Source organism: Falco cherrug, chromosome 4 (genome assembly GCF_023634085.1).
Source record: "Falco cherrug isolate bFalChe1 chromosome 4, bFalChe1.pri, whole genome shotgun sequence".
Classification (NCBI taxonomy): Eukaryota; Metazoa; Chordata; class Aves; order Falconiformes; family Falconidae; genus Falco; species Falco cherrug.
This window is the reverse complement of record NC_073700.1, coordinates 55,902,384-56,476,105: the sequence shown is the minus strand read 5'-3', so window position 1 is coordinate 56,476,105 and position 573,722 is coordinate 55,902,384. Positions and strand designations below refer to the sequence as shown.

At 46.1% G+C, this 573,722-nt stretch overlaps 10 protein-coding genes and 3 long non-coding RNA genes across 21 annotated transcripts; 6 read left to right on the top strand and 7 right to left on the bottom strand.

The window, feature by feature from the left end:
- Positions 1–104,860: 104,860 nt before the first annotated feature.
- Positions 104,861–108,229, bottom strand: LOC114016725 (uncharacterized). The gene is made up of 3 exons (XR_003561375.2): positions 108,105–108,229; positions 106,857–106,901; positions 104,861–105,035 (listed from the first exon to the last, which is right to left on the bottom strand). It is a non-coding gene; the product is annotated as an uncharacterized LOC114016725 (long non-coding RNA).
- Positions 108,230–113,998: 5,769 nt separating this feature from the next.
- On the top strand, positions 113,999–125,678 carry XIRP1 (xin actin binding repeat containing 1). The gene is made up of 3 exons (XM_027809970.2): positions 113,999–114,159; positions 115,486–115,539; positions 117,196–125,678. The coding sequence occupies exon 3, from the start codon at positions 117,196–117,198 to the stop codon at positions 124,888–124,890; it is 7,695 nt and encodes a 2,564-aa protein (XP_027665771.2). The 5' UTR covers positions 113,999–114,159; positions 115,486–115,539; the 3' UTR covers positions 124,891–125,678.
- Positions 125,679–143,111: 17,433 nt separating this feature from the next.
- Positions 143,112–150,778, bottom strand: LOC102049251 (solute carrier family 22 member 13). Of its 2 annotated transcripts, XM_005442302.3 has the most exons (10): positions 150,334–150,775; positions 149,161–149,264; positions 148,654–148,808; positions 147,906–148,074; positions 147,425–147,545; positions 146,711–146,805; positions 146,179–146,393; positions 145,576–145,684; positions 145,213–145,423; positions 143,112–144,690 (listed from the first exon to the last, which is right to left on the bottom strand). In XM_005442302.3, the coding sequence occupies exons 1-10, from the start codon at positions 150,700–150,702 to the stop codon at positions 144,595–144,597; spliced, it is 1,644 nt and encodes a 547-aa protein (XP_005442359.1). In that variant the 5' UTR covers positions 150,703–150,775; the 3' UTR covers positions 143,112–144,594. The 2 variants fall into 2 exon arrangements, with proteins under 2 accessions (XP_005442359.1, XP_027665659.2); XM_027809858.2 differs by lacking the exon at positions 143,112–144,690 and having other exon boundaries at positions 145,271–145,419; positions 150,334–150,778.
- A 3,722-nt stretch (positions 150,779–154,500) lies between these two features.
- OXSR1 (oxidative stress responsive kinase 1) lies at positions 154,501–248,082 on the bottom strand. Its single transcript, XM_055708349.1, has 18 exons — positions 247,805–248,082; positions 227,854–227,966; positions 217,515–217,623; positions 204,678–204,819; positions 189,491–189,546; positions 179,817–179,926; positions 176,263–176,364; positions 173,499–173,632; positions 171,300–171,348; positions 168,918–168,983; positions 168,552–168,674; positions 164,407–164,442; positions 163,103–163,258; positions 160,508–160,581; positions 159,510–159,562; positions 159,032–159,100; positions 158,073–158,137; positions 154,501–157,134 (listed from the first exon to the last, which is right to left on the bottom strand). Exons 1-18 carry the CDS (start codon positions 247,872–247,874, stop codon positions 157,060–157,062), a joined length of 1,602 nt encoding a protein of 533 aa, XP_055564324.1. The 5' UTR covers positions 247,875–248,082; the 3' UTR covers positions 154,501–157,059.
- A 264-nt stretch (positions 248,083–248,346) lies between these two features.
- LOC106631380 (uncharacterized) lies at positions 248,347–255,252 on the top strand. Of its 3 annotated transcripts, none has more exons than XR_003561302.2 (4): positions 248,347–249,045; positions 249,613–250,947; positions 251,749–251,827; positions 252,451–255,252. It is a non-coding gene; the product is annotated as an uncharacterized LOC106631380 (long non-coding RNA). The 3 variants fall into 3 exon arrangements; XR_001335034.3 differs by having other exon boundaries at positions 248,438–249,045; positions 249,613–249,670; XR_008731931.1 differs by lacking the exon at positions 249,613–250,947 and having other exon boundaries at positions 248,449–249,045.
- Positions 255,253–257,950: 2,698 nt separating this feature from the next.
- Positions 257,951–272,804, bottom strand: MYD88 (MYD88 innate immune signal transduction adaptor). Its single transcript, XM_055708350.1, has 5 exons — positions 272,035–272,804; positions 267,202–267,333; positions 264,729–264,909; positions 263,607–263,698; positions 257,951–261,595 (listed from the first exon to the last, which is right to left on the bottom strand). The coding sequence occupies exons 1-5, from the start codon at positions 272,384–272,386 to the stop codon at positions 261,441–261,443; spliced, it is 912 nt and encodes a 303-aa protein (XP_055564325.1). The 5' UTR covers positions 272,387–272,804; the 3' UTR covers positions 257,951–261,440.
- LOC129735926 (uncharacterized) lies at positions 272,058–274,814 on the top strand. Its single transcript, XR_008731932.1, has 3 exons — positions 272,058–272,194; positions 273,868–274,089; positions 274,670–274,814. It is a non-coding gene; the product is annotated as an uncharacterized LOC129735926 (long non-coding RNA).
- LOC102050175 (cryptochrome DASH-like) lies at positions 273,201–294,645 on the bottom strand. Its single transcript, XM_005442391.3, has 14 exons — positions 294,498–294,645; positions 294,206–294,378; positions 292,493–292,586; positions 291,124–291,254; positions 289,546–289,694; positions 289,086–289,174; positions 287,889–287,962; positions 286,070–286,159; positions 284,108–284,187; positions 282,684–282,743; positions 281,461–281,618; positions 276,898–277,017; positions 275,703–275,879; positions 273,201–273,904 (listed from the first exon to the last, which is right to left on the bottom strand). Exons 1-14 carry the CDS (start codon positions 294,561–294,563, stop codon positions 273,797–273,799), a joined length of 1,569 nt encoding a protein of 522 aa, XP_005442448.1. The 5' UTR covers positions 294,564–294,645; the 3' UTR covers positions 273,201–273,796.
- Positions 294,646–307,865: 13,220 nt separating this feature from the next.
- Positions 307,866–390,220, top strand: LOC102050351 (mitogen-activated protein kinase kinase kinase 3-like). 3 transcript variants are annotated; one of them, XM_055708346.1, is made up of 17 exons: positions 307,866–308,016; positions 330,026–330,105; positions 345,564–345,673; positions 355,482–355,522; positions 356,545–356,644; positions 363,154–363,267; positions 364,777–364,888; positions 372,574–372,707; positions 375,484–375,557; positions 377,605–377,672; positions 379,628–379,720; positions 380,735–380,929; positions 381,811–381,959; positions 382,551–382,682; positions 385,322–385,451; positions 386,082–386,259; positions 387,479–390,220. In XM_055708346.1, exons 2-17 carry the CDS (start codon positions 330,102–330,104, stop codon positions 387,705–387,707), a joined length of 1,863 nt encoding a protein of 620 aa, XP_055564321.1. In that variant the 5' UTR covers positions 307,866–308,016; positions 330,026–330,101; the 3' UTR covers positions 387,708–390,220. The 3 variants fall into 3 exon arrangements, with proteins under 3 accessions (XP_055564321.1, XP_055564320.1, XP_055564322.1); XM_055708345.1 differs by having other exon boundaries at positions 355,479–355,522; XM_055708347.1 differs by lacking the exon at positions 330,026–330,105 and having other exon boundaries at positions 355,479–355,522.
- Positions 390,221–390,980: 760 nt separating this feature from the next.
- ACAA1 (acetyl-CoA acyltransferase 1) lies at positions 390,981–403,700 on the top strand. Its single transcript, XM_055708519.1, has 12 exons — positions 390,981–391,215; positions 391,926–392,019; positions 392,314–392,371; positions 393,186–393,265; positions 393,724–393,766; positions 395,923–396,021; positions 396,439–396,519; positions 398,419–398,609; positions 398,710–398,889; positions 399,753–399,808; positions 400,616–400,761; positions 401,731–403,700. The coding sequence occupies exons 1-12, from the start codon at positions 391,006–391,008 to the stop codon at positions 401,804–401,806; spliced, it is 1,314 nt and encodes a 437-aa protein (XP_055564494.1). The 5' UTR covers positions 390,981–391,005; the 3' UTR covers positions 401,807–403,700.
- A 175-nt stretch (positions 403,701–403,875) lies between these two features.
- Positions 403,876–444,302, bottom strand: DLEC1 (DLEC1 cilia and flagella associated protein). Its single transcript, XM_055707626.1, has 38 exons — positions 444,270–444,302; positions 443,261–443,401; positions 441,455–441,611; positions 440,811–440,921; positions 439,537–439,730; positions 439,058–439,278; positions 438,738–438,819; positions 438,266–438,353; positions 437,288–437,461; positions 436,359–436,495; positions 435,352–435,444; positions 434,084–434,174; positions 433,003–433,165; positions 431,066–431,258; positions 429,680–429,738; positions 428,971–429,145; positions 427,091–427,184; positions 426,729–426,859; positions 426,259–426,417; positions 424,271–424,410; positions 423,894–424,047; positions 422,308–422,418; positions 420,730–420,860; positions 419,505–419,690; positions 418,992–419,059; positions 417,646–417,797; positions 417,035–417,138; positions 416,020–416,090; positions 414,924–415,141; positions 413,788–413,922; positions 411,770–411,892; positions 410,894–410,988; positions 410,718–410,802; positions 409,970–410,170; positions 408,931–409,092; positions 407,813–407,966; positions 407,098–407,218; positions 403,876–403,999 (listed from the first exon to the last, which is right to left on the bottom strand). The coding sequence occupies exons 1-38, from the start codon at positions 444,300–444,302 to the stop codon at positions 403,876–403,878; spliced, it is 5,031 nt and encodes a 1,676-aa protein (XP_055563601.1).
- A 16,305-nt stretch (positions 444,303–460,607) lies between these two features.
- Positions 460,608–517,004, top strand: PLCD1 (phospholipase C delta 1). Of its 2 annotated transcripts, none has more exons than XM_027809848.2 (15): positions 460,608–460,904; positions 474,782–474,946; positions 485,816–486,044; positions 490,926–491,055; positions 494,906–495,134; positions 496,252–496,453; positions 498,431–498,575; positions 499,624–499,773; positions 506,533–506,700; positions 508,516–508,672; positions 508,988–509,104; positions 510,973–511,151; positions 511,678–511,810; positions 514,915–515,064; positions 515,439–517,004. In XM_027809848.2, the coding sequence occupies exons 1-15, from the start codon at positions 460,871–460,873 to the stop codon at positions 515,528–515,530; spliced, it is 2,280 nt and encodes a 759-aa protein (XP_027665649.1). In that variant the 5' UTR covers positions 460,608–460,870; the 3' UTR covers positions 515,531–517,004. The 2 variants fall into 2 exon arrangements, with proteins under 2 accessions (XP_027665649.1, XP_005442360.1); XM_005442303.4 differs by lacking the exon at positions 460,608–460,904 and adding an exon at positions 469,738–470,020.
- A 1,993-nt stretch (positions 517,005–518,997) lies between these two features.
- Positions 518,998–556,621, bottom strand: VILL (villin like). 3 transcript variants are annotated; one of them, XM_027809860.2, is made up of 21 exons: positions 546,618–547,105; positions 545,301–545,343; positions 543,538–543,619; positions 541,936–542,010; positions 539,676–539,872; positions 537,732–537,840; positions 537,311–537,421; positions 535,171–535,370; positions 535,005–535,083; positions 533,534–533,632; positions 531,137–531,290; positions 530,023–530,123; positions 529,207–529,344; positions 528,532–528,690; positions 527,455–527,634; positions 526,569–526,714; positions 525,714–525,858; positions 524,865–525,053; positions 522,565–522,633; positions 521,436–521,672; positions 518,998–520,223 (listed from the first exon to the last, which is right to left on the bottom strand). In XM_027809860.2, the coding sequence occupies exons 2-21, from the start codon at positions 545,327–545,329 to the stop codon at positions 520,110–520,112; spliced, it is 2,613 nt and encodes an 870-aa protein (XP_027665661.1). In that variant the 5' UTR covers positions 545,330–545,343; positions 546,618–547,105; the 3' UTR covers positions 518,998–520,109. The 3 variants fall into 3 exon arrangements, with proteins under 3 accessions (XP_027665661.1, XP_055564631.1, XP_055564630.1); XM_055708656.1 differs by lacking the exons at positions 545,301–545,343; positions 546,618–547,105 and adding an exon at positions 556,335–556,621; XM_055708655.1 differs by lacking the exon at positions 545,301–545,343.
- Between the last annotated feature and the right edge of the window lie 17,101 nt (positions 556,622–573,722).

Sequence of the window (573,722 nt, the reverse complement as noted above, 5' to 3'; positions counted from 1 at the left end):
TCATCTTTTAGGTATGCTTTGAATCCATGTGTAACCTAAGTAGCGAGATGAAAGTTGGTTTTATCTTGCGGTGTGATCCCAACAGTTCTGGTATAATTTAGTAGTGTGTGGTCTCAAAAATTTTGTGTTTGAATTGGAAAAATTAGATGTCCCAATTAAGAAGAAAAATGGAACTGTCAGGTGTATACTGCCGTTGTTACTGTCGGTTCATTTTCTCCTGTAAGAGAAAAGAAAGCTCTCGGCAGGGAAGGCTGAATGGGTTACCCCTTTTATAATGCAGGATAAATCCATCTTGTACTGATTTTATATTTTACTCCACTGCTATCAATAGCCTCCCAAGGAAGTGGCCATGAGGTTTTATTACCAATAGGCACAGTTCCAATTGGTGGTATATTTACCATAACAGGTTGTCCTGGTTGTAATGTTATCGCAGTAAGGACAGAGGTCCCTTTACCCACTCAGAATATCTCTGATCTGTCTCTTTAAATTCAATTGAGATGAACAATAAAGCTTTTTTTGTTCCATCAGGACCAGTTTGGAATAGAGTACAGTAAGTACCCTGTTCAGCAAAACCCCATTCTGCTATAATAGAGTTGTGGAAGGTGTACAGATCCCAACAACGGATATGTTTTTATTTCCTGTATTAGAGTTTTGACTGTTTTTTCATGTTCTGTGTTCCATTTCCATGGTTTTTCTTTTTCTAAGTGTGAGTATAGTGGATGAGCAATGACAGAAAATTCACATGTATGTTTTCTCCAATATCCTAAAGTACTCAAAAGCTATTGTAATTCTTTCCTAAATCAGCTCATATGCAATTGTTCTACTTTTTCAAGGTATCTGGAGGAATCATTGCACTACCTGCTATCCACCAGACACCCAAAACCTACTTCTCTGCTTGGTCCCTGACATTTTTCAGATGGGATCTCAGCTTCTCCTTCATGTAACGTTTGCCACACTGCTGTTGCTGCTTCTCCTAGCTTTTCAGGGAAATCTTCTCCAGATAGAATGTCACCTATTTATTGATACAGCTTCACCTTCTGAGAAAGTAAGACTGTAAAAGTTCAGCAAGCCCAGCATGAGCAGTCTGTGGGTGAGTGCTGATACCCTTGTGGGGATCTGTTAAAAGTATATTGCATACCTTGCCAAGTAAAGGCAAACTTCTTTTTATCCTCCTCTTGTAAGGGGAACATAAAGAACATAGCTTTTACATCATGTGCAGTTGCTTGTGGAGTGGCTGTTTGGGTGGAAATACTAAGTACTGCAGCTGTTAGTGGGACTGTATTGGTGTTTAGGTGCTGGTAATCCATTACAAAATGCCATCTCCCATCCAGTTTTTGGTTTGGCCAAACTGGTGAATTAGATGGGGAGTGGGTTCTGCAGATGATTTGTCATTTTTCCAAATCAACTATGATTTCAGGAATTCCCTTTCGTGCCGCAGCAGGAACTGGGTATTGTGGTCCATGATTACTTTTTGAATCAGGGCGCACAGGTGCTGGGCAGCGTGTGCACACCATGGGCTCCTGGTGTGCACCTTGTTGGGGTCACTGTTTGAGGCGAAGGACCATACGCTGCCATCCAGCAAGCACCAGGTTTGGCCATTCAACACATCAAAACCTAAAATGTTTTCTTTGTCATCTTTAATTGCCAAGGGAATAGACGACATGCTTTTCTCGCCTGGGAGCCATAAATTAACCTTGGCAGGTTGACAAATAACACTTCCCCTGTTTATTCCAGTGATTTTAACTCTTTGCTGTCTGGGTCCATATACCCAGCTACTCAGCATCCTGCTGTGTTAATATTGAAATCTGTGCAGCTGTATCTATTAAAAATTTTACCAATTGTTGCCGAGGGCCAATTGGAATTAGAATGTATGGACTGTTATAATCAATCCATTGATAAGGTTCCCTTTGCTGGACAGACAAGCCCAATGGTCGTCCAGGCACTATTCACTTTTTGATCTGGAATTTGGGGGAATAGAGGGACTATCACCCCCTCTCGGAGTCGGTGGTGCTGTCTAAGTGTTTGGAGTGTTTTCCTTCCGATTGCTGTTATCATGTCTCTGCACTGCATGAATTAGATCTTGGATAATGCTGGCAGATTTCCTCTGAATTACCACTCTTGGAATGCCTAATGCCCATGCTTGATTGTATAATTGTCTCCACCTCTGAGTCCTGGGTTGATGATCAAAGGGTCCCGGTCCCTGAGAACTGTTTCAGGATGATGGTATAACTTGCCTGACATTATGACTTACATTTTTGGTTTTGCTGGATAGATCCCATCCCATTTTTCATCCATGACTTAAAATATGCATTAATGTTGCCCAGGTGGGGACTTCTCTGGAGTGTTCTCTACACACTAGGGCTTTCCCATCTCTCAGGGCCAACAGGGCACAGAAGTCCCTGTCTCTTCTAATTTCATCTCATTTTGCAATGAGATAAGGTTTGAGCACAGCAGGGGCTCCCTTAATTAATGGTTTTAGCATATCATGATTTACAGTTGCCAATATAGGGGCATCAATAGCACGGCATTCATGTATTGCCTGTATACAGGCAGCTTTTGCAATAGCTGCAGAGAGCTCATTCAAAGATTTAATGGGTATTAACAGGGGTTTCCCTCTTTCCAATACATCGATTCTACCAGCCCAGTATGCCACCCTACTTGTAATTGAGTGGGCATCATTTGGGGGTTTAGGACCAGCCTATAAAAAGACATCCCAAAATCCGTTGGCTTTGTCACCGTTTAGTAAGATTCTGTCTCCTGTTTAAACATACTTACTATAAATATTCAGTCTCTCCTGGCTTATGGCCATAGCACTAGTGTAAATTAGTCATCTGAATTGTAGCAAATGGGGCTGTTTTTCAGGTACAGTCTCCTATTCTACCCCAAGATCCAGTAATTTCTTCTGGTTTTATAATGGGTCTGGCTTCATATTGTGAGGGGTTTGAGGGAATTAAAAAAATATTTTCCTTGGGATGTTGTTGTCAGGATCACCCCAAATATCACCGTGCTAGACCTCTCGGGGCAGTATTAATTTCTTACGTCACATGAAGTTAGGCAGGTGTGGGGCTCACATGAGCATCATCTCAATCCTTTCTTCTAGCTTTTGTGTGTTTCCCTTTCTTTCTGTAACACACTCTGCAGCTGCTCAGTTTCCAAACACAGCACTAATTCAGCTGCCTTTCTGCCTTCTTTTAGGTGCTGTTGCCTTTTATTGCTATTCTTGTTATCCTGACAAGCAGCTTCTAGGTCTAACATTTTCAAAATACTTCCTTTTCCTTTTCCATGGCCCCTGGCCACCTTTAACTTCTGCAGCTTTCCCATCATGCCAATTATCATGAGTCCATTCTTGAGAGACTTTAGGACTTGGATTTATTCCTTGTTTTTGTAAGTAATCAGTGCTATCACTTGCCATCCCGCCAACTATGCCAATTTGTCAGGAACAAGTGGTTTAGGATAAGTCACTTAAAGAAGCACCATCAAAGGTTTGAGCGAGAAAGTTTTACTAGGGATTTGTGGGAATGCAACTTCACAAAGTTCAATGGCAAGGTTTGCTCTGTTACTTGCTACGTAGATAAATCGCACAAAGAAGAATTACATTAAAATTAAGATGGAATGGTTTAAAAAGAGGCTAAAAACATAAGAATCAGGGAGACCCTCCTGTTGCGTCACGAGGTTCAGAATGGACCCCCTTGCTTTCTAAACTCTGAATAGAGCTTAGGTGCGGCTAGATCCAATCTTAATCTCAGACTGGGACAATGGTTTATATCTAAAAACATACAAGGAATATTCCCCTTTTATGATGATCATAGGATTTTAGCAACACTTAATCATCAACTAATTTATCATTTGCAAAGTGAATCAAATAGGACTTACTTAAATTGTAGATGTGACTTAACCATGGATGCAAAGTCCCAGTACTTAGACTATACTTATTCCGTTACTAAATCATTTCACACACACATAGACACAGGCACAAAGGAATAGGAGTACAGAGGTATATGGACAAAGGTATGGCCGTTAAAGGTTCCCCTCCAGTTCAGTGAAATACTCACACTGCATGCCTTTGCCTTTCTGAGCAGGCGCAGGGTCGAGCCTCGAGAAGCAGGAACATCGGCCCAGGGCCCGTCGTCAGCTCTTGGCCGCGCTTCCTCCAGTATCACAGAGCTGGGAGGCTGCGAGCTCTGGGAGGCATCCCACCCACAGGGAGATGCTGCCCACAGCCTGCTGTCATCCAGGAGAGCTCAAAGCGCCTCACTCGGGACCCCTGTTTATAGGTTCAGAGATGATTGGCTACAGTTATCAGAAACTTTCCATCCTGGGCACGATCCGAGCTGGTAATTGGTGGAATATTTCTCCAAATCCCATGGATGGTGGTATCGTACCACTTGGAGTCATAAGAAGGAGTGCTCTCAGGCTTGTGAGGGATGTTACGGTCCAGATAAGGAATGCTCCAAGGCTAGCAGGTGGTGGTAGTGTGCAGATAAGGGATGTTTCTGGTACATCCAGTGCAGTTTGCCACCTCTGCCATGCAAGAGTTGCTGGTAGGGTCAAGGGATGCTTAACTGCCCAACTCATCAAGCAGAGGTTAAGATGTAACGGAGCTTTCTGAGATCTTAGAGCAGCCCAGGGGAGGGGGCGAGATGCACCACCACACAAGGCCTTGTGCTGGGTACTAAGAGATCTGAGAGAAACTTTTTACTGTGTTCAGAAACTATCTAACCTTGATAATGAATGCTTGAACCCAGATTGTGCCACTAAGTTATATATGTTATTATATACCAGCAACATAGCAGTAAATAACAGATTTCCTTCCCTTCTTTCCTGCTATTAAGCTGAAACTCTAAATCTTTCACTTTTTGTTGTCCTTCTCGAAAAGAAGGGAAACTCATGTTTTTAAACAGCTCATTTGCAGGGCAGTGCTAAACAAGATGAAACAGTCCCTTCCAAAGCAGTCCAAGTAAGATTTCATATATGCTCAGCAAAATGCTCCCCGTTACTTACTCAGCCCTCATTTCCTACAGGATCAGTAGGAGACCCAGCCCATCCCTAGCCACTAGTGACCTGACTAACGCTGGTGTCTCACAGCATCCTTCAGATCAGCGAATACATTTGCACCCAAAGAGATTAGCTCCAATGCAGAACCTCACTACAAATACCCTGATCTTATGCAAGTAAACTCTGGAGATTACCCTTGGTATCCTCACCCTGCTTTGTATCCCATTTTCTGCTTTCTTCTAAGCTTAAAACTACTATCCTCAAAAATTTTCCTGTGGATGAAGTTCTATTGAAGCCAGAATAGTGGCTGCCTGGGCAACTCTTTTTTTTTTTTTTTTTTTTTTCTTTTTTTTTTTTTTTTCTTCCTTAGGCACCTCATAACCCTCTCACCAATAGCCTAGTATGATGTCCAACATACAGGCTTAGCTGTCCTGGGAGACCTGGCGTTTATATTACACGGTTGAAAACAGACTAGGAGTGAAAATGTAGGAGGAAATTCAGTCTGCACAGAGAAAAGTTTAGAGGAGTGAAAAAAATCAGTGAAAAAAGAGCACTAAGGAAAGAACCAGACCAGTTCTAGAAGGCAGCAGAAATCAACTGCTTGTTTGACAAAAGTACCAAGAGTCAGAAAAAATGCAGAAAGAGTTTTGCAGTGATCAGAAGTTAAAAATAGTAACAATAACAGACTGGTGGCTTGCAGAAAAAGGGAATGAGAAGATGAATGAAACTGTATAGATGAAAGAGGTGGGAGCAGCAGGTGCTTCTGGAAAGGACGCAGTCTGGGATGAACAGGCTAACGTCCAGAAAGGAAAATCCCATTGCAGGAGAAACACAAGATTTTCTCTTGACCGTTGTTCCCAGTACAGGGTATTGTGGCATTTCCACACAGACAGATGGGATTCTGGGATTTCACATCACTTGCATCGTTGGACTTCCCTGGTGGAGTAGGCGATAGAGGATAAGTTCCCTTGGTAGCTCTCCATGCCCTGCCAGCAGACCTTTTTTCAGCTTGTCTTTTTTGATGCCTCCAAGAGTAATCAGTCAAATTACTGGCCCAAATTCTCATTCCAAGACCTGTCTGGACATATGATCTGACATGAGGGCAGGTACAATTCCATCGCATGGACCTGGCAAAGCTACAGTAACACCACCTGATCCCGGTCCCTACCATCTCCTGAAGTAAAACACGAGGATGCCGCAAATGCCAATAGGTCTTTCTCATTCAGTGGTCAAGGGCTGAAAACAGACAAGGACAATGTTTTTTCCAGTCTGAAAGGACCCCTGGGAGCAGTATATTTTTTCTTTATTAGTAGGGCTTATATAGGTAGATCAAGCAGCACATCCCTGTGACCCGCAGACCTCATGCAGATGGGGACCGTGAAACATACTGGGCTGGGTGGCTGCCAGTGGCCCATGGGACATTATGTGGAAAAGGGGCAAATGCATGAAATCTGAGAGGGAACTGGAGACAGCTGTGATCTGTGACTTAAGTGCTTAAGGTCTGACAAATCTGGGGCATTAGTGGCTCTCACAACATCCTCACCAACACTTCTATTCATTTGTAAGTAATTTTGGTAACAACAGGAAGAAGGGGAAATCCTCAATGAAATAATCAATGGAAACCACGATGGGGACATCTTTATAGGCTGCAAGATCCATGGAAACCACAAGCAATTAATTTGCAACAAAAAACACCTTTAAACAACCTATTTTTAGTCATTCTAGAAAAGCATAACACAGCAGGAGCTCCGCTTTTCATGAAGTTTTGTGTGCCAGTCCAAGGGAACCCATTTTGTACTTTATAGCCCTTATGTTCAATTTTTAATTATTAGCTTTTCCCCTTGTAAATTTAAATCTGCTCCTGTTACATTTAGGGAACAATAGTGAAACCCTCCTGTAGCTAATTTAATGCCTTTAAATTCCCATGGAAGGTAGCCAAAGATCTTGTATCCTAATGGATAGTAAAATGCCTACCTTATTTTAAGGGAGGAAAGTTCAAATCCTGCTACAGCTGTATTTATTAAAAGAGGCTGTTGGTTAACTTTTTGTTGTTTTCAATCAAGATGACTAAAAGAATAAGCCTTGCTCATTATGCTAAAATGACAGTGAAATATGTAGCAGCTTGTCCAAAGTATTTTGCATCCCCTAAAGGTAAGCTAGGAAAACAGTAGCTTGATCCCATAGAAATGCACATACCTTCAGATAAAATGCAGGAGAGTTGTCACTGTAATCACCGTATTAAGCAAGAGGAAGATAAAAGGTTGTTAGACTGACCACGCTGAAGCACCACACTGAACAGAGGAATGTTTGTGAAGTCCAGTGGAAAATCTTCCCTCTAGCTCAGGGCCTTAATATTTTACTCTTCATTCCACTGGAATAAGATGGAAAATCTTCTGCTAACTGCGCTGGGAGGGCACAGATCTGCAAGTCCATCTCACCTTCCTTTCAAAAGGCGACACAAATCCAATGGCTGCGACCTGATCAGGAGATATCCAGCAAACGCACGGCTCAGCATATCCATGGCCAGTCTAGACCCCACTCCCTTCTACAGCTGCCAGACTCTGATGTCAAAAGGACAGCTCACCCAGCAAAGGCAGGTTGGAAGGTGCAACCTCCATGACACATTTCATGTTTCATGACACTGACCTCAATTACCTGAGCACTTCTTGTCACTTTTAGTGCAGGCGTTTTAAAGTGACTTTCCACTCTCTTGCTTTGATGGAGTAGCCTGTATGGTCTCCAAGAACCCCAAGTCTCTTACTCCGTACCTGCTTCAGATCCATAAACCTGCTAGCGTTGCTTGAATGTACCATGATTTCTGTCCTTACACTGATCAACTTTCCCGAAGCTTGCATTTACACCTATACAATCTTCCACATTATTTTCAGTAATCTGGTCCTGCAGGTGACCAAATGGTTGTGCTGACGCCGTTGGTACAAGAAAACATTCATTTAAACCCAACACAAGCCTGGGTTCCCTTCTTCCTTCCAGATTCATTGCTAAGTATCCTATTCAGTTTTGGGGGGTATGATGCAAAGTACATATGAACGGGGGGGGAGGGCGGGGGGTGGCACGACCAGTTGTAATACCACCAAAAGTGTCTTTTTAATGAACAGAAAAGTTCATGGAGCATTTATGCTGATCAGCTTTCGTTCAACAATTTCAAGTGACAGTGTGTAGTTGGAAAAGCATCACACTCTCCATAACTCCAATACTTTTGCTAGAGGCACCAGGTGACCTGGGAAGCAGCAGTGGCATGAACATAGAGCCCTTCTGTTTTTTCTTCTGTGCCACTCAACTTAGGGACATGGAAGTGAAGTTCATGTACCTACCATGCATTATGCAGGTTTCTTTACATATACGGACTGAAATGGCTCCAGGACCTGATCCATCCAGACTGATCAGTATATAGCAGGGTTTAAGGTGAGTCCAGGACTCGGGACTACACTCAGATGTCTTGACTGAAGGAAGTCTCTCTAGGAAGTACTGAGAGCTTGGACAAGCCCACTCTTACAGCTGAGTACCTGAGCTTTTGATGTTTTCCAGACTTAAGAGGGTTTGGTCCTGTTCGTGTTTATTCTTCCTTCATCATAGTTGATATATTGAGCCAGAAATGTGTTACTAAGCCAGTATCATAATGATGCTGTGCAGTTCCTGGAGGAGCAGCTTTCAGTAAATGAAGATGTTTGAGTTTAGGTGTCAATGTGAGTGGGGTATTCAAGTCAGAGGAGATCTAAAGCTCAGTAGAGTGAACTATGGATCTCCAAGGCAGCACAAGCAAGTTCTGCTGCAGATGGGGTAAGGAAGGCCCTTGGAGGGGATACCAGCACAAGAAAGTGAAACACACATTAAGGAGTGTGCTGCACTTCTGGTGAACAACCTTCCACACTAGAAGGTGCACTTCTTAACTCAAATATCTACTGTTTTGGTCAAGAAGACCTCACTGCCTAATCCACATTATCCTGTACATTTGATAAACACAAATCAGTTAAATCACAGCTGTGTCTGGGGTGGAATATATCAGCTGTTTAATAGGTCACAACTCAGTTCATAAAAATGAAAATAATTTTATATTCATTTGATGTTCATGTGCATCTTCAGGTTGTGTCTGGGTTCATGTGGGCAGCCGGAGTGGTCTGAGTGCACGTGCATTTCTCAGGAATCAGAGACTTGCTGATAACATGTTATTCAATGCCTGGGTTTTTTTTTTTATTGTCTGTTACCTTCTCAGTTTCTGGTTACACTCTTAAGAATTTTGCACACTCAGTTTCTGGAGGGGGATAAAAAAAGAAAAGAAAAGAAAAAAAAAAGCCCTCTAGCAAATAATTTGATAAGTAATTCCTAGGCAAAGCTCACAAACACCACTTCACTGATCAGTTACCAGGACTATTCAGTATGAATATTGCCTTTATTAAGATCTTGTCATTTTTTAGTACTTGGGTGGCCATGTGAAAATCTACTTTGACAGCTTCCTCTGCAAGTTACATTTCAGTCTGGGGAAAGAAAAAAAAAAGTATATGTCTATTTATATGGACATAGAAACACCAATTTAAACCTGGATCCCTGAATCTATTGCATATAAGCATGGACATATCAATTCTGCACTTATTACAGGTAGACCCAAAGGAGATGCGTGCACGAGCGTGGGACCAGATCTGTGTGCAAGACCCTTCATTAGGCCATCAGCAATGCTGGAATGAACAAACAAGCTGCCTCACCAAACACTCTCAGAGCCCAAGGAAGGATTTCCTTGGTTGGTCAGGTTTTTTTAACTATTTTGGTCTAATTGAAAGCAACACCATGCCCTACTCACTTGTTTCCCTTGACCAACAGTGGTCCAAAGCCACCAGATGAGAAGTGTCTGCTCTCCAAACACCAGGTGTGACTCAGACTGCTGGAAAACACTGCAGTTCCCAAATTTAGACCAGTTGCAATACGAGGTTTTACCCACAACAGAGGTTACTCCTTGTCCTTTGTTGAGATTAACTTAATTTCTGATGATTTTTAATCAGAGATATTCCACTCATTTGTGTATACATAAAACTTAGTGGAAAACCCTTGCCCAAAAGTGATCCAAAAAGCAATTTATAATAACTTGGGTGCTATGAAAGTGGCTGATGATAGCTTTTATTTGATGGTAAGTACAGTATATGGTTTTCTTTCCTGACCTTGCACACATCGTGGTAACGTGCAGCTACTACACCAGCTCATTAGCCCGTTGTCAAAATCTCTGAGATAATTTAAGGGTGAATTTGGGGGGTGGGGGTGGGGGGGTGGGGGTGGGAGCAAGGAGGGAAGAGAAGCTTTGCATGTGAAAGGGAAAATAGGGGGAGGAGAGCGAAATCACCAGGGTGAAGTACAACATGTTCAGCAGACTCCCGTCCCTTGGCTGCCTGCCCGATGACTTTCCCGAGCGGAGCTCTCCTAGCAACCAGTCCCCAGCCATTTGAATTTTTATGTATCGCTATGTCGGCGGTGATGTCACAGTTTCCATAGCTACTATCAGTTGGAGGAACGATGACACTTCTGCTGTTCAGTAACTGAGAAAAAAAACTGGCCTGGCTGAAATATTTCAGGCAACTCTCAGAGACGCGCTATCAAGCCTGCACGACATGGTGCATGCGGCCGCGCTTTTTTGCTGATGGAGCCGTTCTTCACGCGTGCCGAGCCACTTTCGGCTGGCCACCGGAGGCAGGCACATCATCTGTGCCACAGCAGCTGCTGCAATGTTCATCCTCCCCTAAGTGCTGCATTGTAGAAATTAAGTATTGTTATTAATTAAACTCCCCATCCCACAGGCTGCCCAGCCCTGTCTGGTTAGAGCACACTTGTGAGAAGAGAACAGGCAATCCATTTGTCATGCAGTGACAACTTCTGGCATCAGGAATGAAGTGTTTCAATAGAGAAGGCTTTGATCCTATTCATAACAGAGTATTTAAATAATTGCTAACCAGGCAAAGACTTCAGGCGTTATCCCAGGGAGTGTTTCATTATTGCAAAAGGTTAAACTGAACCTTTGGTGCACAAGCCAAAAACACAGGAGGGCTCAAGAAATTTGGTCAAGGGATTAAGTTTGAAGGCACAGCTCTGCTAACGTAAAGTAGACCAGAGGTCAGGAGATGGTTTGCACACAATGTCCCCTAAGAATGAGCATGGAACATGGCATGGAGCAAATGCCATAGCACTTGCAACTGCACCACCGCTAGTTTGGATTGCAGCAACTTCGAGGCTCAAGTCAGCGAGCTTCTGACAGTACTTTGATTTTTGCAAAAGCACAAAATGCTGAATGCTCCCCACACAGACAATATTGTTCTCTGCCACGTTACCAGGCCGTGCTCACCATACTGGGGGCTTCTTACATGTTCAGTGCTCAGAGGATAAGTCTCACAGACGTTGATAGCAAAGCTTCAAAGGATAGTGTGCTACCTATTCACTCAGCCAAACCACATCTTTCCAACTAGGGTTATTCTTAGCACAGTTTATCACAAAATCCTCAAGAAATAATCCCAGGGAAAAAATCCTGAAAATAAATAGTCCTGAGGAAGAACATTTTGGCTGGTGTTGGACAAGGTGTGGCTCTTGCATGAGATTTTGAAGGGATGAAGTGAGTTAGGGACCTTCTCCGTGGTTTGTGTTTGTAACTCTTGGGGATATGCCTGCAAGGGGAGTGAGTTGTTCAGCACAAGCTGTTCACTAGCCCCACTATGCAAATCCCTTCCACCAAGTGTGGGGGGGTCCTCCCTGCTGCAGAATTGCCCCAGCTGTGAGCTCTGCATGCTGTGACCACCTCTGCAGGTCTTTCTCATGGTTCTTCATGCTGCTGAGACCAACAGTCAATTCTCTGAGATTAAGATAGGCATAAATTAAATTTAATCATCTACATCTAAGTGTCTACATGTGATCTGGCACCTAAATTCCCCTTGTTGTGAAAGAAGAGCCAGTTAATGCAGCTGAGAAGCTAGAGTGCTGTTCAGCTCCCCCAGGGTAGATACCTGCCTTTTGTCAGTTAAGCCATCTCTGAACTCATCTGATGTGAGGTGAGATACAGCTTCCAGATGCAGGCATCCCATGCCATTTCATCCCATTCAGGTGGGATACTGTCAGGCATTTCAAACAGCACCAGAAACTTCTGCCCTAGTTAACCACATGCTTGTAGACATCTTCATGCAACCTCTGAGTTGATTTCCACTCCTGCCTTCTCTGATAGCTGGGGCCAGATTCAATTGCCCATCTACAGGCAGGCAGCGTGTCCTTTCAGGTGCTCTGCATATCCTCTCTGGTCTCCAGCTGCTGCTTCAAAACATCAAAGGTCTCCTGTAAATCCTTGGTCCTCTTCCTCCCATCCCTTGTGGTTTTCCCTATGATGTTCTCATACTCTAGAGCTTTCCAAATGGTACAACTTATTTATTTTAAGCAACTTCTTTCTACCGTTTACTGCACAGTTTCCAAGATTGTGTTCTGCCCTGCAGGCTTATCAGTTCAAAGAGCCCACAATGTGCTGGAATATGTGCTGGATACCTCATATGCATTTTGCAGTGGCCTACGTCCAGCCATCTCCTTCCAGGTTCTCCAGAGCTGACCCACCCATAAACTGCTGAAACGGAAACTTATGCAAACGTTGGCCTTTTTTGCATACGTTTATTGTACAATGACACATCACAGTACACGTACCCATAGGCCTGAGTATTCACTCACAGCTCAGGTTCTTTACACCAATAGGTACATCTGAACATGAAGGACTGGGGCTGCCCACCTAAATTTGAGTTTCTCTTTCCTGACCTGCTGAGATAACAATCACCCTATGTTCCTGCTTGAGCCAGCAGCCATCCCCAGAAGGCAGTGCAAATCTTAGCTGGACTGAATCACCTTCTGGAAGCTCTTCTGCAAATCCTGCAGTTGTGCCTGCTGCATGATTAACCACTGATGCTTTCAAGCACAGTCACATTTGCCCTGGTTCACCTGGTGCCCTTGCCTGCCCAGATTCTTGGGGCAGCCATGCAGCTCTGGGGAGAACAACATAGGAGAACCCAGGTTCAGAACAGACCAGAGGGATGTCTTCCTGAAAGGTATAGTCCACCTGTGATACTCCGTGCCACAGGAAGGAGTAGATGCTAAAATGTACATGAGCATCCAGGAGACATCAGATAAATTCATGGAAGAGAAATCCCATGAAGGTTCATAAATATAAAGAAGCCACATCCCTCTCAGAGAAGTGGCTGGGGCTTCAGCGAGCATTCGGAGAAATACATGTGTTAATCCTGTTTTAAACTCTTCTCTAGGCAAGCCACTCACGGCAACAGTGGGGAAGAGGATATGGGGCTTTGTCTGACTCAGCATGGCTGTTCTTATGTTCTTACTATCAAAGAGCCATATTTTCATCATGTTATTTTACGTGGCAGTGAGAATCCCCCACCTGCTGAGCCCTGGGCAAAGGGGTTCAAGTTCTGCCTCAAAATGAGCTCTGTAAGGTGGTCCAGATGCATGGTATAATATCGTCTTAGCCCTGTTAGACAGCCTCTGGGCTCTTCCTGACTGTTGCTTCTTATTACAGATGATTTTAAAGTAGAAATTGCCCTCTTGGATTGCACAGAGAAGGCTTTTTTTGCAGACTGAAGCTCCCTACCTCTAGGTCATGTTGGTTCCCAGCAGCCCAGCCAGCCAGCAGCAGTCTCACCTGGTCCTTCCCCTCCACAGGAGATCTCAAGAGAGATTTCCAGAATACAACTTTCCAGCATAGCCTTTGGTCCCTGCTTCAATGCTTGCCATCCAGGCTTTGCTGTGCTGCCTGAGCAGCCACGGTGATGCTGCTCCATCTATGTAGCTGACCCAGCAGGATGTCCCCAGGTGTCCTACAGCCCTGTCTCCTACCTGCCAGCCAGCTGAGCCAGGCACCCAGCCTCCCTCTGCCACCCTAGAGACAGACAGACATGATCCAGACACAACTCAGAGGAGAAGGAAGATGCTTCCTTCACCCACTAGTATCGAAGGTGCTGTAACAGCCATGATGGACCAGGTGACTCGCCTTGAGTCATTTCATCCCCATAACACTGTCCCTCTCTGAGCACTGAGCTGGGAAATCAAGACATGAGTTCTCACAGCGCTGCCCTTGCTTGCTTTATTTGAGATCCCTGGCAGGCCAAGCCAGCATTTAGGTGGGTGATCTTCACACGATCAGACAACTGCACTCTTGGCAAGGGCACTGTGATTTCACGACCTACAGAAACCACAAATCCATGTATCATTCCCCCGAATGCTGGGACAATGCCTACACTCACCCCTGAGCCTTTCAGACAGGCACTGGTGGTTTATTTTCCAGAAGATAATTAGATTTGCTAGCGACCATGTGTCTGCTTCCAAGTTATGTTGGATATGCTATTTTCAGGCGTAATTCAGAGTAACCTCCAGCAGCAGCTCAGAGTTTTGAGTTTGGGTGTGTTGTTTTTTTTGTTTTGGCAAGTGTTTTGCAACAGCGCTGTAAAGTTTTTAATGTGCCATCATTTCATTTCAGTGGTAACACAGATGCCTGTTGAAAGGTAACGTTGCACATTACAATCTTTCAGGCACCAGCACAAGACCCCTTTCTCAGAGAGGTAAGTCCTTGGCAGAATTAGTCCCTGAAACAACACCCTACAAAAATGTGTGGGAGCGTTTCTCTCGGGCCCGATGCCTGCCTAGGAAAGGCTGGGCTTGTTAACAGTGTGAACATTCACATCTGCGCACACACAGGCAATTTGCTCGAGGAATCTCTGTAATTGCACACTTCATGCTAATATCTGCACATGGAAACGACTCGCTGCATATTCACTTTGGTCATTTGCAGAGGTCCTTATGGGGAACATATGTAGAACTGTGATTGCTTTTGTGATCTGGATACGTGACCAGCAGACGCAATCACCAAATAGTCCGAGGCTCATTCAGGAGGAATTAACCATTGACGGAGAACGTGAATGACAAAAAACCTAAGTGAGCATATACACCTTCATCCTTTAGCACTCAGCCCAGCCTGGCTTAGGGAGTGGGAAGAAAACCTTCCTCTGGCCTGGTTCCCTACAAAGGGCCATCAAATGGTCCCTGCACCTTCCTCCAAAGCCTGATATGGTGGTTTTCTCCCACCACCACCCATCTCCTCTGCACACACAGGAACAGCAACAAAGAGAGCTGTGGACAGCAGAAACAACTGGAGAAAACTCATCCTGGACCTGTTGACTGCTACAAAGAAGCCACCCAAGTTAGCTAGTGATGTACTAGTCCCCCTGTTATGGTCTGTTTGCTGATGCCAACTCCCTGGCAATGGCACAGCATGGCCAGCTAGCCTTCAGACCCAGCTCCTTACCTCTGCTCATCCCTGCCTCCCTGCTTCTCCACTGCCTTTCCACACAGCTGTGTTATGCTCACAGTTCTTGGTCTCCTCCATCAGTGCACAGCGAAGGACCATATCCAGAGCCCCTCAGGCATCTTTTTTCCTCTGGGACAGCACTGCCCCTTGGCTCAGCCCAGGTTGAGGACACACGTCTTGCAAAGTGGGACATCCCTTCTGGGCAAGCCAGTGGCCAGGCCCTGCTCATCCCTCCCACCCCTGGCCCTCCCTGAGTCACTCCGGCTGTCCCACCCTGCGGCTAAACCCATCCATCTGCTGGGAAACAGGATTCCCCACAGTGCCGTGGCATCCCAAGGCCTCCCAGGGGGCTGAGTGTCAGAAGGGAGCAGAAGCGTGCCTGCAGGGCAGCACGGAGCTGGTACCGGCAGCACTGCGACCAGTGTTTCTGAGCAATTCAGTCACCCCCTGAATGAAACGCTGTTCGCTCACAGGCCCTGGCTCCCATTGTCACCGGGTGATGAATGGGGCATCAGCGTGCCGCAATACTCTATTTGTTTTAGAGGTCAGTGTCAGACTGACGGGTATTCTTCATAAACCAAATCAGGGAGTTCGTGCTTACGTGACCAGATTGGCAAGAGCATGCGAAGCCCCCAGTAACTCCCATTGTCCCGAATGGGAACAGAGCTCTTTTGAAGACCTTACCCATAAATTATCTGCCACTCTCCACTCCCCCTGCTCTCTGCCAGCTCCCTACTCATGCTGTAATTCAAATATCAACTCAGAGGCGATGGGCTTGTGCTGTCGTCAAAGGTTTGCTCCTATCTGGGACCACAGTTTGGCTCCTGCGGGAGCAGCACAGTATCTGACACTGACCGCCAGCCCTGGCACGAAGGTATCGTAAGCTGATGTAGTGGTGCATCTCCCCTTCTCACCTGGGCCACTCTGTGATCTCAGAATCTTCTTCAGACCTTGGCTTTTGTGTAATAAGTTGGGCTGTGAAGTGTCCCTCTTTGACCATACCAGCAACGCTTGCACAGCTCAGGTGGGGAACAACCCTGGCCATACCAGGAACTCTTGGTGCCTGGCCAGGGTGGGGAAGAAGAATGGGAATAATCAGTCATTCCCTGACAACCTTGGAACATCCCTTACCTGAACCATAGCCTGAGTAGGATGGTACCATTGTTATTGGAAATTTGAAAAATTACCAACCTGGATTGTGGCCAGAATGGAAATTTACAGATGATAAAACGAGTCATCTTGTAAGCCTATAAAGAGCAATCCTAAGCGAGACCCTTTGGGGTCTCCTGGACCACAGCAGGCTGTGCCCAGCACCTCCCTCTGAGTGGGACGCCACTCAGAGCTCACAAACACTCAAGCTTGTGAAGTTCAGAGGACCATCATCAAAAGCTGACAATGATGCCTCGGCTGAAACCCCAACTCCTCGAGGCTCAACCCTTTGCCCATTGAGAAATGCCAAAGCATTTGACATGAGTATTTCACTGAACTCGAGCGGAATTTTTAACATGTATACCTTTGTACATTTATATACATATATCTTTATATATTTATCTCTTTGTGCCTGTGTGGCTCTGTGTGTGAATAGATTTAGATACCCTATCTATAATTAAGTTACTGCTGTGGTTGTAGTAAAACCTATTGATTCACTTTGTAAATATTAAATTAGTTGCTGATTAAGTGCTGCTAAAATCTTGTGATCCACCTTAAAAGATCCACTTTAAACTGTGAATAAACCTTAAACATCCTTTAGACAGAAACGTTGACCAAATCTGAGACTAGGATTGGACCTTGCCACACCTTAGCTCTACCAGGAGTCTGGAAAGAAGGGGGTCTACTCCAAACCTCGTGACTCAATGGCAGGGTCTCCCTTACCCCTTTGCATCTTTGGTCTCTGTGTAGATCATTCTAGCTCGATTCTAATTCAATTTTCCTTTGTATTTTTCATCCATGAAATAAGAAATAGAGTGAACCCTGCCACTGGCCTTCGTGAAGTCGCACTCCCACAAATTAATCTTAAAACTATTTTCACTAATTCTTTTGAATGTGATTCTTTAAGCAAACTAAAGACTCATTCATGACACCTGGGTGGTGATTTTTTTTTTTTTTTTTTCTTCCCCTCCTGCCTTTTAACATCACCCAGTCCAATCTGGCAGCCCACAGGGGGATGCACAGCGCAGGAAGCAGTTGCTGGGAAGTCAGCATCAAACAGGACAGGACATCATCGTTCTGCCTCGCTTTAAAAGTAAGGCTGTTTAGATGTTTCTTGTTTATTTTGCTGGTGATTTTGAGATCCCCACAACAGACAACAGCCATGCTCAGGTGTTTTTAAATCCTCACCCCTCCCTGGAAACAGGGAGCTAGACCTGGATGTTGAGCTCCTCCTGCCTAGCCCAACTTTGAAGAACCCAGATGCTGAAGTGCCTGTCCTTTCCCCAAGCTTATGGCTGCATCTGGATGCTAAGGGAGACACAGGCTGGGGACGTCAGAAAGCAGAGGGGACAATGTTTCAGGAACAGTCCAGCTTTCCTCTCTATTAGGCCTTAAGGTAACAAACCAGCCACACAAAATGGAAGCAAACATTAATGCTTTTGAAAACGGAGCTGAGGCACAGTTTTCCAGTAGCCAGCCCCACATTTCTTTGTTTCATTTTAGGATGCTGTGATGCCAATTCCATTCCCAAACGCCCACGATGCCTGGGCAGGAATGCCTACAGATGGAGAAGACTCCAGTAGGCTTCAATCTGATTGCAGTACCTATTTCTTAGCATTGACCACACTTGCCACTTGTCATGACTCTGGTGTACAGAGAGTCACGAGCCCTTGCAACTATCCAGGGCAGAGTAGATGAACCTCTCTTGGCTGGTCTGCACGTCCCATCCTTGGCGAGGAAACCACCTTGGATGACACCAGGACACCCACTGTTCCAGAGCAGGTCACATTGCAGCTCCCCCATTCAGCTCAGCGTGCCAAAGTTGCTGGAGTTTTCTGCTCTGTTTGGACAGTCACATTGCAGCCATGTTTCTTATTAAGAAGTCGGGAATTCATGACCTTTTCCAGTGCAGAGAACTGAAGATTACTTACCAAAATAGTCTACAAACTCCACAACTGCTGCATGAAGATGGCTGAGGGAGGGGAACAGCAAGACACCTCTCGGTGAAAACAGAAACGGTCCAGCCTGATAAGATCTGTGGTTGAGGCTCTGTGTGTGCGTGTGTGCGCGCACGTGTGTGTGTGTGTGTGTGTATGTGTTGCACAACAGATACTCAGTGTGAGGACCCTTAAAAGTTCGGTTTGGTTTTTTTCTTTTCTCACTGCATGGCTTTTGCTGCTTGCTTCATATGAGTCTTTCTGTCCAAACAACCTGGCCTGGTGGAAGTGTGATTAGATACTGCACCCACCCCAGGGAAAATGTCTGCATGAGAAGAACAGGTTGTGGTGGGCAGGGGAGGGTGTATGCTAATCCTTCCACTGCTGGTCACCTCTCAGAGGCCTCCAAGGCTAGCAGAAGGCATGGAGCTATCAAATCCATTTCACAATCAAGTCCTTTCTCCTCTGCCTGGCTTTCAGATCTTGTTCAGAAGCAGTAAAACGTAGAAGAAAGAGAAAAGGCAAGTAGGGCCTGATCATGGATTTTGCCAATACAAGAATTAGGGGTCATAAATAGAAGCAGCAGGAGATCTGTTCAAAACAAGCAGGAGAAAATCTTTCGCCCTGTGCAGAGTTGGGCTGCAGATCTTGTCACTGTGGTTGCTAGACCTTTTTAGGGGTGCAAGAAGAAATTCGAGAATTTCGTGAGAGAAGAATTTATAAATTTCAAAGTATCACACATCATCACTATGATCCTAGAAACCAATCCAGCTCAGAAAGCCTCTGGGTTGCATTTGGGGTTACTGGGAAAACCTTGCAGAGAACTGACATTCATGATTGCTCCATTTTCATGTTCTTTCTTAGAATTGCATCTCTGGCCACCGCCAGAAACACAGGACTAGACGGACCTGTAATTGCCCTTATGTTCTTGTCTCATCCAAAAGGTACTCTAAAGCTTGTATGCTGACAGTTTACTTTAGGGCTCTGACAATACATCTCAAATATACATACAGAGATTTTTTTCTGTCCAGGGAAGAGGGCAGCCCAGACATGGACATCTACCACTGGAGACATCTAAAGCTGTGTCAGATGAATCCTGCCATTCCTGTACACTCTCCGTCCTGCACTTGATGAACCCCCCTGCAGAGTCCTACGATTTAAAAGTTCCCTTGGCTTATGCACTTTGCTGAAAAGGGCTTTTTAGTTTGCCCCGGAGGGCTTCATATTTGCTCATAAGGAATGGTATGAGGGAGCCTAGCAAAACTTGGCCTTCTGCAGGACCTGTGCATGACCCTGCAGGAGCTCTAGGCTGGTCAGCCTGACACGTGACCCAAGCAACATCATGGAAGCAGGAGGGTTGAGAGCACCCAGGAAGGAGGTAAAAGCTGGAGGCACAATTAACATCAAGGTGTGGGATTAAAAGATTCTTGAAAGCGACATCTGTCAGTTCAAGAGTGAAGTCATGAAGCTGGAAGGCATGAGTAGCTGTTGCCTTAAAATGCTTAGATTCCAGAAGCTGTATGGCTCAGTCACCAGTGATAGCACCCAAATCCATGCAGTCAGCATAGCCCATATTAAACTAGGGAAGCAGCTGATGACACATTACAGCAATTTATTTAAACTGGGGAAGTCTTATTCCCCAGGAGTACTTCCAAAAGATGGGACACGTCCTTGGGTCCATGCTCCTGGTGACTTCAGCAAGAACACAAGAAAAAATGAAACCCAAATCATTTCAGGTAGCATGTGCTGACAACATTAAATGAAGAGGTGGAAAAGGGAGAGCACCAGATAATTACACGGGCCAGCAAAGAGCACATGGCTGACTGTGGCTCACACGAAAAACCCCGTTCCTTGCAGGGTCAGTACACGCTGTGCTGGCTGGTCAGGGATGTTTCTCTGGAAAGGATGCAGGTGATCACATCTTCCCCAAATGATGTGGAGACAGTATGAATTCCCAGTGCAATGTAACACTCAGAAGGCAAACATTAACTCTGGGTGTGTAAAAAGGGGAAAGATCAGGCAGCGTGTATGACAGTGAACACTGCCCTACCTGCACAGTGGCAGGACCCGTCTTACAGAGCCTTTACAGAGGCTGTTTCTATACTGAAAGCAAGAGCACAGGGAAAAGCTCCAGTGACAAGAAGTCTGGAAAAGCCTCAGAAATCTCCATCCCTTCAATTTATCCAAGCCAGTAAAAAGTGACTTGAGTCTAGGCTGTTCCTTCTGTGTGGGGGCCGAGACTGCTGAAGGTGAACAGCAGAGAAAGGGCTACCAGCAGCCAGACGTTAGCTGGATGCATCCAGCAGCACTTGTCTAAGTTGCAGGCCCTTATATTGCCAATAGGTACCCAGCTGAGGCAGCTGACGGGCTCTGGGCTGGGGGTCTCTCACCCTAAAGCAAACAGATTAAATAGGGCAGATGGATCCCACCACCAAATGCCTTTTTCTCTCCTTTGAATGTGAAAGGACTCCCAGGCAACCCACTCAGCTGTGGATATCTGCACTGTAAATACCGACATTTAGGTAAGATTAATCCAATTCAGGCTACAAATGATGTACGCATCTTCTGATGGCAAAGATAACGAACCATTGCAACAATGTATCTATATATACAGTGGATTCTCCATCACCCAGTGACTTTAAATGAAGACTGAGCATGTTCTAACAGAAAAAGCTGTTCAACAGACTTTTAAAAGTTGACATTAAACAGCTATGGATCAGAGGCCTCTGCTCTGTGTTGTTGGGGGGGAACTGGTAACAACCATCTTTTCCCGCCTTAAAAAGATTTTGAATCAATGTCACAAAAGACTACTAAATATTTCAACAGTTCAAGACCTACAGACCGTCATGTTTGGTATTCAAATACATCTTGCACAGGGCCACTTGAAAAAATGTTTTTTTCAGCCTCTCACACTGTCCTTTTGCCTTTCTAAATAAATAAGTAAGGTGAGCAAGAGAGAAGACTAGTCTGCATAACTATGGCTTGGAACTTTGCTATAGTTGAAATTATTTGTGCCTTGTTGTCAAAGGTGAAGCAAAGAGAGAAGTGGTAGTCTTGGAAAAGCCCCCATGAAAATAGCATTTGGTTTCACCAACTTTTTCCCGTTGTGCTTTGTTTTCAAAAGTTGTCCGGTTTGAAAGAGGGAAGCTGTTTGGCCACAAAACGCAACTGTCATCTATCGCAGCCTGAAGACTTAGAGCTAAAAATGTCAGTGGGAAGAGGGGGAGGGGAAAGGAGGGCACAGCCTTTTCTCTGTTGAAAAATAGCCTGTTTAAATTTTCCTCCAAAGCCACAGGGGAAGGTGCCAGCCATGTAGATTGAAGCTATCTTCATCCCACTGGCCAGCACTGTGCAGAAATGGTCCTTGTACAGACAAATGACTTTTCTCATTTCTGGAGTGCTCGTGTTGCAGCTATCACTTCCACACTGCACCTGGATGGGAACTGTCTGATAACCCTCTTTGTTTGCAAAGTGTCCATTAATTGCAACTCAGAGTTTCAAGGAAGTATCTGAATAAACATGTCCTCTCTTCCAGCATGGCTTGTCCTACAGGTGGCCCTTCAGGATCTCCTGTTGCAACTGCTCCACTTTGCTGGTGGCTCAATGCCCACTGGAGACACGACTGGGATCTGCCACATGCTGTGCAGGAAGGAGAAGAGAGGAGCTGAAACACACTCCAGCATTGACAACAAAATTGTCCTTTCCTCTCAAGTTTATTTGTAGTTTTCTGGGGTCAAAACCCCAACATATTCAGATAAAGCAAAACTCAGAGGACCTTTTACTGTAGCATCAACTCCTGGCTTACAGATAATACCATAACGTGTAAGAAACGCGCTTGGCTGACCACATTTTTTGTTGCAAACATAACAACAACATGATGGTAAGGAGTGACCACAGTGGGATCCAAAGCAAAGTAATACTGCAGTGAACAGTCCTGGATACAGTTATCTTTTGAGTCACCCTTCCTGTCAATATTTATAGAGAAATAAAAGGCTCTGGCTGGAAATGAAGAAGGTTTTTTTACTGGAACAACGGGCACATTTTGGCTGCTAAAATCATCCACAAAGCATTTAAAAAATGATCCCATGCTGTGAATCTATCATTGGGCACAGAGACTTAGAAACAAATCCTCAACTCCTCAACACTTGAAACATGGGAAGATGGATGGAAAGGTTTTTTCCACATTAGTGGAAAAAGCTCACTCCAGAGGAACAGCCCATCCTGCACCACCTTTGCTCTCAGTTTCCTCATCCATCACTGCCTGGTTTCCATAGTGTGCCTTTCCAATGGCCAGGGATGGAGGTTTCAGAGAAGGCTAACAGGTGTGGCCTGAAAACTGGCTAAAAACTTGAATATATTTCTTTCCCTTGTGCCAGAGTTTTCAGGTAGCACTGAACAAGGAAGAGCTAGCAATGAAGATACCTGGCTGTGACCACACATCTTCTCTGTGCTGGTTACATGCTTTGGGTGGCAGGTTCTTCTAAGGTGGTTTCTCAAAGTCTTTCAGGACAATTTCACTTTGTCTGATGACATAGACAATTTGCATTCAGGAGGTACACCCAGAAACAAGGATATAAGAAAATGAAAGATGAATATTCTACGTCATGTGAGATACACAGAAGAAGTGAGCCAGAATACAGACAGCTCCTCCAAAGATATTACATGGAGGATGTAGCTCTCGTACCAGCTAGGCAGGAGGGGAGGAAAATACAGAGTTCTTGCTATTTCTGTCTTCACCTGTGCTAGCAAATTAAGCAGTATCAGGAAATATTTCCTGCTAGTGGAACTGGATGAGTTACCCTTTTAGATCTTTAGCACAATCCCTGGCTGGTTTATGCTTGTGTCAACAAGCACTGTCCCAAACAATTCCTGGAAAGACCCATTCCCAGCAGGCAGCTTGCTACTCCCTTCAATTTGAATGCTGACCGAGTTCAGTAAAATGAAAATGGGATGTTCCATGCTAGTAGACTTTACTAGGCACATTAGATTTGAATAGTATAAACAAAACTGCTAAGTTCTTTTGGTTTCTTGCCCAAAGCCATCCTCTTGTGTTAGAAGCAACAGTGAAGAAAGCTAAAGATCCAGGTGCTTCTGGAGCCTCTAGCATCAAGGGAATCCCCTCCAGCAGCTGTGCGTGGGTTACGTCCTCAGCATCATCTTAGAGTCAGGCAGAAATAGAACAGGACAGAGTATCTGCCCCCAAGCACTGTTGTGGGACACTGAGTAGTTCAGCTTCCAGATTAAGACAGTCACATTTGGGTGCCCACACATACATGTCCACCTGGAAGCAAGATTCACAACATAGTCAATGCAGATTTAGTCAATAATGTCAGCAACGTCTGGGACCTTTTAAGGTCATCAAACATGGACAGCGATGGGCTCAATGAAATTGCCCATACGTAGATGTCCAGGGGCACAGACACGCTGTTGCCTCCCGAGGTGTCTGGGGAAGCTGCTCAGTGTTGGATTGCAAAGAGATCCAATGCACTGGAAGGCTCTTAGTACTCATGAGCTTGGGAAGTTGTATCTCTAAAAGTGCAGGCATGGATTTAAACTCTTCTAGTTACCAGCTTGATTCTTTTTGTGCTTAAATATCGTCATAAAAAAAAAAAAAAACAAAAAAAAACCCCTAACATAATTTGGTGTTTTGCTTACTCATGAATAAATCTATACGGGTATAACGAGTACTGCATAAGGGAATGCTACTGCCAAAGCAAGAGCATTTTAATTACAGCAGCATATCAGGAAAACAGAATAAAACAAACAAAAAAAAAATCACGCCATGTTCACCAGCTTTGGAAGCAAGAGACAGCAGCTGCTCTCTGCTCTCATAACCAGAGAGGGAATGCATCACGGCTGTCGACCTGGATTTGCAGTTCTGCGTAATGGCATCTAATTCAACTCTTCTTCTCTCCTCTCCCACTGACTGAGTTAAAGCTCACCCTGTTCCTACACAGTTAGAACATCTTGGCTTTATCCAGCAGTTCTTCAAGCCACCCAAAACCCTCCCACTACTACAGTGAGCTTTAATATGTTGGGTTTTTTTTTTAGAGGAACAAAGCTCTCCACAGAGCAGCAGCAGCATGGCATCTGCAAGCAACCACTGTCTTACCCCTCCAGCTCATTTTTCAGCCGTAGTATGTTTCTTGGCAAAATCAATTCAGCAAATGTCCAGATTTATAGAGTTCAGCCACATGGCAACGTTTTTCAGGGCCACATGAACAGCCATTATTTAAAGCCTTTTACTGTGTTCGTAGAGAGGAACAAAGTGCACTTTTTCCATTAAAGATTTAAAGCCTTTTTGTGGCAAAGCACATGTCACCCTGAAGGACACCTTGGGTTTTGCATATAGACCCATCCTGTGCAACTGCCACTGCAGGATCAACGGGCTGATGCTTGGGAACACTTCTGATCCTATCATTAGGTTGGAGGATAAGATCTTTCTCAGGGGATTATGAAATGCCTCCCACATTGGCATCTAAAGGCATTTTATTCTGCACAGGGTAGAGCTAAACAAAGACACCAGGAATATACTGGGGACAAGAAACAATTCACCCATGTTAATGCAGCGTTCTTCCCAAGGACTTAGAGGCCAGAAGCCAGGCAGATCAAGTGGAGGCAGGTACTTTTGTGCACGTGTAGTTAGGAGGCATGAAAGTGTTGTCACATCTTTAACTGTTAGTTACACCTTCTGTTGAAGGGCACTGCTCCCCACACCTAAGACCTGGGCCACATCACGTGTACGTCTTTAACAGCATCCCCTGGGTTACCCTGGCTGAATGATCTTTACCTCAGTCAGCCCAAGGCAAATGGGTGGAAATGCAGCTGGGCTTACCCTGCCCAGGAAGGGAGGACCATGGCATGACCTCCTACTCTTTGCTTTGTTGGGGCTAAACCCAGAGCTTGAGCCTTGTGGGACAGTTTATCTGCAGACTCGGCCTCAGGCAGGCCTTCAGCTTACCTGGGCTTGAAGAGATGGTCAAGGTGTGGTCTGGGGGAGGATCCAGGGCTGTGCAGAGACAGCAACCCCCTTAGGAGCAGGGCTGACTTAGCCTGGGGGAAAAGAAACAGCTGAAGAGGGATTTGGACAAGAACAAGTCCTGATCATCCTTGCCTTGTTTAGCTACCTCCTGTCTGTGCACAAGCATCCCTGTGGCTCTCTTCATTTCAGGGGAAGTCGTTGGTAAAGGGAAAATCTCTCCTGCAGTTTGCTTCCTCCCAAGACCTACTCAGAAGTAACCCCCACACACACACTCCACTCTTTATGCTTTCCACCTCCCATTTCATAACATATCCTATGACAACTTGATAGGAGGGGGGGGTTGGTTTTGTTGAGCTTTTTCCTTGGAGGCAGCTCTATCTCTATTTAGCTGCGTCCCCTGGGCTTTACTGCACAAAGTGCTAATGGTGTGCTTCCCACAAGGAGCTTGTTCCCAGCTCTGCACGGTAAGCACAGTGGGGCAGCAGGAGGAAGAACATAGCAGGTGTCGGGACAGCACCTTGACTGAGCATCCCCCTCCCCACCCCACACTGGGGCGGGAGGGAGGAGGGGGGAGCACTGCCTCGCTATAAACAGACTCCCTGCCATGAAAATAGGCCGCTACCAAGTGATGCCAGTAGGAGTGCTTTAGTGATTTAAATGATGTACACAGCAGAGAACAGCTTGATTAATTCATATGAATTGTAACTACTTAGGGCTCCATTCATCTGGAATGATCTGTAGTCCTATCTGCCACAGAAGTTACAAAAGGTCCCCAGCTTCAGTTGCAGGTGATGTATTAGTCACCCCCTCCCGAAGCCAGCCCATCCACAGGGAGATGCTTTGTTGCTACAGGCATCTACTTCGGAGCAACTGAGACCAAGACAAGGACAAGGGATCTGCTCCTCAGCAGGCGGCAGGGCAGGATGGGGAACCCCAACAGGCACCTCCCCAGGGAAGGGGGTGCAGGCTGGGGATGGCTAACCCCGGGGCGGGAAGCAGCTGACTCCTTCCAGAGAGGCTTTTTTTGGAAACACTGCTGTCTTTATCTGAAAAAATCAGCCGCTGGCACGTACATAATGTGTGAGGACATCTGGCTGAGACTGAACGCCGGGGCCAGCCGTCGCTTTGTCACGGTGGCTCATGGGGTCATTGGGTTTGGTCTCACTGCTCCTGCAAGTGATGGAAGAGCTTGGCCACAGACTCCAAGCTAGACACATGGACACAAGACCGGGCTGTTTGGTGACAGCTGCTCTGGGTGAAGGAGCCAGAGTCACCCACAGACCCTCACCTCTATCCAGAAACTGCTTGAGCATTTGGTTAAGAGAAGGAGACAGAGTATTCATCTTCCTTAAACCAACCCCCATCTCTTAGGAGCAGCAAAAGGAGCAGTGGGCACATCCTGATCGGCTGCTGGTCCCAGCATGTGCCTTGTGTCACCTGCAGCATGAGGAAGAAGGGGCTCTCTTGCTGGTAGCATGGGTGGAAATAAAGCCAAGCCCTAGGGAAGGCCGGTGCTGTGGTGAAACCCAGAGATGGCAGACCTGCTCCCTGCCATGCTGTCCAGCGTAATTCAAGGCTCATGCAGACAGGGTGAAGCTGTCCCACATCAGACCTGCTGCCAGATTTGTAGCTCCCAGCACCCAGCAGGTGCTGGTCACAACCTCTCCCCAAGGAGGCACTAGTGGCAATCCAGAATGCTGCATCACAATGCCGCTGTGTGGGCTCTGCCAGCTTCCAGGGCACAGAAAGAGGGGCGTGAGGTGCTCTGAATTGGATCTGGGTCCGCTAAGCTGGTGACTGATGGACCAGGAAAAAAAAAAATCTCATACTGGACACAGACATCCTGGCTTCCTCGAGGATGCGGCACTCATTGACTGGCACCACTTTTCTCCTGCAGGTCCTTGGGTACTAGGGTCAAACATCTGCTTTCCTTGCAGACTCCTTTAAGGAATCCTTGAGACACGATCCTCATCAAACTCTCCCAACAGGCTACTACCCTCTGCACCCAGTGGGCTCCGCATCTGATGGGCAAGGGCCCTTCATCACCTTCCTTCAGCTGCAGGTCAGCATGGAGCCAGGCTACAAGGAAGCATGAACCCCCTTCATCCTCTTTAATGCAAAGACAGGGGCTTGGCCCAAGCTAGCTTTGTTTGAACAAGGCTGGATGCCTTTGCACTGGAGCAGATGAGAAGCGCTTACACAGCCCATGAATGTCACTGGCTTGAGAGACAATAGAGATGTGGCTTTAAAAGGCTGCCAAGCCCCGGGCATTTAAATGCTCCCTTGACATTTAAACTACCAATGTTGTACTTGAGCTGGGACTTTACCGAGTTTATAGCACCCAGACAGTAGCTGTGCCTCAGTCATGAGTAGAGATAGCCAGGAGCAGAAGACAACTCCTGGAGGTACATGAATGTTTCCCAGGTCATGCTAATGGAGTAGAGTGCCTCTAAAGATGCCCTGCTGAGTTAGCTGATCCAGGTCCTAGCAGCAGGACAATGCTCCTCACAAAACATCTGCCTTCATGCCATGCTCTCCCGAGACCACACAGTACCATGCTGCTGCATCAGACCTCTGCCCATGCCCATGGTGGTCAGTTAAACATCAGCTTGGCTGCCTCCACGCTACACTGTGGTTAGTCTGGAGGAGACCCACCTCCCAGTTCTAGGTATTTACATGTCAGCTCCCACCATCGAGCCAGTCGCTCCCAGCTCACTTTGTACTCAATGGAGAAAAAGTTCACAGTTGGGAGGACATGACTCAGCCACCGTATTTCAGACATCTGTGTTTGTTAGGATGAATGAGCCGTGCTCTGACTGCATTGGGGGATGCACTCCTCTGGAATCAGCATAACGAGACATTTAACAATGTCATCTCACCCCTCCTAGCCCAGCTCTCCTGTCACCACACCAGCTGCATAAGAACCATGCATGTTCTCAGGCAAAAAAAAACCCAACAACCTTCCCTGGTGTGTTTTAATACCAGCCAAGTAAAACCATGTGGTAATGCCCTCAAGCTGTTGTGCTTGCTACCTAAGGAATACGCATGAGGGCCTGGAAGCTGTTTTCCTCCCAAACCTTTGAACCCCATGCACACATGTGGTCAAATCCTGCTGCAAAGCTCAGCACCCCTGCATGTGCCTGAAACACCCTTCCAAGCTGACATGCCTGTTGAAAGCCACCATGAGACCTGGGTCTGCAACAGCTGTGGAGGTAATTGAACAGTACAGAGCAGAAGAGCTGAAGTTTTTTTAGGTCTTTTTTTGGTGACAAAGAATGGCTCCCTACTGACCATTGCCTTCCTGACTGATGGCTCTTCCCTTCTCCTTAGCCCCCCAAATACACAGCTCCCTCCCTCGCTGTCAGGGCAGGCTCAGAGTGCCCTGGCCTGCAGCTCATCACAGACCTGTGCTCCTTGCTTGGGTCCGTCACAGCACCAGGTTACCCAACCTGCTGCCTGTGGCAGCTTTAGGAAGCCTTCAGCCTAGGTGATGGTGGCCTTGGTGGAGGGAAATGAGAGATGCCTGGTCCTGGAGGAGGGTCTGCTGTCAGATCTTTTGCTACCCTAACAGTCATTGCTGCAGCAGCTCTCTCCTGAGCTAGTCACCAATGGGCTTTTGCTGGAGGGAGTCTCTGGAGACTGGAACAACACTCACCATCCCACAGCACTGAGTCACCAGCGGGATTCCCAGCCAGGGCTATCCAGGGGGCATGAGGTTTTCCTCCCCCAGGGCTGCCAAACATGTGTCAGCTTCTTGGAGACTCTCAGGCATGGAGCTTTCCTGGGAATTTCCCAGGAAGCCTGGCCAGGCTGGGTGACCCAGCTCCTCCAGACAACACTGACAGCAGAAGAGACTCTGCAGCTCCGTCTGCACAGCAGTGAACATCAGGTTGCTCCCTAAACAAATATCACTTGTCCTCATTGCTACAGGGACCCGGAGAGCATCAGTGCTGCTATCAAAGAGGAAGGAGACAGCACAGCAATGGAAGCTTTTACCTCAAACTCATCTCACCTCTGCAAGAATTAAACAAAAGCCTTGTGTTCCATAGCTGGCACAGCTCATGTCTGAGCTACACCTCTGAGAGATGCTACCTGGATGTACTCCAGGGCACAGCTCCAGCCTTGTGGTGCCTCTGGCCAGGTGGCACGAGGAAGATGCTCTGGCCCTTCGGTGTTGCAAAGACTTGCCTGGTGCTGGACAAGATGATTCATCACCAGGAACTTTGTGGATGAATGGGGAAGTGGAAATGGAGATATGTCAGCAATTAGCTTGCTTTCTCACTGTAAAAAGAGGCCAGTGGGTAGCCTGAATGAGCATTTCTTGGAGGTTTGGACCTAGATGGTCTCAGATGGGGAAGAAGGTGGAAGGCAGGAGGTCTTACTGAGCTGATAAATTGAGGACTTATGCTAATATTGTCTGGATCTGGAGCATCCAGACCAGTGACCCTGTGAAACTCAGGGCTGAGGGATCTCTCCCCAGCATGCTTGGGGCTACCAGCACCAAATATAGCACTCAGAAAAGCTCCCCTGTGTCCATGTTCTTATATTTTGGCATACACCAGAAAATTCCCCACCAGGGAACATAGTAGGGTTTTTTAAAGCATGAAAAATTATACTGTTGTTCCAACAGTCATGACTTAAGACTGCAACTCTTCCCCTGTGGGCCCTGTGGCAAGCTGCCCTCATGGCTGCCTTGCTGTCTACAAAGCTTTGTCATAGAAAGTGAGCCCTCATGAGCAAAGAGGTGGTTTTGATGCTCTTGTGGCCAAGCTAAATGCAGCAGCTGCCAAAGCCCTTGGCATGCACAGCTGGACCCACTGCAGGTGAGCCTGCTCTCCAGCAAGCCCAGCAGGCTCTTCTAGAAAACAAGCAGCCAAAGTGAGGGATGTGGCAGAAGACTCAGCACGGAAGCAAACTGCACCAGCGCATGAGGAATGAGAGAAGACATTCACCTGACAACACAGTTCTTACTGTATTGATGAGCTCTTCTAACAAAGCACTGCCTCAGCACACCAAATCACAGCAGAAGAATAAAAGGATTTTTTAAAAAGCCTACAGATTCATCTCTCTTTTCTAGTAACAGTCCCTGGACAGGATCATGCACAAACAAGAGCACCATGGCTTTTTTGTCCCCCTTGTCCTCTCTGCTCCAACGTTACCTGCCCCCCTTACCTGCTCACAGCATAGGGCATCAGGTACCTCTCCCTTGCTAGGAGAGAGCCACAACCCCAACAACCAACCTGACAACACTTTCCCACACCCCACAGCAACACCTATCACAATTCATCACTTAAGCCTACCCATTTCCAGAGTCCTCGCTAATTAGCCCTTAATAGGGCTGACCATTAGTTCCCGTCCTCACTCTTCCATCTCCCTGCTTGCCCTTTCTGTTTCCCTGTGCTGTGGCCACCTTGCCTGCTCAAACCAGGAGTTTTGCAAGGGCTGCTGACAGTCATACTTGTGTAGCACTCACCAGCATAGGGTTCAGGCGCTTCTTCTGCAAAAATACAAGTTAGTAATAATTTCCAAGCTACTGTCTTGTTATCATGTTTATAGCAGGCAAATAAACTTAAGAGAAAAGCACAAATAGGCTTTAAAGTGTTTACAAGCTTCTCTGGGCATCCACCACTCTGGCTCCTGTGTGTTGTCTCCTCCAGCTCAGGGCAGGACTGTAGGCAGGCTCTTCACCAGCCAAGGTGACGTTTCCCTAAAGAGCAGAACAGTGACACTAAACTAGGGTTGTGCAGGAAAGCATTGCTGCAATAAGACCTTTCAAATACACACACACACACACACACACCATGTCCCAGGACCTCCTGAGAGAACCTTCTATGTTATGTGGGGACCTGCAAGACTGAGAAGGCATCACACATGGCTGGTCCTGCTGGCCTGGCTCCCACCCAGGACTCAGGGCTGCCTTCCCTCCCTCTCAGCACTCTGATCAAAAGACAAGAGTCCTGATACAGTGTTTTGTTAGTAGAAAGGAAATATGCCTCCAGAAAACTTCCAAAAAGCTTAAGGATTTAAGATGCTAGAGAAACCATAATTCATAGGCAACAAATGCTGGCAGATTGTGTGCCAGAAGTGCCATCTAGCAAGAGAGTGATGGAGCAACTGCTCCCATTCCTCATCGCCAGCATGCAAGGGCTGTTGTGTAGCCTAATTGAAAATGTAAGTGTAGAGGAGTCTGCTCCTCTGCCCTTATTATCTGAGGGTCTGTACAACCTTCTCGAGAGCAGGTTCATTAAATTTAATAGGTCTCAAGTGCTCCCAAAATCTATAAATGATGAATCCTTAAGTGGGGGGGCGGGGGAGAGGGGATCCTTTAAATGCATTATTCACTGGAGCTGTAAACTACAAAACACAAATTGTGGGTGGGTTATTTAATCTCATTCAGCTGTTTGGTAGAAGAAGGAGACATCACTGAAAGAGTCATGCTCACAAACTTGCCTGTTTTTCCCAACTGTATCAGATGGTGTGAGAAAAACATATATATCACTTCTGTCTCCCAACCTTGTGTGTGCTTTATCAGGAACAGCACAAACCAACACCGAGCTTCCCCTATCTGTTTCCCAGCATTCTTGTGGTGTGCCCTGAGATAGTTCTTTGCACTCCCTGCAGATGCTGCAAACCTGAGAGCCCCCCAGGAGCTTGGCAGCCCTCATTAAAAGCTCAGGCTCAAAGTGTGAACTCTTGCCAAGGTTAAGAACAACATCATGAATAGCAGTGGTCAGAGCTGAGCAGGTAGAAAATGCTCAGCTACCCACAGCCTGGCGATTAGACCAGCACATGATATATGCAAACCCGATGCAACCAGGGGTTTTACTTTCCTTTAGTGGTTGAAGCATAAATGAGGTTGTTACAGGCTGTAAGCTTTGCTGTAGCTTTAGCCTCCTTCAAGGACAACGGAGGAGTGCTTTAGGTCACACGGTGGAGGAGTTAATGTAGGCTGCTCAGTAGAGTTGGCTCAAAAGAATCCTTTTCCCTGCTTCATATGGGAAAATGAGTATTTGTTTTACTCTGTTTCCCATTATTTGGGGGGAAAAAAATACGCCCTCTTTTAATTTACAAAAAAATGTTTACAACTCTGCGTTGTGGGAATAGAAAATGTACACAGAAAACTGATAGAAAATAGCAAGGCTGTTGAATGTGTTATCACCTGGACTTTGATCCGTCTTTTCCACATCTGGGCCAGCACAAGGGACCCGAGTACCTTCTGATCAGCTTCAAGGGGGCTTTTCACTTTGCTTGACATGGGTGCAAGGGAACTTATGCAGCTGGAACACACAATGGGAGAACAAACAGGAAGACCAGGGACACCTTGATTTGGAAAAAGACAGCTGTCCCCAGCCTCTCACTGGGACACTTCACTGGCATGTGCAGTCCTGGCTTTTATTGACTTGGAAGCAAGAGCTTGATGTGTCCTTGAGAGTCTCTCCTGTGTCACCATAACATTGCAGCTTACTGTTTGGAGCACGAGATTGCTGCAAAGGCTAAATTCAAAACACGGGGAAAAGGAAAAACAGGGGAAATTGCCTTATTCTGAGACCTTTAAAAGAAGTAGATACTAAAATACAAAGCGCTGTAGGGGAGCTGACAGTGTCACCTTGGCAGAGCAGGGTGGGCAGGGAGAGCTCTGCCTTTGGGAAGTTAGGTACCAGCTGCAGTGACTCTTCTCACTGTTCACAGCACCAGGAACCACGTGGGGCTGTTGCCTACGGTCCTGGTGCCACAGTGCTGGGCACAGCACAGATGGAAAACAAATGGAAAGATCATTTTTTCTGCAAAGACCTCCCAGTCTAAACGCCCGGAGACACAACAGGGAAGAAATTCCTTGGCTGGCTGTAATCCTGTGTATAGGATCTGGCCACACAAATACACTCCATGTGGCAATTCTGTTTATGAAAATGATGGATGTCACATCCTCCTCTTTGCAACACACCAGAAACAAAGCTCAGGTGGTTTTCTGTGCTGGGAAATCTGTGCCAGCTGCCCTAGCGAGGGCTGTACCTGAGCAGATGGGTTCCTGCTATCTCTCACTGTCAGTTAGATGAGGAGCAGTGTTCCGACTGAAGTGTATCTGCAAGAGGACTTTGCAGCTTGTCCCCAAAGACCTCTGCCACATCTTTGTAGCTTTGTCAGGGTGGAACATCATTGTTTCTTCCAGAAGGACATTTAACTTCTCTATGTACACAGTTGTACTATATACTTGCTTAATGAGCGCCGACTTCAGCTTCCCAAGCCCACAAGTGCATTGAACCCAGGGAGCTGGCAGAGATGCAAAATCCTGCCATGGTAGGAAGCAGTCTCCACTTTACCAAAGCAAGGATGGAAAGGCTTCTCAGGCACCCAGACACTGCTGTGCACTCCCAGGGCCTGGGGACCCTGCTACTAGCCCCTGCTTTGAGACCACAGCACCGACAGCTTCCACAGAAGGAGGAAAAACCTCTCGGGCTTTCACCCTCTCGCTTTCAGTTCCTTTAAAATTCTGTGGAAAGGGGATTTCCAAAGAATTGCTCATTCTTATGTGTTATCATATATTGCATCCAGCACGCAACACTACCTTGTTTTGGCCAGTGTTGGAACCGGCGGTTCTTTTCCTTGTGTTTCTTCCAAATTAGCATTCTAACATCCCTCCACTGGGAAGAGCTGAATCTGTTAGTCAGGCAAGGATATGTATATCCAGCAATCCTGTCTTTAGTAAGCATCTTTACCCTGGTGCAGCTGCTTGGAACATCACCAGTAATATGTCCCTGTCTATTTGGATCACAAGGGAACGTGATCTTTCATGTCGAAGATTTACATATGGCATTTTCACTGGAGCAGCATAATGAAACTCCACCCCAAGTCTCAACGCTTCCAGGAAGTTCAGATACAAATTTTGCAACTTGGGACCTATTTTTATTTGGCTTGGGTTTTAAACCCCTTTTTCTTTTCCCTTTGATGATTTTCCCTGCCGCTGTGGACAAATGAAAAGCAATCAGAGGCAGTACCGTGCAGCCTGGGTTTGCTCTCCAGCACCCTGGTCCAGCTGTGCACCCTGTCCGCGCCCCAGTTACGTGCTGGGAGGAGACTGGAGGTGGCATGTCCCCTTCTCCAGGCCACAACAGTGAGGTGCAATGTGTTCTCCCATCTGGGTGATCAGGGGACCACAACTGCCCTTACCCTGCACTCTAGACACCACCACTATGGAGGAAACCACTGTTGTGGAGGACACCACTCCACACAGGAGAGCAGAAGGGAAATTATGGCACTTGGAAGAGAAAAACGCCCTTTACCCTGACAGGCAAGCACAGGTCTGAGCACATTTACAAAACAAGCAAGACATATCTGAAACCCCTGGGCTCAAGCTATGACAGCAGCTTCATCTCCAGAGCTCTCCGGAGAGGGAGAGCCTGGGTGTGCTGATGGTGTGACACTACTTCACAAGGGTTGGGTCACAATCGGACCATGTGTGTTCAAGCACATCTCACCCACAGTTATCCCTGGCTCAGTTTCACCTGGGGCTCTGAAAGTGCCTTCAGGCTCAGATGCAGGTGTGTGGACAACCAGCAGACCTGGGCCTGCCTCAACCTGCTTCCTCACCCACTTTGCACCTCCTGGCACAAGAGCAGCCGTCATCAGGAAAGCAGCTAATATGCCACAGATGAAAACAAACAGAGGAGTGTCCTCTCTCATCTCCTCCTCTCCCGGGGGAACCTTAAAGACTAGGACTGTCCACAAAGGCATTAAGAAAGGGATCTGGTCCCTCGTTGTCTGGTAGAGAGCAACTCCAGGAGAAAGAGGAGTGGAGAGTCCAGGTGTCCAACCCTTGTTTGGGCTTGGCCATTTCCCTGTAGCCTGGAGGCCAGTAAGACTACATGACCCACAGAGCTGGTGTCCACAGGTGTCTATTCTCAAGTGACAGGATGGTAAAAATTATTCACAGTGATTTGTCAACAGTCTGTGAAGTCTCAAACACGCCCACACCTTGGAGGCCTGACGGCTTCATGCAATTCTCCACCATTGACAGAACCACTCGGAAGAGCTCAATAACCATGATGAACCAATTTAGGGGTCTGCCTGGGCTGTGTGTCTGTACAGCTATAGAGCAAGTGTCATAAAATGTCATAAACGCACCCAAAAAGTAAAACCATCTCTCTAAACGCATGCACACACACCCACAAAAGCTTTTTTCCCTAAACACTATATCTGCAGATCATCAGCATTTGGCTTACAGCATGATTCCTATTATCAGAATCTCACTTGTAAAGTAATTTGTCTGACCATCAGGTTTATGTGGAAAATAAAAACACGAGTTGGGGAAATGAGAGGGAGGAGGCAAAGTGTTTTTCAAGTGATCTCAGTGGTTGATTTTTTCCCAGCCTTGGAAATAGGTACTGCTGGGGAGAAACTTTAAAGAGCACATGAAAACCTTAATGAAGGTTGGAATGGTGTCTAGTATCTAGCCCAATAATTCTCCTCGCAGTAATTTCTTTAAGCCTCATACTTAGAGTTCAGTAGGTCATAAATTTTGCCTGCTCTGTAGTTAACTGGATCCACGAGATGTAAATGTATTACTCATCCACTGGTTAATTTGTATGTTCATTGCTTTCCAACCTCTCCACAAATTGATTTTTAGATTCGTTATTTAGCCAGGAAGGTATTTCCTGGCTCGTCCCCCAGAAGGTCACAGAACAACGTGACGCGTCTGACTGCCATGGGGAAGCAGAAAGTCAAGCAGAGGGCTGGAGAACAAGTTTTCCCTTCTCAAGCTCAGTCAAAAGTCAATCAAAATGCAAGCTGCACTTGGCAGATGCCTGTTCAGAGCTATGCTCCAGGCAGGGAAGCAGAGCAATGGGGTGATGGGCCATGGAGACCAGAAGAAGGGCAGAAAAAAAGCTGAGCAGCATGGGCCTGGGCTGAGAGGGTATAAGCTCACATCTCCAGGTGGTCTCTTTCTTCTCACTTTTATCTCTCCATATTGTCTGGATTCATTTACCAGCTTGAACCCCACAGGCTGGTGGCCTCTGTCCTCTGCTGGCTTTTTAGCCCATTTGGAGGATGCTGTCCAGGGCTGTCAGTGTCTTTGCTGGCATCCTGCTATCTCCACAATTTGTTCAAGGTCAATGACTACTTCCCAGCTGAGACAAGTGGTGAAAAGTCCAGAAGGAACTAGACCATCTTGATCTGAGCCCTCTGACTGTTCCACTTAGCACGATATCTAGGTGGTGCATAGCTCTCCATGCACATTAGGAAGCTGACTTGGGTTGCTGCTTGACCCTGAAATGTGATGTCTGCATGTCAGTGGTTATCTCAGCCAGGCCTGGGACCATGGTGTGCCTGCTCAGTGAACCCCGGGGCCGGCTCTGGGGCTGCCAGCTTCCCATGCTTTTCCACAAAAAGCTGTCAGCACTTGGAAATACATGACTCCAACAACTTGGAAGCAAGGCTGGAGTTTGGCTCTGTTCCAGGTCTAACATCCCCGGGTCTTAACGGTGCTTTGTGAAGATTAACCTTCACCTGCAAGCAGGAGTTCTTAGAAAAAAAGGTGCAAAGAGATGGCCCAGAGCATCATCAGACTTGATAAACTGAGTCACTAGGAGAGGACACCTCTGAGTTGCACCAGACACAAAGCTGCATGGTAGACCTCTGGAAAGCTCTCCTCTCTGTCCCTGCATGCCACATCGTATGCTCCTATTACAGAAGTTGCTCACCTCCTTGGAGGGGCAAGTTTCCCTTTCCCATGGGTGCTCATTATACCCTTTGCTCTCCCATCTTTAGGGCATTACATCTGTGGCTGCACAGCCATGGCTTGGTCTCTGCTTTTGCTTTATTTTTTCAGCTGATTACATTTTGACAGTGATTTTGCAGCCTTTATGTACTGGCTCCCACTGTTTGTATTCTAGGAAACATTTACTGCCTGTCTGGCTTGCCAGCACTAGGATTGCTCACCATCCCTTGGGAACAATGAGAAATGATGTGTCAGAATTTACCCGCTTCCCAGCACTCCCTGTTTACTACAAGGACCCCATGGGCAAGAGAACAAATAGATTACTACAATTTATATCTCTCTAGGTAATGTCCTGCAGTTCCTTATCTTCCCAACTGGGATATAGTTCACTCTGCTGGGCCTCTTTCAGCTCAGGAATTCTGTCATAGTGGCATCCGTGGTGGTGAAAAATTGCCTGTCTGACAGCAACAGCGTTATGGGAAAATCGAGATTTACCCCCCGCCTTCTCCTCTCTCAGATGTGCTTATTATAATGCGGTGGAAATCAGAGCTTGGCGGGAAAAGGTTTCTGAGTCCCATTAAAACTTTTTGTGATTTCCAAAGGTTGCCCATTCCTCAGTGAGACAAAGCCCAGAGCTTCCTTTTTGTAAATGGAAGTGAAATGATCCTCTTGGCCAAGCCCTAGCATGGTGGCAGTGCTTCTGCCGTGCCCTGGGAGCCTGGGGCTCAGGTCCCCATTGCTGGGGTGTCCAGGCCAGATGGCCAATGGACCAGGGGGCCTTTTGGAACTCTCCTGAAGTGGTTCTGCTTCTTAAACTCTCTACCAGAGGTGCTCCATTTTGTATTCAAGTGTCTGTTTGAAACCGAGACTTGATCCTGGGATTTCCACATCCCTTGGCACTGGCCTTTTGGAAGACGATAACTGGCCAAGGGTATGTAGACCTGAAGATCCTCCTGCCTTTCCCTAAAATAATTTCCAAGGCTGAATAAATTTACACTTGGACACAATGATCTTAAAGGTCTTTTGCAACCTAAATGATTCTATGATTCTAAATTCCATGAAAAGGGGGGTGGGGGGGTGGGGATGGGGGGGGTGGGGTGTTTGACACATCAACTGAAAACATTTCTGCTGAAAATACATTTGTCTGAAAAATTCCCAACCAGTTCTAGCAACAGTTTAGCACAGAAGTGCAGCATGTATTGGCTTATTAGTGAAGAAGTCCCCATCTCTTTCATCTTTTACCTGCTGTTATCACTTTCCAAAATCGACTAAATCAACAATCACTGTCAGCGTCCCCTTCACCTCTCAAGACACCTTCAGGATCACCCAGCAACTATCTCACCATGTCCTACCCTAGTCCTCCATGGTGGTGGTCTCAGGAGCCAGGTGGTCTCAGCTATTTGCATCTCAGTCCCCTGTCGGGTCTTTGACTTTTGCTGCCTCCAGCATAACTGAAGCTGGGAGTCCCATTACTAAGGACTTTTGAATTAACTCACCGTGATCTGCCTTCTCAGGGCCCTGCCTTGCCAAGGCAGGTGGTTTGAAGGAAACGGTGAGGAGGGAGGTGGCTGTTTGTGTTTGCAGAAACCTCTGCTGCTTGTTTAGCCTGTGAAGCCCACAAAGAAATGTGACTGGGATGGCTCAGATTTCCATTCATGCTCAGCCTGCCCTCAGTGTACAGTGCTTATGATGTACCACCAATACCATCCATGCCTCCCAGCCTGCCCAACACACCACATTCATCCCCACATGCACCTGAAAAAGGCATGAGCATCCTCATCTGAAGCCTCCCAATGCAATCAGTTGGCTTGAAATCCACTTTTAACATTTCCCTTTAACCTCCCCTGCTCAGGCGGGGACGCATGCCAGACCGACAGTGCTGGCGGGGGGAGCCCCGCGTCCCACTGAGGGGCAGCGATGCTGGGAGGAAGCAGCATGAAAGGCTTCCAGAGTGCTTGCCTGCCTCTCTCCCAGAAGACCTATCTCCTCTGCCAAGCTTATTCACTCTGCCCGATCAATCCCCATCCCATTCTCAGCAAGGAGGTCTTATTAATACCGGCTGAATGGAGTGGGAGGTTTGTGGTCTAGAAGATTTTCCCGTAGGAACAGGAGCTAGACCACCAAGCCTTTCAAACTGGCCACCCAGATGGCAATAACCTTTGGCCAGCGTTGGCACGGGCTGGGCTTGACGCCGGACACAGTGCTGCTGAATAGATGGGTTGAAGCCATCTGAGGGTGAGGATGGGGGAGGATGCAAGGAGACTGTAGGGAATTGTTTAAGAGAGCTCTGAGAAATATTGGTCGAGTGCTTCCATTTAATTATTCACTCTGCTTAATTTGCTCTTGGACAAGATGAATCGTTCATTGACTGCGCAGTCTGGAAGCAAGTCCTTCCTGTCTAAACAGACTCAGCATTAAATGAGAAAATAAATGGAGGCCGAGCAAAGAAAATTCCTCCTCTCAGATTGATCACGTCAGGGCAGAATTCTTGTAGGGAAGCCAGAGCTGATAGAAATATAAACACAAATTCTACCACTTGCCAGAATAAGTTTCTACAGTTTTCCCTTTATTCCAGCTATAATTTTTTCAGGCAATTTAGTGTTTGCAGACAGTGCTGCACTGACACTGTTGTCAATGCCACCGTGGCTGGTATTGACTGGGGGCTCTGGGTGGGTGAGTAGCACAGCAGAGCTGGTCTGACAATGCAGCCGTTGCCCAGGGTGTCAGGAGACACGGTGGGATTCAGCTCTACTCACTTCAAACACCTGGAAGGTAGGTTTCAGCCTTCAGCTCCACCTGTCTTCTATAGTATTTGTAATCTCTCTTCACAGAGAAGTAGACACCACTATGGGGCAACTTGTCTGACACATCCACCTCAGGTGTCTGTCAGAGGACAGGAGGAATCACCTTCCCCAGGTAGCACAGCTCATCTCGGTGACCCCAGCTGCAACCATACAGCTGCAAACATCTGGTCCAGTCAGCCCTGCACTGGAGCTCCACTCCCAGATCAGGCACTGGCCACCCACTGGCAGGACATGGGCAAGTTGATTCCACTTTCTGTTCTGTCCCATGCAGGTATGAAATGTTTCAGGGCATTTACAAAATACCTAAAGGTATTTATGGGCTCTCCAGCCCAGCAGGATCCCCATCTGCATTTGGCTTCAAAGCAGTAATTATATAAATAACGGATGGGTGGATTTACACAGGAGTAAAACAGCAGCATCTCTAGCTCTTGATTTTTAACCACTGACTGCCAACAAAGACTTTTAGGCAAACTAGAATTATTCATTTACTAACCTCAACCCTTGAACTGAATGACTGGCAACCGTAACTCCAGTCTGAAATCATTCAACCCTCATTTTCAGGTTTTTAAAATAAACAGGGCCAACCTTCACACAATAAAGATGTGAAAATTCTTCCAACACAAATGTCTGAGCCTAGCGCATGCTACATTAATTTTATTTTCCTTCTTTCATCCTGATTAAACTGTCCACTAGTAATTCTTTGCCTCCGGCCAAATGCAAACACAACTCTGCCACTAATAGGAATTGAGTACGTCTGCATAAAAATACAATTAAAGTAACAGTACACTTCACATTTCATGCCACTCGAATTCTCAAGTAGGTCTGTTATTACAGGATTTCTCATGCATTGTTAGAATTTTTTTGCATTACACTCTGAGCAACAGATTTTCTTCTCTGGTCAATCAGCATTAAATGTAATGCCATGCATTATCTTGGCTTGAAATAATAATAATAAAGGAATCCTGCCCCAGATGTTTAACATGTTTTTCCCTTCTCTGAGAAAGATTTAGAGATGTGAAAGACTTTCTCATGTGGCATCAGAAGGAACCCGTGGGCTTTTAAATTTTTTGGCAAACCCCAGAATCACCCAGACAATTACATGCTAAGGAAAGTCTCCTGAGGTGAGTGGAGGCTGACATTCCAGTCGCTGCTCTGAGCAAGACAGGGACAAGGTTTGACCCCAGCATCCATAGCTGGAGAGGAGACTGCCTTCAGCACTGACCCAGTTACTGCGTCCCAGGAAGGGGAAGGGACGTTTGCTTTCCTCCAGCTGTAATTCCTACTCTGCTCCCCAAGTCAGCCGGACTTGTGAGCCAAAGCTTTGGCTTAGAAAATGGCCATTTCCTAATGAAAAAATACATTTCAGAAAATTCCCACCATCCTACCAGAGACATCTGAATCAGGGCAGGCAACACCAGCTCCCCCAACCCAAGGGTCATCTGTCCTTTAAAGAAAACGTCATCATCCAGCAGGGAGGAGAGTTAGCCCTTCAGGGCTCTTCTTCCCGAGTCAGTTGGGAAAATTCAGTAATTTCCAGTGCCTTTCAACGCATAACCGTTTGCACCCTACCCAAGTTGCTGCTGCTTGGACCAGGGACACCCCCACAATCCACTTTGCAGCAGGGATGAGTCAATGTATTGTGGACGATTTTCTCTCTCAGGTCCTTCAGCCAAGATGAAGCAGCATTTACTGAGGTTTGATCAGGTCTCTCTTCTAAGAGACCTTCAGATGTGACACCAAATAGCTGTGAAGGACAGAAACAGAACTGGAAAACCAAGGAAAAGCTGGCTGAATGAGTTAAGTTGTATGAAACCCTTGGATCACATGCATGAGGTTAAAGGTCAGAACCTCTGCAAAGTGTGCTATCAACCCAGTGTGGGAAACATCTAAACACTTTTGGAAAACTACAGATTTATCTGCATTGGCTGCATTTTAAAAAAAGCGCTAACGCAGCAGCCCATCTCACAATTCCCTCTAAACAACCTCTGAACCTCGTTCTATAGCCGATTAATTCAATCACTTCTTTTATATCTGCTGGAATCCAACTTGAGCAAAAAAGCTCAGCAGCCCTTTTTATCGCCTGCCAGAGCTCCAGCAGTCATCAGAGAAGGTTCCAATAGGTCATAATTTAGTCAATATTTTACTTTGCAAAACACATGAAAACCCTTTGACATCAAAAGCAGTAGATTTACAGATGCTGGGCATTTACAGATAGCGTTCTGCCAAAGTATGAGCGTGCATGCTAGTTCAGATTAAACTTCTATTATTTCCTCAGAATGAAAATTGGCACTCATCCATCAGCTCCCCAAATTCAGTTCAATATCCATCAACTCCTACAGATTGCAACCATCTTTCCCCTCTGGTTTGCCTATACCTGAGCTGCGGTGGTCAGATCCGCAACACCCACGGCCGTTTCTTGTGTGTAGCTGCTTCACAAATGCATTTGTTTGCAAGTTCATATGTCACAGGCTAATCTGGCAGGGTATCTAATCATTTAATAGGATAAAAAGGGAAAGCTTTTTTCATTTGGGTCTCTTTCACCTCTTGGCAACACTCAAGACAATCGCTTGGAAAGCCTCAGGAAAACTCAAATTCCCTGCAGGTAAATGGCTGTGTTTACAAAGCAGGAAGACCTTTTAGGACACAAACCTGTCGACATGTGAATGAGGAAGCCTTGAAGCCGGTGTGGTGGGCAGCTTGAGCTGGGCAGGATGAATCCCACCCACATGCATGCTTGACGTGCCCCACGAGCATCGCAGAGCCCTTAGAACGCCCCTCCAGGGCTCATCATTGCTGCGGTGGCAGCAAGGAGATACTGCATGGCTCAGCACCGAGCTGTGTGGCTGTGCCCAGGCTCACTGCGTGTGCTGCCAGTGGTGGAGCCCCAGCAGCCCCTCCACAGAAGCTGGTATGCATGTTCTGCCCTCACCTCCCCCAGGACAGACCACCGAGCTGGCGCTCGCAGCACTGACTCAGCGGTGGGGAAGGCTCAAGGGATGAGGACAATGGGGCTGTGTTTTTCACCACAGCAGGAGCTTCTGCCCGGTGCATTTTTCAGAATGACAGTAAATAAGGGTTGGGAGGGATATGGATGGTCCATCTAGTGCGTCCCTTTAGTTACTGCTGGTTTCCATTCAGGCATGCAGTCAAAGAGGTTTAATTTTATGGTGTCTGCGTGGGGGGCAGAAAAACTTTCCGTTTCCCCTTCTTCATTGATATTTTGTCCATGAACCAAATGGTTTCATTAATAAGTAGGTTTTGCTGAAGATGCAGCCACCAGTAAATTGCTCTGCCACAATATGGGACTAGTGTGGATGGATCTGAATTTGCAAGACTCCTGTCTTGTGTTTCAAAATCTGCATTAACTCCCCAAGTGACTCTTGGCCCATCACAAGCTGCAACCTTCTTATCTTATTGGAGTGGATAGGAAGAGAGTACCCATCTCTTTAGACCCTTTCTGAAGACATTTACTTTGGGTTCTACCTGTAATATTTCTCTTTAGCCTTTAATTTTATTACATTACATTTCTTTTGGGAGGGAAAAGCCCCTTTTATTCCTCACTTAGCCCAGTGTCACTGGGCTTCTTCCCTGCAAGGAGGACCGGAGAAGTTCCAGGTCCCTGCCTTGCTTTTCACAGTCTCACCTACTGGCTTTGTTTGGGAAATTATCTCAGCAGGTGCAGCATAGACAGTGGCAGCTCAGCACCACTCCTTGATCACCTGGGTGTTTACTGATGCTCCTTTGACCCCCCTCTTCTTTCCTATGTGGAAGCAGTGTAGGTGAGACCCCACCAGCCCGCAAGCAGCACCCCAAAGCACTCTTTTGGGTGCCTGCTCCTGGCATCAAATAAGAAAGGCACCCAAAAGAGAAGGTACAGAAACTTGTTCCACCAGCTACAACGATGCCAAAAAAATCATGCTTCACCTGCAGGCGCTATCCCCAGCCAAATCCCCTCTGCCATCACTGCAGTGAGAGCAAAGGAGATGCTGCTTTCCAGACATGGGCTGCACCGGGAGGTACAGATCTGCCCTTGAAGAGACATTTGCCTCAGCTTTGCCTTGTGGTTTGCAAGAGCTTGTGCAATGTTGCTGACATATGGTGCTACAAGATTTTCTTTTGCTCCTAGTGTGCTCTCAAGGTCCTTCAGCCTCACCAAGCAGGATGCCTCTGACCTGTCCCAAACTCCACATGTCCTTTCCCTACACATCCTTTCCCTCAATTGCTGCCCAGGTCCCACCTGGCCTACCAGAATGGCCCCTCCATCCTTTGAAAACCTCCAGTCCTTTAACAGGCAGTTCAAAGTGTAAGGATTCTTTAAAATCCGTGATGGGAGCATGTCAGAAGTGCCGGCGCAAGCAGCGGAGCAGATGTGCCGCGGGGAGTGGGAGGCAGGCAGCGGGGTGGGGGGCCCTGGCAGCAGAGCGGCACGGAGGGGATGGCAGCTGCAAGACAGACGGCCGCTCCGCAGCCTGGCGCTGAGGAGAGGGGAGCCCCTTCCAGCTTGTCCGCGCTGCCACTGCACGCACACATCCTCGTTAATAACAGCCAGCGGATGTGATGGATAGCACTCAGGGATGAATTACGGCCAACCGCCTGATGCTGCCCTGCAAAAGCCGTATTTAGCCAAAAGCCAGGCAGGTTTGTTGGGGTTTTTTTTCCCCTCCATCCTGCCAGGTTTGGAAATCCAAGGAGCATCTTCAATTTGCTTGCTAAGATGGAGTTTACTTGAATTGCCTCCTGTTTCCTGTGGGGTGATGGTGTACTCTGGGTAGCAAAGAGGGATGCAGCTGGTGCTCAGGGAGCACTGTTTGTGCTACAAAACAGCAAGTAGCTTCTCCCAAATGGTTGTGTTGCTGTTACTGAGGTGTTTTGTCTTTCAGTAAACAAAAACATTGCTCGACTTGGAAAATACAAGGATTCAAACCAAATTCAGATATTGCAGTTTCCAGATCTTTGCATCTCAGATTGTTGAGCTTCAGCTGGGTGGCTGGAGACCAGGAAAAAAAAAAAAAAAAAAAGGGAAAAGCAACCAACTAAAACCACACAGACACACACACCAACGGGGAGAAACTGGCATGAGAAAAGAAAATAAAAGCCATGTTAAAGAACTCCTTGGTTTCACCCAGGATTGCTATACCATGGGTGAGCAACAGCCTAAGATTTTTTTTTTCAACAGGCAATTTTTTAAGTTCAAAGAGTTTCACAGAGGAAATGGATGTGACATCAACATCACGTCAAATTGAAAAGTTTCATTGAAACAGCTTTAAAAGTTTATTTGTTTCATTGAAACATCACTGGAAACATGCAGAGTTATTTCTGACATGATATTATCCCGGATTCAAGTAACTACAGCCATGCTATAAATAAATAAATAAATAAATAAATAAATACAGCCAGTGCATCAGAGCTCCCCTAAAATATAAATTTTTACAGGAAACGGGTCGGATTTTTCAGTGGTGCAAATGAACCTCTCCCCACTGAAGCAAGCCAGACGGTACTGGTTTACCTTAGCTGAACACCTGGTTTTAATTTCAATATATTTCATGTATCTCAGTGGCAAACACTGAAAATAGCTGCCTGCCTTTAACGAGTGGTCGCCACTGACCTGAGTGAAGGAGAAGCAGCTGACGGGTGCTGCAGAGCTGGCCAGTACCACCTGATGGGGCAGGCACAGTCAGACCAGCCTCACAGTCCGATGCAGCTCTCGGCATCTGCTGGGGTGTCCTGGCCTGCTGGGGCTTGGGTAGGAGCCCTGGGCAGTTTTATAATAGCAAATGCATGTGAGCGGCATTAGATATTACGTGATATAAATCACTTTCCTAACAAAACTGATTTAATTGCTGCTCAGTCTCAGCGCTTTCTCTCTGTTCATATTTCTACAGCCCTTCACCAAGGTACTATGACAACCTTAGCACCTCCGAAGACTGTGAAGCATGAAATGGTAGAGATCAGGACACGAAGTGCAGAGCTGGAAACACTTGCCCCGTGTGAGGGCACCTACAGAGCATTCAAAGCTTCAGTGTGACCCTTTGGGGAAGGAAACAGTCTATTCTGCAGGTTGGGAAACTGAGGCAGCAGTGTGTTGTCTTGCATATTCATCCACCAGAAACCATTTCTTCCAAGTCCCAGTGGCTCTCTGTCACTGCTGAACAAAGTTATTCCTTGCGATGCCATCCCTGCTGCGAGCCAGACCTTGAGGGAGAGGCCAGGCGGTCATGATTACATGGGGTTTGATTTCATGGGAACATAGGATAAAAACATACTGAGATGTGTATTTGATCCCTTCATTTGGATCTGATTTCTAAACCTTCAGAGTCATATTTCCAAGCTTTTCCCACAGACAGCAAGGCTGTGAATTTTCTTCAAATATTTATTACACAAATCAAGCAAACTGATAGTCCTCCAAAATCTAAAGACTCCAGGAGCTGGGGATTAAAAGAAGAGAGGAACACTCCCTTCCTACTGCTGTCCCAAAGCCCACGTTATAACCGCCCCATCTGACAAAACAAGGACCCCTGCACCCTGCGACACACACTCCCACCCCCCCATCAAGGGGATGGGGACAATGCTGGGTTTTGAACTACCCCTAAAGCCAAACGGCAGCTTTGGAACACTCACTTGGTGCAGGCAGAGGCTGCCAAAGGTGACAGGTTTAGCGACAGCACACACTGGATCATCCCCTTCTTTTTCCACAGGGATACCTTTGCGGACCCACACATCTGCACACACACACACCCGCTGGCAGTGCTACGCAGAGAGCGATCTAAAATTAGCTGGGTGGATTTAATGTCACACAGCTTCCCTCTGCTTTCGAGTGCTCAGCCTCCTGCTATTTTTAAACCAAAGGGAACTGGTAAACAAAGGTTTGGTGCGCTCTGCTCTGACAGAAATAGGCACTGCAGCTATTTTTATCCTGCAGACTACACAATGTGTGTCCAAGTTACAACCAGCAGCAATAAATATAACCCAAAGAGGGTCAAGAAGCCACTGTAAGCAGGGAGCAGTAACGAAACTGCTCTGCTCTCTGAATGTCAGTTCTAGCCCTTTGAGGCTCATCACACAAAAGCCTTATAGAAAGCAGGTGAGGTTCTATGGCATGCTTTGCACATCTTTTTTTTTTTTTTTTTTTTCCTTCCGGGTTTTGTACTTTAGCTTAAACTAAGTGGTGTACTGGAAATATCAAGGCATCTTGACCACAGACTGGATGCACAAGGGTTAATTCAGCTCTGCCCAGCACTGGAACTCCTGGCTGAGATGCTAGGCATAAAGAAAGAGGTTTTACCTTTCAGGTGACTTTCAGGAGAGGCTCTGAGGTTGAGGAGAGGAATGGTGTTTGCAGAACATGTTTAGGGTTGATGTTGTTTGTTCTGTTAACCCTGGGGTGGTTGCCCTGGTTGGACAACATCAAAGCCACTGCTGAGCAGGATGATGTGCAAAGTGTGCACTTGCCTGGTGAGTCACATATGGTCACCTGGGTGCCCATGTCAGGGGTGGGTGCTGGATTCACCCTCTGGAGGGAGTACACACTGATTACCTGGCCAGGGCTTCACATCCTGGAAACCTGCCCTCCTTTCTCAATCCCTGCAAGGTATTAGTGTCATGCCAGGGTCAGGCCCATCCCTGGCCCTCAGTAGGGCTTTATGGAGCATTGCAAAGGGGATGGGCCAGGCAGTGCCATGAACGGAGGGTCTCACCAATCCCAGTGCCTAACCTTTCTCCATCCCACAGGGGATTTGGTGTGAGAGGCCAGGCAGCAAGGAAGTCTTCTCTCTACACTACTCTGTCTCCTATTGCTCCCCAGGACTGCTCTTTAGAAAATGCCAGGACCTCCTCATCCTCAGAGCCAGGCACTTCAGGCTTCACTTTTGCTCAGGGACCCAGCAGAGAAGGAAAAGCAAGATCCCCCATGGTTTCCATACTTAGTATCTTCCTTCTTCAGGGTACCATCACTTTTGGCTTTAATCTCCCAGTCTGTGAAACCCCCAGAGCTGGGCAATGTACACCCGGGGGCTGGGTCATTTCACAGGGGAACACGTCTCACCTCCTTCTGCTGGATCTTGCTTCCCCCTTCTCCACTGGAGATGCAAACCTCTGCTCCACTTTGGCTACCCTGCTGCAAGGTTCAGGGACAAGCACTGGCAACAAAGGTTGCACTCCTTACCTCTGGAGGAGTTCAGGCAGTGTTGCCCAGTGTCTGCTGCTATAGAGGTGCCCCAAAATACCCTGCCTGGCTTCCCCCACCTGCTGCAGGCAGGTTGAGGTCTCCTTGCAGACAGTGTTGTCTCTCTGGGATATCTCAAAAGCGTTGTGGGTCTACATGGGTGAACTGCTCACTGAGGGTGGGACCTCGGGCACTCCACCCACAAGTGAGCTTTGGAAAGGAAAGTCCTGATTTCTTGAAGCTAAATCTTCCGGGGGGTGGTGGGGGGGGGGTGTTGTTTTCAGCAGAAGCTGGATGGGGCTGCTCGTGCTCCTGCTTGGCCCTGCAGGTTGCATTGCACCCAAGACATGGCACAACTGCTAGCATTTGCAGCCCTAAGGCTTTGGACTCCCCCTTTGCACTCCCAAGAGACATTTGCACCCCTACCTTGGCTGAAGTGAGTGATCTTCAGAGTTAAGGCACCCAAACCCTACTAAACATGTAATGCTGATAGCAGGAGGAGTCAACAGATACACGACCAGAGTCCGGAGATGCACCCCCTAATGACAAGCAAGCTGGCATAGAACAGCTGTGACAGCCAGCCATAGTGAAGAAGATAGCAGGGGGAATATCCAGATCTCTCCTATAAAAACAAAAGTTAAAGGGACAGTTGTGGGTCCTAAAAGCTCTCCCAGGCTTAGCAGGCACATCCTGCAATACCTGGAGTAGCTCTACACCCAACACCATGATGCCACACCGCTGCAAGCCAAGGGATGCCCACCTTGGCTTGGACCTACCTCTGGAGCCAGAAGGCATGCCTGCTGCCCGCAGCCAGCAAGCCCACAAGACAGCAGGGGTGGCTTCTCCCTTTCCCAGCCCTTTCCTCCCACTCAAGGGACCAACCCTGTGCCTTCCACAGCTGAGCAGGCAGTGATGAAGGGGTTGTCTCTGTCTCTGGCAGAGGCTGGGAGAGCAGTGCCCCTCAGCTGGTGCACTGGGCACAGCTCAGAGCTTGGGAAAGGAGAGACCTGGGTTCATGGACCAGCCCTGGCTTCTCCCTTGGCTCTCATTTATTACTTATACAGGCACAGTGGGGCCCTTTTATTTTTATGCAGCAAATCATCCAGAAGAAAGGAAGGAGGGGGAAAAAAACCTTTAGTAACAACTGTAAAAAAAAAGAGAATGAGGGGAGGCAAGCATGCAACCAACAGACAGACAAAGGTTGCAAAACACCGACAGTTCAGCTGGAAAGGAGGACTGCAGAGACGGTGAGGCTTTAAAAAATGCCCTGGTGCAGGGCTGGTCTGCAGCTGGCTGTCTGAGCAAAGAGGGTCTCCTTGTGGGGCCCAGCATCAGTGGCCACAGAGACAGGTGAACGTTTCAGCTAAGCTTGTGTGGCCTTTCACAAGGAGAACTGAGCTTGCTGAGCCTTGCTGAAGGTATGTAGGGGGTAGGCGGCATGACCTGCCAAGGGTGGTTGGGTTAGCACCACTGTGTTTGGAGTGGCTTGGCTTGCTCCAGCAGGCTCAAGGTATGGGTGTGGGAGCCTGTGCATGCCCATGGGATGCCAAAGAAATATATTCAGCTCTATCTGCAGGAGAAGAAGCTCACCCATCTGCAGCAGGCTCCTTGCACACAGCTACACATCTTGTTCTCCCTCCCCTCTAGAGTTTCAGCAAAGTCAATGCCCTGAGAAGGGCTTGCTGCGTTGGCTTTTACAACATCCACCGCCTTGGGACTGCGGGTCGGGGTCCACAACTGCCAGCAACAGTCATTACCCTCTTTCTTGCTCCTCGCCAGCTTTATTTTATATTTTTTATTCATCAGTGTAAAAGCTTCCCTAACTAGTCATTAACCTCAACCACAGGACAGAACCGTTAAACATTATTGTGGCTGTAACACGGTACATTACTTGCCTCGAAGTTGAAAGTGTTTCCTCCAGCAAGCGAGAAAAAAAGAAACTGGTATTAAGGTCAGGATTCTCCTGCACATCTATCTAAACCAACATCTGGCACCGCAGACCTGTTGCAAGGAGTGTGTTTGCATGGAACGAGGACGTTATATGATGAGTGCATCTTGATTAAACACACAAGTGGGAAAACCCACCTTCAGTTTCATCTCAGAGGAGAACAACCCAGGCTCTGAGATCCCACACTCAGCTGTCCCCATGCCAGCACAGCCCACTGCCAAGAGGGTGATACATCCATGTGTCAGGACGGTCCTTAAACTGCTCAAGACCTTCTCCATGCTCACAGCCATTGCTGACCACCCTTGCCAAGGTCCTGGAAACAGCAGCTTCTACAGGAATCAATCCTGTGAACAGGACCTGGAGAGGTCCACCATGCCACGTGCTGATTGTAGATACCAGCTGAAGGAGGGAAGGCTGTTGTGGACTTTCAGTAGGCATGGCTTTTGCTGCCCACCAGTGCTGCAAAACCCATAGACTGGATCTTCACAGTGCCTCCAGCAGCTCCAGGAGAGGTTTTCAGTCCTTGCCCACTTTTTTTCCTGCATGCACGCATATGCAGAGAGCAAAACTCCTTGATAGCACCTACAATGGTGTTTGCAGCGTGGACACTGTTACAGTACTGCTGGACCAGAGATGAGGAGCGAGCGGATGGTCATTGCAACCATTCCTTCATGCAGTGCTCTGTGAGAGCTGCTGCTGCAATCATCTGCCAGGGAATGTCCTATATTGTCTGGGGAGCCTTCCTGAGAGGAAGACAAACCTCCTGTGTCTTGGTGCAGGAGAGAACTTGGCACGTGACCTCCTGAAATGAAATCTTTGTGGCTGCAGCCCCTGGCTGATGGGGAGCTGTTGCGATGGGTCATGCCCGTTTCCATCCATCAGAGGACCCAATGAGACATGACTGATTTAACCAGAGCTGACAAAGGCTGAAGACCACTTCCCCATCTGGGGAAAGCCACCAGGCTAGGGGGGAAAGGCTGCCCTTTCATACATGATTTTGCCAGCACAGGGGTCCTACAGCTGCAGCACCCACCTTGCAAGCTTGGTACGAGCTTCCCTTCCACCTCGCTGACTCCAAAGGCACATCCTAAATTAAAAGTGGCATGACATGAATAGTTTCCCCTCCACGAAACCAGGCTGACCTCCCACCGCAGGCTGGGGATCCCCTGATGTTCGTTGTTACACATCGACGCCCGACGGGGAAGCACAGCCCTGCAGTTGACAGGTTTTAATGAAGACCTTTGATGTTCAAAGGAAGCGATGGCTGTTTGGTAAGGTCGGTTGAGTTAGAAGAAAGAGGGAGGCTGAAGCCAGCCAAGCTAAGCCCATTACAGTAGCAGGGCCCCATCTGGAGCACTTAACTGCTGTCTGGTTTGAGCCAGGCAGGTTGGGGGGGTCGGTTTCATGCCGAACGCCGTCTGCCTCTCTGAGTTACCGTCCCCATCACTCACCTGGTGCCAGCATCATTACCTGCAGGTCAGAGCCCAAGGTCCACTCTCACTCCTTGTACCCTGGGGCTGAACTCACACTTGCTTTATAGCAGAAATGGAAATGTCAGTATTTAACCAGGAGGGCTCTTAGCAAAGAAGAAATCTCTTTAAGATGTACCTGGGACATTAGTGACCCCAAAGATTCAACCTCTCAGCTGGGCTCATTGCCATAGTGAGGGAAGCACTTACCCTTCTGCAGCCCCAAAATGTGTCTCTGGGCAGCAAAATGGAGCAACACCACCCATCCCAGTGTTTGAGCACCCTTCATATGGGTGTCTGGGTCAGTGTCCATACTCCCACAGATATTTAAATCTCTTATGTACACTGGAGCATCTTCAGTGATTTTTTGCCCAGCTGTTCAGGAGTTTTCCTAGAGATGAGAAGGAAGAGGAAAAATGCCTTTAAACAACAGGGAATTTTGCCTTTGCTTCCTTAGAGCATGAAGAGCAAGTCCATGCAGAAGTTTGAATTAATAGGTGCAGAAACAGCCAGCTGGATATTTCAGAAATTGGTCATTTTGTCTGCCATCGATATTTTTTCAACAACAAAGGAAAGGTAACAAATGACACACCAGCATTTTTTGTCCAGCTCTGGTGGTGATGTATTTCAAATTTCTCCCCTGATAGTGTGTCTTTGTGACCAGTTGCACCCCCATGCCCTTCCTAAGTGCTTTTTTTCCCCCCTGAGATACAAAAGCAGCTGATTAAGGCTGTGAGAAGAGTCTTAGAAGACCAGCTCATTTTCAATGTGATGGCCCAAGATGCAGGCATTGCACACCAGCAGAATAGGTTCTTCCCAGAAACAGCAAAAGCTGCAAACAGAGAATTTTTTCCAGACAAAGGAGAGGAGCTGAGACAAGTTTGAGCAGGACTCCAAGCGTGACCTGGTCAAGCCAGTGATTGTAGGTTTGTATTTCCATAGCAGGAAGGAGGGCAGATGAAGATTTCTAAGGTACTCACCTCTGTTGTGTCCTAAAGGTGATGCTAAGACTTTCTGCCCAAGTCCACCACATGAGCAGATTCATTGCCCACCCACCCGACCTTACCAGATCCCTGGTTTGAAATGGTACAGGCAAGACTCAGCCCCAGCAGACAGCAAAGGACCATGACTTTCTCTTTTGAACTGTACCTTCCCCCAGTGACCAATTAATTTTCTCACTCAGAAGGAGATTAAAATATCCCCATTACACCTGGTGTGATTCATGCAGGGTTAGAGCACCCATTTCCACGCAGATGTGTTTTGCCTGTTGCAGGTTATGGAGGACAGTGGTCACTGCTCAACCCAGCCTTGCAGAGGAACCAGGTTAGGTTTTCTTCTGAGTCAAAACCTATGGTCCAGAGATTGATTGCATTTGGGGGAATGACATGGACCTCTCAGCCACCTCTCCTGCCTGGTCACACACCCACAGCTCCAGGGCAAGGGCTGAATGCTGCACAGAGCCACTCCTACTGCCAGCCTCATGAGGTGGAAGCACTGATGACAATTTGGCTTGTAATTTCTGCTGTGGGAGGTCATGTCAGGGTAACCCTACATTAAAGCTATCTCCAAGACCTTTCTGGAGGTTTCATTACAGCATTAGGAAGTGTTGTAGTCTAGTTCCCTAGGGGAATGAGGCTTTTCTGTCTGTAGTATTTGCCTTTGCACCTCTTTGTCCTGATTTTCCAAAAACTTTCAAACCCATAGAACAATTTTGGCCTTTTGACTCCAAGTCCTCAAAGACAATAAGTTGCTACCTGCTTGTGAACGCAGGTGGGCAGGGAGAGGAGTAAGGCTCCATCTCTGCACCTGCAGCACAAGCCCAGAGGCACCAGAAAACAGCAGAGAAGCCTCCTGGGTGAGAGACACAAATGCTCTGGAGACATTTCAGTCAGAGCTGATACCTCATGAGATGTGCGATGCTCCCTCCATAAGGCAAAAAGCCATGGGAAAGCTCCATGAGAGCCAAAGCTCATATAAATGGCTTGTTTGCTACAGAGTGAACCTGGCTGGTTGTTCATGGTGATTTGGGTCCAAGTCCTGCAAACTGGTCCCGCAGGCTGGTGGAACAGCTCTGCCCTCCTCCCTGCACATGCTGGTAGCCAAATGATTCATGTCGCAAGAGGGGAAATGCAAGAGCAAAGCATAAATGAATCACCCTCTGCTGCAGGTCATTTAATTCATTCTCCCTTCAGGAGGCAAGCGTTTTTGCACACTCTAATTAGATAGTTCATCCTAATGGCAGCTATATGATGTTTTTTTCTTCCTTCTTTACATCTTTCAGCAAAATAGCATAAAACCTGATGGATACTTAAAATAAAAAAGAACCAGTGTTACCTTGGAACAAACCCCATGTACCATATGGCTGAGACAGGACAGTTGCAAAATCCCACAACACATTCGTTACATGCGTTGTCTACACTGTACTGCTCTCTCCGCTCACTGCCTCTTCTGCCCTAGTTCCCAGACTTTGGGGTATAATTATAGAATAAGAGCAACTGAAGCTGATTTAAAAAAGATGGTTTTTTTCCATGGAAAAAAAAAAATCTGAACAAAATAACAGACAAAAAAAAAGTTTTTCTTGGCAACGTGTTAATTTCTTCTTTTTGAGAGAAAGAAAGAGAGAGAGAGAAAATAAGAACAGAAAATGTTCCATCTTCCTCCTCCTCCTGCCCACCTGTATGTGGAAGAAAGCAGGGAGGAAAGAAAAGGGAAAACCCCTATGTTTTTAAGCTTGTTGTTTTCAAAAGTACTAAAACATTTCTATCAAAGCTGACATTTTCTAAGGAAATTCTCATTTCACCTGTAAAGCCCCCCTGACTTCAGGAAAGTACCACTGCTTGTCAGAACAAAAAGAAAAGAAAAATCAAAGCCTCTTTATCAACTTTCCTCGCCAAAGCTATTGCAAGGTGGCAATGAAAACACAGTCACTTCTGGGTGAGGAGCTTGGGAGCCTTCGGATGCAGATTGTGCCTGGGAGGTGAGGAGTATTTTCCCTATGGGTAAGATCTGCTCAGACATTAGCATCATGGTAAGACTTCTGCATCGGTGCTGGCAGGGCTCCATCTTCATGGTTTCAACCATGAGAATTGTGCTGGATAAAGCACATGGGGATTCGGGGCAGAGCCAGGGTCCTCTTGACTTCTTGCACCTCAGTCTGGGAGGATGCAGAGCCAGCAGGGTCCTTCCAGAAGTACACATGGGCTGCAGAGGCTCTCCTGCCAAAAGACACCAAGCAACACCAGGGTGCAGAGCCAGTGGGAGGCAGGTATGGCCCCACAGGTATGAAAAACCACCTCAATTTTCCTGATAAAGGGTATCTGAGTAGCACTGTACGATGCACACAAGGTCTTCACACCCCTTCAGGGAGAGTTCAATGCTGCAAAAGAGATCAGTCACCTTGGGCTCAGGTCTGTTCACCACTAATGGTGGAAGCTACCCCAACACACACAGCATCCAAGGAAAGCCATGGGCTGTGGTGCCCAGCTTTTTCTTCGTGATCTCCACCCTTCCCATTCCAGATGAAGACTGAGGCCTTTTGCTGGCATCACCTCTCATGTAGGACATCTCAGCTCACCCTTGGGCTGCGTTTACATCACTACAAAAGTGATGACTTTATTGCAGGGGGAAATGAAGAATACAGAGAACTAGAGGCCAAATCTTTCATGAGTGAGCCATGCCTTTGCATAAGAGGATGTAGCCTTTCCCCAGACCCTCAGCTGGGAAACAGCAGAATGTCCATGCCTAAACCCACCACCACCAAACCCTGCTGCTGGGAAGCCCCGCTATATTCATCCAGGTGGGACAAGAGCCTTCAGTGAAAACAAGGCTTCTTGCAAATGCTTCACCCACAGCTCCACACTCGGAAGCACAATCTCGCTTGCAGAGCCCTCATCTATCTGCCTCGAGCCCTGCCCTGCCTATGATAGATTATTTTCATTAACATTTCCCTGCTGTGGCTACCACTGCGGCTGCTGTGCCAGCGAGGCAGCATGAGCGCTTGCACGGGGGCAGATGACAAATGATGAAATGTTGGTGGTCAGGCCATATAAAAGCTTGGGTTTGGGCTGCCCAGCGCTGTCCTGTGTGTGCTTGTGTCGAACTAACATCAGCCTGTCTGCAGAGGAGTCTCAGATGGGAGAGGGAGGTGTTATTCTGTTCCAACTTGGACTCCCTCCTGCCTCCCTCCTTCCCTGATTGACCCCATGCCTCTTCTTCACCTTGGGGATGTGTTTGCAAATCCCCTGTGCAAGATTAACTCCCTGCTATCTATACATGCCTTGCATTTCTAATGTCATTCTGCCCTACGCAGACGGAGGATGCGCTGCTGGCTGTGGGTCGCTTGCAGGGATCGGGAGGCATGAAGCGCTTTACAGCATTTACGTGGGCTTATTCTCAGGCATTTTGCATCACCGATTCATCCCAGTCCAAATTATCCTCTTAGGAAAACAAATAAGTCAAAATATTGCATCAAAATATACTCTTTTTTTGGTTTTGGTTTTGGTTTTTTTCTCAAGGAACTGCCAAGGAAAGCCTGTATTTATTCAGGAAAAGTTTTTGGCTGAAACATTTAGAAATCAAAACAATCTTATCAAGAAGGTCCAGAGAATGTAGTTAAGTGTACAGGAAATCAGGCAGAGCCTGGGAGGCTAGAAAAGCCCCCTAAGCCACATCCACACGTTAGAGGATGCGTAAAGGAAATGCAACAACAAAAAAACAGCCTCTTTTACAGCACCTTCTTAAATTGCTTAGCACCCATGCCTGACATTTCACACCTGAACTTCAGCCCTTCAGTCAAAGGAGAGGTTAAAGCCTTTCAGTGGGATTACAGCTCCTAAATGGCTGATTATCTCCAGCAGGTATCAAAGGGCTCTGCTGAGATGGGAGCTGGCACCGGGCCCAGGGGGATGACACACCGCTGTGCTTTGATCAAGACCTCTGCAAAAATCTCAGCCTCCCATGGGACAGGTTCCCAAAAAGCCATCTCTTCACAGCTGGGCATCTTGCAGGTGACATGTCTGGTGTCCTCAATAGTGCTGTGCACATGCTGCTTGCTCCCAAACCACGAGCTCCAGAAATCCCGGCACAAAGGCAAGGATCCCACAGCTCGAAGCAAAATCATACGGGAAGGTGCCACAGCCATCTGAAGGTGCCTGGATGGACCATGCTGATCGCAGGAGTGATCCGTGCTCCAGCCATGGTAAATATGCCCTGCTGACAGTACTGGCCTCCCAGCTTCCCAGGAAAGCCATCCCAAAATTTATAAGGCTGAAGCTCTTCTCTGGGAAACTTTGGGTCCCGTTTTGTTTCTGAAACTGCAAAAAATGGCATTGGTTCATGTGAACACCCAGACTTTTTCCATTTCTCTGCTACATCAGTGTCTTGGCAGCATAGCAAAGAGCCCCTGAATCCCCCTGGAAAAGCAGAAGGGGAGAGAGGAGAGGAGAGGAGAGGAGAGGAGAGGAGAGGAGAGGAGAGGAGAGGAGAGGAGAGGAGAGGAGAGGAGAGGAGAGGAGAGGAGAGGAGAGGAGAGGAGAGGAGAGGAGAGGAGAGGAGAGGAGAGGAGAGGAGAGGAGAGGAGAGGAGGGGAGAGGAGGGGAGAGGAGAGGAGAGGAGAGGAGAGGAGAGGAGAGGAGAGGAGAGGAGAGGAGAGGCGAGGCGAGGAGAGGAGAGGAGGGGAGAGGAGGGGAGAGGAGAGGAGGGGAGAGGAGGGGAGAGGAGGGGAGAGGAGGGGAGAGGAGGGGAGAGGAGAGGAGAGGAGAGGAGAGGAGAGGAGAGGAGAGGAGAGGAGAGGAGAGGAGAGGAGAGGAGAGGAGAGGAGAGGAGAGGAGAGGAGAGGAGAGGAGAGGAGAGGAGAGGAGAGGAGAGGAGAGGAGAGGAGAGGAGAGGAGAGGAGAGGAGAGGAGAGGAGAGGAGAGCATGGTGGCAGGGCAGGAGGGTCTGATATTTTTCCATGATCCAGAAAACTTATTCCCTATGACCTTGTTAGGAGGCTGGAAGCTGCTGTTTAGTCAGAGCTGTCAGACAGTGGTGCTGGCAGGAGATGGATGAGCCGCGGTGCAGCTCTGCAGAAGGCGTCATGGAGACAGGCTGTTTTAAGGAACAGCAACGGTGGGAAAAAGCAGCAGGAGAAGGCTGAGGCAGGACCAAAATGCCAGTGAGCACCAGGCTGTAAGAAGGGGGCTGTCTGGCATAGCTATATACAAGAGACAGAGGCAAGGGGCTCCTCAAATAGCCATTGAGACAGCAGAGCTCTGGGGTATCTTCAGGCTGAGCTGACAGAGGAGGGTTGTGAGGGTCATGGACTCGCCTTTTGTGCCCTATGAGCTTGATCCGATCTCCTGCAAGGTGTTGATGGGCCCTTGGTTGTAGCCCTCAGTCACTTGCTCAGGCTGTCTGATGAGAAGTGAGATGTGTCCTCCAGCATCTCCCAGTGCGAGCCCACCACACTGCCTGCTGCCAAACCTTTGTCCCAAGCACCAACATCACCATGCTGCGTGCCCCACAAGACAAGGACGCTGAAAGTTTTGCTTTCCTTTTTACTGTGTAGCTTTAATCCTGAATTTGCTTTGACATTCTCTGCCCTCATAATGCCAAGGATGTGATTTCGCCCTGCCCTGTCACAGAGAATGGATTTGGGTACAATCCTGCCACGTACTCTGATGCAAAGCACAAATCAGGAGATTGCTTTATTGCTGCCCTGTAATCACTCTCAAGACACCTGACCCTGCCATTCTCAGCTCTGCAGTGATGCTCTTGCCACACCACTGGTCTTTGCAGGACATCTGTAGTCCTATACGTGTCCTGATGCAAGCCCAAAAGAGTTGGTGTTCAGGGGCAGCATTACCACGCTACATTGTCATTGCAGTGCCTGGACAGTTTTGTGTGACCGTTTTTGAAATGGAAGCTTGGATTTGTTTATATCAGATATTCACAGTTTGGGTAAAAACTTAATGATGCTTTGCCCCCCTCAATACCCCCAGTCTGGTCAGAAGAAGACCTAACTTCAGCATGGATGCTTTCTAGGGGGAGAGAGGGTGCTAATAGAAGTGTGCTTTGGGAAATAAGAAAAATGTTTGTGTCTTTTGTATTCAGGGCACACATGACCCCTTCCCACCCTTTGGTCCTCCTGCTGCAGAGAGAGCCCTCAGCCCATGTCTCTGGCAGCCTGCAAAGCTGAAGCTAAGGTCCTGTACAAGGTCCTGTGCAGGCACATTGGTGGTGCAACCATCCTATCTAAGTGATATAGATTTCTGGTTAACACCTCCACTGGGATTTGGGAGAGCTGGATTTGCTCCTGCTGTGCCAAAGGTTTCCAGTCACTTAACCCCTCAGCTTCTGGTCTGTAACATAGGGGGACTGGTGTGCTGTGTGAGATGCTCCATAGGTGGAAAGCTGTGTGAGATGCTCAGGCAGCAGCACCATGGGAGCCACAGAAGCACCCAGAGAAGTCGGCATAAAAAGACAGCACATGTCCAAGACCTTGGTCCTACAGTGGGCTTGTAGGGTAAAATTTCAGCCCCAAACAGCTCGAGGCGATCTAGCCTTAGCTTGAGATCTTTGATCCCTGCAGCACGGTCTGTTTGCACTTTCTGTTTGGCCTCTCTCTAACCCAAAAGCAGAGCTCCCACCAGATGTCCTTTTAGCTGGGAAGCTGTATTTCTAAGAGGGTGGGTATGTGACTCCCTTGGTTTTACAGTCAGGAGGGGAATGGACAGGATTTTGCTGAACAAGGAGACTATGTCTATACCAGTAAATAAAAGAGGCCAAGAGCAGTTCTGTGGCCAGATGGTGTGACACAGGCCTATAAACCAAAGTCCCTTCTCCTCCCTTCCAAAACCTAAGCAGGGTGGCCTCGGCCATGCTGACAGCTGGGACTGGTCCTTGCCCCACACCAGCCCTTGAAGAGCCCCCAGGCGCTATCTGAGAGAAGATGCAGCTGTGCCAAGGAGCGTGATGACAATTTAATGGTATGGACCATTGTGAATTGGTGCACGGCTGGTGCCTGGGTTAGTGCAGTATTATGAATGTTGCCTTAGAGATTTTGGGCTCCCCGTTGATGCCTGTCCTCTCATGACACAGAAGTCTCAAAGGGGGCACACCCGAGTGTGAACTAAGCTTCACAGTCCCACCTTGATGCTCAGGACTTTTCAGGTCTGCATGCAGTTCCCATGTCACAGAGCAGCAGGATGCAAACCTTTTATCCTGACACAGTGCAATGGAAAGGGATGGTGTCTCCCCACTAGCTTTGCATCCCGCTCCCAGCAGGCATCTCCCACCATGCCAAGCCTATGGAGCCGGGGGCTACCAGTCCCAGCAAGGAGCTGGACCAAGGCTGGCAATCACTTCCATAAACCACTCAGCAGCTTCCCTGCCTCCTGGCTCAGGGTACAGACCTCTGCGCTGCAGCGCTGTGTCTCTGCTGCTTTGTATCTTCTTTGCTCTCCTTTCTGATTCCTTCATCCTGCTCAGGACATCCAGCACAGTGTTTGGAGGGGTTATCCAGGATACCCTGGATGCACAGTCTGTGTACAAATTGCCTGAATCTGCAAACTTAGGCAAAACGCGCCTCATCTCTCAGGGTCATTGCACATGCACTTTGCTGTTATCTCCATTCATTCAGTGACCGTTTTCTCCAGGTGAACCCTGGGTGGACATGTCCAGGAAAACCCCAATGGAGGGAAAGCCAAATAGAGACAGACCTCTCTTGGAGTGCTTTGCAACCCATTTGCACAGCTTGCAGAGGCACACGCTGCAGCATAGCAAAGAACCAGGGACCTTGATGTCTCTCTTCGATCAGATACAGACAGTAGCCTGCCTGGTTACAGAGAGCACTTTCTTTGATTAAAAGCTAATAAATATTCATCCCTCTCCTCCCCTGCCGTCCCTCCCAAATCCCCAGAGACAAAACTTAGACAAGCAAAACTGGTTCATTTGTGATGTATTCCAGCGCATTGCTCCATAACACTTGGAACCATTCCAGGTAACAATGTGCGGCTGCAAGGGCTATGGATCATCAAGAAAAGAGCCAATACTTTGCATTCACTTAAAACAAGACTTAGGTCATAAAGGACATGCTCATTATTAATGGTGGGTGTTGGGAAGTAAAGTATAAAGTCTACACAGATCCTTATCCCTAGCTAATTCTTCAATAAATTGGCAAAGATGCATCACTGCCTGCAGAGCAGGAGACAGAGAGAAATTAGATGTTAAGGACAGCTTAGTTTCCTAGGAATACAGATGTACCCTCAGTTGATGAAAACTACAGTGAGGAGCAAGGGAAGCAGATATATCAGTGGTGAAAGTTGCCTCCTTTTAAGGCAAGTAAAACTAAAGTCTCACCAGGAAAGAACAGAGAGATCACAGCCAGTGTAACACCACAGGGACTGCTGTAGAGCGTGTTTCACCAAACCAATCTACTCTCACCCAAGGGAAGATCAAAGGAGCCAAGGACCTATTCAGCAGAGAAATGCTGCTGGAGAAATCCAGTCCTGGTGTTTGGAGAAATATGGAATAGATGTGCCATCTCAACACAGACTTAAACCACAGCCATGCAGGGAAAGTCCCTCTGAGGGTACCAGACTGCAGGTGGTGAAGAGCCTCCCATCTCTGGATGGAAGTCTATCCCATAGCCACCTCTGCAGCTACCGTAACGCTGTGTTTTCCCACCTTTTGGCTTACAGTCTGAGTATAGAGCAATTATTTCTTGGGGAAGGACTGCCTTCAGCCTGTATTGGTAGGGGGTTCAGAGGTAATCTTACAATCCCAACAGTAATAGTAATTAATAGTAAAATAGTAAGACCAAGATAATAATCTATAATAATAATGATAATTAATCATTATTATTGCTCAAGCCACATCTAAGCACCTGCATCCTCCTGCATCCTGGGAACCTGGTGCTGGGACACCAGGCTCAGTCACTGCTCTGGGTGAGCAGCAGCATGTTATCCGTGTGCTTCTGCAAGCCACCAGCCCCACTGCCCTTCACAGCAGTGAGCTGGCTGCATCACTGGCAGGACCCACAGTCCTCAGCAGCCCAGAGACAAAATCTCCATCCCGTGATCTCCATGCTGTTTAAGCGCACAGGACCCTGTGTCTGCTTCCCAGCCCCACAGAAACGAAGCACTCATACCTTTCCTTGGATACTAAAGCCTAAAGTTAGAGGCTGACAACAGAAGTGGGTAGAAGATGAAGCACTGCAATTTTTCAGCTTTTCTAATGGCATCCTCCAGCTTTGCGGGGGCTGTTGGACAAACAAGAAGCAAGCAGCTTAATGGCTGCGTTTCAGCTGGCATGACTGCTGCAAAGCTCATGTCACAGGTCGGTTTCTGTGCTGAGCTGAGATTTGCTTGGCACAGCACTGCGGTGGGTCCCAAGGGAGCCCACGGCTGCTCTCTGATCCTTCAGCTGGGTCCCAGCCAGACCCTGCAGAGCCAACAGCTGCCCCTGCCATGGGGGGAGCATGGCCAAGCAGGATACCCTGGCCATGCTTCATCTTAACACTAGCTAGCTGATCAAGGCAATGGAGCAGGAAGAAAAGCAGTGGGAAACTGAGGATCCCCACTCGGAGGGGAAAATCCTTTCCTTAGGACCATATCTGAACACCCAGGTGGCATCAGAGAGCACAAAGGCATTCACACACGTGGCAAAATGCTCTGACCCTCAGTTTGCAGAGGGCCAGGGCCTGGGGTAAGAGCAGGAAGTTTTCCTTTAAAAAAGGAAAGAAAACCGTGCCCTTTTAGGCAGCTTCCCACAGAAATGAGGTGGTTGCAGTGATACCTGCATGAAGACACCCTTTCTCCAGCACCTTCATGTCCCCTTTGCCCATATGAGCTGAAAGAGGTCTCCAGCACAGCAACAGCTCTGTGCTTTTCATGAAGGTAGGCATCTGGGTGGAGTAAAACCTGTCTGTGCCTCTTACATGTTTCCCACAAGGGAGGAAGCTGCAGTTGAATCTCAAAGCTCAGGGGATGCACACCAGGGGGAGACCCAGCATCCCACGGTGCCTGCTGTGAGCTGCAGGCAGCAGGGAGCGAGTCTTCCCTCGTTCTTGTATTCTCATGAAAGTGTCAAAGTGTTGGGTGCCTTGGGAGATAGATGACACCAACCCCTAAACACACACACACCCCGGGTGATCCATCCTCCACAGAAATGCATAGCCACACCATCAGTTTGGGTTTTTTTTAAAAGGCAGGGGAAAAAAACCCAAACCTGTCATTTTTTGCTGCTGTCGGCATTCACTTTTTTAAACCCTTTTTAACATTTACTTCCCTCTCCTTTGTGGGCTCAGAGTCAGATTTCAGCATTTTTAGACCTCTGGTAGCTTCAGCCCGTGTCTATAGGGATGTCCTACAGCATGAACCTCTGGTGGCTTGGAGATGCTCTGCATGTTGCAGGCACCGCTTAGGGCTGGGGCAGATATTCTGCACCAGGCAGAGTCGGGTACACTGGGAAATCTGTGATCTCCATTTCCTCTGTGTACCTCAAGTTTACAGGTTTGCAAACTCCCTTACTCGTTCGCAGGACTCTCCTTGGTGAGGCAGAAGAAAACCTTGCAAGAAAAACATAAAGGCCCCTATAGGGCTGCCAGACAAGGTACAGTTAAACCTCATGCTTGACTTTATCTTCAAGGTCCTCTTGCCATGGCAGTTTAGCAGGACATAACGAGGACAATCCTTCAGTATATCTGTCTGGGCAAAAGTAGAGTTGAGGAAAAAAACAGCTGTATCATCTCCCAACTAACACTGTTTTCATGGAGTCTCTATGTATAGATATGTAGGCATGTATGTATATGTGCATATACGTCATGTCATGTTCCAGTCTGTTAGGCAGGTCAGGTTTCTTCACATGAGTAATTTGCAGTTTTTGTTGACAGAAAATATTGTGCTCAAACACAGGCTAGAACGTGTAGCTTTTCATAGGGAAAAAAATTAATCTTGGATGCGGAGAATTTGCTGAAATATTCCTTAATGTTCCCAGATGAATTTTTGTATTTGTTTGTTGTTTCACAAGGCCCTAGCGATGATCCTTTTGTGCTGTGTGTTCAGAAAGGTTAGGCTTCACAAATAGCATGGTTTAATGCATGATCTTTAATTAACTTGTTTGGGATTTATACCAGCACCAGAATCTGACCTACAGCAGCTATATGCAAATATACTCCTACAAATACTGTGCAAAAAGTGACCTGCTTCCCCTAATGCCCAGATAATTAAGAAATGAGGACTTATGCCACCAGAGACACCTCCCACTTGGAGCACATCTTCAGAGACGTTCAGTCAAGGAGTCAGTCCAACGCAGCCTCCAAAGGGAAGACCGATCATTAAAAAATGACATTTCTGTGCTGTGTGATGAATGACAATTGAGCTGGAAGCTCTCATCAAGACTGAGGACTCATCCCACCAGAGCACTGATGTCAAGGGAAACAATCCCTTTGATTTAGAGTTTGGGCCAGGCTTCAAACGCAGGGAACAAGGGCAAGAGCTTAGCTTCTAGGGAGTCCTGGGCTCTGTCGCAGCAAGTCCTCCAAATCCTTCCATAAAGACATATCATGGCTTAACTCCTTTTTGCTGCTCCAGAAGCAGGTATGTTCCAGTCCATCACAAGCCCTACAACTCCAGCAGCAACAAATTCAAAATCTGAGAACCGCAAACCACTGTCCTGCACTGGAACCAAGATGGGCATTGCGGGTCAGGGCCTCCTGCTCAAAATCCGCATGTGTCCCACACCAGGCCTGATGGATCCAGAAGGGTAGGGGTTTGATATAGATCCCAGCTGGGAAACACAGTCGTTCCCTAAGCCCAGATTGTTTGGGAGATGAGGACAAGTTTACCCTTCAGAAAGGAAAAAGCTGGACCACAGTTGTGTGGATGTTTCCCTTCAGTGGTGAGCTGGGTTTCCTACAACTGATGAGTAGGGAACCAGGGTGGGATATGTTGCCCACATGGGACTCCTGCAAAATGGGTCCCTGCAAAGAGCATCTCCTTTCTTCTGCTTTGGTGTCTATTTTAGATAAGTCAGCACAAGGAGTCACACCCTGGGCCAGACCTCCACATAAAGAGAGCTGAGGAGACCAATTCCAATGCAGAGCTTGCACCTGCCTTCTAGATGACTGCACCTGGACATCCCACCCCAAGCGCAGGCTGTGCAGGCTCGGGCTCTGAGCTCTGGAGGTCCTTGTCCTGTTTTGGAGGCCTGTCAAGATTCACCACCAAAATGAAGAACCGGTTGATTCTCGTATTTTACCGCAGCTAGGGCCCACCGAATTTGCTTTCATCCCAGCAATTCTTCTTCAGGAGCCTGCATACTGCACAGTGCCAGCAAGCAACCAGCACATCAAACAGCGCTCAACTGCCACCAGACACTCTGAATGCTGAGGTGCTATAAGCAGCCCCCGTCTCATGTCCTACACAGAACTGTTCCATTCACCCAAAGAGGAAAGGGCATAAAAGCTCTTACAAGAAGGAAGGCAAAATCCAGCTGTAATAATTCTGGAATACCTGAATTATCTGGAATCTGGAATGCAAAAAAACCTGAAACTGATGCAACCAGGTTATTTAAGACATTCTTAACCAGTTATTTGACTTCTGCTTCCCCTCCATTGCAGCTGGAGGTGCCGGATCCCATCACATTTGACAGCACACAGAGCAGGTCTGCGCTGTCCAAGCAAATCTATTGTCAAATATATTCCAGACCCCCTTGGAGATTCCTCTAGTGCTTAACACAGCCAAAGAGCACTACATTTAAGAGTTTTGCATTTTCTGAATAGCAGGGCAGCAGGAAAAAAAGTAAATAAATGCCCATAGACACCAAGACTCTTGGTTACTTTGAAATGGAAAGCTTTCCCTCTTTGCACAATCTCCCAGGTATGGCATGTAGCCTAATTATATAATTACACAATAGATCTGAATTGCTTCAAAGGATCTGTTGTGTTCCAGCAGGTACATAATAAGCTTATAGTATCAACTAATTGCACTGTTATATGAGGGTCCAGAATGACTTTTAAAACCAGACCTTCTAGGCTATCAAACACATATTGTTTTGTTTGGGGGTTTTTTTGGTTTTGTTTTTTTTTTAATACCACATTATGAAAGTAACCTGTGCTTTCTCCAGCCTTTCTAGAAGGTATATAAGTGTTAATACTATGCAGAAAGTGCTGGGCTTAATGCTGAGTTGATGTACATCATCTCTACTGACTTCAGCGGATCATTTTAGACGCCAGCAAAATCTAAATAGCACACGTTAGTTAATGCCTCGGAGGCCACGTTAACTAAGACTGTGGGGACACAATCAAATGGGATTTACCATGGTGTAAGCAGCTACTGCTGACTGCTGTCCATCTTGCGTCATGCTGATTTCAGCTCACATGTTCAGCCTCAGTGGTGGAAACGATGTAGGAGCACACAGCAATGGGCTTTGCTGAAGGGGACATCTGGTCTGTCTCAGCAGCTCAGTTGTATCCAGTTGTGCCTTCAGCCCCTCTACCCACAAGAGAGATGGAGATAAAGGTGGGTTTTAGCACAGTGAGCCTCACCCAGTGTGGATCCTTGCTGCAAGCCTCTTTCATGGATGAGTCTTTTGTGGGCTCTGGGTCTCACAGTCAAGAAAAAAATCAGTTTCTACTTACAAACCAGCATCAGGGCCAGGCTCCCTCAAAACATGGGCACCACTTCATCATGTCACATCAAGAATGGATGGCCAGGATGCAGCAGTCATGTGGAAGGCCCTGGGAAGAGGCATAGTACTAGAGACAATGAGGGACAACCTCCCTAGCAAATTCCTGCCTGGCTATCTGCATCTAGAAAGTGCCCTGTCCAGCAGATACCTAGGCATTATGCTCAAAGGAGCCCACTAGAAGTCCTCCCTGTGCCTGTGCTGCTTTCCTTCCCTGTGATCTGACCATTCAATGCACATCCATCACAAAACCCAGACAACCTCCCATTAGCCCTTACCCCTCCACACCCCACAGGGGATTTGCCCACTATGGCAGGGGAAAGCTGAGCTGTCTGTCTTGGCAGTAAAGGAAGATGAAATCAGGAATTGTCCCACCAACCTCTTCAGAGTGGCTGTGATGTGAAGCCAGTGGGGTGGGGAGGACCCTCTAACCCAGAGTGTGCAGCGCGTGTGCATTGTGTTACCATCAGTTCACCCTTCAGAGAGCATCTGGGATTCCCCAGCTGCAACAGGACATCTGTGGAGCTATAACTTTGTAAACGCAGCTCAGCCTTTCAGGAAGAGATTTCTAATTTTATCCAGGCCATTCATCCACCCTTAATTTGCAATGAAAAAAATAAGCTGTTGCAGGGTTATTATTAACTACTGGCCAAGATAGAACGAACTCCAGGCTTGGCTGACTCTCTCTTTGGTAGAGAGCAAGTGCACAGACAGAAGACACATTGCTGGTTTGCTTCCCAAGCATTTCTGCTCTGGAGTGAGGATGTTTGATAGCTGGAGTAGCAGGAGAACCTTTATTTCACTGGTGTAGCTGCACTGTACAGGCTCCACCTCAGCCAGATGGGCTTGGAGAACTGCAGTGCTTAGGCTGGCTTCCCCTCCACCCGCTCATAACTGCAGCACCTCTCTGTGTCAGGCCCTTGCTCTGCTCAAATGAGTGGGAAAAGTCCTTCAACCTCACTCAGACTCTGAGACCAGACCTCAGGTGGAGGGAGGTGTGTTTCGCCATCAGCTTGTGAAGTTCACACATCTCCACCGCCTTGAGCAGAGTGGTACCTCTGAACGCTCACCGAGAACACAATTTTTTGCAATAGCCATACTCAGACCACTCAACCAGGCACAAGAGATGATCCCGGGCCTTGGTATGAGGCCAAGGAAGCAATGCGTTAGCCTGTCCCAGCACTGATTCCCAGCGCAGAGATGTAAAATGCCCTAAGCTGGAGATCCAGAGCCAGCCAGGGGAAGAGGAGCTCCAGCTAGACCAGCTAGACCCTTGCATGTGAACCAGCCTGTCTGTGACGTGTTTGCCAGAGGTGATTAGTGGCAGGTCTTCAGCTATGAGAAGTCTTTTTAATACAACAGGTAAAGTAACAAACTATAGCAGGAAGAAATGGCAAGAAATCCATGTCCTTATTAGTTGTGCTGGTAGCCTGAGGAATCAAAAACCTGTTCTTAACCAGAAACGTTGCAAAGGTTGTTGCCTTTTCCCTAAAGTCTCCTAAAAAAATAGTTACTCTTATGCCTGTCATTGCAGGATTTGCCACTTGCTTCATACTGCTTTTCTCCAAATTCACCCTGGGAAAAATATTCTTGCTAACCCAGCAGGCATCCCATTGCTCCACCTGTGTTTGCTTGCACCAGAGAGGATCCATGCCACACCAGAGAACCCTTCACCACGGCCATAAATCAGCTTGCACCCAACATCTACCAAAGAACCTCATCCCAGAATTTCCTACCAATGCCCCACCAAATGAGAGGGGAGAGAGGAGACAAACCAGGTCCCAGAAGAACATGCCCTGGACACATGAGGGTGTAAAGCTGTAAGGCACGGGGCGTTCCATGGTAACTCCGTGTATAAACAGGACCAAACAGCTTGAGGTAGCTGCTTTCCTTGCAAGGCTGATGAACAAAGTATCTCTGTAGCTTGGCCAACACAGCAAGCTCCAGCCAAATGTAAATAGCCTGCAGGGCTTTCTGGCACTTTGCACTCTGTTTTGCATACAGCTGGTAATGTTTTAAAGGCCAGGCCCAGCCAAGGGTACTGCTTCCAAGAACAGAGCAGGAAACACTTTGTGTACAAAAAAGGGTCTCAGGAGAAATCAGTGAAATCTTAAGACCTTTTGTGTTTCTTTCTCCCTCCCCAAATCGGTGTGTTTCATTTTTACACTACAAGATTTCCAGAGCTACAGGTAAGCTGCCCAGATGCAACTGCCGTGCTTTGTGCTTGGAATTTTTTTGTGTGTTTTGTGCTCTGGCTCCCGCAGACACATCAGCACCGGCTGTGTGCAGGCACGTCCCGCTGAGCACGCCTGCGATGCCTCTCACGGAGGGTTTGCTGAAACCGGTTGGTGTGTGTGCAAAGCGTGAGAGATGGCATCGAGAGATGGTACCAAAGCACCTGGTGACACCCTTCAAAACCTCCACAGCACCAACACCAAGGAAATACCATGGTATTTCCAGTTCTCTGGATATCATTCAACCTTTTGGAAGACGTTAGCAGGACCTAGGGTGGGTTGTCGTTTTGGAGGGAGGCAGGCTCGACCTGCAGTACTGCTAAGCCCCAGTGGTCCAGAGGCTTGTCCTGGCTGGTGGGGTGGGATTTCCCAAGAGGAAATAGGAGGCTGAGGAATTGGGACTCCGCTTTTTTTTTTGATTTATCACCTTCACACCACCTTGTAGGGTATGACAAAGAGCAATGTGGCTCTCCTGCAGCCTCTCCCGCCCCTGTCTGCTGTAGGGCTGGGGGGGGGGGGGAGGGGAGGCAGATGGATTGGGCAGAGCCACACTGAGCGTGCAAGGCTGAAACAGGCAGTCACATAGGATTAATACTGCAGCAGAAATTTTGTTATCCTTTTCTATGATGTGTTTAAAATCACAGTGTAACCGCACAGGCATTTTGCCCACCTGGCCCTCTCCTTTCAACCTCATTGTGTTTGAATGTGTTTGTACATCAGGACCATCGTGTCCTAGAGGGAGACTGTCCTTCTGTTATCTGTCCCAGTCACTTGATTATTCAGGGCTGAAAGATGGGCTCTGTCTGAGTTAACAGCAGCCATCGAAGCTGACAGCAGAAGGGAATATGTGTCAATAACTCAGGAAAAGGAAGCAGAGATGACTTGGAAAGGAGTTATCGCTACACCCTCATGAAGTGAGATAGAAAGCTCTGTTTATCATAATTTAGTGTCCTTTACTTCATGTCTTACAGATGTCTGTCTTTCCACAGGTAATTCATATTGCAAAGGCAAATCACTGCCCTCCGGAGAGGGCTGGAGCACAGTGGAAGGATCAGGGATCAGGCTGCCCAGCAGCCTCTGGGGACAGATGGGGGGTGCGTGCTGCTGTCGGATGCTACAAAGGGCTCTGCTTTCATGTCTTTGTATTGTGGCTGCACATCACGGGCCAGCCAGGGAACTGAGAAATGGTGAAAAAACAGAGTTGGGATCTATAATGAAAATCATTTGACCTCTCTGGCTGGGGACACCATCTAAATCTTATTGCTGGCTTTAAAGATGACAGAATTGGGTCCTCTCCACTCAGGGCTTATTCACCTCCCCTCTGACCAGCTCTGGCATGTGTTTTAGACCTTCCATGGGAGGCAGAAACTCTGGTGCTGTCCAGATACCAAGGAACCAAACTGTCCTTGGCCACAGGGACATGATGCTATGCAAACATGCAGCTGTCCAGTCTGCAAGTTGAAACACAACTGGCTTTATACGCACTTCTTTTCAACCTTGTTTCAAACTGGAAAGGTTTTGGGACCTCATGGGTAAGCACCTATCCTCCTCACCCCAAATCTTTCTTTTCCAGACCAGACAAGGAACAAATTCCCACTCCTCTGCTTGCTTCCTATCGGGTTTACAAAGCCTAAACTGAGATCAGCATTCACAGGACGAGCCCCATCTCTAAAATGCCCCTACGTCTTTCCTTGAGAGAGAGGGAGTGATAGAGAGAGGTGGCAGCACAGATCTCCAGAGGACATCCTGCAAGAATAGAAAGAAAACACCTTCTTATCCCAAATTTCAAAATGTCCTTCTCTAGTCCCAACAAGTGATTGGCACACACACAAATGTGTCTGTGTATGTTCTGGTACCGAGAAAGTTCTGAACCTGTTAGCCAGATGCAGGGGAGGATACTTCATAGATAGCTACAGTACATGAACAAAGGCAGAGGAGAAATTAATTTCCTGGAATCAATTTGTCCTTAAAAATGTTTCAACCCAAAAGGGTTGATTCCTGCAATCAAACATGGTTGTTGGGAAGACCAAAGTGTGTGCAAAGAGGTGATGGGTTTATTCTAGGAAAATGGGAGCTGTTAATAGAGGCAATTAAAAAAAAAAAATCAATCAAGAGATACTAATCCACAGGGAAAGCGGAGAGAGTGGTGCTCATAAAACTGCCACTTGTCAATACCTACCTTCTTGTCACACATGAAAAGTCAAATTGTGGCATTGCAACCACAATGGGGGGAAAGTTGAACATCTCAGACATGCAAGTTTGAATCGAGAAGCAAGCCCCCTACTTACCAGAGCAGGTTCCTATGGGCTGCACTAGTTATGGTTCAATATCTGAGCAGTCTGCTGAGCAGGTCGCGTCCTGAACTGCTGAGAGGTTGGGCTGATCATCACCAAGGACCTGCAGAGCCACTTGGCTTGGAGGCAGCCAACATATAGGAGGGGCTGGCCCTCACCATTGCCAAAAAGGACTTTAGCCTGGATGTCTCTAGGGAGCTCAAGTGGAGGCACTGCTGCAAAACATGAGCTGCAATATCAGAATCCGGACCTTTGCTAGTCTGGGGGAATGGAGGCAGGCCTTGCAAGACAAGCAAACACAAACAGCTAACAAAGCAAGATAAATATGGGACATAAATATGTGATGGAGCAGGAGGCGGTACCATAAACTTATTTTATTGCCACTTGTCTGCAAAGGCCAACATAACTCACTCCCTTCGCCTCTATCTGTCATTCATGAATAATGAGATTGTCCAAACACATGCCAATAAAAACCTCCTTACGCCCTGCACCGAGATGTGTGGATGCCATCCTGGGTAAGGAAATAAAGGAACAGGGATTTTTAATAATGATCAATCCCCTGCTCTCCATATCCTGAATATCTGATGCAGCTTTTACTGATTACTAGCACAGTCTGATCTTTTATGCTAGTTCCCACACAGCTGCTCTCTGACTTAGCCCCTATCTGTCTTAAAAGGTGTTCAGGAGCTCCTTCAGCCGTGATACGGGTAGGGCTGAACCCAGCTCCTCCAGGCAGGGGTCCACCGTGTTTCATAAGCAGCTCACAGCAAGTGCAGCCCGTGCTCTGGGCTGCGCAGGTCTGTACAAAGGCAGTCAGCACGCTGCTGTTACCCAAGCAAGCATCCTGCAGGCTGAATTAGTCTGTCCTGCCTCTTGGCAGGGTTCATGTGGGTTTTGACTTGTCTCGGCTTGCAGCAAGCCATATTTGCAGAGCTAGGTGGTGCCCAGAGGCACGAACAAGGGCTTGACCTGTGCCTACAGCGGCAGCAGGGAATCTGCCTCGGGGTTTTAGAGACGCGTATTGAATAGCTAGCACCTAGTGCCTCGGGTACTGGCAGACGAGAGGTTAATATCTACTACCTTTTTGCTGAACTTCAGCTTCTTCTCACCTGTCCCAGAAAACCTTGAATTTGGGTGATGTCCCTCTCCCCCCCTGCCCTGGCCAGCCACATCCCCACAGCCCTTTCCAGCCCCTGTGTAAGCCAACATCCATCAGGAAACATGACAGGGGAGGTATGTGTGGGACTGACCGTGCCAGAACCAGAGGGGAGGGAGCTGGGTCGGGCTTGTGGATACGTAAAGCCATGGAGAGAGGTTTCTGCTGCCTGCGGTGGGGCTGCGCTCCCCGGCCCATCACATGGATGTGTGGGCATGCCAGAGCCCACATCAACGCAGCCTCTGCCTCCCCAAGGGAAAGCCACTTCAGAGACGGGGTGGCCGAGTCCTGCCAAGCAGCCCTCCTAGGAGGCAGCTGGGGTCATGCACTCCCTGCCTCCCCCTCTCTGCCAAAGGACAGAGCCAGAAAAAAAGACAGTGAAACAGGGAACATGGGTCAGCAGAGAGAGCCAGAGCCTTTTTCCAGAGCCCACAAGGAAAAAAGTGCCGTAACCCCGTGCACAGGACATTGCTGGGCAGTAGGGTGCGTGCTGGGGGATGCATGGGCAGAGACCTGGTCCCAAGATCTAATCATCTTTCCTCCTGTTACAGGCCAGCATGTCTGTGTTCACAGGGAAAAAGGAAAACAGACAGTTCTTGGTGCCTTCCCATTACCGGGTGACAGCAGCATTTCCCCAGCTTGTAGGGGCTGCATCACCTGATCCCATTGCTGCGCTGCTCCATCTGGGCTGAGAGCTGGAAGCTGTAAATTAAGGTGTCCCGTGGAAGTCATAAGGGGATAAAGCATCCACAGTAAAATTTCTCTGACACGTAGTCACAGCTGAGATATCACTTGATAAATGGCAGCAAAATCCCCAGTGCAAGGCGATGGATTGTCTGTGGCTGCGAGCAGACTGAACTCTGTTGTGGCTGTCAGGGCTTCGGGTCACTTGCCACTTCAGGAGGTGTCTGTGAGGATACATCCAGCCCAGACCCCACTCCACTCTCAGCAGCACAGGGAGCCTTCTCTTGCAGTTGCCTCCAGCTAAGGAGAGCTGACTTTATCATTAAGCCATCAAGCACAGAGGCATGAGTTTTAGTCCCACCTTGGGCACTTTGCTTTTCCCCGCTTCCCTGTCCATGTAGGCAAAAAAGAAATAGGTAGTTGTCTCGTCTATCTAGGGTGATTTCTCCAAAGCAGAGCCTACAAACAGTGCCAGTCGCAATGGGGACATCAAAATGGTTTAATGTCTCTAGATAGGTGTATAACATATCACAGTGAGTGTTAAAAAACTGGAGATATGGGGACCATGACATCTACACCAGATGCCAGGACATGGGGCACTCACCTTATCAGAATATGTGCCCTAGAACTGTTGGTGTGCCAACATCAGCCCCGAGCTCTGTCGCTTCCCAGTCCCTCAGGATGCGCTGGTTCCCAGGGATGAACTCAAGAGATGCGGGAAAAAGCTTACGTCCCAATTAAAGCCAAGCACCCCAAGGGTTATTTTCAGCATGGTGGGAATGTCCTCCACCTCCTGGGACAATCTCCAGCCAAATCAGGATGTACAGCCACCCTGGAATAAATACTCATCTTCATTTATGGCATGATCATAAATGTTGCAGCAGGAGCTGTACAGAGAAAATAGTCCCAGATATGGCTTGGAAAAAATAGTAAAGGCAGGGCTTTCCATTTCTCTTTGGTTTCCCCAGTTTCCAGGAATTTCAAGAGCTGAGGTGTCTCTAACATATCCCTGTACTCTGCATGCTGAATATCAGCCCTACTAATTATTTGGGCTGCAAGAACTGAGTTTTTCTGGGATGGGACTTCCCAGAACTAAATCACCCTAAAGAATTGCATCTCAAGTCCAAAACCACATGCAGTATCTCAAAAATAAAATACAGGTGCCTGGATTTATCAAGTGGAGTAGATATAAGATTGCGCTTACTTTGTTATCTACCTTGAAATTTTTCAAATAAAATATAAATTGTGGGTTTAGTCAAAGATTTCTAGGGGAATTGTTGGGATTTTAGCAAAGGTTCCTGCTTTCGAGATTTTGTCAGCTCTGTACTGAACAAGACTCACTGGTGGTTCTTGTTGGCGAAGGTAAACAAAACATCACAGAGTCCATTGCTCATGGCACATAGTTTGGTTGGGCATCTCAGCCCTCAGAGTGGGGGAAGGAGCAAGATACAACCCTCCAAAAGCTACCACAGCCCCAAACCTGTCCAGACCTGAGCCCCGAATGTGTGATTTCAAGTAAGCCTTGTCACAGGTAGACTTGTGTTTGCAATGCTGCATAATGATCCATTTCTTTCCCCTCCAGCTTCACGTGCCACACAGAACTCCGTGGCCTCACCCTTAATCCTCCATCTGGGGGACACCAGTGTGTGACACCACCTGGACAGGGAGGTCTCACTAGCAGCCTGCTCTCACCTAGGTGCCATACTGTGTCCCTGACCTCGCCATGTCACCAACACACCCATGTTGCTCTTATCAGACCCAGTGCAGAATTGTCTCATACACTGGGGAGGAGGATTCCTGAGAGTGAGTCCCATTTTTCAGCTCAAGACTTTAGTGCTTAGCAGATGTGTTTGATGAAATAGAGGAACTTATACAAAAACAGTTGCTTCTCACTTAAAACAAAAACAACAAAAAAAGTATGTTTTAACCTCATTTCTGCTTGGAAAAGACATGCTGTGGATCATGCATAACTCAAGCATGCTGGAAAAGCAGTCTGGTCTGCACCAAGGCAGAAAAATATACATTACAACTGAGGGGTTTCCACCTGTATGTCCCTTTCTGCAAGGCCCACCCCCAGAACAGATCACTGTGTTATACGATACAGCCACACAGCACTCAGAGTTGACATGCTATGGAGATGCTCTAGAGACAGCTTGCACATAACAAAAGGCTGTAATAAACACTACTGCGAGACAATTCCTTTCATTTCAGTAAGATCCTTCTCAAAAGAAAGTGAAAAAAATCCAGAGATGAAGGAAGAAATACCCAGACTAAGATGACATTTGGATCAGGAATTTCAGATTCTGTTTTGCAGGAGCTCTTGGCTGCATTTAGCTTCACCTGTAGATGCACCACCCAACATGGCACGTGTCTTTCTGACTGTGCAGCCACCTGGAGAGGGATGAGTTGAAGACTCAGCTGCCCACACAGAGAGTTTCGTTGTCAGAGCAGCCAAAGCGCACAGCAGGGAAAGGAACAGTGCATGCATTTGCTGCACTGGGTGTGCATCCCTACAAGAGACATAACCAGCTCACCCCAAGAGATTCCTTTTGATGACATTTGGATGAGGTCCTATTTTAGGTTCTAGGCTGCATTGTGTGATGCCCAGACGCACAGATGTGCGACCTTTTGAAGAGCATGGAAGTCACTATCTGAGTGCCGTGAGCTGCTAAGCAGTATGTAGGGGCTACAATAAGTTACCAAGCCTCCTCAGTTCTCTTCTTCCCCTCTTCTCGCAGGTTGGGACAAACTTCGTGGAGGACTGAACTGACCGTGTACCTCCACCCTTTAGTCTTCAACTCTCACTATGCCCTTCCCTGCTTAAGGTACCAACCAACAGTGAGAGTACATAATTTAAGCTGGGGCAGGGGTGACATTTCCTAAGCATTCGGACTTTTTGAGATTTGGTATGGATGACAAACTTCATCAGGATGAAGACCTGGGCTTTCTTGTCCACAACCCTAAAAAAGCGTAGGTGGCTTAAAGAGCTACCTTGCTAAGCTCCTTATTTTCTAAGCTAGTCTGAGGGCTGCAACTCTTACACATACCTCAGCTGATGGACAACACCCTCTGGAACCAAAACTAGTTTCTACTGCAGCTGCAGTAAGAGCTGTAGAACCAGGAGTATAGGACTCACATCTCTGGCAGAGGCGACACAGATGTGGAATTGTTAGCAGGCACCAAGAAGGGGTTACAGCACCTCAAGTCCTCAAATAGTCCCCACTGGTGTGACAGACACCTCCTTGGAGAACACCAGTCTGCTTAGGGTGCCAAGATGGGTGAACATCTAAAACAGGGATCGGCTCAGGCACTCAGGCTGGTCTCAGCTGTGCTCTGTAGCAGCCAATCCTGGAGAACTGCATCCCTTTGACAGACATTGAGTTGGACCTGTAATCCAAAAGCTGTCACTGCTACAGAAACTGCTACATGGGGAAACAAGTCACACGGCTGTTACCCTTTAGCACTTTGGCTTTATCTTCACAGTGACTTGCCTTCCTGCTAACGTAGATGAGATCAACGCTGACAAGGAGCATGATGGAGTCTAACAATGTCAGACAGTTGGTGAGCTGCTCTGATGTTTAAACCACCTAGTCTGATTTTTTTTTTTTTGGGGGGGGGGGGGGGGGGCGGGAGGTGGTTTGGGTTGATGCAGAGGATAGGGACAACCCAAAGCAGATGGGAATAAGGGAGACCTGGCAATTTCCAAGAACCTTTACCTATACCTGTATTTTTCCCATGTGTTTATACACATTTAAAGGCTGCAGCCAAAGTGGGAAATTCCTAGAAATGCCGCTTGCCTTCTTAATACCTTGCAAATGCAATTTCTGTCTTCATAATATTTTTGCCTGCCCAGGGTCACTTCAGCAACTGGAGTTCATGAACCTGCACTCAGATATCCCACTGTGGATGCAGGCCTGAGCCCTTGCAATGGCAAAGAAATTGCCCTGTAAGAGTTAAGCCATGCAGACTGGATACCAAAGTTTTTCCTTTGGAACATTAAAAGTGTCCTGAGCTCCTTGATGGGATCTGTCTATCCTACATTAGGTCAAACCCTCCAATGAAGTCAAGGAGTTTCTGTCTTCAGAAGGGGTGACTGTAGTAACCAGCCTTGAAGACACAGTTGCCATTGCCCAGCTGGTGGAAGAGGTTATCAGAGGCAGTCATCTCCAAAGTGTCCATTCAGCAGGGTGTCTCTGAGCTGGGCATCTGAAAAGGCTTCAGTGCTTTCCTTGGTCTTCAGCCACTAAAGAGAAGATCCAGGTTGGTACTACTGTACTGCATTTAGAATTATTTTGATGACTGGCTGCAGTCGGTTTCTAAATAACTGCCCATGAAAGATGTGGCCCTGATCACATCTTGGAGTTATTTCAGTGTTGGCCAGTGGAAGGAGGATTAGAACTGGCCTTGGAAGCACTACTTATCCCTCTTCAGTGTTACTGTGCCAGGTAGCCTTGGTAAACTCACCCAAGACTTCTTCTGCCCCATCTCATTCATAAGATGAAGACTGCACTACTCTGATTTTCCAAGACATGTCCTCTTTCAGTGCTAGGCATTATTACTGTTGATATTTTTCCTCTGTTGTCAGGTAAAACTCTAAAAGGCTACATCTTGGGGAAAGAAGGGACAGTCTGAGGACCCTGTTCTGCTTGGGTTTATAACCTCTTGCATACTCAACAATTGGTGTAATTTAAATAAAAGAGGGGGTTAGAGGAGAATTCCAGCCTAATTACACATTACAATGGTGCTGTGCTGCTTCTGGGAGACCAGCCAGGCATCTGGAAAGAGGTTCAGCTCCCAGCAGGGGGGAGCTGACAGGACAAAGGAGAGAAGGCTGGGGAGCAAGCAGGACAGAAGATACAGCCAGAGGAGGGTGGCCCAGCTTCAACCAGGAAACAGCACCAGGCACCATGGCCAACCTCAGAGATAAATCTGGGTCATAGTGGCTTGACTTGAGGTGCCTTGGGCAGTTCATAGCTGAGCACTTGTCATGGGCCACCTCAGAGGCCTTTTCAAGGAGCCATCCCAACACTGTGCCAAAGAGCTCTGCTCCCTTTGGGCCACTTGGGCCACCTTGCCTGCACCTCATTCACTTCCAAAATGCTGTTAAAATTATCTCCCAGCTTCTCCCCCTTGGACAGATCACCACCCCTTCATGCAGGGATTCCCAGGGCAGAGGTAGGACTACAGGACCACCTTTCTCACATTTCCCCTTACATCCACGAGGCTTCCCTGGCTGAGAGTGGCATCTGGGAATAGTTAGTAGACGCTGAACTCATGTCCCTTGCAGACAAGGGGTGGTCTTCTCTTCCTTGGCATACAAAGCAGCAGAAGAGGGTGCGCTGGCAGCTGCTGCTTGAAAACACTGCTTAAGTGACTGTGAAGAGCCAGATAGACTTCAGCCCTGAAGACTCAAGTGCCCTGTCTAGCCACGGCGTGGGGATGCAGTGAGTGACTGCAGATTCTGTGTGCAGGCTGTCTAAGCATTCTCCAGCCTTGGTTTGGAGGACTCCATCCAGGCTGAATCTCCAGACCCATTCAGACTTGCCAACAAACCGCTGGAACGAGCATGGGGATCTGCTCAGAGAGGAGCCAACCCATTTCACCAGCCTTCAGATGGTAACAATCCTTCCGAGCCCACGAGCCTGCGAGCAGGAGAGGGGAAAGGCTCCAGATTTCATTCTTAATCCTCCAAGTTATTCATCCAGCCCCTGTTCCCCAGCATTAGGAAGGGCAACGTTCCCTTATAAGGCCAAGAAAGAGTGGAGAATATCTGCAGTGCATCCTCACATCTGCGCTCAGCCGAGCCTGGCCAGCGTGTCCCTGTGAATGCAGAGGTCGTAGCTGCCAAGAGCTGCGGAGCAAAATGCCTCCGCCCCGCTGTGAAAAGGCAGGCAAGGGGGATAAACAGATACGGGTGGAAACATTGCAAAAGGGATCGCATTAAGCAATGCTGCTTATGGGTTTATGGTAACTGATCTGGGATGTTTTCCCGTGTAAGTCTGGAGCCCGGTGGGAAAAGGCAATTTGCAAATGTGAAAACAACAGTAAGAAAATGCTGCAAGGCCAAGTCCTGGACAAGGAACTAAAATAAGGCATGTAGACCCCCAAAGGACCCAGAAGAAAACCGGTCCTGCTAAATAAGACAAATAAGTGTGTGTTCACCTGATGAAATTCTCCAGCATCTTCTTGCCTGATATGAAGGTCAAGGTTTTAAACTCAGGGCTTAGAAGAAAGGAGGGTTCAGACAGGCTCTTCAGGGAAAAAGCAACAAGACCATTGGGAAGATCCTGCCGACATTAGGGCTATAAAGAGGGAGATGTTGCTATATTTCTCTGCTGATGGAGAAATTAATGCTGTTTTGGAGTTCTAAATACCAATACTTGTGCCACCTCCTGCACAAGAGCATGACCTGTCTGAAAGGTTGCCCTGGCATTGTTTGCTTAATGATAAAGTTCTTAACCACATTGATTTCTTCCACATAGATGTCCTACAGATGTTCAACAGATGGGTTTAATTTTTGCAGGACCCTTGCATGCACATGAAGGAGAACTAAGCATGTTTAAAAGTGTAATCCCCAAGTCTGAGAGGCCTCTGGGCTATTCAAAAGTCATTCCATAGCCCTGAAGACGTGGCATGTATTGCACCCATCTAGTGAAACCCAGAGCGGTGTGGCAACATCCAAATCAGCCCCAAGCATTGCCTGGGGTCACACCACCCCGGACCAGAACAGTGTCAGGGTGCATGCTGGTAATGAAAATGTGCTTGATTATGACCTGCTGGTCACAAAAAAGGGTCTTACCAGGACACACGATGTCCTGCTCTGTCCTCCTGCTACCTTGGCCTTGGCTCTGCAGCCAAAATCCCCAAGGTGATGGTGCAGGGAGGAGCCCATTAGGCACCAGGACAACAAGCTGAGCTTGAAGACACCTTAGGCTTCCTTCCTGCATCCCACCTCTAGCCCTGTCAGAGGATGCTTCAGGCCCAAGGACCAGGCTAGGATCAGAGGTTGCCAAAGTTGGGCTGGGACTGAAGAATGGGAAGGAGGAGGCAGGCACAACCTCATCCTGATTGCCCCAAATTTCTTTCTTCTGATGAACATTTGGATTTGACCTGGGATGAGACAGTGGAGAAGAATGATCTATGTGAATCACTTGTAGCTAGCCAAAATGGAAGCACACAGTTTCAGAGCCTGGCAGTGCTGCTCACAAGCCCCCTCACCAACTCCAGACCCAAGAAGTTATGGATGCTCTGGAAATCAGAGCCTTTCAGCGTCAAGCTCCATATTTAAGGACCTGAACAGAGGCACTCTGATTTTCAAAGATGCCAAGCACCTCTAGTTTCTTTCTCCCCTGATGGCTTTTGTTGCTTCTTTAAAACTATACTTTAAAACACTTTAAAAAAAAAATCCTTTAACATGCAACTAGCATTTGAGGAGCATCCTGTTCCAGAACACAGCTTTACACACCAGAAAATGGTCTGATTTTCAGGAAAGACCTTTCCTCCGTACAGCACTTTCTGCAAGACAGGCATTTTAAAAACATCTTGATTCAATAGTCCTTTTTTTTTAAAAAAAAAAAAAATACCAGGCAGTAACCCATCCAATGTCACCCAGCACTCACAAAAAAAAACCACTGTCTCTGCATCCTAGAGACTACACAGCCCTAGGAAAACCTAAAGCCCTCCTGTCATGATGAAAAATACCCCAGTGCTTTGATTTTCTCCTGAAGATTGTATGAGGAGACATTGCTGGCAGCATACTCTGTGCCTTTCTCCAGGTCAGCCCTGCTCTTGCTATAAACATTTTGCCCCTTTCTACCACATCTGTGGCAAAAACATCCCTGTCCAAACACACGGATGAAAAACTGCTTTCCCCATGTTGAAACAGAGGTGATGGGACAAAGATGCACAGGAAAAGCTGGGTGCTGGCTAATTGGGCTCTATTTATGAGTAGGTAATTAGGTGCAGCTGCAGTACTCCCTGCAGTACTCTCATAGCTGCAACGAGAGACAAAACATGTTCCCATGGCACGGATGTCCCTTAACTGTGCTCCTCTGGGGACCACGTGTCTGGGAACAGTCTTACAGCACCCCTTAAAGGGAATGGAGGAAGGAAAGCAGACTCTGACACAGCAGGCTACATCCAGGTCCCAAGAGTGAGCCAACAAGGGAAGGGAATATCAAGACTGCCTGTATGCTATCACTGCTGTGCAGCTTGGACACCCAGGCTGTTGTTCAGACACCACGTACGGAGCACTTGGCTCTAGCAGTGAATTAAAAGTACCTTTTACTGCCGGTGTCATGATGTTTCTGTGCACTGCAGGTCAGCCTGGAGGTCAAGGGTTTTGTGGTCTCCATCTCCAGAGCATGGCTGGGGTACAGCAAACAGCAGGTAACAACCTTCTGATGGAAAGAACGCTGGGGAGGAAATTACCTTTATTACATGGACACAGACAGGGTGGTTTCCCAACCTCTGGCAGCTTTCTTACCTTTTCTGCCTCCTCTTTGGTGGTGGGGAGACCCGATGTTTGATGTGCTCCCTGCACCCCCTCTGCTGCTGCACCTACTGGGGCAGCGAGTACAAACCCTGTCCCCTTCTCCCTTCACAGGCTCCCACCTCCTGTTTTTAAACCAAATTGCCCCTGGATCCATGAATTCTGTTATAGTTAGAGAAGATGCCAGCAATGCCATTTTGGCATGTCTGTGTTTCTCACATTGAATGATCAAAGCCAACAGCATATCTCAAAGCCAAGGTCCTTTGAGATACCCTCCAAAAATCTACCAGATCCTGAAGTGGAGACACCCCCTATGTTGTACACGTAGTAAATAAGATTTAATTACTCCTTGGGAGGCTCTGGAAATCTCGAAAGGATGAAGCTCCCTTGGGCTGACCCCCTTGCAAACACATATGGAGACAAGTTCCCTGCTTTCCAGACCTTCACTCAACCTTCTGCAGCTGATGGGGTGAAGAGGAGAGAAATGCCTGGAATTAGGAAATGCTCCCCAAAAGTAAGGTGGAAGCGCCCTCTTGTGTCCTCGGAGCAGGCCAAGTGGGTTTCTTCTCTGAAAAGAGCTGGGTGCATCCTCCCCTTCAGACCTTTTGCACAAGTCGGGAACACCATCGCAGCCTAAAGGGCAGAAGATGGAACAGGGAGTTGCATGTGACACCGTAGTCCTGGCAGAAGCTCCATCTCTTGCTGTAAATGCAGTGGGAAAGACCATGCAGAGGTAGCAGGGAAACTGGTGCTCTCCTACCATCAGGAAAGCCAGCCCAGAGCCCACCACACTTCACCCAGGTGTCCTCAGGCAGAGCTGTGGGGAGGAGAATGCCAGATGGAGGAGAGTAGTGAAGGGATTTGGGGAAAAAAAACTGCACAGAAAGTTAAAATTAACTGGAAGTTTAAAAAAATTAAAATGCATACTTTTGCCCTCTGAATCTTTTCCAGAATGGAATGTCGTTGAGAGACTGGCTTAAGACATCTTCCAAGAGAGCTCTTACTCCCTGAACAAGCCAAGGTGCTTCAGTGCTTCCCACTGCCCAGATGTTTTCCTTCTATTTGGCATAGTGCTCTGCTGAGGATGAGGACAGTAGGGAAGTGTATGGTACTGATGGGACTCATCCATGGATAAGGGCTGGGACCAAGGGGCCTCATTCCCGGACACACAGACCTTTGCAGGCAGGACCCTTGAGCCACAACAGAGATGCCATCTCTCAGGGTCTGTCCCCTTTGCTCACTCAGCTGTGGGTGAGGTGCACCAGGGACAGCTGGTGGTGGATGCAGATCTCCATGCACAGGCAGCAGCAAACTCTGAGCAGGTGCTCCAGGACGATCCCCACAGGAATACATCTCTCTGGAATAGACATATTTGGAAATAATAATTCAACAGCCCCCAAACCCCACCATCTTCAATGGGCTGACTTCTTTGGGTGGACAAACTCCCCCAGCGCATGTGTGGGGTACCCTTGGCCATCTCACAGAAGACCCTCTGAAGTCAGGGGAGCAGTGAACCTCAGTCCTTCAGGGTAAAGGGATTACAACAACCTATATGGAGGAAAAATACTGATTATGGAAAATACATAACAAATACTATTTTTAGAGTATTTACCTTTGAAGATGTGAAGATGAGACAGAGAACAGAGTTATAAACAAAGAAATGAAACTCAGAAATGCAAAGAGGTCACAAGCAAGGAGAGGGAAGACCACAGCAGGGGGTTGAGCCTCTGCAGCTGAAGGTTTATTCACACAGCATCTGTCCATGGGTAATCCTGAGTTTGCCGTACAGACAGCAAAAGTATTTGGTTGAGCAGGCAGCAGCATCACAAAACCTACCTCCCCTCTCCAGCACCATGTGAGATCTGGGCTCGCTGACTCCTCTCCATCAACATCCTGCAATTCCAACAGGGTTTTGTCTTGTCAGAGACACCTTAAGCTCCTGAGGGTACATGCCGTACTGCCCCTGCCGACACACTCTTCCATATGTCCCCCCATTGCTACAGACAGGTGACCTCTCTCCTGGTGGGGACGTCCCGGGGGCTCCGTGCGTTTGACAGCTGTGGGATGCATACAGGCAGCCTCTGAATCCTTTAATACACCATTTCTCATGGCCAGAGATCACTTTCTGTACTTTGAGTCAATGGTGGCACCATGAACTGAGAGGTTTCAGGCTGCACAAATATTTCTCTTTACAGGAAAAGAAAGGCTGGACAAGATCTCTTGTTTTTACCTTTTCTGCCTTTCAGGGACTAGCAGAAGCACACCACTGTTAATAATAACAATACTACTACTACTAAATAGATCTCACTCAGATCCCACTTTGGTATGCAAATGTTCCCTCCTTATTTGCATCTTTCCAGAGGATCACAGGGATAGGAAGCCAGATCTATTTCTTAACAGTAGCATCAAGCTGGCAATGTAAAGACCTTCAAGATAAATACGTAGGGCTCAGGAATACAGCTCCTCGGTGAGGACGTGCAGGACTAGAGTACAATAGAACTGATACCCAGCCAGTTCACCTATAGCCTGCAAGCCCTTGCAGCCTGCTGCAATAAACCAGCACATTTCTGCACCTTTCAACCTACAGTTCATTCTGGTATCTGATCTTGAAGGTCAAACCAGGCCTGGTGGGGGGAAAAAGAAAAAAAAAAAAAAAAAAGCTCTTTTTAAGGCTAACAAGAGCAGTTTAGAGTCCTGAGACATGCAAGACTGATGCAATTCTATCCCATTCCCAATCTCCTGGCCCAAACCCCCTTCCCTGCTCCTAACCACACATCAGGAGGGAACTCAGCCCAGGGATGGAGAGGAGGCGATGACAGCTGCCAAGCACCCCAGCCAGCTGGAGAGAGGCTGAAGATGGAGCAGGGCTGTCTGGGCTGGACCCTGGGGAGGTGCTCCACCACCTCCCTGGCACCCTGGGTCCTTATGCAGCCGTTATGCTCCAGATACGATACAGGCCAGACCCCCAGCTGAGAGCGGTGGAGCAACACACATTTTCCTCCGCTGAGAATCCAGGGGCGAGTGAAGCCAGGCTTGCTGCTTGCATACAGCGTGGCTTTCAGCAGCAGTGCAGTGATGCAGGACTTGAGTTGCTTCTTGGCCCCTCGCCCATTCTGCTGAGCCCGCCATGGAGAGCATCTCCCCCTCACCTAGATTTACGCTCGCTCACATTCCCAAGACAGATCTTAACAGATTTCCCACGTATCTGTGGCAAAGCACGGTGCTGGCAGGCAGCAGTGCCGTTCAACAAGCTCCCCCAGAGCTGCTCTGCTGTAGTCCCTTTCCTCTGAACCAACACTTTCAGGTACAAAAGTTCACAGTGTCAAGTGCCTCTAGCGCAGGCATGGAGAAAAAAGACACCCTAATGGTCACCAAACCTTTGCACATCTTTCAAACAACCCCAAGACGTAGTGCAAACTGTGGGCAAGGGTGTATTTGCCAGGGAAAAGAGAGCAGAGATGCTGAGGGGCTGCTGTTGCCTTTCCCCTTTTGCTTTTCCCCTTTCTTTAGCATCAATCAGGACAGTGTGTATTCTCCAGCTCATTAAAAAAGGGGGGGAAAGCAGAAGGTTTTGCCCTGTATTATGGCTGTACCCAGCTCTGATGTATGGCCACAGAGTACAACAGCACAGAACACACACACTGCAGTAGTCTGCACACACACACACACACACAAACACACACACAGAGCCCCATGGTGTCTTAGAGGCAGCCAGGAAATATTTCTTCCTCACAATAAATGTATTTTTGCTGGTTTTAATTTTCAGAGCTTCCCAGGGGGGGGAAGAAAAGATATTTTTCAATGAGACACTGAATCCTGAATAATCTGTGGTTTTGCATTTTGCTGGGTGGAAAGAGGGTAGAAGAAACATCCACCTCTGAACATTTTCATAAAACCATCTCAGGCAACCACCCTCTTCAGCAGGGAAAAGCCTGTGAACAAAATAGCATCATCAGCCCCAAAGAATGCTTTAGTGCTGTATGGTCAGAATAAGATGGTTTATACAGTAAAGCCTGAAAAGACCATCTTTCCTTGAGAAATGGCAGCACTTGGGACAAGCAGAACACTCAGGGTGAGGAAAGTCACACAGCTTTTAGCTGCATGGGCTTATTCATATTCCAAAATTAAACGTACCTCTAGTTGTCCCGTCTTTTTTCCTTGCTTGCTTTCCTGCTTTCCTGTTTTCTTTCCATCTTTCATCCCACTCCAGCATTCATTTCTCACTGCCACATAAATGGGCAGTTTCTCTTCTGTGGTAGGTGAAATGAAGAGCTGGGGGATGTGGCTTGCACCCATAGAAAGACGTGGAGGAAATCAGGGGGATTTTGGGGACAGTCCTTTGCTTTTTAGAGCATCTCGGGAAAGCTGGGACATTGCTCCACAGGTACGGCTGTGGCAATGTATCCTGCTCTGGGGGACAAGCCCACGTCCACCTCCTCAGCGTCAGCATGGGAGCTCCATGGTGCAGTCAGTCACATCACTGGGTCCAGCAAGGGTGGATTCAGCTCAGGATTCTCCCAGATGGAGACAACCCTGCGGATGGGCACAGAATCCACCTGGGAACAGGGCAAAGCAGTTTTAAGCAGCAGGATTTTGGGAATAGGAGTCACGTCCTAAAGGGGGGAGCTCACAGCCCGGGGGTTAAGATGCACCACAAGAAGCTGTGAGCATTGAGAGGAGCCTATCTAGGTGCAGCATCTGGCCACGGTGGAGATGAGCCCAGGATGTTTTCATGCAGAGGGGGATGCTGTGATGTGTTACCGGGAGGCTGTCATTGGGTATCGCTCAAGGACTGCTCTGCACCTCGGGGAGGTGGTGGGCTGTGTCTGAGCAATACCCCAAACCAGGACACACAGCCCCACTGCTGTCCCTCAGCTCTGTTCCCTGTGTGTCACAAGGCAGTCAACCCCGGGCAGCAGTTTGGGGCACTTTCTACTCACAAACACCATCACGTCCTACAGGCTATGCCAAATCAGACCCTGAAACTCTAAACAAAGGCTGTCAGAAGCCTCCTCTCCTTTTGAGTATGTTGGGACAAGTGTTCCACCTTCTCACACTCCAGGGCAAACTTCACCCTCACATACCCTGCGGTGGTGGGGAAGCTAACCTATGGCAATGCTGATGTCCTGAGGGACATCCTAACTCAACTCCAAGATTTGCTGCATTTCATGCCAAGGTCTCTGAGAAAGCTGAGGCCAAGAGGGAGCTGGAGTTGGTCTTGGATGTCCCTACACCCTGAACCCTACAACATTGGCTATCTCGGCTACTCAACCTCCACCTGAACTTGAGACTGTGGAGTCTGAAAAACTTCAACTTTTCAATCTTTTTCTTTCCTTAAGAAAGCCAGAAGCCATCCTAATTCTTGAAGTGGAAGTTACCAGACATCCTGCCATGATATTTCAGCCATCACAAACCTCAGCCACTCCAGAGGTCTCCCAAGAAAAGCCAGTCTCCCAGGCTTTCCACCTTGAATGAAAAAAATCAGAAAAAAGACTTGGCATTCTGCAGCAGGGAGCATGCAAAGGGAGCGTGCATCCACAGAGCCTCTGGCAGCAGTTTTCCCATGCTTGCCCCCATGAACCTGTTTGTGTTTCAGTGCACTGGGATGAAAATCGGAGCTCCACGGTCCCCTGGCGCACTGGCATCCCGGGGCGAGTGCACATGTGAACTCCCTTCCCAGCATGTGCCGATGCCGCAGAAGCTCATTAAAATGGACCGAGTGATGTGCCGGCTGTAAATGCAAAGACAGGTCTTTTCCAATAAGCCCCATTAGTTCCACATGTGCATTTGATAGATAATTTTTTGGTTATTTAACATGAAACCAATAATTATGGAAATGACTGCAAGGATCCAGATACTTTACACAAGAAAAAGACAGAGACTAGAGTGAAAGCAATACCAGAGACTCTGCAGGGATTTTTTCCTCTCCGAAGGCACCCACCTTCGGAGCCCTACCCAGCAGACCAAAGGAAGGAAATCGGCTCTGCCAGCATCAGCTCCCTGGAGCCGTACAGTGCCTTCAGCTACAGGATTAAATATTTACTATGCAACCACATACACAACCCTGAGGCTGCACAGGCAAACAGCTCTCCTTACCCCAAAAAGATGGGGAGAACATGCTGGAGAGAGTGCAAACTCTGGCTCTTTACTGCTTGTAACTAGTTTGCTGGAAATTCCTTGACAGTGGATCAAATCTGGAGAAGACACATAACACAACCAGTATTTTTTGGAAAAAAAAAAACCCAAACATTTATGCATCAGTCTGTTTGTAACAAATAGCAGATCTCTGTTCACACCCAAATTGATTTATTGCCTCTCGTGCACCATCCACCATCCCCGCACACAGCCATCTGACAAGCAGGGCACTAATGTGCGTGCAGCAACGCAACACAGGCTACGCACATAGAGGGGAAAAAAGAGGAGCGTGCACGTTTTTAGTGGGACTAGAGCTATCAAAACATTATACAACTGCAAAAAAAAAAAAAAAGAAGGGGAAAAAAAAATAAATAGAGGTGGTTACGTAAACTGCTGTCCCTGTCTGGTCAGCACAAATCTCATGTGGGCTTAGGTCAGTCAGTTTGACACAGCTAGAAATAATTGTCTGTGTTAACCATTAGTAGCTCCCAGTTCAAAGTCCCCTGCTGGCTGCCTCTGTCCCCTGCCCGTGCCCCCCCTGCCTGGCTCACATGCTGCCTGCCTGCTGCCTGCTGGCCAGAGGAGATGCAGGCAGCACTGCCCACCCCTGCCCGCGTTCATGCTGGAGATCTCAGCGCCCTGGCAGTGGATGAGACACCAAACTGCAACTTCCAGCCTGGATACCCCTGGATGTTCTGGCCCGGCTGGCCAAACCAAGTGCCCCTGGTGTCCCCACAGGGTGTCTGACCATAGCAAACATGAACAAACAGCAGACCTTATCGTTCCTAGTGTGGTGGTCAGGAGATGACCTGGGCATGCAATAAAGCTTCATAGTGCTTGGAATAAAACTCCAGCCCCTACCCTGGAGAAGGTCCACGTTGCAATCACAGGACAAGGAAGGGTGGATGGCTCTAACAGGTAAAGTTGTGATCCAACAGAGAAGCATGCCACTTTGCTGCCTAAGCCCATGGAAGTATCTGGAGGACTTTCTAGCTCCCTTCTCATTTTCTGCAGGGAAATTCCCATTGCTTGAGGGAAAAGAGTGTGAACTGGCTGTTTATCACAATAAGAACGCAGGAAGCCTGGCTACTTAAAACCTCTCAGCTATCTTCTTTCCCAAGGTAAGACCCCACAGAGGTGTCATCAGGATGGAGGCACATGTAACGTGGTTGCTCCCACCTTTCTGCAGGAAACAGCAGGAAACACGCTGGCTGCTCTTTCTACCTTGGCATACTAGGCCACCACATTTTATTTAGAGCTAAGGATATCTGGAAAGGCCCTTCCAGGAGCTCAGTCGGTGCTTTGCTGTTTGCTCCCCTTGGAGAACAGAGGCAGGGCAGCCAAAAGAAAATCTGTGTCCCAAACAGGACAACAGTTGCTTGGGCTGGTGACTGGAAAGAGCATTTGGGAGCCAAAGAGCTCCCTTGCAGCACCTCTTCACCCCATCTATTCCACCCAGGGAAACTGCTGAAGCTCAAAAATCACATTCCATCGAAACTCCCAGTTTCTACAAGAGACTTCTCCCAACTTTTCACAAGGCAAGACGCAAACCCCAAGAATCTTCAAGAGAAATTATTTCCCTTCCTTGGTTGTGGGAAGAAAAGGTGTTTTGGGGAGTGATGCATCCAGTCCCTCCACCTTCTAACTAGTCCCCCACTGCCAGGACGGGTACCTGGAGGCAAGGCAACCTGATTCAGCCACCTTTCTAAGCAAACCCGTAGAACTACTTACAGCAGCATGCAAACAATGCAACAAGAGGAGAACCGGGGAATAGGACTTTAGGGATTTTGTCCTGGACAGCAGGGACTGAGGTGGGCAGATGGGGCAGCTCAGCAGTGTGCAGGTGTGTGTAACAATAACCCATTTCTCTCTTTCAGGACTGGGACTTACCTCTTCTTCCTAGCTCACAGAAACTGCTTGGCATGAACAATTTGTTCCCATCTTCCCACAGATGCTCGCCAACAGAGCAGACCCGGTGCACTAATAGTGAAGACCATAACCACTGTGAGCTGAGCAAGGCCCCTAGCAGAGACAGTAGCTGAAGAACCAGCCTAAGGCACTGTAATGCTGACAAAAAACAGCTTCAAAACACACTTTATCTAGCGAGTGTGCCTTAGAGCTATGCAGAGGATTGGTTCATGCAGCCTTTTAATGGAGAGAGGAGCTGGATAGCTGGGTAGTCCCCAGAATAATTCACGGGGCTTTTAGCAGCCTCTCTTACTTGCTGTTGGATGGACTGTAATCTCCGTTGTTTCATTCTGTCAGCCAAACCCTTCTCCTCTAAATTAAATAACTAACAAGGATGCATCCCAGTTTCAGAGCCTTGTTTTGCCCCTGCGACTGAAAGCCTTCTAGCCTCCATCAGATTTGTCTCTTGATAGACTAGCAGGTACTGAAGTCACTGGTATTTTCCCATTACCATGCAGAGCATCCTGCACAGTCCTCCCAGAACTGAATCTTCCTCAATGGGGAACATCCAGCAGGTCAGGGAGACCCTGGGAGCACAGAAGGGTGAAGGGTTCAAGTCTGGCCCAAATCTGAGCATGCACAAAGCCGGGATTGTGCTCTAGGCTGGTTCTTAGGAACTGCTGCAATTAACACGACTGATAGCACCAGAAGAGTCTACCATATGAAATGAGACTCACTGTACCCACAGGACAGAGAATTAAAATCATTAATGTTTCTCGGTTGGTCTAGATGATGAAGTAAAAGCTCGATGAAAAGGGTTTGTCTCAGGAAGAGCTGAATAAGAACACACAGAGAAACGCAAGTTAGTATTTCATAAAATAACAACAGGAACATTCTGTTTATCCAGATCTCTGCTTTGCCCTAACTCACTCGCTCCTCACCTCAAAGGTTTCTTGCTCAGCTTAGGCATTTCTGGGTAAATGATTTCCCAGCTGTTGATGTCGAACACAGCCCTTCTTGTTCATTATAAAGCAACACACTGTCATCTGCTCTTACTCGTGCACTGGCTTTGTCGCTTGGTCAACTTTCCAGCATGCACAGAATAAATCCCCACAAAGAACTTCACAGAAACCCAGTTGTTGTTAGGTGCAAAAGCAGCTCTGCGTGGCCGTGATGCATTTTGAGAGGGCTAAGAGGTTAACTTTGCCCAAATCTGGCTTTAATTAGGCTTAGATGTTGCCTAAATTGAGTTGCTGACACCCCTGGGAGATGCTGTCTCCTGCAGCTTATACAAAACCTCCCCAGCAAAGCCACAAGCAGAGGGGACCACAGGCTGAGCTGAAAAAAACTTGCGGGTTTGGAGGATGAGTATGTGACCTGTGCCAGAAGCATGCATTTAAATATCCCCATGCAGGGGACGTCATTTCTGCTCCACTTGAGCCAAGGTGGGGGGATGGATTCTGGCGGATTTCCACCTATATCAGAATCCAGCTTTGGGTCTAGATGGCTATTGGTGTCCCAGCTGGGATCTGACCTTTCCCAGTGTTGTTATGGGGAAGCATGGGACCTCAACAACTGGTGACAGGCTGGCAGGAGCAGGGAGGAGGCTCTCTCTCCTCTGCTCTTCAGTGCCAGCTCTCCGATTCACAGCATCCCCATTTGCACATCAGCATTTAATATTTAATTGCAGCTTTGCCAAGGGACTTTGCCTCCTGCCTTGTAAAGAAGGTGGAGAAGAAGCAGTCAGAAGCGTGGCACTGAGGAGCCCCAAGGAGACTATCAAATGGCAGATTTTGGGTGGAGGAAAGCGCTCTAACATGTAAGTGATTTTACACAAAAACCCTCCCGGATCACAGAAGATGGAATGAATTAATATTAGAGAAATCCTGTAAACCCTTAGCAACTGGGGGGTGCTGTGCTGATTGTGGGAACTGTTGAGGGTGGGCTGAGAAGTGTACTTCCATCGACTGCCTGCACTGTATTTAAGGAAAAGGGGGGATACAAATGGAAAATCAGGGATCGCTTCCCTCCTAACAGGCTCGTTCTGCCGCAGAGTAAATCCCTTGAGGGCTCTTCACCTGGAATTGTTTAGTGTTCGACACCACTGCAAAAATGGGAAACAACCCCTGGATTGTGGGAGGTGGGAGCCTGTGATCTAGCAAATCCATCGCTTCTCTAACATCATGGGAAATGACCTGGAAGACACACACAAAAAAAAAACCAAAAAAACAAAAAAACAAACCACACACACACAAAAAAAGAAATTTCTAAAGCAAATAGTGAGAAATATATCTCCTTCTCTCTGGTCTTGATTTCAGATGTCTTTAAGGCATGCCAGGGGAGGCAGAGATTCACAAGCTACTGAATGACACCCCTATTTTCCAGAAAATCTGCCCTTCTGGAGTACATTTGGAAGTGGACACCCAAACACGGGTGGACAATGGCTCTGTGCACAACCTGATCTTCAGGCCAGTGCAACAGAAACTGCTCATGAAACACACTTTGCCAGCAACGTGGCTCTTCAAACAAGTATTTTCAAAATCTAAATACAAGTATCTAATAATCCCATAGTTCAAATGTCTGTGTCAGTAATTAAAAAGCAATTACATATAACTTGTAGGTCCCTAGAGCTCTGTCTAAATTCAGAAGATGAACCTCAGATGACCTAATGTACTTCCAAGTGGCAGATCAGTCATTGCAAACCCAGTGCCTGAGACTTCTGCTGTGCACCTCTGAAGCCTGGAAAACAAGAACATTTTTGGCAGAAGAGGCCAAGAAGTGCTTAATTCTCCAGTTTAGAGCTGGTTCAGGTCTGTGCAAAAATGCAAACAGAAGAAAATTTAAACCAGTGATACATACACAAAATTTCCATGAAATAATTTTTGAATTATTTAAAGCTAATTGTTTTTCAGGTCCTTTCCCTCTCCCTGTCACAGAGATGAACAGGGTGATCTAAGAGAATGAGAAAAGTGGTAGGCATAGGTGGAAAAGACCCATTCCCTGCATCAGGAGTAATTTAATTTAAATTGTCTCTTCTTTAATTCTATTTTATTTCAAAAGTGAATTTATGTGATGAGATTCGCAGTGAAGACAGCATTTGTTCCGCAGTCTTTTACTTATACACCGATCCCATGAGTGGAGATGGATGCACTAACTGTTGGCCTCTTTTCCCTGGATCTTCACATCCAGCACCATAACCTTTGCTCTCTCCTTTCGATGCCAGCAGACAGAGAACATGGAAAAAGCTGAGAAGCTGAGGCCAACTCAGTCCTTTCCTTTTCTGTGCCATTCTCCAAGAAGCAGCACAGAGCACAGACCAGTCCTTCTGAGAAAAGCTGTGTCCGTCTCTGAACTGGTTGCTAGGTGGGTGGTTAATCTATGGTTGCAGTACATCTTAGATCTGGGGGGTTTCCAGGGCAGATGCTCCCTCTTCCACCTCCATAACAAACAAGCCTTCACTTATTAAAGAAAATAAGGTCTTTCCCAAGCACAGCATCCCAACATGTCAGGTCTCAGGTCTCAAGCTAGAGGCAAGCACTTTTCTGCCATAAGTGCTCTTAACTATTATATATTACCAACGCAATATTAAGTCTTGGAAGACAGGTCCTGATTTAAAAGCCAGACACACTCAACAAACTTCCCCACATACAATGACACAGAGGAATTTGCCCTCAACCCCAACGACCGGAGCATTCCCAAATGGATAATTAGAGCTTTTAATCTTGATAGTCTGTAAGGTGCCACAAGGGAAACCAGCAAATGCTGGAGAGATGAGCTGATGAGGAGACAAGAAGGATATCTCATCCCCTTCTGGTTTCTTTCAACTGTCTCTAACCAAAAGGCTCCAGGGAGAGTCAAATTTCAACCCAAGCCCTTCAAGGGCTAATTTCTTTTCTGGTTACAACCCATAACTGAGATCAGACCACAACATTGCCAAGAATGAGAGAAATAAGGTTAGCAACAGAACCCAAAGTACATCGCCTTCAACGTAAGAGTGCCAGAGCAGCTGTCAAGACTGTCTCTTGAACTTCCCCCCAGGACAGTTTAGTTCCCAATATCCCAAACTTGGTCAGTTTTCACTGTAAACAATCATGTATCTGACAGGGTCTTTGGAGAAAGATGAAAGTGCACTTCCCACAGCAAGGAAGAGAAGGAAGGTGGTTTCTTCTGCAAAGGTGTCACTCATCACTGGTGTTATATTAAGTCAGGTACTGACTTGATAAATCCCTTTACATTAGGTTAAAGCTGAATAAATGAACAATGCATTAACTTTCTGGAAAGCCTGACTTCAGCTGCAAGCCACGTATGAGCAAAGTGCAATAATACACAACCTACAGCCAGTATAGCCCCCCAGCGCATCCTCCACCAGTGGGAAGATGAGGTGCTCCAGGGACACATCTGCACGGAGCTTGGGAGGAGCAGGCTTATGCTGGATTGAGCAGCACTGCACTGAAATAATCCATTAGACCTCAAACCAGTCCTCTTTGGGGGATTTTTCACACCACTCTTCAAGATTGCTTGTGAAGTCTATTGGGATTGATATTTTCCAGAGGGTAGGGGAAGGCAGAGAGCCTGTCTACTATATGGAAAGATACATTTAAGCTAAAAGGGAATTAAAGTGTCATTTCCTGTGATCCCTGCAGGTACCAGAGCATCCTGGACTGTGAAGGCAGCTCTAAGGAAGAACATCCCAAGGTGAGATCCAAAGACTCAGACCAGGTGGGACAGAACATGTTCTAACAACATAACACTCCAGTTCTGGGCAATTAGAGACAAGCAAAAGCCTAGCTTTTTTTTTTTTGCAGGGGGGGTGTTTGCAATATCTGGTGCTGTTCTGAGGACATCTCAGAGCAGGTCAGATCCAATTCCCTTTTAGTATGTGCAGATGGACTGACACATATAAGGTGCTCCAGGATGGAATGGAAGCTTCATGTACAACATTCAGATTGCAGTGAATAAATTGTAGGGGCATAGACTAATGGAAGGCCATCAAGAGGTGTAGGACCTGGCAGAGGATTTAGTACTGGTTAGAAAGCAAGGGAAGCATCCAGCCTGAGGCAAAGGCACACTGAGTCATTAAGGTACTCAGACAGACACGATGGGTGACAGATATGACACTGAGACACATCTGCCCTCCTACACCAGCAACTGGAGGTTTTTGAGGTTACTCTTGTGTCTCAAATGACACTAAGTACCTACCAGAGATGGTAGGTCCCGACTGTCATTTCTGTTGTTCTACCCTAGGGTGCAGAAATTGCTTTCTTGGCACTTTTGACTAACTTAAACATCAAGTTCACAAGTGGATTTTGCTCACAGGTGCATTTACACATTTGCATTTCAGCATCTTAAACTGAATTCCCTCCAAACGAGAAGCTATGGCTACTCGTCTCACATCATGGCAAAGGTGCACCTTCCACCTATCAGTGGCCGTCATTTCATATTTTGTTTGCAAATTCATTGGCATAAGGCACAGTTCTCGGCTCTGTGTTTGTGTGTTGGGTGCTGCTTTATTATAAGGGCCTCTTACAACCTGCAATAACAATGATGAAGTCAGACACTGGAAGCCAGATACTCTGGACTTCATCCCATTTCTCTGCAGAAGACAGGGTTGATTCCCACAGACTAGAAAAAGCTGAACGGCACCTCATTAAATATAAGCAGAATCTGAAAATATTTATTCCTAGTCCAGGTTTTTAAGGTGAAACTGGAGGTTTCCTATGGAATGATAGTGGCAGGGGTTTTCCTGACTGTTTGAAAACACAATTTCCTAGGTGAAGAGGATGGAGGTGGGGATAAAACAATGATCCAAGAGGGACAACAACCAGTGGTCATACTTTTTCTACTCTAAGGTTTCCTTGCACGACCATAGACAAATCGGGAGGATGCACAGGAAGCAAGACAGAAACTTCTTCCACAGTTCAAAAAAGGTTAGAGTTTAGATTATGTCCCTGACATTTACTCCAGAGAACATAGAGAAGAAAGTGATGGGACACTCTTTCATCCCAAAAAGTTAGAAGGTCAACAGATATGATGCTTGGAGTAGAAGAGAAGGAAATAAAATTTCAGATGCTTTTTTATTGAAGTCAGATATGAACCTATTTTGATGTTTGTGTTATTTTTAGCTTATGGAGAGAAGATATCTGTCACAGACTAATGTCAGTCCAATGGGGAAAAACTATGCCTTATCTCAAAGCCATATCAGTGATATGTGCTCGAGCAAGTCCATGGCGGATCTTCCCATCCCTAACATCAGTGCCCCAACAAAGAATGTCAAAGGACTTCTGAGCAGCTTTGACATTTCCAAAGCCACTCCACGGTGTAAGAGTTTACATTTTGCTCCTCTGAAGACACCATCTCCCAATGGCATTTTGAGGAAAAGGGAGGCTGATGCCACAATCACAACAACAATCCAAGCCCCGAGCATGGAAACCAAACCCCATAAAGACCCATCCTTCCCTTCCTCTCTTCAGAGCATCCAGAGGACGGCACAATGGAGTCCTGCCACCATCAAGTGGAAGGAGTCTCTTGCAAAGGTTAGTAGCTGCTCTTCTTCAAAAGCTCCTGGAAATTAATTTTCTTCATGTGTCCAGAGTCATCCTTGTAAGTGCTTGGGCTTCATGGCGGTGCTTCGTCATCCACTGGTGCATGGGAGCTGCCTAGGCTGTAGAAGGCTAACCCCTCCATGGTTAGGGAAGGAGGAGCAGGTCTGCAGGGGAGCTGTGTTGTGACATGAGAACTACCATCAGGATAGAGCTTTCGCCAAGATGTGAGGGTCAGTGACAAAGCCTACTGCAGAAAACCCCTTGGTACATCACCTCCCTGCAGCATGGAGGCCACTTCTCTTTCTGTATTATTAAAAGCTGGCAAACACATCACCAGGTCCTCAACAGCGTGTTGGGTCAGTGTCTAGCAGAAAAAGAGTACCACGTGCCATGACAGGCCTGATTCTGCTGGGAAATCCAAACACACCAAAGAGGCTGGAAATGACTGTTAGTGCCAGTTCAAGCCAGCAGCTAAACAGTGTCTGAGGCCCAGCAACACCTACGAGCAAACACAAATTCATAATGTCATCTGTGGCTCAAGCTTCCTTCCAGCCCCGTTACTGTAGAGACTCAGCCACAACACTTCTTTTTGCCCCAGTCCTCTCAATCCAGACACCCATCCCTCTCTATGGGCTCCCACGTAGTTTATCTCTAGTCTCATCCAGCTCTGGGTTATTTAATGGTATCAGCGGCACAGGTCATATGTCCAACAAGGTGTTCCTTGTGACGATCCTTTTTCTGGAGGGAAGGAGTTGGTAGGAATGGGCAGCCTAGAATAGAGAGAGACATACATCAAGGAAACAAGAGTCCCACAAAGCTGTTTGTAGAGGAATGAAGGCAGGTTAATTAACATTGGTAATACACAGCTGTGGGCTGGCTTCAGGGGCGGTGGGCTGGCTGACGTGGATCATGTGCAGCTGTGGCTGGTTCCTGCTGAGTAGTTAAGATCTAAGGGGTATGAAAGAGGAGCCCTGGATGAAGAGAGACCTGTAAGAAGAGAGAGAAGAGGGAGAGCGTCCTGGAGGTTGGCGCAACAAGGAGATGGATGCAGCAGAAGCAAGAAGCAGGGTGGACTGACCTGAAGAGTATGAAGAAACAGCACAAACAGTAGATGAACTGTTGAAACCTTGTGGGGGCTTGGTGACTGTGCCAGGGCAAGGTGCGGGAACAACTTATTGAAGTTAACCTGGGATGGGGTGGGAAAAGCCTTGTTGCAGCTCGATAGTTTTGATAGTGCTGCAACAGTTGTTATCATGTGGAATATCAGCTATGGATGAGATCCTGTCTGAAATGGTCATGTCCATCTCTCTCTATGATACGATCCCAGTGATTACTGCTCCACAGGTGGGATTGGTCCCTTCACTGGGAGTACAGCAAAGGGCAACACCAATCACTACTGGGTTTGAGACACTAAAACCATTGCAGGAGCTGGTAAAGAAAATGGATGGCTAATCCTGACTTTTGAAGATCAGTGATGCTGGCTTCAAAAACAAGGATGGGCAGAGAAAATACCACTTAGGTCTCAAAACAGGGAGTGGGGGCAAAAAGCTAGGAAGCACTGTCCTTGGAGAGAACAGAGCAAAGCCAAAGCTGGGTCAGGTCTACAGGAAAAAAGTCCAAACCACATGCAACTTGTGGATGCAATGTCAGGGCCTCCTCTCCCTCTGGAAAGCCTTTGGTGCAGTCGTCTTTGCCATGCTGGGGCTTTGTGCAGTTCTTCCCCTCTGTTTATGGGCATTTACCTGTTTCCCTGCTGTTGTTCCCCCACAGGACGGGAAGCCATCCCATGACAGGCAGGCCGTCATCTCCCCGTTGCCGGATACAGCCGATGACTCAACTGCAGGCAGAAGCTGTGAGTTGGATTTATTTTGGTTACCGGTCATCATTGCGACTTTACTGCCAGCTCTGTAGTTGCAACTGAGAAGGTCCTCGCAACTACTTGGTCGTTGCGCAAAGCTGTATTTCCCACATAATCCCCTAGCAGGGCTGAGCAGGCGATCCTGGCCACGAAGCGTGTGGGTACTGCCAGGACTAGCCATGCAGGAGTGTGGCCAGGGACAGCGGGAGCAGAGAACAGACAACCCCACGACTGCAGCTTTCCAGCCCTGCACAGAGCTGGCAAATCCTCACACAGCTGGGATCCAGGCCAGCGATGAGTCCGCTCTCCCTAAGTTGCTATCCCAGCATTTAAAAATAGTTGGGACTAAGTACCAAGGCAGAAGTGTGTCCGTGTTTAGTTTGGGATGAGTAATACCCCCCTGCTCCTCAGCTTTGAGGACAGGAAAAGGGAGAGGTTCATCGTACCTACCTAAGGGTGGCTGTGGGGCTCCTCCTTGAATCTGGCAGCGGTGCTGTATCAGTCAGTCATCTTGGCTTAAGATAGGGCATGTAAGTGATCCCTAATGCTATGATATCATCGGGACTAAAGCAGGTCAGGGATATTTCAAGGCAAGAGGCATCTGTGAAAAGCGAGAGATCCAAGCTGAAGCTTTGCATGGGAAAGGGTTGAATTTTACCAAACTTTGCTGTTTAAGGCAGAAAGCAACAGCTCTCCAAAAGCCCCATAATGACTGGATTTGAGACCAGTGGACCACCCTGCCTCCTTTGGGCCTGGATCAGGAATCCAAGGACCTCATATCCCATCTTTCTAGGATTTGTTCTCTTTCCTTTCTGTTTCTTCTTTGTCTTCCACACAAGAAGGGGGGCGGGGGGGTGGGGTGGGGAGGGGAACAAAACCTCACATGCTGCCTGAACTTGGGACACTGTATTTAATTACCCAAGTGCATGGGAAAATAAGTCTCTTACATGAGCACACAAATGAAGGAGCTGAAGTTTCCATAGCATTGCCGGGATTCTTTTTTTAATGTCAAAACATGTGAAGTCATTGTGCTATCTCGCTAAACATGATCACAGTATTAGCTGCAGTGCGCCTTTCACAGTGTGAGGAACATCCTTTCCTCTGGGTGGTAGATGATGAATCACGGTCTATCTTAGAGCCTTACACCACCCTTCAGCCCCTAACTCAAAGGTCTTGTAATAGCAAAGACTTCACATAGTCTCTGGCCCTTCTTCTTTGGTAGGGATAGGCTTTGCATGGTGTGAAGTCCTTCTGGGGAGGCAACTGCAGCCAGGGAGCTGGGAATATGACAGCTACCTCTGATGTAGATGCTGAATTTGCTCAGAGATGGGAGTTGTAATGCTTCCTAAAATAGTACAAGAGCCAGCTGTCCCATGTCTCTTCTGGGACAAGAAATGTCCGGGATTATACCTGTGCTGTGCTGGGTCATTCCCATGGGCCGAGAAAGACATCAGTGCTCCATGAGCACCAGCAGTGACCAGGGAAGGTCTTCTACAGGAACACCCTCACTACCTCCCAGGGACTGCCCCAGCTTTTTCCTAGGGCTGAGGAGGGGGCTGATCGCATGACCTATGATGGGGAAGGCAGTGTCAAGTGGTTTGAAACAACAAAATGATATAGGGTTAAGCAGAGAGCATGGTTCTCAGGTCTGGGATGCCATGATATGGAGGACAACATCTTGGCAATGTTCAAGACAGCTCTGCTGACTGGCATTTGGCTTATCGGCAAACACATCCCTACAACAGTTCAAAGCTGAATCAAAGCACCAGTTGCTGTACCTCTTTCCAGACACAGCATAGTCACCTCTGAGACACCGTTGGAGTCCTAAGCATGGCTTAAAGGGCTGCCACACTGCTTAGAAAAGCCCATTCCCAGGTAGCCAAACCAGCTGGGCTACATCCCTGGCCACACTGATGATACCAGGTAATCCAGAGGACTGTGCCACCAAAGACATCACCAAGTCACTAATTAAAGAGGTCCAACCAGCTATAGTTTGCAGTAATAAGGTTAAACTGAGTACTGGAAAATTTAGACAATAGAACAAAATACTTCCTAGGAAGGAAGATGGCAAATGAAGAAACTATTTTCCCCAAGGGGAAATGACTGAAAGTTTGAGTCCTTTAATATTAAAAAGGAGAAGGCACCAGCTAATTTGCTGCAGGTAGAGTCTTCAGAGTACTCAGTGTTTAAAAATTAACAACGTCTAGATGAATTTTGGCAATCGGCGAGAGGAAAATCACAGCCAAGAAAGAAATAAGGGGCATGCATGCAGGCATGCCGTTCCCCCAGCTCGCACACATACGTATGCTTGTGCATATATGTATTAATATAGCTCCATTATTCAGTGCTTTCAGCTGAAGGGCACGCGAGGATGTTACTTCGGTGCAGTGCAAAGATGAAACGGGAGCCTGACATGACTGCAAATTACAGAGCATCCAGACAGCCTCCAAAATGCATTTGATTCCCTCCTCCCCCTCCGCTTTCTATTCTGTATTCGTTTCGACCTCTACCCACAGGGAATTTTCAAAGCAAGGAGGGGAGGCGAAGGAGAGCGCAGAAAACAGTGGGCTCCCCCATCCTGCGTGCAGGCGACCCGGGCTTCGTTGCAACGCGTGCTTGGCAGGGAATGTTTTTCCCCTGCTCGCTGTAGCACCCGCACTTTCTCCTGCAAGGGGGTGCGGTGCCATCTAGCGACAACGAAACCGTCCCACTTCGGTCCCCAAATCGGTCTCTGCAGGGATGCTGCTGCCCATCACCCACGAGGCACCGTGTCTCAGCTGACCTGGGGCTTTGCAGCCAGCATCCCCCCTCCTGCAGCACCGTATTCAGCAGATGGATTTGGGAGAACATCACTAGTGAACTGGAAAGATCTGAAAGGCAGGAGGAAAATGCTGACTTAAGATAAAAGGCTCTGCTTGTGCTGCAGACAGCTCTGAGTTCAAGGCAGCTCTGGCACTTGCAAAGATAGAGGCTCCTGCAGTCAAAATAATCCTTGAAAGCTTATTTCCATTTCAGCAGTTGCTTTTCAGGAGCATTACAAGCAGGAGTTGAATGTCAGGACTCCTGTAAGTAGCCAATCTGCCCAGCTCTAAGCCCTTTGTGCCTCTGCCACTCAGCCAGGAGGGAAACTTGGGGTGTTTAAGCATGAGATCCATCTCATGAAAGCACCCCACATCACAGAAAGAAAAGGCAGAAACAGGTGCCATCCATCCCCTTTCACCTCTCCCAGCCCCTGTGACAGCCAGTCGGGGATGCTGGGATCCCAGGCACCTTTTTGGGGGGGCTGCCATGGCATCATGCAGCGGTTCCCAGGCAGTCGGAGGGCAAGGGAGTGATCAGCCTCTGCTCATGCCTGGCTGAGCTCTGCCAGCCGCTGGGCTAGCAGCAGCGATCACAGCACACAGGCTAGTCCCATCTAGTTGGCTTTTTCTGCTCTCACTCAATCTAACCTAAAGAGCCTTTCCTCCGCTGAGCCCCTGCTACCCTCTTCTCCTGGCCCCCAGCAAGAGCCACCCCATCTCAGTCAAGGGCTTCAGGCTGCCCTCTACTACAGACCCACACACCCCCAGGATGCTGGTCTCCCCCTCCCACATCTCTGTGCCTCTCAGAAAGGCCCAGTGCTCCAGTGATTTTGTTCATATATATATACATATTTCCTGCTTTCTGACTAGTTGCTGTCTTCCAGACAGGAGAAAAACCCTTCCCCAGGAGCTATGCAAAGCTGTCAGGTAGCTCAGATATCACAGGCATGCAAGACACTGCTCACAGGAGCAGTCTGCAACTGGCACTGAGAGGGGGATACATGTGGAAATCACAGCCCGTAGCAGACCAGGTCCTCTGCCTAGGGATGGAGAGAAAGACAGCAGGAGCGTGAACAGCCAGCTGTGCATGCAGACAGACCACCACCCCAGTATATGTATGCTGTATGTTGCAGCTAGACAGACAGGCAGGTAAATATATACTGCAGATTAAGAGAGGGCTCACATAAAAATATGCATGCACCTTGTGTGCTCCTGCAGGGTACACGTGTGTCCTTGTGATACACACATGCATGTCTGTCATGAGCTGCTGACTGAGCCCATACGTTCTGCCCTTCACCTCCTGCCTTTATGTCCCTCCACCCGTATGGAATAAATAAGGTATCTCTGTCCTCAGCCTGCTGCTCTGTTTGCTGACACCCCCACCACCCAGTTGATGCTACCTGAGCGGGTGTGTGTTTGCTGCCAGCCCCAGGCATCCCCAGCCCTCTGACTCACATCCTGGCTGGTGGCCAAAGACCTGTCTGTCACCTTCCTAACAGCATCCCTCGCTTTCCTGCTCCACATCACAGGATACACTCAGCACAGACCACTTTGGTCTGAGCCTCTCCCAGACGCCTAGTGCTGCCTCGTTCACAACCATCACTCACAGCAAACAGAATTCTTAGCACGCAGCAGTAGCAAGGGTGGCTGTATTCCCTGCTGTCCTGGTTGGTTAAATTTCAGCCCATTCTTATTTAGCTTTTTTCTCTGAGCCTCATTTATTGAAGGAAGAAACAAAGAACACAGAGACCACTTGATAAGGAGGGGTGATGACCCTCCTAGGCACTGGGCTTAACACAGACAGCAAGGGGCTGGTCAGTCGTAGCCTTGCAGGATGTTTAAAGAACCTGGGCTATGATGGGGAGGAGCTGGGCCCTTCCAGGAGCCTCCATGACAGCAGATGGTCATCTACAGCTGGATGGGGTGGGATGTTGGTGAGAAAACTTTGTCGCATGCTTAACTGCAGCCCGGATGATGTGTAGCATCCTCTGCAGGGACTGATACCTGCAGACCCATAGGGAAAAGAGATAGGGAAAAGAGCACCCCCTCCAAACACCCCTGTAAAACCCCAGCAAAGGTATTCAGGAGGAAGGAATGGAAAAACTTAGGCATCTCAAACTGGAAAATCAGCAGCAGTGAGTTGCTTGGCCCTTTGGAGCAAGGAGCGTGGAGCCCCTTTGGGGACTGGGGTTGTGCTTCACCTACTCAGCACAACGTTGCTGAGATCTTTATGTGACCAACAAGCTCAGCTGAAATGGAGATGTCCCTGTGCTGCACACTGCACAAACACATTGCAGAGAGGCTGAAAGACCTTGGGAAAGGACCCCTACCCTGTATTTCTGACAGTGCATTGGGGCACAGGAAGGCTATGACAGCTTCTGTGCTGGCAGATAAAATAGATAATTTTTTTGCCCTGAGCCCATCTGGTCCAGGACATCACATCTGTGCATCTCTCTCTTCCATCGCTGTGGTCCCATGTTTGGCATTAGGTGCTGTTGGTCATGGGCATGGCCTGGAAGGATACCAGCAGGGTGGGACCGAGCACGGGTCTCTTGCAGCCCTTGCCCTGTGTTTTGTGATCCTAAGCACCTCTGAGTGAGTGTTTTATCTCAGGTGATGGTGGCTTCTGCTATTGGCATAGCCAGCCCACATCTTTCATCGCCATGTCATGATTTACTCATGCATACGCTCTCTAAAGGTTGCAGAAAAGTAAATCAAGAGGACAGCTGGGCCTGATTCAAACATTACTGGGTACATCAGCCATATCTCTAACCCAGCCTGGTAAAGGCAGACTCTTAAAATAAGCCACACAGAGCCATTGGTTATGTTTGTATTTGTAAGTCAGCATGGCCAGGCCAGGGTCCCCAGTTCTGGCGCACAGCTGTAACCCCCCATTAATACCCTGACAGTAGCACCCATCACCCAGCTGAGCTTTGAGGCCATTGAGAGCCTTCTGGGGCCGAGTACTTTATTATTATCCCTCTCCAAACACCTACCAGAGCTGCTACCCGCAGCACCACATTGCTAACAGCGGGACTGCAAGGATGGGGGTGATTCCCAGCTGACTATAAAGCAGATAGCTCTATCATCCTTCTTGGCATACATGCTTCCCCTCACTTTCCAAAAATTATTGTTTTCTTTCTTGATTCTAAAATATTGCAACTGATGAGGAAATAGGGAACCAGAAGCTGTAGCTAATAGCTGTCACCTTCCCAGCTTTTCCCTTAAAACTTTGGTGGTGGTTGGAGGCAAGGGAAGCCTGGCCGTGCAGACCACAGCCTGAGGACATGACAGTGAGTCAGGGAAATGCCTCTTCCCCATTGCACCGCTGCCTGGAAGCATCCCTTGTCCCGTACTGGATTACACCAGGGGTATTTTGAATGAATAAGTTCTGAAAATAAGCCAGGCCCCCAGACTTTCCCACCCTCTGTTTAGGATTGCTAAAAGTCATGATTGACTCAGCCTGGTGGAAGAGCAATTTCACTCTTCCCTAAAAATAGACCAAGTAGTTCATCCTCTCAACATAGCCCAGTGCTCGGCGATAAAACCAGCTGCCAGAGACCACTGGGAGGCAGTGAACAGGACCCAGGGTGTGGGGAGTGGAGCAGGGCTCCTCGCAGGATACACTAAGGGCTGCCGTAGATTTTCCACTGGGGCTGTCTACAGCGTGACACAGCTGCTGGGACTACCACAACCTCCCTGTAAGTAATTTTGGGGTAGATTAGAGCGGGGTGAAGCATTGCATGACTATGAATCTCAGACTGATGCTAAAATGCAGGGGCACATGAGGATGCTTAGCACCTCATGCTATGAATGCAATGTTACAGCTCATGGAAAGCCATGGATTTTTTTTGGTTGGCCCAGAGCTTGATAAATCCCACCTTCTTCTGCAGAAGGTGCTGTCTCTGTGTTCCACAGATGGTGGCTTTGACCTGGTTCAGCACTGTCATCCAGAGCGCTTGGGGTATGTTTAAGGCAGAAGCAGAGCATTGTACACGTGTGCTTTCCCCCTGTCCTGAAAAACTGGCTTGACTAGCTTTGAGGCTTAAATTCATGGGGCCAGGCCTCAGTGTCTGCTCTCTCCTGAAAACAAAACCTGTTGTTTACCATGACTCTGATCACCATGACCAGCAATAGGGCAAAGAACCCCCAGGGAACTCAGTTGAGGCGCATGGATGCTAACTGCGAAGGGGATCTCTTCCAGATCAAAACGGTGTTCAGGACTGATAGGCAGTTAAGCAACAGGCAGTAAAAGATGGACAATTCAGAGGGAAATGAGCTTTGCTTTATCTTACATGCCTAGGGAACAGGAGGAAGAGTAGGATTAGTTAAGAAGGGAATTTCTTTCCCTCCCTCTTCTTTCCTGGTTTCCAAGAAGGGCTGAGAAATGTGTTTGTGACCCCAAGCCAAGTAAAGGGCTTCAGCAGCCTGCTGGGTTAGCAGCATTAATATGGCCACATCACTCCCTATTTGTGCTCACGTATGGAAGTTAACTCCAAAAACACCTGCACCACTCTTAAAAGAACCAAAAATCTACCCCTGTGCGTGCATGTGTGTGTCTCATACCTGATTTGGCAAAGCCTTTGATCTCTAAGGTCTGTGTCCCGGCCAGAAGAAGAGAGCTTGGACTCCAGGTCCAGGTCGCAGTGCTGTCCTTCAGTCACTGTGTGAAGGGTCCGACCCCAGCAGCCTGAACTCAAAGCCATACATTTCTGCTCATGCATTTGGTGGTGGTGAACATTTCCTTCTGAGATGCACAACCTGCTGATTGCTGCAAGAATAACAGAAATTCCTTAACTTTCACCAGTTCCCTCCCGGTTTCCAGTTTTCACCAAAGCATTGCTGAAAAATATCTGAAGTAGCTTCAGATTTTTATTAGAAAACAGGGATTTAGGGAAAGAGAGATGGAGTTGATACCTCAGGTACAGATAGCACTTGATGAGAAGCAGCAAAATATGAACCCATGTCCTTGTACAGGCAAACTGGTAGATAATCCACTAGTAGCAATTCAGTGATCCAACATGGGTGGACATTCACAGGAACATCCCACAAAGGCTGCTTTCAACCTTTAAATAGATGCAGTATTTGCAGGATACAAAAACTTCTTTTGGGGGGGAAACCAGGTGAGGATGCCCTATCCCTGTTGCTAGGAGGATGAAAATCCTTCTTTGGCACCAGCAAAAGTCTGGGTCTGAACGTGGTAGCAAGAATCTCTGCACTGAGTACTGTACAACCTGATATTTTACTCTTTTAAAACCAATCATTTCTCTCCTCCCCCTTATTCTTACTGGCAATTTGCCTTATTCAGAAACAAATGGAAATGTCAGGGAAACTCAATAGCTACAAGTGGGTTGGGGTTTTCTCTATAAAGGATACTGCTAAATTTTTTTGGCTGTGACTGTTTCTTCCAAAACAGTATTAAGTTTTCTTGGCTGTCAGTGATAAAGAGCCGACAGCAGCATGGAAACACCATAATAAGAATAGAAAGCAAAGGCAGGGTCTCAACAGCTCCTCGGAGCCGCGTGGTATCCATGCAATGCCCCTGCGTAAACACCATGGCACGGCAAAGAAATGCTTAAAGATGCACGCCACAGCCCTGCTGCCAGCTGTGCTCTGCATCCCAGGAGAGATGGGCAACCAATGATGCTCACAGGGCTCATGGCTGCACAGATGTTCCCAAGGTATCTCTATGCGGTGGTTAGAGAGGGCTTCCCTTAAAAGGTCTGGTATTCGCGGCATGCCAAGAAGCCCTCTCCCCAGGAAGAGGTTATTCCAGTGGGGAGCTTGGTGCTGCTTGCCCTGGGGAAGGGGATATTAGAGGGAGGGAAGCTGCTATCACGGATTGTCATCCTGCACTCAGTCTGCAAGGGCTAGGATGCTGCTCCGTGGGGGAAGGTAGAGCGCACAGAGGACATGAAGCCTGGCAGAGGGCTTAGGGATAAAAATAGTCCTGCTGCCGGCCAGCGGGCAAGGAGAGGGGAAATAGAGAAACAGGGAAATAAAACCAGCTCTCGTTGGGTGACCAGCAGGGGTGTTCATCACCTTTTCAGCAAAACCCTCCTGTAGAAATAACATAAAGAGCTATTGGAGGGTATGAGAACGGTGCTGGCTTGAGCTGGGCTCGATAGGGGATGGCCAGCATGTCCGAGGGCAGTGCTGGACCCCCAGATCCCAGCCATACACAGCCTGGGGGGGATTGATTAAATGTCCGCTCTGCCACTATTAACTCTTTGCAAATAGCAGAGGAACGTGGCAATGCTGAGCGGGCAGTCGGGGCTGCATCCGCCTTCTCTAGGCACTTGGCATCCCAAAGGCTGGGCAGCCGAGCCGGGGGGCGTTCAAGGCCCTCCCTAAGGAGCGAGAACCCCACAGCAGCTGGCCCACGCGGGAAGGCCACGTCCCCAACCAGCAATGCCACTCGCAGCTGTCTCTCGGCAGAGCTTCTTCGCATTTTTTGGTACCAGGAATAGAGTCCTCCACATTCCTGGATTTTTGCAAAGCCCAGAAATAGCCCCAAGCTGCCCTGGGGCGGTTACTCAGCCCTGCCTGAGGCTATATTTTCCCAGCTCTTCTCAGGAGCTGTTTAAGTTACCTGGAGTTTGTGATGTTCCTTCTGCAAAGGAAAGTCCAGCTGACACTGAGGAGCCAAAAACATTTGTAGACGTGACTAAAGATCGTGAACCTTCAGTTTAGATGTGCTGGAAATTGTCTGGAGATCTGATTTTGAAGCTCAAGTGCAGGAAACAAGGTGCTCTTCAGAAGCTGTTTTTTTCCTTCACCTCCTCCCACCCCCTCAGATTTGCAAATGCAACTTTATACATGTGCCAAATGTTAATTGTTTGATTATAATTTAGTAGGCAATTCCTTATTTCCTCTTCAACACAGCTGCTCTTTAGTTAGATTATTTTATTTTACTTATTTGTTTATCACCTTCCTTTGGTTCTAGGGCTTTTCGTTTCAGCCCATTTCCCACCCCTGAATTCATATATCAGCTCTATGAGCCAGAGCTGCTCAAGTGATTGCAACATATGGCTTGCAGACAGCGCAAAATCTTTCTTAAACCCTTTCAAAAGAGAATGATTTATATTTTTAGATGTATGTTAGTTATTAGACTCATGATCTATACCAGAGATGCCCCCCATCTCCAAACCAGGGATCTATTGCATGAGATGCTGTACAAACTTATTTGAAAGGACAAGGTCTACTCCTAAAAGTTTGGAATCAGAAAAAAAAAGTGTTGCAAAGTATATTTGTTAGTTACCTAACTGTAATCAGGGGTGTTCTTACATCTGAGTTGGTTAGGCAGGCATGTGAAAATCTCAGTTCTCACTTTTAAAGGTCGATTCCTATCCCATGGAGTTATAACAAATAGGTGACTTGGACCAAAACAGTTAAAAAACAGATGATGCCTTTTAAAAAAAAATGTTTACAATTGTTCCTCTCTCACATAATTGGCCAATCCATGGCAAAAAAGAAAAAGCTTGAATATCAAATTGTCACTGTCCTTTGTAGAACTGAAACTGAGAGAACACACTGCAGTTTGCAAACAGAGCAAAGTGTGATCCGGGGGTCAGGAGGGAGTGTACCCATAAGGATAAGCAGCATGTTTTAGAGCATCACTAGTCCTCACTCTTTACTAGACGCTGCCTAAAATCCCGTCAGTGTTCCCTGCTGCAGCCTTGTCCCACCTTCTTCCCCCTTCCTTCGGAAAAAAATAGCACATGACATTTAAACATGCGCTAAAGCCTCAAGAGCAGGTCATGAGGCCAATGAGAAATAGCTAGAGATGCTCTCCCCTCCCCAAACCCTCACCCTCCCAGGACTACCCTTCCCCACATACCCTTCACTGTAGCATCCCAGGACCACTCACCCTTTCAGCAGCATCCAAACTGGGGCAGCAAGGGGCCTGCCCCGCTCCCCACACCACCTTCAGTATGCGTCTGTCCGGCAGAGCTTCCCCATGGAACAGGGCCACCAGCGCAGGGGTTGGGGGCAGAGATTTAAACCTTCCCCTGCTGACCGAGCACCCCAATGGGCTGCCAGGCTCCCGGATTAAGCGGCAGCACTGGTTTCCCAGCCAGCTTTTATGGATGTTTACCCACCCGTGCAAATTCCCCCAGCCCAGCCGTGGAGCGGTGCCAGTATTTAGGAGCCCCTTTTGTCAGAGGACCAGTTCTCCAGGGGGCAAAGCTGGGAGGAGGATGGGGTAGGTGTGATTCAGCGCATGCAGCTCCCACATCTAGGGAGAGAGGCGCTTAGAAATGGGGTCCCCACCTGCAGCTACAGGCTTCCAGCTTCAGGAGGGGGACAGTGAGTTGTTGAGGTTTCACCGACATGCCTGCCAGGGGCAAGCAGTTGGGAAGGGGGACACGTGTCCAGCCACACAGCCTGAGTCAGAGGACTGAACTGGTAGTGACCATCCAATTGGGAGTAACCCACAACCCATCTCAGACAGGAGGAATAGGAGAAATGGCCCCAAATTCTCAGGAAACAGCCAGCCCAGAGCACCACAAACCCAGGAGCATTTTTGTGTCGGTTCACCTCTCTCCATCCCCTTGGAAAATAGAGTCCCTTCAACAATGTGAAGAAATCACTGTTTTCCTGCCCTGATTTCTGTGGTGTTAAGAAACTCCAGGACACAGCTCCCTTTGCTCCCACCAGCCTTTGAGTATTGGGGTTTGGCTCCTGCACTGTGGGATGTGCCGAATATCTCACAGCACGTGAGCCGTGGAACAGCCAAAGGTTGAGACCGTAACACATCTCTGCTACGTGGCGTGGGACACGCCAGGTCCAGCAGCCACTGTGGCAAACCCAGAGCTGATCTGCAGAGGAGCAATGTCAGGCATCACTGAGCAGGTGATGGAGGATGCTGGATTCAGCCAGCTGGGGTGGGATGCTCTCCCGAGCATCACTCCCTTCAGTGAGCGATGGAGAGGGACGGGACCCTGGCACAGCTGGCACCACTGTGCTGTCCCTTTCCCTCCAGCTCGTGCAAGCCCTGTACGAGCCCCAGGCTGATCTCAGGCCCCATTACACAAGCCCCAGCTCACAGACCCGCCGTGGGGCGCACACGGGGACACAAAGGGCTTTGCTTAGCAGCTGTGTTTGCTCAGGGTGGCTGATTTTGGGAGCAAAGCCGATGACATGTGGTTGGCCAGGCGACCCGGGAGACTGGTGCTGAGCTTGCAGCTTCCTTTTTTAATAGGTGACTCAGGCGCTTGGTAGCTCACTGGGTTTGGTGATGGGAGCCGGGCTGCGAAGGAGTGCCAGCGGCAGAGGTGGTGGACACAGCAGGTGGGTAGCATTGTTTCTCTATAGGATAGTGGTTTAAATAGAAAGCAGAGCAAGCCAGAGCTGCTGTGTTACTGGTGAGATGGGGTTTTCTCAGAGGAAGGAAGGAGAAGGGTTTTGTTAGTGATTTGTTTTCCACTCGTTGGGAGTGGGCTGTCAGATGTAACATGATTATGGTTCAAGAGACCTGTAATATTATCTTCAGCAGGAGACAAAGCAATTGAGTGATTTATGGGTTATAGCTGAAGAGGAAGTCAGTGAATTTTTAGATTCGTATTTAAGTCTTTTTCCCCTGTTGCCTTGCCTATTCCCCCCGTGGCTAGAAAGATCAGTGTGTACAAATAAATACAAGGAATAATTTTCCCCCCTCCAAGTTTCCAGCTCCCATAGCCCTCCCTGCCTGCCTGGGGTGCAGCTTATGGGGCAGAAAGGCTGTAAACTGAGCCTGAGCCACACATACCTGGGCAAGGGAAGAACTCAAGAAACCCCAACAGCTGCTCCCTACAAGCACTTCTGACATTGCAGCCCCTCACATGAAATGTGCAGATTCATCTGGCGCCAGACACTGGCACGAAGGACATTTTGCCGACAAACCCCAGCGGGGAGGAACATTCCCCATATCCTTCCCTGAGATAGCAGCACCGTCGGCCACGGTGCCAGCCGCTGGGTGGGACGGGAGGAGGGGGTCCTCAGGAGCTCTTCTATTTTAGCTCCCAGGGGATGATTTAATGCTTGAAGTATCAGGTTTTAAATCCCTGGGGCCGCAGTTAGTGCTAGTCAATCGGCGCCACTCGGGATGCATCACTCAGCACTGGAACGGATGCCAAACGTGCCAGCGGAGACTTTTTGCTCGGCAAGACAGAAACATGGACCCAGCACAGGTCTCAGACTGGACTTCCATGCACTCTGTCTCATCCACAATAAATGACACCCTAAGCCCAGTCTGCATAACACCCTTTGGCTTTGCCTTAGCATCCCCAGCTGGGAAGTTCCCCCATCCCTCCCATGGGATGCTGTGCAGCGACACCATGCTCACAACTCTTGAGATGCCCTAGGTGCCCCTTGGACACCGTTAGCTGCACACACGTGACAGCTCGGCTCTCTCGTTAGTGGAATGAACTGTTGTTCTTTCACTCTTATCTATAATTAGCAATTTTGAGGGTGGCAGCAGCCTGTTTTGTCAGGCAGAGCTGCGTGGAGCGACCAGACTTGCCGCAAGCGCAGAGCCAGCCGCCCGCCCGGCGGGTTTGAGCAGCCCCTATCTAAGGCAGGCAGTTTTGTGAGAAGCGATAAGCAGAGGGCTGTGCACAGCCTGTGCACTGCAAAAATGTCAAAAAGGAGAAGAGAAAAAACAAAGAAAACAAAGGCAGTGATAAGGGGAAGGCTTCAACAAATGCCTTGTATCTAATTATATCCATCATTAAAACAGAAGCCCTGTGGCCTTTCATCCATCCAAGCTAATGGATAAAGGACTAGGCAGCACTGAGGCTGTGCTATTTTCCACTGCATGGACTGGAAACCTTCCTTCAGCTGCATTACTCATTCTTGGTTGAAGAGGTACATTGCTCTTCTTTGTGCAGCATCTCAACCCAGGCCCATGGGCCAATACAAATTATATCAGTTCATATCCATGGCCTGGGGTGGGAGCAGACCATTAAATGTTACCAGCCCAGCTCTAGGACATGGGGATGCTTTCGCTAAGCACTTAGCACCAAAATGGTTAAGCACAGCAAGTGTCAGCCTAGGCAGGGTCCCTGCCTTGCCGTGAAGTGCTCCCATCTCCTAGAGGTATTTTTTAAGAGAGTTTTTTCAGCCATGGCTGTGCCCTTGCCAAGGGCTTGTGTTCATTTTCTGAACCAGAAAGGCTGCAAATCTGTGCTTGTTTTTCTTTCTACTTTAAAGCTAGCAAGGCTGACTTTCCCCAGCTCTCCCCATTGCTCTTACTGGGAGTCTTAGCCAAACCTCATTACCTTGCAAGGAAGAAAGCTTCTGTTTTCCAGACTGATTGGACCCCTTATGCCTTTCCAGTAGGTAATTCAGCAATGCCGGAGAAAAGAAAGAGATTCCCAGGCAAGATTTTTCAAAGCCCTCTTCAAAGCTTTCTGCAGCTAATTCAGCACATGCTTCAATGCTCTTCTTACAGGGTACGGTCATAATAAGGAAAGACCATGAAATCCAAGGTACTTTCACTGACAATTGCTTCATTTTCAGTTTTTACAGAGTAGACTCCTTCAGCCACATGCCTTGAGCATCCAAATGAAGGGAGAAGCCCATTGCAGCAGATAGAGGGGCTTGTCTTAGCAGATATTGGCACCAGCTCCTGTAAAAGCTGTGTCTCTGGTGCCTTGACCCTCTCCTTCCCATTTCCAGGGTGCTGTTCATCTCAAAAAGCCAGGGATCTGGTCAAAGTCTGGGGCCTCTTGACCACAGCAGAGAAAAACTGATGCCATGAGAGGGTGGCTGTAACCTCGCAAGCCTGTCTTAAGCTGCACCAAATCTGCCCCAGCAGTGCCACTGTCTCCGCTGTTCCTTTTGACTCAGTGTTTAAGCTGTGGACAGCAGAAATCAGGGAGAGAGGTCCCATATTTACATGGTGACATAGCAAAAAAAGCATTAAGGAAATACCTTCTTCTGTTTCCTCCCCTGGTGTCCCAGTGACCTCTGGCAGAACTGGGCAGCTAAATCTGTATTGCATCCCACTGCTTCTTCATGTGCCCAGCCTCTGTGCTGCATCAAAATGCCTGTGTATCTGCAGAAGCAGCTGGAACCAAGGACGAAAGGAACCTTGGGGTTTGGCGCCTTCCAGCAGCATGCTGACCAGTGTCTGAGAAGCTTACTGGGGTCCCTCTTCTCTTATCTTCATGGCTTTTTGGTGCACATTTGTTCCTGTAGGAACTGGCATTTAATTTGAAGCACCAGATCCTGGAATCCTGTTAGTATATAATATTAGTTGTTGTCACTTTAAAATAAAAACAGAATAGATCTCCTTCAGTATTTTAGAGAAAAACTTGAGAATCTGAACTCAAAAAGCAGAAAACAAAGAAAAAGAATCATTAAGTTTGTTATTTACAAAATCTCGTGATTTGGGGACTGAGATTTGAAGGCAAAGAACACTAGAATTGCTGCAGTGCTTCTAACGTGCACATATTAAAAAGTACATCAGCCCTTTCCTGGCTGTGCAATAGCTGGATTTGTGGAGAGAGAGCCCATTGTTCAAACAGAAAGCATTGCAAATACCTCACTAAATCCAAATGCAGCAGTGCAATTTTGCAAATAAAAGGAGAACTTTCTCGTGTTTTTACAGCAGTAACAGAGAAATTACAGCCCTGACTAACCTGGAGGACTAAGATGCGTCATATAGGTGTAAAGCTCTATATATGTCTCTAATGGGAGGTGGAGATGGCCATTCTGCTCACACCTAGCAGAGTAACGCAAAAAGAAATTTCTGAGCTAGAACTTGAAGTTGTTACTTTCTTTTCAACACCAGTCTTTCTCTGGGGGTGGACATAGCTTTCATCCTCAGAGGGAGGGGAAACCCCCACTATTTAGGGGGATGAGGACCAAGGGGGATGCAGTACAGCAGGGGGGAAAGAGGAAGTATGGCTTGAGCATCATCTGAAAGTGCATGACCACTCCAACGACCCAGCTGCTCCTCCATGTACCCCTCAGGAGGTCTGGCTAATAGATCACCTCCTCCCAGAGTAGCCATTTCCTAATGAACCCGATAAGGGCATCCTCAGCTGCAGTCACCTCCATGGGAGGCATCTGAACAAAGGTAGGAAAATCTTGAATATCTCAGCAATGGCATGCTGGGCACCAGTGGGCACCCCATGGGAGCTCGTGCAGCTCAGAGTATCAGATCTTTAAACTAAGAGCAGGGCTCAGCCCCCTGGCTCTGCCAAAGACTCACTGCTACATCCCTGGGCAGGTCTTGTAGCCTCTTCACCTCTGTTTCCTGAAACAGATTCCCAGGAGAGAGGTAAGTAAATGCATTTATGTGCTGATAAGAGAGCAGTGCGGGCTGCAGAGAAAAAAAAAAAAAAAGGAGGAATTGGTTCAAGTTGAACATGCATAGCGTCCTTCACATCCTGTGACTGACTCACATTTGGTGATGGCCTTGCGCAGGGATGCAGGAATGGGCGCAGGCTCTGTGCCCCATCAGCAGAATGATGGCATCAGGTCACTGCCTGATGTGTCACTCTTATCCAGGCTTAACGTCCATTTCAGTCTTGAAAGAGGTGGAAATGTCCATCTTTTCTCCCTGAACCAAAAGGGCACAGTGTTAAATTTTGGGGGTCCAGGGCAGTGGCAGCCATGGGGATCAGTGTGCAGGTGGCGGAGGCGGCTGGCAGAGCCCTCGGTAAGCGATGTTCACGCTCCAGGCTGGCTGTGCCCTCGCATGTCTGGCACGTAGCTCACTGCACACATCTGTCCCTGTTTCAGATGAGAGGACACGGTCATTTTTAGACATATCGGACAACACCAGCCACATACTTCACCAAGGACGAGGGAGGTCTGCTGCACCCTCCGTGAAGGAGCTGTCGGCTCTCTATCTCTCCCAGACAGCTGCTGCTGCTGCTCACGCCAGCAGCCCCGCACAGCCGGTAAGCACTGCGCACCCCGTCCTCCCCCTCACAAATCACCAGCGGCATCCCAACAATGTCCCGGCCCAGCAAGTGGTTGAGAGGGTGAGAGAAAACACGGCTGGGTTCGTAAATCTGGAGAAACACAGCGTTTGGTTTTCCAAAACTGACCAGCTTTCTTTTGTCATTGGCAAGTATTGTATAAATGTTATCAGGGGTGCTGATAGGTATTATGATGTATAAGCTGTGTATACATACGCACCCATATATATACACGCTACATTCACACATACACACACGACAAACACACGCACATCTACATCCACTAGCCAATAGAGTTTATTCATACATAAGATTTCTACTTTATTTGCACACATATATTTGCACACTCATATCCATGGAGGAAATATTCAGCGCACAGCACCACAAACATCTCCATGCAGTACCCATTCCCACACACGTATGTATGTCCATAGGTGTCACACTCAGGCATAACTTTACAGTGCAGCCTCCCTGTGTTCCTCTGCTTATGGCCCTTGGTTTGGGATCAAGGGATCTGATCTCCCACTCCAGGCTGATCACGGGGTCATAGGATAATTCGGGTTATAATGATTATGAGGCACTGAGCTTTGTTTTTCCCATTTTCCCAGCTTCACTGGTGATCCAGGAGTACCATGGGATGTCATTTCACATCTGGACATTTCATGCCCCCTCCCACTCTCAACCTTTTGCAGGGTCCCTGTCCAGAGGATGCAGCCTCCTGGGTGTGCATCAGAGCTCTGTACTGGAGGAGTCCAGGCTAAAGCAGTCAGAGTTGAAACTAAATGAGTGGAGACTGTCACTGGAAAATTACAATTGGAGAGAAGCCCAATTAAAAAAAAAAAAAAAGTAATTTCAAAACAATGAATTACAGAGTCTTTAATGCAATTACAAATGTAGAACAGTTTTCTTTTTAAAATATTGAAGTATAAACAAAAATCAGGCATAATAGGCAAAAACATAGGCAAATCTCAAAATCTCACTTTGGAGAAATCAATGCTTGTTCTGTTCCGTTCCCCACCCCGCTCGCCCCCCCAGCCCTAAACAAAAGTGTCTGGCATTTTGTTTGTTGACTGATACTTTTGGAAACAAAGTTTCCTGACCTGGAATAAGATTGTTTTTCCCAGCTGTACAGAGCTGCGGATGAACCAAAAAAAAAAAAAAAAAAAAAAGAAAAATCTCACCTGTAATGGTTTTCAGGCCTCTGTGGCTGATTCATATATATATATATATATATACACACATACACACAAAGATAACATGTCTTTCTATACAGTTTGATGTCAGTTTTCCTTGTGTCTTTTGCAGAGTACTGTGAAGGACAACTCCATTCACTTTCCCAACCGACAGAAAAAAAGCAAGGTAGGAAACGTTAAAGATAAGCACTGTTATCTAACCAAATATTTGTGGACTGTAGTGGAGTGTGATTTAAATACCCACAGAAGGCAGCGAGCAGTGCTTTCAGACTGAATATAGCTATCAGCTGCTCGGTTGCCCTTCCCCACGTTCAGAAGTTCTTCACAGATCCCCAAAAAAACACCCCTTATTTTAAAAAGTGCATTCGAAGTATGTTGGCTCATGCCAAAGATTTGCATTTTACACTTGCTGCAAAATATGCTGATTTTGGTATTCTGGGGTGGGTTGTTTGTTGTGGTTTTTTTTTACTAATGCTCAGTACTTATTTTTAGCTGGAACAATCTGCGTGTAACAGAGTGAAATAACACCGCGCACCATTGCTTTGAGCAACAACTAATAATATTCCCAGCATAACTCTACAGACGTAACTCCACAGGCATGCCAAGGGTCAGCAGATCTGTTTACCGAAAGGAAAGCCACCAGGATTACAGCCTCTCATAGATAACGGTTACAGGTCTCAGCTACTTTCCCTTTGGATAAATGCCAGGCTGGTGCAGGTTGCAGGTATTCAGTTCGGTGACCAGGCTTCCCAAGCTAAGGAGAAAAAAGGGCATAAAGCGAGGCTCAAAGGTAGGGGAAACAACCACAGCCCACCCCATCCCACCTGCACCCTCTGGTTTTTTTGGTACCAACACTGCTGTGAATTGGAGCAGAGCTCAGGCTGACTCAGTCTAACCAGGTCTAACTTTTGCTGGCCCCCCAGCTATGCGTGTCACCCCAACCTCTGGTTCCCCAGCTGTGCTTTTTCCTCCTAACAGAGCACTGAATTTGGCCTGCTAATTCCAGCAGTTTGTAAACCTTAGTTAGCCTCAGGTCTGCACAAGTCTGCAAGTCCAAAGAGCTTTATTTAAGTCTCTGATTGTATCACTGTGCACCTGTTCTTATGCAAATGATGGTGTAGGGTACACTTGAGAGTCCAACAGAAGGCATCATTAATCCTTCAAACATCCAACAAATCCAAACATCCTTCCCCATGCCCTCACTTCTGCATTGTGGGCAGCCCTTGATGCTACCCAAAGCCCATCGTGCTAGCTCACTACCCAAAAATAGGCTGTCCTCATCAGCTCACTTTGACACTTTGGTTCCCTCTCTCTGTTTTCTTCTTAAGACCTCTTCACAAATAGCTCCCTGGCTTTCTCCTACACCCATCTCCTATGTTCCCAGACTCTCTGCAGGTCCTCACACTGCCCTGGACACTTGGGAGCAGGAGGGAGAAATTAACCTTTAGCGTGCTACCCTAAACCAGCCGCCTTCACGTTATTCTTGCGGTCACTCTCGCTGACACAGTCCACACTGGGCATCTCTGTCACACCGTAGCTGGCCTGAGTCCTGGGGACTGTAGACTAACCACCGTACGTGCCTGGATTAGGGACCTTGCTTTAGAGTGCATTGCTGTGGAACCAGAGCTAACACCAAGCCTGGAGCGTGTGCCGTGGTGTGATGCTTTGGAGTGCTGTGTGCTACTGAACCAGAGGTACAGAGCTTAGTAAGTGCATGGATTTCCCTTGTTGGCTGGCTTTTTCCTTTGCCGTTTTCACAATTAACGGCCGTGGGGTTGGGGAGTAAGAGATGATGCTGACATTTAAAACTGTTTCCCTAAAGATGTCAGAAGCACAGAAATCATCCAAAGTTGCCATCAAGACAATGGAAGATGACTTACCTCCCCCTCCTGCCCTTGGCTCAGTCCAGGTAACCCCTCAAGGGAGCCAGGATCTCAATGCACTCCCTGTGCCTCCTCCAAAGCAAGCCTTCTCCAAGTTCTACCAGCAGCGTCAAGTGAATGAGCTAAAGAGGCTCTACAGACACATGCATCCTGAGCTCAGGAAGAATTTGGAAGAAGCTGTGACTGAGGACCTGGCAGAAATGCTTAATACTGAAGATCCCAGTGCACAGGCATCTGTGAACCTGGACAAAGTTCTTCCAGGAGAGGTTCAGTCCATGCGCTGGATTTTTGAGAACTGGGCACTTGACACCATTGGGGACCATCAAGCCACAAAGAAGCTGACAGAAGAAGAGATCATTCCCGGTGGGGACGTGAAAAGTACTTCCTTGAGGTTTGAAAACCAGTCAATCAATGGGGACAGCCTGTCAACATCAACCAAGGTACCAGATACAGACCTTGCCAGAGGAGACGTGCATACTGCCCGGTGGCTGTTTGAAACCCAACCACTAGACTCATTAAACAAACTGTATTTGGATGAAACCGAAGTGCAGGAGGCGGTTCTCAGGGAGCCTGTCCAGGGAGGTGATGTGAAAGGGGCCAGACAGCTCTTTGAAGCACAGTCCTTGGATGCTATAGGACGCTGCTGCTCAGTGGAGGAGAAGAGCATCCTACAACTCAAGTCAGAAATCCAGGAGTTAAAAGGCGATGTTAAGAAGACTGTCAGGCTCTTCCAAACAGAGCCCCTCTGTGCTATCAGAGACAAAACTGGGAACATCCATGAAATCAAGTCTGTCTGCCGAGAAGAAATTCAAAGCAATGCAGTCAGAACGGCTCGCTGGCTGTTTGAGACTCAGCCCCTGGATACCATCAACAAGGACACTTCCAAAGTGCAAATAATCCGTGGGATCTCATTGGAAGAGATTGGAAGGCCAGATGTCAGTGGAGCAAGGTGGATATTTGAAACTCAGCCCCTAGATGCCATCAGAGAAATCACCGTGGAAGAACAGGATTTCAAGGCTTCAACGGATTTTGTCACAGGGGCAGATGTCAGTAAGCAGCGAATGCTCTTTGAGACCCAGACTCTTGATTCTCTGAAAGGAGAAGCTTCAGAAAGCGTTGTAGCCAAAGAACAAGTCATTGGCGGTGATGTGAAATCTACACTCTGGCTATTCGAAACCCAGCCCATGGAGACCCTGAAAGACAATTTTGAGGTGGGACGTTTAAAGAAAGTAGAGCTTTCAGCAGAGGAAAAAGGAGATGTGAAGCAAAGAAAACATGTCTTTGAGACCTGTCCCCTTGGCAGCATCTCCAAGGCATTTGAGGAAGAAATGCCAGCCACCAGCATGGAAGAGGTAGTGAAAGGGGATGTGAAGTCTTTCAAGACCCTGTTTGAGACTCTCCCCTTAGACAGCATTAAACAGGCTGACACTGAGCCCGTCACCAAAGAAGAGGAAAGGATTCCAGCTGGCAACGTCAAAGCCAACCAAATCCTGTTTGAGACAACACCTCTGTATGCCATCAAGGATAGCTTTGGCAACTTCCACGAAGTCACCTCTGTGAGCAGAGAGCAAATCATGAGTGGTGATGTCAAGAACTACAAATGGATGTTTGAAACAAGGCCCCTGGACCAGTTTGATGAAAGCACCAAGAAAGTGGATATAATACGGGGGATCACAAAACAAGAGGTGGTGGCTGGTGACGTCAGAACAGCCAAGTGGCTCTTTGAAACTCAGCCCATGGACGTCATTCATCACCAAGCCATGCAAGGTGAGGAGCATCCCTCGGTGAAGCGGGAGATCTCCCAGCGGGGGGATGTGAAGACCTGCAGGTGGCTTTTTGAGACCCAGCCCATGCACACCCTGTATGAGAAGGCTGAAAAGAAGCAGGAGGAGGATGGCAGTGTGCCCCAAGCTGATGTGAAGTCATACACATGGATGTTTGAGACTCAGCCTCTGGACTCCCTGAAAGGCCAGGAGGAGCAGTATTTACAAGTCAGTAAGGCATACAGTCAGGAGGAATTACAGGGAGTTGATGTCAAAACTGTCCGGCACCTCTTTGAGACTGAACCCCTGGGCAGTGGTGTTGTCGGTGAAGCCGACCGAAAAAAAACCATACGGTACTCCAGTCGTGTGGAGATACAGTCTGGGGAAGTGTCCAGAGTGAAGGAGTTCTTTGAAGCGAAGCCCTTGGATACAGCCACCAAACCAACATCCCAGAAGGATGATGGGACAATTGAAGCTGGATCCGTGCACAAGTTCACTTGGCTCTTTGAGAATTACCCTATGGACTCCTTGAAGGACAACTCTGAGGGCATCCAGGAAATCCCTCCAGAGAAGGATGTCAAGAGGGGAGATGTTGGAGGCAAAAGGTTTGTATTTGAGACCTATTCCCTTGACCAAATCCATGACAAAGTGGATGAGACAGAGCTCCAGAAGATCCAGAAAGACACCATGAGCAAAGCCAATGTCAAGTCCTGCACAATGCTCTTTGAAAGCCAACCCTTATATGCTATCCAGGACAAAGAGGGGGGATACCATGAGGTCACCTCAGTGCAGAAAGAAGAAATCATGAAAGGTGATGTGAAAGGCGCCCGGTGGTTGTTTGAAACCAAGCCCCTGGATCAGATCAAAAAGGAAGAAGAGGTGTTTGTGATTAGGGCTGTCACCCAAGAGGACATCAAGGAAGGAGATGTCCAGGCTGCCAGGTGGAGGTTTGAGACAGAGCCTCTTGACTCCTTCTCAGGGGGAAAGATGTCTGTACCCAGAACAGTAGATGATGTGCAGAAGGGAGATGTTCAGTCCAACAAGCAGCTCTTTGAGTCCCAGCAAGTGGGCCAGAAGAAGTACGTGAGGATGGTCAGTGTCAGTGATGTTCAGCGGGGTGATGTGAGGACATCCACTTGGCTTTTTGAAAACCAGCCTGTGGACTCCCTCTACGGGGATGCGGAGAGAGGCCCACCTATCAGTACAGTGCAGAGAGAGGACAGCCAGAAAGGGGACGTAAAACGCTGCACCTGGTTGTTTGAAACCCAGCCAATGGACACCCTTAAGGACCGAGAAGTGATGGCCAGTACTGGGGCCCAAGAAGCCATCCCTCGTGCAGATGTGAAAAGTACAACATGGCTCTTTGAGAGCACACCCTTGGATAAATTTAGTGCTTCTGAAGGTGGTATAGAAACAGAACTGAAAGAAAGGACCATGAAGGAGACTTTAGAGACACTCTGTGCTTGCCAGGCTATTCAGCATGATGGAATCCTCATCGAAACCAATGATATGGAGAGTGTGAAGATGGTGAAGTACCAGCTCAGCAGCCCAGGGGCTCCAGAGGTCCTGAAAGAGGAGATTGTGGGAGGCCATCTGCAAAGGATCATGCTGCAGCTCCTGCACAGAACCAATGTGGAAGCACAGAGTGTGCTGGTGGAGGAGGACAGAGAGGGCAAGATCAAAGTAAGCCCATTGCAGCTACTGGACCAGAGCGAAGCTGTTAAAGGCAAAGAGGACTTAAGCGGTGATGTAACTAAGGCTTTACAAAGTCTCCTCAGTCAAGACGCTTCCATCAAAAAGGGGATGGTCTTACAAGAGACAAAGTCGGGATCAGTGAAGATGACTCTCTACTCCCTCCTGTTCCATTCTGTCCAGCAGAAAGTAGTCAAGGGGGATGTGAAGTCAACGATAGGGAACCTGTTGGCTTCTTCTCAGGAGCAGAAAGCAGCAGCGACCGTTAAGCGTGAGGACAATGAGAAGGGGAATGTCCAGCTTTTTGCGAGCTGCATTGAGAAGGGAGATCTAGACTATCTGAAGAATCTCCAGCAGGAATCGGAGATACAATCCCTCATCTCTTCCCAAGCAGAGCAGGGGGCAGATGAGAGTGCCCCACGGGTTGTGCAGGGGGCTAAGATACATATCTTACCAAACAAAGAACAAATAGAGAAAGCAGTTGCAGAGGGTGAGCCGGGGGCTGTGGAGGGAGCAGAAAAGGTGTTCACATATGAAAGCATGGGCAAAGAGGGTGTGTTAGAGAGAGAGGCTGTGCCTGCAGCGGGTGTGACAGGAACCACTGTGCAGTGTCTTGGGAAGCCCCTGCCCACAGTGAAGGGAAAGGAAGAAATTCTGTCGGGGGGGCTTAAAGTGACTACCAAGTCAATCCAGAGGGTTGCAGATGTCAGCAAGAAGGCAGAGAAAGAAGCAGCTACCACTGACGGTTTGAAGGAACCCAAAGCTACGATGCAAGGCAAATTTCCAACCCAAGTGACAGCTCAGAGGGGAGAAGTGTCTGGGAAACAGCAGAACATGATGACTGGGGAAGCCAGCCAGATGCAGCCAGAAGAAAAGGCCCTCGGGAGTGATCTTCAGGCTGCAATGCAAAGCCTCAGGCTAGCAACAGCAGAAGCAAAAAACATTCAACACCATGTCCAGAGCAAGCTACAGAAGAACAGAGAGGAGGTCTACACGGCCTATAGGCAGCAGGCAGCCAGCACGCAGGGGACAGTGACCCTTCAGTCAACTGTACGGCAGCAAGACTCAGCATCCACCACGCAGGAGAGCAGCAGCACTGCCGTCAGGACCACCACCACTAGAGTCCAGGAGGCATCCAAGACCCACACGAGCGTGTCTCAGAAGAGCATAGCATCACACAAAAAGGTCAGTGCTTCAGAGGAAGTACAGGGAGGACAACTATTGAGCCAGGAAAGCCAAGTTGTGCCTAGTAGAGATGTTAGCATTAAGGATGGCCTTTATACTGCCACACCTGTGAAAACCTATATAAACCCTTTTGTTGAGTCTGATTACAAAGAGCAATCAGTGCAAGAAGAAAGAGATGTTATTATCAGAGGGGATGTACAGACAGCTATCAGAGCACTGCAAAGTGCCGCCACAGAACAGCGCCTGGTAGAAAAGGAGGATGTTGTCCGAGGTAATTTAAAAGCCACACTTCAGTCACTGGAAAAGTCTAACGTTAATGTCTCCAGAGGGGATTTTAAAGCCGCTATGATATACAGAAATGCAGGGCAGTCCTATTCTGTGTGTAAAAAGAAAAATGAGACTCAAGTCGTTAGTAACCAGACTGCTGTAGTGGCTTCAGGGTCGCAGGCTGATAATGACTTTCCTCCTCCTCCCTCAGTTGCTGTGATGAAAGCAGAGCATTGCCCGCCCTCAACCAAAGCAACCAATGAAGGTGCCCTTCCACTACCAACCAGCAAAGATGAAGCCCCAGGATGTTCTGCACCATTCCAGACCCCTCTTCTTTCCCCTCCTTCTTTGTCCTGCAAACCCAGTGATCAGAGTCCTGCAGAGAAGCCCAGGACTCCTCCAAAACCAGAAATTACTGCCCCACCCAGGAAAAAACCTATTCCCCCTCCCAAACCTGAGCACCTCTTACATGAGGCACATTCTGCCTCTGCAAATAACAGCACAACCAGACCAGCCAAACCCATCCCTCCACCCCTGCCTCCAAAACCTGCAGGCCTGAGGGATATCAGCAAGCCAAAGCCTCCTCCCACAGAGCTGGAATTAAGCTGTATGGAAGTTCATGAACAATCAGGCCTTGGGGAGGTTCAGGCAAAATGCTGCACTTTGGAGACACCTGTGAACACGCCTGTCACCGCCCAGGGTGTGAGCCCTGAGACCAAGATGCCAAAAAACATTGCCAAAACCCCTCTTCAAATTGCAGAGGAAAGGTACAAGGCCAGCAAAGGAGGACAAGGAAAAGTGGAATCAGACAGTGCTAAGACTTCAAAACCAATGACAAACGGAGTGGTTAGTTTCGAAGTCAAGCAGGGAATGATGAGTGGGAAAGCAGCAGCTCCAAGGAGATGCCCAGGTGAAGTAGTTCAGAGGCATACAGATCTGTGCCAAGACAAGAATGGGTGCTCTTCAGTATCACATCCAACCTGTCCTGGTAGAGCACAGACACTCAATGTGCCAGGACAGACTCAGCCAAGCACCTCCCTTGTGGGTCACACCACTCATCCAAAGAGAGAAGGTGACATTGCACAGCATGCCCCATCCAAGGTGGAAAGGGAAAGTGTGTCTAATTCTTATGAATCATGGGATAGTCAAAGAGTCCTGCAGCAGGTAAATGAAAGGAGGCAAATGTGTCAATCAATGTCTTGCCATCAGCAGTCGATGAACTCCTTTGAGCAGCAACAGCAGGAGAATAGTGGGCAACTGAAATGTCCTGATGGGGAGGCAGAGACACCTGCCCAGGAGAAGCCAGGTGTTGTTATGAGGGAAAAAACCAAGAGAGAAACAGAAGATGAGCGTCGGAAGAGGCTGTCAGTACACAAAGAGGAGATCATGAAAGGCAATGTCAAGGAGGCTATGGAGATCTTTGAGAACATCAGGAGACAGAAGGAGCTGCAAGAGATCCTGACTCGGGTGAGGGAGTTTGAGGAGGAGACAAGCAAAGTGGACGTAAAAGCTCTGAAGAGCTTCTTTGAGAAGGTCCCTGACTGGGTCGTTCATCAGAAGGCCCACCAGGCCAAGCAACAGAACAGGGCTGAGACACTGGCAAAGGAAGATGCTGACAGTGTCCCCTCGGTGGAGCTGGTGTTCGGGGACCTGGAACGGGCCAGTGCTGAGATTATCCACCTGAAGGAGCAGACACTTGCCCGGCTCCTGGACATCGAGGAGGCCATCAAGAAAGCTCTTTATTCTGTCTCTAGTCTCAAGTCCGAGTCGGACATCGCTGGGCTCTCAGGGTTGTTCAAGGAGTCTCTGGGGAGTACCCAAAGCTCTGTGAGCAGCAGCAATATCCGTAAAATCAGCATTGTCTCAAGCAAAGCCAAGCAGGAGGGAATGACATTGGAAACAGGGGAAGCAGCATCTGTGGAAGGTGCAAAGGTGGCAGAAAAGACTGAGGTAACCAAGGCAGAGCTAGAGGTCCCCCACCTCGTTCAGTCTCGCGTCAGCTCTCCCTCCTCACCTTCCTACATCTCCATCGAGTCTGCTGCCAGGAAACCAACAGAATCACCCAGGACAGCACATTCCCCCTGGGACATCCCTTCACCAGACTGTCTTGACACTCCAGGAAAGAGAGATGCTTTTGCTCAGGGCAGCTTTAGCTCCTTCAACCATCCATCAGCAGGGTCTACTGGGCATGACATGACCCCCTTTGAGAAGTCACCAGAGCCTGTCCAAACAAAAGCTGGGCTGAGCTCAGTGAAACAGCACACCCTTGGCAACACCAACCATTCCATCAGTGAGAAAGAGAGGTGCCCTCCAGACACCTCCAAAGGCAGCTGCCACTGTGGGATGAAAGGAGGATTTTCAGATTACTGCTCCCTGAACGTCCCCAGCCCGCAAAATCCGCGGAGGCAGAAAAGCATCTTGGAGCTTCAGACAGGGCCCGATGGCTCCAAGCTCTATGGAGCCACTCGGACTGTTATGGAGCAGTATGAGGAAATGGACCAGTTTGGAAACAAAATCATCACTTCATCCACCACAGTCACCAAGCAGTCTGAGACACAAACATCTTCCACGTGCGATGTGGTCTCTCATCCCCAATATGAGGTATCAGCCTCACCCGTGTTTCGGAGGTACCTGAAGAGCCCAAGTGAAGACTTCCACACCAACGGCAGTTTTCAGGAGCCAGGAGTTGTCTTTGTCACCTTTGGCAACTCCAAGCCAAAGAAATAGGAGATTCTGGAAAGCAAGAGAGAAGTGTCTAAGACAAAAAAGAAAGTCCACAATTAAAAAAAAAAAAAAAATCTCCTGGTTTATCCACATTACACACAGGGATTCATCTGCACCCTAAGGACTTCTCAGGGTCGTCATCTTGGAGTTTGCATACAGACAGGACAAACGCAGTCTGCCTTGACACTGGAGGAGAACAACCCTCACCTGGCCAACCCAACAGACTTGGTGCTACACCACAACCCAGAGCCCTGACACTGTTAGAAGCACAAGGGAAAAAATCCATCCATGGGCACCTTAGGGTAGTTTCTTCCCCCTGGAGTGTTGGGGTGGGAGGGGGGATGGGTGGTGTTTTATTGGGCTTCTCTGAAATAATGCAGAAGAAAGGATGAGTAGGATCAATAAGAACCAAACGACCTGGGCATCGGCAAACACACACCTTTATGCCATCTTCTTTTTCTAAGAAGGGCATCCTAAACACACATATATACTTACGTTCATATTGATGGGTGGGTTGGGTAGGTTTTCTCTTAGCCATTAAGAAAAGAATAGGAGAAAAGAAAATCAAATTGTTGTCACTATTGGGGTTGGGGGAGGTATTTATCAGTTTGTTTTTCAGTTCCTGGGATGTACTCAATGCTACTGGAAACTGTCAAGCCAAGACCTACAGCTATCATCAGTGCTGTTCCCCCAAAGAAAGTTGTTATGAAAGATTCTCTACTTGAGTCAGAATAGTTACTGCTTTCCTTCCTTTATTTTTAGAATTGTAATTTATTATTCAATATATACAAAACCCTTATTTTAGATTTTCCATGCTTTCATACATGTTTACTGTTAAAATTCATTTTGAGACTTTGTAAAGCAATTTTCTTTTTATTATGACTTTGTTTTGTACATTCTCAACTCAAGATTTTAGATATTTTGTGGGGTTTTCTTTTTTTTTTTTAACTTCTATTGCTGCATTCTGAAGGTAAATATTACCTCTAAAAATACTTTGGTCTGGTTGAGTTTCTTTTGTTGAGCGCTTGTTTCCTTTCAAAGTAGCTAGAAATGATCTCTCAGTAACGAGTTGAATCACATATTAAGAGCACTCTAAATCACTGCAGGGATTTAGTCTACATCTTCTTTACAATGTGGGTGGGTTTTCAGCCCTGAATCAAGCAGCATCCATACTCTTGCCTGAAAACTGAGTTAAGTCCAAGGTGATATACACCACTCAATCCAGGACCCTGTGTAGGTGTGCAGAGACTGGGTGGGATGTACACACCAAGAAAGGTCTGAACACACCTGTACCCATTTCCTCCAGGTGAGGAGGCAGCTGTGGTGGTGTGCCTCCATAAGCCTCAACTCACATCACAGGCTGGCCCAGCTTGGGAGTGAGGCAAGCAAGCAAGGAGCTTACTCCAGGTGTGGGAGAACGCCAGGAGCCTACAGAGTGACTGGATGGTTTCTCAGGGAGCTGTTTCCTACAGCCTGGCTCGGGCTTAGACTCAGACTTAGACTACCAGCCCCTGCGATAGACCTTCTAGCTAATCTACAGCAAGTCGCCTCATCTCTCAGTGCATCTGTTTACCTTTCTGCAGAATGGGACAGTAACCTTATTTTAAAAACCATCAGTAATATGTTATGGTCAATATTTGCTTTTTTCCCCCCGAGGTAAAATTGCCCACGCTGATGAATGAAGAGTGGGACACTGGAGAGGAAGGGACTGTTTCAGAGCCGACCACTCCACATCCCTAGCTCATAGCCAGGTTTTTATATATCAGGTATCATCTCACATCATGCAACACCTTATTCAAGGTGCTGTAGACCAAGTAGTAGTTCTGCTTCCTCCACAAAAAGCAGATACATACTCAGATCTCATTGGTTTACCTCTAGGACCCCATGAACTTGAAAGTTAGATACACAGAAAGAGTAAGAACATCTGTTGCAATTTAATTTACAGCAGTCAGGAAATAACACAACACAAACAAACTAGCAAGCAGCAAAAAGCTGCACTATTGGTCAGACTCTACCCTCCATGCTGTTTCTCCATCCTCCAGAGGCCAGACCACACTGCTCCTTGTCTGTTTCATCCAGGTTCTTTCTTTCCCCCACTCCTCAGCGCTATTTAACCACTTTGCTGTAGGAGCTCAGCTGCACATCGTCAAAGCAAGGCCACAGCTGCATATTATCAATGTCAGTCAACCCACTCTTTTCATTCCCCTACAAACATCATTTTCAGTTCCACCAAAGAATACACCAAAGGTCAAAGTAGAACAGCAGATACACTCAATTTATGACTATCTGCTTTCAGGGAATCAGGAAAAAAAACTGCTTAGACCTTCCCAGTTGTTTTAGAAAGGCCAGTAGCAGAAAGAAGAGACAGTTAGTAATCGGGAGCTCCTCTTCAACATTTTTCCAACACCGTTTTCTTATCCTTGTTTGTTTATCATCTTAGCTTGTTTCAGGATGCCTGTAACACAAGTTTGTTTCATTTCTAAGGACAGCTGCAGAGCAGTTTTAGCAAGCTACAAACAGGTTGTCTGGGCAATGAAAACTATTCCACAGGAACTCAAACCCAAATATCCTGCACTGCCAATGCTTAAAAATACTGATTTTATTGCCTGTGTTTCTGGTTTTACAGAATTTCTAAATGTTTCAATGAGCCATTTATGAGGCTAAGATCATTTAAGATGTGTTTCTTTCATGGTATTTCCATCAGCCAGGAACTGAAATACCATGAGGGGACAGATGCTGCATTATTTCAGCACCATACATGGCACGCTGAAGCACTGAAAGAGCTGGAGAAAAAAAACAAACGCCAAGATTTGAAACTCAAATACAAGCTGAAGGATCAGCTCATATTCTCTGTGCTTCAGACCTTGTAATAATAAACCAGCAGAAGACATACAAACTTTCAAATCCCAAGTGAGTTGTCATAGTTTTTCTGTGATCTTTGGATACAAGACATGACATTGTTCATCTTTGCTCTCGTGGTCACTGCATTCTCACACAGTGCTGGGTAGGTATTTTCAAGATCAAACTGGTTGGGAGAATTACCTGGACCAGTGGACAGAGGACAGATGGCCTTGTCTTAACTGTACCTCCGTGAGTGGCCAAAGGACAAATTCAGCTACAGATCTGGTTCTCTTGCAGCAGTCGGTGTCAAATATGCCACATTTGAAGTGCCTACATCAAGTATCACCCTTCCCAGCTCCATTTCAGCCACCAGTCTCCCTGAGGATACACAGTCTCAGGTCAGAAAGCTTTGTGCTCACCATCTTCTCCATCTGTCAATAACACAGGCGTCTTCAGGCTGACCCCTCCTGCTACGAAGATTTTAATTCACCTAGGGAAAAAAGGCAGTAACTGACAAGCCATAAGCCAGCTGCAACTTTCAGCGGGGCAGTAATCAGCAGCTAATTCCCGACACACTCCGAAGCTGCTTGTCACAGAAGACTTAAGATAATTTCCTTGCCCACAGTGCCATTTGATTGCTGCTAATCACCTCTCTATCTTCCAGACCACTCGGAAGGCTTATTCCTGGGGCTGATAAAAATACCTCTGAAGAGCAAGAGTATTTGCCATGCGTCAGACAGTGAGCACTTTAAATAAATCCCCTAGTGAAAGAGACATACATCCCCTATAAAAGACTATCCCACTTTTAGCTCCATTCACATTAGCACATTCACTCCCAGCTAAGAGCAGAGAGATCTTGCTGGTTTGCCAAACAGTTCTGCTTCATTCCTTGGTCATGATTAAAGGAAAGCATTTTTTTTTCCTTATGCAACAGAAATACATCGACAGTTACTCTCTTCTCTGCCAGGACACACATCTTTGTGCTGTATGAGAGCTTGTCGCTCTCAGAGAACACGCCTGTCAGAGTACTTAGATGTAACTGTGATCTGTACTGCCAGATGCAGCAAAGTTGATCTATTGGCTGAGATTTATTATCGCCAGGACTGGCACTTTGCTCCGTCATCACAGACAATGCTGTGTTTGTGCAGCTGCCCACCACCACTCACTGTTCTTTGCCAAACCGCCCGCTCATTTCCCCTAGTGAAATGGCATCCCCTGCAAAGGTGCACAGCTTCGGTTTCTCTTGGAGACACCTGCTAACATGGCATCACTTTCCATCTGGTTTCTGTTACCATTTTACACCTGAAAGATCTATCTTATTATGGCACAAAAGCGTATTTCTGCTTCACCTTCACCAGCACTGCCCTCCCATTGACAGTTCCATAGTCACATTGGTGAAATCTGTCTTGCCTAACTGATTCTGACCAGCTACATGGGCTTGTTCTAGGCCAGATGCATCACCTTCTAGATTCCCTTAACTGGATCTCCACTGAGTATACTGGGAGTTCAGACACCCTTACATACGTAGACGCTTACAGAACTATGGTCTTCCCTCTGCAGAGGGCTGGAACAGCAGAGGTATGATGAGATCACTGCTGACTGAAAGAAAGACGGGGTTTTTTTGTATACTTCCCTCTAGAGAGAGGGAAGAAAACTGAAGATGTCAAACTCTTCCTCTTTAAAGTGTTGGCATACAAAACCAAAAATGACTGGACCTTAATGGTACGTTTAGCCAAAATGAAGGTAATGAAAGAATACTTGGTCCCCAAGGTTTCTGTTGCAAATAAAAGAGGACTCTTGTTCCCTTGTCAACTCAGCTCTTTAGATACAGAAACACCTTTCCTGTTTCATAGGATCACAGAATGGTTTGGGTTGGAAAGGACCTTAAAGATCACAGAGTTCCACCCCCCTACCACAGGCAGGGACACCTGCCACTAGACCAGGTTGCTCCAAGCCCCATCCAACCTGGCCCTGGACACTTCCATTGAGGGGGATTCCACAGCTTCTCTGAGCAACCTCTGGTTGTTTCCTCTGGTCAAAGCTAAAATCTGGTCATCAGCCTGCTCCACACAAGAGCAGAAAGTAAACTTGGCTCTCCTGTGAGCTAACAACACTGCAAACCAGGGTGAGCACATATTAAACAAAAAGCTGGAGGGATCAGAGAGCATCAGCAAAACTCTATCAAATCAAACTGTGGCAGATTACCCCCAACAAAAAAGGCAAAGATGTCCTTATGTGAGGGAGCACTCAGAGCACTGACCTGGTCAGTCTGAGCCAGCTGTGGTCCTTCCGAGGTTTTGCACAGGCTTGACTTGCAGATGGACTCACCAGGTGAGCTGAGCCCCTGCTTCGCACCACAGTGAGAAAGAGTGCACAGTGATATCCACCTTGCCACCAGCATCCTCTGGATTGCTTGACCATGTAGACAACCTGGAGCTGTTTCTGCAGCTAGGCTGACATCCCAGCTTCTTTATTCCCTTTCTCTGTCTACTAATAAAATAGCTGGTGTTGGCAATGCTTTCCAGAGAGAGCCCCTGTGCTCTTCACATAAAGTGCTGTTTGAGGAAGCAGGTCATGGCACAAAACACAGTCCACAAAGTAAACATTTGGAGTAAACTGCCAGATTTATGGAGCTGTGGAAGCTTTAATGCTGAAATGTGCTGCATTTTGAGGGTTTGGACTATGTGGTCTGTGTGAGCAGCCATATAATATCAGTGATTTCAGGAGTTGCTCAGCCAGAGTTTTTTAGTCAGAGCCTCTGAACAATGTTTCTTACCTCCTTCAAGACTTTGAAATAATTTAACTGAGTGAACGATTTGCTCTTGATCAAATTAATAGTTTCTCTCACTGGGGGCCAAGAGTGTCTTGTCTTTCTGTCCTGACTGAAAGTTAATGCTGACCTATCCAAGATGACAAGTAAATTGAGTCAGGCATGAATCCAAACTCTTACAGCAGACCTGAGAAAGAACATCAACACTAGTCCAACACAAGCAGAAGATTCAGCAAATTAGCTTGCAGATCCATTTCCAAGTGGTCATGAATAGATATTTAACTTCGGTTTCTTCTTCTTCAGACTATGTTGAAAGAAATGTGTGCCTCCTGCCTGCAGCCTGTCTACTCCATGGAGAGTATAGTCGCTGACCAAATCTGTGTGCACCGCTCATGTTTCTGCTGCAAGGTCTGCAGAAGGAAGCTGAGGTGAGTGGTAGGACCCAGTTGCATTTGTTTTTAAAGGATGTCCAAGTAGTTTCTATCACAATAGTCCAAGGGTAATTCCAACAGGGCAGGCTTCAGGAAATCAGGAGGGTACACAGTTTCCCTGGTACATTCTGCCTCTCCATTGCTAGAGTCTGAAGACTGCTCACCTCAAGCTTGTAGATACCTGTAGATCAGGAACCTGCATGGTGATGCAAGGGTGTTACAGCACTCTCAAAACTATCAAGCTGCAACAAGGTCTTTTACAGTCACATACCAAGTTAACTTCAATAAGTAGTTAGCACACCTTGCCCCAGATGGCCACCAATCCCCCACAAAGTCTCAAAGGTCCATATACATTTCATGCCAGTCCCTCTGCTACCTTTTCCTCATCTCTCCTCATCCAGGTCTCTCTTCCTTTGCTATTCTCTATTCCATGGCTATTTAACCACTTAACAGAACCAGCCACAGCTGCACTTTATCTACATCAGCCAAACTGCCACCCCTGAAGCCAGCCCACAGCTGTATATTATCAATATTAATTAACCTAGCTTCATTCCTCTACACAAGGGTGAGCTGAAAATACAAGAAAAATGTACAGTTTTAGAATGCTGATATGGAATTTAATTGGATGAGTAGTTTGGGTGCTTTGCATGTTCATGGAGTCAGGTAGGTTGGAAGGTACTTCTGGAAGTCTCCACCCAGCCTCCTGCACGTCCAAGTAGGACAGGTAGCTCAGGAATGTGTCCAGGAGAGGTGTGAATGGCTCCAAGGATGGAGATTCCACAACCTTTCGGTTGGGGCCCCTCTTTCAAGATCTGACCACCATTGAAAAGTTGGGGGGGTTATATCTCATCACAATTTCCCATGTTACAACTTGTTCCCATTGCCCCCCATCCTGTCACCATCCACCTCCCGCAGCACTCCAGCTGTCTTCTCTATAACCTCCCATAAAATAGACACACACAGAAATTAGTTCATCCCTCTTAACCTTCTCGTTACGAGACCCAGCTAACCCTGCTCTCAGCCTTTCCCCAGATGACACGCGTGCCAGGCCCCTGACCACCCCGGTGGCCCTTTGCTGGACTCCTTCCAGTGTGTGAATGGGTTTCTTGCACTGATGAGATCAAAATGATACACCCCAGCCCTTTTCTACAAGGCTATTTGCCATCCTCTTGCCCCCCTCACACCCCATCCCAGATGTGCAGACCCTTTCTGCCATCATACAGCTGTGTCACGGGAGCCCCGTGCAGTTCACCCACATGGCCCATGCTGTGCATTTGCAGGAAGGGATGAAGAGCTGGTATGAAGCCTGACCCATAAATGAGAAAAGGGTTACACGTAACCTGGGCTACAACTCCCAGAGTTATAGCAAGGAAATGTTTAATTTTTCATGTGTTTTGGGTTTTGAAAAAGAAATCAAACATATCCTCAGAAAACTGACACTTTTCAAAGGTTTCATTCTTCAAACTCCCTCCCTTCCCCAAATTTCCACTGAAAAACAGTTTTGCTGAAAACCTGTCCATCAGTGCTACAGCTTCCCTCCCACACAGCCGCTAACAGCTATGCCAATGTGTGTTTTCCAGCTTGCAAAACTATGCTGCCCTCCATGGGGTGTTTTACTGCCAAGTCCACTATAAGCAGATGGCTGGAGCTCAAAACAGAAGTGAGACAGAAAAGCTGGAGCATGGGCTAGGAGATCCTCAGGTTCAGCGAGTGGTGATGGTAGGCAGAGCACTACACCCCCAGGACTGGTATAACAGCACCCAAAAGAAGACTGAAACAAGAGAGACATCCCTCAACACACGGTGCGGCTTGCAGCTGGCTGATCACAGGCAAGAGTTGAACAGCAGGTCCGTCCTCTTAGGGAACAAGTTCAGAACAAGCTGGCCACCTCCAGAAACTGCCTTGTTGGCTGTAGATGGGAAGGCTGGAAAGGGAGCATGCTCCTGGAAAAAGCCCACACTGAGCCTGCAAACCCACCCGGCTGCGGGCAGCAGGGCCAGCAGGGTGGTGCTCAGGGGTCAGGAGGGAAAATCAGGGGTGGAGGCAGCAGTGCAGAAGGGAAGCTTCTTACCTGGTGTCACCCATACCAAGCAAAGAGAGCAAACATGTTCCTGGCCCAAGACTGGAGAACAGAGAGACAGGGAAAAGACTGGGGATGGGGACATTCCAGAAGGGAGGAGAGGAGGCAAGGTGTCCCAGCGAGTGGCTGCAATCCAGCAGGGAACAGTCCAGTTGAAGAGAGAACCTGCCTCTGCCTCCTCCCCTCTAGTCCTGGAGTCTGTGAAGTCCCTGGCTCGTGGCTCCCTTGTGCACCATGCCACACCTCAAAGCACTAAACCCACCAACTGGATGTACTTAGGGGGCTCCATCCTCTCTGCTGCGGAGCTCCCAGGAAAGGAAAACAAGGCCTGTAGGTCTTTAAGCACACCCAGGGAAGAAGGTACAATGCCTGCCGTGAAAGATAACAAGCCTCAACTGACCATAGCCACCCCAGCTACTGCAGGAGACAAGCAACATCTTGGAGAGAGAATGAACAGCCCACAGTCCAACCGTGTGCCAGGAGAGACCAAAACCAGGAACACTGTGAGTAAAGAGCAAAAACGGGGAGCTGAGACTATTGATGCCCCTGAAAATGAAGCTGAAGAAGCTCATCGCCTCTCTGGTGTGTCAGGGACCCCTTATGTATCTTCTGGCTCCCTGGAGCCAAGAGGGCTGAGTGCCTTACCTGAGATCACCAAGCTGGTGAATGAGAAGTCAAAGGCAAACACCAATGAGTTCACTGGGAAACAGATACCAGTAACTTCAGGGGGAAATATGCAGCCATCCAGCATAAGTCCTTTGCCTGGAATTGAGAGCAAAGGGACAGAATTTGAAAAGACAGAAGTGAAACCAGCAAGCACGTCAGGGTTTCTGGAAAAGCCCGGCCCTGAGCATGCATTTGAGGAAAACAAAGCAGAAAAGAGCAGAGTGTCTTCACCTGGTTTGCCACATAAGACAGATGACCACAGTGTGTCCTGTTTACAAGAAACAGAACCTCAGGGCACATGTGGCCCACAGATAACTAACCCTCATGAGGATATCTTGAGACATGATGTAAAATCACCTGGCAAGGATTTTCCAGTATCAGCAGACACACCTCTGAAAGGAGCATGTGCCACTTGGCCCTCACATGATGAAGTCAACAACTCCAAGTCAAAGGATCCCAAAGAATTTGTTAGTGAAAACATCCTTCACATTTCTGAGCAATCATCCAAGACATTAGACTCTTCCAAACCAAATATATCCTTGGAAAAATCCAGAGGTCATCCAGTGGGTGAAGAAAAAATAGATCTGAAACTCCCAGGCAAAAGCACTGTGCATACATCAAGGCCTGGTACCCACAGCAAAGAGACCAGAAGCAGTGAAGCCTGCAGAGAGATGTTAGGTAAAGGTTTGAGGCTTGGAAAAAAACCCTTCACCACACTTTTTGGTTCTGAAGACAAAAGCAGCACTCCCAAGAAAGAAACAACAACCCAAAGGAAACCCACTAAGCCCCAGTCAGCCCTTGTCACTTTGTTTGGTTACTCCTCAGAGAAGAAGCAGAGTCAACTAGAAAAACCTGCACAATCATCAGCACAAACAAATATTGACAACAGGCCAGAAAAGCCCCAGGGCAACCTCAGGTCCTCCAGCCAAGTAAAACAAAAGGCCTCCAAGAATGATCAGCAGCCACGGCCAGGAAGGATGGAGGTCTTCTCTAGACATATCCAGGAGAGCTCTGGAAGCTTCTCAGACTCTACTGAGGGCAAGGAGACTGGTATCCTGTTGTTAGCTCCCGGCACAAGCATTTCATGTGAAGATAAACAGGAGAGAACTAAACTTGACATTGATGATCAACCAGCTTTCAATAGTCAGGTTCGGCAGCAGTGGGGCAGCTGTTGGCCCTCTCTCATCCCAGAACAGGAAAATCAGGAAGAAGCTTCAATAACCTCCGAAGGTGGAACAAACCCTCTACATCCTCCTTCAGAGCTTATGCCTCCAGCTGATAACAGCAAAAATCTCACCAGGGAAGGAAATAATCATGATGCTCATCTGCTAGAAATTCAGAACCTATTGAGTCCAGATGTCCAGGACACAGCGTGTGAGGATGGGATAATTTTTTTACCAGGCAATTCAGAAAAGTTACCAAAGGAAGCCAAGCTTCAGTTAGACAACGTGGATTTTCTGGAGGACAGTAACTTGTTCTTATCAGGAGGACAAGATTTTCCCAGCATAGCAAGTAAAACCCCAAATTCAAACTTGCAAAGTTCAGAGGCAGAAACTCTGCCTTGCTTTGGTCTAAATCCATCAGAATTATGCCAGGACATCCCACCAGAAACAAATGCCCCACTAGTGCTGTGGGACACCTCCAGTCTATCGCTTCTTGCTGGACAGGATGAGATTGAGATTAGAGACCCAAAAGGGATTCAGAGCTGTGTGCTGCTGCAGCAGCTGGATCCACAGCGCCAGGCTCCAAATGCTGCAGAAGGAACATTTGGATCAGGTCTCGGTGAGGAAGGCTCAACAAACAAGCATCTCTCTACACAGGAAGACAATTTTCCCCCAGTGTGCATGCCCACCAGCCATGCTTCTGAAACCTTCAGTCAGGGTGTCTTTGATCCTTTCCATGTTGATGCAACCAAAATGGGCCAGGAAGCTCCTGAAAAAATGAATGGGAGGGGAGAAACATCAGGAGCTGAAGAAGATTACGAAAGTCTCTCTTCTGCAGACCTGAATGTGCTAAGTGATGGCCTCTCAGATCAGGAGTTCTTTATATAGATGAAAAAAAAAGAAAAAAAAAAAAGAAAAAAAAAAAAGATTAAAAAAAACACCCACCCCTGCAGCACAAATTAGCTTATGTGGGACAAAAATTGATTCATGAGATCAGTTTAGGAATCCTCCACTCCTCTGGCACTAGACAAATTCTGTTGTGCACAGGCTGATTTATTAATGGTTTAAGGAGCTAGAGTTAAGATCTCTATCCTGGTCATAGTGGGTCAGTGCTCAGTTCCTGAAAAAGAACATTGCCAGAACTGGCTTCACTGTGAGGAGCCACCAAGGAGAGACCAACCAGCACCTCATTCTCTGCACCCAGGGCTCTTCTGCAGAGGGCATCTTCTGCACCACCTCCTGCCCAGGTCCCTCAGAGCATGTCTGTGTGGCCACTGTCTGCATGGCAGAGGGGAGACAAACCTCTGAAGAGGTCCAACCAGCAAGCAGCTGTGAGCAACAAGCTAGTCAAGAACTAGAAACTCAAATGAGAAGAGAATGCTGTTATCAGGAAGGAACTGAAGCCTTGGCCACAAGTGCACAAGTAAAATGCAATGGGCAAAGGTAAAGCTGAGGGCAGCAGGGTGAAGATTTGTCTCCAGGTTAGGTTTAGGTGTCTGCAATGTTCGTGTTTTAATGTAAACCAGATGCTGAAGGCCACAGCGGAGTCAAAGGAGAATTAGCAAGGGCAGTCTGGGGACTGATTCAGCCCACCCTAAAACAGACAGCAGCTCTCTGGACTCTTACTAACCCTGTTGATCCATCTCCATGAACTACAGTGCAACCTTAGGTATCTATTTCCTATGTAGGCAACTACATTTAGACATCCAGACATAGATCCAACCCAAAATGTCATGCACCTTTTCACCATATAGCTTGCCTACAGTTAATAATTTTGATATCTCACTCCCCTCATTATATTTTTCCTTCAGTAGACTGCAAAACTGATTCACATAGGAGGTCACTGTCATTAGCCTCATTGTATGATGATGAGCAAAGTTAAGTGAAATGACCTTGCCAAGGTTACCTGGTCAGAAGGGCAGAGGAGGAAGGTCTCTTAAAGTCTTGGGACACTGTTACATCTGCTCTCTCCGTGTGGTTGCACTCTGACCCTCCCTAACTGCCCTTTGCTGTCATAACATAAATGTTACAGGAGTTAACAGTTATACTAACAATAAACAAGCTCACCAGAAACCTCAGAGGGACAAAGCAAGAACGTGTCTTCTGAGAAGTATTGTGGAGCATATCGCTTCACCTGTTTCAATCAGCTGTCAAAAAAAAACCAACAACCAACAAAACAAAAACCCACAGGTAAAGATGTTAAAATAATTATTTTTATTTTTTTTATAAATAAACAAAAAGCAACTTTCCTGCCTCCCCAGTGCTGAAATAACCCTGGGTCTGTCAGATCTGAAGGAGGAATAAAGCTGCTCAATGACTGCATCTGCTGCAAAGCAGTGTGTCGGTGCCCTGCGCAGGGAGACTGTTCAATTAACCTGAATCAGGGAAAACAGAGATGTCCTTGAAAGCTACAGAAGCCGTTAGATGCTGCGGTCAGTCTCACCTTGGGATGGGGCAAAACGCTTGGGACAGAGGTGCTACCATTTCACAGCCCTGCCTGAAACCTGGTCAATCTGTGTTTAGAGATGGAGAAATGAGGCCTAAAGGCTTGCAGGGATCAAGCGCCTCTCACTGTAGCAATAGGAAGGGGCTGACCTGTTAGCTGTGCCAAAGACGCTCTGAGTGACACCCCAGACCAAGTTGTCACTAGCACATGACACCCATAAACCTGACCTCTCCCTGCCAGCACTAAGAGGAAGGAGGACAATGCAGGAGCTGGTGGGTACGAATCCGTTCTGGCTGCGGTTCACCCCAACATATAGATGTCCAAATGGGTGTCCAACCACAGTCACACCTGATGCCCAGATGTGAAATTTCTTATTTCTTTTTCCATGCATTAGTGCATCACTGCCCTACTGCCCACACCAGCCTTCCTCCCCAGGCAATGGTTCCTCTTTCTGAACTACTCTCTTGGATGCTCCCTCTCCCTTCCCATGGCCCTTGACATTGGTACATGGATGGACAGGCTTTGCAGCTGTCCACCCCAGGTCTTCCCTGAGACCTGCTGATTTCCTATGCCCTCTGAAGGCTTTGCAAGCTTTAGTAATCCACCAGGACAAAAATGCTGAACAGAGAAATAAGCTCAGAAACTCTAGTTCCAGAAAACAGGTTTGCAGGGCTGACCTCATCTTTGTCCCTCAGGTATCTCCACCGTGCAGGGCTGACCCACTCAGCCCCAACTGACGAAGACAGACATAAGAACAATACCTTTCTATGAGAAATGTCTTCTTTGGGTGACAGAGTTTAAAAGGGACTGAAGCTTCCCCAGGGCTTCAAGAAAGCCCGTCTAATGATGTTAGGAAGAACAGCTTCAAGAAGTCCCATCTGCATTAGTGCATGAGACTACAGTCATGTCTGGGTCACCCCCAAGGAGTTTTTATAGTCAAAATCTGACACAAAGCTGGGTAAGCTTGAAGGCTTCAGCTTGTTGCACGCTGATGGAAAAGGCACCTACTCCTTGTTCAGCAGGACAGGGTCAAAACACCTCTGCCACAGCAGATCTCCTTGGCCAAGTCACCCCACACCATGGCCAGATATGAATTTAGGGTAAAAGGAATCTCTGGATGTTGCTTAGCTCAACCTCCTGTTCAAGGCATGTCTCTGAATAATAGCAAGTCCTCTCATCCAAGGATGTGGATCCAGAGCCCAGTGATATGTTTGGCTGTGTGGTGCTTGCATATGATACACGCAGATCACTTGTGCAAATTTACACAACTCTAACATTTACTCCCCTCTTCCTTTACTCCCAATAACATTTAGCAGTATGACCTCTCTCTCTCCCACACCAGCTTAGGGGGTGATGCTCTAAGATCCTGTCTTCCACCCCTCTGGCTGCCACAAATGCCATACCCACTCATGAAGCACCAACCCAGACGTGTGATCCTTCAGTAACCTCACTGCAGGCTCAGACCTGCTATCTGCGTTCAGAGCAAAGGGCAAAGGATTTGAGAGGAGGCACGAAGTGAGCAGGTTTGTGTCTAGTAACCTGTCCTTATTGCTCTTGTGAAAGCAGTCAGAAGACTCTGCCAAGTTACACGTGGATTTTCATACACCGAGGGCAATCCGGCTTTCCAGATTCCAGGAATAAAGATACAAACCACTCAGGGAGTCTGTCCAGGAAGCAGCTCAGACGTGCAGCAGACATCAGGTCAATCTGCTTTTCAAGTGACATCAGAACCTCGGGCAAAGCCAAGCTGGTGTCATTTCTTATCCCCAAATGCCATGTGCTCTGTACGTCTGTGTGCATAACATGCTGTTTGTCTTAAGGTTACTCTCTAAGCCAAATCTATTTTAGGATTCTCCTCAAGACACTATAGTTTAGATCTAGTTTTATGACTAAACAGGTTATCTACATGGTGAAAATGAAAAGCGACAGCTTGGGACACAAGCTGTCAAGACCAAGTCTACTGACTACCAGCCATATTTCCTGGTGCAGAGGAGATGTGCTTTTCTGCTTCTCTTTCCTGTAGTCTCCGGGACGGGCTATGTATCCAATAACCCATTAATGAGAGCAGCACATTCACCCTGTTTGCTTCACCACGCTTAGCAGGACCAGCCCTCATTTCAAGAGTCACAGCTTCATGCTTCAGACAAAAACCTCGCCCTGCAGCACAGTTGCCCTCAGGAGGCCTGGGGACGTACGCAGGGCTGGGACAAGACAAGCTGTCCCCACGCTATCCTCAAGAGTGGCAATGCTCTGGCACCTTTGTTCAGGCCCCAAGAATGTGGAGGGAATGGCTGGTGACAAAGCACACCCTGGAGGACCACAGTGTATCATTGTGATGGATGAACATGCTAGTAAAAGTGGATGGGGGGCTGCTCTGCATCCTGCTGGCTGAGACTCATGGCACTGGCATGCCAGATGACATGGGGTATGGCCACCCCACGGATAAGGTGGGTACCTGGAGCTCTCAATTTAAGAAAGAAAAAGAAAAAAAAAAAAAAAAAGGGTGCAAATTTAAGGCAAAGAGAAATATGTCAGAAACCAGGATGGAAAAAGTATCACCGTCCTCTTTCCTTCTTGTCTTCAGCAGCAGGAGACTGAAAATTTTGTCCAAGACAGACAACAGAGAGGATGGAGTAGACTTGGAGAAGGACATCTGCAGATGCTCAGTAAGCAAGTGATGAATGGGCAGGCATATACTAAAGGTCTAGTCTGATCCAATCTTTCTTGAAGCAGACCAATGAGGCATTGCTGTCTGGAAACCGGTCTTTCAGATGATCAACAAAATATTCATGGTCAGAGGGCGAGGAGATCTGTGTCACTCTGCACTTGGAAAAGATGCACTTGGAACTGTTCCTGAAACCCAGTCTGTTATGCCTGGCTGCACGAGTCCCCCCGACGTGTTTCCCAGTCCTTTGCAAACTGGTACCCGTGGAACCATCCCTGTCATGTTTTACAGCAATAAAGAATCGCCAGTAGAGTGGTAGTACTGGGCAAGCGAGCACCGGGCTGTGTCCCTGCTGCACTAATCGCTTGGGTCGTCAGCCTCCTCGCTGGTCCAAGCCTCGACGTTTGATCAGGATGTCACTGAAACCCTGTCACACACGTATTTAGCTTTTATTTCTATGTGGTGTTGAATTTGAGTTTCTACATGAATAATATAAATTATACTCTGAGTTTGATAAGAGACACTTGTAATGCAATATGTGAATAATAACTGGTGTTGACGGTTGTTTTTTTTTTTCTTACTGTTCACAGTTGGCCTTTGCAACTGCTATTGGCTGCAGAGTGTTTTCTACACAGAAATTGTAAGTCTGTAATTTAACATGCAGATGGAAACGTGTTTTGCTTCCATCAGCCACAAACAATGCAGAAACAGAGCAGGATGACTGAGTTAAATTAGGACTTTTTTTATTTCCAAGTCTTCAGATGAACAACCTGTATTTTTCTCTACTAGAAACTGTGGAAGTTTCCTGAATTGTGTGGTGTATGGTGCAATTCAATGACAGTTAAACTGAGTGGACATCCGGACAGCTTTCTGCAGTCATGGTCAGCTTTTAACAATGACCTTGGTGGGTTGCTGCCAGCTCAGCCACAACATTTTAGTGTCATCTAGCACTATGCCAAAGAAAGAGAAGGGTGGCCTTTCCTACACTGCTTGATTGCAAGCAAGGAATGTGTTTGGTGGCCTTTCATGAAGCGATCTCCTCAAACAACAGCACTACTTTTGGTCAAAGAAGAAGGTTGGTCACTCAAGTTTGCAGCATCCTTTTGTTTCTGGTTGCTTTGTGTGGTAGTAAATGCAGTTTTGAAGGGTGGGATGTCTCAAGTCTGGACTAGTCATGACTGGAGGTGATATTCATTTTGTGCTTTAGCTTTGGTGCACAAAATCTCCAGAGTCATATGGGACCTGGCCATGGCTGGAGATGGGCCATGGCATTTGCAGGATCTAGGCTTTTGCACTGAAGGGCAACAAGGCTGATGAAGGGTCTGGAGCACAAGCCTTGTGAGGAACGGCTGAGGCAACTGGGGTCCTTCAGCCTGGAGCAAAGGAGGCTCAGAGGAGACCTTTTCACTCTCTACAGCTACCTGAAAGGAGGCTGTTGGAAGGTGGCTGTGGGTCTCTTTTCCCAGGTAACACTGATAGGATAAGAGGAAATGTCCTCAAGCTGCACCAGGGGAGGTTTAGATTGGATATTAGGAAAAATTTCTTCATTGAAAGGGTTGTCAAGCACTGGAACAGGCTGCCCAGGGAGGTGGTGGAGTCACCAGCCCTGGAGGTATTTAAAAGGTGTGTAGATGTGGCACTTAGCAACATGGTTTAGCGGTGGACTTGGCAGTGCTGGGTTAAGAGTTGGACTCGATGATCTTAAGGGTCTTTTCCAACCTAAATGATTCTGTGACTCATTGCACAGAGTCATGAGAGCAGCATTAATGCTGCTTCTCCTCACCTCCTCAGCCATTCCCTGCTGGGTCCATTTCTGCAAGGTTTGCTCTTGTCATGGATCTGGAGCCTTCTTAGCATGGCGTCAGGAGGAAGGAGAGGACGACACCCTCTAGCCAAAGGGCAAGGTCCAAGATCCTGACACCTCTGCCCCACAGCCAGAAGTTAGAGTTGCAACATGGTTTGTTGGTGTCACTGGCACCGAGGATGCACTGAGTGTCTGAGTGTTCCCTGGGGGGGTCCTCTGGCAACAGGAGCTGCTTCACCCCCATAGCTCCTCACCTTACCTCCGGCAACAGGGTCAGGCCAGGCTCTGCTGCCCCTCCACACCTTAGGTCCCTCTGGCCCTGCCTGACCAGCTTCCTCAGCAGTGCCGAGGTTCTGGTACGTGGACATGGGTCTGTCCAAAGGGGAAAGGGAGGTCAAGAGGTTCTGACCTGACACAGGCAGGCGTGAGTGAGGGTGTAAGCACAGGAGCAGGGCCTCGTTTCCACATCTGGTGTAGAAGGGCCTGAAGAAGGTATGGACATTTATCAATATGCCTCAGCAAACCCTTGGCAGTGTCCCTGCCCCCTTCAGCACCTTCCCACAACTGGCCCTTCAGTCACAGCTTGGTAAGCCACTCCATTAAGGTCTTGCATCTGCTCTTCCCAGACAAACCTTGCTACCCCATTTTGTTCTCACATTCTCTTCAGCCTTTTGGCCCCCTCTCCTTGGCTATGAGGTCATCTTCTTTCCCTTAGTTATCCCTTCAGGTCACCCAAGGCACTTTTTACCCTTTGCCTATAGCCTCAGCATGATGAGAGCCCAAAACATCCCCTTGCACGCATGCAAGTGTGTTTGCATTCTCACATGCTACTCCACCACACCTGGCCCCACTCTGCTGTGAGGTCTATTTATTACAGTGCAAGACCAGGCGCAGACCAGGTAGCAGTGACACTAAGGCACAGCAAAACCCTTGGGTATCCTCCCATTTCTGCTGAGCTGGGTAAAACATCCCAAGTCAAGCTTGGGAGGCTTAGATTGAATAGTAGGAGAAATTTCTTCACTGAAAAGATAGTCAAGCACTGGAACAGGCTGCCCAGGGAGGTGGTGGAATCACCATCCCTGGAGGTATCTGAAAAACATGTAGGTGTAGTGCTAGCGACATGGTTTGCTCATGGACTTGGCAGTGCTGGGTTAATGGTTGGACTTGATGAACTCAAAGGTCTTTTCCAACCTAAATGATTCTATGATTCTATGATTCTAAGCTATTCAGGTGCTCTTCAGCCAGATGGGCTCCATCCAGTGGTCTTCAAACTAACCAGATGCAGTGGTCTAGGGAAGAGCAGATGAAATGGATTTTCAGCCTACTGGAGGCATGAAAGAGGTGGAAGCAGAAGGACATCAGATGTGCTAAGACACCTTTATTTATTAAGTGAGCTGAAACAGAGAGTCTCAGAGCAGAATTCCCAAAAGAAGCCATGGTTCGCTCAATAACTGTGCATTTTGCTCCAAGCTCTTCCCTCAGCCCTTACCCTCAATGCCTTATTTTCCATAAAAGCCCGAAGGAGAAGCCCCCAGCCTCTGCCAAGGAAAGAATGCCCTCGGGCAAAGGACAGGGCTCCTCTACACTCAGGGTCACTGAAGAGGAGCAAATCCTTTGAAAAGTAGTGCCAGAGGGAAGCTGGCACCACAGGCAGCCCCTCCTGGTGCGGCATGTCACTGATCTTATCCAAAACTCTGTTTTATCAAACTGCGTACCCGTGGGGTACTTGGATCCATGGAAAACATGCAGGCATGACAATGGGGAGAAGAAATAAAGTCTATTTTAAAAGCTTCTGGACACTAGCAGAAAATAGTGTTTGAGCTGTATACAGACCAAGCTAGATCGTCACCACTGCACAGCTTCTGGGCTTCATCTGTACCAAGCCAGTGGTAAAAGAAAGTCCCCTTGAGGGACAGGAGATAAGAGGAGGGGAAGCACAGGAAAAGCACGGGTTTTCTTCATAGCATAAGGCAAGGGTAGTCCTAAACTGTTTAAAGACAGGAATGGATACAGCAAGAAGGAATAGACTAGAATTTAGAACAGAGTGGGAAGACCTGATAGTTTCCAGAAAGATTTGTACTTTCATCTAAGAGACCAGCTGCCACAATGTCTCTCAGCTTCCTGGAACATACATTAATGTGGTTCTACACCACAGCCTGACAGCACTATTTTCCATGCACAAAGCATCATGACATGCTTTAATTCAAAGCCACCAGCACCAAGGCAAAAATTCTGCTGCCTGTTAGACATTTAGACATCCTTGCTCATTGCCTGCTGTTTCTTCCATGGCATCTTTTTTTTTCCTCAACTGAGTGTCTCAAGTTAAAAAAAAAAAAAAAAAAAAGGAGTGTTTTTAAGAGAGGGTGAGAAGATCATGCTAGACAGTCAAGAGAAATCACTCCTTTTTGCAAGTATGAGAGTCTTTTCACTGCAGCATCTGCCCTGGCTTTCTCTTTAGTGAGCACAGCACTCTGCTGCAAGTCTATTCAATGCTCTAGCAGTTGTCTCACTTGGACAAAGTTTACAGCCTCACGTTCCTGAAGACAAGACAGGAAAAAGGAAGAGAAAATGTTGCCTCCATCCTGGTTTCTGATATCTTCCTTTTTTCCCTTAAATGAAAAGCATCAGGTTTTCTCCGGTGAGAGCACTGCTGAACACCCCGGACAGCATGCAGTGCCTGAGGACAAGCTATAGAGGGAGATACAGGAAGGCAAAAAAGAAAACCAAAAATTGGCAGTGACCGCTTGAGAGGTGGTGGTGTCCTGCCAGGGGAGACCCTGCCCATCCTCAGTGCTGGCACAGCTATAGGTCGCCTTTAGCTACAGCTGCTTGCACGCCCCGCTAGAAGTGAGTTGTCTTTGTGCACTCATTGTCTTGGCCACCATCTTTTCCTGTCATGTGTCCTTTTCCAGAGCTGCTGTTGGCATTTCCACAGACCTAATGAAAGGGAAACGAGATTAAAAGCAAAGACAGACCCGTTACGAGCTGATGGCAGCCTTCTCTGAGACACGCGGCCTTCAGCCACCTGGCTTCCCATTCACCACTCACTCTCTGGGCCCCTGTGGGCACCCTGCTCCCAGCAGGACAGCAAAACTGTTGGAGTGCAATTCCACCCAGTCCCGCAGGGAACGGAGTCTAGGAGCTACGAGAGGCTGAAAGCCAGAGGACATGGCTACGAGGCACTGGTCCTTCCCTCGTGAGGGCAGAGGGTGCAAGCCAAGCGCCAGCTGTTCCTCTAGTCCTTCCATCCCACAGACAGGAATGAAGGGATGACCATCATGTGCAGGGTTACGGGGCCTCCTCCCCTCCCTCCGCAGTGGGGCATCCTGCTCCCTGCCCTCCCACCACTGTAAGCTCTGGGAGAAACCCCCAGCCCCAACCACGCAATGCCAACAGCCTCCGCAGCGCTGGCACCCCGTGTCCCTGCGCAAGGGCAGCATGGGCACCGCGGGCACCCACCTCAGCTGCAGGGTGGCCATGCCCCGTGTCGTCCGGCAGGTCGGTGCCACAGGTCTCGGGCAGCAGGACGCAGAGCAGTGCCCCCACCGCGGCAGCACTCCCGAAGATGGCCATGGGGATGGCCCGGTGGAACTGGCCCAGGAGTCGGATCAATGGGGCCATGATTGCCGCCACCCGCGCTGACATTGAGCACAGCCCCAAGCCAGTCTGCCTGGGGAAGCAAGGGGCAGTGGGACATGCGGGCAGGGCTCAGCCCCACCAGGATGCCATGGAGCAAGGTCGGCCATGGGAACAACTGGGCTTTTGCCCCACCACTGCCACCAGCCATGGTCGAGGGAAGCCCTGATCGTGGGGAGAATTCACCTGGCAACTGTGGGGAAGAGCTCTGCGGAGTAGACGTAGGAGGTGGAGAAGGAAGCTGAAGTGGTAAACTTGCCAATGATGGCCAGGGCGGTGGTCACCACAGGTTGTTCTGAGGGGAGGAGGAGAGACCACTGCTGTGGGACAAGGGCCCAGCACCACTCAGGGGGGCTGGGGTTGCACAGGGACCACTATGTTGCCTGCGGGGAGCCATAGTCTCCAACCATGCCTGAACGTGGACCGAGGAGCAGGTCTGCCTGGGGGCCATCTTCAGCGCATTTTCCCTCCATCATCCCACCTCCCCACACAGCAATTTTCCTGGAGGCCAGCTCTGCTTATAGGCGGCCCACTGGGCTCAGCTCTACCCTCTCCTTTCATAAGCAGCAAGCAAAAGTTTGCTGATCCAAATGGACCCTGGCGAGTTAGCCAAGTCCCTTGTGGCCATGGCACCAGGGTCAGCCAGTGAGACACTGCTCTCAGGTCACCCTGAGAGATGTGAGCTGGCCTGGTTGGGAGGACAGGACCTGCACCAGCAAGGGAAGAGTTGGGGCTCTGTAACTCCCTGTCCCAGAAGTTGCCCTCTCAGGATGGGAAGAGGTCATTCACCTTCAGGGATGCCAGTGATGATCAGACACACCAGGCCACTCAGCAGCAGGAGAACAGCCTGGGTTTTCTTCCTGCCAAACCACTGCAGCGTGAAGATACAACCAACACGTGCTGGGATTTCCACTGCTCCAAACGCAAGCTGCGTCAGGTATATGTCCAGACCAAAATTTGTCACGTTCAGACTCAAACCGTAGTAGGCAAGGCTGTTTGCAAACCTGAAAGCCAGGCAGGTTGGCACTGAGCATAGCTGTGAGCCATGAGCAAATACAATATTGATCTCCAATGACAACATTTTGACCAAGTCACAGAATTTCCAAGGGGACATAAAACGGGAAGAACACCACAGGACTGCCAAAGCTGGAAAGGCTCTAACCTTTCCCACAAACCACGTAACATCTTGAATAGCCAGGAACAGAAACACCCACCAATAACAACCAAAAAACACAAGGTGAATTTATGGTTATGACTAACCATCAATCCCTTGTTTTCTTCAACTAGAAGTCTGAGAAGATGGGGCCAGGGGATGTCTTACCAGGCATATGACATGACTGAAGTCACCTTCCGGAGCTGCTTCTTCCGGCAGAGATCCAGAATACCTCCAGACTTGGTCTGCTTCTCAGGCTTCAACTTCAAAAGGCAGAAAGCCAAGGAGTCAAACCAGGCGAGGGAGACCAGTGGCTAACTCCTTTTCCATCTGCAGTCAATGCAAAGCCTCTGTGGGACAGTCCTGTGACACTAAACTGCTCTGGGAGGGAGGGCAGCCCAGTGGAGCTGGGCTCCTGCATCTGTCCTCTGGGTGCCCAGTGCACTACTTTGGTGACTGAGAGGTTCCTTGGGATGAACAAATCCCTAGTGTAGGGACTTTGGGGTGGGCAAGGAGATAACTCACCTTCAGGCATCTATGCATGGAAAACCACAGACTAAACAGAGACCTCCTGCTCATCATCAACAGTCCTGCAATCCTCACAGAAGAAAAGCCAGGGAAGCATTTGGGTTCTTCCCATATCCCATGGTAGACTCCAGAAAGCTCTAGGGTGAGTGTTAGCAGAAGCTGTGGCTCTTCCCTGACCTTGTCCCTGTACAGCACAGCTGAAACTGGAGTCACCCACAGTCCATCCCCAAATCATCCCCAATGGGCATGGAAATATGTTTTTCAGGTGACCTCAGCTCCAATAGCTGCTACAAACCCAAGCACAGAGGAAAGTCTCTGAAGACAACAGGCAGTTCCCCATGCCGTTACAGGTACCTGCTCAAGGAGTGCTGGTGGGATGGACCGCTTGTTGGTGGCTGCTGCCTTCTGAAGGACCTTCTTAGCTTCTTCTATTCTGCCTTTTGTCACCAGCCACCGAGCTGATTCTGGTAGCACCCTGTCAAGAAGATGAAACCAGGAGATGCTGCTGTGACCCGCTGAGTTTCCCCACAGCCCGTCTCCCTGTAACCATGTCCAGAAAGCAAGGGGCATCATATGTGATGGATGGCTCTAAACACCTCCCCAGGTCAGGTTTTCCAGGTCTATGTTTCATGCCCCAAAGGCCACATTCGAAGCCCTGAAGCAAAGCAGCTGCTGCTCTCAGTGGTCCAGTACCCCAGGGTGATGTGCTGAAGCCTCTCCAGTATCTGCACACTGGGAAAGACCCAACCTGCCCCAGAGCTGCTGTCTCCTCACTGCCACCCCTCACTCTTGTTGCTGCTGTGTCTGCAAGAAGCTCTGCCCACATCCCATTTACCGGATGAAGAAGAAAAAGCCAAATATAGGAGCAGATCCTGCAATTTCCAGCAGCCTCCAGTTGCGAATACCGTAACTCAAGCCTGCCAAAACCATCTGTCCGATGGCGAAAGCGCAGTGAGAAATCAGCACCGCCTTTGGCCGGGAGGAGACACCAACCCATTCTGTAGCTGAAAGGAAGAATGCAGGTTCAGAGTCATCCATGCAAATTATTTTCCCTGATGCAAACAGGGTGTTTCCCCAGGAGAAGAGCTGTCCTAGAGGTGAGGAGAGATCAGCAATCAGAGCTCTGGCATCAGTCACACATTGAAGTCATCAGTGATTCCTGAGATGCATCACCTCTCCTTATCATCATGGTGTCCCAATCCTCTGCAAGAGGACATGAAGCTCAGGTATGTCACTTCTTTGCTCTCAGCATCCACAGAGCCCCTCACTGGGACAGAGCTGGGGCCCAAAACAGTATTTCCCAGAGCCACTGGGCTCTCTCCCTGCGCTGAGCTTCTGAGCTGGAAGGAAGACTGTCCTCTTGCCCCTCTCTGAGTACTGGCATGGGAGAGATGCTCCCCATGGCTCTCACTCAGAGGAGATGCCAAAGTGCCAAAGCACCAAACGACAGTGCAGAGCAAGGCCTGTCCTCACCGTGGTGTTTTTCAAGTTGTATGTGATGATTTTTATTTCTTTACAGACCTTTCCTATTACATTCTGGGAGGCCACAACTATCTGTCTCAGGACCAGGGCGTCCTACTCACCTAAGGCCAGTAGCGTCATGGTGATCCCTGACACCGAAGCCCCCACAACACATCTGAAGGCCATGTACACATAGAAATGGGGCACAAAGGCAATTCCTACACCAAACAAGCCCTGAAGGAACACGGAGATCAGAATGACTGGCCGTCGGCCGATCCTGGGGAGGAAGAGGGAAGACACGGTCAGTACCTGGATAGACCCCATGGAGATGGAGAAGAGCCCAGTGGGCTGCAGGGATTGTATCGCCCTCTCTTGAGGGTGCTAAGGCTCAGGCTAGACTCTGGGTTGACATGTGAAGCACCCTGTGCACACACTGTGCTCTCCTTCCTTCCACTCACTGTGTGGCCATGACCTCACAGGACCTGAGGACTTTGGTCAGGGTCCCTGTTAGTGAGGAGGGGTGACAAAATGCAGGGGGTGCAGTGCCCAGGCAGGCTCGGAGCAACGTGCCGCTCTGTGCACCGCCGGCTCTGCACACACCCTGGACAGGTGGTTGTGTGTTCTCTCACCTGTCACTTAGTGGCCCAAAGATCATGGCTCCTATGAACAGCCCTGCCATGTAGATGGACTGGGAGATGTCATTCAGGTCCTTCCTATCACACACCAGGTCAAACTGGAGGAAGGAAACACAAATGCTTCTGTTCTTGACAGGTTCTTGTTCTTGTTTTGTTCTTGACAGGTGCTTTCTGATCCCACCTCCAAGGATGTGAGACTCTATGGTATGCACGTAGCACACCTCTGTGGCACAAGCCCATGGAGCACATAGTAGTGTCCCTCTCCCAAGCAGTGGGACCTGCAGGACCACCCCAGCCCAGAACCCCACTCCTTGTTGGCAATTTTTGCTTCTAGTGGGACATAGGACGGAAGTCCCAGCAGCTTGCTTCTTCCTAGACTGCCTGCCCTCGCAGAGGAAAAAGGATGAGTGCAACGCTGATTCCTGGGCCAAGCAGTTTCTCTTAAAGAGATGTTCTGCAACTGCCAGGGTCCAGAGGTCAGCTACAGAAAAAGTCATATAGGGAAGATCATGTACAGGAAATAGAGAGGTCACAAAGCACTGAAAGAACTTTAGCACTGCTCGCCGGAGCACTATTTATTGCTGAAGCTCCTGTTGTCCATTAGATGTGTGGCTTTGCAAGATTTCCCCTCCTCGTCAAACCTGGTACCTCCGCACAGAGCAAGGAGCAGTGAGGGACTCGGGCTGTTTGCAACAACCTTGAGCTGGCGTCACGACACTGAGACCCCACGGCAGCACCCCACAGCTGCTTGCCCTGACACGTGTGGGAGCAGGAGCCAAGTGCCGAGCTCTGCCTCCTTCCCGTGGCCAGGGTCTCCCAAGCACAAACCTGTGCACAGGGACAAATGGGAAAGTCACCCCCTGACTGCAGAGGGGCAGCTGGGGCAGGGAGACCCAAAAGGTCCCAACCAGGAGTGATTAATCTCTCCACTGGGTCCACCTATGGTCCCGCTGACATCTGTATCACAGCCTGGTTGCTTGCAACCTCCCGGGGACCACATCTGGGGGCTGAGTGGTAAAGCCAAGGTCCCCAAAAGACACCTGATGCAAATCTCAGCCCAGCTCAGCTGTGCCATGGCTGGCAACAGCTCTGACTGAACTACAGGACAGGGTGGCCATTTGGGTCTCCCCTTCCACGTCCCCAGTGCGTCAAAAGGCAGTTACAGACCTCGGTCAGCAGGGACGGCGGTGCTGAGGGGTACACCCAGCCACTGCTGCATTTCTCCGTGGTGTTCAGGCCATACGCCACGATGGAGCCCAGGTCCCAGTCCACGGGCGAGTACATGGAGCACTGCTCATACGCCCCATTAGCATCCCGGGGCAAGGTGAGGTTCAGCTGCTCTTCCTCGGTCAGGTTGGGGCCGATGGCAAGGATCCAGCTGGTGTCGCAGTGATAAGGCATGTGTGGAACCATAAAAAGTTGGCAAAACTGGTGAAAAGCCACACTGAGGCAGGGGAACAAGGTGAGCAGCACCAGCCATTTCTGAAACAGCCCAAATTCACCAACTGCTTTCAAAATGTCCCCAGCGCCTGACATTGGCAGCTGCGTCTGGAACAGGACAGTGCTGGGACAGACTTCCCAGAGGACTAGAATTAATGTTTAAACCTAAGATAAGCTCTGCAGACGTAGGCAGCCACCACAGACATGTAGTCTGGACAGACTTAATGCCTGATGTTTTACCTAAGCACACCATGTAATACATTAATCATCTCTGCCACCCACGAACATACGGCGCTGGCTGGAGCAGAAGGCTCCTGTTTCAGGCAACATGGGTCACCTCCTCGGCCAGGGCCGGTGGCATTGACAGGGGAAAAAACTCTTCTCCAAAGCAACTGCGAGCGCTGCGTGGGCTGAACCGCTGAGACGGTCACCAGTGGTTCCACTCAGGAACGCAAGGTTCAGAGGGGCTGAAAGCCCAGTGCGATGCAGAGCTGGGAAAACGCCAGGGGAATAAAGAGAGTGATTCTAACGGATGGGCAGAGATGGAGACGAGGAAGGGCAGCCAGCTGGCTGTGGTCCCATGCGATGGGAGACTCCATTTCCTTCATTTTCCGCAGCTTCCCTGTGCAGCCACGAGCAAGCCGCACATGGGATGTCCACCCTTCCCACCGATTCTGGGCCACCCCGTCGGCTGACGGGGGCTATGTGTAGGGAAGACTTGGGGAAGGCATACAGGGATGGCAGAAATCTGACACAGGGCAATGCCGCTTGAGGCAGGTTTGGCAAATCTCAGCTCAGACGCCTTCATGCCTTAAAATGATCATTGAGAACATGAAACCAACTCTGTTCAGCCCATTCCTGATGTAGGAACAGCATTTGCCTGGTGCCCCTTTTGGGATGTCCATGAGGCAAAGCCCTCAGAGGTGCCCAAAGCAACTTGGATGCTCCTTCTCGTGCCCACACAACTGTGGGAAGAGCATCGTATAAGCATGATGGAAACCAGACCATGGCTGACCCGTTTGGGTTGACCAGGGCACCTGCACAGGTCAAACCTGGAGGAACTCCAGGTCCCCAGGCAGCCAGAGGAGAGGTGCTGCTCTCAGGATAAGCCCAGCTCAGCAGCCACAAGCAGGGAATACCAAAGACAGAGATAAACAGGCAGATGCTGAACCAGGCAGAGGTGCTAGACAACACAAATTGGGTCTGTTCAAGTCATGGTTTAAAATGGGGAAGCCTGGGAGAGTCAGTCAGACACCAGTCATGGGTCTCATGGATCTGGAGAAGCAGGAGCCAGAAGACAGAACAAAATACTGCCAGAATTTACAACAGTTGAAATGAGATCAGTTCTGGACTGGCACTGGAGAGCCTGAGCTGAGAGCCGTGTTATAGGAGACTGGAGGACACTGAGGGCCCAGACCAAGGGACAGAGCAGGAACCCACTGCAGGTTTCCAACAACAGGTGAGGAGGCAGCAGTAGTTGACTGGAGCCAAGTCACATCTCCAGGCTGAGATGATCTCCTCCGGACCTGAGCAGGGCCATGTGTCCACAACGCACCTTTTCATGGCTTTAAGTAAAGGTCAAGCAGAATCAATCTGCTGCAATTTGGGATGATCTTGTGCACCAAAGCCCAAGTACAGAAAGAGCATCACCCCCAGGCCCGTTGGCAGCAGTATCTCCAGATACAGGCCTCCCCAGGGCTGGAAACAGTACTTAAGCCCAAGATAAGCCCTGCGGCTCTAGGCAGTCATGAGTATGCAAATTTGAAGGAAAAGCAATGCTCAGCACTGAGATTTGTACTCACACTGCATTACCATTAAGGGAAACAGGAATTTCAGGAGGTGCACACCATCCAGGTGAGGTTGCTTTCCATTTGGGAAGTCATCAGTTGGAAGGAGAGACTTTGAGAAGGGGATGGGGATGTGGCAGGTAGAGCAGGGAAGCCCACAGGCACGGGCAGGATGAGACACCTTGTGGTGTGCACCCCACAAGGGGAAGGTAACTGGGGTGGACTTGTCAGCCACAGGAAGACTATGAGGCACTGGAGTAAGGCAGCATGAAAAAGCTTTAGGAGCGTCCATGAAGGGATTTCCTACGGAGACACGGATGGGAGCCAAAACTGGTGCATGATTCCCTAGGCGTTTTGAAGCAGGGTTTGGCCAAATACTGGAAAGATTGCAAAGAAAGTTTGCTTAGATGCAGAGGATGATATTCAGGAACCCAGAATGTCCCTTACCATTCCATGTCTTAAACACGGAAGTTACATTCACCCAAGCTAGTTCTCTGGCTCTGCAAGTAAAGAACACCTTAAGAGAAATAAAGCGCCAGAAAATGTCAAAATAAGCCCAAGAGCCTTGGAAGGGAGAGTGAAAGCAGCTGAGAAAGCACCATCATCCAAGACCAGTGCTTTTTTTGTTTGCTTGGTTTGGTGCATGTGTGTTTGTTTTTAAGCAAGAACACGCATGATTTTAAGCCAACACAGATGGGCGCACCCCAAGCTAAAGGCCTGGGGAACATGGTTGAAACCGGACCATCCCCATCCCCTCCCAAGATACATCCTTGCCCTTGACAGTCCCTGAAACTTTAAACTTCTCCCCACACTCTGAGCAGCATGAGACCTTCTGCCTCACTTAATGGAGACACCATGACCTCACTCAAACAACCCCCCCACTAACTCTGGGTAAATCTCATCAACAAAGCTGTCAAGAGTTTGATTGAACATGGCACCTTGCAAACAGAGGCCATATATTAGCCAAAAGGACCTCCTGTGAGAAACACGAGGGTTTTTTACTTCTCAGGTAAAATTTCCCTTCATTTCTTAAAATTTGCTTCCTTTGTGGGGAAAGGCAAGAACTATCAAAGACTGTGAAACAAAACCCTAGCATTTCTCCAGTGCAGTGCTTCAGAGAGTTGGCTTTCCAACAGGGAGTCTGGTAGTCCGCTTGCAACCAGACACTTCTCTTTTCAGGACATTAGGTGACACTAAAAGGTTGAGGCCACGGCTGCTGTTAAAGGATGACCATGACCAGGGAAAGCTGTCCAGATGCCCACTGGCTTTAACGGACATCAAACTGCAGCACTCACCATGACAAATCTACTGCCACAACCACAGCAGTGGCTCAGCGCCAGGTCCCAGAAGTATTTTCAGTCTTGTGGCAAGAGGTTTACTGACAGTCTGCCAACTGTCTTGTCACCTGCACCTGCTTGGGACAAGACCTTTCCACTTCAAGTACCTCTCCTTGCTCTTGCAGCCCAAAGCATGACCACTGGCACACGAGTACGCTGCAGAAGGGGACACCAGTGCTTACAGAGAGGAACAGCCCAACTCCAGCTAGGAGCTGTCAGGATAAGAGACAAGGACATGTGGGCTCAGCCTCCCACCACGTATCTGCACATCTTCTTGAAGTCCTGGCTCCACCACAAATGTAAGGGACAGACCTCCAAGGCACCTCCGGATCAGATCTGCCCCAAAGCCTCAAATTCAGAAAGAACAAGTATTGTGGAGGCAGAGAAGAGGGAGAGTGCAGTTCATGCTCCTAACGCTTCTCAAGGTATAAATCATCCCACTTCAATACCAGCCTGTGTCGCCCCGAGGTGTTCCCGGACAGGGGAAGCTCATTCCCAGCTGCACAGGGCATGCAGAGCTTAAAGCAAACCTTTCAGCTGGAGACAAAACCCCTTGGGGTACAATCCTAAGTGCCATCCTGGCTCCATTTCTGCCCACAACTCCTGCAGAGCATCCCCACCCCCTCCCCAATGAGTCTGTCCTGGGGGTTGTCAAACCTCCCACCACCCCAAGAAGAAATGCCCCAGGGGCTGCAGACCAAACTCAAGACAAACCCCTTCAAGATATACCATCCAACCCAGTAACACGTAAACCACACAGCAAACACATGGCAATGGACAATTTGTTCTTTATTGATTAAAAATTAGAGACATGCAGTAAAATACAAAGTCCAAAAAAAGGAAAAAAGCCTGAATATTTTACATCTTTCATTATAATCTACAATACACCAAAGTTGTGAAGAGGATCCGTTTTCATTAACAAAGCATTGTCCTTAAAAGTAGGAACTAACTTAAAATTACCACCTGCTTCCAGGTTCAGATCAGAAATTTGCACAAAAACCAAATTCTTAATGACACTGGAAAACAATTATGAACAGCATTGGCACTTACTGGAACAACATCAGAAAAGACAGCTGTCTAGCACTGTAATAGCCCAAGTAAATATTTTGGATCCCTACCCAAAAGGTCTGGAGATCTATAGAGCAAAACCCATCAGTTTCTTCTTCGCTTATTTTCTCCATTAAAGAACTAAGGAGCCTTGGGTTAGTGTGAGCTCAAGCCCTCGAAGTCCTGGCTTTGGGAAGGTGGGGAATAACTTAATAAATAGATGCTGCATTGTTCCATTTGAGCAGTTAAGAGTCCTACCTTTCTCAGCACCAGTACACAAACGAACAAGGAGCTCCCCATGGCATGCAGGCAGAAGGGAAAATAATACTGTACCAAGACTACCCTGTCTCCCTGTCCTAAGGGTTTCCAAATACATCCATAGCGAGCGCAGGGTGACATGAAAATCAAGCTGCCAGCCTGCTCTTCCCAAGTCGAGAAACTCAATGGGGGACACCGTAGAGAGTGCTTTGTATCAGACAACAGCAGAAAGGGCCAGAGGTGCCACACACACATGCCCATTTGGCCAAACCCAGCCACCACCGACTCCCTGGGATCAGGCACCTGCTTCCTGGGCTCTGCTTGGCACCCTGGGATGCTCTTGCTCCCAAACCCTCTTCCTCCTGTCCCTCCCCTTCACACTCACCAGCCATGGGGCTGCAAATAGCCCATGGGGACATACCCAATATGCACCTACAGGCTAAAAGCAACAAGGGCGGTACAAAGAGAACATGCATGATTCAGGAAGCTTCCACAGCTGCTCACAGAGAATATATAAATACAGATTGTTCATCTGAAGACTTGGAAATAAAAAAAGCCCTAATTTAACTCAGTCATCCTGCTCTGTTTCTGCATTGTTTGTGGCTGATGGAAGCAAAACACGTTTCCATCTGCATGTTAAATTACAGACTTACAATTTCTGTGTAGAAAACACTCTGCAGCCAATAGCAGTTACAAAGGCCAACTGTGAACAGTAAGAAAAAAAAACGTCAACACCAGTTATTATTCACATATTGCATTACAAGTGTCTCTTATCAAACTCAGAGTATAATTTATATTATTCATGTAGAAACTCAAATTCAACACCACATAGAAATAAAAGCTAAATACGTGTGTGACAGGGTTTCAGTGACATCCTGATCAAACGTCGAGGCTTGGACCAGCGAGGAGGCTGACGACCCAAGCGATTAGTGCAGCAGGGACACAGCCCGGTGCTCGCTTGCCCAGTACTACCACTCTACTGGCGATTCTTTATTGCTGTAAAACATGACAGGGATGGTTCCACGGGTACCAGTTTGCAAAGGACTGGGAAACACGTCGGGGGGACTCGTGCAGCCAGGCATAACAGACTGGGTTTCAGGAACAGTTCCAAGTGCATCTTTTCCAAGTGCAGAGCGACACAGATCTCCTCTCCCTCTGACCATGAATATTTTGTTGATCATTGAAAGACCGGTTTCCAGACAGCAATGCCTCATTGGTCTGCTTCAAGAACAGACTACATCTAAGATGCAGAAAAAAAGATGTTTTGAGGAAGGACTGCTTAACATAAATAAAGGTTCAGCCCTCATGCCATGCCTGGCACTCATGTGGAGAGAACCAAAATGGTAAAAAAAAAAAAAATTAAGGCAGTTTACAAAGGGAAGCTGACTTCTAACACCTCAAAGTCAAGAAACTTCTCAAAAACACAAACACAAGGGAAGGCAGCTCTCCCTCCCACGGGTTAAGACTTGGCTTGCTTTCTCAGGTGCAAGCACTCAAACCAGCGGTTTTAAAAAACACAGCCGAAGAGAAGCAGATTCCTCAGCACTCCAGGTGACCCAAACAACATGTACATTGGTGTTTCAGATAGAAGGAGAAGCAGGTAAAGAACAAAAAATATCCGTTCGGTATTAAAACTTGTGCAAAAATAGCAAGTGAGAAAATGAAACCACATGTAAGCAAACATTTAGGCAAGATCATCAGAGCAGTGGAACCCCCTGCTTCGTACTCAGTAGTATTTTTCTTTAAAGTAAGGCAATAATAAAATGAACATGCAGGCAATGACGTGTTTGATCTGCATGTTTGAGATGACAGATACAAAAACATGAGAGTTGTTTACAAAAGGTGTAAACGCCATCGGTAATTTCAGGAAGGTTTGTGATCCTATTAAGGAAAATGTTAAAGCTTCTAGGAAGGGGGCTGTAGTTCAATTCTTTGGCAGTAGTGGTTTTTTTTTAGGCTAACAGAAGCATTACAAATATGCACATGTGGGTTCTCAGTTGGGAAACATCTCCTGGGACCACTGTTTAGCTGATGCTGAGCTGTGCAAATCCTATAAGTTTGCCATCGTCGGGAATATCTGAGCCTTCAACACCAGATGCCTGAAACACAAGGAACAGAGATCCAAATAGCAACACACATGCTCTATCCTCTGATACACGCCGTACACTTTATCGTGATACATAGCATCGGATATAGTCTGGGGAGGCAGCAGTCATAGGACAGCTTTGCACTGTATTCACTGTATTCAGCAGATCGCACTACTTAAAAATAAAGCACTCAATTTTAACTGGTGGGTTTTTTTTGCCTTTTTTTTTTTTTTTTGAGGCTAGGAGGGGCTGGGACTGAAGTTTGGCCAATGTCTGCTCTGACTGAGGCTATGTGCACTAACCGGGGCAAACCAAGTGAAAACTTACAGAAAGAGTCAAAAATAACAGAACTTACTGCTTCACTACCAATGAACTGGTAACGCTTTTGGCTTTGCCACTATAACTACCTTCTGCATTTCACCACCTCTGAAAGAAACATCCGCTGTTCTTTCTCTTCTCCTAGCCTATCTTCTCTTAGTTTTGGCTCTCTTCTTTTGACCCCTGCTCTACCCACGCTCCCCCCTTCATTTCCTCCTCAGAGACAATGTACTTGAACCCTTGGGCCCTCCTCAGTCTCCTCCTCCAAGAAAGCAGTCCATGGTATTTCTTAACCCACTTACCTGCCTTGAAGTACATATGCCCTTTATGGGCAAGTGTACATTCCAAACCCAGAAAACACCCTTTGGTAGCATTTTGAGATGTTTATTTATCAGGGTAAGGGAATGTTTGTATTAGCACATCACCTCGCAGTTATGTAACCCAGGTGCTGCTCAGAGGACACAAGCACAGAGCCTGCATTGCCTGCTGACAAACAGTAGGAAGCTTCAGGAAAGGAGGAGGGATTTAGACTGCCTACATTAGATGCCTACAGTAGACATCACAGCCATCTCTATGCAATGCCTTCTCTTTGCAAGTGACAACTTGTTCAATTAGGGAACAGGAATAAATACCAGTTTGAAAGTGACGGATCTGTTTGCCTGGGGCTCTTCCACAATTTTCTGCAAATTGGCTGCAACTGAAATCACATACACACACACAAAGAAAATGGGCAAATATTAGGACAGGCTAAAGAAAACATCCCAACCTCATTAGGCCTCTTTCTATTACTCAGTAAACTGAGAACTTTTAAAAATGATAACGAAGTTTAGGTCTCAATTAGACTCAATCTACTTAAATCTAAAACTTTAAACTGTGAAGATGCTATGATTTGTTACTGTGCTTCTTTTTCAGCGGGAGTTATTTTTTCCTCAATGTGGTGGTATTAGTAGTAATAAACTGCCCAACTGCACCTGGAAATCCAGTTAATTTTGCACTAGCAGCCTTCCCAGATGTTGCTGCCTGTGTAAAGTGAACAAGTTTCCTTGCTGTAGTCAAAATATACAAGCAGTGCTGACAGCTTAAAAGTCTCACCTGCTATGTAAAAAGACATATTTATTTAACAAATCATGGCTAGAGGTAGCTGTTCATACCCGCTCAACACATGTTGCTGTACTAGTGCACGTGCACTTCACACTTCCTTCCCTAGTCCTACTTAAAACAAAAAAGCCTGGCTGATTGCAGTCCCAGACCTCTTTTGCGCAGGACCTGTGAGCAGTACAGGCTGGTGCAGTAATTTGGCAATGCATGTATGTCAGATAATGATTTAGCTAATGCATTGATTTGCCTTCATTTTGCATTACAAGGAACATTTGCTTCATAACGTTTCCAACTAGATCATATTCTTGTGAACTGGGGGTTGCCTATATGTACTGGCACAGAACTGTCACCAGAATTAACAGCAGTTTTGTAGAGCCACTGGGGTAGAGAACCAAGGCCACAGCAAACTCTGCTAGTACCCACTAATTAGGCCATTTTAAACATGCCAAAAATTACGGAAATGGTTAGAGCAGAAAATACAGTAGGTAATTACCTATTACCAGATCTCTGCCATCAACAAGACCGGCTGAAATGAGTTCTTGAGACACACCGTCAGCAGTATCTGTTGGTGAGAAACCCAAAAGCCAGTCACCACGTAACAGAAATTGTCCAGTTGATGAAGGCATCACAGAAACCTAAGAGCAGCTTGTACAAACCAAACAGCAGCAGCGTTGTTTACACAGAACAGATATTAGAGCTGCCTGACTGCACCTGGTGTACACCCTGAGCTATGCCGTCACACTGAGGTGAAATTCATCAAAGGGCTACACTTTGGGCTTATCCTTGAACAGTTCCACAAGAAGGGTCTTCTCAACAGCAGTGCTCCGAGCCCAACCATAAGGCAAGCCCTTTTGGAAGGCACTGTGGGCAGACACTCATACAGGGTTTCCACCCATACAGCTGCACAACAACACAAACCCTCCCCCTGCACCAAAGCTACCTGCATACACCGAAATTTCCCACCAGCTCACCTCTCCCTGGGGTAAATTCAAATCGAATATCGTTGAGCTCTTTTTTTGAATTCCTGTGGAAAGAAGAGAGTTTTATATAGAAGAGACCATTTCATTGAAACGATTGGTCCTCAAAAGAAAGCGCTATCACTGAATAATCAGTCTGGGAAGAGAAGCCAATTCATTGCACCCTTCCCCCTCAAAGGGCAGAAACTAATCACTTGTGCGTGCATCTGGAAGCAGGGCTCTCCGCACTGCCTGACTCTTGACCTGACAGAGCCCAAGTGGGCTGAAGTCCAGGATAAGTGAGCGTCACCTCTTTGGTATAAGGCCACGTTGTTCCACTGTCTCAGCAACTCCTATGGGTCAGCAGAAAAGTCCCTGGAGCACACCTCTGAGAGGAAGGAAGCCCTCACTGACTGCAGATACACACACATTATGCAACTGCCCAGGAGCGACTGGGAGGTGATGCTCAGAAGTCCCAGTCCAATGCCTATCAACAACCAGGATGCCTACAGGTTGTTGGCAGGTTCCCTAAATGAGAAATGTCAATATAGGTAACAATGGTACAACGTGCTTAGAATCCTTTTTTTGCCTAAGAACACAGGCCAGAATCCATGCCTTGAATTGGGTAAAAGCTCTTCACTCCCAGAACTGGCTGAAGTCGTGCCTGAATAATAAGACTGTCCAGCACAAGGCCAGAACCCCTGGATCTTCAATGCCCTGTAGGGAATCCAGCTTATTACTCCTTCCCACTGTTAAAGAGTTTGGGAACATTTATACAAATATTAAAACCTCTTTCAGTACACAGCGCTTGCCAAACTGAAGAAGTGGATGAGAAACATCCTTTTCTGGGTCCCAATTTCAGAAAAGTGGATGAAATCCAAGTTGGCAAACAACCAATAACCACCACCTTTTTAACTAAAAGGCAGATGGCAAGATGCACTGCAGAAGTCTTCTTCCAGTGTCCCTCTCTACAAAGGCTCACTTTGACAGCAAGGTCAGTTTTGTGTCCTTACCTTAACCTTAGTACAAGGCTGATGGGGACTTTCGTATCTTCCTGTACCGGCGCGGCAGCAGGAGCAGGTGGGGCCTGCAATAGGATTACACCATTTTAAAGCAGATCAACACTTCCTCTGGTTTTAAAACTAGAGATAACCTTGATCAGCTATAAATACAAACAACGTTTAACTTGTCTTTTTCACTGTAGCGTCATGATTCCAGCGATGACAGACTAACGAAACATTCACGCTTAAATAGTAACCCAGGATGTTCTCTCTGCAATTGCCTTGAAAAGAGTAAAAGCTATCCAACTTTGAGAAATGCCAAAATGGCAGGAGACTTCAGAAGACATGCTAAATATAAAAAGACTGCTTGCTTTGCATCTAAAATTAAGGTTTTTATGCACTCACGACAGCTTCAAGACCTCCTGTGTTTTAATCCCTGCCCCAAACAACTGATTTTAAAACCTGATAAAATTGTGAAGAGTACCTAGAAAATAATTCAACTGGCAGATTAGCATATACTCTCCGTTACTTTTCTGTGAAATCAAAGGCTTTTAAGAGCATTTAGCACCAATTTTATAGCTGCTTATTTTAGTTTTAAATGACTTCTGAGTAATTACTGGATTACTGGAACATGTAATCAAAGCCTTTTATATCAGCCAACAGCAGCTTTTCAATAGGAAACATCCAGGAGGTGTCCATCTTTACAGCACTTGTGATACTTTCAGTAAAGGGCTAATCGTTAATCAATCTCCACCAAAAAAACCCACCAAACAAAACAGAGAAGGGTCAGCTCTTCCACTGCACAAGTCATCTGTACTGCCCATGCTGAGGCAGGGGTTTTAAATCTGCAGTAACAAGACAGACACAATGCTAGGCTGATAATTTAAGTCTAGAGGTCTTGACCAAGTTTTTTCATCTAGATCACCTGCTTTTTCATGAGAGAAAAAAAAATAAACCCTTTGTTTAAGACTTTAAGTATTTTACTCCATCTGTTGGTGCTCTTGCGCCAGCAATGCAGCTCAGGGCTTCTGATCACAATCTCGTTTCTGTTGAAGCTGAAAGCTTTACCAGGTCAGTGAAAACAAACAAGGGTTCATAGAGAAACCCAGAGGTCTGCAAAACAGTAACCAACAAGCTACAAAGAATAACACACTGATACAGAGCACTGTAAAGAACATCATATTGACAAAAAAAGAGCTATGAAGAACACACTGATACAGGTATGAAGTTCACCTTAGGACAAGCTACCAAACAAATAAGCTATTGGGCACTAGTGGCACGGAGCAAGATACTCTGCTAGTGCAAATCAAAACACTTTCACTAAGACCAACACTGCTACTTCATTTTACCGAATGGAGAGTCCTGGCCTTCAGTGCTGCTGGTGTTTCAACTGCTGCATAAAATTCAGGGATTAAACACTCGCCCTTTTTCAAGGGATTTGAAGGGGTTTGATTTAAGCATTAAACTACTTTCAATATAGCCAAGAATATGTCAGACCCCAACTCCACTATTTTTTTTAAATGACTAACGCCCTGTCTCTAACTGTTTTGTAAACAAGAACATGAGCTGACTGCAGTGAAGTGATATATGTATCTTTCTATATTCCTTAAAATAAAAATAATGAAACATTTCTAGGAAGGAGTAAGCCCTAAGAGTTGTTCTTCTGACCAACACTGCCAAGTCTCTTCCCCTTCGGTCTGCCAAAGGGTGATGGTAGCCTGCCCCACCTCCAACAGCAACAGCCTCTCCTTACCAACAAATATGAACATTGGTGTCTTTTATATGAAAGCAGTGCCATCATTCAGGAGTCTGGCAAACTCTGCAGTACTTCACTCCAGCAAACCACAAGACATGTTCCAAGTGTCTCAGTAATGATTTGGGTTGGCCATTTTTCTCTTTTTAACACAAGTCAGAGCTCCTTTTGACTTCGCTATGCCTGCCTATCTGACCTATATCCTACACTTTGGGGTGAAGTAGCTAAGAATTAGAGTTATCAAGCTTTCACTTCCCCTGTACTTCCCCCCTAAAGGTCCATTCTTCCCTCTCTGCTTGAAATGGAAGTGTTTGAAAGCACCACAAGGTTCAGAGCTTCCCAAAGATGGAGTTTCTCCACAATTTTTGACTGCTACAAGGACAGTTTTAACCTAGACCTCCTGTCTCTTTTCTGATGTCTGGAGAATGTGTATGTTCTAGTTTCTTCCTCTCGCTTTTCTCTCCCCTCTTATCCCATAGATGCCAGTGATGCCGAGACACACAACCTGAGCCTGTTTGTGCTGCACCTTAAATACCAGGAACAAGCAGCTTCCGCTGAAATGATACTCTCCTTTTTTATTACCTTTAGCCTTGCTTCAAAAGCCAGAGTACACTCCCTAAACAGCATAAGAAGTCACTGCTCACACACAGAATAAGAATGGAAGACTGCCACACGCCACTGACTGTCTTCCTTTTGCAAGCCACCAGGCCAGCTATAACTTCTGCAGAAGCAGCAGCACTAAATCAACTCCGGACAAGCAACTTTCATGGCTTCACATCACTTTAGCATGTCTGGAATAGAATAGCTAAGTGCAAAGCTGAAGGCCGATGTGAAGGGTTTCCATCTGATCTTACCTGGGCTGCTGCTGGGGCTGCTGGAGGAGCCTGACTAGGTGGAGGTACAGCAGTTTGAGGTTGTGCAGGTACTTGTCCTGCAGCCTGAGGTAGTTGAGTAGATGCCTGTGCTGCAGCATTGAGTGAAGGACCTGGAGGCTCAGCTGATGGGAATAGCTGCAAGAAAAAAGGTGGTTTAATGAGAAAAGGAACTCAAGTGTTCTGACTCAAGCACCAGATTTCCAAGAAGTGCTCATTTAATGTACAAATTGCTTCTCTAAGTGCATCACCAAGGGCATTCTCCAGGACACTAAACCTGATCCCAAGCTGGCATTCAAGGAGTTTAATGTATCCTTATGTCCAGGGACCCCTTCTTCCCTGAGACTTGCAAGTTTTACTCACTGGTGAAGGAGAATAAAAAGCTAAGATACTGTGTTATTCAGAACAGAGAAACCGATTTTGGCATGATAGCCAAAGAACTGTAAACTTGATGACAGTTCTTCAGAGTGCCCTGCAAGTTACTCCGCTAAGTTGTAGGAAATATAAATCGCCTTGAGTATTGAAATTCCGGGCAGCAGACCTCCAAATCACAATATATATCAAAGGATGTATCACAATGGGGAAGTTAATTCCAAAGGGATTCTGGTTCTCAGCTTTTTCTTTGAATTTAGAGTTTATTTTTCTTAAGATCCCCCTTTATAATCAAACCTTGGAAACAGATGAAGGAAGAACAGGACAGTCTAACCAAAGACTGATTTCTAGGAGTCAGCTTTGTTTATCTTTCCACACAGAGAAAAGAAAGACATAGCACAGTCTCTGAAAGATAAGCAGCATCTATCACTGAAAGATACTATATACTAATATTCCTAATGTAAGAAACACAGGACAGAACTGAAGGCAGATCATAAGTTGCAGCTGAAGTTTTGTTTGCTATCAAATACTACTACAGAAGTATTTCACAGTTCTGAGCACAGGTTCCAAACCAGTGAATTAGACTATGCAAAACCGACATTTTAAAGTTGTGTTTTGTTGAGGTTGTTTTGCTTAGATTATTCTTATGACCAATACATCATCTTACAACACATAGACTTTTGCCATAGCAAGTAAAGTTGAAAAGATACACACCAAAGTTACCTCAGGAAGACCTCTTGGCATTACACAACCAATGATTCCTTTCATAGGGAGGTTTTCAAGCAGACTCAGCTAGATACTAGCTTCTGCTTCACACAGGTTTGTTTCCAAAGGCTAATAAAAACATGTTCCTTGAAAATACAGCCATAGCTAAGAGTCATCATTTTGGCAAGCCATTTGCAATTATAACTTACCTCGGAATTCTGTACAGGTTCTTTCACTCTGGGAGACTGAAAAACAGAAAAAAAGTGTCATTGCCTAGACAAAAGTGAAACTGACTGACTAGAAGGACTTGTCAGAACCCTACTGAACACATGAAATCTACATAATTGCTTTCAAGTTCCACATATGTATTAAGATGCACAATAAAAGGAACACCACACAACTTATTGGCAACTTTATCATATCATACCACCCAGAAACATACAGTCCTGTTCTAGAACTTGCAGTTGATATTTACACACTGGCATACCATGCCCTATGTTGCTACTGTTGTTAACTATTAGCAAAATCCAGTACTCTTGATAACCACTCAGACTGGACCAAATTACTTGTGCACCAAGATGGCAAAATCCATTTTAGGCTACCCAAGTCCTGCAGAAAAAAAGATAAGCCATGCAAATCTGCCCTGCAGAATTCCACTAGGAAACAAATCCCCTTCGTCTACTTTGGGAGCTATTTCACAAACTTGTTTAAACCATACAAAACCTGGGGGGTGGGGGGAGAAACCAGCCTTAACTGTGCTACTTTACAGAAAGAAATCTCTCATCTTCTCTCCTTGTCCTTGGACTCTGCATCATATTATGCTCTCTGTGAAAGAAAGCAGAAAACCAACAGGTGTACACAAGTTCAGCACTGAAACAGATTAGTGGAACGGAGGGGAAAGTGCAGTCACAGAAACGCAACCGATCTTTGCTTATCAGTAAAACAAAGGCAACTGTGTTCGCTATTTCACGTCAGCAGGAAGAGACTGCCAAGTACTCCTGGAAAGCCCTGCATTTAAGATAGCCTGCAGCTTTGACTTCTAGCATGTCCCATTACCACGTGGAGACAAGACAGGTGGGATGGCTCAGTCCATGCTGGAATTAACAAAATAGATGTTCCTTCTCCACATAACAGTCTAAAAGACAGGTTGTGATTAGGACAGAACAAGTTCAACAGAAGAACATCTCATCATGCCACCGTATCTTGTGCCAGTTCATGCACTAACCAATGCCACTACCTTAACGAATGCCAATCAGAGCAGTTTGTAACATATGAACACAGGAAAAGGTTAGAAAGTCTTATTCTCAGAACAGCAACTTGCAAAAAGCCCTCTGGACAGGAGGAGAGGGAACAGCTCCTCCCCAATGACTATGTCTATGTGCAGGCTGTCAGGAAAAAAAGTCATGCAGCTGGAAAGGTAAAGCCTGAAATCCATCTCAATATGCTGAGCCTTCACTTGACAGTTAGCAGGCAAGATGAAAAACGTGGCATTGCTCCCAGAGATAAACAGCCATGCTCCACATCTGCAGCACCGTTCCTTCAGGCACAAAACTCATATATGAGAGTACCCAGATGCCTCAAGGAATAACTCAAAAAGGAACTTGTCTGAAAGATCACAGTGTGTTAGACACTGCACAGACAAGTACAGAAACAGTAGCCCTGCCCCACAGCTAACAACTAACCCTGATAAATGACGAACAGAAGTAAACTAAGGAAAAATATGAACAGACGGAAAGGAAACTGGACTAATCATAAAAGACATTTACCTAATTAAGGCACAAATAGGATGACTGTGGGGATGTGCTGAAATGTATTAGTTCTAACTTATTTTTGCTTGTGTAATCAGAGGTGATGTGAGTAACCAGTGAAATGTGACCACACGGCATGCCACTGCACAGATTTATTGAGTAACAGAAGGTGAATGATTTAAGAGCCCACATGGCACAATTGCTTTAGTTTGAATTCAAGGTTGTAAATGCAGAGAAGAAAGAAGCTCAGTAAGTCTTTATATCCAAAAGACAGTGACTTGCTGGTCAACGTTACATTCAATGAATTGAGCAGATATTTCTGGCTCTGTTTATAACAAATATTTGACTGCTTTCAGGTGCAGTCCTAGCAAGAGACTTTTAAAATACGTATTTGTACACATTAAATTCACCCTATTTTTTGCCTGCAAAGTGGAGACAAGCAAAAAGTACAAACACTTTTCCTTTATGTAGATGCTTTTGTGCATGTTAATACTTAAGTATTTTAGCAAATCAAGTCAATCTGTGAGGTATCCTTTTACTTTAAGGCTGACAGCAACGAAACGCAGTTACAGATGGTATCACAGAATAGTTTGGGTTGGAAAGGACCTTTAAAGATCATTTATTCCACCCCAAGTGCAATGGGCAGGAATAAAAGGTGACACCTAGTTAACACAAGTTATTCCATCCTACAGCTTAGTTAAAACTGCAGAGCGATTACAGACAGGTGGAATTTATACCCTGTGTTTGAAATATGGCCAAAACCACATGATAAACACTAGTCCTCAATAACACCATCGTATTTGTGCCAAACACTGGCAGTCTGGATACAAGTCATAAGACTGCTTGAAAAAGGATCAAATGCCAGAGATGCACAGGCATCCCTATCCCTTCATCTTCAGGTAGGAGAAAGCGACTCCAAAGGTGTGCAAAGAAAAGACACCGAGGGCAGGATTCAAGTACCCAGGCAGACATGTAGTGAGGTCTAAGGTGCCATGGTGCCCTTCCTGACCTCCAGAAAGGTACAGGTCTCCCAGAGGTCTGTGGTTTATCTATACTGGTGCTTCCAAAATGGCAGTATACATCTGCCTTTAGGTAACTGAACTGAGACCTACTGCTCCAACACCCATCCTAAAGGTTTCTTGAAGGGGAGACCTAGAAGTAGAGGTCAAGCACAACCCAAATTAGAGCAATCAGAACAGAGAGCAGTACAAGGAAATGTGCCAAAGTTTGAAGAAAAAAACCAAACTGGCTTGAAAAGGAGCTTGTAAACATGCGTGTCAATCTGCTTTTTTCTGCATTAAGAGGAAAGAAACAAGTCAGTACCGTTCAAAACACAGTAAACAGTATTAAGTCATAGTACCCTGAGCTTAAGACAAGACAGAACAAGTTCTAAGTAATCTCTGAAACGGAGTTAAGGTTTTTCTACAATACTGCTTCCTAAAATTTGATCACATTTTAACCTACAAAAGGAATTTAGAAGATTCCCGCTCATAAAGCATCAGGAATTTCAGTAGTAGCCACTTGGTACCAAGAGATCCTCCTTGACTGTGCAATACAAAGCTGGGTACAATCAGGTCTTTAAAAAGTCACAATAGCTGTTGCCATGAAGTATGGAATTCCTGGATCAATAGTGGCCTTTAAAAACCCAAGCATTTCAAAGGATGCAAAATCTGGCTTTCAATATTTAAGTGTCCATACAGAACACCAGTAGAAGGAAGACCAATGAAAGAGAAATGTGAAAAGTTGTAAAGGGATAAATGCTTCAAACCAATACTGCTTCCCCCCCCCCCCCCTTTTTCAAATTGAAAAACTTCCCCTAAAAATCCTTTACTGTCTCACCAACTGAATTACAGAATTAAGTGAACTATGCATCTTAATCAAGCTGTAAAAAAAGGGAAATAGGCAAGCCATTACAGTCAAAATCCACACTGCCAATTACAATAAATTTCTGGACTGTGTTTCCCCAGTAATCTTTTAGTCTTCTATTATGCATTTCCTGTGCTACTGGGAGTTTGTCTGGGCTTGGGAGTTTTTGTGGAGAGAGGGAGATGGTGGTTTTTGGAGCATTTTCAAGTGCTAGACCAATCACAGGGATGCCATAGCATCATCTACTAGGACTAACTGATGTCAGTGTAACCAAGGGGACAGAACTAGTCCCTGAGTGTTTCGGGTATCTGCCATAAGCACAGGCCCTATTGATTTCAGCTCCATCCTGGAGAGGCCAGCAGGACAAAACCTCTCCTGACACTTCCATAAGAACATCTCAAACAGTCAGCACCCTTAAAAGCAAAGAGAATATCGTAGCTCAAGTGAATTAGTATGCTGAGCTGGAAGCAGACTGTCTGAATTCATGTTCCTAATTTGGTTCAACATCCCTGAATGAGACCAGTTGAGCCCCAGAACGATGACAGAAAAAACCCCAGATCAATACAATTCCATCAACCTTCAGCCTGCTTTCTCTCTGGTTTGTCTATGAACTTGAGGGGAGGGATAACAACTTACTGTGTATCATACTTAAAACAAGGCCACAGGCTTCCCAGGGATATTTAATGTATCACAGTTAGAAAACAAAACAGAGACAGAGCTACTGGAATTTGAGGACCCACCCTGAGCTGTGAAATTGCTGCTCTGCCTTCCTCACTTTCTTCATCTAGTTCATCGTCACTCCACTCCCAGCCACCATCTTCAGTCTTATGAAGACGTCCACTGGAACCTGGGACTCTCCGGACCTACTCAGCACAAAGAGAGAAAACTTGTAAGTCAAGCAGACAATTTCTATAGTTATCTTTTTTAGGAGACAGAGCACAAGAGCATCTTCAGGTCGCACCACCTGCCGGGATACACGAATACTTTATTGAAATGTCTAGTTCTATCTAGAGAATGCCATACCACAGTAATTATCGTTAAAAATGTGAACACAAGCATAACATACTAGTATGACTAACCGCAAGAACACAGGAGGTTTTCAGTACCTTTTTGGATCTTTCAGTGATTGTTGGTGCTCTCTGCAACATCTTCTCTTGTAGAAACTCTTTATTCTGCACAAAAAACCAACACCAAACATTTGCATTGCTGAAAATGCCCTTTGATTCCTTCAGCGTCTCTGATAAGAAACTGTTATGCTATTTCTAACAGAAAGTGTTTTAAATGTTCATCCCCACTCTCCCAAAGATATTAACCACTTTCTTCCTTTGGACGTATATGATGCTTCATCATGGACATATCTGGAGTATATGATGCTTCATCCTAAATACCTTTTCAGTTAGCTAGTGCCACTTTCCGCATGCAAAGTGATGTGGAACTAACAACTAAAATTCTACCAGATTTATTGAAGAATGTACTTCAGCATCTGATACACTGCTGAGACATTTGGCATTCTTCCATTCGCAGACATTATGCCACCTGGATCTAGCCCCTTTGCTTTATCTTACATCTAAATTTATGCCTGTCCTACAGTCAAAGGCAAACCTCAGATGTGAGGCAGGCCAGGACACAGGAACCCCTCTATGCTGGAGTAACAAGACCAAGGAATGGGGGCAGCAGGATTTCAAGCAGCTGAAAAAACATACAGCACACGATGTTCAGAGAGGAAGTAAATACAGTGATCCCAAGAGATTACGTATTGGGAATCTGCTGTGATGCTTTACTGTATTAAATCTCCTCTTCAGCAAGCTCTGGACCGGCTAACGTGGGCTCCTGAGTGTACAATTTTCCAACCACTGGCTGCAGAGCCAAACTGCTGGTTGCAGGGGATGCATGCCAGGCAAGCACCCCAGCAAGAGCATGGGATCTGGCTGGGTATTTCACACAGGTGAGGTTGGATAGCCCTGCCATCTCTGCCCACAAAGTGCTCCCAGAACTCCCCCATGATGGTTTCTTGCATGCAGGATGGAAAGCCTCAAGACATACACTGTCAGCTCCTGATAAGTGGCTTGCAGCATTATCAAAACATACTTTTACATAACATACTCTATTTAAATATATAGATCAATACAGAAGTGCAGAAGTTGGATTCTTCCATCGTCAAGTTACAGCTGTCAGTTTGGCAGTGGCTGATGTATGAAAGTCATTTAACACTGAGTGTTAACTGACACACATTTTCGCTTCGGCTGCTGGTTTAAGTATTGCCTCATCTATAGTAATGTTAACTTTCTATCACCACATATGCTAATATGTTACTCTGAAGCAGCTTAATGAAAGCATGAAAGATTTTACACACAACGAAGTAGGTAACATGAACTGGAACTTGCAAAACCAAACAGAGAAAGGTCAGCAATGTGTAAACCATCTTGTTACTTTGGACACCAAGTGTGTATCCAAGTATGCACAGATGCACACCGTTCAGTTACCTAAAATCCCATCATGGACAATGAAAACCTAGTTAATACTGTCAAGAGCCTGGACATCAATTAAACTTGCCCTAAAGCAAACTCCTACATTTCATAAACTGGATCACTCTAGACTCCCTTGGTTGCACTTATTAAGATTTCTATCAACTTTAACAGGACATTCAGCTCCTGTGCAGATACCTAGATGTGGCCACTTCCATTTAAGCACCTTAACCCAAAAGCTGAAAACTACTTTGATTAATTGGCGATGGTGTTGTGCTATCCTAGGTATCAGGTATCTTTTCAACAGTTTAATCTCTGTTCTGCTATAAAACCCAGTATTTTGATCACAAATATACCATAAAAAAATAAACAAACAGGAAATATCTCCTCATTCCCATGGAAATAAAATTCTCCCTTGTATTATTTCTGTCTGTCTCCCACAGTAAGACCTTGCACATTGCATATGCACTAATCTCCAGGCAGTAATTACATAAACACTCACTGGCAGTTCACTTTCTAGAAATTCTAGAAAGTTCAAGGCTAGAAATGGGAGTCTCCTACTATTTTTCATCACAGGATCTTCATTGTCCAGAATGCAACACAGGGTGAAATAGTTTTAGGTAGCCCTCTGCACAGTGGGCCTCATTCACTGCTTTGCATACAGACTCATTACAGAGTTTACACTAAAATATAAGTTACATTTACTGCTACAGAGGCCTTTACAGTTGGACAGGCAGCCACAATGGCACCATTACAAGCAAAGAAAAAAAAAAAACCAAAAGCCACTGAAAGACATTTAAATGCTCAAGAATTTCTAGATAATTTGTCTTAATAGCAGCATACACAAGGAGGTACAGGAGAGGAGTTTCAGTCTGTTCGTTCACAATGACCCGTTCAACTCAGCTATGCTGGCCTTAAGTGAAACAGCCCACAACTGCCAATAAAGCTGTTACGACACCTATCATACTTCTGGAAAAGGCCTCTCCACAGCTTCTGCACAAAGTTTAGGAAGTGTTTTCTTACCTTCGCTTTTGTGAAAAATTTGTGTCTTAAGAGTTCTGCTGCTGTTGGTCTGTCAATAAAAACAGATGTAGAAAAGAATTACAAATGCTCCTTTTCAACACAACAGTCATCCAGGTTGCTGCTGCTTGTTGTAACATGGCATCTCGTAAGTGCATCAGCTTCTCCTGCACAATTCCCCCAAAAATCAGTCAATGTATTCCCAATAAATTTTACACCAGAAGTCTTTTAAACACTCAGTGTATCCTGATCAAAGTTTATTCTGTTCAAAAGCAGTGAATAACTGGGAGGCAGGGGGTGGGGGGAGAAATTGCTCCTATTTTGATACAGAACTTGAGTCTCTTAGAGATAGTTTGATAGATCACACAAATAATTTGCTCAAAAGTGAAATGAAGGATCATCACCAGCAGCAGGAGTGCAGTACTCACCATGTCCAAGTAACAGCGTTATTTCAGAGATACCTGATTATATGTGCATAATTAGTTCTATTAAGCACAGGCAGGATGATCAATCTTTGTCTAATAAAAAATGATCAAGTACAAACTATTTTTCCCCTTTAAGTATGGCTTTAGGATAAATACGGGGGGGGAAAAAAAAAAAAGACATCCCTTGGTCAGTTTAGAAGGAACTTTCTGACAACTCAGATCAACACGAGAAAGTACCAGCTTACAGCATTTCTCACACTGTAAACTGTGCTTAAATAGTAATAGAGTTTAATTATTGCCTTGCAAAGGCCATTCATCACAGGGTTTATTTCACCTCAGACTGTTCTAACAAAAAAATCATCTACCTTATAGCAAGGGAGCCCCAAAAATAATTAAAAAACAATCACACTAAATTCTCCTCTTTGCAAACCCACACAATATGCATGAGCATATCTGATTCTGCTAGTTGCTCTTTACCAGCTGACCTCCTGCTCCCATAGTCAGGATGATGACAAAGCCTGTTAGTGGTGCTTGAGAAGAAAGCAGGAGTATGCCACGATTCAAAGCTATTATGTTTAATTCTGATCAGCACACATTCTAACCTGCAGGGACAGGATATGCTTTAGAACCGATGAAAAACATCCTGCTGGGAAAAAAACCCCTGCTATCAGCATTTATCAAGCACTCCACTGGATTCATTAAGCATTTCAAGTGTAGAGCTTGTTAGAAGAAAGAGATCCCATCTCACAAAGCGTGAGAAGCCTTTGTTCCTGGATCTGTCACAAAAGGGAACTGAAAAATGTCTTTATTATTATTTTATGAAGGGACTTTCCAGAAGTAGTTTGCTTAGTTTGCTTACTGAGGAAAAAAAGAAAACTAACAGCTACAAAAACTGATCTGTGGGAAGGTGTCTCTCTTTACCTTTGTCTTTTAAGGAACATTAATTTTAACACATGATGAACATTCCTTCAGTTTCACAAACTGGCAAATACTATGACTGTCCTCCACAGATACAGGTCTGAGCCATCCTATGTGACGGGCTGTGGGTTTTAAACAGTGCCATCGACAGCTGGACCCTCATGCAGCTTTGAGCAATGACATAACATGCTATCCTAGGAACCACAACATATGCAACACCCCCTTCCTTGGCAGTATCTCTAACACCACTGACTATTTAAGCTACTGTCACAAGGAAGACTGAAAGTGTCATCAGGTCACTCTAAACAACCTGTATTGACGAAAACGTGTTGGTAAAGTTTACCAGTGGTTTTCCTGATTTCCCCCGCCCCGCCCCCCCCCAGCCAAATATTACTTACAATTAAGCAAGTCAAAACTACACTGAAAGCCTTCTTTGCACTGGCAAAACGTTAAAAAGTCTATTTATGAAGCTTCACAAGTCAACACATATTGCCCAACATGTGATTTCTGATTTATAAACACAGAGCAGTTTTGCCTGGGTACAAAGCTTGAACTGCTGTCACCTGCTGGAGGTGGCAGAGGGGGAGAATGACACTACACACACAGTGGACTGGGATGCACTCTCATTAACCCAAATGGAAGATGTGTGCCCCGGGGCCAGGCACAACGCCAGACATTTATCCACAAAATTAAGGACAGCCAAGAGAATTTGCTGACACACAGCAAGATTGCTGTGTCCTTTGTGACTGAAACACTGGAGGGTAAGACAGTGTACCAGCTTTAAAAAAAAATAGGGAATACAGTGAGTTTTGTGGGTTTGTTTCAGGTTTGTTGTGTTGGGGGTGCTACCTGATCTTACCTTTTCTCAGGGTCCTTTTGTAGGCACGATGAAATCATCTTCCTAAATGATTTCCCATACTTCTTCAGCATCTCCTTATCTTGCACACCAGTTTCCAAAGATGGAGGATCATTTTGTAGCGTCAGCATTAAAACCTGAAAGAATTATGTCTATTGGCAGTGAGATTTTTCTTGGCCTTTGTTAGAAACAGATCTTGGGAACACTGTATTTTGGACAAGCATTTTCATCAAGCATCTGAGTCAACAAGGACCGTTTCATCACAACAGCTCTCTGACGGTAGCCAGAGCTCAGAGTAAAGTTTTTTTTACAATTTAGGTAGTCTCCTCACATTCATCAGAGAGCAAAAACTCACCTACCTTTTCCTCAAGGTGATTATAGGGTCTCTCCTCTCCATTTCCCCCATTCACTAACTTTGTAGAAACAATTTTCAAAACATTTACACCTCTGCAAATTCTGACTGTCAGCTGAGAGGTTCAAGACCCATACAACAGGGTACAGAGAGTTACCTCCGCCTCCTTTCCTTGAGAAGCCAGGCTAATTTATACCCAATCATTTATGCTATTGTTTTCAATCACATCTCCTGGCCCACAGTGCAGCACAAACACAAGGCTGGGATGTGCTTTCAGGCATGCTTGGTGTGATTAAAGGTGTAAGCACAGCAGAACTTCTACCAGCCTTCCTCATTTGAGACGAGCAGTTCTGCGAGGCATTTGATTCAAAGGCTCTGTTTAGATCTCCCTGCAGATATTTCTTAGCTAGAAATCAAATTAATGTAAAAGAAAGGCAACAAAAAAAAAAAAATATGTGAAGGTTCACTTCCATGTACCAATCCAAGAGCAGGTGAAGACATTTCTCACACAAGCACCTATCAAGCCAAACTGATTATTTCCTTCACATCACTCAGATATTCTGAAAGGGAGAAAATTACTCATTTCCATTTTCACTTGTCACCTACATACAGATGAATATCTATTTTTAGAAAAGGAAGCAGCACATTGCACATTTAAATAGCTTTCAACAGCTATATTGCTTAGGGCAGCAAGAGCCCATCAATCTAGCTGAAATTATACAGTCCATGACAAAATTCCATGCTTTTTTCCTCCACTCTCCTTGGAGGGCCACTTAATGCATGTGTCATTTTGCTGTTTAATAAAATTAATCTGCAGTGAAATACAATTACATTCAATAAATAAAAGGCAGAAGTCCTCTTGCAGGCTGCACAACTGGAACTCACACCTCATAGAACTGGAAACGCATAATTCCATCTACTATACAACAACACATGATACTAAATAGGTGATCTTTGCACTGAAAGCTACAACCCACGCATTCAAAACACAATAAACAGAAGTACAGCTTACAGAAGCTGCTGCAAAATGCTACCAATAATTACAGCACAGAAGGAAGTATCCATGAAAACAGCACAGCTAAAGCAGCAAAACATTTTCCTGAACGCCTTGCTGCTCTGCTACAATCACTGATATGGTATGAACTTTAATGGCATTTCCAAATCACTCAGCTAAGCAACAGTCCCTGCACAGAGGTGACAAAAATCTTAATATTAATTCTGTTCCACAAGAGTTAAACCAGTGCAAAAGTCCTGGCATTTAAAGCATCACATGGATGTGCTTGTTCTAATGTGTTAGGAGCTACTGGATTCCAGAATGTTATTGTAATTGCAGAGTGGGAGGGGATGCACCCAGGTCCTAAAGAGGTGACACCCAACTTGCATAGCACTCCAACAGTTAAAAGACTCGGAGAAGGAAAGCTTGCCCCATAGTATGCCTAAAATTGAGGGACCTAGCACCCACAGGCCTGTATCTCAGGTAACTAGTCTAACCATAAGCTATGAGATTACTAAAAGGGCTCTCCACCCCTCCTCGACCCGAGGGAGCATGAAACCCAGAAGCAGAAGCAAAGCAGCCTTCAGGAGGGTGTGCCAAAGGGGCTCAAAGTTTTGTGACTGAGACAGAACCCCATCAGATCTCACAAAGGGGCTAAGAAAGAAGATCTCAAAGCTCAGTAAGACAGGATGCTTCAGACCTCAACTGATGGGGTCAACTCTTAAGATGTAGACTCCCTGAAAGAGCAGCATGTTGGAAAGTAGCTCCTGGTTCAAGAGTCAGGCAGTAGGGAAAGTTAGCAAAACTATAAGGGGATGTACAGTTCAAGATATTCAAAAAAGATTTCTGAAGTATCAGTGTTTATACAAGAACACTTCCTCCACCTCAGCTTCAATAAAATATTAGCGTTGCTGATACCGCGCCATTTCATACTGATGTGGTACTTTCCACTGGTCCAGTAATTGACAGAACTGCGTTGGCATTAAACAAAGTAAGATTCTTTTGGATTAACTGATAACAGGGCTTCTGAGAGGTATCAAGAAGGATTGTCAGTGTAGGAGAAGGAATGGCTCACCATCCCAGTGTTACTGGATGCCAGATAACTTGTTTGGAACCGCTATTTCTAGTCCTAAAAACATCTGCTGCCTTCAGAGGCTCCGGGACTAAAACACACAGCGTTCCCCTCAAGAATGGTGACCCTGGTGAGACTCATAATCTAAATAAGAACTGCCGTTTCAGACAATGCTGATTAAGTGGCGTATTTTTAAAAAGTGCCTTCAGACAAATCCAAGAACATCGTGATCCACAAGTGCAAGTTGAGAGGACAAACTCTGCAACAAAGCATGCTGGCCAAATTCTTGGAAACTTCCACAAAACACACTGATCCTTTATCTTGCACAAGTATCTGGAGACCTGCTCACCTTCATCGGTGGGTATTTGTGGTAGGGAGCTGCCCCTGTAGCCAGTTCGATAGCAGTGATCCCAAAACTCCAGATGTCTGCCTTGAAATCATATCCTCTGACCTGAAAAATATTCAAGAATGTTAGCATGTGCCTCTTGCTATGCAATACTACAATCCCTTTCTTTAGCCTATTACACAACCTTTCGCCCTTTCCTTCCTCTCCTCTCGAATTTGGAAAGACCAGCACTATAATGTCAAAGAGATGGAAAGAACACCTTCCCCCTCCTCTCCCCCCAGCTCCTTATACCTTCAAGGAGGTGTTTTAGAAGTCAGCCTGCTGAAGATATGGTTATGGACTGTGCAGCTAGGACTGCTCTGCCATAAACCTCTCCATGTGTAGAACATAAAGGGGCACTGGGTTAAACCAGGCTCCGACTTCTACACAAAGATACAGAAAGTCATTAAAGAGCATAATGAAGCTCTCATAGTTAATAGATGGATTGTTATCCCCTGGGGACATACAGACCTCACTACACTTTTAGTCAACCGCTTAATCAATTTGACTGCAAACATGCTTAATCCTGAAACTTCAGTACATACCAGCTCAGTCAAAAGCCCCTCATTCCTGTTTGCAGACTATTATTTCCCTCCACTAATTAACAGTAGCTTCTGCACTTGACATTAAACACAGGCTTGTTCAGAAAAATTTATAGCCTTTACTTCCCCTCATGCACAGGAAAAAATAGTTCATATGCCAAAGCAGTAACTTCCTCGTTGTTATTATTAGGTAATATTTTGGCACTTGCTTTCTCTGCTGCAGGGGAGAGACATTATGTACTAACTTCAAGAGCAGCTACAAAAATCAAAGCGTTTTGGCTGCTTAGAATGGTTTGTGTCTCTTCTCACTAGACTATGGAAAAATGAATATTCAATCAGAGCAAAGCTAATAGGGGTATTGTGTTCAGCTAACCTAACAAGCTTTAGAAAGGCACTCATTGTGATGAAGCCAAAAATGTTCCGCAAACTACCTTTAAGATGATCTTGAATTTTGGCAAACAAACAAAAGCCACTCTTGTACCATTTTTCATATACTATAATTGAACTCAAATTTATTGTAGTAACAGGAGTTTATATCTTGCACTAATTTCTTCAACTTTGTAAGCATCATTTTCATAAGCCGTAAAGGTCTGAAAGGTTTCTTGAAGTGCCTCAGTTTATGGATGCCACGATTATGAACAGATTAAGTCATTTAACTAAAAAAGCATAGATATCTAGTACAATTTAAAAGGACACAGTGTAAGAAAAAAATATGCTGTAAGGGTGGGGGTTTTTTTCCCCCCTCTCACACTATTTTTAGATTTTGAGAATAATTTGGGAGTATTTCTTAGCTTTATCTTTCGGTTAGTCTTGCAGCACATCTATACACTTGTACAACTCCCCATTCCCCATTGGGATTTTAACTGTTTAGTGGGTTTTAAATTGTATCATATAATTCTGCTTTCAAATTAAAGCTATGAAGTTCAAAACAGTTTACAGCAGTTCATCTTGACATCTGTCCAATACATATTAGTCACCACCCTGCCATTAGTTTATATCAGCATCTATTTTTCTCATCAACTTTTGCCATAAATCTGTCAAGTGAACATACATTAAAAGACAATGCCAGGCTATCATGTTTTAACATGCTAAAGGAACTCAATGATGCTGAACCAGATGGAATTAAGTCAATAATATCTACATATCGAAGGCTAATCTACAGCAATCCCTTCATCCTTTTCCCAGGGTTAGATTTAGCGGCTCAGAGTGACACCTGCTGGGAGACAGCAAGATGATACACATGGATAGTGAGAGATTTCACATGCACTTCCAAAGTACCACCTTACCATCTAATATTTGTAACAAGTTATATGCGCACAGCCTTCATGGAAGTACCTGACTCCCTAAAAAACCTCCCTTCTTCAGAAATACATGTATTTCATCAAGAACCCTCCCTTTGTCACTAAAACCTTCACTTCTCCTTTTTAGCACCTTTCTTAAGATCTTTTTTTCCCCTGTTGTCCTGCAGACTGCAGCAACCCTAACCACGATGAGCCTGGAGAAGCACTATTAGGTCCTGGCCATCCTGCTGTGCCCTGTGCACCAGGACAGGACATAAAGGGCAGAAAAGCAAGGGGCAACTCTAATCTGGTTTCCAAAACACTGAATACTCTATTTTTATTTATTTTTAAGTCAACATCAAAAATTCCAAAATAACATGACTGTGAGGCAGTTCAGAAGCAAGTTCACAAAGACAGCTCCTGACTTGGGGAGCGCGTCATGTACGGTGTGAGACTTGCACTCTGAAGAGGTTGCAGGAGTGCTGCAATGCACCAGCCCCTCAGTGCCGCCACGGGGAGCCACTGAAAAGGCCAAACATCAAAAAAGCCTTTCATCAATAGTATAAGCTATCTCAAAATTATCTCAATCCCTCAAGAAGTTTTAGCTATACGAAAAAATGCATTGAAGTTCTACCACTGGTTTAGCTGCATTTCATTTGAGATATACACGTATGCAGGGGTCTTATTCAAGTTCCTCCTAAGCTTCAAAATATTTAATTGTGAACAGCAAAGATAAAAGAAACAAGGTGGGTTTACTAATATAAAACAGTATTTTCCCATGTTTTTTTCCTAAAAAGATTTTTTTGAAGGAAAAATGTAAAAACATTTCTAGTTAGTTGTATTTCTGCTTGGCACACCTATCAAAACTCAAACCCTGAGCCCAGCCCTCTGTCAAACTGTTTTTAAGAGGATTAGGGATAATTTTCAGAATGCTTATGGCACTGGACATCAATACAATAGACAGGGCATTTGCAATCACTGTCAGGACTGTGGCATAATTCTGTTTGTGGATCTTGATCAGAAGTGTGCAATGATATTTTTACATTAAACAAAGTTTCCTTGTGGCCTTCACCAGAAGTCACAGAGACAAGCTTCTATAGTTTAGTCTAGAAGTAGTGGAGGACAAAAAGTGACATACCTCCACATGGCAAGAAGTAAATCTCTTAGCTAGCCATAAGAGCAGAGGAGGAAAGGGGAAAGGCAAGCAATTCTCAGCATTTACAACCTGGATACTCACAAGCCAAGAGAAAACTAAAAACCTGAATCAAGTCAACTGCACATTATTTTACCGTAACAACTCCCCACTCTGACATCTTGCGATTAGCTGCTCCAGATTCTCACATTTGCAAGTGCAGAAGAGCATGTTACCAAGCTGTATATGTGCATATTTACCACATGTGAAACTATTTATATTCTACCTCATATTTATGCAAGAGGGAGGGGCAGGTTAATCTTTATGCAACAGCTGAGCTGTCTCATCTTAGGCAGAGGCCTGAAGAGAAGCAACAGGGCAAAAGCCTCCTGAACACTTAATATGCTCCAGTACAAGCCTGGTTACAATAGGCAAATCAAAGAAAATCCTGTGGTTTTAAGAAAGCCTTACAGGATGCCAAATTATCATCTTAATTTGAAGTCAATACAACCATTGATGACAACAGGGAACTCCAGGTGCAGATCAGCAAAGAGGACAATTCACCTGTTCCATAACTTCTGGTGCCATCCAGCAAGGTGTGCCCACAAAAGTTTTCCTGACTTTATTTCTGGTAATGTCACCACCAGTGGCCAGAAACGCACTAACGCCAAAGTCTGAAAAGAAAACAAACAAAAGATTTCATTAAGAACATATCCCAAGCAAACTGAAGGGCTGTCCCCTCTTTCCCCTCATATTCCCAGCCACCTATGAAATACTAAACCATGGAGTTACGCATGAGCAGTTGCCTAATAAACGAGTAACGAGCAACAGTTAGCTAAGAGTGCGGGTACACGAACAGTCTGTAGTCCACCATTTAATTACCGGGGATAGCAGAGCTTTCAGTGCTGGCTGGCAGAGAGGAAAATTCCACTTTCCATTACAGCCCACTGGTCACATTACAGCGTGCCTGCACTCCCCCAGCAGACCTGCTACTGTACAAACCTGCCTCCCACAGCCAGTCCTTTATTTCCGTTTTATACATACATAACAAGTAATAACTTCAATTAGAATCCTGCTAATATTTGCAGCAACAAAGTTGGGTAAATAAAAATTTACTAGGCCTTATAACATTTAACTGTCCTAAGTGCATCCTGCAGACTGGAGCTATCAGCCCCTTATTCTAGAATGTTTTATTACCAGAATATGCTTTGCTTGGTAATCTTCTATCACTGAGACGTTCAGTGCTTTAACAGGAACTTGGACAGGTTCCCGATGATACAGCAGTGTTACCAAACCGAGCAGCATGCGCCGCTAACCAGCCCAGCCACCCCAGAGGAAGCATTGCAGGCGGGTGTTCGCACCCTGCACAGCGTCACCCCCACCTGAAGCATCTTTCACAGTCTGAAGGGTGCCCCATGCACTCACTGGTTAATTGTATTATAAAGTAAATCGTTCTTTTATGTGAAAACTATGCTTTCAAAGGTAACATTGATGTTTTACACAATTAAGAATGACATGGAAAACAGGATCTGTGAACAGCACCAGTAGTGTGCAGGTATAGCAATGGGACACAGCCTGTTGTTCAGAGAAGAGCATTACAAAAGATTTGGCAACCAAGTCATTCAAGAGACGATAGGAGACTTTCCTTGTAGAAAAAATAGTCTCATGAGGAAACTGTAAACACAAAACTGTTTAAGTATTTCTTCCTAATTTGCTCCAAACTACACTGCTTATGTGTTGCCAAATTTTAGACCTGAAATGGGTCATACTCTATAATGCAGTTTTATGCACACACACCCCCACACACTCGTTTTTAAACACAGTACTAGCAGTCAAAATCAATTTAAAAAATGGCATTCAAGATAACAGGCTTGGAGGATAAGCCTCTGAAATTCAAGAGCTATTTGACATAAAAAAGAACATTATTGACCACAACTGGTTTGAAAAATCTTGAAACTCAGTTGACATGGTTAACTGTAAACTTACTCAGGAGCCACCGAGTTACTCCATATTCTTTTATGTTATTCCATGGCTTAAAGATGTTACCCTAACTGAGGTATCAACTGCAACAAAAGACCCCTCCTTACAATTTGCAAGCACTGGCATTCACGTGAGGACAGTCCCAAGCTTCCCTCTGCATCACTCCAGCAGCAGTGCAATGAGCACCTTCTCAGCAGTCTTTCAATATTTGAGAAACACCAGTGAAATCATCACTCAAAAGAATAAGATGCTGAAAGATTCCAGATCACTTAGGTTAGAGGCTTCCAAGGGCAGGAACTAAAATACTAGACTCTGATAACTGAAAGTTGACATTAAAGAAAGTTGCATAGAAATCACAGGGCTAAAACAAGCACTAGCAAACGCCTATCGTTAGGGTTCATCATCTTCCAGATGCACTTTCCTGTTCCCAGAGGCATCTTGTCTTCCTGCTAACCTTGAAGTTTTAGCATGTCTAGACTGATCACTATCCTCATCAGCACTACAATCTGTATTTTTCTGGAAACCCATGTTCTGCAACAGTGATTTTGCTCTGAAATCTTCCATGTGTGTATCCACTATCCTTTTTTTTCTCTGAAAAGTGAATGAGTCCCTAAAAAGTTCAGAGTGAAGTTACTTGCACCTAACCCCTCGTTACAGGAAGTCTCGTAAGATCTATTGTTCTAAACACAAAAGCAATTAGAAGTTCTTTTAAATAAGATAATACTAATAGAAACTTCTCCAAGTGCCATCAGCATATTCTTGTGATGTGCTGTATTTGAACTTGCGTATATCTTACCTCAAGTTTCCATGCAGTCATTTTGAGGGTAAAGGAAATGCCATTCAAAGAAAAATCATTCCAGCTGTAAAAGCAAGTCCTTTACACAGCACACACAGCATTTACCACATTTCACACCAAACACTGCTTTATAAATTCCAGTTGGAAACTGTGCCCCTACATCTGCCATCTGAGGTCAACAGAAAGCTTAAATGGAATTAAATTTTATTCTGTTACCTGGCTGATTTATTCAATGTTTTCCCAATCAATTTCCCTGATTTCCAGTGGGTTAAAACAGGCACAACCAGACTGCGCTATTCTGCTGTTAGGAACGACTTTGAAACCATCTTCTCAAATGTCATCTTACTAACTTTATCCAAGTCCCAGCTATGAAGATAAGAAAGTGCCTGCTCTTAAGAAATATCAGTAAAACAATAAAATAAAATCCTAAGCACAAGTTAGGGTTCAATTCTTATTCCTGAGCAGCCGGCACAATCTGCATCTCATTCCCTCTGCCACTGTTAACTACCATCAGAAGGGCTAAACCAGAACTAGGTTATTGCAAATGAATTTAACTCTAAAAAACAGGGAAGTCATGAAATTCAAGAGGTATGATAGCTCAGAAGTGGTTTGCACTTTTATTTGGCAGCTTGCACTTTATATTGGCTCACTATGGTGATAGCTAGAGAGGACTGTGTCACCAGAAACAGGAAGGAATTGGGAATGTTTGGACCCACTTGCAACACCAGTAACCACCACTGCTGGGAATCCAAGGACTGTCAGATATTCTAAAGGAGCTCCAAAATTGCAGACTTTCAGAAGTCTGCTAGCTAGCAAATAAGAGTCTCCAGAATGTCTGGATGTAAATGGTAGGATTTTCTTTTTTAATCATTTTGCTGAAACAATGTAGAAAAGATTCATCTGCTGGACCTGTTACAGTGATATAAACCAAAGACTTCTTTAAAAAAAGATAAAAACAAAAAAAAAATATATGTATGTATATCCAGACTCTCACATGACAACAAAACCAGTCCAGAATAGAAAAGACAATTCTGCTGATGCAGGCTCTGCAGAAAATAAAGCCAATTCTGTCTTTTTCAGTAGAAACATTGTGTGTTGCAAACCACGTACCCTACGAAACACTCTACAGTGGCAAGGACGTTGCAGGCTAGTGTTGAAAAAAGCATGGTATTAGGCAACAGTTGCCACTATTACGGTATCCAAGTTGTCAAACTCAAACTATTCTGGCCACTCAGGAAATGCAAACACCGAAAGGAAAATTGCCTCTTACTATTCTGTGTTGCAGAAACAAAGACCCAGTCTGAACAACTCACCAGCACAAGAATGCTGTGGCAGGACCACATCACAACAGGCACCATTGCTGCTGCGTACCTCTGGAAGATACATTTCTACCGTATGGTAAGTTAGATTGTCTTATCCAAATCAAGACGACAGCGGTTAAAAATCATCTCCCCTTGGCCATCTCATATTGTAACATCACATTAACCCCAAAAAGCCTAAGTACCTGCTACTACAAGGTAAGTACAAAGGAAAGAAGACTGTACACTAACTAGGAGAGAGGACCAAAGCCTACTGACATCAGAAAGGTTCCTTTTGTGGGTTTGGATCAGATCCTAAAGCAGAACGCAACTTCTGTGGGAGAAGAACAACAGAATAAACCACTCTCGACTTCAAATCACTTTGAGTTATTTTTAAACTTGAGTAGCTGAGATATTATCCCTCCTCAAGCAAAAATAAAAGTATTTCAGAAGACAGCACTAAGTTTTCTTCCACTGGTCACCTTCCTTTTTGTTCAGTTATTCACCGTCAGAAAATATCTGCAGTTGTATTTCGTGTTTTTCTGCAAAGCTTACAGTTTTTAGAGCACTGAAGATGAATAAAGCCTGGCAAGAAGAGGAAGGCAGTGGTAAATAGCAATTTTGTGCTGAGAATGCAGTGGGTGGTAAGACACCAGAGAAAAAGAAGATTGGTGATGAACAAGAATCAAAAAATTCTTTCCTTTTAAAGATTATATGGTTATACAGTGGTACTGGACCTATAAATACACACTTGTTCTCCCAAATTCTCATTTGGAAAGGTAGATCTGTACAGTCACATGTATTTCTAATGAATTTGCATGAAGAACAATTCCACTGCATCACAGTTTAAGCCTTTTTGCAATAATGGCAAGGCACATAAAAGATGTATGAAATCCCTCTGCTGAGTAAATGTAAAGATCACACTGGAAACAGCGGCCCAACAGCACATTAATAAAGATAGGCTAATACTGCATAAAGTAACTGAACGATGACAAAGCCCAGGCTGGGTGAAGCCACCATCCTTGGAGAAGTTCACAAATGGTTTCAACAACCAAATAGTGCAACACCTCTTCAGGAAACACAGATATTACAAGTGACAAAGAAAAAGTTACTTCACTTCATGCTGCTGCAGCAGAGGCACCAAAACACTCCACCAAGCCTAGAGAAAAAGACTTTTGCCCCTTTTTCAAAATGGAGAAGAGGCTCAGAGGTGTCTGTGATACATTACTGGCTGCTCAAGTGAGCCCTGCAATTGGCACTCCTCTCCCCAAGTTAGATTCGTGCCTTGCACCTTGTTACAGCAATTTAATCTCCCAAAGTTAGACTTTCCTAAAGGAAAGTGGGGAAACAACACTGCCTACATCATAGCTCAATGTTTATGTAGAGCGCTATTTTAGTACAATGAATTAAGAGCAGTCAGGAACACAGAGAACCGGTGACAAGCTGGCATGGATTTGTGGAAAGTTACACAAATTCAGTTACACAAGTTTCGCCTGGCCTGAACTATCCCCATTTTATAAATAGATAAAGCAAGAGGGGTTAGGCAATTTGCCCAGTATCAATTAGCAAGTTCTGAACAACTTCATGAAATCTCAATCTACTTCAATGGCTTGACAACACAGCTTGCCCAGGACATGGCAGGCACACTGAGTGCCTCTTGGAGTATGTCCTAATAACCCTGACTGGTTTAAAAAACCTGAAGATACCCTGTTATTGTCCCTACAACAGAAAAATCCAAGACATGGAGAGATGTGTACCTTTCAGCCTTCAGTAGACCCTTGCTTCTTCACATTCAATCACAGAGGGGTGGGTAACAGAGAGGTGGGTGATATTTAATATCCCAGTGGATAAAACGGGGCGGGGGGGGGGGGGGCGGCGCGGAGATTTAATCTGCGCTTGGTCTCAGTAGGATGTTAACATCATGCCAGGGTTGGAGCACAGTTCATACCAAGCAAGTCTCATGCACCCTGGGAGAGCTTCTCCTCAACCTCTCCCTCCCCCTCTCAGTCTATCAAGACTCTCACTTCATTTCACAGTAAATTACAGGGCCAGCACAGTTAAATAAACTGCAGAATAGTAAGCCTTGCTTACTATGAGAAGTCACCTCATGGTTTATGCAGCAATGTTGGTGCCAATGCAGTTTATGTTGACAAAGTACATTTTACCTGTGCAGCTTTTAGACTTCAGGGAGCCAATAAATGCCAGAGCAAAGAGGTTTTATGCTCCAATTAAAAAAAAAAAAATTGCCACGGAGGGGTTGGCACACAAAAGAACACTGCTATCTCAATTTACATTGCAACCACCGTCAGCAGGACCCAGAACAATGATATCTGGGAAAGAGTCCTGCTCTCTCCAGAAGACAGATTAATTCAATGTGCAGGAAAACACTTCAGACTGAGAAAGCAAAACTCTCTGAATTTTAACAGGCTCCAAAAACTTGGTGCCAAGCCACAAGCCCAAGCCCTTGGAGGAAAAAAAAAAAAAAAGAAAAAAAAAAGAGAGAGAAAATAAGATAGAAGCAAACAGCCCCAATTTAGGTCTCACTGGTCAGCTAGATCTGTTAAAGGCAATTTTATGCCTTGGTTCAGTGGATGCATGTTTTGAAAGCAAGAGGAGCTACACCGTTAAAAATAGACCGACCCATGAGTAAAAATGCAGAGTCCCAGGCCCTGGGGAGGAGTTTGAAGCTGGGCCTTCATGCAGGCCATTAGAAGAATTTTTGTAATTCCTACTTCCAGCAAATGCCCCTAAACTCACGGATTTCTCCTCTGCCCCTTTACCTGTGCCTACCCTCAGCCCTCGGTGCTCTTACCTCCCATGCTCAGCCACCAATTCAGAGTTACGAACAGAACCTGAGAAACATCAGACACACCCTCATCAAGTCACTTTTTATGTTCAGCCTGAACAGAATTGCACAACCTGAATTAAAGAGAGGCTTGAGTGTTCACTACTTAGAACTGTATAATCCTGCAGCAAAATTACTGCCATGAATTCTATACAGCAGAAGTTTCCCAAGCAATTAAATTCACTGACATGCTGTGGAGGTACAGACCAGCAGTGGGGTTTCCTCCACCACAAGGTTGAGCATTTTTTTCTACATCTACTTTGTAGATTTGGGGGGTTTTCCTCAGAGGATTTCCAGTTTAAGATTTACATTCCTCACATTTACATTTAAGTTTTACATTTCTTCTGAGACAAGAAACATTAATCATGTGAAGCAGTAGGAAACACACAGGAATACAGTTGCAGAGGCCAAACATTTAATAAAAGCCTCCTTAACTATTCACTGGTAGTTTTGGTAGAGGGATGGCAAAAGGGAAAGGCGTTATTTTAAAAGAATTGAAGTTATTCTTTCCTGCTACATTATTTGCATTTTTTATGTACACCAAACCAGGTCCTTCAAGGAAGGTGCACCATGCACTCGAACCCTCAGGCTTCATTCCACAGCTGATCAATTTTTTTTTATTTTTTTTTTTTCCTCCCCTCTGGTATAACTCCAACTACACTTATACAACTTTGTTTCATGGGAACACAGTGATATCATCCAGCTGATAACTGAAGCACTCAACGATCAATGGAATTATTCATAATATGCATTAATATTATTGTCAAAGGCAAGTGCTTTGATGTCACTAAAACAAAACTCACTTTATTGGGATTGGTTTGCTTCCAGCATTTTTTTCCTCCTCAAAAGATTCACAAGAAATTTTGCTTTTCATCCTGGGTCAGGAGGAAAGGAAGCTTAAGTGTCAGAAATTCCCACAGAAACAAAATCCCATACTATGACCAGGTCAGGCTCTTCTCTAGCATTCAGTCATTCATTTATTTTTGTTCCTTTCAAGCCATCAGTTGCCTTCACAGAAGCTAAAGTGCTTCCTGCCACTGCGGTGAACTTGCTGACCTTGGTTGAGTTTAGTTGCTTGGCTGGGTCTCATGAAAGGTTACAGTATTAGTCCTTTTGCATGTTCAAAGAAAGAATTTGTAAAGAGGATACTTTGCAAATCTTGCAACCTTGCTTTCGCAGGATATGCAGAGAGCTGGATTTCATCTTTCATCATTTAAATGTTGCACTAACAACCCACTAGTAGACAGTTCAGTCCGGGGGAACATGTACAAATCACAGAAAAAATAAATCCTCTCTAACGAGTACAAGGCTAGTAAAACTTAAAACGATTTAACAATTAAAAATTACTCAGCAGGAAAAAAATACATGAACAGGTACCTGTTACCAGTGAGCCTTAATTAAAAAAAAAAAAAAAAAGCCAAGCCTTGGGACCCTTGTGGAAGAGAAACACAAGCAACCTTCTGCTAGGCTGGCAGAAACACTTGGAATAACAGTGCATTGCTCTAATGCAACAGCTATTTGCAGCCCCTCCCAGAACTTAATCTAAAGCTCTGTACAATTAGAGATCCAAACTGTTACATCTTGGCCCCATTATGGAAAAAACTGTAGGATTTCACTGTATGAAGTTTGCTCCTTTGAGCATTTTAGAAGCCACTCCCTACCTTCCATCAGCTGCCACATGGAATGAATTATTTACACCTCATTAGAAATACAACAGCAGATATTAAGAGCACAGGGAGACTTAAAAGGGAAAATAAAGCAACTTCAGGTTTTAAACAGAAGTCCTGTATTTTATTTAAGTCCTGTAAAAGGGCTTACTGCCTTCTGCAGAGGGAGAAGAGCTACCTACAGAAAACTGTGCACTGCAATGTGTTCTGCTTCCTAGGGGAAAATCTACACTTTCCATTCCAAGATGCAAATCCAGGCATAGATGTACCAGAGAAGCCCGTACCTGTCAGCACTACGCAATGCAACACAGAATTAATTCTGCCTGACGCAACAGTCATTGCCACACAGCTGCAGAGCCCTGTCCCTTAAGCCCCAGCACACCAACTTGACCCATTGCCTCTGCCAGCAGGTCAGGGCACTAAAAAAGAAAAGACGTTATCACAAACAGATATGGCTCTTTCCAATTAAACATGGGACTAGAAAAGTTAAACGTGTACAAGGATGTTTGCTAAGGTAGCAGGACCAGAAGCGAGCTCTGCCCTCCAGCTAGAGGTGGCCCAAGGACTGGAAAGGCACTACAGGATTCATGGGAAAAGCACAGTCCTGAGGGACAGGACAGTCAGAGAGGAATCATACGTGGGATAGGGAAATGGCACACTGACTAGGAAGAAGAAAAAGAAGTCTCGCAGGTTCTATAATGTACTCTCCAAAAATCTTGTCTTACTTCATAGTCTACAATAATCATAATAATTCTTGGTTTCTGGAAAGAAGAGTGAATTCTGTAGAAACATGTATGAAGTAAAAGACCAGAAGAGAATAGGGGAGAGACGACCCTCCAAGAAAACCCTACACAACACCCTTTCCCGCAGACGCAATACATCCACACCAAGGACCATTTCCTACATACCTGTGTTGATGCAGTTCATGACAGTAACAGACACCTCCTCCAGGCACATCTGTATTAGCTAAAGCAACTGCCTTAAAAAGCCTGTCCCACCCTGTCCCTCAGCTTGCACGACTGCTTCCAAGACTTTCAGTTCACCCCATTCTAGGCTAGGTTAGGGCAGTTAAGCAGGCACTCCGCCACTTGGTTCAACTGAAATGGACTGGGGAGCATGCGCATGAGCATTTGACTGGCAGATACTTCATTAAGGCAAAGACGCAAGCGACTTACAGCATCAGACATATCAGTTTCCTTCTGATGAATCTATCCACTGTTCACCACAGTCCTTTTGAAAACCACCTTACGCACCGGTAATAAACCAGTTAGGTCTGTGCAGCCCACTCCCACACCTATGAACGGGCTGTTTTAAAAATCTGACTAGCATATGCCAAGAATTTTATGTCACCTATTGATTCTGAGGACTTAACAGTCACAGGATTTATTCATACTGATTGCCAGTATTCCAAAGAACAGTATTTTAAGATAAGATGTAATAAATTCTGAGTTGTTTGGGGTTTTTTGTTTTGTTTTGGTCTGTGGTTTCTTTATTGTTGGGGTTTTTGTTGTTGTTTTTGTTTTGTTTGTTTGTTTTAAGAACTGTGGGGCTTCTTGAAGTTAACATTTTTATGTAGGTTTCTTGATCATTAAACTATCTCTCTGGATACACAGTTACACCTAATGTTTAATCAAAGCTGCCAAGAAAGTTACCTGCAATTTGCACTGAGCCATCTTCTCCAAGAAGAATATTTCCTGCTTTCACATCCCTGCAGAAAGATAAAGCAACAATAAGTGGAAGTCATTAAATCTTTCCTGCAATAACAAAAATACATTAAAATGTTATTGTTTCTTATATTTTTGTTTCTTGCATTAGCAAGTCTTGCTTCCAATCATGCAGGAACAGTAGGGACTTAACACCAGTTGTAAATTCAATAGACAGACACTGAGTAGTATTTGCATGATTTACAGCCAGTAGCAAAGTACTACACACATAAAAATTGAAAAACTCATCAGAAGGGTATCCTCCAAAAGACAAGAAAAGAGGTTTGTCCCAGGTTATCAAGTTAGTTAAAAACATGAAAAACAGAACCTAGCACTGGTTTGATACTCATATATCCTTTTGGGGGGGAGCAAACTTCAAAAAACGGCGAGTTGATGTAGTGTCACTACAGCTGAATGCATCCTTTTTTTCCCCAGCCCCAAGTCTCCCTGCTCGCCAGCCCCGGAGGTGTTCACGCATTTCCTCAAGAAAGGAGTTTAGCCCCATACACTGGTGAAAATCCTGATAGAAAAGTTGTTTGCTCGTGGCCTAATAAAGCAAACCACGTTACCAAAGGTCAGGTGAGCGGAGCTGGTACAACACAGATGGGGAGAATGGGAAAGTAGGGCCACTCATCCGTCCTGTGAAATCTCAACTTTAGAGATAAAAATAAATATTACCAGGAAGACATTATTTTTTTTTTAAACCAAAGTCATTGAATGCACAAGAACATTCAGCATGTGCTACGAAAGTTACTGTACTATACCCTTTCGACCCCCAAAAACACTCTGGTTTGTCAGGTTAACAGCAGCACTTCTCCATCCTGGAGGGAAACGCTACCTTCGCTCCAAAACATGCTTTGAAGTTTTACAGCTTATTTTCACAGGCTGCTACCCACACAAAGCCAGGAGAAGCACCTCTATAGCTGACATCCACATTCAGCAGCATGGCTGCTAAGCTTGCACTGGCGAGGAAACCATGCGGACCCAGAGCACATACAGTTGCTCTCTCAAGACGGGCTGCAAGAAAAGCAACTGCCTGGGGAATGGATGTGTGTGAATAGCCAGCAATTCACAACACACCTCTCCTTAACAGAAGCCACCTGCATGGAAGATGGGGGCAGGGGGGAACCAAACCAAACCAAGCAGATTCTCCCTCCATGGCCTTTTGCAAATACCCAAAATCCTTTCAGACACACACACACACATACACAGAAGTCAGAAGCTATTTTTTCTCTTCTCCCTCATGCATCATGAGAACAGAACTGGCATGATGGCCTGGCCAAAGAGCCCCGGTCAAGCCCTGGAAATCTCCTCCTTCCTGGCCTTGCTCTTCTGAAGAAGAGCCTGGGCCGCTGCCAGTTCCAGGCCAGGGTAATTTTAAACACATCCTCTCCAGCTTTAGCATTTGTTAGATTGTTCCCAGTACCCAGTCAAGGACATTGGCATGGCAAGGCTCTCCCCCAGCGCACAGCAGAACAGAAGTGAACAAAGGCTGTCCATAGGACAGTCCCACTAAAGATTACTTTAACAGCAAACCACAGCTGACAGTAGCCTTTAGCCTTCAAACGAGTATTTCAAGTCCTGCAAAATGTACGCTTATTGCCAGCAGTGACCATCTTGGAGCCTAATCCCTGTTTGAAACACATGTGTAAGAGCAAGTGCAGGAAAATTAATTCGTTTTAATGATCAAGAACACTTGAATACAACTATATGGGAACACTGAAGTTGTACGGTGAGATAGCCTTGAGAAGCTGGATAGCAGGATGGGATTCAAAGCAGTAGTACACTATGACAGCGATGCCGGAATAAACAAAGGTAAAACAACTGCTGCCAGTCAGCTCCAGTCCAGCCCATTTTATTGGCCAAATACACAGAAATGCATTTAGGGGCAAGTCAGCCTTCCCTCCAAGAAGCATTAGTTCGTTTTCTTCCTGCAATTAACAGCTGCAGCCATTGCAGACAAGAAAGCATCAGCACTGCAATGGATGGAGACTTTTAAACAGACAGAGGGAACTGAAGGGATTAAATACAACATTAAGCATGTAGCTATGCTACCCCCCTCTTAGCATCTGTTGGCCAAATCCACTGCAACCGGAGCTGTAGAAACTTAATCACCATGAAAGATACAAACCTGAGTAACCCCTGCACTCCCACAAAGCACTCAGTCCGTAACAGTGAGGGAATGGAAAAGCTTCCTGCCAATGTTTAGGTAGAAGATGCCTTTGGGATGCAAACCCATGATCACATGGAGCCATGAGAGCACAACGCCCAAGTCTGCTGCTTCCTAGGTAAGGAGCTGGCTCACGCGGCATGAAATGTGCTTGGCACAGGCGCAGCCATCTCCAGAAATCCCCCCTCATACCAGTGCTAATTGAGAGGGAACAGAGGGCATTCAGGAAACTCTCCAGTCCTACTGGAAGTGTTTATCCAGACCAGTTCTCCTGCAACAGATAAGATGCATGAGGCCCTTTCGAAGCTGCCTGCCAGTTCCAGGTTATGGGGAAAGGAATAGCACGCATCGAGGTTGCCTGCTGAAGTTATTGTTCCTTTTACTGAAGATAGACACAAGCAACAGAAATTTCCTCTTCCATCTGTACTCCAAGGCAGCCCAGGATGCTGTAGCACTTCCCCAGTAAGCTGGGCTGTGTGGTACCTTACAGCCTTCCCAAGCTTCTCCTGCCAGCATGACAGTGTGTGTCGCTTACCAAGCCCCCAAAGCAGACCACGCTCAGCAATGAAGGAAGTGCCCAGGAAGTTTTTAAGCAGAACTAAGGACCAAGTCTAAACCATCATACACTTGAGTCCAAACCATCTCAAGCAGGTTTCATGGACACAGCAACAGCTGGCCAGAAAGCAGCATGCACTCGGTACCACCAGAACATCCTACCGTAACAGAGCAAGCTGTACAGGGAGTGCCTAAAGCAGTGGAACAAGCCCTCAGATTGAATCCCATAGGAAGAGAGACAAAGGACTCCAGTTCCTTAACCCCCTCCAATGCAGAGGTCTGTTTTCTTTTTAACTTCAGCTTGGATTAATTAAAACTTATATAATTTCTCGTTGGAAACAAAAGTCAGTAAATATGGTGCTCCAAGCTGGTTCAAGAAATTAAAACAAGTCGTTGCTACAATAAGAAATCCAGGAGGCCAACAACAGCCACTGCCAAATATCCAAGTCAGGCTGAAGAATTAAATCACCACTTGATGTGGCATTTCCTCTGGGTGACCAACCCTCTGAAAAGACCATTACTCACCCCAGCGTGGTACACTCCACCCCAGAGCAACAAAACAGATCGGCAGCAAGCTATCTGGGGACACTGACTGTTTCGGAGTTACTGTACCATAGAGGCAACTTCCAGCTTTCCCATTCCTCCCCCAGTGTATTGGCATCGCGTCACCCTCTGCAAGAGCACCAGGTGAACATCAAGCAGCAGCAACATTGGGCGAACAAAGATCCCTTTCTTTAGCACATACTGGTGTCACCAGCAGCATCTTCATATTAGGTCCTCCTTTAAAACCATCTTTAATCTTAATTAACTGCAGTTAGAGCAATGGGGCAGGGGAGAGAAGAATGGTGCTTTCCTGTTTGTTCTCATTAGGAGATGCTTATAAACTTGCAAGCTGGATGGTGAGAATTTTGTTACTCCAGGATATAGTTATTGCCAAGTGTACCAATTTGAAGGTACTTCCTATTAATGTGGTAATGACCATATCCTGGGCTGATATGGTGGAATAAATGGTGTGCCTCTGGCATAATTGCTATGCTGGAAACAGGAAGCAGCTTTAGGCTGTGGCATAAACAGTAATTATATCACACTTTAAATAAAGTTACAGAAGGATGGAGTAAACTTTCTTGACCGTTGTTTAACAAATGCTACCGTAGTTTCCGACATTCCCGCTCTGTAGCTGTCATCTTCCTCTCTTCTAAAGTCTCCAAGAGCCCTTCCGCAAAGTAACAATTATGTTTTTATTTACCTCATACTTCACAACCAGAGTGGGAAAAGGGGTTTGGACTCAATCCAGTGCAAAGCTGGATTCTCCACATCTGCCTTGAAGTGTTCCGCAGCAGGGCAGAAATTCCTCCTCATCTGCATTCCAAACTGGTTTAGCTTCCCAGTGTGACCAAACACTAACGTACCAGTTAGATCACATTAGTGCCTCCAGGTTAGGGCTGGGCCATAGCCATTAGGTGCTATATAACCAAAACTGATCCCTGATGCAACAAAATTACAACCAAGCATCTAGCTACAGGAGACTTGGGAGCACAGGAAGGCAATGAGATGATGCTCCCCAGTTTTGAGTGCAGTGTTCCCACAACCCACACACACACCCCAGTAAGTTTTTCAACAGGGCAAGGGGGGAACTACAGGAACTGTATCTTCATGCCTTGTTCCCAGTACAAAAAAGCCTGCACAACTCCTTAAAATGCTGCTGAATGATCTGATCTGCCCTCACCCATAGGCCTCAATCCTTGGTGCTGCCACATAATGGTTGTCGTTGCAGTGACAACAATAAGGGAAAAAGCAAGACTTGCTGGTCCATAATGGACAGCAGTGTTACCAATAACCAGCTGCAACTCTGCAATCCTGGCATATGCAATAAAACTCCGTATTACAGACTTAAAAGGACTGGTACTTGCAAGAAAAGCAATGAAGCACGTTAACTTACTGCTTTTTAAACAAGCCTCTTTTGTTTGGAAATCAAAAAGGATACACTTGGCTTGTGTTCAAAAGTCTACATTGGAAGCAATAGCTAGGACAGTTTGTTAAGGCCACTGCAGCCATGATACATGTGACCTGAGTAAAGAGTGGCATCCCAGGACTTCTGTAGCCTAGCACTAAGAAAACTGTCATATGAAGAGGGAAATGGAGACAGGCCCCATTTACTATGCCTTTGCTTCCAACCTGCTCATATGTGCCTTTACTATGCAATGCTGGCTGTCAGCAGAGCCATGAGTCATCTGCCCATTAGATGCAATTTACATCAACTGTAACAATAAATTTTCATGGACTGAACTCTACAGTGCATAATTTGGCATGAGGAAGGAGTGGTTGGTTCTGCCAAGTTTCATTTAAAAAAAGAGAAGGTGCAAGATACAAGAATTACTATTTTCTGTTAATGGTAATGAATAACTCAAAATATTTATACTGAATGCAACCAATTCCTGGAGTTGACACTGTTCTGAGTAATTCGCAAAATACTTCCAGGACAGCTTCTCTACATACAGTTAAATATGAAGCAATATGTGACATTATACACAAAATCAGTACTATTCTTCTCTCTACTACCATACATTACTCTGCCTTCAATGATATGCTATTACCTATGTCACCTCTCCCCTTTGCCTTATAAGCCAACATATAAAAAGCAGGCTATACACAAAAGCTTTACCCTTTGAGACAGAGCTGCAAAACTGAAACTAGGCTGGGAGTATGCAAGCAGAGTAGTATTTTTACACCCTCAAATGTCAGCATTGAGTACAACGTAGGAGAGGGCATTCAAAACAACTGCATTAGAAGCACTGTACCTTAGCATGCTCCCTGTTCCCGATCAGAAAAGCTGTGTATACTAACACATTCATGCCACAGGGTTGAGCCTTAAGTCCCAAACTCTTGGGCAAGATGCAATTACTGTCTGTTAACAGTGCTGTACTGAAGTCTGCAGAGCTGGATGCGGGAACATCTCCCAAAGCTTGAAGGTCTTCCAACAGCAGAGAGCTGGCAAAGCAACTTCCATACCCCTCTCTCCAGCCTCCCTGCTGAGGCAGGCATAAGCAGGGGGAAGAGGGCCAAGTCCACAGCTTGCTCCATCCCTGCTCATCCACAGTCCTCTCAGCAGGCCCTTGCGGCCACTGGCAGCCAGGACCAGCAGCAGCAGCCAGGCTGCTATAAATTACAGCAGGGGACCAGCCCAGCAACACACTTCATTGCTCAGGATCAGGGAAGAACAGTGACTGCTCCTACCCTCTTCTCTGAGCTGCTCTGCTGGCTGCTGGGCCGTGGTGAATGATCAGGGCCTCAACACAAGAGCTAAATGCCAGCAGCACAAGGCAACTCATGATTTACTCTGGGTCTCATAAATGGTAGAGGTAGTTTTAAAAGCCCAGCTTCGTGGGGGCTAGGTAGGTAGGAATAGTTAAAGGCTTTTTAACTGCCATTTTAATGCCTGGAGAAAGGTAGACAAATAATCCAGTGTTATCAGGAATATAAAAAAGCTCTTTGGGGTTCTTTTAATCTGTGTGAAACAAGGCTTTGAACGGCAGAAGCGACTGACAGACTGTGGCTTTGCAAACAGAGGGGTGTGCAGGCAAAGCCTACTGGAAAGGACCGTCAGCTTCCAACAAATGAGCTATACAAGTATGTAAAGTACTTGCTTTCTCCATGCCCTACCTTTAAAATCCAGGCAGATCACATTCAGCACAGTGAAGAGACCTCTTGGGAGAAATAACCGCATCCAGTCGCCTGGCATAGGCAAACAGTAAGGGCTACACAAGAAATTAATCTCCCATTGTACTTCACTTTAGCTAAAACATCTTTCAAATGATCCACAAAGCACTTCCGAGGTACAATTAATGCCTTCTGATTTTTTGCCCTCCAATGCTTCAGAAGTGGGCTGCTGCTTTAAGTAGAGGATTTGGGGTCCAAGAAACCATGAGTCAAGTCTGATTCGTTTTAGGTTAAGTTGCTCTGTCAGCTCAGACAAGGGACAGTTCACCAAAGAAAGCTGCAGGAGGATCCTCCTGAAATTCACTGTCATCTTAGTTATCCAAATAGCTCCAGGGGATGGTAAGATGCTGAGGCAGTAAAGAGAGTTGCAGACCTTGGGCTAACTTGGTGCAAGTCTCCAACATGAAGCAAGACAGCAAGCAGTGTGTCACATCACTTAATGCGTTCCTGCCTGCCACACAGCCACTGTTATCGCAGCGCCTGCAACTTTTCTTTATCTTAGCAAATTATGTCCAGCTTATGCTTTTTGGTCCTGTGCCAATTTAAGCCTTTGATGTTTTGCGCTCTCATCAATTCCTTCTCTTCCCACGTGTTTACAAGCCTAATAATGGTTAAAGGAAGGTGCGGTTCAATGACAGATCCTGTCTGCCTTGGATTTTACCTTCCATCCGTCACCATACCTCCAGCCCAGCATCAGTGCTGAAGTAACCTCAACTGCACATCAGTGTGGGGGAAGTTGTTCCAGCTAAAACCAAACCCTTAAACAGTTTTCAGACACATCACCTCCGTCAGCCAGATAATAAAGTGCTACAAACACTAGATCTAGCCCTATGTCCCAACACAGAGACTATCTAATCATACCAACCGCAACTGACCCACTTCTTCCTCCCACAAAACGAGGCTGTTGCTTCACATGTTCATCACAATGCACATCATTGTTGTAATAACAGCATATGGCAAGGAGGATTTGCCAAGCAGCTAGGGCTTCTGACAAGCTTCAGCATTTCAGCAGCCAATGCAAGAGAGAAGCTACATCTCTAACCTTGTACATCACTTTTTAAAGCTTCCCCTATTCAGTCAAAACTTCAGGTTTTTCCTCTTGTATCCCCCATAAGAAAAGGACCCTGCCGTGCAGGCCTTAGAAATCAAGTTTTCATACCATTGAACAGCAGCTAAAAATGTACCAGGATTTCTTCCACGAATTAATCTATTCAGTCCTTCCATTTCCTGATCCTACTTCCTAAGGACTGAAGTGGGGACAAGGCACAAAGCTCCTTTAACAGCTGCTGCATGAAGAGCAGCACACAGCAAACTGGAGTCACAAGGTCTGCCTCCTATCCTGGAAGCCCAGATATTTTCGGGAGGCCCTACCTTAGTCATTGGTAACAGAGAAAAATAGTCAAGTTATAATATGGCTTTATTTCAACGTTTCATGTCAAATTATTTCTTGTTGCGCATTATGAGCGTGCTTCATATGACAATACTAGCAATGCATGCCACCATGCTGCAGCATCTCCTGATGCTGAAACACATTCCTAGTGTGGTCAGAAATAGGAATTTCCCCAAAACTACACAGTTGGGAGTACAAGATGGCTCAGGTAGCAAAAGAAATAGGAAAGCCAGTGATTCACACATCTCCCTGCCTTGGCCCTGCCACGAGGGAGAGATGAAAGTCCATTCCAGTAAACACATCATCAACTTGGATCAAGTATGGCCCAAACTTTTTGATATAGGGCAGCTCAAAAAAGTCTTAATTTCCAAAAAGGAGTAAGCAGCCCTGTTCTGGAGAAGCAGTGTACATCTATCTATACACACACAAGATCCAAGGCAATCCACTACGCAGCCAAGAGCCATCCCTATCTACGAAGCCACCCACAGCTCTTGCTCAGCAATGTCTGCAACATGACACAGGAAAAATTCAAGACGACCAGGACTCACAAGAGACTTGCCACCTCAACTTCCTTCTCCAACATCTAGAAGATGACAGTTTTAAGCACAGCCAGCATAGGAAAGGATCTCCTTATTTCATCTAACTATTCCTATAAAATGGAGAAAGCAGTTATAACATTGGCTATGTGTACAACAGAAACAGTCCTCTTGGCACACTCAGTCTAAGTTGGTGATGCTTTCCAGGCTACCATAAAATGATAAATGTATGTGTGGCAGTTCCCTATTTGTTGTCCTAAATGTGCATGGCTTTTGTCTCACTTTGGTTTTCAAAGTATTAAATAATGTTTTAATGTTAAAAGTTCTGTAAGAACTCTGCAAGACAGGATATAATTTGATCTAGTAAACATGCAAAAATAATTTCTGATGCACCCTTGCAAAATTTTCAAGTGTGCTTAATTTGTTACCACACAAATTTAGCAAGTGACCTTTTCCTCATCCTTTAGCATAAGACACGAATGAAAAGGCTGCAGTGGTCTGAATAAATGCTTAAGGCATCTCCACACATGCAGCTTTTAGGATCCATGAAGGCCAGAATACCTGCATTACAACAGGGGACCATAGTCAAAGCCATCTTTATGATGTGAGTTATTCACTTAATGCATCATAGTAGAAAGGATGAACACCAGCGATATAAACAGTTACCCTACTGCTGGAGATGCGCTGCAGGACTGTACTGGGTGATCTCATCCCAGTATCTACACCAGAGAAAAGCAGTAACATGAGAAGGACATCACAGACAAAGTGGTTGTAGGTACCTGTGAATGGCACTTGGTTTCTTCAAAGTCAAAAACTAAGAGCGTGTTACATTTTCACCTGATACAATTAACGCTGCAGACAGGGAGTGAAGATTATTCCCCCGGAAACATATCAAATCACATATCAAATGCTCCTGACAACACAGGAATTGCTAGAAACCATGTTAGTTGAGTGTGCAACTCAGTCATGGATCATTGAACGGAACCTGTCCTTGCTGCTGCTGAACCTTTCAGAGATCTTCCCGACCCCCATCTCCTGTTGATGATCTCTTTCCTGCTTCTCATCTTCATGTAAACAAAGCCAGGAGTGGGAGTGGGGGGGTGGGGTGGATGGACAGACCTAAAAACTCACCCCCTTTTTAATAAGGTGCACAGTAGTTGTACCAAAAAGTTGTTTTTCCCTTGGACTAAAATCAAAGTTATTTTGAGTAACTGGAGGACACCCAGTGACAAAATCCAGAGGCAGCACCTGGGACCAAGGAGAATGACACAGGGACAGATACCTGAATGCAACAGCCATACAGCAAGCGCTCCGCTTCAGGCATTATCGGGACACGGAACCTTGTAACGCAGGGAGCCCCTGCAGGCTGGGGCACTGACATGACCTCAGGGCCCCCAGCACTCCTGCGCTTTCATCCCAGTGATATTTACCATCAGTTTTCATTGCCAAGGTTTTAAGTCTCAGAGTAAAGGCTGTCTTTATCCACCTTGAGGAAAACCATCTCCACAGGAGCTATTGTTTCTGGTTGTCTGCAGATTTAGGATTTACATCTGGTTTGTATTTTCTCTCTGCAACCACAGGGAAACATTTTTTTTAAAAAAAAAAAAAACCAATGAATTTCTGGATGATGCGGTGGAAGAAACAGGCACCAGGAGAACATGCTGGTTTGCCAAACCACCACAATATACCCCAGCCTGACTGCTGTTACAGAGTGGCAACTCTGTGGTTCTTGGGCCCTTGATGCTGCAACAGCAAGGTGTTTAATTGGGGGCAGGGGGGGGGGGAATGCTCAGTACAATCTAGAGCAGCACTTTTTCTTCCTTCCCATCAAGACACCCAAGAGTAACATTTCTATTGTTCTGGCTACTGAACTGTTTACAAATTAAAGCTTTAAAATTTATATTGACAACTGCCTCTAAAGGTTATTCCTGCCCATTCTGTACCAGAAGAGAGAAGAGACCAAAGTACACTTCTCTGAACATGAAATTCTACTTTCCACAGCTGAGCAATAGCTAGCTTTCAAATTACCAGTGTCCTGACTTAAAAATCAAACTGGCAATTAGAGATTAAAGGCTCCGCATCCCATTATACATTCCTCAATTCTCTCCTACGCAACTTCAGCTCCAAAACAGACTCCTGAAAACGAGATTATAGCACTATGGAGAGGACGGCTGCAAAGTTCTCCTACAGTATTGCTACAGAAACAAAAAAATACAGTATTTCAGTAGTCAATATAATCAGAAGCGTACTGAAATCCAGTTTAACCCCAAAACCTGCCAGCACTACAATCAATGCATTAATCAGCTATGTGAAAATTAAGCTTGAATTCTGTAGGACAGCTGAGTTCTGCCAAAAATATATCCATCACCTTAAATCTGAAACTCACTACTGGAAGAGCACTTCTGCGAAACCCACACGCAAGCGTTGGTGATGTGTATGTGCTCACATACAAGCATCTTTTTTTCAAAAATGATTTCCTCTTAATATAGGTAGAAGAGGCAGACAAGCTTTGATCCTGTCTCGAAACCATCCTAAGATCCAAAAAATAAGCTAATATATTTGGCATAAAAGCACAGCAAGAATATTATTTTCCAGGGTCTCTTCAAAGCAACATTCAAATAGCTGCCATGGTACGCTGCTGCCCCACGCTCAGAAAACTGCTTTTGAAAAGACACCAAAAAAAACCCCAAAACATTCTGTATGTATGGGGGCACAAGCTGATCTAATTCAGCATATCAAATGTGCTGTTGCACCTCTCGCCCCCAAGTAGAGCAACAAATAAATTAATAGCTGGATCACTGCCATGCCAATATTTCAAGTGGATGCAACCCTAAACCACTTTCTAAGCTTTTTTGTTTTTACAAAAAAGCATGAGTATCACATTATGCAGCAATAGGAGAATCTGGTTATATTTGAGCAATGTATCATTTCACCTGGACTAAAATATTCAGTTACACAACAGCTAATCATGAACAGAAGATAAGCTCAGAGATAAAAATAGGGAGAAAGACAGAGAGACTTTATAACAGTTAATCAGCATGATTCATCAGACTGCCACGAAGAGCACCACCTGAAAAAGCCTGGAACTTCCCTCCAACAAGTCTTTTTAAGCAATAAAACCCCTTGGGTTGGTTTTGCTTTAGTTTTATTTCCAAGACATTCATCACACTCCTGCTAATCCCCAAATACACAGAGGAATCAGAATCCAAAAGGAGAAGTACAACATACCCTGTGTGTCACCCAGACAAGGTTAGCCTGGGAGCAACCCCTCGTAGCACATCAGTCCTGCTCGACTTATATAAAAAAATGTGTCTGAGCAGATTCCTGCATGACAGCTTCATCCAAAGGTTTCCGAGTCTGGCCCTCTGTCCTCAGCACACTGGCCAGTGCCCAGGTATTTAATCCACTTAACATGAGCCGGATCACTAGGATTTCAAGTTGTCATTGGGATCACCATGCTACACAGACCACCACAATGGGGATGGCAGCAGCTAGCACAGGACAGACAGCCAGGGACAGGCACATGGCACGAAGGCAGAGAGCTGCCAACTCCCAGATACAGGAGGCAGTGCTGTTTTCAGAGTAAGACAGGGGTCATCTGGAATAGTTACCTTGCTATACAGTGTTTCATGAAAACGAAACAGATTCTGCCTTCTCCTTTGTCTTTTCCGTAAGGCCTCAGATACTTCCCAACAGCCCTCGCAAGACAAAAGCAAAAAAAAGTCACTTTGGACAACGCGGAAAACTTATGCATTTGTGGCTGAACAATGGCACCTACTCAAGTCTCAGCTTCACCTTGGCTGTTAATTAGGAAAGTAAACCAAAAAAATTATAATTTAAGCCTTCACTAGATATTTGGCTTTCTAGTCTCCTCTAGAGAATACTATCAAACTACTCGCCAGTCCAAAGCAGGGATTTACACTTCCACACGAAGCCAGCTCCCCAAACCTTAATTGGAAGTGGCAGTAAGTTCAAGGCAGGCTTACAGAGAGTAAGAATCAGCAGCAGCAGAATTTCATTAACCCAGTTTTCTATGTGTTAACTTAATTTACCCATTTAACATGATGCATAATTTAAAAGGATCAAGCAGCTCCACTGTCAGACATATATTCTCTGATCTCACTGATGATTTACAGCAGTACCAATCTGTCCCCACTTCAGGTCAGTAGCACCCACAAAATTACAGTTGGGTCCAAAATTACATCCCTTTGGGCTCTGCCACCAGCCTGGTTGTCCAACTTCAGATGTGCTAACTACATTAATTCACCCATCCTGTGTCTCTAACTTTATCAAGTCATTTTCACCTAGGTGTAATACAAATGGAGTTGTGATATTTAGTGGAACCAACTGAACACTTTGCTCTGCCAGATGGCTGCTTGCTTTGGGTTGGTTGTTCCAGGTCTTACCAAAGACCTTCCATTTTGACCCCTCACAGCTGACCTTGCTTTGCCCTGAAGTTTACCCCAAGGCACAGCTGCTCCACATCGCAGACACTATATTCAGCAGCTCAGCCATCACCTGGTGTCATTTCCTTTAGAGCCAGATACTTTAAGCTGACCCATGGGACCAAAGTTTAGTTATTTTAAACACTTCCTCTCAGAGCATCTCTGGCACAACTGCAAGATTTCCACCTGCCTTACCCATCAGGCACGACCAATATTATGACCCCTAGCATTAAGCAAAATGAGAAAACCATATAGATATCCCCATGTATGAGGAAAGGTCCCATGTGCACTACAACTTTGTGTTTTTCTCAGCAGTGTATACACATCTGGATAAAACGCAAGACACGTGATTAACTCCATTAAGGAAACATGTTCCATCCCTCAAAGGCATGTAAGCCACTTTCTGCCAACAGTTAAAAACCCATCCTCTGCATCACAGGCAGAAAACTACACAACTTTCCTTCTGTATCATGACCATTACCACTTCTCCAAATTCCCCAGACCACCATGCCCCAACACAATGAGGTAATACAAACGCTTTTTCTGATAAAATGTTATGCAATTGTCAGAGCATCCCCAAAATACAGGGATGCAACACATGCAAAGTAGGTGAGACGCAACCGCAACCTTAAGCTGCGGCAATGACACAGCTTTGATTACTTTCCTGAAGTTCCCTAAAAATGGGCAAAACGCTTCAATGAGTAGGACAAGAACAGACACAGCAGGTTTGGTTGTTTGCTTCTGAATGATTCAATATGAATCACATTTTCTTCGGACCAAGCAGTTCAAACTTTCTGTGAACATTTTGCTTTTTTGCTGAGTACAGTAAAAAAGAAAAAAGAAAAAAAAAACACCCACACATGAATATATCCTCTATAATCTTTACCGCAATTACTAGTTTTTGCTGTTTAACGACAGCAAGTCAAATGCAGAACAACCTTTCTTTCAATACAGAAATCAGTATGTGACCTCCCCCGAAAATCTGACATTTAACAGGTTACTGCTCCTTTAACATAATATTTCAATTTTGTTAAACCAGAAGATGAACTACACCAGTTGAGCAAATCAACTGGAAGTCACAGATGAACATGGCTTTGTCAATTACTTATGACAAGGTGGAAAAACTACCATGTACTCACCAAGTAAGGTGGTCTATCACTTTACTCTAAATTCCGAGAACTGCCTGAAGTCTTATCTCCAAAAACCAAAAGTTAAGCAAACAGCTATGAAATTAAAACCATCTTCAATGAAGACAACCATTCTTCTTAGATCAGAATTTTAATGGAGACTGGAAACCAAAATTTAAGAAATCTTCAGGTGGAATTCTTTTCCCTTGTTTGCAACCATTTTTTTCGTTTTTAACCCAAAACAACCTACACAAGCCAGTCAGTTTGACTAAAACATGAAATAAATACTTCTTGGATTTTTCTAATTAAAATAATGTTTTGGCAAAAAGAATTACCTCTTCTTGCGCAGCTATCATAACAGGACAGAAACTTACTCCAACACAGCAGCAGCAATGCTTATAATGGCATTGTACCAGAGGAGAGCCAAGCTCACAAAATTCCCAAGAAAGAAAAGGCTGTTGTTCCCAGCAGCAGTCTGTGGCTGGAATGATGTATATTACCCACAAGCAGTATACTCTATTTTCAGCACATATTTAGGATTGCAAATCTCATTCTTTTTAATGGCAGAACATACTGACTTAGTATTCTCTCTTCCTGAACTACACCACACCTCAACACCAGGGGAGAGGAAAACATGATTTAAAAATACCTCCCAAACAACACAGCAGCACAGAAACCCACACATTTCAGTGATCCATCAAATCACAGACCATTAGTTAACTGGGTTTTGCCTACAGAAGTTTTTCCACTAGTTTGTTTTTTTTTTTTTTAATGAAATTACCCAAATTCAAATTTCATGATGTTGATCTCGCAGCTAGCCTTAAAAAAAAAAAAAAAAAGACAAACAGGACTTGAAGGCAGTGCTCTTGGTGATTTGTAGCTCTGCAAGAAACAAAACCAGCTGAAGTTTTCCAGCTCCAACAACTATTTTGCAGCTGGATACTGACCTTTGGAAACAGACTGTCTATATCAGGACTTTCAATGCCCCAAAGTTTACCCAAACTCAGCCTAGTCATAGTATTTCCTAAAGCAGCAGTAATTATATAGGCATTTGAATTCTGAGTTTTGTCTAAGCTCCTGCCTTCACTTTCATGTTTCCATGCCCTCACAGCTCACTGTGGGATGAGACTGCATGTGCTCAGCTACTCTGTTTCAGTGGCATGTTTTAGTACAAAGATGAGAAAAATGAAAAATACCTGTGGATTTGTCCATTTTTATGCAGGTAGTCCAGCCCCTCCAGCACCTCCTTAAGGATTGTGGCTATACAGGCTTCATCCAGGACACCAGTCTTGTGTTCTCCTTTGGCCACAATGTGCTTTATAATATCCAAAACGGAGCCTAAAGAAAAAGAGTAAGATACCTTAGTTTAAATGAGAACTGCTTCATATCACATCTAAGTATACTTTATCATCACTTAATATAAAAATCCGAGGAATTCATTGGGAGGGGAAGCATCAATGGTTAGGATCAAAGTAGCTGAAGCCTTTGCTGCAGGAAAGGCAAGGCAACAACGCATGCCTCACACATGAGCCTTACAGGGGTGCAGATCCTCAAGGTGGGCTGCAAAATCCCTGTTATCACGAGTAACTGAGAAGTTATTTGAACAAGTCAAAATTTAAAGTATACATACACAGGATCTTAGAAGATTTTTAAGTAGATACCCACACCACAGCTGTTTTAGTACCAAGTACTGGAGAAGCAGGAGGGGGAAATGGAAAAAGCAGGGGTCTGCCAGGACTCACAAACATAAGGCAACAAGCTTCATAAGGTTAGATTCTCCTTTTCAGCTCTTACAAACTCTATGCAGAGGAATAGCAGGAAAAATCTAGTATGTTAAGGGTTGACACTACCCTAACAGAAAAATAATGAAAGTAACTAGAGAACAAATGAGGCTGCATTCTGACAATAAGTCACTTCTTCACTGTGTACAAAACTGGAATAGCTTAGATCCTTCCCTAGAAACATCATACTTAGTCCTTCTCCCAACCATGGTGTGAATTACATCATCTTGCATGACAAACCATGTTTTATAGAGCAAACCACCCCTTTGAATCGGACCCAGGAATAAATGGAATCAATGACTAGTAACATGCCTCTGGTGCAAGGTTCTGTTTTCATGATACATTGAGTACGGTATTCTTTTTATCAGCATCTGGACTGAAGACAGTGTTCTCAGAACTATATTATTCTTGCTCCAGTATGGGATGCTTAGCCCCTTCAAACTTGGGTTTCTACAGTTTAATGACTGGATAGTCAGGTAGTAGGGTTTCCACAGCTACGGACACCAAGCAGTGTCAGCAGTACTGCAAAGCTCTTCAAAAATCAGAAAAGCAGGCACAACTGCAAAGCAAAGTTCCAGCTTTGATTGTCTTTGAAGAGTAAGCTTACAGGAAAGGAACATCTTAGTACTAGCTTAGAAAAGCCGAGTTAAAAAGTTTTAGAAAAGTTTAGAAAAAGTTCATTCTTCCTAACTTGCAATCAAAAAAAAAAAATTTTATATCTGAAGAACAGCAAAATCTAGAGAAACTTACTCTCATGAATTTGGTCAACGGGGAGATTACAAGTCCCACATCGTAAATTCTTGAAGCAAGTGGAAAAATACAACGGATATTTTGGGGTTTGGGTGGTTTTTTTCTTGTCTACTGGAATCTGAAGGGTGGGAAAAAACCCTTCCCCCCTTAAAATTTGTTTTATTAACTATCCCATCTGAATTTCTAGGCCAAAACAATCATGCAGATCAGTAAAATACTTTGGTAAGTGAAAACATTTAGATTCTCACAGGAAATAAAAAAAAGGCTACAAGATTTGAATATGCACACCATGTGGAAAGGCTTCTTTTGCACAGTTCAAACTGCACAGGAAACAATTACATGGGTGCATGGTGTCCCTTAGTTTGTGGGAAACGGTACATGCCGAGTTATTCTAACAGCTAGCTGCAGTCAGGAGAGCCCACTGCCCAGCCACGCACTTTCCACCTTCTCCAGCCCACCAGCACTTGTCCTCACACTGTACACCAAGCCACCTACTAAATCCACCAAAAAATAAACTGAGAAAAACAAACAAACAAAAGCTATGTTTGGTTGTTAGTGAGCATAACCTCTGAACAGATGAGTTTCAGAGCAAACGAAGAGGAGGAGGAAGGAGGGAGAACACATTTGTGAATGGGGGAGGAAACCCCTTTCATCAGCAGCAAGCAATTAGATCAGCTCCTTGGCTGCTCTAAAGGGCACCTCCAGCTTCCTCTTCCCAAAAACCTTTGCTTGGTTCAAGGCATCTGCAGAAGACATGATCTTAACAGAGCAGACACTAACAAAACAAAAGAAAAAACAAGGAAAACGAAAAAACATAGAAGTGAAGTTGCCTAACATCCCCCCAACTTTTATGCAAGAATACTCGTAGCAGTGTTCAGCCTTCCTTTAGCCTACCTGAGCACACAAACACACTCATCTCCAATGACTTTTGACATGGGTCTTAATTAATTAGCCAAAGGCTCAGTGGTTTTAACATACACTGGACTTCATGCATGGAAGCAAGATTACCTCTACCAAAAGAAAAAGGAGTAAAACCTCTCGCCTTTAGGTTCTAACGTCTGAGAAAAGGATCCTCTTTTGTGTGTCACGAAGACTCACCTGGGATTCAGCCTGTCACGTATTCGTATTTAAAAAGTATGTGCTTACAAGCCTCAATGCTTCTTTTTTTGAACAAAATTTGTGACATCTAAGAAAAAAACCACCAAAACCACCCTCCACTTTCACTGTTCAGGTTTTTCCAACTCAAATGTGCCTTTATCTGGAGAACAAACTGTCACTTGTTTTGTAAGTCCAGTGAAAATATGTGGTTCTTCACGTACTCGTTTTGTCCTCTTCCCACCCACAACTCTGTTAGCAGACTTTGTTCACAAACATCTCCCTTCTCCTGCAAAGGGCTCAGAGAACATGAGGAGGCAGATCATATGGTGCTCAAATGCGTCTGGTCAAAAAATCCTGCATTTAGCCAAGTTAAAGGTTGTATTTAACCCAGAAAAGGGGGTGGGGGTCAGACAGACCAGAGGGCACGCAGAGAACCAGCCTTCGTTGTGAAAGGGCTGATTCACACCCATGCTATATCTGCTCCCAGCCCAGCCTGCCACTTTTTAGGCATGTTTTTAAAAACCACTTTCACATTAAGATGATCAAAGAAGTAGAGGAATTTTCCAGTCTTCTACAGACAGGAGAACAGCAAAAAGTCTATCAGCAAAATGCTTAGTTCAGGAAACGGCAGAAAAGCAACCCAAGAGCCATCGCCTTGTTGAAGAAAGTGTTATTTGGATCATCCCTACTTTGTCTGCACAGGGGGAAAAAAGTTTTGCTGCTGGCACCATGACACAAAAGTTGTGATGTTTCCACCTCACAGATCAATATATTTGGGAGTTGGTACTAACTCCCAACTCAATTGCAACTTCATAAAGCACAGCACCATGGAATATGAAAAAAGAAGCCAAAATGCATTTCCACGCACTGCTTTGAGCCGCGTTCGAAACCTTCTGGCATTCTAGCTTGGGAAGCATGACATGGAGCAACTGAATACCCAGATCCCCAAGCAGAAACCCATAGCGAAGCACTAAGCTACTTTGAAAGCAGAAGTCATGGGAGATTCGCCATCATGGAAAACCCTTTCTGCTAGAAGGCAGAGATGGGATTTCAGCATCAGGCCGCTAAATTCAATGCAAAGTTGCTCCCAAGGATCTCAGTTAAACATGTGACACACTAGGGTAAGGCCTCCACTGCCTTAGGATGCAGACAAATTTTCTCACACCAACTGTGTTACACTTGAACAACAGATTAGCAGCCCTATCCTTAGCCTAAGGGGAAAAATGACTGTTTCACACAAAGTGGCCTGTTCCCAATCCAGCAATACATTAACTGCTAGAAATTAACTGGAAACTAATTCAGCTGAACTGGGACAAAGATCTGATCTACACAACAGCATGCACTTTACAAATTGATCATGCTGTTTTGAAACACCAGCGTGATTCTCCATACTGCCAGTTTCCGAGCCAGCCTCCAAACCAGTTTAAGAGTAACTGGGGAAGTAACAGCACATCTGAACATAGCTGAATCTCTGCTTAAATACAGTTTCAGTAGGGATTTGTGCTCCATGTGCAAAATGTTCAATCTCATTGTGCAAGACAGAAGCCTCCCATAATCTAAAGGGTAGAAGATGAGGTTCTCATGGGAAATAAGGCACCCAACATTGTATTAGAGAACAGTTACAAGATTTTCAAGAACAACAAAAAAACACAACACACTACAATGTCTTTTTTTAAAAAAAGAAGAAAAAAAATCTTCTATTTCTCCTTAGAATACAACTATTCTTGGTAACACTGTGAAGTACTCTGGTGTGTATTATACATGGCACTAGGTTTAATTACAACAGTTTCCTCATGGTTTTTCTCATTAGAAATGCACAAGTAGAACCTACAGATTCACAGAACAGGAGGGTAAGCCTTAAGAGAGAAAAAGAAATTAAGTTTGGCTGAGGCTGACTGGAAAGCTCCTCCAAACCCTGAAGGGGAAGCATATCAGGAAAAGACAAAATGAGACACAGAGAAGAGCCAGAACTGGAGCCTAAATGTAAGTGTAAATACTGCTGTCACTAATAAGGATGCTTAAAGAAATCTAGTGATGAGCAACTGATCTCAATGCCCAACAAAAGACAGAAGATAGGAGAGGACATTTAAAGACTGATGCGGAAAAAAATGTGGCTACAAACAAATTCCTACCCATGAAATATACACTGTGCAGCACATCAACAGGAAGCCTACAAGATATTGTGCAATCCAATAAAGCATTTACCATTATTTATTATTAATCATTAATTAAAGTGTCTTAGTATATTCTGAGTCCAATTGCAAATCATACTACATCTACTTAGTAAAGCACAAACTCTCTGCAAATTGCGCAGCAAATTGAAGGTTAAGTGGTTTCCTGCTCAAATTCGCAAGCTTCCTAGTCTGCCCTGAAAGCTGCTACTGCAATAGCTCCTAATGACAGTGGAAGTCACAGGGAACAAGCTGTACATCAAGTTACCCTCACTTGATAAAACCCAACCTGTAACTACTGCAGGTCAAAGACAAACATGCAGTGAGCAACTGTTTCTAGAGTCCTTCTGGCTCACACCAGCTCTGCAGCAGGCAGACTCACGTCTGTTCCGTTTGTGCAGCTGGACGGACATCCCGTTGCTCCCTCCACTGCCCCCCAGGAGTGAAGAGGAGGAAGCCCCACAGTTCGTCTCTCCCATTTTTGGCATGGCTAGAGAATATCCAGTTAGGCCTGGCTCTATCCACAGAAGCCAGTTCCAACTTTCCAGCAGCAAGTAGCTGATTTCCACCCACGATAGCAGTACCTGAGCAATGAAGACTCAAGAAACCCATGAACAGTCCAATTCCCTGAATTTCTAAGAGAGGGATATTCGGGTTTTGTACACTGACATCAGGCAGACCATTTGCAATGGACTTTCTTGAAACCTAGCAAACGCAATCCTGTCTTGCACCCCACACATGTACCCAGTAAAACTGTCTCCTCCAACACTCTGTACTATTCTGTGTTTTCTTCAGCAGCAAAATGAGATTAAAGAGTTCCACAGTTCACCACCTCCCTGTTGTGCCAACACATCTGCTTACGAAGCCATACTGTAAATGAGATCACTGCAGTAATTGGTAATCCAGTTTTCCAGGCAGGGTGGAGACCAAAGCAGCCAGGGACTTCTTAAACCAGCTTCGCTGCTGGAGAAAACTTCTGTGTAATCGCACCCTCGGGGCAAGAAGTCCTAATTGTTCCACTGATTCACTTTCAACAGCAAGCCACCACAAACATCAATGCTTCCTGCTCCAAATCCAGAGCGTGTTTCTTTGACCTCACCTACATCAGCAAGCACTTATAGAAGCAGGCTTCTTAAATGCCATTAATGTTTCTCCTCAGGAGAGGAAGAAAGTATCTATGTGACAGTTGTCAGTGACACTGCTTAGTGCTTCAGCACATGGGGCTGAAGCAAAGAAGGGTATGAAAACCTGAGCAGAAAGGAAAGCTTGTTTAGAACAAGATCACAGATAAATGCAGGGTATTACAGCCGGAATTTTACATGCCCCTAGAGGCAAAAGAAATGCACGGCTGGGCTAGTTGCTGTGGGAACCACATCTTGCATGTTATAGTATAACTTAAGTACAGGGCAAAGATACAGGATAAGTTAAATGCAAAAAAACCCCTCCTCTTTTAAATTTGTCTGGCAAGCAGAACAAGAAAATTTAATACTCTAATTTCATTAAAAAAAAAAAAAAAGCAGGTAACAGTACCTGCATTGATTTGCCATTTAGAGGCCTGGCACAAATAGGCTGGAAACCACTGCTGGGGATCACTACACAACTTTGTGAGAATCTGCCCCAAACCTGACGGCCACTGATGCTAAACATGGTGCATCTTTGAGAACCGGGAGCTGGCAGGATTCATTGCTGCTGCTTTTGAGACACCTCAGCAGAAGTCAGTGGTTTCAGTGAGCCTGACTGTCAGAGCCAAGAATTAAATCTGCATCTTGTCAGTCTCTGACAAACAGAGGAAGAAAACACGAAAGAAGAAGGAACAGCTGCTTGGATTCAGTACTTCTGAGGCTGAGGAATACAGATGCAGCAAAAACTCACTGAACTAAAGGAAAGAACAAGTTATACAAAACAAAGGAAAAGACATTTAAGTAGATTGCTGGGGTTTCTGGTTTTGAAATTTCTTCTTAACCCTGGTTAAACCACCTCAGCGGAGAGGGAGAATGAAAGAAACTTCTCACCTCCTCCTTTCTAAAGCTCTTGCATGGCAATGTAAGAAATACGACAAGATTAAGGCACAATAAAGAGGGCAAAACAGCCTCTTGCAGTCAAGACAGACATTTATAGGAGAAAATCTGAAGACTTATTTTTTTTTCCATGCTTTTCCTACCATAGCTAGGAGTGGCAATATATCTACACACTCTGCATTCTGCAAACATATATAGTCCCTACCATCTCCTCCTTCTGACTCATCCCACCCTTAATTGTTTGAAATAAAGTTGTCTCTAGAAATAAAATTAAAAACTCTCCAGTGGACTCAAAATAGCGTAGCTCTAACAGATAAACATGAGGATTTCTAAGAACCTGTCACTTATGCTTTGATCGTAATTCACTGCTAGAATTGGGAGTGGCCAGATGAGAGATTAACACAGCAGAAGCCCAACAAGATACCCTGTCTCTGTGGTGGAGACCTAAGACTCGCCATACCTCCCTTTTGGTCTGGCTTGCTGAACTGCTGGCCAAGCACTTCATCAGATAATCAAGATCAAAAGTTGATGTAAGAGATCAATAATCTTAAAAACTTCTGGAAAATAAAAGGTTTAACTATTTCAATACAGCAGTCTCCTTAGCAGATTTAATTAGGAGCCTTCAAGAAGGCAGGAGATCTGAGAGCGCCCTGTGTGGAAATCTTTCAATATTTAAAGGCTTTATATAGTTTAAAAATATTTTGGAGGTCTCATCTGCTGTAGGCTAGGACCTTAAAAATTGTTGTGCAATGTAGCAAGCCACCACAGGCGGCTGTTTCATACGAGCAACTGTTTTGCAGTTAGCCATTGCCTTGGGTCACCTGTGACATGAGAGCTCCTGTTAAAACCAGAAAGAATTTAGGGTGCAAACAGGTCACAACCAGAAAAAGCATAAGAACAAAAGGACAGCTGGTCCTCTTTCTGCTAAAAAGCTGCAGGAGTTAAGAGAGCAGGACTGGGCTTCAGATGGCTTTAAAAAGGCATGAGTAAAATTCACAATTGGAACGCCAGTGAGGCAAAGAGCAAGTCAGCCGTTGTCTAGAAATAGCCACTGGAGTTTAGTATGGGTAACACTGGACCCAAAGGCTGGGATGCCAAGTCGACATTTCTAAGCTTAGATCCCTACTAATGTTTTATCATTGGAAGAACAGTCTGAAATTTCTAATGAAGGGAACAGAAACAGCAGATACTTCACAAACCTGACTCAGGCACACATCACCAGATCTGAAAGAGGGTGTCAAGAGTAACTGGACACAACCAGCTCCTCTTGTCACTACCAGCTGGATATTAACACTGCCACATTTCTGCCATCAGCAACAACTACACCCCACATCTGCTTCAGTGTGAAGCCTGCCAGTTCAAACTGCTTTCAGCATTAACTGCAACCAGCCTGACTTGGCTCTGATGCAGATTAGCAACTTCACATGTAGTCCCCAACAGCTTACCAGTACACTACCTCCGTGCTGCAGGTAACTTTCAAAGAGGGAAAACAGTATCTTCCACCAACACAGCACTTGTAAAGCAGAAACAGTTCAGTTCCAGCCACAATGCCAGGCAGGCAATTAAGCTACCTTTGAATGCACTGGCTGGCTGCACAGAAGAGCAAGACACTTATCAGACAATAATGGTTCATGGATTTAGAGTATTGTCCCTTAGAGACATTTCTAAAATACCTGTATATATGACTAGATTAAGATTTCAACAAAATGACTGCAACCAAGAAATAAATAAAATTGCACTTAAAACAACAAAAAAAGGCTTGCATTACAGACTGTCTTGAGGGCTGCTTTGACAAAGTAATAAGGTCAGTGTAAGTAGGCTGAAATTAAGACTAGTTTTAGCCTGAACACACATACCAGCATACACTGACACTGATGGAAGAGAAGCAATAAGATTCTGAACTTTTACCCAGAAGAAATTCTCAAGTACAAAAGCCACAATCAAGATACAGAATGGACATCAAAACACACTTCATATGTGCTTACTGAGATGTACAAATCTCAGCCCACGCTCCCTGAATAGTTAGATGGAATGAAAGAGGCTGCACCCTGTTTTGGTTGGGGTAGGGTTTTTTTGTTTGTTTGTTTTGTTTTTCCTTTCTGGTTTATAAAAACAGCTCAAAGGTTTTTCCTGTTGAGAAACTCAGATCATTATTTTTCCCACTGGATACAGATGACTACAAAATTAGCCACTTTATTACTGATAAGAAGTCAGCTGAAAGGAATGAGAAGCCGTTTTTAAAGTGTCTCGTTACATAAATCACTCTCCTTAAAAACAACTGGAAATAGTCTCATTAAAAGTGAATGAAAAAGCTCTTCAGTCAGAAAGCTTCAATTCACATGTTTCTTCCCCCATCCTCAAGACTGTCTCGTAGAATTTGCCTATGAGACCTAAAAAGAGATTTCTGAAATACAGCCATGAAAAAAGTGAAAACAACTGAAAAATACCTCTCAAGGTACCCTCCTGCATAAAAAGTAGTGATGGGTCATTCTCAAAGTCTTTCCTTCTATTTTAGCAATTCCTCCAGCCCCCAAATGATTCATTAAGTGAGAAAATTTAACACAGGCTTACAGAAACGTTAGGGGACATTACACTGCTACTACTCTTTTATCAGTTTGTATAATGAATATTAAATTACTAGCAGATCATCACACATACTACCAAGAGGCTGGTTCTGAAGCAATGATTATTTTTCCAGAAATTTTCTAGTGTGGTCTTTACATCTGCGGTGCCTTGATAACAAAAAGGTGGTCCAGAAAGAATCTGATTTTTCTCTCCCAGCTTTACACGAAAAACACACACAAAAATGAGGACAAACAGAAACATTCGGAGGTTCAAGGATGAACCTAATCCTGACTTTGTTGTGACAGAAAACCACCGTCAAAATACTAGCTAAAGTAGCTGTGCATTTTCTTCGGAGGTTGCGCACTCTCCTGAAAAAGACCAAGAACATTGCTGCTGATGCTCCTGTACCCCTGAAATGCCATTTCCTCATGTTGTGGAAACCTTCCCCTAGATACATTTTTTATACACACAGCAAACCTATTTGCACTAAGCTGGCAGGGGATTCTTTCCACACACAAACAGCCATGTATCTTTAATGACCTGTAACCTGTCCCTCCAAGAAAAGAGAGAGCATTATGAGAATGAGGCCTAATGACACATGAGCACAAGACATTAAAAACCCTTCACGACACACTTAAAGTTGGCATGAAATTTGATTGCCCCCAAGAGAACTGCTAAAATGCTCTGAAGATCAAAGACAAATGTTTTATGGCCATTGTCAAGCTCTTGTGGAAAAAGTCAACAGGTTTAGCCAGATTTTTCCACAGCATCTTCTGGCATTTTACAGTCCTCGGTATTAAGCCAATAACAGAGAATCCAGGAAGTTGTTTTAAAAAAGGCAAGAAAACGGGGTTTTTTTTCAGCTTTCAGTTCCTTTCCACTAGGGTGCCAGGAAAATCAGGTCCTCCTAAAGACAGGCCTAAGATTTAGTAACAGCCCTCTGTATTATCATCCAGAACTTGATTCCATTTCTTGCCTTGACTATAACAAACACAGATCCTGGAAAATTTTATGACATCTAATAAAGCATCAATGATAAGAAGTTTTCAAACTCACTCTCTTAAAAAGAAAAAAAAGCTTTCACCAGTGTCTAAGAGAATAAACCCAGAAAAGGGAGGTTTCCCTGGCTCTGTGTTAACTACACAGTAATTTGAAATTGCCCCAAGTATTCCCAGTTATTTTGTCAAGTGGGCAAAGTAAACTAAGCCCTGAGAATTGATCCTACACAAATCAAGCTGCATCTTCACTGATGTTCTCCCTTTTTAAGAGCATACACTGACATCATAGGAGCAGCTCTGCTCAAAATAGAGGCAATTTAAAGTTCCTCACAAGGACAGCCAATGTGCAAATAAGTTTGTTCTTTTAAAAAAAAAAAAATCATCAACAGAATGGCTGGTTACGAACCAGCAGGTAACCATCAGCACCATGCAGGCCTCCAAGCTGGAAGGAACCAGCCTTGCAGGGGAGCTGCAGTTCTCACAATAAAGTTAGTGGAAATGGTTGGGGCTCAGTGGAGGTAGCTGCACACTTTTCTAGTTCAGAAGCTTATCCTAGGCTTACAGAGCAAGATGGAGAAACTTTTGTTAACATGAGCCGAGAAGCACCATTTCAGATCCATCACTTGATGACAGTGACATTTCTTTTCTAGAAGTTTAGGATGGTTTCAAATACTACATCTGCACTTAGGCTTCTCTTGTCAATGTCTGAAGTCATACGCTACAGTTTTCACACACTCTAGTGAGTCATTCGGCAAATACACACAAAATAACTAGGAAATACTGTCAAACAGACAAAATAGGAGGGGGAGAAAAGGCTAGCAGTCATACACAGGTTTACTACTGGTATACATAACATGAGAAGCTATTTCTGAGTTGAACAGGTTGAAGTTAATATTGTTATTCAACTATTTATTTGAAATGTTGATGTATCATATTAGTATTTACCCAACCTCCTGAGCTGGAAGACAGGGATGGGGAACAGAATGAAACTCCCATAATCCAAAGGGAAATGGTTAGCAGCCTGCTACCCACTTAGACACACACAAGTCTATGGGGACAGATGGGATCCACCCAAGAATACCGAGGGAGCTGCTGGAAGTGGTCACCAAGCCACTTTTCAATCGTTTATCAGCAGACCTGGCTAACCGGGGAGGTCCCAGTTGACTGGAAGTTAGCAAATGTGATGCCCATCTATGAGAAGGGCCAGAAGGAGGATCCAGAGAACTTCAGCCTGACCTCGGTGCCAGGGAAGGTTACAGAGCAGATCATCTTGAGTGCCTCGCATGGCACGTACAGTACAACCAGGCCCAGTCCATATGAGTTTATGAAAGGCAGGTCCTGCTTGAGAAACCTGATCTCCTATGAGAAGGTGACCCCTTTACTGAATGAGGGAAAGGCTGTAGATAGTGCATACCTAGACTTTAGTAAAGCCTTTGACACTGTTTCCCACAGCATTCTCCTACAGAAAGCAGCAGTTCATGGCTTGGACAAGCTTAAGCTTTACACTGGGTAAAACTGACTGGATGGCCAGCCCCAAACAGTGGTGGTGACTGGAGTTACATCCAGTTGGCACCAGTCACAAGTAAGTGCTCTTCCCCAGGGCTCAGTATCAGGGCCAGTGCTGTTTAATATCTTTATCAATGATTTGGACAAGGGGGATCAAGCGCACCCTAAGTTTGCAGATGACACCAAGTTGCAGGGGGAGTGTTGGTCAGGCAGGAAGGCTCTGCAGAGGGATCTGGATAGGCTGGACCAATGGGCCAAGGCCAACTGTATGAGGTTCAACAAGGCTCAGTGTGCCAGGTCCTGCATTTGGGTCACAACAACCCCATGCAATGCTACAGGCTGGGGGAAGGGTGGCTGGGAAGCTGCCTAGCAGAAAAGGACCTGGGGGTGTTTGTTGACAGCTGGTTGAGTATGAGACAGAGGTGTGCCCAGGTAGCCAAGAAGGCCAACAGCATCCTGGCTTGCATCCAAAATAATGTGGCTAGCAGGACTAGGGACTTGACTGTCCCCCAGTACTCCGCACTGGTGAGGCTGCACCTTGAATACTATGTTCAGTTTTGGGTCCCCCACTACAGGGAAGACTTTCAGCACCTCAATGATGAACAATGTAGTGAAGAGTCTGGAACACAAGTCTTATGAGGAGCAGCTGAGGGAACTGGGGTTCTTTAGCCTGGAGAAAAGGAGGCTCAAGGGAGACCTGATCGCTCTCTACAACTACCTGAAAGAAGGTTCTAACAGGGTAGCTGTGGGTCTCTTCCCCCAGATAACAACTGATAGGATGATAGGAAATGGCCTCAAGTTGCACCAGGGGAGGCTTAGATTGGATATTAGGAAAAATTCTGAAAGGGTTGTCAAGCACTTGAACAGGTTGCCCAGGGAAGTGGTTGAGTCACCATCACTGGAAGTATCTAAAATACACGTAGATGTGGTGTTTAGGGACGTGGTTTAGTGGTAGACTTGCAGTGCTCTGTTAACAGTTGGCCTTCAGGCTGGAAAAGACCTTCAAGATAATAAACAACTCTATGCTTCTATAAAATGTCTTAATTCACAAGTGGGAAGTTTAGGAGGTAAACAAGGGAAAGAGTATTACAACAGGAAGACAGCTTTTCATGTTGCCTTTTAAGGTAAAGAAATTGGACCACTCACCTCCACTAAGTAACTTCATCACCAGCCAAAGCTCATCTTTCACCACGAATGATGTGTAGTAAGATACAATGTTGGGGTGATGGCACTGACTCATGGCTTGAATTTCTTTCTGTAGAGAAAAATAAAGCATTAGGCAGTTGGATCCATCAATTATTATTCCTTGGGCACAGAAGTTATCTTCCTCAAGACACAATGTTCGAAGAGAGTGCAAAGAGAAAGGTTACCTCAAAGCTAAAAGTAGAAAATCCAAAAATACTCATAACGCTCAGCCTGCATCATACTGGGGCCCAAAGGTATTTTAGGGTGTTCTTCCTGTCTGTCTAGAAGAAGAAAAAGTTGACCAAAAACGCCTTGGCAAGGGCAACATAAGTGGTCATAACAGAAACACCTGAATGCAATTAAAACAGAATATTCCCAAAGATTCACACCAGTTTGTTACCCTAGAAGTTCATGCTGACTCCGCCTTTCAGTGAGACATTACACAACAGATGCTTAATCTGTTGAAGACCATCATTTGGATGAGAAAGGGAAATATTTGCCTCTGGGAAAAAAAAGGCCTCTTACCCCTTATGTTTCTTCCCAGCAGGAAAGCAGATGGCTTATCTCAATCAGGTTGAAGGCACAAAGGACAGCTGTATCTTTTGTCATACTGTCTTTTGGAAGAAGAGGGAAATCAGTTCTAGATAAGAAAGTCATTAGCTACTACAGATGGAGTACAACATGAAATACGCTCAGATATTAAACTGTTTGAGTTTTAACCGTGCTTATCCTTAGATTTGGTTATGGGTCAAGGGCTGAGGTTTTCTAGGTTACGAGGGGAACACCACCACAGAAAGCATTGACTGATTTTTCATTATGCAAGCACAAATCACCAGTTTGGGCAGAAAGCCTAGCAGTTTCTTGATTGTCCATAGACAAAAGCCACCCATTAAGCTAAGCCTGGCACCCTGCACTACACCCAGCTGGGCCTTTGTGCTTTAGCCAAGCCCCCCAACCTGTCAAGTTGTACTTTCCAGTACCCACACCAGACACTCATCCTTGATATCCTGAACTCCTGCTCTCAACTAAGACATTCCTCCACTGAACACACAGATGCCACTTACTTTTCAAAGGTTTAATCGCTGCCCACTGTCAGCCGGACACACACAGAGCCAAGTGCCATAACCCCCAACACACAAGGAAGAAAGCAAGGGCCCTTCATGCCCTGGTCCTTTCCTCCCTCTAAGCACAAAACTTCTCTGGTACCAAAGTACAAGAGAAAGCTCCAAGAAGGATTCACACATGTCTAGGACACACCACAGATGCAGCATATTCTTCCCCTGCTCATGTACAAAGCTCTGCTTGTAACAGAGTACAGCGTAAAGGCACACTGCTTCCCCTTGGCAAGGGTTTAGCTGGCAAGCAAAGCTACAAAAAAGCATGCTAATGTTGATTTATCCACTTTAATACTGCTCTTCAGAGAGTAGCTGCATTTGAGGAATCAAAGACACACCAACTTTCCAGGAAACTCCAATAAGCAAATTAAAGAAGAATCCTTCTAAACAGGAAACGATATTTAAAGAATGGGGAGTAGGCTATTCATCTCAGTGTAGCATACCCATTCATTAAAAACCACTGTGTAAAAATAAATACAACCTGAAACAATATCCTCTGCTTACTCTGATAGCTACAGCTCCCTTCCTTGCAAACACTCACTTATATCGAGCTATTTTTCAAAAAGGAAATAAATCAGCACCTTTGGAGTTTTCCAATACCTTCTAGTTAGGTTTCATCACAATGCAGGAAAACCCCTTGAGAGACAAAGCTGGCAACAAAAATGTTCTTTTTACTTCCCTGCTTCAAATTTCTATCAGGGAATGGATGGCAAGTGGGACCATGGATAACACAGGTCAGCCTCAGTGACTGGTTTGTGCTGTCATACTCCTTGCACAAGACCCAGATGGTTGGGTCTGCTGTTTGTATACATAAGTTTCATAAAAATGTTTTCAAAAAAACACATAAAACTCTGGGCTGCTGTCTGTAAACATAAGCGCAACAGTTTTTATTCACTCAACCTTTCCAAAACTCATTGAGCTCTGAGTTTTGAACTCATTTGCTTACCCTAGGATCATTCTGGACTTGCTCAGAGCACTGACTAAGCCCCTTGTTAATGGATCCATAAACCTGACACAATCTTGTTCCGTGAGTCTGAAATTTGCATTCAGCCTAAAACTTCAAGTTAGTTTTAAAGAGAATTTTTTTTTCTTTTAAACATGCAAGCAAATACAAGTGCCTAGCTTCCATCTCTGACAACTGAAAAAAGCACACATGCACAAGTGGCACCAGAGGAAACACAGGTCAAAAGCAGCAAGCAGGATGCTGATCATCCCATCAGCCAGACCTGCCCCAAAGCCACCATTCTCGGAAGCGACCTACAGGAGCTGGTTTTATCCTTTCCTAGCTAGACCACCCAAAATATTTTGAACCAGCTCCCTGGGAGATTAAGATAGTAGCACAAGAAACACACACAAACACTGCATATTTTGCATATATTACTGTACTCTACTGAAATTCAGGAGACAGACAAAGTCTGGCCCAAGTTTACTAAAGAGCCTAGACCTGGATCAGATCTTTGCCATTTGAGCAGCTATTTACTACAGCATTTTGCAGGCATTCCGTGACGCTTAGTTACTATTTTATTATTTTCCAAGAACTTCCTCTCTTGTTCATTACCACAGGCTGTTCCCTGGGCTGGGAAGCACAGTTTAAAAAAAAAAAAAAAAAAGAAAGAAAGAAAAAAATAGCTCAAGTCTGTCATGTACTTTGGTGCACAAAGAGGGAAGATAAATAATCACAAACTTGATCTACACAATTACACACCTCCATCAGCTAGCAGATATGTAACACAGGCAGATTAAACCATTTCTCACACAGTGTAGCATAGCTCTGAATAATTAATTGCATCACAGCCCATGATTTCCAGTGTTTTTACATTATTACCAATAATAGCAGCAGACAGGCAGACCTTCCCTTTCACCCACAGACCCCCCCACCCCATTTACAGTAGTTTTCCAGGCTAATCTCACATCGGCTACATCAAAGCTACATTCTTTTTCACTCCCACAGAGGGTACCAACATCCTGGAGGCTCAACACATACATTTGTTTTAACTGATCATGACAAATCACAGTGGGCTTTGCGGTTAAAATGCTTCCTCATGTAATTGAAACCAAGCCAATTTTGTTGTACATACAACAGTCTGTGCTACAGCAGTACAAATGTAGTGGATAAAGAGCTGTAGTTAAGGCAGGAATCCCAGTCAAGGAACACTGGGGAGCTCTGCTCAAAAGCACACTTACAGAAAGAGGAATAAAATGCAGCAATAGCCCTTCTGTGTGTACTAAGCACAGCTTTAATACTACTCCCAACGTTTTTTTTGAGAGTTTGCTGCTCTTCAAACACAACAAAGTCATAGCTGGCAATGATTTCCTCTCCCTACCCTCTCTAACAAGGCTGCTATCCCCAAATTACACAAATTAAAAAAAAAATAAGTGAATTACAGCTATGCTCCCCTCACTGTCACTAGCGACAAAACCGCATTAGGAGTCCTCCAATATAAATCTCAGCAATTTCTACATCTCTGTAATAACATCAATGCTAAACATGAGAATTTATCTGGGCTGCTATATACAAGTTTTAAGCTGTAGAAGACTATTTACTCCCACTCCGCCAACACTCATGGGTCACTTGATACTGACCCCTGAAACCACCTACAGATCCAGTGGATGGCACACAGCTCTTCACCGAGTTGCTTATGCACTGCCACCCCTCACACTAGATGGCTTCAGTTATGACATACAGCCTTACTGACAATTCCCCATTGCAGGATCCATAAATTACACTGCCTTCTGCTCCACTCTGTAGAGGAATTACTGATAAAAACGTGTCTAGACACAGGCAATGGTTTAGAGATGGTTACATGCTCACCCTGGGCTAGATATTAAAAATATCTGTACTGTCAAATACCACAAGCAAATAGATGGGGATTAGCTATAAAGGCCTTCATGTCTTCCATTAAGGGTTCTGACAAATGTTTTCTGTACTTCTGCGGGCAATAAAAGAAGCATTTCAAGGCTTGTGAAACACTAATAAAACTGCTGTGAAGTATAATTTAGAATCATAAGAAACCTACAAGTCTCCTGTAACTCAGACATACTTCTGGAGATCTACTATTTTGGAAGTGAGTTTATTTGCCCACTGACATACAGTTGAAGTTTGAGTTAATAGCAGAAAAGAAATACAACCTTACCTGCTTTGTATAAGCTATTAGCTGAACTTCCATAACAGTATTTTCTGTTCACACCATCACCTTCTACTCTGTGTTTATCTGCCCCTGAGACACGTTTCAAAAGACACTTGCTCTCAAGTACAAGGATGAAAATAGTGCTTTATTTAGTTTTACTTCCTACATGTTGACATGAACTCAAGACAGACCACGCAGCAGCAGTATGCTTTTTTTATGTGGATACCTGCAACTTCAGAGGAATCCAAAAAACTGACAGCTTGGCTACCCTATTTGAAGGCAATCATGACCACAAAAGAAATGGAGAGGGAAAGCATGCCTGGGGCAGGAAATCAAAGCGGGTCAGATGTGATCTCCACCTTGAATACACCAATGCTTCAACTATGGCTGGCAAAGAACTCAATCTCTCATCTGAAATCTCAAGGTATAAGGCATTAAAGCTGTTGTTCGTCCTTTTAAAGCAGGATTTAGAGCTCCTGTCCTACAGGCAGCCATAACTGTTCAAATTTTGCTCCAAGTGAAATTCTGATGGTTTAGTCTAGTGGTTTAAAATTGAGAATATTAATTCATTTCCATTTTTAAACATCACACACCCAAAAAAATCCACAATCAACCCGAGACATTTTTTGAAGGAGTATGGAAAAAGCATAAACCTCAAAATCAGAGATTCTGATCCAACTTCCACCTCTGGATTATCCAGTTCAACTCCTTACCTCAATATGTGGCTACAGGAGATAGGCTGGCATGATTAAAAAGGGATTAGATTAGCCCACCCAGAGCAACAGTGGAAAAGAAATACTGAAAGGGATTAAGAAGGCTTCAACCATAAATTAATCTTTAGGTGATGGGAACAAACCACCCCTATGGCAGTCATTCAGCAATTGCCCATTTCAGTGGCTATCTTTCAGCATCATTCAAAGGTCATTCCCTCTTTCAAGGTCTGCAGTATTGAGTGACAAAGCCATGAAGGAAGCAGATGTTTAAAACTGCCATGGTGTAGCAACTCATACATGCCTTTTTTTTTTTTGTTTCAGCCACAAAGCAAATGGGCAAGTGACATCTCACAGACACAAGCAAACCCAGCTTTACTCACTTCACCAACTAACATTTCATTGACCTTTACAGTTGTTCAGATCACTAAGTCTTCACATCTCAACAATGCCTTAAATCTGCCATTTGTCCACACAGTCAATTGCAAACTCTCTGAAGTTATTTACATACACCATCTCATGCTCATCCAGTCAATGTGAAGGAAGACATTATGTTATGTTCAGGATTTTACCCACCATTAATCCTGATGTTCAACATGAACTTTTAACAAAAAAAAAAAAAAGACTACTTCAACAGCACAGTAATTAAGATTTCTGTTGTTGTAGCTTTGAGAAACAATACAACCAAGCTCTACCCAGCTTTGGTTTAAGCCTTCCATAAAGCTGCAATCCCATCATGCAAGAAACACATAACACAGCATATCAAACAACCATGCAGGAGCCACGCATTATATGTCAGAGACTCTGGCACTGACACTGGGCGACTTTCTCCCCTGGAGCAAGAGTAAAGGTCCTCAGGACTGCAAATGGAATTATAATGGCAATTCCCATAAGATGACAGGCATGGATGAAACATCTGTACTACTTCTACAGCAGTCTGCTGCTTTGCTCCCAACCACTGTAAGACAGTCTGGTTAATCCACTTGTAGGAACTGCTCTGTCAGATCAAAGCCACTTCAATATCCTGTCCAAGACTTCAAAAGAAGGTGTAAAATGCTGTAACAAGGAGTTACACAATTATCTGCCCAGAGGGAAGACTTCTGACTAAGCCTGGGCAGTTAACAGTTGGCTTATACTTTAAACCAGGGGAGTACATAATCCTTTTTTTAAATCCTATCTAATTTAACCTTCTCAACTATAGGTTGATTTATTTAATCTCACACAATGTTTGATCTCTGTATTATTGGCAGCAAGTCCCCCAGGTTAATTCCATGAAATTCAAAAGGACATTTCTTTTTGTTGCAGTTAAACTTGTTCCCTCTGCTTCCTTAACTGCCCTCTGACCACAGCAGTACCTTCACTTCACCATTGTGTGTAGACCCATCAGGCCCAGTACCATCAGCTTCCGGATGAAGAAGAGTTTGGAGCTCCTTCCTAGGAGCACCAATACCACATCTCCCATGCTCCTTCCTGAACCCATCTCCTGTTGAATAACCCTAGGAACTGAACAGGCAGGAGTTTCCCCCAGATGGAAAAGCCCAATGTGCAATACCCCATAGCTTATGTTTATTCTCTGCTGTTCGGGATTCCTACTGACTGCTAAGCTGACAACCCACATCATCTGCTACTCAAAGCACAGAGGAAAAAACCCACCTCGATGAAAGAAAGCTAACTCAGCTTTAACTGCATGAAAATGAAGCAGAGTTTGCTGGACAGAGGGGAGATTTAAGGCCTTTTAGAACAATAATTCTTTAAAACAATAACACACATATAACAAAAAAAGCCTGAAGCATGGTTATTTTGTGGGAGATGTTATACCACCGTGTTTCAAGGATCAGCAACAGCAGCAATGCAACCAGCATCCCACAAAGGGAAGGAGAGATAAGAGCAAAACACAGCAGTGAACAGTGTCCAGTGGTGAAGTACACCACATGAGCAGACTGTTTTCAAACACACACCAAATGCTGCATAGATTTGTTAACTACTGTGGGCTTGTAAGACAAGTAAGAAGTGGAACTTCACTAACAAATCAGAAAGTCCAAGATCAATTGTAAAAAATACTATCTGACCACCTATCCTTACACTCCACTCCCAGTTACAGTGGTCAGCAAGAATAATTGTAAGCCATATTGTAAACACACATGCAGTCTCAGAAAGACCTGAGACAATTCAAAAACATGCAGGGAGAAAAAAGATAAAAAACAAGCACTGAAAAATTCCTGACTAACATCACCTAATTCAGTAGCTGGGCTAGAAAGAGCCACTTCTCTATGCGGCATTTACTCCTGCTTATATTCTTTACAGCAATTAACACTTCTGCTGAAGAGCTGAATGCCCTTGAGTTGGTTTGCTCATGGTGCAACAAAATTGGTCCTTTCTACATTTCCGTACCCTGTAGCAGCAATAAATTAAGCCACTGCATTAATCTAGAATGTCATTCAGCATTCGCAAAGTGTGCAGGTTATTCCTGACCACCCACACTGCTCAAGTGCATGCTGAGATACAAGGATCAAGATCAGTACCTTCCACAAGCCAAGCCATACCACTCAATCACCCTAAACATAGCGTCTCCACAAGCTAGGAGACAGTCCCAGATTCCTCAGCCTCTGGGCACCAACTGCCATAGAAGCTTAAAGGAAGCTCATTCATCCGCTCAGCCTGCAATTGAGCCACTCACTGTGGATTTCCTAACCCCACTCCAACATAACCTTCCTCTTCTCCTCCATCATAAGAAATAGAACCACCAGCCACTAAGCAGTACAGGCAATGAAAGAGTCATAGAAGAGACAAGTCATCCTTATCAATGGCAGAACTGTTTGCTGCTCTCCCTACCCTCTCCCAAGAAACGTAACACTGTTTAACCCTCTTTGCTAGGCAGATTCTGGGAATAAACAAGCTTGCTTCAGTAGAGAAGGCTTACGGGTCTGAAGCACTGCAGAAAAAAAAAATCTTAGAAGAATTTAAGCACAATTTTCCCTTTTCTGCCCCACTGCCTAACAACTGGGCAGTGCTCTAATACAAAAGCACTGTCCTGACCCCAGGCGGTACATCAGAGTTTACCATAAGCTGACTATAGTGCTGATATCCTTCTGCGGTGCTGAAGGATAATGGATCTAATAAAAGCCTGAGTTCATGTTTTAACTGCATTGGGGAAGAAGAGAAAGCAAGGAGGGGGCATACAGTATGAACTCATCATATTTCTCTTTCCACTTGCTTCTTAAAACCACTGTAACCTGCAAAGACTTAAATATACATTTTTTGGAAGGGGAAAAAAAATTCAAAAATCCCAATCCTGCAGTAACAAGTAGTTACTCAAAAAAAGTATTTAAACCGACCGGGGAAACTGCCAGGAAGGGAGATTACAATACTGAAAGGCTTGAGAATATTTACTTTGAGGAACAAGCAAATATGAAGACAAGATAAGAAGTTGGAAAGGTAAGAGCAGAGCAGGGAAATCAGGAACTTCCATCCTTTTGGCTCTTGCACTGGGAAACAACACTCAAACTGACAAATTCAGAACAAACCCAGGGAAAACACTTTCTCACACACTACATCTATCTTTGTGACCACTGGCCCAGGAAGCTGCTACATCTCAGAACCATCCCCTTCAACCCTCCACCTCTGCATGATTTTAAGTTCAAGAACATCTACAGTTGCATACACAAGCCTACAGAAGGACCCACACTAGATCTGGTCACAAAATTGGAAGCTTAGGAGAGCTGACAACAGCAATTCATTGCAGTCCTACTCAAAACAAGAAAAATCATTGTGAGGAACAGGTCAGCCAGAGATTTAAAATGTGCAATTAGAAGTACTTATCTAAAATTACATGCCAAGTCTCTGTAGCGTATCTTTCTGAACCTAACCCTTTTAGCTGGAACTGGCAATTACTTGAAGACTAAATCTCAATTACTACATCATGACAATAGTTAGGAATATAACTGAGGCAGAGCAGTACGGACAAGCCACATAAAAGACCTGAAAATATTATCAGGGGTCAGTATCAGTACAAAAAGACCAACTGCGAAAAGGGAAGAGATCTTGAACTCCTAAACTAGTATGAGCCATAAGAGGATTTGAACACAGGTCATCCAGGAGTCCTACATGCAACTCTTCACAGGCACGCTAAAATGTGACAGCTTGGATGGAGCCTTTCCTCTTTACAAGAGCAGATTTGCAGATACCTATAATGATAAAAATAGCATTAGTCACTAGATGGAAACTGGAACCATGGCTCAAGCAACTTGCTGAAGATCGTACATGTGTAGAGCTAGCCAGGACTCCTGAACTGTCTCTGTTCTACTTTCTAATTGCAATTACGAAAACAAGTGCCTGACATAACACTACAGAAAATGTCAAGATGCAAGCGGAAAGACAGAGAGACAAGATTAAAAAAAGACTTGGGTAGTTGCTTTAAAACCAAAGGAGGTACGAGGCCTTATCTCTCCACCTACCCTCAACCTGTGCCAGCCAATATTTACTATGGGAAGCTTCACCCAAGAGAGCTTTCTCATCTTTAGTGGAGACACCTCGACATTCACAGGAATGCCTATTACTGCCTGGCTTAAATCTAGGGACCTTCCACATGTGAGGTGAATGTGACAGCTACTGCACTACAGAAGCACCAAGCTGACACACACAGAAAGGAGAACACAAAGCAGCCCATCAACATACAAGCCAAATGAGAAAAAGGAAATTTTAGTTACCACAACTACCTGCCAGAAACTATTTTCCATTCAGAAAAATCTTGACAAAATAGGCACACAGCAGAAGAAAATTACTGAACTACAGCTCTAAAGGACTCTACCTCCTGTCCTGAACTCGGGATTAGTGCGGGTTTCCATATGGCAGCCTGCAATATGTCAGAGTGATCCCTTAGCTGGCATCAGTACCAGAAAGAGATTAGGAACAAGAGCTAATTCATTCAGGTTTTCCCATCACGGGTGAAGGAGGGGCTGGGGGGAATTTAAAGAACTGCAGGAAAAGAAAGCAAAACCATTCCCTTTAAAATTTAAGATTCTGGAAGCACGTAGCTCTGGATCCACCTCAAGCTGCAGACCTCTTGTAGGTACAGCAGAGCTTCACACTTGCACATTAACTGTTCAAAACAAAGTGATTATACAAAGTGCTTAACTCTAAACAAATAGTCTGAAGTCCTAAAACAGTCGGATCTTTTTAACATTTTAAGTACTGTGTCCCACAACCAGGACAACTGAACTGCCTCTAGTGAAGTCAGTCAAGTCCCCTCACCCTCACACCATGTCAAGAAAGGTTGTTTAAGGCACCTAGCAAACACAGAGATTATGCTAACTGAAATACAACTCCCCAGACAATTTTGACTGCATACCAGGAGTTCATCCATGCTTGTCTGACACTTCTCAAGATTGATCCGTTTAATTGCCACCTTCTCCTTCTTTGGAGCACAGAAGGCTGCCTGCACCACTGCAGTCGCTCCACTCCCTGTGGGTGAAAAAGACAGACAGTTAGCAATATCTTACAGGACTTCAGCAGAAAGGAAGGGAGGTGAGATAACAAAATTACATAATGCCAGTTAGTAAAGACAGCAGAGGCAGGTGAAACCCAGTGAAGGCAACCTCACAGGCATGCCATGCCCTAGATCTGTGCAACTCTGGCTCAGCTCAGCTGCAACATCAAAGTGTTGGGCTAACCAAATGAAAACAAGCAGATCTTTATGATCCCTCACAGGGATCATTACAGCTCTGCAGACCAAAAAAATAAACCTCCAGACTCCAGCTTACTTACAGGAGTGATTCTTCTCATGTACTTTTAAAAGAAAGGCCACTGAGGTCACACAGGCTTTTAACCTGATATGCTCACCCAAAGTGTCAAAACAAGCCCAGCTCTTTGCTACAAACACTAATGAGATTTTTCAAGTATTTTTAATGTACCAATTGCTGTTCCCATCCCTCCTCATTTTATGCGAAGACACGAAGTAGGCTTCATTCAAGCCTGTTCAGCTCCAGTTCTCACATAGTAGCACACCGCCTCGGTGTTTGGGTTGAAAACCACAGCCGGAGAACATTTAAATTCCAATAGGGAAAAAATACCACATTTTTATGCACAGTTGTTCAAACTGCTAGAAGTAGGGATAAGAGTGCCCAGCAATATCATATCCTTTGATATGAAAAGGAATTTGCAACAGTAAGATTTAAAATATAGTTGATGTTAAGCCTGTATTTGTTGGCCTCCAGAAACAGTCACCTCATCAATAGGAGGCCTTGTTGCTTTCCCTTCTGCCTTCACCCTGCCTCCCCACATTTACACACTTCACTGGAATGGAATAAATTCAAATAAAAAAGGGGGTAGCATAGGCAGAAAATAGTTCAATAGCTTCCTACTGCCAATACCTAAAAAAAAATGCCATTAAAAATAAACCCACAGCTATTTTGTTCATCATCCCAGGCACAGCTCTCAAGCCAATTTGGGCTGATAAGGGAGATTAGAACAGCTATACTCCACTTCAGAGTAACACACCTGTTTTACCAGATTCTCCTATTCTTAATGCTGTAAAAACTACTTCCAGATTCTGCAATAGAAGACAAGCATATTTTTTCAAACTTTTTTCTAGTATATTCAGATAAACTGGGGGCAAAAGCTTTCAATCTCATCTTCAAATGAAGGCTACTGAAGCTCCCTACAGTCACCATCAATAGTCTTCTCACATTAAGTTGCACCAAGTCACAGTCAAACTCTAATACATAAAGTGCCAGGTGGGGGAAAGAGCTTGAAATCCAGCCCTGAATGATACAGGGAAAACTGCTCCATCCAGAGTCACACTGAAATACATTACAAAGCCCTGAACTGTGGGACACTGCTCCCCTCATCTTCAACCAGTACCTGCTACAGTGGAGCTACAGGAGTTTCACTTCACTTTATATGGCATTACAAGTGTACCCTGGACAACAGCATCAGCTTGCCAGTTCCAGTTGACTCCCTGCGCTTAAGAGTTTACATTTTAATGGCAGAATGCAGCAATGCGCAGAACACAAAACAGCAAGGTTGCTAAAGCTGTACTGTTTCATGAAGCAAATGTGGTTTTGAGAAGTTCAAGAATGAGGCCATTTATTACTTGCACACATACTATTTTTCAGACACTATCCATAGCACGGGACAAAACAAAGCTACCAGGAGAAGTTTAGGTGGAAGAAAAGGATAGCAATAGGGGCAAGATTATTTACACAGGACTCTGAAAACAAAGTTTGACTGCCATAAGCACGGTCTTGAGCAATGGATGGAAGAGTCTAGGCAGACCTTTAACAAAACAAAAATAAGCACTTGGAAAAAGCAAGGGGAGGAGATTTTGACAGCTGAGTTTGTATTTCAGCCCTGCTGCAGGCAGTCTAGCCACATTAAGCAGGGGACAAACACCCCAAAAACAACCTCCATATACACTCCCTGTGGTCGCTTTGCCCAGCAGGTAGCATGTACAAGACTCCACCACAAAAGCATCAGCCCTGACACAAACATTCCCACTGACTGGGAATCCTGGGTTGCACTGACCTGCTCCACTCCACCCAGTACCTGCTTCTCTAAGGGAGGGGCAAAAAAGTGAGAAGGCACAAAATGACTCAAGATAAAGATAGCAGAGTATACAGAGGTGGTTACAAAAGCAGGAGAAGCAAGTCTGCACTTCCTAGCACTGCTGGTCTCCCTACAGCAATAGTGTTTTGGAACTCAGAACAAAAAAACATTTGTGCCTGGATCGCTCCTTTGGAAAGCGTTAGATCCCACAAGAAATGTTGCTGCTGACACATTCAAAGCACCAGTATTATGATTTCTTGCTTTGGATGTCTTGGTGCATAGTAATAAACAGAGGTTGAAAACAACAAGCCAGACCTCAGAGGACTATGTTGTCACACAGGGCTTTTCAGTTGGTTTTGCTGTGTGTATTTTCATCTCTAAAGCTACCTGCATAGTCCCCATCAACATAAGATATCTGTGCTCAAAGACTCTTCCCACTAACTCAGACACTCAGTAGCTTCAGCATACACCCGCTTCCCCCCACAACACAATGCACCGGGCAGGATTTCTGTGCCAGTTAAGCCTAGCTCGTGTAAGCATGACTGCAGAGATGCTTCTTACAAGCCAGACATGATACCACTACTGCAGACCACATCTTTCACAAGACGATACTGAAGTCCAGGTTTTTATAGAAGTGACTACACAAAGAATGGCTCTGTTTTAATTTTAGATGTTACTACCAGAAACAATAGATGCAGACTAATTAAAAGCAGGACCATGCATACCACGGCTCCTTCCCACTCCTTGAGACTGTCTGATCAGTGCTTACTAGGACTTCAGGGCAAAAATGGCTTTTCACTAAGTGTTTGGACAATGCCCCAGCCTACAGGGACCCGATCTGTTACGAGTGTATGGCATTTTTTTGAACAGTAATGAAATCCCAAACTAAATCCTTCTGGGCACATGGCAGGGAATCATCTGAACTCAAGACTCCTCCCATTTAATTCCCTGCTGCTCCTACTTTTCTGGCAGCTCTCTTCAATTCGATCACCACCTGCTCTCCCCACTCCCCCCCTCTCCAACTAATTCGTCATTTCTTTCAGCTCCTCTGTAGCACTTAATTATAGAGAAACAATGAAATCTCAAAAGCGTATCAAGCAAGGATTAAGCCAAGCTGCAGCACGATGTGCCACAAGCAAGCTGCTCTTTGGTAGCAGCAGTGGCGTGCCATGCTTCTGGGACCAAACAAAGACAGGTTTCCATGCTGCTTTGAAGAGTAGAGAAAACATAGCAACACGGCCACTTCAGCCATACAACTTGCTTATGAAATTCCAGGATGGCAAGAGAAGAAAAGGAAAGAAGCAGTAGCAAGGATGCTAAACACATTGCTAAGTGAAAACAGCATAGGCAAGACATGACAACACCAACAGAGAGAAAAATAAAAAGCCTGGCAAGGAAGTTTTTTAAAGTTTAGGAGCAGGTAACAAATACACAGGGAAAGGTAGAGAGAGGAGAGATTTCTCTGGCTGTCATGAGCCAACTTCAATGAGAAAAAAAAAAACATAAGGGCAGTTTGTACTAGGGTAGCACAACTTGGACAAACCAGCTCTCCCAGCAGACGTATCTGCTGCGATCAGAGCCAACTGCACCCACACACACTGCTCAGCTGCAATATGGGCAGCACTGGGTTAATGTTTCTGTGCTCAGTTCATGCTTGCTCCCCACCTCAAGACACTCTGATCAAGGTCAGCGCTGAGGCTCTTCACACTACCTCCCTCAAGATCAGCTTTCGGAGAAAATTCACTCCCTAGTTAATCTCTTCCAGCATAACAGCTTAGCAAAACAATGAAAACTGGGCACAGCCAAATGCTTGCTGTTTAATTCCTGAAAAGCAGGAGATCATTTTGTTTAGGGCTGGGAGGGGGGAGGAAAGAGACCCCAAGTGGGTATTAGGATCTGCTTAACACCCCCTGCTTTCACCTCTCTAGCCTCTCTGATACAGTTCCAACCCTTAGGATAGCAGTTGCAAAATTCCTGCATAAGAGGGTCATGACCTACTTTAGGAAACACTGCCTAAGGAGGAAAACTTACCCTTTCTAACCTTTGCTTCTTTCATGTTTCTATGATTAAACCGTTCTTTCTGAAATAAAACCAACCTCTGAAAGGATGAAAACAACCCAAACTAAAAACTCCCCAAGCACTCGGTTACTGAAGCTTCATTTTTCCAAGTTATCTCCTCTGGCACCCCAGATCTATGCTCCCTGTATCTTCAGCATCCAGAGCTCCAGCTTGAACCTCTCCCTAAGCTGAGACAAACTCCCCACAGAGGGAGCCTGGACACCATCTCTTCTAAAGTCACTTACTGCCACATAACTTACGTGAAGCTTGGTTTTAAAAAAAAAAAAAAAAAAAGGAAAGAAAAAGAAAAACCCTCCAAGATCTCTGTTAAAGTTAATGGAAGCCAATGATTTCAAGGCTATTTGGAGGTACGGAAATACAAGGGACTGACATGAGGACACAGCATGTCCATATACACAGTCTCCAAAGACAACTGAGTATTTGCCACCACAAGGGCATTGCAGCTCTCCCAGTAACACTGGGATGAATTGTACTGGTGCCTCCTCCCAGGCAAATGCAATTGAAGCCAGAGGTCCTTTTGGCAGAGAGATGTGCTTAAGCAATGGGAACAGTCATGCCAAATGGTCACAAGACAAACATCAAATCCTGGCTCTAGAACATTCCCTCACTAGATGCAATGACAATTAAAAGCAGCTACATAGAAAGGGTGCTCACAAAACAGTGTTGTCCAAGCTTCAAATCCATCCCACTACTGCAAACAGAGTTTTAGGTAACCTGGGAGATGTGAAAATTTCACTTCAAGGTAATTCAGTTGCTCACAAAGCTGTTTCAACCAGGAATATCCTCCATAATAGTCTTGGAGCATCAGTCTGAACATGGTATCAAATCCCCTCCAGTGAGGAAATACACTCATCCTCCCAGAGTAAAATGAAAGTTTTTTCAGCTCAGTACCTTATCAGATTTCCCAGCATTGCTCTCAGCTATGGCCTTTCACTGTGCACCTCTGTAGAGTCCACCTTCATCTCTTCTGTGACCTCCCACTACATGGCTGAGGACAACATCCCCCCTTTAGCTTATTCCTCTAACAGTGAAGAAATCCAGCTCTCCCAGCCTGCCTCCACAAGTCATGTTCCCAAGTCTCCTCCAGCATTAGACCATGCTCAGCTGAACACCTCTGCACAACCCTGCCCTCTCCTTTCACCATTCCCCAGTACACACACAAGCTCTCTATTTTTAAGCGAGATCTGGAATCCATCCTCCACTATCTGGAGCACAGTGCCAGAAAGCCACTTGTGACGCAGGCTCTGTTTATAATTGTGCCCCCGGGTTTTCCTCTTACGAACAATGCACACAAAACACTTCCCTGCAAGGCTGCTCTGGACCAAGCAATGCCTTTCGGGCTCCAGGTATCCAGTTACAAGTAAAAACAGATAAAAACTCAGAACCCTGTCCTGTGGGCTCTGGCACGGCCTCTCAAAGGGTTTGTCTTACACCCTGCTGGTTACACCAACCAAAGAAACCACCCTGCTGTGATTAGCTGCAGAAACATCAGGAGAAGTAGACAGTTTGCTTCACTCCATATCTGTTTTACGGAATTACACATCTACAACAATGAGCAGAAGATCCTGCCATGGAATCACACACACACTAAGGTCTCCCGGCCAAGGATGTGACGTTAATGGTCCTTACTCCAGGTCACACAGACAGGACACCCAAAGCCCAGGAGACCTTTAATGCTTTATAACACAGACTCAGTATTCACCCCTGCCACTGCAGGCACAGGGACAGGAACCTCCATCTCCGGATGCTTCAACTCTTTGACAGCTTCATGCCAAAGAGCTGTGGGAGCCCTGCTCTGCCGTTACTCGTTCCAAGGACAATACAGTAATAAAACAAGAAGCTACAAGACTGGGAATAGAATTTCTTAGGCATTCTTACAGAGTATAGGGCAGATACAGATCTAATTAAACCAGAAATTAAGTACCAGATTGCAAACTCAGACTGGTCTTGCATTGTTTGGTCCATTTGCTGTGAAGGCAAAGTTATACCTCTATTTTCTCCACATCATTTGAGCCTTCTGGTGAGAGAAGAGTCCCCTCACAAAGAACGAGCCTCTTCTAAAAAGAAGCTAGCAAAAAAGCCTCCTCTTAAATTTGTAGCCAGCCGCATATGGGGTGAGAATAATCCTTTCCCCAGGCAGGACCTGGTAAGAAGAGTCCACTGGATGTCAAAAGTCTTCCTGGCACAAGCCCCATGATTCAGGAAGAGGGAAGTAACACAACGTTAATAGTTCTTGAATGCAGTCATAGTTCTTCAAGCTACCACCTACTACACGTCAAATTCCTGCTACAAAACAGAAGATGCAATCCACACTGACAGTAACAAATAGCATCAATAAACCCAATGGGAATTCATAACGGGACTCAGACACATTCCTAGTACTGCCACAGAGGGGACAAAAATATCTGTGCACCCACGGTGAGGAGAAACGCTTTCACAGGAAAGCATCACCTACTCAGCACAGTACTGCAGAAAGAGTGTTGTAAATGTTAATGCTAGAAATGAAGTTACAGCCCTGCATCAGCAGAAAGATCACTCGGGTGCTTTAGCACTGCTCAGAGCAAACCCAAACAGCATGCCAACTCTGAATACTGTTGTTAAAACACTGTGAGGAACAGCAAAACCAGTAAGGGAGAACTCATTCGGTTTTGTTCTGTGTCTCATTGGAAAACCTGTTGGAAACTAAAGCAGTAGCAGAACAATTAATGACCAAGATGACAAAAAAAAGCTACAAAATCACAACAGCAAGCTGAGTTTCCCTCCCACAGCAAGGCACTGAGTGATGACACACACCCAGGAAGCTCCCGGAGTTGCACCAACACAGTCACACTCACTCCCAGACACCTTTCCACCACCCAGTCCTGATACACATTTACTATGAATAGTATTTCCCACAGAGAGAAGAACCAGGGCTTTACATTTATTTCTCTGCAAGCTGAAGGATGACACATCCACAGCGCAAGACAGCAATACCACATTTAAAACCCTGGTAGAGGTAGTAAGTGGCCCGGTGTAACTTGGTGCACCTTCTCTCAACTCGTCATGCAGTATTTGATCTACAGCAGAGACAGAAAAGATACTGAGTAGAGAAGAGGATAATACAGTGCAGGGAGGAAATAAATCATCTACTATAAAAGAAGTGTAAGCAAAGCCAGAAAGCGACAGCACTTTTAATTGAACAGTTGAGGAAGCCAATTTTAAACCCTGTAAGGGAGAGCGGAGGAAAACCAGCAACGCCCACTGACTATATATTACAATGTAAGTACACACTATACATGAAGACACCTGCATTATATGTGTGCAGCAGTTCTACAGGCAGGCATAATAGTTTAACTCTCACATTCACAAGAGAGTAGCTACCCTCATATTTCTGAGGAAAAGGCTTTAAAAAGAATAGCTCAAGCCTGTTTTAAATAAATTATTCTAAAGCTTTACATTTCCACGTGGTCAATGTCAAAATATCACCCTGCCTTCAATAAGGCATAACTCACATCATCGAATGCAGCACATTTATTCCCCTTCCAGGCTCACCTTGAGCACAGCCAAGTGCTGCAGACATTTAGCTGGGTTCAAGCCAAAGGTGACTGTACATACATTAAGACATAGAGCATCTGCTGGACAACACATTAAGAATGGGTAATAATTGGGAGGTAATATGTCCAGGCACAGAATTAAGACTGAAACACAAATGACTTCTATGTCTCACCAGCACATCTGATGACTACAGTCTAGACCTTGTAATGAAAGAATTGGAAGGAAGAATGGGAAAAAGCACAGTTAATAGTTGTGAAATCCTGTTTGTTTCATTTAAATTGCAGGTGTATGTCTTCATAATGACCTCTAATCATTTATTCCAGTATAGCTGGAGCTCAAGTACTTTGCAATTCTGTGCAAGTTGTGAGGCCACTTATTTCAAACAGTACTCACACACAAGGAATTTTACATTGATTCAATTACATGTCCTCCCCAAAGCCTGAGAAACTTTGCAGGTACTAACGTGAAACGATTGAGCAGTGTCCAGCAGACAACTAATATTCCAGCATTAATAGAGCATGTTCAAAGAATTTCAGAACATAAGGCGAAGCAGATTTCTGAAACTCAGCTATCCAGTTAGAAATACTGTGCTAGTTTTGGGTGGGATAGTTACTTTTCTTCATAGTAGTTAGTATGAGACTGTTTTTGATTTATGCTGAAAACAGTGTTGACAATGCAAAGATCTTTTTGTTATTGCCCAGCAGCCTCACACAAAGCAGAAGGCTTTTCTGCTCCTCACCCCACCCCACCAGTGCTGGCCGGGGACATGGCCGGGACAGCTGGCCCCCACTGACCAAAGGGATATTCCATGACATACAACATCACGCTCAGCACATAAAGCTGGGGGGGAAAGCAGGAAGGGGACAGGGGGGCATTCAGAGTGATGGCATTTGTCTTCCCACATAACTGTTATGCATGATGGAGCCCTGCACCTGAGGATGGCTGAACACCTGCCTGCTAATTGGACGTGGTGAATGAATTCTTTGTTTTGCTTCGCTTGCATGGATTCTGCTTTACTCTATTAAACTTTTTATCTCAACCTATAAGTTTTCTCACTTCCAATTCTCTCCACCATCCCACCGGAGTGAACAAGTGGCTGAGTGAGGCTTAGTTGCCAGCTGGGGTTAAACCCTGACAAATATAGCCAAAATATTTGAACTGCACATAAACTTGCCGACAGTGAATTATTCACCATCTTGATGAGAGCTCTCACTGTTGACAATACCACTGAAAACCACACATTGTTCAGAGCTCAGAGGTTTCTGCCCATGTAAGACAATGTCTTTCTCAAGACTCCTAAATGCTCCATGTACAGTGGAGAGCGATAAACCAGCAAAGCTCATACAACGCTGCCAGCACTTGTTCAAACATGCTTCCCCTCCAGTGGTCCATCAATACAGAAACACTCAGTACTGCACACTTATTGCCCAGGTCTTTAATTCAGTTCTTAAATTCAAAAGGACGACTACAAACCCATCTCCAGTCACTTGTAAGAAATCTAGTACAATTTTCAGAGCCACCAGCAACTGACGGGCAATAGCCATGGCTGGGTACATCTCCCCATGGCCCCCTCAAACTCTACATTATAAATAAATGGCTGATTTCTATGCTGTGGAGAGATCTAACTACTATAAACTGCACAACTCAATGCCAAAGTTTCTGCAGAAAGGAAGGGGAGTCTTATGGAAATTTTCACCCCACCCCACATTGCATTGTTCTCTCAAAACTCTTTCAATATCTCTTAGGCCCTGAACACAGAAAAACATCATCTGTTTTCCCACCTTCAGCAAACATTCAGGTTAGGATCCGTACACACTAAGCACAGAAGAGACAGCTTCGGAGAGAAAACTGTCAGCCTGTCAATGTAACACAAGCCAGGACTGTAACAGAGGGTAAGGAATAAGGGTGGTCATGCAAAGCATGTCAGCAAAACAAAATTGTCACCAGGTCACTTTGCCATTTGATTTCACCAATTAACTGCTTCACCTACAGTCACCAGTTTACAGTGCATGCAGCTGAGCCAGGCTTTTCAGCTGCCTCCCGACCAGCAAGCAGTGCTGGACACAGCAAACAGCTACAGCTGCCCAACCATCAGACCCTACACTAGAACAAGAACAAGGAGAAAAAAAACAACGGCAAAAAAAAAATCCACTGGTCACAGATGGTATCAGCAGAAAGAAGGATTAACAGGGACGAGTATCAGCTCATCTGATAGTCTCCCCAACCTTTCCACTGCAAACACCAAAGCATGGAAGAGAGGGTGCTGCTGTTGACTGTATGCCTAATCTCCTGCAGCCCCTCGGATATCCCCAATTAGTGCAAACTCGCATCCATCCCCATCATACCCTTAAGCTGGTATGATTTAACCTGAAGCCCACCTCCAGAAAAGGATAGAAACACTACTGACGGTCTGCAGGGAAGAGACCAGGACCTCACCAGAAAACACAAACACCCTCAAGTTGCACAAGGTGCCCAGGTGATTTGGGGAACACCTTTGAGACAGTTTGCCCCATGGCAGTAACTACAATAAGCTCCAAGGGCCAGTTACACAAGTCCTGCATGACCTGCCACATTTACTTAAGATGCTATTAGCATGCCTAAATTAGATTTTCAGTTTGAAACCAATTATATTTATTTGATTTCATGCCAACATCTCTGGCTAATTTAAAGGGCACTGGTGCTATGCAGTGTTAATTCTACACAATGGAAAGCAGGCTCAAACATCTCATTTCCAAACACCGCAATATTACTGGAAAAGATTTAACCTTCCCTCTGTCAGTTGTCTTTATGGTATATGCAGCAATGTAAATATCATACTGGCTGTCATCAGGTATTACCAAGGCTCAACACACAGCCCTGGTACGGTAGCCAAGCCAGCGCTCTCCTTTCCTCCCTCCCAACCTTTATCTCTGAACTCTGTCTCAAATGTAATTGTCAACTGTAGAAGATATTTTATTTGGCCAGGATTCCACTAAACAGAACAATCTGTCTGCATACAGTGCAGATATCTGATAGTACAGTGGTTACTTAAAAGCTTATTTACCTAAAATATCTCATAAGTCCTCTCTTAAAGGGTATCATCCCTTCTTTTCAGGGAATAGCTTGATCTAGTAAGTCTTTTCTGCATCTATTAGTGTGTTCAGCACACAAGATTAGCCCACTGGTTAAAAATTACATTCTTTAACCAAGAGTAATGAGAACCACCCTGAGCCTTAGGATCCGAACAAGTAACTACATTCAGGCTCCTAGTCCAGCAGCCTCTCAGCTGTTCAAATAAAGATTTGCATTGGTGAGTTGTTCAACAGGAAAACAGCTCATGCTCAAGATGCTTTTTTCAGTGAAGTACAGTTTGCTGGAAGTCAATACCAAGGTATTTCTTAGCTGTTAATAACAAGTTATTTATTAGACACCACATGGCATCCTCAATGACAATTTTTACTTTAGTGAAGGGATGGAATTTACAGCCTCAGCTTTCAACTTGCTTGGTGCTCTACCTCACAAGGTGAGAAACGGAAAGAAGTTCATAAAGAAGTGGCCCAGGACATAAAGTTCTTACAGGTGAGGCCATATAACCCATCAAGTTTCCAAAGGACTCTTTTCCACTGGCAGATCTTAAGGAATCACAAGTCAGAGATGTTTGTAGTCAACATATTTTAAGGTTTGGAGACAGCACGAACACCAAGCTGCAGCTCTTCCATGCCTTCACTGGGAAGTATCCTTGCAGATTACAGCCTGAATGTAAAGCAAGCAGTGTAAAAAAAAAAAAAAAAAAAACCACCAAAAAAACCCACTGAGCTATAGACACATGCTACATAAGAGAAGGCATTGTTACTTCCCACTGTCATAGGGAATTCATTAAGCAGCTGTTTCATACAGCGATGACAGGGTCACAAGGAAGTCTGAGCATTTAATAGAACGTGTGCCTGTAATTCCCCCATGCACCATTTCAAACGCAAGCATTCATTAATTTGGTATAGGGATTATACAATTTGGCATCAGCTATAGCAGGGAACTGGACTCCATGACTCTAACAGTCCTTTCTGGCTCTGCATCTCATCAAAACAAGTAACAGTAGCTTTCCATTTCTGTTCTGAAAATTGACATAATGAAATCCATCCCTGGGGATTTTGCAGGAAAGGTGTTTACCTCGTGACAAGAAGCATTGTCTTCAATTTATGAGTTTTTAAGCCACCAAGATAACCTAACATTGTGTTGCCTGCCTGAAGCTGGAGATGGCCTGAAATGCCTCACTGCTGTTCCAGCTCCCCCACTTACCTCAACAGTTTTCAGTTCTAAGCACGGCCAGCTAATTTTCTTAAGAAAAAGTCTGTAAGTGCTCTCATCCCACAGCTATTAACTTGCTTTCTCACTTTTTCAAATGGCGTTTTCCACTACGCTCTGCACCATTTTCAAAGCTTCCTTTTCAGAAGGGCTGGAATGCACCCTGAAACCCAATAAAATGGACTCAAAATCCCCTGAAGATCAGAAATTAGCAAGAACCTGACTTAGAATGAATCAAAAATGAAAATTCACAAACTGTACAGCAGCAACTACAGAGCTTTCATCCAACATTTAGGAAAATTTCAGTTTTACAAAACATGTTGAATTGCCACAAGATGCAATAATCGCTCGTCCTGCACATCAATACAATTTCACAACTAGTATTTTCAATCATTTTCCTACTTGACAACACTCTCCCCTCTAATGAGCTGCAAAATTTGTCAATTACCTCTGCTCTAAGACAAAAGGCAACTTAACTTCTTCCACACAGTAAGCTAGCAGAGGATACCACAGGACCAAGCCACAAGCTCAGTCAGATCTCACCAGAAGCAAGGTGGAGTACTCCAAGGTCAAAATTTCACTCTGCAGTTTTAACTTAATTAACAATTCCATGGATGGATGAAAAGGAAACAGAGCATCCTCCCACACAGCTTTATTAATAGCAAGGTGCTAGCAGTAAAAACAGTGAAGTCTGTGCTTAAATTACCATTCATGACTATAAAGCGGTAAAAATTTGGCAAAACCCAAGGAGAATTTACTACAGTAAGGGACAATCACTGAAGTACTTCAACTCAACACTATCCCTTAACAGCTGCTCGTACCTTTTCTCTCCAGGATGAATTTACATAGGCTTATTTCCTGCCTGAAGGAAATATCCATTTGGGAGAATGCTATAAAGTCAGTTTAGCATGAAATAGTGAAATGAAATAAACCAAGAAATTTTTCTCTCTCCCCCACCCCCAAGACAGTAGCTCTCAAGACAAAATGGATAGAGAAAAAAAAATTGAAATTTGGCAAGAGATTAAAACCTCCTTCAGAAGAGCTTTTCTATATTCCCTCAAAAGTGCATTTTAATTCAACTGACTTGTAAGAGTTTCAAAGTGTTGTTTCACAAGCATGCAGTACAAGCTGTATAAAACTTTCATGGATGCGAAGTGGAAGGAAGATGCAGCTAATTTGGTGATTTGGTGAGAAAGTGAATCACTGCTCTGAATTTACTCTGTACTCCATTCACAATGCAACTTGTGAAGCCTTTAAGACTTGAAGATAGCTGTCCCCTTCAGAATTCCCAGTGTGCAGAAACAAAGAGGTCTAAGAAATCTTTGCAAGGTGTGTTATTGGTAGAGGTTGATACACAACCAAGTATTTTTTTTCAGGGTGGAATTTCTCTCAATTGCAAGCAAAATCGTGCTATTGTGTTAATTTGAAAAGAGTAATTTCTACTTAAAGATCGTTGTTACCTGATATGTGTCACTGTGTTAAGAACCTTGAGAAGTGGTAAAAGAAAGGACTTGGGGGGGGGGGGGGGGGGGTAAGTTGCTGGATGTTGTAGCTAATGAGTAGGTGTGAAAAGCAATACTGGATTTTTCTTTTTTGCTTTTGGATCACCACAAATCCCTGCCTGCTTGTACTACATGATGAGACCACATAATCTGGTTAAAAAACAAGGAATATGCAGGCTGTGATGATTAATATGAGAACCTCAGGCACAAGCAGTGTTTCAAGGCAAACAACACACCCAGACAACCTAAGGGCTCAAACTTAGAGTTGACAAAATCCCACACCAAGGTCAGTTGCTTCGCTTGTATTTATACACAAGAGGAACATGAGAAGTACTGAAGCGATATCATGGACCTAGTCAGGTACTTGTACCCCTGTTGTCATTTAGCTGTACTACACCATTTCTTACAGTGATCTTGTCTTACTCAAGTCAAACAAGTATGATTTTGTTCTTAGTATGGCTCCCTTTATTAGCATATGCATTATTTTGCACAGAGGCACCACATCTCCTCTCATAGACCAGGAGCAATGACCTTCTGGTAAAGAGTCTGGACTGCCTGTCAGCCACAGGGACCTAACCCTGCCTTCAAGAATTTCCCACATGACTGCCAGAAAGATAGATGGCGTTTCATGTTTTTTTAGAAATGTCAAGGCTGAACTCCCTTAGGTGAAGTCACAGGAAACTGCAGCAACTTTGAGAGCCAAGTTCTTCACATCTGCATCTCAGTTGTTTGATTCTAAAGGGAACGCAGGGTAATAGGCTAAATTCATCTGGAAAGTCCCAGGATCCTGATATTTCAAAGACTTTGCAATGCCAAATTCCACTGCTCCAACAGCTATTCTTCTACACCCACAAAGCTCTCAAGTCTGTCTCTCCCTATTAAGAAATTTTAGTAACACCAAGTTTACAAGTGCTCCATTAGCATGTCCACAGCTAAATTTACTGCTACAGAGATTTACGATGGATGTCATGCATTTTAGGGGACATCTTCCAAGAAAATTTGACCAAAATGCTGTTTTTCACAATTCACTAACACAATCAGCAATAAGAACCAGTGTTATTGCCCATCATTTTAAATAGCTCCAACTTTTAATAAAAGATTACATCTCTACACGCTGACTTGGTGGGCAAGCTGCTAACACTCAGAAATAAAATAGATCCTGCCAAGTTTAAACAGACTAACGTTCTGGGGAAGAGCTGATTCTCTCCAAGATTTCTTCATCTGCAGAAGGAAGAAGCCTCCCAGGCATGCATTTGTCAGCCAGCACATACACCCCTCAGGTGTGCATCAGAAGCAGAGCACATTCAAATTTCCCAGCACCAGCCAAAATAATTGCATTGAATTGAAACTATTTAAATGGTATCCTTGAGAAATGAAAGTGTTAAAGCATTAATCAGTGCACGAACCTAGAAGTACTGGAAGCAACTGCCACATAGAAACCAACCACAGGAAAGCATGAACTACTTCCACATGAAACATCCCATATGTTTTGGGATTTTTTTTTCCTGTTAATACCCCAGAGTAGCTGAAAGCAGCGGGAACCATCTCTGCCCTCCCCTGAAATCAGCAGGCAAGCAGCCATGCCACTTTGATAACAAGGATGTATTCTTCCCAGCCAGCCTCTCACCACTGCTTTGCTTTGAATGTCCTCAGTCTGCTTCCCTGCGCATTTTATCTTCCTTCCTATCAGAGAACAACAGAAACACTAAACAAAGACACACACACAACTAAACACTTTTTGCTTTCACTTCCCAAGAGGTGAAGATCACCTCAATTTAGCCCTATTCTAGTAGGGCGATAGTATCAAAGGTCTTACAGAAATGAGATGTGCCAAGTACTCAAAGGAAAGGTATGCTGGATGCAGAAGTAACCTGGCTATTCAGTTGCATTCAAGAATACACGAGAAGGTATCTTTGTCTATGTCCAAGCAGCTGAGAAATTGTGGTACTGAGCATCACCCACTCCAGTGCCCAAGCAGACCAAGTAATACAAATGACTACAAAAAAAACTTTTTAAACAGATCTACATTTGCTCAATGTTAATTTTATGTAAGTTTTAACACAGTACAAAATAACAAAAAGGCTTTTCTATCAACTTTAAGTGGAAAAAGCTTACAAGTGAGCACACAAAGGAAGTCTTCAAATGAATTAACCAGCCTGAATATTGGGAATACCATGCAGGAATCAAGTTTGTTTAGCTAGGCTGGGGGGAGGAGTGGGAATTCGTGAGGAAATGCTAAAACAAAACATATGGCACCAAGACTGAAGTCTAAACACTCAATTTAGTTCCCAAGCAGTTATGTTTTATAGAGTGTAACATTTTTCTTGAATGGGTTTTAAATAGTTAGGCAAATGAAACAGGCTGCAGCTAGCACATAAGACTCACAGGTAAAGATCAACACCACGCTTTAAAAAAATAAATAAATAAACCAAAAAAAGACTGCAATGTTATCATTGGACAAGAGCATCCCATTTCAGCCTGGTTTTTACACCCAAAAACTTTGATGGTACCTGGTGAGTACTTAAAGGCTGTTCTTTTTCAATGGCAGTGCTTTTTCAGTACATGAGATAACTGCTCAAGCACAAGATGGGTGGATGGGTGACCACAGACATTTTGATACAATTTGGGGAAGCAGAAATCTTAGCTTTAACAAGTTCCTCTATACCTGCAAAAGACAAATTTCTCCCACACAGGTGTACATATGCTCACACATAGAGCTTGGAAAGAAGATGGCTGGAAATCTGAATATTCAACTCCAAAAGATGGCATTCACAGGCAAAGCCCAACTCAAAAAGCTACATGAACTGCAGTCATTAAAAAAACTAATCACTCAGTAAACGGTAACTTCAATTTTCAATTTAAGCTTGATTTCTGATGGGATAAGAAACTCCCACCACATCTGTTCATGCAGCCTGCACTGTCCTCATCGCTACGAAGGAATCTGTCAGGGGAAAAAGGGCACAGGAAAAGAGCAAGGGAGTACTCCCACCTCTAATTTATCTTCTGTTTCTGGCACAGACCGTTCACAGCAAAGAGGATGCTCCTAAATCAAACAGCCACAGCCAGCGGGGTTCCCATCTTTCCAAAAAAGTAGCAAAATGAGGATGACCCAGTTCCAACCAACTTTACTGCTACCAGCATTTCCAACAGGAATTATGAGATTCAAGGGAACCTACATGTGCAAGTATCTGATCAGCACAAGCAGCATAAGGTCAATTTTTTTTTTCAGGCTTCAAAAAGACAACTGCAATGATTTATATGCAATCCACGCTTAGAAGACCACCTCCACAACTACCAGCACACACTACATTTTTCTTTTTAGGTGAAAATTTAGATGTCCCCATAGGCGGTGCTCACCTGCAAAGACTATCGCTACTCTGGAGGTACATTTCATAGAAATACTTTATAAAATTGCTTCCTCTATCCCACCTCCTTTTTGACATGAAAGTCAGGTTCTGATCCTGAGCAAGGTTCCTTGATTCAGTGTACTGGAAATTATTTAAGCCTAAGGAGGCTTACTCAGCAGTTATTAACACTAACCAAGCACAATAAACACCAGCATTAATCCATACCTTTATAATGGTATGAGTCACCCCCAGTGCTGAGTAATCCTTTTTTGTTTTAGTATTAGCCAGAACCAGGAAGGCAGTTTTACAGGAGAAGTTCTCCTTGCAGGTAGAAAACTTGCTCTTTCAGTTCCTGCACTGAAACGGTATGGAGCCACCCATGTCAAATAGAAGCCACATATGGCTATTTTCAGGCAAAACCAATACAAATTAAGGAATGAAACTACACATGGATTTCCTTTATTCTGGTGTGGAAAAAATAGCTGAGCTGGCAATCTACTGAATAGTGGACTCTGAATTTAAAGAGCAACAGTTTTCATCAGGAAACAAGTTAAATCCTTTAAAAGCACGGGTGCAAGGTTCATCTCCTTCCACACCAGGACGTCTCTTTGTTCGCCGCTGATAGACTTTTACAGCTTTACAGAAGTAAAGAGAGCTCAAGAAAAAAAAAATACAACCAAAAAAACCCTTGAGGTTTGCAGGAGACATGAAGCAGGAGGTAAGGCAGTCCAGTTAAATGAGTGACATTTTGTCCCACAAATCATACATGTGCTAAGAAACCTACATCAAATATTCATCCAGGACACTAGCAGACACACCGATGTTTGGGAGGGGGGCGGCGGCGGCGGGGGATGGGAAAGTTAAAAAGAGAAACCATATGTTTCCAATATACACGTTTCAGTCTACACTCCATGACACACCACAATGCCAACACAATCTCTCAGTGAGCAGGCGACATCCAGAACCTCGGTTTACAGAAGGACAGGGAAGAGAAAGAAATTAAAATACTTCTGATTTCTCCCCAAGTTGTCAGTTAACATGAGACAATGACACATCTCTGTGCTCCTTCTAATACTTTGAGGCTATAGGATGTGCATCTCCAGCAGCAAGTTCTCCTAAGAGCAGAAGTGCATTTACATTCCCTTTTGTTCCCATCCCACCCTGCTACAAAGAGGCAGATTGTCCATTCGCTCCCATCTTTGGGTACTCAAGCTCAAATCCTTGCTTTGTGCTACCAAAGAACCCCTTTGCAGACTTTCAAATGTAAAGAAAGAAAAAAAAATTAATTTCTTACACACAGAGATCCAGTTCCCTTTCCCCGGGAAAGGGGTGGCACGTTCTGCCCCTTCCTCCCTGCACCTTTATCTCCTGCTTCTCAAAGAGGCTGAACATCATCCTCCCCAGGGCACATTTTCCAAAGGCGGTTTAAAAGGTTGATCTGTAAGATTACACCTTCCTGTCTTTACAGGGAGTTTGTTACCTTCCTAAAGCACTGCAGCTCCCACCGAGCAAAGGGAGAGGACAAAGCCTGATCCCACAGAGCAATAGGAATTTCCAACAAGGATTTCCACCACCACCCCCCAGCTTTAGTTCCTTCCTACTTTTAAACAATGCCAAGAATTTAATCTCTTAAAAGAGCATTTTCACAAACTCTCCCACCCTCCTTAACAGAAAACAAGTCTCCCCACGAGGCAGGGATGGGAGGCCTGGGCACGATAGCGCTACATCATTTATAAACTTCAAATAAGAGCACTCCACAAAGATTACTCTAAAAATTAACCTCCTTCCTAAAAGCCTTTGGCCAGGAGCCTGCCCTGCCGCCTCCTGCTTTATTTCGTGCCTCCGGAGAGCGAGACGGGAGGCACTGACCTTAGAGTCACCTGTGGCACCACCTCAGATGTGTCACATACTCGCCCTAGAGCAGTATATCCCTCTAACACACACCCCAACAAAATGGTTGAGACAGCCAATAAATCAGTACAGCGGGAGGCCTTTGGTAACTGTGCAGTTTGAAGTCAAGAGAGAGTGAGAAGGGGGAAAAAAAAAATAAATCATTTAATGGAGAGAGCAAGGGCTGGGGCCTCGACCTGTGAGGACAATGAATGAAAATGCACAGCAGCAGCAAAAACCCAGGATAAAAGGCTTGTTCGGTGCCACTACAAAACCCTCCGTCCCCTGCGCGGACCAAAGCAACACGGGGCTCCCGAAGTGCTGAGAGGAGTCGTCCCCCGAAATGAATGGGGGTGCCCCAGAAAGGGAGAGCCCACGTCAGCAGCGGAGTTGGCTCCTGCAGACCACCTCACGCCCACCGCATCGAACCCGCCCGGTGACGGGCACAGAGGAGCCCCCACAGCGCGGACCCCCATCCCGCTCCGTGCCCGGCGTGAGGGTACCCGCGCCGCCCCCCCCCCCCCCCCCAGACAGGGCCGGCAGAGGCTGGAGATGAGCCCCCTGCCAGGGGGTGCCCCCCAGCTACCCCAAGCCTCTGCTGGGGACGGGGCAGACCCGCACCCGCCGCTGCGGGTCCCGCACACGCGTGAGGAGGGGAGACCCCGCAACCCCCGCACCTCCGGCCAGGCTGCAGCCGCGGGGGCCCCCAGCCCCTCCCTGACCACGCACCCCCCACGGCGGGGGGACACGACCCGCACGCACCCCCCCTGGACCGGGGAGGGGGGCAGACACCCCGAGCACATACCTCCCTCGCGAAAAGGGGCAGACCCCCCCTCTGTCAAGCGGCCTCTTGGACCCTCACACCCCTGGGACAGGGGGCAGAGCCCCGCACAGCCTCCCCACACACACACGTATCAACCCACTCAGCGGGGAGGGGTGGGGGTGGGGTGACAGTACCCCCCAGCTGAGGGGGGCCAGGCTGCCCACGGTGCCCTCGGCGGAGGGACACACACACGCCCCTCAGCGAGGGGGCGCCCCGCACCCCCCACCCGCCCCGCCGTGCGCACAGACAGCGGGTGGGGGCCGGGCGCCCCCGTCCCATCCCGCCGCGCCGGCCGCTCACCGATAACCTCCTGCAGCTCGTAGTCATCCTTGTTGATGGACCAGGGCAGCGCGCTGGGGTCCTCGGCCATGGCCGCGCCGCGCCCGCCGCCCGCCCGCCCTCCGCACCGCGAGGGGGAGTGCCACGCAGGAGCGAGGGAGCGGAGAGGCGCTGCGCTGCCCCGTGCGGCCCGGCTGCCCCGACCCCCAGCCAAGACCCCGCCGGCAGCGGCACCCGCAGCCCCGCCGCCTCCGCCGCCGCCTGCCGCTACCACCGGCCAAACTTTGCCTGCTCCCTCCACCTGCCCATGCCCAGAGCGCCCTGACGTCACCCGCGCACGCCGCCGCGCGCACGCCCCGCCCGCCACCGCAGGGCGCCGCCCGCCGCCATCTTGAGCGTGGCGCGCCGCCGCCGCCGCCGCCGCCACACCACCACAGTTTATTTGACTGCCGTCACCGGTCTTGGGGGATGGGTCGGTACGGAGCGCTGCCGAAAGCAGGACGGCTAAAGGGAGAGCCCTTAAGGAAGGGAAAGGGAAGGGCGGGGATGCCACACACAAGATGGCGGCTGCCCACATCTTCCCCTCCCTCAGCCAGGAGGCGGGAGGTGCTGCTGGCCTAAGACCTTTTGCGGGCTGCAATTGGCTGCCAACGGCTGAACCCGCAGCACCCATTGGCGGGGTAACTTGTCAATCGCATCGTGTCCTTCTCCAGGGTCCCTTCGCCTGAGAGGCCTGCGGTTGGGGCCGGGAGCGAAGGCCGGGGAGCGGCGGGAAGAGGCGGCCGGGGCTGCGCCTGCCGTGAGGGGTGTCCCAGCCCGGCGGGAGGCAAGTGGCCCCGGGCGCGGTGTGCCAGCAGCCCTTCTCCCAAACGTGGTGACGGCTGGCCGCTGTGGCAGCCTTGGAATGTGCGCTGGACACATTGGAACCCACCGGACAGAAGGGTGGAAAGCGATGGCGCAGCCTCGTGTGGATTTGGTCCAGGAGGGACGTTTTAATCCCGAGGCGAAGAGGGCCAAACCACTGCCACCCGTCTCCGTTTCCCTACTGACCACGGCCCTGTGGTGAGCAGGTGTGGAGCCCAGCCCAGGCGCTTCAGGGATCCACATTCCGTGTTTAAAAATAGTTCCCGGGGTTATGATGGGTATGGAGGGATCGGGAGGTCGGGTTTTCTCCTCACTGCCTCTGAAGATGAGCAATTCTCCGGTTTCCCAGCTGCTGAATGCTTCTGCTTGCTCCACACTGTAAATTCAACACTCCTGGGGTATGTCCAACACCCTTATCCTATGGGTCACAGCCCACAAGTTTGTAGCTGGAGCTTTGTTGATTTGGATGCATTCAGAAGTACATCGGGTGGTCAGGGGAGGGGAGGAAATCCGATTAAAAGAGTAAGGAATGTGAGGCTAACTGGTACCATGAACCCATGAGGGATGCTGTTAAAGTGTTTGCAGTTTGGGGATCTGATCGTTTTTTCCAACATAAAAAGAGATGAAATGGTGCATCTCTCACTGTCACCCAGCACGATAGTAACCATCAGGAAAGCTGACTGGGAAGCTCTTCATCAGGTTTCATTCCTCTTTGTCAGTCACTATTCTTCTTGTAGCTCAATGTCAGGCACTACTGTGACTCAAAGAACATCAGTTATACATATTTTTAGCTTATTAGGACAAATTCCTGAGATGCCTCTGATGAACTAGGCTTTGTAGAGGGCCAGTGTACCCTGCCAAATGCATCCTCTGAGTTCTGAGTCCAGTATTTCACTTGTGCTACCTAACACAGGACACTAACTCCCTCCTCCTACTCTTTTTTTTTTTTTTTTTTTGTCCTACAGAAGCAAGAGGCCCACAGTCCCATCTCGCTTGCTGCGCTGCAGGCACTGAACAACGATGGTCTCTGTCATAAGGCAGAGCTTTCAACTGAAAAGCTGTTTGTTTTTCCTGCTTGTCTGTGTTAAACATTCCTCTGCTGAGCGATTTTTAATATTTGCTAAATATGCTTTAATTACTGCTCAGAACTGTCTCTGTGATCTTATAACCATGTTATAAAAGGAGTTTATACAGCAATTAAAAACAGGTTTTACCCCAGAGCATGCACTTGGGTAGCCAGCGTCATATTTCTGATAGCTAACAGCATTTTAAAAATGGATCTGAGCCAGGCATCAACAACAAAGAAAGACTTATATATGCTTAATTTTACCACAGTGTTTTTTAAATCAGAACCATATTTTTAATTCTCTTATTTTGGACCAAAAATCCTCCCCCTGAGGACAATGCTAAAACTCTATTGATTTAGATCAGTAGGGCAGGATTAGGTCCACAATGAGCCTTGTTCTTTAAGAATTAGCACAGACTTTGATCTAAATTAAAATTTAACAAGTGCACTGACAAGACCACCAGCAGCCACATGAACATACACAGATGAATGCTGTATTTTAGTTTTCCAGCTCTGCCATGAAAAATGCACTTCCACATTTTTAAGCCAAAATCTCTCATTCACATAGAATCCAGGTCCCACAAATTTTGTATTATTTTTTAAATGAAATCAGCATTTTGGGGCCCTCAAAAGACAGGCATTGCTGTTGCATTCATTCATTCAGCATGTTGGTTTAACCTGCATCTGTTGAGGGATGAAAAAATGGAGTTTCCACAAAGGTCTTAATCCTTAGTCCACTTCAGATCTCCAAGCAGCATCTTCTCCTTTTTCATTGTTAATATTCTGCTTATGCTACTCTTCCCAATTTGCTTTATTTTGTCTAGTTTGTGTAGGTTGTAAGCTCATCAGGGCAGAGGTGATGCCTGTATTTATAAAACAGCCTATGAAGTAGTGCTGCTGAATCCAGTGGTTTGTTGTAATAATAAGAAGTTTTAGTAGAAATCTGAAGTGGAAAAGCAGTTTCCTCATGCATCCACTTCCGCTGTGGACCAGGCTTTACAGGAGACTGAGAAGTGGAAAAAATCCAAATGTCTTTCAAGTAGGAAGGCTGCAATCTGAGAAAGTCTCAGAGCTGGGTTTCCCCTGATTTTTGACTTCCAGGAAAACACCACAGTGATTAGAGCAGGCGGTGCCCTCCTCCCATTGATTTTGCTGCAAAGTAAAGGCTTTCTTCTGGCACCTGCAAGCACAACAGGCACACGATCCATGCACAAAATGCTTTCATTCTTATAAGGTACATGGTTTCCTGCCTTTGTGGGCCAACTGCTGATTACTGGGTGCTGTCCAGCTCTTTACCCTTTTTTTTCCCCATTCATGTAATATTGGCTATCATAGAACTGATGTTTAATACATAGATTGGTGATTCTAATCCTCAGTACACAGATGATACTAGCTTTAGTGCCTGTAAAGGATCCTTGACGGTTGATATATTTTATCATCATCGCTAGTGTGAACATAAACTTCACTTACACTTGGGTTGTACAAAACTAGTCTAAACTCTAGTTTGCATATTGAGGCACTGCAGATTTCATCTTTCTATTCACATAGAATAATTTTCTTCTTGTTATAGTTCAAGGCAAAGTTGCTTTTTTGGAACAGCCACACAGAAGCATTTGCTGACACAGTTCAGTAGTGTTTGAGGCCATGGCATTTGTTGCTGCGTTTCTAGTTAAAGGCTTTTTAAGGCATCATAAACTGCTGTTTGTAAGTGACTATGCATTAGCTACCATGATTCTTGCCAGCAATAGCAGTTAATGTGCTTATTGAACTGCTTGGTACGGCCATGGTTTGCTAAAGCGAGGGGGAGCCCAACAATGCCTGTCTTATTGCATTTAGAATAGGGCCAAGCGCATGTCGGCAAGTGGAATGCCTGCCCTTGTTTCACTGCAAAATTTGCCCGCTATTCTTGCTTTATGGAAACACTTCCAGATTTATTGAAGGGACCTTACTCTATCAAACAGCAGCTGATTATTTAACAAAGTACAAGGCAATTTCCTCTCCAGCTGACTTTATCTCTGGGGATTTCTCCTGGCAGCTTTACTTTGGGTTTTGAGAAATAAGGCAAGGACCATGCCATGGAGGAAGGAGGAGTGATTTAAAACCCTCCAACTGGGGTAAGTTTTTAATAACAGTTGTTTTCAAAACATAAGCCAAATGCCAGTCTAAACCACACCAGCAGGTTTTTGTAAGTGATCCTGTGTACTACCATGTATCTCCGCCCCGTCATTGAGTGCAGGCGTGCTAAGTCATTTAAATTCACCTTTGAGGTCACTTTGAAGTCAAGTAGCTGAAGGCCCGGTTTTAACAGGTGAATTCTGGTTCTCACAGCATGTTTACTGAAACCAGCTTTCGCTCTGCAAACACACTTCTTATCCCATCACCACTGCCCCTCAACAGAAATGTTGTGCTGTTCTCTTACTTCCTCCACTGAAAATATCCCCTGATTTTAAGCTCCAGGGAACAAGTGAAGAGCTTAGGATCAAGACATGTTTTTTCTTTTTACTCTTTTCTTCTAAGTTTATGATTTTTTAGTGTACAAACTGAAAGCCAGTTAACCCTCTCTGTAACAAACTATAGCTGCTGCCTCCTTCAAATCTAATATAAAATCAGTGCTAGGTTTAGAAAATAATTATAACAAGATCTTGATTACCACATACCTGAACCAGAGTTTAGTAATCAGCTCTTGATCTGCTCTGGTTTACAATAATGCTTTCTTCATACTGCTTTGTCTTTACAGAAGCTGATGAAAGACACTTCACATGCCCACACCTCCTTTCGCCCTGGGAATGTCAAAGCTTCTAAGGACAGAAAAGTTTTCCCACTGGCCTTTTCTGTGGAGGGTAAATCTCCATTATGAAGCATTTCTAAGCAGCTGAGCAGGACAGAGGGGTTGAGAATGTGTTTCAGAGCCTTTTCACTCATTGCTGAAAGCGCAAAATAAGCCTGATGCAAGCATCCAGACCCTGACAGACAAGCAGGTACACCTGGCCTGACTCCTCTTTTGCAGTTGGTGCAGGGTGGCCAAGGACTGTTGGTTCCATTACGCAAAGCTTTGTGTGTGTATTCAAGACCATTTTGGACTCTTTATTGTTACACAAAACTCTCCTAGAAAAATATTCAGTCAGCACATAACTCCTGACAGAAATCAGTTTAGCAATGCCAGAGAAGATCCTGTTGCAGCAGGGAAGGCCCAGGTGTCCCTGGGTACTTAAATCTCCTGAGGGATGGCCATGGCAGGACTGAACACAGAAAGCAGCTTTTGGAGGAAACATTGCTTCTCTCAAGGTGGTACAGCATGGGTACTCTGTCATCTGGGAGTGCATGGGCCCAGTTTACAGCTGGCAAACTTTGAAGAAATAAAACATCTTGTGTGACATTACAGTGAAGCAACATGAATTCTCTTAAAAGGCAATGAGAAGAGAAACCCTAGGAATAGAAAGATAGGATTGAATAAGGTTTTGTTCACTTCTTGCTATCTGGGAATAAGATTTGTGAGGGAATATTGTTCTTATCCTTATAAACGGCCAATATCTTCTTGAACCCAGGTAAGCTGAGGCCAGGCGAGGTTAGTGGTTCACATTAGCAGATTCTAATGACATGAGTTTACAATAATAGTGTAATAGTTCAGTGTAACAGTGACTCATAGCTTATTACGATGGCAATAGGAATGTATAGAGATCTCATCTGAAAAAAAATCTATTTGGATAGTTCACATCCTTTCCTTCCTTACTCATGAATTCCTGTGTCATTGACTGCTGGCTGCTAAAAATAGGATCCTTTTTGTGTATCTAAAGTAAAGGAAAACCTAGAATGAGAGACAGTAGGAGACAACCAAGGTCTTTACATACAGAGCCTTCAGGAAATATTTGTAATGAAAGCCCTCCAAGAGTGCAGGAATGTTTTTAAAAGATGGGAACAATCTAAGTGTAAGAAGATATTCTGCCGGGGAAAGTGGAGAAGAGTTAATGAATCACACCAGCTCCCAGCTTTGGTATTTTGCACCATGGGGATGAGAAGATTCCTCTCTCTATTAGGTATACTACCAAGCTACAGTTTCATCTTAGAGAAGCTGTTCCAGTTCAGCAGCAGGAGAGCAAGCTTCAGGGAACAGGCCAGGAGCAGCCCTGTGGGCTGATGAGGAGCCAGAGAGGAGCCACAAGAGGAAACTAGGAGTTGCTTGAAGTTGTACAAATCTCTGAAGGACAGCAGTAGGAAAGGAGAACCAGGAAGACACAAGTAAGGTATCTGCAAATTAAATGGATTACCACCACCACCCCTGTGAAAAATTAAAAAACCCACATGGCACCTCTGAAACAAACCACTGAAGTGTGAAATCATACGGCAGGGAAAGCTGTCACACAGAATCAGAAATTGATGTAATAGAGAAAAATTGACTGCTGCATAATTTGTGCAGATTGCTAGCTGAGAGAGAGAGATCCATAGCTCCTAAGGGCTTAGCTGTGGGCACTGTCTGGCAAAAGGTGTGGAAAGCAAAATTTCATAGTTGGTAATTCTACGTGTACTGAATGCTTCCTCTTCAATACCAAACAATTAAAATCGATGACAGGATGCTAGGTAACAAAAGAAAATGACTGATCAATATGCATGTCTTGGAGCTGAAGAAAAACCCATCTGCCGAGAGCAGCATGCTGATGAGGCGAGATTTCTGAGAGCCCAAATAGAAAATCTTAAAAGCTTCCATTCCCGATGCTCAATAAAACAATGCAGCTAAGCAGATGCCAGATGCAGTGCTAGGAGAGCTTAAGTCACCAAGGAGGCTAAATAATAACTGTTAGGAAAAACAGGGAATATTCATTTTTAGACTAAATAGCTTTACAGTAAAAAATGTGATGCTTCTCTTCTTTGCCTTTCTTTCTAAAGAGCTCAAAAGCCCTTTACTGATACTGAAAAATAATGTTCTTTGTATACTCATGTGAGGTTTTAGAGATGCTGAGGCACTGACATTTTAAGGCCAATGTCCATTTTAGTCTTCAGCTCAAAGCAGTTTAAATCTCATTTCCATGTATATTTCCGTTGGGGGTGTCTGCCAAGTGCTGCCAAAAATCAAACACTAATCTTTGATGATTCAGTAGTTTTAAGTCAGTCACCTGATTTCTTAATACTTCCAGAAATGTTGTTGTAAAGCAGTCCGCAGGGTCTGCCATGGCTCCAGCAGGGCAGGGAATGACACATGGACCTTCGGGTTCACTTACCCAGTTTTCCCCTCCTGAATGGTATTTTTTGTTTCTGAGGCAGCAGATTGTAAACTGGCACAGAAGCAGTTAAGCACCTAAGGAATTGTGGCTTTTACATTTCGTTCTGCTGACACAAACAGAAGGCGAACATAACTGAATATTAGAGCCAGAAAAATGCTGCAAAAACTTTGTGAAAGTTCACTTCATCGTAACCCCCACATTTGGCTGACCATATTTCCCGTGAGTCCATCCTTTTTCTAACTGCAGCCTCCTCAACAGTGGATAAAGGTCTCTTTCTTAGCCTCCTGACTTTGATTTCGTTAATAAACCAGGCAAGATTCGTAGTGTTGTTCTCACTGCACTTGGAGCAAGGATTCTCCTCCTGGTCCTGCACCGTCTTGCCGGCTGCTTCCTCCACAGAGCCCTCCTGCACCCTCAGCACAGGTGAAACAAGCAGCCACCCACCTTACGAGCCAGCAGGACCCACTGAACCTTTCCCCCACAGGCTGGCACCCAGCCTGGAGCACTCCTTTGCCCTTTCCCCACGTGGTAGGGCTGAGAGCTGTACGAAATCTGCCTGGTCCAGGAAGAATCTGGATGCTTGGCTGTTGAGGAAACCCTGGCACGTTCCTCCCAGTGTGGCTGTGCTACCAGCCATCTGCCACCTGCCTTCTCACCCGGGGGGGGCCACGTTTGCTAGAAAGGGAAGGCTTGAAAGTGCAGCACAGAGCAACCATGCTGTCCTCGGGCTCAGCTCCAGACACTGCACTGCAGGGCAGCAGGAAGGCGGGTGTGAAACAAGAGGAGGAAAAAAGTTCCAAGCAACCTTTTATAAAAAGACGTGTTTCACGGACAGTGACATCGTTCCCTCCTTCCAGGCCTGCCCCACCAGACCCCAACTTAGGAATCGGCAACATTGGAATTAAGGCCCCTCTGCTGGCTGCCAGCCAGGAGAAACTCCAGGTGCAGCTCATGAAATGTTCATGCTCTGAACTGAAGGGATGCATCCCACACAGCACAGGACAGCAGTTCACAGCTGCTGGTGCATCATAACATGCCCTGGTAGAAACCATCTTACCCAGCTGAGAGAGAAGAAACCACTGGCTGGTGGGCACAGACTGCCCCAACCTCTGCCACTGTGCGATCAGCTTTGTCAGCTGAAGCCAGGTTCTGCTACAGGAACAGAAAATGTGTTGTTTGTAAATCAGACCTCACAACAGCTTAAAACTTAAATACACCTTCAATTAATTAAACTTTGCAGAGCAGCTCAGCTCCGGAGTGGATACAATATTCATTCTCCTGCCTGCATATTTTGCTACAAAATAAACAAGTTTTCCAGGCCAGGCTCCATACTGCTTGTCTAGGAGTTTGATTGGGTTTAAAGTAATCTCAGAATCCTACTGGGGATCAGCTGAACCAAAAATTATTATAACGTAGCACTTAAGAGAAAATTACCTTTTAGCGAACTATTTGTACACAGCACATGTCTGGTAAAACCTCAACAGGTCTGACAGAGGTGCTTTTTAATAAGCTCTATTAACATGCTTTCCAGTAATGTGAAACTTGTGGGGTTTGTTTCTTTTTATTGCCTTATTACAATATGTTTCCAGAATGCTCAAACAACATTTTTCCCAGCCATTTTTTATACATAATTGCATTTTCTTCCGTGTCCTAATTTTCTTCCTGTAAATGTGCCCTCTGCACCAATCAGTGCCTCAATGGTGATAAAGCAACTCTTCTCGTGTCAGTGTAATGAAGAACAGAATTTGATCCATCGAGGGGCAATATTTCATCTCTCACCCTCCACCCTTGAAGCTTAGAACATTCGGCAGTGGTTACTGAATTTCACCAGGTAAATGCTGTCCTCCAGTAAACGAGGAAATGGCACCGATGTTCCTGCATCAAAGTGAAATGGAGGACCGGGAATATTTCTTTAGCACAAGAGGAATGACAGCTAGGAAAGAGCTCCTGTGCTGGACCCCCTGATCCCACCTGACTCGGAGGTACACTCACGCTCAGATAAGGGCAAAACCCATTAACTGCTCAAAAACAGGCAAACAGGTGAGTGGAGTAAAGCGGCACTGAAACTGATGGGATGCCAGCACTTCTAGGAGTGGGACTCCAGAGAAGCTGTGGATACCCCATCCCTGGAGGTGTTCAAGGCCCAGCTGGACAGGGCTTTGAGCAACCTGGTGTAGTGGAATGGCAGAGAGGCTGGAACTAGATGATCTTTAAGGTCCCTTCTAGCCCAAACCATTCTGTGATTCTGTGACTCTCCTGGCAGGCTGCTCTCGCCAGCGATTTCTATCTAGCGGAGTATGTTCAGGGATGGTTTCCATATCACTGTCCATATGTTCACTCATAGTAGCCATAGCAAAGACATTACTTCATATACTTTGTAGGGGATATTGTCCCACAAGTGGCTTAGCGTATAGCCTCCTGTTGTGAAGTGCAGCTCGTCCTTGACCTCCACAAATTCCTTCCAACCAACACTTCTATGATTCAGTGATCCTTCATCTCTTCCTGTGGCAGGGCCTTGGCCTGACAGCTGCTGGGTTTGTAAGTTATTTCCCTGGCTTGGACTGACTCGGAGCCAAAGGAAATAAAGCTGGCAAATTCCTCCAGATCGCCGCACTGCAATATATCCCCTGCCGGGGCCTCTAGAAAGGACGCAGAGCAGGAGCTAACGGCCCGGCATCCCTGCTCGCCAGGCACGGGCAGAGCAAGCCCCGGCTCCATCCCCTCCAGCCTGTTGGGTACTAGGGCTGGAGCAAGTCCAGGACGGTGACAGACACAAATGGCAAAGCCAAAAATGAGACCTGGAGAGGAACCACACATCTGAAGTACAATTCCTTGACAATTTTCCTCCTGGCATGACAAAACTCTCCCTCTCCCAGGCATGGCCAAAAACCCCCTCTGAGGAAGCTGTTTAGGCAAAACATGAAGAAATAAAAAAGAACTAGCTCATATAATTTCTTACTAACACTTCACTTTGAGATCCAATATTTATTTTCTTATGCCCAAGAAGTACTTTCAGCCTGCTGCATTGTAATTCTTTATTTTAAAATGCTTTCAAAAGTAGCGAAAGTTTGGGGTTTTGAGGAGGAAAAACTACAAAATCATTGCCTATCTTCAGAATGGCTATACAGCACATGTTTTTCTACAGATTTGTATTAGGATAGAAAGTAATATAAATATAAATGTATATGTATAAAAATAAGCAATTTGGTACCAACAGATTAATCTAGGACAATTTCAGAGAGGGAAAGAAACAAAAATAAAAAACCCCCAGTAACATCACAGTTTTGTAATTCCCTTTCTTAAAGGTGTTTAAGATTTTGACCTTCCACTGAGCATGAAATAGGGGAGGAGAACTACCACTGCCACTGAAATGTGCTCGCAATACCTAGATTTTATATTAGTCATAGATGTCACACTTCATCAATTTACCATGACAAGACAGATATGAAAATATCAGAAGTGCATAAACTCTAGAGGATACATATGTAAAGCACATATTTTATGTGTTAGGGCTGTTACCTCGCTTTACCCCAAAATAATTATTTTAACCTGTAAGACAAATTGTAACTGCTTGTAATAAAGCAACAGTCCAACAAGAGTGATGCTTGCCCAGCACTCCAACCAGGCACACAGAAGGGCCAGGGCACAGGGGGCAGGGTGGTAACAAGATCCCACCGAAGCACAGACATCTTTCATGATTAATTGGAATATTCCACTTATCTACTGGACATCAAATTTACAAATTCAGCTCTTCTTTTTGCTTTCCCTTCCAGAAGCAGCACCTTCCCTATTTGGCAACCACCAGATCATCTATTACAAACATTATTTTTGCTGCTATTTTTTATTTCATCATTTGCAACACCCCATGTCCCAAACCACCCATCAGGACTCACGCAGAAGACACTGCACAAGGTTCATTCTGCCAAAAAATCTCGCTAGTTTTGGTATAGCCTCCTAGAAAAGGGTGCAACGGGCAGAGGAAAAAACCCCACTCCCCTTTCCTCCACCCCAGACCCGGGTCCATGCCTGCCGCCTCCTCCATCCCACCCCGCAGGCAGGAGCCCTCCCGGGGTGCCAGCATGGGCCATTGCTTCCCTCTAGCGTCTGCAGAGCCGCTGCCTCTGCCTGGGCTCCCCGCTAATTAGTTACCACAGCCCTTTCAGCTCTCCAAACTAGAGGAATCTGGTTTGGTCCTGCGAATAATGACCCATAATTAATGTTTATAGACACTCCAGAGTATGAGAATTCACTGAGCCCCGGGAGCGCCTGGGGATCAAGCAGCCTCCAGAAACTCTTCAGTAATTAACATTTAACAATTATGTAGAAACCCCGAGGCAAGCAGCTGTCTCGGCTTCTGCAGGAGAGGCCTGAGGGCAACAGGACATGAAGACAAGCTATTCAGAAACCCCTCATCAGCTTAACTTTTCTCCTCCCATGCCTACAGACTTCTCACTTGTTCTAGCAAGACAGAAAGGTGCAAACGTCACCTTGGCACGATGGCAGCAGTTATATTTGTAGGAGGGACTGAAAAACACCCAGCTCAGCCTATCCAGCAACGGCCCCTGATGCCAACGTGATGTGCGTGAACAGGCTTCACCGTGTTCGGGCCACGGGCTGTCAGCCAGGAGGAACCCACAGCCACGCGTGGACGGGACTGTGCAGCACGTACTGGTAAGGGACCATTCATTGATAGGGAGGGAAAGGCATGAGCCTGCATTTCCGTCTGCACCTCAGCCCTGGTAATGCTTTAAAACAAATCCTTTAAAAAAATAAAATAAAATCACATCCAAATGCAACCTTCAAAATGTAAACTAGTAAAACATTAAGCTGAAAAATCAACATGAGTCAGTGGCTGAAGTAATGAACAAAGTGGCAGAGTTCAAGCAGATACATAAGCAAGATTCCTCTCTTCCCAATTTAGAAAGTAAATATTTACTGTAAATCTGTTTAATACACCAACAGGTCACTTCAGAATGCTACTTTGGGCAGAACCCTTGCCCCTCACCCCCAAGTATTGAGAACTGATGAGATCCACTAGTCACTGCAGTATTCAGGGCTAAATCTAACAAGCAGAGCAGTATCAATGTTGCCACTAGTCTTAGTCACAGAAATACAGTGATTATTGTGGCCGTTAATTAAAATATGCTCTTTCCTATTAATGTAACATTAACCTTTATATTTTAAACAGACCAATTGACAATTTAATACGCTCTTAATTCAGTATTTATCCCTGTACCTTTGAGGCATCCCAAAAGCTGATGTGTTTTGGAAGGCTTTTGAAGGTGAAACAATTTAAGATCTGGACCCACTTAGGTGCACAGCTCGGTTCCTGGTCAAGTCAATGAGCAATAGCAGCCTGCACTTTGCATAGCAAGGACTTTCACTGAAAATACATTATTTTAAGACTGAATTTCTACGAAAGACTCTATATTTAATAAGATCTGGGAATATAAAACACTAGTATAAGGTCATTTAATCAAATGTGGCCTGAACAGAGACAGACATGACCAACACGGTACAAGAGCATGCCTTTCCTTACATTTCTTGCTGTCAATGAACAAAAAAACCCCGCTTAGAGTAAATCTGAGGGACTGCCTGAGAAAACACTAGTGACAAGGGATTTACCCTGTAAATGAACACAAGACAGGAATATTGCAGTATACCTTGAGGAGGAAAATGTCCACAGAAAATAAATCAAGCTCAGTAATTCTGCATTAGTTATAACTACATGGATAATTGCTCTAATTCTGCAGATATTGCTAAAGACAATGGGAAACCCATTCATTCCTTTGCAGTGCTTTAACAATTAAAATAGGCTTCTGCTTTTCTCAAAACAAGGACCGAAGGAGACTGTCTGCCCTCAGAACCAGCGCGGGCTGGGGAGAGCCCACCCGCATTCCCCTGTGCTGCCCAGCAGTGGGGCTCCAGCGCTGGGCAGGGGACATCGGCCCTGGCAGGGCAGGCTGGGCACCAAAATCAGTCATTCTCATAGCACTGGCCATTCACAAAGCAAGAAACAGAAGTCTGAAACCTCAGATCTGCATACCACTGGGCAGCCAGGGGATTTCACTGGAAACTAAAAAAAAATAACCACCAACCCTAGGTGTTACTATAGCCATTAAACAGCTCTTAAAATAATAGAAAACATTTAAGAAAACCTGTGGTTTGAGGCTCTAAGTCTTATTAACTGCTTACAATAGAGCCTTCTTGTATTAGACACTCAGTCTTTAAATATATTTTCTGTATTTTCAGTTAAAGTGTTTACTACACAAAATGCTGGATGCTGTCGCTCATTGACTTAAACAGGAACACCCACGCAGTTGCTTTACTTCCCCTTCCGACTTATGAAAAAGTGCTAGAGAAAATTCTTTGCTCCCCATTGCAGGCTCCAAACACCAACTGCAAGGATCCAGGTTCTGAAGCGGTAAAAGACCCTGCGTGAACACCACCACGGTCCGAAGGCACAGCCAGGGTGGATTACCAGGAAGCACCTAGCTCTCATGACTTTGCATCAGGGCAGCAAGAGGGATTTTGCTAGTCTCGTCCAGAACCATTTTTTGGTGCAAGGATTGGTGTAATCACAAATCGTAATGAACCGTAAGATACTTGGAAACTCGTTCTTCATGGTTTTGCACTTGACTGGAATGAGCCGTTTGAGACGAGCACCTGAAAGACAGGTCACACAGGCAGAGGGTTACTCAGAGCCACAGTCAGATCCTGTCTCCATTCTCTCCCCACCACAGCACACACATCACAAGATCCAGGTTTGCTCCTGATGGTGTGTCATCTCATTATAATGCAACCAGCTCTCACCCTGGAGAGCAAGTTCCTGGATCCCAAGCCCTCTGCTAAGAATATCTCTCTCCAACACGCAGCAGGGCCCTGTCCAGCATGCGTAGGGCAGCTTGCGCTGATCCCAGCTGGGAGTGATAAAGGCCTCACGTACTGCAGATAAAAACCAACAGAGTGCAGTTCCTTGCGGAACACAAAAGGGAGTATACAGTTCTAACTACTTCCAGGTGTGTATGAAGAGAAAATTCTGAGATTAACCTGCTTCTAGCTGGCCAGCTTCACTGGGTTACCTCCATTTCTCTACCCTGATTTACTCAGGCTGCAGATGTTACCAAACAAGGGGCGGCAAGGAAGCACTCTGCTAACACGAACTGCTTTTTTTGAGGCATGCACAAGATGAGACAACTTTCCCTGTGAATGCTACTGCTGGAAGGTGCAGCTCTTCTAAAAAGGAGCCTCTCCCCTTGTAATTCTCCACAGGGATACCTACTACTAGCTGAACCATGCTGCCCAGCGCAAGTGATGGTGCTGAGACCTGGATGAGGCAAATAACCAAGGTTTTGTAACTGCAGCAGATGCTTAAGTAATCTGTGGAGCTCCCAGAACTTGCCACCAAGCCTCTCTGTGCACCAGTTAGCTTACGCAAACAGGGAACTCTGATTTCTGTAAGCCTGTAATTACAGGCGTGTTTTTACCGGAAGAGCTCAGGTCATTACATATGAACAGACATTTCTTTTCCTGATGTTCTAATGAAAGGTATGACGCCAACAAAAAAACTGGTGAAGAACTAAAAGGACTTTGCTACAAGTCTTGATGACTGAGGGCTGATGCAACATGCTAGGGGCTTTCAATGGATTAATGGCCATCATATGAAACTATTGTGTCAAGGAAGATGAAGCCAATTCCTAGCTCTGCCACTGGCTTCCAGCGTAACCTCTGGCATGTCACTTATAATACCATGTCAGATACCTCATCTAGAAAAGAGATTTTATGTGCAGACACTCCTACTGATATTGTGTATGCTCCATACTGTTAGGCTATGCTGCACTTTCTCCCCAGCAACATACTCAAGTGTAGAATAGCTAGTGGCTAGAGAAAAGCAATCTGAACAGACTTGACAGAAGTAATCTGATGGCTTTTCAATTCAGAACAAAATATGTAACAGATTTTTCCAATCCAAGCTGAACATTCATTCCATATTTTGTTTACCTATCCACAATACTCAAGCATCTCTGCAAAAAGCTGTGTGTTTGCTAGTTGCTACCCTATTCCCAGCATTTACTCACACCCTAATTTTATTATAATACTTTTTAGTAGCATATTTCTCATATGAATCCTGAAGCACTTCACAAGCCTGACATGCAGCTACAATGTCTCTGAAGCAGGCAGCATTAGCCAACTTGACAGCTGAAGCACTGAAGCACAGACAGAAAAGCTTCTCGCTCGCGGTCATGCAGAAGGTCAACAGCAGGGCAAGGAACCAAGTCCAGGTCCCTGCCTGCACAACAAAACTATAAAGCCACCATGAGTTTTAATGGCTGCTTCTAATAGTGACAAATGACTGTTTGCTTAGTGAAGGACATTATACCCAGGGCAAGCCCCAGGCCTGGGTGGACTTTTGCGCACGTGAAAGGTAGGTCAGTGGTGAGAACCCAGGTCTGAGACTGAGTTACCTGTTCTGTAACTTCTCAGTTATTTATTTTCTCCTTTCTCACCCGTATTTATCTAATTTATTTAAACACATCTGAGACTACCCCTCATTTTGCATTTGTGCAGAGCCCAACAGTACAGTGCCCACTGATCTCAGCTGGAGCTTCAGATGCTACTGTAATTAAAATTATAATGTTGATAAGCAATTTTAAATGGGGTATTTGTGAAATCTTACCTGGGGAAAGACTAAGAGCAAATTTGGTCTGAAAATCACATTCATCGCTTTCCAGGTAATCATCTGAAACAACAACCACCATCCTCCGACACCTGAAGATGAAGCAGTCAGGGGAGAAAAAAAATAAAATGTCAAGAGGGATGCTTCTCATTCACACCGGTAAAAGTATGTATTCCTTTGAATTGCTCCAGTGGAGAAAGGAAGCCACCAGCTGTGTTCCAGCAGGAATTAACTACAGAGCAAGGGCTACTGCCAGACAGAGCGCTACGTTACACACAAAAACCTGATCACAGATACACACTTATATACTAAAAAAAGAGGAAACAGCAAAGTCCAGATCGTCTGTGCAGTCTTTGGTTGATCCTCTATCTATATATTACAAACAATGCCATCTTAATTACCTGCTTACACACTGCCTTTATTGACTGAACATAACCAGTACTTTTTAATACTAGAATGAACTGGACTGAGCTTTCATGTACTCATATTACTGTGAATTCACCTGGTTTCATACATTTGAGCTTTATTCTCCAATTTGTTGATTACATTCGAGGTGCCTGGTTCTGCACTACATGTTAGGCTCTTTATGGAAGGCAACAAGGCTGCACTGAATGCTCTGAACAATGCTCTGAAAGGCTGACGGGTAAAACCCAAACACCTGCCTTGGGATTTTTCACTCCCTATCTGGGGAGCTTCTTTTATGCCTCACAGCTCCACGGCCCCTGAGTCCCACATAGGTCTGAGGGATCCCTGAAGTCAGTGCCAGAGCCAACACCAGTGCTGTCCCCTCAAACCCCACACTGTGGGGTGGAGCTAACTCCGCCTGGAGCTGCGTTCATGTCCAGATCACCTCCAAGGATGTGACTGCAGGATATTCCAGACAAAGAAAAGTGATCAGATATAAGCAGCTTCACTATAGTGCCGTCTCTCTTGTGAACACAATGAAGTGATGTGTTTGGGAATGCTTGAGTATTCCTTCTTGAGCCAAGAGCATAACAAACCCCATAAAGACATCTTTGTAGATTTTTACTGCTTCACTGGCACCACACTGCAGACATCATGGTAAAATGAGCATAATGTTCCATTACACTCAGCTGTCCCAAACAGCCACGGTTCACTTACCTCTTTTCTATAAGTTCTCCACTGATGGACCACACACACGTTCCTGGCAAGACATCCCGATCAAATACACAGAGCTTCAGTTTGAACTCTGTTTGTTCCAGCTCCCTGATCATCTCCTGGACAAACTGAAGGTCTTTCTGACAGTAGCAGATGAAGGCATCAAACATCTCTATTCCGCTCCCTGAAACCATTAAAAATTTAGCTGTCATCTTCTATAAATGAAGTTAACTCCTGTAGTGAACTTTCACTGGCTCTCACAGACTTGGACTCAGAATCAGGAGCTTTCACAGACAAGCTCTGGCCAAACTTGTGGAAGCAATTTAACATTTTACCAGATGAGCTACCCTTCAGCCCAGACTCCTGTCCGTAACAGGGCTGGCAGGAGGTAACATGTCTGTGCCTTGACCGCTTCGGTTCACAGTCCAGGCTATTCACATACATACACCCCCGTTTGCTGGCAGTGGCTGGGGAGGGGCAGCTGAGACGTGCAAAATCTGCAGGGGCAGTAACAACCAGCCCCAGGGAGTTGAAGGGAGACTGAGGCCTGGGAAGAGCCGGAGGGAGTAGGGTTGCACCCCAGAGGATGCAACTCAGAGCCCCGATGCTCTGGGATTTCACTGGCAGTTACACATCTGAAATATCTTTGTGGCTTTGTGTCCTGGTTCTCTAGTTCAGGTGACAGAGATTCAAACTTCCCAACCAAAACCTTCCTGCAGGCCCTTCACCCAGCAATGTCCTGACATCTGCCATCCATTGAGCTACAAGGCAGGCCTTGAAATTTGGAACCTGAAATTTTTATGGCTAAGATGTCAAACTTGGGTACTTGAAATCATACCTGAAGTGAATGGCCCCGTTTTCCCAAGGTGTTAATGGCTGGCAGCTCTTGTTTAGTTACCCATTATCTAAATACTAGTGTTTTACATTTTAAGGGCAATGTCTCTTGTAATTAAGTGCCTTAATACTGCTGAATAGTTTCCCACTGTATTATATTTTTCCATATCAATGCCACTACACATGTTTTCAAGTTTTTATGCCAGTTAAAGCCTATGACAGTGAAAAAATAGGTCAGGCTCAAAAAGCTGCTGAGAAAAATATGAACCCGGCAGGCAGATCCACCCATGAAGCATCCAGTCAAGCAGAAGGGTAACTGTCTGCTGGGTCCATCAAACTGAGGGTGCTGAGAGCACAGCGCTAACCTGGGGGTCACACCAGGTAAAGCTGCCATGTACAAACACCAGCATATTGGTCTAGGGACATTTGGGGAGGGTTTATCATGTCCCCATGTACAGCAAAGGTGGCCACTCAAAGTCGGACTAGCCAGGGAGCATCTAAAGAGGTGAGCTGAGATGCTCAGAGGGCTGGAGCACCTCCCCTGTGAGCACAGGCTGGGAGAGCTGGGGCTGTTCAGCCCGGAGAAGGGAAGGCTCTGGGGAGACCTTATTGCAGCCTCCCAGTACCTAAAGGGGCCGACAGGAAAGCTGGAGAGAGACCCTTTACAAGGGCCTGGAGCAATAAGACAAGGCAAATGGCTTTAAACTGAAAGAGGGGAGATTTAGATGAGATATTAGGAAGAAATCCTTCCCTGTGAGGGCAGCGAGGCACCAGCACACGCTGCCCAGAGCAGCTGTGGGTGCCCCAGCCCTGGCAGTGCCCAAGGCCAGGCTGGACGGGGCTGGGAGCCACCGGGGCTGGGGGAAGGGGGCCCTGCCCCTTGTGGGGGGTTGGAACTAGATGGTCTTTAAGATTCCTTCTGACCCAAACTGTTCTTTGATTCTGTGATTCTATCTCCATTCAGCCTCAGCTGCTGCTCCAGCTGTCACAGAACTTTACATGAGGTCCACTTCCTCAGCCCACAGCTGCGCACGCAGCCCAGCCAGCACGCACACAGCTGCCTGCGCAGCCCGGCGCGCAGTTAGAAACACCAAAGGCTGTGCACGCAGCCTAGCACACAGCTGCACATGCACACGGCTGCACGTGCAGAGCTGCACATAGCCCAGCAAGCGCACACCCAGAGAACTGTGCTTCCTCTTTCCCCTGACTTCACACCCAGCCGTACTTCAAACCCTGCTTCCTTTTTAAAGGTGGTTAAATCTGCCGAAGGCAGGGCAGCGTAGCCAAGGGAATCGGCTCTGACATCCTTCCCCCTTGACTCCAACCCGCTGTGCTTTGTGTGCCAGGCTGTGCTAAGGGACACATTTCTGGGAAGTCTCCTCCCATGCGTGTCCAGTGGGCTCTGTGCCAGCCCATTTCTGGGTATGGTGTTTCCTGGGGTTGCTTTTCCTCTCTGCTCTAGGGAACAGGAAAAATGAAAATGCCTGATGACTACCAGCTAAAGCATTCTGACCTAGGTTATGAAATGTCATGGGGAGTAATGAAAGCAAACAGGTTTTCTGCACTTCTCATGGGAGTCTGCTGCAGCTGAAGGCGATTCTGACATGAGGTATCACGCAGCAATGTCATCACGGGTGCTTACCGTACGGATCATCCCTGGTGGTGATGCCCATCAGTTCTGATGTCTTTGGCACGCTGCTGTCTACTGCTGGCACTTGAAGTGGCTGGTCAGCCTGCTCCTGCTTCCTTTTTAAGTACTTCTTACAGTCCTCCTCTGCAAAACCACACAAGGTGCAAGAGGCTGCTGTGACGGTGGCTTTACACTGCTGGAGTTCTTTAAAACAGGAATAGCTATTTCATGGATCAAGGATATTAGAGGGAAATTCCCTGTCTGGGTTTTTTTGGCACCTAGAATTTCTCTCACCCCTTTTTGAACCTCCTGATGCTGCCTCCACAACCTCCTCTAGCAATTAATTCCTGAAGCACACCCTTGCTGTTTAAAGAACTTTCTTTTATTCTTTTTTAACCAATCTCCTCCTATTATCCTTAGTTCTAGTATACCCCTGTACACTTAACAGCATGCATCACATACAGAACAGCTCTCAACTCTACCGTCTGCTCCCATTGTTATGCTTTTTGGAATATTTAAATTAACAAAATAATTGGAGGGGACTCTCAGTTAGAAGTCTTCTTATTATATTTTATTAATGCAGACACACGCTAGCTGATTCACACCACCAGCCTTTGTCAGCCAGAACTGCAGGTGACAATGAGTATAGACACTCACCACACACAGGAGGACTGTGTAAAATACTAAGGAACCCTTGAAACTGTTTTTATATTGTGCAACAGCTAGTAGGGATCCTCTTTATCTCTGGCAGAGTGGGTGTGTACCTCCCCTCTGGGATAACGGAAGGGCAACCAGGCCTGTCATAGTCACTGCTGTGAATTTTCCGAACAGGAATACAGATTCATCACAAACAGATATTGTTTAAAAACAAATGATAAACCTAAATGTTAAGTCTTCGGAGAAGTGACAAGAAACTGCAGTCTCTACCACTCTGAAATATACAATTACAGAAGAACTTGAAAGTAAAAGGAGATTTGAAACCAGGAATTAAGAAAAAGATGAAACACCCTAAAGCCTTCTCGTTCAAGGTTAAAAAAAGCCCCAACAATTACAAAGCAGAAAAGTACTGATCACTCAGAGGGCCAGGCTGGCACAGCTACAGAGATCACTGGTACAGCAGCAGCAGAGTGAAGAATCTCCTGGAAGTGCAGGACGCGGTGGGAGCCCGGTGAGCACAGCTGTGACTGCCCTGATGTGAAACCAGCAGGTCTGCAGGAACTTCTGGTCCTGAAGCCCCATCCTCTGCTTCCATCTCACAGTTTTGCATCTCGTGACTGGATTGTCTCCGATCTAATAAGGTGTCAGATCTGATCAAGGCTTCTCCTGAGGCTGAGGCATTCCCATCTGTCCCTCTCCTCCCCCTTCCTCCCCAGTCCTGCAGCAAAGAATTCTTTAGCAACCAGAAGGTTCAGATTTCAGGTCTTTCCTCACTAAAGCACAAGCCCGCTGCCATGAGGCCTGCACATTCTGTGTCAGGTAAGTCTGTGTCTTTGAAATCGTGATTGAAGCCGCTTTGAACTGGCCAACGGCTTCGCAAGTTCCACAGGAAGGACTGGCACATGGGCACCACCTTACATGTGCCACGGTCCCCTAGGTAGCCAGGCTCTCGAGCCGAAATACTGCTCAATAGGCAAGAACAGGCAATTATTTCAAGGCACACTAATACTATTGCTCAATACAGAAATGTTCATTTTAAGTGTATTTGCTCCCTGCATTCTCCCTTTGCTTCTCCCAGCTGCAAAAGTGGCATCTACGCTGCCCTGACCCGCGTTTTTCCAGATTGGCACCCAGAGCTCATCACCGCACCACTCATGGCTGAAACACATTCTCATGAGCGCAAGTGTTCTCCTGATTCTTCTAGGCAAGCCGACCCACAGAGTTTTGATGGCATCATGCTGTAATCCCAGACCCTGTTTAGCCCCAGAGGATAACCCTGAGGGCTGGGCAAAGCTTTCAAAACAAAACACCGGAGCTTTGTGGGTTTATTACAAGTGCAAACTGGGGGCCCTGTTGCACCAAAACTGCCCATAGGCCCAGTGAACCTGAAGGGATGAAAGACTTTCACTGATTGGGCCTGAATTAGTCCCCAGCTGAAAACAGTGCCTGGCTGTACAGGTTAACCAGAGCGAAGGAGGGTCAGAGGTGACTTTGCAGGCCCCTAAAGCAAAAGGATGCAAACCAGGACAACAAAGTAGCAAGAAGCTCCTCCAAGCTAAATTGTCCCACTCCACCCAGCATCTCATTAACCCAGTGCAGGCTGTACATTCTTCTCACAGTCAAACAGAAACCTGAGGTATCGGAAAGAAAGACTAAAACCAGAAAACCTAAAGTGCAAAATGATTAGCATGATGAGAAGAGAGAAGGAACAGACCCAGTAACTGTCAAGCAGGAAAGCAGCACTTTTATAACGTGTCAGGAAGAAACAAAAATCATGAAGTTTCAGCAGGAAAGAGTTAATGTAAATATACCAAAGCAAAGAGCTTCACAGCCCTGAAGGTGATTGCGGAACAAAATAAACTGCTGAGAAAGATCCCTGTTAGGGCAGATCTGCTGGGATGGAAAAGCTGCATCCTGCAAGAGTCTGTACGCCACATGCTGCAACAGGGGAGCTCCTAAATACGGCCCTGCTGTACAGAGCGGCCAAAGTGGAACTGCTCAGGGCTGCAGGAGACACCGCTCTTTAGCACCCTAAGCATACCCAGGAATGGAGCAGATGACGGAGAAGACACAGAACTGGTCCTGCAGCAGAAACCACAAACCACATCCTCTGGAGCTGCACAGCACCAACGAGTTGTGTTTGACAGGGACGAGTTGTGTTTGACAGGGATGCTGCATCCCAAAGCAGCTTGGCTCACCTGCCCACACAAAGGCATCAGGTGTCATTCGAGAGACTCCAGAGTGTCCGAGACGTCTGTTACGGGCCAGCAGGTATGACAGCAGACCTATGAATGGTCTGTGTCCATCAGAAGGTAGAGGCCACGTGAGATACCCCGATGCCTCTCAAATGACTTGAGATGCCTTCTTGTGAGCAGCCGAACCGTGCCCCAGATCTGCACTTCCTATGATGAGCACAGATCGCAGAAACCTCCGTACTGACGTTTTCTGATTCTGAGCTGAATCCTACTGCAGGTGTCCCAACAGCGTGCACATGGATGCCCTTGGCATCAGGAAATACTGTACACGCAGCTGTTCGTTTCCTTTCCTCTTACGAGTGGAAGTATCTCCAAGTCCTGCAAGAGCTCAAACTGCCAGCAGCCGGTCACAGGCCCTACCTGCAACCTTCAGCCAAAAGTAACAAAAGAGAGGAATGGCCATGCTGGGTCAGGCTGAGGGTCCATCTACCCCAGCATCCTGTCTCCAGCAGTGGTCAAAACCAGATGCCTAAGGGAGAACATAAGAATAAAATAAGCATACAGTGATATTTTCCTAAAATAATCTATCTTTTGGGTATAATCTACAACCTATTTTTATAATCTATTTGCTGGACAATTTGCAGTTAAGGAATTTCCTGAGGCAGAGGCAGTACTTTTGTGTTGAACAGCCCTCAGTGGGTCTTTCTTCCAAGAATTCATTCGTCTCCCCTTATCAGCGTGACCTACCACTGGGCTAAACTTGTGACTTTCCTGAAGCTCAGATTCCTCCCACTTATTCTGCTATTGAGAACTGTCTGTTCAGGTTCTGACAAAGACCACCCACCACACTCTGTCCACCGGGCCAGCTCCTGAACTCAGGGCCAGAAGCAGCCTAGGTGGTGCCCAACGTCTTTGTGAGGTCCCAGCTCCCCTGCACAGCTGGAAGCTTCTGCCGTTTGTTAAGAACCTCTGATCAGTGGGTCACAAAGCACACCAGGCTTTTTGTCTTTCCCAAAACTGGGTGTTCAGAGTGTGTCCTTAAGTAGGAAGAACAACCAGAGTAGAGGGAAGTCCTCCACTGCTTCTTGGTCAGGCTCTCTACCTCTTCACTTATCTCCCAGAGTAACAGGAAATGAGATTTATTATTTCTTCATCACTAGCCCAGTAACCTATATTATACAACACAGGACATCAATGGAGCCTCTGGCTTTGGAAATCCTCCGGCAATGAACCTCCCCTTCTGCTGACAACTGGCTTCCCTCTGAATTTCTGTGAGGGTGAAGAATATGAAGAGTCTATAAAGAACAAGTTAGCAAAGCAGCACAAGGACCTCCATACTTCGCACCAACCTATCTCAACTGTTTTTTCGGTACGCAAGGAATTATTTTTCCTTCCATTATCAATTATTTTCCCCTTCCGTTACCCAGTTCCACACAACCCTCATCTCTCCCTGTAAATATCTTCCTGTCACACTGGACTGTAATTTTCACCCTGTCCTGTGTCAGCACAAGCTGCCTCCTGGCTGACCTGGCCCACGGCATCCTTGGACACACTGAAGCTTTGTTAGTGCAGGTTTGCGGTAAGACGGGGTTCGCAGGGCTTATGGTTAGCAGAGGTAGGAGTACGCGTCTCACTTCCCTCCTGGAAGCTCTGTGAGGCTCCGAGGAGGCCACTCCACAGCCTGGGAACGGCTTTTCTGCGTGCGTGGGCTTTTTTCTTAGCATCAGCTCCCGGGATGGTACAGCAACGCCAAACACAGCAAGCACCCCCTCCCTCCCTCCCGGGCAGCCAGCACCCCCTCCCCTCCCCTCCCCTCCCTCCCAGGCTCCGAGGGAGCGCCGAGCCCGGCCGGGCCCCGCCGCTGCGCGGCCTGCGGACACCCCGGCCAGCCGGAGGGCCGCGGGACGCCGCCCCGAGCTGCCCCCGGCCCCAGCCCCGGCCCGGCCCGGCCGGGCTCCCCCCTCCCGGAGCCGGGGGTGCCGCCGCGCCTCACCCACGCTGTCGGCCAGGTCGAGCAGGACGTCGTGGCGGCCCAGGCTGCGCAGGGTGTCGAGGAGGCGGCCGACGGTGGCTCCGCCGGGGCAGCGGCACGGCCACTCCTCCAGCAGCGCGCCCGTGGGGTCGGGCAGCGCCTGCAGCCGCCGGATCTCCAGGTACTCCCAGCCCAGCCGCTCCGCCAGCGCCGTCCAGTCGGCGGCCGCCGCCGCCGCCGGGTTGAGGTAGAGGCCGAGGCGGCGCCGCACGCCGTAGTTGAGCGCCACCATGGGCACGGCGTGCAGGTCGGGCGGCGGCGCGCCGGGGCCGGGGCCGGGGCCGGGATCGGGTCCCGCCGGCGCCGTGGCCATGGCCGCGCCGCTCTCGCAACTTCCCCCGCCGGCTCCGCGGCCCTTTCGCTTCCCGCCTCGCCCCGCCTCGCGCCGCCGCCCGCCCTCCGCCCGGCGCGGGGGCACGGCTGGGGCCGGGGCTGCCGCGGGCTCCCCGGGGGCGCGCAGCGCGGGGGCGGGGGGGGCGCTCGGGCCCTGGAGGCTTCCCCCGACCCCCCGCCCCGGCGGCTACATCCCCGCCGCCCCGTACTACGAGCGCTGGCGTTATCAGCGCGGCCCCGGCAGCGCCCGCGTTCAGATCCGCGGGGCCCGTCCCCGCTTGCAGCAGAACTCGCCGCGTCCCTGTCGGCGCAGGCCCGTCCGGAACCGTCCGCCCCGCTAAGCGCCCGCGGAGGCTTGCGAGCCCTGCGGCAGCGCTCCGCACTAGAGGCCCAGCTGCATCCCGGCGGTAACACCCGGAGCCAGAGGGAGGGCTGCCTGGGGCTGGAGGCGTTCACACCGGGCTGCCCGGCCGGTGACAGCGCTCCGCGACAGCACAGATACGGCTGTCTGCGAGTTCCCAAACCCTTCCACCAAGTACAACATTCTGCATAAAAGTAAGATGCTTAAATTGGCCAGCGAACCGTTTTCAACTGGGTTTTGATGCCGAGTACGAAACAGTTCTCAGCTACAGTTTCCAGCTTCCAGGCTGGTACCGAAAGTGGTGCAAGGACACCAGGGCAGTTTTCACGAGGAACTTTCTGTCTCTCCAAAGTACTGTAGGAGACACAGTAACAGAATGTCCTCTGAAGTCTCTCTCTATCTATGCATCTCTGGAAACAAGTAAGATCAAATATTCCAGCAGCAAAACTTTTAATTGCCCAATGATTGGTAATTTTAAAGCTTTAAAACATGAAATATTAGCACAAGAAAGTTCATTAGAAAGAGTTCTGACTGAACACCTGCCACAGAAACCACCTGCTCGAGTTTGTAGAGGGGTGGAAATCCAGCTGTAAGCACCAGTGCAAAGCAAGCTGCGCCTCCTCCAAAGAGAAAGGCCATACCGTTTTGGTTAATTAGCATTGGTTAGGCGGCCCTGTCACCCGAAGGAGTTTGCAGAGTTGGGAGTGATGTGCTGTCCGTGGGAGTCAGGGCACGGAAGGGCGGCCGCTCCTGGAGAGCGCCTGGGGAACTACCTCGGGGCTCACAGCACAGGGTGCGCACACAAGATCCATTCACCACAACCAGTGCCAGTGCCCAACCCCCAAATTGCCACCAGCTGGTGTCCCTGGGAACACTGAACGGCCAGATTCCCGGTTCCTTTACTGGGGCCAGATTTGTATCATTGGCTTGAGATTAACCTAGTTCAAGGCGATGAACCGTTATCCCGGCGTCTTCGGCAGCAAAACCTCCCACAGAGCGCTCCTCCAGCATGCACCTGTGCAGGCTTCATCATGCATCTTTCTTGCGAGAAAAGTAAAAATCTATCCCTCTGTCCTTGTGCTGCCTTGGCGTGTGTGCAGGGCCTCTCCTGCCCCTGGGATGGGGACTTCTCTCCTGCTGCAAATGAGAGACGAACAGCGAGATACTCACTGATGGTGCACAGTGAATCTGATCACAGAGCAGCCCCGACATGTGGAAAAGTGTGCACATGGCGCTGCTGCTCCCAAGTTCACTCAGAAAGCGGGGAGGCCTGACAGGCACAGCTCTAGGCTTGGGCCTGGGACGCCAGGGTTTCTGGTAAGGTAGGTGCTTGTGTCTGCAAAGGTACTTTGATGCTTGGTTGGAGGGGGCTTGGAGAGGGGCTCAGTAACACTGGGCCAACAGCCCCTCCCAGTTAATTTCACAAGCACAGTGTGGCAGTGCTGGCCCACAGAGCCCAGGGTGAGCTGGACAGTTGATCAAAATGGATGGAGGAGCTTTATGGGTTCAAGTTTCATCACTGCCTCAAACCAGCGTGTGACCGAGGGGCTCCTTCACAGATCTCTGTACCTTTCTCTGATCTCAGATGCACTCTTACATGGAAAGGTGATAATCCAGGCCCTTCAATGGCATGGCCAGAAGCGGAAGGCTTTGCTTCTGCAAAACTTTCCGCTCATGGCAAAGGAATTTGGCCTGAGAAACTTGGTACTGCACCTTGGGATTAAAGCCTCAAATGGATACACACCTTATTCTTTACTGAACATAGTATGACAACTAAATTTGAGGGTCCACAAAGTATTCTTACTCAGGAGGAGACAGGGAGGATGCATGGGGGAAGACAAAATGCTGAAAACACCTTGAAATACACCACCATTAGTTACATCCATTTTTCTTCCTTTCCAGCTCCACCACCACTGACACCACCCAGACCTATGGAGCACTTTCCTTCCATACCCCTCTCCTCCAAGAACAGCAGCCAGGTCAGCAATGTGAGCCTCCGCATGTTACAGTGTCCACATCTTAATCTGTCCCCATTCTAAAGGGGAGATACACCCAAAAAACAAAGTGTAAGGGCCAGTCCCCATATATACTGGTCTCGCCGACTCCAGTTTGGATGCACTCAAGCACGGTAGGAAGCTGGTTGGGTTTACTTCCACCTCATGAACCGAGTGGAAACTGAGTGTCGGTCTTGGCTCCTTTCTGCCCATCTGCATCGGGGGGCGGTTAGGCCTCTGGAGATGCCCCATCCCTCCCTGCCCGCCGTTGGGGCTGCCAGGGCAGGCAGGGCCTGGAGGGCAGGGCAGGACGCTGTGAAGGACACGCTCTCTCTGTCTAAGCCCTGCTGCCTGTCCAAGGCTGATGGGAGAAAGAAGCAGCTAAAAAATTTACACCATGCACCACAGCGGGTGTATCTGGCACGATTGTATATCCAGAAGGAGAAAAAAAAAATTAGAAAAGCTACCTGGAAAGTAGTAAACAGAACATGTGTGGGTTCATTCTTCAGCCCTAAAGCCAGCTGGCCTGGCATGGTTTATGACCGTATGATGTAGGGTGGCTTTGTCACTGTATCTTGTGACAGTCCTTAGCACGTGGTACCCTCAGATTGTGCTTGGACAAGGTTCTGGAAGGTGCTTGTTGGCCCTGACAAAAACAGTGCTGGGGAATACACTAACAATATGACTGCCCGGGTGGCAGGAGGTCGATACGTGGGCTTGTGCCTCAGACCTGTTTAATTTAGTAGGGCAGACACAGCTAAATAACGCTGGCTGCACAGTCCCTGTGTAGAGCAGGACCACCCTCTGCTGTGAGGTCGTGTGACTCTGAACTAAAGCAATTTTTTCCCTTTTTACCAGAGAAAGAATTCACAGACACTCCTACAGACACAGAGCAGCTGCCTGGAGCCCTCCCACCCCATCCAAACCCTCCCAGTACTCACAGGCCTCTGGTTGATGTGTCGGCTCCACTCTGGGGCTGTCACAACTGGCTGTGGGTAGGTCTTACCTAGAGTTACTCCCACCTGGGAGAGAGCAGCACTGTTCAGTGCCCAAGGGGTGTGGATATCTGCTCCCTTTATGCCCTGTAGTTCCAGGACCCACAGCCGCACGTAATCCCCCTGCAAAGAGAACCAACAGAACAGGATCCATTCAGTGACAACCTGTAAATGCTTCCCAGCAAGGGTCTTTCTTAATGTGAAAGAAAGAACCCTGATTTCCAGGTAAAGAGGCTGGTGTACTACAGCATCGGTTACCTCTGTCAAGTCTTAGCCCCTCCTGCTAAACTCTCTACACAGAATTAGTGCCTAAACACAGAGGACTGGATGCTGGAGCTCTTCTCCCAGGCTTACTGCAGGCAGGGGAGGGAGGCAGAGGTGCTTTTCTGCTACAGCTCACCTGCCCTATTTAGGACACAGTGAGATGAAGTCGTTCCCAAGAAGTCCCTGTTTCCTTTCCAAGTGAGCGAAGGAAACTAGGGGCACTAGCTCAGCTGCACACTCTTGTGCTTGGCAAGATGAACCCCGCCTTGCCCCTGAATCTCTCCCATTAACTCCACTGCTGTGTCCCCTACTAGGACTATTTCCTGGTTCCTTGCGAAGTCCTGCCAGCTACAGTGCCAAAGGCAACAGCACAGCTTGCCATGAAGCTCAGGAATAGGGTGGGACCAGGTAATCTGGTATGTGAACTAAGCACGTGGAAAGGGTGATTTATCTGTGCCCACCGCTTATGGAGGATAGTCAGGTTTAGTCACAGGTTTAATCTACTCTCTAGGACCTCCCAAGGAGCAGCTCTGTCTCTCCTGTCACTTCTGAGTTCGCTAAGAAGCTGCTCTGTGCTCAAGGAAATGGCTGTGTGAGATACTGATGGGTTGTGGCTGTTACCCGGAAGAAACGGTGACGAAACATAGGCCAGTGGCAGGACAGGGAGGCTGTACAGAGCACCAGCCTCTTTGGGGACAGCAGCAGATTGTAAACGTCAGATCTTCCTGTGCAGCAGTGAGGAACCTGCCTGACTGTTGGCCAGGAGATCACAGAACCTTTTGCAGCAGTATCCACACAGCAGGTCGATCTCTGTTCCCTGAAACTCTCACATACGCTTTGCTGCACTATTCATTGCAAAACAGCCAAACACACTTACATTGCTGTCGTAATCCAGGCCTTGTTTAATCATGTTAAACTTCCTGTTGTCCCGTGGGTCGTTGCCAATACCAGCACTGTATAACCAGTTGCCATAATTGCTACAAACATCGTAATCCACCTTGAGAACAGAGGAAGAAAACAGCATGAAGAGATGGGCTGGCGCTTGGTGAATCTTCTCTCCCCGTCCACCCCTCATCTCAAGGGGAAAACTCCCTGTGTGGGCATCAGCCTGGCAATACTGGGGCAGTCACAGCTCCCATGTAGGTACAGCCCTCTGGCTCAGAAGAGAACTGTGCTGCATGGCTGTATTTTACAGCTGGGATCAGCTTCCCAGGCTACTTCACTTCATGGTCCTTAGGTTAATGAGATAAAGTCCAACCAAAGTCACTTTCTGTTTCCTTTTTTTAAAAAAAAAACTTCTCTTTCTGCTGACATCTGGCAGACTTAATGGCCACTAGCCCTAGCTTTTGAGTGCTCATATTCCAAGAAACAGCAGCCCAGTCCATTTCAAATACGAAAGAAAAGTCTTCCTGACCAGTTACCCAGAGCCCACAGACTAACAAAATCATCTGTGCAGATCCTGTTAGGCAGACTGGAGAAAAGCCTAACTCAGGCTGTACAGAGTGACCACACAGAGTGTGTGAAGATGCAATGGATACAAACACTACAGTTTTTTCCCTGCTATACTCGACCTTCATCAGGCAATAAGCCTCAACTCACAGGGACTTGGCAGAAAGAGATGCTTTACTACTATGGGGAACACTAGAGCTCTCATGATGTACTCAGTAGGCTGCACATTGCCAAGTTGTTCTACATCTAAACCAATAAAGAGCTTTCAAGGATGCTTATGTAAAATGGAGTGAGGCTTCTGAAACAGGCATAAGCGGGAGCAGGACATGATCCAGTCTGAGTGCTCTTCAGCTGGGCAGGGTCGCTTAAATCCAGCATCAGAAGCTTTTCAGCTGTAGGACAATTCAGACCTAGCTCAGGAGGGGAGTGGCAGCGATAGCAGGTAGGGCGTGGGATCTCTGAGCGTTCCTAGGAGGGGCGTCCCCATTGCAAAAGCGTAGTGCTGGCAGCTGCAGCAGTTTGCAAAGGCGAGTCACGAAGCACATTCAGTGCTGTTCTCTTCTGCTTTTACTGCAGCTGCAGCAACAACCAGTCCACACAGTGACACTTCCAAAATCTCAGTGACAATTCCAAAATCCTTAAAGTGAGGAGCTGATCTGGTCTCCACTGGGATAGAATTGATTTTCTTTCTCAGTAGGTGGTACAGTGCTGTGTGTTGGATTTAGTGTGAGAATAATGGTGATAAAGACACTGGTGTTTCAGTTGTTGCTAAGTTGTGCTTATTCTAAATCAAGGGCTTTTCAGTTTCCTGTGCTCTGCCAGTGAGGAGGTACATGAGAACCTGGGACAGGTCTTCCAGGACAGCTGACCCAAACTGGCCAAAGGGATATTCCATACCACAGAACGTCGCGTTCAGTACATAAACTGGGGGGAGCTGGCTGGGGGGGTGATCACTGCTTGGGGACTGGCTGGGCATTGGTAGCAGGTGGTGAGCAAATGTGCATAATTTCTTTTTTTCCCCTTGGGTTTTATTCCTATCTCTTCCCCTCCTCTTCATTGCAATTATTGTTATTAATTTTTTCCTTATCTCAATTATTAAACCATTCTTATCTCAACCCACAGGTTTTACTTTTCTGATTCTCCTCCCCCTCCATCCCTGGTGGGATGGGGAGTGAGCGAGCAGCTGCATGGTACTTAGTTGCTGGCTGAGATGAAACCACGACCGAAGCTCAGCGCACCCAGATGGCAGAAGGCACAGGGCAACGGGCTCTGCCAAGTTCCCTTCCCCTTTCTCTGCAAAGCCAGCTGAGAGCCGGGGTCAGGGTGATCAGTAGCCAGCTATGCTCACTGTGCAGCATGCTCCCCCTTCCCAGCAGCACTTCCTCCAGCTGGTGAGGATAAGGAGTGGAAGAAAGATGCCATTGGAGGCCTGACTGTGTGATTAACACGCAGGAAAGCATGTGGGGGAGGCGAGGGCAAATCCAAGGGGGACTGGAGGAGGCAGGCTCATTTCCCCCTCAGCCTTGCCCCTTCCTGGCATTCTCTTTGGTTTGTTTCTCTCCCTTTCCTTGGGGCCTGACCCTGTGAATGAAATCACAGCTGAGATCATCTCTGTTTCAGGCCACCAGTGGTCTCCTGCCTTCTCCCTGGCTTCGGCAGGTTGCAGAGAGCTTGCCTCAGTCTCATGCCCACCTGGCGTGGTTAACAGACACCCTCTTCACAGGCACACGCAAACACTTGGTGGGCCTTTGCTGGAAGGATCAGAGATGAAATACACATTACTTTCCCTTTTTAGAGCCAAGTGAAACCAGTTTCAGTTCTGTACTGGCCTCTACCATTCTATAGCTACATCTCCCCATCAAACTTATGTCTCCTGTATGTTACCCTGGGGATGCCGCCAGGTTAAAGTAACAGCTGTCTAGCAATGCATCAGTGTGACACAAGTGGAAAGGAAGGGACAGAAGGACACAAGGATCAGCCTGTGCTACACCAGCCTATGGTGGCAGTCAGCCGCTGAGGCTTCCCAAGATGAAAGGCCTAGTGCAGAGTGCTAAATCCTGCTTCCAGCAAGTCTGGTAACACTCATGTGCCTGTGAATAAAGGTAAATAACCCAGGGAGCATCTTTTTCGTGTTAGACCTTCCAGGTCTTCCTTACTTGGGGAATAGGACCTGGAATCTGCTGTGGCCATCTGAGTCGGCCTGCAAAGTGAACCAAGCTCCTGTCGGAGGAAAGCAAAGCTGCCCGCCTGTCAGAGCAAAGCCTCAGTTCCTGACTCCCAGCCCTTCATCAGCTGGTGACTTTGAGTGCAAGGCTTGCCTGTACGTGAAGCAAGCTGCCCTCTCTGTGAAATGAAGTCTCCTTTGTCACTGCTGTGAAAGCCACAGCTGACAGATGCCGTCAAAAGCCAGATACTACAAAACATTCAAATTGGTCCTAGTGGCTGACTCTGCAGGACAGACATGCACTGATGTGTTTGTGCATTTGCATGTGCTGCACCATTCTTCTGGAGGGCCACTGTGTGACGTACACAATGCACTCAGGCTACAGGAATTAGATCATCCATACCAAAATGCAGCCCCTGCCTGGTAAGTCACACACACAGGGTATCAGCTTTCTTATACAACCCACTGAAACTGCAAAAAAAAATGCACTCGAGGTAAGATTTTCCATCCCAGATTCCAGCCATGATAGGAAGGATAATGCCACCACTTTTCCAATACAAGTTCTCTGGTGCCATGTGCTGGGGGCTCTCACTTTTATCTGGAAAAACATTGCTGCATGCAGCTACCATCACTACTTTCTGGAGGATCCTGCAGAAGTTCTGCACTGTGTTCCTGTGCAAGCCCACCACTGCTCACAGCAACGGTGTGAGTCACAGCACTGGGAAAAGCACCCAGACCTTCCAGGAGATCTTTGCAGCCAAAGCCATGTCAGAACCCAGCACCACGGAAGCTCAAAAAAAAAAATATTACATTCACAAAAAAGGCGCTTTTAATTGCAGAGAATGTTGGTGACTGAGCTCTCTCTGGATCTCCAGCTGTCCTAGTGAGTAGAAAGTTTCCTGACTACCAGTAGCCACTTGTATCCCACAAACAAGATCTTTAATGGGAGGCTGATATTAGTATTTGGTCTTTTTCAGTATGATCCATTCAGTCTGGTAAAGAACAAAATGCAGATTCACCTGCTCAGCCTCAGTTCCCACTGCTCAGCATGGTGCTGCTGACAGTCCCTCCATCACCATCACCAGAGATAATGGCAGCCAAGCAAAGACACGCAGAGCTGAACTGGGGACTGCCAGCCAGTGCAGACCTTCCTGGGAAGAAGCTATGGGACAGAGGACTAAGGACGGAGAAGCGAGCCAGCTATTTAACTGAGCTTGCATGGCTGCTGATTGGCATATGAGAAATGAATTGGTGCTCCAGTTGGCAGGGAGGCCTGTGACTCACCAGAACAAAGAAGGATGCCTCCAGCCAGGGTGGAGCTCTCTGGAAGCTGATGCAGCTATTGTCCGTACTTGCCTGTTCTTGACTAGATAGCTTCCCTGTCCACAGCCATCAATGCAAGGACACTGTGCCAACACTGGCTTCAGTGGCCAGAACACATATTTCTTGTTATGTTCTATTTCTGGGCCATCCTCCTCCCCAGCCTCTGGGGTGAGCAAATCAGAGCATTGTTAACATAATTTATATTTGAAAGTCTTCTCCAGTGTGGTGGATCTCTGGCTAAAACCCTAGATGGAGGACCAAAACTATCATTGAAAACTTCCTAGCTACATCTTGGTTGATGGCAGCTTCACTGTGACAAAATTCCCTTTTCTTACATGAGCTTTGGGAAGTAGATACCATGCAAGCAGTATAAACACGCATTTATAACAGCCTGAAAATTACTCATCCTCTTCTGTATCCTTACTAGGCAGAGCTGTCCTCCTGTCTGTCACTCAGGGCAGGGAGCACAAACAACTCCAGAGGCACAAAACAGCTCAGCCTTACCAGCAGGTATTGGAACCATTCCGCCCCCATCCTCCAGTCCAGACCCAGGTCCTTGGTGAGAAAGCTGGCAACATTCTGCCGCCCTCTGTTAGACATGAAGCCTGTCGCAGCCAGCTCTCGCATGTTGGCATCGACAAAAGGAACCCCTGTTTTGCCCTCTGCAGAGACAAAAGACAGTGCTGGGACATAATGACGTTTTTGGGCACTATTAAACCAAACTGTGGTCATGCATTCACAGCCATCCAAGCAGGTAAGACAGTGCCAGTGTAACAGCAGCAGGGAGAGATTTCAGTGAGGTTTAGCTGGTGTGCAGCCACTAAGAACCATGGGAAATTATACTGAAAATTAAAGTGAGACTTTTTGGCAAGGAAAAAAACAAGGTACAGAAAAATCTCAGACTGGAAAAACAATGAGGTGGATTGCAGGGAATTTTGCAGAGCAGAATAAATACACAGATAATAGCAAGGTGGGCCAAGAACAGGAAGATTCTTGACAGGTGACTAATAGCAGAGAGGGATCTATTGGACAGTCCTTGTCTATTGTTAAGGAAAAGATCTATTGTACCTGCATGCAAATGGATACACATGGCATTAACATGAAGAAATATACATAGGTGTGTATTTCACCGATTCTGACACTTCAGTCTGTTAGCCCCTCCAAGTTTTGAGATATTATGCTTGCTGTTCAAGTGACAACGGAGTTATAAAAGCTAAAGGAAAAGCAAGGATATTAAAAGACTGTGGCATAATGGAAGATGTGATTTATTCTAACACTGTTCCGACCTTCTAACCAAAACCAATCAGAAGAACAAAATGTAGCAGGCATGGCAATCTCGCACGGGTAAGAAGGGCTGGTCAGCCCCTGTGTGACTGAACAGAAGGAGCCAACAGATTGTAAACACTTCTACCTGGGCAGGAAAATCTAACTGCAGTGCATCTCACAAAGCACGTACCAGCCGGACAGAGCCTGGCCATTCACGGTACCCTGCGTGCCTGCTCCTGTGCAGTGCTCAGTCTCGGAAGGGAAACCAAGTATCCTGCACTCACATCACACATCAGACCACGGGGCTGGATTCTTGTTTGGTGGTAACAGTTTAAATGACAGGCCTCGATCATGCTGACAGTTCCCTGACATAAAATTGAGTTAGCATGAGGGCACATGTTAGCACACAGACATGTGGAAACCATAAAGCACACTTAGACAAACCTGCGGTTTCTACTGACCTTTCCAACAGTCAAAGAGCTGAAGGTCCTTTTTCCAGGGGACCTCTTTATTTTGAAGCCCTATTGCGAAAAAAAAGAACTGTTAATGAAGACAAATGCTGACACAGGCAGTTATTAATAAAACAATGACAGCCAGAGGCACTTTGGTTGACGACACAAGACATTAGGATGAAGCGAGCCCTCTTAGTGGTATTACAAACAAGCCATGTTCCTTCTGCAAAGATTTAGGGATGATCCATTCCTCCTTTCAAGGGTTGCAAAGGAATGTCTTGCGCACATGGAGGATGCTCCAGCCTTAACAGATTTTGATAACTTGTTTTGTTAGCGTTTGCTCTATTTTTATTTTTTAATTTTTTTTTGTTAATTAAAAATTACTCAGACCTCTCAAGTGGTAAAGATGTGCTCTGGCCCAAGCTAGTAATTTCTTGTTCAGTTTTACTCCAGGACAACGTCTATGTGAAATCCATTTCTGTAGCAGACACTAAACCCAGAATTACCTGGCAGAAGCCCCAGTAACACTTTGCTCCTGCAGTGGGGTAGGAACAGATGAGGGGGATGACTTTATGTTTGCAGGGTCCAGTGGCAATTACAGACCTCTGTACAGTGGAACAGAGGCAGCAGGGATGACTCAGCTCCAGCTCCAGACATCTAAGGTTAGGCCCACCACTGGCATCCAGTGCCATTTGAGATGCTGTTGGGCATCTGAAACAGCCACATAGGCCTGGCCAGGCAGATGTGATGCAGGCCCTGAGGGAGACATGTTCCTCTGCACCCACAGCTGGATGCCAGGCAGACTGCCCCGGGGCATCTAAACCAGTGCTGTATGCTTAGGTGTGGGCAGCTACATCACATGGAGAACAGCTCACCCAGCACACGCATCAGCTGTAGGGTTTCCTGGCTACGTAGGCTAGGTATTTGCATTGCACTCAAGAGTTCAGACCCCCATTTGAGGTGTAGGCACCTGCACGTAACTCACTGGGTCTGGAGCTGAATCTCCTTCTGATTCCTATGTAGTGCAAGGCAGAAAGAAAATCTGGTTTCTTGGGATTTGCGCTGCTGGGTCAGTTCCTGCTCTCTTTCAGCTACTCTGGTGAACGTGGAGCAAACCTGAAGCCTGGATCCTCTCCAAAGGTGGAATGTCTCCAGAAATAACATCTTTACTGTTACCATGCTGCTGTTTCCCACTGACATGTGTTAATAATACTCCCCATATCTAATCAGATTTGGGGGAAAAAGTCTCAGTGTACAGAATCATGGTGTTGAGGCACTTCTGTGCCACCACTAAGTCCCCAGCAACATCCAGAGTGGTGACACAAGCGCTATGAGAAGAACATTTGTACGACACAATGCTGACAACATCTTCTCTTAATTTCCCTGTTGTAAGACTGTACCTTTCCTCTCCGAATACGGTGATCCATACACACCTCTTAATGAGAAAATCCTTCTGCCATACTTCAGGGCCACAAATCGAAAGTAATCCCGCCACAGCAGTTCAAACAGGACCCTAAAACACAAAGCTACGTCTGTATTCCGCTGTGGGTCAGATGAAATTACTGAATTGGGATTTTGCTTCCATAGTACCCACCATTAACCCCGTGAGGTTTACTCACAATGAGCAATTTCACGCACCTTCCCATGATACCAGTTCTTGCCCCAAGCCTACCCATCTAGCTTGCACCTGGATGACTATAGTGAAAGCAAACTTCGCATGAATCACGGGGGAAGCTTTCCTTAACTCAAGTGCAGGAACAGAATTTCAGGAAACCTGTTTCTCATCCATCCCTACTGGGATGTAATTCTCCAAAGAGCAGGGCGAGGACCTGATTCAGCTTCACACTTCCGCATAAGCAAGCATGTCAGCACATTCCTAAGACCTTTGCATTGATTTAAGCAATAACCTTTGTAAGGGACTTACATGCACCTTTCAACACTCTGTTTACAGTGGTCTAGCTCATGAAATCAGGTGCTAGGCCTGCAGAAAATAGACAGTTTTATATAAAAACTCTTATATAAATAAAGCTTCTTATAAAATGATGGCACCTCAGCCTCTGAGACTTGCTTCAGCACTCTGGCATATTGGAAATATTCTGCTCAGCTGATGTTTAGGCTTACAAGATCTTTTTGGAAAATCTGGTTACAAAACAGGACACTGTCCAAATGCTAAAAACTAGTGTCATGACACTGAAGTTCAATCAGTCCCTCATGTGCAGCCACTATGACCTGTACTTCATTGTTACAATTGACTGCAGTGCCTACAGCTTGACAGCTTCTTTTTTATAACTATTTCTTAACACACTCAGATTTCCATGGCACCCCACCTTGCAGGCAGGCTGGCTGACTGTTAGATGGAAAAACACAAGTATGTTCATTTCTTGAAACCTTTCCTCTCTTAATTGTCTTTGAAGAAAAAAAAAAAAGCATACACTTCAACAGGCAAAAGGTTGATATTTTATCTGTTTGAATTTTAATGAAATGGAGTATTTTGGCGAGAATTATTGGCAATGTTCTGCCTGTTCCTCACCGACCACTGTGCTGTCACACACACTGCAAACGTAACAAACCAAACTGAAAACACAGTTCTCCAGTTTGCACAGACTTTGTGGTTTGGGCTTTTTTCCCATCCAGGTCTAGTATTAGGCCAGGCTCTAACATGAACCTGCTACTCCTTATGAGCTCCCTACCAGGCTCCAGTTCAGAGTGTCTGGGCAGAGCAGAGCGCACGAGCAAGTTCAAGGCCAGCTCAGGGACAGCTACACTGACCTCAGTTGTCCCCCAGACTCCTTCAGGACAACCTGCAGGCAGGCAAGCAGCCAGCGGTGAGGTGACAAGGCAGGATGCATTAAGCCCACTTCCCAGTCCCCTCTTCTTCTTTGCTATGGTGGTGTACTCATGGCCAGGCAGCTGAGCAAGCACAGGGCCATTTGCTGGACTGTGCCCAGAGGTCCTTCTGACACCGCGTGATTTGTACAAGTCGCAAAACTACTGAGCCTTTTTGGTGAAACCCTGCTCATACGCTTGGCATGAGAAACTCTTTGGCTTTTATTTGTAAATCATTCTTCTTCCTTCTCATCTAGCCCACAATGATGCAGAGAGGGGTTGTACTGATTTATAGAGATAATTCTTAAAAATCATGACCCACAATTTCCCAGCAATCACGATAACTAGCTTTAATAATCTTCCCTTACAAAGTGCCTACAGCCTCTGGATGTCAAAGGCAGACTAATAAATCCATACTGAAACAGAACTGCAATGCAACCCCGAGGAACCAGACAGCAGGCACAGGAAAAACAAACAAACATTAAGTTAACAAATCACTCTCTCCTGTGCATGAGATGTCAGTTTCCTTTTCAGAGAAAACAAGCTATGCTGATCACGCAAGGACATACCAGTATGTGCTCTGATTTGCCGTTCTCTCTTTTTCATACTTCTGTATCTGCTCATAGATGTATCGAGGTGAAATGCAGCCCAGCGCCAGCCTGAAAGGAGGAGAATGATGTCCTGAATGCAATGTAGGACTGACAACTCGATGTCTGCAGGGACAGATTGGAGGGGCAGCTTTGTGTCTAGAGTTGTTGTCTGAAAACTTTTGCTTGGTTTGCAGTTCTGCCACTGACTTCCCAAATGGCTTTAGTCAAGTTGTATGACTTCTTTGCAACTTTTCAATCTGAGAATCAAAATCTTCCCTGTCCCAGTGTATGACTGTTACAGGAGTTTCCAAGCTACTGAGATAAACCATTTTACACAAGTCTGACAAGTATTGCATAAAAGACTTGATCATCTGGTGATTTAGTGCACCAATGACAAACACAGAAATGAGTCCCAAATGTCAGCCCCTACAGCAACTGTCCTAGTGGTTCAACAGCCCTCCTTTTACTACAAATTGAATTATCATATGTCCAGGGCTCCTCTTCCTGCAGTACATTAGTGTCTCATTTGAGCAACAACAGAAGGCAATTAATTTGCTAAAAATCTCACAAAGGGTCAGAAAACTAGGGAATCAAACACAAACTTTGGCATTTCAATCTACTGGGCTCCTCCCATTTGTTCCAGATCAGCGCTGTGCAAGACAGGAAAGAGCTTGTAGACTCCAACCCCATCACAAAGGGTGATAAGGAAAACTTTTACCTTTATTTTCCTAGAAATGTATTTTACTGCAGTTTCCCACTAGGGCTCGTGGAAAAAATTGATGTTCTAGTGAATTTTGGAAAACAGGAAGAAAGGGCCTGAAGAGTTTTCCCTTGATTGTTGACCAGCAATAACACTTAGAAATGGCCAATATGAGATGTGAATGGCTGGCTGCAATCTGAACAAGTCTGATTTTGATCATCTGACGGGGGAACACTTTGTGACAGGCAGATCAGGATTGTCTGCTCTGGGCAAATGTCCAGATCGGAAAAACTCGAGTGGAGACTACAAATAACGAACTTCTGAAGTGGCAGTGGTCCCGGATCCCACAGCGCCAGCAGGTGGAGCTGTCCACTGCAACCAGTAAAGCACAAAGCCCGCTGAAAATAAATCCTGACTTGTAGGGGCCTCAGAAAACTGTTTCACGTTGCAGTTCTGTCGGGAACACACACTGGATGCTCTCAGCCTTAGGCTGAACTGGGTTCTGCTGTTGCTGTTGCAGTCTGAGATTAACTCTTCCCCTTCCAGCACTGGAGACTAAAACCCCTAATCATAATAAATCATCATATCTACCCAAATAAGAGATCCTTTTGCAATAGGAATAATCAGAAGCATCTCTTCACACCACAGAAAAACAGAATGGCAGTGAGGTGAAGTGACTTGGCCCACATTATTCAGCAAACCAGAACTGGACTGAGTTCTGCTACAACCCTATCAACATGCTGAAGCTACTCTTCCTCCCTGGCTCCTCACAACCACCCCTGATAATACACAAAACAGCACAAAGGCAAAGACAAGTGGTGTGTCTCTCTAGTGCCCTGTCCACACTGCTGCTCCCAGCACACTGGGCTCTTGGCACACTACTGCTACACTTCAGCAATTCCTAACTGCAGGAACATTCCCAGTGAAGCACTGCATAGAAGCACAACAAAAAGCAGCTTTGAGGCTGCTGTACCCCAACAAAAAGGGCAGAACGAATCACACTCAGACCTCTGCCCAGTGAGCACTCAGCAGCTGGGCAACATCGGTTTGGGATGAGAGCAGAAAAGGAGCTTCCAGACTCACAACAAAAATCTTTACCATGGTGCAAATTTGGTCGAGTAATCCATTCCCACCAGTCCATTGCGAGTCTCCTTGTAAGATGCAACCAGGTTCTGTGCGAGCGAAAAACCAAACGGTTTTAATACTTTAGTGCAACATGCTAAATACGTTTTCTTTCATACTGGAGCTAGGGCAATCTAGCAGGGCTGGGCTCCCTCTCATGGCTGCCTGCAAGGACTACAGAGCTGTCAAATTACTGCCTCCAGTGCACAGGAATGAATCAGGCCAGCAGTTCTCATTATAGCTCTGGGATGCATGTCACAAGCTATGCTCCTGGCTTCAGCCTGTAGCACATTTATTTCTACAAGCACTATGAACCTGGCTGTGCTGCTCCCTGCCCATACCTGTCTGACTCTGGATCAATGATCCACTTAAAAGCACCAGCAGAACTGGAGGCCAGTTCCCTTGTCCATGTGGTTGCTTGTTCAGGTTTGAGAACTACCGTGTCTGACAGCACCCAACACACAGCTGCGGGAATCCTGGCCACCGTTACTTCTGGGCCAGCCACACTTACAGCAGAGCGCAGATCTTCCGTTTTCTGAGAACTCCACTGACAATGCAGAGGACATTGGGAAGCCTGATCTCTTCTGATTCCCTTTGGCTGCACAGGTTACAATTGCTAAAGGGCTGTTCTAGCTCACCAGGAAGACAATATTTGCATAACAGAAAAGAAGGAACAGGTTTTCCAGCAGTGACTGTATGCTGGCAGCACTGTCAGACTACTATGAACCTCCTACTATTTTTAACTGTGCTTGTTAAAAAAACTGGAAGCAGTTTGGGTCAGTTGTTCCTCACCCCATTTGCAATTACAGCTCTTCAGGCCACTTTTCCCTCCTCCAAAGTGAAGGAACTACATTGCTGACGATGTGGGACAGGAGAGTAGAAAGGGCAAATCAAGGCATCGTCCTAATTCCCAAAAGTTGATGAAAAGAAGACTTAAGAGGGATGGCCACTAAACTAGATTCCTAAGTATTTGGCTTACATTCCCAGTTCCTGGATGACTTCTTTGGATTTAGTTTGTCCCTCTGAAAACCTGAAAAAACGTTAATTCCCTCCTTTGTACAGTGTTATACAGGAGCTAAGGAAACATTACTAGGAAGTAAAATCGCAGCCTCACGCACTTGCACAGCCATATGTACAAGGGGGAGGATGTAGACAAGGAAGTGTAAGAGTTACCGTGTCCCAGAAGTAATACTGCAGTCTCATTAAAGCTTGGGTCTCTCCTCCACTGCAGGGGAAGGCTGTTCGTGGATCAGTCACAGGATCTGCCACAGAAAACACCATCACCTTGTTACCTTCTTGGAAAGCATCTCAAAGGTAAGGAGCTTAAAATCTAGGGATGTTCAGCAGTAAGGGTGTCTGCTTTGGGGCCATAAAAGATTGTGCCCTGTCTTCCTCTAAAGCAAGGGTCAAATCAAACATATTAAAAATTACTAAGGGGATGTTTTCTACCCAGCTGCAGGGCAGCTCCTCCACACAGGGAATTTACCTTCATTTGTCATATGAGTGAACAGCAGCTTAGTTACAGTTTGAAGGGCAACCACTGCCCTTGGGAGGCCTCCCTCTTCTCATCCTCAGTAACAGACAGATCTAAGTAGGACTTCATGGGAGGAACTGCCACATTAAGTTTTCTTACCCTTCTGTCCCAAATCCTCCATTGTAGGGATACACCCTTCTTCCACCCCTGGAGCCAGAGGCTTTAGCTGGTCTGCCATCTGCAGAGTTGGCCGGACCTTTGCCTCAGATTCCACTGCTTTTCGGAAATGGGTGTAGACATCAGGCAACCTGCAAAGATAACAGCGCGGTCAGATCTCCACAGGGTGGCTACCCTGGCCCCTCCACACAGCACCACGTATCTTCCATAGATGGAGGGTTAGCTTTCCAGGCTGCACTCTCCTGAGGGCAGAGCGGGTATTTGTGATGCATGTTTGTACACCGCCTGCTGAAAGAGGTAGATTCCCCTGGGGCTAGAAGCCATCAGAAGTTCAGTCCTTCATCCAGTTTCTGCCTCTGATGCCTTTTCAATTTAAGGTGTGTCCTGATGGAGCAATCCCTGAGGGTCAGATTCATCTCATCTAACTTCTGATTACCCACAAGGCTGACCTCAATGTAAAAATCTGCAACCTCCAGCTGCTTTTCAGTCAATGGAGAGAAACAGCAATTTTTATCGCCTGACTCTTCTGCTCTGTTTTATACATTTTCTATAGGATGCCATGAATCACTCAACTCCATTAATTACACCTCAAGTGACTACTGAGGGAGGCATGAAGAGTCCACACGCAAAGGGCTACTGTCACAGGCAGCTGCATTTAGCCAGATGGGGTAACGGAGCAATCCAGTCCAATGTCACAAGGACGGAGCACTGCAGACAGAGCATCAAAACTGTGCTGGTGGAAGGGCAAAGAGAAATCAGTCCCTCAATAAATGGTCATGATACGGAGAAATAGTGTGAAATGGGGACAATGGACATCGACTGTGATTGTATATGTCTGCTCAAGGAATGTGGGTATGGTGACTAGTCATGGGTGCGGTGTCTGGTCACATAGGCACACAGCTTTGAGGAGACGACTACAGCTTTGAGGAGACGCCTGCCCTTCTTCCTCTAACAAAGGGGCTATTTAAAAAAGAATGAGAAAAGGATGAGAGATATTCCAGTGCTATCTAGAGGGAGGGAGTGCTAAGTCTCCTTGCTGGAGAAGATCAGATGGTCACAAGGACATGAATCACCTACAAACCTGCAAGACCACCACATTCCAGGCAAAGGACTGATAAGCTAATTAACATACGAAGCGAGAGTAAGCGGGTTTAGGTAACGAATATGTATAGGCGTTAATTGAATATTCATTTGTTTTATTGTATAAATGTGAGATGGTTCGTCACTTCAGGCATGCACGCTTGTGGAGGAGTGATCCCCCGTGCATCTGCGAGCAGTAAACATACCTACTTTATAACTTTCGAGTTATAGAGTCTAATTCCGCACGTCAGTCAAACCCCTTGGCTTTATGCATATTGAAGAGTAAATCCTACTAGTACAGAGGGATGAATGTGCCCCTTCCCCTTGCTGTGTATGAGCATGACAGCACTGTTCCATAATGCAGATGGATTCATGGGTCCCTTCCCTGTGGGACTGGATGACTAAGACCCCTCCTAAGCAGTTCACTGGAGTTAGAAACAAATGGGACAGTGGAGCGAGCGATACCACAGAGCAGCCCACCTGGCGATAGGCCTGAAGGGAAGGTCATCCCGATGATACAGCGTGGATCCCCAGAATGTGTGAGTCTTCACCCCATGCTGACAACACACCTCGCACAGCAGTTTCTCCACATCCAGCTCCTCCTGCGTGGCCTAGGGAGAACAAAATGCAGTGAGGCCATGGTCGCGTGGCTTCAGCTCTCTTAGGCACACAGACCCTGGTCACTGGCCTTGCCCTTCTCCCTCATCTCCACATTTAGCTTCACCCCTTTGGAGAGAGGTGCACACAGACAATTTCTGAGTATTTTCCTCTGCCAAACCCAATAAGCATTTTCACTCTGTTAGTAGCGCCAATGCCAGAATAGGGAACTCCTTGATGTAGGATGTTGCAGATCTTTTAAGTCTGCATGGAATGAAAAGGAGACTGGACAAATACATATAAAAGAAATCCACTGAGGGTTATTGGCTATCAGGGCAGCATTCCTGTTTCAAGAAGTCCTTAAGCCACAGATTCTTGGTGGCTGGGAAAGTATTCTGGGGAAGTATCTTTACAGATATGTCCTGCTCCTGTGGTCTTCTCTGGGCGTCTGTTATTGGCCACCGTCAGGAAAGGTTATGGAATTAGATGAGGCGTTTTGTCTGATCCTCTGTGGATGTTCTTAGAGCTGCATGGAACAAGGCACTATGGGATGTGCAGGCTGTCACATCACATTACAACGGTCTTAGGCCTGACAGCAGGAATACCTGCAGTGCGAGTCACAGAACAGTTCCTCCATTAGACAGCTCTGAGGTCCAGACTGCTAATACTGAGTGCATCTATGTATGTATATACATAGGTGTCTGTACACAGCCTCCAGACCTAGTGGAGTCTTCAGAGCCTTCCATTGAATTCAGCAGGCTCTGGATCAAACCATTTACTTAGCTCAGTGAAGACAGGCCAGTAAAGCACAAACCCCGTCGGCATTGCAGGACCAGACTTGTCTTTTGTTCAACACACTGGCGGGCAACCTCCTAAATGTGGGTGCTGTCAGCTCACCGTGGCCCCTACACTCAATACAGTATGTCCCCTGGAAGTTAGCTGCCTGTGCAAGGAAGGCACCAGGAAAAGCAGCTTGATGCAAACAGGAGGAGAAATGGACTCAGCTGACCTAAAATGCCAGTTGCTAGAAACTCGTTTTCCTCAAGGCACAGCACTTGCAAGTCATCAATCACAAGGACTCCCACTCAGACACCAATCCCATCCCAGGAGTTAGCCAGTTTCCCCAAGGTTAACAATGCCACAGACAAGAAAGGCTCTGAACACACAGGATCTGCATCACCATTTAGTTGTGGAAGAAACCTCCACAACCTAATTTTATCTTTTAACAATGTCACCCAAGTATTTCCCTTACCTCTTCATGGAAAGCCACAGCACTGACAGAACCTAACTGCGTAATCAAATCACAGACCACATCTTCTGGCTTCCCCTTCCTCACAACCAGGGTACTGCAAACACAAAATGTTGCCCTGAATTAGGTTTGATGCTATTGTTATTTATGTGTACAAGAGGCCCTTGTCCCAGTCCACACACCCATTAGTTCTCTACAGAGCACAGACAGCATATGGAGGCAGACAGACAGGATTTGACTAGCCTACGTTTTTTAGGACCCACTGAACGCAGTTTGTAAGCTTCTAGGGCTGAGTTTGTGTCAAACACATTTCTATCACCCCGGATGCTTTAGAAAGGATGACTGGGCAGAAAGCCAGGCTGTTACCTAAAAGTAAATCTGTCAGATCTGTTCAACGGATTCCTCTTTCAACCCCCTTCACAGGCAGTGGTGGCCTGTGTGCAGACCTCTCTCCACTTTCATGTGGGAGTATTCAGACGAATGCTTTCCTCTGAATGCTCTGTGTTCATAACAGTCAAAAAAACTCCCTTCCCACCTTGCAACCTCACCAGCTGCCCAGCCACTTGAAGGGGTAATACAGTGTTTTTGCCAGAATAATTTAAAGCACAACTGAAAAGTTTCTTCAAAGATGGGTTGGATCCGAAGAAGGCAGCAGCAAGGAGTGCTGCTAAGAGAGCTGTTCCCCTTACTTCCCACAGAAAAGCAGAGATCGAGCTGTCCACAGGGAACACCACAGACTGGACGTGAAAGAGATTTCTGTCTATCACTGCATTGAGAAGATATCATGACTGGGCAAATGGAGCCTAGGTCTTAGCATGGCTCTTCACAACCACATGTCTCTCACTACAGAAGACCAGTCTCTTATCAGCCACCGACAACAGCACAGTGGCATTCAAGCAGCTCTGAATCTGTTCACTGCAGAGTATGGGTGCAGATACCCACTAGTCATTTCTCTCAGTCCCCTATAACATTCACCATCTACACTGGCCACACTGCACTGCAAACCCAGAGCCGTTCCACTTGCTTCTACTACCACTGTTATGCCCCTTTGGGAGAAGACAGGCTGGCTGACACATCTTCTGCTAAGCAAAGCCAGATGTTATTTGGTAATGGATTCTTCAGCATGCAAACCTTCAGGCCCTGGTCTACAGCAGTTACGGTTTCTAAAGGCATAATGAAGAAGGAATCTCTGAAGACCCCCTTCCCACAATGTAGCCTACCAAAGAGATTGGGTTTCGTGGGACAGGGCATGAGCAAACTTAACTCTCCAGTCTCACAAGCCAGGATCCATGCTGGTCTGTCTCAAGCCAGCTCTTAGGGAAAACTCACTAGGGACAAGGCCACACACCCCAGCGGCTAATGTCATCGCCTACAACTCGGAAGACTGCCGGTTCGTGTCTCCAATTGTCAGGACTCTGGGCAAAGCGCTTAAGGCTGACGCCCATCTGTGGTATCCAAGTTCAAAAAAGCAAAACCCCACATGGCATGCAGCCTGCGTGGCTCTTCACTCCCTTGCAGACGGCACAGCAGATCATCTGAACAGGAGCTATGTATGGGACCTTATTGTATCTAACAGAAGGGCGGTGGCTCTCAGAAATAAGCCATCATCACACCCCAGAGTATCTGACACGATTAGGCTTACAGCACAGGTATGTGTTGAAAACGAGTAGGAAAATAAAAATAGACATGTTATTTGCACAGTGCTTTCTCAAATACCTTCCTCTTTTCTTGAGAGTTTCCCTTAGATCCTTCACGCTTTCCAGCAAAAACCTGAGCCGATGGGGCCCTGTTTTTGGGAAACCAAAGCAATGGGTGCCCAGGTAGTGCCGTGGGTCGAAGCAGTAGAGGGGAATAACGAAATCCGCGTTACTCTGAGCCCAGTGGAGCACCTGGAAAGACAGAGGGCCGTGGCAGCTCTCGGGGGCAGGACGCAGGCACCCCGCCCCAGCCTACCCAACAGCAGGGTTATTTCTAAATAAATACCCGGGGGGCCGCGGCCGGGCCCTACCTGGTTATCGTGGGCGCGCAGGTCGCAGCGCAGCAGGCAGATGGCCGTCCTCGCCACCCCCGACATGGTGCCCCGACGGGACCGGTCCCGCCTCACCCGGCCACGCTCTGTCCCTCCTCGGCCCGGCCCCCCAGCCCGGCCCGGCTCCGTCCCCCCTCAGCCCGGCCCCGTTCTCTTTCCGGCCGCCCCGGCTCCGTTCTCCCGCAGCCCAGCCCCCTCAGCCCGCCCCGTTCCCGCCTCACGGCCCCGCCGCTCCCTCGGCCCGCCCCGTCGGGGAGAAGCCGTCCTGCCCCCGGCTGCCTCCGGCCGCCCCCGCCGCCTCCTTGCGGGCCCGTGAGCCGGGCAGGTCTTGTTCCCAGTTCCGGGAATGCGGAGTGGGACGGGGACGAGCCCCCAGCGGCGCCGGCGGGGGCAGTGCGGGCAGGCGGCCCGTTTCCCCTGGCGGGGAGTCCCCACGCCTTCCCACGGCAGCCTCTCACCAGAGCCCTGCCCCGGGCCGCTCACACTTCACGCTGAATTTGCGGTTTTATTTTTTAACCTCGATAATCTCTTTGCCTTCCACATAACAGCAGCTGGGAACCGCCTGACGCAGGAGCGTGTCCCCGTTGTGCTGGGGCACTGCCGTGGCGAACCCGGCCCCTGCAAGAGCACCGCTCACCCAGCTCGGGCAATTAGTTCTGATTAGTACTTCGAGAAGTGCCAAGGCTGCGATATGACTGCATCCTTGCCCACTAGTGTGCGAACCAGCTTTGTGGATAGCTGCTGACTAACCAAAGGTGAGCTGTAGATTAGCAATCATTAATGTCTTTGAATCCCAGCACTGACTGCAGCGGCTGAAGTGAAAAGGCTTGCCTTAGCCTACAGCTTCCATAAGTCAGCGTTGGACACCAGTGATCATACATCCCTTACTCACTGAACTGTCCGATTGTCCTCAGGATCCGTAATTTTTTTCATTTGACAGCTCTCATAAGAGGAAAAGCAAAAAAAAAACCCGCTTGGCTCAGAGGTCTCCAGCCACATGCTCCCCTCGTGTAACCACTGGTTCTCCTGGGGTGGGGGAGGATGGGGAAAGGGGTCAACATCTTGCAGCAAGGAGCTGATGATGACTGAGGATCCAGGTTTACAGAAATTAATTGCTGCACCTCATTTCAGTTCCTGAATTGCTGAAGTGGAACATTTGGTGGAGCCACACAGACTTTTAGATGCTCACCAGAGATTAAATGTGGTACCCAAACCCCAGTGGGTCCCAGGGAGTCCTGGCTTTATTTCCATCTCCTCCAGGCTTGCAGGTCCTCTGCATGCAATCTGCATTGGCTGGTTGTGGGAAGTGATGCTGATTCCCAGCGTGACCTACATGACACATCATCTCCTGATTCCTTCTCTGTGCAATAAGGGCTCCTCTTCCTGGCTCAGCAGACAGCAGTCCGCTATAAGAACCAGTGACTCATCCCCATGGGCTCATGTTTGGTGAAAGAAAAACAGCCAAAACTTTGGCTCATGCCCAAGGAAAACACTGTTGTCAGCTTGCAATGCACATGCCATACAAGCCAACACCTCTCTATCATATTATAAATGAAGGTATTTTGCAAATGCAGTTTATAAATCTTCCCTGTTTGCCTTCATTTGGACAAGGACATACAGTATAGTTGGCTTTGCTTTTGTTTGCAGTCAGGTTTCCCCCACAATGTCGTGGTTGACATTAAGCTGGGCCAAGTCTGGCAGTAATGACATCCTCTTGTATCTCACTTAGCTGCTAGACAGCCACCCACTTGCATTGAAACCTCAAGAGGTCTTATTTAATGGGTGTGCAAGAGAGGTGCCTTACTGCCTGAAAAGGGTTTATTTCCCTTTGGCAAGGAAGTCTGGTTATCACTAAACACAAACCTCTGCAACATAAATAAAGAGAAGAGAGAAGATTTGAAGCTTGATATGCCAATGAGAAAATAAAAATGGATTTAGACACAAGTGAGTCTCTGCCAGCTTTCTATTTGCATAGATGATGCAAGGTGTCCAACATTGCGGTAGCAGCAAGAGCACTGTGACAGACTCTGCACTGACATGCTGTTAAATGTGGCAATCTAGGCAGCAAGAGCAGGCAGGAAAAGCAGATGTCCATAAAGGACAAACAGTTTAGTCAGGACCTCCTTACACCCAACACCATACCTTTTCTGTCACATGGTTGGAGGTCAGTTTTATTTCCTTTGCACTCTCATAGGGAAGTATAAATGCTGTTGCACACTCAAACCAGTGCTGATTGCGTCTACTCTGTAACCTACCCTGATAATGAAGAATTATAGTTTTTTACTTACACAGTTGTTTTTCCTTCTTAGATTCTGTAAGTACATCTGCCCAGTCCCTGCTTCTGTGAGACCTTATGAAATCATCCTTTGAAAATATGTGTAATGGGGGTGTTTAGGAAAAGCAGTGGTGAGGAATATTTTGTTATAAAATTAGAAACCAGGAGACCTGGCATTGTGAATTACAGGCTCTTCAGTCTCCTTGCCTGGATTTTCCATTCAGATGAACAGAGTTAATGAGAACAAAAGCTTTGGGGTTTTTCCACTGACACCTGTCTCTTTAATCCAAGAGGGTGTTCCAGCTTTCCGTTGTCCCTTTGGTATACAGAGAAGCTTTGCCAACAGGTGCAACAACACCGTCAATCTCTATGCCAGTATGGAGGGCAACAAGCTTTCCACCATCATTTTTGTTCTTTTAAATATCCTCCAAGGAATGGCTTCCTTCCTTGGAGCCGTGAAGTTGTTAGGTAATTCATGGGATGTGGGGGAAAGTCTGTGAACTTTGATGAAGTTACACAGGGGACCTGTGATAAAAGGACTGGATCGCCATGGACTATGCAGACCTAGGGGAAATCCAGGGACCAGGCTAGGCAGTATCTAGCAATTCCTTCTTGCAATGTGAACAGTGGCATGTGATCCATTTGTTTCTCAGAGACAACCTCATGGGATACAAGGTCTTGGTCAGACTAACGCCCAAGTCAATAATCATTCCTCTTGCTGCTTCGGGTGCCCTTTTTCACTCATTAAATCCATTTATCAACTCTTGTTTACTCCTGGAGTTGAGTGTTACAGTCAGAAATGTCTCTTATACGCATCTTGGATAAGAAAGCCAGAGAATTGTACCTCATCACTCCTGCAGTAAGTTCTCCTCATATGGCTTATGCAGGACAAATCTGGTAGAAAGACAGCCAGTTTTGTGACAGAGCAACTGAAGGTGGACCAGATTCCTCTCTCCTCTCCTCTCCTCTCCTCTCCTCTCCTCTCCTCTCCTCTCCCCTCCCCTCCCCTCCTCTCCTCTCCTCTCCTCTCCTCTCCTCTCCTCTCCTCTCCTCTCCTCTCCCCTCCTCTCCTCTCCTCTCCTCTCCTCTCCTCTCCTCTCCTCTCCTCTCCCTCTCCCTCTCCCTCTCCTCTCCCCTCCTTACCTTTCTGCAGCTAGCTTGCTGTGATGGAAGTTCAACAACATACAAACACCAATGCTTTTGTTTGCTATACAGCAACAGGCTGCGATGGAGCACTGAGGCAGGAGACGGCAGAGGTCTTCCTCTATAGTGACAGCTTCCTGCTGAACAGGAACAGTGTTTAAGACAGGAGACAGAGCAGCAGCAGGTCCACCCATGCACTGAGCAGCACTGCAAACAAGATTATGTTAAAGGCGCACTCTTGGTGACCTTGCCTAGGACAAGAAAGTTTTTGTCTGCTGGGCAGTTTGTCTCCAGCACTGCTTTGTCATTGCATCACTGATTACAGTCTTCAAAATGTCATCCCTCAATGTTCATGTTCATACACATCTGTGTCCAACTTCATTCATGATGCATACCACCATCTTCATTCAGGTGGTGTTTCATGTGTCTAAAGTAACAAATTGGCCTGAATAATTTCCTCTTTCATTTTGGAAGCAAATCCCAACTGTTGCTTCTTTTAAGTCTCTGTGAGAATGACGCTTTTGCATTTTGCTTGTCATGCATGAAAAGTTTGACATCATTATTTGTTTTACTGAGTCTCCCTCTGAGCCCTTTACAGAATCTTGAATCATGTCATCATTAGCTGTTTTTATAAAAGCATAAAACCTCCGTGATGAACATAAAGTGCAGCACTGCTCAGAGGCAGACTGTAGTGATTCTGTTACCAGTCCTGCTGCGTCCAAGCATATGCTCTAATGTCCCTGACTATGACAAGTATGATCTCATTTTCTCAGATTTGAGTAGCATGCTAAATCCTGTCCAGCAGCATGAAACACCTCTTTCTTTTCATGCATATCTGATACTCCACCTAGATCTATGTTTCAGCTTTTTGAACCATTAATAACAGTGGCAACCTGCCTTTAATGCCAGAACCTGCCATTCCAGAGACAATGTTGTGATGTTTTGGCTGCAAAAGACTTGGCACTCTTTGTTTGTGGTGGAAGCAGAAGGACATAGCCCTGCTCAGAGAGTTCAGTTCACCATCTGCATAAATGCAACCGCTCTTCTTACTGGTCAGAGAGTTTTCCCTGCTGTCATTTGTCATGCCTTCTGGTTTGGAGTACATCATCATTTGGAGTTTTTGCCATCAGGTACTGTTCAGGGACCATCTGACCTTGATTCTGCTATGATCATACCTGTAGGAAAACATACAGACTGATTGCTCTTTGTAGTTCAGCTTGTGACCACTATTCGCTAAATCTGTCATTTCCTCTTCTGCCTTTCAGCGGTATTTCCTCCATCAGGAACCTAATGACCTTCTGCAAGCTCTCATCCACCTACAATTACTGGATCTGTCTGAGGTTTGCCAAGTGGCTTAAATACAGTTTAGCATCTAGTGTCAGCTACTGCTGACATAGGGGTTTGCAACACACTCTCACCTGACTTATATATTATGCCCTCAAAATGCTAGAAAAAACACCTGCCCAGGTAAAGGATCAGAAGTGCATAACTGCAACTGAAATAGATTAATATCAGTTAAGTGTGCTCGCATCCTTGGCTGATGTAATACAACACGGCTTCAATGGAGCTAACCAAGGATTTGCTTGAACCCTTAGCTGACTAAAAATCTCAGTTCAAAAGGCTTTTAAAGCAAAAAAAGACATTGTGGTTTTGTGGTCCCAGCTAGACCTGGGAACATCATGTCTTTGTTGTGTTCTGATCCATGCTTCTCCCTATGCTCTTGGAACGGATCATTTCAACCCTCTATCTACAGCAGAAGAAATTCTGCTTTTGTCTTCCCTATTGCACAGGGCATTTTGAGTGTTGACTGCCTTCATATTAGAGACCCAGCTCTAATGACGCTAATAAAAGCACAGAATATTCTAGACAATGGTATTTATAGAAGGATACAGTCAAATAATTTTAGACATTTAAAAACGAAGAACTAAATGTTACTGTGCACTGGGTGAAATCAATAGTCACTAGGCCATTTCTGACATGCAGACTGTGATGCAAGGACAACAAGAACTGCAGCCTAGGGGATGCTCGGTGTCCGCTCAGCTCAACAGCAAGATACAAGCACTGTCTGGGACAGTGGAAGATGTTACAGTCCTGCCACAGACACTAAAGAACAGCTGTCCTATACAGCATTTTCTTCTTCACATCCCCACTGGATGTTTCATGTTAAGTTTTGTTTTAAGGAAGCAGTAGTTTAATGTGCAATATCTCTGGGAATCATATAAACACTTTTACCTGGTAATCATTATCAAAAGGAAATGCCTTTATAAGGGCCCTGTATAGCTTTCACATCCATTAGAATTTTTCCTTGGAGACAAACCTCAAGGTCATCTCAGTTCTGCACCCACCTTCTCCTTCCGCTGAAGAAAGTAAGGGTCTTTGCTGGAAACGGGAAGAACCAACATTGATCAAGGACATGAAGTACTGGCCCAGAGGCTCAGTATAGAGACCTTGGTACTGATCCTGCAGGTGACACTGGTGGCATGGTTTAGCCACGTGTTGCCAAGGAGAATGGCAAACGAATGGAAACAACAACAACAAAAGTCAAGTATGGTAACAAAAAACAAGTCAAGAAAAAAGCCTTCACTTTCTCCGCTCCTCCCCAAATCACATTTACTGTAGTCCCCACCAAATCATACCTAAAATAGCTTTTGTCTGTTGCTATTTAGCTATTTAAGTTGGATCTACCAGCTGCATTAACTTGCTCCTATTGTACTATTGCAGTTGGATTGTTGCCATCCTCCTCCCATGGGCTTTCTACAGATCTATATTTCAAAGTTATGGCTCTTGCAATGGCTCTGCTGTGTGAGTTCAGACAAGCTAAAAAAAATTAGTCATGTTTCCTCTAGTCCTGCTGCTTTACTAGGCTTCCTATTTGCAATCAAATTATTTTTAATTTTGACCATGTTCCTATTGTTTGCCAGGAAGATAATCATCTTATCTTGCTGCCGGGATATTTCTCTCCTTTCTCATGTAGTTTCAGATGGATTAAATAAATACCTTTTACACAAAGCACACCACGCTGGGCAAAAGGGCATTTCACCATCGCTGGCTGATCTTAAATTTAGGAAATGTCTCCCTTTTAGGAAAAATAAAAGACTGGAAGGACTCAGATTTGACATAATGGCACATGGCAGCTGTGCTAATTGTATGCTGTTAGTTAATTTTTATCCATCTCAGAGTATCTTTGTGGAAATACATGTGTGAAGTTAGAAGTGAGTGGGTGACACTGGCTTGGCTTACCAGCACTGAACAAGGGCCACAGATGATAGTCATCTAAGTTTTTGGTAAGGCAGAAGCCAAAAAATGTCTGAGTGGTCCTGTGGGACCCTTCTACTCCTTCTTTCCAGGTGAAACCATTATTAGCTCTGTGCAGGGAACAAGGGATCCCCCACTGTGCCATCCATCCAATGAGAAGGCTTTTCACAGGACCATCCATGGATGCTTTTCTCCCCCTCTGTATGCCTAGGGATCATACCAAAGGGACTTAAAAGGGACCGGGCCAGTTCACTGCATTTTGCCATCCAATTTTGAGTCCTTTTGAAGGGAAGGATAATGCCCAGCAAAGGTGAGCCACCAGGCTGCCAGCTCAGACCAAACCAAATGGGGAAGATCAGTCACCTCTTAGACCTTTCCAGTTTCTCCAGTATCCCCTCCATGGCGGAACTGGCTTGTTAACACGCAAACGACAGCTGCGCAATGGAAAGTTGTATGGACAAGTGACACCGCTTGAAACCAAACTGCTCTGTTTTTGTTTTGTAACCTTCACCCATATACACTTTCCTACTGCTGGATGCTGACTGCTTTACCTCCAGCTTCCTAATTATCTAAGCACCGCTGCTTGTATTTTACCACAGATGAGGAAACGAGGACATATGGCTTTTGTGATAAGAGATTTATGTAAGCTGTCTGTGCCACAGTGCTGCAACTTTCTATACAAGTCCATTTATAAAACAAAACATGTGTAAACAGTCAGGTTTTGATTGTTTTGGTGATTTCTTCCCCCTCGTGACAGATGTAAAGGAAAAACTGTAGGTTTCCACTTGATGTGTGCAGATAAGTTTATGGCCAATGGGAGAGATCCCAGTTGTGGTAAATCAGTCTCTACTTCCCCTGATTTCTGTCACCTAAAATCCAGCTCCATGTGGGTGGATGGGAAGAAATACAAAGAAACTCAGGCTAGGTAGCTGCTGGTACATGATTCTCTTTCAGCTGCAGAAGTACAAATATGCCTGAACGGTTCTGGTAGGAGCTACTGGGGAGGTTCAGATTGGATATTAGGAAAAATTTCACCACTAAAGGGGTTGTCAAGCACTGGAACAGGCTGCCCAGGGAGGAGGTGGAGTCACCCCAGCCCTGGAGGTATTTAAAAGGTGTGTAGATGTGGCACTTAGGGACAGGGTTTAGTGGTGGACTTGTCAGTGCTGGGTTAATGGTTGGACTCAATGATCTTAAAGTTCTTTTCCAACCTAAATGATCCTATGATTCTAGGAATACAGAAAGGAGTGCAAAATACCAATTGAAATGGCAACTGTAATGCACTCATTATAATGGGTGACTTTCACTACACCCCTGTAGATCAGTTACTTTTCAGATCAGGAGAGGGATTAGAGAAATATGCTGATATTCTCAAGGAACGAAATCCGATTGAAGTCAGTGGCAACAAAGACAGGGCAGGCTGGATACACATACCTAACCCTGTGTCTGGACCATGCTTTTTCAGTCGTTCTCTTATCCCTTAGACTGTACTCAAGAGGACCGAGTTGCAGGGTGGAGAATCTTGAGTTTTTTTTCAGAAAAAGTATCAAGATTTTCTCTGAACTTTCTGGGAAGGTGAGATGGAAATGCAGGATGTTGCCTGCAATTTTTTACTTTCTTGCAGTTTCAGCTGCAAATGCCACAAGGACAGTATTTCTTGTGCTATTTTCTACAATATTCAGGTGCCAGATGAGCCCATAAATGTTCTGGGATAGTTCTGACCTTACCTGAGAAAGTCTGCACTGGGTCTGTTTGCAGATAGGTAGTATAACTCTCCAGGGCTTTCAGCTCCACACCTTTCACCAGCGTGAGACACAGACTCACCTTGCAAATACTGTTTGGGTGACACAAGTTCCAAGCTCCGTGAACACATGAAAAAGCATCACAGAGAAATGCGCTGCAATGATGTTTGCTCAACAACCTGTCCAGAAACCAGATCCTCTTCACTTTCACTCTGTCCTTTCGGAGATTTTTCCCTGTGTTTGGACAGAGAAGGTGAGTCATGGAACAAAGTCAGCGTGGAAACTTACATTCAGCTATGAAAGCGCATGTGACAACTACCAGGGAAAAATACCATCCATACAACTCAATCTCATTGTAATCACACTCAGCTTGGAAGAAACACAAGTTAAAACCTGTTCCTTTTGGCTGATCAGCATTGCTGTCTGCTGCATGCTGCTACCTTCCTCTGCGTGTCACACAGCCTTCAGTGTTTGTTTCTTAAGATCTGAAAAATTTCTCCTGTCAGCTGGCTACAGATAGGTGGATGGACACAAACACTGCCTCAGAGAGTGCTGGGGGGCACCTCTTTGCTCTGACACCTTCACAGAGCAACTTTCTAACCCCACGAATACGGGGAATTGCAGTATTCCTGGGTGGTGGATGGGTGACAGTGCATAGAGAGTGTGCCCCTGCTCTTGGGTCTTCATGCTCTGAACCCTCTCCTCTAGGACGAGGCCTACGCATTTTATCTTCAAATGCAGCACTCACCCTTTCCTTTTAAAATACGGTTGCTGTTGCTGCCACCTACCTTTTACGCTGGAGTGGATGCTAGCAATATCCCACACGGAGCCTGGGAAGGAGCCCAGGATTTACTCCTCAGCCCAAGAGGTGACAAACCCAAGGTCTAACCCATGAGGTTAACTTGCTGTGTGGGCAGGAGGCATTAGCTGCTGTTTAGGAGAAAAAGTTTTCTGCCACAGAAGAGGAGAGGTTTCAAACCCCATTGAGCTGGAGAGATCACTTGTTGCTCTTGTTTGGTTGTGAGAGCTTTCATAGAGCAGATCTTGGTGTCTTTCCTGCACAGTATACAGTCATATCAGCCAGGGAGCATCTCATGTAACTGGAGAGGAAGAGAAAGGTAGCCAGGAATGACGCGGTGACCTCAGCAAAGGAGATCTGAACCCACCTCTCATCCTCCTCAACCGTTCCACAATGTGGTTCTTGTAGCACAGAAGCAGAGGTAGAGATGAAATGCTATCCCCAAATGTCTGTCCCCAGCAAACCTCTGCACACATTCAGGCCTGTTCTGGGAACAGCACGAATCCTTCAGGAATGCTGACATGTTTGGTCTGTGGGTCCTGACCAGGTTTATCTGTCAGGTAGTCCCCAAATCATTCAGCTTTGCAGCAGTTAGAACACATGGGAAATGGGGGAATATTTAAGCAAGATAGATGTGGCTTCTCTGTAGGAAATACCATTAAGAGGGACATAGGACAGCTGTAGCACTCTTTTTCCACCCGCTTTTCCACAGCAAACAGCAGACCTGCGATTAATCTTGGGTAAGGAGGAGCTGCAGCCAACGCAGGTCTGCCAAGCCCAGGCGCTGCCATGCAGACGTTTCAGCATCACAGGCTCATGCCTACGTGCTGAAATCCCACCCAAGCCCATTACCAGCTCCAGCCTTCAGCTGTGAAGCAGCACACATTTTCTGAGTAATTGGTTTCTTTTCTTTACACCGAGATGGCATAATTCCTGTACAGTTTGCAAACTAAGTATAGGAATGATTTCACCCACCGCCAATACGCAACCATCTTGATGGGAGAGAAAGCCTGACAGACGTCTCACAGCACACAACAGCTTTACGCTGCCATTTAGGACAGGAAGCAAGAAAGGATATTATATCAAACAGAAGGCATGGGAGACTTTCAGGTTAGACGGAGCATACTTAGTCACAGAAGAATTGGGTCAGTGCCCTGGGACCTGTGTTCACTTCCTGCAGGGACCCTAACATAGCCCAGAATAGTAGTAGTTAGGTAAAAGCCCAATATCTTCCCCTTTTTCTCCCCGCAGCAAATACTAATGCTTACGTCATTAAAGGAGAAGCATAAATAGAACAGCCTGGGGCTGTGGTTTGCAAAGTTCTCGCTCTGCAGATGAACCAACAGCTTTTCTTATAGCTCACTATTACCTACTTGTGCCATCAAACTTTTCACTGAAGACGTTATCAGGATGATCTAATCCTTCATATCCACCCCACCATGTATACCAGTCAACTAAGGATAACCAGTGCACACATCTGTATGTTTTATGTGTGGCATGGTTTTCATCTCACTGGCTGGCACACACACCAGCACGGCATGGGACAGCATGCACCAAAGAATGTTTCCTACTGGCAGAGTAGACACTGTTTTGGAAAAGAAGGGAGAATTTGGCTGTATGTACAAAATATGCCAGGCCTGATGTCCTCAGGGACAAAGAATAGCCCATGTCTGTTTTGTTTCCTCATATGGAGCCACTACAACCCCTGCCTGCAACACACTGATTTTACCAGTGCTCTCCACTGCGCACTCTCTACCAGGTTTTCACTCCTCTCCAGAAACATGGTGAAGGCTGTCAGCCAGCATTTGTAGGAGAACGTATGGAACTACGCACAGAGCCACACACCTCTGTCTGTTCTTCTGCCAGGCTTTGTCAATGTTTTCAAGAGCAACTTGAGGAGGCAGAATCCGGGGGCAGATCTTTAGCACACTCATCAGGAGAGAGCTGTTGACATCAATGGAAAACAGGCTTTACACACGTGATAATCCTTATATTGTTCAGGAACACCCTAGAACTGAAATCCCTGTAGCGGGATTCCTGGGGCATCAAACACATTCAGAAAAAAGAAGCTGCTTGGAAGGAGTTTTCAGCAGTAAATGGTGCTTGCCTAACCAATTCCCATTAAACCTAGGAGGTTTTAAAGGAGCTGCCTGTCGCTTAATGCCTTATAATACTTGAACCTGAAGTCCTGGGGTTCTGTGCCTGGTTCCCAAGGTAAACACATGTGATTTATTTCAGAAAGGCATCTGCAGCCCAAGAATTCATTACATACATCCCCAGTGGGCAGCAGCCAAAACATTTCAAATGTGCCAAGTTACCAGAATTTTATTAAAAGCTGTTAAGAGTTAGAGGGAAGGTGCAGAAAAAGGCAACCTCCTTCCCAAAGCCAGGTGGCTTAGGATAGACTTACGCCGCTTCCCAAACGGATGAGGCAAGCTGGAGTCAGAGGTTCCTTCCAGCAAAAGTCCCCCTGGATGTTTCTCCGTAAGCTGCACAAATATTCTGGGGAGGGGGAGGGAGAAAGAAAAGAGTGAAACCTATTCAATTACATCAAGATCACGACTGGCCCTAGTAAAATCATTTATGGAGTGAGGGAACCCGGAGCGGTTTGGGCTGGAGCCATCTGCTGTTATTTGGTATATACAGAATTGGTTTCTATGGATTTTATTAATAGGTCACGCGATTGTATATGAGGATGTGAGATCTGAATCTCTCAGGAGGGGTCCCTGGTTGGGGTTTCTATTGCCTTTATAGGCAATGGCTCAAACTTGCTTGCAGCAGCAAGTCCTTAAAAACTTGAGGGGAATGGGTATGGGTTTAGGATTCTGCCCATTTTTTTCTCTCCCCCCTCAGAAGCTTGAGCTGACTTTGTTCCTGATCCTTTCTACAACATATTTACTAAATGGGGAAACAGGGAAATCAGGGAAATATCCTTACTTACTTTTCCCATTGTCTGCGTGAATTTTCTCGCTTTCCCACTAGTTTGAATGATATCTGACACAAACCTCAGGTCCCACTTTGATCCGTCTCTCAGGCACGAGGCTTTTGGTGAATTTTGCCTTTACGCCATCGTTGGCTCTCCCTCTGCGGATTCAAGCCCAAAGGGACTTGGACACACAGAGGCGGCTTGGGACAGGCGGGTGTAAATCGGGCTGCTCTGCCTCCCACGGGGAGCTACCCACTGAGCCCCGAGCTGTTCTGGCCAGCAAGCTGTGACCAGGGGAACAGCCCAGAGCCTCCCCCTACCCTTTGCTCTGAACTATGGCTCACTTTTGCTTCAGTTCCCCCCAAAAGAGGCAAAGTCAAACCAAGAGAGTAAGCCTTTCACCCCATCTTCGCGTCCTGGCTGTGTGGAGAAAGCTGGGCCCTGCAGAAAGCTGTGCTGCAGCGAGGGTTCACCACCAGCTCCTCCAACCCTTCGGCTCACGAAGCCCCATTTCCCGGAGTCAGGAGGTCTCAGCACCGTTTCTCATCAGCTGGTTTTCCAAGTTAACCCTCTGCAGGACCGTGGGGTCCCAGCCGCCCTGTTTCAGAAGGTCCCAGAAACCCTCGGCTGGCGCGCAAAAGGTCAGATACCATCCTTGAAAGCAGGGGATCCCACGGTGTCTAACCGGGGCTGACCCGAGCTGCAGGACCGGGGGAGCCCCGCCGGGGCTGATCCGAGCTGAAGGACCGGGGGAACCCAACCGGGACCGAGAGGAGCTGCGGGACCGGGGAGCCCCACCGGAGCTGATCCGATCGTCGGGACCCACACAGCCCCACCGGGACCGAGCGGCGCTGGGCCGGTGCCAGCGCGTGCCGTGCTGCCAGCCGCCCCCGGGGTCGGGGCTGCCCCGCGGGCCGGGCCGGGCCGGGCTCCGTTGCCCCGGCCGCTCGGTCGCCCCCTAGCTGCGCGGCACGGCACGGCGCGGCGCGGCGCGGCGCGGCGCGGCACGGCGCGGCACGGCACCGCGGCCGCTCGGCCCCCGGTCGGTCGGTAGCGGCGGGGCCAGCCCGGCCCGCCCCGCGCCGTCCCATTGGCCGCGGCGGCGCCACGCGTCACCGCTTCCTCCCGCTTTTGTGCGCCGCCCCGTGCCGCCCCGCGCCCCGCTGCTGCCGCCGCGCCGAGCCGAGCGGTGCCGAGCCGAGCCGAGCCGTGCTGAGCTGAGCTGAGCTGAGCTGAGCTGAGCCGAGCCGTGCTGAGCTGAGCCGAGCCGAGCCGTGCTGAGCCGAGCCAGGCGTTGGGACCGCGCTGCCTCGAGTGGCCGGGCATGGCCCTCCGCGGGTAGCGGCGCCGCCGGACAGGTAAGTCCCTCCGCCACCGCGGGGTCGGGGCGCTCGGCGGGCGATAGGTCCCCGCACCCGCTCCGGGCTGCGGTGCGCGGGTTTCTTTCGCTCTTGTAATTTTATTTTTTTATTATTATCGTGGTTTTTTTTCGCAATGGTGACCGAGAGTTTTGCAGCCGGGTCTGGCTTTCGGTGGCTTTTCCTTCCTCCCCTTCTAGCTCTGCGAGTGGGAGCCTGTCCCTCCGTGCAGCCGGGCTGCGTTTGGGGAGCCGCGGGGGGCGAGCCTGGGGTGGAGCGGCTCCCCGAGAGGGGTGCGGGGGTGCGAGGGGGTTCTGCTTCCCTTTCGGGGATTCACCTCCCGCGGCGCCGGGGCTCCCCGGCACAGCCCCCGCCTGGTGTTAGCGCGCCCGGGTGACTTTTTCTCAGGTTATTGCCTGGTGCCATGAGTCAGCCTGGGAGCCGGTCCCTGGGAGCCTGACAGCCAGCGCCAGGATCAGACCCTAATGCGGACGGTCCCATTACCGGGATGCATTAAAGTACTGAGCCAGCGGGTATGGCACTGCCTGTGCTTGCTTGGGTCCCGCTTCGGTGGAAAGTGTCATGGCCATGCCAGGGAGCTGTGGGAATGCCCAGCTAGCCCTCTCCAGCCTCATCGTGAGCAGTCATTTCTGCACAGGCAGCCCTGAGCGGTGAGGATGGGATGCGTGGTGGGGAGGAAGGCTCTGCGGTGGGCGTGGGAAGCCACATACCAGTGTGGCGTGAGCGACCGTGCCGGCTGGCAGAGCTGGGGTGCTGGATTTCCACCTGGATGGAGTGAGCGGCTGTTGTGGGGAGCCGTGCCACCAGTCAGGCTGATGCTCTGGGATGATTCGCTTTGCTGGCACCAAACCTCGGCCCTGCGTGGCCGGGCAGGGAGAGGAGTGGGGAGGAGGTGGGAGCTGTGTGCCAGTGTGAGTGGGTGTGCACCGGCAGGCTCGCCAGGTCCTGCATGGTGGCCAAGTGCGTCTCTCGCAGGCCCCGACACAGCTTGGAGAGTGGTTTCCCCCTCTGCTGCTGCTTTCATCCTCCTTTTCAATTCTTGTCTTGTAATCCAGTGGTTCTTGGAAGTAGACCCACTCCTGATTCAGTGCAGGGTCTGCATGCGTTGTCTGTGCACGGATCGAAAACATGGGGCTTATTTGGGATTTGGAGACTTGGGATGTGTGTGGAGTTTAAGTGACCCAGGGATTTCCAGGGTCAAGCTCTTTCACCTCCGATGAGCGTGAGAGGTTTGGGGGGCTTTCCTTCTATGGTGCCTTGTGAATTTATTTCCAGTCCAACACACGCAGTTTGATGTAGTTCTGTGCAGGATTTGTGCCCAGAGTGCAGCTCTAAGAAGCTGTTCCTCAGGTGCATGGGCAATCGGCTGCATGTGGGGGTTGGCTTCTGGCTACCTGTGTTTTGTGATACCTGCATTGGAGTATCCAGTTTCCAGCATCCCTGATTTGACATTAGGTATAAAGAGGGGTTCAAGGTTTCCGAGGGCTCTTGCAGATTACGGAGCATACCTCTGTGTCTGGGTACAGCCTTTGCCCTAGGAAGGTTTTGCAGCTTGTAAAAGCTTCTCTGTTGGAGGCAGGATGCGAGGCTGGATGGGCTGCCAGCCTGGTGGGATGTGGATTTAAAGGATCTTTTATACCTTCATTCTCTAAATGGGTTTTGGTGCTGCAGTTTTTTCCGTGGGTCTTAAATCTCCATGAGAAACCCACAGCTCTGCCCTGTCAACGTGTGCTGATGGGTGATGCATTTCTTTTTTTTGGAGGCTGTTAGAACCCATGAGGGAAGTGTGCTCATGCAGAGAGATGCAGTCTGGATTTTCATCCAGGATGGAGAGACTGTGTTGCAAAGAGCCAACGATTACAGCAGCTGGAGGAGCGCAGTTTTCTCTCCTTTCCTTCCAAAATGTTGCTATCGCTTGATAATGCTTTGTGATGTTAGTGTGCAGCTTGGACTTGATGTGTTTTCTGAATTTTCCCATCTGGAAGAAGCCGGTGAGGATTGCATGGTGTGTCTGGCTTCCTGGCAGAGCAGCGGGATGGAGTGTGCTGCTGCGGTACGGAAGGTGATGTGCTTCCAGCCCTGCTCTCCCCAGATGGACGTGGGAACCAGTGCGAAAGCTGGCAGGATCTTCTGTTCTTGTTGATCTGGCCCTGCTGTTGGAGACCTGCTGGTCGAGGCTAGAGGGAAGTGAGTCAGGGTGTGCTGTTAGAGGGGATATCTTTTATTAGACCGCTTGGCGAATGCAGGCTGGCTTTGAAGCGTACAAGCCTGTCTACATGTAGAAGCAGCAAACCTCAGAGATGAGAATTAGGAGGGAGCGACTGCTCTGAGCTTACATTGGCTCTCCTAATTGAAGAGATCATCTGAAAGAACAGGGAAAAAAGCTTAAGAAAGAGATCTTTAGCTACAGTTCAGCCTGTGCAGTTCATCTGGTCTAAGCAAACATGTTTGCTCTCTCTACAGATCTCTGGACTCTTCTAGATCTTGAGATCCAGCACAGGACAGGCACACGTATCCACTGTGCCAACCTTTCTCGGGAGGTGCCAGAGCTCTTTGCAGCCCAGCTCCCTCAGCAAGGAGCTGTGGGCAACGGGGCTGGTGCTCACTGATGCCTGACAGCAGCAGGAGGCTTCTGGGCTCAGTCACTTCCACTCCCTTCTCTGCACGTAGTATGGGCTGAGCACAATGTGCACAGAAATGTGCAGAATGTCAGCTGTGCACTGGGGAGATGGAAAACGCATTACGGAGCCATAAGAAGTGGAATATGGAATTCAAATTTTTTTTTATTTCATCAGATGCGTTTTAGAAAAGCTATAAATGGCCCTCTGATCCCAACCCTGGCACAATTACCCTCAGTCCCCAGACTTTTCTTATTTTTTTAAGCTTCACAAGGGGAAATGGGTGACCAGGCCTTTTTGGTGAGTCCCTCTGAGGAGCGGTTCCCTGTTGCTGCATGCGGCTGTGCATGCCGGGCCAGGACCATGTTTCTTCCTGGTACCTTTTAGGCCTTTGCCGAGTGCAAAGTGAGTTGCAGAGGTGATGAATGTTGTCTCAGCTGGGCCTGAAACATGCTTTCTCCCTGGGCTTGCCCTACACCCTGTGTGGCGTGAGCCTTTGTCTGCTGTGGTGAAGGCTGTGGTGAGCATCAGATGGACAGGGCTAGTGGTTTTCTGTCTGTGAAGGTGTGGGTGAGCAGGCAAGAGCATTGATATGTGGGCATTTCTGTTTGTTTTCTGTCTGTCCTTGCAGTTCTGATCTGGTCTGGCCAAGTAATCTTCCCATTAGTCACTAAAATGCCACTCATATCCAACTCAATCGGTCTGTCCCAGATCATCTTTAATAAGACATGAAATCAAAAGCAAAGATCTCCTTTAGAATAGATGCCTTCCTTTTCAAAACCACTGGGGAGTTATTCTCAGCAGAAGACATTGCACAAGAACAGAGAACAAGAGAAGAATGCCTTAGTGGGGCTAGCGAAGAGATTCAGGGCTGCAGGATGGGGTTCATGCTCCTTACTTCATTTCAGTGCTGAGGCTGTTGCTCCAGGAGCTGTTCCTGGAGCCACAGGGCTTGGGACTGAGCTGAGCCTGGGGTGGTGGAAGATGCATTATCAGTGTGGGCCATGGTGGGGACCCATGGTGTGGGCCAAAGCCAGCTCACCTGGTGCTGCAGTGGTTGTGGTGGAAGTGTTCAGCGCCCTGGGCATGTGTGGGCTCATGGTTGAGCGCTGTGGCTGTGTGCAGCTCTTCACCCTACTTCCCTGTCTCGGTGACCTGGGGTGGGAGCATGCTGATACATGTTATTGCTGTGTCTGGTCTCAGGTGCCAGCTTCTCTTTCCACAGTACTTGGGACATTGCAAAGGCTACCCAGAGGGTCTGTTCTGGTCTTTCCCAGGCTTTTACAAGTCAAGGGTGAAAAGTATGCCCGTACCCCCTTAAAAAAAGGAGGATTCAGCTCCCCAATGCATTCCCCAAACCCTTTTTCCTACCCTGGCAGATCCTAATATAAATGCTAGCGGAGACCAAGGGACTCTGAATTTGATGAGAATATGCAGTAGGCTGGCGCCTGTCCTGCTCTCCTGAGTAAACCCAGGTTGGCCAGCATTTTGTCCAGAACTAATAGCCGCTTCTGTGAAAGCCCCCCTAATTTTACACTCTGCAGGATGATTTGGGGCAGCCCAGGGAGGACAAGCCACAACAGCAATGAAACCCTGGGTGGAGCCGAGCCAGGGTTTGGCTCAGCACCGTAGAAGCTGCATGGGACAAAGTCCGGTTGGCAATGCGTGCTGTGTGCTGTGCCCAGCAGCACGGGACAGATCCTGTAAGGAGCCAGCCAAGCTACTGCGTGGGCTGCTGTGTAAACAGCATGTGTGCGGGCCAGGTCCTCGGAGAGGGTGGGAGGATGGGTTGAGTGTTCAGGTGGTGATTAAAGACCATGTTGCTTGAAAAAATAGCCCTGGGTGGGTGGATTAGAGGCGCTCTGCGAGCCTGCTACGACCCCGAGCTTGTGTGCCAAATAACAGAAGTCATCTAATTGATAGCTAGGTGATTCAGGGGAGAAAAAAAAATAATTCTGTACAGTTGCTTTGGGAAAATAATTTGTGAGATAAGGCTTTGCGAAGGAGGTAGGAATATCTTAAATCCAACACAAACAGGGTGTTTGTGGCCTCTGCGGTTCTTTGAGTGCTCCTACACTACTAGGACTGTCCTGGAGTGATTGTGTTTGCCTTGTTCACGTGAAAGTGTTTCTTGAAGAGTAGCTTCAAAGTGCCTACAAATCCCCAAGGGTCTATTGGAAATTTTGCACATAACAGTTGTTAGCCCAAACATCATCTGCAAAAGTGAACTCTGTATTGTGCTATAAGTTCTGCTGCTGCTGTCCTGGTGCAGAGGTTAGAGAGGTTCAGAGGAAGATGCTGCTGCTTTTGGGTATCTGTTGAGATCTGTCCTTGCTGGTGATGTCCCTTTCCTTCAGTCCTGAAGTGGTCAGACAGTTAGACTAGATGACCATTGTAGATTCCTTCCAGCTGAGCTATTCTATTAGATAGATATGTACACAGAAGTCTGTCGTGATGAGGATGGTGGATTACTTGGATTGCTTAGTGGTTTTGTGCTACAACTTCTTTGGGTTTTTGTGGTTGAGCAGAGGTCAGATCGTTATAATCTAGTTGTAAACTGGAAATAGTGTAGCACACTCTGTAAGAGCCTGAAAGAATCTAGCAGATACGGAAATCTCTTCATAGTGGGCTGTTGCACCTTTTGCTCTGCAAGGTGGCAGCAGTGATGCCCTATCCCAAGGCATAAGGACCTTGCAGAAGGGTGGTGGATGCAGGTTGATGGGCACATCTGGCTCTTGCCAGCTCTTGATAATGGGGAAATCTTGCTTCTGATCTGGGTTAAAGGGTTGGGGCATCCCCTGTGTGGGGCAGCCTGAGTGCTGTGATAAGGAAGGCTTGTTTGGGGAAAATGGCTGGGGGAAAATAGTGTAGGGTGATGCCTGTTATAGCTGGTGGTGAAGATGAACTGAAGGAAAGAAGTGTGCATGCATGGAAACCCTGTTTTAAATATACTCTTCCCATCAGCCTCTCACCTATTCCTCTCTGTCACTGCTCGGGGAGTGCCCTGCGTGGGACTGTCCCTTTTTTACATGCTGGGTCAGTGCAATGTCATTGCAGAGGGGTGGCTGCTAGCGTTATCTGTCACTGGGGGATGCTGATGGATTGATAGCTTGTTATCTGCAGGAGAAGTAATATGGTTGCTTCAGAAGTGGGTGGCTGGAGAAAGATGTGCAGGCTGAGATGGTGGGGCAGAGTGGTCCAGGAGTGTGTAAGTGATGAATAACCAGTACTTGGAAATAGGAGATCAGAGATTTGGGCTTACTTCTGTTGAGATTGGTCAATGCATTGATGTAGTGTGGAGCAGCACTTGTTTTGCTGGATTGATGAGGCTTCCTTCAGTAAAGATACCAGGCTGGGACAGGTTCACGAAAAGCTTTCCTTGCTGAGTGAGGTGCTCATGCTGCAGCCTTGATGCCTTCGGTTTGCCTTTCAGGACAAACCTACAGCACTGATCCCTCTGCTGCAATCCTTCTGCTGGCTTTCCGCTTGGAGAGTGAGTGGCTGTTGGGAAACCTGAGCACCCGGTTAATAAACCCGTGGAAGGCATTTGCTGCTTCTTGGTCTTAGTCCCTCAGTTCGGGTGCTAGCGGAGTAGCAAGAGTCATTAGAGAAATATGCAAGATATTTCGGTTATTTCTCTTTGGATGGTGCTGGTGGCAAGTAAAAGAGATAAACAGAGACTGTATTGAGCTGTGCTTAGTTTATTGCATCATGGGTTTTATTGAAAGGTTCAAGGTCTGTCTCTGAATGCTGTTGCTGCCTGGGATAAACCCAGCAGCAGGGTGCATTCGAGCTACTCCCAAGCTGTGCAGTGCTTTGCCAGAGGGAAAATGGTAGGGAAAGGTGTCATTTTAGTGCTGTCACTCTGTATTCTTTCTGAACAGGGACTGCAGGGGGGCCAATTACAGTGCTTTGGAAAAATCGTGGCGGGGCAAGTCCTGTCATGCTTGTTTCTTGGGTTTGCACTGGAAAACTGCACTTGGCTCCTCTTAACCCCTCCAGGAGCTGCTCCTCTAATGGTAGCAGCCAGGGAAACCCCTGCTGACATCTCTTGTTGCAACCTTCTGGATGTTGAGGCTGGGAGAGGACCATCAGGGCAGTCTGTCTGAATGTGGGACCACACAGCCTGTTGCTCCCTCCCACTCCCCATCCTCTGTTTCCTGCTAGGATGGTTCATGCTGGTGTTGCTGGCTGGGAGGATCTGCTTCACTGGTGGCCTGGACTGATTTGCTTGCTCCGCTTCTTGTGATACTGTCACTTTTGGCTGTGCTTTCTGGGGAATAGGAAGTGCTCCTCGACCCTGACTCAAGCCATGGGTGGCTCGGATGAAAGGGCAGCTATGTTGTTTTCTGTGTACCCTCATGATGATCTCTGTCTGAAGACTGGCTTGGCTTTACCTCAGAAATGATCTATTGAGTGTGAAGGATCTGAGGGACCGTGCCTGCTCTTGCCTGTTTTTGTTTGGCTTGGGGATGCCTGCTGAGGCTAAAGATGTGCACGATGTGTCACTGTGTTACCTGTCTGATGACTCAAGAAAAAGAGAGAAAATGTTTAGTCATCGCAATATTTCGGCAATTTCACCTATGGCATTACCGGTGTGACTAACACCTGGTGCATGCCTGGTTGCCTTCAGGATGGGGCTGTGAGGGGTGAGGGTGTGTGTTTTCTGTTTGCAGTTTATGTTACAGGAGGTGAGGCCAAACAATTGGTTTTGGACCCAGCGTAAAAGCTGCTGAAGATTGTAACTGTCTCATGGAGGGAAAGCTGGGGAAGAGCTAGTTTCAGCCTTGGTCTATGTCCAGGAAATAATGTGCTGGAGAACTTCCCCTTCAGGAAGCTGTTGGGCTGTACCAAGGAGGTGGTGTGGCACACTGTGCTTTCGTCCTGGACTGCCATGGAGAGTCCCAAAGCTGTTGGGGACTTGGACGAGATGGAGCAAGACTTCCAGTACCCAGTTCATCATTACGTGAGAAGCTTATTTGCCTTTTGTAGTAGGTGTTGCCGGAGAGGTGTAGTCTGATGTCACCTCTGCAGGAGATTCTCCGGCAGTCTGGCAGCCGGTGGCTGTGTGTTTCCTGTGGGAGTTGGTGGGAGGTGTTTGTGGAAGAACATGGGATGTGTTGGAAAGAGTCTCCCCTTGCTGCAAGGGGAACCTCCCACCTCCCTGACTTGTCTTGGGCTGGATTTTCAAAACCTCACTCCTGGGTTTTGACAGGTGGGTGTCTTGGGCAGGTATGGTTGAAGGGCTCTAGGCTGCATCACGGACCACCATCATCTTCATGGCCATGTTCAGGAACAGGACTGTCACGGAGGGCTTTGAGTGACGCTCTTCAGTAGTCTCCCTCACCCAAAGAGGATGTAGGGAAATTATGTATATAATGTATATTAAAAGCCTGCTTTTCCCTTTGCAGTGCTTGGATAAATTGCATGTATGTTGTTTGTGTGAGTCTTGAGCTGTAGGTAGACACAGCAATGCTCTGCTTAATTGCAGGTTGGCATCCTTCTGGCTGTTAGCTTGCAGTCCTTGAGAAATGAGAAGAGCAAGCAATATGGTCAGGGACTGATGAAAGCTCAGGTATGCCTTTCATGTGCCTGTGTGCATATATGCATCGAGTCCGGTGTGTGTGTGCTGGAATGGCTGGAATGGGTCTGGTGGGTGAAGCATCCTGCAATTCTTACTATAAGTGTGCTTGCTCACTTACTGTTTTTTGGTCTGGCAGGCAGCAGGTTTCTTATCTGCTCTGGCTTGTGGGAAGAGCATGGGTAAGGCACTTGTTGCCTTCTTGCTAATCCCTGCCTCCCTTTGTTGCTTCCCCCTCCCTTTGCTGCCTGCAGCAGGCATCTCTGCCTGCTCCGAGAGCACGGGCTGGGAGCTGGGGCACTGGTGAACACCCCTGGCATACAGGGATCAGGACCATGGCAGTTCCTGGCTTTGCTAAATGCTTTTATAGGACAGACTTTGTGGCATGTCCTCTGAAACTTTCTGCAAGGTAAACTTGCTGTGAGGCTCTCTTTTGGGGCAGTCTCTGACGTAACCTGTCAAGAAATGGTCTGCTCTTTGAATTGCGGCTGAAAGTCTGGTGGTGGATGGATGACCAGTTGCTTACCTAGCATTACCAAAGCAACGAGCTGTTGCTTTCCATGACTCATGAAAATGCACTGTAGGCTCTCTTAAGAATGGCTGAGATCATTTTTTGGCTGGGTTTGGGCAGCTGGTTTCCTTAGCAAATAGCAGTGGGGGTGGAGGGAGGGGGATTTCCAAACTTGTTTCTTTGGATGTGTGATCTGTTTTTTTGAGCTAGTCTAATAAAATACTGATTTCATTTGAAAAAGGGGGGCGGGGGGAAAGACCTGTAACTTCCATGCCTGTATAGTTTTGTAGCATGTTTCATTTAGTTGTAGCTTGCCATAAAAAGGGGAAAGGTACTAACATCAGAGCTGTATGCTGTATTTTTTCTCTTAAATAAGCAAGCACAGAAGCATTATGGGTGGTATTTTTCTTTTAAAATGAGTCCTCCTGGGGAAGGAGAAGGAGGTGCAGAGAAAATTCTGCAAACAAAACTGTAATTGCATCAGTTATTTTGTTGATAATGCTTGCTCAGATAGAGGACTGATTCTGTGGTGATGCAGCAAGGCAAAGGGTATTAGCAAGAGGTGTTCTAGTGTCAGTCTGGGGTTTTTTTTTTAAGTATTTACTTATTTGTCGGCCCTTCATTCACTTTTCAGTTTTGTCTGAGCTGTCTAAAAGGAGTAGCACTTCCATCCCTGAGAGCCAAGTGCAGCAAGATTAGCATTATCTGGAGGAGAATCAGAGCAGCTACTGCTGTGTGAGAACTTCAGATAGCAGGAGGTCCCCAAGCGTTTTGCCAGGTTTCAGCAGCCTCTGCAGTATCTTTCCCAAGCCTAGCCAGCCCTGGCTGGCACCTGAGAGCAGGCAGTGAGGAAGGAGGGGAAATCCTCAGTAAGCAGAAAGTAATTGAATAGGGAGATACGTGGTGCGGTGGATTTAATGTGCTCGTGCTGTGCGGGTGGCGAAATGAGCAAGGAACGCTGTATGCAGCAACGTTAGCGGAGTCCAGGAATTTAATAGATGTGGACCGACCTCTCGTGCTGTGTGTGTTCTATGCCAGTGCTTGGCTGTGGATAAATTCCACGGCTGGGGCAGGCAGAAGCGTGTCCGGGTGTGCTACAGGAATGGGTTAGAGCTGCCCAAGGGCTGCAGAAGGGCAGCAGCTCTGTCCTGGGAACAGCAGGAACACAGAAGCGTAATGGCCCGGCTGTCGGCCAGGGGTGAGTGGGAACAATGTGACTGAACAGGTTTGTGCTCACTTCCTTGTAATCTCAAAGATGAGATAATACAGAAACCCAGATACCCTGGCCAGCAGAAAATCGAGGCTCTCTTTTTCTGCCCCTGTGTGTGTCCTGTGAGGCAGGAACAGCTGACTTGCTATCATCTCTGGCTGCACAGCTGGTTAAAAGCAAATCCTTGCTGGAGGAATGGCACGGTTGAGCTCCAGTCGGGGTGATGGACAGTACCCCCTGGGCTTGGCTCTGTTGCTGCCTGTGCAAGCACCCTGCACAGGTGCACCAGATTTCTCAGGTCTTTCCTGCTCTCCTCCTCCTGAATTTCTCTGCATCTTAGTTAGCTTTGGGCAGAGCAGGATAAAGACCACTGGCTTAATCATAAGTGTAGTTAGTGTTTACCTCCTTTTACCGTGTGTTCAATGCATAGCATAGCACACCCCAGATTCAGGTCTTCTAGATCTTAATAGCTTTCTTCCATGCAAAAAAAACCAAACAAACAAAAAAAAGGAAATAAATGTAACCTGCAGTCTTCTCCTCTTCATGGCACTTGCAGATATTTGAATACGGGGCTGAAATTCGTTGCTCTTCAGTAGTAGCTAGCTGTAGCCCACATGCCTGCAGTGCCATGGTGGCTAGCACAGTGTGCTGAAGCCCTGCCCCAGGGCTCAGCAGCAGCACAGCTTGAGCTGTGTAAGAGCCAACAAAGGCTTTTTCAGAAGGCAAAGTCCTTTTTTACAGATTAGTTATTACCAGAAGGTATTTCTGGTGGGCAAGACCCAGCAGGGGCTGTAAATCCAGTCGTTTCAGTGAGCAGAGGATGTCAGCAGGTGAGCTGGCATGGCTGACTTCCAGGGCTTTACCGTGCTTAATGCTGGATAAAGTAAGTGCAAGCAAAATTTGGAAAGCTCTTCTGCTGTGTTACAGTTGGTTTTGGTGGGGTTTTTTTGTTGGTTTGTTTTTTTTAACAGCTGTGCCTTCATATCATCTCCCAATGCATAACGCTTTTATGACTAGGGAAGCATCGAGGTAGATCAAAGGGGCTACCTAGCTTCTAGGCAGGTGTTGCTACGAAACCTGTTTTCTCATCTGTAACTCACAAATGGAGATGTTGGAACACTCACTTCCCCCAACTAAGTCATTCCCTGCCCAGTCCAAGGTTTCCAGTGTATAGTATTGGGGGAAGAGAGTCCTGGATCACATTCTTGCCTCCAAAAAATGAATAATTAAGTTTAAACCAGTGATTTTTTTTTTAAATATTTTTTTCTATTTCTTTTTATTTGAGCATTTCAATCTTAGTGACTTAGACTTCTTTCTTCAACTTCTGACATCTACAAGTATTTCTTTTTAACAAAAAAAAGGAAGTGTGGATTCTGATGTAATCATGTGACTCCAGGAACCGGGTGCTAAAGAAAAGCACTGAATCCTATGAGAACTGGCAATGCTCAGGGTTATCCCATGGTCCAGCAGCTGAACTGGAAAACGAAGCAAAACCTTCTACTCCCAACTCCCTTTGCAGTGTTGCTTCCCCATCCCTGGTGTCAGTCTTGTTGCAAGAGATCTAGATTATGTGGCTTTTGGGGGTTTTAGGATGTGTAGTTTGTTGTTTGTTTGGGTTTTTAAGTAATTTAAGGAAAAAAACCCTTTTTCTATGTACATGGTGAAATTTGCAGATCTGTGATCCTGAGGCTTTCAGTTGCTCTTTGGATTATGTGTGAGGGTGGTCTCTTGTAGAAACCTTGCATGGTGGTGCATGCTTTGCTTGAACAGGCTTTGGAAATGCTGAAGTAACGCAGTTGCTGGACCTTTCTCTGTGTAACCACTTCTTTTGCATTTTAAAACTTAGAGAGGGCCTTAGTGCTGCTAGTGGCACAAATCCATGTCAATGCAAATAGCAATGTAAGCCGTACTATCAGAGCTGCATTGGATTCCCTTCTACTCAAACCCTTTGGTTCCTTGCATTTCCCTTTCAGGGGTGGTTGGTTGTTTTTTGGGTTTTTTTGTTGGCTTTTTTTTTTTAAGCTGTTTTCTGACAGTCTGTCGCAGGAAGCTTGACCTGGCTGGTTGATGGAGGTGATGCTTGCTGTCTGTTCTCTTGCCAACCTGTTTTCTGCAAAAGTACATGGAGTGCCTCTCCATGTTGGATAGGATCAGGCTTGAGTGCTCAGAGAAGCACAAGGACTCTGATAATACAGAAATGAGGTCCCTGTGCTGCTTGTGGCTGCTGGGACAGGAATTAGCAGAATTGCTTGGGTGCCTTGGAGCTCACTGAAGCCAAAACCCAGGCAAATGGAAGTTTTCCTTTGCTTAACTCTTTGGGTAAGCCCTGTTAGTGTGAGTGAAATAACAGCCAGAAAATGAAATGGCTAAAGAGGGCAACACTCTCCCAACATAACATGCTGTCTTTGCTTGCCTGCTTTCTTTACAATGTGGGAGATATTTATCCTGTGACTAAGCATAAAAGTTAAGAGATGGAAAAGGTCCTATTAGATCATCTTGTCCACCTCCCTGCTGGCGTGCAATTTTTTTCCCTGGTGTATATTTATTAATAGACTGCTGGGCAGACAGGAGTAGTTTACTCAGGGTACTATGGAAGAGTAGCAGCCAGCCCATGCAGGTGAGGGGTTCTGCACGTGCATGACTTGACTTGCATATGCACAAGCTTCTTGCAGCAATAGGATTTTGTAGTAAAAGGTCCAAAAGCTCTAGACTCAACATTCTTTGCATGCTTGCAGCCTTCCCATTGACTTGCTGAGATTGTGCAGGCGTCAGCTCGTCTTTTTTTAACATTCCAGGAATACGCTAGTTTTACTTTATATTTATGATGGAGTAGGTGGTTTGAAAACTAATAATAAGGGGTGGTGGTGGTGGGGGAGGGGTTAGAAGCTCTTTGGTAAGGAGAGGTCAGCCAGCTAGACATCTGCACAGCTGGCCTGGCCTCTGTTGGCTGTGATCTATGACAGTGGTGTGTAAAGACGCCCGGAGGAGATGTTAGAAAGGTGCAGGTGGAAATGCTATTGCTCTGACAAACAGAACAGTGCTGGAGTTTCAGGCCAGAGCTTGGGGACCATCAACACTGTTTCATTTATTACTTGTCGGTAACCATAGCACAGCCTCATGCATGTGTATTTTCTTTTTTCCTTTTTTTTTTTTTTTTTCCGTTTTGCACTCCCTGATTTCATTTGCAGCTCAGAGCACTTAGCATCTCCCAGATTGAAATAGCTGAGTGTCGAGTATAAAGGGACAGATTCTGTCCTTAACTAATTCAGGAAAAAACTAGAGCATGTGCTTAATAGATAGGGGATGAGATCAGAAATTTCATATCCAGGTATGTGCTGAACTGCCTTCTTGTGTTAGGACTGTGTTGGCTTTTGCATTTAGGATCAATCTGCTGGCTCCAGAGGTGTCTCCTGGTCAACAGTGGTGTGAGATCAATATTTAGGATTAGAGATCAGGACCACAGGGGAGCAACCAAGCCTGATCTGCCACCAGTGAGATGTTCTTGCTGGTGGTGACACTGTGTTGGGCCCCTGGGGCTGTGCTGTGGGACCTGATGATCTGTTTCTTGACAGCACAGTGCAATTTGTGTATTTTCTGGGGGTGTTACGGGACATCTCTTGGCTGAGAGATTGCTCTGTTGAATCAGGAGAAGCTATTCCCTACATCCATGGGGGGTAGGGGTTGGGTGTTTCATGGTACAGACAGTGTCCCTGGCACTGATGGCCTTTCTCTTGGCGTGTTCTGTGGAAGTGACAGTATCACAGATGACGTTTTCCAGGAAGACGTCCAACACTTGTAAACGAGCTCCGACATGGGCTTTGCCTCCCTTCCCTCAACCAGACATCTTCTAGGGAGGAGGGAGCTGGAGCAGGGCACAGTGCATGCAGGGAGAAAATCTGCCTTATTATTATTATTTAATTTAGAGAAAACTTGGTCTAAAGATGTAAAAAGCAATGGCAAACGCTGTCTGGACACCGCCTCTCCTCATCAATTAGTAGCATTAAATGCTCAGCAGGGAGGATTAATTAGAAAACTGAAATCTTTCCATCGTGACAGCCTTCTGGTTTCCATTGAAATGCAGCTGAAGAACTGGAAAGGCTTCTGTATTTTGTTTTGATATGCCGGCATATGTTTCTTTCCATCCTGGAAATTAATTCTGTCTGTCTGTAATGGGGCTGTGGGAATCAATACTGAGTTGAACTGTATTTCTCCAGAGCTTTCTTCTAAAAGTAGTTAGGACTGTTTCCCCGCTGTGCCTAATAAGTGACCTGATTTTGGAGCAGCTGAGCAACTAGTCGTCCAGTTCAGAGGTGTTGTGCAGCTGCCTTGACAATTCAAGGTTGGTCCATGGCCTCAGGGGTGATGGGCTTCTCTCTTCAGAAAGTCTTCAGGTCAGAATTCCTCAGAGATAGCCAAAGAAGCCCACAGCCTTCTGCTGCCTGTGACTTTCCATTGCACTGCACCAGGCTGGATGCTGTAGGAGAGGAAATTACTCATCGCTCTGCCTGCCTTGCAGACTGCTCTTGGCCTTGGTGAGCTGTCATGCTCTCTCTCAGCCTTACATTCTGCAGTGCCCTAAGCTGGATTTAGAGTCAGGATCTGCTTTTTCCTCTGTTTCCTCACCTTTCCTTCCCTCCACGGGGCTTGGGGAATGAAGGAGAGTTGGTGCAGCAGCCAAGACCTGCCTTTCACAGGGGGGGACACAGGTCACCATTACATGATGACTCTGGGTGGCACAGTTTGGGCAACTCAAGGTTGCTTCTCATTCTCCAGAAGAAGCTGCCTTGTATGTGCTAGAGCAAGCAACAGCTTGTGCCTGGGCTCTGCAGAGCCACAGCTACATGAAAATTGGATGGTGAAGGGCTGGCAGGAGAGGCAGGGCAGACCTGGGGGTCCCTGAGCACTTTGGGCAATACGTAGTGCTCTGCAGACCTGTGAGGTTGTGTGAGTGTATGGCTGTGTGCTGCCCAGTCTGGTTCCTGCTCTGTTGATGGCTTATTTTTTATTGTGTTTAGTCATGCATTAAGGTAAGTGTACTTAAGTTCATGTGATACTAAAGTCAAGAGGACAAGGAGAAGGAAACCTCTCTGAAAGCTGACCCACGTGTTTCTATTTCATAACTCCATAATGACCCCACTGATGGCGTGCGTAAACCAGCAGCTTGTGGAGACAGCGGTGTCCTGGAGCTGTGCAGAATCATGGTCCTTCTGCCCAAAACCACAGCACATCTTTCCATCTTTGCTTGCCACCAAGCACTTGCTGAGCTCTGCTTCCTCCCCCTGGTCTAATCTCAATCCAGATTTGCATGGCAGAAGTGGCATGACCAAGAAAAGGATCTTGCAAATTTTGCAGTGGCTCTTGGGGGCCGATCCTCAGGTCCTGGTCTCACCATGTGCTGTGGAGCTCACGCTTCTTGCCCACGAGGAAGGAGCAAAATAACCAGGTAGCTGCTGAGAGAGCAGAAAGTAGTCAATTAGTCCTCAGCCCTTGGCTTTGCAGTCGATTAGAAAGTCACCTTGTGATCAATCAAATCTAGACAGGCTGCAGGGGTGAGGCTGTGGCTTGTTAAAGAGGAAGCTGTGCGGTGGGATGGCTGCGAGAGGGACTATCGATCGCAGCAGGCTGAGGGTAAATGGTGGTATACAAAGGCTGGTAGGACAAATCACAGGGGATACAGGTGTTAATCTGTGTGCTTTCAGCGAGATGTTGCAAGTGACAGAAAGTGGGTCAGCTAGAAGGTAGGATGAGCATGGAAGATGGCACAATGGCTTCAAAGCCCTGGTCCTGCTATGAGGTCTTGCTGCCCACCTAGGGGATGGGATGGAACTCCCTCCTTTCTGGTCCACAGCTTGGTCACCTAGCGTTAACCTCCATGTTATAGCATGTTGGGCCAGTCATAAAGTCTGTAATACACTTGATACTCTTAGAGGTCAAACCTACAGAGACGGGGTTGGTTCCCTGCTTGCCATCATTCTCATGGAGAACTGAGTGTCCCAGTCTCCGGTGCGGATGCTGGCTCTCAGGCCACGTTCTCTGTTGCACAACATTGGCTTTGCAGCTCTTTGGCATAAAGCTTTGTTCATGGAAACTTCATTTCTGATGCTGGATAGCAGACTGGTGCTGCACAGATGCTTTTCTCCCAACTGCTTTTCTCAGGAAAGATTTTGCTCTGAGGCAAATGCTTTTCTGAGGGCATATTTCATCTGAATGTTTTGGTATCTATTCCTCTTTTTGGTTTCTGCTCCTTCTTCTTTCTGCTTTTTCCAGGAATGCAGAAAAGGCCTGAAGCCTAACTTTTCCAGATAATGCTCTTCTGTTTTAATTTCCCTCCTGCAAAGTCTTCAGTCATTTGAGGAGAAACCAAAAAATAAAGCCATGAAAACCTGCAGGAGGAAGAAAGTACAACACTCTTCTGTATTGGCTTTTATCTTACACATAGAGATACAACTTCCCTTTGCTGTGTTCACTTAGGGTGGTTATGTCCGTTGGAATCAGTGTTTCTGTTGGTGTAACTTGCATTCTTTCTGATTTATAAATGCACAGGTAACTGTCAGGACAGGATTTTTCCCTGTAAAAGGGGAAATGGTGCAGAACAGTGCTCTCTTCTAGCTGCAGACCCTCATACTCTGCAGGCAGGGCTGTGTGTTTAAATAATCCTGGCTTGGCTGGCTTCTGGGGAGATGAACGTACTGGGTTGCAGGAGGTGAGGATCCTTTAGACTTTGTCACTTCAGTGCCTGATTTAAAAATCTGCATTTAGGTGCTGAGTATGTTGGGACTGAAGTGGGCTTTGGGGTGTAATCAGGGCATCTGCAAATTGGTTCATCTCCACTAGCTGCTGAAGGAGACAGTTCCTCTGTAACAAGTCCAAGTTGTTCCGTAGAGACATAGTTCTGTGCTGTGCAGACCTTGATACAAGTAAAAATCAAACAGGTGGGGACCACGTGTGTTCTCTGGAAATTTGCTTTGCTTGACCTCTCTGTTTATATATATGTGTGTGTGTGTGTAAAAATAAATTAGCTTTGACCTGATAGGGCTGTGTTGTCTGATTTTTTTATTTTTTTTTTTTTCTGATAGAGTCCTTTCTAATCCTTTTGATTTCCTTTGTTGTTTCATGGGTTTCCAGAAGTTGGAGATCTCTATGGAAAAACAAAGCTATTTTCTATGCCAGTATGCATTCCTGATTATTTCACTGAATTTGGTAAAAGGATTATGACTGTAAAGCAAGAAAAGAAACTAACTGAAAAAATAACTTACTGCAGCATGCTGTCTGCAACGTTTAATTTACAAACTAATTTGTGAGAAGAGAAAGTGTTGAGAGGGATGAGTTTAAGAGATCAATGGCTGTTTTAAAGGGCTGTCATGGAAGTTAACAGCTGGAGTCATGCAGGTTTTAAAGCTCTTATTCTATGTACGTGTTGTGCTGGAATCAACAGGATGGCTCAAGAGATTATTTTCTTCTTTAGAAGCAGCTGTTGAATACAGCTGCATTGGCTGGGTCACCAGCTAAAGGTATTGTCCATCATGCATGGTGGCTTAAGCACAGATCTCCCAGCAACGTGTTGTGAAAAAATCTTTCTTAAGCAGTTTTGGGGTGCTGCACCCAAAAATAGGGAGCAGAAAAATCAGCTGATGATTGTTCATATAGAATTGTTTGTCAGGTTTCACGTGCTGTAGTTCCTGCACTGGCTTGCTCCTTATGTGAGCTATGCTGATGCATGTGTGTCACTTCTTGCTTAGCAGCCTGATCAATGCATGCTCAGAAAAGGTTTGTCGGGTGTTTTTCCTCCTCATCTTGTCTCCTGAAGTGTCCCTTGAGCCCACATGGGAGATATGCCTGCAAACCAGGCCTGGTCACATGTGTGTTTGCAAAAAATCCATCCCAGTTCATGCCCATAAACATAAAACCATAGAATTGTTTGGGTTGGAAAAGACCTTTAAGATCAAGTCCAGTCATAAACCTCACACTGGCAAGTCCACCACTAAACCATGTCCCTAAGTGCCACATCTATAGATGCATAGTCTAAATGGCTGCTTTTTGGCTACCTCTGTGTCACATCCTTTGAATAACCTGAGTGGAAAATGCCATGTGGATAGGGCCTTACGTGTCTGAAGTGTCACCAAAATTCAGCCGTTCTTTTGTGTAGCCCTGAAATAAGGATCCCATTTCCAGGGCAGTTCTATGTGCACAAGGTCAACTATAAGGATGAGGTTGAGATGGTCTGGGGAAACCTGTAATATTTCAACCACTCTCTTTGCATTTGAATTGGTCTTTGCCAAGCCTGCAGGCTGTTTGACTGAGCTATCAGCATGCATACGTTTGTATTCTCACCATTAAACCAATCTCATTTGCTTTGCTGTTGTTTTTAACACTACCCCAGTCCTGGCCTCTGAAGCTTTTTGAAAATAACATTTACAATAATATTTTTAACAGTTCCGTAGTATACAAAACTCCAGCGCCCTGGCAGGACTCCCGGAAATTTGCTGAAAGTTAATGTGGTCAACTCTTAAAAAGGAGAGATTTTTTCCGCTTGACTCTTGCTTGTTAAACTCTCTGAGCCCAACATGTTGTTCCCTGCCGCTTGAAAAAACAAGGAAAGTCCCAATTTTAGCAGTGCTAGTTTGAGTAGCTTTCCAGCTGAGCCATATTTCAGGGGCAACTGTGGCTTATTATTATTTTTTTACAGTGGTGTGTCCCTACACCTTCAAACCAAAGTGTTAAGTGGTGCTCAGGCAGGAGTAAGTAGGTGCTGCTTTCCCTGGAAGCCTGGGGATGATAAACTGCAGAGGAAGATGCCATTTGCTTGTGCTGCAGTAGTGGCAAGACATCCCAGCTTGGAGACCTTGTTTGATGTTGGATGCTGAGCCTCTGTGGGGGGGGAAATAGTCTTTTTGGGGTAGGTGATACTGTAAATCCCATTTCAAATCAGTAATAGGCTGCAGAGTAATAGGCTCTCAATGCTGGACTGTGCTTTTCCCACTTTCCTAACATCCATCCTACATCCTTACTCCTAGTAAGTCTCTTCCAGTCACTTTTTTGTCTTCCCTCACATGCGGAGAAAAATTGCTCCTCTTCATCCTTTCCTCCCCTGCTTTGCTTTCCACAACTTAAATGCACAGAAGCTGGAGTCATGTCTAGATGGAGAGTACATTGGTGGTGTTTCACTTGAACTCAGTGTTGCTGAATCCCTTCCCAGCCAGGAGTATGGGGAGAGAAGGGAAAACCCGGGATTAATTTTTAAAGTGGATTAATAATTTTGCATACAGCTCTCATGTGTACTCATGTTCTGCGCTCAAGTAGCTGTAAAGGAGTTGAGCCACTTCGGCAGCAGAATTGAGTTCAACTCAGTCAAATCGAAGCTGCGTTTGTTCTAGATGAGAGCATCTATACTGGGCTTTTCTGCAGGTTAAGTAACTTCCAACAGTTTCCTGAGCAGACATGAGCAGCTGAAGTCTGTCTTAGGTGCACAATGCAAACCTGGAATACGAGTAATGTATTGCCTCAAGATCCCCGGGAGCCGACACTTGGCTGAGCTCTTACTTCTGTTGCTTGATAGGAGACATTTGTGCGTGGCGAGGTTACCAGGGCAGTAGTTTGTAGATTGACAGTGGAGATTTAGAGGTTTACAGTGGAGACTGGTTCCGCTAGCTGTGGGAGCAGTGGAGGGCAAAGTGGAAGCCCTGTTTTGGATGCTCGCTGGTTTGTATTGTAAACTGCCAGCAGTTGGAGGCTCTGACCAGGGAGCTTAGCTGGAGGAGAAGGGGGATGCCGCTTTGAAGTGCATTGGAGTAGAAAAGTGGTTTTTCCTTTTTTTTACCCCTTATTTTTTCCCCTTCTCTCCACCCCCCCCTCCGTTTTTTAAGGGAGATAATAAAAGAACAGAATTTGTATTAGAAACAGGAATTTGTCCTTCTGTAACAGGAAGCTGCTGGTATGTATTTTTGGGAAGCCACGGAAATCGACAGTGTTTGCAGTCCAATTTGAAGGCTGGCTGTGCTCAGGATTGACAAGATTTGCTAAAATAGAAAACCTCTTTTCTCTGGTGTACCCGTGGAAATTTCCTGCACTGTGTGCAGGGGCTTGTTCACTCACGAGAGCTGGGCAAGTGGGATCTCAGGGGCTTGCTATGGCAGAGGTGATGGAGAAGAGCACAGGGTAGGGCTCTGCTGATGGAAAGGTCACCTGGTTTTTTCCAGGGTTTGTTTGCATGGTTCCTGTAGGTGCATGCTTTTGTAACTAGATACGGATGGCAAAGGTCTGAAAGGTCTCCAGAAAGCCATTAGAAAAGTCTATTATGCTGATAGGAGAGTTAACCTGGGGTATCAGAGGAATTTAGGGTTAATCCAGGCTATCTGCATGTGGCCCTTGATGCAAACTGCATGCAGCTTAATTGCTGGAAGTGTCTCCATCGGTTCTGAAAGCAAAAGCAGTGAAGATTTGGGCCGTTTCCTGCTCTTGTTATACTCAGTTGGAATTTTTATACTGCCTTCTTGGTGGTGGTGTGCTCTCGATTCAGCGTTGCGTAGACCAACTGTTGCTCCTCAAGACAGGATTTTTAACCTTTCCAAGTGTGTTATTTCCTTGTCTCCTTCCCTGTCTTGAAAAAGGATAGAGGAGAGTCCCTGGTGGCTGTGGGCTCTTAGGCTAAATGATGCTGTCCTGAGAGGAAGCTGCAGCAGCAAAAGGAACAACGCACTTCGGGGCACACGTATGTCTCCGCCTCTGCTGCTTTCTTATCGCATTCCCTTCCTGCTCGTCTCTCTCAAAATAGGTTGAATAAATATCCTCCTGCTTGCCAGCACCGAGGCGCTGGAGCTGCAGAAAATCATTTTAATCCACGCTTGTGGTCATTCCATGGTTCACTTCAGATTTGTTATTGTGTTTAAATCTATTTGACTGAGCTGGGAGATTTTCATTTTTCTACTGCTTCTGCCCAATCCATGGTGCTTAACACTCCAGAGTTTGTGTCTGTGTCCTGGCGTATGCAGCTCTCATTGACTTTGGGGCAGTGTTGCCTGCAGTGACTGCAGAACAGGAATGTCTTAGGCTTCCCATGCAAGTCTGGAGTGTTCAAGATGTCTCTTCATTTACTCATGCTGTCACACAGGTTTATGTGTGCTTATCGGCCAGCTAAAGTGGATTGGTCTTCGCTGGTCACTTCTATCGTACTGCTCTTTGAAAGGTGTCCATCTTTAGGTGGGTTATGCCTTCATTCAGTCTAAAATGAGGTTTTTCACTGGTGAGCAGGACTGACTCCAGCAGGTTCAGGTTTATACTCCTTAAGTTTCTCTGTGAGGAAAAAAACCCCCGAACAACCTGTGGTGGGGCACAGAGCTTTGGCTCCGTGCAGCATACCAAGGGACTGAACCCGCTTCTGCAGCAGTTTTGGGCAGATTAGCGGATAGCCGTGAGTAGCACTTGGCAACAGCCAGAGACTCGGGAAGGGCTGTTAGGGACATGCTTGCCATGAGGGACATGTGGAGCGTACGTTGCTGCTGAGAGCTGCCTAAACTCAGGGTTTTTTTATCCCATGCAGTCAGAGGAAAGCTGGTCCAGCCTTGAGGAACCTTGGCTGGAATTTGAAAGGCCTAAATACAGGTTTGATACTAAATTCTGCTTTGATACAGGCTGCCTCTGGGGCTGACTTTCCATGTCCTGCTGTTAGGCTGTTCCCCAAGTGGGTGTTATCCCATAGGGGTGCCACAAAATGCAATGCGTTAAAGGTAGAGTATTGCTTTAGAGTTGCATTAAATAATGTAAAAATACATTACAAGTATAATGTATTAAAGATACCTGCTCGCGACAAAAGGGGATGTGTGGCACAAGTATAAGTTGTTTCCTCCCAAGGCTTTAAAACTACAAAGGTACCAGGTTTGTAGTGTGTTACCTTTGGGGCGTGTAGAGGTGGAGGAACTCCTGGTCTCATTTCCTAACTAAATGGTTCTTCTCTTTCCTCCAGCCCAGGTGATGGTGGGGAAATGCCTTGTGAAGAGTGGTCCTGTTCAGTCTCTGTTCCCATTGACACATCAAAATTAACTTGTAACCTCTGTGTATGTTTGTTATTACAGGGTGGATGCTTGAGAGTGGAGGATAAGGTACAAGTGTCTGGGACCGGTGGAATGGAGGCCTGATGTAGATGGAAAGATGGGTAAGAATTGGATTCCCCTGAAGCAATTAACAGCCTGCTAACTTTGGCTGGGGCTACCAAGCATGACAGCAGAGTGTGAGACATTACCAGGATGGTCTGGCTGAATATTACATTGCTTTCTAATGTTTTGCCTTTCAGTGGTGCCAGAATTAGACAAATCTTCTTCTTACTATCAGTGTGATCTGGTGCTTTGTGTTCTAGGTGGAGCTTCTTCCCAAGTCTGCCTTGTATTTCTGGGCAGAGCATCTTCATTCCCTGTATCTCTTCTCCCAAGGAAGGTTCTGTTTCAAACAGAGCCTGAGTAAATTGCTTTTCTAATTGGTGACCTGGATTACCTTCACCTTCTCCCTTTTCCACTGGAATAGTTGTGTATCAGATGCTCTGCGGTGCTGAGGGAGACTTTTTCTTTTTTTTTTAAATAAAAAAAGTGGAAATCATTTATAGTTCTGGAGGTACATAATGATCTTGATGTAATCTCTACTGCTGAAGAAAATTCATTATGTCATAAATCGGGACCGCCTGGAAGTTCTGGACTGTCTCAGTTTTAGTACATAAATAATCAGCTCAGTGATGCTGGCTCACGTGAGCAGTGATAAGTGTGAGAGCCCCAGCCCTCCTTCAGGTTCTCATGCCATTGGCCATCAAACTTTCACATTACTCTCGCAAAATCATACCTTACTTGCAGGAAAATGTCCATGCCTTGCTGCTGTGCTTGTAACCTGTCACACAGGTGGGACACAGTTGCAGGGTTTGCCTGGTGTCTTCCCATCCCCGCTAAAGGACTTTGCAGAAGATGCATGCATTACTGACAGTTCCAAAGAGGTCTACAAGCTATTTTGCCAGCCAGTAGCAGTTCCAGGAACTGTAAAGGTTTCTGCTGCTCCTCTTTAATTTTGCTGGAAAGAGAAAGCTCAGCAGATTGAAGAACAAGGCCAAGTTCTACCTCACATGAGTGTCAGTGCTTGATTAATGCGTGGAGCTATTTGAGCTTGGATTGTCCTGTTTCCTTCACCAGAAGAGACAGGTTTTGAGGAGCCTAAACACATCTCCTGAAATGGCTTCCTGACCCGGTGACCCAAGAAAGAAGAGGTGTTGGAGGAATCCTGGTTGAAGCTGAGCACCTCACTTCCACATTTGCAGCATTTATACAAGTTCACCCAAAACTTTTCAGGGCTGGTTGAAATCTTGCTTTAAAAAATAAAAAGGAGATGGGGGTGGAATACCTGTAAATTTAGGGATTGACCTTGCAGACTAGAAAAGTGATTCAGGTGATAGTGGTTTGAATTTAAAAAGTGAAAAATATTAAGCCGCTACCAGACCTTAACTGTTTGTCCTCATTCATGGAGAAAGGAGAAAAGTGGCGTTTACCCCATCCTGGCTCTACCTCTCTGGTTGTGTTTTTTTTTTTTTTGCTCTTCCTCTGCTTCCTAGAAGAGAGATTTTGTGGGGAGAGGACTAATTTGAAGCCAAGGTTAAAAAAAAAAAAAAAGAGGGGAAGAGAAAGTCCAGACTGCTTCTTCAATATAAAGAATGACAAATTTCAGTTTTAAATCCCTAGTGAAAAACCCCACAATGTTTTAGAGACATTTTCACTTTAAAGGTGAGAGCCACTCCTTTGTCAATGCAATTTATTTTTAAGAAGGAAAGTTCAGACTTGCTCTGAGCACCAGTAGGGAATGAGTTGCTGGCTCCAGTCCAGTTCTCAGCAGATAGTCAATTTGATGGCCTCTTTTTCAGAGAGCACGGTTGGTACTCCTCGGTGCCTTCAAACTGTCAGCTGTGAACACAGTATGGGCACACTGGGGAAGCAGTAATTGCAGGAATGCTGAAGAGAGCACCCTTCTGCAAGGCGCTCTTGACTGTTTTTTGGGAAGGCAAGCTGAGCTGGTAGGGGTCTTATGCAGATCTGCAGTTCTGCTTACACGTGTGTGGGTGGAAGGTGCTGTGCATGTCCCCTTCCCCAAATGTCATTGCTTGGAGCATATTGCGGTGGCTTGTCACTAACACAGCATCAATGCCTGTTAGATCTGCCGGGCTGCATTCAGAAAGGATCGTGGTGTGGTCCTGAGTCTGGTCTCTGGCTTGACTGTTGGAGCAAGATGAAGTGATGTGTATCTTGATCAGTCTTACGGAGTGGTGTGTGTTAGTTAAAGGATTGTTGCCACAGCTTTGCTGATACACAGAAAATTAGTCTGAATTTTGAGGTTTTTTTAGTTTCACACATACCCCTCCCTTCTATATGTGTGCTTGTTTCTTCTGCGCATAGAGGTGAGGGAGCATTTTCAAGGGAAGCACAGGGAACTTGCAGTCATGTAACTGACTACAGAGGAGGTGTATCTCAAGATCCATTCCAGGTCTACCATTCTTCTTAGGATCCTATTTATAGTCTACTCAGTGTCTCAGAGTTCAGCACAGGGCTGTTCACTCCTGGACAGGTTCTAGGGAAGCTGTATGACCGTGTACGGAGACCGCAAGACGGGAAGTGGGGACTTCTGGGATCTCTGTGGGCTGCAGTTCTGACATAGCAGTTTGGAGGTGTCACGCGGTGCAGTGGCACTTGGACTAGCCCTCTGCAGCCGTGGCGTCCCAGCGCTGCAGGGAGGTTGCTCAGCTGTTGCAGGTCCAAGACAGTATCTCTACACGTGCCAGCTTGGGGTCAGCCTAAGCAGAGGTCCTTGGCATTGGGTCTGGTGTGTGGACATGGTTATGACCATGTCACTTAATGCTTATTTATTCTTTTAATGCTGTTTGTGAAGGATCTGGATGTATCTCTGCAAGATAGATCAGAGGGTTTAATTTGAGAGGGAAGTAACTGGATACAGCATAGGATCTCAGGATGGAATTGCTCTGGTTTTGCTTCATGCTTTGGTCTTCAATAAATGACTTGGGCTCCTGTTTAGTGCTGTCCTGGGACACTTTACTCCAGGTGTATAACAGTTGTGTTTGTGCTGAAGTGTTTGACACTTTCTTTGTATGGAAAACAAAGATTTGGAAAGGCGTTGGGAGGACTTTGTGATTTCTAGAGGGAGACATGTGGCCATGCTGTAGGTGTTCAGTCACTGCTTCAGAAGATGACCGCATGTTTCCTGAGTGGGTCAGGTCTTGGGTATGGAGATGAAGTGGGGTGAGATGACTGAGCATGGTCTGAGACACATCTTCAGGAAGGCAAATCCCCAGCGCACCTTGCTGGACACTGATCATCCAAAACGGTACAGGAGCCTGAAGTGGTTATCTGCTGTCAGTTTGGTACTGTAATTCCTGCAGGCTGGAAGAATAATGAACTAATTTTTAACGTGGTTGTTGGGCTGCTATTCTTCTCAGGCTTCAGAGAGTCCAAGTGACATATGCCTTTTACATTGGCTTTTTCAGCTTTGATAATGAAAGAAAAACTGGAGTGGAGATCATGTGTGTCCCAAAGCAGGATGTTCCACCTTTCCTGGCACAGAACAGGTCCCCCAGCTCACAGTGCATTTCCATCTGCCACCTTTCTGTGAGGGTCCAGGACCTCTTTATAATTTGATCAAACATAGCTGTAGACCAGTGAGTGTGTATGACACTTCTAAAAATGTCCACGTCTCCAACACGACACAGTGAAAGGACTGTGGTCAATAGTGGTTAAAAATTGCTGTGTTTAAACATCACCTCACAGTAAAAGTAATGTTTAAAAACTGCAGAAGTTGATATAAGAAGCATCAGCTTGTTTATTGCCTTTTTTGTTTTTGTTTAAAAATTACTGAAGTATTCTTAATTCTGGTTATGAAATGCTGTGTGTATGCACATGTGTTTCTGATGATAAAAGCTCCAGAACACTTACCTATTCTGTTCAGCATACGTATGCATAACTCAAAAGTTTAGGTCTCTAGTACTTTTCTGGAGCGAGTGTGACTCTTGCTTCATCAGAAAGGTAATCTGAGGTGCAGGAGATGGGAGAATGATGCGTATTTACAATATTGCCTTGACAGTGGGTGTGTTTGGAGAAAACGAGTGCAAGCTGGGCTGGCAGGATGTGCTGCAGCTTGCTGAAGGAGGAGGGGGCCTGTTTGCACAGCCATGGTCTGGCCATTTAACTCAATTCAGTGTTTTTTTGCGGGGGCTGCTGAGGCTGAGAGAATTGCCCCCGGTTGCTGGGAGCAGAACAGACCAACTCACCTTATCCCCCTGCATGCAGGCACTGATGTCTCAGCTCTCCCATGACATATTTTCCTCATTCTTCAGTCTAAGGTAGTGGGTTTGCTCTTCACTTGCTCTTCGTATGCTGAGAGCTATTAAAAAAAAGTAATTCAGGTTGAATTGCAGCAGTTTATCTTGTAAGGCACATCGGACGCTCAGGTTTTGTTATTTTCGAGAAGTGTCTGAGTTAAGAGGTGTCCGTGTCACCTCCCTTTCCTGGCACTGTGCCCATTGCACCCAGGGCTTCTGTTGAGGGTCACGCCAGGCACTTCGGGCACCTGGGGAAGGTGGGACTGGACCTGCATCGCTGTATCTGGGATGTCGCAGCCATTGGTGCAGCAGCAGGTTATGAGTTCATGGGCTCTGGGCTGTGGCTTTGAGCACTGGAAGTAACTGGGCTGGGAGGGAGAAAGAGGTCTTTATGAGCCTGCAAATAACCTTCAAAGGTATTGGAGGCAGTCAGGGGAAATAACTTGCCAGCTATGTTTCTTGCTGGGTAAACATTTTTCTCCTTTCAAGTGTGCTCAAGAGAGAGGTATAGGTTGTGGGGAGAGGTAATATCTTTTATTAGACCAAACTGATAGAGGTGGAAAAAAACCAGTCTGCCTTTTAGGCACTAAGCCCTTCTTCAGAAGGAGCAAATTTTAAGCTTAGGAGGAAAACAGGCTGGAAAAATTGCCCAGAGTTTAATTTAATTATGTTAATCCATTAAAGGAAAAGGTAGCGAGTATCTGTGGAGCAATGGGCAGGCTTAGCAAAAAAGCTGTGAAAGTTTGTTGTGGGATGAGTGAGAGAAACCAGTACCTGGTAACTTTGAAGTGGTAAGGAGTTTTGCAGGCAGATGCCGTGGGAGAAGAAGCATCGTGCCATAAAACCAAACAGCCCCTGTATTTTTTTAATATATATATTTAATGCTTAGCAGAGCTATGGGTGTGCAAAATATTCTTAAATGTTAATTTTTCAAGGGTCTAGCCCCTGCTTGCAGCTCTCCTAGACTAATTTTAATCTGCAAAAGCAAATGAGGAACAACAGTTTTGTGCTAGAGCAGTGTTAGCTTTATAGATGGACTCTATCTTAAGGGTCTCTTCCAACCGAAATGATACTTTGATTCTAAGAAGCAGAGATTTAGCATGGTTTGCCTTGCAGCACTCTGCTGTTACAGGAAAGCCCTGACTCTCACTGCTCTCTCTATTCCTGCTTCTGCCTCCCGTCTTCTCCAGGGCTGCAACTGGGAGGCACCCAATGCCAGAGCCTGCCTAGGGCTTGGAGACCTTTGGCAGCTGGAACGGTCAAGGCTGGGTTAGATTTCCCTGTGGTGCTGTGTAGGGTGAATGCTTGCTTTTTGGCTGACAGACTTCCTTGCTTAATCTTTGCTGTGCTTTACATCTCATTAGGAGTTTCAGTAGCAGGGGATCAAGGTATGCTGTCATTCTCTGCGCCCCTTAGTAGGGTTTGCAAACACCTCCAGCTTTGCAGCTAAGTTCAGAGGTGCTTAAAGGTAAGTAGCTTACCCAGTTACACCTTCATTAGCCAGCAAAACACGTTGTGGGCTGTGCTTTGCCACTGTTTTTTTTATTATTGAACCATCCTGTCTCCTGCTCCAGGATTCAAGTTGCTGGCTGGATATGAGGGGCAGCACCTGTTTCTGCAGCTCCCCTCTCTTCAGAAAATCTTCCTCCCTCCAACAAACACTAGCCAGTTTTAACCCAGATGTTTGGTCCATTAGCCAAGGAGGGTTGAAGGGTGTGGGGTGCCATTGTTGAACCCCCACAGGTTGTTACAAAGCCCAGCAGCAACACTGTGCTGGGGAGAGGGGCTGCGAAAAGGAGGGAGGAGGGTTTTATGTCTGAGCCTTTATCTGAAAGCCACAGGATAAAACCCCCACAAGGACAAAGGTTTTTGCCCATCTCCAAGCTGTCCAGCTCAGATACCCGTCAGAGCGCAGCCTCTGAGCAGCGCTCCCCATCCTGCCCTGCTGGGGAGTTCACCTGCCCTCATCCCTGAGCGGCCTTGCCCTGACCGAATCTAGCCGTCGGGGCTGTATATCTGGGGGGAAATGGTTTCATAGGGGGCTTCGCTGCCCTCCGTGTCTGCAGGGATGTATGGGGGACATGGTGACAAGCGTGCACAGGGACGGGAGCTGTGGTGGAGGGCAGCGTGTTGCAGAATGTGGGCAGGCTCTAATCCCGTGGAGTGTTACTGTGCGTGGTGCCGTCAGAGGGGTGGCTGTTTTGGGAGCGGAGGGTTGCGGCGAACCACAGATGCAACCCTGCTTTCCCTCCCTGCTGATCTAAACCAAACACCTTTTGGATCCCGAGTCCTTTTCCACTGCGAAAGTCCCTGGTAAATCACTGGGATGAGTATACCTCAGTATCATGCCACAGCTCTTTGCATTCATCAAGAGAAATTTCTTGTAAGATTTGTGGCTTAGCCTCTGAAACTTTAACACAAGTGTTAAAACTTGCCATTCAGTGTCCTTGGAAGGTTTTGTATTGGTTTTTGCAAGGTACTGATCGCTCAGTGGTGTAAGGACACAGCTCTTGCCTTACCTAAACTGAGGTGCAGTCCCAGTAGTTACTTTAGTTTTTGGGTTTCCCTGGGGAAATTCAGAGGGCAGTTGAAGTTCTTAGTTATCTCACACCCTGGATCTCAAATAAGTTATGACATAACCTATTAATTTATTCACCAGTTTATTCTCCTTTGCTGTTCTCTCAATGCTCTTATAGACATGTTAAGAGTCCAGTCACTTCATATTACGTTGGAGGTGTTTGCTTATTTGTGTACATTAGTATTTTGGGGACTGGTTGTGTCCTGTCGTGGTGACCAGAATTAGTTACATATGTGATACATTGCTTTACTAATTATAATTTTAAAAAATAACTCATTTAGCTTTTTTCAAACAGGTTCTTGCCTTCCCCTCAAGCCCACTCCTGAGCACTAACTTCTGTCCCCCTTTGCAAAGGCATGTAAAGGGAAGGGTTGGTTTTGATCTGAACAGGTTCTTTGATCTGTTGACTGTGTGATTTTACCAATAGTTGGACGGCTCACCTAAGGGATAGCATGGGGTAGAGCAGGAATAGGAGGCAGGAATTCTCAAAAGGAGCTTTACCCCTGAGAAAATGGCTTGTGAGACAGTATAACTGTACCCTAAACCCACAGATATTTTAGTGGACACTTGGTGTGATGGACGTCTGTAGCTGCTAAAAGTCTCTGATGGGTTTGGTTTTGTTTATTTTTACAAAGGGGCTACTGGTTGTGCTAGAAACACAATATTAAAAATCCAAACCGATGTCACTTATGGAGAGCGAGCATTTACCATAAGTTTGTCAGGTAAAGTTTGTTAATAATCTTTGCTACCTATTAAATGGTGCACCCTTTAGCATCGTAATTTCTTGATAAGAAGAAATGCACTTTCAGGAAACCCGAGCATGTTGCAGCATTAGTTATCTATGTGAATTTGTGTGTCCAAAGTTAAGACGTCAGCGAACAAACTCCTGCCAAGAAATCCTGTGTATCAGAAGGGTCTTTCCTCACTTCCTCATGTATAATTGCTCTGCTCGACCTGCTGAGCTGTGCCCTGCCCTTGAGTCGTACACAGGGGTGACCTTGCCATCCCTTGGGTGGGGTTGCAGGAGGGTGAACGACAGCAGGATCCAGCTGCCAGCGAGCCCTTTGCTGACTTGCAAAGGGAGCGTGCTCCACTGGTGTGTCTGCTGGGGTGCACAGTAATTGGGCTGGGGGAGGGTAATTGGGTAATTTTTCTCCTTATCAGATACTGGACACTCTCCAGACGGTGGCAAAATGATTTGTGCATGTGGGTTTAATTTACATGGAGGTTTATCTGCACCTCTCATAGATGGATTCACGCAGCAATCTGTTTTGCCACAGGTCATTCACAGACAGCCCTTCTAAGGGGGGGTGAGTTGTAAGAGAGCATTTGTACTTGCCCGTGAGAGTGTCTGGATCCCTTCTTTACTTGCTTAAGGGCTTTTGTTACGGTCCGAATCAGGGTTTTGAGCTTCTAGCTCACTGGTCTCCTTCCTTAAATTGACTGGGACAGTGTTTACTTACTAATTGATCCTGTCTACTATTGAGAATCATAGAATCATTCAGGCTGGAGGAGGCTTTTTAAGATCAAGTCCATGCTGTCTTGGTACCTCTGCCCCGGTATCTTGTGCGTGGCTTGAGTCCTGGTGGCAGTACATGTCTGTTGATAGTGTTTGCGGATACTGGAGAAACCCAAAGTCCTGGGTTTCTCTTCATCTCCAAGCTGTTGTTTTTGTTTTTGTTTTTTTTCTCCTCTGGCTTTTGGAGAAAAGACAACATTTGTCTTCACAAGCAAGTTCTTTGACACCTGCTTTCAAATAGGTTAGTGTTTTCTAGTTCCCAGGTCCAGGAAAGCAAACCCAGGACTGATACGGCATTGACCTTTTGATGAAGGCAGCAGGCAGTCCACGTTGCTGTTGGTCCAACAGATGTGAACTTCCACTGTAACATGTGACCGTTTGCTGTTATCCCATGCTCACACTGCAGATAGAAGCGAAAAGGACTTGTGGCCATTGAACATTGTATGCTGCTCTGATGTTTGCTCTGCTCTTCATGAAGAAAAAAAAAAAGACAACCAGAAAGAGCTGTAGGAATGAACTAAGGATTACTCTAATGGAAGAAGCTATGTGTTTCCATTTAGTTAAATGAAGAAGATCGCTGTCTGTCAATACCTGCAGAAGATGGGGGAGGGATTTCTGTTAATAGAGGGGTCTGTAAGGTACAGGGATATCAAGATTTAATGAGTAGAATATGAAGTGAGCTATATTCAAATGGGAGGTGAGATAGGTATTTGTTGCAGAGAAGTTATTGGAATAAGTATGCTAGTTCTTCAAACTGAGACTTTTAGAAAGCTGTTCAGAAAGAGGCTGTTTTGCTTGATTCCAAGTCAAGATTGTGATGTAGAGGCTGCTAAATGAATTTCTGTGGCCTTTGTATACAGACAGTAAGGCTAGATGAAGTTTCTGAATTTAAGCTCTGTTAATGTATTTAGCTCTGGCTGCAGACTTGTGTAGTCTTGATAAAGACTTTTGTCTGTCTCAGATTCCTGTCCATCAGATGAGACATAAAAAACCTCTTACCTCTCTCTCCATCTGACAGTTTAGCTGAAAATCCATCAGGACAGGGACTGCCCTTTGCATGTACTGGCTGATGCTGAGGCAGTGGGTCTTGGCTTTCGATTGAGGTTCTCTGTGGTAAATGATAAATGTCATATAGCAGTGAATCCAAAAATTGTGTATTTTTCAAAAAACAGACAAGGAAATGGTGATGTCTTTCTCAGGCCAAAGTTAACATTGTCGGTGGCATAGTCATATGGTTCTGTATTTCTTTTCACTATGTTTTATTACATTTGAGTATTTTTGTCACTATATGCTCGAAGCCATGCCTTTTGAAAAAAGGCCTTTTTAATGAAGGTGACAATGTTTCTGTGAGGCTTTCCATCCTCTCTTCATCCCCTCTCAAACTTCACAGAACTCTTTCCTCTGCCTGGGGATATCCCCAGCAGCTGCATCACCTTCCAGAGAGGTGGATGCTAGCGATAGAGGGTGCCACTGGAATTTACACAGACTCGATGGCTGAACTGGGCGATCAGCATCATGGTTGCAAAAAGCACAGCAAGATGTTCAGTGACCACAGGTGGTCACGCTGGTGGTTTTACGTTGGATCCAAGCGGAAGTGTATGTGACAACTTACAGCCCCTTAGCTACATGCTCCAGCCTTCTTCAGTAATGACTCAGAGGACAATATTCTACCCTTCTGCAACGCCCTGGATTTTTCCCTGTCTTTTCCCAGCCCTAGCTCTGCCTGGTGTATGTGAGAGGCCCAAATCAAAACTTGACGTGTTTTACAAGACTCTGTTTTACTTCTGCAGGCTTTTCTTGGTGCTTCATCCGGTTGGTGCTTTTTTGGTTTTTTGCAGTGTTCATGGAAGCAGCTTCATGGAACTGCCGTAAGCTGCTTCTTAGTAATGACCTATTAGTGAAGCCAACAATAACAGCACTGTCTAGACCATCTGAACACAGCTAAATTATTCCTTTGTCCCTTCTTCATTTGCTTTCTCTCCTGACTGTTGAATTGTTTTGGGTGGTCCACGTTGACCTTCAGGCTTGCTGTTTCTCCCTTGACTTTTTTTTTTTTTCTTTTCCTCTTTCAGCAGTGAGCCTACTGCACTAAGACTGAAACTCCAGGTTCCTCTCTCCTGCATACATGCTGGAACCAAAGCCATGTAGCTGTACCGGAAATCTGTATATGAAGGGCAGAGAGATGTGTCATCTTGTGGCTTTTTTATTTTACTTCGTAATTGATTTTGCTAAGTACTGAATGCCCCAGATTCACATTCGTGGTGTCTGGGACCTGTGAGCCTTAACATCTTACAGTACTGAAAACTTGATGAGAGAAGGAGGTATTTTGGTTTTGATACAAGATCTTGCCAAAGTGGATCAGTGTACTTTAAAAGTATAAACCAAACCCTCCCACATCCACTGTAGCTCGACTGGTCATTGCTTCTTTGGCATGCTCTTAGTTGATTTCTTGTGTGTGTTCCTCTCGTCTATTTGACTATGGATATTTCCCCCCACCCTCAAACCTTTGGGAAATGAGTATCTTTGAGACCTCTGTTATATTTGGTTGGAAGTGGTCCTTGGTTGGGTGGGCTGGCAGCATGGTCGAATGAGCTTTGTCACGGGAAGCAGATTTAAAAAGCACAAAATTGGGGTGTTGGTGGGAAGTAGGGAAGAAAGAAATTAGTTTGCTGCTAAGGGAAATAACTGAAGATAAAGACAGAGCTGAGGATGGAAGACAAGACATTAGGGACGAAGGGACAGTGCTAAACACAATTGATTTTTAAGTTTCATTTTTGCTGCCTGTGTAATCAGCTTTTCTTTGTCCTGGTCTTCCATTGTAGAAATAGTCCTGTTTACTTGTTGTGCTGGGGAGAGAGGGCAGGCTTCATTGTACAATTCATCCTGTCAACCTGCAATACCTTAAGTGAATTTGTACAAAATGGTGCAAGAGTGAAGCTGGGCCAGAAGGTTGTTCAGGAGCAAGAACCTGCTCACGTTGCACAGTCAATGGTTTCCATGAGTCTCTTGAGTCCATCTGAGCTCTGTGGATACTTCATTGGTGTTGTGCAACTTGCAGCTGTTTTGTTCCGGAGCTGCAGCGAAGCCTGGGAAGATGTATATTTGTGTAGTTGCAATGCTGCCTTCTCACAAGGCTGAAGCGTGCTTGGGTCCTGCCAGTGCTAGATCAGGAGAACCTGTTCTTGCGTGTCCCTTGGGCATGGGATTCCTGTTGATTCCTGGTGTTTTCTCTTGGGGAGAGACATCCATCCTGCACCCTCTGTTCGCTCAAACCAAGCCAAACAGAGAGCAAGCAGCCTGTGACGCCTCTTCTGCTGGAGATGCTTGGGAGTGGCATTTGGATTTAATTATCCAGTAAGCTTCAGTGCTTGTTTGAATTTTGACTGAACTGGCTGAGCTGGCTGCTTATTTCCATGGAACAAAGTTCTCCACCCTTCTTGGGAGTCAGCTTGGAGACCCCAAGAGCAGTAATTAGGATGGGCAAGAGGCTTAGTCTGGAAAGCATCAGTCCCTGTGCAAAACTGTCGTGGGGAGGACTGGAAAGTGTCAGTTTTGCAACCAATGATGCAAGTTGTGCTCCTGCTCTGAAGTTGCTTCCGAGCATGGTGTGGGGGTGTTTTTCGCTTTGTTTTGAACAGTTGGAGGCTTTGGTCATAGTCCCTCTGAAATTGCAGTTCTCTTGAACTAAAACCACACTATTAAAAGTGGCTTAAAAGCTGCTTAAATACACAGAAATACATTACTTCAAGGAAATAATGTATTTGTGCTTGTGCTTAAGTCATGTTCTTTCGCACTCCAGCAGCAGCAGCAAACAACCTTCACTGCTTTTATAGGAAGAATTTTTCTTACCTTGTTTCATAGCAGTGAAGGCATGAATGTGTGTATTGCCTTTTTGACCAGTAACACTCAGGGTTTATTACAAAAAATTCTCATATGCTTTTCAGAATGGTTTCTGGCATTTCCTTTTTAGTAGACTACTGATTCTAGGCTGATTAAATTGATGGTTGGGTATTTCTGAAAATGGGCTAAACTTAAGCAGTTACTGAAAGTGAGTGGATGCTCTTTGCTATGTTGGGAGAGATGCAAAAGGAAGCTTCTAGCAGAGATATGCAGCCAGACTTTCTAAGGAAATGTGAGTTTCATAATCATGCATGTGGGGCTGGAGCACCAGGAATTTTTAAACCTATATTTGATGTACTGAGAAGACTGTGTTGGAAAAGGTTTTGACAAAATGGATGGGTAGGTAGAGGAGGAAGACTTAGTTATTGCTTTGAGGGCAGTGTAATGTAAACCAAACTAACCTGTAACAAGTTATTTACTGATTGACAAAGCAAGGAAGGCCAATTTCCCATGAACTTCTGTCTTCTCTTTAAACACCAAGAGATTTCCAATGTCCAGGAAAAGTTTGAAGACCCTGACTTGGTAGCCAGTGTAAGCCCCATGTGGTAGGATAGGCAGAAGGACGTCCAGGTTTCCTGTACACCCTGCAGAGGTGACTTCCAATCAGTCTCACTGCTTTGCAGTGTTGCTCAATTCCAGCTTCCTTCTAGTGAAAATACATTGCAATCTCTTGTAACTACTGTCCATGTGAGTGATGAAGTAATCTGTCCTCTAGGAATAGCACTGAAGCAGTGACCTTGAATACTGGTCTCTAGTGGCAATATTGATAGGATCTGCTTCAGCTCAAAGATCTCTCTTTTTTGATGTCTTCAGAGGTGCCGTGTGCTTGTCGGACATCCTAGCAAAAGTGTGGTTCATACTGTTGCTCTCAGCTGCATGGTTGATCCTTGTGGTGGGTACCCATGGGATGTAGTGGGAGCTCTCTGGGATGTGGTCTGTGGGGTTGTTGGGCCAGTTCTTGGGGGCTGCCAGGTCTTTCTCTTGGGAGGAATAGAGGGAGCAGCTTCCAGTCACTCCAGAACACTTTGAAGTTACTCTGTCCCTATTTGTTGGTTTATTATTTTTTATTATTATTATTATTGATCTCCAGCAAACCCTGTTGTTAACATCTCCTTGGGACAGCCACTGCTGAATCTTGTAAGTTCTGGAATATGCTTGCAGGGCACTGGTGGGATAACCAGAGATGCATCTCCTCGAAGATGCTGCCAGGCACGTCCAGGGAGGCTTGGAGGTGGAAGAGTGGTGATGAATCCGGTGGTTTTGCTAGAAACAGCCCAGCTCTGCTGCTGCCTGTTGAAGCCCAGTTTCCCTGTGACATTACAGGCTGCATTTTGTGTCAGGAAGAGTTTGTTGTCACTCGGGTTGGAAAAAAGAAAGGGATGAAGGGCATTTTAGACTTGATAGATTTGGTGGAAAATTCCTGGAGGGCGGTGTGTGGGGGTTTTGTTTTTGTGGGTTTTTTTTTAACTTGTCCCTCCCCCCTCAACAAAAAAAGTTGGGTTTTTTTGTTGGTTTTTTCCTACTACAAAAATCTGTCTGGAAAACTATGCTTGCCCACAGAGGTCCCTTCTAACAACCCTCCCCCCTCCAAAAAAAACCACCAAACCACCCCAAAACCAAAACTACGGGAACACTCTTGTTGGTTTTTGTTTTGGGGTTTTGTTCCCCACCCCACCCCCTGGAACTAGAATGGAAAGTTATCTATCTTGAGTGTTTTCCTGTAGCATTTCAGGTTATGCTCCCTGCCATCCTTCCAGAAAAACAAAACTGTATTTTTAATGGGTAGGGAAATGCAAAACGGAAGAGGAATCAGACTTTAGTGTACTTTGATATGAATTTTACTATTTTATTAATGATATATTTAATATTGATAACAAAATATATATTCCAGTTACATTTTAAATATATATATATATATACACATATACATTGCCTACAGGAAAATGCAGGCATTAGAGCTCATTTCTGAGCTCTAAAATAAGTGACACTGAATTTTAAACATTTTTCCCCATTTCCCTTCTTATTTCTTTAATGAGATGGCTCTGGGTGCACAGCATGCATAAGAAGTCTTTTTCTCACATCTTTTTTTTTTTTTCCCCCATAGCTTTGGTCCTGATAAAACCCATCAGGAGGAGCGGGAAAAAAGGAGATGATGTTGTATCTCAGCACAAGGATCCAGGACTTAATCCTTCCTGGGGAAAGAACCTCAGTGTTTGGGTCCACTTCTATCTGCTTTCATACCGTTTTTGTCACCTTTCACATCTTTGCAGACTTTGAGTTAAATCTGTAGGCGGGCTTGGCACAGGGGGTGGCTCTGTCCCTGGAGACGCGCAGTTTTACTGAGTGTGTAAAACTCGCATTACAAAACGTGGTAGCTGTATTTATATTTTTACAGTAATAGCTACATGTGCCTAATACCTGCCTGTCTTGACTGTATCATAACCATGGAGCATGCAACGGGTTTTCACACCCTCCTAACAAGTGTGCTGTGCCCTAGGACTTGATAGGGTTTTTAGTGCTCCTGGTTGGTATTTTGCAGCGTAATAGTTCACTTGAAGAGACCACAGCCATAGATGTAAAAGTCTTGAAAAGGAGGAAATTGGTTTCAGATCGAATGGGTCCTTCAAAGTTCTCTAGTTACTGCAGAAATCAGAAATACTATATAAGTTCTCAGTGTGTGTGTTTGTCTATCCAGCATAGCTGAGTTTGTTACCTCTTCTAATGAGTTTCTTGCCCTTGCCCATGGTTTCTCACTGGCTCTAGTTTTGAAAATCAGTTGTGGCTCTAGAGCCTCTTTAATGAAGAGGGAGGCAATGAGGCAACGAAGAACTGTGGTGTTCTTCATCACCTGCTGCGTGAGCTTTCTGGGTCCTGAAAAGTTTGTCCTGTAGAGCACCACCTTGTAGTTCACAAACTGTATCCAGCCCCCCTGGGCAGCGCATGTGGTCTGTTGGTGCCTCTCTAAAAGGCCCCGTGGGCAGTGAACGTGGGCTACGAGCTGAAGGAGCAGTGGTCACCTACACCCAGCCACTGGCTTTTTTTCTGATGATCTGTGATGAAGAAACCTGTATTTCCAAGACACGATGGACTGGGAGGGACTGCGGTGTAGTCTTTGAATGCCCGTCTTGATAGGAAGGCTAGACATCGTGTCTTTTGAACACTTTGGGCTGAAAGACTATATTTGCAATACTGTATTTTTACTCTGCGCTACCAGGGGCAAGGTTGCCTTCCACACTTCAGTTGTCTCTCCTTCTTTTGCAGATGAAGAAGAAGCTCTGAACTCTATTATGAAGGATTTGGCAGCATTAGGCAAATGTGGGGGTCTGCTGGACAACAACAGGAATAAGAACAGTGTCCACTCCAGCAAACAGGTAAGGCATTGCTTCAGTCCACCCCAAAGTCCAGTAGACCAAAGAGGTGGACGTAGTGCTTACCATGCTGGGAGAACTGAGTTTAGATGTTAGACAAGTTGTGGGAGCTCAGCACATCAGAAATAACGTAATTTTACCCAGGTATAAGCTTCATGACCTCTTTTTGAAGAGCTGAAAAGGATCTACAGGCATCCCTGTATCGCAGAGGAGCAATGGAGGGGCAGAGGAGAAGAGTGATACCGGAAATCATTTACAGATATAGCAAGAGAGCCTGAAACTGGTTTTAAATCTCAAATCCCACCCCAAGGCACTTCTTTCTCTTGCTTAGAACTGCAAGTAGTAGAACAGGCAATGCAGCTTTAAGATTTGGATTAGTCAAATGTTTTCTATTGACAGTGTTGATGAAATACGGTTTTTAGCATGTGCATATTTTGCTTCAGATATTTGAAAGAAATACTGTTAACTTTGAGCTGTAGACACCCAGGCTCTTTTGGGAGGAATAATGTCATTCTTATATAAAGTGTTTAAATATTAATTACCAGTGTTTATCTTCATGCTGCTAAAACCAAACATTTTGGCCCTGTTGCACATTCAGAGTTGATCTGGTGAGCAAAAACATTGTCCCTTGGGCAATGTCAGAAGTTATTTGCTGACATTGATATAATAGCTAAAGTGGATTTAATAGCCTGTTTCTGTATGGAGCAAATATTACGCAAACATGGAAGTTGTGAAGAAGGAATTCAGTTGTCAAAATAGCAAGAAACAAAGAAGAGGAAAAATAATTAAGAGGACCAGGAAGGTGCTGGAGAAGCATTTGAGCAAACCCACTTGGAGTTCCACTTCTAGTGCTGTGGCATAGAATAAGCTTTCAGTCAACTTTGCAATTGCTGAATGCCTAGCAAGGAGGAAAACAAATTGTCATTTATTGTTGTCATGCATATTTTAATGGCACTTGTGCTACTAACAAAGAACTCTGGATGCAAAGGGGGAAAATCCTTTCCCAAATCCCTCTAGGCTTCCTAGACACATGCAGACGAAAACACGTGCGCACGTAGCATGTCTGTTTTAAAGTGTATCCTGGCGGTAGCAGCTGTCCAAGTTGAATCACTGGATTTGTGTTCAGCTTATGCTGAAGTAAGTCCAAGATGTTTACAAAACTGACCAGAGAAATTCAGAGCTGGCTCTGCAGCTGCAGGCAAAGCAGACAATCCAGCACAGCTTTGGATGGCTCCAAGGATAGCATTTTCTGCAAGTTGATGGGTGGGGACCATACCAAACCATCTTGGGCTGCTTTCAGGATAGCAAAGCTTTTTAGACTTCTCTCAAATAGCATATTTTTCTTACACTGGGGAAAAATCCCTGCTGTCATTTTTGAAATGTAAATGCTGCAGATGCACGGTTAACTGCATAATTAGTTGAGAATAAGGAAAATAAGAGTTTTCACTGGCAGAATTCTTATCTACAAAAGTTTCATAAAGTTGATGTAGTGCAGTAAAATTCATATCTACAGCCCATCCATTCTGTAGCCTCGTTCATAAATCACCAATGGAGTTATGTGGTGCTCTGATATAAGGTTTAGAATTGTTGGCTGCCACTTGTATTTGATTGTATTGTATTAGGAATCAAAATTTCCTTCCCAATTACAGCATCGATGCTTGGAAAAACATTTACTCCTTTGTATTTTAATTCTTATCTATAAGTGGACCAGCTGTAGCTGCATGCTTATTGTTACTCAGAGCTCTCTGATGGAGGAGATGCATATAGCAGCATCCCACTCTCCTCGTGGATCCAGGATTGAGGATTCAGACCAACAGGCCCCACGAGATGAAGCGTGCTGGAGTATGCTGAATTGTTGCTTCACTAAATTGGACTAGCTAGAACAAGTCTGGCTTGCGGGGTGATGGGAGTCTAGTCTGCGAGGTGGGGAGTGGCCAAAGTAGGTGGAATTATTGGGGACTTGGTTCATGTTTGCAGCTCAAACTTTTAATCAACTTGTTCAAGTCCCTTTTAGTTTTGGTTTTTTTCCTTGTCTTTTTAGCACAGAAATTGATGGCGGGGGGAAAGATTGCTTTGGAACTGCTGTTTTCATGCCTGTGATTTGTTGTCCCTTTGGTACTTGGTGTTCCCTTGTATTTTTTCCCTTTTTTTATTGTTTTCTTTAATCAGGTTGGCTGGCTAGGCTGAAGGATGCACTGTGCAATCTCCCTTCTTGGAGACGAAGAGTGAGGCATGGGACATTTAGATGCTAAATTGCCCTCTTGAGAATCACATTGTAGGTGTCTCTTCTGAGGCTGTGCAGCAACATGCTCACATTGAAATACTTGGGTCTGGACATTCAGTTGTTAGATTAAAAAACAACAAAACCAAAAATATTTCTGTGGAAAAAAAAGCTCTTCTGAGGCATGGGAATCCTTTAGTCAGTGTTCCAAATTTCCACTGAAAAACACTTTAAATAAGAATGTGTTGACTAACTAGCCTGTCCCTTTGAGGCTTGCAGCAATTTTTTGATCCGCAGAAAAACACAACCGAAGTGCTATCTCATCCTTGTCTCCTGGAGGGGGTTCCTTAGTGCTCTCTTGACAGCATTTGAAATGTAGAGCCTGCCAGATAGTATTCCTGGTAGACCTGGGCCACACAAGAAAGTAATGTGCGGTGGTGCATGCTACACCATACTTCCCAAAAATATCGACAGTTTTGCTTCAGATCATCTTATGATATGAACATCCTTTTGCAAATTGCGTAAAAATCTTTGTGTTTTTTAGTTTGCTTTCTTTATAAATGAGTTTAGGACTGAGGCTGAGTTTCTGGATGCTTAATGCCTCATGGCAGAACAAGCCAGAAATGAGAACAGCAATACTTGACACAAGGTGCAGATGAGTTTCTTCCCCTGGATTGCCCAGGCAGCTGGCAGCAGGTGTGATGTCTGCACTTGCATCTCCTGAGTCCTGGTCAGGTGTGTCAGCCACTACATTACACTGCCTTTCTGCCTTGTGAGAAAACAGGGTAGAGGGATAGAGATGGGCGCGCTTTTCCTTCCACATGTAAGTCACCATCTTTAAAAGGAAGCTGTTCTTTGGGAACAGGGGGTTCATTCTGACATTATTCCTGGTGCATCATCTGCACTGTTATTCCTTTATTATGCCTTTTATCACTCCACTGTTCCTTGTCCATCCTCTGGTGTGGCTGGAAGGAGTCCTTTCAGACTATCTCCTGGACTGAACAGACAAAGGGGTTTGTTTATAGCAGTGGCTCTGAAGAGGAGAAGGAGAAAACAGACTAAAGATATGCATTGTGATTGCTAAGGAAAAGGATGAGTGAGATAAGAAGGGAAACAACAAAGAGTTAGAAATCCCAAACAAAAGCATGGAGTAGAAAGGAACAACTATATTAATATTCATTTTGCATCTGTCTATTTATGTGCCTATCCATTTATTTATAGAAACAACACTGGGCAATTCGCAGTATGAAGTTGGTTGTTGGTGTTGGGGCTTTGTCCCAGCTGCTGACAGCTAACGATTCCTCTGCCGTGTTAATTTTGATTGCAAGTTCTCCTATGGCATTAAAGTCTGATATTTGTGAGGAGCGTTTTCCCATGCACAACCAATGTCAGACTGACCTGAAAGTTGTTCTTTTAGTAAATTACCTCTGGACTCTCTTTTCTTTGGCAAGTTGGATGCAGGAGAAGGCTTGCTCATAACTAGAATAAACTACAGCTCATGTTTTAGGGCCCTCTGTCTCTAGGTCTTCAAGGAGCCTAAAAGGAGTTTAGCTTTATCACCTCTGTTTTGGCATTGGGGAATGTGATGGGGGTCCATAAATATCACCTTGAAGATGGGAGTGTTTATGGCGAGCTCTACAGGGATCGCCCCACTTTAGAGGGGCAGAAGCGAGGGACCAAGAGGGGCAGCACTGGCTGGGAAAGCCTTGGGCTGGGGATGGCAAAAGCAGCGGAGTCCCAGGGATTTGGGGCAGAGGCTTCCCCTTGTCTGTGTGTGGAGCTGACTTGGGTGCTAAGAGGGTAATGCCAAGGAGAAATCCAGCTGGATAAAAAGCTATTCCCTGCCAGGTAGGTGGTTTTGGATAAACATATTGAAGCCAGTGACTTCTGCTGCTGTACAAACCAAAAATATCTGTAACAGGGAGTGGTGGACACTCTAGACATCATCTTTCCACTGGCCTCTGAGCTGCTCACGTGCTGGGCTTGCTTGTTCAGAGGAAAGGAGCTGTAAGTTCCCAGGGGGACCAGGATATCTCATAGCTCCCACCCCCCGAGAGGGGAAGGGGGCAATCCCAGACAAACCCCTTTCTGTCTGATTGCTGAATAACCCAAAGTGCGTGGGGGTTCTGTGCAGATAATTCCTAATGACGTGGATTAGTCATCTCCTATTGCGGTTTAGGGACATGGTCCAGCTGTCTGGCTTGTAACGAATGTCCCATTGCTAAAAGCAGGGGCGAGCGCAGGACTAATGCAAACAACGTGCACGTCGGGGAGGTGCAGAAGTCCCACCAGCCTGGCCCTGCAGTGCTGATTTCTCTTGCCTGAAGCCAGGAGTTGAGGAGGAATCCCACTGCTTTGTGGCTTTGTACAAAGGAGTAACTAGAGCACTAATGCTTGAACGCTGCACTGCTCAGCAGGGCTTTCTCATTGTTTCCTAATCCAATGAGCAGAAAATGAGAGAAGTGAAAATAATTCCTCTGCTCACCGTCAGCATGCCAAAGTATGTCTCTTTCATTGTCCCTGTTTTACCCAGGGGGGAAACTGAGGCAAAGTGCGTGCCCAAGGTCTCATGGGTGGGTGAGAGCACAGCTGGAACGAGCCCCTCTCAGGGCAGCGCTGAAGGGAACAGGAGGCCCCTTGTGATGATTTTTCCTGCCTTTCTTGACCTCAGAAGAGTTAATGCTGGAGTCAGAGGCTTTGTCCCAGGTGGTTTGTGAGGCAACCATGGGTGGAAGAAGTGATCCAAAAGGCCTTGTCCCTGTGGTGTCTCAGCTGGACGAAGCTGCCCACTGGTCAGGTTTGACAAGAGCAGCTTAAAAAGCAAGCTACAGAGGTGGGGATCCAACCAGAATGCTATTTCTGATGGCAGCTGAGTTTTGGAGGAGGAGAGGATGTGGAGGGAGGAGTCTTTGAACTTGGTGTTGGTCCGGGATCTTGAAGTGTGGCAGTTCTAGGTGCATCAGCGCTCGGTGCCATGCTATCACACGGGCAGACGTGGATGCGTGGGTCTGTCTCCTCCGCTGGGTCCCTGCCTGCAGTCAGTGGCATTGAGGTGATGCAGCCAGGCTGCCCTGTGCTTCCAGACACCATTCTCCACAGGCATGGTATTGCTCAGCCCGGACCCATAGCCTGATCTGATTGACCCTGTGGGTGTTCAGCAGCGAGGGTGCTCAGCAACTTCTGTTCCTCTGAAGCCACTTCCATTTTAGGCATAACCGCATGTTTTCCGGCTCTCCGTGTGTGCTTTTATTACAAACAGCAGTCAGCTCTTCAGGGATCTCTGTATAAGATCGTGATTCACTTCGTTTGGAAACACTTTTTCCATATTTTTTTTTTCTCATCATTTTCCTTAATCTAAACCAGCGTGCAGGGCTTCTTGCTTCCAGCTCTGGGGGCTGAGGTTGGCCAAGCTTGCTGGGGTGCATGGTCCCCAGCCAAGTGAGCAGAAGCAGTTGCCCCTAACCCCGCCCCGCCCCCCCCCCCCCCCCCCCCAATTCCCGTCAGTGCTTCCTCTGAAGCTTGGCAGTTGTGATCTTTTTGTGAAATTTGAAGTTTTGAGGAAGGAGCTAAAAATACCTCAATGAAAGCCTGGAAAGATGGTGATGGGTTTGTGGCGGCTGCAGTGGCATTGCTTTTTCCTTTCCAAGGTGGATGGCAAGAAAGAGTAAAATACCATTTGTTAGCAGGGCTGGAGGAAATGCCGGTACGAGTATCTTGGAGAAGAAATTATTCCAGAAACGAAGGGAATTACTGTGGTATTTCCTGTCAGGGTTGTCGCTTGTTTTGTTTGTGTCGCAGCAGGGGCTACAGGCGCCAGCCGAGACGTGGGCTCCGCTGTGCCCCGTGTCACACGGAAATGCACGTGGAGAGGGAAGGTTGCTCAGTATGAACAATCCAGGAGATCAAACATCTAAATTTTGTGCTTGACTCTGCCACTCTTCTGCTTCATAGAATGAATCACAGCATAGTTTAGGTTGGAAGGACCTTCAAAGATCATCTAGTTCCCACCCCCCTGCCATGGGCCGGGACACCTGCCACTAGACCAGGTTGCTCCAAGCCTCGTCCAGCCTGGCCTTGGGCACTGCCAGGGATGGGGCACCCACAGCTGCTCTGGGCAACCTGTGCCAGTGTCTTACCACCCTCATCATAAAAAAAAAAAACCACCAATATTCCTAATATCCAACCTAAATCTCGCTTCTTCCAGTTTAAAACTGGTGTCCTGTGTCCTGGCACTACAGGGCCTGGTAAAAGTCTCTCTCCATCTTGTAACACACCCTTCACATCTTGAAAGGCTGCAGTAAAGTCTCCCCAGACCCTTCTCTTCCCCAGTCCAGGCTTTTTCTTCGCACCCTTAGGTGAAGCACCTTGCGCCTTCATACCTCAGTTTCCCCTGCTTGCTCCGCTGCCTGCCTCAGCTTTCATAGTGCTCCACGACACCGCTGCTGAAATCCTCTGCCAAAGCTCAGTGTTTAAGGCAGGTGCCTTGTGGCATGGCTTTACCCCTCTCCTCCCCTCTGTTTAACACAAGCTCTTCTTGGATGTCTCAGCTTGTTCTACACCAGCTAATGCCCTCTTGACTGAGGGGAGAACAAGGCTGCTGTTAACATCATTTGACATCTCATGGCAGAGAGGGTTAATAGCACGATGTGAGTTGTGCAAGAAGGGGTCACTGTTGTCTCCATTCCTCATGAAATTGAAAAGGTGAGTAGGACCCAGCAACCTCTTCTGTGACCCGCCTTCGAGCATTTGCACCTTGTTTTGAGGTCCTTGCGGAGAAGGTGCTGGTCCTCTGGTCCTGCCTTCCCCTTGGTTGTGCGTTTGAGGTCCTGGGTGCAGACTCGTGTGAGATTTTGCTCCAGCACTTGGCCATGCCCCAGACTCCCTGTGTAATCTTAAACAAGTTGCTCCAAACCAGATTTCCATGGGTGTAAAAAATCACAGCCGGCTCTGGCATTTAGGAAGTGTTTTGCGTTCCCTTGGGATTTCCTAGCGCTTTGGGCACTACCCACTTCTTTTTTTAAAAGAGGAAAAGAGTATTTGTTGCTGATAGCAGCAATGAATTCAGCTGTAGCTGTGGCTCAAAAACATGAACAAGCCAAGGGAAGACTGAAAATTAAAACTAACCAACTTCCCTGTCTATAGATAAGTATATATTTGTCCTTCCAAATGCTTCTGAGCTTAAGGTCTTGATTTCTTTGAGGGAGACAAGAGGTTGTATCAGAAAGAAAAGAAACCTAATTAAGAAATGAAGTGGGTTTTCATTCCCCTGTTGCAGCTGGTGTGTGTGTTGCTCTGCTCAGAAGCAGAGCGAAGCACTGTGGGGCAGCTGGCTTACTTCTGTTGGCTTTGAGCCACAGCACATCAGCCCTGTTGTTGATGTAGAAGAAAAGGATGCAGCAGGGTCGTGGCTCATTTTTTTTTCCCCTTTTCTTCTCTCTCTGGAGCTTTATATGCGTGTTTTGACATTTTCCAGCCACAAGCTGTTTTTCAGAACGAACTTGTCTGTGAAATTTGTGTTGCTCAGCATAAACAGGCAGTGTGTGCTACATCCCAGCTCGGTGCAGCATTCAGAGCTGTGCTGAAAGTGAAACCTCTGTTTTGAAAGGTTTCCTGCAGTGAGGCCGGAGCTGCATGTGCTTTTCCCCTTACACGTCCTGCTTCTTTGTAAGGAGAAACCTCGAAAGTTCCTTGCCCTGATTTTTTTCCTTTACTTTAGAGAAGGGCTTTGCAGAGCTCCATGCAGTGAACACACACCAGCTGATTTATTGCCAGCATTCAGGAGGGATCAACCAGCCAGGGCCTGTTCAAAGAGGCACATGCAAGTAAAATTTGGCATAAAAGGGCCCATATCTTTTTTTCCTTTTCCAACAGAGGTAATCCAAGGTAGCAATTTCACCTGTATTTTCCTGTCTCGCTAGAATGACTTGGACCTTCAACACTGGGTTGGTTATGGTCATCTCTTTTGAGTTTTGGACTGTTTTAGAGTTAGTTTGGTCTTTTTAAGAGTCAGGCCTGGTTCTAGAAGTGAACCTGGAGTTTTTCCAGATGTTGTGGGTCTGGAAACTGGCTGTAGGCACTGAGGTGATGCAAGTGCCTGTTTAGCACAGGCCTCTAATGCTGATGGAGTGCCCCATTTGGTGACTGTCCCAGCACTGGTTCTTCCCAGCCTTTCTGGAAACACACAAAATGCCACAAGCAGAGATAAAAAGCATGCATTTCAGATGAGCCAACATGTTCACCCTGAATCTGCTGGGGTTTTTTAAGCTTTTCAACCAAATTGCCTCCAGCCTTGACTTCCTGAACTTCAGTGGGTGTTCGCAGAACTTGAGCTGTCAGATTAAAAATAAACCTAAGGACGCCCATCCAGCTCATTTTCCTCATTACAGACAAGGCTGTTTCGATGTGGCTCTGCTTTCCCTCTGAGAGGATGGAAAGTGTGCCTTTATGCGCTGGCAGCCCAGGGTTAGAGATAAGGCCCTTGCTCAGGAAGGGTTGTCACCCACCCGTTCGGGGATTATGCCTGTGAGATGCCGGTGGCACGGGACCGAGTCATCGCTGGTGTTACACCTCGGAGGGAGGCAGCGAGCATTTCTTTCTCCATGGGAAGAAAACTACTATTGGAGGAGGCTTGTGTGCACTAGTCGGGGCAGAGCCCTGGTTAACTGAGGTGACTAAACGTGGTCTGGGAAGTAAAGAGGGTTTTGATCTGCCTTAGAGACCATTGGAAAGTGCTGGGAATGAGCCAAGGGGTGCTAGAGGCATGCTTGGCTCAGGCTTGGTCTGAGAAGCAGAATGAATGAAAAGGCTCCTTGTGGTCTCGATTGCTGCTAAATATGCACAAATAGAGGATGGGAGAAGTGGCTTTTACTAGTCCCTGCACAGCTGTGTACCCAGTCTGCCTGTGACTCTGCTGGCTCTTCTTTGGGCAAATTTAATGGTTTCTCTTGAGGTGAGCAATGGGTCAGATCAGGGTGGGCGTTTACTGTGTGTAGTGTAGTGCCTGATATACTTTGCATTTTGTAGGTCCTAACGAAATAACAGCCACCACCATCCCAGCACTGTTGCCTTTTAAAACCAGAGACTGTCTCTCCACTTCCATTATAGGATGCTTGCTTTTACTTCTTATTTCTTTGCCCAGAATCTTCCTGTGCTCTATTAAACATCCTCTGAGCTTTGCCTTTCAGGTTTCCAATAGAAAAGTACTTGGATAAAACCATGGGAAGTGCTGAAGATGGACAGACATCAGACACTTAACATGTTTGCCTCTGATGATAGTGCCTTGTTCCCCAACTGAGTTCAGAGCATTCCCAATTTCCCACTTTTATTAATGCATTTCAGTAAAACTAACAGTTATACAGATGAGCGAGTGCCCTCTCGTTTACAGAAGACCTTATTTTTTGACAAGCACATTTATCAGCAATGTGGAGTTTTCCCAAGTGTGCAGGTCCAGCAGACAGCTTGGCCCTAAATAGACAAGGTGCCCAGTGCAGTTAGGGGAGGCTCCCTGGGAGCTCCTGTCAGCGTTGGGTCTGTGAGTCAGTCTGGGATGCAGTTTGGGACCTAACCATTTTCTCTATTTTCTTTCAGCAGCGAAATGTCAGGATCAAGTTTGAATATGAAGGAGAGAAAAGGTATGTACCCAACCCAGTCCCTGACACGTGCAGGGACAAATTACCTTTTCTAGCCAGCATCGTCCCACTGGCTTCAGCCAGCTGCAGATGAGCTCACAACAGGATTCATTCCCCTAAAATCAACTGCAGTTTTATATGCAAGAGCCTTGCCTCGTCATCCTGTTTGCCACAAGTACCTCCTGGGATTTGCATGCAGGCAAAGTGATTCCAAGCTGGAAGTCATTAAATGCCTCTTACCAGGGACGCAGGGTGCACGCTTGGATTCCTTTTCTTTTTTTAATTCTTGAGCCCTGCTGAACCACAGCTGAGCTGCAACTCTACAGAAATGTGTCCTTTGATTAACAGCCTATGACACTTAAGATAACCAGATTTTGGGCACAGGTCCCATAAAAATAGAGCTGGGAGTTAAAGCTTGCCCGCCCTTCCCTGCTTGACATTTTCATGGAATCACCTCTGCTCAGTGACGGTGGTGGGGCAGGACACAGGGCTGGAAACTCACAGGCTGATGGTCCAAGTTGCGTGTTAAAGCCAAAGAAAATTTAAGTAGCGTTACCGTAGGGCTAGACAGTACCTGCTGATAATGTACCTATAGATCTGCTGAATGGGGTGGTACAGGAGAGTCACAGGATGCCAAACTGCATCATTCTCTCTTCCATCCCCCCTCCCTATTCAGACATGCTTGCTGAAAATGGAGGTGATGAATCACGGACCAGTGCCTGATCCTGGGTCTTCTCCAGTGGAGGGCTGCTGGAATTCCTTCTTTTCCACCTGTACTTCACGGTAGGGGGAGGAGCAGAGGAGCTGCACTAGGATTTTGGGTAGATACTCTTGCAGGGTTGGTCAATTCCCCTCTTGAGCATAGCAGATGGAGCAGCATTTCTGTGAGTGTAAAAGCAAGGAGCAAGCTTTATGCTTTCTGATAGGAGAATAGAGGTCCTTTCTTCTGAATTGTCAGTCTAACCCTGAATTCCAATATGCTTCTGCTAAATGGAGACCGTTGTTGTTTTTGTTTGTGTATACAGGATTATCCAGTTTCCAAGACCAGTCAAATTCAAAGAAGTGGTGCAGAAGGTCACGGATGCTTTTGGACAGACGATGGACTTAGTTTGTGTGAACAATGAGGTACTACTCTTCCCCTTATTGCTAAGGGGGCATTTTATGGTGTCTGGTGGCCACTTCAGAACTGAGCAGTAGTTTATTCTTAAGGCTGTAATTTTGTCTTGTACATGGATGTGAAGAAAAGTAATCTTATGTTGTGGTTCCCAGCTAGTGAGCATACAAGAGCTGTTGTATGGACACAGATCAGTTGGATTCTCAGACTCCAAACCGGACTTTTCTTTTCTCAAAATTATTTCAATTAAGGCCTATTACAGGAATGTCATCTTTCTCCCAGAACAAAAAATTCCCCTAACTCAAACAGCAGGAAGAATTAAGTAACTGAGATGATGGAGATGTCAATTCAGCTGCACAGTCAGCAGCGGTAGATGTTTTCCCATTAACACCCTTGGGGCAATAGGACCAACTTTCAGAGTATGTCTGGCTGGTGAGAGCACACACAGGGCAGAGAGGAGAAGAGCTGAGTCCAAATGGCTTTCCTGCGAGCTACATGAAGGGACTGTAGGCTACTGCATGCCTGGGCTGGATGTGAAGCCTTCCCATTTTGGGGGCAGTGGCAGGAGCATGGTGAAGTGCAGAGCGTGAGGGACAGTGCTGCTAACGCAGCGTACTCTTATTTAGGGTTGACTTTGTTTCACCCCAAAACCCCAGAACCATGTGCATGTTCTTGTGGTGAAATGTGCATCACGGAAGGTTCCTTTAGCAGGTCCTGTGGCCACATACAAGCAGCCAAGAAGCTTTCCCTCTGTGATCCTGGCACTATAAGGCTTGAAGGTCTGTCTTCTCCATCCTTCTTCATAACATGGGCTGCTGTGTTTTTCCATCTTTTTTCTTTGAGACCAGCACTGTGTCTGGAAAGAGGGTACTACTGAGGGCCTTTACCTAGAAGGGGCCAATGCTTGGCATCTGTTTTGGTGTGCTCAGTGTTTTCTTGTGAGGCATCTTGCCATGAGCTGTGTAGGCATCTGGAGCCACTGGACTCTCAAGTTGTGTTTGGCTTCGTGAAAGAGGAGAGGGCCAGATGACAGATAGATGGCCTTTAAACAAGCTGTCAGGACAGCTTGCTTGTTGAATTTCTAATTGCAAATTACTAACAGCCTTTCTCTAAAGTGTGAATGGAGAGAGAGAAACTGTAAAGAGAGCTTTCTCCCTTTTATTTTTCTTTTTTTTCCCCCTCCCTTCTGTTTCAATGGAGATTTGATCTACAAAAAAGTTGCTATTCTTTTGTAATAGGTACCTCACGATACCAAAGTGTCCGCTGGGTTTTGGTGTTGAATGCAGTCAGGTTTCTAATCTTGGGCATTCTCTGACAGCCCTCCCGGGAAAAGCCTGCCATTGAATTCTCCAGGAATGACTCATTTCATTCCAGGTTTCTTTCCACTGGAAGAGAATTTATTTCCAACAACAGCAAACAGAAGCTTAAATAATGCATTTTATCCCATGCTAGAGACTGTCTTCCTGGGCATGTGCCCAGCAGTTAGCAGGACCATGAGCAGGCCTTTGGGTATTCCTAACTTCTTAGGGTTGAGGATGGCTTCCAGTCCGTGTTTTGTTCTTCTATACATAAAAATTCTGCTTTGTGAGAACCCACACCTTTGGGAAAGGGTCTGAGCAGTAGTAATTCAGGGTTGTTATTGTGGAAACACTATAAACAGACAAAAGTGACCTTTTGGAGAGATAGCTTACCTATCCACATGGTGACACCCCAACATTTTGCTCCTAGCGTGTTCTCGGTCAGGGTTTTGAGTCTCATGACAGCCAGTCTCAGGGACAGCCTGACCACAAACTCAATACAATTAAATGTTTCACCCTTTCTTCTTGCTCACTGGGAGCTGTGCAGTAATTCATTGTTGCCATCAGATGTTTCTCTTGCAGTAGCACCTTGTAGACCAAAGTTACACTGAGGTCAACAGGCCCCTGCAAAAGCTTACTAAATGGCAGTCCCTGTCCCAGTGAAGCAGGAATCCTGAAGCCAAGATCAGTGAGATGAGCATGCCAGCTGGGTGGAGCAGGGGCACGCATGAATCACATCCTGGTGGGACCATGGAATCAGCAGGCTTGGGCTGGTACAGATAAGAGTGGGGCCTGGCGGTGGGTGTACTGCATGGGGCACGTCTGCATGTTAGTACTAGGCTGGGCTCTTGCTGATGATCAGGGAAGCAAAGTCTGGCCTGTCCATGGACAGCATGGCATGGGTGTTTGTTAGGCAGTTGGCTGTGTTGTAGAATGAAAGACTAGCTTCTGTGGCCAGTGCTCTGTCTGAATTTGATCTGTATGCGCTGCTGCACAGCTGCTCCAGGTGTGACTAAGTGCAACCTTGTTTGTCCCATCTCCACAACCAGCTTGTCATGTGACCTTGGGCAGGACACTGAACCTCAGTGTGCCACCAGTTCCCTTCTGACCTCCCCTTGCTTGTCCCCTCTCAGGCTGTCACTCAGCATCATTTTGGAAGGTTAGTGAGAGTTAAACCTAGCGAAGTGTTAGAAGCTCCGTTACGGGGGGGAGGAGATAAAAGCATATATAACAAACATTTGTCAAGAATTGTTGATGCCAGTTGGTCCTGTGTTGGGCAGGAAGATGAACTAATTGACCTCTCAGATTTTTCCCCAACCCTGTTTCCTACTATTCTTTGGCTTTCTGCAGTGTCTTACAGAGTGAGGTCTAGCAATACGGTTGTAGTCAGTGAAAACGCACCCTTTGCACTCACTTTCTTAGACTGCAGTGGATTGACTACCAAGTCCCACATAAAATATTAGGCTCCAAGGAGTATCCTATTTAAAAGCAAGAAGGAAGTCTAATAAGTTCTATTTAGTGAAACTTACATGTATGAAAATTTTGCTGTTCCTCATAGCTGCTCACTGTAGACAGAATAAACCCAGTTACTAGAAATGCACCCTGGCAATTACTTCCATGGTTCTGCATGAGTCTATATTTAGTTTCATGCCTAGTAGATATCTTTTCCTGATACCCGTATGTGCCATAGTCTGGAAGCCAAATGGAGTAAAATCTACTTGCCAGATGTGGGTAATAGGTAAAGCCAAGCTAAATACTTGGCTCCAGTCCCTTTAACAGGAGGGCAGTTTCTGCCTGAGGTTTTTGGCTCCTCTGAAGCAGACATGCAAATGTATTAATGTTGTGATATTGGAGTGAGATGGAGTGACCTGCAGAACATTCTGTTCAGAGCAGCAGTTGAGGGATTGCTCTGAATGCTGGTGAGGAGCTCTGTAAAGGGATGGGTGAGCCAGTGGGACTGCTCTTAGAGTTTAGAGTCAGATTCTGCTTGGTGGTGAAATGGGGGGGAGCAGCTCTCCACCATTCCCATTTCTGTTTGGGTGAGTGTAGGAGAGAAGGCTTGTCTGCTTGATGCACCTGTGGAGCCCTTATGAACTTAGAGAGTTAAGCTGGTGCACCAAGAGAATATCTGTTCAGCTCTACTGCTTAAGGAAGCAGACTGTGAACAGCTGCACAGCATTTGGGAGATGTATTCAGCGCCATCTCTGTCTGGTATCTGCTGTGAATGTGAGCGATTCATTCAGATCCCAAAGTTTATCCATGAACGAATGGTCTAACCATTTCATCCGTGGACCTACTGAAAGCCCTCAATAGTCAACATCTACCTGTTGAGTGCTTTCATTCATGTCCAGGCCCTGTCCTAGACTGGGAATCTGTTAGCAGCCTTGCTTGTTGAGACCCAGCCCAGACAAGACTGGCGTTGGTGTTCTTTGTAAACCCTCTAGCTGCTTAGGTCCCTTGGGAGGTAAGGGACATTTTCCTGAACTTTTCCCTATCTGGTTTGGTTGAGAACTTGGGTCCCTACAGCCTGTAGGATATCCTGGAGCAGGGCTTTCTTGAGTCTTCCTCTTGGAACCTTTTTCCTTACACACAGTTAACTGAATAGTTTTCAGACAAAATTTGCACAGCCTGATTATCCACCTTCTTGGTTGAATGTACTAAATACTTAGCTCTAGAGTCTCTTTTTCTGTCTTTTTGTAGAAGTTTCTCAACCACGTTTGCATACCTTACACCAGAAGAGCACACCTAGCTCAACCTGGAGTTCGTTACTTAAATACCTTTTGAGAACTGGCCTTGTCTTTCCTCAGCAATTACTACAGCTTCCAGCAATTACATCTGGCAGCTTTATTTTCTCACCTGTTAATCCAGTTTCTGGTATCTAACTCTCCCATGCAAGCTATAGGGGTCCCGGGTATCTAATTTGGGACTGTAACCTACAGAATAGCAGGTTGTGTTATACTTAGCTATTGCAGTGCCCCTTTGCAGACGTGGCTTTTAGTATCTCAAAGCTGGGTGCCTAAGGCAAGTACAAGCTCAGAACCACCTGCTATCCACAGCTGCGGGAGCCTGGCTTTCTTGGAGGGATGTTTTGGGCCCCTCACTATCAAGGAAGGACATTGAGATGCTGGATCACGTCCAAAGGAGAGTGATGAAACTGGTGAAAGGTGTAGAGCACAAGTCTTATGAGGAGCACCTGAGGGAACTGGGGTTGTATAGAGAAAAGGAGGCCTGTGTCTGTGTGTGTGTGTTATTGCTCTCTAGAACTACCTGAAAGGAGGTTGTAGTGAGGTGGGTGTGGGTCCCTTCTCCCAAGTAACAAGCAATAGGATGAGAGGAAATGGCCTCAAGTTGCACTGGGGAAGGTTTAGGTCGGATATTAGGAAGAATTTCTTCATCAAAAGGGTTGTCAGGCTCTGGAACAGGCTGCCCAGGGAAGTGGTTGAGTCACCATCCCTGGAGGTATTTGAAGGGCATGTAAATACGGCATTTAGGGACATGGTATAGTGGTGGACTTGGCAGTGTTAGGCTTACAGTTGGACTCAATGGACTTGAAAGTCTTTTCCAACCTAAATGATCCTATGATTCTATGATGATGAAGCTAAGCCTAATTTTATCATATGAAATAGGTGGCCCACATATGGCTTGCTCCTCTGTCTGCAAAATGGGGACAAAAGATAACCTTTCTATCACACAGGAGAGGAGAAACTCCATCCAAACCTTGAGGTGCTCCCAGCATAGAAACAGCAGCCACAGGGATATCGAAGATGGAGCTTGGCAGGCTCGGTCTGTGGTCCATGGGTGGAGGAGGTGACTGTACCAGTTTCTCAAGGTGAAACCTCATCTCTGTTGGCTAGGGCCCGCAGTTTTCCCTTGACCGGGTCATACTCAAATTCCTAGCCTCAGTGCACACAGTCTGAGGTGTATTTGCCTGTGGGCCAACAGCCAGAGCCTTGGCTACACCCTGGGATCAAAAAGGTAGACACAGGCGGCTCTTGAGTGTCATCTTCTGTGGCGGTTGACCTGAGGTGTGTTTGCTGTGGCTGGTGGCATGAACCCTGACCACTGGGAGGGCTGAGCTGCCTTTCAGGAGTTCTGGGCATCTGCAGCTCCCAGTAAGACCAGTGAGAGTCTACTGGGAGCTGTGGCTGCTTGGTCCCTTTGGTAGGTGGAACCGCTGTGTACTTTGGCACAGGCAGGAGTATAATGTGTGCTGATGGCTGGATTCGGTGCCAGTGCCTGGGGCAACCTGTGGAGGCTGAGGCTCGGTTTTTATGAGATTAGGCAGAATGCCCCTGAATGAGGGGCAAAATGTTGTGGGTTTAATCTTAGCCCAGGGCAGCAGAAGGCCACAGAGCCTCTCTGAAGTGCAGCTGTGTTGGGTGTTGGAAGCTCTGTAGGCTGTCTGCAGGACGTGGTACACCACACAGCCGTGTCAGGAGGGTCAAATTCCCTTTGGAGATACGAGGGCAATAGTCTGCCACTTACCAGGAAAACATCGGGACCTTAGCTGCCTGATAGACACAGCACTGTGTAGTTCTCTGTTCTATTTATCTTGTAAAGAGCAGAAGCTAAATTTGTCCTGCTGGGAGTCAAAGAAGTGGTTCTTGGAGGGAGAGCAATGCACACCTTTCACATGAAGAGGGAAGAGACTTATTTGTGACATGTCCCCCGATCTCACCTGATGCCCAAATACTAGGGAGACTGTGTCAGTGTGTGGGAACACAGGCTGCAGCAGTAGGGACGGCCACTGAGGAACCACCAAAGTAAATCCTTGGGTGCAGCTCACTGCTTTCTTGGAACACCACTGCATGACCATCTTCCCAGGAATCATATGTGGGGCTGTTTTGAGGCTGGGTAGCAGCAGGTCTTGCCTACGAAACCCCAAGATCAGAGCAGCCCCATAATAGCAGGCAGCAAGCCTAAGTTTTCATCTCAGCCATCTCGTCTTCCTACTAGCTGAATTGCTGGTGACCTTTAAGCTCTCCCCTCGCAGATGTTTTTTGTTGTGATTTTTTGTGTCTGTTCCTTGGTAGATGAGAACTTGGAAGAAACCTTTAGAGGTCGGCAAGCTGGAGGGCATGGGAGCTCTGTTTTCCATCCACCTTCTTAGGTTCCTCCCTCGTCCCCTGATTCCCAGGCTGCTCACTGCAAGGATCTTGCTTCCTCTGTTTACCCAAAAGTGTGACACTGCCATGCTCCGGTGTTTGTTCAATCCCTTCCAGCTCCTGATCCCGCTGAAATCCCAGGAAGATTTGGACAAAGCGATGGAACAGTTGGAGCTGAGCCCTTCCCTGAAGAGCCTGCGGATCCTTGTGAGCGCTCCAAAGAAAGCGAATGTGAGCCCTTCACCTTCTCTGCTCTTTTGTGTCTGGAGCGAGATGCCTTGTTATTGTGTTGGGGAGTGGAAACGAGTCTCTGAACGGTGCAGAGCAAAGGGCGAGCTGGTCGTGAGGGGGGGTCAGCCCTGCTCTGGCTCAGCTACTCGGAAATCCTCCTGTGATGGCAGCTCCCTCTAGCTCCTCCTGCATCCTGTGGAGGGTTAAATACTGTACTGATCCTCAAACAAGGTTAAACCCCAAGAGAACCCCTTGTGCTCTCTGTCTAGGGATTCTGTCACCATTGCTCTGTAGCCTCTTGTCCATATACAGGGTGATGCCCAGGCCCTTGCCATGCTGGGTGGCAGCACTGGGACTGCTCCTTCCACGTGGTGCTGCAGTACTAAAGGCCAGGAACAGCAAACTGGAGAATCCTTCTGTCTCATGCAGGACTGTAGTCTTTTCCATATTTATTTACTTGTTTTTCCTGAGCTTAGTGGTTTTGCAGTTAAGCCTGTTAGCTTGACCTCGCCTGCACAGAGTGTCTTGCCAAAGCACATGTCATGCTGCCCCAAGCACAGGCTGTAAAGCAAGGGATTTACGGATGTTGCAACTCTTTCTTCCTTATATTTCCTAGAAGTACCAGAGAGAGGAGTATTGAAACTCGTAATGTTTGTCCTCATGCTGCTGCTGGTGTTCACAGCTCCTGGAACTTCTGTGCTCCTTTTTAGAAGCTCAGAAAGTACAGGGACCAGAGTTCTAGAGAGAAACCAAGCCATCAGTTGGGGTTTCCTAAATCCTGGGCAGAAATGGGGCAATATGCCTTAGCAACTGTGGGAACATTGCAGTATTGCAAGTTGGCTACTAAGAGCGAAGAAGCCAGGTAGACTCATGCATACCTTTGAGAGTAGGTCCATCTCTCCCTGAAGCATGTAACCATGCTCCTGCATGTAAGAACATACAGTTCCAAGGTCACACATAAAATTACTGCAAAATCACAGCATACTGTAGCGTGTTATCTTAGTAAGACTTGGCCACTACCATTTAAGTTAACAGCTGGATATGCATTTCTTTGCTCTCCCCCTTATCTGACTTGCCAAGCAGAGCAGGATCCTCCACTCTGTTCCTCTGCTCTGTTACAGAGGAACCTCTGCAGTGCCTAAGCGCCCACTGAAGTCTAGGGAGTATGGAGGAGAGGCTCTGATTTTGGGATTGCAAACTTAGATACAGACCGATCCCTGGCCTGAACCCATCTGGAAGTAGTGCAGGAGCAGTCTTTTATGTCAAACATTTGTATTCACCATTATCAACTGGAGCTTAATCTTAATCTTATTTGAGTATTTTAATAACAGATGTGAGTTGTGTGTGAATATTTGCATCACTCTAGATTACGTGCACGTTTTTCGTTTGTTTGTTTGGGTTTTTTAGTTCTTGGGTAATATGGTCATGGGGAGCCAAATACAGGGTTTTATATGGTGTGTCCGCAAGGGCTCTGGCCAAGTCTGATCATTCCCTTTGTCTGATTACCAGCTTCTCCAGCCAAACAACAGTAAACAGCATGAAATGAGGATCTCTAGATCAATGGGTGATATCATGGGATCCCTGTACAAAGACTCAGAGAGGACACGGAAGTATTCAACAGGTCAGTAAAATGCAACGCTCTGCAGGGTGTTTTGTGCTATTACAAGCTGGCCACAATCCCCATCTCTTTTCTGTCACAACCCTGTAGCTGCTACAGTCTGGATGGCCACCCTGATGACCTCCCACCAGCAAATCAGGGCAGTTGTTACTTATCCTGAGGAAGAGGCTCTGCAAGCTGCACAGGTCGGACAAAGTTGTGCTGAGCAGGGAGTCATGTTGGGCATGGAAGCTAAGAACAACAGGAGATCTGAGGTGTAATTTACAGGGGAGGAATGCTGTGGTAAAAATCTCCAGTGGGTTTGACGCTACTGAGCTTTATCAAAGTGAAGAGTGAGGCTCTATGAAAAGCCAGGGCTTTTTGAGACCTTGAGGTATTTATTCCTTTTAACCACCTGCTAGTATTCCCTTGGGGTCTCTTCCCCTTTCCCACCTAGCAGAATAATGTAGCTGAATGGGCTTGCGTGCCTTAGCTCCTGAGCTGGGACCAGCTTCACCACATGAGGACCAAATACGTGTCTCCATGCCAGCAGTCTGTTCTTGTTAGTGAAATGAAGGCTGTGGTAGCTGCTTTTGTGGTTTCTCAGGGGAATGGATGCGTGCAGAGTTTTGCAGTGGTCTCATTTCAGATGAAGGGAGCATCCCCATCCTTCAGATGTGCTGGGAGTAGATACCTGCAGCCTGTGAAGCCAGGCTGGCAAATGCCTAGTCTCTTCTTGTAGTTCTGCAGGGACTGGAGTTTATTCGTAGCTTTGTGTAGTCTTTGGTTTTCTGTGCTTGAGTTTATGCTTTTCTTGCTTTGTAAAATACTCTGAGCTTTTTGAAATGACAAGTACTCAGTACTCTTGATAAGCTGTTTGTAGGACCTTTTGTGTAAAGAACCGTGTAGGATTTTTGAGAGCAGGGTGCCTTGTGCAGAACCGGTAAAGCAGGACTGTATAGCAGGGGTATAATTATTCATATTACAACCCATATGCAGGGTTAATGATTTTGTCATACAGCAAACATTCTCTGGCATGTCTGTGGGTGCTGGTTACAGAGTAATTTCTACGGATCTCTACTGTTTTCATACAGTTATCCAATAACTGTAGAAATGGCAGCATCAGAGGTCTTGAATAAAGTGGAGACCTATACCAATATATGTGGAGATACATTTCATCCTCCAAAGATCCTCTGTACTTATATGGTGATAAACACTTCCACACTTTCCTCTGTGCAACAAAAGAGTACTTTTCTCTAAGGATTAGCCCATTCTCTGTCTCATAGCCTGTGCTGCCTTGATAACATATCATGTGGTTTGCTGCATCTCAGACAATGATGTATAGGAAATGTTCTTCCAGGGTAGGTCCAGTATAGCCCCTTGTGTAGCCATGCCCAGTTCTTACTGAAGCCAGGGGTGGGTGGTACCTGTACAAGAGCTCCCTTCAGGCCTGGTGTTTGGATGTATTAGGGTTGTCTTTTTCTATTGTGGTTTTTTTTTTTTCTAGCTCACATGGCTCTTGAGAGTTTGTCCAGAGTCTGGCAGAGTCACTAGATGACCCTGAATGAAATGCACACAAACCCACATGGTAAGGCACAGAGCCTCAGCAGAAACTGTGCTTGAGCAAAAAAATCTCTGCTGCTCTTTTTTTGGCACTTGTTAAACTGTTAATGTAATCCAGCGAAGAGCTGTGGCACCAGGAGCTGTCACTGATGTGTGAATCGAACGTGATGGGCAGAATTGATTCCATGTGTAGCTGTGCTAGTGAGATTAGTTCTTGCAGAGTTAGACTTGCCTACTAACTTTTATGCCATGCTTTGGCCTTTCCTTACTGTTTCGGAGCTGCTGTAATACTAGGAAAGTCTCTGACCAGGTCCACACCACCGACTGTGAGGTGTCGCTGCCTTGAAGAGCATCCTGTAGATAAGACAAGGCAGACAAAGGAAGAGATGTCAACTCTGCAAGGGTGAGAGCCTGAGGTACAGATGGGGTTTGAGGGAATGCTTGAATAACAGAGTGGAGGAATGGGTATAACATGCTGGTTTAACCTAGGTAACGGAGGAGGAGGAGGACTGGGCAGCACCAGATGCAGGATACAGTGTGTGCTAATGCTGGGATCCTCAGGAGAATCTGCATGGCGATTGCTAAGGCACCAAACCCAGTGTCCTTGGTGCTGTTAAAAAGTGAAGTAGCAAAGGTAACCAGCCCATGCTACAGTCATCCCTCTTTTTTTTTTTTCCATGCAGTCTTGCTTTTAGTTTGAAAAGAGGTTGCAACAAGCCCTCTGCATGGTGATGGCACACCAGACCTCTCTTTGGTGTTATCTGGGGTCTGTATGAAGCTACTGCAGCTTTGCTTAGGAGGTGTTTGCAATCCAGCAGATTCATTTTTTTTGACCTTGTGAGTCACAACTGGGTAATCTAACTGCTGGGTAGAACCTCCAGCGAGCTGCGAGGGAGAGCAGCAGCGTTTCAATGGAGTATAAAACTGAATGTCAGGTAATAGACAGAGGTGATCCTGTGTTGTGGTTCCCTAAACCAGGGATCACTGAACCTGGTGGATGGACAAAAAGGCAGCCTAAGAGGCTTGGATTTCTGTAGGAGAAGCTATTCTTGCAGTTGCGAGGTATTCCACAGGGTCTGCTTCTGCTGTCGTCAGAGTGGTTCTATCAAGAGAGGATCTTAACTGAGTTCAGCTTTTCTCTTGAAACCACATTTAAAAGGAGATCTAAAGTGACTTTATAAAAAAAGGTGGTTCAGGGTCATGTTCTCAGTGTTTCTGAGATGTCTCATGTTTTTCTGCTGACTCTGCCATGTTAGCAGCAGTGAAAAATAATAAAACTGCATGTTATTGGCACAAGCACATTGGGAGGCGGGGGATAGATGTTCTGGGGAAGATTTGGCTATATTTGCTTCTCCTGGACAGAAAATGTCTTCATCCATGTCCCTGAAAAACCTTATGTAAAGTCAGTATTTTCTTCTCCCCCCCCCCCCCCCCCCCCCCCCCCCCCCCACACACACACACACACAACTTTTTCAGTGAAAATCCTGCCACACACACCCACACCCACCCCTTTTTTGGAGGGGAGAGGGGGAAGTGGAAAATGTTCCAGTCCCTTGGCGACCAGCATCTGCAACTGTTCAGCTGAGTGCCAGGAAACTTCAGCTAAAATCTGTTTGGGTTCTGGATTTTCAGATAACTGAGGGTTGTTTTTATTTACTTTGAGGAAATACATGTTTCAGAACATTATCCACAAATTATTTAAAACCCTCATTCCAGAATCACCATTTCAGTGGAAACATTTGTCAAAAGCTGTATTTATATTTTATTTTTTCCGTGCTGGCAAACCAGGCTGCTTGAGCCATGGCATCATGTGCCTGCCAGCCCTCTCCAGACCAGGAGTGAATGCTGGCTGGGTCTGGGCTGCGGAATGTGGACCAGCCATGGGAACAGCAGGACTTTCACCTTGGAGAATTGCCACTGCAGTGATGGTGCCCAGGTTTTCATGAGTGGTGGGACACGTGTGCAGCATCATCTAACCCCTGCTAGCATGCTGGGAAGATTTGAATGCAGATCTCTGAAGAGAGACAGTACAAAGACTTTGCTGGTACAGAGGCTGGCCAGGTGACTCAGAAATAAAGGTGTGGAGGTGATGTCTGCATGGTTAAGTTAATGGGGCCATGACACGAGCACTGGCTAGCTGTTGATGAGGTTGCTTAGTCATTAGCCCATTCCCTGGCCAGTGTACCAACAGCTGCCATCCCAGCAGTGCCTGCATATGAATTGAGGTAGCACGGGCTCGGGACCTCTTGCAGGAGTTGGGATGGGTAAACCCCTCTCTTATTTTGAGAAGAGGAAGAGAATTCGGCTGTGTGCATCATGCCAGCTGCTTTAGGGCTAGAAAATGGGTTCTCTCCTGCTTATTAGTATAGAAGTACCCTAAAGTTTGCCTTAAATCAGCGTGTAGGACACTCCATCCTCAGAGGATCAGCATGGAGAGGAGGGAGACTTGTAGGGGTCCCCACTGAAAAAGAAGAAAGCAAGGGGGATTTGGTCCATCTGCTCACACCTCCCCTTGACAGTCACAGAGTGAGAAATTTCCTGCAGGTTTATCTCTTCTCCTTGTGCTGCTGCATCCTGAGCCCTGTGTTTCTGCCAGGGCTCAGAGGAACGGCACATCTTGACATCATGTCCCTCATTCAGCTCGGCGCTGACATCATCCCAGGGCTGGGCTCCGTGTGGCTGCAGCTGTGAGTGTAGGTGGCTGCCAGCAAACCCTCCCCAGCTCTGACTTTTAAGGGGCTTCTCTGTTGGGACCCCTGCTTGATGTTGATTGGTGATGGGTGAAGTTTTGGGAAGGACCTGCCAGGGCAGGGAAAGGGTGAAGCAAGGGAATGTGGAGGCGGAGGGAAGCAGAGCCTGGCACGGGGGAGCTGGCTGTACATGCAGCACTACGAGCTCTGCACATACTGCACAAAAGACACTTCTTAAATAAAAATAACAGAAGGCAACATGAAAGACCCCAGTAGATGCCAGCAGTGACTGTAAGTCTCCGTGCTGGCCTGGTTCACCCTGCTCGGGACATGCTGTGCTCTAGACCCAAATATATGGCTTTACATTAGTGTAACAAGGCACAGGAATCCCTTTCCAAAGCACCTTGCTCCAAAGGGTAACCGAGGTCAGATGCTCCACTGGTGCCAATCTGCAGAGTTTCTCCGAGTTCAGGAATCCTGGATAGAACAGCTGAGATCTGGCCAGCATTCCACTTACAAAGAAGTGCCTTACAGCCTGCCCCATCCCCACTGGGTCTGAGGACTGGAGCTGATATGTAATCCTGTAGCCTCCAGGAGGACAGTCCCATGGGGCTCCTCCTCGGCTTGGTGCTGCTGCTGTTTCTTGAGTGTGAAGAGCATCTGTGATATGTCAAACACGCACATCTGGGCTTGTGTGTCCATTTCTTCCTCTGCCTCTGGGTGTTTAAAGCAGCGTTATCTATTATATCCAATATACCTTGCACTGCCCCCACTATGAGTAAAGCCTGCCATTGACTACCACAGTTGCTCTCTTCCCTGACCCCTCTTTTTCCATTCCCCAGTCACCAGCAGTACTGAGTTTGCCTGAGGTTTTGTTAACAAGGCAGGGTAGGGCTGGAGCGGGGGAATCGACCTTGGGCTCTGGGGCTCTGTTCCCACCACCTCCCTGTGTTCCTCCCCGGTGGATGGGCATGCGTGGATGCGAAGCAGCAGCAACCAGTGCCCCTGGAGGTGTGAAGCTGCATATATTAATTGGAGCAGCTCTTCAACCCAAACAGCCTGACTGAAAGGAATCTGGTTCAATCCAACAGTTTCCAGACGTGCAAAAGCCTAAACGTTTTGTTTAACTTCTTTGCCTGCTGGGAAATGGCGAGTGTTTTATCCCCTTTTGCAGTTTTTGGCAGGAAATGTGACTCTGGAAGGTCAAACACAACCGACCTGATGGCTGGGAGTAGCTGTTACAGGCAAAGGTTTTATGTGAGATCATGCAAAGTCCTCGCGCTTGTGATAAATTTCATTTAACTCCCTGGGTTCAAAAGCAAACAGCACATGTACAACTCTTTGTAAAATCTGAAAGTCAAAGACTTTCTGAGCAGTGAGTGGGTTGTTGCAGTGAGAGATCCCAGGAGTGCACGAGCAGACCTACACCTCACTGTAGTAGTAACAGAAATGCTCAACAGAGCTACAATGCAGCGGTTACACCACACCAAATCTCTAGCAGCTTTTTGGAGCAAGAGCCACCCAAATGTCCTTACGCTGCATTCTAGATTGACATCTGCTAAGCAGTTGAGGGGATGATACTGCTGCAGTGATTTATCTGGGATGCCCAAACTGTTACAGGGTTAAATGTTTGTTTATTTGTCCTCAAAGAGAGGATGCTGTACTTCCCAACTGGTTTTGTTTTCAGGGCTGGTGTAAAGCCAGTTCATTACGAGTGCCACAGCACTCGAGAGATTTTCTCCCCTTGATCTTGGCATTACTTCAGTTGGACTTTTTTCGCTGTGTTCTTATCCTGCAGGAAATCTGTGAAGGAGAAAATAGGAAGATGAAAAAAAGTAGCTCAAAGCCATATGACTTTTATTTTTACAATCTGAGCAAGGAGTCTGGAGGAAGGCATACCATGGGACAGTTATCTATTTGGTATAAATCCAGCAAGCCTGATTTAGTGATCTTTAATGCTGGTGTGATGCTGTTAACATTATAAGCACCTGACGGTGCCTGATGGTAGAAGCAGCTGAAGTGAAAGGTGGGGGCTCAAATTTGTAGTGTCGATCACGCTGATGGATTTATGCCAGAGATCAATCTGGTACAGTAACTGTGATGCAGAATAGCAGCAGAAGAGGCAGAAGTGTTGTGTTGATCAGTGTTGGCTTTTCACGATGGGATAGGCCCTTTGCCGGTACCTTTCTCTTGCAATATCGTGCTTAGCCTGAGTATGTTGTTACCAAATGGTAGTAATGAACCGAAGAGTTGGCAAGAATGACACAAAAATGGATATGAAGTGTAAGGAAACGTATCTCCATGTGCTTCTAAACCCTTCAAGGTTGTGTGCTTTTTAGAAGTCTGCTTAAAAACAAGCGTTACATGGTGTGAAGGCTCACATTGCACAATGCTGACCAGTTAAAGCTCCAGCACGGAGCAGCATGGACCTCAGTCAGCAGCTCCTTGCCATGAAGTGATGACATCCCAGGGATGAGGGGGGAGGGACTGCAGAAAGACAAGTGGAGACAAGCCGATGTATCTGGGCCAAGTGAGGGCAATGCTCCCTAAAGCCTGAAAAGGCACAAGGAATCTGTTAGGGTGGATTTGTGGGAATAAGGGGGAGGAGTGGGACTTCTGTGTAAGGAAGCTGTGGAGTTCTCTGCCACGTGCAGAATAGAAACCCTCTTCTGCTGACGAGCCCTATGGGGGAGCCTGTGAAAGCCTTGCTGTCTGTGCCGAGCTGCACATGATGCTCTGCAAATCCCCAGGGCTTCCCAGGTGGCTCTGCCCGGTGTGGAGGCTCTGCCAGCTGCAGGCATGGAGCCCCTGGGGCTACAGACAGGGGAGACGACACTCCTTTGGCAGGAGATGGGACCAGCTAATCCTGTAGGTCATTCCTCTCCCTGTGTTCTTGGATTTGAGGGCTGCTTTTCCTTGCTTTTCGCTTTTGTGTAGGGAAGGGGAGAGAAGAGGGGTATTTGAGTGCAAATTGTTTTCCATATAAGAAGCGTTTAAGTGATGTTGCACCGAGTTCACCCGGGCTGCTTCCCAGATTGCTGAATAAGGCAGTGACATGATCCAGGGAGGAAGCGCTGGGAGGTCAAAGAGGGGAGGTGGGTTTGGAGTTCGTGTTTTGCTTTGAGATTGACTGATTGCATCACAACAAAACTCTGGGGCCCTTTTCTTTCTGGCATTGACAGAGCACCTGGATACAGTGCACAGCTCTTAGGATCCAGTGCAGGTTGAAAGCCAAGTCTGCTAGATGTTGTGTGGCCCCACAGAAACAAACTGTACCTGTTGCAAAAGCTTTGTAGGATGCCCATAAAGAGTATCACATCTCTAGCTCCTCTCTTCCCTTCTATACAAGTTCAAACCCAGCAGCATCTCCAGTAGGTCAGTGATCACGGGAACATCTCTGGAAGGACTTGGATGTGGCAGGTTCTCTCCTTGACCCAATACCTTTCCATGTCCTAGGCTCGCTGCACACTGGCCGGAGTTCTCCGCCCCCAGGGAGCGTTCCTGAAGAGCAGCAGCAGATTGCTCGCCAAGGATCCTATACCAGCATCAATAGCGAGGGCGAGTTCATCCCTGAGACCATGGATCAGAATGTAAGTGGGGTCTGGGTGTGTGGGTTAAACCAGGACAGTGTTAGGCACGAGGGAGGCTGTGCTGTGAGTGCTGTTCCTATCATTAAATCCCCAGCGGGCCCTGTGTGTGGGGCTTAGGCCAGCTTTTTCCAGGAATGAGTGCCAATGGGCTTGCCATGCTCAAGAAACAGTGAGTCTGACTTCCAGGAACCTGAAAAAACAGCTGCAGTGGTGATGGCAGTGTGCTCAGGCACCTCAGGTAGCTCTGGAGGCGCACAGATTTGGGACACGCGTGCGTGCCAGCTGCTGGGCCCTCGTGGCTGCAGCCTTCCCGGATCCCGGGGACCTTGTGGGAGTGTGCCAAGCAACCGATTGCCTGTGATTGCAACAGCCTGGGGATGTCAGCAGCATTTGCTGCTTCCCATGTGCTGTTTCTGCCTGAGTTCTAGTTATACAGTTCTTGGCTCTGCCCACAGCCTCTCTCTATGGTTTTGTCTCTGTACCTCCCCCATGTATATTTTTTTTTCCTTTCTTAATAAGGAGTTTGTATATTCCGATCCCTCCGTAATAAAAGAGCAGCTAGTTCTTCAGCACAGGGATGAGCAGGACCTCTTCCTCCAGTCAATTTGTTACCCATGATGGGGAAATTCTGTAGTGCTGAGGGACCCAAGGCAGGGAGCAGCTTACACCTCCCTCTCCATTTGCATCTCTGCTCAAGCTGTAGCTCTGAAGGGCTTAGTATAGGTCCTGTGAAGTCAGCTAGGCTGTCTGGACACACAATTCCTTCCTGCAAAGCTCTTAGAAGGGCAGGACCATGATCCACGATTTGCAGGAGGGCTGGCTATGCCGGAGGGGCATGGAAGGGCATCCGGAAGGCACTAAGCTCGCTCCAGCAGGCTGTTGTGTTGGCCCCCAAGGATCTTGCCTGGGGAGACATGTATTTCCTACACTCAAACAGCACCCACTAGTAATGCTTTCGTGTACAGGCTGTGCCAGCGTTTCCATGGCAAAGTTGTGTTTTCAACCATTTATTATACAGCCATTAATAAAATCAGAAGTCACTCCGGGTGAAGCTTGGCAGCGTCAGAGTGCAGATGTATCTTGTGCTTCTTGCAGCCAAAAGTTGGCTTTCTGTTGTTTTCACATGCCTTCCAAACACGTTTGGTATGATTAAGATAAAGTGTGCGTGCGTGCAGGGGGAGAGTACCCATGAACCCCCCTTGGGTGTAAATCAGTGCAGCTCCACTGGCTGCTAATGGAGCTTCATTAGCATTAGCTGAGCTCTGAGCCTGCTCCTGATGAAGGTTCCCAGATGCTCTCTCCTCGCTTTTCTCCAGCATCGCGCTGTGGGTGGCCTGCTGTCCTTCTCTGGTGAATTAAATGCAGGAAAAAGGGGAATTGGGGATGTTTTGTTTTGGGGGTTTTTTTTGCTCTTCTTATGGAACAGCCATGCTTTTCCCCATATGGGCTTTGCCTTCAGAATGTCCTTGTGCTGCAGCTTCCATATGTGCCTTGTGGAAAACCACTTACAAGCTGGTGCTGGATGCCTTTTGAGGGATGCCCCTGTGCAAGCCTGTGATGTAACTGCGGTCTTTGCCTTGAGACCAACTTGGCAGCTGAACAGAGCCTGCTCGGATTCCCGATTTTATGCTTTTGAGAAATGAGTCTGTCTCAGCACTATTTTAACTGCCGGGAGAGGCCTGGCATGACTGCCAGAGGTGGGGAGTGGGTTCTAGCAGAGGTCTTGCTCCTCTTTGGCTAGTGCATTTTGAAGGATGAGGCTTTGGGGTAAAAACTGGGAAGCAGAGAAGAATTGCACTTTCCAATTGGGACTGTCTTGCCAAAACAACACGAGCTGTTATGACAACCAGTTGAGGAGGTCTAACGCAGGAACAGTGCGTGGAAGGAGAAGCTGTTGCTGTACATGGGGAAGGAGGAACGATGTGGGTCCAGGAGCAGCAAAGGGTGACTCCACGTGGTGTTTAACCCTTGTTGCTCAGCTTTCCTGGGAACAGGCTGGGCTTGGGGCTGGCTGTGGAGTAGGGTTAGCAAGTGTCTGCTGTGGGTCTGCAGCCAGGAGGGAGCATCGTACCGGCTGCAGCACAGCATGGCCCTGAGCAAGCTCTGCTCCACATGAAAGTACACACAGCCCTTAGGTTTACCACTCAATACAAAACCTCTATTGTTACTAACCAGCTATAAATAACCCCGTCCAGTACAATGTCTCATCCAGGAAGCGACACAAATGCGGCTTTTGACTCACTGAGCTAGTGAGAGCCAAGCCAGTTCCTCCAGCCAAAAGCCCTGATGATGCTTCGCTTATCACTGGGGAGGAAGGCTGGTCTCGTGTGCCAGGGCAGCTCGGGAAGTCAGGAGGCCAGGGCTGCGATCCTGGCTATGGTGCACAATATCCACTTGGCCTTGGGCACATCATTTTTGTCCTGATATATTTTTTTTATTATTCCTATTATTTTTCACAAATATTTTGAGCGCTGTGAATCTCGTTGACTTCTCAGCATGCTTTGAACATCAGGGTGCTAATTGTATTTGCCTCAGTTTCCCTACTATCAAATAGCAGTTGGAAAGAACAGTAATCCAGAGGGGGCGTCATAAATGGATTTTACTGGGAAGAAAACTTCTGTTAGATTGGATCTCATCTCTACTGGGGCTGGCATCAGCTGGTGTAAATCAGCTGGCTTTGGTGCAGTTTTGTTGACCCTGCAGAGGTCTGCTAGGACAGGAGCTTGAAGAGCCGCAGTGCATGGTTTTATTGTTTCCCCTTTTCTTTCACTGTCAGATGCTTGAAGCTTTCATCAGCCCTGATGAGTCACTGTCTGGGAGCTGCCAGTCGCTGGACAGATCTGTGGACAGGTGAGTCGTGCATGTCACCATGTTCACAAGCTGAAAGGCAGCCTCCGCTCCACAGCGGGAGAGGAGTGCGGTCAGTAGCATCCCCTGAGGTTCCTGTTGGGATGAGGATGAGCAAAACAAATGTATCTTGAATGCTGAAAACCAGATCCGAGCGCAAACGTCTGTGTAAGGGCATGATTTGAATTGCAGTAATCTGAGAGGGACAAAGTAGCTAGGGATCTGTGGACAGCCTGGCTTTGTGTGCCCAGGTTTTCTGCTTCGGTTCAATCCCTCTCCTACTTCTCTGGCTTTCTGCAGTCACCAGGTCAGTGCTCTTGTTAGCCTCTCCATGCCTCCTCCTCCTCCCTGGGCGTGCTGTTTACTCTCCATTGCCCACTTGTAAATTTGGCAGCCCCTGTGCACTGCCAGCAGCCACAGACGTGTCAGTCAAGGTGCTGAGGACACCAGATGAGCAACAACTAAGTTTAGCTTCTCGGCAGGAAACAACTAGGACACGTTGTACTAACACAGGCTGCAGTTCAATAGTTGGTGTGGCTGGTTGGTCCAAGCTCACACGTGCACAGCAACTGTATGTTTGCTGCTGTGCACGGTAGGCTGTGTATAAGACACAGTGTCCTTTTGGGAAGCAGTATATATTTTTTTTTCCATCTGCATCAAAGATTTTCTTTTTTTCGCCCCATTGCTTTTACCATACAGCATCAAGGCTATGGTCCAGCAGGTCTGTGTTGTGTTGATTTGATTGCATAGCGTGCTTCGGGTTTGCAGCTCTGTGCGCTTTGGATCTGTCTCCTCATCAAGGTCCATTTCCTTTTTGTGGCTTTTAATAATTTCCTGTGATGTGTTTGCTCATTGTTATGCCTGTATCAAAGCTGGATTCCTTGTGCTCCTGGTCTCTATGCCCCAGCTTTGCTTTTGCCTAAACTTTGCTAGGAAGAACAACAGAAGGTGCACAGCCTGGTTGTAACACTGTTGTGAACTGAGAGAAGAGCATTAGGCATGTTTGCGAGAGGGTAGTATGGCTTGATTTCAGATGCAAAAAAAGGAGGCAGCTGTCTTCCATCATGGGGTCTAGGAGCTGGGAAAGGCATGAGGAAGGCTGTATTCTTTAAAGGCAGCAAGAGGAGTAAGCACAACTATTCCTGCAAAGGCATAGCTGAGCCCTTGCAGCCAATTACTTGTGATGACATTAGTCTCAAGAGGGCAGAGCTAGTCACCAGGCATGGTGACCAGTCTGATGCTAAGAAATAACATGACAAATTCCTCTTTGCCATAGCAAACCTGCCATGATGAGCTTTGGCATGAGTAGATTTCAGAGCGCTTTATAAAGCAGATTTGTACTGCTATGCACATTTTGTTAAAAGGGAGAGTGGAAAAGCAACCTGTCCAGATCACCCTGTTGGCCCTTACAGAGGCTGGAGTGAAAGGATTGCTGAGATCCCCTTGCAGTAGTTTATCCATCCTCTCAGTGTAGTTTAAAGACCTTAAGCCTTGAAGCACTGATCCTGCACTCTCTCCTTCCTGGTCTCCGGGGAAGGGTGCGTGTGCCCAGCAGTGGTACGGACCCTCCTGTGTGAGGAAGATGGGAGAATGATGTTGCAGAGGAGGGGAGACCCACATGAATCAAGCGTGACTGAAGAACTCCAGCGTGTAAATCTGCAGCAACTAAGCCATGTACATAGAAAGCAGAGTTGCACAGCTGAACACTTGAAGTTGTGGGAAGAGAACTTTGCAGTCCTCCTTATGTGCCACCTTGTGCATAGGTGGTTTTGGCTACTTCATTTTGACCTGGTGACTGTGTTTTGCAGCATCCTTTTTGTTTGCCATAGGAACAAGCTGTGATCCAGCAAAAAAAATAATCTTCATTCTTGTGCAGGTTGAGGATGGGAACTCAGCTGTGTAGACTGGGCTGATCAGTGATCAGTGCATCTTGTGGTATAGCCTGTCCTTTCTGCATGTAATCGCTTCCTAATTCATTCCATAGCTTTTCTGGTATAATAAAGTGTATCTGTGGGTTTTTGTTTTTTGTTTTTTTTTCATTCCTCTGCAGCCCACCCTTTACCCAAACCCCTGTTCCTGGAAGGAAGACCCATCCCAAAGACAGTCTCGATTGCATGGGTAAGCACTCTTGGAGGTTTGTATTTGTTTAAAAGTATAAAAAGCCATGTGGTAAAAAGTCTGAATAAAAGGCTATTAAGAGAGATGGCACTGCATGAAAAGTAATTAAAAACAATCAAGCAAACCAGATCCGTTGCTTAGATTACACTTCAAAAGTGACCCTGTAATGATCAAACATGAATATTCTTTAAAATCAAAAGACACAGAGCACCAAACATAAGCAGGGCTGCTCTTGTCATCGTTAACCCTCCTTGGCTCTGCAGTGATAGTGGTAGCACAGAAGAACCTTTGGACCTGGTTTGGGAATCAATTTACAGCAGCAACAGTCCAAACGGGGTAGCAAGTGCCCCGAAGTAAGTGGATGCAAGCAGCTAAAGCTGTTGAAAGATCACTGATGAGTTCTGTGTTGGAAGAAGTTGCTGAGGGGAGGCTTGCTTTTGTATTTGGAGACAACTGTGAGGTGCTGACAAATGGAAACAGCCTCGTGGGATCACCTTTTGTCTCTGTTAGCACCTGTGAGTTGCACTTTCAGGATTCTGACTTCGTACATAACAAAACTGGAGTCCCAAACTCTCTAGGGAGTTATGCCTCTTTCACTTACGTTATTCATAACCAGTAATACCGCAAATGCTGTTAGGGAAAGTGTACTGGTAACTTGCAAGGATCATAGGTTACTGCTTAATCACTTAAAACATCCAGCTGGTTAAATCATGGAAACTCTGTAATATTGTAATGACTTTCACTATTAAAAATGAGCAAATGGCAGTCAGCCTGTGGCACGTTAACTTATTTCTGGCCTGAGGCAGGATTTCTAGATTGAACTGTAGAGATGAAGCTGCAGTCAGTCCACGTCGCCCAAGGTTTTAATACATCCCTAGTGGTTGGGGAGGCATTTTGCTTTGAGACACCACTCGGCATCGTTGCCTACACGTGGCTCGCTGAGAACGTCTTGCCCTGTCCTTGTTGCTTTTCTTGCTGACCATATTTCAGCCATTAATGCACTCCTCTTGTGCGCTGCTGTAATGGGGAAATCATGCTGAAGTGCAGCAGAGGCCAGGAATGGTCTCGGAGGAGCGGCTGCTGGCCCCAGGCTAAGACAAACAAACAATCAGAACGGACTGTGTCATTGGAGTTGGATGGAGGAAAAACAGCAAGTGAAAGATGGGGGGGAAATGACAGATATCTTAATCTCAAAGTTATTTGGTGCTACCAGCAATGGCTTCCTGTGCTGGAATTTTTTTATTTTTAAAAAATACGTTCTTATTGTGCATATCCATCTCTCTCTCAATCTTGTGTCTAATCTAAACTCTGATGGCCTTTAATCCCTCCTGTATATTCTATTTTTCTAGCATTTAATCAAAGTAAGTATAAAAGTTTGGAGCTCTGGAGGTATAAATCAGTCTCTGGCTTTCAGAGGTCAGGAGTCACATCTGAGAAGTAAGTGGGGAGAGATTGTCTGGTGTTAGCCAAGTGCTGGATTTTTGCTGATATCCCCAAATATCAGCTGGAAATAGCTGATATCAGAGCAGAAGTTTTGGAGTAGATGGATCTGGACCTGACCCTGCCTGGCAGTTCTGTTTCCATGCTAATTTTTGCATTTTTCCACATGCAAATAAGATGTTTAGTGCTCTGTCTTGGAGACCAGGCATGGTCTGTGTTAATCCCCTGCTTGGTATTTGAACAGTGTGGGCCAGTGTCCATCAAGTCAGCAGTTAAACCCCTTTGCTTTAGGGGGACCAAGACCAGTGTGTCTAACCCTTATTCCCTAAGGAGTGTGTGAATGTGGACAGATTTCAGAGTGAGCCTTGGGGGATGTGTGGCCACGTGAATGCATAGCTTGTCACCTGGTTCTTGTCTGTTATTCAGCCTGAGGACCAGAATGCTTTCCAGTAAGAAACACTTGAGGCATTTGGTACTGAGCTGATCTCAGAAACACATCTTCTTCCCTCCTGCAGATTTTGACATCCCATTCTGCGAGAGGTTTGGGAAAGGTGGGACCTTCCCGAGGCAGTACCACCTCTCCCAAAGTCGCAAGGACTACAGTGACGGTAAGAAAATGATGGTGGGTCAGGGAGGGAGGTGGTCAGTCTAGGATCTCGATGGCTTGTGACAGTGCCTAGGACTGGAGAGACTTGGAAAGGAGAGGTTTCTAATAAAGGGAGAACCACCGAGTAATTTGGGGTTCGCTTGTGTATTCTGAAAAGCATCCTCTGTGAGACCTTGTGGGTCTGCTCTTGAGAAGTGCTGAGCATCCACAGCATATATGAAAGGCAGTGCTCAGCTCCTCCTCTGCTAGCACCTGTTCTTTTAACTTAGCCACGTGGATGATTGGCATTTCTCATCCCTAGCGATACCAACCTTTCTGTTCCCCTAACTTCCTTCCTTTTGAGGATGCTGGTTTGTGACCTTTACAGCAGGTTTTTCACAGCACTGTAGGAAATATCCTAGCAATTTCAGGGTAGCGGTATCTGTGCGCATCTCTGGTTTAAGCTGGCGAGCTCTGAGCTGTGGGGACCACTCCATCACCATCTTGCCGCTCCTTTCACTGTATGAGACTGCAAATGGTAGGAAGCAAAACTGAGTAAGAATCAAATTCCCTTAGAAGAAAAATACTGAGGACATGCAGACAGCATATTGAGCCTTCCAGAATGAACTTCATCTCTCACTGACACCACCTTTGTTAAAGCAGTTACCACGAGATCTGGCACTGCTTCTGTGGTCATTTGTGCTGTGGACTTAAAGGATGGCAAGGATAATTTGCAGCGCAAATCCTTGGCTGTTCAGAGTTTGTTTATGATTTAACAACCAACAAAACCCCTAATGTAATTAAACTGTTGCAAACCCCTCTAGAAGCATCTGCATTAGATGTAATGCCTGCTGCTAACAACTCTTGAATTGAATTTAAAATATCCGTACAGCTTTGCTTCAGTTTCATTAAACTTATTTTGCATAATTGGAAGAGGTGCACCACTGGATCTAGGCAGCGACATGAGAAGGTGGCGGTAGGTAGATCCAAGCTGGTGTGTGTGTTCTTGCTGTAACTCTCCCCTTTTCTCCTACAGGACGGAGGACTTTTCCCAGGAGTTACTTCCCCCAGGAGAACCTGTTTCAGCTTGTCCCTTCTAGCCGAACCAAGAGCTTTAATGGGGACAGCAAGCTCAGCACCTTGCAGTACGACGAGTACAGGCCCAAATGGTGGAACAATTGTGAAAAAGGTCTGCAGGTCTTCAGCACCTCCCCTACAAAAGCTAGGAACTGTAAGTGAATCAAAGCCACTAGTCTCTGAGGTCTCAGTACCTCTGGGTCTTGACACAAAATTGAGTTACTGTGACCTGCTAATTACTGCGCATCAGCTAAGCTAACCGTGTGTGAATGCACTTTGATTCCAGCGCCAACACAAGGCATGCTGTGCTGGCTTATGTCTCAGTGAGGAAGGTTTAATAGAACACACTGTATTTTATCTTGGCCTTGAGCTGAGAGCGTGCCTGGGGTCAGCTGGTGTTCATCACTTGCCGAGTTGCAGAAAGTTGCTTGTGTGTTGGACTGTCGGTGTGCTCATGCACCAGAAGCTTCCATGAGGCTTGGGATGTAGGAGCAAATGCAGCCAGAGGCTCTGTTCCTTGGCTTACATTGTTGTCACCCCAGCACCCAAAGATGGTGTTGCAGGCTGCTGTCATATTGCAAGACTGACCACGCTATAAAAATTTGTGCATTCTGGGCCTGTTCAGGGATGGACGACAATATAGGAATGACCAGTGAGATGAAAATCTTTACTGGTCCCTGCCTGGGTTGCTGCTCAGCCGTGCCGTATCCTTCTAACCACCCCTACAGCTGGGCAGAGAAAGTCCCACATGGGTTAAGAAGCAGTTTTTGGAGGAAGGACTGTTAAAGAAATGTCGCTTTTCAGGAACTTGTTTCTGCTTTATACCAATGCAGACTGGGAGACATCCCACACACAGACCAGGAGCACTAGTGCAATTAGAACTGTTTTTTCATGGTGCCCCTGGGAGAGGGTGGCTCACTGCTTGCCCTGGCGAGCTCACAGCGGGCCTGGTCTGCACTCTGTAGGGTCAGGTGGACCCTGATGCTGAAGTCTCCCTGCCGTGCCCTTCTCTTAACCCTCTCCTCTCTCGTGTAGCCCTGCAGGCACCTGTGAACTGGAGGCTGGGGAAGCTGCTGGGAAGAGGAGCTTTTGGGGAAGTTTATCTCTGCTATGATGCTGACACTGGGCGGGAGCTGTCGGTGAAGCAGGTGCCTTTTGACCCTGACAGTCAAGAGACAAGTAAAGTGAGTACAAGGGCAGGGCTGCGTTCTGCAGCCCCTTGGGGAATTGTGGGCTGCAGGTGGCAGAGGAGTCTGTGTCCTTGATGGAAAGCAGTGTGTGGAGGGTATGTGGTGTTTGCCCTTTTTGGAGTGGTCTCGAATTGCTTGTGGCACCAATCAACGTGCTCTGGTGACTTCTCTACTGCTTAGTTCCTTGGTCATGTTGGCCTGCTTTGTCTCAGGTATCGTTTCTTGCAGGGCTGTCTGCTCTTCCTTAGATTCCGCCTTCTTCCTCCCTTCATCTTCTTCCCACTCTGTGCACTGCATTAGCTTTGCTGGTATCTTCATTCACACCTTTCCAGAAAAACTTCGTGAACACAAGGAATAATAATGAGTAAACCTGTCTCAAAGCCAAGGCCCTGTGCATCCCATCTGTCTTTCTCCTTACCTTTTTCTTACGGCAGTGCTTCTCACTGCTGAGCCTTATGTGACTTATGTCCTCGTGGGCAGCTTCACAGGTGTTCTGAAAAGAGTGTTCAGCATCAAGCGATATTTGGATAATATTCCCAAAGTAACCATGCCCTTTTGTCACGAAGTACGTCTGTTCTGTTGCAGGAGGTGAATGCCTTAGAATGTGAGATTCAGCTGTTGAAGACTCTCCGCCATGACAGGATAGTGCAGTACTATGGGTGCTTGCGGGACCCTAAGGAGAAGAAACTGTCTATCTTTGTTGAATACATGCCAGGGGTAAGTGCAGTTCCTGCTAAAGATTGTCCTGAGCAACAGAGAACGTGTTTAGACTGCCCTGGAGTCTGGTGAAATTTGGATCTGGAGTTAAACTGTTCAGCTGAGCTGCTCTATATCTGATGAGCCAGACCAAAACAGTGGATGCATCCCTAAGGCTCGAGAAGACTTAGGTTGTGAGTCAGATGTCATGGTGAAGGCCCTCAATGTGCACCGAGTGAAATCAAAAGCCACCAAACGCCTTGAAGGCAGGTTTTCGGTTTGAATCCTGGAGCAGGGTGTGTTCACAGTCTGGAATCTGAACTCAGTGATTGTGGGACATGATCCAGATTTGGCTCCAAACACTGTGGCCTGAGCCCATCCTTAAGTATTTATTGCAAATCCCTGCAGGAAAAGCTAATAGTACAACTGTCCACCCACAGCTGTCACCAATTATTTGTGGCTTTCAGCACGTGTGTATTAAAAACAGTGTTACTCACTTGTAAGTTTTCTCCTGTTCGGGACAAAACTTTCTGTTGATAGCATTATCCTCTTGGGCAGGAGTGGCTTCAGTCTGTGGCTTTGCTGATAGAGGATGAAATAGCCCTAGGGAAGAAGAAGAATCAGAAAGCGTTGGGAGAGTCTAAGCAGGGGCTGGAGAATGTATGCAGATTAGTTGAATATCTCTTTCTGTTTGTGAGCATGTGAATTACATCAGTCTTATAGACAAAGTCTTCGGTTGGTATAAATGCTATTTATATTGTCAGAGGATCTGTTCTCCAAAGTCCCTCCTGTCTAGCTGGATTCATTCCGCAGAGTGTGGAAGATAAACCCTTGTTTATACAAAGATTTGTAAGGTCAGAGGGACTGTTAGGTCATCCGGTCACAAATAATTTCAGTTATTAGTAAACATGCTAGAAGCTGTCTTAACACATCTTGCATGTGAGCAATCAGGTGGACTTCCACATGTTTGAGTCCCTTCCAAGCCCTGTCCTTCCTCTCTCCCTGTGGGCAGGCATCTCGCTGGCAGGCCTTACCACCAGGCGGGGACCCAGAGGAATAAACCCCGTGAGTTTCATCAGGCCCCTTGCCGCTTACTCTGCAGCGTGCCGATGTTTGTTAGCAGCCAGGAAACCAACATTTGGTGCGGGGGCAGTGTCCAGCAGGGCTGGAAGTCGAATGTTTGTTTTTTTACACGATAAACCAGAGCTCTGACCAAATACAGATTGACTTCCGTGCTGCAACAACAGCCCATTTCACAAAAGCAGCTCGGGGCTTTGGTTCCCAAGGCCAGCGAAGCGAATGCGTTCGCGAACCTTGCAGGGCAGCGGCTCTGCAGGGCTGGGTCCTGCAAAGCTTCTGATTTCGCACAGCCAGCTTGGCAGAGTCTTCCCAGGGCCAAGCCCGGGTGCACCGTTCGCCTGGCATTCTTATGATTGCCCCATTAAGTAGCTGAGACTGTCTTTTCTGTCCTGCCCTATTTTTTAAAAATTTGTGCTTGGAAAACAGAACGGTCTATCTGACCACAGGCCCTGAAGACCCTGTTTCCCAGTCTTGTTTGATGTGCCCCTGTCAGGGTGAGGGAGGCCAGGCTAAGGAAGCTTAGCTCGGTGGTGGGCGAAGGAACATACCCTACATACGAGTTGATACCAGGGGGCGATTTCAGAGCATCTTGGGTTACTTCAGCAGCCCTGTGAAAGGGAAAGAAGAGATCCATCCACAGGATCCACCACCAGCCTCAGAAGGCCAAAGCAGTAGCCGGGCAGAGCAACAACTGGGGTGGGTGGAAAAGCTGACACGGTTTGAGTGACTGACTTGCAGCAGAGGAGCCCACTGTTCCAAGAGCAGAAGGACTGTGGCAATCTGGGATCAACCCCAGAGCTGCAGGACAGGCAGAAACGGGATGAGTTTCCCCTTCTGCTGCTTTCCAGGTAACCTGAATGCTGGAGGTAGAGCTGGGTGCCACCTCTCTGACTGAACCCCTGATCCACCCCTGGTTCATCCCGGTTAAAACCCAGCTCTGGCATAGTGAGGGACATCTGTTTCCAAGTGGACCGAAAACAGAGCTAAAAGCAGGGGGTCACCCTCTTGCAAATGCTAGATGTCTGCACCCCTGCTTCCTTTCCTCTTTGGTCAGTGAAATCAAACCAGTAGGAGCCTGCGTGCCTGGGGCAGAAATTCAAGTACTTGCACATTGTTTACCCGGGGTGGTCTTGCTGAAGCAGTCCCATGTGGTCCTGCCCCTGGTGAGTCCGCCTGCCTCATGGCAGCAGGTGCTCCGTGCTGTGAGAAGCTGGGGGGGGGAGGCTTCACAGAAGACTGACTCATCAGCTTGGCCCTGAAGATCTGGTCGATTTGGTCCCCTCGCTGGAGTTGTAACTCCTCCTCAGTGTGGTCCTCCTCCATGAGCTATTGGTGACAGCCAGCCACTAGAGGGGGAAGAAGATCTGTAGTGCTGGCAGGGACTGTACCCTTTTCTCCACTGGGATTTGGGATGCTGAGAACAAGTCTTTGCTCCATCCAGCACTTAGTGAATTTTTGTCTTGCTGTTTCTGCGGCAGAGTGTGGGTTTTTTTGAGCTGGTCACAGTAACTTTTTAAATTTTCCTGACATGATGGTTCTGCTGGCCCTTACAGTTGGTGTGTGTTGTTTCTTTGCAACAGGGCTCAATAAAGGACCAGCTAAAAGCTTACGGTGCTCTGACCGAGAACGTCACACGGAAATACACCAGGCAGATCCTGCAAGGAGTCTTCTACTTGCACAGCAATATGATTGTCCACAGGGATATTAAAGGTGAGTAGATAATACAGACAGGCTTCTTGCTTGGAGTTTTTCAACCCAGCCTCGCAGTGCGCCAATATAAATTCTTGTGCAAAACACAGTGCTGGGATCTGGTCAAGTAATTTTGCCCCCAGCATTCACCAATTCGAACTGTGAGAATCTTAAACAAGCAGCTGAAACCAAAACGTTGTGCTGTCTTCCTGCTTGGGAAGCCCAGATATGAGGTGTTCTTAAGAGGGGTTATTGCTAACTGCCCTTACACATCTGAAAACCTGGTGTAACGTACCTGAGTTGGGAGGCCCTGGCAGTCAGAGAGATCTGGGGCTCTCTTCGCCTCTCTGCGGGTGGGGAGGAGGATCTGTCATCTCCCATTCACCGCGTGCTTTTGGGAAACCTGCGGAGTGAGGAGATGCTGGTGGGAGTCAAGCCTCTCGGAGCACAGCTGCCTTAGGAGAGAGGGATTGTACGTGATGCTGAGTCTGGCCCCAGCAAGGCCCTTTGGTCTCCCTTGTGTCCAGCTCTTTGCCTGTGCTGTTCCTGCTCTCCTCGCTGTAGCCACTTCAGTTCAGGTTGCTGCTTCATCTCTTGTGTTTGTGGTTTTTGTTCCTTTTTTTTTTTTTTTTTTTTTGCTTTTCACCCCAGGTGCCAATATTTTGAGAGATTCTGCTGGAAATGTGAAACTTGGAGATTTTGGGGCCAGCAAACGGATCCAGACCATCTGCATGTCTGGGACTGGGATTAAATCTGTCACGGGAACGCCATACTGGATGAGCCCAGAGGTGATCAGTGGAGAGGGCTACGGAAGGAAAGCTGATGTGTGGTAAGGAATGTAGTAGAAACCTCACCATTTCTGCTTAAATCAAACAGTCCCTTTGGGAAGTTGTCATGGGAGCAACAGGTATAGCTAGTAGTTGGAAGACAGAGGAGTGTAAAGGATGGAAATAGAAACTGAATGTTAGGATCGATTACGCAGATATCAAGGGAGCGTGTTGTAGCTGAAGGTCCTAAAACAGGAGCCCTCAGAATCACAACTTGCTTTTGGAAGCTTTTATCACATGTGAGGGTCATGCACAGCTCGACCCCGTAGCTGCTTTTTAATTCTGGAAAGCAGGTTGGTAACAAAGGTTGCTAAAAGAGGTGTTGAGTTTTGGTGGCTGCTTTTAGGTTAACTAAACCCAGCTCAGAGGCTCTGGGGGATCTTGTGCAGCCTGTCAAAATCTGCTGCTGGATGTTTGCACGTGGCTCAGGCACAAAAACAACCAAAACCACTGGCTGGTTGTGAACATTTTGATCTGTGGAGGGTGTCAGCTAGAGCCTGAAAGAGTTGGGATAACACTACTAATCCTCCCAGTAAATGAGGAGGAAGCACTGTCATTGCAGTGTGTTTTGTTGGGTGCCCAAGCAAGTAGGGTCCACAAAAACTGGGTCCTCCAACAGAGTCCTGCTTGCGGGGGAAACCTAGGGGGTCCTAGGCAGGCAGGCAGGTACCCTGCACCACCTGCTCCAGCCGCTGACAGGGAAGCATTGTTCAATTTTTTGGGGAGCCACCGTGAATGGAGGTGGCAGAGAAGGGTCCCTGCTGAGACAAGGACTCCTCAGCAAGGACAGGGAAACCTTTCAGGCTCTTTGCCTCTCATCTGATGTCTTACTTGTCAGATGCCTGTCAGAGATGGAGGCACACATATCTCGTTCTGGCTCAGCTTCCCGGGGAACTACGTGGCATTGCTGAAACTGTTGTGTCTAAACTCATGCCTGAGTCTCCCTTCAGGGGATGCTCTGCTAAGGTGTCTCGTATGCTTTTATGAAACTTAATACCTGCCAGTTAACATAGGCAGAAAAGCCGCTGGCTTTAGGGCAAGGCTTTCAAGTTTGCTTCTGCTAGTGGGAGTGGAGAGCTCAGTGCCAAGGACCTGTGTGAACAGCGAGGTTTGCTCCGTTGAGGCAGGTGCGATCCTAGAGCCGATTAGACTTTAGAAGCGCAGCCCCCACCCCAGTCCCTAACCTGCTGTCTCACCCCTGCGTGCTTGGTGTGGTTTCAGGAGCGTGGCCTGCACCGTGGTGGAGATGTTAACGGAGAAGCCGCCGTGGGCAGAGTTCGAAGCCATGGCGGCTATTTTTAAAATCGCCACCCAGCCGACCAACCCCCAGCTCCCCGACGGCGTCTCGAACTCCTGCCGCAACTTCCTCAAGCAGATCTTCGTGGAGGAGAAGCGGAGGCCGACGGCCGAGGACCTACTGAGACATCCCTTCGTCAACTGCGGGCTCTGAGCCCCTGGCAGCGGGGATGGGGAAGCGCCGGTGGGAGGGGGGTGGCCGCCAGACCCGGGGCCTTCAGACCTCCACCCTGGGCTGTCCTGGCAGTGGCCCCCGCAGGTCCCTTGCTCATTGCTGGCTCGGCACCCGCCGCGTTGTTGGATTTCCAAGCTGCGCTTGGGACTGTTGGTGCCAGGAATTCAGAGCGAGGGATTTCCTGGACTGTGCGGGTGCTGGCCTCAGACCAAGTAGCCTCCTTGCCGCCAGCGATACCGGGGTCACCCCCCCTTGCTGTGTTACTTATCTCTTGGGGAAAGTGCGGGAAATGGGATCTGTCTTCCCCCCCAGCACGACAGTGATGCTGGCAGCATCCCCGGGACTGGCAGAGGAATAAGATGCTCAGTGGCGATCACCACCTTTCGCAGTGGAACAGACAAGGGGCTTCAGCCAAGCCGGAGGAGATGATCCTCAGACTGCAGAGTCGGGGGGACCCGGGTGTCCCCGTTCATAAGGGGACCAAACCCTCCTGGAGGTCGTGGGAGCAGCCAGCGTCTCCAGCAGGGCGGCATTTAATACTGTTCTGTGCCTTAAGCGGTTACAATCAAGGAGTGATGCTCGACTCGGCACAAAGCACCGTCGGGCGCGATGATGCGGCAGCCGTGTTGACTTTGCCTTTGTGCGCGTGCGTGTGTGTGTGTGTGTGTGCACGCATGTGTGTGCAAGTCTTGGAAAAAGGGGTCTTCTCGGGGTGCAGGAGGTCTCTGTGGGGTGCACCCACGGACGGATGCCTGAGACCTCTGCCATGGGCTGTGCAGAGGGATGTGTAAATGCTGTCGATGGCTGCGGTGGGCAGGGCTGAGCACCAGCCAGTTCGTGCTGGGAGCCATCAGGGTTCGGGTGGGAGCTGGAGGGGACCTTGGCGAGGATGGCTTTCTGCTCACAGCCATAGCCCTGCTAACCTGTCCCTGATGCTGCGCTGGGGCTGGCTGGAGGGATGCTAATGCATGTTGGAAGTGGAGCTGCAGGAGGAGCCCGGTGGGTCTCTGTAAAACCCAAGAGGGTGCCTAAAATGAGGCAGAGAGGACCAGTGCCTGTGGATCTGGGCTGCTGAGGGCTGGGTGCCTTCTCCATGCCTCGTGGGACTAGCCCAGGGTGCAGGGAAGGGGGACGTCACCTCTGTGGTGGTGCCTGAGGGAGCAGCTGCAGACCCGTGAAGCCTCAGACCAGGAGAGCAGAGCTGTGTCAGCCGAGGGCAGCTGGAAGCAGGTTTCTTTCTGTGGTATATTTGAGTTTGTAGGAGGAAGCAGGCCAGCTGAAAGCAGAGTTGGGCTACAGCCTCTTTGAACAGCAGCACTACCCTGCTGGAAAGCACTACCTCCTGGGCAGGGAGCGCGTACAGAGTCCCTGGAGGCTAATTAATCAGATCTTGGTTATTTTGGACAAATTAATTGTACCATCTCACCTCCCCCTTCCTTACTTTTTTTATGGGCTCAGCAAAGGGTTAAATAAGCAGTAGCTGGGAGGTTGCCATCCTTGGGCCGGTGTGTCACACACACGTTTATTTTAATATTCTTTTTAATTGAAAAGGAAAAGTGTTGCTTGGACCAAAGGGGAAATTCAGAAATCAGTTGTTCCTGTCACTTTGCACATCCTTGAATAATTCTGCGTGGGAGAGATCTAGACTGCACCGCTGGTGTGCTGCTGGGAGTGTTTCTTTGTCCACAGCTCTAAAAAGAGAAGCAAAAATGAGAGTTATTTCAGTTAAAACAAGCCAACAAATAAAACAAACCAAACAAACCACTGGTAGTGTCAGGGCATATTCGGATAGCTAGAAGGATTCCCTGTAAATGTGCCTGCAAAGCTGCAGAGGCCAGTTACTCGCCAGGCCGGGCTGCGGTGAAGCCGCGGGCTGCGGTGGAGCAGCGCCCAGGGGTCTGTGCCACTTGACATGGTGGTGGTGGGCAGCCCTCCTCGGGGGGGGGGGTGGGGGGGGGTGGGGTTGGAGTCACCTCCTTTCTCCGAGGGGGAATAAACAATTTTATTCTGTGAATAGGACCAAATCCATTAGTCTCTTCAGTAATACGGGATCAATGGAAAAAATAAAAATACAAGAAAAAACAAAGATCAATGTTGACTGGGGAGGGTTTTGTTGGGAAAAGGTGTTTTCACCAAAGCTAAAAAAAAAAAAAAAATATGTGTTTTTAAGCTGTTTTCTCCTCTTCCATCGAATCTGTTCGGTGTTGATTTTCCCAGCCCTTCAGTGGTGAGTGGGTGTTTTCCTTCTTTCCAAAGCCTTGAGAGCGAAGCGGGGTTTGTGGCCACCCCAGGCCCTGAACCCCCCAGCCCGCCGCGGGTGGATGGGGCACGTGTGTGCGTGTGTGTGTGCACGTCGGCGTGTGCGACTCACTCCTCAGGTGCCTTTGCCTTGTTGGGTTTAAAAACCCTTGCAGTGTTCTGATGTACAGAATGGAACTAGGAAAAGAGAATGTAATATTATGCCATGTAAAGTTGGTTCTTGGTTGCTTGGGTTTGTTTGGGTTTTTATTTGATTTTTGCCTGTAGTGGGCCGGGTGGCTCGTCCACGCAGGCGTCCCTGGGAGAGATGACTCTGGGGGGGAGGTGGAGCAGCCACGCACACCCCATAGTCCCTTCCCAGCCGGGGGGCGAGGAGGGGACCGGGGGGGCCGGTGAGGATGGACCTGGTGGTTCCTGGCACGTCCTCCAAATAGTGACTCTCGGCAGGTCTCAGCCCCTGCAGCTCCACGTGTCCCTTTGTCCTGGCATCCCCCTTGGTTCAAATGCTCCAAACGCACAAGGCATTTTATTTTTTTTTTATTTATTTCATTTTAGTTCCTTTTAATTTATTGATTTTTGAAATTATTTTAATTTTTTTCTTTATTTTTATTGGGTCTTTATTTTTTCCCTTCCCTCCCTTCCCCCTTCCCTTCCCTTCCCCCTTCCCTCCCTTCCCTTCCCCCTTCCCTCCCTTCCCCCTTCCCCCTTCCCTTCCCCCTTCCCTTCCCTTCCCCCTTCCCTTCCCTTCCCTCCCTTTTTTTTCCCCGTTTCCCCTTCCCTTCCCTCCCTCTTTTTCCCCTTTTTTCTGTTATATTTTCTTGACACATGAAATTTAAAATCTAGTTTAAATTTATTTATTTCAGTATGTATTTATTTTTAAGAAGCTTTGTTTTGGTGGGATTTCTCGGTTTCACGCCTTTAACGCCTCCTTGCCCGGAGCGGCCCTGAGGGCGGCGCCATGCAAATGAGGGGGCGTGGCACGCGAACGAGGCTGTTCGCGGGGGGCGGCGGTGACAAGATGGCGGCGGGGCCGGGCGCGCCGCTGCGGCGGGTGCAGCTGGTGCTGGGGCACCTCGCCCCCTCCCCCCCGGGCCCCGGCACCGGCCTGCGGGCCGCGCCGTGCGGGAGCCGCGCCGGGGCCTCGCCGCGGGCCGCCAGCCCCGACGATGTGGTGGTGGTGCACGGGCGGAGGACCGCCATCGGCCGCGCCAAGCGCGGCGCCTTCAAGGTACGGCCCGGGGGCCCTGCCCGCCCGCGGCACCTCCGCCGGGCCCCGGGGGCGCCCCTGCTTGCCGCCGCTGCGCTCGGGCTGGGTGCGCGGCGCCGCCTGCCCGCAGCCCCCGGCGCTGCCTCGGGACCCCCTGAGGGGCCGCAGCGCCTCACGGCTTCCGCGCCGGGGCTGCGCGGCCCAGGTGCCGCCACCGCCACCCCGAACGCCGGGCCAGAGCCGCGCGTGTCCCGGCTCCCCTTGAGGCCTGGGGTCTCTGCGCCTGGCACGGCCCGGTGGGGCCTCGTCCTCCTGGGTGGCGACGGCAGCGTCCCGCGTCCGACCGCCGCGATGGCCCCGGAGGATGGGCATTGCTGGGTCAAACCCAGTTCCTGTGCTGGGGGTCACCGCCCTGTCACGAAACAAACGGGGGGGCTCAGCCTGCTGAGGCTTGGCACCGGACTGGCCGCAGGTTGGTCCCGCAGGCCCTGCAAGGCATGCTCGTGTGAAACCGGGAGGGACGGGAGCAGGGTTAGGGCGTTAGTGCTTGAAAGCTCCCTGGGGTAAAAAACGCGCGGAGGAATTCCACATTTGTAGGGAAACCACCACCGTCCTGGGGCGAGGACTGGAGTAAAGCTGCCCGAGCACGGTACGCCAGCACACTGAGGGCAAACAGGTGACAGGGCAGCTGCTGGTGTTCCTTGGGCAGCGCTAATTGCCTGTGCTTTCAGGATACTACACCCGATGAACTGCTCTCCGCCGTTATGACAGCTGTCCTTCGAGATGTCAGCCTTCGTCCTGAGGCCCTGGGAGACATCTGTGTGGGTGAGCGCGCAGCCTCTGTCCAGACTTGGAAGCTCCTGGCCCGGGTAGCTCTGTGGGACAGGCGGCTCCTGGTGTCCCATGGGGTCCTGCAAGTACCGTGGGGCTGGAAGGGGTTAGTGCGTAGCGTTAGGTTTGTGAAATCAGTGTGTCCTTCACGACTCCTCTGTCCAGTGGTGGGGCTCTCATCCAGGTGCTGGATGCACCAAGCCGTGGGGATGCTAACATCCCTCCGACTGCCACCGCAAACAGCGAGGGGAGTGCAACCGATTGACTGAATCATATCTTTGCATTCAGGAAACGTGCTGCAGCCTGGAGCTGGCGCTTTGATTGCAAGAGTTGCACAGTTTCTAAGGTAAACTCTCAATCAGATCAAGGTTCTTTCTCTCCTTTTTGGTCTTCCGCCACGGCGCAGCACTGGGTCAGAGGATTTGACGAGTCTTATGCGCTCCTAGGAAGTTACAGCAAATCACCCTCTGCCTAGGAATTAGACTCTGATGGAGCAGTTGGAGAATCCTGATGGGAAAGGGACAGGGAGGCAGAAGTGAGGCTGTTCAACCTGTGTTGAGCCTCTGAACAGGAGATCTTGTTCTGTGGGCTCCCAGCTGCACCTGCTGCTTCTCTGTGCTGCGAGGCTGTGCTGCTCTGCTCTGCATGGTCCGAAACCCGTGGAGTTGTCTCTGGTCCTCCTGTTCACTTCCCAGTGCTGGTGGTCGATGGCTCATATTGAGCTGGATCCCAGCTTCCAAATATGCCAGCCAGTGTCTATTGTCAAGTGACATTTGCTTCTGTAAACCGGTGTACAGCTACTGCGTTGGAGGGTGCACACACAGCCTACCAGTAATTACAAATGTTGCGGAGCTTGTCAGTATTCCTGGCCCCGATCAGACCTCGGGAGCTAGGCACACAGGAGGGCCCTGCGTACAGAGGATCTTCTGAAGACAGACCTGTGGGGAAGCAGCACTCGGAGCCGCTTCCAAATCAAGTGTGGAAGTTATCTATGAACTTTGCTTTCTCTTGTTGACCAAGAGGTCAGGAAATGTATAAAGGGATCTGTCTTGAACTTGAGGGTTAAAGTTTAATCAAGTGGCTTAATGCTGTCTTTAGAGCTTTGGTTTATTGCGTGGATTTCATCACTGAATCTTTGCCAACACTGTCTTATTTTCTAGTGGTATTCCAGAGACGGTGCCATGCTCCAGCGTGAACCGGCAATGCTCCTCCGGGCTACAGGCCATTATCAACATAGCTGGTACGTGTTAGGGGCACTTGGATCAGAGTCGATGCCTGCCGCCCCCCATCGCTCATTTCTCCTGTCCTCCACTCTCTCTGAGCAGTAAAAGTAGAGGCAATGTCTTCTTTTGCTGGGAATTTTCAGCGTGTTGCTAGTTGAATACTTTTATATCCTTTAGTGGCCAAGTTTACCCACAGAGAAGTAACTTGATTTTCTGAGGATAAGTCCTACCATCGCTTTCATATCGGGCAGCTTCTGGAAGGGTCCCTCTGGTCCTCTCTGGTTGCGTGTCAGGTCACAGTTAGTCTTCAGCCCCATTGGCTCCTTGACCTGGTTCACGTTCTAGCAGGCAGGAGGGCGGAGGGAATGGCCCATTTGGCTGCAGTGGGTGCCTCAGGTGTTCGTGAAACCGCAGCCGGAGTGGAAATGCTTTTGCAGCTGCTGATAGTAAGAACATTTATGTACTGCTGTTACAGGTGGCATCCGAAATGGATCGTATGACATTGGCTTGGCCTGTGGGTAAGAAAGTCTTTTTATGGTACTTGCCTAGGCTTCCTGAAGGTAGCACTGTCCTGCTGCAGCAGCTCTTGTGTGAGGTATTAGAACCCCCTTCCAACCAGACCTGTCCCACCCGCGCCCACCCCGCCCCGGCCAAGGAAACAGATGGTGTTCTCGTGTGACAAATGGGTGAATAAACTCTAAAATTAGGACCTGAATATAAGTGTGGAACTGCAGATGTAATTTGTGCCGTTCCAGCGGCTGCTGAGTACTTTTGGCAGATTGGGTTATCTTAAAGGGTCTGAGGGAGGGTGCTTGAAAATCCTTTAATTCTCCTGGAAGTTTTGGTCTTGGTGACATGTCTGCTGGGGTTGCAATAAGAGGCTGTGTATGTCTTACAAGCATGCAAAAAGCCTGTCCGCTGTCCCTGTTGTAGCATACTACTTGTGTGCAGAGGTCTGACATCCTGAAACCTGGCATTATTAGCTTTTTAATTAATCTCCAATTAACTGGTGCCTTGGAAATCCAGCAGCTCTCTTGGATAAAGAAATGAATGCCCTACCCGTGCTAATAACTGTCCTACGTACTTACAGCAGATGTTCTTCTGCAGTGGACAGGCATGCTGTTCTTTGCTTCACTCCTAACATCATAAGTGTTTATATTTTAGAGGATTACATAACTGTTAGGTTAGCTTTGGAGAAATGCTAGTGACCACATTCACACTCATTTCAGAAGAATGAATTAAAAAAAAAGAAAAGAAAAAGTATTCCGTAATCCTGAGGCTGAAATACTGGATTTCTCTTTTTCTTTACCGTGGAAACTCTCAGTCTGTCTTGAATTGTTAGTGTACACAGTCATCCAGTAGTCCTTAGGAAGATGTTTATATTTACAACTTTTTAGCACCTGCATGTACCTGGTTGAGCAAGATCTGATGTGGAGAATGCCCTTGCCTTCTTAGGCTGCTGCGAAATGAACAGCTCAGCAAGTCAGACGTGTTCCTCCGATGTAGGCAGAACACTTGGTGTTCACAAGGAATGCTTGTGTTTGAACACATGAGGCTTTTCACTCGTTCACTTTAACACACTTGTTCCCAGAAGCTGCTTGGTGATGTCCACCAAAATGATACGCTTAAAGGTACTGAAAGGCTCAAAGGGTTTGGGATCCAGCCTTTGCCCGCTGGGTATGCAAGCCACTGGGTTTCATTGTGGGAGGTTTTCTGGCCTCTAACCTGCAGGGTCCTTCATGAAGACATAAAATAGCTTTTGTGAGTTGGGTTTATCCCAAGTTGTGCTCTTCCTCTGAGTGGACGCGTGCACTCTGTAGGTGAAGAGATACTGGATGACAACACAAAACGCAGTCGCTGTGGTTTGCTCTTACTTAAAACCTGATTCTATACCTTCTTTCAGGGAGTAGATGCAGCTGCAGTCAAGTAATGCAGTGTCTCATAGTAAAGTTAGTTTAAATGCCTGAGAGTACTGTTGGTGGAAAACAAACTTATTTTCTGCTTGTCTTGCATTTTCCAGGAATAGTTTCTCAGTTATTTACTCTTCATGAGTGTATGTATTTGTGTGGTGCAGAGTAGAATTCAAACCCTCTCCCCATCGTAAGCTTCATGATCTAGGCTAACTTTACAAAAGCTCACTGGTCCTTTGTACCCAGTGATGTCTGGGTATTCCTGCGGTAAATTTGGATGTTTTAAATCTGTTAACTCATTTGTAGGTCAAAATCTGCAGCCTCTGGGATCCATGTCTTAAATTCTTTGTGTTGCGAAATACAAATGGCATAACTCTGTCATGGTTTGCTTAATACTTCTATTAAACTGCCAACCCGTTCTTAAGCTGTAAGTGGCATTTTTATGGCACGTAACAATGGACAAATGTGCCAGAATCATTAGCAATTCCTTCCTGGCTGTGGAAACGCGAGAAGTTAGCTGTTGACGTTGGTGTCCTATGCTAGTGAAGCAAGGACCAATTTAATCTAGCAATCTGTTTTCATTTCGTGGTAATTCTTATATTGATGAGCTGCTGCCTCAGCCAGTTCTTAATTACTAGCTGCATTTCTATAGGATAATAGGAAAGCGTGTTGTCAAGATACTGAGTTTTGATAGTCTTAATGGAGCAATTACCACAAAGTTAGTATGAAAGCACTGGTTGCAAATTCAAATTTTTCCTGTTTAGGGTGGAAACGATGTCCCTCAGAAGTGCAAATAACCCTGGTGATATCAGTTCCAGCATGATGGAAAACAGCAAAGCTCGAGATTGCCTTATTCCTATGGGGTAAGTGTTTCCTCTTCCCCAAGGTTTAAGAGTTTTCTAGATGGCCTGTCTTCTCAGTTACCATATTGTTTCAAATCAATCTGAATGCGGTGACCTTGGATCTGTATGTCAGCATCCTCCTTGGTTGTGGTAGAAGATGAATTATGTGAAATGGGAGAAGATCAGCAACTGATGAAAGATTTCCTTGTCTTCTGTCTTAAGCTCAGCAGCTTAATGAGCAAGGAAAACGGATTTGAACCTTGTTTTGATCCTAGATTTGATTCAGGATTTGCTTCTGCCAGGCAGTTCTAGGTTGAGAAGGCAGCAAATAGCTTTCAGACTAAAGCAAATGCTTGTACTTGTGTTGTGTTAGTAAAAGCCAACTGCAGCTCCATTAGTTGTGTCACTGGATTAATTCTGTGACATTGTTTTCCCCAGAATAACTTCAGAAAATGTGGCAGAGAAATTTGGAGTTTCCCGAAAGAAGCAGGATGCCTTTGCCTTGGCTTCCCAGCAAAAGTAAATGCTTTTTTCTTTTCTCTCTTTTTTTTTTTTTTTGTTGTGTGTTTTTTTTTCCTAACCTTTTGATTAAGGAATAAATAGATAGAAGGCACATTGGTACTTCCCAGGAGTGGTTAAGTGCAGCCTTCATGTTGCCTCCAAACCTTAGTAGTGAGTAAAGAAGCTTGAGATGGTCAGAGCGAAGATCAGTGCATGTCCCGGGTTGTGTGATAAGGAAACACGAGTCCAGAGCTGTATGACTACTCTTGTGCACGTACCATCGAGCTTGTGAGCCCTGAGCAGCGAATGCCCCTGTTTTTCAGCATCCAAAGGATACAACCCCTGTGAGGTTTCTGAAATGAATGTATGGTGCAGGATTTTCGTAGTGGCTTTGGCTCGCTATGATTTGAAACTGAACATGGGAGTGACAGCAGAAGGAACCTGTCCTAAGAGGGAATATTTAAATGTAGCCATTTTCAGAGAACTGCTGAGTTTGAGAAGAGTGGCTTGTCTTCACTGCAGGTGTTTGGCTCTAAGTGAGCCCAGTCCTACCTCTAATAACCTTCCTCTGCAGTTAAATCGCTGCCAAAGTCAACTGACCCCTGGAATCTGTGGAGTTGTACTGGCGGTCCAGTGGCATGTGATCCGTTAAAGTTGCTGCCATCAAAGAGTTAAACTAACTTTCAGAGCTCTGTTTAAGCATCGCCCCGGTCCAATTATTTATCTAATACAGGAAGCCACTGCACAGGCCAGTTAACCTTTAAATTCTGGCCCTGCTTCTCAGGGAACTTGGCATGCCAGCCTTTCTCACTGACATTGAACTGATAACACAAAAGGGTATGTGAACGCGATCCTCGCCTCTCACATGAGGAAAGGGGTGATTTTCTGGCCTCAGTCTCAGGATGTCTGCAGAGTTACTGATCTTCCTTCAGCACTTCACTCAAATGCTCAATTACCTGGAAATATTTTCATTTTATTATTAAAAGTGTGAAGCGATGAGTGGGTAAAACAAGCTTTCACTCTCTAATTCATTATTCCCTGGAAAGGGTGCTCTGCTGCTGGCAGGTAAATCATCTAAACGAGCTCTACAGGGGAGGTTTTTAAAATACCATATTGATATGGAAGATTAAAACTGTGTGCCCTGAGCTAATTCTAATTTAGCTAATTGCATTCTGCCTACTTATATCAGTCTGGTCGTATCGGTTGTTCCCTGCTGCTAATACTGCTGTCTCAGGGACCAGACCCCATCTTTACCACATCTTTAAGTGATAACCTTCTACATAGTCACACTGAACTATGCACCATACATTGCAGTCATTTGGAATTAAAAGGTTATATTTAAATGCCAGAAGATTATACCTGAAGTCTGTGGTCTAAAGCTGAACTTGTCTTTAGTAGGACAAAACAAGGAATGAGTGAAACTTTAGCCATTCCTTATCTTCTTAGAAATTATTAGCATTATGTGGAGGCTTAGCCCACTTGCCCTGTTTAGATTCTCAAAAATAAAAATTGATTTTTGAACATCGGGATTCATTTATTTTCTTACGGTTGTGATGTGATTGTACCACTGGATAAGTACAGCTTCGTGCTGCGGGCTGGTGGTGGTCAGCCAGTCACAAAGGTGTTGATGGGAACAGAATGGGGATCTTGCTCAGAAGTGTGTGATCCTGTGGTCCAGGTTTGGGGAGAATGCCCATAATGTTAGCAATATTTTTCCTGTGATGTGGAGGTAAGAAGTCTGCCTTCCTGTGGTTGGAAGTAATTATTCACCTGTTATCTTGTCTACTACTGGGTAATGATGTACCTGTGTACCAAGTCACACCTTAGTTCATTCTCTTACTAACTGGTTTCCTTGACATTAATTCTCTTGCAGTTTTCCTCCAGAATATTTTAACCTTGCATACTCTTCTTCAACAGAGCAGCAAAAGCTCAGCAGATGGGACTGTTTAAAACTGAGATTGTTCCAGTGAAGACCACTGTTCTTGATAATCAGGGCAAGCAAAAAACAATCACTGTGGACCAAGATGAAGGGATTAGGCCCTCCACGACGCTGGAAGGCTTGGCAAAGCTGAAGCCTGCCTTCAAAGAGGATGGGAGCACTACAGCAGGTCAGCTTTCTTGTTAAATTTGTGTTCTTCCTGTGGTTTTCTTGCCTTGAATGTGCTTAGGCAAAAAAAAAAAAAGGTGTTAATAGATCTCTTCCAACAGGTAATGCCAGCCAGGTGAGCGATGGAGCAGCTGCGGTTCTCCTGGCAAAACGCTCAAAAGCAGCACAGCTGGGACTGCCCGTCCTGGGGGTGCTCAGGTCCTTTGCTGTCGTTGGAGTCCCGCCCGATGTTATGGGCATCGGACCAGCCTATGCAATCCCTGTTGCTGTGGAAAAGGCGGGTGAGAACCACTTGTCATTCATACAGTGTTTGGTACAAGGCAAATCAGACTCTGTGAGCTGAAATTTAAGACTGTATTTATTCAAGCATGTGCAGCTATCAGCTGCAGGAACAGCAAGCTTAAATTCAAAACCTTCAAAGAGATCCTGCCTCAGATTCCTGTAATACTGTTCACTTGCACTCATGTATGAATTGTCGTCTGCTCACCTTTGAGAAGCTCCAGATTCAATCCCTGCACAGTCTCAGCCACAGTTAACATGTGGCAAGTGATTTAGCCTTCATTTAGTGCTGTTTTCTCTTCCTTAATGTGATCAACGTGTGGGGTTTGTGTTTGGTCTTTGGTTGTGGGGGGTTTTTTTTCTTTATAATTTTGGCATCTGATGAGTGGAACAGGCTTGCCTCAGAGTTCTTATCATACTCATTAGGCTGAATAGCTTTTATAGCTGATGATTATTGTTGTGTCCACCTGTGTCGTTGCTATGGTCTCCTGCTCACCTATAGTTTTATTTTTAAGTCCTGAAATACCCTTCAATCTTTAATCCCTCTACAAAGAAATCACATTTAATCTAAGGAAGACTTGGGAAATTTGGTGACACAATACTATGAACTGTGACATTTTGCAGTCTTTAGACGTTGTACATAAACATGAGTACAAGTGTAGATAGCCCATGTGGAGCCAAGGTCCCCCTCTTTTTGTCATGAGTGGAGTAGAACTAGAATTCAAAAAGGGGAGGCTGTGAGTGCATTACTCTCTTTGTTTTTTGGTGTTTTTTTTTAACTTTAATTTACAAGTAAATTACTTTACTTGATGGAGTCATAAGGCAAAAATATCTCCTTTTAAATCCTGACTTTTCTGAACCATAGGTCTGACTCTGAATGACATTGATATATATGAAATCAATGAAGCCTTTGCAAGCCAGGTGAGTGAGCGTCCTGTTTGAGCTGTACAATTCTTGGTCACTGAGTATATTTCAGCTTGGTCTCCCAATTAAGATTTGAACTTGTTCCACATATTACATCTTCAGCCCAATGTTAGTGGCACGCACAGATTATTTTCCCTTTTCTTCAAGTAAAAATAAGCAGGGCATTGCTTACACAGCTTAATATTTTAAAAACCCCAAACAAACAAACAAAAAATCCCAAAACACAGAAAAGTATGTCCAGTGGATAAGAATATAATCTTCACTATCAGAGCCTCATACCAACTTGCAAGCTCTGTTTCACAAGGGCTGTAATTTGTTCCTGGGTGGTGTCAGTGTGCATGTGTTGGCACTCGCTAATTTGGAAGTCCTTGGTAGAAACTTCGCTGCCGTGTCTTCCACAGATCCGTGACATGCCTGTCAGAAAGCACGAGGGCTCGGTTTGAGATGAAGCAGATAGGCTTAGCTCACTTCTGTGTGCTTTCGACTTGTAATTCGTTCTACTCCTTTCCACTGGGAAAGATGGTCTAGCCAGAGTCAGGCCTCTAAGTACTAACTGTAATGCTTTAAGAGCAGCTGACACGATGTGGAGTTTGTGTAATAACAAACATAGTTTGAGCTAAATTAATTTTAAACACAAATATTTTGAAGACCCTAGAGCTGCCAAGGATAGTTTGTGGTCTGTCTTTATGTATGGATGAGACCACCAGTCTTCTCTGCAGTGCTCTCAGCTCTCTATTGCAGCAGCGCTGGGAACTACTGAAGGCGTAAGCATCTTGATGAAACCATTCTGTCTTGTCTTTCTAGGCCGTGTACTGTGTTGAAAAGCTGGGCATTCCCATGGAGAAGGTCAACCCCCTGGGCGGAGCGATAGCACTGGGGCACCCACTGGGCTGTACTGGTGCTCGTCAAGTTGTCACTTTGCTCAATGAATTGAAGCGCAGAGGGAAAAGGTGAGCGCAGAGGGAAAAGGTGAGCGCTGAGGAACAGTATTAGCCCGAGTGTGTAAGTACTGTGGGCTCAGAAGTAAGCCAGCGGTTTGGGTGTGCCTTCTCCGTGCCTTTGATAGCTTTGACCATGAATTCCTGACGGCTCTCTGCAGGGGCAGGGCTGTCTGCTGTCGTGCTGCCCACCAAGGCAGTCTCTCCTGGTCCTTGGCAGCAAGTCAGCGGTCAGAGCCGGAGGGCTGGCGGCTCTGTGAGGCTGGGCTGCATCAGGCTTCATGGCAGTCTGGTGCCAGCCCTCTGCCTAGGCTGCGGGCTTTTCCCGACGTGTGGAAGAAACCCAGTAGCTGCTGCTGGCTGGCTGTGCCACTGCTCCCTCTGGGCTGGCACATACAGTGTCACTGGACTGCACCTTAGGATGCACCAGGCCTGGAGGGGAGGGTGATGGTGATGGCGATGGCAAGCTGTTAATTGCCAGGCAAACTGGGCAGTAACAGTAAACCACCTCAGACTGAAGTGGAAGAACTTGCTCTGAAATTAAGCTTTCCACTCTGTTTTTCCAGAAATCCAACTGCACGTCATCTGACTACCCACATTTACCTTGAACTTTTACATAGCAAAGCTACGTGAAGGGCAGTGGTAGGAGGCAGGAAAGGAAGAGTTTCTTCCTCAACCCACCTGAAACAAAGAGTTGGCCTAGATCAACCTTGCTGCTAGGATGTGTGAGGCAGGTGGGTAAGGAACTTGCTTCTGGGACACTACTCCTGTGCAGAAAGGAGGCAGAGAAATGGGTGTCGCTTCGCAGAGCATGTGGACACACTGCAGGAACTCTAGAGCACTGAGACCCCTTAGGTTAGGATCTCTTGGTGACACAGGAGAGCAGTGGGTAGCTCAAATTTATGGTTTTTTTTTTTAATCCCCCAAGATGATCTAAACTGATCTGTCTTTTTACTAATTCCATGTGTTCTTTCCTTTCAGAGCATACGGTGTTGTATCAATGTGCATTGGAACGGGCATGGGTGCTGCAGCAGTATTTGAGTACCCAGGGAACTAAACTCCAGCGTGCTGACAAAACAACGCAGCAGCTAATTCTCTGCCTTCTCTAATAATAGCAAATGATTTGCACTTTGAAGTCAAGTGGATTCAGGGATTTGTTACCACATCTACAAATTTTAGGCACAAATTGTAGAGTAAATTGTACAGAGCTACTAAGCAGGTGGGAGAATACAAAACTGGCAAATGGCATGCTGACGTGAGAAATCAGCTGAAATTCAACTGCAGGCCCTTGTGTGGTGATGGCGAATGAGTATTTCTAATTTAATCCATCTCTCTATTCTGTGACTATTATTAGGGAGCAGTTGTTCATGGTACTTTTGTATGACAAACTGGCTAAAAGGGTTGCTCAAAAGAAGAATGAGTGCACATCTTTTCCAGGGTTTTCTTAAAAGATTTCGCCATCTTGCAAGAAGCTTGTTTTGAAAGCAGTGCAAGACTTCACATCATTTCCTTTACAACTGTGTCTGTCCTTTGCAAGTCATAAATTGGCTGTGTCTTAGATTGTCCCTGTGCTGGGAATGCGCTGGAGCTTCCTACTTTTAACAAGCTGCTCTGAAGCCTCCAGTGGGGGAAAGTGGAAGGACTAGAATGTAATTTACACAGGAGGTGCCTGCTAGAGGGCAGGAATTTGAAAGTGGCCGTTCCATCTTTTATAACATACTTCTAATTATCAGCTTGTATGATGTTAACTTAGAGACAAGCTTATGCTTAATAATACTTGGCTACCATAAAACAGATTTCAGCCTTACTTTTACTGCAAGTACTACCTGAACTACACATACTACTACATCTCAGTACTTCAGTGCTAACACAAATGTGTATTTAATCTTGAAAAGTTCTCCCTTACCTGTTCTCTCTGTTAGGAGCAGAAAGATCACTGAAACTCAGAGCTAATGGTTTGTAAAATAAATGTACACATAGTCTCTGACATGTTAGAAAAGTTTAAATTTGTAAAAGAAATTCTTGTCCTGGCTCTTGCTTTTGCACTTAATAGAATTGGGTTCTTGTGGTGTATTTGTTTTGTTTTTATGATGATTGTTAGTTGGTCATGATTAGTTAGAGCTATTTGATACTCTCACATTGCTGTGCTGTAGCCTGTCTCACTCACCCAGCGATCATACATGCTGTTGTTTTAGAGAAAAGAGATTAAATTATTTAGAGGGACTAAAGAGGTATTAGCATCCTCAAGGGTCTTTTTTTTTTTTTTCACACTGAGGTTCCTGTGTGTAAAATGAGTTCTCAGTGCTAGCACAAGTTTAAGCTAAAGTTAGGGAGAAGGTGGCTATCATGCATCTTTTGTTCCCCTCCAGCATGGATTGCAGCCCCCTCCTCCCCACACACACTGCCTTTAACAAAAACCTTTTATATTATGGGAGTGGCTCAGAAGTGGGAATTTCAGTGACCTTTAGCTAAAGTAATAATAAAAACATTTAAAGAGAAGTGTGAGTAAATGGGAACCATGTGGGGGGAAAAGAATTAAAAGGAAGAAGGGTTCCTCCCTCTGTAGCTAAAGGGGATGTTCTCAATACCCAAACACGATGAAACATGCAGGTTGGTCATTTTCCAAGGAGTCCAGGGAAAGTTGGCTCTTCCCCTTTTCATGTAAGGCATCGAGAAAACAGCCTGGGGAGTGCTGGCCTGTTCACTAATTCTTGCTTTTATTATGTGTCATTGTCCATTTTAATGTCAAACAAATAAACAAGGCAAAACAAAAGCCACTTTTTAAAGGTACCAGCAGGCTTAACTGTAATTTGAGGCACACCGAGTTGCAGAAGGTTTTGGCCACAGTGTTACTGTAGCTGCTTTGCAATTTTAAACCAGTTCTTTGCAGAGCCTTGATTTGTGGGTAATGGTAAGCTTACCACAGCAATAAAAGTAATAGCACAGAATGAGATTATGACTTCTCTTTGAAGTAGCATAAGCTTTTTTTCCCCTCATAACTTAAAATTCTATTCTGCTAAAATTTCAGTCCATATTAAAACACTGAAGTAGACAAAAATACAGGCTTAACTGATGGCACATGTGCATCCAACCCATTACCTTGACATTTGTCCCACGTTTTCTTGCTTAAATTAAATCCAGGTCTTCATACTTTCCATCATACGTTCCCCGTCCCCTGACCTGTAACCTGCAAGGCTTCTCTCCCAGCACTCCAGTAATGGTCACGATAGTTTCATATTCAATGTTGCTCCTAAAACACAGAGCAAAAACGATAGTTCAGTTACAGCTAGATGCAACTCTGTGTTTAAGGATGAGATTAGTGATATTGCAGAGGAGAAAGGGGAGAATGTTGCCCTAAGACATAAACTGTGCCTAGTCACAAGCACTGGTCTCTCAACGTTGAATGTTGAGTCTGCGGGTGGCAACCTGGCTTCATGGGGTCATCTCCCATGGCTACACCTTGGGTGCTTGAAAAGAATGGTCCAGCCTGTACCTGAAGTAAAGACCCTGGATTGCTAACTTCATGATTGAAAGAACAGCTTGAGTATCTTCCTACTTGTGAAATTATATTGTAGTTAAATAAATAAAATTAAACTCTGCTGGGGGCCAGTGGTTGGGAGCAAATTCCTGCACTGCCTCGACGTGAAAACGCGTCCCTGTGACAGAGTTTGCAATGGGAATGTTTCTGTCGGCTCCCTTAGGACAAGGGGCAGTCAGTGGAGTCCAGGTTGTAAGCGAACATCAAAAAGCTTACAGCAAGTGTAGTTTTGCGCTACGTGGAAGTCTTACAGCATGATTTGCCTGAGGCTAATGCTACCCAGCGCTCCTGAGGCTGTTATCTGAAGGACTTCTCTGCATCTGAGAGACAGCTGTTGTAACGGCCTGAGGCAAGAGTCTGTTCTGCCAGACAACTTTTGTTTTTCCTTTCTCGTAAAATATTCCCCTGCAGGAAGACCACTGATTTAGGGAGGTGAATTATTAAATGAAAATTACCTCACACCTTGCATATAATTATTTACTAATGCCATGCTGGTCCTGAGCTCTGCTGTGGTGGGAGTTCGTCTGGAACTGAACAGATGAGCTGGCTGCTATGCAGCAACATCTTTGCTTTCTGGTACTTCCAGGCACTTTGCGGCACGCTGATTAGCATGTATGTTGTCAGACAAAAAGAAGTGCTTTAGGCATATTCAGAAGCGCTCCAGAAAAATGTAGGCAGTCAGGAGCCTGGGGAGGTCTCTGGTCCTTGATGCTGCCCAGAGTGGGGACAGCTTTGAGCAGCTGCTCCAGGCTTTGTCCCCCTGAGGTGTCAGTAGCTCCAGGGATGGACATCTCACAGTGTGCTCCAGGGAGAGCAAAGTTACAGCAGTAACTCACGTCACCTCTAGTTTGCTTCTTGAAACTTCCCTATCAGCGCCATTCAGAGTTCACTGAAATCACCAGGATAGACTTGTCAGTCTTAAACTTTCTGCCACCATGTGATAACTTCCAAGAAAATGATTTGTAATGAAAGCTGAATTTTCTTACAGGAGTTGCATCTTCCTAATTAGAGCAAAGAAGGGCTTTGGGTCATCATAGAATGGCTTGGGTTGGAAGGGACCTTAAAGACCATCTAGTTCCCACCCCCATGCCATGAGCAGGGCACTTTCCACCAGCCCAGGCTGCTCCCAGCCCCGTCCAGCCTGGCCTTGGGCACTGCCAGGGCTGGGGCACCCACAGCTGCTCTGGGCAGCCCATGCCAATGTCTCACCACCCTCACAGTAAAGAATTTCTTCTTAATACCTAATCTAAATCTCCCCTCTTTCAGTTTAAAGCCATTCCCCCCTTGTCCTGTTGCTACAGGCCCTTGTAAAAAGCCCCTCTCCAGCTTTCCTGTCGGACCCTTTAGGTACTGGGAGGCTGCAATAAGATCTTCCTGAGCCTTTTCTTCTCCAGGCTGAACAGCCCCAGCTCTCCCAGCCTGTCTGCACAGCAGAGGGGCTCCAGCCCGCTGATCACCTTCGTGGCCTCCTCTGGACCCACTTCAACAGGTTCATGTCCTTCTTTCTTATTGCTGGGGGCTCCAGAGCTGGACGCAGCTACTCCAGGTGGGGTCTCACCAGAGCAGTGGGGGAGAACCACCTCCCTTGACCTGCTGGTCATGCTTCGTGTGATGCAGCCCAGGATGCGGTTGGCTTTCTGGGCTGCAAGTGCGATTGCTGGGTCATACCCTGGTTTTCATCCACCAGCACCCTCAAGTCCTCCTCAGGGCTACTGTGAATCCCTTCTCCACCCAGCCCTGGTATGGGGTGCAGGACCTTGCACTTGGCCTTGTGGAACTTCACCAGGTTCACTCAGGCTCACCTCTCAAGCCTGTCAAGGTCCCTCTGGACGGCATCCCTTCTCTTCCATGTGTCACCCACACCACAGCTTGGATCCGTCTGCTTACCTCTGCCATTCATAACTAATCCCTAGCCTTACAAAGGTTATGGTAAGGTGTCCAAAAACATAATTAAGAGCAAAATTATGTTTATAGGACAAAGTAAGTAATTTTCATCTGTTCTTTGCTGTTATTTGCCTGCAGGTCCTGTTATCTTTGTTGTGAAGAAAACCATTGGACTGGAGGCCACAAAAATACATTGATTTTTTTCTTTCTCATCAAAACATCAACAGGACTGTAACACTAAACCGCACCAGGCTAAGCAAGGATAAAGCAACTTGTATCACCACTGCATTAGAACATTTCTCTCTTTTTGCTTCCTCAGGAGGTAGGCTGAATGCATGTAGAGAACTAAAGGACTTTAAAAAGCTTCTTTTAGAGAGAAGGCACATAAACTATATAATGAAGGATCCCCGAGACTGACTGCAAAAGACACTGCACTTTCCTGCAGGACAAACGGATGCTTTAGTGGAATTCTGAACTACTCCAGACACTTTTCTCCCTCTGTCTAAACAAAGTGCTGAATGCATAAAGAGGTCACTGTTGTATCAGTTTCTGCACTGAATTACAGGCCTGTGATTTATCCTCCGTTGAAGACACTGCCCTAAAGATAGGGAATTTATCCAGCACTATATAGTCAGTGCATTGTGCCACCTGTTGGAACAGCATGATTTCAAGTGGGTAAATCTAAAGTCTGAAATTCTGGGTGCCAAATCCAAAATAAATCCCATCTATGGGAACAGTGTAGGGAACATTGTTATACGGGAAAAGTACCAGCTGGAAGGCCAGGACTGGGAAGTGTTAGAAGCAAAATGAGCAGCCTGATAACACAAGAACAGAGCAGGACTGCTCTTTGCTTTCAGTGACTACTCACACCGTAAGTCTGGGCTTGACAGGGAATAACAGTGAGATTTCAGTCCTGTTAACTGTACCTTGCAGTAAAGCTGATCTGCAGAATCTCTTTGGTGGGTGGGCCCCCTTCACATGCCTCCAAAATGCCATTAGTAGGGGAGACAGAAAATACTTGCAGGTCATTATTCCTTTCCTGTTCATCTGCAGGGAAAGAGGCAAATATCAAACAAAGCAACACGAGACCCTTTGTATAAGTTTGTGCAGCATATAGCACTCAAAACAACGCACCTCCTTGCTAGCCAGCTAATAAATTGTCTTGCACTGTCAGAGGCTTTCTATGCATGTGGCCAGTTTCTGTTCTCATCCTCTAATCAAGGGGAGTGATTGGTGGCCTCACAGTCAAAATAATAAGGCCCTGATCTTCTTCCCTTTGAAGCCCATCTGTTGTCAGAAGCATCAAGTACAAGCTCAAACCAAACTCACAGGCTACTTCTTGTTGCCTCTTCGGATTCCATTACAAATGAGCAAAGCATATTCACTACTTGTGAGAGTTGCGATTCAATTTTTTAGTTAAATCTGGAATAACTGCTGAAATCAGCAGAGATACACTGATGTCAAAAAAAAAAAAAAAAAAGCCCACATAAGTGAAAACACAAGCAGACCCAATATGCTTGCAGCCAACATCATCACATCATATATTTGCTATATATCGAGTGAGTGCATGCAGTCTTACTAAATAAAAACACTGAATAGGAAACTACATAGCACGGAAATTGAATTGCAAAACCAGAATACCCAGCAAAGCAGTCCAGTAACTTCTACAGCCACTCCTGTTACACAAGAAGACATGTTCAGTCTTGGTCTGTTCAACAAAGCAGGTCTTGAAATCAACCATGTTGCAAGAGAGCTCCAGAACTGGAACAGTGAGGTATGCAGTCACTGGCACCAGCTGCAAAACAGAGGAAAGGGAATGGACTAAAAAACCCCACCTTATTTTTGTAGAGCTTTAATAATATCTGCTACAGCTGGATCATTCTTAACCTCAAGCACTGAATCAAGAGTAGTTTGTGTTCTTTTGTAATAGAGTCAATTCCCCCATTCTACAGCTTTGAGTGAATTAAGTTGTTGCTTGTTTTTTGGGGTAGGTTTTCAAAACAGACACTGGTCTTAATGAAGTAACACAGAGTGAACATTCTCATTTGTTATTAGAGTTTTCTGTGGAGATGCAGACATTACAGCATCTCGTTGTCCCTTAGGACTGTATATGGCCTGCTGTGAGTCATTCAGTTTGTGCAGATTGGCCAAGATTTTTATTAAATTGACTGTAACTTAGATAGGGTGCTCAGATCTTACACTGATCAGTCCTCAGAACTACCTGGTATGAAAAAAATACAATGCCTGCAGTGTACTGGAACGGCTGAAGACTTTGAGGGAGTTTATATCTTTCCATCTGGAAGAGATCGGTCTGTAAATGTGTGTGGGCTGTGACCACACCACACGAGTTAGACAGATTCAGGAGACTTTCAAGAAGCACTCTGGTACTGCAGGAGGCAAAGCTTGGTGACTCAGTCACTGGCATTTTTGCTGAGACAGTCCTGACCCCACGTCTCAGAAGGATGTGGAGAGTCGTACTGTGATCGGGTGTTGAGTTGTATCACCCAGGCCCTCATGCTGCACAAAGAGCTCGGGTACAAGCACCAGGGTGCTGACCCAAAACTGCTCTGTCCATTTGAGAGTCACCTGGAGTCTCAATGGAGAGCTATTTCCTTCTGCAAATCTGTGGCTGTTCACTTGCTGGATGGCACAATTCACTCTAGAGGTGGCTGTATCTCAAAGGCACATTCATTCCAAGTCCAAGATGCTGACGAAGCACAGCCCTTTCTCAGGGCCCACAGATCATCTTCTGATCTTACCTGGGTAGTGCCGTTACTATGTTCAATGACCAGATTTTGATTAAATTTCAGCTTTCTCTCTCCATTATCAAACTGGAGCACTTCGAATCCAGGAAGCAGCTGGGTATCTGGCAATTGTGGATACGCAAGTAACTCCAGAGTCATGTGGAATGACACTTTCACCTGTGGGAAGAGGAATTCAGATGACCATCACATAAGAAGACACTGTGTGCAGGAAATACAAAGTAAACATTGCTCAAAGGCCCAGGTGCACATTTTCCCACTGGGACCCAAAGGTGTCATGCCAGCAACCAAATTCCCACTGCAACAAAGCATTATAATTAAAAAAAACCCACAGCTATTTCCTATGAATCCAGTACACAGAGATGGGAGTGTAAAGGTGAACAGCTAATCTCTGAACCACAGGCGAGAAACAGTCTTTAGCAAGACAAAGGTTCCAACTCCTGAGGTTACAAATACCATATTCCCAAATCTGTCTTAAACATGTAAGCCTTCTTTCTTCCCACAGACATGGAATTGAGACATGTGTGTGTCTGTGTCAAAATGAACACTGAAAAATGAGAAGCATGCTTCAAAAATGCAACTATTACTCATTTTTTGCACCCTAGCTAATTCTTGACTCCAGAACTTGGTTTCCTTTAATGTCATTGAACGAAGCAATTTTTTCTCTGTTTGCACTGCTTGCATCTAATTTAAGGAAATGAAGGACTGCAGTCTTTGGAAATCTTTTAATTTGCCCATCATATGCATGGCTATTGACTTAGGTGAGCTCCAAAAACCACAGGGTTTTCTGCAGGAGTTTGCAATAGGTCAGAGCTGATGAGAAAAGCACATCACGGCCACTGTAGAAAAGTACTTTGTACCCACAGTACAGCAGGCAAAATTGCAGTAATTAGCATTTGCTAATATACCACTATTTCCCCTGAAATTGGGAAATTTCTGTGCTGGTTGTGTTTTTCTTGTGGTTCATCTGGGTCATGCTAACACACCAATTACTAAACTATCTATTCTGGCACAAGATTATTATTTTTGAGCCTACCAGCATGTTTTGCTGTGGATAAAGTACAAGTTGTGGTTGCTGTTCTTTTTCCTCCTTCTTGCCATGGGATGTTTTGGTGCTCTTTTTGGGATCTGTGCTAGACAGACTGAAGGGCGTAGACAGAAGTAGCCTAAAGTACAGAGGAACCTTAGCGCAATTGATGAGTTTCAAACTCTGAGTCATTACCGAATCTGTCAAAACCTGGTGGAGAAATGATTCAAAACTGGTTAGTTTTAACTCCCTTGAGAGGTTTGTACTAGTCTGTCTGGTCATTCAGCACTACTGGGGATCTGAAGGACTTTACCCCAAAGCAACCCAGTATTTTCTACTTGTGTTTTTCAAAATTTCTTGAGTTAAAAAGAAAACAAACCACAAATAACGTAATAAAATCTAAAAGACTTTTAATGTCAGGGGCCACAGAAACTAACAAGGCCACTCTAAGTTACTCATTCTGCTAGCAGACCTTTATATCCTGAAAATAAGTACTTATTTTTCTACTTACAAACTCCTCTACAAGGAAAGACACATAAAATAGGCATTGTCTGAACTGAACTTTGCTTATTCCTGGCTGGTAAGTACTTGTAGTCCTTTTGTTTTACCTGTCTTGTTACATGCAGTATAGAAAACTGCAACATAAGGCTACTGGGGATAAAGATGCATTTTAAAAATGATGTGCATACAGCTCTGAATTCTTACTGTAGCACAGCAGTACAAACCAGCCAAATACATTGGTGCATGAAATACTTACTCCTAACAGAGGATGATCTGGTACAAGATCACTTGCTGTTGAAGAAAACACCATTCCTCTGTCATGATCCGTGTCTAGTTTTACCCTGAGTGTAAAGAATCAGAGCTGGTCAGAGCCCTGCCCTCCAGGCTGGTTCATTCTGCGAGTGTAGCAGCCTTCAGCGCGGTGGTACTTACAGAGCGTGCTTTACAAAAGCTTGCAAGTCTACTCGTAATGGTGGAGCTTCATAGCCATCTCTGCGATGCACTTTGTTAGGCACTGTCTTTGCAAGCTGACAACAAAATGAGAACAGAAATTATGTACAAAATGATAGCACTAAAACCTAACCCCCTGCTTTCAGCCTGAGAGGCTGTTAGTCAAAATAGGATTCTGCTTGACAACATATTGCCTGTTTTAAGACGTGGCAACATGCACGGAACAGCAAAAGCTAAGCAGTAGTTGAACTCTGAATGGCTGTGTAAATACAGACGCAGGTGTTTCTTCCTCCAGGAATCAGGAACATTAGGGATGTTTTTATTAAATGTTCTGTTATCATTCATTCATTATACCTTGTGCCTTTGCAATGATTCAAGTCAGAGAATTGCAGAGTAATTCATAAAATGCTATTCAAGCTTCACATCAGCCTGTGAGCTACACTTGCAGTTGTTGAAGAGGAAGTTTCCCAGAGGAGAGATATGCTGTCCAAATTCACACAGGAAGGTGGATGCAGAGCCAGGAACAGAACTCAGCAGTCCAGAGTCTCAGCCCCATTGTTAACCATTGTTATCAATACAACCTGATGTTGTGATAGCGTTTCAAATCCTGGGCTTTTGTCTGGGGTCTACTGCGCCAGACAATGTAAGAAGACGGTGACATTCCCACCCCAAAATGCTTCCAAGCTAAAAGACAAATGCAACAAATGAACAACCCTAGTTAAGGAAGGATGTACAAGGCAGCAGGAGCAGGACTGTTTATACAGACTGGCCAGGTACACAGTAGCCTGTACATAAATTGCAGGAAGGGAAACAATTATTTTCTAGCCATTATTAGCCTTGCTGTGATAGGGAGTTTACCTTGTCATCTAGGCTCATGAAACCCAGCACAAACCCTTCACACTGTACTTCAGTCACAGTCTCTGGGAGGATGCGTGGGGTGAAGGAGATGCCAACAGAGATGCTTCCACCTCCTGGAATCACCTGTAGTTGAATCACAACTGATTTGTAGCACAGGGAGCTGCCTAGGATTGCACAAACAACCTCAGTACTCAGCTACTAAAGCTGAGTTGCACAAGCAGCATGAAATCTGGACACGGGCTACACTCAGGCTTGCGCTAAAATGACAACATGTGACAACAAAACTGACAATTAGTTCAACTGCAAATATCACCGTAGCCACTCTTTAGCATCAACAGAGTTTAAGCACAGTCATGGGTGAACTCTGTAAGTGCACAAACATATGTAAATCCCTGTTTGTTTGTTTTTAAAAATACCCAGTTCTGCCCGCTCTTACTCACTGGCTAACTTGGATGCTTCTCCCACAGCTGACAGCACTCACAGATACAAGAAACTTTTTGAAGAGTTACAAGTGTGAATTCACAGTATTTTTACAGTTCAGTTTACTCTTGGCTATTATTTTATTTTACATGACAGCAGGGAATGTAATCAAATGCACTAGCCAGCTACAGTGGATTTTCTGGGATTTACAGGTTGAATAGATTCTGCTTTCTTTAGGTGCATTATGCATGTTATGGTTAAATCCTGCTATTGCTGCAGAAACATACGCAGGTTCTGATTAAATCCTCTTATTGCTGCAGAAAAACCTCTGCCATCTCCCTGTAGAGCCAATTCATGGCTAGCCAAGTTTGTAAGCACAGGGGCCATGTGGCGTGTACTGCTTCCAGGCCAGTGCTCTGCAGACACAAACTCCCCCATTTCATGCGATTACAGAGTGAGACGTTTGGTCTTGCTGGACCTCTGTTCAGCAGAAGCAGAGCTAGCTCAGCTCTTCCTTGCACTGTTCCCCTGCTCAGAGCGGCAAGGAGTGTAAGACAGTTATGCCTAAGGTCTAGCAGGGCCACAGCGGAGCTTAGTAAGCTCTGTCACACCCCACAACACTGCAGGGTCTGTGCATTGTGGTCACAGAGAGCTTAGCTATTCAGACATGGAGTTAAGCCAGGCCTGGCCAGCTGTGCTGCACAACACCTGAGCTAACAGACCTTTCTGGAGCAACAGTAGAAACGGGGAGAATGTTTCGGCAGAGGACTACCTGAATAACTGCATAGGTATCAACTCCATTCCATATGGGCCAAGCTCACTGCTGGCTAAGCCCAATGTAGGCTGCCTCTGCAACGAGGCACTTGTTTATCTGAACTATCTCAGCCCCAATTACCCCAGAGCTGACTGTAGGCTTCATTTCTTCAAGATGCCATTTCTGTAATTATTTCTTTTATGTAATCTTTAGCTCATTCTAACTTGTAACTGAAACCCTTTGGCAAAAAACTTGCTAGTATTTGAGAATCAAAATTGACACACTGATGTTTTTGGCAACTCTGTCACTCATAGTTAGATCTTTCCAGTGCTGTCTTTATCTTATTCCTAAGTAATTGTGACACTGGTCCCTGTTTGCACCAGTTGCTTTTGAAGTACTGTGAGTTACGATAGTTTATCCAAAAGAGCTGTCTACAGAGCACTGCTTTCCAGCTCTGCCATGCCTACTCAGCAAATCTACCCTGGTTAAGTAACATGCTTCCAAAGTTCCAGGCTGGATGTCTCCCACCTAATGTCACACATTTTACCAAGGCAATCCAAGTGAGAAGACCAGAGATGCCACTCCTAGGGAGCCTAGTACACCTGAACACTTAATTCCAGTCATCAGTTAACTGCTCAAATGTAGGTAGGACACTTCCTTTTTTCTGTGGACTTTGCAAACTCTTCTCATGGTCATCTTCAAGATCCCAAAGACTCCCAGTCTACTGTTTCACTGTTTAATAGTCTCAATCTCAACCCAAAATCTCCCTTCTCCTCCTTCTCTGCCTCCTCTGTCCTACAGAAAATAAGCTAAATCTAAGCACACAGAAAATGTAAAAGCTTACTATCTGTCTTGGAGTAATGGAGTAGGGGTTGTCTGCAGGAACACCTTCATGACGTCGTGTAAGTACAGAGACAATTTTCTGTATTGTAGGCTCTGGAGTGATGATTTCCTTCTCTTTGCTGTCAGAGTCTGAAGACTGCAGGGACACAAGGGTGGGGAATGGTTAAAACTGTTACGCTGTGAAGGAGGAATGCAAGTGAAGTGTACAGGGAACTGCTGTGCTAGTCAGTAAGCATGGCCAGTTCCAGTTTCTTTCATTCTGGCACAAAAGCTGGACATGTGGATGTGTCCTGTACATTCCTTTTTTCATGCATGGGTTTGCTCTCCTGAAACCGCTGCTGGATACCTTGGAAAATGTGTATGCTTGAATCCTGTTCTACCAAGAGAAGTACTCAACTGTGACATCTCTGGCCCGTTACACAAATGAGCACTCTAGGGCAATAACATTCCCTTGTTGCACAAGAAAGGGTAGAGGTGAATTCAAAACTATGCTTTCTGAGCTGAAGCAGAGAAAATGTGATTTTAATACCTTTTCTGTAAAGCTACGCAACCTGCATGATACCTTCTTCCCTGTCACTCCCAGCCCTTCAAGACAGTAAATTGCCATATTATAATCAAACTTCATGAGTAATAGATGTTACCATATTCTAACAGAGTAACAGAACCAATCTAACTTTAGCCGTGGGATAAATACCTCCATATCATTTTATTTTTATGCTATTTTTACTTTGCAGATTAGATTCTGCTCCCTGACTACAGCACACATTGACACCACAAAGCACCCATGAGGAAAGCAGACCCAAATTAAGGAGTTTTAGTTACTGTAACACTTTCATGTAAAAATGGCATTAGTTTTTCAATGACAGTATTTTAAAAAGTATCTCATCAGCTTCCTTAATTTTAAGAAAAGGAGAAGCTGAAGAGCTATCTGATTGTAACTCATTCTGGAAACTGATTGCTGATACCAATAGCCATCTACCCATGCACTGCTTTTTTGACTGTGAGAGGAGCTGACATTTCTTTTAACAATCCAGTCTTAGTTACAAGTTATATTGCATGTTATTGTTTTCAACCTTTCATGCCAAGAAACCCATCAAGTATCTCAGCAGCAATATAAAAACCAGACTAACAGCTGACCTCATCTGTGGTTTGTGAAGCTGGATAAATGCTTCCGCAGGGAATGGCAGTTTGATCCAACTTTAACACAGTCTCTGACTCTGAGGTGCTACCAACTGATGAAGTCTCATTTTCATCCATATCCTTAGGAGGAAAAGGGTCTCCAAAGAACATCAACAGGTCCACCAGCTTTTTATCATCTTGCTCTTGGTTGTAAATTTCCCAGTCCAGGCGAATATCTGAATTGAAAAGGAGAAAGGATAATTAATTCTGGTCATTGAGAAGACTCATGGTTTACTTGGTACCAGAGAACCAGAACATCAAGTAACCAATTTGTGTCTAGCAACTGGATTTGTATTAAAGCATTTCTTAAGCTTTCCATGTTTGCTGTAAACTAAAATTATTGAAGACCACGTGTGCTATGCTCTTATTATAGCTTGGCCACTCTCTAGGTTGTTTTTATATATATACTTTTAATAACTTTAAAATAAATTATGACTATTTTGTTTGTTAAGCAAATGTGTTTGGTGGTATTTGGAGAAAAAAAAAAGAAGAAAAAAGGTGATAGCTCTGAAGAGCTTGAAATCTCACTCAAGAGGCAAAAAAAGACTAAACACAGAAGAGCCAGATGATGCCACTAAGAAGCAGGTAGCGCATCTGATTGACCAGGGTTAGTGCTGTGAGAGACTTACAAAAACAGGATGGAAAATCCTGAATTGCCATCATTTCAGTGAGTGAAAACACAGACACATCAGGATAGGATGCACAGTTTCATAGTAACAACACATGGAGTCAACTACATATATTCTACCACACTGGCTGGAGCTTACCTGCTTTACTGTTACAGAAAGCAAACTAATATTCACAGCAATAACACCATAATCATAAATACTACTATGCATATAAAGACCTGACAAAGTATATTATTGTTCTGTACTAGCGAAGTTCGAAAACAGCTTAGATGCTCACTTATATACTGTTATTTTTTGTACAAAACCCATCTTGATTAGGAAACAAGTAGCCCTGTTAATTAACATGTTAATGGGTTCTTCTATTTTTATTATCATAAGGAGAATGATGCAAGCGTCAATGTTTGCTGTACAAGTGTCACTCTTACCAAAGGGAGTGGGATTGTTGAGCTGGACCCTCCGAAAGACAGGAGGCTCTCCAGAGACATGAGTGCCAAACCTGAGGGGGGAACCTTGCTGTCAGTACATGCAGAAAATAGAAGTGAATGTCTGAAATCATTAAGGAATTTCTTAAAAGTAGAAACATATCTGGCTGCACTGGTAGCTCTTAAGAGCGGTTATCAGGTAAAGCATAGTCTGTACCGTGAGGCACAATACTGCTTTATTTAATCAGCCTCTTTTTTCCAGTTTTCTTATTTGTTTCAGACCTTTCAGGATAAACATGTGGAGTCAGCTTTTGTGAAACACTCTGGCAGCGGCAGCAAATGGCTACACAGCAGTGGAGTGATCTGTGTCAGAGACAGATTTCCAGGTGCATAAGGACCTTTTTTATGGTAGATAGCTAAATCCATTTTCTATGCTTCGTTACAGAGCTGACATTGCAAATGCTCTTGGCTGGAGCATGATACACAGTGACAATTCCTCTGAAGTCAGAAAGAAGCAGTCATACTGTAAGGCAGCTGGTCAAGGGTGTAATGCCGTGGTCCCCATAAACCAACCCTTACCCCTCACCCAGATGTGCACATCTGGGTGCTGTATTGAAAGGGCTTAAACCTTCCCAGGCCCCTGTTTACCTTGGGGCTGCATTTTTCCTGTTCCAGGTAAAGAGACAGGGAGAAATGAACTCTAGATGATGATGAGAACCGCCACTGTGTACCTGTTTCCATCTCCACAGAATCAGCTGAGGCTGGACTGTATGAACTTCTATGACTGTAAGCCCAGAATAGTAATTGCTGGTAAAACTGAGAAGGCTTGTATGCAGATTCTTCTCTAATTATGTTGGCAGAGACGAATGTATTGGTGTTATCAAAGCAGATACTGTATGTTGACAACCACTTTGCTAACCTTCTCATTATATCACAAAGAGATGTGAACAGGTGTGTATGTTGGCTGTAGTCCAACAGTATTTAATTCTTACTTCTCTGACAGTATTTTGCACTATACCTGATTATGGGTTGATCTGTTTGTGGTCCTGTCATCTGTAGGAAGATTGGAGAGCCTTTCACAGTCATTTGCATAGGAATTAATTTAGGTTTTAAGTCTCCCACCTATTAAAAATTAATTTTAGCTATTAGAATAAAGATAAAACTTTAGTTCTCTGGGTTACAAAATCGATTGGATTTTCAAATATTTTTGATTGGTTTCTTTTGACAGTGTCTCATTCATATGCTAACGAAAGTCTTCTCAGCAGGAGAATGCAATGCCTCATACATTCATCAGCTTTCCTGTGGCTTTTCTATACAACACAATATATTGTATTGGTAGAGCAGAGTAGTGTGCTGGCCAGCTACCAAACATAAATCAAAACAGCTCCAGTCATTTTAAAGGCACCTGAAAACCTCCCAAGGGATAAACATGTTATCGCAAAACTAAACCAGGTACTGTAACAATTGATCCTTACATGGCATTGGAGGTAGTGGTATAGCAATATCTAGACTTTTTACAGATGTCTTAATAAACTGAAAAAGCATTTCTAACAGAAAGGAATCTGGGAAGTAGAATCAGTGTAAAATCTGCCATGGCAATAGCTCACTTAAAACCAAAGCCCCACCTACCTCACAGACAAGATTATCCTGGTACTCTCCCCACATGTTGTTGTAAGCTGCTATTTCTATGATTAGCTGCTGGAAGGCTTTCAGAGTTCCTCTGGAAGGTTGTATATGGAAAGCTACTCCCTTCCCATGAGACAGCACTGCTGCTGCAAATTCTGGAGGACAGCAAAGAAACATTTGATGAATTTTGAGAAAATGGAACAAAATTAGTCTACCAAAGAATTTATAGGGCCGTATTTTTAGCTGATGTTAATCAGCCTAACCTAACTGGCTTCAAAAATCCTGGGATTATTTACACAACCCACATTTATACCACTTTACCCAAGTTCCCTTCTCCAGTTGGTCTTCATCTGTTTTTTCAGAGTTTGTTCTTGAAGGAATTATTTTATAGGACTCTCTTCCAGCAACCTGATCCAGGACTCTTTGGAATATGCAAGGCACTAATTAGTTACATGAAAACATACTCTCAATTGGAGAAAAATAAGCTGGAATTTGTGCTAACTGGTTATTGTTCTACTAGCAGCTGCCTCTTTACCTCTGTGTGCTCTTCAACGCAAAGAATTAACTAGAAAAAACAAAGCCTTTCCACAATCTGAGTCACCTATCCTTTTAAATCAATAAGCTTGCATGGAATCTGTCAGAACAGCATTTTTCCAATCTTAAGCACTAATTCAACAGCTGAAAAGCTCTGTCTTTGTAACAGATACCAAACTCTATGGCAAGGTACCAATATGTCCAAGTTTTATTTTGGATACAGAAGACACATCCACACTTTACAGCATTTCGCTCCCATTTCCCCCCTCCCTGGGTCTCATGTGGCTCCAAATATTATTATTTTTTAGTACAACGCATCAGAAATGATAGATGGGCTGGGCTGTAGCTTTCCACGGGGGGGAGGGTACATAAAAGGGGTTGAGTTCGAGGGAGGAAAGCCTGCTGCAATGGTATTGGAAGGTTCTGTGGGAGGGAAATAGCCAAACATTATGCATGTCATCCATACTATGTGCTGGGAGTGATTCTGGGAGTGAATTATCACTGGAATCGCTCATTTTGTTTCAGACCATTCTCTTCAAGAAAAGGAGAGGAAATGGAGAGAGAAAGCAGGGGGTGCAGGGGAAGAGAGAAAAAAGGAGGGAGGAGGGGGGAAGAAAGAGCCTGACCTAATGCTTATACAATGTGGGCTTTCAAGCTCCAGAATGAATTGAGGAACTAAGTCATTTAACTATGTAGACTTAGCCAAACGCCCCAAGAATGAAATTATGTGCCTGACTGGCACATTTAATGCTGAATATGGTAGTCACCGGCTTTTTCCCTCTTTCCTCTGAGGGAATGAACAGCTATTCTCATACCTGACTGTGCTCTTCTAGCTGCATGTTTTGTGATGGGCCCTCTTCTTTTCAACAGGTAGCTTGAGGAGCTTGAAAAAATAAAAAATTCACAACAGCAATTCCGTGAAATGAGAATGACTCTGCTAAAGTAACAGCTCCACCTGACTCCTAAATTAGTAGTCATTATAACCTAAAGGAGGAAATCCTACAAAGCATTCTTTGAAAGTAACATCCTTAAGAGTCAATTAGCTCGAGAGCTGTAAGACTGCACAATATAACACAACAGAGCCTTGGCTGGTGTAAACCAAGAGTGTTTTGCCATTTACACCAGCTTGCATTGCAAGCTACTTGTTTCTGCAGGAAACCTCACCAGCAGGTGTCATTACCACAGTCAGAGTAAGAGCTTAAAAAACCCCACCAGAGCACTGCAGAAAGTGTATCTTGTGACAAAGGCAATAGCACTCTATCCTGATTTTGCATTTATTCCAGACCTGAATTAGTATTTGAGTCATTATGCAGAAAAGCAAGACTTACGGACAGATTCCTTGTTCTGGAGTAGGTGAATAGCCAGTAAAATACTCGGCTTCTATTTTGAATGGAGCACTGATTCCAGTGTGATTGGTAAGAATTAGCTGACGCTTTACTATGTCTTTGAATGCAACTTCAGATCCAAAGTCCAAGAGAAGATCACAAGGGCTTTGTAACATCTGCCTTTCACCACTGTCAGAAAAAGTTACATTAGTATGAAGACATCAGTCTTATTTTCTTACACCACAGGTAATTTCAGCAGATTTTAAAATGTGCAATATGCAATGTGGTTGTAATGATCAGTGTAAAAGGACCATGCAGGCTATAATTTTTATCATCAGCATTTACTGCTTTTCATTGTTTTCACTTCAATCCACGTAAGGATTTATTTGGGGTAAAATTTTTTATCATAGATAACATGCCAACCTATCAAATTAAAGCCATTTTTACTTATATAAAAAATATAAACATGAGCATATTCCAGAAGAGAGTAATCATGCAACAGATCAGAAAAATAAAATAAAAATCAGTCAGATATACCAAGTCAAAGAGAAGTATATTCATCTTCCTTTCATATCATGTCTCACAGTGCAACAACAAAACGTAATGGTCCAAAATATAGAATTTTGGGTATAATTCTGTAATTCTAAATTCACATCTAAGAGCTGAATTTGCACATTTTTGGCATTCCAGAAAACAGTTGTTACTCACAAACACATGACAGACTGCAGAGGTCCCACACTTTGTTACTGGGGAGAAAGGTAATTTTTCATACTCTCTACACACAAGCGTGAAGGCAACTGGCAGGTTACAAGCACCAGAAGCACAAGGGAGGGCAGACACACCACACCACACGAACACGAGTTTCACTGACGTGCAGTTAATTCATTAATTCATGAATAAGAAATTTGTGTGAAGTTAACAGTTAATTTATTTTGTTTCAGCTAAACAATGGTGGGGTGGGAGTGGAGTAGTGCTCTTCTCCAGTCTTCTCTTGGGCTTATGAAGTTGCTGAATTTGGCCAGGGTGTAAATCCAGCACCTTTTACCTTTTCTTCACAAAAGACACCTTTACTGAATTGTCACAGTACATTTTACTATCCTTGCTGCCTACAGCAGGAGGAGGAATGAAGTTTACATAGGTAAGTGGGGTTTTTCCCCCCTTCTCTATTGTTTCTTTGCTCTGGGAAGAAGTAATTTTTGTTTACTTCAGGGGTAAACTTTTGATTTACCTGGTAACTCCACTGTCACAATGTACTGAGTAGGTGACATGCAGTCCTTTCACTTCTCCAGAAATGCTCAGAAAGAGAGGTTCAGTCATGTCTTCTATGCTACACAAAAGGACAAGGTCTTTCAGCTCACCCTGAAAGGCAAAAAGTCAAGTTTCCTTGTGAATGAAACAAACTTCACAGAGGAAAGTCAGCCTCATTAAGAAATTTATTTAAAAGTGTGTATAAACTTCACTGGACTAAAATGAGAACTACAACAGAATTGTGAGAAGCTTTACTGTATTGTTTTAAGTGCATTTTCTGCCAGTATCAGATTTGCTTAGAAGGCATATACCAAGATAAAAATTTGTGGCTGCTTCTTGGCTTTGTACCCACCTCAGTCTATAAGCCTAGAACTGCTGCATTAGTGAATTTTGACACACTGCCTATACAGCAAGTGTTGAAGCTCACTTCTAGTTGTGCTTAAATAATATTCCAAAATCAGGGTTTTATTTCTACCTGGGTTTAAAGCAGAACTTGTAGGATGAATTATATAGCCCAGTCACACCAGTATTCTAATTCAACACAGCTAATCTTTTTCACCTAATCAATACCTAGGTGATCAGTGTGTCCTGCATAAAGTAATAGGCTGGGATTCAGACCTGGATTCAGATCCAGATTCAGACTTCTAAATGTAACTCCCTAAATGTCAGCCCTTGAGTTATAAAGGTGAACTCCAAATACGAGCTCTAAATCTCCACTGACTCATTAATGGTACTTGGGCATCTAGCTCACCTTTCTTGTAGGTGGCTGGGATGGCATTCCGTTCCCCAGGCATATGCAGAAGTGCCCTTTCAGATGCCCATGTCCTGTTGAGCTTCCAGCCTTCCACGAAGAAGGCTCAAATTTACTGGGATCCTGTGCCACACATGCCAGACATACATAGGTATCTGAGATCTGCTAGGGCATCTCTGATAGTACTGAACACCTACTTTCAAGCAAATAAATGAAACTTAGGTGTCCAGCGACTGTAATAGGAACTGATACACCATACTGATAGGAAGCTCCTTTATTTAGTTTTCTTAAATCGGCTGTTTGAATGCCCCTACAAAGTCTATGGCTGAATTTCTCAAGTTTGTAAACTCTGCAGTCTACACCCTAATTTTGCAGACTCTCAGTCCCATCAGCCCTTTTTAAATTTTCAAATATTAAAATATCATGAGTCCAGTTCCATTCAGAAAACCAAATTTATACTATATATGCCAGTCCGCTCCATTTCATCTGGGGTAATCTGAAGTGACGATCTGTATGCTCCAAGAGAAGTGATAAGCACTAAGAGTAATTGAATAGGGATTTAAGAAACAAGGAAAACAAGAACAGATGAGAAACAAAGAGACAGGGTAGAAAATTGTACATCATGTGGACTGCCATAATTCTTGCCTTTAACCAGGGTACCTCTAAAGCAAAGCAATTTCAGAGATACTGCACAGAAAAAAGGACACTATGTTTTATATATAAAAATCCTTCTTTTTGTCAGATGGAGGCAAGATGAGAACGCCAGTGTTGCTATTTTGATAAAATTGCATCGGCTTTTAAACTTACCGTGATGTTGGCCAACAGCTCTATGCAGAATTCTTTTTCTTCATTTGGGCCCAAGGTGCCACCGGCCGGGGAGACAGTGGTGGAGCAGAAAGCTGCCTGACTTCCAATGAGCTGCCAAACAGAAAGGACAGACATTCAGCTAACTCTGATTCTTTCCTTTTTTCTCTTCAGATCAAAAAGGACTATAAAGACCAAGTTATCCTCAGATTCCAGACACTTTCAAGTAGCAACTCATACAGTTTGTGGGGCTTGCTTTGCTCTTGCCCCATGGTTGGTAAGTTCTTCATTCCAAATGACTTCAGGTGCCCAACTGAGGCATCAGGGCTGGGAGCAGAGTCACTGTCATCCCTCTCAGTCACAAACCTTTTCAGCGTGAAGCCAACCTACCTGATATCGAAGCAGGATCCTAGAGGTGCCTCATCTCTCTCCGCTAACTACAGAGGTGGCCTACAGAGACAATCCTGGTGTTCACACCTTCCCTAAGTGACTAACTGCACATGGCATGAATCCAGGGGTTCAGCTCGGTTGCTCACACACAAACATCAGATACCATGTAAAATGCTGTGGATATCCCTCCTTGGCTCCAGCTGTTCCAAAAGGTTTTCCTATAGGTCCTATATCATCTACATGCTCTGTTAAGATCTCCTGGGCACCTGAGGACATCTTGGATGGCACTGAAATCTTTTGTGCAGGCAGCTGAGCTGAACCCTAGATGTCAGAGTAGATCTGATTGACCAAGGCACTGACAGTAGGATTCAGCTTACAGGCTAAGTCACCTAAACGTATATGTTGTGGCTGTCAACACCACCACCACTGTAGGCAACATCCAGCTAGTATGTGCTAGAGAGCATTCTGCAGACCAAAGTAGCTGTCCATTTTAGGAGGAGCTGAATACTCCTCTGAACTCCACTGGCTGTATAGATGGGATAGGACTCAGTCTCCTGAATGCAGGCACAGAGGATACAGTTAAGCCATACATGCATAGCTGGCTGGTGTGACAGGACTTATAGAAGACCACGCTTCTTGACTTACACCTGGAGATCAACAATAACACTCTACAACACCCGAAACGACACTAGACATATATATTCTGGTGACTAACTTTCTGCTCGAATGTCCACTGACTGAAAAGAGAGTTCAGACCATAGCTTACATACTGACATTAAATTTAGGGGTCCTAATCTGTAAACTGAATCCCACCCAGAATGTGAAATTTAAGCAAAACGTAGGCACAACTTAAAAGCACCACTGTTTTTTTGCTCTACTAAATTAAAGGCAAACCCTAAACTACCGTGGTACTTTGTTCAGTACTCTGGTAGCTTACATTCTATTTCCCCTCACATCTCTGTCCACCCGTTTTCCTGGGGATGATCCACAGACAGTAAGAGCATATTGACATGAACTAGTAGTTAATCTTTTCAGAAAGGCTGGTCTTAAGTTGTAGTTCTGCTCATAAGCCAGTAAACAGCTAGCACTACTCAAAAGATACATCCAAAAAGCTTTTAAGAGTAGTTATTATTTATATTTTGATAGAAACGGCAATTTCCACCCCTCCTGTATGCTTCATCTACTAGAAGTACATTTACCTTTCCCCATAAGTATTTTGCTGGCAGTAGTGTTCTGTTAAAAAGTTTGCTGGTTGCTTTGGCAGGAACTCCAGTATAAATTTCAGTGAATACAAGATGACTAGATATCAAGCATGCTTGGGGGGTCTGAACTTCAACAAAAACAGGAAGATGACTGGAAATAAACACACAGATGGTCTATTGTTATCATTAATGAAGTGTGCTAGACATACAACAGCATGCTGGAAAGAATGATTATGTTTATTTAGCAATATTAGTGATTGGATAGTTCATTGATAAGTTGCACAACCCCGCTCTGAGCTCCTGCTACGTATTTTTGGTTTCACCTCAAGTGAAAATCACATGTGAATCTCAGGAAAACCACTTTTCCCCCTTACCTTCCTTTTCCATTTTCTACCTCTAGTTCTAATACTGTCTGGAGACGCTGGCACAGCAACGATGTGAACTGAACTGACACACTGCATATACCCAAAGGAGGTATTTCTCCAGCAGATGGTTGAATGATAAAGGGAGATACCTGGGAGAGGAGAGAGGGAATGGAAATTTGACATCTGCAAAGCAAGTGTAAAATGCTAAAGTCACACAGTCTAATTAGGATTTCAATGCTTCGTTTTTCCTCAGGCATGTCCTTTCTTTCTTCCCTTGGAGTCCCACCTGGGTTGATTTCAGTAAACACAGTGCTAGCTTCGTGAAAACCTGGCTAGACAAGGATGCAGGACTTTGCTTCTCTGGGGACAGCTAATAAAAAGGCAATGACCTAAGAGAAGGATAGTCAGAGCCAAGGGCATAACAGGGAAGCCTGTGCATAGGGTGACGGGGAATGTGAAGCAGTCAGCAGCAGTAGCAGCATCTCCTCCCAAGTGGAGGGGCTGAGCAGCCGCTACGTGAGATGCCACAAGTTGGGGAGATTCTCAGACAGAAGGTCAAGGAAGGAAGGCTGGAGGACTGGAAAGAGAAAAAGCACCAGTGTGGGCTGGAGAGATTCAGGAAAGGAAAGGGGTAGCTCTTAAGTAGGAGGAATGGAGTACTTGATCCATGATCTTCACTGGGATATGAACAGGCTCTGAGATAAAAAATTCTAGAGACTAAGTCTAAAATCTCTCTGGGGTTTGGGGAATTATGGGGAATAGTAGGCAACAAAAGAATAACAGTAAGAAGTAAGGGCTTGAGGACTGTGAGGACAGGGTCCCCCCCAGGGCACACCTATCCTTAATCAGGCACTTCCGATTACTGGGGGTAAATGGATAGATACACACACACACCCCTGTTTTACAAGGCTGCCACAACCACCACTTATAAATCTTTTCTTTTTGCCATCAACTTTCACCCCCAAAGTTGGTGAGATATCTACATGATACATAGAAAACAAAGCTCAAGAACTCATGGGGATACAGTTCAACATCTTGTAGGTTTTCATCTCTTGCTGGTCAATAGAAAGTTCCTGCTTAACAAGCTTCTCTCTGTGTTGCAAAACTGACAGCCTTTCCAGAAAAACAGAAGACCTGAACAGCATTTAGACCAATTTTGGCACAAAACAAATGAACTCAATTCCTTGCATAGGTAATTCTGCCCTACAGGCAGAATTTGGCCTTTCATTACAACCAAAAGCACTTACCCCAGAATCTGGATTTCCTCACTTCCCTTTAATGCATAATACCAAAGAGAAATATAGCTACAAATCCCACTGCGTGCCACAAAGTATTTTGCCTTTTTAAAATTTATATCTTTTTTTTATTTTAGGAATATGTGATGATCTGCAGATAGCAGCTCACACTCAATTCTTTGCCACCAGTATTGCCTCCACGCTGCTTTAGTTATTTCATATGAAATGATGGAATGAGCTCTGCAGTCAAAGACTGGAATAGACTGCATTTGACACATCACAGTCTAGATAATACTAAGCAATACTTTCAATATTCATCATGGTAAGTTGTTATTTTGGGACACACCTGCGTGTTTCAAAACTATTGCTTAAAGCCAAAAGGCCCAATTCAGTAGGTGCTGAGATTCCCATCTCGGGTGCTGATGTGAGTGTGTGGGAGGACTGTTTAGCAGCCTTAGTTCTGATAAAGTCTTACCCTTTTATTTGTATCAGCAGCAGCTGAAATCACTGTCATACAGGAAATATTCCACACCTCTTTGGATCAGGCTGGCAGTGGATTTGTAACAAATGGAAATAGAGGAAAAACTGCAAAGAAGCATTTAATCTTAAAATAACTTGTGCACCTATGGAGCCATGCAGAACCGGTTTCATAAGAAGTCACAGAAATTAGAACTTCTGATACCTGGAATGAATACCACAACTGCTAAGCATAAGGAAGAAATAGCTGAAGAGGGAGCGCAGCCAGCTGTAGCAGTGACTTACCTCCTCATTCCTTTCAGCCAGACAAACATGGCTTTCTTGCATTCTCCACTGTGCTGGCAGCTGACATAGATTTTTTATCTCAAAGGTTCTTAACACACTCTCACCCTGCTTAGTCAAACCTAACTGGAGTGATGGAACATCAATACAAAGAAGTGGACCCTAGGACACCAGGAAACAGATGTCAGAATGGACACTTCTGCCAAAACTGCCTGATTAAGAAGCATACATTATCTAAGATTAACACCCAATTTCAAAAAGAACAGCAGAAAGCAAATGCATTGCATGTAATACAGAAAAAATTTTTACTTTCATGGGACTATCGACATTGCCTCAATAGTTACTAGACAGCAAAAATACCTCCTGTTTGCAACTGCTTTAGATTTGTCACGCCTCTAAGAGGCAAAAAGCTTTATATGGATAATAGGCAGGCCCCACAGCTAGTCACCCCACAACACTAAACAGTTCCTTACCTTAAAAGCAGCCTCAACATGCAGCACAACCGGCTCTGGAAGATGTTCAATCTTACACCGCAGGTTACAGCTGATACACCCAGGTTTGCTTCCAGTAATTACCAGTTCAAATTCACAACATTTATTCTTACCTAGAAAAGAAAAATTCAAGGTGCTGTCTCACCCTTTTGCAAAGAAACCACTTGCTGTAAGCCTGTTGCTGGAGCTCCTGGAATCAAATTAAGTCTCCTGCTGGCTCCAGTGGGCTGGGGATCAGGTCTTCTTTTGCAGCTTGCATTACAGTGCTCTGTGACTTCTCTTCCACTCATACCAATTTATATATTATTATCATTAATTGATACTTGAAGTCACAGAAACTTTACCTATGATGCCGGTGTGAGGTTCAACTTCCATGATGTCACAAGACACGATTTTCTCCCAGGTGTACTTGATCAATGATTTGCTGTTATTCCACATCTAGAACAATTAAAATCAACGAGCCAGTTAATGCAGTTTAAGCTTTCACAGCAACAAGGCAATTTGCTGAGAGTACTGATGAACTGCAAATTAGGTATTGCGAGTCTTACATCACATACTTTGCAAACTCTAACCATATCCTGCTCACTACTAAACATTATGACACCTTGAATATAGCTACAACATACTGTATCTTCACCTGAATCTTGAAATAAACTGAGCACTGTTAAGAGTAGAAAGGCATAGAATTTCATCTGACCTCTGACTTGAACAGTACTAACCCAGCACCATGCACTAATTACTGTTATTTTCATTATAATAGTGCATCCTCCCTTTCCTTTCTCCTCTGTGATGTGAAACAAGGACAGGAAGAAGTGGGATTCACCTGACTGGATTTCAGGTGTCTGCAAAACAGATGCAAGAGCTACATCTGACCTCATCTCCAAGCACTGCCTTTACTGAAAATAAAGCCAACTAAAGAGTGCTGGAAGCAATTACTCTGACCTATTTTAGCCCATAGGATGAGATTTATTACTCCCTGGGTGCTGCCAACAATATCTTTGAGGTCTATAAAGAAAGCTTAGTAAGTGTAGCTCAGATATGGAGATACATTCTGAAAACACTATATTTAGTCAGGTTATATAAGCACTATATTTAACAGTCGCTATCTTCATGCAGGTGAAGGTGTTTTCTGAAACTTGAAGAAAATCTATTAACTGTTCTTTCCAAGAACATTATATATTTGAAGCCTTTTAAACAACTTCTCCATTTTTCAAAAATGTAACAGACCTTCTAAACTTGAACTTCAAATTCATCTTTTGAGAGCAGCCTTTTTTTTTTTTGCCAAAGGATCTCTTTGTGAGAGAGATGTAAGCTCTTGAAATCTTTGGCCTGCTCTTCTGATCTTTTCAGACATTATTTCTTAATTACAGCAAATAACTTTGTTCTTTGAAGCACAATTATCTCTAAGCACAGTTCAAATTCTTATCTTTTTAAGACTAAAAAAGCAACTGTGAAGAATGCCATTATATTATCAGTAAGTGACTTAATTACCTATACTACACATGTAGCTATACTAGATTACCAGAACGTATGAAATGGCTGGCTTAAGTTGAAAAAGAATTTCTAGGAAGAGAGAGCATAAAACTAAGTGCTGATGAGCAGTAACTTTACAAAAAAATGGGAAGACCTTTAACTGGGAAAGGTCTTCCTGCCTGGCTTTTGCTAACAGGCCTATTTTTCCCAAGTGATCCTGATCTATAGTAAAGAGGACATCGAGTGAGTGGACAATTTCAGCAGCAGTCTGTTCCATAACAGTCAAATAGAAATTATCAGAACCCGCAGGAAAGAGTAAGGTCTAGCATGCTGCAGCATATGTGACTTTTATAGCTCTTCTGTGCTTGCTGTAGTCCTTTGCATGAACAGTGCCTCTGTTATGAAGTAATTTAATCATCCATTGGCTATCCCTCCCAACTGGAAAACTTTTACACTACAGGAGTGACAAAGTGATAAGCAACAGGTTAGTGACCCACAAAAATATTTAGAAGGCTAAAACTCTTATATCAAACTTAAGAGAGAAAAAAAGAACAAAGCATGCTGCCTGGGGTGTAGGGTTAAGGAGGCTTGCTAGGGGATTTCAGTATAGACCTCTTGAAGTCATGGTCTCCTTTAAAGATATTTAGGAAAAACTAAAATAACATGGATTGTCTGGTACCTTCTAATAACACCTATGACAGCTAGTGACACAAAAACCACATGGTAACAGTGAAGTCAAAAGCTAACAAACCTTAAATGTTTTCCTGACATTTACACCAATAAAGTTTTCTCCAGGGATGATAATGGCATATGGTTCCAGAAGAAGATTAACTGGTTCTGTAGATCCTTTAACTTCTATTTCCAGTGCTATTACATCCTTTGTTTTGTATTCTGGAATGTTTTGAAGCATCCCCTCTTTTACTAAACTTTGGGAGGAAACATGGTAGAATTATTAAGCAGTTTAAACTGGATCCCGTCTTTTAATTGCCAGATCAAAACTGAAAATCATCAAAAGTTTCTCAATTACAGACTGCCCATGTGCAGTTAGCTCAGGCTGGGGACAGTTAAAACTTGGAAAAATTATAGTAGTTCTTTAATGTACTCTAGTTGTCCCAGTCTGTTCATGAACAAGTATGTAAGTCATAGACTGCTGTGACAAACAGTAATAACAGGAAAACCAGCTGGAAATCTCAGCAGAAAGCCTGGAAAATGAACAGACAAAATGATAGTATTATCTTTTTCCAAGAGAGGTGCAGCCCTAGCTAGGGCTAAGGCACGTGTGCAGACATGAAGGAAGATCACAGAGACGCTCTTGGTAGCACAATTAGTTGCGCAGATAAAATCCTTTATAATTCTCAGTCCATCACCACCAGAAAGATGAAGAATCCCAGTAACTTAATGTAATAGCATAGCTAAAATGTGGCTACATATTTTACCAGGAAATACTTTTCTCAGCTTACCAGCGTGGTTCTGGGATGTCCCTCAGTACCATCTGAATCACACTGTGGTAACTCTTCAGCTACATAGATGAAGAAGGAGAAGATTTTAATGTCATGGAATCAGTTACACTGAGGATTAAAAAAAGATGAAAAAGTAGTTTACATTTAAAGGATGAACAATCATCATTGGAGTACTAAGCTCTGATAAACAATATTCAAACTCTAGTGTTACTAAAAGAAAACATGTTTGACTGCAAAATATTAAGCCAGATTCTGATCTCATGGTGCATGGTTCCAAGAAAAATATTCATTTTTTACATGCCTGTTATTATTTCCCTAGTATATTGCATACTACACACAAGCATCTGCAAAGACTCCCCAAATTAAGCTCAGTACTGCTGTAATAACTTAAAAGTTTCTCCTAACTGCTCCAAAGTATTTAGCTTAATTGACCATCAATCTGATTTTGAGTAAGAAACATTACTTTTCCATCATGGGAAAAGAGGATGCCTTTTATATTCTAATGGGGTGGAAAAAAAGGAAACAGAGAAGCAGGCCTTAAATCTGAAGGGCTTTGCAAAAGTTTCATTTGATTGTACAGAGATATTAATTTAAGTATATATGTTAATTCAATCTATTTTTCTATTAACTAATTAAAGTATTTAAAAAACCCAGTTATTTTCTTTTCCATACATATTTGAGGCATTCTTATGGCTGTCAGTCATCACAGCATGGGATATTCCCACTCTTGGGCTTACTCTGGATCAAGTTTCTTTAAATACAGTGAGCTCACACTCCTTATTTACACAGGCAATGGAGCAGAAACTAAGACAACAGTCACTGGTAAGCTGCATTAAACATTGTTGCACCCTTCTTTACTCACAGCTGCATACTATCATTTGTCTGCCAAAGGCTACTACTATCCCCTTAATTTATCACACAGATGTTCATAGGACCCACTTCAGTTCCAAACAGCTACAGCTGGAAACCGTTCAAATAATCAGTTTGCTAACCAAACTTACTTAGGCTGCAGTAGGTACGGGGCACGTGCCCAAAGCAGCTCACTAGCAGAAGGGGAAGGGTCAGGAGATTGGGGGGGAGCTGGTAGTGTTGTGAGGGTGGTACATTTACCAGCCAGCACAGCTGCAGCTCTGAGGATGTGTTCCTAGTTTCAGTGTAAAATTGTGTCCAGTCAGTACCAAAACTGACGTGAGATCAGAAACTGTCTCGCATTTTGCAGTCAAAACATGTTTTCTTTTAGTAACTTTCTACATTTTGAACACTGTTTATCAGAGCATAGTACCAGCTAATTAAATTTAATTTAGAAAGCTGCACAGCAAGGATTTTATGACTTGCATAAAAATACACAGCTGGAGTTTGTAGATAGGAGGGAATCACAAGCCATACCTCCTGTGGAGTATAAGTGAGAGTAAACTCATGATCCGCATGGGGAAGCAAAACTCCCTGCTCAGGATTTAGGGAGAAGGCTGAGTCTGTGTCTAGGTTGTATTTAAGCTTCATAAAGTCTGCAGTTACTTCTGGTATTAATGGTTTCAGATTAGGCTTTATTATCTGCCAGTAGAAAGGAAGTTCTACATGGCTGCAAAGAGATCAATAAACAACAAAAAAGCTATGATTAAAAACATCAGGTATTTTTGAGCAAAGTATTGAGAGAAAATTTTCATTTTCTTTCTCCATGTAGGGAATTCCTCTCTTTAAAAATTACAGCACTTAGACTTACTAGTCTTTGTGAGCTACAAAGCTGATGAGGCAGCATAGACTCAGAGTATCTAAATTATACAAACTACATGCTAATATATGGAAGTAAGTTACATAAACATGTAAGATATGTTAACACTTTCTTGCCTTATTTAACTTGTCATGTGATGCAACTTTTAGGAAACTCTACAATTCTTTCAAGAATCTGAGATCAACAGGACCATTCCTGGTATCAGTATGTTTGCGTTGGATCACTGCCGATGATCCACATAACATTCTCAATTTAATCCAAGTGCAAGGTGCGGTCTTTAACATGTCAACAAACACAGTGACCCAGCAATGGCTCTGCAATACTCTTTGTAATCCAGAAAAGGTTGCTTAACTAGGTTGCTTCAGCAGAAGTGTATTCCATGGAATGCCTTCATGGGTTTTAAAACCTTGCTCATGCTGACCACGGAAACTTTGCCTTACTAAGGTGAGGAAGGACACTGGAATTTGAAAGTGAGTATCAATGACAAAACTGAACATGTACAATTTCTTGAATCCTTTCTACAGCAGTAAAAAGTTTTCTCTTTGCTTCTATGGAGTTCAGTCTCAACCTGCCAGCTTTGTTTCATACAAATGCTGACACCAGATGTGCAGGGACGGCTGTCATGGTTATAGCACAGAGAAAATGTGGAAATAGGCATAGTCACATTGTTTATCAGTTTACAGTACCCAGTTCACTGAATCACACTATCTTTACCCAAACAGCATTATGCTCTGGCATTACGCATGTGTGGTTTCCAGGCCACAAAACAAACTTCCAGAAATTCATTGTAGCAAGTAGCAGTTTACGTGAATGTATCTAAAACCAGCACTGACCCCCTTACTACTCTGATGGCTTGCAGCCTCTAACTACTGCAATCCTGCACATTAGTGTACTTCTATTATTGCCTGACTGATTTTGCTCAAAATCAGGATGCCACTACATTCAATACAATGTAATTGTACATAGAGGCATATTCCTTGACTTCAAATAGAGTTTATATTTAAATCTATTGACTCAATAGTAGGGATCATGAAAGTGTTAATATGAGTTAGTTGCATTGAGCTCCCATTTCAATCAGTGGAGATCTAGTGGAGTCCGGGATGCTTTATGTCTTGCTCTATGGGAGATGTCTACAGTCAGAATTGCATCCTTAGAAACATCTATTTCCTTGCACTATGAAAGGAAAAGAGTATAGGCTGCCTAGCTCAGTTGCACAAGTATGCAGTGTAGACATGTAAAGTTAGATAAATCTTATCTGGGTGACCCTGTAAAATATTTTCTCAACCATCCATATTTATGAACCTTTGGAGTTGCAGATTTATCTATACCAAAGCAAATATATTGACCTTGGCAGCGTATGAACCAAATGGTATGTCTAGTGGTTGCCAAAGTATTTGATCTAGGTATAATGTTCCTGCTCTTACAAGCACATCCTTGAACCTTAATTACTAAACAACGGAGCAAAATGAAGCAAGGCTTCTGCACAAAGTTTGTCAAGTGCATGAAGGTTTCTCCAGCTTGAAAGAGTATGGTATCACAAATGAGATCCCTACTGGTATGAGAACATTGCTCTATTAATATAGTAGCTACATACGTAGAGTTTCTTATAACCAATTTCTTCTCCTCAGTGGTGTGTGGGTTTTGGGGGTCAAATCGTATGAGATGCTGTAATGTTACGTCAGTAACTTCATCAGGTTCAGGCTTGCTTTCTCCACCTGTGACGAACAAAAGCTCCAGAGCTATCAGCTGTCCAACTCCTTGAAGAAATGAGTAGGTATTACTGTTTACCATCTGGTTATTAACATTGTTCATATTACTCACTAATAGCAAATGCCAGCAATGGCCATTACTGATCATATCTGGTGTTTCCTCAAGTTTCAGAAGTCCAATGTGTTAATTGTACAATATTTTCCTGATGTTCTTTGTTTATCAACATATATCAATAGAGATCTTCATGAATTTAACAGATTTGGATTTCAGGGCCACAACCTCAGCTCACTTACTTACATTAGCCTTGTTTCACTGAAGTGAGCAGGGTGTTCACAATGGTTGATAATGTGGCTCCCAGATGTTTTAAGCAGTATATTGAAATTTTAAAAAAAGCAACAAATCCACTATTCTAACATTTCCAAAGGAAATACCTGTAATAACATGATGTAATCAAGCCTAATGTTATAGTACTCTCAATTACAAGACAAGCACTAACATTTACAAGAATTTCAACTCATTTCATTAGCTAATCCAAAGATTGCCTATCTCTCCTAAATACCCTAATTCAAGATGTGCCCCAAATCTGCTTCACACCCAAATGTATTTCTGCCCTGTTAAAGCTGATGTTTTACAGTTTGTCATGTTATCTTATAGATACAAAATGAGAAACAAACTGCACCTAGCAACAGGTTTTCTTTTCTGCTACTTGGTGACATTTCATGTTTGGATTTTTGGCTACAGTGAGTTAAGAGCTCAGTGCTTTCTGAACGTATTTCATGCACTGGGCACACTAGTAGTAGTAGTAGTAGTGAAAATAATAATGCTTAGGATTTAACACTATCAGGGACAAAGTATTTGCTTAATCCAATTACATAAAATGTTACCATCACTTCAAGTCATCAGCTGCTACTCACATTATCTGAATATCTATGGTGTTAGAAATGTTTAGATGTTTAGAAACAAACCTGAGACTGTAACATCCTTGACTTGGCAATTGTCAGAAACAATGGTGTATGTTTGCTGTGAGACTTCTGGAAAAGAAGGGAAAAACACTACCTGAAAGAGAGAAGTAAAATAGCAATGTCTGTAACTGATTTTTCTTCAGGAAGTAATAAATTTCAATTCATGAATGTTCATTAAAGGACATTTCTAGTGATTAGTAACTAAATCTTGCATTTGCAAGAAGCAGTGTCACACTCCCTTAATACATATCAGAAAGAAATAGGTTTTCTGGGTCACTAAACTTAGATGTGTGTATCTGGATGGCCACCAGAGGCTGCCTTTGTAGTCACTGGAGTTGTGGGCAGTCTACTGGGTTAGTTGTGGAATTGCATCCTCAGAATTGGATCTGCCCTCTGAGCAATGCCACTGCTGCCTTTCAAGCTACAACAGTGTGAGCAGGGCAGCAGTTGTGTGCCCCTCCCCACCTCCCCGAGTCCCACCTCAACAAAAACGGTTCAGGGGCCAAAAACTCTGGCTGTGTAATGTGCATTGCTGTTCTTCTACCTGTTATCCATTACCACTGGCAAACCCAACCCATGCTACATTCATCTCCTCTTTCTCTCCCATGTGTGCCTGGCTCTGCTGAAGCAATGCACCTGGAGAGACAGAAAGGAGGAGAAATGTTTCTCCTTTATCCACATCTGCCTGACCCATTCCTCTTATCAACAGCCAGAAGGTACAGGTAAAAGGAGGGGCTGGAGGCTAGCCATGCTCTCTTCCTTTCTCCGTAGTGATGCTGTAACAAAACATGGCCCACATCAGACAAAGCAGTGGTGGCAACCATTGATGCACACTTACTACAGAATCTTTTTGAAGAAAGAGCACAGCATAAGTGAAGGATTTGTAGCTGCTGCTCTACAATAAAAGAATTTATTACCCCAAATGTCCTTTTTTCCCAAGGAATCTCAAAAAGTAAAAGTTGTTTTTTTTTTTAAAGTGAAACAAGTGCTCCTGTGTTCTCCGATTCCAGTTTTCTCTAACAGGATGTTTTACATGGAGAAAATCTGACCCATCTCTGAGTGGATAAGCAAGACCTTCAAAGTTGCAGTGAAAGACTCACCAATAAGACTCACAATTGCAATTCTTCCAGTATAATTGCACAAAAAGATCTGAGCATTTTTGTTCACACAAACACAAATTTGCAAGGTCCAGCCAAGATCTTCTAAAATCATTCTTGCTTGTTAATGTATTTGGTAAAGTACAAATACTTTCTATAGCAGTTGATACTAACCTCTACTGTTGTACTCTGCCCTGGAGCTAGCTGAAAAACAGGAGGATGGATTCCAAAAGGATCTTGTATCACAAAATCAACTGTGTCAACAGCCTAAGGTGTTAAAAAAAAACCCAGAAAACAAAAAACAAATTAAATTGATCAGGTTTTTGCTTTTAAAATACAGCATTACCTAAAACAGGCTGTATACTACAACATCACTGGTTTAGCTCTTACTATATTTTTTGTTCACACATCTCAAAAATATGTGGCTTATGTATATGGCTTAATCAGCAGAAATACTCCTGCTTTATTACCTTGGTGAAAGCAGGAGGGAAGGTGCTGTCTCTAAAGAAAAACGATAGTGTCAGGAGCCCTAATATTCATGTTCACAGAAGAACAGCCATGCCTGAGCATAGGAGCTCTGTCTGTTTCTCCATGCTTATGATTCACTTTGAGTTGGAACTTTAAAGTGTTTCAGGAGGGACAACCTGGCACATCAGCTATCCCGTTAGCCTCTCCTCCAGCACATAGTATGCCAATCTACCAGTTAGATCTTATCTTCTTTGTCCGTTTCCTTTAGACCTTGTTTTTGATGGAAATCTAAAGACAGAGCAGTACTGGAGTGGACCGCTAGGGTCTACAGGTGCAGCAAGGTCAGTAAGTGGTAACTTGGTGGGGACAGCGAGGAAATTAGCTTAAGCAATGCTAGAACTGATTGCATTTCAATTTGCTTTAAGGGTAAGGTTAAGTTCAAGCCAGTTATCCTTTCCCTGATCTATGCCTGAGTTTACCTCACCACTGAGCAAGACTTCTTCCAGAGGCAAGCCACAGCATAAGCAGAAGGTATGGACATCCAGGGAGATTGGTCCCCAGGATAATGTGAATTCTTGAGGAAATGGCACAATACAGATGTCCCCAGAAAGTTCTTACAAATTCTGTGCTAATATACCATGACTAGATCAAAAGGCCTTCATGTCAGGGCATCTATACCATCCATGCCCAGTATTTCCATTCTAATCACTTACCTTGAAATCAGGTGGTGGCCAGGCTTTCTTTGGCATTATACAGAACTTCTCAGGGTTAATTCCCTCATTTCTGCACAAAATCTTTGTTACTTTTATTCCTCCAACAAGGCAGGAACCACAGTCTATAATGTGAGGCACTGAAATGAGTAACACAGAAAATCAGACTGCACAGACAGTGAAGGCCAGCAGTCGGCAAAGCCAGCTACTTCTTAAATAACTCTTTACAGACAACATTACCGCATATGAATATGCTGGGTGCTACAATCCTAAAACCCCTCAGATTCTTTCCATTTGAATGTTAAACAGTATGAGGTGTATATTTCTGCATTCATCTTACATTTTAATGGTGCTTCATAGTTAAAGACTACTGAATGATAACAAAAAGTAAGATTATTTTATAAAAAGCTCAGTATAACAGGAAAAATGAATTTACAAAAAATCAAAGGAAGTTTCTGCAAAAGTAATCCTGGTTGTTACAGTTAAGGCTAGATATCTAAGATGTGAATCCTTCAGATATGTCATAGCCATATATAGTTAACATAACATGCCATTAATATTAATTAATAGCATCAAATATTTATAACTAAAACATAATTCCTTAATATTTAGTGATTGCAGGTCAGAGTTCAAGAATCAACAAGTCGCAAGCCTAGAAAAGTGGCTCCTGCTCATTCCTCTAACACAGTGGAAAAAAATTAGTTTCATGTGGCAAGAACAAATAATTGGGGAAAAATTTTACAGGATTACATTTTAATAGATTTAATAGATTAATTATGAGTGAAAATGAGATAGATATCAAAACATAGAAACTGGACTGCCACATTTGTCCATGTTTGTTTTGTCACTAAAATTGGAGACAGTCAAATGAAATTAAAAAAAAAAAAAGCCCATTTAACTTTAGAGAAACTTAAGAATTGGATGTTACTGACATGTTAACACTGGAGGTGGCCTTTTAGCTTGGATCGGGATCAGAAGGGGTTCTGACACTTGAGTTCCTACTAATATAAAATCTTCATAATCTCCTAGATATTCAGGAATAAATTGGACCGTATACTGGCATGTCATCCCAGGAGCAATCATTCCTCCCTTTCCTGGAAATTTTCCTTGGAAAAAAAATGCAGGGAATTAAAAAAATTAAAACCTCCCAAAGTTGGCATATGTATTTATGATCACATCTCCCCCAACAAAGGTGCCTGTAAACTCTCCACATTTATTGCCTAAGTCAAGCTGATAAAAATAAATGACCGCAAAAGGCCTGCCAGTGTAATCAGTGTATGTGCATATCTTCCACTGAACCGAAAGATTTTTTGTCTGAAACATGCTTATAGCTACAAAAAACAGAGTGAGGAGAAACCTAGAGACCTTTACCCAGTTTTTCTCTTCCACAAGACAACAAGGCTTACATGGTGTCATCTAACTTCTTCTCAATATCCCTCCAATGTTGTGACTGAGATACCACAATCTCCTTAGGCAACCTGTCCCAGTGCCTACTCATTCTACTGTAGGAAAGATGTTTTTCTTAACTTTCCGCTAACCTAAGCTTCCTTGCTGTAACTGAAGTATGTTATTTCCTGCCCTGTTCCCCTAATAATTTCAGTGGAAACTAAGTCTGTTCCTAGATGAATTTTGGATAAGACTCAATCTAGGTATTCCGTGGATACATTTCAATCTAATTTCAAACACCTTAATATTAATTAGTCTTCTTGAATTCCTCATTAGGCCATTTGAATCTGCTTAAGAGTTGCATGTGAATGGTTCCAATGACATAAGTCAGCCTTCAGTTTCTAAAGAACTGAGCACTATGGATAGCAGAACCAAACAGAACATCTCTAAAAAATCTTTGTTCAAGCAGATAAATTAGATCTCTTATGTGCTAACATCTTAAAGGCAGTAAAAAGAACGCTTACCTGGCCCAACAGCAAAAGCTGAAGTAGAGGGGGGGATAAGTCTTACATGATGACATGTTGAAGTGATGTTCTGCAGCTCTATAGTCATCTTATGTAAAAAGAAAATAAAATACTCCATTGTCTTTACCATCACTCATTATAATGTTTGCTATTCCCTAGTGCTCTGTTAGTAGTAACGAATACTTCATCGTAACCAACCTAAAAATCTCAGTTTATTCAATAAGGGCTGAATCAGATGCTATCAAAATGAAGACAAGACTGAAAAGGGTCCATTTTAGTTTTCACTGGTTAGTGTGTCAGTGGCATGTGTGAAAGAGTATCTTCAAGGAAGCTAAAGGGTCATTAATTCAATTTAAAGAGGAAACTCAAGACTTTTGCAGAAAGTGAAAAGTGTGTGAAATATGTAGATTACGGCAGGACATAATGCTTCTCAGTAGCAGAATTAACTCTCTACAAAGCAGTAAGTCCTTACCTCATAAACCTGGCCAACTTCATAATTAGAAAACAAAACTGCAGGTGGATTGGCAACAAACACAGGAATAAATGGGGTATCACTGAAAGATAAAAAAAAGGAGATGTTATCTTACTGCCAAGTTCTTTAAATAATTATAAAATAAAAACTGAAAAAGGTACCATACCCTTTAGCAAAACCAAAATGTCATACAGACATGTTTCCTAAGAGACTATACAGACATTTAGCTCAAAGTATCTGCATGTAAATCCACAGTAATACTATAGCGGAGCTCTCTGTGTGCTCCAGCCCAGAATCAAGAAACTGTATATACTGCATACCCTTTATTTCCTTCTGCTTTTCTTCTGGCTACAGTTTGTTCCATCTTTACTTGAGAAATTACAAGAGATTTGCCTCCATGAAGAGTATTTAGTGGTAAAAAGCGGGGGTTCTTCAAGTAATTCTGCCTTCTTTCAAGTTTGGCAAGGTAAGCACACTCACTTTCTCCCTCTGCTTTGCACTTACTATCCTTCCAGGCTAACTTCTGTGAGGCATTAGTTTTCTTTGAAAAACAAAGAGATCATGGTGCAAAATTAAACACGGCAATTTTGAGGATGATGAAAAAGCTATCTGTATATGGCTAATGAAAGCTATACAGCATTGAAAATTCATATAGAAATATTGCATTTCTGTCGACAGATCAAATCGAATAAATACTGGAGCCAAATCAACAATGCATTGATATTCACCCTTTGTTACAGGAACAGCAATAGGCTTTATAGTTCTGACAAACTGAAATAAATAAATCTGTAAAATGTACCTTATTTGTCTTTCTAGTCTGGGGGCTGGAGTCTGGAGTTGAAGGCAGAGTTAATGTGCACAAAGACACATTTGACATACTACCAGCTGTCTTCTGTAGGTGTGCAACCTCTGCAGGCATCTGGTCCCGTGAGCTTGAAGAAACATGCTGTTGAAAACTAAATGTCTCTTTCATGTAGCCAGGTTCTGATTTTCCTGCAATTCAAAGAAATATTTAATTCTGTAAAAGAAACACATTAATTATAAGCATTTATTCTGAGCATAGGTGTATGAGTTTATTTCAGTCTTGCTGATAGTAAAAACACTTTAAATCCTCTAGAATTTAATATACATTTATAATTTACTTCGCACAAATGAATTTTCATGCTGTAATAAAAAGCTTTCAGAAATACTAATGAAATGAGCCATATAAAAAGAAAGTTACTACTCTCGGAAAGCCATGTTAATCTTATGAGTGAGTGGGACTTAGAATATCCTGTTCAGTTTACAAAAAGATCTGTATGATGGACTTATGACAGTCAGAAAATTTACATAAACAGGGTGTGCCATCTAGTCCCATGTTCCTATAGTCAGACAACAAAATCGCCACCTCAGAGGAAACTCTGAGGTGATGTTAGATTTTTGGCTTTATTTGGAATTACAGTGGAAAAAACCCCCAAATCTTGGAAATTTTGGTTAAGTTGATTACTCTGAAATGTTTGTTTTGACTTGACCAAGAAATTTCATTTTAATGATACTAAAACCTTTCACCTTGGCTCACACATGAGTAAAAGAAGTAAAGAAGTTTTGACATTGCCCAAAAGTTTTTTCTTACTGATCTTCATTTGCAAATTAAACTGATACATTTCCAGAACTGGAAAATTTTAAACCCAGAATAAAGAATATAATTTTATTTCACTGAAAATAGTTTTTACTTTATTGTAACCACTTCCCTTCTCTCTACACAAGATACAGTTGCAGCTTTGCGCTAATGAAATAGAACAGAGGCAGAGCAGTCACAATTAATACAGTTTTTGTGTCAGATGGAAAGAACTGTAAACAAATGTGCAATGGCCATTAAATTTCAGATTTAAACACACTTAAGCTTAATAATTTTTAATTAATCAATTTTATTTTGACAACGTCCCTTCAGTGGAATTTTATGCTTGTAATACTGAGTGCCTTCTGCTTTGGCAGAAAACTACAAAAATATACTCTGATCTGCTACTCCTCCAATGCTTCAGTTCTTACTGAGTGTTCTAGAAAGTCTAAATTATCCTCTGCTTTAAAAGTTACCTTTTGGTGCTCTAGTAACAGGTAATTTATCAGTGATATAATCATCAGGGCAGGTCAAATTATTCTTTCTGAGAAGTTCATTATCCACAATCCACCTAAAAGAGGATGCCACTGCCACAGTAAAACAAAACAAAACAAAAGTTTTTAAAAAAATATGCAAAAGCTTAGCCCCTTAAGATAATGTTGTCTTTATAATCTACCACTGTCAGGTAATATTTTTGGGTAGAGAAAGAATCTGGTATTTTAATCACAAGACTTAGACATGTGCCTCCACACTTCTAAATTCAGTTCAAACCCAACTATGCAGACATCAGAGAAACATTTAATGTCTGTTTGTTGCTGCTATATATCAAGGTATTTATACTTGTAATAAAGTTATGTCACAAACCATTAATTGCAAATTTAATACCTTGGAAACCACCTGTTTCTTTTTTAGTTCTTTAGTTTCTTACAGTGTTAAACAGATTGTACTCTACTTGAATCTCTGCACGAAGTGCTTCAAAGTTTCTCTATTGATGTAATGCCAAATCAAAGGCGTACTGAGTACTAGACAGTCCTGCCAGTGATTTAGACAATTGTTGCATTGGTCTCCAGGTACCATAAGCATGTACTGGAGAGAGAGAGAGTGTTTTCAGAATCCTCACCTGGTGGCAACCCCAATTTGTGGAAATCTTTCCCGACATCTGCCTTCAGCATGTTTAGGGCCCTTTGCTCTTCAGCTTTTGCTCGATCCTGGGCCTGAATGATGTTCTCTTCTACTATGTCAGCTTCTGTCAGTTGGCACTTATACTCCTCAAGAAGCTGTCACAGGATGGGTGAATGTAAAGAAATGACTGTAATTTTTGCTGTTAACATCTCCTTACAGATAAATATTTTCTATTTGCCTTTGAGAGGTAAATACAGAGAGCTTGGCAAAACATCATTACTTTACAAGTATAAACTAGCCTGCTAAAACACCGTCATTCCTATCATTTACTTGTGTGGGGTAAGAAGCGTTACCCAAGAAAAACCTGTGAAAGATGAGGAAACCCTCTCAGGACAAGAAAAATGTCTTTTCCCTTCTGTGGACAGTAGCTACTGCACTGTATTTTGCCTGTAAATGTAGGAATAAATTTGAAGTAAATGTTCCCTCCTAGTTTCTAGGAGGGTTTCTAAACCACCAGAATACCCCAATAGTGATACTTCACTCCTCCCTCCTGTTATATTTTGGATGTCTCTGCACAGTGTGGTAAGTGCTTTACAAGCACAACTCAAAAAGAAAAATCCTGCCTCAAAGAGGTAGCAATGTAAGTTAAAGAGGGAATATAGCAGAGACACAGAGACATACAAGACCAACAGCGAGAGAAACTGACATTGGCCTCAAGACCATCTGTAGCCTGAGCTTTCTGTAGAACTTTTACGTAACAAGGCTTAACCTTTTGATTCATTTAATGGATTTAAATAATTTATTAATTTTTTAAAATAGAAAGTACAGGATGCATCTCAGCTAAAATGAGATGCTTCCTCTTCCTCTGCTCATTCTGGGATCCCTCCACTGTCACTGGAATCCAGGATAGAATTCCAACCCATGCCAAAGTTGATAATGAAAATGGATCTGATTGATTGTGCTCTAAAAGTGCCTGGGTGGGGGTTTTTTTTCTTTTTTTGTGTGTGGTTTTTTTTTTCTAATGATACAGAGAGCCTTGAATGACTAGTTCAGCTGTAGCATACATGTTACAGACAGGTACTGTCAGTTGAAATATCCAAGCAGTCCATTTCAGGAGTAAATATTCATGTTTATTAGTCAGAACATGCTGTGTTCACCAGTATATTCATAAATGACTCAAAAGAAATATAAAACTTCAGGTTTTTCAGCTCTGATAACCTTTGAGAGGATATGATGACACAGACTGGAAAAAATACCTGTTGCTCAAATTATTCCTCCACTTCTATACACTGACAATAGCTGTCAGAGCAATGATTAATACAAGTACTTTTCATTTCCACTGTTTAGCATTTGCAACACTGGGAATCTTGGATGTAATAATGGGTTATGTATTGTAGTGCACCACTAAGGTAAGCATATATAAATAATACTTGCAGCATCTGGTTTCAAAATGCAGCACATGAGAATACTTCATTGCAAGTTAGGAAGTCTAGGACGCTGAGCAGCAGTTACAGGGAAAAGTTGTTAGCCAGTAGAACAGGCATTTAAAGGGCTACGGGTCTTACTGGTCTTACTCTGCCTGAAAAGCCATCCAGAGCTGAAAGTATCATGAAGGAGCACGTGATAAATATTAACATATATGAAAAGTTCTGTGGGGAACTGTGCTCAAACACATTTCCATTAAAATGTCAGTTCTAGGATCTCCCCCTGCCTTTTTATTTTACTTCACAGAAGATTTAGAAATTACAAAGTAGCAATGAAAGCTGAATAGAGCTCCAAACTCTGACTTGGTTTCAACTTGTACCGTCTGTAGCTCCTCCATAAAACTCTCATGATAAACACTGTCTCCTCCTTGGGACTTGATCCAATTTGTCTCCGTGTCCACCCCAATAACATCTCCAGTGTACAGGTCCTCAAAGGTGCTAGCCAGCAAGTGGGAGATGTCCTGAGGAAAGAAAATGAGGTTGTTAGTGTTTAAAGCCTGGGATAGGGTCAAAAGAGCTCCCTGGGTGTGTGCCAACAGCTGGAATTAACAAACAGAGAAGGAAAACTGGGGGAAAGGGCTGGGAAAGGTACCTGGGAAGGACCCTGAAAGGGGACACACTGCAAGTGTGCACGTGAACACTGAGGTGTGAAGACATGTATGTAAGTATGTGCATGTACAGGCCATGCATGCACAGAGATGGTGTCTGTGCTGGTGGGCTGTATGTGTGACTGATGGTGGCCGACACGGTTCTCCATGTGCACACAGTGTGTATGTGTGCCACGGTTTATGCAGGGATGTGTCTATGGGGCTATGTGAGTGGGGTGTGTGTGTGTGCAAGGGAGATGCAAGCACTGAGCACTGCACAGGGTAAAGGGGTGTCTGTGTGCAGGTGTGTGTCTGTGCCCCAGGGTGCATGCATGGGTGGGTGGGTGTCTCTGTGTGCCCCAGGGTGCATACAGGGGTGTCTGTGTGCAGGGCTGTGCATGGGTGTACGGCTGTGTGTGTGTATATATGTAGGGATGTTCTGTGTTTGCAGGGGGGCGTGGTGCTGGGGGTGTTGGGGGGTTGTGCAGGGTGTGTGTGGGGTGTATGTGCCGGGGGTGTTGGGGGGTTGTGCAGGGGGCATGTTTCTGAAGGGGGTGTCTGGGTGTGTGCCGGGGGTGTTGGGGGGCTGTACAGGCGGTGTGGGGGTGTGTGCAGGGGGTGTAGAGGGTGTGCAGAGTGTGTGTGTGAAGGGGGTGTTGGGGGGTTGCGCAGCGGGTGGTGTGTGTATGTGTGAAGGGGGTGTCGGGGTGTGCGCCCGTGTGGCCCAGCCCCGCTGCCTTACCTGCGTGCCAGCGGAGAGGCTCCGCTGAGCCATGGCAAGCCCGGCGCTGGGGTGGCCCCGGGCAGGCCGGACGCCTCGGCTTCCTCCCGCCGCCCCCTCAGCCGCCGCCCGCCGCCGCCGTTGCTACGCGACCGTGTGGGCGGGAAGGGCCCGGCCGCCGGGCGGGGCAGCGGCCCGGGGCGGAGTGGAGGAACCCGGCGCCCAGCGCCGTCCGAGGCCACCGCGGAGCGGGGTGATGGTGGGCAGCCCACCCTGGTCCTCGTCACCCCTCACACAGCCCCTCGCTTCGTCACCCCTTACACAGCCTCTTGCCGCCCTCCCGCCGCCGTGCCCCTATGCTAGGGCTGTTGGAGGGCTGAGGCAGGCAACCCATGTCTTACTGGGGCAACTACCCTGTTTCTGCCCTGCCACTGTCAAAATAGGTACTTTTTGTACTCTTTTTAAAGCAGTGGAGCTGTATGAATTGATAAGAAACGAAATAAAATGTTGAATTGAAACTTTTGAGGGGATTTGTGCCTGGCTTGCCTCTCCGCCACCATCAGGCTCCGGTGCAGGCCGTGAGCTTGGCAGCTGAGGGGAGGACACAAATCCTCTGCTCCTTCCCCAGCTGCCACACACAGTGCGGAGGCCGGGCTGTGAGGGATGGAAGATGGGGTAATTCATCATCAGCCCAAGAAACCATCCATCTTGCCTTCAGCCTGCCAGAGTGCCCTGGCTGTGTATGCCGGTTGCTAACAACAGCCGCCTGCTCCTGCTGAAGTGGGTGATGTTTTCCTTAGAAACCATCCTGGCGTAGCATTTACTGCTTACCCTGCCTTCTCTCTTTCTCTCTCTCTCTCTCTTTTTCTTTCTCTTTCTCTCCTTCTTTCTCTCTCTCTCTTTCTTTCTTTCTTTCTTTCTTTCTTTCTCTCTCTCTTTCTCTCCTTTCTTTCTCTCTTTCTCTCTTTCTTTTCCTTTCTTTCTCTCTTTCTCTCTCTTTCTTTCTTTCTCTCTTTCTCTTTCTCTCTCTCTTTCTCTCCTTCTTTCTCTCTCTTTCTTTCTTTCTTTCTCTCTTTCTCTCTTTCTCTCTTTCTCTCTTTCTCTCTTTCTTTCTCTTTCTTTCTTTCTTTCTTTCTTTCTTCTCTTTCTTTCTTTCTTTCTTTCTTTCTTTCTTTCTTTCTTTCTTTCTCTCTTTCTCTCTTTCTCTCTTTCTCTCTTTCTTTCTTTCTCTTTCTCTCTTTCTCTCTTTCTTTCTCTCTTTCTTTTCTTTTTTTTTCATTTTCCTCCCCCTTGCGTATTCCTCTGAAAGAACCAGACTGTGGGCCCCAAGGCTTCTCAGTCGCCCTCAGGGTCATTGGCTCCATCCCAGTTGCTGTAAGGGGGTTTGCAGGGGCTGGAAGTGGAGGTGGGCAACGTTACTGCCCTCTGATGGTACTTCACAGAAAACAACCATCACAAAAATAATTCACCAACAGGTTTTCCATGAGCAGACAAGCAAAAGGCCCGGGGTGCAAGCCCCACAGCAGCTGTGGAGGTGGTTGAGAAACTGGTGTTTGTAGGCATGTGGCACGTGGGCTTGGGACTACGTAGTGTCACAAGCTTTAGTTCATCAGTTCACCAAAGTCTGCTTTTGGAATAAGACACCAAGTTAGATTAGGAAGCACTGCTGTGTTTTCAGTTTCCCTGTGAAAAAGGGAAAATTGCCCAAAGGAAAGCACAGCGAATCTGCAATATCCTGTTCCAAAGGTTAAGGCAAGTCAGAGAAATCACTGACAAGAGTAGGACCAGGTACCAGTGTTTTCCAATAGAAAATGTTTGTAGCTTTGTTTCCGTGCAGGCACATAGGTGTGTCTTTGCCTTTAAAAGTAGGTTGGAGCATTCACATTTTGACATGTTTCCGTATCAGAATTCCAACTTTTCTCATCATGTGCTGTTACAATTCATTGTAACATCTGTTTGCTAACTGGAATGTTAATGAAGTCCAGCATTTTTTAAAGAATTATTCCCCAGCCTTTAAGAAAGCCTTAGAGTAGTGGCAGTAAAGCAGACGCTTTTGTTTAAAATAGTATATAGACGCACATGAAAACTGACTGTGAAAAAAACTTCATTACTTTCATCTTTACTGTCTTTCAGTAACTTGCCAAGCAGATCATCTGTTAAGAAGCTGGTGGTTTTTCTTTTTCCAACTGCAGTCTGGAAATGTACCATGAAAACTGGAAGTGAAGGTGAGATCTATCTGCCTAGTAGTCAAATGCAAGATCAGAAGGGAGGGCTTAAACACTGGTCCAAAGCTATATACAGTTGTTTGCCATGTGACACTGGTATATTTTGTGTCAGATCTCCATTTTTATGCCATTGTCATTTATGCATATAAACATAAAATATAAATGCCGCTAGTCTGTTGTAAAGCTGTTTAGTTCACGTATGTATTCACATTTCCATATAATATTATGAATATTAAGAACAATTTGCATATATATCATCCTCTTTATCACCATTCTAAGATATTTAACTTCCAAAGGCTGAAAAGAGACTTACGTATGTAGGAAATGGGGGTAAAAAAAAAAACCACCAGAAACTTTAGCTTACATTTATAAGTATAAATGTAGATGTTTTTTCTAACTGCCATATATGACCTCTACCAGACATTTTACCCTGTATTTCCCCTCTGTACCATGTAAGGTTAGATTTTATGCTGACATTGTGATTTGAATTGGGTGTGTGGATCAGAAGAGACTCCTGAGGGTCCCACTTTTTATGCTTGTGTGCAATATGGAGCATAATGACATTCTTTTGGAGGGAACTAATCTAAAACGACTCTCCAGGAGCTCACCTCATGTTCTCTGTTAGCTAACGGGCTCTCAATCTACAGAATCAGGCAAAAACTAGTCTGAAACAACATCCCCAAATGCCTGCAGAATGGACATTGTTTTCTGAGCACTGACTTTTGTGCACTGCAGTTCTGCTCCTAGTGCACCAAGCCACCTGCTATGGTAGACATAGCCTAAGTCACAGACCTCAGAGGAATCATAAGTTATGCTAAAGACAAGATTATTCCACTCTTAAAAGTAGTCTCCATGTCTTGTCAGGATCGTATTGCTTTTCTGTATCTATTTTGTTCACGCTCCCCAGGTGGTCCCCACACATTCTTTATTATCCCACAAGTTCAAAGTTCAACTACTGTCCAAAACCATGCTTTCTTCTGGTAGTAACATGTTCAGAAAAGGTCCTTCCCATTGTAAGCTATCAAAATCATCTTACAGTCGGTGTCGGTGGTTTGTTCAGGCATCCAGGTACCAAATGACACTATGGGTAAGGCAGGCCTGGCTCCTTCTTCCTGCTTGTTAGCTTTCTGAGACTGACCATAACAGAACTTATTTGTATATAAAATGGCGAGATGTGATTTGAATGCAATCACGGAGCTCAAGTACTGAGTAAGAGGTGATGTGTATGTAACTACATTGCAGAATGGAACTGTATCTTACACTTTTTACAAAAACAGCAAGCTCCATAGCAGTTTCATTTACCATGCTCATATTTTATCAAAAGTATAGCTGGATGTTATGACTTGGGTATGTAAGGCAGACAGTATATTTCCTTATATATTTGAAAGCAATGGACAGCTGTGTTTGACTAATTATAATAAATTATTGTGAACATGTATTCCTTAAATGTGTAAATATTGGACTAATAATAGCATCCTTTCACTAATCAAAACAGCTTGCAGACAAGTTCATATGTTTATCTTCATGGCAACCTCAAAACCTTCAGTAATGTCAGTGGACTTCCATACAGTCCTTACAGAGAAGTCACTAAACTAATTCCACTCAATTAATATTTGAAGGTTTTCTTGATATTATGAAGATTAGGACACTCTTAAAAATAAAAATCAAAGTTAAAAATTCTGCTGAGTGTGCCACCCCCATTATATTAATGCAACCATATTGATTCATTTGGAAACGTATCTGTACCTATCTCAAATAGAAATACGATACAAATTGTATATATGTATATAAAAAGATAAAGAAAATAGTTTTTGATTATATATTGATTTTTTTTAAAACCCGTAAATCCATAGAGTCCAGAATGTATCAAGTTTTGGATGTTTTTAGCATTTTCTGAAAACAGGACAAGTCATACAGACTTCAGGTGGCATTTTTTACATGCGGGAAAGTAAAGGTAATGATGTTGCAGTACTATCTTTTGCACCAGAATAGTTGCACTGTTTGTATGTTTGCATCTAGGTAGCAGAAAAATATTTCTAATTACTTGTATTTCTTTGCTAAGGTCTTCTTGGGTTTGGGTTTTCACCAAACAATTCCCAAAAGTATGCTGATGCATGATTCACTTTGACGTTGCTGCCCTCCAGTGGTCTTATTCAGGTTTCCACGTATTCAGGAAAGCCTTTATAAACAAACCTTGTATTAAATCTTCGTTCTAATCAGACAACTGAGCAGGTACAAATACTTCCATAGCAATCCTGCTTAGTCTCTTACCAGTGTCTTAGGTAAAGTGTGTTTATTCATTACACTGGCAAATCTATATATTATCCCATAATTACTGCAGATGCAGCCAAACAGGTATCACTAGAATGTGGGTTTCCTTTGCATATTGCCATGTGTATCTTGAAGAAGAACTAAACCCAGCATCCACAGTCTGATTTTAAAACCCAAGTAAAATTTTCAAACATAGAAAATGGAGAAATAACCTTTCAGTTTCAGGTAATAAATGCCAAACAGCTCAGTTTCTGAAACCTGGCATCTCACGTTGCACTGCTTCCTTGTCCTACCAAAGATATTTTTTTCTCCAAATGTCCTAGTTGGTTTAAAACTATCCATTTCTTACAGCTCTTGCCTTGTTGACTGTACTTAGGTCATCTCCAGTTCCCTTGGAGGCAGTTTGGAATTGTCTGTAACTGGCAGTTCTACCTGGGTATTCTTTATTTTCTCATAACATCTTGTGTGCTGTTATTTTGTGGCTGTCTCCTGATGTGAGTCAACCCTTTCACTTGCTTCCAGTTTACACTTCCTGGCTTTAAGCTTTTATTTGTTTTCCACACCTCTCTCTTCTGTATCTACAAGTCTATCCCTCACCAAAACATGTCAGTGGGTATTGCCGTACTTCTGATGAAACACTTATGATGTAATTTCACTCAAGCCGAATGGGATTTTACAAAGCAGACACACCCAACATGTAGGAGAAGCATGTGGAAAATGCATACACAAAGGAGCCACTCATTCCTTTCCGACAGTGTCTGGGCAGATACATCACTCTCTAATTAGGGTGGAAATGGGCTACGCCTCCATGCAGAGATCCAGCTGGAGGGTGCAGTGCTGGTGTGATACTGGGACCTCAAGCAGAACAGAACACGGGGCTTATCTTCCAAGTTCACCAACATATTCACAGGTCCCTGGGTCAGAGAGGGGTTTGGGGAGTACAGTCTAATCTCCTTTTGTCAAAAGCTGCTACATCTAGCCCCAAACAGTTTACCCAGTACCATGTTTTGTTAAAATTAGTAGTTTTCATTCTGTGCTCCATGACTAGCTGAGGGTCCACCAATTATTTGTAAGAAGTCTATGAAAGCTAACAAGGATAGCAGCCTCTGGTTAGATTCACAACCCAATATTTGGCTTCTGCTTCTGGATATGCCTTTGTTCACCAAATTAAAGAATAAGGTTAGCATTTTTACACTCAAGATTTTTTTTTCTGTGGTCATAAAGGCTCTTCCCAGTGCTATTTTTGGTAAATTAATCTGTTTCTTGGCACATCATCTACATGGTGGTGGACCACAGCCTTCACCTCTCCAGACCTTAAGACTGCAGTAAACAAAAAGATTTAACTGATGCTTAACAGTGTTCTTTTACCCTTCAGGGGCATCACTGGGGAGATGTCTGTACCCCATAACTACACTGCAGATACCAGTTCCTAGAATAGGTTTTTGTGAGCCTCTTCTGTCCTGGAAGCAATCTAGCGTGGCATGGCAGAGCTCCACAACAGCTAATGTATGATACTGGGAATGACCCATTGATTGACTTTACTAATAGGAAATAAGATTCTCTCTTCCCTTGATTGCCTTCTGGGTTTCAGTTTCTTTTGGAGGTTCTTTTCCTTACACAGCAGCCAGGATTTCTATAAATGCAAAGAATCCTTGGAAGAGGAGAAACTTCCAGTCTGTTCCTTCTACTTTTCTCCCTACCCTTGGAAGCTCCTGTCCAAGACCCCCTCTACTACTTACTTTTTACCCGCTTGTGACTTATCTGGCTGGGGTCATTCAGCCAAGCCATGGCTGTCAGAAAAGCATGGCTTGGGCCTGTCTTGTGCTGTCTCAGTGCCCTCAGTACTTTTATCAGGCTATCAGGCTTTCTTTCCTTGTCTTGAAATCTTTTGCACAAGAAATTGAACAGGTTTTTTCTTACCTTTATCCGGTAAGTTTTTTTCTCTGACTCCTGTCAGCAAACTTTCAGACACAATGTGTTTGCAGATATTCCCCTGCTCTCCTGGTTTCTGCATTGGGTGAATAAGTTAAAGGGAAAACCGAAAATTGTTCTTCCACACCTCTCTGTGCTCTAGATGTCTATCATACGAAGATGTGCTGAGCAAGGCCCTCGCCTGGCAGAGGGTGGGATGAGATCTGAATCTTTGGAGTAGAAGATGGAAAAGACCCACCACGCACTCTGTAAAGTGCAGTACAATGAGAAACTGCCACCCAATTCAGAAGGAAAAGAAATCCAAACACCCCTATACCTAGGATTTTTCATCTGGATTTGTCCCCAGCTCTTGGTTCTGTTTTAAGAAGAGCATGAGCAAAAATGTGTTTGCAGCAGATGGTGATCCTGACAGTCCCAGATTCAGACAGCTTACATTTAGTGTAAACTGTTGAACCCAGTGTTCCCTCTTGGTCAGCGTGCTGAGGGCAGGAGGCAGCCACTTGAGAGCACTGGGGATGAAGCTTATAGGAGCATCAGGCCAGGTGAGAAGGAAGTTCCTAAGGTGAACCTCAGGAGACATTATTTTTAATTTTTACCTTACAATTGAGTTATTTTCACCTCCCTGGAAACCAGTAATTTAGGCCAAGCACCAAACAGTGTCTTTCCTGGCTATGTTGTTTCAGGATGTCAAATGGAGTGTGTTTAAATATATCTTCATCCCTATATCCTCAGGAACTTGGGCACAGATAAATGACCCAGAAGGCCAGCTGAGTTAGGGCTGCACAATGAACAAGAACATCTTCCTTTAGTCCCAAAAGATAATCTCAAGGAGACTGTTCACTTTGGGACAACATGAATATGGAGTGCTAGAGCTACCTCCAAAGCCTTTGCAAGGGTAGAATGAGACATAAGCAAATTGATCACAGGCAGCACAATGTCATCTGTTGCAAAGAGCTGGAGTGCAGGGAGAGGATATAGGCTGTGCTGTTGGAGAGGGGTGTCTGACTGCCACCTTCCAGAGAAACAGAGGGCTCATGGCTGCAGCATGCCCTGGTGGCAGAACTGCAAAGGAAGTGGCTTGATTACCTGAAGATAGCCTGGGCTCATTTTTGATTCTTGCTGGCCACGTTAGCTCCAAGCTGTGCCCTAGATCCTGCAGAATGGGAGGTATGTCACTGGAAATAGTGTCTGTGGGAATACAGTCAGGGGAACTTGGTATGAAAGAAAGAAAATCCTTCTCACTGGGATGGGAGTGTGTGAGAAGTGGTGGTGTCCTGAGCGTGTGCAGAGTCTGTCATCAGAAAAATGTATAGCTGTGTTATCACCTCGCTTTCCTAGCATATTACATCATTTTTGCTGGTAGGGAAAGAGAAGGCTGGCTCAGCCAAACCGGCAGGCTTGCATATGCTTTTCCATATGAGCCCTGCAGTAGATCAAAGAAAGTGAGGAAACAGCTTGGTTCACCAGCCAGATGAACTGGTACCTGCCTACGAAATCAGCATCTTCTTTTCTGCCCAGGCTAGCAAGACAGGTTCAGTAGTATCCTTTACTGTGCCCAGGAAATCGTGAAGCAAGGGCTGTGTTGTTTCCATTTACCTTCATTTATTGCCGTCTAAGTGGCCTTCATCTAAGGCACTGAGACTAGTGGGGAAGTCCCAGAACAACTGTGTTTCTCCCCATTGTGCCCTGCTGTAAACTGCACATAACTCTTCTATTAAGCTTATTACTTGTGTTTGTATTACAACATAACTCTAGATAGGCTATTCTAGGGGCTAGTTAAATAATCCTTTAACATTTCAGGGTTAATTTCTAAGCTAGGGGCTTCCTCATGCTGGTAAGCAAGGCAAGGTCTCCCAAGGGAAGATATTGCTCTTAGGACAGTGTTGCCTACAGTTGCCTACATTTAGGTGCCTGTCATATAAGATGCCCATGGATACAAAATACATCTGCTAGGGACTGGCAGACATTGATGCAGGACCTATTGGGGACTGACAGCCTTCTGGAGCAGAAGCAGGCAGCCAGCAGGGACATCCCGGAGCACTTGAAATGATGTGAAGAATTCTGTGTTTAAACACCCAAGTACTGTTTTTAAAGTTGTTGAGTTCAAGGAGCAGCACTTTTGCCCCACAGGAGCCCCCAGACACTATCAGTGACAGATTAACAAAGTATGGCCTGACCCTCAGTGCGGGTTTAGCATGGAATCTTTTACAGTGTTAATTTTGGCCTGAAAACAACCAGTTTCCTAATGCAAGAAAAAATTTTGGGGGCTTCACTGTATTTTTCCTATTTGGCAGAAAGGGTTAATTCTCTTTTTAATTGCACTTGGCCTTAAAAATATACAACCCTGCATCTTCAAAGTGCAGCCCAGAATTCTCTCTGATACATTAGAAAGTGAGCAAAACCCTTCAAAAGCTCATTTTAACCTGGGCTGCAGCTGGCACCTTGGGATTAAAAGCATCAGGTCTGCATTCTCATTGGGGTTGAAGAATATAAGGCATAAAACAGCAAGAACATGTCCCATCATGTCCTTCTGGTGTGTTCTTGTGCTGAGACACCATATGGTTTTAACGCTTTTGAGTGAAATGTTCAATAAGCAGCCAAAGCTTGTTTGTTGGGTTGTCTTCTGTTTTCATAGAGCAGACCTTTTTACTTTTCATCTAAAAGAGATCTACCACTATTATAAGCTGGAGTGTGTCAGCTACAAGTGCAATTTCTGTAGAAAAATAGATGTCCGTGAGGATTTTCACCTTTTGCTCTACCAAATAAATGGCCAGAGTGAGAGGAGGGTGAAGTTTTCAGGATTCAAGGATCTCATGCTGTGTACAAGGGTAGCTGATGGCATCATTTGGACTAGGTGGATGAGGGAAGCCCTGGGGAGCTTAGGGAGGTGCCTGAGGTGCCACAAACTGGAAGGCAAGGTCCAGATCACAGCTTCAGGGTTTTATTCTCTCCTTCTTGTACAGCCCACAAGCTCGTAGCTGGGACTGTATATATTAATAGCAATTGGGTAGCTCTGTGCCTTAGTTTCCGGGTATTGTTCCCACAGGCACGTCTGCATGTAGTTGCACAAACCAGGTCTACATTGGAGGGGGTGCACATCTGTGTAAAGGCTTTGCTGCTTTAGGTGCCCTCCAGCAGGAGCAGGAAGGAAATGAGTCATTCAACCTTTTTGCTTTGGCTGCACCAGACTTGCAGAACTGATGAGGAGGCACCAAAAAACAATAAAATGCTTCCTCAATGGGCAACTTTTATGGTTTTTTCTGCACCCTGATATCCTTTTCGTGTTTTCATGTTAAAAATCCAAATAACACCACCAGCCAGAGGAATGTGGCTGCATTTGCTTCTGTCAAAGAGTATAAATGCGTGATTTTGGAAGTAGCAGTTGTACCTTTATATAGAGTTCTACTTTGCACTTTAAGCAAAGGTTCATTATTCCCTTTGTAATAAAGATATAGCACGTGATCTCAGACTTGCAACACTACCTCTCTGAAGGGTATTCACTTTGTCTATTTTGAGATACTTCAGCATCTTAATTTGGTCCTCTTCATTCTTTTCAAAGGCTCCCCTGTCTTCAGTGACAGTTTGTTGAACTGTGCTCCTAACTTTCATCTTATGAAATGAAACTAGATATTAAAAGAAGCTAAATTAGAGGTTACAAATACTCCTTTTGAATACATTTGATGAGATTTTACAAGTTCATCCTTTTATTCATTTAGGAAATAAGTTAATCTAAAAATTAATCTCGTAATAAATTGTCACCTTGTCTGATTTTTTTTTTTTTTTCGGTCCTAAATGATTTCAGTACATGTCTTTCTCTTCATCTCTTGTCTGGCTTTTCAAAGAGCATGGCTGATTATAAATTAACACCAAAAATGCTGGCTATTCATTGGGACTCTGGGAGACACAGGAATTCCTTGCATACTTTCTGCATAAACATCTGCTCTGGAGATGTTAGCAATTCAGTAACATTTTGGTACTCCACATGAATTGTTCTGATGGGCATGGACAGAAGTCTGATGTCACTGAGCTTGTGTGAATTGTAGTTTTAACTCTTTGGGATCAGAAATAAAAATGCCTTACCTGTAACATCACTGATTGCCTGTGTTGCACACTCTGGAATCACAAGATTCTCATATGCAATTTAAACTTGTGGGACCATCTTCTACATAATAGGATTTTCTAAAATGTCAGTGTAATTCAGACTTCCCATATTTTCTGCACATTTAAAATTCACATGAATTGGCTGCAGTGAAAAAAAGCTGCAATTAGGTAATGATATGAACAATTGCATCCAATTATTGTGATTATCCCAGTTACAGAGAGTTAAGCTGACAGATGAAGCATATTAAAAGGAACCATTGTGATGTTAATAATCAACCCTCCTCCATACTTAACTTGTGTACCCCCAGTCCTATTGGCTGTAAAGAGGCAGCGGTGCAAGATGTGTGGCAAGCATTCCTGACAGCAGATGACTTGGCCTAATGACTGTGGTCTTTTAAGTTAGAAATGTGCTTGCTAACCTGGATGTTAGTGGTTATGAAGCTCAGTGTCTCAGCTCTGTTATAATCTGGGATGTATCAGAAGGAGCCATTAATGGATAAAAGTGGCAGGATCCTGATACCAGTCTCCCGCTATTCTTTCCTAACAGTGATAATCACTCCAAGTAATGTTTTCATACCAGTAAGTCTAGTACATTACTAGGTTCTCCAGTTAGGTTATTCTCATTCACACAATGTTAACTTCATATTAATGTTCAGATTTACTGAATTATTCACACAGTTATAAAGCATATGCAGTTGTCTAGTATTGGCTGCTCCATGCTGTTTACTGATGCACTGAACTGAGAATTTGATGAAATGTGTGAGTGACATTTTCTTTGAGCCTCTCATTCACTCTTGACAGGTGAGATTTTCATAGCTTTAAAAGAAGTCTCTGCCCCCCCCCCCCCCCAAAAAAAAAAAAAAATCTTGCAAGTAAGTATTTAAGACTAAATGTACTTTTCTGTATAGCTCTTTGGTAAAGACATTTTCATTATCCCAGAATCAAAATATTTAAAGTCAGGGAATTCAACATTAGAGGGCTCACTTAAACCTAAATTTGTTAAAGCATAGAAATGCACAAAAATTAGTCTCAGACACTCATAAAGAAATTAGGTAAACAGACATGAAATAAAACTTTCAACACAGATTAAAATTAGTCTGAAGACAAAATTAGTGAGATATCTAAATCATACCTACTACTATTGGACAGAGGTCAAATTATTTGTCTCCTTTATACTGAAATTCCTATTTATAATGAACTTCTTGGAATAACTAGCAAAACTTAGGTCTTTTATTCCCAAATCTTATGCATAATCTTGTTTTTTCCTCTATTTTCATATAATTTTTCAGTCTGAAATCAATGTGAGACTTGTTGAGCTGGTAACTCTGTAAGTCTTTAATTGTGACCAATACGGTAATAGACGACTCTTTCAATTGTTTTATTGCTTTATTTGGTGGTTAGAACTGCTCTTGATAACTTATACTCAGGAAAAAGCCCTCCAAATACTTTAGATATGCAGAGTCAAATAGGTGTATTTCTGGCTTAGTAAGTGAAATTTATCTTCTGCTCAAGCAGCAATACCTCATTAGTTCTAATGGGACTTGTACACGATTATGACACCAGCAGGTTTAGCTTTACACATCCCAGCATCTGTCGCTTTTTTTTCTTGTGGCTATGTACTACCCTCCTGCATGGGAGTAACTAGTGACAATAAATGGTTTAAATGAAGATATGTAGATCAACATCATTCAGTCTGAAGATATTTTGGCACAGCTGTCCACGGTGACAAAGAAGGCATCTGGCTGCTCAACCCCTTCTCTGAACGTTATGATACTGTGTTGTGTTAATTCCATTCCACCCTAGTTTATAAACTCCAGTGAATTATTTTGCCCAGTGAGTTGTCCACAAACCCAGTAATCTCTTAGAAGAGTCATTAATCGTGTTCCTGAGCTTTTTCCAATTTATCTCCTAAGGGAACCTAATTTTCAATGGTGCTGAGCTCTGCCAGCTTCTGCTGAGCCGTGAGGCTGCTCTTCCCCACACTGCAACATGTTTCTTGTAGGTGAAGGACTGGCAGCTGACAGAAACCTGGCAGTTGTGGAAAAATTTGCTGATAGGTGAATGTTGGGTAGAGGACACTCAGTGGCAGGATCAGTCCTTTCAATCCCAGATCTTGCACAGGCAGGAAGCACAAGGTGTTTATCGACAAGAACTATGTCCACCTAATGAAAGACAGTACTGATAACAAAAGAGTAACGATACCTTTACAAAAGATGTCATCAAGGTGACTGGAGCTGGCCTTCCAAATTCTATATAGACTGCTTCATAAAAGCCCTGAGCAATTCCCAAAATGTAAAAGGCAAGTGAAAATTTTACATTTGCTGTCCATGTATTACTAATTTAGTTACATGACAGTTGGATGTAGAGACCCAGCGATCTGAGGATGGCAAAACATCCCACCTAAAACAGTAAACAGACTGGGAAAGACATGAAAAACTTTTCTGTGAACAGCCAGACCACAACAGAAGTGACTGAAAAATTCCAGTCCTGCTTCTGCATTGACATGAACTCTATTTAATATGACATTTTCTTTTGTGCTGCTTTCAGTAATATTCCTGCTGACAAAAGACCCCCACATGGCTACCAAAGCTCCCTGCTGGCCATATAACCCCCAAATGCTTCTTAACACTCCTGCTGTGTCACAGCGGCAGAAATCCTGAGTCCTTTTTGTAAAGCAAACAAAGCACTTTGCTGTTATCTTTGGGAGAGGCTGTTGGGAACATTATCTGCGATGAGGAGGGTGTGTGTGAGAGCCTGAAAGGCAGAGGGAGCCAGGAGGCATCGTCTCCATAGGAAATACTTGGTGATCAGGCAGTGTAGCATTCCTCCGAGATGAAAAGCTACTCATTCCACTTCATACAATTAAATCGACACTTGAGTCATGCTTTTGGAGTGGAGACAGGTAAACTGCTTTGCTTTGGGTTTGCTATGATTTATGGTTCAGCGTTGAATTAAACCCTCCAAACATTTTTGGCTTTGAACTCTGCAAATGTTCTTTGCTGCCTGGGCTGGGCTGTGTGTGCACAAAGGAGGAGAAGGCAAAGGGGTGTAGGTGTTCGAGAAAAGGGAGCGCTCCTTGTCTTTGCACAACTACAGTTCAGCAGATATCTTGGTACCTCTGCACATGAATGGTTGGAGGGTGTGTTACAGAGGGAGGCAGGCTTCTCACCCTGCCCAGCTGACGTTTAAATCTTTCCAAGCTCACTTACATGGCTACAGAGCAAAGGGGTTAATCAAGGTGTGTCCTGGCTTTAGGACTCGTCCCTTGGTAAAATATCACGGCGCTGACCTTGTACTATTTTAGGTGGCAGCTTTGCTTTGGGAAAGCAATGCCAACCCCACAGCCTGTCTCCAGTCCTGGAAATGCCCTGACTCTGCATTTTGGTGAGCTCAGAAATGATGGTGTGGACAAGAAAAAAGGCACATTCATGTGACATTCTTAAACTGTTGTATTATTCTTAGAATATTGTTTGTTAGTAGGACTTCTGCAGCTCACAGGAGCCCAGTAGATCCTCATGTCACTTTGGTTTCATTGTTATTCTGGACATTCACTAGTTTCAGTAATGCAAAGGAAAGGGAATTCAAGCGCATATGATGTGCATGCAGAAATATCACTAAAAGGGCTGTTGTCTTCTGAAACAAGGCTCTGATGAGACCTGTGCTGTGTGATCTCAGCTTCTGGGTGTTTGCTGCCAGGTGTCACTGGCTCTGATGGTGATTGCTGTACTTTCTGATGAATGCGAGAAATGCAAGGCTGTCTGCCAGTGCCAGACTTGCTCTGAGCACACATTACAACGTTAAGCACATCAAGGATTTAGGAACGCTGATGACATAGTTTAAGGTGGCAGAAGTTCCCACAGTGCTCAAAGCAGCCTAAATGGTGTTGCTTCTGGGTGTATAGAGAAGTATGGAGAGTACATGTAATGGGGTAAAGTGAAAAGCTGGGCAAAGTTTTGTGAATGCTTCTGACAGCACTGTTTCTGGTACCACTTCTGCTACAATCATGGAGAAGGCAGCATGGCAATAAGGAGGCACAAGAAGGTACAGTGGGCTGTGATGAAGGGGTAAATGCAGGGGTTCATCGTCACATCTCAAGGGATGATGGCAGAGAAACTCCGTCTTGCCTGCTTAGCGATGCTCTGCCCAACCTGAGGCAGTCAGTGCTATCATGGTGGTGTTCACAGCGGTGCAGGGGAGTGATGGTCATGTCTTGGTGCTATCATGCCCTACACTGCTGTGGAAAGGTTCTATCCAGATTATGGGCCTCATAATTTCTTGGATTAATGCAGATCTCTTACATCTCCCCTCTTTGCCACAGAGGGAATAAGGATACTGGCCAGTACATGTCTAAGGGGCTTGTGTTAGGCAACGTCAGCATGCAATGGTGTGTGATATAAAGAGCAAAGGAGTTACTATAATGCCATTTCCCGTCACCGCTTTCAAACTGCCTTTCTCTACTTTTACTCCCTTGTGAAAACCGTAGTGCCCTCATCACCTCAGCTTTACTGGAGTTTCCAGTCTGGATGACTCATCCACCAGCCTCTTGTACACTCCCTCCAGTACGCTTCCCCATCAGCTGAAAGGGCAATAGGTTTTGGTGTTGTCCTCCAGAAATCTTCCTGCCTTGAAGCTTTTGAAGCTGTATGGGGGATCTCTTCGGTGCCTCCAGCTGCTGTCCTGCCTGCCAGCAGCTGACTTTGCTGCCAAGTTTGCCCCTGTCCAAGTCAATGTCTCTTTGTCTTTGGGTTTGCAAAAGGAGTGCTCCTTTCTGGGTCCTTTGGAAAGTGTCTAGTAGGAGATAAGCCCCCCCCCCCATGCCATGCTGGTGATCGTGAGGTAGAAGAGTGTGTTTCTGAGGAGGCATGGGGTGGAATCTGCTCTTTTTTTTCTCTACTTGTTTGGTTTTGTTAGTTTTGTACTAGCACAAGGAGCTTTGCTATATTATAGCAATTTTCCTTGGATAGTGGCAGTAGCCTTTTATTTGTGGACTGTAAAACTATCTGAGAGCAACGTCTGGGCTCTCAAAGGAGCAGCCCAGTTCCTCCTGTCAGGAAGGGACAAACAGTCCCAGTCCCAAAATATTTTTTACCATGTGTTTCCCAGAGCTATCATCATCAGAGAGGGACTTATCCCTTATCAGTGGAGCTGCGGGTTTACAGCTACTGAGGAGTGACAGCTTTGAATCTGCCAACAACTCCATCAATTGTTTGCATCAAGATAACCTAATAACCAGAAATGGAAATAAACAACAGCAGAACAATAGCTGAAAATCTCCCCCAAACATTCAAGTAGAGGGAAACTTTACTTTCCCACACTGGATTCCCTTTCTTTCCCCCTCCCTGTTTGCCAGCATTATTTTTCTACACTTGAAAATCTAATTCAAGAGTAGGGGACAGAGTGGAAGAAAGTGCCACTCAGTAGAAGCCTCAGGACAGTGGAGTTTCTCCTGCTTTCTGTCTCGCTGTCTCAAATACAAAGCTTGTAACTTTTCGTCGGCTTTAAACTCATGCCTCTGCGAGCTGCGGTTACAGCTTCTATTCCTACATTGGCAATTTCTGACCTGGTTCCCCCGCTCCCTGCAAAAAGAAATATGCCCCCAGGAGGGTCTAAAAGCTCTTTACACCCAGGCCCCGACCACCGGCATCTGTTGAAGGCCCTTCCCATGACCTGGGGAGCCGGAAAGACAGATCTGCAGCACTGTGACTTGTGGAATCCTTGCTGGAAAGGAGCAGAGGCTGCGGACGAGCCGGCAGCTCGGCGCGGCGGCTCCGCTGTCAGGCCGCAGCGGGCACGGGGCGGGGGGGCAGGGGGCGGGGCGGGGCCGCCGGCGCTGGGCTGGGGCGCTCGGCCGCACTCGCTGCGCTGGGCCGGCGGCGTGCGGGTGCGGGAGGGAAATAAATGAGGAGTCATAGCGAAGACGCATTTCCAGCCAAGAGGAAGGAGCAGGCCTCTCCGAAGGGAGCTGACGTTGGGGATTACGGGAGCAGAGGGAGCCTCGCAGGTCTGGCTTCCACCCCGCGCCAGTGCTAACATCTGGGCACAGCTGTTTCCCGGAGCCCTTTCTGCTGCTGCACATCGACTTGTTTTGCGGCAATGGAATTGAATGGCACTTTCCTCGCTTGCAACAGTAAGTCTGTAGAAATGTCCTTGCATTTCGGCTCTCTTGTTTCGTCCAAGAGCTTTATTTTTCTTCCCCTCTTCTCCCCGCCTCCTTTGCCTCCCCTTTCTCTCACTCGGAAGCAATGCAGCATTTTGTCGGTATTACAGAGAGAGACAACAGATTTTTCTCTGTTAGTAGGGTTAGCTGTGTGGGTAGGAAAGGTGGCTTGTCTGGATACGTGTCTGCAAGTCCAGAAAAGTTGATGCAGATCTCCTCCCCTTTATGGTGAAACTGGGTGAGACTGATGCTCAACTGAGTAAACTCATGGGTTTTGGTGAAGACAGCAGAGACAGGATAAATCACCTCAGCTCAACGTCTGTCCACAGGACTATAAATGTTAAGTACAAAATAAGTAATGTTTCTAAAAAAGAAGAAATCCTCTCTGCCATTCTAGCAAGTGAGATTTAGGAAGATTCAATTGGTACCAAGACTGGGAGGCTTGTCTTATAGACAGGGTAATGAAATATTCTTTATTCCCTTGATGGACTTTTAATAGATTGCTTTGTTACCTCTTCATTGTATTTTACTTACTCAGATGAGAAGAAACAACTCAGGACTGTGATAGCTACAGGTTGAAATGGAATATTGTGATCCCACAGAAATGGGGAAAGTCAGCAGTGCTTATTTTTAGTTCATGAGATAGCTGCTTTCTTACTGTAGCTGAGCTGTAAACAAAGAAACAAAAAAATTAATAGACCAATAAGTGACTGACCATGAACATAATCAGTTTAGCACTACAAGGAGAAATGTGAGAAGATTCTCCCAGGCTCGATAAATCTTTGCTGTGATTTTCCCAGATGCCAGAAATTGGACAGGAAGGTGAAACAGAGGTTAATGTTACACTTTTTTGTAGGCATCTCATTCATTATATAACCACTGGGGAAAGAAAGCTAAGAAATACATCTGGAACTATTAAAATATTTCCTATTCTGGCCTGTGGGTCATTTTTCAGTGACTATTATTGAGTCTTCTGAGGCTAGGAACCAAGAAGAATTCAGTGGCTGTTTGTTAATCTGTTTTCTTGTCTCAAGCAGAAAAATACACAAGTGCTGAATGAGCCAAGCTTTTTAAAAAAGTATTTACTGAAATTCCTTGACACATAACACGCACAAGTGCCAAAGTCACTCTGAATGCCAGGCTACTTAGACAAGAAAAGTTGCTCACATGTTTGTTCGTTAGCAGGATCAGATTTGTGCTATGTAGCTTGTCAGAAATTTCTCAGATACTGTGGTTTATAGACAGATATGTTTTGTTTATGGCTGTATGTTGAAACTCAGTTTCTTTAGTTTCTCTTTTTTTTTTTCCCAACATAGGTAAAACGTCTGTATTTACCATGCCAGAACTAACCACAGGCACGTGGCTCAGTCTCAGTAAAATATCTGACAGTCAGTAGGAGACACCTGAGATACGTTTTGGTAGCAGAAGTGGGTATTACTGTAGATGAGAGTTTCTGAAAAGTTTACATGGTTTTGTTTACTCTGCATTTGGATGGAGATCTGAGCAGGGAAGAAAACTGAGCATGCTCCCTTACCCACAGAGCCACAGCAGCTGCTGTGATTTAGCGGTCTGTGCCTTTTATTTTGAATGCATTTAATTCAGCTGGATGGGTTTCTTGTTGCTTATTTTATAAAGGGGTCATCTACATTTAGTATGCAATGCATCTGCTAAACTTGGTGGGCTATTAATAATCTTTCTCTTGCCTCATGAAGTTGGTTTGTTTCTGAACTGGGAGCCCTTGTGCTCACACAGATTATAGAATAGCTAATTTGTACTATGCCTTATTCTTATACACTGACTTTTTCATCCAAGACAGTGTGTACATTGTGCAGGGAATGCCACAGCCCCATTATAGGAAGGCCCTCTGCTCCATCCCAGGGTGAGAATCAGCCAGGAAGGGTTAGTAAAATCCTACAAACCAGGCCATTTCCTTGTTTCTTCTGTCAGGTATTCCTGAGGATTAACTTCTAAATTTCCAAGTGAATCATCTCCACCTGCCCTTTTTAGCTGGGAGCACTGAGGAAGCACCTTCTGACTTCAGCCTCCGTGGGTGGAGATAATGCTGCTTGGGATCAGTTGGGATCTGTTCTGAAGCAGCCTGTGACCTTAATCTCGTTTCCTACAAACAAAAGGCTTCTAGCACACCCAATTTGATGCAGGTTGTGTCTGATGCGTTACATGGGTTTTTTTTGAGCTGTAGAGTTTCTAGTAGTGCGGAAGAATTTGTGATACTGACACTTCTCAGTGCATTAAACATACAACTTGTCTCTTTTTCAGACAGGATAAGTAAAATTCATTTCGGGTCTTTTTTTAATTGTGATACAAAAGCTCCTAGTTTTCCAATCTAAGCAATGTCTTCTAGTAAAACTAAAGCCCGCAGCTGGTTTTGAAATTGTTGCCGGTGTGCAAAGCCCTAGCATCAGGCCCAAATGCAGATGAGTTTGGGCAAGAGGATGCTTGGGGAAAAATAGATTTTAAAGAGGAAATGACAGAGGAGGAAGAAGGAAACACAGTTGCTTGGAAAGCTGTTGCAAGTAGAAGAGATGAAAGGATATAGTCAACTACAGGGAAAAACAAAAGGGAGAGGTATGTGGAGAAGAGATGGTTTGTGCAAGATCCAGAAACTCAGCTGACTGGAGAGGCAGCTCTGGGGAGCCAAAGGTGTTGATGATTTGGGAGCCAAGTATAGTTTCCTTTACAGGGAGATCGACATATATAAACAGGTATTTATGAATGATAGCTGCAGACAAATACTTGGTGATTTGATCATCCAGGGTGGGATTCAGCTGGCTAAATGTAGGTACCTGCAAGAAATTTTAGGCTTATAGCAATCTAGACAGGTGAATTGTATCTTGCCTTCTCCTGGCCCCTTGTTCAGTGTGCTATAGATATACAAATACTACGAGACTAATCCCCAGCCCCTGCGTCCCCTAGGTCCTTACCATGGGTGGAGGGTCTCAATCCTTGCTCTGTCAAGCCCACCAGAACAGGAAGCTGCAGACCTTGGTCAAACGTGGAGGTTTTTTTTGTGTGTGTGTGTTTGTTTGTTTTTTTTTTTATGCAGGTAGAGAAGATTTTGCCACAATTTCTTCTAAACTGAGGTACTTCCATGCATTAAACGAACCAGTTTAGACAATGTGTGTGTGAAAAATCTCACAGCTCAGGCTGCCCCTCACATGGGTACCTTTTAAAGCCCTGTATTGAGACACCACACTCAACAAACAAGTTGAGTTGGTTGTTTTTGGCTAAATTTATAGAGTGCTGAAATTCCAGATAAATCACTTTGAGGGGAAAAAATGACATTTTCCCTAGTTTTGCATAATTCAATTGTGCAATTGAATTATTGCACAAATTTTTTCCTGCTACAGAATGGTGAGCGTGACCTGCATTTCATCTGTGGAAGAAATTTCAGCTTCTGAAGAATATGTTGAGAAAAGCTGCTAAGTGTCCTTAATAAAAATGAACCTGGGACCTACCTACAATTGACTTCAGTTTTATGAAAAGAACATCTTCATCAGCATGTGCCTAGAAACATGCCTTAGGAGTCAGGCAACTAAGCTGCATGAGTGCTCCTGGCTATTGATGCTGGTCCTATCCATCAAGTTGATGTCCTTTTCAGGTACTTTCTTCCCGCACTGTTCACACCAAATACTGGAAAAGCTGTAATTTACTGCAAGCCAGCGTTTGTTTTAGTGCCTCTGACTGCAGCCAAATCTATGGTGTGCACTGTAACGGAGGGACCAGTGGAAGGATCGAACCAAACCTTCAGTGTGGTTTTGCGTTCCTGAGTGCAATGAACTTTTTAGTTAGGTGTTTTGCCTGGATTTCATCAAGAGTGCAGGGCAGTAGCTGTTGATGGGTCACAGCCTGTGCTGTGCATGGATCCAGGCTCCCCTTTGAATGACCCAGACTGGCACAAAGATTTATGAAGATTTTCACGAATAAAGATCACAATTTGAATTGTCTGTGAAATTGCTGAGCAGGCAGCCTGGCTTCATCTATGCAAACCAGGGCCAGGGCTCTGCACCGTTTAACTGCCAGCACATTCCCCAACTTGGTTTTGATCCATAGCAAGCTAGCACATAGCATGATCCAGTGTGGGCCTGCAATCCTTCCCAGTAGGCAGTCTGGGTATAGTCAGCCTGTTTTGGGGAAAGAGGGTCGGGCTGCGTGGACTGATCAGAGCAGAGCTGGAGAAGGGACCATTCTCCTCCCAGAGACCTTGCACACAAGGTTAAACAGCCAAAGGATACAGAGAGAAAGTGGGGCTGAGAAATACCGAGCAAGGTGGCAGTGGTCACCTCAGTGCATCAGAAACCTGCCCGTCATAAGGCTTCTTGCCAGCATACCAGGAGAGGAAGGTTTTAAGCAGTGATTTGAAGGACAGCCATAACATGATACCTGGGGAGAATATCTGTTTGAAACTTTAAGGTCATCCTGCCCTGGCTCAGCAGGACCTGTCAAGCATCCTGGAAGGGGAACGGGGAAGAAAAGCCAATGTAAAGAATAGAAGGAGGTTTGCTGGTGCTGCCACGGGCTTTGTGGAGAAGCCCATTCTGAGTGTCGCCACAAGGTGGAACTTGGTACATAGCACATGCACCAGAGATACACCCACTGTAAAGCAGCATCATCTTTGGGCTGAGATGCACCAATGCATATGGTCTCAGCACCCACTCTCAGGTCCCCACTTCCCTGGATGGAGCAAGGAGGGGAGCGGTGGCGTAGAGGAGCTATTAGCATTTTTTGTTGTTGATGAGAAACTGGCTGTTCTCAAGCTCTGCTGTGCCAACAAGGCCTGGTCCTCGAAGGGTGTGAGGCATGGCTGGGGAGAACAAAGCTGGGAGCAGCGAGTGGTGTCCTGGAGGTAACAAGGAAGGAGCAAGATTTCTATGGGTGGGATGTGAGAGGGCACGAATGAAGTGACGAATGGACTCCAGAGGGAAAGGCAGGGCAGGTGGGACCCTACAGGCAAGGAAGGAGCCTCGCTGTCCTGTCCTTCTGGCAGAGTCTTGGCTGGAAGGCAACTTGCCATTGCTGGTACTACACTAATACCAGGCACAAAACTGCTAAAGAGCTTATACAAAAGCCAGGTTGAATACAACCATGGGATGATGGCAAATGACCAAAAGGTGCCTCTGCACTTCACAGGTGACATCAATGATTTGCAAAAGCACTGGAGAAACCTACAAAATCCTTGCCACTTGACAGGTTTGTTGCTTTTCTGAACAGCAGCCACTGCCCAGTACTGCAGCTGGTTGTGCTTGTTTCCAAGCATCTGCTGCACTGACCATATGTCTCATACTAGGTGTGCAGAATTAATCCTTGAACTTTATTTACCATCAGGAACTTGAGTTTCTGACTGATGTTTCACTCTGACAAGGGATGGAAGGTTGTTGTTTTACTACAGACCAGCTGAACTACAGCTTTTCCAAACTCTCATTGATTCTGAGTGCACCTGGACTGTATTGGTCTCACACTTGCTGAGGACTAGAAACATGTAGGGATAGACATTACAGTTCATTAATAAGCAGTGACACTCTGATTGTGCCATTACAATTATTAAAATAATTGTATTGAATTTCACTGGAAGGGAAGATGAAATTACAGTGTTTCTGCAAAGAATGGCATCATGTAAGAGATAATTTCTTCTTGGAAACAAACATAGAGCAAGGCACAGCCTTTGGCCCTTTTCAGTGGGAAAATCTCCCACTCCCACAAATAACATGACACTTGTTATTTGTTATGTAACTGTCACAGGCATTATGAGTCATAATAATTTACATCATGTGCATGATGCAATGGGGAAGTGAAGATGAGGTCATTGCCAGCATAGGTATTTTCATTGCAGTCCTAAATTATCACAAGTTTGGGCAAATCAGCAACTGATTTCCATCACGTCATTTGTGTCAGGGTAGTGTAAAGAAACTGTAATCAGTATTAGGGTTGTACTGCTTTTGGCATTGCCCAAACGCTGTGGTGATGGGAGAACAAGTCCAGCCCCAAAGAGCTCAAAACTAATCTGCTTCTTCCTCTGTGAAGTGGTAATAGTGCTTACTTAGCTTCTTTGTATAAGGATGCGATAGAGATTAATTCATTTTGGAAACCGTCTGAAGAGCAGCCTGTGCATTAATAGTTTTCTCACATAGCACATTTCCTACCAGATTCTACAGCCTTTCTATCTCAAGTGCCTGTTTCCTGGATATTAAAAGCATTTTGCTGACTTTAGGACCATGTTCTGACATCCTCGTTCACATTGATCTCCATTTGCTCTGTGAGTAATCCAGCTGGAATCAGTAGGATGATTAGCACAGCCCTTAACCTGGGCACGGGGACATGAATAACTTCACTCATGTGACTAGTGCCATTTATTTCAGTGGGATTGGTTATATAGGTAAAACTGCATGCTTGAGTGTTTGCAGGCTTTGGACCTAGTTAGGTGTTACCTGCAGTGAATAAGGGTTGGAGAATTTGTCCCTAAGCCATTTGCAGGAATCACTTCCTCCAGCAGTGGAGCGTGACGCAGCATCATGTAACATCAATAAGCAATGCCATGTAACCCACAGTGTCATGCTTACCCATCAGGCTTCATCTATGAGATATGAGATTGTCTTTGAATGACCTCAAGACCACAATACATCCAGATCTGTTGTTTCCCAAAGCAGGGCATTTCTGGCCCAATGATCATATGGTCATTTTAAAAACAAGCCGATTTTAACTGCCTTACATCTCTGAAGTCCTCACAACAGTAAAACTTGCACATTGTTGTTCTGGAGAAGTATATAAACTCGGTGAATGCCGACCCTGTGCTTTGCGTGTGTGCAGATTTCAGGGATAAGTATGGTAAATATTCTCTGAGGGCCTGGAAAGCTCCGAGCAGTGCTGTCACTGGCACTACTTATTAGGAATTAAGAGGAAAATTAAGCAGAGGGGCTCTGTGTGCTCCCAAATGGATCCCTATGGGACTCTGGCTGCTTCTGGACAGGAGCGCTGGTGCACAGAAGCAAATTGTTTTGTTAAGGCAAGTACGGGAGACCACTCTTCCCCACTCATTTAATTGGCTCAGTTCTCTTCAGTACAATGTGAAATATGGGAAGTGCTCAGAGACTGCTAGCTAATAAATATCATCTAGCCGTTACATATCATGGTGCCCACCTCCTAGCCAGGGAAAAGCAAAGCTCCCAGCTCTCAGGGGAGCACTACAGAGATTACGGCTCCAACACCCAGCCCCTGTATGTGTAGGGGGCTCAGAAAAAGCTGGAGGTGTTTCCTCAGACATCTACTGACTGCCTGGCTATTGTGTTCTGAAATGTCCCATCCAGAAAAAGCCTTTATTCTCCTTCACTGCCTGTCATTTGTAGTTGCAATGTGTAAATAAGGTGTTATTAGTTGTACTGCTGTTCAAGGCCATGCAATGGCTCTGCCTTGTCCCCAGAGAGTTTCTTACCTGCGGCATATGGCAGCGATTAATGATTCTGATCCTGTCCTTGTGCTAGTCAAATAATCCTGTCCTCTGTGCTTGCTTGTGAATGTTGGTAGGGCTTCCTTCAGGATGTGGAGAAAGAAGAGGGAGATGGCTGGATTGCCAGTCACCAGATATAGAGATTATGTTTCTAAAACCTGTATTGAATATGATGGAGGGCTGGCGATGGAGAGCCTTCAGTAACATCTCCAGCAGAAACAGTGACATGTAGTTTGCTGTGACATTTTTCGGGCATATGCTGATTCTGCAGTAAGGGACATTCACCCCTGGTGGTGACATCCATCTCCCTGCAGTATCTTCACCTCTGGCTTGCCTGGCAGGGCAGCAGCCAGCAAAGGCAATGACAAAAAAGCCCTAGTCTGTAACAAGGTCTGACCTAGGACGGAACAGCTTAATAAGCATAGCTGCTGTATTTCACTGCAGAAGGGGTCATGGCTAGGGAAGAGACGGATTTTAGTCCCAGCCATTGCTAGGGCAATGGGCAATGGTCATGAGTTTCAGCAAAGGAAATTTATACTGGTCGTAATGAACAAATTCTTCACTAAGAACATCTGAACTCTTGAACAGGGATGTAGATTGGCTGTGATGTCTCCATCCTTCTATATCCAGAACTCACCTGGACAAGGCTGTGAGCAACCCAATCTGCCTTTGAAGGTGACCTCTCTAAGTGGGTGGTTGAACTAGAGAGCTCCAGAGGTCCATTCCAGCCTGAATTATTCTCTGATTCTGCATTATCAGTGACTTATGAAACCACGATGGGGACATATTTCTGTACCAGACTATGGGATAAATTCGAATTACAAAAATATGACAAGAATTGTCAGAGCTATGCTGAAATGAAGGATAAGTGACTCACCCAAGTCATACCGGAAGTCGGTGGCAGAGAAGATCTGCTCCAGAGGCTTAGGAAAATGCTCTTCTCTGGGTGGAAAAGGAAAAGCATTAAAGCACAATTTCCGAGCAGCTTTTGGGCTACGTCTGGCCTGGCTAAAAGGTGGTTTTAGCTCCCTCTCCAGTGCCCGTCGGTGAGAACGGCAGGGAGCAGCTCTGCACAGAAGGGAAAGGGTGGAGCAGCCTTCCCCTGATCCAGGCGCTTGTGGGCAGGCAGGGCTGTGCCCTGGGCACTGATTAGGAGCCGCAAACAGTATCTGGGACTCCTCCAGCTCCCTGGAAATGATGCCGAAAACCCCACTGGCATATGACTGTAGGAAAACATGTTCCTTCTACCTAGGCAGCTGCCGGCAGGCTCCTTGCTGTAATTTTGCATCCAGTGCGTGCTGGTGAGCAAAGCAGGAGGAGAGACTTCCCGCGGTCCCACCCCCAGCTGGACTCTGCCCTCCCCTGCCTTCCCCTGCCTGCTCTCCCGCTGCCCCGTTCCCTCCGTGGAGCCCCGTTTCACGCCGCGCACGCCGGAGGCTCCTGGATGAGCTGGGATCCCCGCGGGGGTGGCGTGGCCCCCCATCCTGCCCGACGCCCCACGCGTGTCCCTGAGCACGGCGCTGGACCATGCAGTGCATCCGACGGCAGCCCAAGCGCAGCGTGTCCCAGGAAAACATCCTGCGGGAGCAGAGCCGTAGAGTGGCCGCGTTGAACGGCATCAGGCTGGGTAAGGGACAAGTTGGCCAGACCCTCGGCACTTCCACACGCTGGCAGCCGCTTCATTTCTGCCTCTTTTCCCTGCGCAGAGGCAGTGCTCCACCCTAAAGGCAACTCCAAGGTTATTTTTAAACTCCCGAGGTTTCTTTTCCTTTCCTTTGCCTGTACCCACCCGCCAGATGTTTAAACCGCTTCGTTTGAGGCATCAAAGAACGTGGGACCTCTTTGGCAAAGGGCTGGTTTCCAAATCTCTTGCTGGGCTTTCTGAACTGTCGTGGCTTGAGGGTGTTTGGGGAAGGCAGTGCCCTTTTCCTGCCTGATTTTAGGAGTTCTCAGTGGTATATTGCCACTTGCTGTAAGAGCCCGTGGAACCACTCAGAGGTCTGCATTCACCAGATAAAAGAAAGAGGAAACTCAGGAGTTTCATATTTCTGTGTGTGGCTATGAACTTATTGCTGGTTCCTGCTCTCTGGAGAGACAGCACAAGTGGATGCCAGTCCCTTGATTTCTGTGGCTACACAGGGCTGGTAGAAATGGAAAATCACCGTTTACGCACTCGAGTTCTTTAGATTTAATCAGAAAGGCTTTCTGCCCTTTTAAACTTGCAAACCTGAGTTATGTCTGGTCTTAAAGCAGGTGGGAGAGGTGAGAGCAAGCAGGACGAGGCTTGTTTTATAGCAATTGTAATTAATGTGTTTATATCAGATCAGCAGATTTGTGAGTGAGCAATGCAGAAATATGGATTGTCACTCTCTTCTCTGGTCATCATTTGATCTCCTTAGTGAACTCAAAGTCTCGCTTCTACCGTGACAGCTATTGTTTTATTGTTTCCTGCTTGCTGTAAACCTGAGATTGATAAGACAAAGGTTAACGTTTTCAATGTCTTAGGGCCTGAAGCTTCATAGTGCAGTATATTAACTTCACAGTTATTGTAGCGCCGTGTGTGCTTGAGGCGCTCCTACCTTTGCCAAACATGATTTTCACTCTGAACATTACTGCACACTAAATATGTTCTGTCTAGAAAGTGTGTGATTGATATTTTGCGAGGAGGGGGGCCTGACCCTTGAAACGCACTCTGCAATTTTGCATGCCAAGTATGTATTTGGTATTTCACAGAGGATGCTAAGCAAGACACATGTCTCAGGAAGGGTTTGGACATCTATTTCAGTGTGGTGATTATGCTTCTCATGCCTAGTCTTGTTATATAGTTGGAAACCAATACCCTTGTCCAGCTGCCCAGTGTTTTTAAAATTTTAAATCATATATCTGTATGATGACTCTGGTTTCTTTCATGCAAGTCTCCATTGCTGTGAGATGAAGGTCTGGACCACAAACCTCCTCAGCTCTGTGGGGTTGTTAGACAGAAATCCTCAGGAGCTTGTTCAGGCACAAAACCTGAAATGAGGTTTCTACTGGGAAAAGGTGTTTCTTTCTAGAAAGCAGTTGAAATGACCAAGAGAGAGTAATGTCCCACTGGCACATGAGGGGTGTGTTTGTCATTCCTGTCTCAGCAGATCAGAGCATCTTCTGCTCCATCTCTGATGTAACAAAACGCTGGTGCTTTGTAGATAGGAGTAGGGAAGCTAAGTGACTCACCCAAGGTCATTTAAAGAGTCTGTGGCAGTGTTTGTACTGGGTATAGGGGGCAGGACCCAAAACACTGGCCCTCTTTAAAACTGGCCCTCTTTCCTGGCCGGTTTAGGTGTCGGAGCTTGAACTGCTGCTAGGCAGACACAAAGCAGACCTGAAACAGACTGGGCCCACCTGGCTAAGGGGATGCCACTCCTTCCTCTGGGCCCACCGTCAGGTCTTCAGTCGGTACTTGGGGTCACCACCAGCAGAGGTCAACTCTGGGTGACTGCTCTCTATCTGAAAGGCCTCCCACATCAAAGGAATGACGGAGCTGTTAGACACCCATGACTAGCCCTCTTGCCCTTTCCTGGGCAAACTCGCTGTCTCCTAGAGGCAAGGTTGTCTCCATCCCATCCCTGGCTTCTCTCACTGCCCTCTGACTCAGGCTCTGTGCCATCTTTAATTTTTGCCATGCTTTCACCATGCACCATCCCTCTTCATCTTTCCCTCTTGCTCTTGCAGAGTGCAGTGGCCTCCTTTGCTGAGTCATTTAACCTGGCCTGATCCTCAGGCATGGTGGCCAAGAATGAGTGGGAGGGCTGCTCCCTACCCACAGTTAGATCCTCTGAAGAGGAAGGGGGTTTTTGACCCACATTAATGCACTGACTGGGCTGTGCTGGTGAGCAGGGCAAAGGGCTCTGAGCTCCAGCTTGTGTCTGGCCTGTGTAGATCCAGCCTGGAGGAGGGCAAGCTGCTCTTGGCTGCTGCCTGTGCCCATCCAGGTTTGCCTGTATTACATTGATGCCGTTCTTTGGGGTGTCTAGGTAGCATGACACATTATGCATGCTGCATGCAGTGTCTGTGTAACACAACATGCCCCAGTTCACAGGGATTTCTCATTACACACTTATGCACATAGACACCCAAAGGAATTGATGGCTTTCCTGCTTTCCTCATGTCACCCTAGGATGGCATGTCCTCTTCCTAGTCCCATGATGTCTTGCATGGTTGGGATTTGAAGGAAGAGAAGGAATGAGGCTGGGAGCCAGAACAGAAATGTTGTAGGTGAATAGAGAGAAGGAAGAGATTTGTTTCTTCTCCAGAACTCTTGAGGGATACACAGAGATGTTAGTGAGGCCTAAGTCTTGTGATACCTTCTCGGCACTTGGAAAACCTTTGCCTCGCAGGGGAGACCTTAACACTGTAAGTCAGGAGACCTGTGAAGCTGTTGTGATGTCTGTTGTTCCTCTGGTTGGCCTGGCCTCTTGTCAACCCATGGGTATGCCTGATCTCACCAAACCCCGGAGGGTGTCCCAGATCTTATGGCTGGGGTTAATCTTTCACTCTTCTGTGTTGTGGAGGTGACTTTTTTCTTCTCTCTGTGAGTTTCTTTCTGAGGCTTCTAGAGGAGGAAGCATTCAAATTCTCCCCTTGAGAACCTCCAGACCAGACAAGCCAAGATGCCCAGGGGATGCTGTAGCATGTGAAGACAATTAATGAGATGGCTAACTGAATGTAGAGGAAGGAGAGAGGCCACATCCACCTTTTCAGGATCTCCAGCTCCCACTGTGGCGCTTTCAACTCAGGCTCAGCTTTGGGTGTGCTCCTTAGCATCTGCAAAACCAGTGAAATGGTATGAGCGCCCCACTGAGTGAACACTGGACTCCCCTAATATTTATCTCTGGTGGAGATTGCAGGCTTTCTTTGGCAACCTAAAATGTTCTCTTTGGGCCAATGTATCCCACTTACAAACTCATGGTGCTGCATTTTGCTGCTGCTACCATGACCCCCCTTGGTGCTCTGCAGCACCTGGCACTTCAGTTTCCTGTATGAGTTGTCAGGAGTTTGGGGATTTGGACACTTGGATCTCATCCTGGGTTTGTTTTTTCAAGCAGGTCTGAAGTGATGCTTAGTAATTTATTGCCTTGCCCTGTTTAAAAAACAATTCAAGGCAGCAGTGTCTTCCAGAGGAGGACAAACCCAATGTCACAAGGAAATGCCACACTGCAATATATATGTTGTTGCATAAATCAGTTAACTTGGATTTCTGCTTTGTGAGATCCCACGTTATGTTTACGTAGCACTGGGAAATTTCCCATAATGTGAGTGTCAGGTGGCTGTGTTGTGAAGATAAGGTGAGCAAAAATCCCATTGAGTTGGGATGTGCTTGATCAGTACTACAGAGCTGAATGCTGTTTCACCGGCTTGGAAACAGCCTTTCATGCAGTGTCAGAGAGATGCAAGGTGCCTATTACAGAAAGCCCAGGATGTGTTTCTCATGTTTCATGCTCTCACCCTCCCCAGCCCACACACTCCAGATCTGTAATTAATGGTTGTTTTGAGGGACAGATTCTCCATAGTATTTAGGTATGTGGAAGTCCTATGCTGCTGAGACATTCAAAACCGTGTAGAATGCCAAATCTGTGTTTTCAAAGTCTCAGTAGATGCCTGTTGCCTCTCTAGATGTCTAAGTGCTTTTCTGAATCTAGATTAAGATGTGAAATCTGAAGTTCCTGGAGCCAGAAGCTCTGTTTGTTATTACTTGGCAATGTGGTGGCCTAGTAGGGTAAGAAAGATAAAGGTCCTCTCAGATACTGGCTGGGCAATGAGGAGAGCATGGCTGCTACCTTATTACTGCCTTATTGATGTGATGGTACCTGCAACAAACTTACCTGTGTATGTCCTAAGCTTTATGACACTGATCTTCAAAATTCCCATGTGGATGGGAAGGGACTGCTTGCTAGAGAAAGAAGAGCGATATCTTTGTGTATTCCTGTTTCCACAAAGGAAATTTGTCAGAAAATAGATTTGAAATCACTTCAAAGTTCCTGACAGCACTCCAATTACAAGTTTTACAGCTTGCTTTCCTTTGCTTTTACTGACATGTTGTTGGTTTGTTGTAATTTTTGCATCCTAAGTTTACTCTATATTTGCCGGGAAGAAGGTGTTTTATGTTTGTAAACCAACTAAGAATTGTGTTTGGAGTCAACCTAAGAAATCTACAAGGCTTCAGCCTCTTTTGTGAGCATAAAGGGTGGCATGGCGGATTTCTTGGTCTCTTTCCTCTGCTGTCCTCCCCAGACCTGGCTGCACTGCAGTGGTTGTCTATGTCTGTGATTGGTGTCCTGTGGAAGGGAAAACCCTATAAGCATAATTTCTTGAGTTGACTTATAATATTATCACTACTGTTTCTCTGCAGGCCTGAAAGATGACAAGGATCTGAAGTTCCTCCTGAAAGGCAGCCAGCTGCTGAAAGTGAAGTCAGGCTCTTGGAGGAAGGAGCGGTTTTATAAGCTCCAGGAGGACTGCAAAACCATATGGCAGGAATCAAAGAAGATGCTGAGGTCTCCAGAGTCACAGATCTGTAAGTTTGCTTCATCATAGGCGTGGGGCACTGTGGGCAGAGGTGCTTAGGGTGAAGCAGGACCATTACACTTGTGATGTGGAGGTAGGGCTTGGAGCAATGAGACCAGATCCTTCATACCTCCTGTAACATACAAGCTGAGCAGTGGTGTCAGCTCTGGAGACAGCTGGGAGGAATCTGCCATGTCAGGAATGGCTACATTTCCCAAGCTCATGAGCTACTGCTTAAAATCGTTGTGGGGCAGACCACGCTGGTGTCAGCGTCCCTGCCTGGCTCGTTTCCTCCCCAAAGCAAGAGTTCAGGTTACTCAAGTGTCCGGGCCCTAATGCTCAGTGTGAGCCATGGTTTGAGCATCTTCAGTGTGGTATGGTGCGCTTGGGCTGCTGGTCTGGGCTCTGCCAGAAGTCTACAACTTCTTTTCTGCCTGCAGCCCCTGGGAAGGCTAGTATTTAAGCCTCACAAGGGAGCCACAGAGATGTGGAGATCAAAGGGCTGGCAGGAGATATCTCTGGGAAGAAAGGCTTGTTCTTATTCTTATCTTGGAAACCCAGAATGTGCCCCATTGTAACAAGTCCAGATACAACAGTTACCATTATATGGAAACAGGGAAAACCATTCTGTGCCAGCATCACCCAGCTTGGGGCCATAACTGGGACCAGGAGCCCAACTGTGCAGTCAGAATGGGATCAAGTAGAGTGTGTATCTCTTTATATCTGTTTATATCTGTTTTTTCTTTTCATTTGGTATTCTTCTGGCATATTTCTCTGTCACTAATCATCACAGTCTTATAAATCCAGGAGGTAAATTAATAATGTGCAATATATTTTGTGGCATGCTGAAATGTAGAACACACTGTCTGTGTTATTTACACAATTTTTTTGGTAACAATCATATTAACTAAATGAAGGGTGGGTCTTCCAAATTACACGCTTCCCACAAGCAGTGATAAGACTTTTAGTAGGAGGAGTAAGGTAGCAGGGCAAAACATGTTTGGTTTATAACCCTGATGGCCACACTCGTCTCACATGACCTTGGGCACCATCTCTTGGTGCATCCTTCCCCACACATTTCCTTTCCTCTCCTCTATCTAGCTATAAAAGGCTTTAGGTTGGAGGTGGTCCCTTACTGTGTGCTTGCATGCCCAGCGTGGCAGTGTCCTGGGCTCAGCTAGGCTGTTTAGGTACCAATGCAATAACCCATGATAACAACATCAAATGCAGAGGCCTTAGTGAATGTTTGAGGTCTGTCCCATATCCTTTCCCAGATAATGTCTTGCTATAAAGCAAATAAGGATGCAGTTGAGAGGAATGACTTTCAGAGCTTTCTTTCCTCTGCTCTGAGCCAGCAGTTTCTAAATTATGGGGGCTGAGAACACCTCCAGCAACAATCCTGACACCGCCTGGTCCTCTGAAGTAAAGGGTAAAGGATCCTTGGGCTGTGGCTCCAGGGACCTTGTTGTCTGCTTGGAGAAGCACTGATCAAACCTATTGCCCCCGTCGCTGGGGCAGTGGCATTGAGACCTGGCACAACTGTAACTCTTTCATATACTGAGCTGTAATAAAAGCCCTGCAGCGAGATCAGATCCTTTGCGCTGGCTGTTGGGCGCAGGCTGGGAGTGTGTCTATGTGGGTGTGGATTTACAGCACTCAAGATACACTTTGCTAACTGGGCACAACCGATGTTGCCACACTCCTGGAGACGGAGTCAGTGCCGCTGCAGGAAGGAGAGCTTGCTGTGCCCTGGGAGTGTCCTCAGTGCTAAGTGACGGTGGAGCGATACTGCCTACTGACTCACACCCACGTTTGCGTGCACTGTACCACCTCCATGCATGCGCACCTTTCCCCAGAGAAAGATTCCTGTTTTGTCATCAGGATAGCAGGAAAGGGGACCAGGCAGCTAAGACAGAGCTTGTCCTTGCTGCTTTGAAAAAACAGGCTCTGGCAGGGCTCTGGCTGGACTGGCTTCGCACCCGTACGCTGGGCTAGCTGCGGAGGCATGCCTGGTGCTGGGTTGACCTACCAAGTGTGCTGGGGCAGGCTGTGTCCCACATGCTTCTGGGAGGGTCTGAAGCTGTGCCGCAGTTGTGGCTTAAGCTTTCAGAGGGGCACCTCAGGGCTGCTTTCAACAGGTGCTCTGGATGCATCTGAACCTGGAAGTCAACAAGAGAGATGAGTACTGAGTGGACTGGTGCCTGCCCAGTCCCAAGGCGTAACCCCAAGGACATCTATTTTCCCATGCCTTTTTCCTCTGAGACCTTCCGTTCTCAAGTTTTCAGAGTGATCACTGGGGTTGAGTTTCTTTCTTGAGCTTTTAACGTCACCAGGCTGTTTTGGATTTAGGTATAGAGAAGATTACCCCTGGTTAGTGTTGTGTCCTACGGAGGGCTCTGTCACTACACCTACCTTCTCATTTGGTCCAGTGTATGGAGGTGATCAAATGAGAGGAAGAGTGCAAGGTCATGATTTGATACTCAAAATCAGGGACTTCAACATGAGTCTCTCCAGAGGGTCACCCTTTCTTGTTAACAGACAGTAATTTTTGCCCTCCAGTACAAAGCCTTTCTGAAACTGCAGATAAGCTGCCTTTTTTAGGAAGGAAAAAGAATGAGCAGAATGGAAACTGGGAGGTTTTAGCAGCAGGTCTAATCTTATCTGCAGGATTGCTGACAGCAAGCAGATGGAGGCACCTCAGAGAAGTCTGGGTAGAGTAAAAGTTTTATTTTTCTTTGGACAGTTTCCTGTTATTTCTGTTACTGTTCGTATAATCATGCAGAAAAGCTATTTGTAAACCATTGTGTGGTGGTGTCTAGTAGATAAAACTGGGGACTGCCAAGGTTAGACAGACAAATCTCAGATGCTTGAAGTTAAAAAACCCCAACACATCAGAGTTGTCACAGACACAGATGTTATCTGGATCAGATACACAGGGTACAGCCAATACCTTCCTCTGTTTTTATATTAAACAACTGGAAATTTAGATTGGATACTGTGTTGATAGCTATTACCCACAGGGCTTTTTGAGGGATAGCCAATATGGTTCTACGAAGGTAGAACATAATCCATTTGTGCCTTATTGTCCATAATCCATTATTTTTCAGTGTGTTCCATTTAGGCCCAAGGGTGGAGGTTTTTTTTTCCAAAAGCCCTTGAAGCATCTTAAGTGATCAGTTTTCCAACAAATGTGTTACGCCCTGTGTGTATGTCTGGTTAGCTCCAGCAGAAGCATAGGAGTGCTGGGCACAAAGAGCTGTACAAAGGCACCTTTAAAAATCCGTTTTTCACCATAGCCTTCTACATCCTGTATCTGAGCTGCATACCAGGCCTATAAACGCACTGCTGCTCTCTGTTATCTTAAATGTTGTGTAGAGCCATGGTCAGGGTGGATCCTTGTTTGGCTCATGAGGCTTTTACACATGGGACAGCATTCTCCCTGGGCTAAGAAAATAGGGTTCTAGTGGCAGGATTAACAGTTTGAGGGCAAAGAAAAGGTTTGTGCAAGAGAGCTGGTAAATAGTTCAATCAAAACTAGTTCACTCCTGAGCATCAATATGGTGGGAGAGAGGAGAGCCAAAGGGGGAAGAGCAGAGGGTCTTGTGTTGAAAGAGCAGCAGCCTGTCAGCAACAGTCTCTTGTTTAGCTGTGGTAAAATATCAGGTCTCACCTATGTGAAAAAAAGATCAAAAAGGCATGTGCTGCTTTCAGTGAAATTGATTTTTGAAAGTCTTTTCTTAAACCACCTGAAATCCCTAGCATGAGCTCACTTAAGCCAGACTCAATCCCTGTAAAACTCCATGAGCTTGGGGATTTGTAGGGATGGTTGAAAACTTACCAGCGAAACGTCCTTTTGAGCGTTTGGTGGAGAAGCAGGATACTCAAAGCCAGAAGGAAAAGACTGAATGAGTTGTTTCAGATTTAGGGGTGCTACAGTGGAGCCCTGGGAAAGCTGGTGCTTTGCTACCTCCTGCACTCTTTCTGTGCTGGAGACTCAGGGAGATGACGTATTCCATGACAGCGGTGAGCAAGCTTCAGACACTGCACCAAGGATGACTCACTGTGGGTGCATTGTTGAGTCACTAGCAGTGTAGTCAAGAAAGACATTTAGGAGTTTTGGCTGAAATATTTCCATTTCTGGCCAAAAGCTTTACATAAAAACCACTGTTGTTAGGTTTTTTTCCCTGTATTTTGGTGGTTTTTTCCCTGTATTTTGGTTAAAAGAATCAATTTGGGAAGTTTACAGAGGTGAGCTAAACTGAGTTCAGTTGCACAACTGAATGTTGCAAGTGATGATTGTATTATTATTTAAAGTAATGAAACTGATATTTTGAAGTGATGATTAATTATCCTCACTAATAAAAATGCATAGAATTTCTTCCAGTTCCCCTGACTTCTGAGCCAATTATAGGATATTTTTGCATGATTTAAATGTAGTACAAAGGCTTTGTGTTTATAGCCCACTACCAGCGTTGAGCAGAAAATGTTTTCTTTCATTTTTGAGTTCTTGTGAAATTTAGGAATGCTCTTAAAATGCCATGCGATGAACATACCATACCATTTTTATGGAAGAATGAACAGTGGTCTCCATTGAGTTAATGCCCTGAACTTGCTTGCAGAAGAGCAGAAAAAACATGATACTACTCGGGGCTTGCTCAAGTCAAGAAGTGAAAACTTTAAATTGCTCCTGATAAGTGCCTAAAGTCAACAGAAACTCTCAGCAACCTGTATATGCGCGGCAGGCAGCTGGCTGCACTGACAGTTTCCTTCTGGAGCTGGTTAGGCAGTTTCTTTAGGAATCATTGCTTCATGGTCAGACATATATTTGTCCCTGGAAAAATATTTGCTGATGTGAATGTGTTATGCAAGGCACCAGTCAGCTGTGAAAATAAAACTGCCTGTCTGTGGGTCTCATTAGTTTTTATCAAAATCACCAACCCATAAAACAAGTCATTTCAAATGCAGAGCTGCCTGTTTTTTCGATTTAATTTTGAATCAGGCCACCGCATGCGTTGCTGTGACAGTTTTCATCACAGGCAGCGTGCTGACAAATATTGACCTTATTCTCCATAGCATATGTTAAATGCAAAGACAGAAGTGTTGAGAGCCTTAGATCCAAATTTAATGGCACTGTAATGGCGGAAGTAGGGACTAGTTTCAGAAATAGTTTGCAGGGCCCTGGTTGTGATGTGTGGAAGGAATGTAAATAGACATCACTCTATTTACATCAACACCCTGGGCTGTGTTGGGTAGACAGAAAGATTGGGTAAAGACTTTATATTAAAAGGTATTTCCAAACAACCTGTGAAATTACATGTGCACTGCATCACTGGTTGTCAGCTGCTGACACACACCAGCACTGAGGACTGACTGCTGTGCAGCAGCTCTCAAGTTAAAACAATGTGCTGAGCAAATCAGTGGAGGGGGAGAGGAGAAGAGAATGGATGAGGAATCAGCAGCTTGGACCTGCAGTAATTCACGCAGAGGGAGATGAAAGTGCAGTGTGGTCAGGGCTAAGAAAGCACAGCACAGTGGGGCTCATGCTAAACCCACCCCTGAATCATTATGTTAAAGCATCCCTCAGGGATGAGGGTGATGGATAACCTTTGGCATTCCCAGTCCAGCAAGTTGACAGTGCTCCAGCTCCCGCTGATTATAAAGGTCCTGGTCCCAACTGCGTTTGGCCGTTAGCTTCAGCCACCTATAGTGAAACTGAAATCAACTAAACAGCTTTTTCTGGGGTGAAACCAAAAAGAGAAGCAGCCAGTAGTGCCAGTTTGCCCCACGTGCTCTGCGTGTTGTGCAATCCGTGTAAGTCTTGCTGCAGTCATCTTGGCTGGCAGGGCAGTCCTGGGGTCAGGGAGCAGCTTTCGTCTGTTCTTGACAAGATGCTAAGCCAGCCTGGCTGAGCTGCAGCTGCTGAAGGTCTGATCTCTCTGCAGACATGCAGTATTGTGTGCAAATGCGGTGCAAGCTATTAACAGCAGAGTACATTTCTCATCTGCATTTCCTGACAGTAAACAGAAGTGACTTACTGAGACAATTAGAGCGGGATGGAGTAATTCAGTGTGACTGAATGCCACATTGCAGAGATCACTACTTAATGACAGGGAGGTAGGATAAGGAAGGAAGAGGATCTGAGGAGCATTTCCCCAGAGTGAAAAAACTGCCCTTCTTTCCTGAGGAGTAGCTCAAGGACAGCTGTGCTGGCAGTGCCTCCAAGTGTCGATAGATTGACCCTTCTCTCCCTCTTTATCAGCAAAGACACAAGGAGGGAGGAAGCACCTTTCAGTCCTTGTCCTTCATATGCTCAGTGGTTTCCGGGATATGTGGGTTCAGTTCCTTGTTGTCTCTCTTTTCCGTAAGACTTGACAAAATATCTCCTCTCAGAGGGCTGCCTATCAAACAGGAGGAAGGCAAAGGGTGATTGCTCTCTGCCTCCATTGCTCCTTTCCCTGTATTCCTTAGGATTACCAAAATGTTTTACTGTCGGTGCTCCCAGCACAGTCTGGACATTTTACCTGTGGAGCAGTGATGGGAGAAGAGGTGGAGAGGCCAGTGGCAAGGGCTCATGTCTCAGATAAGTGCACTGATTATTAGACACCTTACCAGGCTTGTCCTTCTGGCTCTTCAGCCCTTGTATTTTTGGCTGCTCAGTGGCTCATAGTGCGTACATGTGACTTGGATGCACTTCTGAAGCCTGAAAGCTCTGGGGCTACAGCTTGTAAGGTGATGGTGAGATTGACTTTATGTCCCTCTCCCTAATGCTTCCTGCATGAATGATTCTCACACCATCCTCTCCCCACATGCATGTAGGGCTGAAACCCTTGCACTGGGGTGTGTTTGAGGGCACCTCATGGAGGACGGTCAGGCCAGCCCAGGTCCTGCTGGAGGGAGGTGGGGAGGGACCCTTTTGTGCATGGGCCACTTGAACGAAGAAACTAACTTCTGGGGCATGGGGTAGCTTTTGGGTCAGGCAGAGGCACAGGTGAGGCTCTGCACCTGCTCAGCAAGGTTTTGTGGGTCACTGTTTTGGACTTGGGTACTTGCAGACTCTCCCAAGTCCGATTACAGACACACCAGTGTGAATCACAGCTTTTGTTTTCCTTTGAGAGGTGTTTGTCTTCCTTCTGCATGAGCAGATGAGTTTGCAAGTGTAACAGCAAGTTCCTTGAAAGCCATGAAGAGAGAAATCCAAATCAAAAGAGACACCCAAAAGATGCATGTTGGTTGCTTGAAAGCATCACGGTTGTCACAACTGGCCTCCTGCGGGCCTGACTCATACCTGCCTGCTAATGCCACGGGTGAAATGGGAGAAGGGCATGGCACTGAGAATTACCAAGGGAGGAGCACAAGGGCAGTATCCAGTGATGAAAACTGAAAGGAGAATTAAAAAGCAAAGTTCTCAACATATCCCCGAGACTAGTTCAGACAGGAATATTTCACTGGAATGCTGCTGTATGTTCATGTCAGTGGGGAGCCTTTGGCTGTGGCACTGGCTGAGCAGCATCTGCAGCAGCTGGGAGGGCTGACCGGGATGTAACCTGTTTGACTCAATGTCTGGAGGCCAGGATGGACACAAGCTTCCTTGTCTTGTGCTTCACGTTTTGGGCTTTACACAAACCACCTCTTCAGCAGACGTAAACACTCAGGAGAAGTAGATGCAAACTTTCCAGATTTTCTTGTGCTTGTGGTTACCTCCTCACTGTGGCGTGTTGGGGAAGGAACAGGAAGGTTGCAGTGATACGTGATTGATGGGTATTTGCTATAAGTGTTCCTCTGCTGTGAAATGTCTCTGTCCCCCAGTTATTTCTGATTTCTCCTTGCAGATAGCTAAGCACACAGTTAGTTTGGGACTGCTAATACAGTACACTCACTGCCTGGGAGCAGCTGATAATGTACTCATGCTGGGTTAAGATTTTCCAGAAAAGAGGTAACATTTGCAGATGGCTTGGGCCAACTCCTTTGGCTTCAGCTTTTTTATTGACAGATGAAAGCAGTACACATGACCAAGCTATGGAAAGCTTTAAAAAGTGTCCTCCCTTACCCTGCTTTTTTAACAGTTCCTGTGTTGATAGTTTCTCTCCTTGTCTCTTGCGTGACTATAGTAGACACCAGTGCTGTTATTCAGCCTTCCTTGTACCTCTTCTGCATCGAGGAGCTCTGTGCCCTCTATCATCCTCTTCTCAGCATACCCTAAAGAGATCAAGGCAGCCCTTCCAGACCCAGGTTTTCAATCTTTTTTTCCTCCCACACAACTCTCTTTTCCAGTGGATTCACTTTGCCAGGTAATGGTTTCCAAAGAATCCCTTCTAAATTTCCAATATTTAACATCAGTTTTTCTAGTCTTGGAAACACTAGGTCCTTGCCAACCCAAAGTTTAGGGATTGATTGCACAAGCAGACTAGCTAGCCATTCTGAAGGGACAATAACTGGTATGAGCCAAGCAGTGGTGAGCAGTTGGCAAGTGATGAGGAATGACAGGATGATCCTTCCACTTGCGATGCCATAACCAGAAAAGACCGGGAGTGGAGGAGAATCACCTACTTACCATGTCTGCATCTGAGATGCTCAGGCTGGACTTCCTTTCTGGTTAAGGGTCCGCTGCAGCCATGCATTAAAGGTCTGATTTATCTTACCATAAAGTTTTTGTCTAAACAGGACAGAACATTTGTGTTCCAAAAGCTTCTTTTTTTCCCATTGGCTATAAAAGGAGCCTAACTAAAATTCAGACTTTTGGACTGAGCTGGATCTGTCCAAATATGAGAGCATCCTTTACATTAAGGGTGTAGTTCTGCCTAAGGCACAATCACTATCATTTGCCCAATGCCCTAGTTAACGGACAGAATCACCAGCAAGGCTCTCCATTAGCAGCCCAGCTGCCACAGAATTGTAGCCCTTTTCTTTCAAGAATGGTTTTAGTACTCAAAACCATAAACCTTCACTCTACAGTTAATTGGCCAGATAATGTAATTCCACAGCAGCCCAACCCAACCTTTTCCTCCTCTCCTCTCTGACTGATCAACTGTTGGCCTTTATGAAGTGATAATAAAAGACCACACAAAGATAATTGCTCATAATCGTCAGGGAGCAACTTTGCCAGCTCCAGGAAGGTCCTCATGATATGTTCTTGTATAGGAACCAAACCAACGAAGTACTGTGGAAGATGTTTGACCACCCCAACATGTGGTAAGAATTTAAAGCAAATGGCTGGTGTTGGTTTTGGAAAGTTACTGATTTTTGAAGACTGAAGTTTTGTGTGGTTTTGAGTGGCTTCTCCCCCCCCCCCCCCCCCCCCCCCAGCAGTATCATGACTGCCCTGGAAAAAAAAGGAAAGTTTTCAAACTCTAATGAGCATCTTATGAATTTTGAATGATCCCAGGGCATCCAAGCTAAAAAGTGGAGGGTGGATACTGACTGGTGTTTTTCTGCAGTGTTAACTTTGAACGAACCAGGCACTTTAATGGTGAAATTACACCAATTTAAATGAAGAAGCTGATAAAATGGATGCTTAAAGGCAAATTTCTCTTATTTTACACTCTGATTTTACATACTGATTTTCAACAAAGCTCCTTCAAGATAAGCACAAACAAAATCAATCTCACACATCTGCACTACAGGAAATAATTTTTACCTGTAATTTACAGTTTGAGGTAGAGGAGAGGTTAAGCTAATTTTTTTCTTTTTTCAAAGTCCTGTGGTTATATTTAGTTTTTGGCAAGCTTGTTGTAGAAGATGGCTGGATATCTCAAGTGTATTGCCTTGTCTGTGTGTGTGCCCTGAGATGGTATCGGTAGATATTTGCAAAATGTTAACTGGCCTGTCTCCCACCCAAGAAAAATGCAATGAGACTTTCTTAGTTATGGACTCCAACACTGTTTGCAAACATTGATGCCATTTATTGTGTGAAGGTGCCATCCCTACTTTGGTGTTAAGTTTCTCAGCAGTCAAATGTGATTAAGTGGTTTCTGCCCTTTCAGTCCTTTGTAGATGTATTAAGTGGCCCATGAAAGACAAAAAGAAGCTGTGCAGGCTGCTAGGAGCTTGCTTGATTTCACCACAGTTTGAGGGTACCTGCATGCTTTCAGGGGCAATGTATGGATGTCCCTGTTACTTGTATTTGTTTAATAATATAGTCTCTTGAATGCACTGCTCCTTCTGGATTGCTTTGTGTGTGCATTTTGCAAACTTGGTGTGACTTCAGGGCTCATTTCCACTAGCTGAGGGGCAGAGATGGAAATGGGGAAGGATGGTCTTGAAAGCAGTGTTTTGCTTTCTCACAGCAAAGGGGATCAAGTCTACTCTTGACAGGGGTGAGGACAGAGTATGGGTGACACCAAACTGCTCTGAAGTTTTGGTCTTTGCCTCCCTGATTTGCACTAATGTGACTGAGAAGAGTATATGGGATTTTAAATTATACGTTCTCATGTTTATTGCAAACTAAAGAATTATTATTTTAGTCTCTGCTCTCCTCTTACTGCAGTCATCTCTCATTTTCCTGTGAGATGATGTTTGCAGGGAGGCAGAGATCAAGTCAGGGATGTTGCAAGGACGGAACCAAATTCTTGGCAATGATTTTATCTCATAAACATGATAATCTCTGCATGGCATCTAGTGCATATTCTGCTTCTTTGGTACATAAAGCACATGGGGAAAGAATTGTGGTTGTTTTTTAAAAAATTATTATTATTTTCCTGCTCTTTCTGCTCCTCTTGATTTGAACTTTATTTAGTACCAAAGTTTGTGGAAGGGGGAAAAGGGGAGGGAATCCCTCAGAGGCTGCAGGAGAAGGAGAGAATAATTTCTTAATATCCCTCACTGAGTAGAGATAAGGCTGACTGAACCCCTGCTGACAGCAGGCTCTGCTTTCTTTCCACAGTCTCCATTGAAGATATTCGGGATGTGAGGTCAGGTCATAAAACAGAAGGTATGGAAAAATATGCCAAGGATGTCCCAGAGTATCGCTGCTTTTCCATCATTTTCAAAGACCAGCGGAAAAACCTGGACCTCATTGCAAGTTCAGAGGATGATGCCAACCACTGGATCTCTGGCCTCGGGAAAATTATAGCCCACAGCAACTCCATGAACCAGAAACAGAAACTCCAACAGTATCCTTTGCTTTATAAAGTGATTAATCACAGACAAAGATGCACTTGTCTTTCTCTGTGGGTGGAGATACTAGACTAACCCCCTTTTTTCCTATTGGCCCTGGGCACCAAGTTTTCTCTCACACTGTTTTTGCACCCAAGTAAGCTCCTTGTTTTCCAATGCTTTTCCCCCCCTGGTTTACAGTGGTACCAGAAAAAATGGATTCAGGCTTAACATAGCTCCTTAAGCAAAGAATCACCTCTTTCAGGGGGCTCCAGATAAAACAATCATTATTTTTTGTGTTCATCAGGGGTTGGTTTCACTTGCATTGCAGTAAACTCCAGGACAGACACTTCTTGGCAAGGCATAAAAAGCCTGTACTGTTTATCGTGTTTCTCAGTAATACAAGGCGAGGGAACTGATTCTCCTCTTCTGACTGCCAAATTTATTCTGGGGTAGCTCCACTGACTTTAGTGAAAATTACTTCTTATTTGCCTCAGCATGGGAGGAAGTTTTGCACTGAAAGAATCTGCAATTGCTGTAGTGACAATGCAGACATCAAAAAGGAAAAGTAGCAGAGCAGGAAAAGAGTGGATTAGTTGTGAAATGGGGAGTGAGCGAGTTACTGGGTGAAATCCTGGCTCTCTGAATTCACAAGGAATTTTCCCCAGGGCTGCATTTCACTCCGTAAGTTGCTTTGTGATCACAGGTCTCACATTCATATAAAAAGAGTCAATATCTGTGGGTGCAGTTTTGATGGATTTTCTGCAGTTCCTGTGTGTCTGATGCCCTGACCATGACATATGAACCTGTTGGCTGATTTCACCTTGATTTGACAGAGCCTCAGCAGTCATAAAATATTAAGTTCCTTTAAGCTCCAGAAAGATAGCCATCCAGCTATCAGAGAGGAAACTGGATAGCGCTGTCAGTGAGGGAAGGTGGTGTAAGCTTCATGCCTTGTTCAACATCAAAGTGTCTGTGGAGAGGAGGGGAGATACAAAATCCTTAGCTAAGGGAAATCACAAAGCTGGAGTCTGAGCCTGAGCAGGCACCAGGGAGTCTCGCCCTCAGTGAAGGCTTCACTCCATGTGGATTCCCTGCTGGGTAATAAGGTACTGATGATGGAGGTGGCCCATAAATGATGATCTTTCATCAGGCTTTACTCTTCTGTGAATTCTCTGAAGTCTAATAAGCTCTTGCACAACAATAGTGCTGCTCATTTAAAGGAATCAGGCTCCATTGGTTCTGATGTGCATGGGATGCTGTGTTTATCTCCTGCACTATGAGTGTCTTAGATGGTTTTTCAAGCTCTGGGCTGTAAGGTCATTCCTCAGGAGTGTTACCAGTTGTGTGTCCATGGTGGAAGGGAGCAGTCCCTAGACAAGTTGAAATCTTGAAACTTTGGTGTTATTGGAAATGTTGCAGCCTGGCAGTCTTACTTTTCAATATGAAGGCTTCCCCCACCCCACAGTGTGTGGGGAAAATCTGTACTACAGAAAGTTGTCCCTGGAGTGTGTCAAATTGAATATATTGCTGAAAAACTTCCCCGTAAGAAGAGATAAAATTGCTAAGGGGGGAAAAATAACAATGACATTTACAAGGGAAGAAGGCTGTAAATTTCCAGTGTGGAAAAGTGCCTCTCTGTCTTTGGAAAGCAGAATCGAAGCTAAATAGGGTGGGTAGGCAAGCCGTATTTCTGGAAGAGTAATTACTGTGCAGTGCTGGCTTCCAATCTGGGATTGTCTCAGACCATTTAACGTAACCTGGAATTACAGAACAGCATGATTTCTCATTTGAAATTTGATGATGTTTAATTAAAGCCTGGGATTTTAAATTTAGTCTGTCTTCGCTGGGTTTGCTTGGCAGCGTGGGCTTACTCAGATCTTCTTTAAACCTCAGAAGTGTTCTCCACATCTGTAAGCACGGAAGAAAAGTCAGTAGATGAGAAGTTTTGGGTCCCCTGCCTGTCCCCATGGCCAGAGAATTGCCTTGCAATGTATCTTTTCCAGCCTCCAAAACCTTGCAAAGCAAGTAAGGAATGTGCAAGACTTTGAAAACAAGTATTGAAAGCAAAAATTTTGCTAGTTTCAGATGGGGTTTGTTCAGTTTATAATATGATGGAGTTGCCTGTGGTAGCAAGGGACTCGATTTAGTGTCTTAGGTGTCCTTTCCAGTCCTGTATGCCTACAAAGATAAAACTCCCACATGCTTGGTGAGTACTTCTGGTGTTCTTGTACATACAGTACTGTTTTATTAAGCCTCTGATTCAACTCTGCAATAAACTGGCATAGATTATTTAGCAAATATTGCAGGTATTTGTTCAGGGAAGCCTTTAGACCAGAAAATACAAGGGACTTTTCATTTGAGTAGTGTGGCACTGTCTGCTTCGATTCTGGGATTTATGTATGAGCTTTTATTTGGGTTGGGAAGCACTTACCAGAAGTTTTACAGTGTTTCTGTTCTGAGCACATTCATGGGATATCTGCCAGATAGTTTCAGTCATCTCTCTTTGGTTTCTAATAGAAAGCTGGTAGCCCTGGAGCTGGAAGTTCCTTTAAAAACAAGAGGCAAGGAAGCAGGCTCTCTCTGGATGTACACAGGAATGGGACCAGCTTTTTCCTAGTCCACCCAAGTCCAAATAGGTGCGCTGGGTGAAAGGAAGACCCACAACCAGGGCTGCAAAATGCTGTTTGTATTGGAGGAGAAGAATTGGTTCATCCAGCTCTGCTAAGCTGTCTTAAACCTGAGGGGAGCCAGATGCATGGGGAGTTCGGGTGTTTTGGGGACTGGTCACTGCTGCTTGCTGAAACAGCAGGCTGAGGCCCCAGTTGTCTGTAGTCTCCTTTTTTTCTCTTTGCTGCTTGCCCTTGCGGGGAGGGGGCCCACTGTGTGCCTGTGCTCTTCATGGGCTCCCTGATTTCCCTCCCGCATTGCTCAGCCTCCCTGGAAGGATTATAACAGGAAAGCACCCTCCTTTCACAGGCAGAACCCGGGCGTATTCTTTTGCAGATGCATTTACTGCCCATATGTTGCCTTCCAGAGTTGCCTTTGGGTATGTGCATGACCTCTGGGTGCTCATGATCAGCGGAAATGACTGCACTTTTAAAAAACAGGTGTGTTTTTACAGTGGTTAGAGCAAAAAGAGTAGTTTCTACACACAGTTATCCAGCTGTGCTACTCATCTCTGGCCGTGACAGACTAGATTGCCTCTTGGCTCTCTAGAGTTGCATGTTACTCCTGCCTGTTATTTTTAGGGAAGGCTGTGAAGGGGAGCTGAAGTGCAGGGGTCAGGTATGAATGGGTGGCACTACTATTGGCACCATGTTGACACGCTAAGCAGACGCTCTTTGGAGCACAGCTGGTGGAGGGGGTGTTCTCTACCCCAGGATGGATGGTATTGTGCTCCCAGCAGAGCATTCTCTGCACATGGGAGCTTCTGGACCCAAACTTCATTTTCTGGGAAGAATCAGTCCAAGCCAGACCGTGGTTCAAGGCCTTAGAGTGTCCCTGGGAGCTGGGGAAATGTAGCCTCTCTTTATTTTGGTTTCCCTGTCTAAAGAAGGGGAATATTAGTATTACCCGGCTAAGATGGATGCAGTGTGAGGTCATTGCTTAGCACCTGCCAAGATTTTTAAAGACAGAAAGTTCAACTTTCCGTGAGACAAACAATACTTACAAACACTTTACACATATCTCCATAGTCATAATTCGGAAATATTTGGATGTAGTGGTAGGTGTGATGAATAATCTCTTTCAGGGTTATGTCTACAGCCCCTAAGCCTGTTAGTTAATGCCCTTTTGGGGGGTTATTTTCAAAGGGCTAGTTAAAATGTTCTGTTATTACATGCCTCAGCTGGTATTTCCTGACACTGAGATTTACTCTGCTTAACATCCAGATTGGGCATTTTTTAAAGATAATTTTTTAGAATGAGTTTGAAGCAATGCTTCCTATGCAAGATGTCAAAGGTTGCATTTGTGGAGATCAAACTGGTACTTTGATAATTTTTCTATTGAAAAATAGGAGATTTTTCTGGATGATCTTTCTTATTTGACAGTAAAGCAAATTAGAGAGAGGCAGTTCATGATGCAAAAAGCATTATTTTTTTTTGGTTTCAAACTGCAAGGTATCTCAACTGTCTAGCATTATTTTCCCAAGAGACTGAAAGAACATGGGAGATCCAGTCCAAATTATCTGGAATCACATTAAAAAGCTCATTTTTGTAGTAAACACTCCAGATCCATAGATATATTGAAGTTATTATAAACCAGACTCTTAGGAACTATTACCACAGTATGATACGGTAATAGACCCTGTGCATTTCATGAGGGGAAGCCAAGACCTACGAAGTTGGGTTTTATTCTGCTCACAACAAAGCTCTTAAGACATATATGAAGAAATCCCTAAAGAAATACAGAAGCTGAAGGTGAGTCAAAAAATTAATGATTCTTTTTGGAGAATTTCTGTTCAGTGTTTGCCTTGATATCCTGAATATGGGCAAATCTGTAACAGTGAGTTTACCAAGCTCCACTTGGGAGCTTTTCATCCTTCCTCTATCCCCTTTATACATCTGGAGCAGAATGTCATAAAAGAGAAATCAGACTGTTTCTGGCTGTGGCCAGAAACTCCTACAGGGTAAAGAGAGCAGATCCAGCCTTGGCCAGATGGCAAAAAGCTTCTCCTGGGTCACAATTGCTTGTATTACAGTGCATTTTGCTTCTGCCAAAGCACCATTTTGCTCTTTCAGAGCAGAAGGTGAGATGATGTAAGCTGTTCAGTGGTAGCATGCTGATTTACAGCAGCTGGAGAGGTGGTTCAGAGTCTTCAGACTGCCAAGGGCAGCAGAAGGGTGGTATTTAGGCTAGGCACTGACCTGTAAAGATTTCCTTACATCATCCCACAGCTGGATTCATACCTGCCTGCGGAAAGCTGATAAAAACAAAGACAACAAGATGAGCTTGAAAGAGCTCAAGAACTTCCTGAAAGAAGTAAACATTGAAGTTGATGACTATCATGCCAAGAAAATTTTCCAGGTAATAAGAACAAGCCAGTAAAGTATTTGCTATTGGCTCAGGTCAAGGTCTCCCACAGCTTTCAGCTTTGGTGGGAGACCTAAGCTAAAGTGAACTCCTAGCATCTTTTCTTGTACCAAGGAAGCACTCTTGGGTTTTGGTGCTCAGCAGATCCCCACTAACAACTTAGGTCAGCACAATGCTTTGATGAAGGTGTGTTAAGATCTTTCTTTACCATTGATGCCTAATTTTGCCAGGATTCATAGAAGATGTAATGCAAACATAGGTAATGTGAGAAAAAGGGAAAAGCTAAGTTCAAGTGCAGTTTGAGTCCCAGGTGTTTCAGGAGTTCTGCATGCCACAACCACATGTCAGTGCCTGAGTCTGGCTGAAAGTGGTTTTGTTACAATTATGAACCCAGTTCCTCACCTTCTCAGAGGTGGGGCACGCCAAGTGACAGTTATAAACAAAAAGAAATCAAACTGGAGGAAAAACCCCACCCAGATTCATGATAGATGTGTAACATTGCACCCAAGCCTGAACCAGCCTGGTTGATTTAATAACCCAAGGCATATTTAATCTGGTCAGGGACATACACTTCTAAATTCGCAAGATTCGGCTTGCTGGCTGAGCTTATGAGAAGATTAGAAAGGGATGAAAATTTCTCAGTTGTTGAGCTTTTAGTTTCTCTCTAAAGAAGCCTTCTTGCTGAGGTGAGATAAAACATCTGGATAATTTCCAGATTCCATCCTGTCTGAAGCAGGATTTGAATTCATGGGTGTGCAGTTTCAGAAATGCTTTTTCTGATCAGCAGTAAACATGTGGGTGGTTTTGGGCACCGGGCAATAGTTCTCCTGCTCCTTCCTGTAAGCAGATAGCAGGAAGGTTGGCAAGATCTCACTAGGACCTTCCCCCAGAGGAGATACAATTTTCCTAATCCTTGCTTTACAGAGGTCTCTCTTTCCCTGGTAACTCTGCAAGAACTGGGGGAAGGTCGTCAGCAGATCTTAAAGAATTTCAGCAAAATCTTCCAAATGTATTGCCTGCTCTGGCTGGCATATCCTGTGCTTCATTCCCTGCTCAGGAAGATCCTGGAAGAATAGCAATAGGGCTTGGATTCCTCTGAGTTAGGTGCCTCCAGTGCAGACTTCTACATTGGAAGTAGTCACCAACACTTACACTTCCTTTGCTGTTTGTGTAGGTCAGGCCAATAATGGAGATCGGGGTGTGATTCACCTCGTCCTAAAGGATACATCTCACATTCATCAGCTGAATCACTCCCTACATCTTCAAACATCAAAAACCTGAAAAGATACCCCTTTTTTTTAGAGATGCAGTCTCCTCTTCATTAATGAAACTCTTGCTATTGCAATAGTTACAACGGAGCTCTAGGAATGGAAACTTGATGAAGTTAAATTCCCTTTTTGTTGAAGGACTCCAAGTAATTTTTAAACCTTGATTCAACCCATCTAAACACAGGCAGCTAGTTAAAGTACCCTCATTAGGCATGTAATTGTTGTAAGTTTCCTATATAGCCACTGGAAAGAGAGGCTCTTCCAGATCGCTTGTGGGCTGAATTGCCTCCAGGAAGAGTCTGTCTTGCTCCTAAAGCAATTACATTTTCAGTTTACATACTGCCTAAAGTTAGATGGACTGAGAGACATTACAGCATATTAAAAGGGTGATCTTTTCTGTCTTAGTGAGTTTTTCTTCATTTAGTCACAGGAAGCACGGGTGATCAAGGATTCAGGAGAGTGCTACAGGGCATGTTCTTACATTATTACTGCTTTTCATCACATAATTCTGTGTCCACATCTAGGTTTTAGGCATACCTGAGTAAGACATATGCAATGCAACCAGAAACTGCACGAAGCTTCTCTAATTGCTCCCATCTTTTCAACCTGAATATTCATTCTGGTGCATCACAAAGGTTCTGCCTTTTTCTGGCAGGCCAAGGTTCATTCAGGACTCATGGTTCATGATCCATACAAGTGAGGTAAATCACAGTATTTTGGGTTGAGATCTTCTTTCTAATTTGGAGCTCTTGTAGCCCAAGCAGAAGGAACTCACTTTTATACTGTGCATCTGATCTGTCCTGGAGTATGCTTCTACCCAGCGGATTCTGAAGTCAGGACAAGTTGAACTTTTTGCTACCGGTTCAGTTTGTGAAATGCTGCACATCATGATAATTTTGTTTGGTTTTATATGTGCACCATAAACAGATAGTGAAGGACTCTAGTGGAGGATTGGCAGCGGATGAAAGTCCCTCATTGTCATTCGCTTGGAGCACTGCCAAAGCCACCATGGTTATCAATGAGATCATTAGCTGAGTTAGGCTGAGATTGGTATGATGACTGGTTAAACTGAGACATACATTTTGGTCATAAAACCTAGGACAATGGCTCTGTCTATCATAGGAGATCAAAGAGGGAAAACAATTTAATTCCTCTGGTTTGAGAAGTTACCATCTGTCAGCTAAGTTGTAGTAACTGATAGTAGCGAGGGTGAAATGAAATGCACAATGGTCTCCTCTGAGTGACCTGGACCACACTTGCCATTCCAAGTTCAGGCCTGAAGAGGAGAGTTTTTAGGCCAAAAACTTGTCCTGCAGGGGTTTTGGCATCCATGCAAAAAATGGTGTTTTTCAGACTTACCTGAAATATGTGAGTGAGCTATGTGTGATTGGGACACCACTATTAAGGGTCTGTTTGTCTGCTTTAGATATTGAGAAAATCATAACAACAAGGCATTAACTAGAAGTAAGTTGACTGCTGAAATTTGCAGGGAAAACCACTTGGAAGTGATATAATGCTCCCTGCAATAAGTGATTCTTCTGGGATAGGTTCTTGTTTTCCATCTCAGCTTATTTTTCTCAGTCCATATTTAATGCAGAGATTTATATCCCAGAGATGACTGAAAAATAGTTGTTCACCTCTCCATGAAGAATTCTGCTAGGAAAAAACAACAGAATTATTATCAGGATTTGCCATAGAAAGACTGTAATTTCTGATGAAAAATTGAACCGGGAATATTTTAAATAAACTGGAAGTATTTGTTGTTGGAAAAGCTGTTGTCCTTCATGGAGATACTAACCTGCATATCTTAAACTCCTAATCTTTCATGGTCAGTCAAGTCTTTGACTGTCATGCTCTGTCGGAGCTGTTATCTACTGGAATAGTTCAAACTGCAGAGGAACATGGGGGCATGAAGAATGTGAATTGCAGCTCCTTGAGAAGATACCTGCTTTGAAATTTTGTGGAGATTTTATTACTTACTGGGTTTTGGATAAGAATGGAAAATTTCCATGGAAAGAGGGATTTTTTTCATACCTAAATATGTACATGTTTAGCAATTTTTTCAAGTGGGTTTTGATGTCATCTTTGCAACTAGCCCTACTGCTAGCCTTGACAGTCTCTTGAGGCCTGAGCTCAGACCCACTAAGGTCAAGGAGAAGGCCTTACTGGATTTTAGGCCACAGTCTCTATCAGTAGTTTAAGATGCATCAAGTTAATTGTTTCCCTATATTCCTCCTCCTGTTGAGATCAAGAGTTACATTTCTCTTGAGCCTTGATTTGTATTTAGATTGATGAACTTATGGTTTGCACAGTACACAGTGCAGTGGAGCTCAAGGCATGCCTGGTGCTTTTCAGCACAGTGATAATATGAGTAAATAGTAATAATTGTAACTGTTATGTGACTATTGGCCTTGTCAATGAAAGCCATTGTCATTGAACAAGTGCTTCTTGTTCATTGGCCAGTAACTGTTTCCAATTATTTTGTGTTCTGCGTTGTGTAGCCCTGGTGCAGATTACGGCTGGCATATGCCAGAAGGAAAGAAGGTTTTCACTCCTTCTCCCCTCTACGTTTACAGCACTGTGACAAGTCCAAAACAGAGGCTCTGGAGGATGATGAGATAGAGGAATTTTACAAGATACTAACAGAGAGGAAGGAAATAGACAAGATCTTCCAAAAATACTCAGATGCAGGAGGGTTCATGTCCTGCCAAAACCTGGTGAGGTTCCTCTATGAGACGCAGCAAGAAGAAGATGCTGTTGTTGCTGCCCCTGCCTTAATTCAGAGATATGAGCCCAACGAAAGAGGTAGGTTGGAAACCCTAGCTGGTTTGGTTCAAAATCTTGCTTTCTTGATGAACTATGAATTGCTTTGCTGCTGCTTTCTTCTGCAGTCTTGTGTGTCATTTTCTCCTTAGAGCTGCTTCTAAAACACCAGTCTTCTAAGGCAACATTAGCAGCTGTAGGAGAGGAGGCACAGGAGAGCCTGGGAAATATTTCTCTTCAATTTTGGCTTGGTTACAGTGAGCAGCAGGAGAGGGGTTGCTATAGAGTTGGCTAGAGGGTGATGCAATTCCTAAGGGAAAGGCTCTGGTGGCTTTTTCAGATGCCAAGACCTCATGTGGCTTTGCAGGGTTAAGAACGTAGCAACATTTCTGTTCTCCAGAAGCAGGAATGGAGGCAGATGTTTTTGAATGTGGGCACTTGAAAAGCCATCAGGTGGTGAGATCTCTGACTAGAGGGCCAAAAAGGTGGCAGCTGTTCAGGAGAGCAATCACAGAACTGTCTTTCTCCTTGGAAGTTAAGTGAATTGTCAGTCTGGAGCACCTCGGAGACATGTTCAAGGAATGAATGCAGCACCACAGACTGGTTTGGCACTATCCTGGTGAAGGATCTGCTGTCCTTCAGGAGAGGGATGGTGCTTTGCAGATGTCAGACTTGGGACCTAACTCACTTTCTCAAGCTGGGGAGATCTCAGTTTCTCCCCAAAGTTTGGTAATTTTGCATTTACTCTTTCCAAATCATGTATTCATTGGATAATCTAGACAGGATTTATCTGGCTGTGTTTAGACATCTGAAAGCTTCTCTGTGTTGCCATGAAGGAAGCTTGAAGTGGTCGAATGGAGATTTTTATACTGTAGATCTCTAGAGACAGGGGAGGTAAGGGCTGTCTTTGACACTTATAAGGTGTTATCAAGGACAATAAGTGTCATAAAAACCCATGCTTGTGAAGGGGTTTTAAAAGCACTTTCAGGCAGATAAAGCTGTCATCATTGTCTAAACAACATCAGTATCTTCACTATTAGCTGAACGCCTAGGGAGCATGTTTTGCCTTTGTAGAGCAGCAGGCATCATGGTGAAGAGGATGGCACAAGCTGTTGGGGTCAGATTTTCAGTATGGGGTTTCTATCTATTTATCTGGCAGCCAAGAGGGGTAACGCCATGACCAAAGATGGTTTCCTGATGTACCTGCTGTCCGATGATGGGAATATATTCAACTCCTCCCACCGTAAAGTTTACCAGGACATGACTCAACCTCTCAGTCACTACTTGGTGTCATCCTCACACAACACCTATCTAATGGAAGACCAGCTCACAGGTCCGAGCAGCACAGAAGCCTATATCAGGTAAAGTATGTGTGTGTGTGTTTATACATGTGTGAGAGGTTGACCTCTGTCTGACAGAAGACATAGGGTGCCTCTATACCGCTAGATGTGAGAGGACCAAGAAGCAATCTCCCACCCCAAGACCAGGTGATGTGGACTGGCCCATGTTCACATTAGGATGAGCTGTTTCTAAACCAGGCTGGCCATGCCCCCCCTTTTCATAGCACTTTGACCTGGGTCTCTGCTGGGCCCATGTGGGGTCCACCCAACTGTAAGATGTATAATTACTACGTTTGGGAGTAGTTTAAAATATCCACCATCATGTGGAGGCTGAATTCCAGCCCTCTAGCATGGCATTTTCAAAGCATGATGCTGAGGGGGTATGTTGCATTCCTCTGAATATGGCTTGAGAGAGTGCAAGGAGCTTACAGTGAGTGAAGATTTCTGGGATAGAGCTGCAGGACTCTGTAGGTACTGGAAGGAGCCAAAATGATGCATACTGTCATGATGTTTACAATCTGGACTGCTTTTGGAGAGTTGCCCCTGGCATGGACTATCCCTAGAGCCATGGTGGGGTTTATTTTGGAGAGACCTAGCTGGATCAGTCCTAAAAAAGAGGTGGGATGTGAGCTAATGAAGCAGTGTGGGTGATCAGGAAACTCATGCCTGGTCCCTCTTTAGCAGCTCAGATACTCCCGCAGTGTCCCTGGACAGAAAATCAATCACATGTTGCCTAATTCTCCCTTTAACAACAAATGCTGTCTGATGTCTCATGGCTAGATGTTTGCACTGGCCTTTACTAATTTGCACAGCCATCTTACATTACTTCTGCTATGACCTGTACTTTTATTAAGTGAGACAGTATTTCCTTACAAGCAAGCCAGTGACTACAGTTCTTTGTTTATTACTTATCTGATTCTCAGGGAACAATGGCTGTCTTGAGTCACAACCTCAAGAGTAGAGAGTGAAATCTGGCACAAGTTGCTTTTCAGTAGCTATTTGAATTCCTCTTACAGTATCTTAAAATAACAGAATTATTATGTTTTGGCTGTTAAAAAAACCCAAACATCCCATGTTTCTGGAACAGGTTGCCCAGAGAAGCTGTGGGTGCCCCATCCCTGGCAGTGTCCAAGGCCAGACTGGATGGGGCTTGGAGCAACCTGGGCAGGTGGCAGATGTCCCTGCCTGTGGCAGGGGGGTTGGAACTAGATGATCTCTAAGGTCCTTTCCAACCCAAACCGTTATATGGTTCTGTGATTCTATAATTCTACAAGCCTATGATTCTATGATTCTTATTGCAATGAGTTAAAGGAGTTGTGTTATCTGAAACATATAGGGAGTTACTGTAAAAGAGACAAAATCACCTCCTAGACAATACAAGTTTGTACAGGGGGAACCTACATTTTAGAGTAAGTTAAAATGAAAGTATGGGTATGTAGAGGTGGGATTTGCAGGTGGAAATTCAGTCTGTAGATTCAGTTTAGAAAACTGGCCCTCAGCAGTCTCCCCAGCTATGATGGGGCTCCCACATCTCCCTCCCTGACAGCTCTGAGGATTCATCTCTCATGTCTTGTCAGATCTAGATGAAGAAGTTGCATCATCAACACTTTGTGACTTGACTTCTAAGGCTGACTGTCTTACTGTCTCTTCCAATGCAGCCACTCTTGATTTTCTCTGCTCTTCGCCATCTTTAGGAAAAGACTTGGGGCACAGTCATGATGAGTGTCCTTTCTTATCTGACACTTGCTATGTCTTCTTTGGATAACTCTTACCTTGGATTTTCACTGCCTCCTTTCTCAGATCCCACTGTGCTTTCCTTGCTCAACCTCTGAGCCCTCCTGATCCCATCCTTTCTCCATCTGCTTTCCTGTTTTTCCAAGCTCCTCTTTTCTCCCTTGCTCCCCTAACTTCCTGTCAACCTTCCTGTGCATCACGCACACTCATTTTGAGATGGAGCAGAAGGTTTAGTACCCAACCAGGTCCATTCTTTGTTTCCAGAGCCCTCACCAAAGGCTGCCGCTGTGTGGAACTGGATTGCTGGGATGGCCCTAACTCAGAGCCCATCATTTATCATGGCTACACTCTCACCTCCAAGATCCTCTTCAGCGATGTCATTAAGGCCATCAAGAACTATGCTTTCAAAGTAAGGATGAGGGACCCTCTAAGATTTCTCATATTGCACAGTCCAAGACTGATCGTAGGTCTCTGCTCTCCCAGCAGAGAGCATAAACAATGAAGACTTCATCTTAGCATTTCTCATGGGTACAAGATGTGTCCTTCTGTCTGGGCATCCATGTTCTGCTTTCTGCAGAGATCCATTCCTGGGAGTTGCTGGACAGGCACCCTATCTGAGCATGAGTTTGGATCTATACCAGCATCCTGGACCCCACTGCAATGAAAATAATGCCCAATATCTTGAGTGTACCTGGTGGGAAATGCAAACAAGCTCATGATTTGTTGGCTTTGATGTCTCTGGGTCCGTTCCGAGTTTAGAGGAACCCATATGCATGTGTTTTGGAGGGACTGATGCGAAGGACTGCTTCCAATCTGCTTTGAAAGGAATGAGCAGGCCTAGAGTCTTGTATGGCAGCGTTGGGCCAGCAGCCTTTAAAAACCTTGGGTCTGTCCAGGCTCACTGGGCTTTCTCCTATTTTCCTTCAGTGCACTTGAGAATTAGTATCAAGTTTCCTTTGGGGTTTTAAAGCAGTGACAACAACAATGCCTTCAGCACACAAAATGACTAGCAGGGGCCACAGGGAACCAGATCAGGCCTGTGCATGAATGGGAGAAGGGTTCAAGTCACCTAAGGATTTGAGCAAACAGTGATTTCAAAGCCTCCCTTCCTAGTCCTTCCTCTGAGGTAGGAAGGTGCTCTGGCCCACAGTGCCAGTGGAGAATGGAGGCACAGGGAGCCTCATCAAAGGGCCCCAGTAAGTCTGTGGGAGGCATCCTGACCCAGCCTGGTGCCCTGTCCATTGGATCATCATCTCTGGAAGGTGCCAGCAGAGATCTGAGTAGCTACTGCATAGTTAAATTTGTCCATTTTTAACAAATGCTCATTTTAGCAGAATACTAGACCCTACTGTTGAAGCACTCATTTCCAGACAAAACAGCACTGGGCTTATATCAATTGCTATAGACTGGTGAAATTACATGGTTCACTGATGATGTATGTTACCGTCTTGTTGTAGACCTCACCATACCCTGTCATCATCTCCCTGGAGAACCACTGCAGTGTCGATCAGCAGAAGGTCATGGCTCAGCACATGACGACGATCCTGCAGGACATGCTCTTGGTTGCCCCAGTTGATGGAAATAAATCCCAGTTCCCCTCCCCAGAGGTAAGCAAGGCCACTCTAGCACTTTCTGCCTTCTGAGAGTGGAAGAAGAGAGGTCTGTCTTCTTACTGGGTGCCAAGCGGTGGATAATATGCCTGAAAACTGGTGGGAACTGCACTTGCTGAGGAACTGAAGTTGTCTGTGGGCAATGGTGAAATAAGACACAGGAGTACCTAGAAGTAACATACGCATCTCAAGCACAAAATGTCCTGTTGCTCCTTGTGTGTTGTCTAAGCTCTCAGAGGAGACATCCCTACAGGACTGAGGATATTCCTGGTCCATTTACCAAGGCCAGGGAATGTCCTTCATCCCATGAGGTGGTTGCTTTTCTGGCTTGCCCCAGAGGAACTGAATCCCAAGGGTCTGTCTTGTGTCTGCCCCCCACACCCCAAAGCTAAATATGACCTCCTTCCAGCTAATCCTCTGAAGCACTGTTAGGTTGCTGCACATGCAGGGAAGGTTAGCACCACAAGGAGTGATTACAAGGTGTCTAATGTTTTTAATTCAGCAAGATTGAACACTGCCTGATACCATGGTAAGTGAAATGTTTTGCTCTGTGCTGAGCTCTGTAGCATACGCTCTCCTCCTCCTTTAATGCCTTGGGTGCTCTACTGTGGAGATCCAGGCTGCTGATTAGGAAGCGATGAGGGCTGAAAGCTGTGATTGCTTGCCCCTCAAAACTCAAGGGGAAAACTAGTACAGGTAATCTAAGACTGTGTCAAGCATGAAGTGTCCTCCCTCTGAGAACGGCCTGGGGTGGTGTGGGTGAAGATATCCATGGAGGACAAGGGGAGGCAGGAGGCTGCAGAGAGATGCCCCTTTGATTCCCATGAATCAGGGCAGCTGGGAAGCTGGGAGCTGAGGTTGGGCCCTGCAGGAGGAAGTAGATCTACAGCCCTCAACAGTGGATCTTGATTATAAAATCATTAGCTGACAACTAGAAAAAAATGGAAATGGAATCTTGATATGAACAAAGAAAGTTTCCAAAACATATGTAAAAATGAAACATTCATCTGTTTCCATCCTTCCGGTTTGTTTTCTTTCTTTTCTCTTAAGCACTTTGCAGAAATCTAATTCTGTGTAGATAGCTAGAGTTCCCTTTAAATTGCATTTCTTTACTAAAGAAATAATTTGCCAAAAATTGGATGAGCATGCCTAGCTGGAGCTGGAAGGAGTTTGTGAGTGGGATAAAGCTGGCAGTCATCAGGGGAGAAAGGATAGGGAAACGATCCACGCAAAATGTCTTCTATATTTGTTGTCTCTCTGCCTTTTTCTCTTTTTCCTTTCTGACTTTCCCCTTTTGTTTGGGAGTGTCATGGCCTTGCTTGATACAATGCCTAGCACAGAGGGAAGCTGATCTGGGTTGGTCCCTAGGCACCAGTGCAATAAATTAGGATGAATCATAATTTTTAATGCTGCTGCTTCAGCAGGACATTTGCACTGCCACAGACAAGGTGCCTCCATTTAAGAAGTGACTATAAGGGTGACAATATGCCCAGCATGGAGACAGGTCTCTGCAGGCTGTTCCCTGAGTTGGAAAAATCAAAGTCTTCATTGTCACCTCCTGGCTTCCCGATGCAGGATCAGGAAGGATGCCGATGGCTTTTCAAAACACTGCCTTGTGACTAGGGAAATGATATGAAGAGAGAAAGGAGAAACACCAGGGAAAGAAATGTGTGATGTGTGTGGCAAGGAATGACCCCAGCTTCCCAAAGATGTTTTTCCCATTCCTGTGCTTGTCTAACCTCCTGCTCCAGTTGCCCAGACAGACACACGGCCCCAGCTGGAACAAAACAGCCCAGACCTACCTTAGTGAGTGGATTTGGTCTGATATGCTCCATTGGAAGGAGTGATCCATTTAGTTTAAAGGGAGAAAAATTGCCAATGTAGCAAAACCTATCCTTTTCTCGCTGGTACTTTACCTTCCTGCTATGTGAACTGGCAGAATGTGAAAAGGGCTGGACTGCTGGTTTTTTTGTTGGAAAATACATTGAAGCTGAAACATTAAGGAAAAAAATAAAAAATCAAACAAACCAGAAATCTCTTGGGTTTTCCACTTCCTTGTGAAGCTGACATGGGGAAGCCCAGGACAATGTAGTATTTTTTATATTAGAAAAAGGGTGGGATCTGTCACTGGGAAGAGGGCTGAAAGGCTGTAAAATAAAAACAGGCGAAGCATTGCTACAGGGTGTGTTAGCAGGGCAGTGTCAGTAATTAAAGGAAGATCGACACAGTTTGGATTCATGCTAACGATTCATACCGTAGCCCAGGGCGGGCATCTGATTTATTAGGCTCCCTTTGGGAACAGTGTTGGGCTACACAGAGCATCTAAATATCTCCCTCAAGCTGATGTCTTTAGGTCCCAATAGTAAATTAAAAGCCTGTAGGATGAAAGGCCAAAAGTCACATAAAGGTGCCGGGCAGTACCAGGGTTGTAGAGAACTGCTGATCCAGTCTCTGCAGCTCATTGCTTGTTGCAGGCCCTTCTGCGCCATCCCTGATGTGCACAGGGGTCTGCTAGGGCCCCTTCCCCTGTCCCTGCATTCCAGCTGGAAATGCTGCAAAAACCCAGCCCTGGAACAAGACAAAACCAGCTGCCAACACTGCATGTAACTATTCAGCATATCAGTCATATCTGAAACCCCTCCAAATCTTTGTTCCTGGACTTCCTTGTTTACAATGACAGTGGTTTTGGGCTTAACAGAACTGCCTTGCCAAGTGACCCTTAGGAACATGAACTGGGAGGTGCAGTGCAGTGGCAGGTGTCTCTGCTATCCCACACCTCCACTGTCCCACTAGCTGACCCATCAGTCACATTCATTGCTGTGTCCTGTGCCCCCATACAACACCACTTGGAACCATGCAGCTCAGGAACCACTTGCAGTATAGCAGTGGTGGTGCAGGGCTCAGCACTACTGATCTGCCAGCAGAGTGGCTGAGCTGCTGTGCCCCATGCTCACCGCAAGGCAGCAAACCCTTCTGGGTTTGGCTCAGGTAAGTCCAGGCTGGGTTCAGTCACAGGTCTCTTAAGCCAGCAATGGACCCCAGGGACTGGCAGCCCAGGAGGATTACTTTGGCACGATGCATTTGGCATGAACGTGGCTTCAAGTCATTCTGCCTTATGCCTGACTGAACATCTACGTAGGAAACTTCCAGGTGTGTTAAATGTGTGTATGCGGATCTTTTAAAATCCTCTGCTCTTTACAGCTTTTGCTCCTTCTGATAAAATCAACAGTGCTTTTAAGATGGTTGCCATGTCCCAAGTCACAGAATCCCAAAGGAAGTAAAGCCATGTGTCAGAACCATTTCTCTTGCAGAGCTGAACTTGTTGAGCATGCAGTAGAAAAGGTGGGAGAGCAGGAGAGCTCCACTTGCACAGAACTAAGGCAATGTGATTTACAGGGCATGTGAGGAAAGGAAAGGAGAAGAGAGGAGAGGAAAGGAAAGGAAAAAGGATAGGAAAGGAAAGGATCTATTCCAGCAGCCACTCCACTGTATGTTCACAGTAGAGTCCAGTGTCCTTGTAGCCTTTCCTTAGCTTACAAATTCCCCACAGCATTGTCCCTAAAAATCCTTGGCTTTCAGTGGTATCACCACATGGAAACAACTTGGATAACTGTGCTTGATGGCAAGGGGGTGAACCTGGTCCACCCAGGAGCAGCAGACCACATAGCCAAGGACAGAACTGGAAACAATGCTACACCATGTGTCCAGTGCCCACACGAGAAAAGAAAGGCTGAAAACAAGCACACCTGTATTCAACCTTGGACATGCCACAGGCAGTCAGGATACCTTTATGATCTACTTGGAGAGTATTTCTTGAGTATTTCAGCTAATGCTTCTTCCTAAGACAAGGGATCTGCTCAACAGAGCTGAACTGATGAGGTGAGTGTCTTTGCCTCAGGCTAGAAACAGTATCACGTGATGGGGATCCAAGAGAGATGGAAGAAGTGCATGTGTGTGTTTGTGTCTGTGTGTATCAGCTCATTTAAAGCCTTGTCGAAGATAAGCTCTTAAATTTAGGACTTTGCTTCCTAGTACCCATATTAAATGAAGGAAGACAATGTTTGGGACTGGCAGCTTCTGCAGGGTGGGTTCAGTGGAATGTTACTGTAGAATAGCATCTTCTGCAGGAAAAGGAGGTGAAAATGCTCTGTTTTGGGTTGAATCTCACCCCTTATTGTGGACCAAGTTAATGCTTCTCCCCTGGAGTTAAGTGGCACATGGGCTGCTCTCCCTTGTAGTCATGGTGGAAGTTAGCTGTATAGGGGATCCTAAAACTCTGCTATGCAACAGGACTCCAGAAGGGAGCCAGCCTTGGGGATTTCAAGGTCAAAGGGGACCACCATAATTGCCCTATGGAGACTCTTGTACAACACAGTCTGGGCTGACCAGTGTTCCTGTGGCCATGGGGAGCATCTGGGGCATATCCAAGGTTTCACAGAGTAGCCACAGTCTACACAGGATAACAGCAGCACCAAGGACCCACTGCTGGCAGCCCTGGTATGGGGTGTGGTGAGGAGACAAGGTGGAGGCTGTGTTGCTGTGCCTTCACTGCTGGTGTTATTCAGCCAGGTAGGATGGGTTCATGCCAGAAGTTACACCTCCCACTTGCTGGACAGGCTGTTCTGAACTGAAGATGCTTAAAAAGGGATAGTAGCCCTACTGGTAATTAAGAATCAAGCAATCTGCCCCAGGTACCTTATCCCTAGCTCTTTACTGTTGACCTGTGAGGTGAGGCAGTAACACTTCTTATGGAGCATTAGAAAGCAGACGCAGCTAGTGTATTATGTATCAGGATGCTATCTGCAGCCTGCAAAGGACAAGAGGGGATTCTCTGAGCCCCTTCTCGCTGTCCCCAGTGCAATCCCTCCGGGCTTGTCCATTCAAAGTGTTGGCTGGAGCCTAAAAACTCACACAGAACTGGATTTCACCTGCTGCCAGTGAGTGTTGTGGAAGAACAGTGGAGAGCTGGGTGTTGAGGCAGGACGGTGGGAAGAGACATGGAGCAGACTGAAGTGAGACTCTGAGGATGAGCTGACTCATCTCCTGGCCATGGATGTGAAGAAGCAGGTCACAGCTCTGCCTGGAAGAGAGCTGAGGGGCTGGAAGGAGGGAAGATGGGTCTGGGGATGGGGAGGAGGATGCTGCTGTGCTTTGACTGCTCCTTTGGGCCTTTTATTTCCAGTAACCAGTACATTCCTTCCAGCTGCCTTTGTGTCCCTGAGTGACAGGGAAAGTGCCCCAATGTAAACAGATTATTTGTGGTAGCTGAAGTTCTCTTGACTGCTGTCTCAGGTGCCAGTGCCAAATTTCAGCTCAAACCAGGCTTCATCCACATCTTTGCTGGGTGCTGAGGGGTTGGGCTGGTCTCTGTAAAGATGTGATGCAATTAGCTTGTACCCACAAAGCAGGAATGGTGCTCTTTGAAAATGCCTGTGCTGCTTTATAAAAGATCCTTGGTTTTCCACAGTCCTGTCATTTGAGAATGGTGGGGTTTGTTGCCTTTGCTGTTGTAGTGGAAAAGGCAAATACAGGGTGTCTCTGAGAAAGGGGGAACATACTACACAGACTGAGGGGTTGCATTGACTAATTCTGAGATTGCATTTTTCTGGAATAACTAAAACCTTCCAAAGCCAGGAGTACCAAACAGATCCAAGCTGGCAGCAAATCTCTCACTGACTTCGCTGAAAGCTATAGGGTCTAGGGGTGTTCCTGATTTTAAGGCATAACCCGCTCACTTAGAGACTGGACCCAGGCAGTCACCCTTCTCAGTACTGCTCCCTGCAGCCAAAATCGCTGCTGCCTTGGTTGGGTTCAAAGTCAGCCCTCTCCAGGCTTCAGCTTTCTTCCCATAGTCAGATCTTGCACAAGATACATCAGTGGTAAGGTGGTCTGTGAGCAAGCACGTACTGTTGGAGGGTTCCTTCACCAAAGAGTTTTATGTGGACTTTGAAAGAGGCTGGAGAGAGTTGATTCAGCACAAGAAATGTGCTCCTGGGGTTAGCTCAGCAGCCAGCTGCGTTACATTGGCACACGCTGCTGGTTATGGTTAGTGTTGTACCATGGTAGCAGTCACAGGAGGAGCTCCTTTCAGAAGAGGAGGTATCTTTAGGAAGGGTCTGGGAACGCTCCCTTAGGCTGTCAGCACCCTAAGATTTCACTTGCCAGATCCCATACATACTAACCCTCCACGTCTGCTATGCATGAAGCACAGGTCCAGAACTTAATGGACCTCTCTCCCCACTGAAATGTCCAGTGAAGCAGAGGGCTGCGCTGTTTCAGTCTGTGCACGGATCTCATACGATTTTATAAGTTGTGCATGTGTTTATAACTATACATTGCAGAGACTGGGGTAAATTAAGTAACAGGGCCCCACAGAGGGGCAGACTTGGCCTTTTTTGCTAAGCCACATTCAGTTTTGAAAAAAATAGTAGATTTTTCATGCCTCTAACAGCACAATAGTTTAAGTTGTCTAGTTGAGGGGATGGTCAGCTCTGTATCAGAGGGGAATCAGTGGGCTATCTGGGGTTTTCAAACTTGTGGCTTGCAGTCTCAGAGGCTGGCCAGAGGCAGGGAAGGGCCTCAGTGGAAAAACAGACTTATTTTTACCTATATCTATAGATAATATCCAGTGACTGATGCAACTCTAAAAGGCCCTGGCCCTGGTTACAGCTGAGGGGCTGTTATATCCTTGCTCCTTCAGGGTGGGCCAGAACCTTTTCTACTCACCAGCTAATTTGTCCACTTTTCCTTGTGCAGCAATTGAAAGGGAAGATCCTTGTGAAAGGCAAGAAGCTGAGTAGGCAGGAGGACCCCACTGGAACAAATGGGAACAACAACTTGGAGGCTGAGGATGTCTCTGATGAAGATGAAGCAGCTGAAATTGAAGATGAATCTGTAAAGACTGAGATACAGCAGAAGGGGAAGGTAAGTAAAAGAAGTAACTGAGTCCCAAAAAGGGGCAGACCTGAAAAGACAGAAAAGCTATAAAAAAAGATCTTTGCCTATTGCAGAAGGCTCTGAAGTCCTACATCAGGAGATCCTGTTTTGTTAGTCTATCCCACAATTTATGCTGGGAAGCCCTTTTCTAGGTGGGTTTTGTACCATGCCTAAAAAAACAAAACAAACCAAAACCCGATTTTAATATGCTTTTAATACGTTCCCAACTAAGTTTTCACTGTGGTTTCAGCTACTTATCTGGGGATATATAAGGGTGAGTTGTTGAAATTGCTGGAGCTAAAGATCCTGGTCCTTGTTCCGCTTCATGATCTCTGTCTCAAGCACCACAAGAGATCTTGCAGAGCCAGCCAAGCGTGAAGGGTGGCCTCTTCCCTTGAGATGAGGCTGGAGGACCCACATCTGGGACAGACCATATAGCATTTAGGGAAACAGTGAAAGGGCACATGTTCAATCTGTCTCTGATTACCAGAAATCTATTTGTCATGGGACCGTCATGACTTTGTTTATTACCAGAGACTGGTGCTTTTCTAGTCATATTTTGGGACATACCTGCACCCTCACTGGGCCCTGTGTTGCCGACCCAGAGGAGGGAGGAAGGGAGAGAGGGAAGAGCTACAGATCTATGGGGAAGGGGTGGCTCAATACAAAAGCTATTGGGATGACTGTTTCTGGGAGGAAAAGGCTGGCCTTTATACCAGTGTTATGCTCCCTCATGTGAGGACATTCATTTTTCCAGACTGCAGGTCATTGTGAATGCCAATCCCTTACAGACAAGGTTCACACGTCATATAAATACATAAAGTCCCACTGATGGCAAAGCTGATTGATGTTGCCTCTGGATCTGGTCTGCTCTATACTTCCCCTTGCTGATTTGCTCACTCTGTGAGGGTCTCATTTCTTTCTCTGAACTGTAGTCAATAATGTGTATAATTTTGAAGTGTCTCCTTTTCTTGCTTCTAATGGGAGCTTAGTGGCTCTCAATCAGCCTTGCACCAATGAATGTGGCTATGGAGTGAGATGCATCAAAGCATTGTGAGAACTTCCTAGTTCAAGGGAAAAAAAGCCTTAGCCCTGTGGAGGCCAAAGCATCCCTCCCTTCCCAGGTTTGCGTGCTTGGGACCAGGACAGTATGGAAAACTCATTGCTAGGGCTCTGTTGTAAAGTTTACCAACTGAAGACAGCCATGGATGCTGAAATACAAGTGATCATGCATGCAGAGAGCCACAGAAATGCTACCCTACCAACAAAGAGAGAATCCATCTGGAGAGCATCATGCAACAGGGGGGTTGGGATGGCAAAGCATCTGTTGTGTGAAATCCTCTCTTAGCTCACTAATACAGGTTGACTGAGCTGGTTCCTACTGTGTTTGTAGCCCTAATCACTAATGAGTTGTGATAGCCAAGCTAAAATACTTATTCACATAATAACGTGCAGATAAATGCAGAAGGAGAGATGGGCCAGATGAAATGAAATGAAATATTCTTGGTAGTAACACTTGGGAAGTCAGTGATATCATTGGACAGGCCAGGATGGGCCTGAGAGGGAAGTGATGCTCTGGGAGGAGGGATTAGCACTCTCCATACGGGGCAAGGGACATGGCAAGGGCAGCCTGTCCCTTTTATCATCCCCTCTCTGCACAGAGGTGCCACTGAAGGTTGATAGCATGCATCCTTTTCATGTGAAGATGGCAGAGAAGAGGAACCCCAGGGGTCCTAGGGAAAACATGATTATTACTTTTGAGTATGACTGCAGAAACTCTCCACAAATCTCTCCTGCTTTTAGAGTGACACCTTGAAGCTGGCCAAGGAGCTGTCAGACACAGTTGTCTACTGCAAGAGTGTCCATTTCAATGGCTTTGAGGACCCTAGCCATCCTCGGGCTTTCTACGAGATGTCATCGTTCACAGAAAGCAAAGCTCTGAAACTAGCCCAGGAGTCTGGTATGTGTGTTCTGCCCCAGCAAAAGGCCATCCCCTATCCCAGTCCCCCATAAAGGGCCAGCTAGTGGTGGTTGAGCATGAGAAAAAGGCATCCTGAAAGACATGGGCTATGATCTCTTTGCTCATGAATGTCACTGAGAAACAGTGGGAATAACTTAATATCATAGAGGCTATTACCAAGAAGAGCATTTTATGCAGGTAGTTCACATGTAGCCAGACTCACTAGGCAGAGGGGGAGTGTCTACAGCAGCATCAACAAGAGATAAAAGTAGCCCCCATCACTGAAAGGGACATTTTCTTCTTTTTTTTCTGTAGCAACCAGTTTTATTCATCACAACATCAGGCATCTGAGCCGAATCTACCCTGCAGGCTGGAGGACAGATTCTTCCAACTACAACCCTATCGATCTCTGGAATGTCGGCTGCCAGATCGGTGGGTACAACTGGGACATCAAGAGAGGGTCAGCCTGGCTGGGTCACCCATGACCTGGCTAGGAAGGGGCTTCAGCTGAGGTGGATGTGTGATCTCAAGCCATTTGCAGACAGTTTCATTGGTCACTGGGAGGGATCAGCTCTTCAGCCAATGCTCAGTGACTTTTCCTAGACCACTTTCTGGCCCACCTCAAAACTGTTAGGAGAGTCTTTCCTGCACATTAATGTGTGCATCCCTGCAGTTTCACGAGAAGCAGAGTTACTGCCATTTAACAAAGGAGGAGGGAGCCAGGAGTTACAGTCCCATACTGAAAAGTGTCCTGAATTATCTGGCAGAGATAAATTAAACTCAACTCTCTTGGGCCCTAGGGCAAGGCCATAACCATACAAAGGCCAAGCTGTGGCCTGAGCTGTTCCCTGTAGTCAGAGCAGCACCACATAATACCTAGCCCCAGAGCACTGAGGCCCCTCCCTGGTGGTATGTTGTTGTCTCAGAGATTTCATGAAAACAAGGGTCCCAGAGCCTGTTAAGTGGATTATGTTGTAGCTGTCATCCAGGAAACCTGGTGCAGTGGTAAGTGGGCAGGGTGGCGATGACATGCTTGGCTCTCTTGGTGATGCTGGATGTTGGAAATGTCCCAGTTGTGCCAATGTGGCCCAGCCAGACAAGAGAAGCTGCAGATGCAGGACTCCCTGTCCCCAGCTGTGTAGATATGCATGGGCTGGATGTGCCTGGCAGCATATGAACTTGCTGGGTTCTGCAGTCCCATGGGGCCACAACTAGCCCCCATGGGCTTGTATTCCCAGCACTCAGGAGAGTCCCTGCAAGGCAACATCAGGTCCCCCAGGGTACACTAAAGCTAGACCTGCATGCCTTATCTGACCTGAATTCAGTATTTGGGCACCCAAAGTAAGATTTTTCAGAAGCCCAAGTACCTACAGCTCCCAGTAGAAGCAGTATACTGGAGTTATTAAAATCTTGCTTGCAGGTGGAAAAGCAGGGGAGTGATTTAAAATGTTTTTGGCCTTCAAGTATTACAGGGTATGTAGGACCCAGGATCAACATAAATTACTGTCTGTCCTAGAGCTGTCTTAGAAGTTGCTAAAGGGGTTAGCATCACCCTTGAGAAATCAATGGAGTGCTAAGGAGATGCTGCGGTCCGTGTGTGCTCCCTATGTGTATTAGTGAGACTGTTCACTGAGACTGCTTCCAGATTTGACATTAATGCTTTTAAAAAGATAGTGGCACATCGGCAATAATACAAGAAATCTGCCTGGTGTTAGGACACCAGTGAGGCTTGATCTATTTTGGGCAGAAGACAATGAAGAGGTGATTTGATCACAGCTTCTGTGCTCCCACATGAGGAGTTCAGACAGCGAGGAACTCTCTAGTCTAACCAGCAGAGGCGTCAGTGCCCCTCAGGATGGCAAATGAGAACAGGCATATCTGGGCTGGAAAGGAGGTTTTATAATGAGGCTAAGTAGCCAGAGAAACAATCTGAGAAGGATTTGCTGTCTTCACTGCAGGAGATAACTCCTTCAGAACTCCTTCAGTGTAGAAATGAATAGGTTTATCTAAAAGATGCAATTTTCAACCAGGTGACATAAATTCAATGCAGGACACTGTTTGATCCTGTAGAAGGCAGGGTGACAAATGGGGTGGCTGTAATGGCTCTTCCTGTCTCTAACATCTCTGAATGCAAGAAATCCTTAGGGGTATCAGGCTGTGAGAGTTTTATCACTGCTCTTTGAAGCATGGGAAGCCAATGTTTATGTCCACAAAGTGCAATTTCATGTGAACAGAATCAGTATAAAAAGATTCCCATTGATTTATCTAAAAGTGACTGAATTTATTTATTTATGTTGCAGTTGCCCTAAATTTCCAGACAGCAGGCACAGAAATGGATGTCTACCAGGGTCGGTTCCAGGACAATGGGTTTTCTGGGTATGTCTTAAAGCCGGAATTCCTTCGGGATGAACAAACCAAATTCAATCCAAAATCCATCACAGAAGGAACATGGGGGACAAAGAAGAAGCTTCTGCTTAAAGTAAGAACAGAAGTCAGAAAATGTCTCAGTAGCATCCACCTTCAGGGGGGGTGTGTAGGTTGTACCTTCTGGTCCCACCTAGGCAATGTTATCTTACCCCTACTCATTTCCCACCGCTGGGGTCTCTGCTTCAGTGCTGCATGGGCTCTCATCCTCCAGGGACTTACTCACATGTTTAATGCTTGGCAACAGGAGAGGTTAATGACAACATTCACTGTCGTTACAGAAACATACAGGCAGACATGCAGTCAACAGTCAGCACTGTTGTTTCCAGGTATCATCTGATCACTGTGGGGACAGTTAGAAAAGTTGCCTGTCCCCTAGCCAGCTGGCTGGGCTGGAGCAATGTTCGTTACGTGCTTTGACTCATGACAACTTCTTCTGAAGGATGTCACAACACTGGCTCTGAAAGACCAGCATCAGCTTGTCACAGCAAGTCCTGCACTCCTGGAGAAGGAGAGGGAAATGTGCCAGGGAGCCCTCTTTCCTAATGATGTCCTGACCTCTTCCTCTGTTTCCTTCACAGATCATCTCTGGTCAGCAGCTGCCCAAGGTGAACAAAAGCAAAAATTCCATTGTTGATCCTAAGGTAACAGTAGAGATCCATGGCGTCCAACAGGATAACAACAAGAAGCAGACCAAAGTCATTGAAAACAATGGTAAGGGGTTTTCATCCACACTGCTGCTTCCATGGGGCAGTAACCCTTTCATTCCATGTAGTAGAGTGTTTATTGCCAAGGCTGCTGCCCTGTGGCCTGACCTGCCCAGGTGCACCCAAGCCTACCCACACTAAGCAGATACGTGAGGTCCTGTTGGCCTGCTTCAGTGCAGGGACTCTGGTTATAGACTGCTGGTGGCATCAACTAGCCCCACACATTGATATCCCTATGGAGAATTGCTTTCAGGGGTTCTTTCCTCTCTTCTCTCTCTAAGATGTTTGGAGACAGACATTCCCTGCAAAATAACGTCAGTTTTGAGGTTGGCTGCCAAATTGGCAGAGCTAGAGCTTTGGAAGTGCTCTTTGCCTCCATGCAGTTGTATGTGACCTGGGATGGACTGGTCCCCACCAAGATCTCCCTAAAAAAGGCTTCTTGTGAGGCTGATTTTATCCTGAAAGTTGTCAAAAACTTAAAAAAAAAAAAAAAAAAAAAGAGGTTGCAAGGGACTTCGGGAGGTGTCTGTTCAGCCCCTGCCTAAAGCAGGGCCATACTCAACTCAAGTTGCTCAGGGTATTGCCCAGATGAATTTTGAAGATGGAGATTCCCCAGACTCTCTCAAGTGATCCAGTCTTTGACTGACCTTATGACAAAATAAGGTATCTCTATTCTAAACCACAAGTTCCCCTGTTGCAGTTTGTGGTCTTTATGCATCAAGCTTTTGCTGTGCACCTGTAAGAAGAGCTTGGCTCTGTCTTCTCTATAAGGAGGTCATGGAGGATAGCAGTAATAATCCCCTTAACCTTCTCCAGGTTGAATAATTCAGCTTCTCTCAGCCTCTTCTCATATGTAACATAATCTGTGCAGGAGAACATTTCCTGTGCCTCCTCGCCTCCTCGCAAGGCAGGGACGCTGCATCTGCTCATCCTCTTGGCCACAGTGGCACTGGTGGTAGATTAATGCACATCACAGCAATGTTACAGGTGAAGGGTGAAAGCCATAAGCCCCCTCCTCCAAGGAGCCGGGCTCAAGCCTTACCCAGCACTGACCTCAGAGATCAGACAGACGTTTCACATCCCTGTGGACCATTTCTCATCGGTCAAACGTGGCTGTGATTTCCCTCTGTGCAGTGAGGGTCTGAATAGTGTGGCCTTCTGAATTTGCAGAGGGCATATTCAGCCCTTCCTCCTATGGGAGTAACGAGACAGTAGGAGTCTGAGAAATCCGTCCTCACCCTCCCGCTGACAAACACACAGGCATGTGTGTACACACAGACATCCCCACCCCCTACCCCCACCCCACCCCCATTTTCTGTGTAGAGTAAGAGCCAAGCACTAGAAAGCCAACGCATATTTTCCTCCCTGCCAACAGTGTTTCCCTTTTCCTCTTTCCTGTTTGAGTAAATCTGGCCTAGCTCCTAAAGCTCACAGCCGTTTCCGTCACCTACAATAATTTTTGTAATGTCTTGAGTCAAAGCTGTGTAAGCAACATTGCAGACCTGCCAGGCCTGTTCCTCAGGGCTGCTTAGCACACCCAGCCCCACAGCCAGCCCTTGGCTGGCTGGAGCGGTACTGGAGTGGTACTGGAGGCGTGCTGGTGTGAAGAGTGTTGTCCAATGGAAAGTGAATCAAACAGTGAAAACATCAATGTTGGAAAGGAGCAGCTGCAGGGAGAGGGTTGCGTTTCATGGGCTGAGGTTTCAGGTATGTGACCATGCTTCAGCAGCTCACCTGGTTTGATATTTTATGGTTGGACTTAATGATCTTAAGTGTCTTTTCCAGCCTAAATGATTCTATGAGCTGTGTTGGTGGGACTGAAGGCTGTGGGCACAGATCAGGTCACAGTGGTGCAGCCATGGAGCTAGAGAGGCTGTGGGAACCTGCTGGCTCAACAGCTCTGATCGTCTTGCTATGACTCTGGAATGAGTTGAAAATCCCCGACAGATGTGAAACCTGCTGTCCCAGGGCTGATGACTTTCCCTCAGCTTTCATGATTTGCTCCCGTGGACTCAACAACACTGGGTTGTTTTTTTTCCCCAAAGATGAAGGAGGTCAGGAGCAGATGTATGTTATCTGAACAGTCCAGTTGATTTAATCCTATGAAAGTCCAAATAAAGTGCACCAACCCAGCACAGGTATTCTGCTGCAGCACTGTCCACAGGCCCATCTCAGCACCTTCAGGGTCAGCTGAAAGATCCCTGCCTCCTCCGGAATCATCCACAAACCCTCCATGACCGACAGGCTTCAGCTGATGTTTTGCTGTCCTTGGGCATCTGCTCTGCACAGGCTGGGCCAAGGGCAGCAGGATTCCCAACAGGATGTGCTCTCCTCCTGTTTGTTTCTGGGGAGTGGTTTATTGACACTGCAGAGAGCACCTGCCGTGACCTGGAGAGCGAGCACGGAGATTGCTCTTCATCTCTCCTCTGATGTGACAGTCTCAGTTTTGTTTGCTTTCTGAGTCCAGACCACAAGATCCTTATCCGTAACAGAAGTGGGGCTAATCTGGCTGTCTCAGCCACTGCCCTTATACAGGGAGACATAAAACATTTTGTCCACAGACTTGATGTTGCTTTTTTTGTAATCAGACACTCCTCATTAACCTTTCTTACAGACAGGGAAACTGAGGCACAGAGTGCTGACAGATGGGTGTACCTTGAGCACTCAGTGAGGCTTAAGGTGCCAGAAGGCTGTCATGACACAAAGGCACAGCTGTCCTCTCTGCTTTCCCCTGGTTTAGGGCTGTAGGAATTTGCAGCTGGTCCAATAGCAACCAAAGACGTCCATGTATCAGCCAGCAAGATCCTGTGGAGCGGAGCTGAGCTCACTTCCCTCCTGCTCCTCACTGCCTTCTGGGGCCATGGTGCTGAGGTCTGAGCAGCCTGAGCTGAAGGATTTATTAATACCAGGTAGAAAATCGGTATCAGAGCTGGGAACAATGGTCTCGGCACCTCCTAAGACCTTTGGCCTGGGTCAGATTAGGTTGTCAGTCAGGCAAAGTCTCCATCCATTTGCAAGCACCTCTGACCTCCGTTCTCGCTTGTGAGCATCTCTCCCTTCCTTCCTTGACCGTGAGCAGCTCTGACCTCCATCCTTGTCTATGTTGCCCAGGTTTTAACCCAAAATGGGACGAAGAGTTTACATTCGATATAGAGATCCCTGCACTTGCCCTGGTCCGGTTTGTGGTGGAAGACTTTGACATGTCAACCAAGAATGACTTCATCGGGCAGTACACCCTTCCCTTCACTAGCCTGAAGCAAGGTAAGGCCCTGCTCCCTGTTCATCACAACCCCTGAGCCCTTGGGGGGGCTCCAGTGTCCTAGATGAGTTGGTCCAGATCCATCACACCTCGAGTCAGAACAGGTCCTCTCTCTAGGGTAGGAGCAAAGTGATAAATGGTTTATTGGGCAGCTGTTAACACTGTCGCTGGGGAAGGGATCCTCTTGTCACCAGTGGCCTTGGGCACAATGTCACCAATGCTCAAAGCCATGCCTCTCAGACCTACCTGTTCTCTGGGCTACTGGGAGCGAAACGCTCTGAGGCAAGGAGATGTTTTTGCAGGGTCTTGGCAAATGCTAGCGAATACTTTTCCAGCTGGACTAAAAGCCACTTTCCATCTGTGTCTCTGCTTCCAGGGTACCGCCACATCCATCTTCTAACCAAGAATGGAGACCCGTACTCCTCCTCCACCCTCTTTGTGTACATCAATATCCAGGACTGTGATTAGCAGCCCAGCTCTTTTAGGGCACAGTGAACTTGGTTACAGACCTAGAAGGAATTCAGCATGTGAAGTTTGCCAGTGTCAGGGTCCTGTCAAATCCCCAGTGCCTTCTCTGGAGCAGCACATGGTGTTCCAGAGGACCCCGATGTGAAATAGCCATCGACCCTCTCCCTTCTGCATGCTGGAGACATCCTAATGCTGCTGTTGAGATTAACCCTTTTGTACCAGTTTGACCAATCCAGCTGTGTTTTTAGTTCACTTTATTTAGTGTGATTTTTTAATTTTGCTTTTAGCGAGAGGATAGGGACTCCTTTTTAGCAAAGTACAGCTCTTGGGTTGGGTTTGGTCAGACATCTGGACAAAACACCCAACATCTGCGCAAGAAAAGAATCCACCCCACCACTGAAATTAGTGGCCAGATGCCAGGTGACTTTTTGTAACTTCAGATGTCAGCCATCTTTCACTGTATGAAGTCTTAAATTGGGGACGCAATTCTCCTCTTTTCTGTAGCAGATTAAAAAAGAAAGCTGCACTACAAAGGCCCATGTTATATAACTCAACTTTCCTTTTGTATTATAATAAAAAATACATGAAAACTTCTCCGCCTGTGTGCCTGGCTCTCAGCCAGGTTGCTTTGCGTTCAAAGCCTGGCTCTCGTCCTGTGGAAGGAGAAAGAGGCTGCCGAACGGCAAATTTCCCTCTAACCCAAAGCAAAACCCACTCAACGGGACCTCAGAGAATGCCTTTTGCCAGTGACAGTGGAAATACGCTCAGCTGACAGTGGGACTTATTTTTAATGCAGTAGAACTTTTTTTTTTGGTGTTTTTGTAGAAAAAACGTCATTTTTTAACACAGAGGAAGTGGCAGTAGGAACTGTCGTAAATGTTAGCCTGGTCCCAGCTGCGCTGTTGAGGTAACCTGGCACAAGCAGGCAGGAGTGTTCAGCAACACAGTATTTATGGCAACAAGTGATTTTTCTTCATGTACAACTAAAGAGTTAAGGGAATATTGTTGAAATAAAATAATATATATTTTGAAGTGCCAACTATATTACTAACAACATGTTAGACTATTAAAGGTAAAAAAAAAATCTGGAGACGTCCAATTACTTGTCGCTATTTGCCTTTCTTACTTGAACGCAACAAAGATGAAGTTGGAGACAGACCTGCTTAATTTCTTAAGGCTGTCAGTCTTTCTGGGGTTTTTCATGCCTGATGGTGGGGAGGATGAGCTGTTACCAAAGAGGCCAATGTCCCTTTAAACATATTCCAGTCAACTCGCTCCCCCACCTATTTTTGAGTCCAAAATAGCCTGGATTTAGTGAGCCTTGGGGCCACTGCATAACTGGGTGTCATTTAGTCCTACCTGGAGTTCGTTGTGCTGCAGTAAGCGTTGCTGGGCACATTGATTTTTCCTCTTCACTACAATATTGTGTGATGTTATAAGCTGTTACCAGATTAAATGTGAATTATATCCACAACTCCAAGGCTCATATTGAATTAACAACCAGCGGTTGAAAGAGTTCAAGAGTGGCAGTGGCCACCGAGGTGGAACAGGGTGTCCTGCAGTGACATGGGCTGGCTCTCAGCTCACCTCTGGGATGGGGCGTGTTGTACCAGGAGATGCATTTGAAGGTGAAGGCCGGGGCATCCTTGACTCCAACTCAGAGACAGCCTACGTTCGGTCCCTGCTCCCTGGATGCTCTGAGCATTTTGTTTTAAGGAGACATGGGGTAAAAAGCATGAACAAAGGATACCCAGGTCTGCCCTGTACCATGGAGGGAGCTTGCACCATGCAGCCTGAGAGTGGGCGTGATCAGGGGATTCTTGCCCCCTCGTGTCGGTACCAGCTCTTGTGGGGTGAGTCAGATCAGCCCCCTGAGTTGGCTTAGAAAAATTATTTGCATTTTTGGTGTTGCAGGATTGGATTTGGGTTGAATTATCGAGCTAAACCAGCCCTTACCTGCCTGCGGTGGCCAGTACTGAAGGAGTAGGGGACAGGGAATGGGGAGAGATGTGAGGGCAGGACCACACTATCCAGGGCCAGGGTGTGCTTAGATGGACTGCATAGAGAGGCCAGGGTTTCCTCTGCCTGTTGTGCACTTACAGGTAGGCAAGATCAGTGGGAAGAGAGAACATCCCTCATCAGGTGGGCACAGTTGGGGGAAAACTACTGGAGCCAGGTGGGAAGGTAGCTGAGGTGGAGATGGGATGGACAATGCTGCAAGGTCCACAGAGAAAGGGACACGGTCCATGCTGTTGTCAAGGGAACTCATCATTGGATTAGGATGCACAGGAGCCCCACTACAGGGAAGAGCTCTGGTGAGGGGAGCAGCAGAAGTGGGACATGGCCCACCAGACACCACAGCGTGAAAGGGATGATGTGTGTGAGAATCTTTTCTTTAGAAATCAGAGGCAGAGAGTATGAACAGTTCTGCCCATGAGGAGAGAAGAGCAGCAGCCGTTTCCAAGAGGCCCAGATATCCAAAGGATCTATTATCTGTAAAATGCCATGCTGGTTCCAAGTCCTAGCAGGAGCACTCGTGTGTGGCTGAGCATCACGGCAACAGGAATTAAAGCAATTTGTAGCAAACCAGCCTAATCTCCCTAATCCGACTATATTTCCGCTGGTCTCCATTTGATCACGTGGTGCTCGCTGGGCCCGCAGCCAGGGCTGGTAGGTGGCATTCCTGCCTTTTATTGAGGTGCACAAGCAATTCCTTAATTTCGGAGCTTGCATTGCCCTGCTGCAGCATGCTCCTGCCAATATTGCTGCTTCCAGCAGTGGCAATAGAGGCTGAAACAGGGATAATGTGCCCTGATTGTATTCAGCGTGAACACAACAGGAGCAATCACGTGGGTAATTCAGCTGATTTGTGCCTTTGCTTGACTCTTACCTTATTCTGCACGGGGAGGTTGCAGTGGGCTTTGGGCTGGACCCTCAAGCAGAAATGGGATTGCAGTGGTGGCAGAAGCACGGAGGTAACGATGGCATTGTGGTTTATTTGAAGCAAGTACTAATTCTAAAACGCAAAGATCTGTCCAGAAGACCCTGTCACCTGGAGGCCCCTGCCTCCAGCCCGTCTAGATGGTGACACTTCACCTCTACTGCATGGTCCTGGGTGTTGAGTGAAAGCCCTTAGCTCCTCAACCAAGGAAGCTGCAGCTCTTCAGCTCCAAGCCCACATCCCTGCAGCAGTGGTGGGCAGCCAGGCCAACCGCTGCACAGCCAAGTAGTCCTGTTCATGGGCAACGGGGGGCTTCAGGAGCAGGGTGTGTGAGTATGGGGAGAGAAATGGTTCTGGCTATGTCATGTTTGGGAACAGAAGGGGCCCCATCTCCTCTGTTTGTTCTTTTCTTTTTAAAAAGAAATCCCCAGTTCCATTAAAGACCAGGTGTTTGAAGGACTGGTGGCCCTGCAGAGCTTTCATCTACTGCCATCCTACCCCACATGCTGATCAAGGACACTTACAGTGCTGATGCTGGCTGTTTATTTGAAATCACTGATCAGGTGGGAAATGGAGTAAAGCTGCAAAACCACATCTTCTTAAACTTATGTGATTCTGCCTTTAGTTTACAGTTGTACCCCTTAAACACTGATTGCTCACATTTCCCCCTGCCCTCCCTCCCCAGTCAGACTGAGCTCGCACCGTGGAACGAGCGCTCTCAGCCCCACGGACATCACAGGGATGGAGCCCTGGTAAAACCTTCATTTGGGACACCCTCTGCCTCAGGTCATACCCAAATCTCTCCTGGCTTCCCCAACCCTCTGGTCTGTGGGCAGGTGGACTCTTACATTCACCTGGTCATGCTCAGGGAAGCCAGGTGAGATTAGAGATGCTGTCTGAATAATAAAAAAATAGAGTCTTCTCTGGCAGTCAAAATCAACAGCTGTGTCTAGCCCTCAGGCTCATCATTCCCTTGAAACAGATCAGCTAATAAATATATTCTTAATAAGTGGTTTTTTTTCTAGGCCAGGTTCTCATTTGTTTTACCTGCACTGGGCTATGCATGTGCTACAACTGATTCTTGCTGTTCTTTGGCGAGTAGTTTTTCCACAAGGTGAGAAGTGGCAGAACTGCCTGATGTCACTCCATGTGCATTCCCATCACACATCTGGCTACCCCATCACCTTTTCCTGACCTCAAGGCTCCCCCTGTCCTCTCCCTACCCAGGATTTACATAGCAGTTGCAAGTAGCCCTTGTCTTACCCAATTTTAGACATCTACAAATGAAGAAAGATAACGACCTTGTGCACGTGGCAATTTGCAAAAGGGAGAGGAAAGAAGAGGCTACAATGCAGTTGTGTGACACGTGCATGTCTTCATGGCTATCAGCAATAAAGTGGCAAAAAGAGGCAAAACCATCCTGCAAAATCATTCCTGCAAAAGGTTTTGCCTCCTTAGGTTCAGGGTTTGCAGGGAGAGAGGAGCCATCCCCTGAGCAGTGGCTGCTGGAATAACTGCGTCGGATCTGGGCCTGACTGAGATGTCGAAGTGGGTTCATTGAGCAAGTGTCTGTACTTCTTCCCTGAAGCTCCTAGGAGAGCGAGGGTTGGTCCCAGAGTCCTGATGGCCCCTGCGGTCTCAGAAGAGTCCATACTGCTTCTTCTCGTTCTGCTGCTTCCATTTGGGCATCTGGTAGAACTCATCCTTGGACTTCCCAAAGATATCATGGAAATCAGCATCAGAGAGGTAGTACTGCAGCGGGAGAGAGCAAGGAGAGGTCAGCTTTGGCTTTTACAGAGGCTGGGACACCTCCATCAGCTGCATCCCTTCCTCACTGTGCCAGTGCTGAGCCCTGACTCCAGGCCAGCAGCTCCTGTCCTCCTGTCCAGCTGCCTGTCCTCATGGGGGGATATCCCAGCAACCATTCTGCATCCCACTTCCCAAAGCACCAGGGGAATAAAAGCCCACCAGCCCAAAGCAATGCTCGGTTTGAGGGGTTAGCACGCTCTGGCTGGAATTCGGTCCCTGCTAAACATACTGAGGCCAGGATTAATCATGGTGCATTGGTGAAGCTTTGAGTGGTTTCTTGGGTAGTGATTCACTATGAAAGCATCTTCCCCTCGCTCAGTTACACCCCCAGCCCCCCAAAATATTCGACTGGAAATGTTCACTCCTATTCCTGGAAAGAAAGAAAGTTCTGTAGATAGCGGGCTTGTCAGTGATACTGAGAAAGACCCTGTGGGAGATGGAGGTTGAGTTTTCGGCATCGTTTTGGGTAGAAAAAAGCTCTTCTGCACAGCCCAGCTGAAGTACAGCCATCAGCACGTGGGCATCGCCATGGGGCAGGGCTGCTGGCGCAGCTGTGGATGAGCTTCCCTGGCTGCACGTATCGGCCTTTGCCAGGAGAGCTCTTGGGGCAAGACACTGCTCAGATGTGGGTTGTAGAGAGTAGAGGAACTCAGCCCCTCTGTCCCTCTCATCGGCTTGCTTGGGCTCAGCTACAGGTGTTGCCAGAATCCTTGGGCTGATCAGAATATGAGATGTGGCATTCCTCCCCGCCCCTGGATGGGATCTGCTGAAATGCAAGCTTTCTGACACCCCCCCACCCGCACCAAACTTCATTCTCAGCTGTGTCACCTTGTGTCGCAGGGGAATGGTGCTTTTGATTCTCTGTCCCTCCAAGGAGGGACGTTGGGTGGCAGGATAAAACAACTCTACCAGAATATTTTTTTTTAAATGACTATTTAAAATTCATTTTTCTGCCATAAAAAAGTAGAAATATTTCAACTAGGGTAAAACTACCACAGTTTCCTCTCATGTGAAGCTCCTGCTTTTTGATGAGACCTACGTGTCCAGCTGTATCTCCCTGAGCCTGAAGCAGGACTTAATAAAGTACTAGTGCACTTAGGCAATGACTATGTTCCAGGTTAAGCTACAAAGGCATCAAACCAGCAATGCTGTCACCTCTTTTTTAGTGGGATCCACGCCTTCTGGAAGTTCATCCACCGTCTTGTTCATCAGCACCTCTCGGGAGTAAATTCCTTCACCGTTGGGCACCAGGGAAGGGCTGCTGTTGCTGTAGCTGTTGCTCTCGCTGTGGTTGTAGTGTGATTTATAATCTGGGGAAGCACTTGCTGTACTTGAACCAGCCAAGCTGGTCATGCTGAGGGTCCTCTGGTTCAGGCTGATGTTGTTAAGGTCCTGTCAAATGGAGGAAAACATGTCAAGACAAGAAGCTCTGGCAGAGCAAGTTGGGGGTTAACCCACAATCTTTCTCTCTGCTGGGGCCCCTGTTTCTGGCTGTTTCTGGCACAGGCCGTCTTGTTGGTCCAAAGATGCAAGGAGAAATTCTGAGCTAAACCACCAGTCCCACACCTCCATCAGTGCTGCATCTTGGTGTTAGGACTGCTAAAAGCACAGCGCTGATGAGAGCCCTTAGAAATAACTGAAAATACTTACAGTCGTCTCATTCTTCTCAAGATAACAGCAGGGGAAGGTACATGTGGGAGGACAGAAGGTGAGATTAGATATCAACCATGTCTAAAACTTCTGCATTACCTGCATACCCCTCCCTGATATGCCATTTCTCCTTGCTCAAAGCCCCTGACACTTCCTTCCAGCCTTCCTCCTGCCCCTGGCCAGGGCAGAACCGATCCCATGTGACTGTTACATTCGGGTCTGTTGGGACCTTGTTTTCTCTGTGGTTTGTAGGATCCCTCACTGGGCTGTGCCCTTCTTGGCCAGGAGCCCCTTGTCAGGCGTCTCTAGAGCCCCACCACTGCGCAGTGCTCACACAACGCTGAGCACACAAAGCTGTGCACGCTTTGGTTTGCGTGTGTAGTTTGGGAAGCAGCTGGCCGACCTCCTGCTCACAGATGCCTCTGCACAAGGCTGGAAAAGGCCCAGGAGATCTGGGTGCATTTAGGGGTTATTAATCCCGTCTCCCTCTGCTTTGCACAGAGGAGCGCAGCAGCCTGACCCTGACAGCCTGAGGTCCCCTTGTCACGCCCTCTCCTTCATGCAAACTGGTGGGGGGATGCAGGGGAGTTGAAACTCAGGTATTTCCCACCTGTATGGTTGAGGAGCAACTCACCACTTTGATCTCGGATATAGCCAACACATCTCCTAAGCTGTTCTTCATCTCCTCATAGGACTTGCCATCCTAAAGGTAAAGAGAGTTGTAAGAAGCATGGGCTGCCTTTAATTAGCACATGCTTTTGTTCTCTAATGAGATCAGGAGATCTTATGAATTTTAAAGCCCAGTGGTGCCCATTGAGGTGGCAGTTGGTGCCTCCTGCAAATGCCAGCTCCTGGAATCAGGAGACTGTGCCAGAATCTGAGCTTTCACTAGAAAACAAAAACAAATGGACTTTCGCCAGTCTGTGAAAATAGGAAGTTTAAAGACTTCAGAGAGCAGAAGGCAAATGAAGAGAAATCTTATTTACTGCTGGATTTAAATCTTTTACATTTGAAGTAAATCTTGCAGTGCATGAAAATGTTAGGATAAAATAATATTCCTTTTTCTCCCTTCCCTGACTCATTTAGCTAAAGCAACAGATTTTTCATAGCCTCAGTCCCTGACTTCTTGTAATTTGGTGCCATGCATTACCAGCTACCTCTTCTTTCCTGAAAATAGGAATATGCTAGATACATTGGCAAAGCTCACAACTGTGTTTTCCTAAGCAGCCAGGAGATGTCAGTTCTTAGCAGAATCATCCAACAAAGTTCCCCAACAAGAACAAACAACATAAACACATGGACTGCAGAGCAAACAGATTTAGACCCAAAACTGAGCAATGAACACACACACCAGATGTTTCTGGGATGTCAACAATTTGGATTGCTTCTCTGCAGTTGCTGAAGCTGCCTACAGGGGATATTTTTACAGGCACATATTTTATGAGCTGTATCCTTGTTTTTCAGCAGTTCCTCAGAAAAAAAATATCAGGTTTTGACCTTTGTTCTAAGCATCAACATTGTTTTAAGGGTCATTGCTCTGGGAGTTGCTGTCTTATCTGTCCAAAGCCTGCTGTCAAGACAGGCTCTGTACCACCACACCAGCTGTAAAGAAAGACGATGCAAACCCAGTGACAGGAAATAAAATACTCTGTATGAATTTTCCTGCAGTGTGAAGTCCCCTGGAGACCTTCACGCTATTGTCCCAGCTGTCCCACCCGCAGGCTTCAGCGTGGGACTTCACTTACAGCCCTTTGGGCAACTAGAAGATGGGATGGCTTGTGAACTGGCTGAACACCAACGTTCACAGAAAAAAACAGCCCAGGAGAGAGAAGGGACAATCTGTGGCAGCCCACTGGGGAAGGCTCCGGGAATACACCACCTGGGAGCTGAGCTTTTCACAACTGCCCATCATCTTCTGTGTTTTTTCTGTGGTGGTGGGTTGTGGGTTTTTTTTTTTTTTTTCCCCTCCTCTTAAGCCGTGCGCACCAGTGCCATCGGGTGGCACGAATGTAGGTGCACAGCCTGGCAGCATTGCTTCCACCTCCCTGTTCACTATAAACTGATGCTCTGGCTCTCCTAACCACCAAAGCCCCTCCAGGATTGTTCTTTATTCCAAATATACCCTGTGGTGCAGCACAGAGTCCCCAGGCTGGCTGTAGCAGCTGGTGCATGGTCTGCATGGAGCTCCTGACAGCGCACGGTGGGGCCTCGTGCAACACAAGCAAATCTCAGCTCCGCATTATACTCCTGAAATGATTTGAAGCCTGTGTGTTTGAGAGAGAAGAGAGAAAAGACTTTCTTCTTTTCCAGGCATCTCATGGGGCAGGTCTCCATTTCTATATAGCAAAGAGCTGGTATTTGTAAATTTGTAAATCAGCTTTTGAAAAGGAGGCTTGTATATTATAGGGACCTTGCTCGGGAGCTCCTGGGCTCGGATGGGCAGATACAAACCTGGACACAATACCTGTCTGCTCGTATCTTTCATTTCATCGAAGATTGCCCTTCAAACTGCATCATATTTTTTTATCTGTGGCTGCATTTTGAAAAATAAATATTTTTTTCGTTTTTCTTTATGATGTGGGGTGCTTCTGTTTTCACTCTGAACTTGATTTTACTACTAGCAGCCCCAATGCATTTTTGGCTGAAATCACAAACCTGATTTGGAACCTGATCTTTTCTTAAAATAAAAATCTGAATACTGTGAATTCAAGCACGTTTACATGTATTTACAAAAGCCTCATTTTCACTAAACAGGTACTTCTTGCTGGTGAAGGTGTTAGAAGCTGCTCAGGTAGCACCAGGAAACCATGAAGCTCAGGACCATCACAGTGAGATTTCGTTCCATGCACCATAGAGGATGTGCTCGCCGACAATAACACCCTTTAAGCACCGCTGAGCACGTGTCCATGTCTCAGGGCTTTTCCAGTAACTTACGCTCCATTTGTAGGGGTCCCAAGCGTTGAACCATCCTGTGAAGTTGAGGGGTTCATAGCCCTGTTTCACTAGAATTATTGGAGTTGCCAAGTCTCTCCCTGCTGGATGGGTCTTGAGATACTCCTTGGCTGAGGCAATTGCCTCATTCCTTTCATATGTGTTGGAGGTTTTGCCAATCCAAAGGAAAATCTGCAAGGACAGAAGGTATTGAAGATCAGTGAGGAGTTAGGACCTGTGCAGAGGTGGCTGTTTGTCTCTGCCAGCTGGAGCAGAGAGAAGTGTTTCCCACTTGAAATGGTGTTTCCCAATGGTCCCCTGGGATTTTGATCCCAGATTTAATCCCAGCCAAGAAAGATTTTACTTCTGAGACAGGCATAAAGCATAAATAACTCAGGAAACAGCTCTTGTACATTTCAAGGTAGCTAAACCCAGTCTTTGCATGGGCCAAAACTCCAACTAAGAAAATGAACCACATGGAGACAGTTTCCGATAGTCTAAAGCAAGTCACCACCGGTGCTGGGAAAGGAGGGGGAGAGTTCCTGTGTGCCACCCTGTTGTATGAGGCAGCAAAGACTGGAGCAGGTCCAGTTCTTCTGCCCTTAGAGCAAGGCATGGACCAGGTGCATCCATTTCCTCCATCCCAAAACAGGGATAGCAACACTACCTCACCCGTGTGTTCTGCACCTGGGTGAGAAGGACTGGGCACAGTCCTGTTTGTCTGACCAAGCGTCGTGGAGGGTTTGGAGATGGGGCAGAAGATATATTGCTCTTGGTTTCACATTCAACGAGGGATTCAAAAACTGTTGGAAAATATGTTTGGGGAGAAGGGAAGGGGGAGTCTGTGCTGACCTCTTCCCATGTGTCTAGCAGCATGACGTCATCTTCATCCAAGTCTTCCTGGCAGAAACCCACCACCTCTGTCATGATGAATCGACCCGTCTGGTTGGAGCACTCAAAGAGGCGAGGTTGGTAGTGTGTGGTCTGCTCTTGAAACCTTCCTCATGCATGGCAGGGAAAGAAAAAGCACAAGAGATGGAAACCTTTCCCTTGTGGTTACTGCAGGGCCCTGCCGCTACTTGTCATGACCTTGATGGAAGAGGTGGGAACATGGCAACACTCATATAAGGGCCTGAAGGTCAGCAATGTCAGGTTCTGGGATTCTCAGACCATTTTAACAGTTTTTAAAGATATCTCCTTCTCCATCCAAAGAAGGCAAAAGCAGACCCCTTCTCTCATTGTGGAGGTGAGCTTGGTGTCAGGTGAAAGCCACATCAGATCACCTGGTTGCAAAGAAACCCATCAACCTGCCCAGAGGGTTGGAGAAATCCAGATTGTTCACAAGCAAATTTAGTTTCATGAACCTTCTGGGGCTGCCCATAAAGCTAATAAAGGCTGGAAATGGAGCATGTGGCTCATGTGGCCCTTATGACAAGGTATGGGATGGATTTACTGCTGGGAAAGGAGGATGTAGCACACCCTTGACTGCAGGGTTTGATTCTGCAGCTCCTACTTCACAGAAGGCCTGACCCAAAAACTAGGAAAGAGGCATCTCACTGTGGGTTCTGACCAAGCTTTTGGGGATATTGTGACCTCATGCTCCCTTTAGCAAGGACACGGTATCAAAGTGCTTACTCCCTGCAAAGCCTTGATCTCTTGCTTAAAGTTGCCTGGCCAAGCCCAGAGGAACAGGCAGGTCACTATTACCTCTTTTCACTGGCGTAAGGTGCTTTGCCTCCCAAGGCTTCCCAGAACTCGGCTGGCTCTTGTCCTTCCAAAATGGTGTGCTTGTCCCGTTTGGAAACGATGTCAGCTACCATTTTTGCCATCTCCCTCTCATCTCCGCTACATCCCTGTGTTCAGGACATAAGATTGAGGTGGAGTTAGGGACAGACTGGCAAAACTTATCTGTGGGTAAAAGCTGGCTTGGTCCTACCCTCTGGAGAATTTCAGAACTGCTTGAATGCTTTTGAGGGTCTCATCTGAGCTGGTTACTCAGAATCCATTTCTAGTCCTTGAGGGGACATTCAGTGCAGCCAATGGCATCTAGAGTAAAACTCAGATAATCATAGAATGGTTTGGGCTGGAAGGGACCTTTAAAGAACATTTAGTTCCAACCCCCCTGCCATGGTCAGGGACATCTTTTGCCAGACCAGGTTGCTCAAAGCCCATCCAACCTGGCCATGAACACTTGAAATGATGGTGCATCTGCAACTTCTCTTTGTGCTTTGGTTTCATCTACCATCTCATCCTGAAACACAGGACTGAAGCAGGGCAAATGAGTACGCTCAAATCCTGGCTATTTTCTTACAGCTAGAGAACCTGGGGTGCTTTATTCAGCTGAAAGCTGTGTGAACATCTAAAATGAGGTGAGATGAACCCCAAGATGGATTACTTGTGTAGACAGAGGGCTGCCTTACTGCTGATCCTCCACGGACAGAGCCTTCTCCTGGATGTACCTTTCTCCACTGACATTAACGGGCTATGTACCCAAGGAGGCACATCCACAGCTCCGTGGAGGTGGAGACTCAAGCCCCACATCAGCAATTTTGGCTCCCTTTGGCTTCCTCCCCTGGACTCACTGCATCCTCACCTTCCCGCACCACAGGTAGCAGACTTGGCTGGTCGTCAGCAGAAAGACGTCATTGGAGTTAAGCGAGGAGGCCCGGGCTGGCACCTCTGTGGCTTTTGTGTTCATCTCATCTGTGCCCCTCACCTGGAAGAGGCGGATTGCTGGCTCGGGCATGCTTTTCTGAGCCCGGCTTGTGCCGCCCTGCAAGGAAACAGAGGGAAGGATGTTATCGGGAGGGGAGGAGGACATGCAAATCCAGGGCACAACTGATTTGAGGAAGAAGGCTTTGAGGCTCACAGCCTTCCACGCTGCTGCAATGACGGACCATGGTCTTGTGCAGAGCAGGTGAGGAAATCCAAATAACTTCTGATTCCAGGTGAGAATAAAACCCACATGGCATAACTTCCACATTTCTCCCTGATTACTCTGACTCTTGACCAGCTTCCATCAAGATGCTCAAGTTCAATGTGAGTAGATCTTAGTGACTGCAAGGCATTTGCCCTGTAAATTGGGCAAGGCAGCTGGACTCTGATTTCCAGTTGTGCTGGGGTTAGCTGAACATCTGCCATGGAATCCTGTTTGGTGGAACCAACACTGAGATCTGGGGGCAATCCCCCTCTTCTCCAGCCATTTACAATGTCTCCACCACAGATGTCGGCAGCCAAAGCAGCAGGTGAAGTGGGTTAGTAGTTAACATGATGTAATTCAGGCAGGGACAATTCAAATAATGTAACTGTTTGTAGGATATTTTGGAGGACCCTCTCTGGATAATGATATCTAATTCACGGGATGATTGTCTTATTGCAACTGCAAAGTATTTGGGGATGGAGTTGGAAAAAACATCGCACATTAATGCTGGAGCTTGGGGATGGACAGCTGAGTCTGGGTCAGTCCAGCACTGTTTTTACACACACAGTATTCAGACTACTTGGGAGAAGTAGCAGAAATGTTCCACCTCTTCCATCTGCCAGCCCATGAAGACCTGGCAGGCTCCTTTCCCGAGTATCAGCCTGTTTTTCTGGACTATTTCCATTGCAACTGCCGAGCCACCGTCGGTGCTTGCACCTTCCATTGCCCAGGCGCACAAAGCCACCTTACCTCGTAAATGATCAGCTTGCCCTTGAAGATGGCCAGGAAGTGGGTGGGCTCCTTGCCCATGGTCACGCGCACCTGCACCGCCTCGTCCCCGTACTTCTTGTCCAGCTCGATGGCATTGAGGGCACAGGCGGTGATTTCATCCACAGAGGCATGGCGACCCTGGGGGGAGAGGGAGATGCCACGTGCAGTGTGGCGAGACGAAGGGTATGAAGCTCTGCACAACATCTTGCCAACACCAGGCCCTGCATATGATATCATGAGACCAAAGTTAAAACTTCCAGATGTTTAAATTTCACTTGCATTCTGTTTTTGGAGACTTTAGCATCCCATTTTTCAAAGCTTCTCTCTGCATTCCGGGGAGGAAAATACACTTTAATTCATATACCCACATGACTCCAGGAGCTGAGGCTTTAAGGGACAATCTGAAAGACTGCAAAGTTTGACCTCAGCACTGTAAGACCCCATAATCACTCATTCTGTCTGATGCCAGCTTGGGCTCAGTGTCCACGCTGCCTACAAAGCACAGCTTGGGATATTTGCAATGGACAACTGCTGAGCGAAGGGTGGCTGAGTTCTTCTGGATGCTTGGGTTGGGATTCCTGTGTGCAATTGCTTCTGTCAATTTTAGGCTTCCAGCAGACACAGCTCAGTCCCTTCTGCTTCGGTTTGACATACCTGCCACATGTAGAGGACATAGTGGGGCCTGCCTGATCTCTGGTAGGTGTACAGGACCAGGTAGCAATCACCCCCGTAGAACTGCCCGTACGTCTTGGGATTCACCGGCTGCATTTGCAAGTCCTCAATCCTCCACACCTAGTGAAACAAACATCTTGGTGAGCAGCAGCAGAGTCAACGTGAAGACAAAGCACAGCCCCTTTGCTAGTAGACCACTGAAGTTTGGGTCTTCAGGTGAAAAGACAACACTTCCTCTCTCTCCTGGGTGTCACCTATGTTCCCCTGGCTTGATTAAGTGCTTGCTGGCCAAGTTGGGCCTCTCCAGTGACTGTCGCCATACATGTGCCGTTAATGGACTTTCAGCAGCCAGTGGCCCTCAAGGAGGAGCAGCCTCCAGGTCCCTCTCATCCCCACAGACCATCTCTCAACCAGCTCCATCTTCCATGGGAGGCCACAAGAATTGGAGAGGGGCCTCTGCTCTGCACAAGTTTGGTTGGTGTGGACCTAACTGGGAGATAGCATGAGAAGGAGATTGACTGTATTGGTTTCATAACCCAAGCACATGGCAGGAGAGGAGTCATCTTGGTGACTGCTTTGCTCCAGTGGTCATGGGATGGAGGAGAAATGCCCCTGAACTGCTGTAACTGCTGCATTAGAGTCTGCAAGCACTTTGCTCTGGCCACAGCCATGCTTGCCTTGGGGAGGGTAGCTGGGCACACCTTCCCAGCTCCGTACAGCTGCTGTGTGTGAAAAGGCAGAGATGCTTGGAAACACACTGATTATTGCATCCTCTGTCAGTAAAAGGACCTCTCTTACCTCTATCTCCCCAGAGGCATCATCTACCATTCTCTGCTCAGCAGCTAACTCTGGTCTGGCGTGGAGTTGCGTGGTGTCAAACTTCACCTGCTCCACCTTGGCTGCATGCACCAGCAAAATAAAAACAAGAACCCAGTGAATGTACAATAAAACACAAACCCTCTGCATCACCCTCATGCACGCAATCGTTACACATGCGAGAAAAACCTGGTCCATGGTTCCAAGAAGCCAGCAAGCCAATGCTGAATTTGGAATATGCAAGAGCTCACACATTCCCGTGTTGGTCTGTTACAGGCTGGCAACTGGCCATATAGTGTGTTCCAGTGATGATTGGCTTGTAAAAATATTACTTGTCTCCTGACTGAAAAATCATAATTGTTTTCAAAATCTATACATATGTCCCTCCTTTTAAAAAGTTGCTTTCAGAAATAAAATGGCTATATTTCTCCAGCTCATGATAAAGAAACAGTATTTATGGGCAGCAACGAGAGAGACAGAGGAAAAAATTAAAAGAGAACTTGCAAGGGAAGGAGATTTGCAGCTCTCGTACTGTTACTGATGGACACATTCGGCATCTCTGTCACCATCCCATCATTCACCAACAGGTTCTCTCTTTGGTATTGTTTACTCTTTGGGGTTAATGCATTGTCATATTCATTTCAGCAGCATGATAAATTGAGGCACCGTTTACACCTGGTGCAAATACGGAACAATTCTATTGATGTCAGGAAAGTGTTGGGTGGGTGCCAGTGTAAATGAAAGCAGAATATTGTTCAGCACTTCCTTATCAGGTTCAGCATTAGCCCTTTATAAAGAAAATAAGGAAGTTCTGCAAAGGTGAAACTTTGCAGAAGTTTTTCAGACAAGAGTGATCTTCTGCCAACATTTACATTTGGAATAAGTGGCAGTTTGGTTCATATAAGAAGCCTCAGCACTTCTGAACTTTGTTCAGTTCCTGAATCCTTTGCATCTAGTGAAGAAGTGGAAAATACAAGGCATGAGAAGCATGTGCACTGGATTTTCAAGACACTAAAGGCAGGAGACAGTTAATGTGAAGGATTCAGCTGTTGCTTAGCACAGGTAGGAAAGCCCAATCCAGGACAAACAAGCTCACCAATTTTGCCAGTAGTGTAGACTTTGCCAAGTCCTTGTGCTTCGTCCTTTTCTGTCCACCTCTGGAAGAGCTGTTTAAACATGGCTGACTCTGCTCCATCATTGATTACTTCAATATTGGTGGATGAAGGATAGCCTTTGGCTTGCATAAAACCCTAGTGGGGTTGGAAAAGCATGCTAGTGGAGACACACTGGGCTTTTTACAGACATGAGAAGAGGGATGTGGACCTGAATCAGCCCAAAGAGTGAACATCCCCCACTGAACACAGTGGCATGACCAAGAGCAGGATTCACCCCAAGACTTGCATTCAGACTTATAAATGGAGGTGTCTGCAAGCTCTCACTGCAGCATCCATTATTTCTGCATTTAGGTGACTGACCCCTTTCCCTAGAGGCTGGTGACCTGGATCACATCCTAAACTTAATCTCTACCTGGCACTTTAGTCTTGAAAAAAATCTCACTCAATAGGTCTAATGAATAGCCTCCTCCTCTATCTCAGACAGCTCTGTAGATGGCTTCTAGTGATGGATCTAGAAGAGAGGAGGGAATAGCGATTGAGTGTGCCCATCACCCAAAAGCCTGGTTCAGTTCTTAGTTTTTTTTCCAGATTGTTTGTCCCTCTCAAACAGGGAAGACTTTCCTCCCTGTAGTGTGGTAGAGAGCATGCATGCCAAGGTAGTGATGGGATGGAGGCAGCCAAGTACTCCAGTGCATGATGTGTGTCCTGAAGGGGCTAAACTCTCACAAGTCTCTGGGTTTTTGTTCTGCAGCTCCCCCTGCCACCCCCCCAAAGAAATTATTTCTTTGCAAGAGAGCTACTACTGAGTTTAAAGATTACTTCAACAGAGGTGCTTGATAAAATATGAAAGGGAAGAGAATTATCTGCATTGTGCCACAATGCCAAAGTCATTGTTCGGTTTTGGGAAATGCTCTTCTGTTTATCCCAGCGGGCTCCAGCATGATCTGGAGGTACAGTGCTGACAGCCCTGGTTTGGGGAAGGAGCCTGATCATGGGCTTCTGAGCATTCATCTTCTGTTGTAAATACTGCAGCCACACATTACCCCCAGGGAAAAGCAGAGCAGATGGTCTTCCCATCCCTCCCACCTGCCACACTGAAAGAAAGAGATCTCTTTTGTTCTACATGTGTAGCTCAGGGCCAGAATTTGCAGAGCTGATTGCCTACTAAAAAGCATCTGAGTTAAGCTTTTGAAAGGAGCATAGAGGACTGTAAGATAAGTTTTAAGGCAAAGATTTCTAAGTTTTTCTTCTCTGAGACAATAGATGTGATTGGTATTAAAGCTGGGTGTCTCCAGGTAAGACTTTTTTGAAGGTGGGGCCAGAGAAGTTCAGTATCTCCTGGTAAGATCTCATTGAAGATGAGGCTGTTTATGGTCTTCATGTAAGTGAACAGATGAATTAAAAGCTAAGTTCCTTTGTAACCTTCACTTCAGCCTGCCAACTTAACTACCAAATACCTCATTTGCTAAGCCTCCCTTGAGGCTAATTTTTTGTGAAAGGAGGTGTTGAGCCAGAAAATAACTGCATGGCAGCTCATCTGGAGGAGCAGCATGTGTACCAGGGCACGATGCTGGTGTGCTCTACCTGAACATGAGCCCTGGTCTTGCCTCAGGTTGGCCAATCTGAATTAATAGCAGTTAATAACAGATCTCTTTCTACCCAGTCAGAGGAAGAGCCCCGTATCACCTTCAAATTCACATGCAGAACCTGGGCCCCGACCCACTGATGGTGTGCAAAGACTTGTTGCCTGTGATGGACTTGCAGTTAAGGACTGTAGCACCTACATAAAAGGTCTGGCTTTTCCTGAGAGCCCAAATAATCAAGGTTCCCACTGACTTGCCCGAGATGTTACTCTTGGGAACACAAGAGATGCCTTTCAGGGTCTGAGCAGTGGCATTAAGAGATGCCGTTCAGTGAGCACACCATGGGCTTGGTGGCTGTCTTCACTGTGATGCCTTCACTCTCCCCAGTGTCCCCAGTACTGGATCATGGATGTTAGGATATAAGAGCCCCTTTAATATATCCTTATGGACCTGTTGACCATGAATTTGTCTAATCCCACCTTGACTCTGCTGACACTCTCTGCCCCCACCATCTCTTGAATCAATGAATTCAGAAGTTCACCATTTACTGTGTAATGAAGTATTTTCTTTTGTACTTTCTTTAACAAATTTCTTCCTAGTTTTAGTGGCAGATCTTAGCTCTAGTGCAATTTGGTGACTGATAATTGTGTGTTTACGTTATCATGCCTCCCTTAGAGGTTTAACTTCTCTCTCTGTTATTACACAGACCAGCTCCTCAAGACCTACGCTTAATTGTAATTAGTGGTCAGACCTAGACTAGCACTTATATACAATATGACATATATTACAACTCACCACAGCTCGAGTGAAGGCTGCTTTTTTCTCTTCTGGGCTGGAGGCTTTTCCTCTCCAGACGTAAATCTTAAAACCACCTTGGTCTAAAATGTAGCAGTCCTGAGATTAAACAGGAAAAACAGGCATAAAAAACTCCGTGCAGGCAAAGGTCCTCATGTGTAGCCTACTCAGGTTTGATCCTTTTTGAAGATTTAGATTAGATGTAGATCTAGCTCATTTGCTTGTCTTGCAGAGCTCTAACCCTGGTGCAGCCCTTAGCAGAGGCAACAGAGGATGGATTTACTGTGGTTTATAAAAGGACTACAGCTACCACCAACCCTACAGGGCAGGGGTTTGGGGATACACCACCTTTGCAAGGACACTTTAACTGTAATGAGTTAAAATATGTGTTTTTCTTAGGCATTGCTCAAAACTGGCCATTACCATCTCATGAGAGATGGTCCCAAACCAACAGAAACACCAGCTCCAATAGGCTCCAGGAGAAGTGCACGCTGAAATATCAGCCTCAGCCTGCTGTGCTTCAGCTCTGCTGATGGTAGTGCTCATTAATCTACATCTGCTACTAAAGGAGCAGGAAAAGTCCAAATTAGATATCTTCTGCGTGTCTATTTTGTGTCCTTGATGTGGAGCTAGAAGTGTTCCGTCATTGTGAACACAGTAGGATCCTGAACCCGAAGGGGATGAGATGGCTGCTAGGCAGCCTGTCTCCGCTGCAGAGAGCTGCTGCTCCAAACTAACACCACACTGTGCGACCAAAGGCTTCTCATTTTTCAGACTGAACTTTGACAAGAAAAGTAAAAGCTTCATATGCCTGTAAAAGGAGACTGAGATTTAACAAGGCTGACACTAGGATGGATAAGGGAGCTGGAGCCTTGCAGCACAACGCTGTTTTGGAATAGGTTGGTTTGCACTGCAGAGAATTAAGGATAAGCAATTCTTTGCCAGATTTTAGCCAGAAGGATATTAGGAAAGCTGCTGTTTCTGAAAGCGTTTGGACAGAGGGTCTGTAAGGAGTGTCCTCCCAGGGTGGGTCAGTGAGACCAGCCACTTGCTACTGCAGGAAAACATCTCCATCATTTTGTGAGCAGAATATTTATTTGCTCCGAGTTCTGCAGATGGAGGAGGGCTATCCCCAGACATCAAGTATTAAGAAGCCTTATTTCCATCTAGAATTTATTCCGGGCCTGCAGCTCTCCTTGACTCTGATTGCCAAGCTAATAACATCCTCGGCTGAGAAGACCAATTTGCCATCTCTTGTTAGAGCAGCTTCAGTGCACCACCGACCTCTGGCCACCGAGGCTGTGGCAGGGCTAAGCTGTCCTGTTTGCAGAGGACACCTGACAAATCTGAACGATGCAAGGGCTGATAATTTTCAGGAAATGGGGTATCCCGTTGGAACAGGTGCTCAGATGAAAACAAAGCAAGCCACAGCACCCTTTTCCCGCTGTAAAGGCTGGTGGCTTTCTCTCACCTCGTGCTGGAGCAGATCCTGTGTCAGGGGCCGGGTGGCTATCTCCTGTACCACCAGGTCACTGTCCTTCTCGTAGACGCTGAAAGACAGAGCCACGGAGTGGAGTCAGGCTCCACAATGTTCATCATGAGGAAGGGCAGGGTTTGGAGCCCACCCCCAGACTTACTGGTAGAGCCGGACATTTGCTTTCTGCAGCTCATCTGCTTTGGTATCTGGGATGGCATCTCGGAGCTCCCCGTGCCTCTCACCCATCACCATCTTCATGATCTGCATGAGGTCCGGGGAGTCCTTCTCATTGTCAATGATGCCAATTTGAGCACGGCCACCTCTTTCGCTGTCCCTGATGCTGCGAGCCAGCGCCAGACCCTGCACAAAGATCAGTGGGTGGTAAATCCTGATGCAGACAAATTGAGTGAGCTTTGACCTAGAGCAATGACTGAGCACCACTGCTCCAAGCCAGATTACCACAGCTCTCTGAAACTTCTAGTGTCCTCCAAATTTAGCTATTTACAAAGCAGATGTGTCTGTACTGCCTGCTTATTAACTATCTCTCAGGAAAATACTGCTCATTATAGTCACTACCAGTGCTTGCTCCTGCCGGGCACAGGCGTGCGGTAGCCACAACAGGGGTTGCCAATGTACGACTGTACATAAGCAGTTCCAATAATCCTGTGAGATGGTTTGGGAGAGAGATGCACACACGCTGAGGACAGCAAGGCTTGTTGCTGCAGAGCTGCAGGACCCTGGGTGCCCCATGGTGACATTTTATATTTAAATGATTCAAGTATTCAAAAAACCATGGATGTTTTCTGTGAAAAAGCAGCGTGAAATGCCAAGCAACTAATTAGGCTGAAATTTCCATTTTCCATTGATTTTTTTTTTTCCCCATGACTCTTACCGCAATAGCTTTGAAAGAGGCCCCTCTTTGTTAGACCTAGGAAACAACCTGCTTGGTTGCCAGGCCTGAGATGAACCATGACCTGGTCCTCACTGCAGCCATTCCTCTACCTGCTCCCCCTCCTCTGTATCCTGAGGGGTTCTTTGTCTCTTCTCCACTCTGTTGGATCTTCTCTAGCCACTGATTCCTGGAAAATTGCCTTCCTTGTGAGGCCTCCCCCTTCCTAGCTCATCAAGTGACACCATGTGAAGAGCAGACCCACCTGACTTTTAATATTTATAATAATTGGCTATGAGTTTGGCCACCAGCTTTGCTGATGACATATCATGTTTTATTACATCTCTGTATCTCAGTTCCTCTATCAGTAAGATAAGGATAATGACCCCTTTTGCAAAGGACCTGACATGTCACCACTTGGGTTATGTATTCCTACTTGTCTCATACTGACCAAGCTGGAATTCCCTGTGATGCTGTAAAAAAAAATATTAAAATTCATCTACTCCTGGAGTAGTGACTGCAGCTAAACCTACTAGTGTTGCTGACTTTTTAGTTCCATGTCATGCAAACTGCGGGGCACAGAGGGATGGAGATGGACCTCTCTCCAGAGGGAGCTGGATGCCTTTCTGGAGCTGGAGCTGGTGATGTGCCCATGGCTGCCCACGAAACCCAAGCTAAGGCCAGGCTCGAACTGGAACACAGCACTTCCCTGAGCCTCTGATACCAGCAGATGGGCAAGTAAAAGATTTAGGCTGATTTTTTACCAAGATTTACCACTTCAAGAAAGAGATTGAGGTGCTGGAGCATGTGCAGAGAAGGGCAATGAGGATGGTGAAGGGTCTAGAGCACAAGGCTGATGAGGAGCCACTGAGGGAACTGGGGTGGTTTAGCCTGGAGCAAAGAAGGCTCCAGGGAGACCCTATAGCTCTCTACAGCTGCCTGAAAGGAGGGTGTAGTGAGGTGGGGTCTCTTCTCCCAAGTAACAAGTGACAGGACAAGAGGGAACAGCCTCAAGTTATGCCAGGGGATGTTTAGATTGGATATTAGGAAAAATTTCTCCACTGAAAAGGTGGTTAAGCACTGGAACAGGCTGCCCAGGGGGGTGGTGGAATCACCATCCCTGGAGGTGTTTAAAAGACAGGTAGTTGCGGTGCTTAGGGACAGGGTTCAGTGGTGGGCTTGGCAGTGTTTGGTGGATGGTTGGACTTGATGATCTTAAAGGTCTTTTCCAGCCTACGCTTTTCCAACCAACAGAAGATTCTATGATTCAATTACTTTCTACTTTCATCTGTGCTGCTGGTTTTACTGAGATTTTCACTGTGCAAACACTGGGTGCTATTTTTCTACTTTTTTTTCCCCCAGGCATTAAAAAAGACCGCCGGTAAATGAAGTGGCTTTTGCCTGTACTCACCCTGGATTTCTCAGCAATGCTGCAGCTGGGTCCGTTCCACTGAATCAGCACTTTCCCGAGGTCCAGCAAGAAAACGTCACCCTTATTGAAACTGTCCCAGGAAAGCGCTACCTGTCACAAGGAAATGAAAGCATTTGGCAGGCTGGGGAGCACAACAAGAGCTGCAGAAGACATGTTGCAGCCATGGCAAACTTGCCCCTGGGTGTGTAAGAAGTGGTCTGCAATGACATGCTCATTTTTCTAGCGCTCAGCTATTCACTGAACCCAATGGCTTCTCTCATGGCAATACCAACCCCCCAAATGAGGTCTTGAAAACTATCCTGTAGTAGGGGTTCTTGAGCTATCTAGCAGGCAAACCTGGTCAAAAATGAGTGTAGGAGGAGAGGAAAGATCTGTAAGGAAAGAGGTTTCTTCTTCTTACCTCTGTGGCTGACACGTGCTTCTTCCCCTTGACATGAAGAAGACGCTTGATGTTGTACATATTGGTCTCCACATGCTTAAATCCTGAAGCCACTCCTCCCTTCTTGTAGCTGTTGTGTAGCAGGGAATAAAGAGTTAGAGCTGGTTAGAAAATACCTCAAGTTTTTGGCAACAACTAAAAATTCCAGAGCCAACGTAATCCTAAAAATAGAATTTCAGATGCTGTGTTGCCTTATTCTACTGTTCATGGTCCCTGGTCAGACCATGACTTCTCATGGTGTCCATGCAGCTGTTATGGGTGTTGCGTCGCTGTTGAACATCTTGGGAGAAGGTGTGTAGATGGACAGGAAGGTCAGGGATGGCAACAGAAACATAACACAACCAAACTGAAGAACCCAATAACCATGGCAATGGCATCTCACCACTGAACTATTCCATAAACATTCAATTAAGAAATTGAATTGATTTTGCAGAAAACATACTTTTTGCTAAAATTTGGTTTTATTCAAAATAGCTATTCTATTAAAAGTAGCTTAGATAGGAAATTGTTGCCATAAACAGAAAAATGCTATCATAAACAGGTAGAGAACACTTTCAGATTTAATCTGTGAATTTTGTTCTTCCATCCTTGAACACACACTTTGCACTAGCTGCTGCTAGCACTGTGTTGCCTCGCTGCACAACACCATTCCCTGCTTTCTGGGCAACTCTGCAAGGAAGCCATAATCACATCGTGAGAGGATACAGTCCCCCGGGGAAGTCCCAGAGCTTTTAAAATGGCTTTGGGGCAAGTCTAACCCACTTCCACATATTCTAGACCATTGTAAAAAACAGATCCAATGTTCATACTACAGTAATAAGTGAAGCAACATAATGGCCATTTATGGGAAAAAGAGACAATTGCTGAGAGTCGTATAGTTTTCACCATGTGGGTAATATATGTATTTTATCACAGCTAAGAAGAGACTGGCAAATGTGGCCAGGCATGTGAGTGATTCACAGTACTTTAGACCTGTGTGGAACAGTTTAACATGTCCACAGAAGGATACTCTGGTGATTACTCCACCTATCAAGCTGTGGAAAGAGCCTGCTTTAATTTCTCATTCTGCCTCAGGCTTCCTAATTGACCTTAAGGATGTGGTTTAGACCAAGATGAAGTCTAACTCATTTCACAGGCAGATAGGCTTCCAAATAGACTTCTAAACCTACGTGGTTTTGAAGGCCTGAACTTTAGTTCTTCATTGTCCCTTATTAATCCTTAAGATGAGGGTAAAAGCACTCTTCCATCTCACAAAAGTCCTAAGGAAACTCAGCAGAGATGCACAATGCAGAGTAGCAGAAGTCAGACTGGGATATAGGGTATTGACCAAGGATGGGTTTTCATCTGAGTTTTCTTCAGCTGTTTAAAAGCACAGCACTCTGGTTGTTAATTGCCAGTGAAGGTCCTCCTGGAGGATGGCTATCTGAGTCACCTGCTGAAGACCCCAAAGTGAGGAAAGACCACAGGGCTGGATTCAACAGTATCTTCTAGATGGCAAAAGTTCAGAGTCAAACTTTCCTTCCACTACAGGACTATTACTCCCACTATGAACCAAATTAGCACTTCTCTTCAAGGTGGATGTTAGTTTGAAGTACCCTGTACAAGCATATTAATATGAAGTGTGTGGAGGAGAGGATGACCCTAGGGTGAGCAAAAAGGAGGTTAAGATGCACTTACTGCAACCACCTGGGAAAATGACCAGTAGAACAGAATGACATGGTTCCAGACTCAATGCTTATTAATAATTCTTTCAAAATGGGAAGTTTTCCTTCTGAATTCTGACCAACTTCAGTGCTGATCTATATTTTTTGGATTTTTGAATTATTGATGGCTGAGATGTAGAGAAGCAGAGGGAATTCCAGGGACCATGACGTACCATGGTGCAGGGTATTTTGTGCTACTCACATAATGCCGTTGCGGAAATAGCTTCGGAAGGTCTCAGACTCATGTTCCTGCACTTCCCGGTGCTGCACAGGGTTCCCCCTGAGCGCATTGTCCATCTGGGTGACGTACATGGCCGCGGCACCTTGCTCATCCTGAGATGAATTCTTGCCAATCCAGTAATGCAAGTCCACAGCAGAGCCACGAGAGGTTCTTTTGGTCTGGAAGAGGTGGGAAAGATGAGGTGGGATGAAGACACAGCACATATATACGTTCCAAATAATATCTCTGGCCAGGGAGACCTGGCAAAACCAAGTGACCATACAGCATTTTCCCAGGGCCTTTCCCACTTCTGCCTTTGTCTTGAGCGAGGGGAGGCAAGATGGATCCTCAGGATGCTCCCTGGGAGCTCAGCCTGGAGCCAGGGGCCTTGCTCAGGAGAGCATTTGTGGGTTTTACGTACATATTGAACTGAAGTATGTTCCTGTCTGATCCTCTTTTCTAACTCTTGTTATCAAGGAAAACTGAGCACCTGTGCAATTACAAAAATTAATGCATTCAACCTGTCCTACTTTTGTAGAGTTTGATGTTTAAACTTTACTCTTCTCACAGATCACCGTTTAAAAAGTTATGTACACTGCTATTTATTTGCCTGGAGATACTCTCTTACCTTTCTTGTTGTTCTCTTTCTCATGTCACAGGACATAGTAACACAAACTGCCTCTGAAATCCTGCTGACTTGCAAAACAGACATAACTCCAAATGAAGCTGAGCCTGTGTGTGCATGCTGTGATGCACCTTATTACAGAAAAACCCAACAGCCTAGAAAGAGGAGGCAAGTGTTCTGAGAACAGGTGTGTGTTTCGTTATGCGAGTCGTACCAGTTATTTTTTAGCACCTACTGTGTTAAACCCTATCATGGACATCTGGGAAAGGCAATAAAAGCTCATTTTATAAACTGGATTTGACACTAAATTCTGTTTATTTGCTTTATGCAGCGATACCACAGCGAAACACAGTAGAAGAATAAAATACAGCTCCTCTGTTCCTCTAGGCACAGATAATTAATTTTGGGGAAAATCACTCAATTTATTACTTTTCTATTGAAGATGATCAAAGTCCCATTGTCCTGTGGACAATCTTTGTTTGGAGGGCCTCCAGTGGAGATGAGAATGCAAAGATGAGTATTTTTACCCTCCCATCTGCAGGGGCAAAAGAGAGGAGTGGGCTGGTTACAAGCTCTTCTACCTGGGGAAGCTGTTGCAACATAAGCCGAGTCTGTGAGCATCAAAATCTATACCAATATCTACAGTCAGCTCCTTGTAAGGACATTCATATTCTGCTCTAAGCATGTCTTTGGGTACCTGCCACCACATTGATTCAGCGCTTGAAAGGCAGCAGCATAAAGGCACATACATGGTGAATTAGAGCAGGAAACTCATTCTGCGTTGCTATCCCAGCTTGATGTATATAGTAGATGTGCATTTGTTTGTTGTGGGATAGGGGAGGCTTTGCTGTCTCGACTGATGGAGACAATTGCAGGAGGGACACTTAGACAGAGGAAGAGGGAAATGATTCTGATTTCCACTGTACGGATGTTTTTTGATACAAGGGGGCCTGGACTTCTCTATGCAGATGAAGAGATTTGGAAAGAATTCTAGCAGCTGAGTGCAACACATCATCCTTCCACAGAGCTTCGGGAACACAAGGTCATAGAGTAGAGTTAGTTCTCAGAAGTTCCTCATGCTTCTGGCTAGCCTGGGTTTAGCTGGTTACAAGTAGGTCTGGATCAGATTTGGGTGGGACAGATGAAGCATCCTAATGGGGACATGAGAGGGGCTGCAGAGCCTGTCTGCTGCTTGCATGATGCAGAGTAGGTGGCACACTTCCATAATTCACATCATCTGCTGAAAATGAGACCCTCCAGTTGGCCACCTCTCACATCCTCAAAAGACTCCCAATAAGCCATGCAAATGTGGGCCTTTATTTAATTTGCCAGGAATGTACTGGCCATTTCGCCATGTCCGGACATGACTCCATTACAATTAGATATCTTCTAATCAACTAATTACTGAGTTAATGGCTTCTCTGGAGTTCTGATTTACTAAACACACGGTGGTGTTGCAACAGCCACATTAAATTCAGGTGCATGATTAAGGTGGTGGATGTACATGCACAACCACTTTACCCACAGTGAGGGTACCTAGGATCCAAGTTGGAGCTAAACGAAAAGGGTCGACCCAGTTGCCCACCAAAGAGACCAATGCTTGTCAGCCTTACTTACGTGCAGAATTATGTAGCAGTCTCCTTCAAAAAAAGTCCCGTAAGCCTTTTCAGGTACAGGAACCATCTTCATATTCTGTAAGGAAATGAGTGTTTGGGTCATTGATAGTACTTCAGAGCCAGAAGTTGATGTGTGTGAAGCAAGACAGCTGGGGTGCATGAAATATTAAGGCGACGATCAGGGTTTGGAGACAGAAGAATTAGGAATGTGCTTGTGAGCTGGGAAAATCCACTTCTGGGGGAAATGCCGAAGTACTGAGGGGTAAGAGGGGGTGAATGATAATGCTGCTTGGACAGATTGACAAGTATTTTTTAGTTTCCTTGCCCTTCTGCAGTCCTGTATGTCCAGAGTAAGGAGACCTGGAGGTCAGGCTGGAGTGCTCCAGAGCTTGCATTTATAGGGAATTTTCCAAGGGAGTGAGCACATCTCATCCTAAGTTTAGTTTTGTGACATGGTTTTTACTCAGTACCTTTAAGTTCAAGGATAACTTTCAGAGCTTTGTTAGGATGACCACTTTGCCAGGGATTCACAGCAACTAGGAGTGCCGAGAAAAGACAGACCTGAGGTCACCATCATGTGCCTCACCCCTCCAGACCCTAATTGCACACTTCAGCTGGTGCAAGTGCACAATTAACCAGCCATGCCTGCCCACTGTAGGTGCCTGGATGTGCCACCCACCAGTACACATGCAGCTCCTGGGCCTGAACTGGCTCTGTGGTTCCCTGGAATTAGAGACATACATTCTTCTGGTGGCCTGACTTGTTTCCCAGCATACCAGCTTGACCCTTGTGAACCAACACGTCTCTAGTTACAGATCCTCTGGAAAGAAGCTTAGTACAGTGCTTTGGAGAGAAATGGAAAGGCAAAAACCCGGTGATATTTGGAACATAAGTGGGACGTGTAGAGGGCCACCACGACCTGGAGACCTGTGTCGATGCCCCTTCCCACTGCTCCCCTGAGTGGACTCTGCACCTCAGTATGTGCTCCCTCTCACTGAGGGGACCCCTTCTTATTGCAGGGGGATGTTCTTGGTGAATGGGGCCAGAAAAAGGCAGAATTCAGCACAGCCCACATCCAATCCAAAAATCAACCACCACGCAAGCAGAAGGTGACTTTGCAGGCTGCAGTATCCCTCCATGCAATGATCCATTGATCAGAGTGGGAAAGAGAAAGATGAAGTGCAAATAAACCCCACGGGATGCCTTTGCTGCAAAAATGGGTGCCTCCCCCGCAGCAGCTGTTGGTATAGGCTGAGGTTACCTATTCACAACCCCTCCTCTTGGCCAGACAGGGAATTTACTTCTGGTGTGCTAAAGCAGCCTTGTATTGGTTTCCGAAGCAGGTGAGAAAGCCTCCAGTGCTGGAGGAACAGCTTCACTCCCACCACGTTCATGTTTTCTTAGTCAATATTATCCCTGTTTTACAGAGCAGGAAACCAAAGCAATAACATGCTAAAAGCTGCCCAGGGAGACGTTGGGTCTCCTGTTTCCCGCCTGTATCTTGTCTGTAAGACCCTCTTTTCCTACTCAGATTACTTCAGGAGTATCTCTTTCTTGAAACACACACACAGAGGACATATGTAATCATTGCCTCTTGACATACCTCTATGCTCCATATTTGCAGTCCCAGCTTTCTCTCGATAGTTGGGAGATTTGTGTCACCGTCTGTCATCCTGCAGTCTGAGCTAGAAGGGAAAGGAAGAAGAAAAATCAAAATAACTATATAATTGGATACAACAGTAAGTATGCTAGCCGGCTGGGTTCCTCTTACTGTCAGTGGAGGTTTACTACAGATAATCCACACCTTGAAGTATCTCTATATCTATGTGCTGACTATGAAGAGAGCACAGCTCTAGTTATCAACAGTTAGGTGGGATGAACCCCCATTCCCAGGCTATCCATGCTCAAGGTGGGGCAAGCAAAGTGTGGGACCACAGCCCAGCAAAGACTGGATAGGATACTGTTATTCTGGTGTGCGATTTTGAACAGGTTGAAAGGATTTGCTGGGGTATTGGACCTGACATCAGGACTGCTTTGTTCCCACCATGGCACAAGGGGTGGCAGAGACAACAGTGGACCTCCAGGAGACCCATGCCCTCCTGGAGCAGTCACTGGAGGTCAGGTCAGGTACCCTGGGGCACTGGGAGCTTAAGGAATGAAGCCCTTCCACTTCAGGATGGCATTCAGGTCCAAATTAAGACAGGTATCTCAGGGCAGGGCACCAGGCTCTCAGCTTCGTAAAGGTCAATGGGCACAGCATAGTCACCAGAGCATATGGAGTGATCCAAATAATGACCCAGGTGTCTACTTTACACATAGCCAAGCAGTTTCCTAGGCTCTGCTGCCTGTATGGGCGAGAGGTGGCTTTCAGTTGCCTGTACAAAGGTGCCTGGGGCCATTCGACATGTTTTTGGTATCTCCAGCTGCCCCCCTGATGGGCAAAGGTCTCCTATCCATCCTCTCTCCTATCTACTATCTGTGAAAAGAAAAAAGGACTACCATTCACAATGCTCCCTGTTCCTACTGCTTGGATAGCAGAGGATTTGCTCAAGAAGCAATTTCTGAACCCAGCTTGTTTACAGGGGAAGCTCCTGAAACAAACTGAACCCCAGCCCAACGCAGATGAAAACAGTGAGTTACACCCCAGCAGAGCTGGCTGGCCCAGGGGGCTTCGCAGGTGCCTCCTGAGCAGCTCTGCTCCGCTGCAGTGGCCACGGGACACATTGTGTTTGTGTAGGGGCAAGACCCGTATCAGCCTTTCCCGTATGAGTCAATCCTGCTCACAAATCGAGGCCTGGCTTCGAGAGAAAACACGGCTCACTGATTCCTGTGTTTTGTACTCATTCGCTTCGCCAGTGCGCTCCCCTGATTTGCATTTGCTCATGACAGACGGAACGATTGTATTATGTGAAAAACAACTTGATTGACTGCATTTTCTGCTCTGTCTCTGGATGAAAAGGCTGCCCTGATTGTAGGCCACAGCCCCCCCCGCGCTCCTCTGCTCAGCTGTAGGAAACCGCCTCCGAGAAGGAACGGTGCCACGGCTCGGCACAGCAACGGAGCCGCCATAAGATGAAAACCAAACTGCATAAAGCCGTGGAATAAACTTCTGAAGGAGGAAAAGAACAAAGGCAGATGATCCCCTGCCAGAAAGCGCCTTTATTGCTCGTGTTACGAGAGCATGGAGAGACGTGCTGCACTTGGCACCGTAAAGTCATTGCTGAGCACAGCCCCAGCGCCGCTGTGTGAACTGAGCCGGCACCTACGGCCTGGCAGCGCCCTGTAGCAGGAGTCAGACGCACTCACTCCGTCCTGAACACAGATCTGAAGGACTCTGGAAGACTGAGTCCACATGTCTTCATGTACCTATCAGGAGCACATTCAGCAACCTTCATCTCCCTCTCAGGTCCTCCAGATAGGATCCAGGCAAGAAGACAAATAGCAAGGAGGAAAAAAGACATTTTTCATTTCAATTCCCAGAAAGGTAATTAAGAGCTACACAGATTAAAAGCCAGATCCAGGAAGGTATCTCAGCGCCTGCAGAGGACCTAGACACTTTTCTGAATGGCATCCTGACTCACCTACTGTGAAGCCCAGGGCTATCAGAAACTAAAGCCAAAAACATGATCCCTGTTCAGATCTTTAACGAAAAGACTTTTCCTTTCTTTTAGCATGGCATTCAAAAAGTCCCTATCAAAGAAAAACCCAAGCAAAGCCTCCTTCCCTCAGCCATCTTTTACATTTATTTAGGGTTTTTCCTTCCAGCATCAAAATAGGAACAATCTGAAAACAAAGCCAGCAAAGACATTTATATGTGAGGGAGGATGCAGGGGGGTAAAGTTTTTCAGCAAAACTGACATTGCTCCCTGTGAAAGGCAGCAGGAAACCAGCAGCTGGCCAGCTGTGAGACACAGCTGGCTCCCTGCTTCTCCCAGCCTCTCCAGTTGGAAAAGTTAACCCAAAGGATGCTGAGATTCCTCTGAGCGGAGACAGCTACGTTGGACAAAACCCCCTGAAAGCCAGCAGTGTTCTACCAATTCCCACCCAAACCTCTGACTCAAAACAGGAATCTTGGATGTTCTCTGCTCCTGAAACCTGTCCATTAATGCTGGTCCCCACTTTTCTGGGAAATGCTGTCCCTCCCTTGCTCCTTAGTCATCAAGCTGGGGGGAGCGTGAAGCAGACATGGTTGGCTGTTTCTTTGGACTTCCCAGCTTCTTTCAGTTGGTGGCCAAGTTAGAAATAATAGGAATATGACTTATATAATCAGACAGCTCATTTCATTAACGATTTAATGTGAGCTTTTAATCAGATGATCCCATAATTCAACTCCTGACCAGACACAAAACCCAGTATTTATGGAGTGCAAACTTCCCATCTGTGCTTCAGGAGGAAGGGCAGAAACTTTTCTAATTTAAAAAAAATAAAAAGGGGGTATTCAGAGGCTTGGGTTCACTGTGGGGTTTAAGCAGCAGTGTCTGGGTCAGTGCCTAGATCAATCAAACCAGTTTGGTCCAGCACCAGGTAAAATGCTGATTGGCAAGAAGCAGGAGCCAACTGCCTCTGGGGCAGGAATTCACCAGCAAAAAAACTGGTTACGGGGACGGACATTTGCTTCCTTGTACACAGACACGGCTTTACCTGTGAAGAGGGGAGAGAGAGACTAAAGCAGCTGTAGCTTACCTCTTTGCCTCCATGTTAGTAATATGCAGCTGCCCAATATCCACCTCCAGGGCCACCTACTCTATTTTCACCATCTTCAGAGACTCCCACAACCACGGTAAGAAGAGACAGGTTCACACCATTAGCACAGGCTGAGACATGGCCACTACATAGCAAAGACAACTTCTGGCTTGGAGCTGCTCTGCTGGGTCACCATCCCTCAGTGAAGATGTATAAATCAAACTGTAGAGAGCAAATGTTGCTGTTGGGTGAGGGCTGAGGACCTGGAAACCAAATGTTGGTGTCTGGCCTCTTAGCTGGATGTCACAGCCAGGACAACCTGAAGCCTCCAGAGCTAAAAGCAAAGCCTTCCCTGATGTGGTCTAGGTAAGAAAGCTGGTGGCTGAGGGCAGATGGGTCTCTGCTACACCCACTCCCCTTCACCCACTGCCAAAACCCACAGCCATGCTCCTGCTTGCTAAATATGTTCTCCATCCCCTCTCCAGTCAGCACAGCGTGGGGAAAAGCTTTGCCTTTAGGAAGGACTAGATGACTAATTAAGTGTGAAGGTCACTCCCAAGATCAGTTAATGAATAACAGTTGGGGTGGAAGTGCCAGCATTCACGACCTCGTTTTGTCCACCTGGTATGTGTTGAGAAAGCAGACCTAGCAGGACATTTCTTCACGGAGACTCGGGCTGTTTGGGTGGGGAGGGAAAATAAGGACTCTGAAAGGGGATAGAAGATAATTTCAAACTCCCCAAGTACATTCTGAATTAAGCCTGATTTGGCTTGTCTGGGTTTTGGCGGCACACTTACTGGGCTGTAGTCACGGTAATTAAAAAACCCCAGTGAAATGACTAATGCTCTGTACAGCTTCGGGAAAATAGGAAGCAGCTGTGGCTCCAGCCTTTCCAGGCTGAAAGGCCTAATTATTGGGAATACTTGGACTGGCATTAGATGAGGTAAACCAGGGCTGTTGAATTGCTTTCATTGTCTCCATTATAGCTGGGCATCTGGGCCCAAGTAGGTGCCATGTTTTTGTTTGCAGAGAGGACAGCAGTTAACTCTTGTTTTGCCCAGAGGAATGAAATTCAGCGTTGGGTTACCTTGTGTGGCTCATCAGCATCAGCTCAGGACTATTGCTTTGAACGGTGACTGTCCCTAGTGAGTGACTGTCCAGAAGTACAGCACTCAGCCAATGGAAGCTGTCTTATTTTCTCGTTGCAAAGGGGAGAAAAAGTAGCTTTTATCTCAGGTGGAAATGCTAGGGAGAGAGGCTCAGCAATGGGGCTTCTCTCCCGTGTTGTCACACCGTCATATAATATCCTCCTCCAATTTTTTGGCAGGAAGGCGAAGTTTGCATAGGCAAGAGCACCTGCAACATACATATCCATATGCCTATGTGTGTGTCGGTGACGGCTCCTACCCTCTTGCACAATCACAAGCAGGATTGCAATCAGAGAAGCTGAATTGCCTTACCCATGTTGGATGTGCTGGGACACGATGATGAGGCAGGGAATGGGATATGAGTTTTGGGGAGTGGCAAAAGAGGAAAAAGCCCAGCTCGGTGCACCCTCCTCCTCTAAGTCCCACAAGGTTCAGGAGCTCAGTGTGGCCAGCATGCTGAGGGCTCTGCACAAACGCTCGTGACTGACCACAGAGAGCACTTCAGCCTTCTTGGGAAGAGCTCTTGCATGGCAGCTAAAATTCACATAAAACAGGCCTTGAAATAAAGTGCCATTTCTGGTCACGGTGGGCAATTAAATATTGGAACAGCCTATTAGGGAAGCTGGCAGGCTTGCCTTTACTTAATGTCTTTGAAATGAGATGGCGAAATGGCTGGGATGTGCTCTCTTGGCTCGGCTCCGCGGGGTCGGTGACTGTGAGCCCCTGTTCAGATACTGCCCTTTCAGCAAGCCTTGCCCTCCCATCAGGTTGGCATTAAGGCAATAACATGGACTGACCTTCATGCTTCACCTGCCCCCACTGGTCAGAAAAGATCCCCTATCCATGCTACCAAAATCATCTGTGTGGATCATGAAAGGGGTTGAAGGGCTTTTTTAGTCTTCTCTTAAGTAAAGGTGGATCAAAAATTGAGATGGGGTGTTGGACAGGATGAACTAAGATTGTGAAAAAGCTTCTTGCACACCTTCTCAGGCTCAGTGGCTCTGGAGCTAAGAAGGGACTTCACTGGGTTCAGATGGGCAGGTTTTGCCTTTTTCCATGAGTGGCTGCCAGGGATCACAAGACCACGTCTCATCCAAGCAGCTACCTGCCATCACAGGTGACTGGTCTTTTCTGTTCTTTGCTCATGGGGCAAGGGCTGGGATGCTGAGGACTGAGATGCTAAAGTCTGTTCAGGGTGTGAGCGAAGATCGAAAAGCCTGGGGTGAAGAGAACCACTGAGATGAATTTATGCTAATAATGGCCTTTCAAACTGGAAGGGCTCTACATCCCAGGAGATGTTTGATTTCCCTTTTCAGTAAATTTGAAGGATGCACAAACCTGGATCCACCTAACCAAGTAATTTCTCAAGTTCTGCAAGAACAATAACCATTTTGCCCTGTCTGAAAAAAGCTGACCAGTCTCTGCAGGACCCACCTGGTGTGTCTCTTGAACCCTGGAAATCCACCCCATCTCCAACCACCATCCCAAGAAGTAGACCTCTAGCTTAGGGTGTCTTCTTACAACCCGTGCCTTCGCCCTCTGTCTTTCTGGCATCTCTGACTTAGTAGTGTATACATAGTTTTTCCCAGAAACCTGCTGGTGCTGAGCCTTTCCCTTTCAGCCCCCTGTGAGCCACATGCAGATGGGCTGGGCACTAATTCTCCTATCCTACCATCGATCCTCACTTAAAAGCAAGGAGCACAAGGAAATACTAGGTTCCTGGGGAATAACCACCTTCCCAGCTGCAACAGCCCTTGATCTGTATCTCATCTGTCTCCTCAAATTTCTCCGAGGACATCTGATTTCGAAGGGCAGGCAACACACGATTTATCTCCTCTGACTTTGACTAGTCCCTGCAGCTGCCTAATTTCCACCTGCCATAAATTCTAGCTCGATGCTTCACTCCATCCAGAAGATCTTTCTCATCTCTCCACACCTCTCTTTATGACCTCCTTTGTCCTCTCTATTTATCTCAGTGCTGGTAGCTTTCCAGCAGTCTGATCTTCAAGCAGATGGTCTTGGGAAACTGATTTGTAGGAGTTTTTTCCAGAACTGCTGCTATTTCTGAATCCCCCCTCTAAAATTTTAACAACTGACTATTTGTCCTGGGAACAGTAGAGCTGTATTGTCCCAGCAAACTTCTCAACAATGTAAGAACAATGTACTGACAATTAAATCAGAAAGCCTTAACACCAGCCACAACCCCCAAGTCATGCAGTCTGAGTTTCCACATGCATCCCACTGGATGTACAGCCCAGTGCTCAGCAGTGGCTGGCGCTGGGAAAGGGAGAGCAAACTGGCTGAACGTGGAGGCTGGCAGTCCTTGCCTGGGTGTCCTATAAAGAAGGTTAGAGCACCCATGCAGCTCTTGGCTGTTCTCCTGGGAAGTCCTTCTTCCCCAGGATGTCTTTGAAAGCAGCATGCTCTCCCGGGCAGGTAGCACCTCTGCAAGGCGAGGGCAGCCCTGTTATACTCAAAGCTTTCAGAAGCAGCAGCAGAGTCTGAGCTGCAGTAACTTCCCCCCGAGATCGGCCCCAGTGATCGATAACAAACTCTTTTGCTGCAAACCCACCTCTCTCTGAAGATCCATGAGAAAAAAACAGTGGCACAAGAAGCTGTTACTCTGCGTGCAAGCGCCTTGCAGCAGCGTTACCTCTGCTAAGGTGCCAGGTGAATTCTTTTCAAATAATAAAATGCAGCCTGGCACACACCTACTTCAGAGGTATCCATTTCACCTCTGGCTCCTCTTTGTGAGGCTATTGAGTCAGTAACGGTATGGAGCCATCCCAAGGGAAAGGCAAGCGTGTAGCTTGCCAACTCGTTACGAACAAATCTCTCCTTTCTTTCAGCTCTTTCTCCCCTGTTGAGAAGGAGGGATCGCTGACTCGGGACCAGCACTGCATCTGAAGGCAGGGCTTCATGCCACAGTGAGGGCAGGAGATGCACGCAGGAGGAAAACAAAGCTGAAGCCATTTTAATTCCTCTTCCTGGTTTCCAGAGAAGTCATTAAGGTTAGAAATATTCTCACAAACTAACTTCTAATGACTCACCACCTCCAAGAAAAAAGTTACAATTCTCTCCTACACCAGCACTTTAATGGAGCATTATTTAAGCAAATGACTGCAGCTAAGTAAAGCCAGAGCTGAGACATCAGGGACGAGAGCATGGGTGTTTGGGTCACCTGTGTGAGACCTACCTGAGCTTTGGGGAGCACCTGAACTTCAAAAGCTTAGGGGAAGGGTGTGACAGCTGGGACTTGAGGAGAGAGCCTCAAAAGAAGGCATTTTTCCAGCTGAAATTGAGGAAAGGCCACTGCTTCCTATGTAGGGTTAAAAGAGCCTGGAGGGAGGCTAGGAGAGGGGGAGAGATGCTGGGATTCATCCATCCTCACTTGGGCCTCTTAATTCTGGGTGCTTAAGTCTAAGAAGGACTCTCCCTGAGTGGTTCACCTCATCCTGACATTGAGTCTAGGGCAGATGCAGTGGGTCTTGGTCAGGGGGGACGTACTGTCCCCTTGGCCTATGGGGACCCCCTGGGTGCAGAGCCCAACATGCCAGGCTGCCCTTCACCTCCGGGTGTGGGAGCTCCATCCCATCCATCATGCCCCAAGACTCTGCTTGCCAGACCTGTCAGTGTGAACTCAGCCAAACACCGTCAATAAAGCTGCAGTTAAACCCAAGTACCGGTGCCCACCTGGCCCATCCTTCTCAAAACCCAAGTATGAGTTATGATTTTTGCTGCTGCATCTAAGTTTTATATTTACTGTGAGAATGCACACATGTGTGTATGTGCATACATGTACGTGTGCAAGATAAAAAGCAGGTTTTCCCTGGTGCACAGTTTAACTAGTGGAGCTGAATAAGCCCTTGCTATCAGGACCATTGTTTGCTGGTGATGGAGCAGGGGTGCTGGTCTGGCTCCACTCAGACCAGCTGAAGAACTGGTTCCTACAGCATTGGCTTCCCAGTGGAAAGCAGCAAGACTGATATTAACTATCAAAAGGAAGGGGCTGTTGCAGTTTTGCTCCAGGTCAGACCTGCAAGCATCACATGAAAACTGGGAAGAGAAACCCAAGACTTCTGGAAAAAAACCCCACCAGGTTTACATTTCAGATTGCAAATGAAACGACCTGAACCTAAGCATGGTGCTCTGTGCGTAACTCTGCATTTCCATCGCTGGCCCGATGAGATGCAACAGATTTATTCAGGGGGGAAGGTTTGTTTCTCGAGCTGCAAAGGAAAGCTCACCTTTTGTGTATGTTGGCTGACATACCTCTGCGGAAAGACACCGAACTTCTTGTGCTGGTTTTGGCTGGGGTAGAGTTAATTTTCTTCACAGTAGCTGATATGGGGTTATGTTTTGGATTTGTGCTGAAAAGAGTGTTGGTAACAGAGGGATGTTTTTGTTATTGCTGAGGCCCCACACAGAGCCGAGGGCTTTTCTGCTCCTCACCCCACCCCACTAGCGCTGGCTGGGGGGCACAAGGAGCTGGGAGGGGACACGGGTGGGACAGCTGCCCCCCACTGACCAAGGGGACATTCCATACCGTACCACGTCATGCTCAGCACATAAAGATGGGGAAGAAGAAGGAAGAGAGGGGATGTTTGGAGTGATGGCATTTGTCTTCCCCAGTCCCCATTACTGGTGCTGGAGCCCGGCTGTCCTGGGGGTGGCTGAGCACCTGCTTGCCGTGGGAAGTGATGAATGAATTCCTTGTTCTGCTTTGCTTGCATGGCTTTTGGTTTACCTATTAAACTGCCTTTATCTCAGCCCAGGAGTTTTTGCACCTTACCCTTCCCATTCTCTACCCCACCCCACTGGGGGGGAGTGAGTGAGCGGCTGTGTGGGGCTGAGTTGCCGACTGGGGTTAAACCATGATGCTTGTGCCAAAACAAATAGGTAGCAACCAACCCAACCCAGGCTTCCACTAGAACGGGCTGCTGAGCCAAGGTATGGGTTGCCTTTCATGATCTTTTAAGTCTTTGAAACAGAGCCAGCCCTTCACAGCATCTTCTCTCAAGGGAACACCAGAAACTCCCAGTTTTTTGGTAGCAGTCACCCATACTAGTGTTAACCTCTAGGCTTGCATTCAGCACCACATATGTCATGTCTTTGTTACTGTTTCATCCAGCCCTTCCAGCCCAGGATGAGCTGCAAGGTCACTCTTGGTCCTTCTGTGGCTTTGTGGGTGCCACTCAGTCTCCACCTGCCTCTCCTCACTTTAAGCTCCTTGAGGAGCACCATCTCATCCTCAAGAGTCCCCATGGTTGTGTCTCCTTCCCAAGGTGAATTTTGGTGGCTGTTCTCTCTTGTGCTAGGAAAAGGGTCCAGGGAGACAATGGGGTAAATGGAGATGGGGTGGATTACTGGGAATGAGAGGCAGAGGGACATGGGGCAATAAGGAGGTGTAACTTTGCCCCTGTGGTATCATGTGCTGTATGATGGATGGTGTTGGTGCACCAAGGTTTTGTGAGCTAAACCCTATGCTGCCCAGCTCTGGGGCTGCTGCACACCTGAGCACAGCTCTCCACTCACAGCACAGCAAGGAGCACAGCCCCGGCCCGGGGGGCTGCACGTCTGGCACTCGCTTGGCATAAGGAGTGAAACTCCGTCCACGCAGGACCACAGCCCACGAGCGTGGGAAGCGTGTGTGATCCCCTCTTGGCAGAAATGAAGGCAAGCTTTGAGAGAGTAGCACGTCAACTGCACAAAGCCGAATGAATAAAACATCCCTGCAAATCCTGCAAACAGCTTTAGAAAGAGTCATACATCCGGAACGGCCTTTCGCGCCCAGAGCTGCCAATGGGAATTTTGTCTGACCACAGGGAAGGGAACCAGGCATCTGAAAGACTGGGATGGGTGGGATTTACCCGGACCCAGACAGCTATTTTATAGGCAGCAACAAAGCATAGTAGTTCAGGCTCTAGCACTCTCCCAAAGGGAGAGTGGTTACATAGTTTCCATCACCCAAAAAAGAACATGATTTCTAGTGCTGCCTATTTCTTACCCTGCTCAGTTTAAGAGCAGTTTTAAATAAAAGGCCAGACAGAAACCTATTCTTTCATCCCAGGGCATGGCAACAGGACATTTTTAGGTAGGGGAGGGGAGGTCGGCTGCTCTGAATAGCTCATTCCACAGGCACTGCCCAGGACGGAGCTCAAGCATAGGATTTAACATCCCCTGTGTCTCATGTCTTTGATGTGGATATAAAGTAATAACAAGTTTCACTGTTACTCTACCCAGCACGGCCTCAGATAAGCATGAATAGGCTCAGATAAAGACAGATAACAAACGGTAGGATTTCTGTTTCAAGTAGAGGTCCCTGGAAATCAAGGCAACTGAATCAAATGCACATCATCTGATGCTGGAAATTAACATTACATCTCACAGGACTTCTCAGACAAGGATGGCAAAGACAGTGACAATAAGCACTTCTTTCTGCATTGCTTTTACACCCAGAATGGGATGAAATGTATAATAATCCAGGATAAATCATAATTAGGCCCATTTCCAAGGTTATGTTATGGGGAGAGGGAGGACACGAGAGGTTTTAATGAGTCGTAGGAGCGTATATCCCCTTGTGACTGTATGATCTGCTTCTCTGAGGAGCCAACAGAAGGTGAAGAATATATGTGAAAAAACAAAGAGCTGGAGCAGAGATATTTGGCGTGTGTGTTGAGTCCTTCCTTGTGCTGTTGGGCTTTTCATACATAGAAAGCCCAACTTGTGGATTTGTGTCAGTCCAGGACAAATCTCAGAGGGCTGCAAAAGAGCCCATTCCCTGTGACGAAGGAGGGACCTTGAGGAGGGATGGTGGTGGCACATGTGTTCCCCAGGGGTGGATAAAGTGCCACCAGGCCAGGTAGAACAAAGGTAGCACAAAGGCTTTCACTGTGCCTCGAGCTTCTCCTCACTGCACAGGGCATTCCAGGGCTCTGATAGTGGGCTTTATTTAGCTCTGTTAAAACTGAGGGAAGGCCCTTGGTCCAGCAGGACATGCCCAGTACAGAGCAGAGCCCCCGCATCTTCCAAACATGGGGAAGGTGTCTGAGCCGGTCTCCTCCTCAGCTGGGGATGAATGATCACAGCATGGGTGGTGCTGGAGGACCGGGCTGCAGGGCAGGTCCAGCCTCGAGTCACAGAATCCATGGTGCATCTCATCCACATGACGTGTCCCACAGCTCCCCGGAGGGTCCGTAGCAGAAAAGCTAACAACCTCCTTGCTTAAAGTCCAGAAACACTTGTGCAGCTCCACAGTAAGGAGCAGGAGACATTGTGAGCATCTTCATTTGGCCATGCAAGAGCAGAGTTTTATTATCTCAAACTAACCGGGAGCCCCAGGATACAGGGGAAGGCAGGAGACCAGGGTGACACTGTTTGCGGCCATGGCATGAAACCTTTGCTCCCAGCTGGGAGACCTTGGCAACTGCTGCTGCAAAGTCCTGCCTAGGAAGTAACATCATGAGTTACTTCCTAGGCAGGAAGTCTGCCAGTGGGAAGGGGCAGCCTGCTTCTGCAGGGAGTAGGAGGAGATTGTGAGGTTCACCTGGCTCTGCCAGGAGGAAGGCAAGGGAAGATTGTCAGGGCTTTCCTGATGTGCACCATGCAGGCTATTGCCTGTCCTAGCATTTGCTTCCAACTGGTATCTCAGCCCATGCAGCTGGGAACGGTAAAACCCCACCAAAAAGGAAGGCTGATGCTCTGCGATGGTCTAATCTCTGTTTTGCAGGCTCTGTTCTTCACATTTAGTGGCAGCCTGTAAAGAGCACCTGGATGATTCACCGCCCAAGTGTTGCTCTGGTAGGGCCGGTTCCCTTCTGCTGTCGTAACATTTGTTTACACCTGTGCTATGGTAGCCTTGAATAAGTGTGAACCTCCCATGGATGCTAATTCATATTGGTTCTCCTTTGTGTTAAATATTTATGTTCTTAATAGGCACACCTAAGAAAAATACTGGCAAGTAAGCCCGCAGCTCAACGCCATTAGAAGTCAATTTTATCTCAGTGCGATTTGCATCTCAAATGAACAGGATGAGAAAACACTCTGTGCTTATAGAGCGAACCAGCCCAGCAGTTCAGCCATTAGCAGATCTATCGATTAGACACAACAAGACCTATTGACGAGAACTTCCAACAGCTTTTTGTCACTGCCTGGCCGTGTAACCGGTTGAAAAAACAGGTGAGCTTTAAGCAAATCCCCACAGCAGCAAGGCATAGAACAAACCAGGCCAAAACAGAACGCTGTTAATTGCTCGTTGCATGAAATCAAAGCCAGTTTGTGCAGAGAGCTAAATGAAAAGCATGTGTCCTCAGAGCCCGTACGTAGCCCGGGTGGGTTCTTGGCAAGCTGAGCGAGCTGCTTGTTCCAGCCCTGAACAGCGCGGACCAGGATGGGCTCACTGCTTTCAGTAAAGACATCCTGGCTTACGCCAGGTGAGCAGTTTTTAACAAAATATGAAATCCATTAATTATCTTTTGTTGTTGTTTCTTACTATCCCGCAGAACAAAAGTCCTTAAACAGTTCTGGCCTTTAGAAATAAATCTAAGAGGGGTGCAGGGAAGCTCCTTACCTCACTGGGAAGCGCGCGGTGTCCTCGCAGGTCTTCCTCCTCCACAGCCCCCGTGCCTTCTGTCCTCTTCAGTGAGCTCGTTCCAAGGCACTTTTTGTTTGCTGTTCTGCTACCTTGTCAGCTCGGAACAGCAGTGTTCGGTAATTCAATCCTCTACTTAACCGCAGGGACACTCCTACCCGGAGAGCACACCCATTCCCAGGCTCACAGAGGGAGCCGGTGTGAGAGAGTTTCAACCAACTTTCTGCTTGCATCAAATATCCACCAGCTCTGCATTCACGAGGCAATAATGATTAAGTGCTGCTTTAATTAGAAACCTGTTTTGTCCAGATTGAAAAGGGCAGGAGAGGATTTCCCCCGCCTCCCTTTTCTCTGTCTCTGCTGGACAAAGCACGGTGGGGTGCTGCTCGGTGCCACACCAACCCTTGGGGCCAAACGTCCCAGCTCCCGTCCTTGACTCTGTCCAGAATTTTGGCACAGCTGGCCTGAGGGGAGAGGGGCTCAGCTGGCTCCTGCGCTCCCTGCAAGGCCAAACTGGGCCTGGCTGGGGCCCTGGGTGTGCAGCAGCCCAGAGTGATGGGGAGCAGGGGTAAGGGTTGTCACCAAGGTGCCTGGCTGACACGGGGATGTGACAGAGCATTGGAGCATGCAACCAGGCTGCCCTCCCGGGAGAAAGGTGATGAATGATAAACCAGAAAACCCCAGTGGAGCTGGCAGCGTTTGCATCAGCCACCTTCTGCAGTGGAAAGCTGCACCTGTTGATACTCATTGCAATGTCATAGCTTAGCGTTAAGAAAAAAAGTATCTGTGAAGGGCAGCTGTAATACGCAGCTACCTCTTCCGACAGATGCCCTGATGCTTCTGGCTGAGGGTGACCTGAAGACAAACCATCTCCTCTCATTCCCAGCTGCTCCTGCCTGGCATCTGCACCGTGCTGCTTGCTGCTGGTGGAGGGAACAGCCCTGGCTGGAGGGGGATGGAGGCATCACTTCTTACACTGTCATCAGGCGGTGGCTCTGCCTTTGGGGCACCCAGGGCTGTGTCCAGCTGTGTTTCAAATATCTCCAAGGATGGAAACTACATGACCTCTCTGGACTGGGAACTATCCAATTCCCTCCCTTTCTACACCTCAAGTTTCTCTTGCCATTTCCTTAATTTTTTGGATTAACCCACACAAACTGAAAATAAATATGGCTCAGCTCATCAGCTAAATCAGGTGTAGAACGGGTTTAAATCTACAATTTCCACAGATCTTGTCCACTGACCACTCTTAGTCCTGTAATGGGAAGAGTGCCCGAAATACCGGTGCCGTTAGCTACAGACCCGTGTACCACTGACGGCAGATAGCTGCGAACCAGGGCGTGCACTGAACCTGCTTACTCAGCCCAGGTGTGCCCATACCCGAGAGAAGCACTTCAGAGATCTTAGTTTCATGGTTGAAGATGCAAAACTGACCCTTAGAAAGCAATTTATCCTTCAAAGTCAGCAGGCTACAGCTCACAAAACCCCTAACAGCCTTCACCTTTCATTTTTTGCTCTTTTCATTTCATCATGCTGAGTGGCTTCCTCAGCTGTAGGGAACAGAGGAATGATGTTCTGTCTTCCTCCAGTCTGCAGAAGATGGGGACCTGTGACAGGGCTGCTTTTATCTTGGGAGTCAGCCCCAAGCCCACTGCTGGCTTGGGTGATACGCAGTGAGAGTGATACACTGGCAGCTGTGGTGGGAGGCACTGGAAGATGGGAGATCCCAGAGGACTGGCACCGAACTCAATCATGTACTGGTTCCCCTTTCGCCACATGACGTCATTAGCTCCAGCACCAAGGGTTTCGTTAATAGCTGCTGTGTGGCTGGGTCCTTTTCAGTGCTGATAGATGCTGATGTAAACCAACCCATTTCCATGGCTGCGGCTACATGAATTTGAGCTCTGGGATGAAGGATGTCATTCGCATACCCGCAGCTTTGGGAATGCCCTTCAGGCTCATGCACAGGTGATGTCTGAGCTGCCTGTCCCCACTCCTTTCCATCACCACAGTGAAAAAGTAGTAAATAATCCTGGTAAGCTTTTAAGGAGCCCAGATCTGCAGAAATATATGTAAAGCAGTTTAGAACAATCAATGCCAAGGGAAAAGAAAATGTTTGTTATAAAACATGGGCTCATTTAGTGCTGAGCTGTAGGCACTTTTGCTTCCTGCTAATACTGGGCATGCCATGGGGTTATAGAGCATAAAACATTATTTCTGAGTAGTTTAACTCAGTACTGGTAGAAAGCAGAATAGCCTGACTTTCATAACTGAAACATTATCTGAGATGTTCCTGTCCGGCTGTTCTTCCCATGTGCATGACCTGATGCACTCATGTTCTGGTCCTAAGCCTTGACTCTGTTCCCAGAGCTCAAAGACTTTGTGGTTTAATTTAATTTTTTTTTTTTTTTTTATGCATACAGATGGCAGATGAGGCTGTTTTCAGTGTCCTAGTGCAAGCGTAAGACACTGAAGACATTGTCACAGGTTGATGCTGCTGTAAATCAGAAGCTGCTGGGTGGAAGACTGCTGAAGTGCAAAAGCAAGGTTTGGCAGTATAATGGCCCACATCTGCCTCAGGCTTGGCCACCCCACATGCCTGTGGACAAGGTTAACATTGTGCATGGGGAAACAGGCTCTGCCAAGGATGTATTTGCAAAATGACACGTTGCAAAGGTATTTCCACCCTGCTTTTGCATTTGGAGCTCTGGGAGGAAGAGGGGAAAGGCCAAACCCTGCAGATGAGATAACATGGCAAGGGCCTCACCCTTTGGAAAAGTGAGGGAAGGAGGTAAAAAGAAAACCCCACAAAGCTGCTCAAGACAGCGGTGCAAAGACCCATCACTACTTACTTGAGGTTAAATGTCCTGAGTTGTAGCTGCCAAAGCTTTGCATGAATTTCTGAGAATGCTTCAGGAGACATTTCCTTGACCCACAACCAAAGCATGTGACATTTTACTATAGATCCCTCACGTAGCCTCGCTCAGGCACTTCTCGGCCCTACAAAATCACGATGGCCAAATGAAAATCTATGGTGCCTCTTACAGGTCTGCCTATAGACCTGATAGAGGAGAACTGGTTATAATTTACTGCTCCCTTATCTGCTGTGCTCCTGGGGATGGGGAAAAAGTTGAGGAAGCAGTACACATGCATGTATATTGACCATAAGATGTGCGAAGATCTCACTTATTGGGGCATATACCTTCCCAAAGCAAAAGACCCTCCTGAGAAGTACATCTCAGCCAGCCATGGCATCCAACCTGTGAGCAAGGCAGGGATGACTGGCAGCTGTGAGGGACTGAGCACCAGCTTCAGGATTTGGCCCAGCTGCCTGCAAAGGGAGTGTTAATGCGGGGAAGTGAACACAGCTTTGCTCTTTGGCCTGGTGGGCTCGGACCACTGGAGATGGGGGCTTTGCGGGGAAACAGTTTTATAGGGCAGTGCTCCAGCTGACCGGGCAGCACAGAGCTGCTGCTGGCAGCTACCAGTGTGCTGGTTAATGATTAATAGCAGCAAATGGGAATGTCTCAGGACAGGGGAAGGTGCTGGGCAAGCAGGTGAGGCGTGCTCCTGTGCTGCAGTGCCACGATGCACGCCTGCGCTGCACCGACAGAGAGACGATCCTCTGGAGCTGCAGGGAGCCATTGCATCCTCCTCTGGGCACCTCGCGTCAGTCGATGGCTCTCAGCACCCAGAGAAGCCTTGATCCTGCAAATGAGCCCTTGCAGCACAGCTCTTGGGCAAGGCTGTGCACGGAGCCGTGTGAGCGACAGATACCACAGAGGCAAATCCTTTTCTCCTGATTCAGAAGAAAGGAGTGGCCTTGGCAAGCTAAGGACAGAAGGGTAAATGCTGATCCAGGGCAGGAATAATTTTGGTGAGAGCTCTAGAGGTGTAGTTTGTCTTCCTGGAGCCACAAGCTTGCAGCAGGATAAGACAGGAGCAGTCGCTCTGGCACAGGGGTCACAGCACTGAGGCAGAAGCAGCCTGTAGCCATTGCTCCAATTTATTGCTTGGCAATCTTAGTGCAAAAGCCATTTTAAGCCAGCTATGCTGGGCTGTGAACTGGGGATATGGGGCTCATGTTTCCTCAGGCTTACAGGAGAAAGTACCCCCCTATGAAAGAAAAGGTGAGAGGGCCAGGGTGGATGTAGCATGACAGCAAGGTCTGCCAGGGCTGCTGGTCAGTCTTGAACCTCTCTTTTATGTCCTAAAATGTCTATAACCCATCTTGAAGGTGGGAGGTGCAACTTTAAGTCTCTGCTAGCAAGGAGGAATACTTTGGTGAATATAACTGCACTGACTATAAATATGGGCTATAACAACACTGATGGAAATGGCCACCCTGTGCCAGACCCCCCCTGGTCTTTCTGTGTGAGCTCTGGCTGCTACTGGAGGCTTTGCAGAGTGATATACTGCAATGCGTTTTCTTTTCCAGAATTACATTTGGGGTAATGTGGAGGAAAATCCTTGGGGAGGGTGTTTCTTCCAGACTCCTGCTGGTGAATGACTCCTGCCTTAGAGCAAAAGACCTAGCATCACCTTTCAGGAGGTTCATCTGCAACTCATCGGGGCACAGGGCTAGCTGGGGAGGTGGCCACCTCTGGGGGTGGCTGGTCGTGCCTGTGTGCACTGCAGGGTGTGGGTTCCTCTGATCCATTCTCCATTTGCTGTCGCCCGCTGCCACCAAGAATTAGCAGGTGCACTGAGAAAACAGGATAGGTGAGGTGGGAGGGTGACGTGGCATGGGCAAACAGCAGCCCTGGCTGCCTGCCAGCCAGAGGAGGAACACAGGGGCCTCAGTTCAGAGCTGGATGTGTTCCCACCATTATTTTATCTGGGGAGACTTCCAGAAGGACCACAGTCCCTCAGACCCATCACCCCAAGTTCCCTGTCAAACCCTACGCCTAATGCTGATGCCAGAGTTTGGGCACCTGCTGTTTTTCAGGTTATTTGCTGTCTGCTAGTACGAATGAGGTTTGTGCTAGAAAAGCTTAGATCTACTACTTCAGAAAATTAGCCTGCTTTTCCAGAATGCCAAAAAGCTTTAGGGAAGTACCTGATGGCAATGAAGACTCAGCAGGAGCTGGCCCTTTATTGTAAATAGATGGAGACTCTAACGGGGTGAGCATCAAGGCAGCATGGTAGACTTCACAGAGTCTAACCATGGGGGAACGATGTGCAGGAAAACAAATCTATTGTGTTCCTGTTCCTGAGTGGTTTTCTTATTTTTACATAAGCCACAAGCAGGCGAGCTGAGGATCTGGACTATCAGCTGTTGATTACTGTTATTAAATTACAATCTTCTTCTAGAGATCTTAAATCCTGATTCAGCCATTCGCAAAGCAAACGCAGGTGATTTACAGACTTAATCCCAGGATAAGGCATCGTGGGAGCCCTGCATGGAGATGTTTACCTCCCTCATGTCTGCCTTAAGATGGTAGCAGGGATTATCTCTCGCTGTTATAGGGATAATACCAGGGAGGGAGTACAGGATACAGATGGATAAGGTTTCCCAACCAGCATCACTGCAGGAACTGGGCAGTAAAGGAGAAGAACAAACACAGGTCACCCATGCTCCAGCTTGGGGATTTGTTCATGAAGCCTCCTGAGCATCCTGTGGCCACCCTGTCCTCAGACCTCAGCCATGGTACGGAGCAGGTGTTTCCCCCAGGTAGGGCAGCATGCTGACCTTGAAGAGGAAGGCAGTGAGGAGAGGCAGACAAAAAGCAGAGAGGATCAGTGAAAACAAACATCCCTACGAACGGGGCGGTGTTGCAAATCACTGAACAGATACTTCAGGAGTTTCACAAAACCTCAGGGGCTCCCTCTCCACCCTAATGAAAACCTTATGAAACCCAGCAAATTCCAGCACGCTTTGGTCAGGGTCATCAAGCAGAGCCTCCGCGATTTCCAGCGTCAGCTGAGCTGGCAGAGAGGAGACATTTGGCAGCAGAGGCCATGCAGGCAGGGGCGGCACAGCCGCGCTGGTTGATGGGTGCACGAGCCTGGCAGCAGTTATCCCGGGCAACCCTTGGGCAGTGGAGGAGCAACTCACTGGTGCCATGGTGGTGACACCCCCTGAGGGCCAGGCTCCTCGGGACTAGGCATGGGAATCACACTACAAGCCAGCAAGATGAGGGATTAATGTTTTGTTCTCCTGTGGGAGCCGGAGCGAACAGAGGTTATTTATGCCTTTTGGATGAGGTTACGTGGGATGCCCGTGCAAGAGCCAGAAAGTCGACTCAGGTCCCCAGCAGCTCGCCCGCACCCTGTGGGAGATGTGACCTGGGTTTCTCTCCTGCAGGGTACAAGGCTGGTCCTTCAGCACTCAGTAAGGCCAACCGGTCCCAGTGGTTTTAATGTGTTTTAGGATCCCTGGATGCTGAAAGGTGTAGCTGCAGGACACGCTAGCTTTACTGGCAAAGGCTGCTGGAGCTCTTACTCTCACTGTTTATATTTTTTTCTTCTAGCATTCAAGAAGACCAGCAGCTTTCACAACTGTGGGAAACCTGATTGCTCACGTTGCTGACCATACCTGAGTGCCCACAAAATAACTCCACCCTCCCTTGCAAGCTTAATTTTTAACCTCTCTCATTTCAGTGACCCAGCTGCATGTGTGACTACAGAAAGTTGCTCTGTTAAGGGCTGGGGTGAGGGATGAAACCCTGAAGCCCTGCCCTGCTTCCAACACACACCAGCCTTCCCCATGAAATTAGTGTCACAGCAGCTGCCTGTCTCCGGTGCCCAGACATGGACAGTGTCGGGGATGTCCATGTACCATGTCAGGTGGCAACTGTGCCCTGGGAGAGGATCTGGGTTTTTCTCAGGGAATTTTGAATTGGTTCCCGAAGTCTTTCCCCAAAATAGAGCAAAAATTTCCCCAGGACAGGCAGTCTGGTAGTGAGCTGAATTTACCAATTTACCATGTTCCGTTGTTCACATCTGCTAAACAGAGTTAATGAATTTCAAACCTTAGGAGGCAAAGGGGTGTGAGGAAAGACCATGCCGGGTGCTGAGCCCGAGGACCTGCCGGCAGAGCCAAGACCAGGGCTTGGGATACAGCAGGTAGCTGGCGCTGGGGCTGGCCAGGTGGCAAGTTATTGTCTGCAGGAATGCAGCCCTGCCTGTGCCAACCAGGAAGGAGCAAGAAAAATCAATCACCCCAAAGGCTAAGAAACTGTCATCCTGCTACGTGTTGCCCCTCCCTGTTTTCCACGGTCCCCAAGGGCACGGAGCCCCATCTACACCTGACACGCGCTTGGTCTGTTAACCCCACTCATCAGACGGTCATGTCATGCTGCTGGAGAAGCTCCAGTACTGCTGCAGCAAGCATGAGGAGGGCACTGATACTCATCACAGCCTCGGTTCAGGTGATGAATGAAGATCAGGCACTTTGCTGGGTGCAGTAGGCACTTCCCCCTGTGCCCTCTGGCCTTCTGCACCTCATCTCCACCTCCTTCTTGTAGACCAGCCCAAGGGTCACACGTAAAAGACCACATGTTGAATGGGCTGGATTAAGTAGGACCCACAGAACTTCTTAAAAACTGGAAGATGAAGGGCTACTTGAGGGGAACAATTTTATTTTTATTATTACAGTTTTTCAATGATTGAAGAATTCTTCCAGCCACTTTTTAAGCAACATCGCAGTCTGGAGAGTCAAGGTGCCTTACCAGAAATAATCTTCAGGAAGACAAAGCCAGAGCTGAAACCCAAGGCTCTTGTATCCCTTGGGCCATACATCCTACCGTGTTGCATTTGGAGCTAAAATGCTGCCTACAGGCTTGGGTGCCCACAACAGATGGTGTCCCCCCGCTGCCACTAACCCCTGTGCAAGAGGCCGGGGAGGAACAGTGGTGCTCATTTGCAGGAAAAACCTTGTGGTGAGGCTGATACACCCAGGGGTGCTTAATCCATGCAAACACTGACACCACCCACTGTTAAGAGGCTGGAGCAACGGCACCGGGAGTTGCTCGTGTGAGCCCAGAGCCTCCTCCCAGGCAGTTCTGGTGACTGTGGTTGAACACTAAATGAGAAACCTGCGATACTTCTGTGTGAGGTGGGACTCTTTCTAATACAAGTGAGAGGTCATGCTTGGGGCATCCTTGTTCTGCTCTCCAGTGGAATTTGACCAGTGTTTCTCCTTCTGTTTCCTTGTTTTTCTGAACAGCAGCACTTGCATGAAGAGCTCGTCCAGCAAAGGGCAGTATTATCTTAGCAATTTTTGGCATGAAGGGAAAGCATCAGAAGTCACGGAACTGCCTCCCTTAGGCCCAGGGCTTGGCCTATTTGGATTAAACATATTATCCAACAAAGCGAATGGACACCAGCTCTATCTGTAGGCATCCGCACAGTGCAAGAGCAATTTCACTTCTTACGAAAACTGCTTGGGGACAGATGATAATCAGGTGCCGGGGATGTTGCTGTGCACGTGATGCCACCAACGTACGCTCACACATGGGCTCTCTGGCTGGGTTTGCACGGGTTTGGCCCCGCCTGGGGTCAGCAGCATCGCCCCCTTTGCAAACAGGGGAGGAGGAGGGTGGCAGTGAAGCTTGGCAGCCTGGGGAGGAGGAAAGGGCAGGGCACTCACACCCCAGTAGCAGTTGGGTCCTGGGCCCTGGGGCAGATCTGCTGCACCCACCTTTGGTTTCAGGATATTTTCACTCCCTGGTGAGGATCTGGATGAGACCAGGATTTGAGTCCTCGTTACTCAAAGATTTACTGGGGAGGATCTGGATGAGACCGGGACTCAACTCCTTTTTGCTCAAAGATTTACTGGGGAGGACTCTTCCAGACCACATTCCTTCCACACAGAAATCCAGCTCCAGAAGAGCATTTTGGGAGAGGACCACAAACGATGCCTCCAGGGTTGCATTCCTGGGCTGGTGGATGAATCATTTTCCAGTCCCACAAGGGAAAAGCCCATCTCTAACGAACTGAAGGCCAGGAACCAGGCGAGGGAGGGGATCTGAAGGGGATGGACTAGTTTCCAAGTTCCAGGCAGTGCGAGGGAAGGCGCAGGAGAGCAGTCGGCAGCGCAGTGAGCGTGTTCGCACAGCTCTGCCGGCACTGGCCATGGCAGCTGCATGAGGCGCAGGGGCTGCTGCTCCACAACCTGCCCGTGGAGCAAAGGACCTGCCATTTTAAAGGGACCGCACTTTACACATAGGGAGCGCATGGCCCAGATTTGCTGTTTTGCATGAACGACTGACAAATTAAAGATTTCTCAGGAATGTTTTCCACTTTAGCCAGAAAGAAGCAGTTATTCGATAAAAACCCACACCCCAGCTCTCGGCCGTTTCAGCCAAACTCCAAAATACTTCAGAGCTCCCATGATGTAGGCTTGACGCTATTGCCTTACATCCCCTTTCTCTCCTAAACCAGCCTTCCCAGCTGGATTACACTTCCCGGAGGCTCCCCTAATGCAATTTTTCTGGGGTGATTTGCACCTCATGCTCCCTGAAAGCCAAGCAGCAGCAGATCAGCATCCTGCCTGGCCACTGGGAGCTTTCTCAACACTTGCTTTTGATGATAAGTCCAGATACATTCATGCCAGAAAATCCCAGCTGCAGACGCTACAGAAACATAGCTACAGAGATCCCAGCTACAGAAGCGCATGGTGCCTTGTGGTCCCAGAGATGCTTTGGTGGTCAAGGGAAAGAAGCATCACCTGCAGCACGGTCATGGTCGTGGGGTGCATGCTCTGTTTGTCTAGGTGAGGGGTGTCCCCACTCACACAAGGGAAATAGGAAGTGTGAAGCATCCTGAAGAGGCCACACAGGGCAGGGGGGAGGGGAGGGGAGGGGAGGGGAGGAGGGGAGGGGAGGGGAGGGGAGGGGAGGGGAGGGGAGGAGAGGAGAGGAGAGGAGAGAAAGTTCAGTCTGAAGGGACCCACAACAGTCATCTAGTACAACAGCATCATGCACTCTTATAGCCAGGAAGTAGCTGTGTAGTAGTCCTAATACTCTGCTGAAATATTTTAGTTTTTTTTTTAAATTAAGCCACCTTCTCAATGTGACAGAAATCTGGCATCCTGCTGAAACCCAGGCATTTATCCTGACAACAACCTTCTCTCTCTTCTAGAACCTCTCTGTGTGCTGCTCTCTGTGCTATGCTTTCTGTATTCCCCTCCCAGTGCTCTCCCAGCCCACTTCAAAACTTCTGCCTTAGAGCACACGGGCACTGACCACAGCTCCCAGCAAAGTCTCTCCAGCACCAGTAGAACAGCAGCAATTATTTCCCAGAGTTAACATACCTCTCCTTTCTCCCCTTTTGAATATATTCCTTGAATTAGACTTTCTTTTTCTTTTTTCTTTTTTCTTTTTTTTTTTTTTTTTGTTGGCAATGGTTTGTTTTTTTAAAACTTGTGGTTGTTTTTTCTTCTGAAGCCTGGTGTAAATGATCTGGACCCCATCTCCCTGCTCTCTTTCTGCAGCACGGCTTCTTACGATGCTGTTCTCTGGTCTCTATGCATTTGATCTGCTTGGATTTATCATGCAGGGAGATCTCCCTGCTCACATCTCTAATTTTAATCATCACCAGGAAAACTCACCTCTACTCCTTATGGTGTTTGAACTGCAGGTTGCTTCTCCATGGCTTCAGACACCCATCACCCATGCCACTTCCCTGGTTCACCTGGGAGACCATCAGTCAGGTGTGACTAGCCACAGCCCCATTGACTGTAACGTAATTTTGCACGGAGCTTCCTTAAAATAACAGCGGTGTTTAAAAGAGTGCCTCTCTTATCTTCCCCTAGCCTGGTGATTCGATTCACTCAACGCAGTAACCAAAACCATGCGGGGAAAGGGTTCTCCCTGGGGAAAACTGCATTAAGAAATGATCTTTGGGAAGTACCACCAAGCCCAGTGAGCTTAAGGAGATGGCTTTGAGACAGGAGGGTTTAGTTCTTTCCATGGGGCTTTGGGCATGACTAAAGCAATTTTTGCTCAAATTTCCTGTAAGCAATGTGCTTCGGATCAGGCTGGGGGAGCTGAAGGATGAGCAAAGCTATGTTTCGTACCTCTGGACAGGCGACTGATGGAGACAAACATCACCTGGAGCAGATAACAGCAGGGAAAACACTGACCTCAAGAGGATACAACTTTTTGCCCATTGCCACCCAATGATTTGGACTGACCAGCGATGAGGGTGACTTTTCCCACGATCATTTTTCCCAGCAAAAAGCACCTGATGTTATTTTTCCCAATCTTGCATGTTTTCCAACTCAGACAGCTAGCATTTTGTTGAAGCGCTTTGAAGTTCCTGCCTCTGTTGTAGATCTGAAGGCAGCTCTGGTACCTGACAGCTTGTGCTTCCCATCCTCCCACCCACCTCAGCCTGATAACGTCACTCTCCCCTCCTGCCTTGCCACTGTGCAATTGTAAATAGAGCATCAGGATAAGCTCCCAACAGATATTTAGGAAAACAGGACCGTGCCTTTCCGCAAGTTACAGACTTGGACTGGGACTAGTTAGAAATCAGCATCTCCACTTCTTTCCGTTGAGCAGTGGTTCAGGCCAGCAGCCAGTTAGAACTGACTGCTCTGAGGCCAAACGCAGCTCGCCAGTGCTGCAGCCTTTGTTTCCCCATATCTCTGTTACTTCCATTATGGTAGTGCAGCTCATTCGTAACAGTCCTCAGAGCAGCTCTCGGGGCTGATAAAAGATACAAGTAATTAGGCTAGAGCTGTTGCACATTTAAGGGGGGGGAAAAAAGGGGGGGGGGGGGAATAATGATTACAGAACTGTTTTGAACTTTGAAAGTGCTATTACAAAATGTGACATTTTTTCGTTGCTTTACAGCTGGCCATGACACAGGAGAGGGGAGCAGGAAGTCTGTAGAAATTGCTAACTTTGCAGTTTGTTTTGATAAAAGATTGGCATTTAAAAAAGCAACTCAGAGCCCTGTCGCCAGGCTCCAATTGCCATCGTTACAGAAGAACCAGCTCTCCAGAGCGTGGAGTGCAGCGGTGGGAGGTCATGGCACAGAAAATCTGGCTCCACATCACACCTTCCCTGGCAGGGTTTTCTCAGCAGTGCCATGGCAGGCGGGATCTCCTCCCTGCAGTGAAACCTCTGACATCCCAGACTGAAGCTAGAAGTCTCTGCGAGCAAACACGCATCCCCCCACTCCATCCAAACAAGCTGCTAGATCTCATGTCACGCCTGTTAGCCCTCTCCTTTTGCAGGAGAGATGCTTCCCTACAGCAACTTTCACCTTAACTATTGTATTTGTAACTACTGATAATTTTGTAAGCTACAGCTAAGGCTCATTCACAACCTGGGTTTACTCCAGACATAGTGCTGCTGCTCCACATTTCCAGCTTCTGCTCAAAATAATTCATCAAGAGCAAGTCCCTACCGTGAGGCAAGTGATGGGAGGCTTATAAAGGCTGGTGGATGGGCCACCTCGAGGTGATGTTGGAGGTGGAGTTGATTACCTGTGGGGAAGCAGAGACAGGAGATAGTTTGTGGTTTTCTAACAGGATGCAAACAATTTATTTTGATCAGCAAACCCAAGCTGTTCTAGCACTTGGCTGTGAGCACAGCCTGGGCGACTCAGAACCAAAGCAAAGCTGATGCAATGGCAGGATGTAGAGCTGCAAGCAAGATGAGGTTTTTAAGAATACTCGTCCCTCTGCAGTCCCACTTTAATTGCGGCATAGGCCAGTGCATTGGATGTGGTTTCTTGTAGCCAGTCTGGCCCCACACCACAGCAAACATCCCAGGGGCTGAGAGGTGTGCTGCAGGGCCAAAAGGGTGATGCTCTCCTGTGGAGATGGAGAAGGGTTGCCTGCAGTTGGAGGTGTCCTTCCTCCCCCAGCCAGGGCTAGGTGGTTTGGGCTGCGGGCCTGTATGGACTGAGAAATCAAACACGCCTCCGTCCAGTAAAGACTGGCGGTATTTCATCACTCACAGCCCGCGCAGCTGTGAGCACCTCGGCAGTGAGTGTGTGGGCTCACAAGATACCTGGGGAGACAACATCGTGTCCCATGGGGTGGGACACAGGGGACCCAGAAGCTCTGCCACAGGTCACCTATGTGATCTGGCGTAGCCTCTCCCTCTCCCTCCTCCACCTCCACTTCCCATCTGTAAAATGGGTACCTTGCCCCTTGATGGAGCCGAGGAACATGAAACGGTGCCTGCGTTCTGCTCCTCTGAAGGCAGAGACCTATAAACCATTTCTCATCCTGCCGACAATCTCGGCAGCTAACCTGTGTTTCACTTCCCTCTGGGTTAAGTTTCCTCAGATCCTGAACCACTTCATTTGCTAAAGCACTTCTGTGCACTTACCAAACGCCTCGTCTCACTGGAGGATGAGCTGCCTTTCTCTTTAATTATGGAAGTTCATAATGATCCCGTATCTGCTTCACTAATATCATGCAATAGTTCTCAGGGGATATCTGCTCTAAAGCTGAAAAAGGTATTAGGGAAGGGAACCCGCTATTATGCTCATTAGTGCCCCTGCTTCAGCCTTCTGTTTCCAGGGTGGAGCTGATACCCATCTCGGTGAGCTCCCTAAAAATGGGTGAGAGGACACAAACCCGGTGCCCATGCAATCCAGCCTGTCAGAGACCACATCAAATTCATGGTTTTAAAATACATAGTAAGAAAGCACCAGAGCTGACAACCTGGTTATGAAGAAGTTAAAAGAAGAACTTGATTTTCTGTAAAGCTGAAATTTAGAAAATCTAAAGCAGCCAGAAAAACCGGTTCCCTTTGCTGCCTGTAGCTGAGTCACCGTAGGCAAATTAAAAGCATTTATCCCCCAGCTCCCAAAGTACAGATTTGAGCCAGGGTGATATGGAGTCCAATGGCACGTGGCCTCAGCCTTTACAGAAGATATAAGAAAACATATTATTTATGGGTTTTTTTTTACCCCTTGGACAATGGGAACTCAGGTAATTTCCTTCCTTTCCATTGGAGTGACGGTGGTAAGCGCCTGTGCCCCAACAGCATCCAGGGAACCGAAATAGTTCAAGGAGAAACAGGATCCTGGAGAGATGGGAGCCATGTTTAACATCAAGTCATTCACTGGAGCCTGACCTTTTCCCTGGTACTGGTACATCACTGGAAAGGCTGGGAGACACCTCCCAAGGAATTTTTTTCCTTTTAATTTAAATTCTCTGTATTGGCTGGGTTACATTAATCGAGTTGCACCTTCATTCTGCATCTCATGGGGAGTATGCGTTTGCTCAGAATCTGATTTTTTTGGAGCACAGAGAACATCTTTGTTTTGCTAACAGGGATGCAGGTGTTACTTGCAGCATCATCCCTTCTGCTCCAGCACCCCCAGGGCCCCGTGCAGCTAGAGGCTGCCCACGACAGGCAAAGCTGTCACCTAGAAAAGCCAGGAATTAGGCTCAGGCATGGATCCCAGGCTTTGGATTTAACTTTCAAGGCAGCCTCCCCCTCACCATGGGAAGGCAGGAGAACCTGCAGTGCTTATTTAAATCCACAAGAACGACCTTTTTCACTCTTTGCAAGGGCAGCTTATATCAAAACATGTATTCAGGGCTACAGCTGAGAGTCTTGTTGAAAAATTCAGACGGCTGTAAGAGGATGAATTAACCTTCAGGTTAAACACAAACGAATCACCCCGTGGTGCATCATATTCCCTGGTGAAGCCAGACAGGGTTTGCTTCTCCCATGTGTGTCTGCAAACACCCATCAGCATGTCTTGGCCCCATGTGTTCTCATTTGTGAATGCCCTTCTAGTAATGCTCCTTCTCTTATCAAATGGCAGTATGTGCAAAATAAAAATATTCTGACTGAATGAAAAGGGCAGTTTTGCTCCTCAGAATTAATGAGGAGCAGGATTGCGAGGGGTTTAGCACGCCTTCCAATCCAGATGTTTTGTACTTAGAGAAATAAAACAACCAACTCTCAGGGAAACCTGTTCATTCCTCTAAAAGAAGGAACAAAAGAAGGGGAACAACGGAGCCGGAAGCAAATAGCGTGTCCAAGGTAGGCTGGAGGGTTTATAGCAGAGCTGGGGGTGATACCCTGGTTGGATGGATCTTCATCAGCTGCTGGAGCCACAAAGCCCTCCTCCTTCACCAGGACATGTGGCCACCCCATCCCTGGGGACAGTCAGCCAGGAGGTGGAAGAAGCCACGTGGGAACTGTAGAATCAAAGAACAGCTCAGGTCGGAAGGGACCTTGAAAGATCATCTGGTCCAACCTTTCGTGGGAAGGGAAGCCTAGGTGAGGTGATCTAGCCCCCTGTCCTGTCACATCTTGAAACCCCCCAGCAACGGAGAATCACTCCACCATGTCCCTGGGGAGGTTGTTCCTGTGATTGACTGTTCTCAACATAAAAATTTTCTTTTGTATGTCAAGATAAAACCTCTCCTGGTGCAGCTTGTACCCATTGCCCACCATATTCTCGATGACTCCTTGTGAAAAGCCTCCATACATTTTGTAGCCACCTTTTAATTACTGGAATGCTGTGATGAGGTCCACCCTGAACCTTGTCTTCTCCAGGCTGAAGAGATCCAACTCCTTCAGTCTTTCCTCATAGGGCAGGTTCTTCCAGGTGGGAAGGAACAGGCAACTGTCAATGCAATGAGAGCAGAAACCCACAGAGATGAGCTGCAAGGGGGGCTTACAGGCTGCAAACCCACCTTCTCTCATCAGTTGGCAGCGCGTTGGGCACATGGCACCGGACGATGCGCTAACTGCGGGGGAGATGCAGCCCTGCCAGCGCGGTCCGTTCCCCGGCAGGTGCAGCCTTCCTGGCCCAGCCCCAAGCCCTGTCCTGGCCGGCTGCGTCCCCCAGTTCCACAGGCTGGCTCGGTCCCAGCGCGCAGGGCTCAGCGCACGCGTGTCCGCAGGGAAGCGGAGGAGGCGCACCGGCCAGCTTGGCACCAGGTTTCCTTCTTTTTTTTTTTTTTTTTTTTTTCCTTCCCCTCCTGGAGACTTAACATTTGTCCACAGTTTTCCTGCTGCACTTCAGCCAAATCCCAAACAAGTTACAATGACGCTGCTTTAAAAAGGAGGAAGAAGATGGTTAACAGCAAAGATCTTGGAGAAAAATAAATGGGATTACCATTCTAGGAAAGCGTAAGGACGTTCAATTTGAACTCAACTATTTATTTGTTCAGTGAAGATTTCCCTCGTTATTTTTCACGTGTTGATCATACATTTCTGCATTTTCATAATCAGCAACTAAAATTACCGTGAATACTTGCCTGCCCTGCCTTGGGTTGTGGAGCCACCAGTTCCTTTTGCAAAGGGAACTCAGCAGTCCTTGGGCAAATGAAGAAATTGCTTCTGAAATACTGAGAGATATTTTTTTTTAACCGAAGGAAGAGGTTATCTGTGGACCTGTGGAGTGCAAGCCTGGCAGGGGATTCAGCTACCAGAGTTATGGTGATGCTTTTACTTGAGATAACGTCTTTTAAGCTTTCCTTTAGGTGCCTTTAAAAGCCAGTGCTGCACCGCTGCACCATCTCGTGGTGCGACCGAGCCCTGCATGGCCCCAGCCTCTGAAACCCTCTCCATTTTCATAAACTGTCATCAGGGGTGTATAAAAGCCAAGTGCACCCACCGCCGGACCCCACCACAGCCTGGCCTACCACAGTCCGGAGCCACAAGGTCACCCCACTCCTCCCACAGCTCCCACCCTTCCTGCCTGCTCATCCTCCTCTCCGGGATGCAACGGCCCAAGCATTTTCCAACTGCAACCATCATCATCCCAAGTATTTGCCCATATCCCTCCAGTTACTAGCTCAAGATCTATTCAGCAGATTAGGGATCGGGCAGTGAACCGTTACCCACCCGAACCCGCCTTACTGAATCACTAAGCTGTGTTACAGAGGATTCAGACAAGATCAAGGCTCTACTCGCTATTTAGAGATAAAAGGAAAATTAAGGGTTATGGAGCTACACAGCCCCGTGATGCAGAGCCAAGGGCAGGAGCTGTGTGTTCTCAGTCTTAGCCCTACTCTTACACAGCGTGTGGCTAGAAACGGGCTCAGGTCTCGCATCTTCCACCTTTCTTCCCATCAATGCTTTTACTCATGAAGGAGCAAAATGGCCCAAGACATATTATCCCTGAAAACTTTAGGTGCATAAACACACATAAATTTTTCTATGTATCTACGGGTCTCAGCCTCTCATGGTATGGCACGTAGTAACCAGGTGATTAGGTAGACATTAGAAAAAAAAAATTCTAAAACCAGTTATAAAATGACTTTCCTATTAAAAACATTTCCTATTTCTGTGGGTTAATCTGCTAGCACGTGCTTAGCTTACACCAAACTTCTTCAGCACAATGCTTAGATGCTGCTGTCTGGAGACCCGACTCGGACACACCTGCCAGATGAAAAGCAGCTGCACAAGGTCACCTTGAACTGACTCA

Bases quoted from the DNA above. Each gene is read 5' to 3' on its own strand.
- PLCD1 (XM_005442303.4), top strand. From the start codon at position 469,921: ATGCAGTGCATCCGACGGCAGCCCAAGCGCAGCGTGTCCCAGGAAAAC. The intron at 474,947-485,815 runs GTAAGTTTGCTT...TTCTTTCCACAG, and splicing joins GTCTCCAGAGTCACAGATCT to TCTCCATTGAAGATATTCGG. The intron at 486,045-490,925 runs GTATCCTTTGCT...ATCATCCCACAG, and splicing joins CAGAAACAGAAACTCCAACA to CTGGATTCATACCTGCCTGC.
- VILL (XM_027809860.2), bottom strand. From the start codon at position 545,329: ATGAAGGTTGCTGAATGTGCTCCTGATAG. The intron at 537,841-539,675 runs GTGAGTAGCACA...GCTACACAACAG, and splicing joins TATTTCCGCAACGGCATTAT to CTACAAGAAGGGAGGAGTGG. The intron at 531,291-533,533 runs GTGAGTTGTAAT...CAACCCCACTAG, and splicing joins CAGCCTTCACTCGAGCTGTG to GGTTTTATGCAAGCCAAAGG.
- MYD88 (XM_055708350.1), bottom strand. From the start codon at position 272,386: ATGGCCACGGCGCCGGCGGGACCCGATCCCGGCCCCGGCCCCGGCCCC. The intron at 264,910-267,201 runs GTAAGCACCCGT...TAATGGTTTCAG, and splicing joins CACCAGGGATGATCCGTACG to GGAGCGGAATAGAGATGTTT. The intron at 261,596-263,606 runs GTAAGATTTCAC...CCTGTCTTTCAG, and splicing joins TGCTCTTAGTCTTTCCCCAG to GTGCTCGTCTCAAACGGCTC.
- DLEC1 (XM_055707626.1), bottom strand. From the start codon at position 444,302: ATGGCTCAGCGGAGCCTCTCCGCTGGCACGCAG. The intron at 439,279-439,536 runs GTACATTTTACA...TGTTTTTCAAAG, and splicing joins AGACTAGAAAGACAAATAAG to AAAACTAATGCCTCACAGAA. The intron at 404,000-407,097 runs GTACAGTTAACA...TCTGTGTTTTAG, and splicing joins CAGATCAGCTTTACTGCAAG to GAGCAACATTGAATATGAAA.
- LOC102049251 (XM_005442302.3), bottom strand. From the start codon at position 150,702: ATGTCAGGCGCTGGGGACATTTTGAAAGCAGTTGGTGAATTTGGGCTG. The intron at 147,546-147,905 runs GTAAATGGGATG...TCTTCTTGACAG, and splicing joins GGCTTTTTCTTCTTCATCCG to GGTGCTACCAGAATCAGCTC. The intron at 145,424-145,575 runs GTGAATTCTCCC...TTGCTTCCCCAG, and splicing joins CTCTTCCCCACAGTTGCCAG to GCAGACTGGCTTGGGGCTGT.
- XIRP1 (XM_027809970.2), top strand. From the start codon at position 117,196: ATGTCAGAAGCACAGAAATCATCCAAAGTTGCCATCAAGACAATGGAA.
- LOC102050351 (XM_055708345.1), top strand. The intron at 363,268-364,776 runs GTGAGCCCTTCA...TCTGATTACCAG, and splicing joins GCGCTCCAAAGAAAGCGAAT to CTTCTCCAGCCAAACAACAG. The intron at 372,708-375,483 runs GTAAGTGGGGTC...TTTCACTGTCAG, and splicing joins CTGAGACCATGGATCAGAAT to ATGCTTGAAGCTTTCATCAG.
- OXSR1 (XM_055708349.1), bottom strand. From the start codon at position 247,874: ATGGCCGAGGACCCCAGCGCGCTGCCCTGGTCCATCAACAAGGATGAC. The intron at 171,349-173,498 runs GTAAGATCAGGT...TTTTATTGACAG, and splicing joins CAAAAGGACCCTGAGAAAAG to ACCAACAGCAGCAGAACTCT. The intron at 158,138-159,031 runs GTAATTACCTAC...ATGTGATTTCAG, and splicing joins TGGCAGAGATCTGGTAATAG to TTGCAGCCAATTTGCAGAAA.
- LOC102050175 (XM_005442391.3), bottom strand. From the start codon at position 294,563: ATGTCGGGGGTGGCGAGGACGGCCATCTGCCTGCTGCGCTGCGACCTG. The intron at 289,695-291,123 runs GTGGGCTGCTCT...TTATCTTTGCAG, and splicing joins CCCTTCAGGCCTATCGCCAG to GTTGCCTGATGTCTACACCC. The intron at 281,619-282,683 runs GTCAGTAGAAAC...TTGTCTCTGCAG, and splicing joins GCTCTTTGACTGTTGGAAAG to AGGGCAAAACAGGGGTTCCT.
- ACAA1 (XM_055708519.1), top strand. From the start codon at position 391,006: ATGGCGGCGGGGCCGGGCGCGCCGCTGCGGCGGGTGCAGCTGGTGCTG. The intron at 392,020-392,313 runs GTGAGCGCGCAG...CTTTGCATTCAG, and splicing joins CCTGGGAGACATCTGTGTGG to GAAACGTGCTGCAGCCTGGA. The intron at 393,767-395,922 runs GTAAGAAAGTCT...TTTCCTGTTTAG, and splicing joins GACATTGGCTTGGCCTGTGG to GGTGGAAACGATGTCCCTCA.